At 41.7% G+C, this 541,603-nt stretch overlaps 4 protein-coding genes and 1 long non-coding RNA gene across 23 annotated transcripts; 2 read left to right on the top strand and 3 right to left on the bottom strand.

The window, feature by feature from the left end:
- Positions 1-4,342: 4,342 nt before the first annotated feature.
- WDR89 (WD repeat domain 89) lies at positions 4,343-121,199 on the bottom strand. Of its 15 annotated transcripts, XR_006282222.1 has the most exons (6): positions 65,153-65,295; positions 56,358-56,463; positions 54,801-54,976; positions 32,625-32,692; positions 26,877-26,896; positions 25,839-26,124 (listed from the first exon to the last, which is right to left on the bottom strand). XR_006282222.1 is itself a non-coding variant. In XM_043516976.1 (5 exons), exons 4-5 carry the CDS (start codon positions 32,654-32,656, stop codon positions 20,222-20,224), a joined length of 1,230 nt encoding a protein of 409 aa, XP_043372911.1. In that variant the 5' UTR covers positions 32,657-32,695; positions 54,801-55,003; positions 56,358-56,463; positions 65,153-65,295; the 3' UTR covers positions 18,762-20,221. The 15 variants fall into 15 exon arrangements, 9 of the variants coding, with proteins under 9 accessions (XP_043372911.1, XP_043372910.1, XP_043372912.1 ...); XM_043516976.1 differs by lacking the exons at positions 25,839-26,124; positions 26,877-26,896 and adding an exon at positions 18,762-21,419 and having other exon boundaries at positions 32,625-32,695; positions 54,801-55,003; XM_043516975.1 differs by lacking the exons at positions 25,839-26,124; positions 26,877-26,896 and adding an exon at positions 18,762-21,419.
- Positions 37,874-46,313, top strand: LOC119857214. Its single transcript, XR_005293551.2, has 3 exons — positions 37,874-40,525; positions 44,284-44,415; positions 46,184-46,313. It is a non-coding gene; the product is annotated as an uncharacterized LOC119857214 (long non-coding RNA).
- Positions 74,305-122,109, bottom strand: SGPP1 (sphingosine-1-phosphate phosphatase 1). Its single transcript, XM_038405820.2, has 3 exons — positions 121,090-122,109; positions 82,401-82,490; positions 74,305-80,496 (listed from the first exon to the last, which is right to left on the bottom strand). Exons 1-3 carry the CDS (start codon positions 121,801-121,803, stop codon positions 79,945-79,947), a joined length of 1,356 nt encoding a protein of 451 aa, XP_038261748.1. The 5' UTR covers positions 121,804-122,109; the 3' UTR covers positions 74,305-79,944.
- A 57,872-nt stretch (positions 122,110-179,981) lies between these two features.
- Positions 179,982-447,034, top strand: SYNE2 (spectrin repeat containing nuclear envelope protein 2). The gene is given in 118 exon segments (XM_043517646.1): positions 179,982-180,212; positions 210,480-210,608; positions 220,096-220,157; positions 223,216-223,311; positions 223,728-223,805; positions 223,898-223,990; positions 224,467-224,648; positions 226,419-226,615; positions 227,389-227,489; positions 229,059-229,160; positions 230,496-230,633; positions 233,916-234,080; positions 236,581-236,693; positions 237,852-238,008; positions 240,965-241,061; positions 241,557-241,744; positions 241,905-242,069; positions 242,402-242,557; positions 243,998-244,171; positions 246,429-246,587; positions 246,854-247,027; positions 249,914-250,048; positions 250,207-250,353; positions 250,356-250,373; positions 251,483-251,700; positions 251,982-252,057; positions 253,217-253,335; positions 253,967-254,090; positions 256,348-256,499; positions 257,670-257,817; positions 261,973-262,580; positions 267,679-267,858; positions 268,691-268,841; positions 272,804-272,962; positions 273,660-273,821; positions 277,151-277,252; positions 279,918-280,118; positions 281,140-281,311; positions 282,272-282,384; positions 283,662-283,864; positions 284,297-284,416; positions 284,512-284,800; positions 286,097-286,266; positions 288,871-289,183; positions 290,277-290,441; positions 291,542-291,895; positions 292,425-292,559; positions 298,138-298,293; positions 299,823-300,088; positions 301,430-303,551; positions 304,722-305,044; positions 307,242-307,386; positions 308,533-308,748; positions 309,187-309,452; positions 310,231-310,399; positions 313,543-313,698; positions 315,533-315,673; positions 316,038-316,220; positions 317,057-317,194; positions 318,139-318,324; positions 319,394-319,516; positions 321,187-321,369; positions 325,363-325,488; positions 330,882-331,079; positions 332,396-332,470; positions 335,491-335,610; positions 336,213-336,329; positions 343,882-344,115; positions 347,647-347,829; positions 349,030-349,149; positions 350,786-350,898; positions 353,042-353,177; positions 354,320-354,451; positions 354,977-355,129; positions 355,387-355,596; positions 360,243-360,344; positions 361,455-361,574; positions 361,768-361,968; positions 364,044-364,217; positions 364,774-364,905; positions 366,474-366,670; positions 367,490-367,622; positions 368,335-368,517; positions 369,228-369,377; positions 370,220-370,396; positions 371,731-371,886; positions 374,308-374,460; positions 379,263-379,433; positions 380,736-380,869; positions 381,298-381,502; positions 383,113-383,292; positions 384,839-384,967; positions 388,193-388,347; positions 388,704-388,851; positions 389,382-389,476; positions 391,613-391,847; positions 393,958-394,152; positions 395,392-395,517; positions 398,781-398,936; positions 406,237-406,395; positions 407,656-407,822; positions 423,027-423,189; positions 428,634-428,821; positions 428,995-429,145; positions 430,035-430,217; positions 433,230-433,367; positions 434,581-434,775; positions 435,296-435,578; positions 435,911-435,979; positions 436,810-436,949; positions 437,285-437,417; positions 439,625-439,839; positions 441,242-441,442; positions 442,291-442,419; positions 442,906-443,097; positions 443,686-443,772; positions 443,954-443,997; positions 445,755-447,034. Coding segments are annotated over 117 exon segments (20,970 nt in total). The 5' UTR covers positions 179,982-180,212; positions 210,480-210,529; the 3' UTR covers positions 445,981-447,034.
- A 4,465-nt stretch (positions 447,035-451,499) lies between these two features.
- Positions 451,500-526,674, bottom strand: ESR2 (estrogen receptor 2). 5 transcript variants are annotated; one of them, XM_043517641.1, is made up of 11 exons: positions 526,004-526,109; positions 519,197-519,232; positions 516,762-516,960; positions 509,397-509,887; positions 502,293-502,453; positions 492,622-492,738; positions 481,449-481,751; positions 473,510-473,648; positions 471,875-472,008; positions 467,232-467,412; positions 451,500-454,561 (listed from the first exon to the last, which is right to left on the bottom strand). In XM_043517641.1, exons 4-11 carry the CDS (start codon positions 509,825-509,827, stop codon positions 454,372-454,374), a joined length of 1,656 nt encoding a protein of 551 aa, XP_043373576.1. In that variant the 5' UTR covers positions 509,828-509,887; positions 516,762-516,960; positions 519,197-519,232; positions 526,004-526,109; the 3' UTR covers positions 451,500-454,371. The 5 variants fall into 5 exon arrangements, with proteins under 5 accessions (XP_043373576.1, XP_043373579.1, XP_043373578.1 ...); XM_043517644.1 differs by lacking the exons at positions 519,197-519,232; positions 526,004-526,109 and adding exons at positions 519,310-519,358; positions 520,671-520,786; XM_043517643.1 differs by lacking the exon at positions 526,004-526,109 and adding an exon at positions 520,671-520,760.
- Positions 526,675-541,603: the final 14,929 nt, after the last annotated feature.

Here is a 541,603-nt window from a genome sequence, read left to right as displayed (position 1 = left end):
TATCTACTGCAGAATCTCTCTCCAGACTGCCTTTAATGGGTGTCATAGGCCATCACAGCCTTTCAGGACCAGACCATTTTTTCTAAGAGGAATATTTTTCAAGGGTTGTCAGTGGCTTTAACGCATGAAATAAAACATAGTTAAACTCCTATTGACCCAAACTGACCTGGGGCGGAGGCTTTCCATGGTTTTGTCAAGCTTCAATAAAATGAAACATGAACATGTCTTCTTACCTCTGCTTCTTTGTACATAGCTTACAATAGCAACAAGCACAGTCTTATTTCTTCTGTGTACCTTCATCTGCATTTTCTCACTGACTTACTCCAAGTGTGACTGATATTAACATATTTAGAAATTCAAAAATATTTCATGAATCTATACAGAGAGTTATTAGGTTTGTAGCAGCCAAGCTACAGTGAATGTGTCTGCCGTAAGGGCCAGGAGGAACTTCTTTCCTCTATAATCAAATATGTCAATTTACTGTGGAGACTTTTTTTTACTGAAGAAAATGCTTAACATCACACTAAAGTGATTGGTAGACCACTAAATAAGTACAAGTGCATACACAATGAATTTTCAAAACTTTCTAAAAAAGCCAATCTTCATTTTAATTTCTACACAGAATCATTGAACTGTAGGAGTTGCAAGGGACATTAAGAGGTCATCTAACATACAATCGTGCACCCACTCTGAAGCAGGATTAACTAATTTAGTCTTAGTCTCTCTCACCGAACACTCATTTTACTGCTACTTCCCAATGGGAAGCCTCGTTTGCCGAGATAGGACCTAATCCTGCAAGATGCTGAACACACTAGTAGTTGCAGGTTCAAAAATTAAAGGGGGGGGTATGCTTTTTCCATATTTTCCTTTCCCGAACACGTGGTTCCATGCTCTCCATAGGTAATCTGCCCAAACCTGTTTCCTGTGTTATGCTGATGAGTCTGGACAGGCCAAAAATTTATGTGCCATATTGGATAAACAACTTCAAAAGCTACCTATTGCAGTACTGAAGAGAGATTTGGAAGAGGCGTGTATGTGTGTGTGTGTGTGTGTCCAGAAAGCTGTGAGATGGGAGAATAATCTTCCATAGTATTTTTAGTTTCTGAGCTGTGAACACAGTTGTAAGGATTTGAGCATACTTATGCTTTTCTAGCAACAAGGTTGAAAAGTTTTTACTTCTGTTAACTCTTCATACTTTTAGTCTGTCATAGATTGTGCCTAATGCTAAAATTTATGAGACACATGGATCATCTCAGTAGAATCACAGAAGTAAGTTTTGCACATTCCTCAATCCTAGGAAGTTTATTTTATTTTATTATGATTATGAACCACATGCTGCAAGTATGTGGAACTTTCCTTTACAAAATATTCTGAAGTTTCTGGGTTTTTTTAAACTTTAAAAAATTAAATGTCTATAATTCTGGTCTACAAATTCTGTCTATAAAACTAGTCTATAATTCCCCAGATCCTCTTTGTTCCCCATTTTTTTTCCCTGCTTTTTAGGTCTCTTACTGGGCGTAGCTCATTTTGTGCCTTAGCCTTTCTGAGGGCGGGGGGAAGGATAGCTCAGGGGTTTGAGCATTGGCCTGCTAAACTGAGGGTTGAGAGCTCAATCCTTGAGGGGGCCATTTAGGGATCTGGGGCAAAAATTGGGGATTGGTCCTACTTTGAGCAGGAGGTTGGACTAGATGACCTCCTGTGGTCCCTTCCAACCCCGATATTCTATGATTTTGTAAATACATTGTTGTGCTGTTCTTTTGTACTCTTCCTTAGCAATTTGTCCATGTTTTCACTTTTTGTAGGAGTCCTTTTGATTTTCAGGTCATTAAAGAGCTCCTGATGGAGCCATATTTCTTTAATATTGTCTCCTCGAGAAACCGCCAGCTCTCCTGAACAGAGATTTTCTTCCCCATGGGACCTTACTTACCAGTTCTCCGAGTTGGATAAAGTCTTCTTTTTGGAAGTCCATTGTCCTTATTCTGTTGCTCTCATTTTCCCCTTTCCTTGGTATTATGAAATCTGTCGTCATTTCATGATCACTTTCATCTAAATTGCCTCCCATTTGCTACCAATTGCTCCCTGTTGGTCAGAATCAACTCTAAAATGGCTGTCCCCCTGGTTGCTTCCTCCACTTTCTGGAACAAAAATATGTACTAAGAACTTATTGGAAATGTTGTGGTTTGCTGTGTTACTTTTCCGACAGAAGTCTGGGTGGTTAAAGTCACCCATTACAGCCAGGTCTTGTGTTTTGGATATTTATGTTGTTTGTTCTAGAAATGCCTCATCTACCGCCTCTTCCTGATTTGGTGGTTTATATGGTAGATCCCTATCAGAAAATCACCCCTATTTTTTAGCCCTTTTATCTTTATCCTGAGACTTTGAACTAATCTGCCTCCCACCTCCTGCTGTACCTCGGAACAAGTGCATATATTCTTGATATATAATGCAACAACACCTCCTCGTTTACCCTGCCTGTCTTTCCTGAGCAAGCCCTTTCCCTCTACACCAATATTCCATTTATGAGCCTTATCCCACCAAGTATCTGTGATGCCAGTTAAGTTATAATTTTGTGTATAGACTAATACTTACAGTTCTTACTGTTTATTCCCTATAGTCATTCCATTTATGTACAGACATCTAAGATGCTGAGCAAATTTCGCCACTTATTTCCCTTTTGTTGCTCCTTTGACCCTATTGTAAATGTCTGTGTCTACCCCCACAACATCTAGCCCTCTGTTAAGGTCACCTTCTTTTATGCTCATCTGTGGGCTTTTGTCCCCTGCCCCCTTTGAACCTAGTTTAAAGATCTTCTCATTAGTAGAGTGCGCAAAGGTGCTCTTCCCCTTCTTGGCTGGGTAGACCCCATCTCTTCCCAAAGCTTAGCAAAAACAAGGTTAAGGGGTGACTAGATTACAGTCTGTAAATATCTACATGGGGAATAAATATGTAATAAGGGGCTCTTCAATTTAGCTGAGAAAGGTGTAACAATCCAATGGCTGGAAGTTGAGGCTAGACAAATTCAGACTGGAAATAAGGAGGACATTTTTCACAGTAAGGGTAACTAACCATTAGGACAGTTTACCGAGGGTCATGATGCATTATCCATCACTGACAATTTTGAAATCAAGATTGGACGTTTTTCTAGAAGACCTGCTCAAGGAATTACTTTGGGGAAGTTTTATGGCCTGTGCTATACAGGAGGGCAGACTAGATTATCGCAATTGTCCCTTCTGGCCTTGGAATCTTTGACTCCATGAAGTTGTTGGCAGACAGCTTCAGCAGGCATTTTGCCATCAATCATGTTTGTCATGGGGCAAGTACACCCCATCACCCTGGGGGAGGGGGGCAAGGGCATGTTAGCCCCACGGTTAAAATCAATATGGCTGCCCTCAGCCCCAGGGCTGCGTGGCCCAAGGACCAGCATCAATAGGACTCCCCTTAGCTGCAGGGAAGCGCTGCCCAATGGCCAGATTCAATGAGAGAGGGATTGATGGGCTGCCTCCCAAAGGGAGCAGCGGAGGTAGGGAGCCCATGCCCTCCCTGCTTCACTGGGTCCCAGCCCAGGGCCCTGGTAATGGCAGATGAGTTCGCCACTAAGTCAGCAGGGAATCCACCTGCAGCATGCCGACTGCTGCAGGGACACTGGCTAGTCCTTCCCTGGGCTAGTTCCCACTTCCTGCAGTTGAAGAAGTTGGGGTGTCTTTGGAGTCTCTGGGCTCCTTAGGCAATGACTGCAATCTCCCTGGGGCATCCACAGACACCTGGGTGCCTACCTGGGCCTCAGCATCTCCTGCTTCCATGGTCTGGAATCCCAGCTGCTCCTTGGCTGGAGCTGGCAAGGTGTGTCCTTCCTCCTCAGTGGTCAGCCCAGACTGAGCCAGGCTGCTCCCTTTTATACTGCAGCAGCAATTGGAGCATGCCCAGCAGGGTTGAGGGGGCGTGGCTTCCACTGCTAAGAGTGCAGCCTTAACCCCTTCCGCTCCAGTGCACCCAGTCATATTTAGTAACTACACCCCATCATATTTAGCTGAGAAAGGTGTTAATTAACCCCTCCCCCTCAAGAGGGCACCTGTCTGGTGTCCTTCCTTGTCCTCCTCCCTACCCCGCCTCGAAATCTGCATTGGTGTGTGCCTTACCCTGTCGTTGGAAGACACAGAAATCATACAGCTGTAGGAAGAGGTACCAACCCATGGCCCAGGTTGAGCCAGTGGAGGGGTATGCTATCTGTAATTGGCTGGAAGGGGTTCCCCAGAAAGTAATCAATCAATGTATCTATTTAAACCCTTTAGCAATATTTGTGAAATAACCAGAAAGGACTTTTATGCCATCATTCATGATTTCTCCAGTGTCCTGTTTTATTACAGATACTGGGTACATCCATATAGCACTAGAAAGATACACTGGCTGCATAAAAATATGACACTCAATTTTTACTATTTTAACTTTTAATGGGGTTCACTCACAGCTGAAGCCCCTCCTTGTGGCTGCATCTGGGGAATCAGCCCCTCCTTGTGGCTGCTGGTCTTGTGTCCCCTTCCATTGTTTGTTCGCCCCACAGCCTCTCTCTCTCTGCGACTCGGAGTGCTCGCTCTCTCTTTGCAACTCAGCACTCTGGCTAGGTTACTGTGTAGTTCCCCCCTTTCTGAAGCACCAGAGTCCCTCCAGACCAGCTGTCTTGTTGATGTCTCCCACAATTCTGTGCCACTTCCCAGTGGTTGGTAGGTGATCCAGGGCCCACCTGCTACTCCTGGTTTCAGCCCAGAGACCCTACACTTAGCAGCCAAGGTCTGCACAATCTCTAACCTTGCTGCTCTTTACCTGGGCTGCTTCCCGCTCTGCCTCCCACAGGCCTTTTCCGTTGTTCTGGGTAAACCATTTTCTCAGGGGCAGGATCCCAAGCCTTCTTTCTCTCCTCCTGGGTTGTCAATTCTAAGATTAAAAAATCCATAATGCAAATCAAAGTTAAAAGATTATTGTATGGGCATTGCTTTGTTTAGTTAATTGTAATGAGTCATCCTGATGCATAGGAAGATGACCGAGAGAGAGAAAGAAAGAAATGTTGACTATTTGGAGCAGATGTTGGCAGTGAATTCAAGCAGAAAGTTCATTTGATGAGGGAAAGTTGTCACAATGCCTGGTTTAATGGGGAGTGGAGAATGGTAAAATGTCTCTGCTTCCAAAGTTTTTACTAGTTCAACACAGTGTAGCTTGTGGCTTTGCTATAAAACTGTGAGTGCAATTGAAAAATCATCAATATAAAGACAGGACAACAAAATACAAAGAAAAATAATGTAAATGGCTTTGACCAGCCAAAGAAGAGCAGTCCGAGTATAGAGTATCATCTTCAGGAGCTAATCCAGACCATCTGCCATTGGGGCAGACCTGTATATATTGAGCCCTTAGTTCTCCACCTCATTGGCCTAACTCATACCATGGAAAGAGAGACAGACTTCATTAAAAAGTAAATGAAAGAAAGAAATCCTTCATTTGGAATTCTTTTCTGCCAAAAAACACAGCTCCGGGTGCAGAGAAGCAGCCAGAAGCAAATACACTTAAACCAAAGAAAGTACAAGTAGGAACTGAAGAGAAAGTCAAATGAAAAGAGTCTCGTCCAATTACATCACATGAAGGCAGACTACTAAATACTGACAAATTTTATAAGTGCTTATATACAAATGCTGGATGTCTAAATACTAAGATGAGTCAATTTGTGTGCCTGGTGTTAAGTGAGGATATTGATATAAGAGGCATCACAGAAACTTGGTGGAACAATAATAATCAAAGGGACATGGTAATACTAGGGTACAAAATATTTAGGAATGACAGAGTAGGTCATGCTGGTGAGGGAGTGGCAGTGTATGTGAAAGAAAGGATAGAGTCCAATATAATAAAAATCTTAAATGAATCCAACTGTACCACAGAATCTATATGGATTCCAGGCTTGAATAATAAGAATATAGCAATAGGAATATACTACTGACCACATGACCAGGATGGTGACAGTGCTTGTGAAATTCTTGGGGAAATTAGAGAGGCTACAAAAAACAGAAATAATAATGGTGTATTTCAACTATCCCATTTTGACTGGGTACGTGTCACCTCAGGATACAACACAGAGATAGAATTTCTAGACACCATTAATGACAGCTTTTTGGAGAAGCTAGTCCTGGAACCCGCAAGTGGAGAAGCAATTCTTGATTTCATCCTAAGTGGTACACAGCATCTGGTCCAAGAGGCAAATACAGCTGAATTGCTGAGTAATAGTCACCATAATGTAATTAAAATTTAACATCCTTGTAGGGGGGAAAATGCCAAAGAAACACACCACAGTCACATTTAACTTCAAAAAGCAGAACTTCACAAAAATTAGGAAGCTGATTAAACAGAAATTAAAAGGAACAGTCACAAGATTGAAATGTCTGCAAGCTGCAGAGAAACTATTTAAAAATACCATAATAGAGGCTCAAACTAAATCTATACCCTAAATCAAAACAAACAGTAAGAGGACCAGAAAATTCCTCCATGACTAAACAGAGTAAAAGAGGTGATTAAAAGCTGTGAAGCTAAGCACCTCATATTCACACCCCACACACTACTGTAATAATCTTTGTACAAAATATGCCTTGTGAGGTAGCATTTGAAAACTAATAACTCACTGATCATTAATAGTCTTGAATGATGTATGTACACAATGTATATTAAGGATTATGAATATATACTGGAATTATGATTTAAGTGTGTGTAAACCAGTTATGTTACGCGGAGTTATTAAACAGGGCTGTCTTAGACAAAGGAATGTGTATTTGGTTCTCTGATCAGTTCAATAGGCAGAAAAAGACAGTGAAGGTCGATATTGACATAAAAAGCAGAAACAGGACCATTGAGACACAGCAGGGGGAGGAGATGGCAGGAAACAGAATGATTTGCATTTCAGCAAACACAAGTGGGGGATTAAAGACCGAGGAGCTTCCTTCACCACCAGACTCCATGTTGCCTTCCTCACAGCTTGAATAAACTTTACTTTGAAGGGTAACCCTCAAAAGAATCCATTTCAAAAGTAGGGCATCTAAACCTCAAGTGATAAGCAATTGAATCAACTGATTGTATACAACATTACTGTATCAGAAGAGCGTATCGACTCAGCTCTTTTCTGAAAGCTAATGACAAACTGGTGGTTAATATCATTGTAAAATGTATGTACTAATACTGAGTAAGGAATTATGGATACTCATTGATATTAGGCTGTACAGTTTGCCCAGACTATCTACCTGTCTCCTATGTGACTTAAGCATGGTGGAATCAGAAACCGTGGAAGCTCCATTTACATATAAATCATACAGCGGGATGGGAAGCCCACAAGAATGGAAGAACAGCAAGAAATCACCTGGACTCTTCAGGGAACATGGTTTTGAGGAAATTCAGGACTGGAATTGTGTTGGGGCCATCTGGCTGCTTGTAACCAAAGCCAGAGTGGGGCTGTAGACAGGCTCCTGGGTAGGGTTGCCAACTGTCTAATCACGCAAATCCAAAGACCCTTGCCCCACCTCCCAGCCTGCTCCTTCCCCGAGGCCATGCCCTATCCCACCCCTTCTTCAAGGCACTGTCCCCGCTCACTCTTCCCCTCCCTCCCTCAGTTTCACCAGGCAGGGGCAGGGGGTTGGGGTGCGAGAGGGGGTGTGGGCTCTGGGAGGGAGTTGGGATATGGGCTCTAGGCTGGGGCAGGGGGTTGGAGTGCTGGAGTGGGTGCCAGGTGCAGGCGGGGATATGGAATCAGGCTTGGAGGGAGTTTGGGTGCAGGCTCTGGGCTTGGACAGGGGGTTGGGGTGCAGGAAGGGGTCAGCGCTTACCTTGGGCAGCTCCTAAAAGCGACCAGCACATCCCTGTGGCAGAGGCTCCTAGGTGGTGGGCCAAGGGGTCTCTGCGCACCACTGGCCAGAGGCACTGCCCCCACATCTCCCATTTGGGTGCAGTTCCTGGCCAATGGGAGCTGTGGAGTCAGTGCTCAGGGCAGGGGCAGCACACAGAGACCCCCTGTCCTCCCCCAGGGGCCGCAGGGACGGTGCCGGTCACTTCTGGAAGCCTGCCTTAGCCCTACTGCCGCCCCAGACTGTGAGCACCCAAAATCTCCCGGTTTGTCTGAAGTAGCCTGCGGGAGATAAAGCATGATTCCAGGAGACTCCCAGCGAAACCAGGAGGGTTGGCAACCCTTCTCCTGGGGTCAGAGCTGCTAAACAAGGGCTGTCAAGAATACAGACACTCAGGCTGTGACTTGCATGCTGACTGTGAGCATCCCAGGCTGGGAGCTACAGAAGCAAGGCACCCAGGGTTGTAGGGCAAAGGGTGACAACCCCTCACTGGTCTACCTTGTCCCCTGAACCAGAATAACCACAACAGAGGCAAACTGACATCTTTTAAAAATTGGAAGTCAAATCCTACTGAGGAAAAATAGGAGAATAAACTCTGACAAGTCAAATTTAAAAGTATAATTAGGCAGTCAAAAAAGAATATGAAGAGCAACTAGCAAAAGATACAAAAACAGCAAAAAAAATTTAAAAATACATCAGAAGCAGAAAGGCTGCCAAACCATCAGTGGGGCCACTGGGTGATTGAGTTGCTAAAGGAGCATTCAAGAAAGATGGCCATTGTGGAGAAGCTAAATTAATTCTTTACATCAGTCTTCACACTGAGGACGTGAGGTAGATTCCCACACCTGAGCCATTCTTTTTAGGTGGCAATCTGAGGAACTGTCCCAGATTGAGGTGTCAATAGAGGAGGTCAGTGAAGAAGAGCCATACTATCATCACACAAACCAGAGTGCAAGGTTTTGCATAGCTGATGAATGACCACAGAGTTATGGCTCAGTAACAGCATGCAGGCACTCTGGCTAAATAAATGCTTTAAAAAAAAAATACATGATGGCCTGAGCTTTGAAAAAGATTTTAAGTACAGGAAGACCTCTACCATTCCTTTATTGCCACAATGTTCTTGATACTCCCTTCAGCAATTAGGCTAAATGCATTGTAGAAACATTAACTGTAAGAATTAATTCAAATTATATATAATAGAGTGATCAGTTTAATTCAATATACATGCAGGCAGACTGACAATCTTAAGAGATTCAGTACTCCCTCGTTATTGGTGTATTATCAAAAAGTATTCCCTCATAACAACCATTCTATGCTCATCTAACAAAAGAAAGTTGAATTCAAGCAAATATTTTCCACTGGCATTTCTGATCAATAAACAGTCTGGTAGTTGGTCAATTAGGCCCAAACAGATTTTAGTTACTAAGGGCTTGTCTCCACTTACCGATGGATCGATACTGCAGTGATCAATCCACTGTGGGGGTCTAGTGAAGACCTACCAAATCAACCGCTGATTGCTCTCCCGTCAACTCTGGTATTCCACTGGAATGAGAAGCATAAGGTGGTAAGTTGATGGGAGAGTTTCTCCCATCGGCCCAATGCAGCGTAGACATTGCAATAAGTCAACCTAAGGTACGTCAACGCCAGCTACATTTTTTACGTAGCTGGAGTTGCGTAACTTAGGTCAACTTAACCCCGTAGCATAGACCTGCCCTAAGGCTCATGAGCAATTGAAGAGGTTTATAATGGAAATCTCTTCCCATCTTTAGCTAGAGCATTCAATACTGCAGATATCAAGGGCCTGATTAGCAGCTTTTACATAAGCAATCCTCACGCTCACAGGTAGTCCCAATTAAGTCAATGTACCTTTGACTTCAATAGGACTGTTTTAATGAGAATGTATATTCCCATAAGGTTTGTGAGATCTGGCCTTATAACTGCTAATAGCCTGTTTATATCACTGAATAATCTTATTTTAAAATGACTTTATGGACCTTTCACTGCCATAGGACAGGGGTTTATTGTTCTTTCAGCTAATTAATAAAAGCAGCAATTTAACATGACGTCAGATTTGGCTAGGGCCCTATTTTGAAGTAGAGATCTCTGTTTAACTTGAACAAATCAAATCTCAGACTGTACAGTACTTTTATTTTCAGTGTCCTGTTGGGCAGAGTGTTTCCTAGAGATTCTAAAACATAATTTGTAACAAACACACAGTATGTGACCATAGCAACTGGCCATTTGCAAGCAACTTAGTGACTATCTAAGGTATCATGGTTTCTGATGTGGAAAAATTCCTTGTACCAATAAGGGTTACATAGTCTGATCCCCTCAGGTCACTGCATTCTCAAGAGTACCACGTATCAATCCTCAATTCTCTGGAATTTAGAGCAGGAGAGCACTTCAGTTTGTCAACATCCAAGAATCAAAGAACTCAAGACAAGGCCCTCTCCCCATTCCTACTTTTAAAAACATCCGGTGAGTATTTTAAGCCACTATGATTTTCACAAGAGCCATCCACATGTAACTGCTTCAGACCTCATTTGCTCACATAATTGAGCACATGGTAGTACGATATTTGCAGGTACAACAGATGCGAGTGTGTTTGTATAAGTGTGCCTTGGCTCTGCTTGGCAAAAAAACATCTCCAGAAGTGAAAGTATTGGGGAAAATAATGTACTTTATAGCAAGGGACTATCTCACTCCTCATTCTCTGGAGAATTCATGAGACTGTCATCCCTCAGTCTGACCTTGTTGAGTCCTTCCAGAAGAGTCATCTTCCAATGAATTCTAGAAGCTTTCCTCTCCAGGGCTCATATCCAGCTCCCCTCCATCCCAATTCCAGTCAGGGAACTCTGTTAATGAGGCCCGTCCCCACTCAAGAGGAGTGGGATCCTGAAGGGGAGGACTCAGAAGGAGAAGTTGCTAGAGGGTTCCAAGCTCTGCACAAGGCAAACCACAAAAGACTGTGCTCTGGCCACATCCAGTCAGTAACAACCGCAAAGCATGCCAAAAAGTCAAAAAGCCCCAAAAGAAGAAAAAGTGCAAAACAATCCCGAAGGTACTTGTCCTCTGACTCAGACCCCACCTCCTCTACTGAGAAAGGAGAACTTTCAAGCTCCAAATCTGAGCAGGACTTAGAAAAAATGCAACAATATTTTATTCCCCTGGAGAAGTTTGAGGTCATCTGCAAAAAGATTGTGGTCACCATCCAGATCCAACCTGAGCAGGCTCTTGAGGATAAGCCCCCAAACAAATACCTTTCCTCAAAATCCTCCCCAAAGGCAGCGATTCCTCAGCACTCCTTCTTTGAGGATGTGATCAGGAAGGAACTGGAAAAACCTGATGAGAGGTAAATATATTAACAAGCACAACCATAGATACAAGAAACAAAGAATACTCTTACTGAAGTCCCAAAGGTTGATTCTGCAGTTACCTCCCTGGTTAAGGATATGGTTATTCCTTCAGAAGGGGAATTATTTCCTCTCTGTTAGGTCCTTAGGGAAGTGGAAGCCATCCTCCGAAGGGATTTCAAAGCTTCCTCAGCCACCCTCAGTGTGTCCCTCCCAGCCAACATGCTTTGCAAGAACTATGCTGTACTGGCTGGAGGACTTTAGGGCCCTGAAGGACAGAGACTACCCAGACATCAGCTGCATACTTAAGAAAATTTCCCGGGCAACAGCATTCATGGCTGACACTGTAGTCGATGCAATAAGATTCTCACCTGGGGCTATGGCATCCAGCACAGCAGCCAGGAGGCATATATGATATATGACTCTGCCCCCAGAAGATAGACGCTCATTCCAAGCAAGTCTGTGCTCCTCTAATTCACACGATCTCTCCTCTTTGGATAAAAGCTAGATAAGATAGTGGCAGAAAATGCTGCAAAATTAAAGCAGGCCCTCCTGTCTCCTCAGAGTGGTCCAAGAAGGGAGTATAAGCTCACTTTCTGGCAGACAGTCTCCTTTCACCCATCCTCTTCACAGAAGTACCAGAGAAAAGATACTAGATTCACCAAGGGTAAGTCTTCGAACTGAGGCTTGAGCAGAAAGCCCAGAGGTGGTCCCACAGACCCCAAGAGCCCAGCAAACTATCCCACTGTGTAAGAAAGATGGGAAGTAAGGTAAGAGGCCACTAGCTTAACCAGGAGATCTTCAATGCTCTGAAATGCAAAGAGTCCTACAAAAAGTAGAAACTGTCAAATTACAAATGATGAATATTATCAAACAACACAAGCGTGTAAAGACAAAATTAAACTAACTAGAGATGTTAAGGGTAACAAGAAAATATTATATAAATACATGAAAAGCAAGAGGAAGACCATGGACAGGATAGGGAAGGAAGAAAGACAACAACAGAAATTGTGGAAATAACAGGAAATGGCAGAAATGTTAAAACAACTTTTTTGTTTCAGTTTTCACCAAAAAGTTTACTAGTGATTGGAAGTCTAATATAGTGAATGCCAGTGAAAATGAGGTAGGATCTGAGGCTAAAATTAGGAAAGAACAAGTTACAAATTACTTATACAAGTTAGATGTCTTCAAGTTTTGCCTGATCAAAAACATCCTAGAATACTCAAGGAGCCGACTGAGGAGATATCTGAGCCATTAGCAATTATCTTCAAAACTCATGGAAGAGGGGAAAGATGCCAGAAGACTGCAAAAGGGCAAATATATAGAGCCAATCTATAAAAAGAGAAATAAAGACAACCCAGGGAATTACAGACTAGTCAGCTTAACTTCAGTATGTGGAAAGATAATGAGCAAATAATCAAGCAATCAATTTGCAAACACCTAGAAGATAATAAGGTGATAAGTACAGTTGCGATTTAGTCATGGAGGTCATAGAAGTCACAGAATCCTGATTATCACTACAAAAGTTTTTTTTCCTCCTGCTAATAGCCAACCTTAATTGATTAGTCTTGTTAGAGTTGGTATGGCAACACCCATTTTTTCATGTTATCTGAAATATATAATCTTCCTACTGTATTTTCCACTGCATGCATCTGATGAAGTGGGCTTTAGTCCACAAAAGCTTATGCCCAAATAAATTTGTTAGTCTCTAAGGTGCCACAAGTACTCCTCATTCTTTTTGCTGATACAGACTAACACAGCTACCACTCTGAAACCCGTTCCCAGAGAGTAGTTATCAATGGTTTACAGTTAAACTGGAAGGGCATTTCAAGCAGAGTCCGGCAGGATCTGGTTCTGTTCAGTATTTTCATCAGTGATTTAGATAATGGCATAGAGCAGCAGTTCTCAAATTTTAGCAACCCAAAGACCCCCATTTTGATTTAAATTTTTTCATGGACCCCAAGCCTTCTCCACTCAGCCCCAGATTCCACCCCCACTCCACCTTTCCCCCTAGACCCACCCCTGCCGCTCCTCTTCCTCCCCTCTTTCCATGCTCCCCTCCCCAAGTGTGCCACATCCCTTCTCCTCCTCCTCCTCCATCCCAGTGCCTCCTATACCTCAGGGAACAACTGGAGGTACTAGGAGGGAGTGGGAGGAGTTGATCAGCAGGACCAGCGGCCCTGGACACAATCCCTCCCTTGAGCACGTCCTGTCCCAGCTGCTCCTCCTCCCTCCCAGCACCTCCTGCATGCCTTTGAATAGCTGTTCCCCAGCATGCAGGAGGCACTGGAAGGGAAGGGGAGAAGTTGAGAGAGGGGGAGGAGTTGATCAATGGAGCCCATGGACCCCAGTTTGAGAAACGCTGGCATAGAGAGTAAACTTACGAAGCTTGCAGATGATACCAAGCTGGGAGGGATTGCAAGTGCTTTGGAGGATAGAATTAAAATTCAGAATGATCTGGAGAAATGGTCTGAAGTAAATGGGATGAAATTCATTAAGGACAAATGCAATGTACACCACTTAGGAAGTGAACAATCAACTGCACACATACAAAATTGGGAAATGACTACCTACGAAGGAGTACTGCAGAAGTAGGATCTGGAGGTTATAGTGGATCACAAGCTACATATGAGTCAACAGGGTAACACTGTTGTGCAAAAAAAAAAATCATCATTCTGGTATGCATTAGCAGGAGTGTTGAAAGAAAGACATGAAAAGTATTTCTTCCACTCTATTCCTGATAAGGCCACAAATGCAGTATTGTGTCCAGTTCTGGGTGCCCCATTTCAGGAAAGATGTGGACAACTGGCAAAAGTCCAGAGGACAGCAACAAAAATAATTAAAGGTCTAGAAAACATGACCTATTAGGAAAGATTGAAAAATTTGCGTTTGTTTAGTCTGAAGAAAAGAAGACTGAGGGGGAGGGGGCATCCTAACAGTCTTCAGATACTTAAAAGGTTGTTACAAAAAGGAAAGTGAACAATTGTTCTTGTTAATCTCTAAGGATAAGATAAGACGTAATGGACTGAAATTGCAGCACGGGGGGTTTAGGTTGGACATTAGGAAAAACATCCTAATTGTCATAGTTAAGCACAGGAATAAATTACCTAGGGAGGTTGTGAAATCTCCGTCATTGGGTTTTTAAGAGCAGGTTAGATAAACACCTATCAGGAATGGTCTAGTTGTTACATAGTCTTGCCTTGAGTGCAGGAACTGGAATAGATGACTGCTCAAGATCCCTTCCAGTCCTACACTTCTATGATTCTGTGACAACAAGCAAATATACCTCTGCCCAGACCTGACTGTAGGTGACAAAATTTCCCACTTTTCAGAGGAATGGTCCATGTGGACCACAGACAAGTGGGTAAGTGTTAACTTTAATTTTAGAGGGCTGGCTTATTATAGGCATGCCAATGATCTGACCAGAAGATAATTAGGTTCTTATCCCAAAATTAGGTTACAGAATTACAGAATTTAGAGAGTTCAATACTTCATACGGACCCTCCAGGTGTGCAGCAAGGACATTCGCACTGAGGACAAAGCCAGGCATTTGGGGAACTGTGTTTACCAAAATTCTGGGATACCAATAACCACAAGGTACATAACAAGAACATGGAAGTAACGGTTCAGGCCAAGATAATGGTTTCAAGAATGAGATAATCGGCATTAATATGTTTGGATGTTATTAATATGTAAGAATATGCAAGCCTATAGAATAAGTGTACCCTCAGATTTATGTGGGTGAGGAAATAAGATTTCCCCAAAGTCAAAAAGGGTAACTGGTAGGCCATTTATCTATGACAAAGGTTACATCCACTTATGCTAACTTGTTCTAGCTAATCATACAGGATACAAGCCTATAAGTTCCTTGCATTACAGCCACATATAATGAAGTAACATCTGCTGAAATTACTCAACACAAAAATATAAGCCAAAATAATATAATCGATCAAGCCAACAGAGAAAAACAAATTATATAAAATATATCAGACTAGCCCCGTGGATTACAAGTGAAAGTGTGAATTATGGTAATTCCTGCAAGCCATGGGGCTTCACCCCATCCTTTCTTCATCCAGACTCCTGTATCCAGTGATTCTGCCCAGCACAAACTAATCTGAACTGAGATCTACCAGCTGATGGACAAAGGAGCAATGGAAGGAGTTCCCTTAGAAAAAAGGGTCTCAGGATTCTACTCCACCTATTTGTTGTTCAGAAGTGCACCGGAGAGAGTCAGAGCCATCCTCAACCTGAAAAGACTCAACAAGTGGATGAAGACGACAAAATTCCAGATGGAGATCCTAGCTTTGATGGTATCATCCCTACCCAATGGGGACCTCCTAACTTTAGTGAATCTGGCAGAGGCATATCTTCATATTCACATTTGCCTATACCACTACAAGCTTCGCTTCTGAGGTTTGCTTAACAGCGCAAACCACTACCAGTACAGAACTCTCCCATTTGGTCTCTCGTGAGCCCCCACAGTTTTTACAGAGATGTTAGTGGTAATGATAGCCAGAGTCAGGTTGCAGGGTTACCCTTTCTGGAGGATATCCTGATCAGAGCTCTGACCCAGTCTGCAGTGCACACCACCACAGTTAGGATTCTGGATCTCTTGCAAGTACCCAGCTTTGTAATAAACTTCAAGAAAATTTCCTTGAGTCCCTTGACAAGGATATCTCACATACAAATGGACATAGACACCTCGTTGGCAAAAATCTGTCCATCACTAGAAAGATTCCAGGAGGTGAAGGATCTCACTTTCACACTACGAGAGTGCATGAGGCCAACCATGGCTCAGTGTTTTCACCTTCTGGGCCTCCTAATGTGCACATAAGGATCACTCCATGGGCAATATCACACATCAGATGTCTCCAGGTTTTCCTGCTCCCCTGAGCCCATGAAAGATCAGGTGCTGGTCCCTAATTAGGTGCACGACTACCTAAAATGGTGGAGGATCCCAGGAAACATCCACAACACCCCCCCCCCATATGCCTTCCAGACCTCCAGTTCTCACAAATTGATACCAGGACCCCAAACTGCATAAGAAATTCAGAGTCGCGGGGAGAGGAACCACAGCATCAGTCTCTTAGAGTTGAGAGAGCCCTCTGGAGGTTCCAGAGCCACCTAGAGGAAAATCACATCCTGTTCAGTCAGACAACACAAAATGACGCTCAAATACCATTTGTCCAAAAATCCTTCTTATCTTGAAAATATTAGCAATATTTAATTTAGTTTCACCCAGTGGGAAGTTTTAACTCCAGAAATAGCATATTTTCTCAGTAACTGACAACTGTAAGAAAATCAAAATATTTCAGTAGAATTTTGAAAAAAGAATTATATTTTGAGATTTATATCATACAATAGACAGACTTTCTTTTTTTAAAAGCAGGACTGTAGTGTGTAGTGCAGAGCTAAAGTGAAATATATTCACTTCCACTGCTGCTTTTAATTGCATAATTTTGTCACCACCAGATCTTTCTCAAGTGTTTATGATTACAGTTGAGTAAACCATTGCTTTTACTGTCTTTTTTTGGAACCAGAAAAATAATCAAAATAAGAAGCTAGACTAAAGATAGGGCTTCTGCATAAGCTAAAACAAACAACATCAAGTAATCCAGCCTTAACATTTGACTTGCTTTAAAATAGTTCCAATTCTGATAAGGAACATTTTCTAGATTCTGAAAATATTCTCAAGTTAACTATTGTTCTTAAGCAACGAGGGGTGGGGAAATGACTCTGAACTACTTTACTCTGCTCTTACAGATTGGACTAGCCAATAAACAGAGCACAGATTAGTTGCATTAACATTAACCCCATTCCAAGAACAATTCTGAAAGTATTTGTATCCCTTTTTAAAGTATATTTTGATTTCTTCTGAAATTTGAATTATTGTTATCTTGTAAGAATTACCATTAAAATTCATATTAAGGAATGTAGCAGAAGAAAGATTTAAATGAAGCACAGAATATATTTCTAAAAAACAGTGGATATATTAAGTAAACTGATACTAATCATAATTAGTTTCAAAAAGTGTATGTTAGTAGGGAGCCACTGGAATGGGAAAATGACTGTTGAATGGGAAAACAGATGTTCTGGTCATATTTCTTTAGAAACCTACATTTAGGCACACAGATAGGAAATGATCAGGTAAGAAATTTTCCATTTTAGTAGCAGCAACTATCACAATTCTGTTATGTCTGGACTGCTCCCCTCGATTCTGCTGTGTCCAGAGGCAGTTCAAAGCTGTGACACAGCATGTGCTGGCCGTGCCTCCTCCTCCCACTTGCCACCAGATGAGTCATAGATTCATAGATACTAAGGTCAGAAGGGACCATTCTGATCATCTTGTCCGACCTCCTGCACAGCGCAGGCCACAGAATCTCACCCACTCACTCCTACAAAAAACCTCACCTATGTCTGAGCTATTGAAGTCCTTAAATCATGGTTTAAAGACTTCAAGGAGCAGAGAAGCCTCCCTCAAGTCACCCATGCCCCATGCTACAGAGGAAGGCGAAAAACCTCCAGGGCCTCTCCAATCTGCCCTGGAGGAAAATTCCTTCCCGACCCCAAATATGGCGATCATATTCCAAAGCTGTGTAAAATTCGTAGAAAGATATTAACAACAAATGCCAACTCATGAACTATGTACTGTAAGCAACTGTCTGCATAGTAACCGTCCAAACAAAATGCTGACCTCCTTGGCTAACGAGCCATCCAGGGTGGGTAGAATTGTAGGGGAGACTGCTAGCAGAAAGGAAAGTATTGGGTTAGAAATATTCCATTCTGCAGTCCAGAGTCTCCCATAATTCTATTACATCTGGGAAGTAGCAAGCAATGAAACAGAAGTAGGGAGTGATAAGGAGAAAGTAAAATAGAATGAATTAGAAAAGGAATCTCCTCCCATGAAGGTTGCTTAAAAGGCAATACTATTACTGGGCCACTGCTTGTAGCGCCTTCCTGCTGAAGGTGGTCTCTATGGAAGACAGTGTCTGAAAGAGGTATTAGTTGATGCTCATGTGGCAGTTGGGCTGTAGCCAAAGGCCCGCTCTGAAAGGGAGAGTTGTGTGATTCCACCCCAAGACAGGAGAAAGTGAGAGGCTTGAGAACAGGGTATGTTGAGCCCTGTAACCGTGACACCAACCATTAAAAAAAATGGTTTCCAGTGTACAAAGTAAACAAGATACAGAACAATAATTTTTGATATTAATAGGTGTAACTTGTAATAACAATAGATAAAAACTATTCAGAGAAGCAGGATATTGATGTTGAAAGTGTGCTTTAAAGGAACCTTTAGTGCTAATAAATGCAATGTAATCATACCTTCATCATGACCAAAGGACAAGTATGAAGTGAGCATAAAGCTAAATATCCCCTAGCTATATAAAAATACCAAAACATTGTTTAGTATAAATATCAGAAGGAAACTTGATGCATGTGTATTTGGAGAGGACTCATTTCCAGAGATTTATCCAGGTATGTTTATAACATGTAGTATTAACCATACTTGTGGGATAGCTGAAAATAAATTACCCTTGATGCACAGTGAATTAAACACCATTTTTACTTCAAACTACAGGGTATTTTCAAGTTTAGATGCAGTCTATAAATATCTACAAAGTACTTATGTGTGTATTAAACTTACAATCCTTTTGATTCCATGCTCGGTCTAGTCTGTAAAATACCAATTCTTACATTTGTTTAAGGTTCACTGAAGCATAGTACTTATCTGTTAAATGAAGGGTAATTACCGACTGATACATTTGATATGAATGTTACTACAATCTTAGGGAGGGAAGAATGCGTTAAAGGCAACTTTCAGAGTACTGAGTGAGAGGCACAGAGGTTAAAATGTGCCAGAGGGGCAGAATGAGACAAACAACAACATAGAAGGTACACGGTAATTTTTACACCACCCAACGGCTGTTTGGTGAGATTAGTGAAATCTCATTGCTCTTAGAGAGGTGTCCACAGAGAGTAGTATTTGTGCTGTAAAGAGTCTAGTTACTTACTGTGCATATATTGCAGGGCAGAAGCTAAAGACAGTGAAAAAGAAACTCTCTATAGGCAGGTTATTCCATAACTTCATTCTGAAATTTTTTTGTATCTTCCTATGAGGCATGTGGGATGGCATTCAAAAACAAGTAGTGGACTAGATGGAGCATTGGGGAGATCATATGCATCAATTCCTGTGACCCACTGAGACTGACCTACCTCCTCAATCTTTATAGGTGGTGCTTCCAGGTCAGTATTGAGATACATTGCCAGGATAGTGTGGGGTAGCTTGCAATTTTCATAGACTGGGTGTGTTGATTAGAAAAAATATCTCCAGATACTGTCAATTATAACACTTTTCATAAGCATAAAAAAGGCTACATGTACTTTGGATATAGTAAGTATTACTGTTTTCTAGAACAAACACACTTCTCCATTAAATGTGTTCTGTGAACTACTGTTTATATACTTGTCATTAAATAGTGAGAGAATAGAGCAAAACAATACCCTCTCTCTATTTCATCAATAAGTACTTAGTAAGAAAGTAACACTAAGTCTTTGATTTATTTAGCAATTTCATTCATTAAATTATTGGTAAGGCAAGTAAGAAAAAGATGCCTACAAATCTGAAATCTTTTAAAATATGGCCAAAACATTGAAACATCTGTGAAACACTGTGGGCAGTAATATAAAGTGTACAAGTTGCAGGCGTTTATTCTAATCCAAGATCTCTGTGCCAATATATTTTATTTGATATAATAAATTTGTTATAAAAATATACAATATTTTAAGACATACTTTGTTCAATGAATACAAAGTAAATGTTTACTCTTTTAATAAGTATCAGTTGCTTTTTTTTAAATAGTTATTCACGTGATAAAGTGAGGGTCATTTCTAGGTAAAATTTACATACTAAATTATATTTGCCACATACTGCAAATAAATCACCATCCCAAATACATTGCTCAGAACAGTGAGCTCTGCAAATTTAATAGTCCCATTTTCATAATTTTACTTTTTCTTGCTTTTGAGAGAGGTGCTGTGAACTCTCACTCGCTGCTGAACAGAGGAAGCAATTTTCATAGATGCCTTCTTTACAAGGGACTTTTCCACAGCTCCAGGTTTCCATAACAACAGCTGTGCATCCTCTCCACCAGTCAACAAAGAATCATCTGTCATGTTCCAGTAGAATGAGCGAACTGTAGCAGAGTGCCCTCCATGAAGGGTGCCCACAAGGCTCAGTCCATCAATGCCACAGTTTATTAGGTGAATGTTTCCCATAGCTGTTCCAGCAACAACAAACAATTTGTCTGCCTTTTCATGGTACAAGCCACCTATTAGATAGTTTAAGTTGCTATTTTCAATGAAGACTACTTCTCTGACATCTAGAATCTGCAACAAAGTCATTGGTTCCTCAGTATCTATTTGAGTAAGATCCCACCAACAAAATCCTTCTGTATGCGTCATGCAATATACCTGTTTATAATCTTTCCCAGACCAACCAATAAAACTTACCGATGAATTCGAATTACAAGTTGCAATCAAAGCATCATCTTCATTTTCCTTGTTAATATCAAACACATTAACCAATCCATCAGTTGATCCAGAGACTACCAAATTGGGTTTGATAGGATGGAAACATATTTTAGTGATATCATCATTGTGAGTCTCTGAATAGGTTCCTAAGGGCTCTTTAGCTGTGCATGCATAGTTTGTATTACTTCTTGCATCCCAAAACACCATGAATGTGTCCTCTTCAACTTTTTCTGTCCCAGCACAAACTATAAGATCACTGCAATTAATATCAAAACTGATGAAAACATTTGAAGGATAACCACTGAATAATTGTACAGTTTCCCGAGTAGCTAAGCGAATATCCCAACATTTTATTGTGCCATCACTGCATGCTGAAAACAACATATTCTCACTTGTATGAGCAAATCTGACTCCATTAAGTAACCCAGGATGGCCACTATACTCCCTTAGCAAGTTTAACGTTTCTCTATTATATACTTTAATTGATTTATTGGAACATGAAACAGCAACTATGTGGTTGCTTTCTGCTTGAACAGATTTTGAAACATCTATATCCAGTAAGTAAGTGGGGTCTTCAGTTAGTGCACGTTTTGCTATGCGCAGATTAGCAAACTGTTCTTCAATCTTCTCCATAGTGGTTGTCAGAAAGACTGTACCCAAAGCTGGTAGGAATCTGGAATACATCAAATCCCAAATATATTATTTGAATTAAACAAGTTTCAATTATGAAGAAATTTCAGCTCTTAAAATTCTCTGAAACAGCATCTTTCACAACAGATCTCATGCATAAAAGAAGGTTTAAATTATTTTTACACCACAGTTAGTATCATTTGATATATACAGAAGAGGATAAAGCAGAAGTATGAATACAGCAGCCTGCTCCATCAGGAAACCATTTTGGTAAAATGTGTTTTAAGTAAGTATTTTAACTAAGCCTATAAAATCTTTATTGTTCTCTTTGTGAATCATTTGCAAGTTGTTCTAGCCAAATTTGCTTAATAATACTCATAAGTAGAAAAGCAATGTTCTTGACAAGTGGAAAGACACTCAAGTCAACACCCTAACCTACTGAGCTATATGTAATATTACCTGAAATGCTACTTGGCAGTATGATAGTCAGTTAGGGTCAGATTTGCCTAAGGATGGCAAGATAGGTGCCTTGTGGAGTTAACAGAAAAGCTTAAACATGGTAGATGTTTAACTCCCCAATGGGAGTTAGGCACTTAACCTGCTTGGGTGCTTTTCTAAATCCTATGAGGCACTTATCTGCATTTTTACAGACCTAAATATATTTGTACATCTGGTCGTTAATGCAAAGGGTAGAATAAAAAATTAAATTACACGTACTACAGTACATTTTTGTTTAAGGCAATCCAAGGGAGGATAAATAAGAAGTCATGGGATGAAACTGAGCAACAGAGAACAGCTTTTAGATTGTGGAACTGTCACTGAAGATCAATGGTGAATGTCCTATATCAAATGATTTTTAAAAATAGACTGTATAAAGCACTTAACACACTATAGATAAAAACCTTACATTCAGATGCAATTTCTTCTGTGACATTACTGAACTGTCTTGTAAATGTAAGCTATTTCAGTAAAGTGCACAGGTCCTAAAATGTGCAGATTACTCAAAAAAAAAGTAATTTCCTAACATGAAAAGAATCCTATTGCAAAATATATGAAGTGCCCTACAGGAGATCTCTTTTTACCAAGCATATCCTATATTATAAAGCAGTAAGAAATTGTGAAACTACAATAAAGGGTTGATGCCAATTCTGAATCAGAAAACTTAACACAGCCTTTAAATTGAGATAATTTGCCAGGATGGCCAATTTCTAAGTTTCTGTCCGTTTACAAAAAGAAAAGGAGTACTTGTGGCACCTTAGAGACTAACAAATTTATTAGAGCATAAGCTTTCGTGAGCTACAGCTCACTTCATCGGATGCATTTGGCCACTATGAAGGAACAAAAATTTGATATTTCATTTGGTTATGAAAACTTAACAGAAGTCAGACCACGTGGCTGGCAAAGTTTACAGGATGGACTGAGCTTTTTCTTTTTAAATAGAAATCAGCAACATAATTTCAATAAAAGTTATCTAATTGAAAAACCATATACCAAGTTCTGTGGGCCCAATTCTCCCTCCAGTGCCCTTCATCTTGTATAGATATTCATGCCATTGTAAATTGAGTGTAAAACATAATTAAAATAACTCCCACAGATTTCACTGACAGCTTATGCAGACCCAGAAAACAGCAACTACTTGTGTCAACTGACCATTTTGCATGAGTGGGGGATCTGTGCAGAGGGAATGGACTGTCAGGAGGGAAGTGTGTGGATGGATTACAGAATCATAGAATATCAGGGTTGAAAGGGACCTCAGGAGGTCATCTAGTCCAACCCCCTGCTCAAAGCAGGACCAATCCCCAACTAAATCATCCCAGCCAGGGCTTTGTCAAGCCAGACCTTAAAAACTTCAAAGGAAGGAGATTCCACCACCTCCCTAGGTAACGCATTCCAGTGCTTCACCACCCCCTTAGTGAAAAGTTTTTCCTAATATTCAACCTAAACCTCCCCCACTGCAACTTGAGACCATTACTCGTCATTCTGTCATCTGCTACCACTGAGAACAGTTTAGATCCATCCTCTTTGGAACCCCCTTTCAGGTAGTTGAAAGCAGCTATCAAATCCCCCCTCATTCTTCTCTTCTGCAGACTAAACAAACTAATCCCAATTCCCTCAGCCTCTTCTCATAAATCATGTGTTCCAGTCCCCTAATCATTTTTGTTGCCCTCTGCTGGACATTTTCCAATTTTTTCCACATCTTCCTTGTAGTATGGGGCCCAAAACTGGACACAGTACTCCAGATGAGGCCTCACCAATGTCGAATAGAGGGAAACAATCACATCCCTCGATCTGCTGGCAATGCCCCTACTTATACATCCCAAAATGCCATTGGCCTTCTTGGCCACAAGGGCACACTGTTGACTCATATCTAGCTTTTCGTCCACTGTAACCCCTAGATCCTTTTCTGTAGAACTGCTGCCTAGCCATTCGGTCCCTAGTCTGTAGTGGTGCATGGGATTCTTCCGTCCTAAGTGCAGGACTCTGCACTTGTCCTTTTTGAACCTCATCAGATTTCTTTTGGCCCAATCCTCTTATTTGACTAGGTCCCTCTGTATCCTATTCCCCCTCCAGCGTATCTACCTCTCCTCCCAGTTTAGTGTCTTCTGCAAACTTGCTGAGGGTGCAATCCATGCCATCCTCCAGATCATTAATGAAGATATTGAACAAAACTGGCCCCAGGACCGACCCTTGGGGCACTCCACTTGATACCAGCTGCCAACTAGACATGGAGCCATTGATCACTACCCGTTGAGCCCGACAATCTAGCCAGCCTTCTATCCACCTTATAGTCCATTCATCCAGCCCATACTTCTTTAACTTGCTGGCAAGAATACTGTGGGAGACCGTGTCAAAAGCTTTGCTAAAGTCGAGGAATAACATGTCCACTGCTTTCCCCTCATCCACAGAGCCAGTTATCTCATGATAGAAGGCAATTAGGTTAGTCAGGCATGACTTGCCCTTGGTGAATCCATGCTGACTGTTCCAGATCACTTTCCTCTCGTCTAAGTGCTTCAGAATCGATTCCTTGAGGACCTGCTCCAAGATTTTTCCAGGGACTGAGGTGAGGCTGACTGTACTGTAATTCCCCAGATCCTCCTCCTTCTCTTTTTTAAAGACGGGCACTACATTAGCCTTTTTCCAGTCGTCCGGGACCTCCCCTGATCGCCATGAGTTTTCAAAGATAATGGCCAATGGCTCTGCAATCACATCCGCCAACTTCTTTAGTACTCTCGGGTGCAGCGCATCCGGTCCCATGGACTTGTCCAGCTTTTCTAAATAGTCCCGAACCACTTCTTTCTCCACAGAGGGCTGGTCACCTCCTCCCCATGCTGTGCTGCCCAGTGCAGTAGTCTGGGAGCTGACCTTGTTCGTGAAGACAGAGGCAAAAAAAAGCATTGAGTACATTAGCTTTTTCCACATCCTCTGTCGCTATGCCTCCCTCATTCAGTAAGGGGCCCACACTTTTCTTGACTTTCTTCTTGTTGCTAACATACCTGAAGAAACCCTTCTTGTTACTCTTAATATCTCTTGCTAGCTGCAACTCCAAGTGTGATTTGGCCTTCTTGATTTTACTCCTGCATAGCCGAGCAATATTTTTATACTCTTCCCTGGTCATTTGTCCAATCTTCCACTTCTTGTAAGCTTCTTTTTTGTGTTTAAGATCAGCAAGGATTTCACTGTTAAGCCAAGCTGGTCGCCTGCCATATTTACTATTCTTGCTACACATTGGGATGGTTTGTCCCTGTAACCTCAATAAGGATTCTCTAAAATACAGCCAGCTCTCCTGGACTCCTTTCCCCCGATTGTTATTCTCCCAGGGGATCCTGCGCATCAGTTCCCTGAGGGAGTCAAAGTCTGCTTTTCTGAAGTGCAGGGTCCGTATTCTGCTGCTCTCCTTTATTCCTTGTGTCAGGATACTAAACTCAACCACCTCATGGTCACTGCCTCCCAGGTTCCCATCCACTTTTGCTTCCCCTACTAATTATTCCCAGTTTGTGAGCAGCAGGTCAAGAAGAGCTCTGCCCCTAGTTGGTTCCTCCAGCACTTGCACCAGGAAATTGTCCCCTATGCTTTCCAAAAACTTCTTGGATTGTCTGTGCACCGTTGTATTGCTCTCCCAGCAGATATCAGGGTGATTGAAGTCTCCCATGAGAACCAGGGCCTGCAATCTAGTAACTTCCGTTAGTTGCCGGCAGAAAGCCTCGTCCACTTCATCCCCCTGGTCCGGTAGTCAATAGCAGACTCCCACCACGTCATCACTCTTGTTGTTCAAACTTCTAAACTTAATCCAGAGACTCTCAGGTTTTTCTGCAGTTTCATACCAGAGCTCTGAGCAGTCATACTGCTCTCTTACATACAATGCAACTCTCCCACCTTTTCTGTCCTGCCTGTCCTTCCTGAACAGTTTATATCCATCCATGACCGTACTCCAGTCATGTGAGTTATCCACCAAGTCTCTGTTATTCCAATCACATCATAATTCCTTGACTGTGCCAGGACTTCCAGTTCTCCCTGCTTGTTTTCCAGGATTCTTGTGTTTATGTATAGGCACTTGAGATAGCTCACTGATCCTCCCTCTTTCTCAATATGAGGCAGGAGCCCTCCCCCTCACGCTCTCCTGCTCGTGCTTCTTCCCAGTATCCCACGTCCCTACCTACCTCAGTGCTTTGGTCTCCTTCCCCCGCTGAACCTAGTTTAAAGCCCTCCTCACTAGGTTAGCCAACCTGCTTGCGAAGATGCTCTTCCCTCTACAGGGGACAGTAAGGGAGGGCTATATTACTTGTTTTAGTTAAACCTTTTAAAATTTCCATGAAAAAAATTATCAGCTACCACGGGTTACCATAGAATGTTCTACAATATATCTGAATTTTATATTGTTATAGGTTTGTCTGTAGTGTCTGGACATAGACAGTTGGGGGAGGGGGGCTGTTCATAATGTGTAAAATATTCATCTTATGATGAAACAATCAGGGCAAAATTCACACCAAACATCAGTTTAAGTACACACTTACACTCACAAAAGCTTAATTCCCAAGTCACAAATAATCTCACGAAACTATTTGCTTCAATAATATCCTGTGACAATAAGGTCTCCAGGTTAATATTCCACATCAAAGCAACCCTACAGAATACATCTGTAAGTGCACTTTTTTTTTTTTTTTAAACCACAAAATGCAGACATCCTGTGGAAAGTCTCTTTCGCCCCAGAGAGAACATATAATATTCTGTCTGGCACAAACGTGTGCACAAGCTTAATCATCACAATTACTTCTTCCAAACCTTTCTGGATAGCTCTTCCAGATTAGGCAAGCATTCAGCAATGCAATTACATAAACACCGGCCAGTTCATAAGCACTGTTCAGTAGATTGTAAGCTCTTCAGAGCAGGGATTGAAACTTACTCTGGGTTCATTAAGCTATACCTACCTATATAGTACTTTTTCAAAAATAATTATGTCCTTACTTTTCCTTGATACACTAATGGGGTGAAAAATACTCACCAGATAGTTTTATGACAGTACTTCAAAGATGAGACAATGGATAAAAAAGACAAAAGACACAAACTATAGTTCTGAGAGAAAAAAAGTGGTTTAATTATTTAACAATGCTCAGATAAATCTGTGATCTGCTTTTTTTAAAAAAAATTAAGGGAAAAACATAGATAATTTTATTAGTATCAGAAAATAGAAATGGAACATGGCATATTTAATCAAGATCACTGAAGAATTACAACAGAAACTTATGTTTTAAAAGAGTATTTCCAAATTTGTGCCTGCCTGTGGACGCAGAAGGGAAGTGGTCTGCAGAACTTGGGGTAATCTGAACTGTGATGATTGCACAACATGTATATAGTGGGCCCCAGTCAGATTCGGTTTGTAAGAAAAAGGTAATTTTCCATATTGACTTAAATTTCTACCTCAAAATAATCAAACCTTTTTAGACCAGAAAGGTCAAGTAAACTCAGACAGACATTCTCCTGACAAATGTTAGCCATTTGAAAAGTAACCTGTGATTGTTTAATATTACTGACTTTGATAAAAGATATTATTCTACGTGCAATTTCTGCAACACTCATCTTGTGTGTCAAAAATTTTACTAACGCAGGGAAATGTCAAATTATACCCCACAATGTGTACAGTCTGCAAAGTCCTACTTCAAGTTAACATATTGGGGTTCTCTAGAAAACAGAATGGCTTGGGGCATCTTCTAGTTGTTTACTCCAAATTTTACAGTTTTAGTTGCTCTGAAATACTGGGGGGAAATGTTTTCATGTTTTCCAGAGAGATGTAATTTATATGTACTAGAAGGTGAGGGGGTATTTTTAGTGAAATGGCTGAAAGGGGTTTATGCTGCACTTGACAGCTAGCTTGTCTCACTAAAACCTGTTATACTAATATGCAACAATCTCTGCTCTGGTGAAAAATACTTTAGTCTATTCTGAATTCCTGATTGAAGGTTATATAAACAATTCATGCTGACTTCAGGGTGTAGCTGCCAGCCCTTCCTTTTCAGAAGGGGAAGTCACTGTTGTATTTTGGTGGGAGAGTTTAAATAGGAGGAATAGGATGTGTATTAAATTTACGAGATAAATAGGAAATAATGATCTTCCAAGCACAACAAAAGATAACTAAGTGTTGGAATGCTGCCACTTACAAGAATATATAAGGCAAATGATGCTATGCACTCAAGAATGTAGTCTGTGATGCAGTGTTACCACACCCTCCATCTACCAAGCCTGCAACAACTTTGCTACTGTTTCAAAAGGTCTCCTAATGTTTTGATCTTAGATACAGTAAAGCACCTATGAGATTAGCAACCAGGTGGTATCCTTGGAAAAGAGGGTGTACAGTTTGTAAATTAGGTTTAAAATTAACCTGAAAGGAAATTTCCAGCTGTTGTAATTTGTTTGTTTTTTTTATAAAGTGTTTTTTATTTGAATCATAGAAATGTGGGGCTGGAAGGGACCTCAAGAGGTCATCTAGTCCATCCCCCTGCACTAAGGCAGAACCAAGTAAACCTAGACCATCCCTGACAGGTGTTTGTCCAACCTGTTCTTAAAAACCTCCAATGACAAGGATTCCACAATCTCCCTTGGTAACCTGTTCCAGTGCTTAACTATCCTTATGTTAGAACATTTTTCCTAATATCTAACCTAGTCTCCCTTGCTGCAAACTAAGATGATTAATTCTTGCCACACCTTTAGTGGACTTGGAGAACAAATGATCACAGTCCTCTTTACAACAGGCTTTTACATATTTCAAGGCTATGATGTCCCCCCCTCAACCTTCTCTTCTCTAGACTAAACATGCCCAATTATTTCAATCTTTCCTCACAGGTCATGTTTTCTAAACCTTTTATCATTTTTGTTCTTCTCCTCTGGACTCTCTCCAGTTTGTTCACATCTTTACTGGCACCATTAGAGTTTTCAAAATATGCAGCTGGTTGACCAAACCCAGAAGCGCACACAGCAACGTACTGGGTGGATCAGTCTTATTGTTTAATTTGGTTGCTCACTCCCCAAACCTACAAGGATCCTGAACAGAACTCACAACCATTACAAAGAAATATGGGACAGGTGGTTTCATTTTTATTCCTAATGCTTAAAGCCTCTCCAATTAAGTAAAGGGGAAAGACTAATTTATTAAGTCCTTCATTATCTAGCTCTAGATAGATAGATAGATAGATAGATAGATAGAAAGAAAGAAAGAAGCCTCATCTTGTACTGAGAACACCAAGTAGAAAAAAATATTCCCTATACATTGTCAAGATTTGGACCAAATTTTTCATTTCTGTGAAAACGGGACAGTATCTTGGGGACAACAAATGCTATATCATCACTACTTGAATTTTAACCAGTAGAGCTCTCTGAGGTACTAGCGAAACCTCATGACGCAACCTAAACATCAGATCCATGTCCTTCTTGGCAGGTGTAGATTAGCAGGGAAGCACAGGGCCCAGTACAAACAGTGATTTTAAGTGCTGTTGTAATAACTGGGCCAACAAATTTACCCTAATTGTAAACTCAGTTGTAAAAATTGCTTTCAGTAAAGAACATTATAAACAGGTGCATGAGAACCATACAAAGAGACTAAATTAGTCCAAACGTAATAGGCCACACTGATATAATTCAAGGACTGTGTTGAAATCATGCTTGGTTAAAAAAAAAAAAAAAAGGATGTGGAATCAGAAATTGACCAAAATTGGTGTGTCAGATATTAGGCCTAACTGATGGACAAAATAATAGTGGGGGTGGGCTATTCCTCCCATCACTCCCTTTTTGGATACTTGAAGACTTTGGGATCTTCATGTGACCCCAGATCTTCATTCTAATGTTAAGTGATGTCCTGATCAGACTGGGCTAGAGACAGGTCCCAGATAACATCACCACTTCTACCGGCTCCGCAGAATCCAAACCACCACCTGGGATGAAACAGGATCAGACTTTACCAACAGCAGCAGCAGCTGTTCCAGGCCATCTCCGCTAATTTCTTCTCTTTTCCCCGATAGGACAGTTATTACCATCTTTGACACCATCTACGAGACTGTCAAACAAGGTGGGAGGAGAGGTTCCTTCAAAAAAAACTCTCTCCAGCTAACGGGAACAGGGGATGTTGTTAAAATGAAAGCCTTACTTAATATTTTACATTTCAAATGCTTTAACTGTTTTTACTTCTTTTCTCAAAAAGAAAAGGAGTACTTGTGGCACCTTAGAGACTAACAAATTTATTAGAGCATAAGCTTTCGTGAGCTATAGCTCACTTCATAGCTCACGAAAGCTTATGCTCTAATAAATTTGTTAGTCTCTAAGGTGCCACAAGTACTCCTTTTCTTTTTGCGAATACAGACTAACACGGCTGCTACTCTGAAACCTATACTTCTTTTCTGTGTCTCTTAATACAAGATTAAAGGACTTTAAATGGTGTTTGCCATGGTGCAAAGCAGCCTGAGGTCTCTGTGTACTGAACCATGAACTTTTAATGTTGGACAGTGACTGGGTTATGTTAACATCTCTGGCCCATTTATTCCATCTAAATTAATACAACAGTGCCTCCCATAAAGAGGGCAGCTGCCAGCTTCTCTTTAGAAAACACGAGTATAGGCTTTGTTCAGGAAGCCATGTTTTGACCTTGACAATATGGCTAATCACTGCTCTGTATCTAATCTTCCCTTTGTGGTTACGATTATTGAAAGGTTGCATTATAACAGCCCTCACAGTATGTAGTTGCCTCAGAGTTCCTTGACCTCTGTGAATATGGGTATTCATAACGACTACTTGTGGTGATCAATGAGAAACAAGTGTCCATGCCAGTATTATAAAGTGAACTGTCTTTGACATAGTTGATTACAAAATGCAAACCGTGCAGGGAGCAGACAGGGCTGTGCTTGAACAGCTTTGTTCCTATCTCCAGAGAAATCCTAGAGGTAGTCTTGGGCCATTACCCCTCTTCACCCTGTGTACTCTCATGCAGGTTCTGGATTGAATACAAGGCCATTCGAAGGAGAACAAGGAAGTACTGGTTGTGGTGCCTTCAGGATGAAACCCAGCTTTATGTTTCTCTCTCTTCCAACCCAGGTGGCACAAATGAATGTCTTTTCCAGTGACTGGGTGAGATGGAACACCAACAGTTAGTAAAGACACAGGTGATGTTGGTTAACTGAGGAAAGCAAATGGAAGATCTGACTGAAGGGATCTGGCCACCATTTGTAGCTTTTATTTGCTACCTCGGAATCTGATTGGATTCCCAGTTATTGTTGGATGATTGAGTTTCAGCAGCAGCTGCACAGCTCTCTTTTATTTGTGGCTAACCAAGAAGTTGTGACATTGTATTTTGGATGTGGGCTTGGCCACTTATCTATCGCTTTGTCAACTCCCTCTCAGACTATTACAATGTATTCCCTACTTGAAGTTAACTCTTAAATCCATTCAGAAACTGAAGCGAATATAGAATTCAGTAGCCTACTTTTTAAACAGAGTATCTCACCTAGAGTACATTTCACTAGTGCTTCATTATCTTCACAGGCTGCCTTTGGGTTTCTGGAAGCACTTTAAGGTATTAATTTTGACCTATAAAGCCATGTTAAATGGCCTGGGGTCTGCTTACCTGAGAGACCCACACCCCTATGCCGTACTGCAACAATTGAGATCAGCAGAGGCATTCAAGCTGCAGCTTCCTTGATTGAGAGAGAAGAAGCTTCTTACAGGGCACTTTCTGTGAAAACACCCCAACTTTCTAGCTTTTACACCTACCAATCTGAAACAACCTAAATCTGTGGACCTTCAGGGTATGCTGCAAAGCTCACCTTTTTACTGGCTTTTGGGGGCAGGGGAGAGTAGAGAGAGGATGGAATGGTCCCCTGAAGAATAATACTGGAAGGAGGGGAGAGGGGAGGGTGATATCTTTTTGATGTATAGGATAGCTGTTTATTTCTGATTTATGGTGGAGTTTGCTTCCAGTTTTCCCTTAAGTGTCAAGGGTGCCAAGTGTCTGGGGTAGGTACATTAGAATTCTAAAGAAATAAAATAAATATTTGTCAATTTTGTAGGGCTAATATGTAATGTTATCAGAACATATACTGTAATGTTCTGTGCTTGGCATGATAGTTATAAACAGCATTTCCACGGCTAAAGACAGATCAATGAGTCATTTTAATCCAACAAGGTTTTCAAATAATAACCCAGTGATTCATAAAGTAGATTCCTTCTCTTTTTAGGATGGCTCATGGGAATTGTGAGATTCTGCAGCTCTTCCCTTGTTCCCAAAAAAGGAATGTCAGTACAACAATGTATACAAATTAAATCACATCTCTCTGAAATACACCGTGGAAAATGGGAGAAATGAGCTGTTTATCTTAGAAAGGTTTAATCAGTTATGTAAGAATAACTTATCAATAGGCGAATAGAAACATTTATTAAAAATGAAAACAACCTACAGATTTGGCAGCCTGCTCACTGCAGGTCAAAAAACAAACACAGCAAGCGGTTTGAACAACTATATGTGGAATCATGCTCAATTCTTTCCCACTCTCACCAATGAAAACAAATCCTCACTCTCTCCCTTTCACAATGATTTGAAGTTAAAGAAAAAAAAATGAAAATGAAGACTAAACAAACAATTGCTGGCCAATGTAAAGCGGTCCACACAACTGCAACAAATGTGTAGTTTGCATTTTATAATGAAAACACCAAGCATAGCATTGGTTTAGGAGAACACATTAGCATTTGCACAATATGCTCCACTTTTACTCACAGCATAATGCTTTCTGGAGCCTCCCATATCATCAACAAGGTGGGGGAAACAAGGTGAATCAGCCAAGTCTATTAATCAGTAAAAGGAAGCACAAGTAGACAATTACTCAGTATATTATAATTCCTTGTACAAAAAGGGGTGCTTTACGAACATGCTTTACGAACAACTGGAGAAAGGGTTCCAGCTCCAAACTTACAAATTAAACAGACAACATAACATTTAGGATGGAGGTAAGATGCAAAAAAAAAAAAAAAAAAACAACAACAACAACAAGGAACGTGGGTAAATATATGGGTGTGCTTGAGAGTCTCAGTGATTTTGTGCTATTTGTAAATACTGCAGTTGATTTTGTTAATCTTACTGAAGTGAACTACAGAGATGTAGGCTTACTGGAAATAATATGTTTTAAGGAGAGAGTTGGAGGTGAAGAGGGTAGAGGCATGGGATATCAGGCAGGGAGGGAATTTCAGGCATAAGGGGCTTTGTGGAAAGTACTGAGATGAGACTGAGAGAACATGTAAGAGGCAGTTAATTGTATGGCTTGTGCAACAACAGGGAATCACAATGGTGAATCCAGTACAGACATTTAGATTCATAGATACTAAGGTCAGAAGGGACCATTCTGATCATCTAGTCTGACCTCCTGCACAGCGCAGGCCACAGAATCTCACCCACCCACTCCTATGAAAAACCTCACCCATGTCTGAGCTATTGAAGTCCTAAAATCATGGTTTAAAGACTTCAAGGAGCAGAGAAGCCTCCCTCAAGTCACCCATGCCCCATGCTACAGAGGAAGGCGAAAAACCTCCAGGGCCTCTCCAATCTGCCCTGGAGGAAAATTCCTTCCCGACCCCAAATATGGCAATCAGCTAAACCCTGAGCATATGGGCAAGATTCACCAGCCAGATACTACAGAAAATTCTTTCCTGGGTCACTCAGATCCCATCCATCTAATATCCCATCTCAGGGGATTTGGCCTATTTACCCTGAATATTTAAAGATCAATTACTTACCAAAATCCCATTATCCCATCATACCATCTCCTCCATAAACTTATCAAGTAGAATCTTAAAACCAGATAGATCTTTTGCCCCCACTGCTTCCCTTGGAAGGCTATTCCAAAACTTCACTCCTCTGATGGTTAAAAACCTTCGTCTGATTTCAAGTCTAAACTTCCTGGTGGCCAGTTTATACCCATTTGTTCTTGTGTCCACATTGGTGCTGAGCTGAAATAAATCCTCTCCCTCTCCTGTATTTATCCCTCTGATATATTTATAGAGAGCAATCATATCTCCCCTCAACCTTCTTTTAGTTAGGCTAAACAAGCCAAGCTCCTTAAGTCTCCTTTCATAAGACAAGTTTTCCATTCCTCGGATCATCCTAGTAGCCCTTCTCTGTACCTGCTCCAGCTTGAATTCATCCTTTTTAAACATGGGAGACCAGAACTGCACACAGTATTCTAGGTGAGGTCTCACCAGTGCCTTGAATAACGGTACTAAAACCTCCTTATCCCTACTGGAAATGCCTCTCCTGATGCATCCCAACACCGCATTAGCTTTTTTCACAGCCATATCACATTGGCAGCTCATAGTCATCCTATGATCAACCAATACTCCAAGGTCCTTCTCCTCTTCCGTTACTTCTAATTGATGCATCCCCAATTTATAACTAAAATTCTTGTTATTAATCCCTAAATGCATAACCTTACACTTCTCACTATTAAATTTCATCCTATTACTATTACTCCAGTTTACAAGGTCATCCAGATCCTCCTGTATAATATCCCGATCCTTCTCCGAATTGGCAATACCTCCCAGCTTTGTATCGTCTGCAAACTTTATTAGCACACTCCCACTTTTTGTGCCAAGGTCAGTAATAAAAAGATTAAATAAGATTGGTCCCAAAACCGATCCCTGAGGAACTCCACTGGTAACCTCCCTCCAACCTGACAGTTCGCCTTTCAGTAGGACCCGTTGCAGTCTCCCCTTTAACCAATTCCTTATCCACCTTTTGATGTTCATATTGATTCCCATCTTCTTCAATTTAACTAATAATTCCCCATGTGGCACGGTATCAAATGCCTTACTGAAATCTAGGTAAATTAGATCCACTGCATTTCCTTTATCTAAAAAATCTGTTACCTTTTCAAAAAAGGAGATTAGGTTGGTTTGGCACGATCTACCTTTTGTAAAACCATGTTGTATTTTGTCCCATTTACTATTGACTTCGATGTCCTTAACTAATTTCTCCTTCAAAAATTTTTCCAGGACCTTGCATACTACAGATGTCAAACTAACTGGCCTGTAGTTACCCGGATCACTTTTTTTTCCTTTCTTAAAAATAGGAACTATATTAGCAATTCTCCAATCATTCGGTACTACTCCTGAGTTTACAGATTCATTAAAAATTCTTGCTAATGGGCTTGCAATTTCAGGTGCCAATTCCTTTAATATTCTTGGATGAACATTATCTGGGCCCCCCGATTTAGTCCCATTAAGCTGTTTCAGTTTCGCTTCTACCTCAGATATGGTAATATCTACCTCTATATCCTCATTCCCATTTGTCATGCTATCATTATCCCTAAGATCCTCTTTAGCCTTATTAAAGACTGAGGCAAAGTATTTGTTTAGATATTGGGCCATGCCTAGATTATCTTTAACCTCCACTCCATCCTCAGTGTTAAGCGGCCCCACTTCTTCTTTCTTAGTTTTCTTCTTATTTATATGGCTATAGAACCTTTTACTATTGGTTTTAATTCCCTTTGCAAGGTCCAACTCTACTCGACTTTTAGCCCGTCTCACTTTATCCCTACATGTTCTGACCTCAATTAGGTAGCTTTCCTTGCTGATCCCTCCCATCTTCCACTCCCTTTATGCTTTCTGCTTCTTCTTAATCACCTCTCTAAGATGCTTGCTCATCCAGCTTGGTCTACAACTCCTTCCTATGAATTTTTTTCCCCTTTCTTGGGATACAGGCTTCCGATAGCTTCTGCAGCTTTGATTTAAAGTAATCCCAGGCCTCCTCTACCTTTAGATCCATAAATTCTTCAGTCCAATCCACTTCCCTAACTAATTTCCTTAATTTTTGAAAGTCAGCCCTTTTGAAATCAAAACCCTTAGTTGCAGATTTATTTTTGTTAATCCTTCCATTTAGTTTGAACTGAATTAGCTCATGATCACTTGAGCCAAGGTTGTCCCCTACAACCATTTCTTCTATGAGGTCCTCGCTACTCACCAAAATTAAATCTAAAATGGCATCCCCTCTAGTCGGTTCAGCAACTACTTAATGAAGGAATCCATCAGCTATCGCATCTAGGAAAATCTGAGCCCTATTATTACTAGCACTGGTCCTCCAGTCTATATCTGGGAAGTTAAAGTCTCCCATGATCATGCAGTTTCCATTAGTATTTACTTTATTAAAGACATTAAAAAGGGCTCTATCCATATCCAAATGAGATCACAGAGGTCTATAGCTCACCCCAAGCACTATCGTAGGAGAGGCTTTACTAGTTATCTTCCCCAATGTAATTTTTGCACAGACGGACTCTGTCTTATCCATTGCATCACTTCTTATTTCTTTACATTCTACCTCATCATTGATATACAATGCTACTCCACCCCCTTTACCTTTGTTTCTGTCTTTCCTAAACAGCACATACCCTTCAATACCTGTAGTCCAGTCATGACTACTATTCCACCATGTTTCTGTTATCCCTATAATATCTGGTTTCACTTCCTGCACCAGTAGCTCTAGTTCCTCCATTTTGTTACCTAGGCTCCTCGCATTGGTGTATAAACATCTTAATTTTTGCTGTTTGGCCTCGCTCACATTTTGTACCCTATTAGGCACAGTCATTCTACAGCCAGTATAACCTATTAGACTAGTATCCACACCGCCCTCGCTCCTTATATACATTCTTACTTCATCTTCTTCCCTCTCAATGCTAAAATCTGGCGTGGAGATTTCCTGGAATCTCCCATCCATCTCCCCCTAATTCCTAGTTTAAAGCTCTCTTTATCAGTTGTGCCAGCCTCGATCCTAGAAGTCTATTTCCTTCCCTACTCAGATGAAGTCCATCCCGAGAGAACTGTCCTCTGTCTGTGAATGCTTCCCAGTGGCCATACATCCCAAAGCCCTCCTTATAGCACCACTGCCTAAGCCATCTGTTGACAGTCATAATCTTGTCACACCTTTGTTGCCCTTCTCTAGGAACAGGAAGGATCCCGCTAAAGATCACCTGAGCCTCAATTTCCTTAAGCGTCTTCCCCAGCCTAGCATAGTCTCCCTTAATACTTTCCAGTGAGAATCTAGCCGTATCATTTGTTCCCACATGAAGGATAATTAGGGGATTCTTTCCCGCTCCCTTTAGGATCCTTTTCAACCTCAGGTCTACATCCCGTATCTTAGCACCCGGAAGACAGCACACCCTTCTATTCTCTGGATCAGCTCTAGTTACAGGCCTGTCTATTCTTCCCAATAAAGAGTCCCCGATCACATAGACCTGCCTTTTCCTGGTGACTGTGCTATTCTCCAGTCTCTCCCCTGTTCCCTCTGGCTGCAAGTTCTTTCCATTCCTATTTTCCCTTATAATCTTCTTCAACCCATCCTGTATCCTCCTGGGGCTCATATTTGGTCTAGTCTCCCTTGACTCTTCCGCTTTTCTTATAGGACTAGCCTCTCTTCTCTTCTTCCTTACCCTTCCACCTTCAACAAGTACCTGCTGAGCCCCTTCTTCATTTTCCAACTCTGCAAACCTGTTCTTAAGCTCTATTTCTCCTTCACTAGCCCGTCTTTTCCTCTGCCTGGTTCTTTTAGTCACGTGTTTCCACTGACCACTTTCCTCACCCAGTCTCCCCTCAAAATTCCCCAGCCCTGCTTCCATCCGTGAGTCTGAGCTTTTCCCTTCAGATACCTCATATCTTTGCTCCATCATCTGCTCAAACCCCTTCCTAAACTCAACCAGACTTTCCACCTGCATCTCCAAACCTCGGATCTTTTCCTCCATCAGCTCTATCAGACGACATTTCATGCAGAAAAAACTCTTACCGGTTCCCCCCTCCAGGATCATGTACATACCACAGCTTCCACATCCAGTCATCCTCAATGCATCTTGCACTACAGGAGTCACTCCCACAGCTGCCTCTGTATCTGTCATCCCCTTCCCACCTAAATCCTGTTAATCTGGAAACACAAACCACACCAAAACACCCCCCCCCCCAGCAAAAGCAAACCCCAAACAAGCACCGCAATACAAATTCCCCTTGCAAACTCCCGTTTAGAGCTCTGTTTGCTAGCTCCTGTGCCGCTGCAGCTGTCTGTCCCATTTGTTTTATCCTTCCAAACAAATCAGCTAGGTCTAAGTTCCAAGTGGCATGTCAAAGGCAGTAAAAAGGAATCTAGGGAGATTTTGTACCTGTACAAGAGAGAAAATTATTACTCCTAAGGGGCAGAAGGAAGGGACAGACAAATAATGTGGGAGTAGAGGAAAAAATATAAACCTTTGTCATTCATTAAGTCCAATTCCATCTCTACTTCCTCACAACAACATGTGTCTTTAGGAGTATGATCCGGCCCAAGAAGAGCAGTAAAGGCTAAGGGATAGGAAAAAGGAGCAGGGAAATAGGCTTAGGTACCAGAGGCAGTAAAAGGAAAAATGTAAATCAGACAACCAGAAGCGCATCAAGGAGAAAGTCACAGAGGCTTGGTACAGGCAATGGTTCTCAACTTTTTTGGGTTCAGGACCCATTTGTAAATGTTTATGGCCTGTCAAGACCCAGAAAATAGTCTGGGGGTAGAGGCCTAGGGTGGTTTTAGTTGGATCCCCCTGGGGGTCTTGGGTCCTGCCTGGCACTCACTCCACAGTGGCAGCTCCTGAGCTGAGGGGCTGGCTAAACTTTGCTCTCTGCTCCAGGTATTGCAACCTCTGGAGTTGCAGTGCCCCAGCCCCTTGACTGGACCAAATTTGTTTGAGTGGCATTATGACCTGGCTCGTGGGGTTGCAGTGTCACTCTCTCAAATTTGGTCTACCTGGACTCCTGTCATGATGGCTGGGGAAAACCTGAGTGGCAGCACTGGGACCCCAGAGGTTGTAGTGCCTGCAGCATGAGATAGGAGCCACAGGAGCTGCCACACAACCCTTTGAAACATTCTGGCAACCCAATTTTGGGTCCCAACCCACTGGGTAAAAACCCTGAACTAGAGCCTCAATGAGAACTAGGGGGAAAGAAAACTACCTCTGCAGCAGGGGACACTTGCAGGTTTAAACTATTGTAAATGGTGGAGCCTCTGTTCACTTGAAGTCTTTCAATCATAATTTGAGGACTTCAATAACTCAGCCAGAGGTTATAGCTCTATTACAGCAGTGGGTGGATGAGGTGCAAGAGTTCAGACAAGATGATCATGATGGTCCCTTATGGCCTTAAAGTCCATGAGTCTACTCGTTCCCTTCTTGTGGACAGTTTTGTACCCTAATCTTTTTGCTTAGAAACATTCCCGTCAATACAGAATATGAAGTTTCTTCGTCATCACTATGCAGGGTTCACAGAGATGGACCAAGAAAATGGTGTTTGCATCTGGATTAAGTTTAGATTAAGTTTTGGGTTAGTCAGCACCAACTTGTTCTTGTGCAACTTTGCTCCAAAGAAAGATGGATTTTTAGAAAGTCAGTTTTTCATTTGAATTTTGGCTGCATCCAGACTAGGATACATATCCCCTTCTAGTTTTGGATTAGATGTGAAACAAAAATTGTACAGATAGGCATGGATAAAGAAAATTCAAATATATAGCCTGGCCCAAATTCACCATTCTAATTCTGGCCATCTCTATTTACATTATAACTGAGCAGGAAAATTAGCATAGAAGTACAGGGGAAGGATAAATTGAATAGGAGGTGAAGCACAAGTTGGAGACCTATTGATATAAAAACATGAACTAGAAAAGGACAGTTAATAGTAGCAAATGGGACCACAAAGCAGCACTGGAAAGGACTGCTCTCCGTAATAAGACTACATGAGACACACACATAGAACAAAATTCAGACAATTAGGCCAGATCTACACTGCAAAAAATATTAAGTGATTGCAATAATGCTTAAATAACCAAAGGAAGTTTTAATTCAGAAAATCTTAAATATTTAAGAATGATATTGCCATTAAATAGAGTGCCAGTTGTGCATTTGGCTCCAGAGGGCTATGCAACAGAGAATTCTAATAAAGACAATTACAGAAAATACAACAATGGCCAAAGCGTTAAATGCCTTTTTGCTTTAGTTTTCACCCAAAAAATTAGCAGTGATTGGACACTAAACAGTGAACATCAGCGTAAATGGGATAGGATCTGAGGCTAAAATAGGAAAAGAACAAGTTAAGAATTACTTAGACAAGTTAGAGGTCTTCATATCAGCCGGGCCGGATGAAATAATCCTAGAATACTTAAGGATCCGGCAGAAGAGATCTATGAGCCATTAGCGATTACCTTTGAGAACATGTGGAAAACAGAAGAGATCCAAGAGAACTGGAAAAGGACAACTATAGTACCTATCACAAAAAAGATGAATAAGGACAACCGATGGAATCACAGACAAGTCAGCTTAACTTTGGTACCCGGAAAGATAAAAGGAGCAAATAATCAAACAATCAATCTGTAAGTACCTAGACAAAAATAAGGTAATAAATAACAATTAACAGTCAAGAACTTATGTCAACCCAACCTAATATCCTTTTTTGACAGGGTAACAAGCCTTGTGGATAGAGGGGAAGCAGTAGATGTAATATATCTTGACTTTAGTAAGGCTTTTGACACTATTTCACAAGACCTCTCAAGCAAACTTCAGAAATATCGCTTAGATGAACCTCCTTTAAGGTGGCTGCACAACTAACTGGTTGGAAAAGCGTACTCAAAAAGTAAGTACTCACAATCAAGCTGGAAGGGCATATCAAGTGGGATCCCACAAGGATCTGTCCTGGGTCTGGTTCTTGTCAGTATCTTCATAAACGATTTGGATAATAGCAAAGAGATTACACTTAAAGTTTTCAGAGGATACCAAGCTGGGAGGGGTTACAAGTGCTTTGGAGGATAGGATTAAAATTCAAAATGATCTGGACAAACTGGAGAAGTGGTCTGAATAAAAATAGGATGATATTTAATAAGGACAAATGCAAAAGTACTAGACTTAGGAAGGAACAATCAACTGCACAAACACAAAATGGGAAATGACTGCCTAGGAAGGAGTACTGCAGAAGAAGGACCTGGAGGGTTATAGTGAATCACAATTCAATGAGTCAACACTGTAATACTGTTCACTTGTTTTGCAACATCATTCTGGGATGTATTAGCAGGAGGGTTACAAGCAAAACACGACAAGTAATTCTTCCAGTTTACTCAGCACTGATAAGGCCTCAACTTGAGTACCACACTTTGAGAAAGATGTGGACAAATTGGAAAAAGTCCAGAGGAGAGCAACAAAAATGATTAAAGGTCTAGAAAGTATGACCTATGAGGAAAGATTGTTTCGTCTGGAGACGACAAGACTGAGGTGGAACATAGTCTGCCAGTATGTAAAAGATTGTTCTAAAGAGGAAGATGATAAATTATTCTCCTTATACAGTGAGGCCAGGACAAGAAGTAATGGACTTAAATTTCAGCAAGGGAGATTTAGGTTAGATATTAGGAAAACCTTCTAACTGTAAGGGTAGTTAAACACTGGAATAAATTACCCAGGGAGGTTGTGGAATCTCCATCATTGGAGGTTTTTAAGAACAGGACAGACAAATACCTGTCAGGGATTGTCTAGATCAGGGGTAGGCAACCTATGGCACACATCATAGGTGGCAAACGAGCTGATTTTCAGTGGCACTCACACTGCCCGGGTCCTGGCCACCGGTCCGGGGGGCTGTGCATTTTAATTTAATTTTAAATTAAGCTTCTTAAATATTTTAAAAACCTGATTTACTTTAAATACAACAATAGTTTAGTTATATATTATAGACTTATAGAAAGAGACCATCTAAAACCGTTAAAATATATTACTGGAACACAAAACCTTAAATTAAAGTAAATAAATGAAGACCCGGCACACCACTTCTGAAAGGTTGCCGACCCCTGGTCTAGATAATACTTAGTCCTACCTCAGTGCCAGTAACTGAACTTGATGACCTATAAAGGTCTCTTCCAATCCCACATTTCTATGATTCCAGAAACACTGCCATTTTACAGACTGCAAGACAGAGAGATTAAGTTACTAGTCTGGGTGGCAGTGTGAACTTGCCATGGGCCATGATTTTAAAAAAATCTATTTACTAATCCTGGTTCTCACATGACTTACTGCATAACTTTAGGCAATTACTGTTTTCAAATTGGATTACAATCGTCATTTTTAAAGGAGGATAATTATATTTGCTTACTTCACAGTGTTCCTTATGTAGGAAGTTTTAGTAAGTCCAGTCAGTAACAAAGTTGGGAATAGAGCACTGTTCATTACGCTAGACTATATGGCAAATATAAGTCACCTCCTGTGATGGGACGGAGGAGTCCATACCAACAGAGAAGGGATTAAGGAGAGCCTTTTAGCTCAGCTAGCTCGGCCCAGCTATACCTGTGGCCACTGCCAAGCCTAGAGGGGGAATAAATGGAGAGAGCCTGGATCAATTCAGGGCTTGACTGGCCAGGAAGGAGGACGGAGCTCTGCCTCTCTTTACTTACAGAGTTGTGGAGACAGCCGTTCTAGCTGGATCAGCCACTAGGAGGAACAGTTAGACCCCAAGGAACATTCAATGCTCAAATCATAGGCCTTGTCTATACTACCGCAGTAAGTCACCCTAAGTTACGCTACTTTAGTTATGTGAATAACGTAACTGAAGTTGATGTAGCTTAGGTCAACTTACCGCAGTGTCTACAACACGCTGTGTTGATGGGAGATGCTCTCCTGCCAACTTACCTTACTCTTCTTGGGAAGCTGCAGTACCAGTGTCGACGGGAAAGTGCTCTGCCATCAGCTTAGCAGGTCTCCACCAGACCCAAAAAATCGACACCACTGCATCGATCACAGCAGTGCTGATCTATTGGTAATTGTAGGTATGGCCATAGACTGCTTAGGATCCAAGCCCGAAGGAAAGGACAGGGACATCTCCACCCCCTGGAAGACTCAGGGCAGATGGGCCCACTATTGAGTTACATTTGCTTTCTATTGTAGAACATTTTGGGGCTGAGCCCCTCCAAACCACACCTAGAAAGTGGGTAAAACTTAAAGGACAATTAGCTGGTGAGCTGGAGCCCACCTCAGCGGACACCAAAGATTGAGACTTCTTCCCTGCCAGGGAGACCCGCATCTGGGCACTTGGAAAGTCTACAAGGCGGCACTGCTCTAGCCACACCACTGTCCTCACAGTAACACTAAAATATTGTGGACTCCCTAAAGCATTTGCAAATTTTGGGAAATGTTAAGAGTCTAAGCAAGTTTGGGATTATGCTGAAGTTCTTCAGGAGTGAGATTTTTCAAAGACGCTTTATGTTGAGCAAAAAACCCACTTGCACACGCATGCCCCATTGATCCATGCCATAGATTAAGAAATAAATTTTAAAAAATGTACTGCAGATGCATGAAAAATGTAACACTCACAACTTCAGAGCTATTAAATCAATTTCTTTCAAATTTGACTGTGTCACGGAGTTGTAAACACAACATTTCTGATAAAAAAAATATGGGCTTATTAATAAAAAGCTGTTTCTCAGAAATGTCTGAATATATTTTGCTGAATTTTTCCCAAAACTTTGGCTCTGAGTCAGAGCAAGCATGAGACATTTCACCCTAAAATTCTCAATAACTAGAAAAAAAAGGATATAAAGACATTTAAATGCAGTGGGAATAATAACTCCTGTATAACACATTGTTTCCAAAATATCTATAATGAAGTAAAGTATTTTATTGACCAGTATTTTAAAAAAGTACTTTCACACCAATAATTTGGCATACCTGTGCTTTGCGGTACTAAAGCTCATTCTTTTAAACTCATGATTACAGCATTTTCTGGATGCTTTGCTTTTCATGCAACTATAAGCTTAAAATTTGTTCCTACTGTTCACAGCTTCCATTGAGAAAACTGATGAGAAATTAATCTGAATTCTCCTCCTCCTCCTGTGCAGATGTGACATTACTACTCCCACTTCATATTCTGAAAAATATATTTTTATTCAAGCTACCATTTTTGTAACACTACACCAATCTCAGTGCCTTAGTCACAATATCATTTTTTTAAAGAGTAAACACTTACTGATCCCTATTAATGAGAAAACAAAAATTTCCTCAGTTGTTTCCCCAGGACTCTCATAGGGCACCTCTGATCAACCCACACAGCTGGTCATGCCTTGAACCTGGTTTTTGGATTACATATCGATACAGAGGAGACCACAATGCAGCCACTGCCTTGGATATACTATTACCTAACTAAGGCAATGGTGATAATTCTCTAGTAACCAGACAATTCATGATCCTAGTCTGTCCACAAATTTTCAGGGATCCCATCAAATTCAAAAACATGGTAAAAGTCAGCAACACTCCACCCACAGGTCAAATAATTAAGGCTCTGGTAAGCTATTCTCCTCTACCCATAGCCACTGAGGTTCCGATTCCCAAATGATGGCTTCCTCCTAACTGTCCACACAGATCTCCTTGGTTTTCTGACAGCCTGATCCAGATGACAAGAAGCAAATGGCACAAAACAAGAAGATTAAACATCAGTGGCATCTAGCCCTTCTATGTGAAGTTAAAGTGCTGCAACAGATCTCATCAAATAAGGTACTACATTAAGTATGGTTGAATAGCTATTTGAAGGGTGGGGATTAAGTAGAAGGTATGAGAGCTCAAAAGTCCCCAGAACTACCTAAAACCTGTGGGGTCTTGTGGAAGGATATATTTAAAATTCTCTATAGTGGTAAATGCTCAGTTCACAAAATCATATTACATGACACAGAATCGCATGAAGCCTGAATCTTCAAATCCTTGAGACATTAATTAAGTGGGAGTTCTGCATATGGAGAGCTTGCAAATTTGGGCCTTGTCACCGGTATCCCTCAGTCTCACTGGTGATCTAGAAATGTAGTGGTAATTACTATTCCCGGCTGGGTGTGATGGAGTTTAGTTAGAATGACTGACCCCAGCTGTGGAGAATCAGAGAGAGGATTATTTAAACAGCTGAACTCAGTCAGGGAGAAGACCCAGGAGACAGGAACAAGAGTTCCCTCTTTGAGAAAGGCCTGGGAAAACTAGGCTGGAAAAGAACCAAAGGGAGCAAGACAGGCCTGTAAGGAACAGAGAAATCCCCGAGGTAAACTGCCAAAGTCCCTGGGGGAAAATGTGCTGGGGAAATTCTGCAGGATCTAGAGTACAGACAAAAGCGGAAGATACTTCAGAGAGGTCTGAGAGTGGCATAAGAATTATTAGTTGGAAGACACTGGACTCATAGTTGGACTCTTATTACCCCTGGAAGGGGAGCAAACTTTTATGACACTTGGCTGGAGGGTAGGCCACTGTGGGACCAACGAAGTGGCTACATGGGGCAGAAGGGGGTGGGGCAGAGGTACAAGAGGCAAAATCCCCTGCACTATAGTGCCCTGATGCCAGGGGAGTGCTACAGCAGTAAGAGCTACCTATTACAGCCCTTCATCTACTAAAATAACTGAATTTCAGTTGGCCAATTTAGAATGAATAGATGACATTAAATAGATGAATAGATCCCCATTCCTTTATCTGGAACATGACATATTATATGCAGGGCCAGCTCTAGGATTTTTGCCGCCCCAAGCAAAAAAATTTTGGCCACCCCCGCTTTTTTTTCATGCCCCCCGGCTCCGCCCCAACTCCACCCCTTCGCCAAATCCCCGGCCCCGCCTTTTTCCCCGGGTGTGCCGCATTTCCCCCCCCCACACCATTCCTTCCTGCGGCTCCCCCCAACACCCCGCAACCCCAGCCCTAGCTCACCTTCGCTCTGCCTGCTCTCCTGAACACGCCGCCGCTCCACTTCTCCCCACTCCCTCTCAGGCGAGGGAGAGGCAGCACATTCAGGGGAGCAGACAGAGTGGAGGTGAGCGATGGTGTGGGGGGAGCGCAGGAAGTAATGGAGGAGGATAGAGGAACCTCTCCCTGCCCCAGGTCGCCTCTGCTCCACCACCACCACCGCCTCCCCCAAGCGTGCCGCCACTCAGCTTCTCCTCTCTCCTTCCCTCCCTCCCAGGCTTGCCACGCAAAACAGCTGTTTCATGCACAGCAAGCCTGGGAGGGAAGGCAGAGAAGCAGAGTGGCAGGAGCGCACTCAGGGGAGCAGGCGGAAGCAAGGCGGGGGCACATTTCTAGGGGCGACATGGCCGGCACTGGAATGTCGCCCCTAGAAATGTGCCACCCCAAGCACCTGCTTATTTTGATGGTGCCTAGAGCCAGCCCTGATTATATGCATTATACACACACAAAAAATCTCACTCAGACATGCAACTTCAATTATTTGATATCTGAAAATCCTGCCTTACAGTGAGAGATGTAAGGAGTTTAATCTACTTGGTTTATTCAACAGAAGATTAAGAGATGATGTCATCAAAGTCTGTAAATACCTACGTGGACAAAATTTCTAACAGTAGAAGATTCTTTAATGGACAAAGGCATAACAAAATCTAATCTCTGGAAACTGAAGCTAAACAAATTCAGACTAGAAATAAGGTTCAAATTTTTAACATAAGGATAATTAATCACTGGAACAGCTTTTCTAGGGATGTCATGGATTATCCATCATTTGAAGTCTTTAAATCAAGATTGGATGTCCTTCATAACATATTCTGCAACTCCGCCAGAAGTTATGGGCTTGATCCAGGAATTATTGGTGAAATTCTATGGTCTGTGTTATAAAGGAGGTCAGATTAGAAGATCACAACAGTGCCCTTCTGGCTTTAAAATGTATGAATCATAATTATGACCTCACATTCTTTTTAAGGTCTTAACAACACATTGCACACTTTCAAACTGACAGTATGTCTTTCAATAAAATAATCTCCCCAAGGTCAGAATCTGAGTACATTTTGACCAACTCAATGCAAGTGAATTTGTATTACAAGTGAAAGGAAGTTTGTCACATTGTTGAAGAGTCTGGGTTTATTTTCTGATTGCGTTGATTGGAAATTCATTAGTTATTACTATTTATTATTTGAGTGACTAAGTTATTAAGAGTTGTGTGTTGTGAATTCCCTTTTAGCTTTAAGTAAGTGTGGGGGCGGGGGTAGCAGACAACACAGCATAGGTAGTAATCTTGGGTGGAGACAGAGAAAGTAGAGGTTTGGGAATGGGGAGGGCAGTAGAGAGGTTGTGAGGTGATGTCCCAAGGTAGCAGGGATTGCAAGTTGTAAGTATGTAAGCAGGAGTGGGGTATAAGGTGATATCGGAGTTTGAGGAGCTCAGGTAATGAGGTGAGTGGCGCTTCATACAGGAGGAGAAGCAAAAAGGCAGATAAGGATTAATGCTTTTCCTGCCTTCTCTACCCACAGACTACAATGATTAGCAACACAGAGGCTCTACTCCCTGGCAAGCCGTAACAAGTGCTACACATCTCCATGCTCCCCCACATTCCAACTCTTTCCCCATCCCCTGCAAAAGATGCATCAATTTCCTGCTAGTTCCCAAAACTGCTGAGCTGCACGATATTTGGCAACATGAGTCCCATTGTGATTCATCTCCTGCAGAGGAGTGCAGCAGATTTCTGGCAATGGAAAACACAAAAGGCTTGTCAAATCCAGACTGTGCCCTCTTTTTTTTAAATGAAGGTGCAACCTTGTTTTGTCAGCACAGTTTAGCTGAACCCTCTCCTGTTCACCAGCCCCCTCCCACTACTTCAGTCTCTAATAATGAGAGTGTCCCGGAGAAGAGGTGGTTACAGCAATTTGGGCCAACAAATCTAGCTAACACTCCACAATGAAGGAGGCTGTCAAATTGGGAAACAGCTGACAGATCTGAACAATTCCATTGTCTCTTTTTGACAGAGATCAAATTGTTTATGATGAATGGGGAGAATAACTGACTAAATTATGATTTCAAAAGCAGTATGTGTCTAAGGTAGGGGTGTGTACACACACACACACACACACACACACACCAGTTATTTACCTATAGGAACCCTTGCTTCCAGGGATGCCACTTCAGATCGGGGGGGAGGGGAGGGGAGATTTAATCATGATTTCAGGGGCTACTTAGGCACCCAAAAACTCTAGCATTTTTGCAGATAATTTAGAAATTATCTGACAGGAGCACTGTATCCAATTCCTATATAAAGAAAGAAAGAAAAAATATATACACAAACACCAATTGAAACTATGTTTTAAATTTATATGTCAATCTAGCAAATGTTCCCAATCCCAAACCCTGAGGTAAACAGTTTTGGAGCCTTAACACAAATATCAGAAACACAAGTTTGATACTTTGTATTCTATCTTTAGTAGAGATAAATAAAAATAAATAATATCTGCTTGCCCCTACAACTGTTTTTTTTTAAATGTCTTATGTTCAAATTATGAAGAGGAGAATGAGACAGATAATTTATTCCAGGAATGTTTAGAGGTAAATAAATTATTAAAAACAATCAAAACCACTCCAGATATGAGCAAATACAGTGGATAATGCCATGGTCTCATCTTGGCAAAATTGTTAATGGCCTTGTTGATATCCAGGTGTTTTGAAGTTTCACATTCACAGACTAAAATTACCAAGTCACTTAAGCATTCATCTCCCATTGTGGATCTTAAATAGTCCTTTACTCTTGAGCACAGAGAAGTACCTTTCACATGATGCTGTAGAGACTGGAAGGCTCAGCATAATATCTACATTAGACAGCGAAAACTGGTAACCCCTTGATATGTCATTGAGAACATTCCAGAATTCAGAAATTTAAGTCAATTTTTTTGGTGCAATGTGCTTCTTAGCAACTTCTACTTCTGCATCCAGATCACAAAAATTGGTGTCTGTTGATCCATACTGATCTGCCATTATTTTCAATTTCTCACAATCAAGAAAATTTTCACTTTTCGGGTCACAAACAGTTAGTGCAGAAAGCAAACTGGAGTTGAAAGTGAATCCTCTATCAAGCTTAGCAAGAATTCTGTCCAGAACAGGATTGCAGAAATTAGATTTTGAGTGCTCTTGGAAACATCATGTGTCAATGATTCACTCAGTGTACTAGAAACAACAACGCCAGCTTGTAGGATACTTTGTTAGGTCTTCTTGCCATTTTTTTGTATTTCTGTGTTGATCAAAAGTTCCAATTGCCTGATCCGGACTAACAGTTTCAAGTTCCTTGGCAACGATCTCAGCTTCATCACAGTCTTTAAGATGTTCTTATTTCTTGAAGAAAACAGCAACATTGCTTGCTACTAAATCCATGGCACTTGATAAATTCAGTTTTTTATTCTGCAGTTCTTCTAAAGCACTATTCAAAATTTTGAATATTTTTTCCAAAATCAAGAGCTTCAACAGAAAGGAATAGCTCTTTAGCCTTACCATCAAGTCCTTTGCAGAGCTAACTGATGGTCCATCAGCTCTCTGAACTGGAATGGCTTCCAGTGTTTCCACTACAGTGCCATAACTTGCATGCAGTTTTCAGAAGGGGTCATGCTGGTATGACCAGCGAGTTTCACATACTGTACCTAGCTCGAGTACCTTCTGGCCTAGCTCCCGCTGTGCCTTAAACAGTTCATGGTGCTTGTAACTACTACTCAAAAAGAAAAGGAGTACTTGTGGCACCTTAGAGATTAACAAATTTATTAGAGCATAAGCTTTCGTGAGCTACAGCTCACTTCATCGGATGCATCCGATGAAGTGAGCTGTAGCTCACGAAAGCTTATGCTCTAATAAATTTGTTAGTCTCTAAGGTGCCACAAGTACTCCTTTTCTTTTTGCGAATACAGACTAACACGGCTGCTACTCTGAAACCTGTAACTACTACTAAAGATGTACAGTTCCTTGGCAAATGCAAAGACTTCCTGATACTGGGTGATGCTGGAATATGTATCTGCAATGACAAAATTAAGCCTGCAAGCATGGCAGTGCACATAAATGGCAGGCATAATCCTTTCCTGAATTTGAGCTTGTACTGCCCACCCAGATAGAAGCTCCATCATAGCACTGAGCAACAATGTAATTAATATCAAGCTTCAAATACTGTAGTTCTTCAATAATCATTTTTAAAAAGGATTCAGCATTTAGTTTTTCCATGTGGAAACAGCCCAGAACTCTTACACTTCTGTCGAAAAGGAATCATTCAGGAAAAAGGAGACACAGCTCCTTTTTTTTTTTTGGATGCATCTTTAGTTTCATCAACAAGGACAGAAAAATACTTGACTTGTCCAACCTCTTCAACAATGCTTTCTCTCAGGGCTTCTGCTGCAGAATATATTAAATCATTCTGGTACTGGTGAGAGGTACAGTGTCTGTGATGCTGTATGGAATTTGGGGGTCACTTTAGGATATTATGAACACCAATATTGTAAAATTGCAATGAGTTGTGCAAGATACGTCATGTAACATCTGCAAAAATGTTATAATTTGCCAAGTATAATAATCTTGTTTATATGTTTGTATCATGAGTTATAGATATGCATGTTAAAAGAAAAGGAGTACCTGTGGCACCTTAGAGACTAACAAATTTAATTGAGCGTAAGCTTTCGTGAGCTACAGCTCACTTCATCGGATGCATCCGATGAAGTGAGCTATAGCTCACGAAAGCTTACGCTCAAATAAATTTGTTAGTCTCTAAGGTGCCACAGGTACTCCTTTTCTTTTTGCAAATACAGACTAACATGGCTGCTACTCTGAGATATGTATGTATGTCTGTATTTCAAACTTGTGCTATGCTTCTGGGTGATACCCCCTGACAGTTTGGCATCAGCACTGCTTAGCCTGTTTGACGGCTCATCAAGGAGTATCAACAGTACAATTAACCCATTGAAAGGGTCAAAGGCTACACCTTATGACTCAGCAAGGCATGCAGGGGCATGCATATGGATAGAACTCTAAGGCTTTCAGGCCATGTGCTGGGGAGTGTGCGTTTGGAACAAAGGAATTACAAGCTGCATGGCAAAAGACTATAAAAGGCAGCGACATCTTCTCCATTTTGTCTTCATTCCTGCTTCTTACCTCTGGAGTAATCTTTCTACAAATGAAGCTCTGAACAAAGGACTGAATGACCCATCCAAGCTGTGGATGTGTTCCAGAGGGACTTTCAAGCCAGTAAACTCACCAATACTGCTAGGAGCCGGATATGTGGACTTTGAATCTTTGTATGTATGTGACTGCTTTACCATTTAATATCTCTCTTCTTGTTCTTTCTTCCTTATAATAAATCTTTAGTTTTAGATAGCAACGGATTGGCTGGCAGTGTGGTATTTTGAGTAAGATCCAAACCTATACTGACCTGGTAATGTGGCTGACCCTTTGGGATCAGAAGAACATTTTATATATGCGAGCAGAGTTTAAATAATTTCTCACTGTACTGGACCTATGTGCTGACTGGGAGCCAGAGAACTGGAATGCAATAAAGGGGGCTGTGTGATTTCATTTTTCAGCTTCTCAATAACCAGTGTGGGGGATCAAGAGCTCAATTTGTGACTGGTTGGGGAGTTTAACTTCAGAGTTACCCACCAGTCTTGGAAGTATCTGCTCTCCCTTTTGCAGCCTGCCCTGACCATGGCATTTCCAGTAAGGATTGCCCCAGACACACTGGATCACAGTGTCCATACTTGCTTCTTAGTCTATGCAAAAGGCTGGGCTGAGTTGAAGCAAACAGCTCAAGAATTTCCATGAAATTGTCTTGATTGCTAGAGTTATGTATTTCATCATGCCCTGGAAAAGCAATACTAATGCATCCGATGAAGTGAGCTGTAGCTCACGAAAGCTTATGCTCTAATAAATTTGTTAGTCTCTAAGGTGCCACCGGTACTCCTTTTCTTTATGCAGAGCATGGATATCTTTAAGAGTGTTTCCATATGCTGGCAATTTTCAGCTATGGAAGCCTGCCAACTGGAAACAAGTTGATCTGCAACACTTTTCGAACTGCTGCTCCTAAGTTTCAAGTAGTTTTGCCATGAAATGAAAACTGCTGTATGCCTGGAACTGAATGGATGTTGTTTTAACAAACTATGAAAATCTTCCCATTTCTTAAAGCTATGCTCAATGAATGTTCTGTGGTTGAATTGTTCTCCTGGTCCAATTGTGCTTTGAGTAGCAAAGTGATGCCATGGAAAGCAAAAACAGAATCCTCTACAACCGAGTATTCAATAAAGGGGTACAAAGAAAACCAACTACAATTGAAATGTCAACCTTAGGCTGTATCGGTTGTTCCTCTTTGTGCAGTGAAATAAGCTGTGGAGATGTTGTTTTTCCTGTCATGAACAGGTAAACTCTGTTTAACAAAACCTTCTGCCCACGCTGGTGATGTCCGAGCACACAGGACAGCCTGAGATGTGTAGTTGGTAGCCATTGATATATTGGCACAAGGATCATTATCCTGTTTGTTTTTCTGTGTTGAGTGCAGGACAATGTTACCTGAAAATGATCTGTGCAAATGCTTCCTAAAGGATGGTTCTTCACTGTCACAGTTCTCATACTCAGGGGCCTTTCTTTTAAAAAATGATAAAACATTCCTCTGCTGTGGTGGTAGAGGTGCCATTGTACATGGGAAATTTTTTTTTAAATCAGCTTTTAAACATACAAAAATAGTAATAAAATAAAATCTACACTATTCTTTTATTTTTATTAAATTAAATATTATTTAAAGGCAACACAATAATGCCTTTCAATGAAGCAGTGAATTCTTGTGCAATAAATGAAACAAAGATGTATTAAATACTATGAAGCAAAAATAAAACAGTATTTTTTTTCCTTTTTTCTTTCCCCCCAATTACATGGAAGGCTTGGAAATTATTGCTACTTCCTACTCTGATTTGGTTTATGGTAGCACAAGTGAATCAGATGTTAGTGAGTGTATTAGTGGTGAAGTCAAATCATTCTGCAAAATAAAACTGAAGAAACCAAAGGAAAAAATGGTCAGTCAAATCAAACACTATATAAAGCATGACAGCTGTCTGCTTAGCCCTGTTAGATAACCCTGCCTTAAAAAAAAAAAAAAAAAAAAAAAAGACATCCGCGTATATGCACAGAATTCAACAAGGAACTCTTCATGGAGGTATGCTTCAGGGAACAGGCTATCAGACACTGAAGCAATAACTCTGGCTCTCTTTAACAGACACACACTGTGTTATTGCCATTATCTACTCCAGCGATTCTCAAACTTCATTGCACAGCAACCCCCTTCTGACAACAAAAATTACTATACAACTCCAAGAGGAGGGGCCAAAGCCTGAGCCCACCTGAGCTCCACAACCCCAGATGGGGAGGGGGGGGGCAAAAGTTCGAGCCCCACCATCCTGTGCAGCGGACAAGGGAGAGGGGGCCAAAAGCCCAAGCCCAAGGGCTTCAGCTCCAGGTAGGGGGCCTGTAACCTGAGCCCCGCTGTCCAGGGCTAAAGCTGAAGTCTGAGCCCCACTGCCCCGGGATGAAGCCCCTCAGGCTTTGGTTTCGACCAGAGCAGTAGGGCTCAGGCTTCAGCCCTGGGCCTCTGCAAGTCTAACACCATCCCTGATGACCCTATTAAAATGGGGTTGTGACCCACAGTTTGAGAACCTCTGATCTACTCTATTTTAGTCAATTGTTTTTCACTCCACTAAAAATGTATTTTAACATATGCGATTTAGGTTTTTTTTCTCTTTCATTAAGAACAGGGATTTATTTTTCTAATTATTTTGGCATTTACATTTACCAGTCACAATCATGTACATGACTCACTAACATTTGACTCCATCATTACTATAGGTTTCAGAGTAGCAGCCGTGTTAGTCTGTATTCGCAAAAAGAAAAGCAGTACTTGTGGCACCTTAGAGACTAACAAATGTATTAGAGCATAAGCTTTCGTGAGCTACAGCTCACTTCATCGGATGCATCATTACTATAGTATCAGACTTCGAACCATATTTCTTTCTTTCTTTCATTCAAATTTTAAGTTATTTTACAGATGCTTATTTTCAAATTGCATTTTTAATTGTAACCTTCATCTGCACAGTGTCTAAACTTAGGTATTTCATTAATGTTATGACACTCATCTACATTAGATAGTTGCTTTAGTTTTTTTCTTGAAACTGAGCACTGCTAAGGTGAGCACAAGCTAAGTTTACATTCTAGAAGGTTACTACTATTTGATTAAAAAGAAAAGGAGTACTTGTGGCACCTTAGAGACTATCAAATTTATTAGAGCATAAGCTTTCGTGAGCTACAGCTCACTTCATCGGATGCATTTGGTGGAAATTTTTTTTTTGTTTTGTTTTTGTTTTTTTCCACCAAATGCATCCGATGAAGTGAGCTGTAGCTCACGAAAGCTTATGCTCTAATAAATTTGTTAGTCTCTAAGGTGCCACAAGTCCCCCTGTTCTTTTTGCGAATACAGACTAACACGGCTGCTACTCTGAAACCTACTATTTGATTGTATCACTTTAAATAATGAATGACAAAGCAGAAGATGATAAGTGTAATAATGATAATTACTCCAGCCAGGGCAGGTTAGACATTTTAGAACTTACTACTCAAAGAATTAAATTTAAGAGAAAATTATGAAATACACAGACCTGTAAAAAAACTAAAAGAACAGTAATGTAATCCTTAAACTTTGAAAGAATAAAATTACAGAGAGTATATATGCATTGCACATTTTGACAGGAAGTAGCAAGAAGAGACAACAACAAAACAATCCCCTAAACTAGTCTAAAACTATAATAATCTTTAAAAATCGCTGGCCTATTATTGTGTGTGTATGTTTTCAGGCTGTCAGGGCAACAAGCGTTTACACTATAAGAACATGAGTTAGAAGATAGGCACATTATGCGTTCAGAGAGTTTTCTTATTTTTACTCTTCATGTAATTCAAATAAACAAGGTATTATGTTATAAAATGAAGCAGACTCTGCCTGAAGCTGTCTGTGAACTTCAGTGAATACTGAAGTGATGGGCCAAAGAATCAACTGAATATGATGTGCGCTACTTAAATGAATTATTTTTTTAACCAAAGAGACCAAATAATGACACATATCGTTGAAAAAACATACTTACCAGAAAGGATGGAACACCATGTCTAAAAAGCAGAATTCTTCCAACCTCCACCAATGTGTATGTAGACACAGGACTGTTTCAACACAAGAATTGATGCCCTGCGCTAATACACTTCCCACTGAAGTGAAGAGCACCATGAGGTGGTGGCTGTGGATTATGGGATTTGTAGGAACAGGCTGGGAAAATCAGCGAAAAGAATGTTACTGCACAAACGTCACGTTTTAGATACGTGTATTGTTTGTAAAATTATAATGTGGTATGAAACTTGGGGGAGATGGGGTAGGTGCCCTCCTGTCCTCCCTAAATAGTGACTCTGCCTGCCTCCCCCATCCCCAAAACCCTGCAAGATTGTCAGGGCAAAATTTGAAAAAGAGAGAATTATTAAATGTCTCTTCTGCAAAGAAAATTCTTTCTACATAGAAAATTCAACTGTCCTCTGCCAAATTTTTAAACTATTTTTACTCACTGAAGTGTGAAGCATAAGGATTTTAGTCCTGAACTAAGTATACATCTCAATTCAACCTTAACTGGAGTTCCCACTGATGCCTTCATTACATGTGCAAAGAAGATGTCTCAGCATGTCTCATCAATGGAACATGTTATTCTCTAATAAATCCACTTGGTGTCACTAACTGACCATCAGTCAATGAATATTTGAAACACCATCCTCATGAAACTAGAGAATCAAAGCTTTTAAAGTTTAATACAGTAATTTGATAGAAGTAATGCCGAATTATCTCATCATTACAAGAACATGTGAAGAACTACCTTTGGACAATCATGCAATTCTAATCCCCTCACTATTTTACCAGCACACATTACTGTATTAGGAAAATTATCTTCTGTTTTTGGCATTACAATGAAGACTTAAATGAAGTTTTAAACATTTCTGACAACAACATTGCCAACTCTCACAATTTCATCACGAATCTCACCATATTTATTGTTTTTCTTAGAGGTTCAATTCTTGGAATCAAGGGATTACATAGAATCTCAGTTTTCATTAAAAAAGTAAGTTTCTGGCCCTCATTGTTGTGACACAAAGCTTGAAAACATGACCCCAGTATTCCCTAAAAGTTCAGAAATTTGGAAGGCAAATAAACAGCCCAACATTTTTTTAAAATCTCATGATTTTAAGCTACTCTCATGCTTTTCTGGAGGGCCTGAATCAAGAGTTGTAAACATTTAGGGTTGGCATTATCAAGACAATGATTCCAAATCTGAGGACGGGCATCACTATCTCCAAACACAGAAGTCAAGTCACTTGTCACACAACACACACCTGTGTTTGCTCTTCAAAAATCTAGCAAGTTTTAAAGTCTGCACCACACTCCACAACAGATGTCATGCCGAGACACTACCCCTTCTCAAATTAATATAGCACTAGAATTTTGGGCCCCATCGGAGTTCCCAAAGCATGATGGAATTATGTAACACGCAACCTATCTGTTCAGCTGCTCACCTGACTTTGTCTTAAATCCATTATTCTCCTTCTCGGGTTGGTGCATACAGTATACTAACTGTGGAAACTACATAAACTAAAACAAATCCACTTACCTAATACAAGTTTTGAAGAATTTTTATCAGGTTTGCTAGTAATAGACGTGTGTTTTTTGAACAAGTGGTAGTGCTTTCATAACCCATCTGCTTGTCCTTTCAGATCCTGTAAGAAAATCATAATGCTAATTTCTACTATCTCCATCACTTCCATAACAGACATAACCTCATGCTTATTAGATTAGGCTCCTTGATTATCCAAAATCACTAAACGAAAAGGAGTACTTGTGGCACCTTAGAGACTAACAAATTTATTTGAGCATAAGCTTTCGTGAGCTACAGCTCACTTCATCGGATGCATCCGATGAAGTGAGCTGTAGCTCACGAAAGCTTATGCTCAAATAAATGTGTTAGTCTCTAAGGTGCCACAAGTACTCCTTTTCGTTTAGTGAATACAGACTAACACAGCTGCTACTCTGAAACCTGCCAAAAATCACTAGTAGCTGAACCTGCCTATCTGAGGAACAGCCAACACATCTCCCTGTCTAGAAAACAATTTGCTAATTTTAGTTTATTCAGAGGAGTTATAAATAATGAAGGGGACAAGTGACCGATACAGATTGATCTGGATTGCTTGGTTAACCGGGCACAAGTAAACAATGTGTGTTTTAATAGAGTAAATGTATACATCTAGGAACAAAGAGTGCAGGCCATACTTACAGGCTGGGGGACTCTATTCTGGGAAGCAATGACTCTGAAAAAGATTTGGGGTTGTGATGGATAATCAACTGAACATCAGCTCCAAGTGTGACACTATGGCCAAAAGAGCTGATGCATAAACAGGGGAATTTTGAGGAGTAGAGAGGTTATTTTAACTCCGTAGTTGGCACTGGTGAGACCCTGCTGTAAAACTGTGTCCAGTCTAGGACATACAATTCAAAAAAGGATGTTTATAAATTGGAGAGGATTCAGAAAAGAGCCACAAGAATGATTAACGGATTAGAAAACATACCTTATAGAGATATGCTAAACAGATTGAGCTCCTTGAGTCTAACAAAGAAAAGGTTGAAGGGTGACTTGATTAAAATCTACACATATTTACATGATGAAAAAATATTTAATAATGGGCTCTTCAATCTAGCAGAGAAAGTTATAATACAATCCAATGGCTGGAAATTGAAGGTAGACAAATTCAGATTGGAAATAAAGTGTAAATGTTTAAGGATGAGAGTAATTAACCATCAGAACAGTTTCCAAAGGATTGTGGTGGATTCTCCATCACTGCCAATTTTTAAATCAAGAGTGGATGTTTTTCTAAAAAATATACACTAAGAATTATTCTTGGGAAGCTCTATGGCCTGTATTATATAGAAGGTCAGACTGGATGATCATAATGTTCCTTTCAGGCCTTAGAATCTATGACTTTATGAGGTCACTTTGCCAATTTGTGAATTGCTTACCAGTTATAAGGCACTTATTCATTTGTATTTATTCATTCTTGTTGAAAAGCTGTGCAAGAGATTTTGGCAATAACGGACAGATTTGGAAAAAAGAAGAGTGCGATAGTTCTGGCTGTATGAGGGAAGGAGATGGGTGTTCACAATTACAGACACTACAGAAGAATAAAAGAAAACTTTAAGACTTTACATGTCAAAGGAAAGTGCTGCTAAGGCCAAATAAAAAATAAACCATGAATGGTTTCAGCAAATGATGGAGAAGAGGAGCCTTTATTGAACATTTTGTTACAGTATTTTTCTTTAAATTGACTCCCGATGATATGAATAATTTCTAGTGTTGGGATAGTTGAGATCCTACAGTACTTCACTACAGAACCAAGCGGAAGCAACAGCAGATTACAGTAAAATCTATATTTTCTGTAAAATATAGACCTCCCCCAAACATTTACAAATAAGAGTTTATTCCAAGTAGTAACTGAACCAAACTCTAAACTATGACTACAGTCATTCAAACAATGATGGCATAGTAATAACCAGACATTGCATAGTGCATTTTAGTGTCGTAAAGAGATATTGACAGCATTGGCTAGAACTAAAAGCACATGCAGTTCCTAGACAAAATTTTACATGGGCCGAGATCCTCAAATACCTTTGAGGATCTGGGCCACAATGTTTCGACAGCACCGTAGTGCATCCAAGATATTCCAGTATTCAGTAATTCATGTTTTGAGAAGACTTCAAATTATGTTTAATGATGTGGAAAACTGTCCGTGAAGAACTGGTTTTCCTGGTGATCAAACTAATGTCTAAAAAAATCAAAGGCTAGTGCATTAAAATGCCATGTCACTTAACTAGCTTCCGTGATATTTCTGTTGCAATATAATGTATATATTCCATTTTAGGACCCAGTTCATGAAAGAACTTGTGTTTGAGCTCTACTGAGTTCAAATTAAGCAGGTGCTCAAGTGATTTTGTGGATAGCGATGTTTCTTGAATACGGGCCACAAAAACTGCAAGTGCTATATGTTAAAAGTCATATGACAAAATGAAAATCTAAGATTAAAATTAAATTCTTAAAGATAAATTGCTGACAAGCATTATCTTGTTAATTTATAACCTAACACCCTCTTACTCGGACAATTCATTAGTGTTACTTTCTCTACATCTGACACGTGGAAACAGTAAATGATTAGCTTAATTCAACCTCACCTCGATTTTTGACACTGGGAGCACAGGATATAAAAAAAGATCAATAACCACCAGAGAACACTCTCTTCCTGAACTTTGAACTGAACTCAGAATTCCTGAGAAACATCATTCCTCTTTATGTGTAGCAAATAGCTGTGAAACAGACTAAGAAAGTATGTCTTTCATCAATCTATTCTGGCTAGGTCACAGAGGACAGCAGCCTACTACCACTACAGTTAATTAGCTCATGTGGCAAGAGGTCTGTGCTGGGGGTCTAAAGATTGCAATTCTACTCATGACCCATATAGTGGTCAATATGGTTTCTGTTTTTTTCAGTTTGCTTTCTTTAAAACTTAGGAAATTTGTATTATACATATACACACATATATATACAGATGTATATGTATTAAAAGAATGTTACGATTGCAAAATTGAACACGCAAAAGTGAGGAAATGCCAGAATTAAGGTTGCCTGCACAAAGTTAATTTGGCCCCCTTTTGCTTAGGCATTATGACAGTCTTTAATTACATGATCATACTGTTACAGGGTCCTTTGGAAAGTATATACTGAGTCAGGAGCTGACTCAGCCTGAGACTCAAATCCCCACCAATATAAGTTTATTGAGACCAATTAACTGAGCTATGGCTGAGGGGATCATTTCAGAGGGAAGCAACCCTAGCAGCTGGGAGCATATAAATTAATTGAGAGGCAGAAAGCCCGAGAAAGACAGAGATAGTCAGAACTGGCTGTTGCTAGTCCTGTTCCCATCTCCAGAAGCAAGTGGGGAGATGGCTGGGGGGATGGTAAATATATGTAAATAGTACTACAGGGGGTAGCCTGCTTGACCACCACAACAAAACACAATGCTGGTGAAGGATAACTGAAGTGGTGTGACAGACCCCATTTCATTCAATGCACAAGATGGACAGTATTCAGGGAATGAACCAGGATTGTATAATGAAGGAGACTTATCTGTAGGACCTCTACCTCATCTATTGCAGAAGTAGGAAGTTATGCAGCAATTGAGGCAGGGGATTATGCAGGAAATGAGGCTTCTTTAACCACCACTCTGAAGAACTGGATTCTATCCCTGCCTCTGTCACAGAGTTCCTGTTAGCGGTGAGATTCTGGGCAAGTCGCATAAACCAAAATATTCACAGGTGGCCATTAACTGTGTTCCTCATTTTCTGCGTACCCAATATGAGATACCTGGGGATTCATTTTCAGAAGTGCTTAGCATTCTCAATTGCAACTCAATGGGACCTGTAGTCTGAACATATAAAGGCCTATAAAACTTTTATCACCCTTGACAATTTTGGACTTCACTCCCCATGTGTAAAATGGGGATAATACATACATACCACCTTACTTCCCATGGATATTGTGAAGAAATTAATTCATGTTTGTGAAGCATTATCCGCTACTACAGTGATGGGCACCAGAGAAAAGACCATGAGGAAATTAATACTTCTATATCCAATGCAGAGTTTGAATGTTGCAGTAAATAAGGCATGGGATTATACACTTATTGATTCGGATAAAAAGAAATACTGAATTGCTGCTCTCTTAGGGCATGTCTACACTTACCTCCAGAGCCATCAATCCAGCAGGGGTTGATTTATTGCGTCTAGTGAAGACGCAATATATCGACTGCTAAGCACTCTCCCGTCGACTCCGGTATTCCACCGGAGCGAGAGGTGCAGGTGGAGTCGACGGGGGAGCATCAGCAGTCAACTTACCGCAGTGAAGACACCACAGTAAATAGATCTAAGTATGTCGACTTCAGTTACGTTATTCACATAGCTGAAGTTATGTAACTTATATCAATTCTCTGCCCCTCCCCCCCCACCAGAGTAGGCCAGGCCTCAGTGACTACCATCCTTTCTGTGCATTGAATGAGGCAGGGATTCTATGGAAAATTATTATATACTGGTCAGAGATGAGAGACTGATATGGTTTGTTGTTGTTTTTTTTTTTTAAAAGTCACCTATCCAAGTCTAGTGGTAGAGTTATAGATCACTTGGTTTCATATTTTAGAGAAGTATGTGCTGCAGTATGTAGCATGATATGCTACTGCATGTGATTTTATCTAACAGCCAAACAGTTATAAAGGACAAACAGCATGCACTATGATGTAGGTGTCTTCAGAGACATACCATCTTCTAACATTTCTCCAATAATTGTTGCCCATTTGTAACAGAAAATGGCTCAAGTGTTCTCATCAGATGGTTTGATGCAGAATGAGAGTTCACTTTGATGTAAGTCATAACAACTTATGGGGAATTTTAACTAATCAATACTGTTGAAGGAAGAGCCACTAGCCATTCAACCCTATTCTTTCTAGCAAGGCACTATTGACATGGTTGGAATATTCTACAGCTGGACTGTACAGTCTTTGCCCTCCCCTGCCTCTTAAAATTTCAACCAAGTTATTAAAATGTTTAAAATACAGTGTACAAGATAACAGAGTTGTAGCAGCAAATACCAATAGGACTTCAGGATCTTTACTGGTCTAGATGTAGCCTACTAGGTATTAAGTATAGCATGAACTGATGGAAGGTTGGACTGAGTAGCATGCATCTGAATTCAACTGCAAGTCTCACATCTCAAATATAGCTCTGTAGAACATGTCCTTTTCATGGCGTTCTAGGTTTAATGTTATTTCCATAGTGCCTTAAGCATTTAGTACACTTTCACAAACAAAAAGACAGTTCTTTCTCTGAAGAGCTTACCATCTGGAAAATGATGATGCCCCAGAATCTTTTGGACCATCTCATTTGATGCACTGCTACACTCAGAACAAATGACAGGTTTCAGAGTAGCAGCCGTGTTAGTCTGTATTAGCAAAAAGAAAAGGAGTACTTGTGGCACCTTAGAGACTAACAAATTTATTTGAGCATAAGCTTTCATGAGCTACAGCTCACTTTATCGGATGCATTCAGTGGAAAATACAGTGGGGAGATTTATACACACACACACACACACACACACACAGAGAGAACATGAAACAATGGGTTTTATCATACGTGTGTGTGTGTGTATAGTTTTACTTTGTTTAATAATCCATCCACTCCCAGTCTCTATTCCAGCCTAAATTACTTGTATCCAGTACAGGTGGTTCCGCAGTTTCCTTGAGAGCGTGTGGCACAAGCTGTCAGCATAGTCTGTGTGGTATATAGATTGTAATGGATCCCTGATAATGTCACGGCTAACCTGGTGGCTGAACTTTGTGACTTTGTCCTCACCCATAACTATTTCACATTTGGGGACAATTTATACCTTCAAATCAGCGGCACTGCGATGGGTACCCACATGGCCCCACGATATGCCAACATTTTTATTGCTGACTTAGAACAATGCTTCCTCAGCTCTCGTCCCCTAATGCCCCTACACTACTTGCGCTACATTGATGACATTTCATCATCTGGAACCATGGAAAAGAAGCCCTTGAGGAATTCCACCATGATTTCAACAATTTCCATGCCACCATCAACCTCAGCCTGGACCAGTCCACACAAGAGATCCACTTCCTGGACACTACAGTGCTAAAAAGCGATGGTCACATAAACACCACCCTATACCGGAAACCTACTGACCGCTATTCCTACCTACATGCCTCCAGCTTTCACCCAGATCACACCACACGATCCATTGTCTACAGCCAAGCTCTACGATACAACTGCATTTGCTCCAACCCCTCAGAGACAAACGCCTACAAGAGCTCTATCAAGCATTCTTACAACTACAATACCCACCTGCTGAAGTGAAGAAACGGATTGACAGAGCCAGAAGAGTACCCAGAAGTCACCTACTACAGGACAGGCCCAACAAAGAAAATAACAGAACGCCACTAGCCATCACCTTCAGCCCACAACTAAAACCTCTCCAACGCATCATCAAGGATCTGCAACCTATCCTGAAGGAGACCCATCACTCTCACAGATCTTGGGAGACAGGCCAGTCCTTGCTTACAGACAGCCCCCCAACCTGAAGCAAATACTCACCCGCAACCACACAACAGAACCACTAACCCAGGAACCTATCCTTGCAACAAAGCCCGTTGCCAACTCTGTCCACATATCTATTCATAGGACACCATCATAGGGCCTAATCACATCAGCCACGCTATCAGAGGCTCGTTCACCTGCGCATCTACCAATGTGATATATGCCATCATGTGCCAGCAATGCCCCTCTGCCATGTACATTGGCCAAACTGGACAGTCTCTACATAAAAGATTAAATGGACACAAATCAGATGCCAAGAATTATAACATTCACAAACCAGTTGGAGAACGCTTCAATCTCTCTGGTCACTCGATTACAGACCTGAGAGTGGCTATTCTGCAACAAAAAAACTTCAAAAACAGACTCCAACGAGAGACTGCTGAATTGGAATTAATTTGCAAACTGGATACAAGTAACTTAGGCTGGAATAAAGACTGGGAATGGATGGGTCATTACACAAAGTAAAACTATTTCCCCCTGTTATTCCCCCCAACCCCGCACTGTTCCTCAGACGTTCTTGTCAACTGCTGTTAATGGCCCACCTTGATTATCACCACTGAAGGTTTTCTTCCTCCCTTCTGCGCCCCCCCCCCCGGCTCCTGCTGGTAATAGCTCATCTTAAGTGATCACTCTCCTTACAGTGTGTATGATAAAACCCATTGTTTCATTTCTCTGTGTGTGTATATAAATCTCCCCACTGTATTTTCCAATGAATGCATCCAATGAAGTGAGCTGTAGCTCCCGAAAGCTTATGCTCAAATAAATTTGTTAGTCTCTAAGGTGCCACAAGTACTCCTTTTCTTTTTACTCAGAACAAATGTATCCGAGAAATATTTGTGAAATATTATTTGCATTGCTAAAGAAACTCACTACAGATAACTGTGCAAAAAACAGGGACAGACTCTTAAAGGAAGAAATTACAGAAGTAATGGGCCAAGGAGAATAAAATACACCAAAACCTACGTTCATATATAGAACAGCCTATTTAAGGCCAATTCTGCCTTTGCTTCATATTGACTTTGGTCAGAGCAGTATGATACATATGTATTTACAGCTACAGTGTGTCAAACCATAATCACAATTTAAAAAAATTCTCAAAACCTCATTAACAGCAGTAGGGGCTACGCCTTGTACATTCATTTGGAAACTAAAAGTTCACCAGTGCTCAAGGTATTTCTATTTTGTGCCATTTCTTAAATCTGGAACAGAACACCGTACAAGGAAGTTTTGATACTGATAGTACTGTAGAGTTAAATCATGCTTTTCTCCCACTTCAGTATGTGGGGGATCTTGACGATATGAGAGAATAAAGGGAAGCACATTTTTACTGGTATGTTATCAGCAACATGGATGCTATCACAACCAAAGAAATGAGAACCATTTCAACTTAGTTTGGCAGAAAGATGAGAGGTGAAGATGCTCGTGATCAGGATTGTCTTTCTTTTTCAGGGAGCAGCCTCAGCAAGACAGCTCTGAGATTAAATACATTTCTCAATACTTGCCAGGAATGAAATCTCAAAAAACTGCTATCCTACTCTTGACCAACCAGGATATGGAAGGTACCAAGAGGCTGGCCAGTGTCTATACATATGCGAGAAAATCTTGAGCTCCACTTTGTACATGTTGCAATCAAGATATTTTTCTCATGGGGCAACAACAAAAAGTCTGCTCTACGCAGAGATGTGTAATATCCGTAATTTACATCTGATGAGGGAACGGCAGCACCAAGGACTATTCAACATAAATCAAGATGTCAGCACAAGCTGGGCACCGTCCAGTGTGCACGCACTCAGCACAGTCTGTTACTGCTAGGGTCCTGAAACATACTGAACAACCCCCCCCCACCACCACTTCTCCCCCTTTACACACCCGAAACCCCCCGCCCCACACACACACACAGACCCTGCCCCCACAGCCCCTGTCCCAGAACCCCTCCCCCCCCCCACACACACAGACCCTGCCCCCACAGCCCCTGCCCCAGAACCCCTCCCCCACACACAGCCCCTGCCCCAGAACCCCTCCCCCACACACACACACAGCCCCTGCCCCCACAGACCCTGCCCCAGAACCCCTCCCCCACACACAGCCCCTGCCCCAGACAAACCTTGCCCCAGAACGCAGAGAGCCTCCCCCCGGCCCTGTGCCCTTTGCCTCCCCACCATGGCCCTCTCCCCGAACTAGTCCCCCGCTCCTCTCACACACCAGTTCAACTCCCTGCGGCCGCCTCTTCCTCCTCTCCCCAGCCCAGCCCAGCCCAGCCCGCGCCTTCCGCCTCGCTCGCACCCGCGCGCGCGCGCCGGGCCCGGCCTGGCCGGCCCGAGGGAATGACGTCACCGAGAGCCGCCTGCCTCTCGCCCAGGCCCCGCCTAGACATGCGCACGCTGCACGCCTCACCCCCAACCCCGTCCTCATCCGCCGCTCCCCCCACCCGGCTACTGCCCTCAGCCCCGCCCCGCCTAGCCGTCCATTGGCTGTTTTGGCCCTGAGTTTCGGCTTTCACGATTGGGTATCAGCTCGGGAACGCGGGCAGTGGGATTGGTCCGGAAGGAGGCTGGCGGGGAGGGGGGGGGGGCCGCACTGGGCTGTGGGCGGAGCGGGGCGGCCTGACCCCGCCCCCATGGGCGGGGCGGCCAGGCCCTTGGCGGTCACCCCTCCCCCATAGCGGGGTACCCGGAACGTAGGGGCGACCTCTGTGGGCGCGGGGCTGGGCCCCGATCAACCTGCTCCCGGCTCGGGGCGTGTGCGGGAGCAGCAGCGCTGGGGGCGGTGCTCTGAACGGTCCCAGACCACTGGCCCCCCGTCGTCACGGGACACCCAGACAGGCCCAGGTGGGCATTGCCATGACCAGCAATGGGCCCAAAGCCACTATGTACAGACCGGGGGGCAGCGCGAGGCTGTGACAGCGACAGGCCACCCCGACAACCGAGGGGCGCGTTGAGGGTTGCCAGGCAGCCGGTTGTCGACCAGAACCCCTGGCTGAGAAGGGACCCTGGTAGCTCCGGCCAGCACTGCCAAGCGAGCTGTTAAAAGTCCCATCGGCGGTGTCCAGTTCCTAGGTGGGGGAGACACGGGGCTCCACGCACTGTTCCAGCCCCAAGCACCGGCGCCGCACTCCAATGGGCTGGGAAACGCAGCCCGTGGGAGCTGGAGTAGGGCAATGCCTGCAAACGAGAGAAGTGCAAGGAGCCTCCTGGCGGCCCCTATGCGTAGGAGCCGGATGAGGGATGTCAGCTGCTTCCCAGGGGGCGCCTGGCACGGAGGCTAATAGGAAAGCTGCCAGCCCCGCTGCGTGCCGCTGACTGGAGCCGCCACGATCCCTTTTCAACCCAGGTGTTCCAGTTGCAGGCCAGGTGTACATTGCTTTGGCCAGCGATGGGCTAAATCCATCTCATGCAGCCCTAGGCTGCACTACTATGAACAGAGACTGGCCAACCTGTACAGCCCTGACATCCTGTGCTGAACCACTGACAGGCCCAAGTTCATCATGCACAGCCCAGGCCTGCGGTGTTATGAACACAAACAGGCCACAGATCATTAGGTGCGTACCATGCTATGAGTAGTGGCAAGGCACAGGCCACAAGGGAGAGCCCCGGTGTGCGGTAATATGAACAATGACACATCACCATGTACAGCTGTGGCATGCAGTGGTGCAAAGTACAGTTACCAATTTTGGTTAAACGCATTCCTGGAGGTTTCATCACATGATGTAATCTTTAATTAAACATTAATTTTTAATTTCTGGAGACTCCAGGACAATCCTGGAGAGTTGGCATCCACACTGCAAACAGTTACAGATCATCTTGTACAGCCCAGCTGTGCAACAATCTCTTAACAATGATGGCCCAAGACCATCCCATAGAACCTGTGCATGGGGTGCTCAGAACCATGATGGGTCACCATGAACAGCTCAGGCATGCTATGCTGTGAACAGTGACAGGTCATGCTGTACAGAACAGGCATTCAGTGCTATGAACAGCAACGGGCCACCCTGTACAGGCCCAACATGGGGTGCTATGTGTAGTGACAGACCACCTGGTACCAGCTAGGCAAGTGGTACTATGAACAGTGAAGGGCTATGAACAGTAATAGGCCTGGGCCCTTAACATTCCTTTTCCTCTGTAGCTACCCCCATGCAGGTTGGTCTCCTTGCCAACCCCCTATACACTCTCCACCTTTTTCATTCCCATATATAACTACATCTGCAGCCATGGAGACCTTTATGGCTGTTGCTGTGCTGTACATGACAGGGGTGGGGGGGAAGTGAGGTAATATATTTTACTGGACCAACTTCTCTTGGTAAGAGAGACAAACTTACACTGAGCTCTTCTTCAGGTCCTATACTGGTCCAATAAGATATTACCTCATCCACCTTGTCTCTCTAATATCCTGGGCCCAACACTGCTACAACTACACTGCAGTCCCTCAGTCCCATGCAACTATAGCAGGGACACAAGTCATTCCTGCAGCTCCAAAAGCCCAGGCTCCTGCCACTTGAGCTAAAAGAAGATTCTGCAATATTGCAATGAAAAGCTTAAAAACACAAACTCTCAACACTAATAGCAGAAGACAAATCAAAATAATCCAAAATACATATTTTTAAAAACACATGATTTCTAAGGCAACCCCATTATTTTTGGGAGGGAGGTAGGGAGAGCTGCTGCTTTTTCAGTGTTTGTAGTTGATAATACAGCAACATTTACAGAGTAGGGCACAGAATCTCTATGAATTAAATTAAGAATTTTAAAAACAGTGGTGCATTTGAATTTGCACCGCTTCAATTGTATCTGATCTAGATTTTAAGTGGGGACTAAGTTTTCCTTTATAGATGTATGGGATCGAGGCAACAGCCAGTGTCAACAAAAATCATAATATGCCAGTAGTGAGTATGGAAACTTAAAATCAGTGGGATTATAGACTTCAGGATTCAGAGATGTAGAAGATCTCATGAGATCAGGATCTACAACATGTGTGATACATAGAACAGTGCAGGCTTGAGAAATCACAGGGATATTACTTAGGAAATCCAAGTAGGAAGATAGGAGCAGAAAGAAAAGGAGAGTACGTGGTGGAATGAGAGGAGAGTAAGTCTAAGCTTAAGGATAGCCTGAGACAAATATTAACCAAAAAAAAAAAAAAATCAAAACAGCTGTAGGTCATAAAGTGAGCTGTAGCTCACGAAAGCTTATGCTCTAATAAATTTGTTAGTCTCTAAGGTGCCACAAGTACTCCTTTTCTTTTTGCGAATACAGACTAACATGGCTGCTACTCTGAAAGCTGTAGGTCAGTATTTCCTACAACTTTTTGTTATTACATTTTTGCAAATGGGAAGTGGGGTTAAATTTAAACATTCCAGTAATAAAAAAGTAGAAAAGATAACCCAATTTAAAACTCAGAAAAGCCAGAAGAGCAAAAACAGCCTTACATGTACAAATTATATTAGTATAATTAAGTAATTCTCCTTATTTATTTTACAAATACATAAGCTTATAGAAGTTGAAAGAATTTTTAAAATCAAATTTACCTTTTAGCGTTAAAGTTTTTAATTTACATTTTGTTTTTTCCCCCCAACACAGATTAGTGGAAATGACTAACCTTTGATTTATAACTTATTTCTAGTCAGTTTCATGTTCTTTTGCAAAAACTGAATGGTGTTAAATATGGGTTACAAATATTGCAAGTGAAAATTTATTTTTAAAATAAAAGTGTTTGTAGGAGGATTTTTTAAAACAGTATAGAAACATTTCCATTAGTTTAGTTGCCACTGCCATTTTTTTTAAACACACGCACACACCCAAAACTTTTGAGTCACATTTGAGCTGACTGTGTAAGTTGTAATGTTTTTCTGAAGTAAAACAAGGTCTTTAGCTAAAGCCAATAATGTGGTCAAGTCACATGGGTAATAACTGTAGAACCACACATAGTAAACACATGACTTGTTCTTCAGTGTCATAAGTTTGTTTGTTTGTTTGTTTGTTTAAAACAACCCTGCTCACATAGGGTAAACAGAAGTTGATATCAGAAGGCCAGAGTACTGACATTTCGATTATCTGTCACTGTAAAGCAAAGCTTAATTTTTGATAACCCTGAGAAGCTGGAGGTGGAGATACTTAATGTTAATAAATGTAAACTTTTATTCATGCTGCAGTATGACCATTAATCTACCCATTTCACATTACAGTGCAGTTACTTTGTTGTCTGGTTATTCTGGCAGCATTATAATTTGTTTTTATGACTACAAGAGTGCATTCTTATCTAGGAACATCCTGTAATATTGTGAGAAACAGTCAACTTTCATTGTAATTCACAATGATGTTAATATCTGTGAACCAAGATTTCAACAGAGATAAATTTATTTCTAAATGGTTTCTTATTAGTGTAATGTATTTGGTATAGCTTTCTGCATTCATGAAAAGTTACAGACAAATATCTTACTTGAGTACAGAAGCCTGCTATCCATGCAGACATCATTATTCGTAGTGACACAGAAGACAGAGTAATTTTTTGTTTTTGTATTTTTTGTTCTGTAATAATTGTTTCATGGGTCAGATTTTTTTCTGAGTTGTGCATTTAAAATCTAATTGTATATAATGTATAAACACAGTACGGCCATGATAAAGACCTAAATGACATGCTTAGTTCTGCAGGGGGTTGGACTAGATGACCTCCTGAGGTCCCTTCCAACCCTGATATTCTAAGATTCTATGATATAACAGCCTTTCAAAATTGCTATGAAAATGTACAAGCTCAAACACAAAATGTACTCTGCTGCCTTTGACTATGATTGATCATGAAATGCTAATGATGTTTTACTAATTTCAGGTGAGCGGGCAAGAGGAATTTGTTCCTAATATAAAAATGCTATGGAAACAGACATACGCTGTCAAAGGGCCTGCAAATCAAATCTAGGTGGGTGGACATCTATTAAAGTCAATAGGATGCTGCACAGGTGCAAGAGTGCCCACCTTACTCTGATTGCAGGATCAGGGCCTAAGTAATTAATTATGCAACAACTAGAAGACTGAGTGAAATCCTGGCTGCATTGAAATTAGTGGCAAAACTGGCAAAATACTCTAAGGTGTATTTATAGATTGCTGGATGACATCATTTTGAAGACTTTAAAACATGCTACATATATTTTGTGTAACAGCAATGAATTTGATGCAGTTTCTATTGTTGCACTATAAATTGTCAGTTTTGAACTGAGAAATATGTGTAGATTAACAACCATCAACAAACTCGCTGGGATGTTTAGCAATGCTTTTGGCCATATGCTTAACTAATTCCTCTTCTCATTGAAAAAACTGCTTCAAAATCAATTATATCCTCCTACAGATGCAAAGGTGCTATTTAGTTCTCCAATCTCATTCTGAAAAGTATTGTATTAGAAAATACCATTTTCTGAATGAGACGTCTGCTGCGGAGTCAATTTCATTTTTATTGCTAGTTAGATTTACTTTTTTTAAAATATATTGTTCAAGTTAGGAACATATGAATTGACATACTAAATCAGACCAGATTGACAGAGCCAGAAGAGTACCCAGAAGTCACCTACTACAGGACAGGCCCAACAAAGAAAACAACAGAACGCCACTAGCCATCACCTTCAGCCCCTAACTAAAACCTCTCCAACGCATCATCAAGGATCTACAACCTATCCTGAAGGACGAGCCATCACTCTCTCAGATCTTGGGAGACAGACCAGTCCTTGCTTACAGACAGCCCCCCAATCTGAAGCAAATACCAGCAACCACACACCACACAACAGAACCACTAACCCAGGAACCTATCCTTGCAACAAAGCCCGTTGCCAACTCTGTCCACATATCTATTCAGGGGATACCATCATAGGGCCTAATCACATCAGCCACACTATCAGAGGCTCGTTCACCTGCGCATCTACCAATGTGATATATGCCATCATGTGCCAGCAATGCCCCTCTGCCATGTACATTGGCCAAACTGGACAGTCTCTACGTAAAAGAATGAATGGACACAAATCAAACGTCAAGAATTATAACATTCAAAAACCAGTTGGAGAACACTTCAATCTCTCTGGTCACTCGATCACAGACCTAAGAGTGGCTATACTTCAACAAAAAAGCTTCAAAAACCGACTCCAACGAGAGACTGCTGAATTGGAATTAATTTGCAAACTGGATACAATTAACTTAGGCTTGAATAGAGACTGGGAATGGATGAGTCATTACACAAAGTAAAACTATTTCCCCATGGTATTTCTCCCTCCCACCCCACCCCCCACTGTTCCTCTGATATTCTTGTTAACTGCTGGAATTAGCCTACCTGCTTGTCACCATGAAAGGTTTTCCTCCTTTCTCCCCCCTGCTGTTGGTGATGGCTTATCTTAAGTGATCACTCTCCTTACAGTGTGTATGATAAACCCATTGTTTCATGTTCTGTGTGTGTGTATATATAAATCTCTCCTCTGTTTTTTCCACCAAATGCATCCGATGAAGTGAGCTGTCGCTCACAAAAGCTTATGCTCTAATAAATTTGTTAGTCTCTAAGGTGCCACAAGTCCTTTTCTTAAATCAGACCAGTGGACCATCTGGTCCAGTATCTCATCTGACAGTAGTCCAGTACCAGATGCTTGAGAGAAAGATGCAAAACCAAACCCCATAGCGTACACTTATAGAATAACCTGGCTACAGGGATATTCTTTCTTATCCATCACAGTTGAGTGGTTGGCATGTCCTCTGAAGCAGGAGAAGTTTTCATCCCTATTACCATTTGTCATTGTTATTATTCTATCTAATGTAGCCAGGGATATTCTCACTATTCCTGTATTTATGTAGTCCTTTTGTGGAATCTTCGAGCTGATTGCCTTTTCCAGGTAAACTCTGTGGTCTTAGCAGGGAGAGAAGATAGTCATTCTCTACCATCTCACTTCCCCCAGCATCCCCTCCTTTTTCCCCTGTATGGATCCTGAATGGTAGAGAGGCCACCAAAGTGCCCATGAAGAAGGTGAAGGACAGTACTGTGGAGATATTGAAATCTTCATATGGTGGATGGTGCTTGGGTTGTTGGGCACAGTCTGCCCAATTTTGTTTTATTCAACAGGGTTATTTAATCTTAAATTGGCTTCCTGAGCAGCTCATGAGTAACTATTCAAGTATTCAAGTGAGAACTCCTGTGGAAGCATTTTTATTGCAGGATGGAGAAAGTTAGCACATATTATCTAATACAGGAGGCTGGGAGCTTTGAGTTGACCTACTGAGAAAATTGTTGGTATTTCCATTCTAGCATTTGATGTTGCGATATGTCCTTTTATCATAATTTTTTGTACATAACTAGCAAAAGTACACGATTTACTCAACTCTTGATTGCAGTTTCTCAAGTGCTTTCTGAGCACTTCAAATGAAAATTATTAATAAATAAGTATTTAAATGCCTATATTATGCCGGGGGCTTGATGAACACCATCCACTCCAAATTTGCTTCATTTTATGTTGTCATCTGCCAAGCTCTGCATCATGTGAAAGTGGAAATCCCAAATGACTTACAACAAAAAGTTTTTTTTACCACTACAAACACAGTGAGAATTAGGTACTTAAAAAGAGAAATAAAACCTAACTTTAAATACAGTCCTCCCCATCCCCCAAAACATAACCTATTATTTGAAAAGCAATATGTACCTGCTGCAAGTATCTACTGCTCTGAATTTGTATCACTGATTCCTGAGATGTATCAATAACAATATATACCAGATTCTTTACAAAATTAGCATTAAAAAGAAAAATATACAAGAAGTTCCAGAGATGGCCAGGAAAGCTACCAACCAGCATATTAGAGTGAGGTGGCTCTTTTATCCAAGAAGCATGGTGTCCTTTCAGTACATCAGGCAGCAGACACTGAATAAACATAGAAACTAAAAATAAATCAGTGACACATGAGTTTCTTATGATGGTGCAGAAGACAGCAACATGGTAAATCATTAGGTGAACTGCTTTAGATGCTAAATTTGTATATTGTTCATTGCAGTTTGAACTGGCTGAGAGCATTTATTGACAGAATTATGTATTTCTAAAGTATCCAAGAGTTATCTTTGAGTAAGTATTATAAAATATAAATAGAATACCTGCTGCACAAGGGTTATCTGAGGCTTAGTTAATCAATGTTAAAACACTTGAAATCCTTGAATAGATGGCACTGTAGAAGTGTTAAGTATTATTACCAAACATGAATAGATGTAGTAAAGTCTGGGGAAGAACAAAATCTTCAACATTTGGTAAAGTTCATTCTCCATCTATAGTACTAAACAATCCTTCTCCATTGCAGTCTTTGTCCATGAATGAAGAAGAAAGTGTTAATTGAATTTTATTTGACTTTAAAAATAGTTATAGTACTTAGTTGTGTAAACAGGATTGCTTGCTCTCCTTTGAATTCCTTAAGCAATTTTATCACTTTGATATTTGAATTTCTGATTTCCTAAATATGACTATATGTACCTCAGTACTAGAGACCATGGGCCATACTGAATGGACATTTTGACCATGGACAAAAATCTTGTCAACGTGTTGTTTTCAGAACGATTCAAAAGTTAAATGTGAAAATGCCACACACTAATGTCATCCTAATGACTTTTACTATGAAGAGCTAAATATATGTAGGTTTTCTCAAGCCAACAATTTATCTTAACATTAGGCATCCAACCACATACCCTTCTAACGTGGGAAGCAGAAATGACCAAACATTTGATTCCAACAGTAATTTATTATCCAATCATTGCAGATGGAATTACAAATATTGTTTCCGTTATCAGTTAAAGATTAAATATTAATTCTGACAACTGTGGAGAGAGTGTACAATGAGTGCAAAAGAATTAACCATAATGAAAGAAATACCGAAACAGTTCTTTTTATCTTTAAAAGTCAGGTTGTACACTATCATACAGTAACCATTATGTGATCTTGCAAATAATTCAGGACTTGTGCTAGCAAGTTGGGTTTCTTTGCTTTTTTTAGTTCTCTCCAAGATGTTGAGAGGCTGGCAATAGTTTAAAAATATATTATTGTTTACTGAAAGAGTTTGCTGGCAACCTCACAAAATGAAGAAAGTCTATAAAATATTTTATATTGAATATTTGCTTTCATTAATGACCACCACAACATTAATGGGCAAAAACAACAGATAAATGATTACACTCCTATATGTATCTTATTCTGTGAAATTCCTATTTCAGCTGCAGTATACTACAGATCCCATAAACTCAAATATAGGCCAAATTCTGACATCACATTCATGTACACCAAAATTTGGTCCAAAATATGCCTATGAGTTTTTATTCTTTAGAGGTTTTTTGTTTGGTTGTGTTTTTGTTCATAAGGTGGTGGGGGTTTTTGTTTTGTTTTTGGCTTCTTTGTTTTTCAAAGTTACCTAATTTCAGTTAAGCTGTTTTGGGGCGATTTGAATGAAGTAATGAAACCTGGCATCTATTTCAGTAATACTAACCTTGACATTCATTAGACTTTCAAAACCAAAAGAAAAGTAACTATAAAATTAAACAACAGAAAAATCAAGTACTACTAAAACCCTCTAACTTAATAAAGCCCTTATTTGCAATGAAAAAAAAATAGCTTTAAAGTAAATTTTCCTACTTAAATTTTAAATATGTTCTGTTCTTCATGGACCTTCCAAGAAATAACTATTAATTAGGCTGCCTATATATTGTAAAACACAAATTTGCTATCAATTTGTTTTGGTGAGTTCTCCCACCCACATCTAGTTTATTTCCAGATCAAAACTGAATGTACCAAAGAAAAGTTTTCAAATGCCAATGTGTGTGTTTTAAATTCTTCCGTGTTACTGGTGGCTGACCAGTACGCCTATGAAATTTTACAATGGCTACTGAAAGAGCCAAATTTATATTTTGTAATCACTATTACTGAATGATTGTTTTATAAAACAGTCTTCATTGGTCAGTAGCTGCAAATTTCCAAAATAGTTTCCAATTTGGAATTGGCTCTAGCATGTCATATTTGCAATTTAAAGACAATAATTCACCAGTACTAAGTTCTACTTTGCCTAATCTCAACTTGGAAAATAAAATCAGATGTTTTTCCTCCTTTTGATTCAGAAGGAAGTACTGTATAAAGGTAACCAATGCAAATTATCTGAAATTATATAATGATAAATACATCCAGAGTAAATTCTGAACAAGATCAGCTATTTATGCCAAAAATGCAGTGACCAATTAAGCTTTTGTCAGCTGTTTCTGAATAAAGTAGTGATGCAAATCATTCAAGGAGCCTTCTTGACAGGAATGCAAGGCCGTAAGAAAGACCAATTTTCTTTCAATTGTTTCAAAGTCACTTCTAAAATATTTCAGCGAAGCTCACAAGGCAAAACACTCTGCCATTAAAAGAACTGAATAGAGTGCATATACCTTGACATGTTGAAGTTTCCCAGTATATTAACTCTCCTGCTTTATGCATTACTCTGGGATCTTGTCCCTCATCATCATAATTATAATACAAAGGGGAATGCTTTAATGCACTTTTGCAAATGTAGTACTAATACCAGGTAAAGAAAACAAAATGAAAAAAAAAAAAAAAAAAAAGACAGCTGTGAAATTGGACTGAGTCCTATATTTATTCTATAAAGAGTAATCACCCAGTTCTCAAAAATGAGTATGTTATATATTTGTATCTTATAAGGTTAGCTACTCCACATGCACCGTGATGCACGTCTGCATACTACAGCAGGGTCAAGCGTTTAAAGGTAAATTTTCCGCTCAGGACGCAGGGGCTTGGATTTAAAACTCCCAACAAAGTTAATGGGAGCTGGGCATCTATGTCCTCCCATGTGTTGATTACTAACACTTTAAAATATTTGCATTAAAAATATTGCCTGTCTTTCGTATTTAGAAAGCAAATACTGAGATAAAACCACTTTTAGCACAACTGATGAATTTACTTACAGCATGCATGACTTGTTCTCATGAACTTGAGCCACAGACAGCCCTTAAATATTTACAAGTTCAAAATGACAAAATTTTTACATAGGTAATAGAATGTTTGCATTTGCTTACAAATAGTGTAGGACCCTCTCTGGGACACAAAACCAGGAAATAAGTAACAAAAACACAGAAGCAAATTTAAAATATAAAAGCAAAAAAGAAAAAAAAATGAACTTTTAAAATCTGGACAATTAACACTGTTGTGGTTTTAAAAAAAAAATATATTTAGAGATGTGATTTTTAAAATACATCTTTATAGCTTTCAGAAAAAGCTGTACCTAAAAGGAAAAGTCCAAGTAAACTTAAAACAAAGCAAAAGTTATTTTTGGTTTGCCAATTTACCTTTAAAATACTTCTTTTAAAAAAAATATTAGCAAATTAAGTAATAAGACAAATGTGATCAAACACTTAAGAGCCTTGTACATGACTGCATAAAACAAACCAGCTCAACATCAACGTAAGTTTAGCAAGCAAAAGTGGCAGTTATATTGTAAACATGAAAAAGTAATAGATTGGGTTCCTTTTTTAAAGACAGTGTAATACATATATTAGTCTTATTTAAGTGCCAGGTCAGAAAAAAATTCATCTTGCTTCCATACTTAAGGCAGACATACAAGTCAATATTTTAGAGCCTCTTTGGCCTTGTGCAAAATTCTTTCCTAAATTAGGCCCTATATTAACATTATTTTCAAGTTGTATTTAAATTGCATATAGTAACCAAAAAAAACCCAACTCAAATGTAGTATTCTAATATCTTTTAGTAAAGGATGTAGACCTGCTTCTTTAAAGAAACAGCATATTCCTAAAAGTTGAAATAGTATCTAGAATTGAGAAAGTTCTCTAGCACAGTTATATTTGAATAATTAAATTCTCACACTACCTCATGAAAGTTCTCAAATTCTTTCAAGTGTATTCCCACTCTGAAAAGACTGCTACCCACCATCATTTTAAAGCATATATAATTTTTTAAATTTTGGTACAAGCTGATGTTTCAACTATAAATCTTTGTTTTTCATGCTCAACTCCAATGATAAAGGGATAGAATATCTGTTTAGGCCAATGAAAATGTTCAAGTTATATCAATTGCCAAGTGTTAATTACATATTTGGAAGAATCATTTTAGAAAAATATAACCACATAACAAAATTAGACTTTCAATCAAATGTTCGTATGAACTTTCTTTAAAGTTCAACTCTGTTAAATGTTTGCATTTCTACCTCTTTTCCCTGCCCCATACTGCTTTCTGTATTGCATGGCAGCTTCTGTTACACTACTCACATAATCCAACCCCCTTATAAAACATGAAACAAAGATTTTAATATTCTATTTTCATGTCAACTTGAGGAAGCAGCAATGATCCAAGGACAGGATTGTAAAAGTGCTATATAAATTGACATTTGGATGTACATTTTTCCTGTAGAATGAACTACTCTGTGCATGAGAAATGACATTTTAAAACTAGCAAATGCAATGTACAAAATAACAAAATATATAGAGTAACAGTAGAACAAGCTACAATGCAATTTTTCCTAGTCTTCTGGAAACCATGACTGCATGTGATTTTATATCTACTACACAATGAGCTCTCTCAGCAACAGAGATTTCTTTTGCATTCATGGTGTAACAGTGCAGTACAACTATAAGCTCAGCCTTAAAAACAATCTCATGCTTTCAATTTCAAGTTCCTATAAACCACGAGTGCAATTTTTTACTTGAAACAATTAGTTCTTGTGTAACTGCCCCTTTGTACTACTATTTAAACATTCTTCACTAGAAAAGTAAAGCCAGGCTATTTAAAGAAAAGAACCATTCTACAAATATTATTTCTACTTCTGGCAGGGCCAATTTAATATTACATTAGCTACAAATTATCTGTGAAGGGCTTTAAGGAGAATGCCTTTTTATATATTCTCCCGAGTTACTTGCTCAGAACATCCAAGCATAAATCCAGAACCATACCAGTACAAAATCCCCTCTCTCAACATCTTGGAAATGGGATTTAACTTCTACTGCACATTAACCACAATACTGTAATAAAGGAATAGACAGAAAATCATAAATAGACAAATAAGTACAGGAACAAGCTAACCAAGTTTTTTTGCAAGCTGAAAACCTCAACTGTTAAAAAAAAGTTGGTGCTTTAACACACTGAAATCGGTGGAATACATTCATAACCAACAGTGCATTCTAAATGCACATCTGAAAAGTTCAATTTTCACAACTTCAGTTGTCAGCGTACCATAATTTGATCTACTTGACTGGTCTAATAAGAAAGAGATTGGAAGTCAGTCAGTGCCTTTACTAAGTTTTGTTAACATACATATTATTAATAGAGTGTGGAGTTCATATCTCCAAATCAAAAAGTTCCAATTCCAAGTTTTCTACAAAACTATATGTTAAAGCGAATAGCTAAGCTAGAACAGAAAGCTTTTAATCAATTTAAGTTTCTTCCTGAACACATAATATGGATACACAACACAAGTTGTCTTGTCAGAATACTGCAACATTGCAATAACAACTCCTGACATATCGCTTAGGCAACATGCAAACCTAAACAATCAAATGGACAAAATGAAATTCAAATCACAGGTTCATGTAAAATTAGATATTCCAAGGATTGCATCTTACTTATCAGCAGAAAAGAGGGCGCTATAAAGCTGAAAAGTGCATTACTGTTAAAAGCCATTCAAAACAACCCCGTTATGCACAAATAGTTTATGCATTCACAATGCTGTTGTCTTTGCTTCAAACACTTAGTTTAATTTATTACAGAATGATCACAATGAAATTTGCTTTGACCTTTATATATTTTGTCTAGATATGGGTAAAAATGATAAGACATCTTGAACTACAATATATGAAATTTGTGCATAAAAATTTATATATTTTTTCTAAAGCCAAGATATGAGGATCTTTTAAGTACACCCCTAAAAATAGTGGCCCTTTTAAAATCAGTTTGGAAGAACAAAACAAACGAGGCCATATATATCTAGGGTGTACATTGTTATTGTTTATAATTTATTTCTTACTATTGGACACACTTATCCAGTATATAAACTGTTAAGACCATTTGCAGAAAAATATATCCTCTACCGGTAACTGACAATGCACATAAAAAATACCTACAAAAGGGAATTATTGTCCATTCACAACCTGTTGAGCTTAGCGATTCACTGTTCAGCTCATTCCATCTATATAATTTTAAATATAGGCTAAATTGTGATCAGTATAGTTAAAATTAACCATTCTAATATGTGGACAGCTACATTTAAAAATATCTGCCTAATTATGTATGACTTAAAATAAAATTAGCTGTCATTTTTACATCACAGTATATGGCATTTTTTAATTTAGCAACAGAAAGGCACAATTATTAAGCCATAAAATACAGTACCTGAATCTAACAGTTTTATTTATACCTAAAACCAATGTCAGCCTAGACATTTTATTTTGTGGAAGGGATTGAAGAAAATAATTTCAGTTTTTACGACTGATTTCACTGCAAGTTTGGTCCATTAGAAATGCCATCTATATAAACAACTGAAGTTGGGGAAGAATGGAGGAAAACACGTAAACTATTCCATTATAGCTGTTTGTTGTTCAATAACTCGTAAGTTATTATGAAATGACTTAAACTGAACACAAATGGAAGTTTCTGATCAGTTGTCAGACACCTTTGTCAATATGCCAAAGTATACAGGTACAGTGTGATATATGTTTCACTACACACATGTATACACACTCATATGTACTGAATGTATACACACAGATCTTTACAGCAATAAGAATAGACATGGCATTTATAGAGTATAGCACTTCTCAGGAGAGTAATTCTTGGCTTTTGGCCCGACACTATACCCAAGATGTGCAATTTCCTTTAAATGCAGTGCCTGTCATGTATTGCTGTTAAAGTCCCTGCTAAAGCATAGCTCACAAGTCTGCCAATAGCAAACCAGTGCAACTTTTCTTACATTAGGCAACTACCTCCCTTCTTCCCTTGTCAAGTTAATAAGTCTACCTCAAGAAAGACCAATAAAAAGAAACAGGCAAGGAACCAAAAACATGAGAGAAAACCCAACCATTCCATATGTAATATAGCGATAGGGAAGTTCAACCTCCATGCGCTGCCTTGCTTGTCGTATATCATCACACGGTATAGAGAACATTTTACAGGCCAGTGGGATGGTGATTTTCTTCATCACTATTCTTGTTAACAACAGTAGTACTACTCCAATCAATAACCGCAATATGGCTTTTCCAAATAAAGTAACAGTGATGGAGGGAGGAATTAAAGGTAATGTATCTGGGGAAGGATCTTGCATTAGACCCAACATGTAATTAAAATGAGATCCACAAGCAACTCCAGCACCACAACCCAGAATCTGAGCTGTATCTCCTCGTGAGGTGCTCCAGGTGTCAAGAGTGAAAGAGAAAACCCCCAAGGCTAAATGAAGACTGATGATAATTAGCGGTGCATGCTTGAAAGTTAAATTGAAGTTATCAATCAGGTCCACAGCTGGATGGAAGACAACCAAGATGAGAATAGCATACAGAAATCCAGCAATAACATCCTGTTGAGAGGAGATAAGAGATACAATCATTTAGTATGATAGAAATCCTAGTAAAAATAAAGAATTTCATATCCAACTTTGAAATAACTATTTCAATAATTCATTTCAGATTGTAATTTACATTAGCATGGAGAATAGTTTAGTTGCTTTGTAGGTAGAGATGTTTCCACATGTTTGAAATCTCCTTTTTCTTATATTTAACCTTTCACAATGTATCTAGTTTTGTTCTAGTAGTAGGGGAAGGAATTGTACTTGCTCCTTTTCTAATGCAATGTACAAAGAGTCTAAGATTCAACAGAGACGGTTTCTGGGGCTGGTTTTCAAAGTGGTCCTAAGCCTCATCTGAAGCTGCCAAGTTCTGGTATCTGCACTCCTAAGAATGAGACAAAGGTAAAACCCACTGTGAACGATTGCCAGGTAGGAATGGGATAAACAGCAACAAGGTTTGTTAACTTTAAAAAAAACTAGCAGATAGTGTCACAGTTAGATATTACTAATGGCCACTAGGCCTACAACAGAATTCCTTAGCAAGTACCCTCTGGGATTGCAACAACGAAGTACTGGTATCTCTACTCTTTACAGTATGTAGAGGTACACAGCTGTAATGTATGATAGGAAGAATCCATTCATTTGAATACTAGTTTGTTATTCAAATGATTTTGCAGTGTCCCAAACATATCATTATACTTGTACTGCATATGCTGTATTTTTTTAAACTTCCATAACGTATTTTATAATTTTTTTTTAAAAGGAGACTGCCCTACTTGGGTAATTTTTAATATATCATGACTAAGAAACAAATTGACCTGCCAGATGTGTTTACCACGTTTGTGAATGACCGAAGTTGAGTGTTTGAAAAAGGGTTACTTCATCAATGTGTGTCGTTTTTGGTCCTATAAAGCTATCATCATGCTGCATTACTGTTAACACAAAGGCAGAAGCAGCATAGTATTAGTCTAATCCATACAAAGGCATGTCACAAAAATAGGATTCGGACTTCACTGTAGCAAGAAGAAAAGCAGCAGTGGAGCTGGGAGGGAGAAGCCCTTTGACCATGCAGATATCTTCCAGAATATCAACAAAACTACTGACCAAGTACACTCTCTTCCCAGTGTTGCTGTTGCGTGAAAGTCTTCTTCCCTTAAATAAGATTTAACTTGATGCTTTTGCAAAGTGCCAAGGTGACAAGTGAAAGCTGAATGAGCATGAAAAGGTTTCCTCATGTCCTAACAAAGTACTTCAACCCTTTTCTGGATGAACTATCAGAGAGGAAGAGGGCAATTTTGTCCCTTTGCCTATTAGTCCTTCACTTCTGCACTGAAACTGCAAACAAGAGTGGCAATTAATTTTAATTGTGTAACTAATTTATATAAGTTAATAAGCTTGATACAGAATTTTTAACCATAATATTGGTTCTTCAGACAGTCTTACTATGTGAAAAATGCTTTATACAATGTATTTTGTTTTTAAGTATGTGTGATAAAAATGTTTTTAGTTAAAAACCTAATCAGCAATAAACTATTACCTCTTAATAAGGGCACATATTTTGCTACTTTTAGTTAATTATTTTTAAAAATTATGTCAAAAGCATCTAGGGTTCTAGATAGCTGCCTTTTCTGTACACTTATAAAGTTACTAGGTAAAATTTTTGTAGACCGTATAGTTTTTCTGTTTTCTAATCAATTATATAATGATAAACAATTTATTTAATTTAAATTTAAACAACAGAGTACTGGATCCACATACAGTAACATATGCTGAAAAAAAAGCCCCTCAGATTACCACAATGCACAAGATACCTTACTGTAGTTTAAATATCTGAATATTATAGAGGCATATGAAAGCAGTTATATGATGTCATCTTTATGTAAAGAAACAGATTTCACATGTGGTGTTTCTCTTACCAAAATTGAGTGCATTCCCATGTAAATTCGACTAAAACAAACCAGAGAACACCAACCGATCACAAGAATCAGACCATACATAAGGGGATACTGGGGAAAAAAAAAAAAAGATTGTATTAGAATCATAAGCCATAAGTGTATACTCCATGAAAATGATTTAGCAATGAATAGCTACACCACACTCAGATCTCATATTTCAAATACCATTTAAAACTGTACACAAAACAGTTCTAATAAAGTTAGCTAAAGCCTACAGCCCAGATGGAGGGGAGTGGAACATTGCTCTCTGATTTACAGAAACATTACTTGCTTCCAGGATGTATTAAATCTCCATAAAAAGGAGTTCCAGCATGTTGGTGCTACAAAAATCACTGCATACGATTTTCCCTATCATAAAGAAAGCATAAATTGTTTGTTTCCTTACCAATACAATCTCTCCCTCATTCCCTTTCTCTCCAAGCATCTTGAGTGAGTCTGTTCTTCCTCTCCTTAAACTCAACTCCTGTCAATTGACTTTCACTCCAGTGATAATTCTCCACTTCCCAAATCCCAAGAAACTTGCTTCCACTGAGTTCAACGGGCTTTGAATCAGGTCTCAAATGCCCTCAACTTTTCTTTTAAAGCCAACTTCAAAAACTTTTACTTTCCACTAACAAGTTCAGTCCTGATCCAGCAAAGCACTTAGGCATGTGTGCAACTTTAAAAAAGTCAACAGAACTAAATCACATGCTTAACTTTAAGCACTTTAGTAGTTCTAAAAGTTGCACACACGCTTATGTGCTTTGCTGCATCAGGGCTTCAGATGCTGGTGCTGTTTACTGTTTCTCCTCTTGCCCTAGGCTCAGTTTTTACTTAAGTGTCAGAGCTTACATCACTTCCTTACTATATGGATCCATTTATTTTAACCCCGGTCTCTCTTTTCTACCCTCTTGCTCTGTCTGCTCTTCTGTTCTATTCACAGTAGAGGCCCTGTTGGGCAGAACCATGTCTTTTTAATCAATTAAGCATCATACAAAGTTATAACATTATGAAGATATGTAATAAAATTATAATAATGTAACAGTAAGGAGAAGGCCATCCTTACAGGGGTGTGAGGCCCGGAGTGGAAGTGACCGATTAGTCCGTTCCGGGACCGACCATGCTGGCCAATCGCACTGGCCCACTGGGCCCCCCAAAGTGCCCTGATTCACCCTACCCAAGGGATGGCTCTGAGTAAGGATGTGGGTTCTTGACAGTAGACAGAGTTTAAAACATTTTGGGCACTATTCACATAGTATTACCATCAGACCCAACCAACTTTGTTTTGGAAGTTTGCATCAGATTTTAATATTCAAGTCTAATTACTTTTTGCTTTTGGTCTCTCTCATAATCAAGCTAAGCAGTTGGTTATTTTTTTCTTTTGTCTGTCCACTTAGGCTTTGTCTATACTACGAAGTTTTGCCGGCAAAAGTTATGCCTTTTTAATTAAAACAGCTATTGCATGTCCACACTAGCTGATTGTGTCAGTAAAGTGCATCCACACTAACAGCTCTTGCATCAACACAGACAGCAGTACACTGGAGTAGCTATGCCACTGTGCAACTGGTTGTAGGTTGCTTTGGGAAGGATTTGCAATGCCTCATGGGGTAGATACAGCATCACATGATGCAGGCTTCTCAATGTCATCGTTCCAGGGGCATCCTAGTAGATTGTCAGCCACTTTTCAACTGAAGGGCAAGGGGAAGGAGAAGACAGTGGTGTGTCTGGGGCAGGGGACACAGCAGGCTGACCGACCTATTCTGAGGCCATGTCAGCCCCAGGATCTGCTCGGCACAGCAGTCTCTCCTGAAGCAACCCACTCTGGCTGCCTGCCTGTGGTTCCGTGGTTTCCTCCATGTGCTCCAACAGCCTCCTCAGCTGCCCAGAGCGGTATCCTGAGCAGTTCTGTGAGCTCTCTGTGCTGAGGAATGTCTTCCCTCCCCTGCCAGCAGCAGTCTGCCTGCCACTCTTCCTAATGCAGGGCAGAACAGGAGCACGATTTGGTTAATAAGTTGCTCTTTGTTCCCCAAACTGAGCAGCACGCTCAGCTGTGAGATACTTCTATGAGCTTTGACAGGGGAGGGGTGCATACATGCAGAGCAGCAGAGATCAAAACAGTGAGCAGGGATGTCACCGCAGACATTGAGAGATACTGGTGGAAGCCAGTTATGTCGACAAAACAAACAGCAGTGTCTATACTGACGCTTTGTCGCTTTGACTTTGTCACAAAAAGCTTTATGCCTCTTGTTGAGGTGGTTTTGTCAGCAAAACAGCAGAGTTTTTCCACCAAAAGTAGCTTTGTAGTGTGTACACCTCCCATTTTGTCAGCAAAAGGCAGCTGTTGCCGACAAAACTTTTGTAGTGTAGACAAGGCCTTATTCTCTTATTTGTTAAACTGCAAGCTTTTTGTCATTTTCTGCATGTTCATACTGTGCCTAGCACAATGGGACCCTAACCTGGTTTGCTACCATAATATAAATGTTTAAATTATTACTGTCATTATATCATAACAGGTTTCAGAGTAGCAGCCGTGTTAGTCTGTATTCGCAAAAAGAAAAGGAGTACTTGTGGCACCTTAGAGACTAACAAATTTATTTGAGAATAAGCTTTTGTGAGCTACAGTTCACTTCATAGGATGCATTCAGTGGAAAATACAGTGGGGAGATTTATATACACAGAGAACATGAAACAATGGGTTTATCATACACACTGTAAGGAGAGTGATCACTTAAGATAAGCCATCACCAGCAGCGGGGGGGGGGGAGGGGAGGAGGAAAAAACTTCTTGTATTGATAATCAAGGTGGGCCATTTCCAGAAGTTGACAAGAACTTGACAGAGATCTTGTAGGTGTTTATCTCTGTCTGAGGGGTTGGAGCAAATGCGGTAGTATCGTAGAGCTTGGCTGCAGACAATGGATCGTGTGGTGTGGTCTGGATGAAAGCTGGAGGCATGTAGGTAGGAATAGCAGTCAGTAGGTTTCCAGTATAGGATGCTGTTTATGTGACCATCACTTATTAGCACCGTAGTGTCCAAGAAGTGACATCATAATTAAAAATGCTGACAAAGGAGGTGCTGATGTCATCATGAATAGGTCGGAATATGAACAAGAGGCTGCTAGGCAGCTCTCCAACACCACTTTCTACAAGCCATTACCCTCTGTTCCCACTGGGGGTTACCAAAAGAAACTACACCATTTGCTCAAGAAACTCTCTGAAAAAGCACAAGACCAAATCCAAACTGACACATCCCTGGAGCTCTGACCTGGGGTATTCTATCTGCTACCCAAGATCTATAAACCTGGAAATCCTGGTTTCCGCCCCATCATCTCAGGCATTGGCGCCCTGACAGCAGGCTTGTCTGGCTATGTAGACTCCCTCCTCAGGCCCTATGCTACCAGCACTCCCGGCTATCTTAGACACACCACTGACTTCCTGAGGAAACTACAATCCATCGGTGATCTTCCTAAAAACACCATCCTAGCCACTATGGACGTAGAAGCCCTCTACACCAACATTCCACACAAAGATGGACTACAAGCTGTCAGGAACAGTATCCCCGATAATGTCACGGCTAACCTGGTGGCTGAACTTTGTGACTTTGTCCTCACCCATAACTATTTCACATTTGGGGACAATGTATACCTTCAAATCAGCGGCACTGCTATGGGTACCCGTATGGCCCCACAGTATGCTAACATTTTTATGAATGACTAAGAACAATGCTTCCTCAGCTCTCGGCCCCCAATGCCCCTACTCTATTTGCGCTACATTGATGACATCTTCATCATCTGGACCCATGGAAAAGAAGCCCTTGAGGAATTCCACCATGATTTCAACAATTTCCATCCCACCATCAACCTCAGCCTGGACCAGTCCACACAAGAGATCCACTTCCTGGACACTATGGTGGTCACGATGGTCACATATAAACACCACCCTATACTGGAAACCTACTGACTGCTATTCCTACCTACATAACTCCAGCTTTCACCCAGATCAAACCACATGATCCAATGTCTACAGCCAAGCTCTACAATACAACCGCATTTGCTCCAACCCCTCAGACAGAGACAAACACCTACAAGAGCTCTATCAAGCATTCTTACAACTACAATACCCACTTGCTGAAGTGAAGAAACAGATTGACAGAGCCAGAAGACTACCCAGAAGTCACCTACTACAGGACAGGCCCAACAAAGAAAATAACAGAACGCCACTAGCCATCACTTTCAGCCCCCAACTAAAACCTCTCCAACGCATCATCAAGGATCTACAACCTATCCTGAAGGGATGACCCATCACTCTCACAGATCTTGGGAGACAGGCCAGTCCTTGCCTACAGACAGCCCCCCAGCCTGAAGCAAATACTCACCAGCAACCACACACCACACAAGGAACCCAGGAACCTATTCTTGCAACAAAGCCCGTTGCCAACTGTGTCCACATATCTATTCAGGGGACACCATCATAGGGCCTAATCACATCAGCCACACTATCAGAGGCTCATTCACCTGCGCATCTACCAATGTGATATATGCCATCATGTGCTGGCAATGCCCCTCTGCCATGTACATAGGTCAAACTGGACAGTTTCTATGTAAAAGAATAAATGGACACAAATCAGACATCAAGAATTATAACATTCACAAACCAGTCGGAGAACACTTCAATCTCTCTGGTCACTCGATTACAGACCTAAGAGTGGCAATTCTTCAACAAAAAAAACTTCAAAAACAGACTCCAACTAGAGACTGCTGAATTGGAATTAATTTGCAAACTGGATACAATTAACTTAGGCTTGAATAGAGACTGGGAGTGGATGGGTCATTACACAAAGTAAAACTATTTCCCCATGTTTATTCCCCCCACTGTTCTTCAGACTCTCTTGTCAACTGCTGGAAATGGCCCACCTTGATTATCACTACAAAAAGTTTTTTGCCCCCCTCCCCTCCTCCCCCCCCCCCCGCTCTCCTGCTGGTAATAGCTCATCTTAAGTTATCACTCTCCTTACAGTGTGTACGGTAACACCGATTGTTTCATGTTCTCTGTGTATATAAATCTCCCCACTGTATTTTCCACCGAATGCATCCAATCAAGTGAGCTGTAGCTCACGAAAGCTTATGCTCTAATAAATTTGTCAGTCTCTAAGGTGCCACAAGTACTCCTTTTCTTATTACATCATAACATTACTCTCCAGTAACAGCTACTCTTCTCCTGTAGTAATACAGCCTAGATTTTTACAAGTAATTCTTGCTCGAATCTTTCACCTGATCATACAATACTTTTTGTTTGTGGAAAGTAACAATAGAAAGAAGAAAAGCCTTATTTTCTAAAGAACCATAACATAGCCTATACTGGTCATGCACAGACTTAAAGTTTAGACTGTATTTTTAATTACTGGCTCTCTTCTAGGAGGTACAGAAAAATCACTCATCTTCCAAAATCTATCCGCAAAGTTCTATCAGCTACAGTACCAACACCCGTTGCTTATTTTATTACAACAGACCAACATTTGCACCTGAAACTGAATCTAACTTTTTTTCTCCCCAACAGCAAACAACTATGCAAGGCAGAAGCATAAATAATTGATTATGGATATAGCAGGTTTCTTCTCTGAAAAGTGACTTTAAAAAAAAAGTGTGATTTCATATTTGACAGTTCCAGATCAACTCTGCTCAGTTTACTAGTAAAAACGTGGTTTGTTTTGTTTTTTTAAATTTCCACTTCTCAACTTATCTGGGGAAGTGAAACTCTGGCTCGGTTCTTTCCAAGTTCACACATTAACAATTATAATGTTGCAATCGAAACTAAGTTAGCAATTCTGCTGATGCATGAGCCAGAACAGAATCTCCCCCCAAACTGATCCAAAGCCCATCAAAGTTAGTCCTTTCCATTAACAAAAATGGTGAACACTTATTTTAATCAGAAAAGTCAGCAGATAAGGCTGACCATACAATAGATCCTTGAGTTTAAGACAGTGCTTCATTGGGGGCAGGGTGTGTGTTAAAAATAGAGGTACTTTAGAGAAGGCACCACTGCTTTAAAAAAGCTACAGCAGAACCTCAGTATGAACTGACCAATCAACCACACACCTCATTTGGAACCGGAAGTATGCAATCGGGCAGCAGAAGAGACCAAAAAAGCAAACACAGTATAGTATTGTGTTAAATGAAAACTACTGAAAAATAAAGGGAAAGCAGCATTTTTCAAAAGACACCATTTTAATTAATATGGCTATATGGGTTTCTCATACACACTTTATGGAGTTTGAAGATCCAAAGAGTTGTCATAGATTGAGATCAGAAAGTGTTTTACACAATATTGAGTTTAACTTATTTTTCCCACTTCACAAATGGGTATCTATTCTCCAGGGTCTTACAAAACTTAATATTTGTACAGAACCTTGCAATGTTTTGTTGAAAAGACAGTTTCCTGTCTGAAGGTTTTACAAACTTTGTTAAACAATTAATTGTCTGCATATTATTCAAAAAATGGGTGGTAGTGCAGGAAAATAGAAGTTATATTTATTCAAAGGAGTGCTTAGAATTAGAGTTATCCCAGAACACTTTAAATGTTCTATAACCATCTATTCCATGAGTCAACCATCTACTGCAGCAAAACTACATTAAAGGAAATCTAGAAACACTAATTAAACCTTTGCTAGCATCCCTTTAATGATGCATAAATAACTCAGATACGCTTATGCACATTTTACAAGTTTGATCCTTAAAATATTTTAACAGCCAAATGAGTCTATTGAGGAGACCCACTATTTCAGAAATATTTGCTGAACCAAGTCTTTCAACTCCCACTTGTGGGTGACTAAGCCTCTCCTGCTGAGGTAATCTGCCAAATTGTTTTTTTGAGCACCCAGCAAACGAAGGGGTATCAGGCTGACACAATGAAAAAAAAAATACATCATGCCAACAAAATAACCACTTCCCATCATAGTGGGGCAGATGATTTCTCCTCTCCTTGCTGTTTATATAGTCCATTACAGTTGGATTGTCTGTTAAGACTTGAACAGTGGTGCATGGAAGCAGAGGTAGGAAAGTCTTGCAAACTAGACATACAGTTCTGATTTCTAATTTATTTGTATCACAGACTACGTCCAAAACCCCAGACCTCCTGTATTTGGAGGCTGTCCAACTGTGCACCTCAGTTCTGCTTTGACACATCTGTCACAATGAATTTAAGGGGGCAGGTGGGTGGAATAGAACACCTTGACAGGTCTGAAGGTCTGTCCACCAACATGGAGATGGCAGCACTTTTGGTACGTCTACCAGTAGTCCATACTGCGCCTGATTGGTTGATAAACTAATATTAGCCCTCTGAATAGGATGGAGGTGGAGTCTTGAATATGGAGTCCTAAGGATATGGTGCCATGTGATCTAGTAAGGTCAGACAGATTCTCAAGCATTTTTTTGGCTGACTGTAGAGGTTTGAAATAAAATGTTTTATTGTACAAATTTTTGTTCCTCTCTTGAGGAACTTTAGATAACACTGAGTCCAACCTTGCTTCTCTGAGTAGGGGTGAGAATAAATTTGTTGCAGTTGACTGTGAGACCTATATGGGAAAACAGCTGAAGGACTATGTGAATCTCTCTGTTGGGAAGCGTGCCCACTGAATCAACCAATTATCAAGAAAGGGGAACACTTGAAGGCCGTGTCCCCTCAGATATGCCATCACCTCAGAGAGGCATTTGCTAAACATGCTTGAAGCTGTTGAGAGACCGAAAGGTAGCCTTCTGAATTGGTAACAAAGTCCACTGACCATGAAATAGATACTTCCTATGATCCAAATGAACTGCCACATGGAAATAAGCTTCTGTAAGTCAAGTGTCACAAACCAATTCATGGGCTTATTGGAAAGGATTATTGAAGAAAGGGTACCTATCTGAAATTTGAAGCAACAGATGAGTTTGTTGAGATATCGGATGTCATCCTTCTTTCTTTTTTGGAATGAAGTAGTAGGGGGAAATAGAACCCCTTGAAGCAGAACTCTGAAGGCACCCTACTGAAAGAGAGTTTATCCCCATACACAGCAGGCTGTTGTGATAGGGGGTCCCTGAAAAGGGATGAGGTGGCAGAGACTGAAATTGAATTTAATATCCTTTCCAGATAATATCTAAAACGAGATCTGACAACTCTAAACTTCATAGATCCCAGGCTGCTCTAACCTTCTCTGGGGCAGAGGATCAGAGAACATAACTGATTGTGGGTTCTCAGTTTCTGCTCTCTCCCCGGCACCTTTTTATGATCTGCATGGCTCTCTGGGGAAGGGGAGCCATCCTTCACTAGGTACTCTCCTAGCTTCAGACAGAGCCATTCAAATTCCTGTCCTGTTCTCCCAGGGTGTCCCACAGTATGGCAGGAAATATGTGGGAGAGCAGCTGGAGTTAACGCTCTTCCCTTCCCTGTGACGCAATGTGTGGCCAGTGGGGAAGGGACAGCACCCACTACATAACTGCCAGCTCACACTACAGCTGCCCCTGAGGCTACAGGTGTAGTGGTACAAGGCAGCTAGGAAAGCAGTAACCCTGAACTCTTCCCTTTAGTGGCAAAGCTGATTCAAACTCTTGACTTCTTTTAAACTTAAGAGTATAGCTCATGAAATGCATTAATTCCAATTTTAGCAACTCCTGCAATTGTGTCATGATATAAGCCTCAGCTCCTGGAGTAACTAAATTGCATAAGCAGCTCAGCTTCCAACTGGGGGGTGTGCAGGGGAGGAGGGGAAAATATTTCTAGTTCTCAGGGTTCCAGAAAAAAAGCTTGAAAACACAAACCCTAAAAGATTCAAAGCCTAGAAGACAAAAAAAAAATTAATAATTTTTAAAATCTCATGATTTAAAATAAGCTCATGATTTTGGAGGAACTTATATGATTTTTTCCATCACTTGTGGTTAGCAATACTGAGTTTACAATCAAATACAAATTGTTTAAGATAGCTGCCTGGAAGGAAACTGAATACTACTGATTTACAGAAAGAATTGTGCCGAGTTTCTATTTCTCTCAGTTTGCTTGCTTACTAAAAAGGTATCTGCATTAATCTAGGATCCTTAACGATTCATCTGCTCTTTTTGCTAACCCTTAGGAACACAGAAGATGATATTATGCTTGTAAGAAGGACACGGGATCTTTTTCAGGGAGAAAGGCAATACACCGCATTTATTGAGAACACAGCAGTTAGCATATGCTTTTTAGTTACACACACACACACACACACACACCCCCTGCCAGTTGATGTTTATAGTTACCAGTCCAGAGTCTGGATTAATTTAGTGGCCAGCCAGATTGGTTGCAGAGGGGAGCTGGGGTCTGTTGGTCGTGATCCAATGCTCCTAAAGTTATGGCAAAACAAACTCAAAGTCCCAGGGCCAAGCACGTGGTTCTTATAGTTTTTGCTGGGTTTTTTGGTTAAAGTTTATGGATTTGGCTGTGTTAGTTTGTGACCGGTTACTTTTTAATTGGTGTTATTTTTTAATGTTAACATTCCAAAACACTTCCAAAAGGGTCATTCTGCTTTAGTTTTGATTGAATTAATTGTTTTGTTTTTAGGAGTGCCAGCCTTTACCTCAGGGTTGTTAATTTGCCCTTTGTTAATTATGAATGTGCGTTGATGGTTCTTTAGCATTAATAAGTTTTGTTAAATTTTTTACCCTATTTTTTTTGGACCATTTGGTTTTTACAATGGCCTTTACACCTTTTTTTTTTAAATGCATATATTTTTCATTTACACAAACAGTTTTACAAAGATCTTTAAAAGTATACAAACAGCAATGTTTTATGTTAAGCCAAAAAGGCATTGTAAATTAAACCTTACTAAATTTTGTAATTAAAACAGTTCATACTATGGCCTGAGCCTTCAACATTCCTTTAATTTCATTAACATAGACACAATACAAAATTCTGTCTCTTACTTACTAAACCTTAAAACAAAACAAAAAAAAGTATATTTAACTAAAGGGCCTAATTTATAATACATACTAAAAAAAACATAGTAGACATTATAACTTATTCTAAAACAAAAGGGTGACCATAATCACTCATAAGGACTGTTCTGGTCTGTCCCTGCCTTAACATCGGTACAGACACCAGCAGTCTGTCAAATGCATTTTTACCAATGCCCCAAAGGGTCATTCCTTTCTGCTATTTAAAAAAAAATAGCTAGCAAAATAATCAAATCATACTTTAATACATTTAATACATACTACATTATTATAACCACCCATTATAATCTCTAATACAAATATAAAAATCTACTCCTAGAATGAGACAACACCAAGTCAATACAAAAACATTATCCATTGATCCAAGGAGCACTGGAGACTCCACTCAAAATAAAAATAAATGTGATATGCTGGCATTCATCAAAGTTAGGGTGAAACCTAAAATAGTCTGAATTTATTCTATTTTCCTTGACCTTTACATAAGGAAGCCTGGAAAATTATGATATTGTCTTCTACAAACCACATAAAGACAACTTTAATTCTTTAAGGTTTTTGTTAAAGCATGAATGTCAGTGCTTTTCTTGAACACATGACATGGAAAAAATCTTTCAAGATTCTGTACACTACATTATTGGGAAGGAAGAACATGCTTCATTTTAACTGGTATTTACTGTATCTGAGAGTCCAGAAATAAACAAAATTTTAAACTTTTTTAAAAAGTTTTGAAATCCTTAGATTAGGATGTTATACTGTTTCACAACTCATAAAGGACAAGACATTTTTCTTAAACTACATATTTGCAAAACACTGTATTGTGCAAAATAGGGTGCAGCTTCCTTTTATAGTTTGAGAAGAATCATTAGTTTTACAAAGCCAAAAAAGGGAGGCAATCACAAGACACATGGCATACTTACAAGATTAGTTTCATTTCCTATATAGCAAAAAGAATATCAGTCTGATAAGTTTAGTATAAATTTAAGAACTGTGTCCAATATAGACCACAGTAGCTGTTTGTACAGGAGTATTGCAGGTGCTAGGAGTCGTACAAAATCTAAGACTTGTAAAATGTGTATCAGAGCTCTTATGTAATCCAGTTGTCCTTGGGGAACATGCTTAGGATTTTAGCTAATCAGGAATCCCAGAGACCTCAACTTTCCAATAATGCCACAGATTGATACTTGAATCTTTTCCATAGTACTAGCAATTTCTACTTAAGTAGAAAGAAAAATGCCAAAGTAAAGCCACAAAATTACAGTATTTTCAATATGTGATTCCTTAAGAAAGTAACAGGTTTCAGAGTAGCAGCCGTGTTAGTCTGTATTCGCAAAAAGAAAAGGAGTACTTGTGGCACCTTAGAGACTAACAAATTTATTAGAGCATAAGCTTTCGTGAGCTACAGCTCACTTCATCGGATGCATTTGGTGGAAAAAACAGAGGAGAGATTTATATACACACACACAGAGAACATGAAACAATGGGTTTATCATACACACTGTAAGGAGAGTGATCACTTAAGATAAGCCATCACCAACAGCAGGGGGGGGAAGGAGGAAAACCTTTCATGGTGACAAGCAGGTAGGCTAATTCCAGCAGTTAACAAGAATATCAGAGGAACAGTGGGGGGTGGGGTGGGAGGGAGAAATACCATGGGGAAATAGTTTTACTTTGTGTAATGACTCATCCATTCCCAGTCTCTATTCAAGCCTAAGTTAATTGTATCCAGTTTGCAAATTAATTCCAATTCAGCAGTCTCTCGTTGGAGTCTGTTTTTGAAGCTTTTTTGTTGAAGTATAGCCACTCTTAGGTCTGTGATCGAGTGACCAGAGAGATTGAAGTGTTCTCCAACTGGTTTTTGAATGTTATAATTCTTGACGTCTGATTTGTGTCCATTCATTCTTTTACGTAGAGACTGTCCAGTTTGGCCAATGTACATGGCAGAGGGGCATTGCTGGCACATGATGGCATATATCACATTGGTAGATGCGCAGGTGAACGAGCCTCTGATAGTGTGGCTGATGTGATTAGGCCCTATGATGGTATCCCCTGAATAGATATGTGGACAGAGTTGGCAACGGGCTTTGTTGCAAGGATAGGTTCCTGGGTTAGTGGTTCTGTTGTGTGGTGTGTGGTTGCTGGTGAGTATTTGCTTCAGATTGGGGGGCTGTCTGTAAGCAAGGACTGGTCTGTCTCCCAAGATCTGAGAGAGCGATGGCTCGTCCTTCAGGATAGGTTGTAGATCCTTGATGATGCGTTGGAGGGGTTTTAGTTGGGGGCTGAAGGTGATGGCTAGTGGCGTTCTGTTGTTTTCTTTGTTGGGCCTGTCCTGTAGTAGGTGACTTCTGGGTACTCTTCTGGCTCTGTCAATCTGTTTCTTCACTTCAGCAGGTGGGTACTGTAGTTGTAGGAATGCATGATAGAGATCTTGTAGGTCATCATAATCAAAAAGGCTGACAAAGGAGGTGCTGTCGTCATCATGAATAGGTCAGAGTATGAACAAGAGGCTACTAGGCAGCTCTCCAACACCACTTTCTACAAGCCATTACCCTCTGATCCCACTGAGAGTTACCAAAAGAAACTACAGCATTTGCTCAAGAAACTCCCTGAAAAAGCACAAGAACAAATCCGCACAGACACACCCCTGGAGCCAGGACCTGGGGTATTCTATCTGCTACCCAAGATCCATAAACCTGGAAATCCTGGACGCCCCATCATCTCAGGCATTGGCACCCTGACAGCAGGATTGTCTGGCTATGTAGACTCCCTCCTCAGGCCCTTCGTTACCAGCACTCCCAGCTATCTTCGAGACACCACCGATTTCCTGAGGAAACTACAGTCCATTGGTGATCTTCCTAAAAACACCATCCTAGCCACTATGGATGTAGAAGCCCTCTACACCAACATTCCACACAAAGATGGACTACAAGCCGTCAGGAACAGTATCCCCGATACTGTCACGGCTAACCTGGTGGCAGAACTTTGTGACTTTGTCCTGACCCATAACTATTTCACATTTGGTGACAATGTATACCTTCAAATCAGCGGCACTGCGATGGGTACCCGCATGGCCCCACAGTATGCCAACATTTTTATGGCTGACTTAGAACAACGCTTCCTCAGCTCTCGTTCCCTAATGCCCCTACTCTACTTGCGCTACATTGATGACATCTTCATCATCTGGACCCATGGAAAAGAAGCTCTTGAGGAATTCCACCATGATTTCAACAATTTCCATCCCACCATCAACCTCAGCCTGGACCAGTCCACACAAGAGATCCACTTCCTGGACACTACGGTGCTAATAAGCGATGGTCACATAAACACCACCCTATATCGGAAACCTACTGACCGCTATTCCTACCTACATGCCTCTAGCTTTCATCCAGATCATACCACTCGATCCATTGTCTACAGCCAAGCGCTACGATATAACCGCATTTGCTCCAACCCCTCAGACAGAGACAAACACCTACAAGATCTCTATCATGCATTCCTACAACTACAGTACCCACCTGCTGAAGTGAAGAAACAGATTGACAGAGCCAGAAGAGTACCCAGAAGTCACCTACTACAGGACAGGCCCAACAAAGAAAACAAGAGAACGCCACTAGCCATCACCTTCAGCCCCCAACTAAAACCCCTCCAACGCATCATCAAGGATCTACAACCTATCCTGAAGGACGAGCCATCGCTCTCTCAGATCTTGGGAGACAGACCAGTCCTTGCTTACAGACAGCCCCCCAATCTGAAGCAAATACTCACCAGCAACCACACACCACACAACAGAACCACTAACCCAGGAACCTATCCTTGCAACAAAGCCCGTTGCCAACTCTGTCCACATATCTATTCAGGGGATACCATCATAGGGCCTAATCACATCAGCCACACTATCAGAGGCTCGTTCACCTGCGCATCTACCAATGTGAAAAGAAAAGGAGTACTTGTGGCACCTTAGAGACTAACAAATTTATTAGAGCATAAGCTTTCGTGAGCTACAGCTCACTTCATCCGATGAAGTGAGCTGTAGCTCACGAAAGCTTATGCTCTAATAAATTTGTTAGTCTCTAAGGTGCCACAAGTACTCCTTTTCTTTTTGCGAATACAGACTAACACGGCTGCTACTCTGAAATCTACCAATGTGATATATGCCATCATGTGCCAGCAATGCCCCTCTGCCATGTACATTGGCCAAACTGGACAGTCTCTACGTAAAAGAATGAATGGACACAAATCAGACGTCAAGAATTATAACATTCAAAAACCAGTTGGAGAACACTTCAATCTCTCTGGTCACTCGATCACAGACCTAAGAGTGGCTATACTTCAACAAAAAAGCTTCAAAAACAGACTCCAACGAGAGACTGCTGAATTGGAATTAATTTGCAAACTGGATACAATTAACTTAGGCTTGAATAGAGACTGGGAATGGATGAGTCATTACACAAAGTAAAACTATTTCCCCATGGTATTTCTCCCTCCCACCCCACCCCCCACTGTTCCTCTGATATTCTTGTTAACTGCTGGAATTAGCCTACCTGCTTGTCACCATGAAAGGTTTTCCTCCTTCCCCCCCCTGCTGTTGGTGATGGCTTATCTTAAGTGATCACTCTCCTTACAGTGTGTATGATAAACCCATTGTTTCATGTTCTCTGTGTGTGTGTATATAAATCTCTCCTCTGTTTTTTCCACCAAATGCATCCGATGAAGTGAGCTGTAGCTCACGAAAGCTTATGCTCTAATAAATTTGTTAGTCTCTAAGGTGCCACAAGTACTCCTTTTCTTCTTAAGAAAGTAAGTGCCAGATCAGTATATGAGAAATTCCGCTATGGAAACGTGCACTGTCATCCAGGAGATGAGGAGTTCAAATCTTATTACATCCACATACTAGAGGTGTGCTTCACTGCTCTTCTGATTAAGCAAGACCTCAGGAGGTACACAAGTGTCATTCAAAATATTTTCACAGAGGAAATGTGTGAAGAGCTGAAAGGTTCCCAAGATCACTTCTGGCACAGCTGGCAACCGAAACCAATTTAATCTATTTGGCCATGCTGTCTTGCAGAAAGATTAGACTAAGTCTTCATACTTGGCTATACTTTCTTTAAAATGGGCTACTCCTGCATCTTACCTCTATAAGACACTGCGAGACACACAGTGAATGATAATCTTTAATTACATGATCCTATGCTTTTCCCCTTGCCCCTTTAGAGTGGTGTTGTCAAGACATGGGTCTAGGACAGTGCTTCTCCATAGTGGGCCACATGCAATACTACCTGTATGGCCCTGAGGATGTCATATGGGCTGCAGCTCTGTGCCGATTGGGTCGCAAGCGGCCTGTGGGCAGGAGCTTGAGAACTACTGATCTAGGAGCTTAGAGAACTGTGTTCCATCCCCAGCTCTACCACAGATTTCTTACATGATGCTGAGCAAGTCATTTAAACTAATATTTTCAGAGGTGGCCCCTATATTTATTAAAAACTAATCTTATGCTAAAATTAAAATGTTACCACAAATCTCACCTCAAAACTTTAACTCCAACCACATACTTCTCCATGATAGAACACCACATCATACACTTCAACAATGCACTGATGTTCAATAGACATTTACATGTTGCAGATGTCAGAATTAAGGTTTCACAGTACATGAGATTCTGAGGAACGAGGTATTTGTACTGTTACTGAACATGTTGGAGATGGTATTCAAAGAGAGGAGGAGTCTGTTAGTGAAAGTGGCGAGTGTGATGAATAAGGGTTATGGTAGGCTAAAAACGAATATCATAATTGACATTTCTTTGGTTTTTAGGGTTTGTGAGAGTGGTCATTTCCTTTAATGAACCTTAGCTAACATTTTTTATGTGTAGAAATTATATTAATGAATGACAGATTAGATGACATGCTGTTTAGGAGAAAAAGGTAACAGATAAGAAATTTTCTGCCATGGAAAGGCCACTGGTATAGTAATTCTCCTATTCACTCATCTTTGAATTCCATTTGTTCAAACTCATTGGTAGCTATTTACAGTTTCTAGTGTTATCCATGAAAATAAATCAAAGAAAAAAATCTATTTAAGACCACAGATGGACTAGACTAGTGTTTTACTGTTTTCTTCTTATATCTAGAATCTTTTATTTGGATTTCTGAACCAACTGAATTAAGGTTTCAGAGTAGCAGCTGTATTCATTTGTATCTGCAAAAAGAACAGGAGTACTTGTGGCACCTTAAAGACTAACAAATTTATTAGCGCATAAGCTTTTTATCGGATGCATAGAAATAACTTTTTTTAAAATTAATTAAATAAGTCTTGAAATCTTTCTTAAAGTCTGGATGGTGGTAATGACCAATTTTCTACTAAGCAAGCCACTACTGACAAGAACTCTCCCCAAAAAGCCTCCCCACCTTTCCTTATAAGAATTTTTTCAAAGCTAGCAACTGTTTCACCATGGATATCAGCTCAAGCAAAGGTGAAGTCTGATTTCTGCATACAGGCATTATAGTTCCAGTTAAAAACCTCAGGGTATCCATGAATATATCCAATATAAGAGAGAGGCTGAGGAATTCTTTTATGACAACTTTAAATTTGCTAGGTATGCTGTCTTTTAAGTATAATGAGAATGTCATAACAGAGCTGGCAAAAAAGTTTAAACTAATGTCTGGCCACTGCTGGCAATTTCTCCAGAGACTTATCTATTTGACCTCAGAAACAAATGCTCCAAAGTATTGTCGTTTCCTTAGGTAATGAAGGTATGGCAATATTTACTTTACAGATCTGATTTTTCCTTTTCAAATCCCAAGATGTTCATATATCATATATTAAGCTTCCTGTTTTTATTGGGAAATACCCATTCTGCTTTAATTGCATCCCTTAAAGTAGATTAGCAAGCTTCTGATTGGATTCACACAGAAATATTTCCCTGGAAGTGCCCAACTTGAACTTCTTCCCCTTCTGACTGAATACCAAGGTTTTTAATCACTTAATCATTGTTTGAAAAGATTCATAAGTAGACAATCTGTCTTGGAAGATTATGACCCAGGGTCAGAGTGGAGGGGAGTTCCAAAGAGGACTCTAGACACCCATTTCTTTTAGTTTAGACTCCAGTTTTCTGTATGGGTGAAAAGGAAATTCTGCTTAAAAAAAAAAAGAAAAAAAAAAAAAGATATTTTCCCTTCCTTCTCAGTTAAAAAAAAAGCTAGACCTTTTTCAACCTTCTTTCTAAAGCCAGGGTTCTAGCATGAGAAAAGGGTTCCAAGTGTAGTTTTGTTGTGTGTATACAGTAATTCTATGTTTGAGAACTAAACAAATTTATTTTAATCCATTTAATCACATTAAAATTCACATTGTGCCCCTTTTTTCTATCCCCCAGAAGTAGGCCATAGCATCCAAAGTAGTTGAGGGAAACAGTATTCTGATCTTGCCATTTCTGAGGGAGGAGAAGTTTCTTCTAGCTAAACTAGGACAGCTTTTACAGAGCTTATGATTGCAGAGATCATTAAACTTTCAGACGTGAATGGAAAGTTATTTTCTTAAGTCTAGACAGAAAGCCCCAATGCCTTGGCTGCTGTACTAAGCTTTGCTACCACAGAGTAAAAGTTGACCAGACTCATGTCAGTTTTCACTAATAGGCAACTATAAGAACTAAAAAGAAAAGGAGTACTCGTGGCACCTTAGAGACTAACAAATTTATTTGAGCATAAGCTTTTGTGAGCTACAGCTCACTTCTCGGATGCATTCGGTGGAAAATACAGTGGGGAGATTTATATACACACACAGAGAACATGAAACAATGGGTTTTATCATACGTGTGTGTGTGTGTGTGTGTAAATCTCCCCACTGTGTTTTCCACCAAATCCATCCGATGAAGTGAGCTGTAGCTCACGAAAGCTTATGCTCAAATAAATTTGTTAGTCTCCAAGGTGCCACAAGTACTCCTTTTCTTTTTGCGAATACAGACTAACACAGCTGCTACTCTGAAACCTGTAAGAACTAAGAATCAGGTCATTTATACTTTCCTGCTGCTCACAGAAATTATAAGAAGCAGATAAACTGGAGTATTTATTTGGGAGAAGGACCCAAACAGAAACTAGGGTAAGGGCAGAAAGCTAAGAAAAGAGTAGGGTATGAATGACAGCTCCATAGCAGCAGCCACAAGACTGCAGGCAGAACAGTACCAGAAACCCTATCGCCCCTCCTCCCAACCATTTGATGAGGGGCCTGGAGGAGAGAAAGCAAGCATGCTCCTCTCCCTCCTAGCAGCCAGGGATTGGACTTTGAAATTTCAGACATCTACCACCCTTAGGCTGATGCAGAAGACTCCAGGCAGGCAGGCCCATAATATTTCAGGAGTTATGACTTTGAGAACTGACCTTTATAGGGGTATGTGGCAGAATATAAAATCTACATCATCATGTTAGAAATTAAGTGACTACAATGTAAAATTGGGATGTGTCCTGAAACGAAAGACGTCTTCCTCTATATTTTATCTAACAGACTACCATTATACTGCAAGTTTGTCCCATTTTCTCAACATGTTTTGCTGAAGCAGCTGTTCTGATCTATAAAATGAAACCACCACTAGTACTGTTGTGTAGGAGTGAGGAGTAGAAGTAAGGAGGTGATTTGATCTCTCTATGGGGCATTGGTGATACAGATACTGGAATAATGCATACAGCTCTGGTGACCACACATTAAAAAGGATGTGGAAAAATTAGAGAAGGTGCCAGAAAAAAAAAACAAAAATGATTAGACGAGGTTGAGAAAATATCTTCCAGTGAGAGACTTAAACAGCTCAAAGAAAAGGAGTACTTGTGGCACCTTAGAGACTAACAAATTTATTTGAGCATAAGCTTTCGTGAGCTACAGCTCACTTCATTGGATGCATTCCATGAAGTGAGCTGTAGCTCACGAAAGCTTATGCTCAAATAAATTTGTTAGTCTCTAAGGTGCCACAAGTACTCCTTTTCTTTTTGCGAATACAGACTAACACGGCTGCTACTCTGAAACCTGTCATTAAACAGCTCAATCTGTTTAGTTTAATCAGAATGATTGAGGTACTTGATTACAGTGTCTAAGTACCTTCACAGTGAGAAAATACTAGGTACTAACAGGTTCTTTAATTGAGAGGAGAAAAAACAACAACAACAAGAGCCAATGGCTGGAAGTTAAAGTTAGACAAATTCAAATTAAAAATAAGGCACTTTTTATTTTTTATAGATACAGGAAGAGTTACAAAGGAATGTTGTGGATTCTCCATTACTTAATGTCTTAAAATCAGGCAGATATGTTTTAGACAAACAAGTCATTGGGGTCAATGCAGGGTGTGACAGCGAAATATTATGGCCTGTGTTGTGCACACAAAAGTGTTCTTTTTCTAATGGGATTTAACAAAGTTTCATGAAATATCTATCGTGTGTCCATTCAAAAATCTTATTTACTACTTTCAATAAATAGTTTGTTACTGTTGTAACTTAAAGCTCTTCTGAGGATGTAGCAACACAACAGCATTCAAGACCTACCTTTCACACCCCACTTTCCAAATAAACACCCCTCAATTCAAAGATAGTATGCTATTTGTTCTTTACAAAAGCATGGTTGTTAGGCTGATACTGTAAGAATGGACTCCAACCAGAATCAGTTCACCATCTGCTTTTCAAGAAGAGCATGAATTTTAATTCCCTCTATTTCTATTCTATCAAATATTAATAGACAGATTAAAGTGAGTTTGTTTCAGTGTACCAGGATATATTTATTCTTCGGGAGGACAGAACTGTGTACCAATGGATATTAAGTAGGCAAGCCTTTGGGGTGTATCAAACCAAGTATTTTTCCACCCCATCTGGAAGATTTAGTTCGTGACTGAGTTTTTTTTCCCCCAAGCTCTGAACCAGTTTAAAGATGAAGACAAGGCACAAAAAGGATACATTTCAATTTCAGATCTGTTAGGTATTATAGTCAAGATACAAGAGTATTTTAATAGGACTCAGTGGAAAGCCAACTAAAGAAAAGTTGCCCATAGCAATAATACAATTTAAGTTTTGTACCAAACACCCACCTCCATAGCCTCTGAGGCTCAATTTTTAAAGGTATTTAGGTGTTGTTGCACTCAGTGTTGCAACACCTAACTGATTCAGCAGCCTAAATCTCATTTTTCACAAGGGATTTAAGTACTTAGGAGCCTAAACCCCATTAACTGTCAATGGGATTTTAGTTTCTAGTGCCTAAATACCTTTTGAAAATGAGACTTAGGCTATAAATCAGGTAGGTTTTGCAACACTGAATGCAGCAAGGCCTAAATGCCTTCAAAAATCTGGGCCTGAGTGTCTTTCAGATAAAAAACAACAATAGTCAAGTCCTTAGTGGACTTATGGAGTCTGTGGCACTTCTCCCTCTATGGGGTCAGAACTCAGTTTGTGGTAGGGATATTTTTTGGGTGGGGAGTTGGGAATAAAATAAGTAAGTGTTTGATTTGCAAGTGTCATTTATGACAGAAAAGCTCTCTCAAAGAGAAAAGCTTTGCAACATTTCCTAAAGATGGTCAGACTCACCTGATCTCCTCTGAAGATGGTTCCACAGATGGAACCACTTGACAGAGAATGTGTTTTGTTTTCAGTTCTCACATGCTTGGTCTTGGTCTTAGTGATCTGCATTGTCCTAGAGAAGTTGTGATGGTTCACAGATCAAAATTTGTTTTTTCATGTAGGTGGGGCTTAATCTATTAATTGCTTTGAAATTTAGGACCAAACCCTTAAGATAGCATCGGAAGCTCACTGGGAGCCAGTAAAGAGTCTGAGCACAAACTTGATGGGCTCACAGTTGCCTGAGCCATAGAGATGGTAGGCAGCTCCATTCTGTACCAGCTGGAACCTATGCACCATCATCTTCACATTCAGTTTCAGATACTTCTAAAATGAAGACAAGATTGGTTCTAAGTACCACTATCTTCACAGAAGTTTCAGCATTGAGGTTGCAGGAAAGAAGCTCCCAACTCAAACACCTGGGAACTAACATAACTGCTGTCAAAAAAGACCACTTAGACAAGATTCTATGAAAGAACTCTGTGTACTTGGGAGGAGGTATTTGAGATGCTGCTCTAAAAATACCTGCTAGTCATGTAGGTAAGATGAAATCCACCACTCATCTACTGCATTAATGATAGATGATGCAACAACTTGATCTTTGCGTGTCTGAACTGCCAGGCCTAGCCCAAGTCCATCTTGAAGAAATTAATGAAAAATGCAGATGTAGACCCTTGTCCTGGTACCAACAGGAAAACCTCAACCAGGCCTTTCTAGAAGCTAAAAGTATGGATATTACCTCTTCTGAATAACCTCTTTGGCTTAAGAGGCTCTGTTTAAGAACTTAGCAATTAGGTTCAGACTGCCTGGCTTCTGATGCATAACTGGCCCCTGTAATATCAGATCCTTTCTGGACAGAAAACAGAGGAGCTTTTTGTACCATGTCAAAAAAGGCTTCCTTGGCCACATTGGGGAAGCCAGAATTACCAGTGCTGCTTCTCTGCTGATCCTCTGTAATGTTTTGGCAAGGAGAGAAAAGGGAGGGAAAGACATAAATAAAAGAATCCCTTTGGGCCATCTTTCTGACAAAGCATCTGTTGCCTTGGCTTTGTGATTCCACTAGCCAGAGAAGAACACTGAAAAACTTTGCAATTCAAGTGGGAGGCAAACAAATTATTGCTGGGAGACCAGATTCCTCTCCAAGTAAATGGAGCAGATCTGGCTATAGTTCCCACTCAGGATAAATCTAATTTTGGCCTGCTGAGCCAGCCAGCCATAACATTTATTTTCCCTTGGATGTGAAGAGAGTGAAATGACTGTCCAAGTCATCAGAAGGTGAGCTTCTCTTTGAGGGACTATAGACATTGTTCCCCTTTGCCTGCTGACATATGACATGGCTGAGGTGTTATCATGATCAACATTAGATAGGTCCACATGTGGGAGCAGAAACTAGAGACCATATCAGATTGTCCTGAGCTCTCACCAATTTACGCTGTGCTTGCTCTCGTTTCCATCAGAACCCTTGGAAAGTCCTTGACACCTTGCGAACACCCCATCCCTCTATGCTTGCATCTTGGTGATAAATGTCCCGACTGGTTCGCCTATTAGAATTCCTAACTTAAATCTGCCAAGACACATTCACCATCTGAATGACCTGAGAATCCTGCTGAGGAGAGAGACCTTCGCTGAAGGGCAGATAAGAAGCAGCTCTATAGTGATCTCATGTGAGCATGAGCCACTAAGAATATCCACAATGAAGACCATTGATCCCAGAGGAAACAGAAGCATATGAAGGTCTCCCTTGAGAGACTGACTTCTGTTATGATTTCTCAGCTTCTCTTCGCTTTCCTTCAAAAAGGAAACTTTATAAAGGACCAGGTCTATGTCAACTCCATGATGAGGAATCTGCTGAGTCAACGTTAACTGATTTCACAAAACTGTGGCTCTGCAGCATCCTTATCACATGGTGCCATCTATGACAGGGGCTCTGGATGAGGTCACACAGGAAGGAGTAACTAGTCTCAGACCCTCTCCAGTCCAAGAGCTATTATTAACACTATCAGCACTTTTGTAAATACTTGCCATATTGTTACTAAGCCAAAAGGCAAGGACCTGTATTGATAGTGTTGTGCTCTGAGAGCAAAGCTTAGGAAGCATCAGTTAGACTGTTAGATTGAGATACAGCAATAATTTGTGTATATGCTGTGACCAACTTGGTCCATAGGAGTGTCATTTCATGACATTTCAATGAGTGGGTTTTAATTTGGTAGTGCCCATCTCATCTCTGGGACCCATTTTTTACAGATGGGTAACTGAGGCACAGAGACGCTAAGGGACTAGCCCCAGATCACACAGGAAGTCCATGGCAGAGCAGGGATTGGAAACTAGGTCTGCCATACCCCAGGCGAGTGCCCAAACTGGGTGGCCACCCTTCCTCGTATGGAGATAGGCATCCTTCAAATCCATTGATATCATGCAATTCCTTTTGTTGTTGGCAGCCACAGTGGATTTTAAAGGTCTCTATACTGAATTTTGATTTCTTCATGGAACTGTTGAGATACTTGAGGTCAAGAACTGCTCTTTATGGCCTTCTGATTTGGGGGGGGGGGGAAGGGGGAAAAGAGACTAGGAACAATATGGAGTAAAGGCCTTGTTTCCTCTCTGGAGAGGGGACAGGTTTTATTGCTGCCATTCATAAGAGATCTAGTATGACTATCTGCATGAACTGATTCTTCCTCCTTAGGGAGAAGCCCTTAGACTATACCATTCTCTTTTTAAATAGGTTGAGAGAGACCATACATACAATACTGCTTGTGAAAGCATGAATGGGCAGTTACGGTATCAGATTAACAGATATGACGTATGTTTGTTTACTCTTGGGGCCTGCTGCTCCCAATAGTTTTCATGCCAGAAGGAAGGGGCTAAGAGTACTGTGACAGGGCTGGATAGTGAAGAAGACAGTCTTGCAGGTATTAAAAAAAAAAAAAAAAAAAAAAAAAAAAGGCTCAGTTAGAAAAGATGAGTTCCTGACCACAAAAGAAACAGGCACATTTATTTTTATAAGAGATACCAGGATAATTTTGACTAGTACACACTGAGGAAACTTCTGAGCTTACAGAATGGAAGTCAGGGGCAGGGTAAAAAAAAAAAAAAAAAAAAAAAAAAAAAAAAAATACAGTGGACCAACATGCCCCTTATTGCCTGCTGGTTCTTTCACATCTGAGCTGCTGTCCCCATCATGAATGCACAGCCATCTGCTTGGGTTAGAAGGTAGAGGAATGGCACAGCAACCTGCAACAAAGGCTGATAGCAACACCCAGGATATTAGGGCAACAACTCACAGTGGCAGTCGCGGATGACTGTCGGATACTTTCCTCATCTTTTAGGTGTGGCAGGAAATCCCTATCCCACTATTATACCTTCCCAGGGTGCATAAAGAGGGATATATAGGTATAGCTTGTCTACGGCATCTGCAGACCTTATCGTATTTTAGAATACTCAGTATACTCTTCCCTGAGAGTCTAGCTTGTGGGGGGAGGGGATATTTTATTTAACTTTGATTCTCCAATTCTGATTTGGTGTTGTGGCCTTCCTTCCATAAGTGGGGAGAATTTCCTTTTGTAGGGTTTCAACTATGCACACCAAGAGGAAACAATTCATGGCTATGGCCTGCTGTTTTCTGCATTGATTGTTATGCGGCACTTCAGGAAGGTGAGCACGGGAGGCATCTGCCTTGCTGCATTCCACAGATTTATGTAGCTTGAGGGAAACATTTCACTTTGTACCTCGAGGACTTATCTACATAGGACTTTTCCTATGTGGATGATGCTACAGTGCACTACGCAACTCTTAAATGTGCTGTAGCAGCATCCACAAGGAATGTTAATGCATGGTAAGCTACTGTAGTGTAGAGTCACACACTGGTTTGTCATAAAGCAAAGCCCCTTGTCGACAAGCCCTTAGAGTGCTTCCTAGAGAAATTACCTGAATCAGATTCTTCATAAGACTGAGGGGGATTGGGAGGCCCTTTTTCTTCCCCTAGAGCTTCACAGTGGGATGACTAGAGGGGTCTGAACATCTGAGACCCCTTTTTTTCCTCTAATGTCTCACTTGATGCTCTTCCTCAGACAGCAAGAGAAATTTCAGATTGAGGGTCTCCTGGAAGGCCATGGAACCTTGTGGTTACTCTCTTGTGCAGATTTCTTGCCCTAGAAAGAGGGAGTTCAAACTGAAAGGTTGTGCTGCACCGGGAACAGGTGGCGGCTTTCCAGGATCCCACATCCTGTTTTGGAGAGAGATTCCTAGACACAGTCTGAGTGTAGCGAGGCAGTGTGGTGCTCCACCACCCCGCAGAGGGAAGAACCTCCCCAGACACCAAAGTAGCTGGAACCAGTGAATCCTGCGCCCGCCCCCCAGAGGTCAAGGTGCAGGACAGGAAGTATAAAAGCCCAACCCCAGAGCTCACTTGGGCCACAGCCGCCAGAGAGGCCAGATGCCTGTGGCTTGGCTCCAGTTTGGGAGACCCCAGCAATCCACAGCCGACCCAAGGACTGGCCGGACCAGCCAATGCCTAATACCGACTGGTGCACGGAGGAGCTGCCAAGCCTACCAGTCACCAGCTACCTGGAGGAATCCATGATGCTGGAATCCTCCGAGGACACTACCCTGACTCAGGTACCCTACGAGGGGGAGTATGGAAGTTGCCCGGGGGCAGCCGACCATAGTCTGCTTGCAGCACTGCCAGAGTCAATGTCAGTGTGTTGCAGCCAGGATCCCCACTGACACAGCAGTGGGTCTTCTGCCGCTGCTAGGGCCCTGGAATGGGACGCAATGGCGTGGAAGGGCCTGCATCCCCCCTGCCACCCATCTCACGGGTGGCAGTCTCCCCCTGGTCGCTCAAAGCCAGGAGCCTGGGGTTTGCTGTTGAACTATTTGCTCAGTCCCTGCCTGAGAGCCTGAGCTTCCAACTGTTTGTTTGCTGCCCTGCCCTGACCCAGGGCCCGGACTTACCTAGAACTATTTTGCACAGTCCCTATCTGAAGGTCCCAACCCAGCAGAGAGTGTGTAGTGAGGTGGTGTGGTGCCCCACCCCACAGAGGGTGGAGTCCCCTTACACTGAGTCAACTCCATGGGCAGCAGGTTGCAACCCCAGTGACTCAAACAGAATCCTTAACCAACATACTGCACCTGGTAGATAGAACTGGTATGACACTGCTGGCAGGCAGTAACCCAAAGCCACTGCAGGGCTGGACAGAGGAGTATGCTGCAGAACATTAGGAGCAGATGGGCCAGAGGGTCCCTTATGAGACTCTCCTTTTTCCGTCTGCTCTCTGGATCTCTATCAGTAAATCCCTGCTGTCGCAGCAGCTGTCAGAAAGAGGCTGGGCAGGGCTCTAGGCCAACATTCAGGACTGTAAGCATGGGCTCCAGCAACTAGGTAGAAGGCTCCCCAGGCCTTCTGCTATTGTGTCTCAACTTACACACCCCTCACATGGTAAGGAGCTGCCACTTATGACAGTCCTAGGGCCTCTGTGTGGGTAATTTTACGGTGAGGTGCTGCCAAATGTTTCCTGGAAGCTGTCCTGCTCAGGGAGGAAGGCTGCAGGAAATGCTGTCTCAGCCTGAGCTCTTGAGAAGGGCCTGGGTCACCACAGAAGTCCATGCAGCCACTCAATCAGCAGAGGCATCTGCCAATGTGATATGGCCATGCAAAAAGCTAATGCAGTCTTGGGATGCATCAGGCGAGATATTTCCAGTAGAGATAAGGAGGTATTAGTACCGTTATACAAGGCACTGGTGAGACCTCATCTGGAATACTGTGTGCAGTTCTGGTCTCCCATGTTTAAGAAGGATGGATTCAAACTGGAACAGATACAGAGAAGGGCTACTAGGATGATCAGAGAAATGAAAAACCTGTCTTATGAAAGGAGACTCAAGGAGCTTGGCTTGTTTAGCCTAACCAAAAGAAGGCTGAGGGGAGATTGCTCTCTATAAATATATCAGAGATAAAATACCGGAGAGGAATTATTTAAGCTCAGTTCCATTGTGGACACGAGAACAAATGGATATAAACTGGCCATCAGGAAGTTTAGACTTGAAATTAGACCAAGGTTTCTAACCAACAGAGGAGTGAAGTTCTGGAACAGTCTTCCAAGGAAAGCAGTTGGGGCAAAAGACCTATCTGGCTTCAAGATTAAACTCTAAAGTTTATGGAGGAGATGGTATGATGGGATAACATGATTTTGGCAATTAATTGATCTTTAACTATTCATGGTAAATAGGCCCAATGGCCTGTGATGGGATGTTAGATGGGGTGGGATCTGAGTTACTACAGAGAATTCTTTCCTGGGTATCTGACTGGTGAATCTTGCTCACATGTTCAGGGTTCAGCTCATCGCCATATTTGGGGTCGGGAAGGAATTTTCCTCCAGGGCAGATCTCCAGAGGCCCTGGGGGTTTTTTGCCTTCCTCTGCAGCATGGGGCACGGGTCACTTGCTGGGGGATTCTCTGCACCTTGAAGTCTTTAAAAAATGATTTGAGGACTTCAATAGCTCAGACATAAGTGAGAGGTTTATTGCAGGAGTGGGTGGGTGAGATTCAGTGGACGGCATTGTGCAGGAGATCAGACTAGATGATCATAATTGTCCCTTCTGACCTTAATATCTATGGGAAAAAAAAAGGGAGACAGTGTCCAGCTTTCTCTCGCTTCTTACCCATGATGCATTCCACACGGATGAGCAAGGAAGGGAGGGACAGAAAGGGGGATCGACTCTGCTGATAAAAGCAGAGCCTCAAGAATTTCAGCAGTCTACTCCCGCACCTCCACTTCTTTATATATGTTCTGTAGCAGGTCTGCGTGCCTGCAATTTAAAGAGTATGTCTACACTGTAATTAAAACCCTGGGGCTGGCCCGTGCCAGCTGACTCGGTCTTGGACTAAGGGGCTGTTTAATTGTGGTGCAGATGTTCAGGCTCAGAATCCAAGCTCTGGGACCCTCTGCCCCTTGCAGGGTCTAGAGCCTAGGCTGCAAACCTGAGCCCAAATATCTACACCTCAGTTAAACAGCCCCTTAGTCCAAGCCTTGTAAGCCCAAGTCAGCTGGCACTGGCCAATTACAAGTTTTTAACTGCAGCGTAGACATACCCTAAAGAGGATGACAAAAACTGGTGGTTTCTCTGTGGTGGAGAGACATCTCCCTTACTGCCAGGTTTGTTCCACCTCCAAGGTTGTACATAACTGAGTCATGGATCTGTGAACCACATAACTAATAACTCATTTATAAAAAAAATTACTTCATGCTTTCCAGAGTGAGATATTATCTGATTCAAGGTATTTACAAGATACGGGTACATTTGGGAACTTGCTGGGTGCTAAGTGCCTTTGGACGCTCAGAATCTCTGGGGATCAGTCTCAAGACAAGACTCCAGAAAATAATTCAGGTAAGGAAAGCTTACGAGAAGATTTTTAGTGATGACCGGGAAGGAAGAACTGTTACACTATCTTTACAAGTGTATGAGGTGCAAACCTTATGAAGGTCATCTATAATCATTAATACAAAACATTTTTCAAGACCTTAAAGAAATCATACAGTTTGCAAAATCTCTCAATCAAGTAATATGGCAAAATATTGCACCCTTACTGTCACTAGTTTTTCGTAGACAAGCCCTGAAAATATTAACTACATATTTGTGCCAACCATACAAAGTCATGAGAATATGACAAGATGTGTAGGCAAATTTTTTTTTTTTTTTTTAAACTAAGGACTGGTCAAATGTGATCTGACTGACAATTTGAATTTAAAACAAGGTTTGCTTTGTTATACATAATGGGGCTATGGATAATTTACCAAGTAAAGAAGTTGCAATTGGTGTCAATTTATAGATACAAACTTCTATGATTATTAGTTTTACCAGTTGTTCTACCATTAGAGTCTACTAATACACACATTTGAATATATATTATTGAATGTATTTCATAAAACGTTCAAGAAAAGACTGTAAGGAGCTCATTTGCATATACAGTATATGGTCGATCTTCAATAAGGTTTTTGAGTATTTATCTGTGAATTTATAAATTAAACATGATCCTGAGAACCTGACAACTGCATCAGTTATTTCATCTGACATTACAGGGTAAATAATATGATCCTGCTGGGGAGAAATGTTTCTATTACTGAGAACTCTCTCAAATTGTGTGGCAAAGCACTAATAGCAAAGTGAAGAGTATGTAGTATATAACTTCTAGGTTCTGTAGTGGTGATACGATTTTAGTCAATTAAAATACACAGTTATTCAACTTATTTACCTTTAACTCTTGTTCTCCTGCACTGAAATTTCAAGAGGAACAAATCTAGTGTGCTCTTATGGATTTAGTAAAAGAATAAGCAAACAAATACGAAGTAAATATGTCACTCACTTTATTTGTAGTTCCCTTAAGCTAATCAAACATAACAATACAATGTTCAAAACAAGGTTACTCAATCAACATTTTAAATGGTTCAATTTATCTGGCTCACCAATTACTATGATCGATAATTAAATCATGTATCAAAATTCACAAGAATTACACTTCAATACTTTACAGGAAAGTTAAGGAAGAATGATTAGATTAAAAGGAAGGCAATCAGGCTAGGAGTCTGCTAAAGATAGAAGCCAACTCTTGCATTTGTTTTAAGGCAGTTCAACAGGTAAAATTATTTCCTTGCATCTTCCCACTGAGCTGTTCCACCTTAAATTTCTGAGAACATATAACCCACATTATATTTTATTTAGCTTATTCATCTTCCCACACAAATACATTGTCTGCATCTTCCTGACACTTTTATACAGATGCAGAAATTATTCTTAAAATCAAGCACTTTACAGCTTTGGAATAACACTTTTAACCAATATAATTTCTTACTAATTAGATAACAGATTTGGGGATTTTTAGTGTCTACCTAGGGAAAAGGACAGACAGACACACACACAATAGAATGTCAAGAGAATTCAGATATCTCTGAATTCCATACAAATGCACTCTGTCTTTTTCTTAGAGTCTCGAACATGACCAGTTTTAGGTGAGAACTAGTTCTGATGTTGCAAAAAAATTTGAGCTCCTTTTGCATGCAGGGTGATGGTTGGGCTCTTCTCTGTCTCAGTTGTGATTTCAGGCTTGGCTTAGCTGATGATCAGTCTTTAAATTTCTTCTCTGGATGACCAGTCCAGGAAAGAAAACAGGACACAACTTCAGGTGTCGTTGTTGATCTAAGAGAGAGAGTCCCCCTACTTTCCTTCTGCATGGCTAGTCTTGTAGGATTCCGTGTCCTCTTGCTCTGCCTTGGGGACCACCCTTCTGCAATTACGGTTTCACCATGTTGGCTATAGCTCAATGTGATAATCTGGTATCTCAATCTGAGGTCATAGAAGAAGAGTCCAGTCTGAAGTTGACATTTTCTTCCAACATCCATTGGTGACCACAAGTAGATGTCCTCTTCATAAGTAGAACATATGAGAAGGAGCTGGCAACAGACTAACAGAAAATGGCCCATTCTCACTTTGCTAAATATAATTAACAGTGTTAGTCCATTATCCTTTTACTCATTTCCAGTCATTTCTAGTGACCGTCAGTAAGCATGACGGGGGGGGGGGGGGGGTGGTCAAAAATGGGGCCAAGCACAAGGTGAGTGCATGGCCTATTTCAGTGCCCTTTTACCTATAGCAGGTCTGATTTCAGTATTCCTTATTAATACTAAACTTAATTTTACCAAATAAAATTATCGAAGCCTAAACTCAGACCTGGCCAAAGTTTCCTACAGATATATGGAGAATCAACCATATTTCAAAATGTACTGTAGATGTAGAGGCTGTCACGATTAAAGTTTTAGCTTAGCTCTTCTTCACACACAGATATAGAAAGGATTACTACCTTTAATGTGCCTTGATTCAACTGGGATGAAAATATCCCATAGGTTATTACATGTTATTACCTTTTGCAGAAAAGCAAGGTAATGCTATCTTTGGGAAAAGCAATTAAAATTTGTTTTAAGCTTACCAAAGATTCCCAATTGTCTATTTTATTAATCTGTCTTTTTTAAACACAGGCTGTATAAGAGCAAGAACAAAAAGTTAAGCCAATAACCTTGATGAGTACGATGAGCATAGTTTTGTTTCCTTATTTGCTAATGACCAGAAACGAAATAAGTCAATTCCCAGCAGCCAGTCTGTTATTGTACAATTTAAATTCTCACACTAGCTGCTACACAGTCTATCCAAACAGTGGTTGTACACAAAAACATTTACACAATTTACAAGCAAAGTATTGCAATATTTGCTAACAGCCCTGTTTTGGGCAGGGGGGGTTTGAATCCCAAATGAAAGCACAGGGAGTTACATGCATGAATACCTATATAATCAAGATAACTCTGACAGTACATATGCCATCTTCATTTTTAAGCACCCCCCTATTTCCTCCTTCTCCTCATCTTCATGCAAATTCTATGCAGACTTTTACACCTGGAACTTTCTTCCTGACCTTTTCTGGCTAGTATAAATATTTTTTTTAAAAAAATTAAGCTTTTATTAAATGATCAATACATATGCACTAACCAAGACATCCATATTATCTTATTGTTGTAAATCTTGTTCTCCCCCCTCACATTTCTCACTGGACACCAAACTAAAATGTGACATGATTTGATTCTCATTAAAGTCCATGGAAAGACACTGACTTAATAAAATAAAAACAAACAAAAACAACCACTCAACCACCCTTATTAGCTTACGTTAAAGGTCTTCAGCATAACAAATACAGATGACAATAAATATTTGTTTTCTGGGCAAGGTAACAGGCAACACAGAATTAAACAGATATGAATGTTCAGCCATCACATATTTTAACAATCCAAATCTATTTGCTTCATTCCAAAAATCTCACTGAACAGCCAAAACAAATTGGAACAGATTTAAAAAAATCTCAATGAATAACTTTAGCTCGTGTAGTTTACATTTTTATATTAAACAACTGAAGAGCTTGCTATGTAGCCATATGTATAAAGGAGTCAGGATTATCAATTTATACATACACTAATTCAAACCTGCCTAATTCAAACCTGCCTAATGTTTATAGGTGCTAATGAAAGATGGTATATTATGCAAATAGCCTGAACAAAATTAACTGAGAACTAATCAATTTAATATTCACACAATTATATTTTCTTCATGTTAAGTGAATTGTTCCTCTCAATAATAAGTGTGACTAGATAAGAGTTTTTTTTAAGTGAGTCATTTATAATGACTCAAACCAAAGTGAGTAATAACTAAAGCTCTTCATGGCTAGATCCTGTCAGTACAGTAGAGCAGCTTTGGCCTTACCCAGCCATGGGAAGATTCCCTCTCTATAGGTAGAGTTGTTCTGAGATGGTCTAGAGAAGCTGCAAAATCTCTTTCTAGAGCAGAGGGAATAACCCAGTCTCGCATAGGCACCACTTTCCTGAAACAGCCCTTTAGGTCTATTGGCCACCAACATAAATTAGCAAAATCCACAGGCTGCTCTAGTTTACAGTAAATTGTGCTTCCCCAATCTGACATCAAGGTAGCTAAAAATCACCTTTGCAGCAGCCCTCCACAGCTGTGCAGAGTCTGATAAATCTGAAATGTGACACATGAAAATACCAAGCTTTGAAAGTTTATTTTGTTTTTGTACAGATCAAACTCATTCTAATAGAAAATATTTTCTAAAATCAGGAAAACAAGTACTTGTTTTCAAGCACTCTCTAAAGTTCTTGAAAATTTTATCAGATGTCTGGTAATTGTTTACATCATACAGTGCTTTTATATTACCTCTTACCCCCACGGAACTTTATAATATTTAAAATATTGAAGATTAGAGAGTGCCTATATTTTCTTTACTGTGGTAAAATCATATATTTAGAAAAAGGTGTGTGAACGTGGATCTTGATAGGAACAAGAGAATACATCTTTAAAAAAAATATCATCCATGGCACCCTTATTTCCAGTTAATCAGTTTTCTGTACAATTTTCATCATCTATTGTATTAATATCCACAATAGCGTTTCTAAATTTCCATGGACAGATTGCATCTGCTTTGTGTTTCAAAGGCACCAAGTAAAATTATAAAGTCTGTGGGTTTTTCCACCTTAGTAAACAATTTAATAAAATGAAGGAATTTTGTCAACATAATCCTGTATAGCTGAAATAGAGAGCTCATTAGTCAAGTTTCTATATAGCTTCAAAAGAAGTAACAATTAAAAAGTCATATTACAATGAGGACAGAACAATTAAGTATTATCAAAACAGTTTTTTTTTCTTGCTGCTAAAAGATCAATACTGTTCTTTTGGAAACAAGAATCCTTCAAGGTCTCTGGTTGTGCAAAAGAATTCAAGAAATATGATAAAATGTGGGGTATTTGCAGACCATAGATTAGGGCTCCATATATCACACTCTAGGTAGAGATCTTTGAGTCCTGGCAATAACATACCAAAAGAGAATACTACACTTTTCAGCTATTACACACAAAAGATGGGGACTACTACTACTGCAGTCCCCCGTTGCTCAAAGCTCTCCCAAGCGGTAATTAAATTAAAACTGCCCGATTCCTGTCAATCCACTATTGCCAGAGTAGTAACGGGAACCAGTGTTATGTCCCACCCTTACTTTATGGGTAACTATAGGTATGTCTACACTACAAAATTAGGTCGGTTTTATAGAAGTCAATTTTTAGAATTCGATTGTAGATCGTCAATTGTGTATATCCACTCTAAGCACATTAATTTGGCGGAGTGCGTCCTCACTACCATGGCTAGCATAGACTTTCGGAGCGGTGTACTGTGGGTAGCTATCCCACAGTTCCCACCGCCCATTGGAATTCTAGGTTAAGCTCCCAATGCCTGATGGGGCAAAAACATTTGTTGTGGGTGGTTTGGGGTACAGGTAGTCAGTCGCCCCTCCCTCCATGAAAGCAACGGCAGACAATTGTTTTGCACCTTTTTTCCTGGGTTACCTGTGCAGACGCCATACCATGGCAAGCATGGAGCCTGCTCAGCTCACCATCACTGCTGCTGTTGTGAGCAAGTCTCCTGTAGGGAGCTGCTGTGATCCAAGTAGCCAATGCAATCATTTAGGTTCTGTTATCAAGAGCAGTGACTGAAATGTGTGGGCCTTTTTAGATTTTAGGTGCATCATATTCCTGTCCTTTGTCGCTAGTGAAGAAGTCTTGCAGCTGTACATTCCAGTCCAGTTGGCACTGTAACACCCCAGAGCACTTCTGTGGTTGACACATGAAACAGCTCCAGGGCTCTTGCTCTTTTGTCTTGGCAGAGGAACTTTTCCCTACCAGGACCTCCAAGCATTCGACACAGAAGCACCTGCAGCAGCTGGCATTGCTACACAGCAGCAGCTCCTGGGTGCCTTCGCAGCAGATGGTGCAGTAGGATTGCTAGCCATCCTCGTCCATGGTGTACAGCTTCACCGCTTCTGCTGCAACTCTGTTCTCCTGCCACTCTGCAGCAGACAGTGCAATAGGACTGGTAGCTGTCCTCATCGGACATGTAGCTTGGCCGGGGGTTTGGGGAACGTCTTCCCTGCCCGGTTCCTAGCAACCTTCAGGGCATGGTGTACGGCTCCACCACTTTCGATGCAACTCTGCTCTCCTGAGAGCTGGAGGCTTCTACCTCAGGTTGCTCTCCCAGCCAGCAGAACCGCACAGTCACTCCTACCCCTTGCTCCCATGGCTCGTGAAGCCTGATAATAGTAAGGAACAGTTCAACTATAGGCTGAGCAAGTGCAGAATGGTGGTAAAATGTGTCTTTGGACGTTTAAAAGCTCGCTGGTGCTGTTGGTCAGACTTCAGCACAACCAACATTCCCATTGTTATTGCTGCTTGCTATGTGCTCCATAATATCTGTGAGAGTAAGGGGGAAGACGTTTATAGCAGGGTGGGAGGTTGATGCAAATTGCCTGGTGTCTGATTTTCAGCAGCCAGACACCAGGGCAATTAGAAGAGCACGGTGCGCTGGGCATCAGAGAGGCTTTGAAAACCAGTTTCATGACTGGCCAAGCTTCGGTGTGACAGTTGTGCACGTTTCTCCTTGATGCAAACCCGCCCCCTTTGTTGATTTTAATTCCCTGTAAGCCAACTACCCTCCCCGCTTCGAAATAAAGTAACTATTGTTTTGAAACCATGCATTCTTTCTTTATTAATTAAAAAAAAAAAAAAGAGAACGGACAAGGTGCCCGGGTGGGCTGGGGGAGGAAGGAAGGACAAGGCTACATTGCTTATTGTAGCCACACTAAAAATCATTCTGTTGCTTGGGCCATCCTCTGGAGTGAAGTGGCTGGGTGCCCAGAGCCTCCTCCACCCTGCGTTCTTGGGCCTCTGGATGAGGAGGCTATGGAACATGGGGAAGAGGTTATACAGTGGATGCAGCGGGGGGTCTGTGCTCGTTGGCTTTCCTGCTCCCCCAACAGACGCTTCATCACGTCCTGCCTTCACTCTTCACGCTCACTTAATTCTTTCCTGGACTCTACCACTGAATACCTCCATGCATTAAGCTGTGCCCTATCACTGTGGGAGGTCTGCATGAGCTCAGAAAACATGTTATTGCAAGTGCATTTTTTTTTTTTGCCTTCTAATCTGCAATAACATCAGGGACGGAGATGATAGGAGGAGCGTAGAAACATTCTACACTCTACGATTCTGGGGGGACTGCATGGTCACCTGTGCTGCTGAGTTCACCACGCTGACCAAACAGGAAATGAAATTCAAAAGTTGCCGGGGCTTTTCCTGTGTACCTGGTTAGTGCATCAGAGTTCAAAGTGCTGTCCAAAGCGGTCACAATGGAGCACTCTGGGATAGCTCCCAGAGGCCAATACCGTTGATTTGCGTCCGCACTACCCTAAATTCGACCCAGCAAGGTCCATTTTACCACTACACCCCTCATTGGGGAGGAGTACAGAAGTCAGTTTTAAGAGCCCTTTAGGTTGACGGAACGGAGTTTGTTGTGCGGACACAGTCTTTAAATTGACCCAACGCGACTAAATCCGACCTAACCCCGTAGTGTAGACCAGGGCTATGTGGAACAGCAGAGGTATTAGAGTTGCCTTCCTGAATCCAAGGACAGACAATAGTGTATCAGTTTATATTTGATTCACATTTAGAATGTTTCTTATGGCAACAGGAATTTTCTTTTTAAATTAAATTAAAGCTTCAACTCCGTAGAAGTTAATGCCTTAGGCCATTTTATTCATAAAGGATTTACCAAGCTCTACTTATTTGTTAAAGTAACAAAATTCCATTAAGATCAGCATTCTATGAATGCAAAAGAACTGCACCTGGTGGAAGGTAGCAGCTAGAAGAGTAGTTTTTATGTATTGGCATAAAAAAATACCTATACAAAAAAGTAGTACTTCAAAAATATTTTTAAAACTATTAACTTTCTTATATTGAAGAATAAAAGGCATCTCTGCAGAGTTGTTCGCTACAATATACACTAATTTTGCCCAATCCAGCACAACTGAAGTCAAAAGGAGTTTTGCCATTGCCCTTGATGGAAGCAGGATGTGACCCTTAGTGAGAATATTCTGCAAGGTTTTTTAAAACAAGTAGGGTTTTTCAAAGACAAGATGATTGAGGTAATATCTTTTATTGGACCAATTTATATTACCTCACTCACCATGTGCCTTTGAAGTCCTGGGACCAAGCGGCTACATCATCACTGCAAACAAGATGAGTTTTCAGGAGAGATTTAGTTTAATGGTTTCATGTCACTAATCTAATTTTAAATATTCCTTTGGAAATATTAGCTTGGGAAGTTAGTGCTAAAAATTCATTTTATTTAAAAAGTTTAGTCATAATACATAATGCAACAAAATCCATCAACAGAGCACTTCATTACTATACAAGAGACATGAATTCAAACTTTTAGCAGAGTCTGGAATTATTATGAATGCAGTACATCCAATTGTACAGTAGAGAGAGAACTTCTAAACTGCTTCATAGCAAATCCTTATAGCCAGCACTCATGAGCAGCACAAATAAACTTCAAAAGGAGAAAACATTGCCATCCTCCTTGGTTAGATGTCAAGCTACAATAAAAGGCCTAGTATAAAACAATAAGCACAAAGAGTCAGAGCTGAGGTTCTTAAGATTCTCAATATCTAGGCCCAATCACAGAGATCCACTCCACATAAATCAAACTCCTCTCCCCCAACAAAGAATAAAAATATATTTAAAAGTGTCAATGAAACTACTTAAATGTTACTGCCCAAAGTTTTATGTGAAGTCCAGCACATTTATTCACAGCATCAATTTTCTATAAAGTTTCTGAAGCATCCTCGTCTGACTGGTCATACTTCTTCAGATGACAGATACTATCCTGAACATATTTTAGTTTCAGTGTGCTCTACTATTCAAGCAAATAATTTCACATGAAATTAAGTTTTTCATAGAATTAAGAAATGGCAAAGCAATCCATTTAAAAGATGCTGGTTTATTGAAAAAGGTCAAGCTTGGTTCTACTCTGAATAGTGACAACAAATCAAACCAAAGCATGGGTCCCATGTTTGTCATCACTTGAGCTTTCATAACAAGTGTAGTTAGTTTTACCAGTAAAAATATTATTTCTCTGATTGCCAAGGCTGCAAAGTCACTCTGACAATCAAGCTTGGCTCTGCTTCCCACACATCGCTACCAGCATTGCCTTCATAGGGTTTTCACGGATATAACTGACTTGCATTAGTAACATATACAGTGTAATTGTAGTCTTGTCGGTCCCACCTTGCATTTAGCTGTGATGGTCAGAGTACCTTTCCCAGACCTGAAAAAGAACTCTATGTGGCTCAAAAGCTTGTCTCTCTCACCAACAGAAGTTGGTCCAATAAAATATATTATTTCACCCACATTGTCTCTCTGGCATTAGTAAGTTATTCTGTTAAGAATATATAGAAAGTAATACAACTCAGATTATTCTCAGACTGTCAGCTCTCCAGTGCTAATGGGGTCAAAGGCAATAAAACATTTTTCTGTCACTAAAGTAAGCAACTGTGACTGAATACACGTTGCTGAATAAGGTCCATTTTAAGAGTACCTCTTTATAGTGAAACTATAAACAATCAGTGACTAATAACTAAATATATATGCTATGACAGTAAACAGCCAATGATCATTAACAGCACTGACTGAAAAGATAAGGGTTCTTTAGTCACTAAGCTGAAAGTATCTCATAGCAATTTGCTGAAAAGCAGTACAGACAGCAGTTTGAAAATGCTAAACATGTTGCAAGTAGAAATCAACCCCTTTAACATAAACTGGACATAGGAGATCTGTATCCTCCGAATACATAGCTGTTACTTAATATGCAGTGCATTGAAACTTATGTCTATAACACTTGCTATCAAAGAATGATAAAAAAAAAAAAAAAAAAAAAAACACCAAAAACTCTTGTGCTCACCTGCCCCTGCAAGTGGTGCAAGAGAACTCAAGGAGCATGTATTCATAGAGAATTTTCTAGCAATATGTTCAACAGCAAAAATTTCAGAAATAGGTACTGCAACTGAAAACATGACATGATCTAATTATCCCTAGAGTACAACAATTTATCATTTACATTGACCTTGCTGATTTAAGATGCAACATACCTGAGATTAAGATTTAGGTGAGAGAAGGGCAAACCTGAGTCAGAAGTCAGTTCCTGATAAAAATTAGTACTTCTATAGTTGTGCAGCACTTTCAGGATTATTTACATCTTCAACACACAGATAAGAGATGATTAAACTAAAAGGAGATGCCAAGGACAAGTGATAAATCAAAAGCAAAAGTAAGATTATCACTGAACTCTAAAGTTCCTGTTGCTTGGTCAGTTAATGAAATCAATCAGCCTGCCAAAAGATCAGATTCTAGTACAAAGTTTGCCCAAACCACTTGAGGCTACAAAAGTCTCACAAGAACAGGGGCCAGACAGAGGTTTAGAGCACACAGTGCACATTGTTACTATTCAAATAAAAACTGGAAATACTAGAAGTCTCTCTCCTGATACTTAAACACTTACCTGGATGACCCCCCCTCCCCCCAAAGGTTCAGTTCACATTCATTTTTAAGAACAGATTACTGGGGGGAGGAGGGAACAGGTTTTGTATTTTAGCCAAACAGTTCACCCCTCCCATTAAGGCAGTGGAGTGCATATCTTGCAATGAAAAAGAGGGGCGCGCATTACCTGCCACCTGCCGTAGCTGAGCAGGACGAGCGCCAGAGGGATGGCAGTGCCCGACATGGCGTGGGTGGAGGGCATGCTGTACTCGGAGTTGTAGAAGACCTCCAGCTTCACCACGGGAGGGGAGGCAGGCCGTGGCCAGCGGATCACATCCTTGGTGCACTGGCCCAGGTACATAACCCAGACCCAGACGATGATGAGCCTCCTGCCCACCCAGGCGTCCAGGTTCCAGATGCAGAAGGGGAAGAAGAGGATGTAGAAGAGCTCGTTGCCCAGCTCCGTGCCCAGGTTGAACAGGTAATAGAGGAAGGGGTTGCGGATGGCGATCTCCTGGCAGGCGGCTTCCCCGGTCAGGGAGTTGCGGCGCGGCTGCCTCCTCCCCCAGATCTGCTGGGGCTCCTTCCCTTCCTGCTGCTGCGGGGGTCCCTCCCCGCCGGCTCCCCCGGGGATCGCCCCGTTCCCCAGCCCCTTCGGGTGCCGCTTCTCCCCGCCAGCGGCGGCTCTGAGCCGGGGCCACCCATCGCCTTCTCCGCCGCCGTTCACGGCGGGGCAGCTGCCGTTAGCTAACGGCCCCGGCTCCCCGCTCTCCTCAGCGAGGGGCGGGGAGGCGGCCCAGCCCGGAGGCCCCTCCACCCCGCAGAGCCGCTGGAAGTCGGCCACTTTCTGCGGGTCCTGCAGGTAGGCAGCGAGCCGGGCCAGGCGCTGGAGCAGAGCCATGCTGGGAGCCGGGCGCTGCGGGGAGTCTCTCGCGGGAGAGGTGAGGCGGGGTCTCTCTGAGGAGGGGGGGGGACTACGCCGGCGGGGGCGGCCTGCGTGGGGAGCGGGTTAAGCCTCTACCCGACACTAGGAACCCGCCCGGCCGTTGCTCCTTCCCGCTACGCAGCAGCCGCTCCGGCCCGTCGGCCACGCTCCCCGCGGCCGCCTGTGACCGTCCTGACTCAGCCGAGCCCGGCTGCCACGCGCCCGCGCCCGCGCCCCCGCCGGTCGCGCGCTCCCGCCCACGGGGCCTGCGCAAACCTCGGCTTGACAGGGAAGAGCACCCGCAGCCCGCAAGCCGGCTCTGTCGTCCGCGTGGAAGGCCCTCCTGATTGGCTGTGTCCCGTCCGGCTCCGCCTTCTAGGAGAAAGTGCGACCAATCACAACTTCGTTCCGAGCGTCGGAGCGGCCAATGAACTCTGCCGGCTTCATCCTTGCGCGAGTGTCACGTGGAGATGCCCACAAAAGCTCAAGGGTGGAGGGTGCGTATTGGGCAGAGGAACTTGAGCCTCTCGGTAGGCAGGAGATGGGCCCCCTCTCCCCCCCCCCCCCGATCTCCATCACCTAGCCGGGGTAGGGAGAAAAGCGCTGCCCCGCCACACCGTCTCCATCACCCAGTATGGAGGGATGAAGAAAAGGAGGACTTGTGGCACCTTAGAGACTAACAAATTTATTAGAGCATAAGCTTTCGTGAGCTACAGCTCACTTCATCGGATGCATTCAGTGGGAAATACAGTGGGGAGATTTATATACATAGAGAACATGAAACAATGGGTGTTACCATACACACTGTAACCAGAGTGATCACTTAAGGTGAGCTATTACCAGCAGGAGAGCGGGGTGGGGGGGGAACCTTTTGTAGTGATAATCAAGGTGGGCCATTTCCAGCAGTTGACGTCTGAGGAATAGTGGAAGGGGGGGGATAAACATGGGGAAATAGTTTTATTTTGTGTAGTGACCCATCCACTCCCAGTCTCTATTCAAGCCTAAGTTAATTGTATCCAGTTTGCAAACTAATTCCAATTCAGCAGTCTCTCGTTGGAGTCTGTTTTTGAAGTTTTTTTGTTGAAGAATAGCCACTGTTAGGTCTGTAATCGATGACCAGCGAGATTGAAGTGTTCTCTGACTGGTTTTTGAATGTTATAATTCTTGACGTCTGATTTGTGTCCATTCATTCTTTTACATAGAGACTGTCCAGTTTGGCCAATGTACATGGCAGAGGGGCATTGCTGGCACATGATGGCATATATCACATTGGTAGATGCGCAGGTGAACGAGCCTCTGATAGTGTGGCTGATGTGATTAGGCCCTATGATGGTATCCCCGGAATAGATATGTGGACAGAGTTGGCAACGGGCTTTGTTGCAAGGATAGGTTCCTGGGTTAGTGGTTCTGTTGTGTGGTGTGTGGTTGCTGGTAAGTATTTGCTTCAGGTTGGGGGGCTGTCTGTAAGCAAGGACTGGCCTGTCTCCCAAGATCTGTGAGAATGATGGGTCGTCCTTCAGCATAGATCCTTGATGCTGCATTGGAAAGGTTTTAGTTGGGGGCTGAAGGTGATGGCTAGTGGCGTTCTGTTGTTTTCTTTGTTGGGCCTGTCCTGTAGTAGGTGACTTCTGGGTACTCTTCTGGCTCTGTCAATCTGTTTCTTCACTTCAGCAGGTGGGTATTGTAGTTGTAAGAATGCTTGATAGAGATCTTGTAGGTGTTTGTCTCTGTCTGAGGGGTTGGAGCAAATGCGGTTGTATCGTGGAGCTTGGTTGTAGACAATGGATCATGTGGTGTGGTCTGGATGAAAGCTGGAGGCATGTATGTAGAATAGCGGTCAGTAGGTTTCCGGTATAGGGTGGTGTTTATGTGAGCAATCTGAAGTATTAAAATTAACCATATCTCTCTACAAGAAAGTCATCACTCATGAATTCCAATGATTACTTCTGCAATAGGAACTTACAGAAATTCAGCTGTCTTTAGCAAAATATATAATGAACCAATGTAGCACTTTATTTAGATAAGGTCCAATGATTATCTTACTCTACAGGAAGCAAAGAAAATAGGCAGTTTTGAAAGAATGAGAAGAGAATGCGAATGAGAAAAAAGAATAGACAGTTTTAGAATCATAGAATATCAGGGTTGGAAGGGACCTCAGGAGGTTGTCTAGTCCAACCCCCTGCTCAGAGCAGGACCAATCCCCAACTAAATCATCCCAGCGAGGGCTTTGTCAAGCCTGACCTTAAAAACCTCAAAGGAAGGAGATTCCACCACCTCCCCAGTAAACCATTCCAGTGCTTCACCATTTTGTCCATATGTCTCCTGATCACTATGCTGTGAACTTTACACACTGCAATAAAGAGGGATGATGCTAACTGCTACAATCCCCAGATACTAAATCTGGTCTGAATAATGCAATTATTCTTGAAACAAGTTTCTATGGAAACTTTTTTTGTGAAAAATGCAGATTAATATCTCACTAATTTGTGCTGAACTTGCCAAATTGTTTCAGATGGAAAAAAAGAGCAAAACAAAAAGAAAATTCTGACAAAATAGAAATGATTTGTTTTGACATTTTCAAAATGACTTTTTATTTCAAAATTTCCTTCCATTTTATTTGTAAAAAAATTTAAAATTTAAAGTGAAACAAAATGTTTTATTTTGGGTCAAATGAAACGTTTATTTCAGCCCAAACAAATTTTTCTTTTACTTTTCAGTTCACCAAAAAATTTTCATTTCAGGTCAACCTGAAACAATTTTTTTCAATTTTTCACTGCTGCCAACAAACCAAAAAATCAATTATTTGCACAACTCTATTTACAGTTTCACATTTTTCTTGCGTACATTGTTCGCTTTTATTAAATTTTTCCTAAATGACTGGTGTGCTATAGAATTGTGAAACTTTTCAGTCAGGGCATTACTGTTTGTACACTATTAAAATGCTGTAGTATGATAAGTATGATCAGGAAAGTTCATTGGCTATGTCAAAAATCTGACTTTGCTGGCTAAACCAGATAGGCCAAAAACTGATGTTCCAAATAACATGAATTTGATGAGCTCCAAGAAGCAGCAAAACCAAAAGGTCAAAACTTGTTAAAACAGTGAATACTTTACTTCAGAATCTGAAGATCATTGTCAAGGCCTCTTCTTATTTTTCAGAAGTTTTCACTTGCACCTGGTCTTGGGAATGCAAAGAACTTTAATGACCAGCCAGTTATATACAGATGTGAGGCACAAATTGTTATTTTCAGTATAACAAATACAAAAAGAAAAAAAAAGAAATGAAGACAAATAATGAATGCGCCTATATTGGAGTAGTTCTCTCCGTCAAATCACTACAGTAATCTTGCTTCCTCATCCCCGTCCAGGTGCCTATATTTCCTCCATAAGGCATGCATTAAACGACTTAAATCCTGATGCCAAGGAGCTACTTGACCTCTAGCTCACACCTAACACTTAGTGAGCTTCTCAAACTATATTCCCTGACCTATCTTGTCTGCAGGACCTGATCAGGTAGGTGTGCTCTGAGCATGCCTACTGGATTAGACCCCACAGGTAAGATAGATGGGGTGGGGTTGTCCCCATATATCCTACAGCCCAGTGGTTAGAGCATTCACTCGACCCATTGGATTGGGATAGTGGGGACCAGGAATTAAATCTCTAAACCCTAACTTTACTGTGAATTGCTTAAACTCATGCCTACTACACTGTGGCGCATTGACAGACATTACTATGTCAGGTCTATCATGTCTAGCAAAGCTAGATTTGATGTAAAGCTATCTAATAAAGCTATCTCAGGGAAGTGAGAATAGTAGTCTAGGACAAGTACATAGTTTTTTCCAGTCAGTGCAAACAATCTATGCTTACTTTGCTCCGGGAAGCCAATTTTTTGTGTGCCACCAACATGGGCTCTTTTGCTTGACTTGGCTTGTATTTTTGGCCTATGCAGCAAGCAATGACAGCTTCTTCAATGTGACACTTTTGTCTTCAAATTAACAGTGTCTTGCCCTTCTCTTAGATTTTTCAGTCCCTAAATGACCTTCATGTATCCTTTTAAACATATTTTTCTATTAATAACTTAGGCATCACCATCCAGGTATCTTTAAACAAAACCCTATCTAGGACTGAGAGCTCCCCTCTCAATTTGTATTAGGGTCTGGGAATATGCTGTCCTGGCCTCCCTGTGCTAATAGCCTTAATGACTTACTGCAAGTTCTCATCCTGAGCTGTTGCTCTGACAATCACAGCTTACATTTTGTCTGAGACTGCACAGGGTTTTTTAAATCAAATTGGCTTGTGCAATGTATAGCTCTGGACTTTGCTCCACTTCATATTTGTCAAATGCTCTAGAAAGTGTGTCTGTGTGGATGATGTGAGAAATTTCCTTATTATTTGTATAAAAAATACACATAACTCAGTTTCCCCACTCACTTTGGTATTGTTACCTGCTGGGATTGAAGAGGTTAATTTATTTTCTGAGAGAGAGGACTGGGTAGGAGTCATATATGCAGCAGGCATATCATTTGGCATGAATAGATTATCAAGAACTGTTAACATATGTGTGTAAATACTTGGAGATACAATGGAAGCTAAATGATTGGATATTAAGTTTTAAAGATGTATGCAATGTTGTTATAGTCATGTGGGTCCAAGGATATTAGAGAGACAAAGTGAGTGAGGTAATACCTTGGACCAACTTCTGTTGATGAGAGAGACAAGTTTTCGAGCTTATACTGACCTGTTCTTCAGGTCTGGGAAACTTACTCAGAGTGTTACAGCTAATGGTCCCTTGAAATATATGTTAACTATTATTATATACATATCATTATATAATATATATATAATATGTTAAATATGTGTTAACTATATGTGTTACTTATGCTAGGGGTTCTCACAACAAATTTTTGGGTGGCCTCAGAGTGAGGCCACCAACTCTTGCTGGTGGCCACTCTGACAATTCTCCCTAAAATACTTAATTAACTTTAAGGAAAAAAATATGCACATATACATGTTCAAATCATTGTAATCTATTTATGTAGGTTGCTTTTTTTGCAGACTCAATAATTAAAATTAATGTACAGTTGTCTCTATTCTTTACTGGTCCTGAACAGAATAGAAACACCAATAAGGTGCTTTGCATATTTTGCTTTTTTGATTGCTTAGCTAGTAAATCTGCTACTGTGAAAAGTGACATTTGTATATTTGTTCATATCATTTTTCACAGGAGACTTGCTAGCTAGCTGGGAGGCTGTGAATGATATTAACAATATCACTTTTCACAGCAGACTTACTCAGCCCTGGCAAGTGGATAGGGGGCCCAGGGGAGATGGGAGGCAGCGGGGTCAGAGATGATGAGGGGTTGAGCCCAGGGTGGGAGCCTGGAGTCCTGCTGCATGGCTGGGGACTGGAAGAGGCAGCGGGGGTTAGGGGTGACATGCGGGAGAGGGGGGTCAGCCCAGAGCTGGACCTGAAGCTCTGCAGCTGAGGGATGGGGCTTGCCACCATGTGGCCAGAGCCTGCTGCCCACCACCCCAGAGTTGAAGCCTGAAGCCCCAGCCCCGTCACCCCCAGGAAGATGGGGAACTCATGCTGGCCACCGGCTCCTACAGTGTTTGTGGCTCCTGAAGGGGACATGGCCAACCCCTGCTGGTGGCCCCAGGGGAGGGGCTGCTGCTTTGCCCTGCCCCCGCATCACTGCTCAGGAGGCTGTGGCCACAAGAAAAGCCCCTGGTTGCTGCATTTGAGAAATGCTGTTCCATCTTGCATTTAGCTGTGATACTCTGAGAAAGTTTCCCAGACCTGAAGAAGAGGTCAATGTAAGCTCGAAAGCTTGTCTGACTCATCAACAGAAGTTGGTCCAACAAAAAATATTACCTCACCCGCCTTGTCTCATTAACTTTAAAGACTGCCAGCGAAGGGAGATAAAATATGTGAAAACGGCAACGTGAAACCAAGAGCAGCTGGGGTTCAGTAGGCTGTGGCCCAGTGCAGGGACAGGTGGAATCCTGGACTCTTAGGATGACAGAGACAGATAATGCTGCCAACATGGACATGTATATAAACTTTGCTTTTCCATTCTAACCTAGGGATCCTTATGTACTGTATTCCAGTTGACTAATAAATGCTGGCTTGTTTTGAAAAGGCTGTCCTGGGTCACACAAACATTTGCTGGTCATGTGGCTCCCAAGAAGGTAAGTCTCCAACACAGGTCTGAATTCATTTGGACCACTGGAGGCACCACTGTGAGAACAGAGATGCTGAAGCCAAAGACCCAGTCTCAGAGTTATGAAGCTGTGGGATTCTCCCTGCAAAAAGTAGAGGCATAGGGCTTGTGTTCCCTGTAAGCTGTGTGCTTGGGCGGCTGCCCAGGAGAGATTCAAGTGCCATGCAGTTGATTAGCAGAGCTACACACATCCAGCCAGCAGCATGTGTTCAGGTGCCCCTCCCCATCCCCACTGCTTTGTAGCCACATTGCTTCTGTAGCTGCTCCCAGGACCTTCCTGCTGGCTGTGCAGAGCAGGGGGGTGGGGTAAGCAGGGTTGCTGATGTCAGGGTGTCCCCGTCCCCCATCCCAGCCCCTGTACCCCATCTCTGCAGAGCAGGGTAGAGGGGACAGGGTTCAGGACTTGCAGCAGCGCTGAGGTCTGAACAAGCCTTCAGGTGAGTGGATGCCTTAAAGAGACAGCACATGGCCTCTCAGAGATTTCCCCAGCAGTCAGAACACACAATCTCTGTCTCTGTCTGTCTGTCTGTCTGTCTGTCTCTCTCTCTCTCTCTCTCTCACACACACACACACACACACACACACACACACACACACACTCTGTCTCTCCCCCTCCCCTTTGCCCATGAACCCCATCTCCACAGAGCAGGGGAGGGGGAACATGGTTCCAGGAGAAGGATAGCTTACAGTGAGTGCCTTAAAGAGACAGTAGACGGACGTCTCTCAGAAACTTCCCCAGCGAGCCAGCACACACACAGTCTTTATGTCACACACACACACACACACACACACACAGAGTCTCTGTATGTGACACATACTGTGTCACACACACCATAGTCTCTGTGTCTCACACACACAGAGTGCCTGTGTCACATACCTCCCAACACTGTTGTTGTTGTTGTTGTTACTTCTTGGTGCTTCCTGCAATGCACATATATTCTCTGTAATTTTATTCTTTCAAAGTGTATTATTTTAGTTTTTTGACTGGTCTGTGTATTTCATAATATTTATTTCTCTCTTACACTTGCATTTAATTCTTTGAGTAGTGAGGTCTAAAATGCCTAACCTATCCTGGCTGGAGTCATTATCCCTATTGGTAACTTTTAAAAAATATATATTATATCTAGGGTTTTTGTCTCTACTGGTGGCGCACATCCGCACATACCTTGGTGCACATAACAAAATTTATTTCACACATGGGTGGAAAAAGTTAGCGGGAACATTGCATAGGGCCTGTCTCTAAAGGGGTATGCTCTCAGAGGGACTGCATAATGGTCAGAGGCATAGCACACTCTGTGGATGCCTGACAGTTTGCAACCACCAAATCTCACTCAGGTTGTAATTGATTTGCAAACATATGTTCATTACTAAAAAAATAATCTCTGTAATCTTGAGCAAGGGTTGCCAGCCACTCATAAACCAACAATAGAGAGGCTCCAGCCAATTCCCTCCAGCTCCTGAGGGAATTATACCATCTTGCCCTGGTCAGAAACCTGACCAGTATAAGCCTGACCCAGTCCGTCCCTCCCTCAATGTGGAAAGGACACACACTAGCCTTTGTAACCTGAACTGAGATTTCCCAAGCACTTCAACCAAAACACACTGTTTTAGGTAAAATGTAAAACAGATTTATTAACTACAGAATGATAGATTTTAAGTGATTATAAGTAGTGAGCGTAGAGATCAAAGTTAGTTACCTAAGAAATAAAAGTAAATTTGCAGTCTCAGTTCTATAAACTAAACAGGATTTGAAACAAGCAGTGTCTCACCCAGATAGATGGTACAAACAGCTCACAGATCTTCAGTACACAGGCTGGAACTCTCCTCCAGTCCAGGGCCACCCTCCTCAGTTCAAAGTCTTTGTCCTCTAGATGTGCTTCCAGGTGTTGGGTTGCGGGGTCCAAGTGATGATGTCACTTCCCCTCTTTTATAGTTTCTTCCAGCTTGCTGGAAAGCTCTTTGCTAGTGACATGGGGGTCTACCCCTATTGGTCAAGCAGCCTCCATGTATACATGCTCTCCGTGAGAAGTCTCCACTGGATTCAGTTCCTGGGATAGAGGATTCTCTTTAATGGACCGTCAGCACATCTAGCTCCTCCATTGTTGTACCTGAAAGGCTGGTTGTGGGAGCTCCCAACCTCACAACATATTTCAGTAACACACACATAGCAAAACTTTATAACTTCACATACAATGATAGCACATACAATCCAACAGGATATTAATGTTCAACAGATCAAGACTTTCAAAGTGATACCTCACAAGGCATACTTTGTACAAAACATATCATAATTATATGACAGTGGTGAATATGGGGATTCCAGGGTGCTGCTTTGAGGTACAGAGTGCCACAGGGTCATAGGTGCTGACTTTTATTTTTCCCAGTGGGTGCTCCACTCTCACTCCACCCCCTCCCTTGAGGCCCCACCCTCACGCCGCCTCTTCCTGTCCCTGCTTCGCCCCCCTCCCTCGAGGCCCCGTGCCAGCTACTGAACAGCTGAATGGCGTCCCAGATGAACAGCTGTGGCTTGTCGGTGTTGACTACCACCACTATTTTTTCTATGGGTGTTTGAGCCCTGGAGCACTCACAGAATTGGTGCTTATGCTTGATTCTCTCCTCACTTGTAGCAGTATAAATCAGGAACAACCCCAATGAAATCAGTGGAGTTACACTGGTATAAAATTAATGAATCATGGGTGGTTCACCAGCCTGGGAAGCAGTCTAATGAATGGCTCTGTGGTTCACCAGCAGATATAAACCCAATCTGACAAGCCGAGAAGGCACTTCATACTGGCAGTGCCAGCAGGAATCAGAAGCACACTTCTTGAATTGAAGAGGGTACTAAGAAGGGGTGAGTCTAGCTGGCATAGCTATGCTGGCAAGCATGCTGTAGTGTAAACAAGATCTGCATTAACCATGTTTTGGGGCAGTGAATTTCCCTTGTTTCTTGAGGAAGATGTGTTAGTGAGGGGGCATGACTGGAGGGCACCTGTGGGAAGGAAATGATCTGCCACTTTAGCTACCAGCTCTGCCTTCCACCTGGCCCCACCATGCCTCTGGTAGGGTTGGAAGGGCCGTGGGAAGAAAGCAGAATGGAAACTGATGGGCTGTGAGGAGGACATTGACCAGCTGGAAGCAGCAAGAGGAATAGCACAAAGTCCCAGACTTTGTTTCTACTTCAGGGATACCAGTCTCCTTGACAATCGCATTATGCATGTGGATTTTAGAGTACTTTGAAAATTAAAAGAAGCTCATAATGCAGGGGGAGGACATATATTGGGACATATATCTTGATCAAATGACCTAAATTTGCACCATAAATTCTACCCGTCCCTGAATAGCTTTTTTATTATTGCTTCCTCAAAAGGGAAGTGGGTGGTGGAAATTATCAATGATTGATCCCGAGAGAGTAATATCAGGATCAGAGCCATAGTTTGAGCCCCAAGTATGCATAAAAAAAAAGTTATAAGAAGTGTAAAATTTGGATGTTAAATGATTATTTTAGTGGGACTGTATTTCACTTGAACGACCTCAAAAATCTTGACTTCTAAACCAGCCCTATGGCTGTTTTCAAGACAAAATTTTTTTGATGGCCTCTTTCTTCTATTAGCTTTCTCTTACCCTAACCTATTCTGTTGTGCCTGATGCTGAGCTACCATATCCTGATACTTTTCAAATGTTTGCATCTGGATTAGCATTTACAGCCACTTAACAAGCAATCAGCAAGCAATTACAACAAGAGGACAAATGCTAGTACAGACAAAGCATATGATAACAGGAGAACTAGTGAAATACCATCACAAGAGTTTCAGAGTAGCAGCCGTGTTAGTCTGTATTCGCAAAAAGAAAAGGAGTACTTGTGGCACCTTAGAGACTAACAAATTTATTAGAGCATAAGCTTTCGTGAGCTACAGCTCACTTCATCGGATGCATCAGATGCATCCGATGAAGTGAGCTGTAGCTCACGAAAGCTTATGCTCTAATAAATTTGTTAGTCTCTAAGGTGCCACAAGTACTCCTTTTCTCATCACAAGAGTATTGCTGTGGGGTGCTAAGCACGCACTAATTATTTTCCCTGGGTGCTTTAGCCCTGGAGCAGCCATGGAGTCAGCGCCTATGCACAGGGGTGCATACCTGTGTACCTTCAGGGCTGCAAAGTTCAAACTGCTGACTAGAACGGTCAAGATGGGCACTGTGGGACACATCCTGGACATAACCAAGTGAGTTGTCCACACTGACTCTATGTTGCTCTAACTAATGACAGGTTTCAGAGTAGCAGCCGTGTTAGTCTGTATTCGCAAAAAGAAAAGGAGTACTTGTCCGATGAAGTGAGCTGTAGCTCACGAAAGCTTATGCTCAAATAAATTTGTTAGTCTCTAAGGTGCCACAAGTACTCTTTTTCTTGTTGCTCTAACTGCGTCACTAAAAGCTCTATGGCACCCACTGAGGTGGTTTTATTATGTTGGCATAGCAGGGTAGTTACATCTGCGGGAAGAGCACTGCAGTGTGTACATCTCCACTGTTTTGTCAACTAAAGCTGACTTTTGTTGACAAAACTGTTTAGTGTAAACAAGGCCTTAGTGTAGAAAATTTTTTGGCATCAGCCATATCCCCCCAAATTTCCCCCCTTGTAGGTAGTGGAAAATGTTCCCTTTTGTACATATTTATTTAATTCTTTTGACTCTACACGCAAGTGAAGGGTTCGATTTTTTTTTCTTTCTATATCGACCGAGTGTCCCAACTCTATAGGTTCTTCTGCTCCCCCTATGGTTCACAGAGCAATAAGCCTTCCAGCTCCACTTTTAGTCTCTTCCTTTGGACAAGCAGAACTTTCATAGAGGCATGAATTATGTGATGGTTGGCCTCTTTCATCTCTATTCTTTCAGTGGGATAAGCTCACCACTGGCAGCCCTGGGTTTTACCTGTTTACCATTCACTACCTGGTGACTTTTCTTTTAGTTTCTGACAACACACTGGCTTTTGCACTAGAGTCCAAATTAAAATTAATAAATGTCCCATTTGTTTAAGGGTTGACAGTCCATTCATCTTCTGCTTCTAACAGCGTCCATTGCTCCTATGAAAAATTCATATGAGCTAGTGGTGCTGTCCTGCTTTTTGTCCACACTGTGCATTCTCTGCTGGTGCTTGCAATCTCTTGTAAAGTCAGGTAATCCATTACATTTCTTCCCATAAGCCAGGCACTATCCTGATTTGTGCTGATTGTCACAGCATATGCAGCTCCATGAGCTGTTCTTAATTAAATCTGGTTTTTAGCTCCTTTATTAAATCTGGCTTTCAGCTCCCTGTTCCTTTCTGCTTCAGGTCTTTTTTCTTGTTGTATTTTGGATTCTCTATCATGTTTACAGCACCAGAGCACTGTACACCCTCCATGAGCTTCATTCTGGACTGGATGAGTTCTCTTTTTTTGGCAAATTCTAATTGCTTTGTCAAGGGTTAATTCTGGGTCTTCTGTAGTCTCTGGCTGAGTTTTTTTGTTCTAGGTTCCAGTCACAATCTGATCTTTTATTAGGGGCACAGTTAGTTCTCCCAAAGTGGTAAGATTGGCTCTTCAGTATTAAATCAGTCACAAATTATTTTATTGTTTTATTTTCCTTTTGTACTCCTGTCAGAGACCCTATGAGCACCTCTCCTGGCCTTCCGCTAGAACTGCTGCTAGGGGAATGCAAGCCTCTGTGCTCTGGCTCCCCAGGGTGTTTCAAGCTCCTGGAGCCTGAACAAAGTCCAGCCACTGTCCCAGTCTCAGGGTCCCTAGCATACTTCCAGGGCGCAGACCTATCTGACGTCACCCTGTGAGAGTTGGAACCCGCTGTCCAGCTGCCTAGCACCTCTGGGCACAGCAGGGACCTGTCACGCACCTAAAACACACCCATCCCCCAGAACTCCACTCCAAAGGTGTGAAGTTTCTGGTTTACAGTTTAACTCCTTCAGGGACACACAGTAGTTGTAAAGCAGACAACACACACACACACACACACACACATTCTAATATCTTTATGCTCTTTTATCCTTAATCATTTAAAGCACAAGAGAGTAGCGATCATACAAAACAATTAACATCTGAAACTGCATTATCCCTCACTTTCTGTCTCCCCCTTCCCTTGTGAGTCCTTGGGGAACCATCTGGGTCCAGGAAGGCAGCCAAGCAAGTTGTTCTCTCCTCAAGTAGGCTGTTTCTTGCATGCTAGTTGGGCTCGCTCTGACATGAAGCCTCTTCCCTGTTTCTGTGACCTTGCTTCCTCTTGCCCCATGCTTCTTCTTGCTGACCCCCTGTTCCTGTGTGTTCCTTTATTCTAAACACTTCCTGGTCACCTGGTCTCTTTTGTTCTCCTCCTGGTAACTTTCCATTACTCCCAACTCTCCACTCCCTTCAGACAGGTGTAGGAAGCATCTTCTCTCACCTAGAGCCAACCTGTTGTCCCAAGGTGTTTTACTTTGACTAGATCTTCATTGAGAGCTGATCACTCACCATTGTCTCTGGCCTGGCAGCAACATGAGACAATCCTACTAACTCATGGTGTGATCCACATACATACAGACTCTCCATAAAACAGTAATTTCATGATATAATTTCATTAAATAATCCACAATTCAGAAGTAACAGAGAAAGAACCCCAAATCATCACACCCTAAAGTTAAAAACATCTCTCATATTTTTATGTGCAGTGCAGTACTCCTCAAATTTCTCCAGTACAGTTTCATAGGTAGCCTCCTCTTCCTGAGTTAACTGAAAGCTGTTAAATGCATCAAGTGCATTGGAACCTGCTGTTGTCAAAATTAAGGCTACTTCCTGATTGTCCTTCTTTTCTATGGCATCCAGTGTTTGCAGATAGAAAGTAAAGTGCAGTTTAAATATCTTTCCAGAGAGTTTCAGCTCTGATGGAGCTTTTAACTTCTCCATTCTTCCACTCAGATTATTTTCTTTAATTTTTATTTACCCCCGGTACCATGTAGTGTAGTGATGCAGCACCCCTCCCCCAGACTTTCTGTCTGACAAGCTAAACAACTTAGAGATACACTACCCAACACCACAGGAAATTTAACTGTATGAATATCTGCGATGGGGGAATTTGCCTTGACGTGTATGGATGTAATAGATGACTATTTAATCAGACCTGGAAAAGCATGTTCCTCGGGTGGAAAGAGTCTAATGTCAAACTGCTAAAATGGAGTCTGGCATGCCAAGATTATGACAGGGAGGTGATTCATGTAAAAGGGAGAGTCAGTGTGGTAGCTGGTGTTCTCTCATAGGATGTGAGAACTTCCCTGGGCTGCTTGTTGGCCACCGGCTCAGTTCATCTTCAATGGGTGAGAGATGTGACAGTTTGAGTTTATGTCTGTGTGCAGGTATGAATTCCATTTGGGTTTATGAACACTACTTGTAATTGTAACCATCACTGTGGATTAATTCACCTGTTTTGTAGCAGGAACCTGACATGTAGTGAAGAAGCTGTGTCTGGAAACCTGTGACACAGCCACCAAGGGCTACCTGCACTGAATAGTTTTCCCCTGGTGAAACAATGGGGTTATCACCAGCAGGGCCATTGACTTTGAATGGACTCTGTACTCAGAAACCTGTCTGGGGAGAAGGGAGGTGGCAGGAATTCCCCTCCATCCCCAGGCTAAGCACATGGCTGAGCAAGCTGTAGTTTCTCCCCAGCCCAAAGAGGGACAGAGTCTGTTTTAAAAGGTAGTGCTAGTTCTAGGGCCATGTCTACACTACACAGTTTTATTAATAAAAGGAAGCTTTTGTTGACAAAACAGAAACAGAGGAGGTGTACAACACACTGCAATGTTCCTCCAGCTGATTTAACCCTTCTGCTATGCTGACATAATAAAAACACCTCAACCAGAGGCATAGAGCTTTTGGGGACAAAGTTAGAGCGATACACTGTCAGTGTAGACACAGCATTACTTAAGGTCCACTAAGTGGCCTCCAGGAGGTATCCCACAATACCCATCATAACCACTCTGGTCACCAGTTTGAACTCAGTTGCTCTGCAGCCAAGTACACAGGCATGCATCCCTCCCTCTTTAAAGCCCCAGGAATTTTTGAAATTCCTCTTCCTGTTTGCTCAGCCTGGACAGCTCACATTGTGTCTTCCCAGCTGACCATGCCAGCTTCCTACAGCAAACACACTTCCACCTGGAGTACACCGGGGTCGTTGGATCTGCTGGGTCTGTGGGGAGAGGAGGTTGTGCAGGCACAGCTCTGCTCTAGCCATAGGAACTTTAATAACCAAGGGCAGATTGCTCATGGCATGGAGGAGAAGGGGCACGAAAGGGACATGCAGCAGTGCCGAGCTAAGATCAAGGAGCTGAGGCAGGCACACCAGAAGGCAAGGGAGGCCAACTGTCACTCTGGTGCAGCGCCAAAGATATGCCACTCCTACAAGGAACTGCACGCCATCCTCGGCGGTGACCCCACCTCCACTGCCAAGAGCCCCATGGATACTTCAGCAGAATGAACACTGAGGATAAAGTGGTGGACAAGGAAATGGAGTTGGAGGAGGATGAGGGACAGGTGAGAGGGTCATCCGGTGATGTGACGAGCCAGGACCTCTTTTCAACTCCAGAAGGATTAAACAGTCCAAGCACTCCAGCTCTGGTGCTCCTGATGCAGGAGAGGGGGAGTACTCATTGTGCTTTGATATTGCAGGAGGACACAATACTGCTTTTTCTTTAACAAATAACCACAAAAAACCCAGGGTAGAAGAGGGATCAAAATAACCAACACTAGCACTGTTTGCATCTGCTTCTCATTCCCCTATGCAGCAAGGCAGAGGGGGCCCAGCTTAAAAATTTGTTAATGCACACCGAGAACATAGAATCATAGAATATCAGGGTTGGAAGGGTCCTCAGGATGTCCTGGGAATCCTCCATAGAGATCTCTAGGAATTTTCCTGAAGATATTCTGCAATCCTCTGCCACAGGTTCCTTGAAAGTGCATGCATTGTTTCTTCCCATGGACGGTAGGAAACTTTGCTGTGCCAATCAGCAATTACTTCTGGAAAGCAGTATACGGACCCAGTCTGAAGCCACGTAGAACCATAGGACTGGAAGGGACCTTGAGAGGTCATCTAGTCCAGTCCCCTGCATTCATGGCAGGATAAGTATTATCTAGATCATTCCTGCTAGGTGTTTGTCTTACCTTCTCTTAAAAATCTCCAATGATGGAGATTTCACAATTTCTCTAGGCAATTTATTCCAGTGCTTAACCATCCTGACAATTAGGAAGTTTTTCCTAATGTCCAACCTAAACCTCCTTTTCTGCAATTTAAGCCCGTTGCTTCTTGTCCTATCCTCAGAGGTTAAGAAGAACAATTCTTCTCCCTCCTCCTTGTAACAAACTTTTATGTACTTGAAAACTGTTACCATGTGCCCTCTCCGTCTTCTCTTTTCCAGACTAAACAAACCCAGTTTTTTCAATCTTCCCTTGTAGGTCATGTTTTCTAGTCCTTTAATCATTTTCGTTGCTCTTTTCTGGACTTTTTCCAATTTGTCCACATCCTTCCTGAAATGTGGCACCCAGAACTAGACACAATACTGCAGCTGAGGCCTGATCAGCACAGAGTCCAGCGGAAGAATTACTTCTCGTGTCTTGTTTACAACGCTCCTGCTAATACATACCAGAAGGATGTTCGCTTTTTTTGCAACAGTGTTACACTGTTGACTCATATGTAGCTTGTGATCCACTATGACCCCCAGATCCCTTTCTGCAGTTCTCCTTCCTAGGCAGTCATTTCCCATTTTGTATGTGTGCAACTGATTGTTCCTTCCTAAGCAGAGTACTTTGCATTTGTCCTTGTTGAATTTCATCCTGTATACTTCAGACCATTTCTCCAGTTTGTCCAGATCATTTTGGATTTTAATCCTATCCTCCAAAGCACTTGCAACCCCTCCCAGCTTGGTATCGTCCACAAACTTCATAAGTGTACTCTCTATGCTATTATCTAAATCATTGATGAATATGTTGAACAGAATCGGACCCAGAACTGATCCCTGCGGTACTCCACTCATTGTGCCCTTCCAGCTTGACTGTGAACCACTGATAACTACTGTGTGGGAACGGTTTTCAACCAGTTTTGCACCCACCTAATAGTTGCTCCATTTAGGTTGCATTTCCCTAGTTTGTTTATGAAAAGGTCATGTGAGACAGTATCAAAAGCTTTACTAAAATCATGCATGCAGGAGCTGCACCCTTGCATCCTCACTTACCCTCAGGTGCAAGATATCAGCTTCTATCACCCCTACCTGTGGAAAACAGTCCCAGTATTCAGAATAGTGACCCTAGGCATTTGTAGTGATCCCCCTTGGAAACCACCCCACCGTTGGTTCCATCTTGCCCCTTCCTCCTGGGTGAAACTCCCCATGCTTAGGCCTCTCATCATGCTGTGTGTCTGCAAAGGGAAAATGAGAAAGTGCTGTGCATAACATCTATGAATCAAGTCTGTGAGTTCACTTTCTCTATTGTTTCTTTAGCTTCTGCAGATGTGCCCTTGAGGGTCTCCTCCTGCACACTGGCTCTGTCTGATAAGGAGACAAACCAGGAGGAGTAAGGAAGACATGTTTAGGAAGGTTGTGACATTCCCCTCTGGTGTTGTCTGGACCGGTGATCTGCTAGGTCATTCCAATCCTTGACTCTGGGAGCCAGCCTTACCCTGCTCTGCTGTGAGAACCCCCATTCCTGGGCTGTTCACGCACAGCCTCTGGCATGTAAGCTGCTCCCAGTTACTTGCAATTGAATGACACTAGCCAATATCTCTGGTCCCAGACCCTAGGAACCTCTGTCTTGCAGTGTCCAGTTATGCCCGTTGGATGCTGCAAGCTTATATGAGTTCATCAGTTTAACAAATAAATTGATATGTAGCAGGCTTGTTATTCCAAGGGGGATCTCTGACATGCTTCAAACTGAATGCACTGCTTCAGGTAGGCCCCCCCGTTGAGCCTCTCTAACAGACCTGGTATCTGGCTGCTCAAAAGCAGCCGCCAGTTGATCCACCTCAATGCTCCACCCTTGCAGAAACTTTTCCCCCTTAGCTTCACAAATGTTATGCAGAGCACGGCAGGCTGCTATGGCCATGGGAATATTTTCCTCACTGAGGTCTAACCTGCCAAAAAGGCAGTGCCAGTGACCCTTTAATCTGCCAAAGGCACATTCAGTGGTTGTTCTGCACCTGCTGGGCCTGTTGTTGAAGCACTCCTTGCTGCAGTCAAGGTTTCCAGTGTAAGACTTTGTGAGCCATGGGATCAAGGGGTAGGCTGGGTCTCCCAGAATCACAGCTGGCATTTCCACATACCCGGTTGGAATCTTCTGGTCTGGAAAGAAAGTCCTAGCTTGCAACTTTCTATACAAGCCAGTTTTCCTGCAGATTCATGCACCTTCCCTGACTACCCCACATTAATGTCAGTGAAACGACCCCTGTGATCCACCAGCACTTGCAATACCATAGAGAAGGAGCCCTTTCTGTTGATGTACTCCATCGCAAGATGGTCTGGGGCCAAAACGGGGATATGTGTGCCATCTATTGTTCTGCCACAGTTTTGGAATCTCATTGTCACAAAGCCATCCACCATTTCCCCTTACATTGCCCAGACTCACAGTCCTTCATAGCAGGACACGATTAATGGCCTTGCACATTGTATCATTGCAATCTCCATGGTGGATTTCCCAACTCCAAACAGATTCATGACAGATAAGTAGCAGTCTGGATTTGCCAGCTTCCACACGGTGGTCACCACTCGCTTCGCCACCATGAGGGCAGCTCTCATTTTGGTGTATTTGCACTGCAGGGCAGGGGCCAGCTCTGCAAACAGTTACAGGAACTTGGCTTTGCACAGCCAAAAGTTCTGCAGCCGATGCTCATCATCTCATACTTGCATCACAATGTAATTCCACCACTCAGTGCTTGTTTCCTGAGCCCAGTACCAATGGCCCACTGTGTGCAACTGCTCTGTGAATGCCAACAACAATCCTGAATTGTTTCTTACCATGGCACACAGCAGAGCAGACACTATAGATTCATTTTCAGATTTGTAGCTCATGAAATATTGCAGGATCAGTTGTCTTGTGTTCATAACGGTCATCACAAGACTGGAGAGCACTGCAGGATCCATGCTTTCAGACCAGGATGGCGGGTGCACAGTTTACTGGGGCTGTTGAAAAGCAGCCTGAAACATAGTTGGAAGCCCCTGGAATGATGGGATGGAGAAAACTGCATCATGGGACACTGAGCCCGCCCCCATGAGGCCCTGCAATCCATTCCCAGAACACCCAGTGGCAGATAGTTACGAGTTGCACAGTGGGATAGTTATCCACGGTGCACTGCTCTCTTTGTCTATGCAAGAGCACCAACTGTGGATGCACACTGCCCTCACAAGGAGCATTGTGTGGACATGCAAAAGCAGTTTAATTACAGAGGTGGATGATCGTTGACTTAACTTCGTAGTGTAGACATGGCCTTAGCCATAGACAGAGGTCATTCCATCACCGGCAGAGGACCCAGGAAGCGTAGTGGAGGCAGGAGGGACTTTGCATTATCTAAAGACACAGACCAACCCCAGGGCTCATAAAAGGGAGTGAGATCAGAGTGAGGGGGACGCATTCAGGAATTTGTTGTTTTCCCTAGATCTGTAATTCCCTTGTGCTTTTTAAGAGCAAAGTGTGTGTTTAAGAAATTCCTTTGCTAAGCCTGTGTTTCTTTGCCATATTGCCATGTTATCCCTGAGGGGGTTAACTAAAATCCAGAGCTAACACAGTCAGGTGGAATCTGGGGGCAGGAGGTGGAAACGTGTCTTACCAAATGGGGGCTGTAGGTCTGAGTCACTGGTTTCAAGGTCGAGATGGCTAGACTATGGGTTCCCAGTGCTCAAGAAGGATATGGATGTGAGGCCTGAACCTGGGGGTGTGCTGGGGAGACCCAGACCTAGGAACTGTGATTAGTTACTACCTAGACCCAGGGAGCTTCTTAGCAGCACATGGGATTCAGTGGTCGGATCCCATCACAACAGACTGGAGTCCACTGAGAGAGAGCTGGACTGGCCCAGGTTGTAACACCTTGCACAGCCAGGCAAGGGATTAAGATCCACACCCAGGATCTCTGCTCTAGGTACGTTGTGGAAAAGGGAGCTCCATAAAACTGCTGCTACACACAGCCACGAGTAAGTTGGCAGAGATGGGGTAGAGAGTGGGGAGAGGGGAATGGGGAAAGCCTTCACTCCTACTCTGCAGTGGGTCAGCAAACGGAGCTGAGCCAGTGAAAAGGGAAATAACCTGCACTTGGCAAAGAGCTATAGCAAATTATTCCCATCTGAGAATGGGGGGAGGGACAGGGAAAGAACTGTGTCTGAAGGCCTGCTCCAGCACCCACTGAAGACAAAGGGAGTCCTTCCATTGACTGCAATGTGTGCTGGATCAGCCTCTCTCACAATACCTTCAGGGGCATGTTCATTCATAAGTACTGTTTGCCTAACTGCTACATTGGAACTCCGGTGCTTTTTATCAAAAGGTGTGGACACCATGCCAATCTCAATTAAAACTAGGACATTCTGAGTTAATTATTTTGGGTGCATGCATTCATTTAATATACACTCATGCTAGAGTAGAAAGGTATTACTGACAGGAGTTTAACTGACAAGCAGCAAGTCACAAGTATGTTCTGCAGCTCTGCCCAAGCAGGTACTGTGTGATGGGTTTGCAAAACCCAGACTAACCTGGAAAGGGTTAAGGGAGTGATATGAGCTTATTGGAGTGTGGGTGTTTTTTCCTGTTTCTGATTTATTTCCACAGACCTCTATGTAATTCAAAAGTTTGTACCTACCAACAGCAGTTGATCCAATAATAGATATTACTTCACCTGCCTTGTCTTGCTCTGAGCTTAATCAGTGCCATACCTGTAATGGGTGGTAGGCCAGAAGGGTGGGGCTAAAAAGGGAAGAGGCCACTTAGTTAAGGGACTAGTTAGCTGTGAAGGAGTGCTAGAGCAATAGCCTTCCTGTTGAGAAAGAAGCTGGGTGGTAGTCCAGAGTGGATCGGACAGCTGCCTGATAGACATCTATGTGTACCTGGGACCAGTGATGAGCTGCCAAAATCTTAACAACTGGTTCCCTATAAAAAGTTCTAATTTAAGGAATGTGCCACAGTATGTATTTTTTGTACCTTTCTCCATAAGAAGTGGCAATGCATTGAGTCATTGGGAGTCATAATTAACAATAAATAAACAAACACATTTTTACATGTTTATTACAATAGAAACAAAGTATTGCTTTATTAAACACATATCAATATAACGAACGAGGCAAGTGTGACCCCTGTTAATAAAATAATAAACTAGACCAGGGGTGGGCAGACTTTTTGGTTTGAGGGCCACATTGGGGTTGCAAAATTGTATCGTGGGCCAGGTAGGGAAGGCTGTGCCACCCAAAACAGCCTGTCCCCACCCCCATCTGACCTCCACCCACTTCCTGCCCCCGACTGCCCCCCTCAGAATCTGCAACCTATCAACCTCCCCCAATCCTTGTCCCCTGACTGCCCCTCCCAAGACCCCCACCCTAACTGCCCCCCAGGATCCCACCCCCTACCCAACTTGCCCCACTCCCTGTTCCCTGGCTGCCTCAACTCCATCCACCACCACCCCGACAGATCCCCGGAACTCCCACGCCTACCCAACCCCCCCCTCAGTTCCCCATCCCCTGACCACCACCCCCAGAACCTCCGCCCCCTCCAACCGCTCCCTGCCCCTTATCTACCCCCTCCTCCCAGCCCCGGCCCAGCCCCTTTACCATGCTGCTCAGGGCAGTGTGTATGGATGCTGCACGGCCCACTGGAGCTCACAGCCCCACCCCCTTACCATGCTGCTCAAAGCGGCAGGTGCTGCAGAGCCGCCCAGGAGCGGTCCAGGGTGCTGACACTGGTGGCTCGGCACGCTGAGGCTCTGCGAGAGGGGGAAGGCTGGAAAGGGGCTGGGGGAGCCTCACCGGCCCGGAGCTCCGGGAGCCGTAACAATGTTTAACAACCGGTTCTAAAACTACTTCAAAATTTAACAACCAGTTCACGCGAACCGGCTCCAGCTCACCACTGCCTGGGACCTGCTGATGGGCTTAAACCAAAGCCATAGCAGAAGGTATCCTACTTGAAGAGACAGAAGCACTAAGCACTAAACCCAGAGGGAAGATGGATGAATAGTCCCACAGAGGTTGTGAATTAAGTCTAGATGGGGCAAACACTCCTTTATCTGGTGTTTGTTATAGACTATGACTTTGGTCTCTGTTACCCTGGAAGGGGATTTAACTTGTATAGTGATCTGGCTGGAGGGTTGAGCCATGTAGGCCTCCCTGAAAAGGTTAGAAATATGATTGGGGAAACTGAGGCAGAGTACCTGCAGCTCTGTTTCTCTCCTTGAGGGGGTAGTGACCTGCTCACATGCTGATAAAACTTTGATTGTACCCCACACACATTCTTTTTTCCCCCCTAGTTCTCTAGTGTTTTAGATAGTTGATCATGTGTGGGGGGTTTTTTAATCCCTCCTCCTATAAACCTAAGATATTTTTGTTCAATGGCTCCAAATATACAAGCTTTGGAGAGAGGGGAAAAGAATCAACTAAATTTGGGAAGTTTATAAAAATGTTTTTAAATAGCTGGTGGCCTTCTCCCTTGAGTCTTTTGGAGTTGCCCTGCTCGTCTTTGTTCAGGGTGGTAGTCAGGCTATTGCTGATGGATCTTCAGAGGGGACAGATATCCTTAACTTTGATCCTTCAAATTAAAGGCGTCTCTACATTTGAAACTCTACAGTGCACAGCTGCAGCAGCGTTTCAAGTATAGACACTACCTACACTGATAGGAGGGTTTCTCCCATTGGCGTAGGTAATCCACCTCCTCAAGAGGCGGTAGCTAGGTCAAGGGAAGAAGTCTCCTGTTGACCTAGCGCTGTCTACATTGGGGCTTATGGCAGCTTAACTATGTTGCTCAGGGGATGGATTTTTCACCCTCCTGAGCAATGTATCTGGACTGATTTAACTTTTTAGTGCAGACAAGGCCTAAGGTTATGTCTACTATGATGCCTACACTTGAAGCTAGGGATGTGATTTCCAGCTCCCAGTATAATAAGTACCTTGTGTAAGATTATTTTGCATCCTATTCCTCTGCTGATAGTTTTATTCCATTATTCTATTATTGCAGCACTGCACAAAAGTAGAGTGAGTTTTAATGATTTGTGTACAGTCACAATTGATGTTTCTGTTCAGCATGCTGGATATCTTTGTTTTAGCATATGAGGTACTCACAAAAACAAAAAGCAAGATCTAGAAAAAGAAACAAGAAGGAAGAAAATATATGTACAACTTCTTCAAAATACACATTCTTAATTGAGAATGGGAGACTTATGGGGAGTCTTCAGTTAAAAAGACATTCCATATTGAGGTATGTTTGAGAAACACTTCTCTAAAGCTTGTGTTAACATTTTAAGACTGTGGGCAGAAAATGTGCCAACAAAATGTATGATTTCAGTGTTACAATGATAAAACTTATTGCAAAAGTGTAACCAGAACATGACATTCTCCATTAAAAATGCTACTTTCAATTTGATAAAATTCAAATCTTAATCTCTTTACAAACATGAATTAAGCCTGAAAGCACCACTGTGAGGTAGCTGGTTATTATAAAGAGTTTAGGGATGGGCAAATTGAGGCACACAATGATTAAATAACTTGCCCCAGGGCATGTAGGCCCCAATTCATCCAAGCACTGAAGTAGGTGTTCAAGTATATGAATAGTCCTATTGACTTCAGTCAGACTACTCATGTACTAAAAGTAAGCACCTGCTTAGATTCAGGGGTCACTTTTTGTGTAAGTAGCAGACCCAGGACTATCATTCAGGATTTCTGATTCACAGCTCTCTGCTCTCACTGTTAAACAAATATGCTTAGTTCTTAGATTGTAAGATCTCTGGGGCAGGGAATCTCCCTTATGTTGTGTTCATACAGCACCTAGCACAATGATGCCTCAATCCTGAATGAGGCCACTCGGGGCTAATGAAATACAAATGGTAAATGATTATTAGGATATAGTAGAGGACCTTGTTTAAAAAGTGTCTATTGAAGGAACAGTCATGTTAATTTTTTGGAAGTCTATTAGGTGTATAGCAAGGATTGTCATGTTCTAGAGAAATAACGTCCTGATTGTGCTCCTCAGTACACAAATGCATTACCAAAATCTTGATTGTCTTATTATTCTACATGCTTGCATAAACTAGCACTGGAATTTTCATGTGCGGCCCATTCATATCTTAGGGTAGATTTGAGCCCCAATCTACATAAAAACCTATGGCTATTAAAGAGTTCAACTGGTTAGTACTTGATTTCATTTTAGCAGTTAACTACCACAGTTGAAGGGACTTTTTAAACCAACTAATTCTGACAACAAAAAAAGACAAGACCCATCTTATAGAGGGGTTGGAGCTATGGGAACAAATCCATATTAAGTTACATTTTCCTGGCTACCTTCATTCTTTTCACACTTGTTTCCATGTAGGCTGAAGGAGCTTGTTCTGTTTAATGTAGTTTTGTCTAACTGCTGACCTGTTTCAGAGTAGCAGCTGTGTTAGTCTGTATTCACAAAAAGAAAAGGAGTACTTGTGGCACCTTAGAGACTAACACATTTATTTGAGCATAAGCTTTCAGATGAAGTGAGCTGTAGCTCATGAAAGCTTATGCTCAAATAAATTTGTTAGTCTCTAAGGTGACACAAGTACTCCTTTTCTTTTTGCTGACCTGTTGTAACTCTTTGTAATATATTTCTTCTTTCTATTTATTTTGTTCACTTTGCCTCCTCTCCCCCTGGTCTATGGAAAATGAATCCAAGCACACAGATATGAAGAAACAATCTAATCCTCTTTTAGGCTTTGTAGCTAGCACATTTCTGCTGTCAGGATGGATTGCCTCAAGGGCAGAGCTTCAACAACCTGCCACATGCTCTGCTTATGTGCTACTGCTTAATCCTACCAGCGATGATAGGGTTCTCAAAGGTTGCAGCCATATGGTCATACTAAGGGACATACCATGATATTTCACTGTATTTTTCTCAATATTTAAATACTAGCTTATAAAAAGTTCTAGTGGAACCCTTCTGCCAGATGCCAATGGCAACAACAAGACTCAGTTCAGTCCATCTAGTGGTCCCTGCTCTAACCTAAATAAATTGAGGCTGGAGCCCCCACCCAGAGTGGTACTCCTATTTCTGTCCCTGGGGTATTAAAATATAACTTCACTCATCACTTTTGTAGGTGGTTCTTCCCTGCGTGCCAGCAGTCACCAGTCCTGTGAGAACGTGGATCCACAAGTATCTTTTTACTTGGGAAAAGTTAAAGAAACATGAAAACCAATATATGTAATTGACAAACAAGAAAATGAGTTTCCCCTCACCCCCAATGCCCAATAATAATCTTCTGGTTTGATGAGATCCAGAACTCATAGTCACATTACAACTTCCATCCACTCAAAAACTCTCTTGCAGATCCACTTAGGCCTGGTCCATACTACACAGGTAGGTTGATGTAAACTGCCTTGTGTCAACCCAGCTGTGGAAGTGTCTTCACTTAAATGTGGCTCCTACTGATGAAAGGGCCTCTCTACACCGATTTAGTAGCATCACCTCCCCAAGCGGCATAGAGTCTTGGGTAATATGATTAGGTCGATGCAGCGTCAAAGTAGATACTGCGTTGCTTGCATTGACTGTTACCGGCTTTCAGGAGCTGTTCCACAATGCCCCACATTGACAATACAATTGATACAGGTGCTCCTGGTGAGGACACACACTGCCAACACAAAGAGCCAAATGTGCACCCACACAAGTGATTTAATAACTGTGGTGGCTGTATGCTGACGTAAATTAGGTTGACATAATGTTGTAGTATAGACATTGCCTTAAATTCAGTAGTATTCATGTGGTGTCACTCCTCTGCCAGTCTGCTCTAGTCCAGAGAGAACTGTCCCACCAGGTCCCACTCTGCATGCTGCTACTTGGTCCAGTTTTGCAATATCAGCTCTGCTTCTGGTGGCCAGGGATGCGAAGTCAACTCTGCAATACCCTACCTAGTAGGGCATTCTGAAGTCAATGCAGTGCTGTCACCATCTGTTGGGTTGGTACAGAGTCAACTTTGTGCCACTCTGCCTAGTAACAGTGCTGTAAAGTCAGTTCTGCACTACTGTTGTTCCACTCAGATCCTGGTCCCACAAATTCATTCTGCATGCATAGAATTTCCAGGTGAGAAATCCAAAACACTGCCCTTTATTATACTCCTTGCTCTTTAGAATAGAGCTCCTGATATCTAGACAGTGCTCTTTTTCCCTTTTCTGTACTTAGCTTGGATTTTTTACCAAACCCAAGTCTACTACCCACAAAATCAGGATGACCCAGTTGCTTTAGGGCATGCTCTTCACAATTCTTTTGCCCTTTCATGAGTACAGTAACATATTTTAAATTTGTACAATCAAAATAACTCAACAAATTCCAACTTAAGCCACAAAACTCCATAGATGGAACTATGGGTAAGCAATATTTTAATGTTATGTAAATGAAGATAGCCAGCTCTAGCTTTTCACCTTCTCCCCTAAACGGGGAGTCCTTGGCCAGTAGGCATTATGGTTTGCAATTCCTTCTGATATATCTATATCAAAATAGAATGGCAGAGGGAGCAGGGTAAACATTGTAGCTGTAGCTAACAGTGTTGCTTCAGGGATGGATTTTAATAAGAACACTTGGGAGAAATCCTAACCTCATTGAAGTCAAATGGCAAAAATTTCATTAACTTTAGTGGGGCTAAGATTTGCTGCTCCCTGACATTCAGAGCATTTTAGTCTTCTTTTCTATTCTATGTAGGTTTTTATACCATGCACATCACCATAGTATCTGAGTGCTTTCCAGCAGTATATTAAGCAACTTCACTACACCTCTGTCATGTGTTTGTTCTCTCATCCTGTCCCCAGATGGAGAAGCACATGCAATGAGGTAGGTTGTTTTGTTAGGTGTTTATATTCGAGCAGACAAGGTCAAAGAAATGCAACAGAGAGCGGTGCAGTTTGTAATGGTCTTTAGTTCCTGGAGAAGTTCATCCAGAGTCTCAGACCACCAGTCTGTCTCTCACACAGATGAACTTTACTTTTATTGTTGAGAGTCCCATTGTGCCAAAGGAGCAGAGCTGTCAATCACCGTTTTTTGTCCTGGAGTTTTAGATGATCTTTTAGATATCCTTGGCTCAGGCCATAGAGATATTTGAAGATAAGGATTGAGACCATGAACTTGAAGCCTATGTATGAGATTTTTCATCATTCCAAATTTAGCTACTAAAAAGCACATTCACTAGATTCCTGGCACACAAGCTTAAGTTCTTGCTTCTGGAGTTTGGGTTTTTTATGATAAACAATTAAAACTGATTATGCCAGTTTGAATGGCAGAGTAGTGAAAAATATTTTTGGTGGTTTGTACCTGAACAAAACTAGTTTGATTTCTGAAATGAGTTCTCATTAAATATAACTTCATTCTACTGAAAATCAGAACAATGTTTTCACTGTCTTTCAGAGCAGTGCAAAATGTTTCATTAAACCCCCCCCCCCAAACTTGAAACCAGTTGAGGTTAACAAACATCAAAACCCAAGATCAGGTTCTATGAAAGATTAGTTACATTTAATGAACTAGTCCAGTGAACATGGGCCCAGTTTTGAGCAAAGCAGGCTTCTGTTTTGAGTGAATCTGGTCTTATTTATAAATCTTGGATTAAACCTTGTAAAATGTGAGATTTCACAAAGTTTTGACTTCAAAGCATGTTTAACTTGATGGTTTCAACTGCACATTACAGAGATAAAGATAAATGAACTTTTAATATGCACATATAGGTGTGACCACATTTTAAAACAATCTTTGAAAATTAGGCCCAAAATATGTAACTGATATTTTTGAAAGTACAGGCTATGCTGCCAGTTTATAGATGTTTTCAGTATAAAATAATCCCATGTTTTAAAGCAGCTGCACAGTACCCCCACATTCAGCAAAGCCTATAACATTTAAAGAATTCTCTGTTTGCAATGCCTACCTCAGCATAACACACAGCACTTGGTTTCTAGTAAAATACTAAGGCTCTGATCCTGCAAAGATTTATATGCTCAACTTCATGTATTTTGCATAGTCCATCTGAAGTCAATGGGCCTATGCACAGAGTGTAAAGTTAAGCATGTGCATAAATCTTTTCAGGATTGGGGCATAATATGTTTGTATTGTGTTGTTGGGAGACTAAGGAGAGTCTGGTGGTAGAGTTAAGGCATACCCATTCTTTCTGGGTTTTTAACTTCTCGTAACCTACTGAATAAGATACAAAGACAATATAAAATTATGCTGAGATATAAAAAAATGGGTTGGGCTTGATTTTGAGAGGTGCCTTGATTTTGATAGGTGCCTTGTCATTTTCTAGTACTTCTCTGGAGTTCTTTACCTGTCCCGAGATTTGCAGTAGTTTGTCCCTCCCCACGCACAATGGTTTTAGTTCTTGGGGGAAGCTCAGTAACTCCCCCGTGGAGCTAACATGCAATTTCTAGCTCAGAAAATATATATGACACTTTTAAATACAAAAGCTTATGACTAATCCTCATGCTGTCATCATTTGGTACATTTTAATATAATAGTCTTTTTGAAGTTTCCAGGCTTCCAGGTTTCCACATCTATCACACACCCACAGCTCCAACTGAAGCCAACAGGAGCTGTGATCATTCAGCATTACTGAAATCCATTGTGTTTTAGTACTAGCAGGGGTAAATCCTAATAAACTCCCAATCTGAATAATTATTAGGTTGTAGTTCAAGAATGAAAACCTTTGCTCACTGCAAAAACAATATTACATTTAAATTGCTGAGATGTTGAAACTTACCTGCTGCAGGTCTCTTCATGTCTAATTGTTCAAATTTAGTAACAGCAGCTTTGAATCTCCTCCACTGCCAAAAACTAATAAAGTTTGAAAGAAATGCTTGGTGAACAACACAACTACGGTAACATTTGCTGTCTGTGCTGAGAAATTTTACATCAAACTCACATGCTTGCCTCGTTAGCCATGTTAGTACAGTAAAAATAATGAATACCAGAGTATTTATACATTCTGTTTTTATCGTGTGATTATTTCACAAAGACATAAAAACAAAGCAGAGGATCATTACAGGAGATTCATGTAAGGCTGTGTTTCTACCAAAAAAAAGTGTTAAAACAGAAACACTGTAGGACAGTGGTGCACAAACATTACCAGTCATGCCCCCTCCTCCCGTACCATTAAGGGAATCTGCCTGCGTCTCCCTATATTACTGCACAGCCAAAGCTTCCTCAGTAGTGGGCTGCTTCTACCTGTCAGCCAGGCTGCACTGGTAGGACAGGGCCCATAGCTGCCCCTCTGCCCCTCCTCCGTCAGGATCTCAGGGTGAGGGAAGGCACCAGCAATGGTCTCCGGGGGCAAAGCCAGCGCGGGGTGCAGAGGCTGCCAGGAGCAGAAATTGGCGTGGCACACTGACCTACAGGCAGGCTGAGGTAAGTCAGGGAGTGGGGGTGGCTCTCCCTCCCCACCCTCTAGGAGACTGGCCCGGACCCCGCCATGGGGGACTGGCACAAGCCACTTGGTGTCGCCACTCGCCCCCCTGAACATTCCTCTGAGAGGGTGCACCCCACAGTTTGCGCACCACTGCTGTAGGTTGTAATAAGGAGGGGAGGGAGATGACTATCGTCTCACTGAAGAAAATTACTGTGATGTTAAAATACCTAGCAGAGGGCAGGTCTACACTTAAAATGCTGCAGAGTCAACGTGCAAAGTCAAAAGAAAAGTACAAAGGTTGATTTAAAAAGAAATCAATATGCAAAAGATTTACAGACCCTGAGAGTGGAATGAGAAGGCAGATTAGAAAATGTTTAGCTAAAAGATACCAATGAAATGTCATGAAGCAAGTTTTTAATTACTCTGAAGTAAGGATTATGTAGAGATGAAGGGAAGTGCATGTTTGTGAGGATAGTATAGTTTGAGTGACAGAAGTTGTTCTGGACTGTCCTGATTGTCCATTGCCTTGAACGTTGTGCAGTCACCTACTGAAATGCAAAGTGGGTGTCAAACACCACCAGCATGGAGAGGTAGCATGTTAACACTTGTTTGGCAGATGAAAATAACTATGTCAGGAGCATGATAGCGGAAGTTTAGGCTTAAACTCTTGGAAAATGAATCAAAAATAATAAATAAAATAAAAGTTGATAAACTTCTTGGCTAAAATGATAACAGCAGGAACAGCTTTTCTGGGATGTGTAAACTGAAAGATACTTGTTTAAGTAAAAGAAAGCTGCTCTGGTTTTAAGATGACTTAACCATTACTGGTTTCAGAGTAGCAGCCGTGTTAGTCTGTATTCGCAAAAAGAAAAGGAGTACTTGTGGCACCTTAGAGACTAACAAATTTATTAGAGCATAAGCTTTCGTGAGCTACAGCTCACTTCATCGGATGCATTTGGTGGAAAAAACAGAGAAGAGATTTATATACACACACACAGAGAACATGAAACAATGGGTTTATCATACACACTGTAAGGAGAGTGATCACTTAAGATAAGCCATCACCCACAGCAGGGGGGGGAAAGGAGGAAAACCTTCCATGGTGACAAGCAGGTAGGCTAATTCCAGCAGTTAACAAGAATATCAGAGGAACAGTGGGGGGTGGGGTGGGGGGGAGAAATACCATGGGGAAATAGTTTTACTTTGTGTAATGACTCATCCATTCCCAGTCTCTATTCAAGCCTAAGTTAATTGTATCCAGTTTGCAAATTAATTCCAATTCAGCAGTCTCTCGTTGGAGTCTGTTTTTGAAGCTTTTTTGTTGAAGTATAGCCACTCTTAGGTCTGTGATCGAGTGAACAGAGAGATTGAAGTGTTCTCCAACTGGTTTTTGAATGTTATAATTCTTGACGTCTGATTTGTGTCCATTCATTCTTTTACATAGAGACTGTCCAGTTTGGCCAATGTACATGGCAGAGGGGCATTGCTGGCACATGATGGCATATATCACATTGGTAGATGCGCAGGTGAACGAGCCTCTGATAGTGTGGCTGATGTGATTAGGCCCTATGATGGTATCCCCTGAATAGATATGTGGACAGAGTTGGCAACGGGCTTTGTTGCAAGGATAGGTTCCTGGGTTAGTGGTTCTGTTGTGTGGTGTGTGGTTGCTGGTGAGTATTTGCTTCAGATTGGGGGGCTGTCTGTAAGCAAGGACTGGTCTATCTCCCAAGATCTGAGAGAGTGATGGCTCGTCCTTCAGGATAGGTTGTAGATCCTTGATGATGCGTTGGAGAGGTTTTAGTTGGGGGCTGAAGGTGATGGCTAGTGGCGTTCTGTTGTTTTCTTTGTTGGGCCTGTCCTGTAGTAGGTGACTTCTGGGTACTCTGAGCCAGAAGAGTACCCAGAAGTCACCTACTACAGGACAGGCCCAACAAAGAAAACAACAGAACGCCACTAGCCATCACCTTCAGCCCCCAACTAAAACCTCTCCAACGCATCATCAAGGATCTACAACCTATCCTGAAGGACGAGCCATCACTCTCTCAGATCTTGGGAGATAGACCAGTCCTTGCTTACAGACAGCCCCCCAATCTGAAGCAAATACTCACCAGCAACCACACACCACACAACAGAACCACTAACCCAGGAACCTATCCTTGCAACAAAGCCCGTTGCCAACTCTGTCCACATATCTATTCAGGGGATACCATCATAGGGCCTAATCACATCAGCCACACTATCAGAGGCTCGTTCACCTGCGCATCTACCAATGTGATATATGCCATCATGTGCCAGCAATGCCCCTCTGCCATGTACATTGGCCAAACTGGACAGTCTCTATGTAAAAGAATGAATGGACACAAATCAGACGTCAAGAATTATAACATTCAAAAACCAGTTGGAGAACACTTCAATCTCTCTGTTCACTCGATCACAGACCTAAGAGTGGCTATACTTCAACAAAAAAGCTTCAAAAACAGACTCCAACGAGAGACTGCTGAATTGGAATTAATTTGCAAACTGGATACAATTAACTTAGGCTTGAATAGAGACTGGGAATGGATGAGTCATTACACAAAGTAAAACTATTTCCCCATGGTATTTCTCCCCCCCACCCCCCCCCCCACTGTTCCTCTGATATTCTTGTTAACTGCTGGAATTAGCCTACCTGCTTGTCACCATGGAAGGTTTTCCTCCTTTCCCCCCCCTGCTGTGGGTGATGGCTTATCTTAAGTGATCACTCTCCTTACAGTGTGTATGATAAACCCATTGTTTCATGTTCTCTGTGTGTGTGTATATAAATCTCTTCTCTGTTTTTTCCACCAAATGCATCCGATGAAGTGAGCTGTAGCTCACGAAAGCTTATGCTCTAATAAATTTGTTAGTCTCTAAGGTGCCACAAGTACTCCTTTTCTTTTAACCATTACTGATTGCTTTGCTATATATTGTAATATAGTACAGCACAATTTTAATATACATACACACAAACACTGGATTCATCTGATATCCCAGGAACTCTGGGAGAGTGGCCCATTTAAAACGAGCCAGCGAGAAAAGCTGGTTGACATTCTTAAGGGTAGAGACTCAGGTTCAGGTCTTTAGTTGGTGTAAATCTGCATGGGTCCAATGGAACTATGCTAATTTATACCAGCTGAGGCTCTGGATCTGAGAGAACACTTTTTAAATACGTAGCCATTAAACAGCTGATCAAGACCAGCCAACATTCTTTTCACTATTTGCCAGGGTTGGAATCTTCCAGTCTTCTCACAACTGACTGACTTTCCCTTTCATCTGAAACCTTGCCTAAAGTGCATGAAGTTAGATGCCTGAAAAGTGTTTGCAGAATTGGGGCCTAAATTAAAATCCTTCATATCACTGCATTCTGCTTTGCAGGAGCAAGAATTGAATTTGTAATTTCTCTGCTCCCCTAAATGTGCATGAAAGGAGAGCACTTTATTTGTTCAATCGAGTGAAAAAGTGCTTCCTTTATAACAGAAAACAAAAAAAGGGGTAAAGTGGTTAAAAATTAAATCAAGAAAGTGAGAGATGGAATTCAGAAAATCAGTGGAAATCCCTGATTTTCCCTCTTCACTTTCAAGTCTCTTCTGAAGACTCATCTCTGTTGTGATGCCTATTAGAAACATGGTACCTGACGTGTGCCACGCTTGAAGAGCATCTGGGGTATGCTTCTCTTGTCTATTTACTGGCCCTTTGCAAAGTCATCCACTCATTTGATGTCTGTAGTAAAGTGGTCATGATATGGTTATTCAGAGTATGCTCCACCCCTCTCTTGTTTTCTGTTTTAGTTAAAGGGAGTTTCCACCCTACTCTGTTGTAATGTAGTTAAATAAAGCAGCAACTTCCCAGTCTGTAGTTCTGTAAAGTAGGTGTATTTTTCTTGTACTGAGTGGTCTCTCTACAAAAATGGTATTTCTTTGTCAGTTTGTATATAACATCATAATTTTTGAATGTTGCATTTGGTTAATTCCAAAATTTCAGGGAATGTTCTAGGTAACAGTAGCCAGAATCCTATTGATTGAGGGAAAATTGAAAACCCAAAAGAGGGAAAATGAGGGAGATAGAGCCCCTTGCATCTGTTTAGCACAGTCACAGCTTTTCATGTTCTCTCTGTGTGTATATAAATCTCCCCACTGTATTTTCCTCCAAATGCATCCGATGAAGTGAGCTGTAGCTCATGAAAGCTTATGCTCAAATAAATTTGTTAGTCTCTAAGGTGCCACAAGTACTCCTTTTCTTTTCACAGCTTCACGTATCTCTGCAATTGCCGATAGATCAAATTACTGATTGATGACACTGATTAACATCTTGCAGCATGACAATATACTCTATCAGGAAGATGATCAGGTATAATATTCGCAAAAAGAAAAGGAGTACTTGTGGCACCTTAGAGACTAACAAATTTATTAGTCTCTAAGGTGCCACAAGTACTCCTTTTCTTTTTGCGAATACAGACTAACACTGCTGCTACTCTGAAACAGGTATAATATTGGCACTCTGAATGGCTTATCTCCTAGATAAAATATAGTGGTTGGGGAAGAAGGGGAATGTGGTGGAAAGGAGGAAATAGAGGTGAACATAGCTCCTGGCATGGAGGGGGGAAATGGGATATCCTGGAATGGGGAAAGGGTTTACACAGAGCCCCTAGCATAGGGGTGAGGGAGAAAATGGGGAGAAGAGGGGCAGACAGACACCATGGCATGAAGGGAAGGGGCTGCACACAGAATCCCTGTCTTGGGGAAAAGAATGGCAAGAGGGTAATGGGGGGCATACAAAACCCACAGTGGGTAGGAGATTGGGGGACCCTGGTATGGGTGGGGAGTGGATCAGTTCATTTTCGATGGGGGAGAGATGTGACTGTTTGGGGTTGTATCTGTGTCCAGGTACAAATTCCATTTGGGTTTGTGTACACTATTTTTAATTGTAACCATCACTGTGGATTAATTCATCTGTTTTGTAGCAGGAACCCGACACAGGAAGCTGGGTCTGAGAGCTGTGACACTGAATAGCTTGCGCTTGGTGAAATAATGGGGTTACCACCAGCAGGACCATTGACTTTGAATAGATTCTGTACTCAGAAACCTGTCTGGGGAGAAGGGAGGTGGCTGGAATTCCTCACCTTCCCCAGGCTAAGCACATGTCTGGGCCAGCTGCAGTTTCTCCCCTAGCCAAAGAGGGATAGAGTCTATTTTAAAAGATAGTTTTCAGAGTTGCAGCCGTGTTAGTCTGTATTCGCAAAAAGAAAAGGAGTACTTGTGGCACCTTAGAGACTAACAAATTTATTTGAGCACAAGCTTTCGTGAGCTACAGCTCACTTCATCGGATGCATTCAGTGGAAAAAACTGAAGGGGTTAAATAGAAACCAAAGCTCCCACAGCAGGGTGGTCTTTGGGGAGAATGTGTCTAAGAACCTGGGGGGCTCTGGAAGGTGAAGACACCCAGACTGCGGGGTCCCAGTCCTCAAGAAGGGTGCAGACATGGGAACTGCACCAGAGAAACCCAAAACTAGGTACAACTATCAGTCACTACCCAGACCTAAGAGCTTGGCAGGAAGTTGGATTCAGTGCTTGGATCCAGTCACAACAGATTGGGGTCCATTGTGAGAATGAGACTGGACCAGGATGTGACAATACACGTATACCAAAAGATACCAAAAGGCTTTTAAAATTCTATGTGCTTAAGGTGAGTAATTTTTTTGACTGGGGAGTAAAATATTTGTTTCTGCATCATCATCATCATTTATCACGTTACACAGCTGGTGAGCACACTTTATGCCTGAACTGGTAAATCTTTATGACAATCTTATGAATCTAAGGCAGAACTAAATTGCAACATAAATCAAGTTATTGGAACTGTGGGCCAGATTTCTGCCTTCATTTACACCCATGTAACTACTCCACTATAGAACTTTGCCAGAGAAGGTAAAAGTAAACCTGCCCTATTCAGATCTGAATACAAGATCCACTTCTTTGAGAACTAGTGGCATCACCCCAGGGCCAATACAGAAGTGAGGAGCTTGGGAGGTCAGGGTGAGGGAATAGAAAGCAAGAAGAAAAGAACAAACAGCCAAACAACCTCCCCCCCCCACAACCCCACAAACCCCAAAAAACCACCCTGCACACACACACTGTGACGAAAGAGAAGCTGTGAGACTGTTGCCTTTGGGGCTTATTGCTATCTTTCATTATTATGCAGCACTTAGCTACCATGCTTTACAAACACCTAAGACGACAGATACACAATCACCACCGCCTACTGGGAGAAGCTCAGAATGTGCTGGGAGAAGTCAGGTACAGATATCATAGGGACTTGGGAAGAAGATTCCAGAATTGTGCAGCAATTGAAGGTTGTGCGCAGGATTGTGTGGAGCTCTTTCCCCAGTCTATGTGCTCTGAGGCAAGACATTTCTTTGTTTAGCCATTTTTAGTCTTAATGCAAATGCCTACAGAAAAGGAGTGAAAAAAAGAGGCCATTCTTTTTCATGGAAACAGTGAGTTCCTGAATTTCTTCTATTGTCTATTACAGTGGTTTTCAACCTGTGCTCCACAGACCCCTGAGGGTCTGCAGTCTATGTTTAAGGGGTCTGCTTAGGTGACTATGAAAATAGTTTCAGATCACAGAAAAGGCATTCCATTTCTCTGATCAATAAAAAGTATGTGAATACCCCCACCTAGTGGTCAAAACCTGAAAGTGTTGTCATTACCATAGAAGCCCCCAGTTTAGCACCATTTCTCACAATGCATGAAACGCCATACTGAGCATGTGCAACATTTATCGAGTTCAGTTCAGGCAATTTTCAGTCTAAGACTTCTATGGTAGAGTGTCCACGGACCACAGGCTGAATTTACAAATTTACGCACCTCCATTCGAAATATTTTAGCGGTCTGAAAATGAACATAAGTTGTAAACCACTGGTCTGTTAGTTTGGTTCCTCTGAAGCTAATGTTCCGAACGGTGACTGTGCAGTTTAGAAATCGTAACAGTTCGTCACACCCTGCAGCTTACTCCATCCCTCTGCATAAGTCATGACAGGGATGCACCAAGATATTTACTTGTTTTGTTAGAATGGGCATTTCAGAATTGCAGGTTAGGAGGTTCGTGGAGCGATGGTACAGTGATAGAGTTGTAGCATGTAGGAGTGACAGTTTCAGAAGTGCCTAAGAGACTTAAGAGCCTAAGGGTTTGTTTACATTTAAAATGCTGCAGCAGAGCAGCACATAAAAGGGGTGATGCCTGGGGAGAGAGTAACTGTCATTGGGTGGAGCTGGGGAGGCAGGTCACTGTGGCTCGGTTTCTCTTTTGGGCAGCTAGGAACTGGAGCCTGCTCCATGCTGAGTTGCATCCTGAGTGCTCTGCTTCTCCCAGGTGAGTTTATTGCTCCCCTTCCCAGTGTCCTGGGATCCCGGAGGCATTGGGCAAGCCAGCCGGCTTGGACTGGCACCTCTTTTGCTCTGATCCATAAACAGGGCTGTAAGCACCTTTGTAACTCCAGCAATGCCCACCCCCACCCAATCGCCATGACTCTCCCTTGCCATTACCCCATTTATGTGCTGGCCTCAATGTGTCATAGAGGGGGAACAGGAGACACGCCGCTTTATTTGCATTCTCCTATTGGACACAGACTGAGTGCTATCTTGCGTAGGCACCTGGCAGATAAGAGTGATCTGCCTTTTACCTGCTCTGATGCACCTGAAGGAGAGCTCTGTGAAGCTTGAAAGCATGCATCTTTCACCAACTGAAGTCGGTCCAATAAAAGATTATCTTGGCCACCTAGTCTGTGCTATATCCTGGGACCCACCCAGCTACAACACTGCTTATATCACTTTTAAAAATAGGACTTAGGCTCCTAAGTCAGTTATGTGCTTTTGAACATTTTATCCTGAGCCTTAGGGCTTAATTATGCCTCTTGGGAAGCTGAGGCATGCTAGGGGGAGGAGGAGGTGTACTACATCAGTGGTTCTCAACCAGGGGTCTGGGGCCTCTTGGAGGGCTATGAGCAGGTTTCAGGTGGTCCACTAAGCAGGACCAGTGCACAGGGTTGAAGTCTGGGGCCCTTCATCTGGGGCTGAAGCAGAAGCCTGAACAACTTAGTTTCACGGTGGCCCCTGTGGCCTGGGCAACCAACAATTGCTCTGGTTGCTACCCCTTAACGCTGGCCCTGGCTTTTATATGCAGAAATCCAGTTATTATGGCACAGATGGGCCATGCAGTTTTTATAGCATGTTTGTGGGGCTTCCGAAAGAAAAAGGTTGAGAACCCTTGTACTACATCACTGTAGGTGGTAGGGACCATCATATAACCATATATAAGCATGGCCATGACCCTCTAATGCTGTCAGCAACAGCTTTAGCACTCCTTCTTCCCCTATGGAACCCACTTTGAATGCAGATTATACACCTCTCCCCGCTCTGTGGGTGGGAAGAGGCAAACACAGGCGTGCCCTAGTGCACCCACATGGAGCAGGCATTATTTGGCACTCCATGTTTATCGGAGCTTTTGAGAGGCACATTTGTGGGGGTGTACGTGTAACCCTTCTGCCAGGTGGAGCCAGCAGCAACCAGGGCCGGGTTCAATATCTAGCCCTGTTTACATCTGTCAAAGCTCTTTGCTGTACAGAAGGGATGGATAAAACAGTTTAGAAAATAGTCCCTGACCCTTCAGACATTTCCAGATGTGAATACAAAACCTTTGCAATGCTCAGATGACTTTACACTGCTTTGCATTCCTTCTTTTCCCCTGTGACGGGAAACAGACATGCTGGAAATCTCACAGAAAATGTATTCTTACAAAATGTCCAACCTTGGTCAGCACAAGTCTAAGGAAGCCCTCTATGCCTTTCCCTCTCCCATGGTACACTAAGTATCCTCCTCTTTCAGATCCATCCTTATAACACACTTTCTCCACAAATATTCCCTATAATTCACCCAGCTAAGATTTGCCATACTCCTATTTATTTAAGGCAGAAACCCTACACTACTCTGTTAAATCCATCCTTTGGTCACCCCATGCATTTGGGCTGCTTTTCATTGTTTATACTGGGCAAGATTCTGATATATTTACTCATGCTGAGTAGTACCTTATTCCACAAATACTCATATTGAAGTAATAGATTACTAGATGTTAAGGCCACATGGGATCATTATGGTAGTCTAGGTTCATTTCCTGTGTAGGGTTGCCAAGCCTCTGGGATTGTCCTGGAGTCTCCAGGAATTAAAGATTAATCTTTTTAATTAAAGATTTAATTAAAGATGTGATGAAACCTCCAGGAATATGTCCAACCAAAATTGGCAACTCTGAACACAGGCCATATAATTTCACCCAGTATTTGCTGCATCAGGCCCATAATTTCTGGTTGGGCTACAGTGTATGTTTTTAAGAAGTCAAAAGCAAGTTGTCTAAAATCAATGGGTCTACTTATGGAGTAACATGCTACTCAGCCAACATAAGGGTATTGGAGTCTGACGCATAGTAAATTAGTACAAGCCAGGAGTAAAAGTGACATGCATAATCTGGCCTATATGTTGGAAGCTCCTCCAGGCAAGCACCAGGTCTCCCTCCCAGTTCCGTACAGTGCTGCTCTGTATAGCAGTGAGCACACTACTGGCACTCAAATTAACAGTTTATATTTTGCTGGATATGATATCTAATTCATTGTAATCTGTGCTTGAAAGCCACACTCAGCAGGCATGGATAATATAGTGTTGGTAAGTAACTGTAATATTACCCCAGAATAGAGATTGGGAGATTTTTTTTTAATCTCAGTAATGCATTCTGTTATCTGTGTATGCAGGTCACAGTGTGTGGGAAGCAAGGGTAGTGCCTGAGTTTGTCAATTGAGCCATGACATTAATGGAAAAAGAGAGAGAGACTAGATTAGAGAAAGATGTTTTAACTCAGTATTTCTCTGGGTTATCTGCCTGCGGGCTGCCCTGAGCATGAAGATATGGTCTGCACCCACAAAAATGATATGGCAGCAGCTTACAGCTTCTTGTTCACATAAATAATAGTACAATAGCATTATAAATAGATTTGTTGCTGTGTGTTAACAGTAAGACAAGTCCCAGCATGCCTATTGACACTTATTTGAAAACAGGGAATGAATGGATGAGCAGACATAGTGTGTCTGAAATGTCAAAGATCTTCTAGTGTTCTGTGTCACAGCTGGGATCACCTTCACTGCCTATATCCAGTTGGCAAACTCTTCGGAGTTCCCATTATTCATTTCACTAGCTGATTTGTAATTCAAAGCATCCCCTCCTAAGGGAGGCAGTTCAGTGAATGTCATTTCAGCGAGATACAGCTGTGTTAAAAAGTGGGAATTTTTTGTTTTATGTGAGTCTGACGTGTGCCTCAGTTTCCCCAATGTGCTGCATTGTTAGCAGGATGGCTCCAAGCCCAGAGGTCCACATGGCTTACCCTGGAGGAAGAGCAAGACCCCTTGGGGTCCGGCACACTGTAAGGGTTCCTCCTAAAGACCATTCCAAAGCTGGGGCCATAACACCAATCCCGAGGATCCATGACAATCTGATATGTAGGAGCTAAAGGAGAACATAACAAGGCATGAAAATGCCACCCTGCAGGCACATCCCACCTGAGTGGTATGCATTACTTGCAGCACCATTCAGGTTTGCCCCCTTATTAGCTCTGCCTCTGTACTGCACAACAAGGAAATAGCACTAGTTCCTGAGAGCTGTCTTTCCTTGCCCTTTTCTACCACCTGACCCTTGCTTTTCTGCAGTGTGTTTCAAGTTATTTGTCTAGATATAACTACATCAATCTAAATGGGAAGGTGAAAATAAGGCAAAAATATAAGTAGCAAAATCACTAAATCCACTCCTGTACCCAGTGCAAGAACCTGTGACAGTTGGGGAACTGCTGATGAATATAATCAAATAATTTGCTCCTGAAAGAAGACTTCCTGGTAGAAATCTTTATGAGAACTACCCACTCACTGTTTTGCTTTATGCATTTCTGTGATCCTCTTCACTTCTCCCCTTTCCCTCTATATGTTGATCACATTAATTCCCAGCAATACAGTCATTACTTTTTCAGCTGAGGAGGGTTGGCTAGGAATCTTTTCAGAGTCCATACTTTTGCTTCATCAAAATTATATCTTGCATAGTTGTTAGTCTTGAACAATCATTTGGTATTGAATTAGTATCAGGAATTAGTCAGTAAATCCAAACAGATACATTCGTAAGCTTGGACTTGAAAGTAACAGATTCTGTTCTCCAAAGAATCAATATAATGCAACAATCCCTGTCTTCATCTCTGTAAAAAGAAAAGTGATAAATGGGGGTTGTCATAAATATAAAGGGAAGGGTAAACACCTTTAAAATCCCTCCTGGCCAGAGGAAAAGCCCTTTCACCTGTAAAGGGTTAAGAAGCTAGGTTAACCTCGCTGGCACCTGACCAAAATGACCAATGAGGAGACAAGATATTTTCAAAACTGGAGGTGGGGAGAAACAAAAGGTCTGTCCATCTGTGTGATGCTTTTGCTGGGGACAGAACAGGAATAGAGTCTTAGAACTTAGTAAGTAATCTAGCTAGATATGTGTTAGATTATGATTTCTTTAAATGGCTGAGAAAATAAACTGTGCTGAATAGAATGGATATTCCTGTCTTTGTGTCTTTTTGTAACTTAAGGTTTTGCCTAGAGGGAGTCTCTATGTTTCGGATCTAATTACCCTGTAAGGTATTTACCATTCTGATTTTACAGAGGTGATTCTTTTTACCTTTTCTTCTACTAAAATTTTTCTTGTAAGAAACTGAATGCTTTTTTTCATTGTTCTTAAGATCCAAGAGTTTGGGTCTGTGGTCACCTATGCAAATTGGTGAGGATTTTTATCAAACCTTCCCCAGGAAGGGGGGTGCAAGGTTTTGGTGAAGATTTTGGGGGGAAAGACGTTTCTAAACTATTCTTTCCCAATAATAAACCCGGTTAGACGTTTGGTGGTGGCAGCGAAAGTTCAAGGGCAAAATGTAAAATAGTTTGTACCTTGGGGAAGTTTTAACCTCAGTTGGTAAAAGTAAGCTTAGGAGGTTTTCATGCAGGTCCCCACATCTGTACCCTAGAGTTCAGAGTGGGGAAGGAACCTTGACATAGTGGCAGAGCGGTGGGATTAACTTGAAATCATTTTGAGATCAATTTGAGATTTTTTTTGAACCAGAAACACAGATTTTAAAAGGGAATTTTTTTTTCCTTTGGGCTGCTGGAAAGCAGGTTTCCAATTGGAAGCAGTTGGAGTTTTTTTTTTTTTTCTGCTTTGGGGCCAGAGCAGAGACAAAAGGGAATTGCCTTTTGTGAGCTGGAGTTTTTTCTACTTAAAGGCAAAATAGTTAACCTCCTGCAGGGAAATTCACAAGTCTTCAGACCTGAAGTTTTTTGCCTTTTTTTTTTTTTTTTTTTTTTTTTCTCCTAAGAGCAACTAGAGGGGTTTTCTGTCTATTTGCCTGGAGACAAAGGTGTTAGGTTTTTTTTTTTTTCCTTCTTTTAAGTGATTGTCAACCTACAGAGAAATCCTATCAGAGAATATAGGTATCATATTTCAGCACAGCAAAATTTTACAAGCCAAGTGTTTTGTTTTGTTTTCTTTCTAACTCTCGGGTGTAAAGTTAGTTAAAAACAGAGAGGTTAGGATGACAGACTCCACGATTCAACAAAAGCTGGAATTAGTCAGATTTGAGGCTGAGGAAAAACAAAAGGAATATGAAAGACAGATAGAGCTCATGTGGATGGAGATGAATGCACATGCGGCCAGGGAAAAAGAAATGGAGGCTGCCCACAGGAGGGAAATGGAGGCAAGGGCCAAAGAGCTGGAGGAGAAAGGGGGAAAAAAAAGAGGAAGCATGTGGAGGAGGAGAAGGAAAAAGAGAGGAAGCATGCACTGGAGATGGAGAAGGCAAAGGCTCAACAGAATATACCAACAAACCCTAGCAACCCTTCTCCAGGTACCACTTCCCATCCCAGAAAGTTCCCCACCTACAAGGCAGGTGATGATACGAGGCCTTTTTAGAAAACTTCGAGAGGGCCTGCCTTGGGTATAGCATCTCTACAGACCAATACATGGTAGAGCTGAGGACGCAGCTCAGTGAACCCTTAGCTGAGGTGGCAGTTGAAATGCCTAAGGAACACATGAATCAGTATGAACTGTTTAAAACCAAGGCGAGAGTCAGAATGGGGCTAACCCCCGAGCATTCCCGTCAGTGGTTCAGAGCCCTAAGATGGAAACCAGACGTGTCATTTACCCGACATGCCTACCACATTGTGAAACATTGGGATGCTTGGATATCAGGAGCAAGTGTTAAATCTCCAGCAGATTTGCCCTTCCTAATGCAAATAGAACAGTTCTTAGAGGGTATTCCTGAGGAAATAGAAAGATACATCCTAGATGGGAAACCCAAAACTGTAATTGAGGTGGGGGAGATTGGAGCCAAATGGGTGGAGGTAGCAGAAAAGAAAAAAACTGGTCGCAGTTAGAGCGGATACCAGAAGGGACAAACTCAGACCACCCCCTACTACCGGGGGCCACCCAAGGCCCCAGCTACCACCCAAGGAACCCTCCAGACGCTTTATCGTCCCGCCACACCGTTCTCCAGCAACCCACATTGCCCCATGACCTGTCAGTTGGACGATGTTTTAAATGCAACGAGACGGGGCATGTAAAGGCCAACTGTCCCAAGAAGCCCAACCGATTACAGTTCATTGCACCGGAATCACACCAGAGGTCCTCAGGCCCAGATACCTCCCAGATACCCTTGGAGCTGAGGGAAACTGTGAGTGTGGGCAGGAAGAAGGTCACCGCATGGACGGACACCGGAGCACAAGTGTCAGCTATCCATGCTTCCTTAGTGGACTCCAATTTAATCAACCCAAAGATCCAAGTGACGATTCAACCCTTCAAGTCCAACTCTTTCAATTTGCCTACAGCCAAGTTGCCTGTCCAGTACAAGGGCTAGTCAGGAACGTGTACTTTTGCAGTCTATGATGATTATCCCATCCCCATGCTGCTGGGGGAAGACTTGGCCAATCGTGTGAAGTCAGCCAAGAGGGTGGGAATGGTCACCCGCAGCCAGGCTAAACAAGCAGTCATGCCTAGCTCTGCTCCGGAAACTTCTACCAGGACCTGGTCAGAGGTGCTGGACCTGGATCCCAGGCCAATGTCTGCAACAGCAGTAGTGGATCCAGTCCCAGAGACCCAGACAGAGCCAGTCCCAGAACCGGAACCGACGGAACAACCAGCACCAGACCCATTGCCAGCACTGAATCCAGTACTTGCAACCCCAACACCAAAGGGCCCCACCGAATCTGAACTGGCAGCAGCTGATAACCTACAAAAGAGGCTCGGCCGGAGCCTGAACCCCAACATAGTGCACCAGTGGAGAGCGGTTCACAGTCAACGGAAACAGCCCCATCCCCTACATCGCTTCCAGAGGGACCAAGCATAGGTCCCCAATCCAATGAGGAACTGATGTCTCCAGCATCAAGGGAACAGTTCCAGACCGAACAGGAAGCAGATGAAAGCCTCCAGAGAGCTTGGATGGCGGCATGGAATAACCCACCGCCTCTCAGCTCTTCTAATCGATCCAGGTAAGGAAACTCTTTCTAGTGGACACCAGGAACACTGGCATCCTCAGAGACAGTTGGTAGTTCCAACTAAGTACCAGGTCAAGCTCTTGTGCTTAGCCCACGATCATCCTAGTGGCCATGCTGTGGTGAACAGGACCAAAGACTGGTTGGGGAGGTCATTCCACTGGGAGGGAATGGGCAAGGATGTTTCTACCTATGTACGGTCTTGTGAGATATGCCAAAAAGTGGGAAAACCCCAAGACTAGGTCAGAGCCCCTCTCCAGCCACTCCCCATCATTGAAGTTCCATTTCAGCGAGTAGCTGTGGATATTCTGGGTCCTTTTCCGATAAAGACACCCAGAGGAAAGCAGTACATACTGACTTTCATGGATTTTGCCACCAGATGGCCGGAAGCAGTAGCTCTAAGCAACACCAGGGCTAAAAGTGTGTGTCAGGCACTAGCAGACATTTTTGCCAGGGTAGGTTGGCCCTCCAACATCCTCACAGATGCAGGAACTAATTTCCTGGCAGGAACTATGTAAAGCCTTTGGGAAGCTCATGGGGTAAATCACTTGGTTGCCACTCCTTACCACCATCAAACAAATGGCATGGTGGAGAAGTTTAATGGAACTTTGGGGGCCATGGTATGTAAATTCGTAAATGAGCACTCTAATGATTGGGACCTTGTGTTGCAGCAGTTGCTCTTTGCCTACAGAGCTGTACCACATCCTAGTTTAGGGTTTCACCATTTGAACTTGTATATGGCCGCGAGGTTAAGGGGACGTTACAGTTGGTGAAACAGCAATGGGAGGGATTTACACCTTCTCCAGGAACTAACATTCTGGACTTTGTAACCAACCTACAAAACACCCTCCGAACCTCTCTACCCCTTGCTAAAGAAAACCTACAGGATGCTCAAAAAGAGCAAAAAGCCTGGTATGATAAACATGCCAGAGAGCGTTCCTTAAAAATAGGGAACCAGATCATGGTCTTAAAGGCGCTCCAGACCCATAAAATGGAAGCGTCGTGGGAAGGGCCATTCATGTTCCAGGAGCACCTGGGAGTTGTTAATTATCTCATAGCATTCCCCACCTCCAACTGAAAGCCTAAGGTATACCATATTAATTCTCTAAAGCCCTTTTATTCCAAAGAATTAAGGGTTTGTCAGTTTACAGCCCAGGGAGGAGATGATGCTGAGTGGCCTGAAGGTGTATACTATGAAGGGAAAAGTGCTGGTGGCGTGGAATAGGTGAACCTCTCCGTGACCCTTGGGCGTATGCAGTGACAGCAGATCCAGGACTGACTGAATGGGCATACCACTCCATTGACACAGGTGATGCTCACCCAACTAAAGTCCAACCTTACCAGGTGTCTCCTCAAGCTAAAACTGCTATAGAACGGGAGATCCAGCATATGTTACAAATGGGGCTAATCCGCCCCTCTGGCAGTGCATGGGCATCTCCAGTGGTTCTAGTTCCCAAACCAGATGGAGAGATACATTTTTGCGTAGACTACTGTAAGCTAAATGCTGTAACTCGCCCAGACATCTATCCAATGCCATGCACAGATGAACTATTAGAGAAACTGGGACGGGCCAGTTCATCTCTACCTTGGACTTAACCAAGGGGTACTGGCAGGTACCGTTACATGAATCTGCCAAGGAAAGGTCAGCCTTCACCACACGTCGGGCTGCATGAATTTAATGTACTCCCTTTCGGGTTGCGGAATGCACCCGCCACCTTCCAAAGACTTGTAGATGGTCTCCTAGTGGGATTAGGGGAATATGCAGTTGCCTACTTGACGATGTGCCCATATTTTTGGATTCCTGGGCAGAACACCTGGAACATCTACAAAAAATCTTCGAGCGCATAAGGGAGGCAGGACTAAGTGTTAAGGCTAAGAAGTGTCAAATAGGCCTAAACAGAGTGATTTACCTTGGACACCAGGTGGGTCAAGGAACTATCAACCTCCTACAGACCAAAGTGGATGCTATCCAAACGTGGTCTGTCCCAAGGTCAAAGAAATAGGTTCAATTCTTCTTAGGCTTGGCCGGATATTACAGGCGATTTGTACCGCAATACAGCCAAATCGTCGCCCCATTGACAGACCTAACCAAAAAGAAACAGCCAAATGCTGTTCAGTGGACCAGAGTGTCAGAAGGCCTTTAACAAGCTTAAAGCGACACTCATTTTCTGATCCTGTACTAAGGGCCCCAGATTTTGACAAACCATTCCTAGTAACCACTGATACATCCGAGTGTGGTGTGGGAGCAGTTTTAATGCAGGAAGGACCAGATCAAGAATTCCACCCTGTAGTGTTTCTCAGCAAAAAGCTGTCTGAGAGGGAAAACAACCGGTCAGTCACTGAAAAATGTTACGCCATTGTCTATGCTCTGGAAAAGCTATGGCCATATGTTTGGGGACGGCGTTTCCACCTGCAAACCGACCATGCTGCACTACAGTGGCTTCATACCGCCACAGGAAATAACAAAAAACTTATTTGGTGGAGTTTAGCTCTCCAAGATTTTGATTTCGACATCCAACACATCTCAGGAGCTTCTGACAAAGTGGCTGATGCACTCTCCCGTGAAAGTTTCCCAGAATCAACTGGTTAAAATAGTTAGGTTAGGTTTTGTAAACTCTTTTAAAATATATCAGAGTCAATTCCTTTTAAAAGGAGTCTTGATTAGACAGAATAGAAATTAAGCAAATGAATAGAGACTGGGAAAGGATGAGTCATTACACAAAGTAAAACTATTTCCCCATGGTATTTCTCCCTCCCACCCCACCCCCCACTGTTCCTCTGATATTCTTAGAGACTAACAAATTTATTAGAGCATAAGCTTTCGTGAGCTACAGCTCACTTCATCGGATGCATTTGGTGGAAAAAACAGAGGAGAGATTTATATACACACACACAGAGAACATGAAACAATGGGTTTATCATACACACTGTAAGGAGAGTGATCACTTAAGATAAGCCATCACCAACAGCAGGGGGGGGAAGGAGGAAAACCTTTCATGGTGGTACCTGCTTGTCACCATGAAAGGTTTTCCTCCTTCCCCCCCCTGCTGTTGGTGATGGCTTATCTTAAGTGATCACTCTCCTTACAGTGTGTATGATAAACCCATTGTTTCATGTTCTCTGTGTGTGTGTATATAAATCTCTCCTCTGTTTTTTCCACCAAATGCATCCGATGAAGTGAGCTGTAGCTCACGAAAGCTTATGCTCTAATAAATTTGTTAGTCTCTAAGGTGCCACAAGTACTCCTTTTCTTTTTGCGAATACAGACTAACACGGCTGCTACTCTGAAACATCTGATGCTAGTTACTCCTAAGTAAATGATTGGTAAATGTTTCCATTTGAAACAAATCATTGCAAAACTATTACATTTCAAGACTAAAATATACGCTTTTTCAGATACAATTACTGAGGATGTGTTTCATATAGTATGTCACATTAGGAAATGTGACGTACTATAACATGCAATAAAAGAACCATCATAGTACATAGCTATCAACGCACTGAGTGAAGCCAAATGACAATCTTGTCTTTTGTAGGTTTAGCATTTCAATTTGAATATTACATCTCTGAAGTTGGACTCCTGTGTCTAAAAATACAACCACCACCAATGGAACAATTCCAGTAATCTGACTGGTCAATATACCAGATGTAAATACTTCAGAAGTCCCTGGCTTATTATGAAAAGAAATTCATGCTAATCTGTGTTGCACACAAATTCACAAACAGAAAAAATGTTTTCAGAGTGTTCTTTACTATGTTCCCTTTATAATACCAGTTATAATGTAGTCACATGGCATTTCCTACTAAGCATAACTCCTCCCAGGAGCTCATTAATTGCTAGGAAATGCCCTGAGGTGATGTGGGAAACCTGTAAGTTTTATAAATGCCCTGGAGAGCTTGAATAATACATTTTCCCACTAGATGTCAATATTGCGTACAGCATTTGCAGAGCTAGAGAAAAATGAAGCTACAGTCCAATTATTAGATAGGCCTTGAAGTAATAAGAGTGTGAGAACCTCCTCTCACCAGTACCCTTTGGAAAATACTTTTAACATTTCATTTGTTCCAAATGTTTTCCCACTTACAATCCTCAACTTCACAAGGATCTGTAATGCTTTTGTGCATCTGCCCAGCCCCTAAGATTCCCTATGATATCCAAATACTGCATCATCCTTCAGGGAGCCTAAAAGAACCAAAAAAAGTCTGTCTAAAGCCAAATAAACAGTCTAAGCTAAATAAAAATTCCTTTTCTGTCTGCATAGAGGAAGGAATAAACAAAATACCCATTCTCAGTCGATGGCAAAGTACAGTATGCTTCTGTAGATCTGGGTTCAGTGTTTGCTTAAGTCACAGCTGTAAGTGATCTTAATTCTCATGAAAATGAAGAACTAATAGCACTGATAGGAGCTAGATGTAATATGTATAGGCTTCCCGCAGCTTTCTTACACATCTTAACTCTGACCTTCTACACCATTCTGATTTCATTTCTGGACTGCACTTGAGTAAATATGGAAGCACAGTGCCAAACTATGTGGTGAACTTTATTTGTAGTGAACTAGTATGTGGTAATACTTTGACTTTGATATATTTGCATTTTATTTCAGTCCATGGCCGTAATGAAACTTTCTACGGATAAAGCTCAGCTGTGCAGGACAAAGTTTTCTTGGGGCCCAGTCCCACTGTGGCATGAACTCCCCCGGGAACTAAGGACGATCACAAACTTCACCACCTTCTGTTGCAAGTGCAAGCTGCATTCCTATGACCTTGCCTTCTCTAATATAAACATAGCAATCTGTGTGTGCAGGTATATAATACTAGTTAAAAAAAAATCCAAAACAAAAACACTCCATTGCACTCGCTTCTCCTGCTGAGGAGAGGATCAGAAAACAAACATGTGACACATTAGTCACATTGCTTAATGAACTAGGAGAAGATGCAAATATAATAAGTGCCATATAAGAACCTATATAGAGTAGAATATTCCCTAAGTACAGCACTATAGTCTTAGGGGCCAGATTCTGTTAGCCTCACTCATTTTTAATAGAACTTTACTCTGCAGAAAGTTCCACTGAAATTAACTGAGTCATTCAGAGTGAGATACTGCTCCATGAGGCAGATCCTCAGCAGGTATAAATTACCATATACCATTGAAATTAACACCAGCAGAGAATCTGCCCCAACATGATTATGGGTGGCAGAATTGGGCTCTAAATAGCTGTTAAAATAAGATGCCATGTAATATGATGAGAATTTGAATGAGTAAATATGAGACCATATGATGCAGAACATCAGATGTTTCTTAAAATATCAGAGCTGTTCCTATTCAAAATATAACAGATGACTGTTTTCTAAATATATACATGATGCCAAATACAAACAACAGTCTAAATACCAGAACAAGAGATCCCAGTAGACTGTCTTCTGAGTGCCAATCTTACTTTTCTTGCCTACAAGAAATTTGGAATGTAAAGGCCTGAAGAATGAAGCAAAGTAGAAGAGCATGTTTGAATGTCCACCATAGTCATGCCTTTTCATATTACTGATATTCTATAATTTAATACATCTCAGTTTGACAATAAGATATCATATCATTTTCCCAAACAAATCACATCACATTCCCAACTTCACTTCATTTATGAAAATTACTGTGATTACTGTATAGGAGGACAGACTAATCCTGATATTATTACATTAAAGTCAGTGGCAATTTTGCATAAGTAAGGACTGAATGAAAATTCAGGGAGGGGGACCCCAGTATGATTAATTGGAAAATTAGAATTCTAGAAAATGTTAATTATACCAGACTGCCCAGAAGCACATTTTAAATCTTCTTTTCAAATTTTTATATAAATCCTCATAATCCTACATTTCTATTTGAAACATATGCTTAGTTCGGCTATTTTCCCACTGATTCTTTTCTGAGGCTGTGTTAATAATAAAATTTATTATTATTAATAATTATAATAAAGTAGTAGCAGCAATATTTATTTATATTGTCCTAGCACTTAGGGACTCCAATCATATACCAGGAATCCATTGTGCTAGGAACTCTACAAACACAGAACAAAAAAACAGTCCCTGCCCCAAAAAGATTACAATCCAAGTATAAGAGAAGTGTTGTGTGTGTAATATGGAGCTTTGGGGTGAGTTTTCAAAGAAGTCTAAAGAAGTCAGTTGTCCAAATCCCACTGAAATTTCATAGAACTTGGCTACATAATTTCCTTAGTCAGCTTTGAAAACACCAAACAAACAAAATAAACAGCAGGAAAATAATTACTGTACTGTAAACATTGAATGTTTATTCATGCACATTTTTATTCCTAGTGTGATGGATTCAGTCACAGAGACCCCATGGGACAGTCACCTGATGTGAGATTACCTCGGAGCACATTTGCCCTGCGAGCTTGGGACCCCAGAACCCTGCCTTGTTGAGCCAGACATGCTTGCCTGCTGCAACACAGACCCAGGGTCTGGGCCACGCCCCCAAAGCTGCAGGCTTTAAGTGAATACAACTCTGCAGGTTACCTGACTCCAGCACCCAGACACCCAGTTCCCAATGGGATCCAAACCCCAAATAAATCCTTTTTACTCTGTACAAAGCTTATACAGGGTAAACTCATAAATTGCCCACCCTCTATAACACTGATAGAGAGATATGCACACCTGTTTTCCCCCAGGTATTAATCACTTACTCTGGGTTTATTAATAAACAGAAGTGATTTTATTAAGTATAAAAAGTAGGATTTAAATGGTTTCAAGTTATAACAAACAGAACAAAGTAAGTCACCAAGCAAAATAAAGCAAAAACATGCAAATCTAAGCCTAATACATTAAGAAACTGATTACAGATAATATCTCACCCTCAGAGATGTTCCAATAAGCTTCTTTCACAGACTAGATTCCTCCCTAGTCTGGGCCCAATCCTTTCCCCTGGTACAGTCCTTGTTAGTTCCAGCAGCCATTTCAGGTGGTAACTAGGGGTTTTCTCATGACTAGCCTCTCTTTGTCCTGCTCCACCTCCTTTTATAGCTTTGGCACAAAGTGGAAATCTTTTGTCTTTCTGGGTCCTCACCCTTCCTTCTAAATGGAAAAGTACCAGATTTAAGGTGGATTTCATTATCAGGTGACATCATCAATGTCCAGTGAGACCCCAGCCTCTATTTTTCCTAGGCTGGCCCACAGGTATATGGGAATGTTTGCAAGTAAACAGAGCCATTTACAGTTCATTGATTCTGAAGCACCCTTAATGGCTTCCACTTAATATGTTTACATAAGTAATACAAGTTTATATCTTATTCTAACTCCAGACATATAAATAATACATGGAAACAAATAGGATGAACATACTCAGTAGATTATACATTTTGTAATGATACCTTACAAGAGACCTTTTTCATAAAGCGTGTTCCAGTTACATCATATTTACATTTATAAGCATATTTTCATAAAGCATATGGAGTGCAATATCACACCTAGGTCAGCTTACACCTCAGTTCACTGATGCCAAACTTTTCTTTGTACATAAGGAGCAACTTGCCCAGATTCTGTACTACTATGTGTATCCCTTTGTGGATAAAGTTCCAAAACTGAAGCTATGACAAGTTGCTAGTACTCATCTTACTTTGCAGAAGAAAATGAATATACTTCAACTCACATCTAACAAGGTGTCTCTGAGTCTCTAGATTAAAAAATGAATTGTATATATGCATTGTATGCATATATCTTAGTACTTTCTGGTAAAGTTTCTAGGTTTGTCATTTGTACAGCTTTAAAAAGTTGAGGAAGCAGAGGCAATATCAGCTTGATTTCTTGGTCTCTGCTATTTACCGTTGTATAGAACCAACATTGTGCTAGGCACTTTACAGACAACATAAAGATAAGGGGCCTGATTCTGTTCTCACACCAGATTTACATTTGTGTGACTCCATTAATTTCAATGGAGATGATGTAAATGAGGGTAGAGTCAGGCACAAGAACCCATATTTTTAAAGGTATTTAGGTGTGTTCCACTCAGCATTGCCAGGCCTAAGTGACTCAGGGAAGGTTTACACTTAAAATGCTTCATTGGCACAGCTTCACCAATGCAGCTGTGCCGCTGTAGTGTTTTGATGAAGACGCTCTATGCCACTGGGAGAGAGCTCTCCCCTCAGTGTAGTTAATCCACCTCCAAGAGAGGCTGTAACTAGGTCAGTGGGAGTAGCTTTCCCACCGACATAAGCACTGGTGTAAACAGCGCTAGGTCAGTATAACCGTTGCTCAGAGGTGTGAAAAATCCACACCCCCGAGACACAAAGTTATGCTTAAGTCATTCTGAAATGTAGATGCCCTAAGATGGCTAAGTCCCATTTTCAATGATGACTTAGGTCTGGTCTATGCAAAAGACCTATATTGGTATAATTATGTTGCTCAGATGTGTGGTAAGCCACACTTCTGAACGATGTAGTTATACTGACCTAATTCCCTATGTAGACAGCGTAACATCAGCGGGAAGTTAGGAGCTAAATACCTTTATGGATCTAGGTCTTTTTCCCTAGCCTTGAACTATAATATGTTAGCATTAAGGAGATTAACCACAAATCAAACCCTGTAGAATTCAATTGACTTCAATTTGGCGGGGAGAGGGGGAATTGAAGATAAAAAGAGGGGGAATTAAGATAAAAATAAAAACTTTAGGGAGTTCGGAGCTACTATTTATGAACCCGTTCAATCAGAGCTTTGGAATATCTGTCAGAGATGAAGGCATTGACTTATTTTGCCTCTGGAGCAGTGCAGGAGAATTCTGCAGTTTCACCCTGATACAGCAAAGCACAGCATGTGTGTAAGCATGTGAGTAGTTCCATTGACTTCAGTGGGACTACTCGGGTGCTTAAAGGTACACATGCACTAAATGTTTTGCTGGATCAATTCTGAAGACCCTGTTAAAAATCATACAAAAGCTTTGACTAAATGTGGTGGGACAAAGGATTGTTGATAAAATTATTACCTTTAAGCTCTCTCATATGCATGGTTGAAGAATCTGCAAATTATGTACACACCTATATGGATTAAAATTCTCTTTCCTCTTCATTTGGGCTCCCTAACTTTGGTAAACAATCTGTCCATTATTGCTGCATAAAGGCCTATGGCAAAGCCCACTAAAGTCAGTGGAAAGACTCCCATTGACCTCAGTGAGCATTGGATTGAGACCTAAAAGAGTGTTTCTGGCATAAATCCCCAAACCTGCTGTTTTAGCCTGTAATATTGTGGGCTGGTGTGGCAAGATGTATAGCCAGAAAAATCTTCTGGATAAGGGAGACTGCACTAAATTGGGGACTGGCCTCAGAAATGATGAAAAGGGGAATGGACTTTATTTACATTGATCTAATGTTCTTTTAATAAATGTCTCCCAGCAACAGCAATTTGTTATGTATGACTCGGGAGAGTTAGATGTCAGAACATTTCCATTTTCCTTTAAGGTTATAGCATTCCAGAATTTCAGAACCGTGCTTTCCCCTGCCTCCAGAGCTGAGAACAACAAGAACTGGTACCTCTGGATATATGGAGAACCATTGACACCATTGACTGTTGTAGTGATTAAGGTCCCAATCCTGCAAACTCATCCACATAGACAGACATTTATACTCTCCCTTATACTGAAGTCAGTGGGGAATGGGCATTTGCATTGGCTTTTGATGCAAAGACCTGTTTTACAGGATTCTATTTCACAACTAAATGCAAATAATTTTGAAAGGAGCTGTTATCTGCAGAGGGATTAATAAAAATCCTTTCATCACACATTAATGAATGTTGCAGTTTCCTTTCCAGTTGAGGCTCCCAAAATTTAAGAAGTTACCACATAATCTGCTGTTTTAACACAGCCTTTCTTTGAGAAGAAGGGGGCAGCAGCACTTTCGTACAGTATCTGATCCCTCTTTGTTTGTTTGTTTAAAACCAATGTTCATTGAGTCTAAATGATTGGAGGTGACTTGCTGAGTGGAGAAGAAGATTGTCCAGTGTGTCACAGGAGGTATAGGGGAAGGGTGAACCATAATGCCTCCATTATTCAAGGTTTGGTTAACTCCAGGAGCCAACTACTGTTTAAACACAAGAGGAAGAGAAGAATTCAGGGGGAGAGCTATCTTCTTCACTTCCCAGCACTTCCTGATTTTCTGCCCTCTTGGTTTCTTTCCCAAACAGTTCCCCAAGTTCCCACCCTTACTTACCTCAGTGCCCAGAGCATAGTCTAGACTCAGGGATCTCAGTGTGCATATCTATTTCTGCTTCTCCCTTGCACCTCTTTGGCTCTGTGCTGTGCTGAGTTGGGAGGTAGTGAAAGGGGTGAGGGATGTCATGTGGATCAGTTGCTGCTCATTCTAAAGGCCAGAAGACATCATTTCAGAGGAGGGCATAGCTGGTTGGAAAAGCCCACCCTTTTTATTGTGGAGGGGGGGGGAAGAAAGACATTTTCTTTAAAAATGTAAATGGATTTTAAATTTTTTCCTCAATCATCTCTAATTCTCCTCATTCTCTATGTGCTCCTGCACACTCAGAGAATGGGTAGGGAAGCCCAAAGGTGGATAATTTCTCACCTGTTCCTCCTCTCTCTCACATCCTTCTTCCTGCACAGAGAGCCAAAGGTCCGGGGCCCCCTTGGGGCTGCGAGCAGGTTTCAGGGGGGCTGCCAAGCAGGGCCAGTGTTAGACTCGTTGGGGCCCAAGGCAGAAAGCTGGGGCTGAAGTCTGGGGTCCTGAGCCCCGCCACCTGAGGCTGAAGCTGAACTTAGCTTCACTGGGGCCCCTGTGTCTTGGGGCCCTGGGCAATTGCCCTGCTTGCTACCCCCTAACGCCGGGTCTAGCTTTTATAAGTAGAAAACTGGTTGTTGTGGCACCGGTGAGCCATGGCGTTTTTATAGCATGTTGTGAGGGGGCCTCAGAAAGAAAAAGATTGACAACCCCTACATTAGAGAACAGACCCAACCACTGAGATTAAAGGACAGCATTGCAGTCCTCTACCACTCATAGCAGCTTTACATTGCTGTCAATAGCCTTCAGAGTAGGGACAATTCCATGCTACCCTGGCTCTAATCTCACCATCTCAAATTTCACTGACATGGAAGGGTGTGTGTCTCGTGAAACTCATGCTGTTCTTCTGCGTGGGACCTGTAGGTGGGCCCAGGGCTACAGAAGCAGCTGTAGAATTGCATCCTTGCTAGTTTACAGCTTGAAGTCCATGTGTGACGATTCTTTCCCCATCCCCTGTGAACCCCCCCCCCCCCCCAGCACACTTCTTGGATATGCTTGGGCTGTGTACTGAATAGAATTTGCTACTTACAGCTATAGTTTGCCTTTTGGTAGGCTGCAGGAGATTGCCCTATGAGAACGGCTATTTGGCAGTAGCTATGCAGCTGTCAAAGTGGCACTTCCCATGACTACAGGGATCTTAAATACTCCTAGCTAGTATAGTATAGTACTCATAGCTCAAGGGCTGCATAAGGAAAGAAAGATACCTGCTTATTAAGAGAAGACCCATGACATATTAAATACCTAGAATTCAGCTGGTGGCCACAGCTGTGGATGCAAAGCGGATTATCTATGGTTATCTGTGTCACCATCATGTCTCGTCTTTAATTGTTTGCATTGTGACTGTCTAATAATACTTAGCATTTATAGCACTTTGTATCTTCAAAGTAGAGTACAAACTAATTAGGAGCATTAACTAATTTAGATTGTAAACATCCTGGCCAGAGACCTGTCTTTGTGCTTTATAAAGTGCCGTGTATACTTATGGCACTGTATAATTTATAATAATGAAGGACCTGATCCCCCTCCAATAGAAGTTAATGGGAAAAGTCCCATTGACTTCAGGGTGAGTTGGATCAGACCCAAAGCAAGGAAGAGAGTGCCTGAAATAACCATCAGTGGATTGCTATTTTGGTATCAACAGTGTGATTTCTAGTGTAAACAAGGAACTGGTGGCTCTAAGGGCTGGTCAACAAAGTGGTAGAAATGCTTGAGCTCTGTGTACACTACAGCTCCCACTACTGCTGCCAATGGTGGAGCTACACTGATGAGTTATGGATAGAATATTTACAAGTGTAGACAAGGCCATAAAACATGTTTTGGTACTTCTGGTTTAGAGCAGTCCAAATCATGTTATAGCCAATTTAAGGGAGAAAGATTATGTTCCTTAGCATGGCTATAATGCAGTTTGGTACTCTCCGCCCAAGAAGGATCAAGCTTGGTATAACATGTTTGGGATAGTACTGTGTTTATTGCAAAGACAGTGACCTAAATATTTTAAGAAAAAATTTCTAATCAGCTAAATCATCATAACAAGATTTCACCCAGCTTTTAAACAAAGGATTGGTTTGGGTAAACAGTATATTAATCTTGTTATTCAAAAGATCTGGATGCAGTGAGTGATCACTTTAGACTGAAAGCTCTTTGGGGCAGGGACCTCCACTTCATCCCTGTCTGTAAAATGTCAGGCACAGCAGTGCTGCTATACAAATAATAAAGAAATAATCCATAGATAGAGCTAATGTTACAAGTGAATTATATTAGGTGTTTACCAAGGCAGGGCTGTCAAGTTACAACTGGCCGTACTGACACTCCCACAAGCTATAACATTCTTTAGCTAAAGTGGCACTCAAAAAGGTGTGGAATTCACTTCTGTCTTAAAATACAAGAACAAAAAAATCAAGAAGCCAAATCTAGCAGCACTTATTTGGACAAAAACTATTGAAACCCACGAAGGTTATCCTTAGTAAGAAGTAAAGGCTGCTAGATTTGGCCTTGAGAAATGGCTTCAAATATGGGGCCTTATCCTACTTCCATTTATTTAAATCAATCAGGGATTGGTTTGCTTTACCAGTTACTCTAAAGGAACCAGGATTGGACCTTTGATCCTTAACACCAAATACCAACCTAGCAGAATAAGTTAAGGAAAAACCTACTGTATCAGTATGGATAGGAACTGGCTATATGGATTTAAAAAATTTCTCAAAGCCAAGTGATCACTACCAGTACTGACTGTTAAAACCAAATCCCATTCTGATGATATTCTTTTACTGCACTGCTTTGTAATATGTATATCTAAAACTATTGTTTAGATACATTTGTTGTTCATGCTATGCTCCGCCCAAAAGAAATTAAATTGGATTAAACAACTACTCTTCAGTTTGGTATATGCTGTCTTGAGTAACTTGATGGCCATAATTCCATTGACTGCAACCCAGCTGAATTGGAAGAGTTTTTCGGAGGGCTAGAGTGGGAAATTGGTACATTTTGAACACGTACTGTGATGTTTAAAAATATTTAGCACTTCCATAGTTCCGTTCACCCAAGAATGAGAAGTTTAACTCAGTTTAATTCAGTGTTACAGGACTCTTGTAGAAAGAAAAGGAGGACTTGTGGCACCTTAGAGACTAACAAATTTATTTGAGCATAAGCTTTTCGTGAGCATAAGCTCATTTCATCGGATGCATTCAGTGGAAAATACAGTGGGGAGATTAATATACATAGAGAACATGAAACAATGGGTGTTACCATACACACTGTAACCAGAGTGATCACTTAAGGTGAGCTATTACCAGCAGGAGAGCGGCGGGTGGGGGACCTTTTGTAGTGATAATCAATAATTTCCAGCAGTTGACAAGAATGTCTGAGGAACAGTGGGGGGCGGAGGGGGGGGATAAACATGGGGAAATAGTTTTATTTTGTGTAGTGACCCATCCACTCCCAGTCTCTATTCAAGCCTAAGTTAATTGTACCCAATTTGCAAATTAATTCCAATTCAGCAGTCTCTCCTTGGAGTCTGTTTCTGAAGTTTTTTTGTTGAAGTATTGCCACTTTTAGCTCCGTAATTGAGTGACCAGAGAGATTGAAGTGTTCTCTGACTGGTTTTTGAGTGTTACAATTCTTGACGTCTGATTTCTGTCTATCTATTCTTTTACGTAGAGACTGTCCAGTTTGACCAATGTACATGGCAGAGGGGCATTGCTGGAACATATCACATTGGTAGATGTGCAGGTGAAAGAGCCTCTGATAGTATGGCTGATGTGATTAGGCCCTATGATGGTGTCCCCTGAATAGATATGTGGACAGAGTTGGCAACGGGCTTTGTGGCAAGGACAGGTTCCTGGGTTAGTGGTTCTGTTGCGTGGTGTGTGGTTGCTGGTGAGGATTTGCTTCAGGTTGGGGGGCTGTCTGTAAGCAAGGACTGGCCTGTCTCCCAAGATCTGTGAGAGTGATGGTCCTGTAGGTAGGCATCACCACTCATTTTTAAGGATGGGTAAAATGAATGGCAAAGGTTGTCCCTTCCCCACTGTCACGTAGCCAGGGAATGGCAGCGGAGAGGAGAACTCCTATTTCCTGGCCCCAGCTCCCTGCTCTCACTACTCCATAGGCGCCAGGGCAGTGAAGTGATGTAGCAGCCTGAATGGGTGGTAAGTGAGAACAGGCCTGCTACAGTGAGAGCGATTTGCCCAAGGTCACAGAGCTTGTCAGCAGCAGGGTGCTAATAGGACCCAGGAGTCCGGGCTACCATTGCCTGCTCCAGCTACCCTAGACAGACCCAGGCGTCGCAGGGGCCACGTTTCCCCAGGGCCCCTCTTTTCCCCCTCCCGTGGCTAGGAGCCGCCGGGCCTGGGCCGGCTTGTGGCCGTCAGGCAGGCGCCGGGCGGGGGCAGGCTGGAGCCGGACTCCGGGCGCGGCCCGGCCACGTGTCGTTTGTTTGGAAGGTGGGCGCCAGGCGCGCTGGGCTGGGCTCCGCGCTCGGGGGCGAGCGGGCCCAGGGCGCTCCGCCCTCCTGCACTTGGCGGCGGCGGCGGGAGGGTCCGGGCTTGCACCGGCTCGGGGCGTGGTTTGCAGCCGAGGAGCGGAGCGGAGCGGAGCAAGGGGCCGCGCCCCCCCCGCGCCCGGTTTCCTCCGGAGGCAACGCCAGGGGCCCCCATCCCCCAGCGCAGGCGGCGGGTGCCCCCCGCAGCCCCCGGACAGTGAGTATCGCCCGGCGCCCGCCCCCCGCGGAGCGTCTGCTGGGGGAGCGCGCAGGAAAGTTGGCGGCGCTGCGGGGTCGGCCGGCCGCCGTGTGGCCCCCGCGGGCAGGCGGGGCGAGGGCTGCCGCCCCCCGGGGCCCCCCACCGGCTGGGGGAGGTAGGTTCCGCGCTGGCGTGGAGGTCAGCGAGCCGCACGCCCGGGCGGGAAGGGGGCCGAGCGCTGCCGAGAGAAGCCCTTTGTGTGGGTGACAAGACGCCTGGAAAGTACCCAGCGCCTGCCCCTGCCGACTGCACCGCACCGCACCGACCCCCTGGCCCCGGGGGCCGCCTGCCAGCTCCTGACCCTGCGCCCCTGGGTGGGTGGGTGAGACGGACGCCGGAGAGCAGAACTGTTGGTGCTCAGCCCCCCTCCGCGTTCATTGTCTAGGCTTTGGTTGTCGTACCTGGCCGCCTTTGTTAGCTGAAGCCGCCTTTGTTCCTTAAGTATCAGCTTCACCTTCCTTGGCCTCTCTGACTTGTAACCAGACGCTTTTAAGAAAAAAATCCGGCCCCTTTTTTAATCAAGAAATGCAGTTCCACGCAGGTATTGGTATTTCAGATGGCTTCAGTTTATCCTTTATTTCATTTTCCTGACAGAAAAAAAAACTACCAGGTGTGCACAGGCATAACCATTTACACAGTCTTTGCAATATAAATCAAATAGCGGGAACTGGGAGAAGTAGGAAAAAACTAGTGAGACCTAAGGCACAAACCATCTAATAAGATAGTTGGAGAAGCGTGGACCACTTCTTTTTTTTTTTTTTTTTTTTTTTTTTTTTTTTTTTTTTTTTTTTTTTTTTTTTTTTTTTTGTGAAATTGCCTTCTGTCATTGAGCCAAACTAACACCCTTTTGAAATCCTTGTTTCTTGAGTATTAGCCGGAGTGATATGTTTTTGGAGACACCATGATGCTGGAGGACATGTAAACTTATAGGTAGAAGAGAGAGTCCACAAACTGATGCTTGCGTAACATATGTTATCTTTTAAGATTATTGTTACATAGTTGGTTATGTACTTGGATTCTGAGCCTGAATCCTTATTCAGGCAAAATTCCACTGAAGCACCTGGGAGTCTTGGCTGAGTAAGGACTATAGGAGTTAGTCCTTTTATTACCTTTATTACCAGTGTGTGCTCATACAGTCCTGTTACGATGGACAAAACGCTACATAGCAGAGGGTTGCACGCTCTGTAGCTTCTGTAGGCTGAGCTCATTGCACACATCAGGGACTCCTTGCATCCCTCCATTCCACCTCACAAGCTTCCGGTAGGCCACTCTCCTGTCCCCCTCTATTTCAGGGACTCCCTGTGACTCCCCCAACCCCTACTTGTGCCAAGGGCTCTGTGCCCCCCCCATTCCTCCCACCAGAATACTAGGGTCCTCTGCTCCTCTCCACATGCCAAGGCTTTATGTACCCCACATTCCCCTCTTCCCCCCCATGCCAAGTAATCTGTCCCCCATTCTTCCTCCATTACATGCTAGGGGCTCTGTGTGCCCCTTCAGATACCCTTGCCCCCTATGCCAGGGGCTCTGTGTCTCCTCCTCCCCCCATATCATTTTCCTCCATTCTCCCCACCCTCATGGCAGGGGCTTTGTGTACTCCCCATTTCCCACCACAGCAGGGGTTCTGTGTGCTCCCCCTTCCTCCCTCTGCCCACATGGCAGAGGCTCTGTATGTCCCCCATGTCCTCCCCTATTCCAATGCCCTCATTCTCCTCCCACCTCCATGCCAGGGGTTCTCTGTGCCCCTTCCCTTTCCTCCAACACTAGAGCTCCTTATAAGCCAAACAGAGACTGCCATTGAGTTGAAAGTAAGACCTTGCTTCGCTCACTTAGGTATTATGATTATTGGTTAAACTTGTGAGGCCTTACACTCAACTCAGTGGCATTTCTCTGTCTGTAATGTGAAAACTTTTGAAAGGCCCCAACTGATCAATTGTAAAAATTCAAGGAATGTTCTAGACATCAGTGAGCAAAATCCTACTGATTTTGATTAAAATTAGAAAACCAGGAACAGGAAGTGGGGAATGCACAGAGCTCCTTGCATCTGGTTAGCAAACTCATCAGTTTCAACCACTTCCATAATAGTCTCTAGATAAGACCTTTTTTGGTGTTTATCTGTTGTCTCTAAAAATGTCCAGGTTTCGAAAAAGCCAATATTGGGTTTTACCGATTTTTCACCCAGATTTTGGCTTTTCCTGGACTTCGCTCTCCCTTTGCACAGTTCCTGCCAGAATTCAGCACAGTCCTGCCCACTTGCTCTGCGCAGTGGCAGAGCGAGATAGGCAGGGAACTGAGTCCTGGCAGCCAAGACCACCCAACCACTGCAGCAACAGGCTCTCAGGAAGTAGAAGGTTTCAAAGTAGCAGCCGTGTTAGTCTGTATTCGCAAAAAGAAAAGGAGTACTTGTGGCACCTTAGAGACTAACAAATTTATTTGAGCATAAGCTTTCGTGAGCTACAGCTCACTTCATCGGATGCACCAAATGTATCCATTGAAGTGAGCAGTAGCTCACGAAAGCTTATGCTCTAATAAATTTGTTAGTCTCTAAGGTGCCACAAGTACTCCTTTTCTTTTTTTAGGAAGTAGAAGGGTGAGTACTGGCCCCCTACTGGACAGGGCCAACTCCTGACCTGACCCGACCCAACTCTGCAATACAGCCTCAGGGCAGGGGAAGCAGGTGACAGAGTGATTCAGTCCAGTGGTTAGGACACCTGCCTAGTAGATGGGAGATCCTGGGCCCAGTCCCCCTCCTTCACATAACTCTTTCATTGTTTATTCACAGTGGATTTGCTTCAACAGGAGAGAGAGAGAGGGTTCCTCACATCAGTATAGCCCAGTCTTTAGAGCACTCCTGAAAGGTGAGAAACTGCTGTTCAAATCCTGTCTCCCCCTTGGTAGAGAGGAGGGAATTGAACTTGAGTCTCTCACATCCTAGCTGAGTTCTCTAACCACTGGACTAAAAAGTTTAAGGTGGGCATCACCTCCACCCCTGTTTTGTGTGGAGCAAAGCAGGCACCTAACTCATTCCTTCAACAAGACTTAGGTCCCTACCTCTGTGAGAGAGGCAGAGCTTAGCACACATCCCTGTTGTCAGCATCTCCCATTGGCTAGCTTAGGCCGGGAGCCACTTAGCATGTTGGCTTTTGTGGATTGCAGTCGTTGGTGCCTATCTCTCCTCATCGTAGAGCAGCCCAGGCACCTAACTCAGGCTTTGTGGATTGGTGTGTCATTCCTGTGATTTTCTAGGTGCCCAAAAGTTAGACACTGTGATGCTCAGCATTGTAACACCCAAGTCTCTTTGTGGATCTCACGCTTTGGAGCCTAAGCCCAATGCCTAAATACTTAAAAAAAATGGACTACAGTTGTTTAAAATACAGCACAACTGGCTCTTGTGGGTTTTAAAGTCCTTTTATGAAGTCTTCCCAATTGAAATGTAGTAGTTATTTGAGAGTCCTGGGTTGTTTTTTTGAAACAAATAGATTATAGAATTCTTGAGCCTTTTTAAGGGCATTTTAGAGGTTGAGGTTTTTTGAGCATGTTACATTAAACATCCACCCTATTCTGCTGTAAGCCTACAGAAGCCAAGTTGCCATAAATGATTATACAGCAAGACTAGTGATGATTTAATTTTGTATAGTGTAGTAAAACTAGAGGCAAAGACAGTACAGTTTGTCCATTGTAAGTAAGTTCATCCGTGGAATATAGATATTTAGTTACCTATAAAAGGGAGTGCAAGAGAATAAAAGAATAGAGAAGTCAAAGCTAAGTTTGTTGGAGAAGGGGTCTATGTCTAAGTATAATGGCACATCCTCCCTTCAAGTTGTGCCCCTTTGTATTAAGGTGCAGTGTTGGCAAGGGACCTTATCTCTGGCACTCCCGATGGTCACTTCCTCAGCTCTGCAACAGCTCCCTCCTTCCCCTGGGTCTTCAGCATTATGGCCCTCTGGCCAAGTCACATAGAAGTTCACTCCCCTTCTGGGGTAACAAAGAGTCAAAAACAAATGCCCAAGCTTACTGTTCTTCTGGGGCTCCTCTGAAGACCTCTGCTTCTTGGTCCCTTCTCCTGGCCCCTACAGAGCTTCTCTGGTTTCTCTGACAGGATTCCCCCACTGCCACCTCTCTCTCAGGGGACGCTGGCAGCTCCATTTACGGGTCTCCCTGCTCCAGGTAGGCCCTATGTAAGAGCTCTCCCACAGGAGCATACTGCTCTCTGTGGATCTCTTCTATTCCCTGTTCCCATTCCAGACCACCAGCCCCAGGACTGTCTCCAGCTGGCCCCTTGCTCCAGTGGCTTATCACAAGAGTTAGCTCTACTCTTGTGGCTCAGCTCTTTAGTCACAGCCAGCCCCAGACTGCTAGGCTTCCCCCTACAGGTAAGTCCCACCTGCTCTGCGTCTCTCCCCCTGCTCAGTTTTAGTAGTCCTTTCTGATTCCTTGCAGCTGGGGGTTACTAACCATTAACTGTGAGCTAGCTGGTAGACCTCAGGCAAGGCTGAGCCTGGCTGCCTTAAAGGGCCAGCAGCTAGCCTGTTACATTGAGCAAGGATGGCTCCAGGTTGAGCCCAGTCTTTCCAGACATCTCAACATGCCAACGCCTTACTGTCAGACTGTGACACAGGGTGTGACAAAACTGTGGTCGTGGGCATACAGATGTTGTCTGTGCAGGAACCTTAAAATGCTGTGGAAGTAATTCATTTAGCATAAATTACTTTCTATAAAATTTCAGCTTCATGCATCTTTATTTCTGATGTAAATAATTTTTACAATAAAATTGAGGGGAGACCAAATTTGTGTGGAACGGGAATAACTTTGAGACTAATGTGAGTGACATCCCTTGAAAGGAGGACATGTGAGAGGTCTGGTTTGCACTGACACTTGATATTGGAGGAGATTAGACTTACTGTGGATTTCAGTGCAAAAGGTTCCACATCCCTACTGTCGCTGGTTCTTGCTATATATGTGATATATCGCCAGCACAGCGCATGCTGGAGTAAGGCCTAGTAGTGAACCTTGCTGGAGAACTGGAGCTGGCCTCTGGGGAACAGGTTCATCTGGTTTTGTTATTTGTACATGAGCTCTGTTAACTTTTTAAACTAACATAGGTGGTAAAATTAGATTTTTAAAGCCTAGGAAAAAACAGTGCATTATGTTAAAATAAAATCATTTACCCAAACCCTCTAGGTTGGCTCTACCTGTAGCAGTCTGACAACACCTGATAAATGCATGCTGGAGTTTGTCATATGTAGTGGAAGCTAGTGAGATATGATATCAAGATCTAATTAGCTGTGAAAAAAGATAATTTATGAAGACTCAATCCTGCAAACAGATACTACCCAGCATAGTGCTTACTACTATGAGTAGTCCCATTGAATAGAGCTTTTCATGGTAATAAATACTTTGCTAAATAGTAAGGGCTCAGTCCTTCAAGATGCTGAGCACCTCCTGCTGAGTGACCTCATTTTCCACTGAAATCAACAGGAGTTGAGATTGCATAACACATTGGCAGAGATGCTGATGACCTTGTAAGGTTAGGCCCTAAGACGGTCACTGGGGCTCTGCATGGGTGCAGAGGTTTGCCTTTGTGGAACAATTTGCAGCATCAGTCTCTGCATTAGCAGAGTTGTGGATGACCCTCTTACCATAGTTATTTAGGGAAGTCGTTCTCAATCCAAGGTACTCGTATCGCTGCGGTACGCAGAGGTCTTCCAGGGGATACATCAACTCATCTAGATAGTTGCCTAGTTTTACAACAGGCTACATAAAAAGCACTAGCAAAGTCAGTACAAACTAAAATTTCATACGGACAGTGACTTATTTATACTGCTCTATATACTATACACTGAAATGTAAGTACAGTATTTATATTCTGTTTTATTTTATATTATATGGTAAAAATGAGAAAGTAAGCAATTTTTCAGTAATAGTGTGCTGTGACACTTTTGTATTTTTATGTCTGATTTTGTAAATGAGTAGCTTTTAAGTGAGGTGAAACTTGGGGGTGTGCAAGACAAATCAGACTCCTGAAAGGGGTACAGTAGTCTGGAAAGGTTGAGAGCTACTGATTTAGGGCACTCAGAACATCTTACTTAAATCCTGGAGATATATATAGTGTGTGTGTGTATATATATATAAAGCATTTACAAGTCACCTTTAGGAACAAGTTGTTAAAAGTGCTATGCCCTTCATACCTGGTTAAGAACTGAACATGGAAAAACAAACAAAAGAAGGATTTCCCCCTCTTCCCCCAGGTATGATCCAAAGTCTATTGAAGTTAATAGGAGTCTTTCAGTTGGCTTTGGTGGGAACTAGATCAGGGCCATAGGAAGCTAGATATTTTTTTATTTGTGAAGCAGAGTTTTTAAGCATAGACACAATGAACCAATTCAAGAAGCAGCAAGCATTGCTGGATAATGATCTAATGGGATTAAAATGCTTTCTCTCCCTGACAGTTGGTTTCAGTTTTGTGTTTTAAAGGATAACAACAAAAGAAAAATACTAATATTTTACACGCTACAGTTTTTAACGTTACAGACTTTATATGATTTCTAGGTCAAGTTCTCTCGTGTTGAGAAGCCCTTGTTTCAAAGAAAAATGGGCCCTTGTTTAGTCTTTGCATTGAGTTCACTGCAAGAATGATAAAACATCTTCACTGATAATGAATTCCATAAATAGAGTTTAGCTCAGCAGTTAGCTCATTTTCAAAGTGTATGAAGCTAAACAGGAAGAAGGGACCTTTATTCCAGAAAAAGGGTGTCTACATGTGGACTTTTTCTGGAAAAACTGTTCCTGAATAACTCCATGTGTAGACAAGTTCTAAGTACTGTTTCCAACCTAGCCCCCAATATAAATAAAGAAACAGTCAAGAAACATGGTTTGAAAGATCAGGCATACTGAATAGTCGTAATTTTCTCATGTTTATTCCTAAAGTGGGGCAATATGGCCGTACTCCATGAGTCGTCTTGCATTTGTTTGTGATGGTGGTTTTTTTTAGCAACTGTGGCTCTGTTGTAGATCTGGATTCTCAATAATTGCTTTTGTTTAGAAAGATATAAAGATATAACAGCTCTTCCAACTGCTGAAGATAGTGAGTGTGCCTTGTAAGCAGGCTAAACCAATTTTTTTCTCTATGAAGTACAACTGGTATTGTTTTTAAAAATTATAGATGCAGAAGTGCCTGCTTGGGCATGTGGAATGCCTGTCTGTAAATTGATTACAATAACTGAACACATTCTCAATAATATTGGATAGCGTGTATCAAACTGTAACTGCGTGTGTAAATTTTTTGTTTAAAGAATGTGTGAAAGTTAGTGTTGCCAACATGCTTTCCTTGCTTGCCTTCTTTACAGGCTTTTCTTAAGGATAGGGATGTCATTTCACAAAAATTCTAGGTGGAGCAAAATTGTTTCAGCATATGAACATTATAAGCAATTCTATCCTGCAAAGTCGGGGGGCAGGGCTGGAGAGTGGAAGACGTAATGGAGCATACAGACCTATGAAAAAACCGGGTGGAGGGGATAAACCAAGGTCTGGGGGTGGGAGGTGACTTCCCACCTTGCCCCATAGCAAATGATGCTACCCCTACTTATGGGGCTTTTTGATGTGGGGAGAAAGTGTCATCTTTAACTATGAATTTTAGAAACATTAGAAATTTAGGTGGTAATTATAGGGCCCAGTCCTGCAAACTTGCTTGCTCAGATAATAAGGCCCATTACTCAGTGGGATTACTTATGTGGCTACAGATTGCTACTGTGCCAATACCTGCTAAAGTTATCTGAATGTAAAATGATGTTATGCAAATGAAACTGAAGTTTCGTACATCTCTCATTTAATGTTCCCTTGGCTGTATTTCAGTCTTGATGTATGGGCCTTGGGCAAAGGAACTGTAGACTTGTATATGTTAAGGACCAAACTATGGCAGTTAAATTCCATCCTGCACTGGAGTTACTGTAGAGCCACACTGTTCTACTACGAGCACCAGGAAATTGTTTGTGAGGGAAGCACAATATCTGGCATGCAGGAGAAGCACAGCTGCTGTTACTAAGTTACAGCATGTGCTCCCCTAATGGTGTACCACTTCTGTTGGCCCAGTTGATGGGGTATCCGGCCACAGCTCTGCCTTCTATGATTGATTGTTCTCCTCTCCCCTTTTGTGCCCCAGGGGGTGCTAGCAAGGAGTAGTCCCTCTGCTCAGAAGAACATAAGGACCTCAGTTGTGGCCAGCTGGAGCATAAGGGGGTGGAGGATTCTCATTGTCTTGGGAGTTTTGTCTGAGGATAGTTTGTGGGATTGAGCTTGTAAGGTGAAAAGATGCCTCTGAAGATTGTCCACTGATTCAGAAGCCACTGCTTGTGTCACGTAATCACTAGGGGCCAGTAAGATCCACTTGAACTGGCTTCTGGCCCAAGTTATTGACAAAGTTCTATCTGAGTCACAGTGCAGCTTTCGTGCTCAGTGGAGCAATGTTGACATGATTTTACAGGAAAAATGTCACGAACAGCATCAAACTTTGTACCTCATGTTTCTCGATCTAACTATATAGCTTTTAATATGGTCAACTGCCCTGCCCTCTGGAAATTGCTCACTAAATTGGATATCCAGACAAATTTATTAATATCTTTTAGCTAGTCTGTGGAGACATGGCTGGAAGAGTTAATGTCTTGATGGTGATCTTACAGACCCATTTCCAATCATGGATATGGTGAAGCAAGGATGTGTTCTTACTCCGAGACTTTTCGGTCTGTTCTTTGCTGTGATGGTAGAGGAAGCCCTCCATGGCTCTTCAAATGGCATCTTTATACACTTTTGCACTAGCAAGCTTTTTAATCTCTCTCATCTATGTGTAAATACCAAGGTGATTGAAGTGTTGATCAAGGAACTGCTTTACGCCAATGACTGTGCTTTGGTGGTACACTCCTGAAGCAGTACTATAAGATCTTACAAACCACTTTGCTGTGGCAGTTCGTAACTTGGGCCTTACCATAAGTCAAATGAAAACAGGTTGTATACCAGCCAGCTCCTCAAAAGCTTTACCAAGATTCATCAGTAACCTTGGAAGGTACCACATTCCAAGCAGTCAAATAGATTCTTTATCAAGTAATGAAGTGATTGAGTGAATTAAGAAAGCCAGCACCGCGTATGGTAATTTGTATCACTGAATCTGGAAGCAACGTGGATTGACTCTGTCCGTGGACAAAAATCAAAGTGTACAACACTATTCTCCTCACAACATTGCTCCTCAGACGTCAAACATGGACCTGTTATCAACAGCACATTGAAAACCTTGACAGTTTCTATTTGCAACACCTACAATGACTGCCGGGCGTAAAATGGCAAGACTGGGTGTCCAAAATGAAAGCCTTGGTAAAGGCTGGCTCAGTTGGTATTGAGACTGGTTTGATTTGCACCCAGTGAGATGGATTGGTCATGTAATTCATATGCCTGAGACCTGTCTATCAAAACAAATTTTATGTTCCAAATTGAGCTCTGGTAACCATAAGGGTGGAGGGCAGAGGAAACGTTTCAAAGATACTGTGAAACAACATCTGCACAAGACAAATATCTGTGACTTGATCTTTGACAACTGGCAACTGACCACATTGCGTGGTACCACACCAAAAGCATGGGTGGTCAGGACTCTGAGAAGAATGGAGTTGTGCTGCTGGAAGCACAGTGCCAGGTATGGAAACAATCAACACAATCAGACAAATGGCTCTGTGGTCAGTGTGGTAAATGTGGTTCTTCCTGAATGGGTCTATGGAGCCATGTGAAGCCCCATTAGTACAAACTGTGATTGTTGTTGATGTCCTGGAAATTGGTGTGATTATTACTATGTTATGGGCTAAACTGTGACCCAGAATATGCATCCGTGATGGCGTGTAAGGAGGACAATCTCTAAATCCTCTGTGTGGATCATCTGTATTGTGGATCTCACAGCACACGGGAGAGCAGCCTCTGTGGGTGAAACTTTGTCTTCCCTTCTCCCCCCAGGGTGCAAGCAAACTCAGCTGAGTATGTTTGGAGGGGGAAGTAAGCTGTGATTGGGAAAAAAAGGCATGTATAGATCACCTCTCACCCCTACAGCAAAAGAGAACCAAGGACAGAGTTTAGATTCTCTGTGTCACACTTTGGTCCCTGGTCTGCTCTGGGGCAGCATAATACACACTGCCCCTGACATGGAGGTTGCAATACCTCCGCAGTCTAGCGGTAGTGGTTTGGGTCAATTTCATCTGGTTTGTGGAGTGGGGTAGGGCAAGAGCAAAATCAGTTTTCAGAAGCTCTAAAACCATGCTGCAAAGTCTATTTAAGGAAAGACTATTTAATTGGGGGAGCCTTGCAATTATTGTTATGGAGGTGTGGGAGGGACAGATAAAAGAAGCTTTATGTGAGAAAAGGCTTTTTTCCTAAAGCACAGTGGCTGTCAGAACAGGGACAGGAGGGTGACCAATAACAAAGTGGAAAGACAAAAAAGAGTAATGTACTTTCAGATGTGTCTAATCTTGTTGGTCTGAGTATAACGTTACGGCAGACAGCCCAGCACGGAGCTGACTATGAAGTATGCTTTTTGAGAAAGGACACTGTGCACCTCCCAATTTCATGGCTCACAAGAGCATGATAGAGGTGTGAGAAGAAATTACTTCCACCCACCCAGGGCACAGAGCAGCTAGCGTATATGGTACACCGTCAATGATAAGACTCAGTTTTTGAAGAACTTTATTTATTCTTTGAATTCTGACCTGCCTTTGGAGCTTCCTCGAGGCTAAGTCCAGAAAAAGCGCTAGCTCAGAGCTAGGTATTATTGTCATTATAACTTGCCAACACAGCAGCATGCACTGCTCATGGCCCCTTCAAGGGCCCACTCCAAGTGTCCCCATCCGGTTTATAGAGGGGCAGCTCCCATGTTTCTCATTACATAATTTATATAGTTATTAAAAAAAACCAATACCAACCATTCAAATTCAACAATAAAATATTCAAACATTAGTACTAGGTATAAACAATCTGAACCAATTTCTAAAATGATCTGTTCTGGGGTCCTCACATACTCATTACTGTTTCTGCTATAGGTCAGCAATCCAGCCGGTGTAACACAATCAAGCTATTTATTATATGTTGTATGGTAGTGCCTAAAAGGTGCAAACTGAGAACAGGGCCCCACTGTGCTAGGCACTGTGCAAACACATAGTGCCGGATTCAAATCCCATTGAATTCAATGTTAATCTTTCCACTGACTTTAACAGGCTTTGGATTAGATCCTAATGTGAGACAATCCCTGTCCTGAAGATCTGAGGATTCTAAATGACAGAGGCAAAGGATAGGGAAGGTAAACAAAGGCAAAGTGACTTTTTCAAGGTCACACAGCAGATTAGTGGTAGAGCCAGAAATAGCACTCACGTCTCCCGACTCCCAGGCCAGTGCCTCCATCGCTAGACAACACTGCTATCTACTATTGCCCTCGTAAATCAGACACTGTCTATCAAAATAATGCTTGCTGGAGGACAACCTAATGTCTGTGCTTGTTTCCACTTCAGAAAAACTTCTGTTTTTAAATTATCTACACCAGTGATTCATTGTGTTTTTCCCCCTTCACTCTCCTCTACCACAAAATACATTGCTAATACCTCAGAATGTATTATTGAGATAAGACTGTGCATTAAATAGATCCTGTTCAGTTCTAATTCCAGACAAATACAAGTGCATTCTCCCACCTCATTCTGGGGAAAGAGAGAGAACTTGACAGAAGTTAATAGAAAGTAAAAAGGAAAAGGAAAATACTGTCTGAGTCAAGATTTGATTCTAAATTTTCTTTGTGCCCGAGGGTTCTGTGCTTATTCACCAAGAGGCAAAATGAATGATGAGTTGAAGTCAAGTCTAATGAATGGATTAAATAAAAATGAATGAACTATTAAAGAAAGAACTGGAAGAAAGCCACTCTACAAAGTAAGCACAAGAACTAGAAAGGATCAATCCTAGTTATTTCCAGACATTGTTTTTCACTTTAATCAACCCCTTGAGACAGAACTCACAGTGCCAAAGAACTCAGCAGACTGCTAGGTTTTGGGGTGGCTGTTTTTTATTTTTTTTAAAGAAATGTGTGGTAGGTCACTTGTACCATTTGTTGCATAAATTCAAGTGGGGGTGTGAGTGGTGAAATACACCAGTCACAAGGGAAATTCTGTTTCCTGTAGGAAAGGACAATGAAAACTAATAACCTCTGTGGTCCAGATGTAGTGGCTAACAGTGGGAAAAAGCAGCACAGCTGGCCCGATTTTGAAGTTGTGGGAAATCTGAATTTTCTTCCCAGAATACACACTGAAGAGCCCTTCTGAGTTGGAGAAACCAGACACTTTTGCAGCACAGATGTCTGTGGTAAGTGTTGATCCATGGAGAGTGCTGTTCCTTGAGGAGTGTGACGGGTCCAGCACTGCAGCGCCCCTTTGTGGCAGGGGTGAATGGGGTGTCGGGGCCTCACCACTCTTACTTTTCCACGCCCAACCTGTAAGGGCGTTCCAGTGCGGCCCAGTGGCCAGTTTCCCTGTGCTCGCCCCTTAGTTGGGATAGCGGGACCTAACAGCTTGAGTCCATGTCTCGTCCTGAGTATCGGGTGGTGTGGCCCGACGGCCAGGGACAACATAAATCACTCCCCATATTGGAGCAATGTGGCCTAGCGGCCAGAGTCTATACAATTCCCCTTGCAAGCGGGATGGTGTGGCCTAGTGGCTGGAGTCTTGATAACTCGCCCCACACGTCAGAGCAGTGTGGCTCAATGGCTAGAGTCCGCATAACTCCCTCTCAGGCAGGGAAGTGTATCCCAATGGTGGGGGTGGGTGGGTAGGGGGACCTGGGCCTGGCCTCTCCACCGGGTCCCAACCCAGGGCTGTCCTAGTGGCGGGGTTTCCCCTTGTGCTTAGCTCGGCAGGGATCCACCAACAACACGCTGAGCTTTAATGCTGCCCATCTCTAAAATGCTCCTGGGTCACTTCCTACCCTCAGTGTTGTCTTCTCCACTCCCGGGGGGGGTGGTGTCCTCCGGTCCGTCCCCTCCTGCCGAGACCTCCGTCTGGGAAGTCGGTGTGTCCAGGCTTGGTTGGTCCCTGGATCCAGGAGCTTTGGCTGTCCCTCCTTAGGAGCTGGCAGTGTGCCTCCTTCTCCTCTGGTGGTCAGCCCAGACTAAGCACCTTGCAGGCTTTTGTACCTATTTTCCAGTTGGAGCATGCCCAGCAGGGCTTCCGGGGCGGGGCTTCCTCTGCCAGGAAGGAAGGGTTAACCCCTGTGATACCAGTGCGGGGCCACTCTGCCCTGTCACACATCCACCCCCTTAAAACCGTGGCTGGTTTTAAAATATCCTGGAACTTTTCTTCCCCCACACGGGAAAAGAAATCTTCATTCCCATGAGCCTTCCCCAGCGACACGTGGAAGGGATAGGGTTGGAGATACAGATACCAGTGCATGATCTGCGTATTCGCTTCCTTCATGCTGTTAATCCACCTAAGGGGTGCATGATCTGTCACAAAGGAGAAGGTGTTCCCTAAAAGGTAGTACCTCAGTGCCTCAACTGCTCATTTGACCAAGGGCCTCCTGCTCTATGGTGGAATACCGGGTTTCTCGGGGAAACAGCTTCTGGCTTAGATACAAGATGGGGTGCTCCTCCTCCTGGGACAACACGGCTCCCAGCCCTACCTTGGAGGCGTCGGTCTGAAGAACAAAGGGCTTTGAGAAGTCGGGCTGTCTCAGTATAGGTTCCTGGAGCGGCTGTTCTCATAGGGCATCGAAGGCCTCCTCAGAGGCTTTTGACCGCTGGACCTTCTTCGGCGGGGAGCTTCTCATCAGGTCTGTGAGGGGGGCTGCGAGCGTGGCAAAGTTAGGTACAAACCGTTGGTAGTATCTGGCCAGCCCTAAGAACTGCCAAACTTGTTTTTTTGTCATGGGAGTGGGGTAGCTTTTCAAGGCCTCTACTTTATCTACCAAAGGGAGGAGTTTCCCTCAGCCCACCGTATAGCCTAGATAGGTCACTTCTCGTTGGCCCAACTGGCATTTGCCCGGGTTTGTGGTGAGACCTGACTTGCCCAGGGCGTGCAGCACGTCTGCGAGGTGCTGGAGGTATTCCTCCCAGCTGGAGCTGTAAATGACGATGTCATTGATATATGCTGTGGCGTATGAAGTGTGGGGGCTCAGCACTTGATTCATGAGCCACTGGAAGGTGGCCGTGGCCCCGTGTAACCCAAAAAGCATCTTTTTGAATTGGAAGAGGCCGAATGGTGTGGGAAAAGCTCTTTACTCTGGAGGTGGGTGTCAGCGGATCTGCCAGTATCCCTTGGTCAGGTCTAGGGTGGAGATGAATTCTGCCTTACCCAATCATTCCAACAGCTCGTCCACTTGGGGCATGGGTTAGTCATCAAAACGGGAGATCGCGTTCACTTTGCGAAAGTCGATGCAGAACCTGACTGTCCCATCCGGCTTGGGGACTAGTACTATTGGGCTGCCATATGCTTCTTGACTCTTCGACCATTCCTAGGGCCAACATCATCTCGAGCTCTTTCCACATGGTCTCCCGCATCTTTTTGGGGTGGGGACGATAACTCTCCCTCACTTTGTGGCCGGGAATGGTGGCAATATGGTGGCTATTCAACCTGGTCTTCCCTGGCTGGTTTGACAGGACTGCGGGGAAGGCTGATACCAACTGTCGTACCTGCTCCTGCTGTACCGGGTCGAGTTCTGGGCTTATGGCTGCCGCCCCTGGTTCCACGAGTTCCCCGGCCAATGGCCCCAATTCGGGTTCTGGCGGGTATGGGGCAATCATCAGGCCTTCGCGGTCTCTCCAGGCCTTGAGGAGGGTCACATAGTAGACCTGCGTATTCTTCCTTCATCATGACAGCCGAACTTCATAGTTGATAGGCCTTGCCACTTTGCCAAGAGCTTGGATTCCGAGGAAGGTAGCAACAAGAGGTTGTGGTCCCCCGGCTCAAAACTTCTCATCTTGGCTCCTTTATTATAATGAGCCTCCTGGTTACGTTGGACTTTCACCAGGTTCTTTTGTGCCAAGGCTCCCAACGTGTGTAGCCGTTCCTGTAGTTGGAGGATATATTGAATGGATCCTCTGACCCGGGTCTCCTGCTCTTCCCATGTTTCTTTCAGGAGATCTAGAATTCCCCCGGGTCTCCTCCTGTAGAGAAGTTTGAAAGGGGAGAACCCTGTGGACACCTCTGGTACCTCTCTCACAGCAAAAAGGAGCGCTGGGAGTAGCTTATCCTAGTGCCGGGGATCGTCGTCCACAAACTTTCTCAGCATGGCTTTCAGAGTGCCATTAAATCTCTCTACCAACCCATCCGTCTGAGGGTGGTAGACAAAGATCTTCAGTGCATAGGTATTCAGCAGATGGCATAATTCCACCATCAATCTAGAGGTCACCTTAGTCCCTTGGTCTGTCAGTATCTCCTGCGGCAGGCTGACACGAGCGAAGATCTGAAGGATCTCATTGGCGATGATTGGGGCCATGGTGGACTGTAATGGTACTGCCTCTGGGTACCAGGTTGTATAATCATCCACGACCAGGATGTACTTGTGGCCTGAGCTGCTCTTTTCCAAGGGTCCCACCAAGTCCAGGCCAATCTGCTCAAAAGGTGTTCCCATCACCGGCATGGGCACAAGATGGGCTTTCGGTACCCTCTTCGGGCTGGCCTTCTGGCACTTGGGAAAGAGGCGCAGTACTCCCGTAACTCCTGATGAATGCCTGGCCAGAAGAACTTCTGGGCCACATGTTGTAGTGTCTTCTCCCTCCCCAGATGCACGGCCCAAGGTACGGAGTGAGCCAAGTGGAGCAAGTTCCGCCGGAACTGCCTCGGGACCAACAATTGGCACAGTTCTTCCTCCATCTGGGGTTCCTGGACCACCCGATAGAGTAGATTGTTATGGATCTCAAAGTGGGGGCCTTGCTGCTGGCTTCGGGGCGGGTTGGGTCTTCCTCCCCCGGGGCACTGGTCGCTTGCTCCCAGGCCTGGCTGAAGGTGGTGTTCCCCCTTTGGACTTCTAGGAAATCAGCATTGATATCCAGCCATCCCTGGCTCTCCCTCACCTGGCTCTCAGCCAGGGCCCGGCTTCCTTCGTCTAGCTTGGGATTCTCTGAGGGCCCCTCCAGGGGAGCGTCTGGTGTGGCTTAGCCTAGTAACCCCGGCCTTTTGGCCCACCCCCCCTTTGGCCACACCAGTCGGTTACCTCATTCTTTCAGGAGTTCAGCGAAGTCTGGGCAGTTGCGGCCCAGATTCACAGGGTAAGCTAGCTTTGGAGCCACCCCAACCAGGCACCGCCCTCCCTGTTGCGCTGTCTCGAGCTGCACCAGACGGTGGGGTAGGGCTTCACATCCCCATGGATACACTGCAGGTGTATGGGGGCCCCCGTGGGGCCAGTGGGTTTTACCAGCCCCACTCGGATGACTGACTGGCTACATCCGGAGTCTATCAAGGCCATAGTTGGCGTCCCATCCACTCTCACTGGTACGAGGATCTTACCCAGTTCCCACCTCCAGGCCCGTTGACCGGCGGCCCAAACCTGTCCATAATTACAATCCATGTACGGGAATTCCCTCTGGAAATGCCCCATCTGTCCACACTCATAACACCGCACCCATTTTCCTTCTCTGGGTGGGGTGTCCTGGGGGGTACCTTGTCTTCTTGGTGAGTCGTCTTGGCTCCACCTGGGGTTCGCCCCCAGGAGATCCTTTGCAGCGCGGGTCGGTGGGGTCCCTGTGGGTTGGGCGTATGGATGGGGGCTCCCCCCTCCGCCTTGCGGGCCCCCCTTCCCGGGGCTGGATTCCGTTCGCCTGAGATCTCCCCCCCTTTTGAGCCGGCCTTCTGCTCTCCCTCCATGGCCAGGTAGTCCTCCATTAGTGAGGTTGCTTCTGCGAGGGTCTTCTGGCGGTGCCACTGCACCCACTCCTTCCCCTCGGTAGGAGGGTCTGCAGGAACTGCTCCAGAGCCACCATCTCGGCAACCTGAAGACTTGTCCGGCATTCTGGCTTGAGCCACCTCCAGCAGAGGTTGCGGATCCGTTGGGCCACGACTCGCAGTCTAGCCCCCAGCGCGTATCGTTCTTGGCGGAGTCGCTGGCAGTAGGTCTTGGGGCTGATGCTGGTCTGGTCTAAGATGGCTGCTTGGAATAGTCCAGCGCCTCCTGTGGGTTGAGGTTATGATGAGTGGCCTGCGTGGGGCCCGTCAGGTAGGGGGCTAGTATATTAGCCCAATGTCCGTGGACCACTGGACGGTGGTGGCAACCCTCTCGAATGCCACGAGAAAGGCCTCGGGGTTGTTTCTGGGCCCCATCTTGGTCAAGCGCATCGGTAGCCCTCCGAGGCCCGCCCCGGCCCTGCCCACGGCAGCGCCAGAGGAAGGATGTGGTGCGTGTCCTAGCAGCGTGGTCATCTGTTGGAACAACCGCTCCTGGCTGGCTTCTTGCTGGGCGGTCAGCTCCCTAATCAGCTGCTGCTGTTGCTCCTGCTGCCGCGCTGCTGTTGCTGCTCCTGCTGCTGTTGGGCTGCTAGTTGTTGGAGCAGCTGTGTTTGTTGCTGCTGCTGCTGCTGCGCAGCCTGCTGCTGCTGGTTGTTGAGCAGCAACTTCAGTAGCTTTTCTGGTTCCATCTTGAGTTCCTGCATCCTTAAATCAGGCCTTGATCGCTGCCCGCATTCTCCACCAGTTGTGACGGGTCCGGCACCGCAGGCCCCTTTGTGGCAGGGGTAGACGGGGTGTCGGGGCCTCACCACTCTTACTTTCCCATGCCCGTCCTGTGAGGGCGTTCCAATGTGGCCCAATGGCCGGTTTCCCTGTGCTCGCCCCTTAGTCGGGGTTGCGGGACCTAACGGCTTGAGTCCATGCGTCGCCCTGAGCATTGGGCTGTGTGTCCGACAGCTAGGGACCACATAAATTGCTCCCCGCGCTGCAGCAGTGTGGCTAGCGGCCGGAGACCATACTATCCCCCTCGCAAGCGGAGCGGTGCGGCCTAGCGGCCGGAGACCATACTATCCCCCTCGCAAGCGGGGCGGTGTGGCCTAGCGGCTGGAGTCTAGATAACTCCCTCTCAGGTGGGGAAGTGTATCCCAGGGTGGGGGGGATAGGGGGACCCGGGCCCACCCTCTCCATCAAGTCCCAACCCAGGACTGTCCTAGTGGCGGGGTTTCCCCTTGTGCTTAGCTTGGCGGGGATCCGCCTGCAAGATGCCGAGCGTCAGTGCAGCTGCAATGCTGCCCCTCTCTAAAATGCCCCTAAGTCACTTCCTATCCTCAGTGTCATCTTCTCCACTCCGGGGGGGGGTGTCCTCCGGTCCGTCCCCTCCTGCCGAGACTTCCGTCTGGGAAGTCGGGTGCATCCAGGCTTGGTTGGCCCCTGGATCCGGGAGCTTTGGCTGTCCCTCCTCAGGAGCTGGCGATGTGCCGCCTTCTCTGGTGGTCAGCCCAGACTGAGCACCTTTGCGGGCTTTTATACCTATTCTCCAGTTGGAACATAGAATCATAGAATCATAGAATATCAGGGTTGGAAGGGACCCCAGAAGGTCATCTAGTCCAACCCCCTGCTCAAAGCAGGACCAAGTCCCAGTTAAATCATCCTAGCCAGGGCTTTGTCAAGCCTGACCTTAAAAACCTCTAAGGAAGGAGATTCTACCACCTCCCTAGGTAACGCATTCCAGTGTTTCACCACCCTCTTAGTGAAAAAGTTTTTCCTAATATCCAATCTAAACCTCCTCCATTGCAACTTGAGACCATTACTCCTCGTTCTGTCATCTGCTACCATTGAGAACAGTCTAGAGCCATCCTCTTTGAAACCCCCTTTCAGGTAGTTGAAAGCAGCTATCAAATCCCCCCTCATTCTTCTCTTCTGCAGACTAAACAATCCCAGCTCCCTCAGCCTCTCCTCGTAAGTCATGTGCTCTAGACCCCTAATCATTTTTGTTGCCCTTCGCTGTACTCTTTCCAATTTATCCACATCCTTCTTGTAGTGTGGGGCCCAAAACTGGACACAGTACTCCAGATGAGGCCTCACCAGTGTCGAATAGAGGGGAACGATCACGTCCCTCGATCTGCTCGCTATGCCCCTACTTATACATCCCAAAATGCCATTGGCCTTCTTGGCAACAAGGGCACACTGCTGACTCATATCCAGCTTCTCGTCCACTGTCACCCCTAGGTCCTTTTCCGCAGAACTGCTGCCGAGCCATTCGGTCCCTAGTCTGTAGCGGTGCATTGGATTCTTCCATCCTAAGTGCAGGACCCTGCACTTATCCTTATTGAACCTCATTAGATTTCTTTTGGCCCAATCTTCCAATTTGTCTAGGTCCTTCTGTATCCTATCCCTCCCCTCCAGCGTATCTCCACTCCACATGTCCAGCAGGGTTTCTGGGGCGGGGCTTACTCTGCCAGGAAGGAAGGGTTAACCCCTGTGATACCAGTGTGGGGCCACTCTGCCCCGTCACAAGGAGCAATTACATCTCTTTTCAGTGGTCTGTATTGACTTTGAATGTCTTCACAGAACTCACCTGTGGTCTGATGCTACCATTTCATATAGTTGTCAAAATTCATATTTCAAATGTATGGGATTAGTTGGCTCCCAATTCCCCAACTCTCGTCACTATGTTCCTCCTTTCAAATATTTCTCAGTAAAGCTAGTCCACATGTATATTCAGTGGGAAAGCAATGCATGATTTCAAAGACGTTTGGAGGCATATCCTATTAGTAAGGATTTGTGAGACAGTGTTCACATGCTAGATTATTGCACTGTTATGATAAACTGCTACTAGAGCTTTGTTCTGCCCAGCTTTCCCAAAACGAATGAATTGGAAAACATGCAGAAATGTACATTATAATTTTGAAAATTCCCACACTGGAGTCTGTCTACAGTACCATTGTCAGTCATGGCCTTCTGAGTCTTAGAATCATTCATTCAAACAATATCAGTGAAGAATGGAACAGTAGCTCCGTTTCTACAACACGCTTTTTGTACTGCTTGACTGAGCTTGTTGACAAATAACTTCATGCTTTATAACATTGACACTTGAAAGTCTGCTTTGGTGAGGGAGACGCACAAGATCTGTAGACATTTGTCCTGTTTTGGCAACATCAGAAGAAATCCGACCTGGCTCTAAGAATAAAGCAACTAGCAGAGAGAAAGGATGGTCTTGTGATTAAGGCACTGACCTGAGACTTAGAAGATGTGGATTCAGTTTCAGGCTCAGCTGCAGCCTTCCTGTGTGTGATCTTGAGCAAGTCATTTAATCACTCAATGCTTCAGTGTTCCATCTGCAAAACAGGAACAATAATTGTCTTGTTGATATATATTTTACTCCCTTCAGGATAGGACTGTCCCTAAGACTTTGTATGTATGTTGCTTAGTTCACTGGGGCTCTGATCCCATTGGGGTGTCCAGGCCTTGCTGTAATACTAATTGTAGGTAGGGCTAGTAGCATTACCTGTACTTAAGATTGTCCTGTTTTCAATTGCTTACAACTTTGCCTAATTGAAATTGTTGGGCAGAAATTTTTCATACCAGGTGACTGCCTCAAGTTGATTTTTTTTTTCCTGGAACGTTTCAGCAAGAATGGTTCATGAGACTGGGGGGATCTGCGGGGGGAGAGGGGGAGAGAATATCTTGTTTTGCCCATGTTAAAAAAGTTCTGGTAACTATTTCATTGAGAAGTTCTTGCACCTCTGTGCTTTGGAGAAGGGATTTGAAATTTAGCTGGTGTCAGCCACATGCCTTTTCCATGAAAAGTCCAAATTTGGCCAAGTTATCAGCCTTTGAAAAATCTCCATTCGCATTTGTTCCATAGAGACTTCTGAGAGTTTGACAGCTAAATTTTCCAAGAAATCTGTCGGAACTGGGCATGCTTGAGCCCAAGGCTGCAATGGGCTGAGCAGGATATTTTCCCTGCTATTGCTGCTCCCAGCGGCAGCAGGAACAGGTACAGGAAATGGGAGGAGGGAGTCTCTCTCTCTCTCTCTCCTGTACTCTCAATGCTACCCCTGCTGGTGAATAGTGGGGACAGGAGTTGTACGGGGAGAGCAGAGGAAGAGGGAGTAGATTGGGATAAGGAGCAAGGAGGGAAGACTGGGAGCTGGGGATGGGGGAGACAAGGACTAGATGGGCAAGGAGCCTTAGGGGAGACTGGAGTGTGGAGCCTAGGGGAAGGAGACTGGGACTAAGATGAGTAGCCTGGTACGGGCTGGGAAAAGAGACTGAAAATAGAATGAGGAGCCTCAGGGGGTTGAGGGTGGGACTGCCGAAGCAAAGAGACTGGGATAAGTAAAGACTAGGAACAGGAGCAGACGGGGTCTGTGCCCACGAAAGAACACTCCCCTCCAGAACCTGGAAGTGAATCCAGAATTCCTGAATCTCAGCAGTTCTCTGCTGGTTGCAAATACCTTTGAAACCTACTGTCAATCAGTGTGTCTCATTCCTCTCTAATGGCTGATCTGTATAGAGGATGACAATCTAATACTGCTATCAGTTACTCCATTAGCTCAGGTGATAGAGATCTGTGCTGTGGATCTAAAGGTTCCAAACTTTCTGAAGACCCATGTGATGGTCAGTATGGTTGCATGTGGTAGTATTTTGGGTTTTTTTAGTTTGCTTTTTTAAAAACCTAGGAAATGATGTGCAAAAACATACATTAGAAGAACATTAAGGTTGCAAAGTCAAACACTCAAAAGTTAGGAAATATCTGAGTTAAGGCTTATAGCATGTGGTCATGTAATTAAAGACTGTATCAGAATGCATATGCAGAAGGGGGGAAAAATAAGATTGCAGAGGCAACCTTAAATATGGCATTTCCTATCTTTCAACTGCTTGTCTTTGTAACCTTATTGTTCTTTTAAGGTAGTGTTTTGTGTATAATAATAACTTGTCATAACAGCTCTAGTACAGTATAAAGTTCCTTTTCTGTAGGCAATTGGGCTGACTTGTCACCTCTTAGACGTCTTATTATTGTTACCAAACGTGGCTGGCTTGGCTTTTGTTGTACCAAAAAAGTTATTGTGTTGGCTTGAAACCATTCTGTGAATTAAAGTTTTAAAAAATTAAAAAGCAATAAGTTCCTTGAAAGCAGAGACAGATGCATTGTTTTAGTTTGTCTTAATCAATTATCTAAACAAAAGTACTTTGTTTCACAGTGCTGAAGGACTTGGTGGAGAAAATCTACCTAGATAAGTTGTAGAAACACAGATTTTTCTCTCATCATAAGCACTAAGGTCATCCCTGTAAAACGGACTCTCATTCTGCTTGCAGAAGTTTGGTCATGCAGATTATATGCCTGAAAGTGGTGGTCTGTATGCAAACAGTATGTCCACAGAACAGAAGCCTTTTGAAAATAAGGCCCTAACTGTCATTCTTGATGTAATTCTCACCAGAAAGAATTGCATTCTAGTGTAGACGAAGTGATTTCTTATTCCTATGGGGTAATCCTTCCAGATCAGAGTTCATGTATGTTGGTGGGATGGTGGGTGGAAGTTTACACTGCTGTAGCCTGAACTGGACACGGTCTGTCCATAAGGGATGAATCCAGGGCTGTCAATTCAGCATCTGTTACTACATTTAAAGTTTAATTTTCCTATCAAGTTTCAGGAAGTTTGGTTTGAGTTTTACTTTCTCAATCTCTCTCTCCTGTGATTGATCTCCTGCTCTCTGTCTAATACTGAACAGCAAACATTATCGAAGAGTTTTTTGCTAAGAACCGCTTGCAGTGTGATGCCTCTTTTGTGTTCTAAATAGCAATCTAAACAATCCTTGATCTTTAAAGGAATACTGTCAAGGCAGATAGGCCTAACATGAGACCTTTCTGCTCTGTTTTGGGTTGTGAGTGAGCATGACATTGTGCATCCCTTTCCTTCCTGTCACCTTGATTGCTTTGTCTGCTCTGTTCTTAGGAGACAATAGTGTGTTGCAATTTACGGGAATCTTGCTCTCTACAAGAACAGACCCAGGGTCCCAGGGACAATCCCAGGATTTGGTTTATGAATCCACACCAGTCTCTCCAGCATCACCTCACACGGCTTGTTTCTTTTGATTTTGCTAACAGGTTACTGACATTCAGAACTTTGTTTCCAAAAACAGATCTGTGATCTCTCAGAGAAACCCAGTGCCCTGGTTAGTGTTGGTTCACACCAGCAGAATAATCTGTATTTTAACCATTAGACTGCTTCCTTTATCATTAAAAAAAACAGGAAGGAAAAATCTGTACCGTTTTCAAAGCAACCTTGATTGTGTGCCTGATTCTCATTGATATTTATGCCCTTTTACAGCACTCTGACAATGTACAGTGGAAGTAATTATCATTTTCTTCCACTTTAAATGCCCTTTACACCATCAGTGGTATCAAATGGCCTTGTGTAAATGAGACTCAGGCCCTGGGTCTCTGTTAAGACAATAAACAAGCAATTTGAATGGTAATCCCAAAGGCAGAATAGAAATGTTTCTAAATAAAAGAGCAATTTATTGAAATAAGCTGGATCAAAATAGGCTACATCTTCCGTTTATCTTGGTTTGTCAAGCTGCCAAGTGAGAGTTAATGTCACCATAACAGTCCTAGAATCCTCCTCCCTCTTCCCTTCTGAATGTTGGCAAATTTTGGACACTGGGAGAAGGGTATAAAGAATTGCTCATGTGGTTGTACATCAAGGACACTTCTGTTGTTATGGTAGGAACATGATATAAGTAGTCAGATGAAATCAAATTTCCTGGAGTATCCCACTTTTCTCAGCTGACCAATACTGATTTTATGTCCATCCATGTTTTTTATTTTTTTTAATGATGTAACTATTCCCCTCAGCCCTTTACGAATGTTTTATTTAATGGGATGGCCTGCATTCTGGCTGCATTATGCCATGCAGTGGGAAAGGGTCACAGGCAGAGCAGCTATACAAGGGAGCCTTTGGACTTGCTATGCAGTGGAGAAAGTATCTCCATTCTGGCCTTGAATACGCTGCTCTGGAGGGCAGCAATGAGTCAGGCAATGACATTTTTTACGTATCCAGAGACTTCAGCACAATGTGTAAGTGCAGTGTAGGCCCTGTAGCTGTGAATGGTAGTTTCCAGAGGTGAAATCCCAGCCAAAACTCCAACTGACTTCAGTGGGGCCAGAATTTTGCCCCAGTTCCCTAGACTTCCTGCACTCTACTGCTCCCTCAAGGAGAGGGCCCTTAACCCATTGAGCCACCTCTCGGCATCAGTCTCTTTTTTGAGTTACTGCATAGACTGTTACAGTCACTCTGACCATTATGTGTTCTTTATTAATAAGAAGAGATAACTGAATGCAGATTAATTGAAAATTCAGGTTTATCAGACAACTATATAGGCTCCATTTCTGGATTTCTAGTTATGAGGAAATAAATCTGAGGTAAACTCTAGCTCTAAAAATAGAACACAGCCAAATAGAACACACGTTTCTCTGGGGGCCAAATTCTGGCCTTGGATTCATGCACAGAATTCAGATTGATGTATTTAGAAGCTGTGTCCATGCATTTTTAGGGCAAAATTTGGTCTAGTGTATTGACGTCAAATAATTAAATTTCACAATCTCTCTAAAAAATCATGACTGAAAGTCTCTCAGCAGCTAGTGATAACCTGAACGATTATAGTCATTTAAACAAGAGACACTATGTGCAGTCTTAAAGAAAATGGACATATATTATGTGAAAGTTTAGTGTTTTTAATGAAAACGGTGGCATGCTTTAAAAATGCAACATTAGTGCAATTTAAAGTATGTAATTCTCATGCTGAAATTGGTGGTGATATGTTTAACAAAAAGGACTATCAGGAAAGATACTTTTTTTTTTTATTAAAAAAGTACACATCATTGTCTGATAAATTTAATGAGAAGATCAATTATACTTGTTTAACAGGAAGCACTATTTGTATATAAACCAAAACAAAGAAGTAACATTTGTTGGCCTTAAAAAATGACATAGCCTTTGTATAGCCCTATGTTTCCTGGGAATCTTGCCAGGATTATAAATGGATTGGTGGGAAGCCTCTGGGAAAGAAAAAATGTACTGTCGCTGGTTGTCGTAAATAAAGTAATTATAGAAGGGACAGTCTTATAACTCATACTCCTGTTAGTAATCTTACCCTTGCAGCTAACCTTTAATGGGACTGTTCTCATAAATGGTTACTCGTGTGAGTATAGGGTACAGGATTAGATCTAGAGTTAGAGTCCAACTGATTCTCCACTGTGCCTGAGCAGAACTAATTAGGATGTCTAAACTTTTCCGTGTTGAAAACTTCTCTGAGGGAAGGATGCAAAGTTGTCTCCGATAGTTCAGAGCTTCCCAACTCACACATGGAGCACACTTTAATGGAGAGCTTGATACACTGTCCTCTGCAACAGGGACTTGAGCGGAGTAGGGACACGGTCATGACCGTCCTCACTGCCAATTTCGGGGTGGCTAGAATCCTGTTGGGAAGTAGTTATTTTTCTTGGGAAAACATGGGGACTGTGCTACTCAGAACTAACGTGCTTTTAATGGATTTAAATCTTACTTTTAACTTTCCTGGAACAAGTTAAATTTTTGCTTATTGAATGATGAAAGTATGTGACATGTTTATTTTTCATGGAAAATGAAGCCAGTCAAGGAGATAATGGGTCAAAGCATGAGCTGGGGTAAATCAGCGTAGTTCTGTTGACCTCAGTGGAAATAGCTGATTTGTAACAGCTGAGGAACTGGCTCAATATCATTTGGGGAAAGAGAGTTGAGTATTTACGATGAAGTGTTCCAGCTGGGTGCTGTAGAACTGGAAAGGTTGTCAAGACAATATCTCCCCAGAAGCCCCTGGGTACATTCCAAGCATTTTTCCCTGGAAATGAACTACTTTTACGTTCAGTTTAGAGCAGGAGTCCACCCTGCTGAGGGTGTTTTGTTGCAAGGGTTTCAGAGAAGTGCATGTAAAAATACCTAACCCCCTGATGATTTTTCATGCAAGTAAACCTATTGAAAAATGGTAAATATAATGTTGAGGCAGAAACCTGTAGGTCACATCTCAGCATGCTATAAATTACTTTAAAACAAAAGATGTATCAACCCATCAGAACTTGGATGAAAATGTAAATACCTATAGAACCTTAATTGTTGTGATGTCTGTGGGAATTCTCTCAGTCATGTATGGTGACATGATCTTGAAAATTTCCCATTGAGAAGATTGATAGAATACTGGGAAAATCATCTCAAAACAACTTTACTAGCAACTAGAAAAGCTCAAAACTCATTATAGGTATAGATACTACTGATTCTATTCTAATGTATTCCAAAAACAAAATATAAAAGATCTCTGTTAATTATTAGGCAGCAAATAGAATTGTACAATGAAAGAAAAACTAAAGACAAAAATCAGCTGTTTCTATCCATGACATCTGCTCCAACTGGACTCATGCTTAATAATAATCTGTTGCTAGGATCAGGCTTTAGTTTATATGTAGAGGTCTCTGCAGAGGGAAATACTTTCAGAATTCCTGGGTGGGTCATAAATAATCAGTGGCACTGAAGAGAAGAGAAAAAAAGAACAAGCAATATGAGGATCTACAGTAGGAATGACGAAAAAGAAAAGGAGTAATTGTAATTCCCATTGCAACATCAACATAATGTGTGCAGCCAAACTAGTTTATCAGCCGCCACGTATTAGTTGTATAGCAATGAGCACCCTAGAAATAGTTGCTTATAAATAAACAAGCAGAGAGTAAGAATATTACCCACAACTTTGCAATATAATCTTCTGTGTATGAGTTCTAATCTAATTAGAACTTGTCTAGATGGGGAAATTTACTGGCAATGTAATTATACTGGTATAATTATGCTAGTAAATTTCCCTGTGTACATAAGACCTAAGTTTTTAGGAGCTGGGTCATTTACTTCCATTATCCCAATGATTTTAAATCCACATCAATCCCAGATTTGGAAATCTGCATGTAGCATATGACAAGTGAAACACACTTACTGGGTATAGAAATATCAGGCTCAAAACAATGCATCCAAATTATAACAGCAACAACAAAGTTCTCAGGCTCACTTGAGGCAGGATTGTTTTCCAGTTATTTAATAACCACGGTGCTAATCCTGAGATCACAAACGTGCACATTCAGACCAAACACAGTAGAAACCCTGTGTGCTGGATGGTACCATGGTCACTTCCACATGGGAAGAACTCTGCTGTGGATTTTGGCCCTGCAAGGTGCGGGGAAGGGGGCATGTTGGGGGCATGGATCCACAAAGGAGAGAACCAATACAGCTGTGGCTCAGAGGGCTTTGTCATCCACTCTACACCCATACCCAGCAGGTTGCAGCTTGGCTGCATGGGTTTGTGGCCCTTATTTCACTTTTGGCCATCTCTGAGCTCCACTGTGTGAGCTCAGGATTTTTAGGATTGGGTCCCATAGGAAGACTCAGTCGATGTGCACAATGTTTACACAGGTAACCTGTGTAATTACTGCAAACACACATTATTAAACTGATAAATTAATTTGTAATTATAACGCATAATTACACAGATTTTGCTGAGAATAGCATCATTTCCACTATAAATCATATGGATTCTACATTTGGTAACTTCTTTTTTTTTCATAAAATTAAATATCATGACTGTATCTGGAGTAAATAAAAATATACTCACAAAATGAAGTGATACAAATTGTACACTTAAAGCTCTGTAATCTCCCCTGGTGAAGCCTCTAAATCTATCTCAGAGTCTAGAATGTAGTCATAAAGGCTGTTCAGGAAAGCATCATTATTTGGTCATCTCTCTTGAAGTTAAGCATGTACTTAAGTCTCATTGGGGACATGGGACTTAAAACAGTGTTGCTACCTCTCATGATTTTGAAGATAGTCCCATGATTTTTCTGAGTTTGACTCATGATTTTTTGAGCTCATGGGGTTGGCAATACTTACAAAAGCTTAAATGCTTTCCTGAACTTTCAAGCGAGATGGAAAAGCAAAGGTAATTTCTTCAACTGAGGTATCCATACTGAAATGGCACACTGCCATTCAAAAGCTTTTAATTTTTTTTAAAACATAGTTTTTTCATAATTACCCATTAATACATTCTGTTATAAGGAACTGCTACACATAATTGTGTCAGATAGTTATCCAATAAAAGGATCAGTGTAAATGTAAAATAAAAAAGGAAATATTTAATAGGAACACGAAAGCAATAGCAGTCAATCTTATTAACCTAGTGTGTGCAGTAGATTTATTAAGGCTAGATATAATACAGTTACTCACACTGAATAGTATCTTTCTTTGAGTGAAGTCCCACTGAAGTCAAAGGTACTATTTTTGGAGTCAGATGCTACTCCATGTGAGTAAGAAGGTTGCAGTCTAGCCCTAAATTTATGAGGCGGATATTCACTTGGTTTTCATTTTGGATATATAATAAATCCAAGTACAGTATAGGTTGGTTAAAATTATTATTATTAATTTATGTGTACTATAGTAATACCTAGAGACAACACCTGAGATTAGAGAGCATATAGTAAGAGAGTTTTCTGCCCTTAAGAGTTTACAGTCTAAATAGACAAGACAGATAAAGGATGGGAGAGGAAACTGAGGCACAGAGTGTGACATGATGTCACACAGCAGGTTAGTGGCACAGCTGCGAATAGAACCCAGATCTACTTGCTCCCAGTCTAGGGCACTATCCGCTGTGTTACACTTTTTCTTTAACATTTAAAATGTCTTGATTTTTATTGAGACTTCCATAAACACCTTTTGTCTTTTAAATACATTGGGAAAATAATCACCGTAGAACTTTAGGGCCAAATCCTACCCCGCATGTTCACAAGCACATTGACTTCAATGTCATACGAGTCAGATGAACAAGTTTTGGCTTTTAGTGTAGTGTCACCTCATGAAATAGGCCCATGGAAGACAGGAAACATTGGTATTCAGTATATATGTATCCTCTTATTGTTTGGGGATTTCAAACTGTTTTGTTTTTAGAGGTTTGGCGTTCACTCTTAAAGGAACACTGAAAACTGGGAGCAAGCTTTCTTTTTAATTGAACATTCTTTTAAGATTCTGTAGGCAGGGGTGCTGAAACAATTTGTATAGTGGAGGTGCTGAGAGCCATTGAACCAAACTGTAAACCCTGTATATAATGGAAACCACTTCAAACCAGGAGGTGCTGCAGTACCACCTGCACCCATAGTTCCATCACCTATGTATGTAGGAAAGAAAGGCAGAATGTTTTTTCAGTGTTTCACAGTCTTAAATGTTAGCCTTTTGTTCGAACCAAATAAACACCAGAAAGGAGAGGTTAATTTTCAGCATAGTGATTAGGAGTTTAGATACACAAAACTAAATATTAATAAATAATAAGAATTGGACATGCCACTCGTTATACTTGGTGCTGAAAATGTACTGTTGTTTGTGAACAGAGTTTGTTTAAGATCAGACCTGTTTGACTTTATTTAATTTTTTAACTTTTTGATAAAAATATCACTCTGTATTTGAGAGGCCAGTTTTTCTCCCACTGTCAGGTTAAACAATGTAGTTACTAGAGTCACATACATAACACTATGTTTTTTAAAAAGGATACTGTATATTGTTCTCTAAGATGGCGTTAGAGATGGGGGAGGCATCTATAGAAGGGAAATAACGAGGGCTAGAAAATAAAACTCCTTTGTGAGAAATAGACTTTGTGGGAGAAGAGGGGTAGCTAAGATACAGATAGGAACAACAAGAATGATTGTTCTGTTATGTCAACCATCACCTTTTTTGTTACACTTTAATTGTGTAATCTTTGCAAGCTCAGCTGCTATTGTTTTCAGTCTGCTCTAACAATTACCAAGCAGGAAAAGAAGTCTGTAAAATACAAAGATTTAAAGAAAACCTTTTGGGTTAGTCTGTAACAAATGTACATGAGCCTTTGTCAACCTGATTTCCTACAAAAAGCCTACAGTGTTTTGAATCTTTATAAATGCAGTGCTTTCCTTTTTATGACAAGACACATATGAATCCATGATTTGAATTCTGGAGTTCAGCCAGACGTTAGAAATAACCTGAATAGAGCCAAGGGATAATAACTTTATGATTCAAAAAGTAGGCGTAGTCACTTTGTTCTACATAAGCTAAGGAAACACCATAGCAAGAAAAAGAAAAAAGCATGTGTTCTATCAGACTGTAGCATTTAAGAGCACCAGTTCTTAATGAAAACACAGAGGTGCTGATCTCCTAACTTTTCTTTTTCTTTTTCTTTTTCTTTCTCATTTCAGTTTGTCAGATGAAATAATGTGGGAATGATACAATCTTCAAGGAGTTTAATATGGCATGTAAGAAATCATCTTCATCAGCTGAGGAGCAATCTTCCATGGAAATAGATGATCTTCAGATTTCACTGCAAGGTAAGTTATGCAAGTTTCATGTAACTTTTCATGTCAGTTTTTGACAAATGTCTGTGGCTGTGAGCAAGTTGAGTGAAAATCTGAAATCCAATGAAACATAAAAATGGTATCAGATATAGTTCATTTATTTCTGTACTGTATACAGACTTCTGTAAATATCTCTCCAGAGGCTTTTCAACTGGAAAGTGAAACACAGTACTGAGCTTTTCTTCATGGTATTTACAGAGTCATTGCCTTTTTTGGAACAGATTTGCTCACAGTTTCTTATGTTTTCCGGAGCTGAACACATGTTACTGTAAACAATTGTCAAGGGAAATATTAAAGGGTTACACAATTCCTATAATTTATTATGTATCTCTCTGCAAATTAAAAAAATGCCTTTGCTTGCCTAATTTTTATGTGCTATTAGTGGAAAGCACTAAATAGTCTTTGCTTTAGATAATACTGTAGTCTTGCTGCATTTTCTTCTTATTTCTTGTCTCCGTCCCCTGTGGATATATATTTCAGGGCCTCAATGAGCATAAAATCTCTCTGGCTTCCCCGCAAGCTAATTAAAGACCAGATTCTGCTACCCCCACTCACACTGAGTCACACACTACAAAGCAAGCAGTCCCCTTTATTTCAATGGGACTACTTGAGTAATAAGGTGCTGGTCAATATGAGTAAGGGAGGCAGAATTGAGCTCTAAAAATGATAAAGCTAAAGGTTCCTTAACCGTTTGTTGGAGTATGCAGGACTGAGAAGAATTTCTTTCCCCCTAAACTTGTCTCTTTGGATAAATTTTGGAATGCGTTTTTGAAATAGTAGTACTTGTCTTGCACATTAATAGGGAGTTTTGTTTAAATGTTTACGGTATGCTATGTTTCCTTGCTTGGTTTCTTTGATAGCCAATCCTACAGTCTTTCTGCGTGCAAAAACTGATCTTGATTTCAGGATCAAGTCCATTACAAAGCTGATTTTTCAGTTTTTTGTTTTCTGTAGGGGGAAATGGGCTGTATTACCCCCTATAAAAGGATTTCCCAATGGCTCAGTTAGAGTGAAGTTACTCTTTGATTTATTTGAGGGAAAACATTGAAGACAGATGAACCTGAAACGAATCTGCAAAGTGTCTTCTGTCATCCTGATCTGCGGAAATGTTTCTTGAGCTATGAATTGTGATTAATTACTATTTACAATGATCTAAAGCTAAACTTCTTTCTAACTGATATCTTTGCCTTTTGCACTTGACTTCATTACAGTCAGAATACATCAACAGAATACATTAATGGACTAAGAAGTGAGACCCTGGTAGAACCTTTGGGGCAGAATTACAGAACTGGAAATATATACTTAGAAGCACTAAAGACATACTTCTTAAGATAGTAGACAAAAACCACTAGCCTTCAAATCAGTAGATCCTCAGTAACAGATGGCAAGTGGGAATAACAGGGAAATTCAAGAGCAAACACTAAGGCTAAGAGTTTTTCAGAAATAGAAGCCTAAAGTTAAGCTTCTAGAAGTAAGATTTTCAAAGTGTCTGGAGATTTTGTGTTTGTCAGTTTTTAGGTACTCAGCTTGAGACACCTTAGAGAGGGCTCATTTTCAGAGAGTGAGGAACTGTCAGTACTTTCTGAAAATCAGATCACTTATTTAGGTGTTTAAATATGGACTTAGAAGTCTGTCATTAGGATGTTATTTTTGAAAATCTTAATTCTTAACTGTATGATTTATGTTCACTTTTGTATAATGCACAGGATAAAAGAAACTAGTGTGTATCTTTTAGTTATGGAAAAAGAAAAAAACTGAGCAGGCATGTAGTCTGGGTGACTAGCCTTGATAATACATTCAAAAGTCAGTACATTACTTTACCTGGAAGGCATCCAAGGACATCACAACATTGATCTAATCTGGTTGCTATAGGGGCAAAGTCTAGAATTTTTTCAGTCACTTGGTCACAGCCAAGCAATAGTTTTAATAGTGTCGAAGGAATTTTAACCATTCTACTAATATATGTAAGGGCCAAATTCTGGGTTTAGATTAGATGAGCAATTCATTTTAGATTGTAAACTTAATGAGGCAGCGACCATCTTTTTGTTCTGTGTTTGTAAAGTGCTTCGTGTAATAGGGTTCTGGTCTACGATCTGGACTCCTAGGTATTACCACAATACAAATATATAATAATCAGCTGGTATAAATCAGTGTAGCTCCACTGAGTGATGGTTTTTTGTGTTTTATGAGAACTCTGTGATATACAACAAGCAAAGCTACAAAAAGATTTTGAAATATTAAAATTACAGGTTATCCCACCCCATGGCCATCAAGATTATTATATGAACTTTTGTTTAACATTAATGTTAATGTTAATTTGTTAAATTAATGTCAGCATTCTGCATTCGCTGCATTAGCTACTGAACTTTTAGAAAGGAAAACTGTTCAACGTGTGGCAGCTTCCCGTAAAATTGTCATACTTGACTACAGAAGAAAAGACATGGTAAAAGAAAACTATATGTAAAAGGAAGAAATGTAACTTGGTTCATAGTGAGCTAGTCTTTGTAGTTAGATAGTTTAAGAAGATATAAATTAAGTTTAATAAAGCTTGAAAATGTTGGATCAGATTCTAAGTACAACACAGGAGGTGAGGAGAGTGGGAAGGATGGTGCAAAGTTGACCTTACACCCAGTATTGCCAATCCCAGGAATTCACAAATCCTGCTCCAAAATCATGAGATTTTTTTAAAAATCTCATAAATCATATATTTGCCCTCTGTTTTTTGAGTCTTTAGAGTGTCATATTTTCAAGCTTTACTCCACAACCATGGGAGGGCTAAAAAGTTGTTTTTTGGTTTTTGGTTTTTTTTAAATGAAAGCTGAGATTTGTATGTAATCACGTGACTCCAACAGCTGGGGTTTTAAGACACCAACTCTTGAGAGACTCTTAGTAAAATCACAAGATTTGTCAATGCTGTACACCTCCAATATGCTCTATTGCTGCAGGATCCGATGTGGCATGCAACATAACTTAGAGCAGCCTCCGAGATTGCTCTAATGTGTGGTGGCTCTGCATAGCCACCTAAAGAGGATGCAGCCAAGTCTGGAACTGGACCCATTGTATTGATTGGGTATATGTTTACAATATTTATCATTCATGTAGGAGGTGTTTAATAAAGGAGGGGCTGCTCCTGCCTGGGCAGAGTGTATTGGAGATCATGCCCAATACATGATGCATTAGTTAGAGGGATATTGCCTCTATTGTATTTATACATGGTGCCTAAATCAGACAGTCACAAACTGTGGGGCCTGGCCTCCTGTGCAGTGTTTTGGTGGGACCTAAAACTTTTGCTTCAGTTGTTTGTTTACACTCTTATAACTAAGAGATGGCTACCTGGGATTTTGTGTTAAATTTCTGTGTTTCCTTCTTCCAGCTTCAGCTAAGGGTTCTCCCATGCACTCAGCACAGCTGCAAGGGCTGAGCAGATGTTCCTCTGCAGTGACTGCTCCTGGCTGCCAGGTGCCATTCCACTGACAGCAGGGACTGTCTTTCCTCTGCTCTCCTCGCATCCTCCTTGCAGATGCCCAAACAGTGTGATACCAGTGAGGGAGGAGGCAGCAGCCAGTTGCCCCCGTGCTTTGTTGGCAGGGTGGTGCAAAGGGCAGTCTGCTGCCTAGCCCCCTCCCAATAGTTGTTCTGCTGGAGACCTGGTCCCATGGAGAAACTTACAGGCTGCTCTCCAGTTTGTTTGGGTCACTTTTTTCCTCTCTAGACAAGCTGTCGGCATAGAAACCAGCTCCTCTCTCTCGCTGAGCTGTGCTGTGGCAAGGCCACGTTGCTCAATGTCCTTTAGTACCCAGGTATGCCACAAAAGGCCGGTATATGATTATATGCAAATGTCTCTAATACATGGGGAGGGGCGGCCTGGGCTCATTTCCTTTGATACAAGCAGGGCCCGATGGTAAAAGGTTTGGGAGCTACTGGGCGAAGCAGCTCTCATGTAATCCAGAAGTTACCTTGAAATGAGGAGAGGGTGTGAGGGCAGGGGTGTATGTGTGGTGGAGGTGAGCATTAAGATATGGCAGCTGGGCTAGTATCTGGAGCTGCTTAGAAGCTTTTCTCTATTTGCAGCAGGAGATTTTGTTCATTTCTTTGATGCAGGCTAGGATGGGTTGGTAAGTGTCCCAAAGGACACACCTGGTCCTTTCCCCAGCTCACCTTTTCCAATACTAATTCCTGGCAGGAAAGCCTGGATGCACAGGGGTGGTAGGTGTGAGCTCCCTGCTGCAACAAGCCTAGGCAGGATACAAAATTTACTTGCGTGCTTGCTGAGCCAATTTGAACACCAGCACTGGAGCGTAATTCCCCTTAGCCCAGTTGAGGGCCACTTAACCCTGTGATTATGTGTTGATAATAGAAATAAAGACAGGATATCTCTGAATATGAAATATGCTGTTGAGTTCTCCAATTATACGCTGATCTATCCTTTTCATGGACTATAGAAGAAGATTCAAATGATGGTGTATGGCCAGTGGAGTTAGAAGTTAAATTTTTTTTTTAATTTATAGAGTTGATTGGTGGTGACAAATTTGCATAAATGGGAGTGATGTATTATTTTTAGTAGGTTGCATCATGTTAGCTATCATAGTATCAGTGTGACCCCAAAATTCCACTACACAAATAGTTTAGGGAGGATGAGAGGGTTGAAAAAAAAAAAACAGGTTTTCAGCCTGTTACATTTTGGAGCTAAATACAAATGCAAGGATGTAGCCTTTCAACAGTTCATTAGCAGAGTAGGTGCTGAGTTGTTTTCTTTATTTATTGACATGTATATATTAATATTTGATGGTACCCAAAAGGATGATAACATAAGAGGATGAGAGCAGAAACTATTTTAGGTGTGTTTAATAATTTAACATATTGCAATGATTTGATTTAATTCAAATGTGTTGAATAATCCCTGAATGATTAGGAAGAAAGAATAATAGTGTGTTTTCTGTTTACTTGAAACCTCACAAATAGTGATAAATGGATAATTTTTTCTGCATTTTATATTAGATTACATGCGTCTTTCCAAAATTGCCTTCTACTTATCTGTATCTCCTTTATTTTACCTTCATGAGTATGTGCCTGTCAGGTGGACTTGGTATTCCAGAGATTGCTCAAACTGGGAATTCCTAGATGGTAATCCTCTGTGGTCTAACCTAATCCCTGGTCTATCCAGATTGCTGTTTTATTACAACTAGGGATTCTGGATTTTAACTAGAATAGGAAAGAGTCCATTAAACAACACTGGCTCTGTTTTTCACGAGTCACTTTTAAAAATGGAAAAGTTCCTATCAGGGGATTTATAGTGAAATGTACATCCTGTTTATGGTGTCTGCTGTAAATCCCAGTATCCTGTCTGCAGTTCACTTCTTGATTGCACATAGCAACTGCATGGCATGTGGCCTTTTGGTATGTGGGCTTAGGATGCAAACAGTAAATGAGATGTGCTAAAAAAGTTAGTATGAGTATTTTTCTTTCACTTTTCAAGTAAACCTATAAAAACAATGGTTCTAAGAAGTTACCTGGTACTATAAGAGCCAAAACTCAACACTGAAAATGAGTAAAATAAACTCCCCAACCCCCAGTAAAGAGGAAGGATGGTCCAGTGGTTAGGGTGCTAATCTGGAATGCGGGAGATTTCCTGCTCCAGAAGAGATGTCCTGTGTGGCTGTGGGCAAGTTACTTAGTCTCTCTGTGCCTTAGTTTCAGTGGCGATAATAGCACTGGCCTACCTCATAGGGATGCTGTGAGGATAAATAAAGACAGAGGGGTTCAGATACTGTACCATGATAATGGGGCACATAGAAGTACCTTAGATATCTAGATAGATAGAAACCTAATGATCACAAAGCTCAGTATAATGAGTCTTCTTGAGTTGGTGAAGGTGTCTGTGGGCTAGAGAATTTGCTTTCAATTTCTGGGAATGGGAGGTCATAAGTAGGTGGTTTGGGGTCAGGGGCTCACATTTACCTGCTGCACGGAGGGGTGATGTGGTGATTAATAGATTAATATCTGTGCAACACTTTGAACACATAGGGCCTGATCCAAAGCCCACTGAAGTCAGTGGAAAGACTCTTTTTGACTTCATTTGGCTTTGGACAGGCTCATAAAACTTGATGAAGGTATCTTTATTACTGGCAGAAGCAACTGGCCTGATAGAGGCAAAAGAGAAATGCAAAGGGCTTAATGCTCCTCACTGTCTTTCAGAATCAGGCCCAAAAGCTAGTTCTCTGGCTCAGCAACAGCACAGTGTGTGTGAGCTAGGGGTGGGGCAAGAAGGGAGATGGAACCACTGGCTTCAGTGAAATATTGAGTCCTGCGTATACACTTCTTTTCAAACGGTAGAAATACCAGCTGTGCTTGCCTGCTACACTCAGTAGCCACCACCCACTCAAATTTCAGTTAAATAACTGGAAAGGCTCCATGATATTTTTGCAGCTTGAAATATAGCAAGGGGGTGTGGCTTGCTTATGTGCTAACTTGAATCCGATATCTTGGTGTTGTTTACTTAATTCATTCCTAAGTGATTATGATTTGCCTCTAATGCTGTATTTCTGTGTTTTATGTTTTTAATGTTATCCCTTTTTCAAAACAAAAAATATTTTGATATTTTATTTCTGCATGCACATGGTCTCCTCTCCTTTTTAATTTAGTTTTAATGTTCATTTTTAAAAAAGTGAACAATAATATAATCACGAGAGAAAATAGAGGGCTACATACTTGGCTGTGGTGGAGTCAGGGTGGTACTATTACAAATACTAGATACAAAGCATGATGGGTTATGGAGAACCACAGAAAGATTGTTTAGATGTATCATGCAAAGTATTATTGATGTGCAGAATATGAATATTTAATTCTGGGCAGATTTAGTGTTAAGGCTTTGATAGATGATCTAGAAATGTGACCCAGAATTAGCTATCTACTTCTTTAGGTGTAGATCCTGCACTGAGGTCTGCCCCTTTGTCCGTACAGTGTCTCACTGATGGAACTGTGTATGGGTGCAGAGTTTGATGCTAGTAAAGCCTGATGCAAGATTGGGGCTTTGGAATGGGAATTTGTGTTAGCTGTATTCCATGAGCATAATAAAATACTTGCTGCACTTGTGTGAAATGGGTTTCATTTTCTCAAGCAGAGCAGTTAAGCTTTTTTTGTGGGCATATGTTCTGGGATTTTTTGCAAGGGAATTGCTGGATTTTCATTGTAGAGTAATTCTGCATTTGGCCTACAGTGCCAAGTGAACAAACCTTCTCTCATATTTATCTTTTGGATTATTTGTGCAGTTATATAGCTGGAAGGCTTTGGGGCCCAAGGGCTGTTCAGTTTCACATGATCCCCTCTGCTAACATTTTTGTTTCTACCAGCTGCCTACCAGTTTAGAATCTGGACTCATTGCATGGTTAGAGATAACTCCATCCCCGAGATGGCTGCTAGGCTTTCAGTGCCCACAGAGCCCCTCCTACCAGCAGTCCATTGCTCTCAGATCCAGTCACCTTCTACCTCATAGTGGGAGTTCTTGTTGAAGGCTGTGTAGGGGCAGGCACAAGATTGGAGCCATGTACAGGGCACTGCAGTGACTGCAGAACGGACTTGAACAATTCTGTCAGGCCATTTTTGCTCTACTTTCCCCTCACACATGAGGGAGGGGAGGGCCCTCAAGACACAGCTCTTCCTATCTCTTCCCAGGCAGGTATTGGGCTGGCATCCCTCCCCTCAAAAAGCCTGGCTGTTTGGGGAATGGTGTTGGGAATGGTGAGGTGGGGGACTTTGGAATTCACCAATTCCCAGCCTGAGGGGTAGGTTACAGACAGCCTATGGATGGTATAGCCATTACTCCTCTGCACCCTATATGTAGGAGTTCTGGGCCTCGGGATCTATGTAAGTGCAGATCCCCAAACCCCTCTTCTGCTCACTCCTCAAGCAGACACTCCCTTTCTGGTGCACTGGGGCTGCAGAGGGCCCCATGCATGGTCACTCTGCCAGCACCTTCTCCTCGCGTCCTGCATTGTGTCAATGATGTGGAGGTCGTACTACTGGCCCTCCCGATCTGGATGAAAATCATACTTTGCAGATAGAGTTTGTTCCCTCTGCTGGGCTGGTACAGTGTAATCTCCCCTACCCTTTTCAGTCTGTTTTAACCAATGTTCTAGATACAACATTACACATCTTAGCTAACAAGAGCACTAGTTTCAAAATGCCCCACGAGTGTGCATACAAGTTGGAACCAAGAGAGAGGGATAAGCGCCATACACGTCAGAATTTGTTCTAATTCAGTGGCCAAGTTAATTGGCCTGGTTTAATCATCTTTCTAGTTGGATTACCATAGGTCTGTTACCTTGCACCTCAGATTTCATGGCTTTAATCAGGTAGGATGCAGGTAGTGGGAAAGCTGTCGGGAGACGAAGGTTGGTAGCAACCTAAGTTGAATGAAATATATGCCTAAAGCCTGGGAGGGACACCAGAGAAATCAAAATAGATTATGCCTTTAGATTTGTTCATGCAGCTCCCACTACCTTTAATGTGAGTCATGTGAGAGCATTTGATAATAATTGTAGTCGTATGCCAACTAACATATTATTCCTATTAGCTGTACTGTGTAAAAATGAAGAATTAAATAAAATTAGATCTTTGGGGGGTTCTTAAATAAAAGGGAGGGGAGGGAAAGAAAGAGAGTATTTTGGTTTTCTTGCAGAGTCAATGGGACTTAGACACCTGGGGTATGTATATACGGGGACAGAAGCCTCGTAGCACAGCCTCGACTTGCAGGGCTCAGGCTGTGGGGCTAAAAAATCGCTGTATAGACATTTGGCCTTGGGCTGGAGTCTGAGTTCCCTTCACCCTCAGAGGATCTCAGAGCTGGGACTCAGGCCCGAGCCCAAACGTCTACACAATGATTTTTCAGCCTGGGAGCCTGAGACCTGTGAGCCCAAGTCAGCTGACCAGGACCTGCTGCAGGTTTTTTATCCCTGTGTAGACAAACCCTTAGTGATTTTTGACACTTTTGACAATTTTACCCTAGATCTGAACTTTTAGAATTGCAACAGTGGATTTATGCTGACAAAAGGCCTAAGGCATTTGAGGCACATTTAGAAATAAGTTGAGGCCCAAGTTGTTTTAGACATATTGCTTTGTAGGCTCATTTGTTCATTTTACTATTTGCATTAGTTGAGCTTTAAAAAAAAATCTTAAAGAACATTAAGATTCTCTGTGGGGATGGACCTTTCCCTCAGATAAAGCCCCATCAAGTCCAGTAAGAGTGCGTTTTCTGGTTGTGGAGCTCTTGGAGATGCTTTCATTTCTGAGTGGAGGAAAATACCAGTTAGATTCCAGAAAATAATATTAAAATCTGTATAAAAAACCCACTGAGATAACTGAAGACAGAACTTAGATTTGAGTTGGAGTCCATGTTTCTCTTTAAAAAAGTGAAATAAAAATAGTTAAATTGTTTTATTAAGTGATTTTTCTTTTTTTACAGCGGAGCAGGAATGCATCCAGAAGAAAACCTTCACTGGTTGGATAAATTCACAGTTGGCAAAGGTAAGAAAATGGTCTGTGGAACATAGTTTTATCTTATTGTCTTGCAATAATGAGACCGTAGTTAAGGTTGCATCAGAAATGCTTTTCAGCTTCTGTATCTCAAAACCCTTTTTTTGTAAACATACCATGGGAAATTTGAAGCAAATTTCACTCACTAATTAATATGTGTGAGGAATGATCTCCAATGTGTATTTTATATTGATTTATTGTAGTTTATTTAGGAAATTTGGGAAAACAGGAACAGTGAAAAAGCCTGATTCCCCAGCTTCCCTCCTTCCTCCCTACATTTGATGCCCTCTGCTGTTACGTGAGCTGTAACATTGTGACATTGGAGATAACCACTCATCACTCACCCTCCCCCAGTTCGCTTGCACACTTGGGGAAAATTACTGTTACCCTTGTTAGAGAAACAAGGTGGGTGAGGTAATAGCTTTTATTGGACCAACTTCTGTTGGTGAAAGAGTCTCTCACCGAAGTTGGCCCAATAAAAGCTGTTGCCTCACCCACCTTGTCTCTCTAATATCTTGGGACCAACACGACTACAACAACACTGTATCCTATTGTCATGGCAATGGCTACCTTTGATAACTGATTTACCTCAGACTATGACAGGTCACCGGAGTAATTGAATGGAAGCATACTGTGTTTGGATAAGTTCCTGTTGGGCTGTTTGGGTTTGTACTGTTTCAGTTCAAGGTTAATTGTTTGTTACTTTCCTCAAAAAGGGTTACATGAATACAAAGCTACAAAACGACAGCCCCTTTCCTGTGCTTCTTCTGGCTTTCCAAGTGTTTTATATGACAACAAATTAATTTAATTACTTTGAATATATTTGTCGACATGACAGTGTGGTGAAATGTGGCGCTTCACAAAGATAACAATGGCAATAAAATGTACATTGAAAACAACAAAGGTGGAAGTGCTCTATTACAGTAACTCCTCACTTAACATTGTAGTTATGTTCCTGAAAAATTTCACTTCAAGTGAAATGATGTTAAGCGAATCCAATTTCCCATAAGAATTAATGTGAATGGGGGGGTTAGGTTCCAGGGAAACTTTTTTTTGCCAGACAAAAGGCATTATATACATTTTAAACAATTTTAAATAAGCAATTTAATACAGGTATTAAACAGTCTGGCTGCCCCCCATCAGCTCCCCTACACCCCCCCCCGCTCCCTCCCAGCACCTCCCGCCTGCTGGCAGACTCCACAGATCAACGCCTTCCCCCTGCTTCCCCCGCCTCCTGCCTGGGGCAATCAGGAAATTCAATAACAAAAATGTTTTTGTTTAACGTTCTTGAAGATTTTTTTGTTTAACATTCTTTAAGATTGCCTTCCTCAGTAAACAAACCATAAAAAATAAGAAGTACAAAGTTAAGGATATAAAAGGATTAAAAAATTCCAAAGTCAAGCATTATCAAATTAGGAAATGCCAGAATGAATGTTGCCCAAGGAACCTTAATTCAGTGCCCCTGTGGGTATGATTGTTATATAGTCTTTAATTACATGCAGAAGTGACTTTGTGAACTGTTTGGTGTAATTGACTTGCCAAGCATCACATAGGAACTCTGTTGCAGAGGCAGATAGAATCTAAGCCTTCAGGGTGGCATTGAACTGTCCTGACCACAAGACCATCCTTTGTTTTCCTCCAGCCTCTGGCTCATTCACTACAAACCTACCAACTTCTGCAGCAAATGAGGTAGGGGTCCTACAGACAACAGGCTCCTTCACTACACAATCACATTTCATCCTCAGAGCAGATCCATCCTATGCCCTGAACAAACCAGGGTTCTGTGTAAAATAATAATATAATACTAATATGGGATCATGTAATTAATGACTGTATCATAATGCATATGCACAAGTGGGCTGAATTAAGATTGCATGATCAATGTTCGTTCTGGCATTTCCTAACTCAAGAATGCTTCACTTCACAAACTTTTTATCCTTTACTTTGCATTTCCTAATTTTTTATGATTTGTTTATTGAGGAGAGCAACCTTAACTAATGTTAAACAAAGTTGTTGTTTTTTTAATGTTGCTGTTTGTGGATAAATTTAGAACTGTACTTTGGAGAGCAAAGTGTAAAAGAATGAATAAACCAAACAAATTTAAATATTCATGGTTGAACAGGGAAAATTAGCTTGGAAAGGTATGTTTTAACTGTTGAATAACATGCACATGGCAGAGACAGGTGTGTGTGGTTATATATTTGTGTGGTGTTTTTGTTTGGTTGGTTGGAGGTTTTTTTGGTGGTGTTATAGCGGCATTATCATAGGATGTTTGTTTTATTGTTGTATGTTTGTGCTACACTGGAATGCTTTTAAAACATTGTTTTAATTCAGTGAAAGTCAAGGATTAACAGAAATAGCTGCAGTGGAGGCAGGTACTTGAAAGCTTTCACAAATATGCTCTGTCAATGCATTTTGGTCCTGACCTGCGGCGTATGAACTGTTTCAGTGCTGGTCCCTTCTTGAGAAGAGATGGGGAGCCACAGTTTGGTTTTACGAAGCCTGTAAATAGCAAGCAACATTGAGGTCATTTTCATTTATCTCCAGAGTCAATATTCAAACCTTAGGCTTCATTGGTGAAAAGCAAGAACGTTAATCAACTGCTTTTTCTGACCTTCGTATTTTTCAAAATTAGTTACTGGAAATTTTGCATCAAAACTGAGCTACCCTCCTCTTCTTAGCCTCCTTAAAGGCATAGCTTGAAACATGATAATTTTGGCCCCAGTACAGGAAAGTGCTTTAACGGGTGCTTCATTCCACCCTTATTCGGGAAAGCATTTAAGCATGTGCTTAAAGTTAATTGGCTTTAATTACTTAAGTGCTTTGCTGAACAAGGATGCTTTCTTGAACTGGGTCCCTCAGCTTTAAAAGAAATCTATTTTCTATATCATTCTGTTGAAATAAGCAGAAAAATGGTAGGTGGAACAAAAAAAAGGGCAAAAAAAGAAAACTTTTTTTAAAAAAGAAGCAAAGCAATCAGTGATATTTTGCTCGACGATGATTTCAGAATTCAGTATATAACTTGCATCTAAATGTATTACTTTTGCAGCATACTCCTCCTTCCGTTATCTCAGATCTATATACAGATGTCAAAGAAGGTCGTGTGCTCTTGGACCTGCTGGAAGTACTTTCAGGCCAACAACTGGTAAGATAAAATAAAGGAATGAAATCCTGGCTTTGGCCTAAATCCTGTAAAGATTTATAGATGTGCTTAACTGTAAGCATGTGAGCAATTCCACTGGAGTCCGTGGGTGAGTATCCTGTCACACCTTCCACTGCCAGGAACAACTGTCTCATGGCTTGCATGCTCTCTCATTGAGAATCAGCTGTCCTTGTTGCAAGGGCTCAAGCAGCAAGAACTTGCTGGCACTGTGCTTGAGCTGCCTGCTCACAAGGGTCTTGATGCTGCAACATTTAAGTCAATGGAAGCTTTGCCACTGGTGTCAATGGATGCAAAATCAGACATCAGTCTTTGCAGGATTTGGACCTTTATTGGTGAACAATCTAAAATAAAACAGATTGTCATAGCTGATAGTGCAATATTTTCTTTTTACTTTGTAGCCACGGGAGAAAGGATGTAACACGTTCCAGTGCAGAAGCAATATAGAAAATGCCTTGAAATTTTTAAAGAACAAATCAGTGAGTATTAAAGTTAACTTTAAAATTCACTCTTCACACCAGTTTAGTTTGTTGAATATGTTCCTTCTTTAACAGTGATCCTCTTTTTCCAGATCAAGGTCATAAATATTCATGTTGCTGACATTATTGAAGGAAAACCTTCCATTGTGCTTGGCCTAATTTGGACAATTATATTACATTTTCATGTAAGTATTGCAGTGATGTGAGAAAGTATTTTTAATAGAGAAAAACATAAAAATAATTGTGGAATAAAATGGTCACAAAATGAGATTAATTATGCATAAGCACAATGTATGCCTGAAGTGTTGGCTCAGAGAAGAAACATCTAATATGTTCTAATTCTGCATTGTAGCTGCTTCTCTGAAATGGGTACTAGGGTCCCTGTTAGCTGAGCAGGATATGATTGACAGCAGTGTGATGTGCATGTCAATATTTTTTTATAACTGGTTTAAAATCATGGGCCAGATTGTGCCTGAAGGTATGTGCACAGGAGAGACAGCTATCACAGGAGAGACAGGTTCTTCTCAACCCTGGGCTGGAGCATGCTCCATGCAGACAGAATCTTTCGGGAATTAAACTGGGCCAATCTGACAAGTCTCTTCTGAGCAAGTGTGAACAGTGATTTTTTTACATTGTTAAACTCTCCCCTTGACTCTGGTAGATTGAAGAGCTTGCATGGACCCTTGGTAGTAGTTATAATCAACCATCTCTTGATTGTTCGAGCGTTGTCGACTCATCTTCAGCTGCAAGCCCACAGGCAAGAAAAAGAGGTAAAGTTAAGAAACGGTGGAAGATATCTGCAAAAAAGGCCCTCCTGTTGTGGGTGAAGGAGCAATGTTCAATGTAAGTACCATGAAAGCGTATAAACTGTATCTCATGTTTATTTTTACTGTCACCCTATAAAGGCGCTATATTTTGTCTGTTTAATTTCTTAGTGACTGATTATTAGATATAACAAAGAAGTAGCACATTAGAATCTAGTTGACATTTCACATCAATTCTAACAAAGCTTGGATTTCAAATTTGGGGCCTAAATATGTTGACGTGGGTCCTTTAAATATAAGAAGTTGGAGCTAACTTTACAAAGAAAACACTGATAAATAAATTGACTTGTTGGGCTTTCTTTTTTATCAGCTGTCTCCATTCTCTGTGTAATGCGCCTACTGCAATGCTTGCATGCTTTGCCAGTTTTAATCCTGTTGGATTAGCATTTACTGGTTCTCTTAGTAACAAAGTTACACTAATCGTCCAAGAATTTGTTGAACAAAAAAAATCAGAATGCCTAGAAAAGAATCAACATCCCAGTTCATGCATTTTCCCCCCAGAGCATTGCACAAGCCAAAAGAAAGCGTTTCATGAGCTAAGGACTTTTTATAGAGTTAAGAAGGCTCAGGCTCTGCTCCAACAGAGATTTGTACACCTGCTTCACTTGACATACTGCAGGTCATTCCATTGACTTAAATGAGAGTGCTAATCATGTGCATATGATTTTGCAAGATCAGGGCTTTACATCTGAATTTCCTTGAAAAACCACTGCCTGGCACAAATACATTTTAAAAAATATTACCGAAACCTCGGCCCTTTCTTTCTAGCTCTCCAGGTTACCTTTTCTGGTGTCACCCCACTAATCTTCCATTCATGTTAGTGGGACGTTAGAGTGTTTGTCAGCAAAGCAGGTGTTTTCTGCTGGATGTATATATGGGACTTGTCAGGTGTTGAATCTTACATTTTCTATATTTTTCATTTGTTTTATTAAGGCTATGGGGTTTGCATGTGAATGAAAGCTCTCTCTTTCCTAATCATCTTTCTTTTGCCTGTCTTTATTCAGAAAAGGTATAATCTATTTGATTGTGATTAGAGTGGGTTTAACATATCAGTTGCTGCTATAACATGTATATAAGACCAACTTTGGTTTTTAAATCAATGGCCCCTCACGTTTCAATCATGAAAGATCACTGACACCCTGCGTTAACCCCTGTTCGCATACTATCATATCCACTGTAGACAAACTGTTTTTTGAGGAGTTTGTTTTCTCAGGACTCATTATGACTCATGAATCTTCTGTGTACATCAATGTATCATCTAGACACCAGATGCATTGTAGAAATTGTGGGATCCCTCTCTAAATATGTTTTTCATTTCTCTAGTCCTAATTCAGTTGAACATTTTGGAAAAACAACAACAACTTTCCAAAAGTAATGTAATAAATTTAAGTCTGGGATTTTCAAAAAGGCCTCAGGTAGTAAGATGCCTGACTCCTATTGGCTTGTTGTTTTTTGTGCTGTAAAAGGCATTGATAGATGCCTTAAATGTAATAAATAAAAAAAAGAAAATTTGGTCATCCACGTGCCATTGCAGCACACAGCAAGAAGTAAAAGCAGCATGATACTAAGCAATGAAAACTATTTCAGTTTTTAAGTTTGTTGGACCGATTATATTGACCGTGCATAATGGGGCTGACTCAGCTTCCACAGAATTGGAAAGATTCCCAGTAACTCAAGTGGGATTTGGATTAGGCCCAGTCTGACATGGTTTACATTGTACCGATAACTGAATGTTAAATATTTTAAGAAAACAGAACATGACATTTTATTCTTTATGATTTTGGGGCAGGAATGAATCTATCAAAGTGGCAGATTTCCAATCAAGCTGGAGGAATGGACTGGCTTTTTTAGCTATCATCCATGCTTTAAGACCAGATTTAGTTGACATGGACAGAGCAAAAGGTAGAACTAACAAAGAAAATCTGAAGGAGGCTTTTAAAATTGCAGAACATGAATTAAATATTCCAAGACTTCTTGAACCTGAAGGTAAATGATCTATTTTGCATACACTTGGTATAAGGTCTGATGCTGATACTGTCAAACCAGTGTCAGTTCATAACAAAGGATACATCTACACCGCAAAAAAAAGCTATGGCAGCGAGTTCTAAAGCCTGGGTCAACGGACATAGGCTCAGCGCTCACGCTATGGGCTAAAATTAGCAGTATAGATATTCCCACTCAGGCTAAAGCCCTGTGAAGGGAGTGGGTCTCAGATCCTGGGCTCCAGCCTAACTGGGCTGCTATTTTTAGCCCTGTAGCATGAGCCCAAGTCAGTTGAGCTGGTGTCTGAGACTTGCTGTTGGGGGTTTCGGTTGCAATGTACATGTACCTAAATAGAATTTTTAATGTTTAATTACTGTGATGATTGGGGGGTAAAATGAAATACTGATCTTTATAATAAAAGTAAGAATGTTCTAACCTGAGGTTCTTTGCTGAATAGTTCATAGGGAACCTGAATTAATAGGAGTTTTGACTTGGCAACAATTACAGGAACATCCTTTAGAAGAAAAATATAAAGCTGCATGATGACGATATTAACAATTGCCCACTTCTTTTCTAATTTGCTGTTTTGTATTACAGTATTCCTGAGGGAAAAAAATCCATTTAATACTGTTTTTTATCAGTGAAATTTTAACTGAAATGCTGAAAATAAATTAATTTGTATTTGCTAAATTTTCACGATTGCTCTGTAGAATATAATTGTACAATCAAACTGAGAAATGTGCAGGAATGAGCTAATAGTGTGCTACCTCTCACAGATGTCGATGTTATCAGTCCAGATGAAAAATCTATCATGACTTATGTGGCTCAGTTTCTGCAATATTCCAGAAGTTTACCTGTGGCTGAAGAAGACATGCAGGTATGTCATTTCTTTTATCATTGAACCAAGCCAAATGAGTGTACTTTTTGCTTTTCATAACTCTGAGTGAGAATTTCAACACCTCCTTTGCAAAGCCTGTAGCCTCTCAGGGCCTTGGGTCTGGCCTGTGGGATTGCCCCCCCTGGTGCCACAAGCCCTGCGCCGCTCTCAGAAGTGGCCAGCACCATGTCCCTGGGGCACCTGGGCAGGGGCAGAGGGCTCCATGCGTTGTCCTTGCCTCCAGGCACTGCCCCCCGCAGCTCCCATTGAAACAGGGAACTGCGGCCAATAGGAGCTTCGGGGGAGATACCTGGAGGCGTGGCAAGGACAGCCCGCGGAGCCCTGTGTGTGCCACTCCCGCTCCCAGGGCCGCGCAGGGAGATGGTGCTGGCTGCTTCCCGGAGCGGCGTGGGGCCAGGGGAGGCAGGCAGGGAGCCTGCCCTGGCCCTGGTGCGCGCCGCTGCCACCCTAGAGCCGCTTTAGTTAAGTGGCGCCGGTCCAGAGCCTGAACCCCTCCTGCATCCTTCCCCCCCAGTCCCTGTCCTGAGCCCCCGCTGTACCCTGCACCCCTGTGCACCCCAAGTCCTTGCCCTGAGCCCCGTCGCACCCTGCACCTGCTGCCCTGAGCTCCCTCCCGCAGTCCACACCCCTCCTCTGCCCCAATCCCTTGCCCTGAGCCCGTTCCTGCACACTGCATCCCCTCCCACACCCCGCACTCCCTCCCGCACCCCAACCCCCTGCCCCAGCCATGCATACAATTTCCCCACCCAGATGTGGCCCTCGGCCCAAAAAGTTTGCCCACCCCCTGTAGCATGATTCAGTAACATAGTTATAAAACATGGTGTGATCTTGTCTACAATGACACAACTGAGCTTATTCTAATCTTGTGTGTCCCTATCTTATTGTAACCAAAATCCCCAACATGGTAGATTTTTTTTTAATAGTGTAGACACAAATTTTGTTGCAAAGTTCACTTTTTTGTTAGTTAAGATGTCCATAAATATTCCAGCCAACATTTTCAGACCTGGTTGCCTAAATACAAGCTCCCAAAATTATAGCTAGGTACCTAGATAGAAGTAGACTGATTTTCAAAAGTGCTGAGCAACCCAGATCCTTCTTGTTAGAAGCTGATATAAAGAGCATTCGTAGAAAACCATTTGGAGGGCACAGCAAGAATTCTATTCTATTCTATTCTATTCAAAACCCAGGATGTATGCTGTATATTCTTGAATGCCATCTACTGGCACCTTTATCTATTAACCAAAAATTTACATATGATAGAATGTTCCTGTAACACCCTGAAGTCTGGCTACTTGTTTCAAGCTGCCTTCTGTATTCAGGAAACTAACTTCTGGCACTAGGTTTGAAGATTTTGGCTTTCATCTATTTGTACGGCCTGATCCAAAGCTCATTAAATCAGTGGGAGTCTTTTCATTGATTTCAATGGGCTTTGGAACAGACCTTTAGTGAGTGGGAAGGCTTCACTAGTGTGTTGTTTTTATGGCACAATGCAAACTAAAAATAAGACTTGCAGAATGCAAAAATGGAATTTTCTGCTCCAATTACCAGGGGAAAGTAAAAGAGGCCATGAGCTGGCTGACTGCACAAGAGAAGAAGTTAACAAAGTTGTTGGTTGATACAGAAAATGAAACATACTATAAAAAATTTCAAGTAAGTAGTATTAAATAACATTTTTGAATATGATATTTGCAAAGAAAAATATTAAAATAAGCCCCCCAAAAGTAGCTTTTCAAGCTATTGTCCAATCTGAAGATTTAAATTTAGCACCGCCTCCTCCCTCGCCCCCCCAAAATCTGTCACTGGATTTGGTAAATAAACCAGTCACCAAGAAAGAGTTAAGATAAAATTCCCTCTCCAGGAGGAATGTAGATATATGCTTCCCAGTTACTATGGTGATAATATTGTAGGTCTTGCGGTCAGTTTATCACTGAAGGGGTGCTGGAAATGTTGGCTGCTACTCATGCCTTAGGGGAATGGCTTCCTTCATTTGTTCAGCCCAGATAATCGAGTATGTAGAAGGGAGATTTGTGGGGCCATTAGAGAGGTAATTATCCCCTTCTCCACACAGTGAGTGCTATTGCAGCTTCATGCTGCAGCAACCCCTAATTGTCTCTGTCCTCTTTAGGAGCAGAGGAAGAATGGCCAGTGGATCCACATACCGCACTTTCCCTAGCCTGCCCCCAAACCCATCATCCATCAGGGAGACCCCATGGAGTTGTACTTCTGGAAGAGTATGGGACTTGCAGTCCCTATGCAGTGGTTTCCCTTGCTAGTGGTTTTGCTGAATCCAGGGCCCTCTACACTAATAGTGGGGTGATAGTCACAATTTGCCCCTGAGAGAACATGAATCCATACGCAGTCTGACTGAAAACAAGTGATGGAATATTATAATAGGGAGGGAGAAGTGTTTTCTTCTCTTCCTCTTATTTAAGTTCCATGCAGAGTCAGCCAGGCTAGATTCTCTATGTTCTGCAGCTGGTCTGACTTCCCTCTTGACAGTCTATGCATTGACAGCCAAAATGCAAAAGTAACAGATTTTAAAATGTTTTCGCCCCGGTTGGGCAACATCTGTGTGGCACATTTCGGCTTTGTACCTAACGTGTAATATCCTCCTATCCTTCACAGTTCCCCATGTTGACTATGCCTAGTCTCAGACAAGACATTTTTCTCAGTACAGTTGAATAGTTATAGCACGAGAAAAAGTTAGAGATATTACTGTCCATTTGCTTGGGAATAATGTATTAACATGATATTAAATAAAAATTCAGCTACAGTTTTATATTGTAAGGCCCAGATACTGCCCTTAGATGATCGTGCCTGATTCCCATTGACCTCAGTGGTTTTATCATTCCATCATTTCTTATCTGGATCACCCACTGAAGTAAATGGGAGTCAGAAATTCACCTCCAACAGTAATATCTGGTTCTAGGAATTATTACATGTGGTAGTTTTCCACTATAGATTGCCTTCCCATTTTAACCCTAGGAAATGCTGTCATTTATGGAATTATTTAATGAAGAGAAAAGACCCTTTCTGCCAGTGTTGTCTTCAAAAAGAAGTGTGCTTGAGCTAAATGAAGATCAGAAACGGATGAGAGCAACATGGGATAACCTAACCTCCCAGGTTACAGAAGTATTTCTAGCTGCTGTTTATGTTATTAATGTGAACACATTCTATGAAGACAGGTTTCAGAGTAGCAGCCGTGTTAGTCTGTATTCGCAAAAAGAAAAGGAGTACTTGTGGCACCTTAGACACTAACAAATTTATTTGAGCATAAGCTTTTGTGAGCTACAGCTCATGAAATATATATACCGTAGAGCTTGGCTGTAGACAGTGTATCATGTGGTGTGATCTGGATGAAAGCTAGAGGCATGTAGGTAGGAATAGAAAAGATGGACTACAAGCTGTCAGGAACAGTATCCCCAATGTCACGGCTAACCTGGTGGCTGAACTTTGTGACTTTGTCCTCACCCATAACTATTTCACATTTGGGGACAATGTACCTTCAAATCAGCAGCACTCCAATGGGTACCCGCATGGCCCCACAGTATGCCAACATTTTTGTGGCTGACTTAGAACAACGCTTCCTCAGCTCTCGTCCCCTAATGTCCCTACTCCACTTGCGCTACATTGATGACATCTTCATCATCTGGATCCATGGAAAAGAAGCCCTTGAGGAATTCCACCATGATTTCAACAATTTCCATCCCACCATCAACCTCAGCCTGGACCAGTCCACACAAGAGATCCACTTCCTGGACACTACGGTTCTAATAAGTGATGGTCACATAAACACCACCCTATATCGGAAACCTACTGACCGCTATGCCTACCTACATGCCTCTAGCTTTCATCCAGATCACACCACACGATCCATTGTCTACAGCCAAGCTCTACGATATAACCGCAATTGCTCCAACCCCTCAGACAGAGACAAACACCTACAAGATCTCTATCAAGCATTCTTACAACTACAATACCCACCTGCTGAAGTGAAGAAACAGATTGACAGAGCCAGAAGACTACCCAGAAGTCACCTACTACAGGACAGGCCCAACAAAGAAAATAACAGAACGCCACTAGCCATCACCTTCAGCCCCCAACTAAAACCTCTCCAACACATCATCAAGGATCTACAACCTCTCCTGAAGGACGAACCATCACTCTCACAGATCTTGGGAGACAGACCAGTCCTTGCTTACAGACAGCCCCCCAACCTGAAGCAAATACTCACCAGCAACCACACACCACACAACAGAACCACTAACTCAGGAACCTATCCTTGCAACAAAGCCTGTTGCCAACTCTGTCCATATATCTATTCAGGGGACACCATCATAGGGCCTAATCACATCAGCCACACTATCAGAGGCTTGTTCACCTGCGCATCTACCAATGTGATATATGCCATCATGTGCCAGCAATGCCCCTCTGCCATGTACATAGGTCAAACTGGACAGTCTCTACGTAAAAGAATAAATGGACACAAATCAGACGTCAAGAATTATAACATTCAAAAAACAATTGGAGAACACTTCTGTCTCTCCGGTCGCTCGATTACAGACCTGAGAGTGGCTATCCTTCAACAAAAACACTTCAAAAACAGACTCCAGCGAGAGACTGCTGAATTGGAATTAATTTGCAAACTGGATACAATTAACTGAGGCTTGAATAGAGACTGGGAGTGGATGAGTCATTACACAAAGTAAAAGTATTTCCCCATGTTATTTCTCCCCCCCATCCCACTCCCCACTGTTCCTCAGACGTTCTTGTTAACTGCTGGAAATGGCCCACCTTGATTATCACCATAAAAGGTTTTCCTCCTACCTCCCCCTTCCTGCTGGTAATAGCTCATCTTAAGTGATCAGTCTCCCTACAGTGTGTATGATAAACCCATTGTTTCATGTTCTCTGTGTGTGTATATAAATCTCCCCACTGTATTTTCCACCGAATGCATCCGATGAAGTGAGCTGTAGCTCACGAAAGCTTATGCTCAAATAAATTTGTTAGTCTCTAATGTGCCACAAGTACTCATTTTCTTTTTACATTCTATGAAGACGATAAAGCTCACCCCAGGAATTAATACTGTAGTATAATTATATTTCTCCTTTTTGGGGAGGGGGAGGAATCACTATACTGAGGTATTGGCCATGATCCTGAGGTCCAGTTGAGCTGGCCTGGTGTGCAGGGCTGCAAAGGTGTGGGGGTGGAGTTGGGGTTTGTGGGTAGAGGAGGGTGATGACAAATGTGGCCCTCTTTACGCCTATCTGATCCTAGGGTTGCCAGCGGCATGCAAAGCATGATCTCGATCTGATCATCCTCTGAGCTTAGCAACATTCAGATGCAGAGTTTTGGGCTGATCTCTGCTTAAAATGTTCGGTTTGACATAATTAGGGTTAAAATAATGAAGCAGCAGAGAGAAGAGCGAGCAATAGAGTCTGTAGCTGACGAGATACTTTTTTTCCATGGCATGGGTGGCTTTCCTCCATTATCCAACTCTGCCATAGCAGGACTGTTAATCCCATTGGATAGTACTTGATAATGAGCTTGCTCATGTCGACTGTCCCTGAACTAAGGATTGAATGGCTAGGGAACTGGGATTGTTTAGTCTGCGGAAGAGAAGAATGATGCGGGATTTGATAGCTGCTTTCAACTACCTGAAAGGGGGTTCCAAAGAGGATGCATCTAGACTATTCTCAGTGGTAGCAGATGACAGAACAAGGAGTAATGGTCTCAAGTTGCGGTGGGGGAGGTTTAGATTGGATATTAGAAAAAACTTTTTCACTAGGAGAGTGGTGAAGCACTGGAATGCATTACCTAAGGAGGTGGTGGAATCTCCTTCCTTTGAGGTTTTTAAGGTCGGGCTTGACAAAGCCCTGGCCGGGATGATTTAGTTGGGGATTGATCCTGCTATGAGCAGGGGGTTGGACTAGATGACCTCCTGAGGTCCCTTCCAACCCTGATATTCTATGATTCGATGCCAAGTATCTCCCTGCTTGATCAGTGGCTAATGTGGATCAGATACTTTTGGTCCACAGTGGTGGAAAGACAGTCAGAGCACATTATTCATGATAGAAGTCATTTGTCATGGTGCCACTAACTTTGGGTAAATTTCCCTGTGACAAAACTTTGTTAGTCATTGTATGTCAACAAAAACTGCTCAGTTCCCTGTAGCACCAAGAAGATTGCAAGCGGGGGAGAAAATTCTGATCTTGGATGCACCCAAATGACTCCCATTTGACTGCTGTGGGAACTGCCTGCTTGCTACTGAATGCAAAATTTGTCTGTGAGGTAGTTAGAATGTTAGATTAATAAGTATTATATATAATAATCTTGCTAATCCCCTGAGAATAGGGTAAGAAATAAACAGAGAGATTTTACCATTGACTTGTATTTGCCTTTTAGATTAATGAATGGAAAACAAAGCTGGACTGTGCACTACCCCCACCTCTGGACAGCATCGAGGTCTGGCTCCAAGAGGTAGAACATCTGCTGGCAGAAGGTTTACCTGATTCGCAGGACCACTGTAAAGCAATGCCCCTCTTCAAAGAAAAAATGATATTATTTAAGGTTTGTTAAACACAAAAAGACTTTGTTAAATCTGACCCGCTAAAGCACCTACTATGGAAGTGATGTTAGTTTTTGTGAGGGAATGTGGTTACTGGATTGATTTCTTTTGGAGGATATATGTACTTCTAAAGATGCCTTTGGTAGCAGCTGTTGATTTTGAACAATGGCAGGGTAACCAGATAAATACAGAGTTTTGTAGAAAAATTTTTTGACTTTATGGGGGTGAGATGTAAGAGAGAGCCTTGGTGGAGGGAGTAAATTAATGTATTTTCATCATATTGACACAGGTGTGGGCAAACTACGGCCTGCGGGCCACATCTGTCCCACCAGCCATTTTAATCCAGTGTTCGAGCTCCCACTAGGGAGCGGATCTGGAGCTTGCCCCACTCTGGTGCTCCAGCTGGGGAGCAGGGTCAGGGACCGCTCCATGTGGCTCCCGGCAGCAGTGGCATGGCCCCTCTCTGGCTCCTGTGTGTAGGGGCAGCCAGGGGGCTCCACTCCACATGCTGTCCCCACCCCAAGCACCCCAGCTCTGATCCCCCTCCCACCCTCTGAGCCCCTTGGTCCCAGCCTGGAGCACCCTTCTGCACCCCAAACCTCTCATCCCCAGCCCAACCCTAGAGCTTGCACCCCCAGCTGGAGACCTCACCCCCTGATGCCCCAAACCTCTGCCCCTGCCCTGATCCCCCTCCCACTCTCCAAACCCCTCGATCCCTGCCCAAAGCACCCTACTGCACCCCAAACCCCTCATCCCCAGTCCCACCCCAGAGCATGGTTCCTGCAACTAATTTAGTCCCTGGGTCAGCAAAGCAAATAAGCAATACTAATCTTTACATCTATAATTATGTCCATCCCTGTTCAAAAGAGCACATGGCTAAATTCCACTCATTTGAGTGAAACTTACTGTGCTTTAAGTTAAGCACTTGCTTAAGTATTTGGCAGCTTGGGGCTTTAAAAACAACAGAATATAGTTTGATATTTGGAAGTCACAACATATTACTCCAGTAATGAAATCTTTACACTGACTCCCCAAGTCTGATATTATTTTTAAATTTTTCTTTTGAATTTTAAGCCTCTTAAAAGAATACCTGAATGATCTTTTGTCTTTTATGACCAACCATTTGGGTTATATTCCTAGTTGGCTGATTATTTGATGTACCCTGTAAGCTTGAGAAGGTGGGAGGGTTTATTATAGATTGGGCTAGTAGTGCTGCCTATTAGTAAGGTTATCCAGCACTTCCCAATATAAGACCCTGTTTTCAGTTGCTTAAATAATAGTTTGAGCTGTAATTTTCTATGCTGGATTTCTGCCATATGTGGATTTTTTTTTTTTTTTTGAAAATTTCAGCCAAAATGGTTTGGCTATTTCTGAGAATGGGATAGGGAAAATATGTTGTTTTGCCCATGTTTCAATAATTTCCAGTTGAAAATTTCAACAGAATCAACACATTCCTACAAAATGTTTTGATTTTATCAAATCAGCATTTTCCAGAATGGGAAAACTTTCTGCTGGAAAATTTCAGATCAGCTTTAGTTCCAACACTGCTATGACCTATGTCGGTGTCAATATGATGTGTTAGGTATTTTCAGTTTTTTAAAAAACCTAGGAAATCACACACACACAAAAATATGTTCAAAGAACAGTATTAAAGTTGCAAAGTCAACCACAGACATATTAAGAAGTGTGAGAATTAAGGTTGCCTGTGCAACCTTAATTTATCCCTGTTGTACATATATATTATGATACAGTCTTTAATTACATGATTAATTCTAACATAGTTGTTTTGTGTGTAATTATAACTGTGCCCTTCATCTGTGACATACACTTTTTATCACCTTCAATTCCCAGGTGGCATCAGTATTTAATAGTAGTTTACAGGAATGCTGCATTCCATATTGTGATTAATATTCATATGGGAATGCTGTATAGTACTCTGAGACAATCTTTGTGGGTACTTTGTATGTTAAATTTGTTTCTTTTGGCAACTGGCACCTGTGATATGTTCCCATGAGATTTGCAGCAAAAATTCCAACTTCTGCCATCAAAAGGTTAATATATTGTCAATGGGATAAATGTTTTTTTAAATAGTGATTTTACAGTATCAGACAATTAAAACTAAAGGTATTTATTTACAAGGTCTTGCTGTCAGTCTAACATGTGGCAAAGCAGGAGCTTCATACTTTGAAAAGATGTAATATTGCACTACAATATGTGGAGAGGGTGTCTTTAAAAGTAAACGAACACTGGTAGTATTGACTTAATGCAATATTACCTATATATATATAAAAACATGGTGAGGTTTTTACTATGCTGTGGTAAATACTCACATTTGGGGGTAATGTAGGAAATGCATTTATATTGTACTGAATAAAAACTGAAGTGAGATCCTGTGGTAAATGTGTTTTCTTAATAGCTCCCACTGTAATATGGGAGTGGATTATATATTCCCAAGTACAATACTTAGCAGTGAAATATATTAATTATAATATTCTTTTCCAGGGCTTGATGGATTATTTTGACTGTCACTTGGTCACCCTTCAATCCTTTGAAAATAAAGATGAGAAGGATATGCCTCTGGTTCCAACTGAGAAGCTAGATGAGATGAAAAGAAGGTTGCAATTCTCAGATTTACCCTGTTGGGCACCTGAGTTGACTACATTCATATTAAGTTAAATTATTATTTTTAGCAAGCTTAGCACCATTATGGAAAAACACTCCAATTATTTGTTTTCTGTGTTCAGTCGTTATGCACTTAGATGGCACAAACATAAATGGTCTGTTCCCAACTCTGCAACTGACTTATTGCAGAATCTTGTCATATCGCTTCTCTGTACCTGTTTCCCCTCTGTGAAATAGGGTTAATGATACTTACCCATCTTTTAAAATCATGTGCAGATCTACAGATGAAAGCACTATAAGTACAAAGTATTATTAAATTAAAAACTTGCATCTGACAAAGTCAGCTCTTAGCTCAAAACTGGACTGCATCATTCTGCCATCTCTGATTTTATTATTTATTGAGCACCGTCAGTTTGCTTTGTGTTCTACAAACATATACAAAAACATGTTCCTGCCTCAAGGAGTTTATTACTGTCTAGTACAAACACAGGCAAAGCAGGTCAGCCACATGCTAGTAGTAAGATGGGCATTGTTATGACTTTAAACTGGAGTAAGAATTTTGCAGAGATCAATTTTGAAAACCTTTGTGAAAAAATTGTGTTTTGATATAGGTTTTGGAGGAAGGAAGAGGTGGTTTGGTGTATGAGGATTATGAGACTGTTCCAAGTAAAACAGAAGATGAGTTAGTAGGGGAATATTAGTTTTAATCTTATTAAAAATTAACCGTTATATTGAACTTGTGTAAATTCTGAAACACTTTAAATTTGTTTTGTTCCATCTCAATTATGCTAATCAGGGTATCATCATGTAGTTTAAAGCCTACTTTTTCGAAAGTGACCAGTGATTTTGTGTGCTGAACTAGAGACACCTTTCAAGGGCCTGATTTTCAGACAGTGAATGCTCTGAACTTTCTGAAAATCAGCCCCTTTTAAGGTTTCTTAAATTGGACATCCAAAAATTAAGGTGCCCAAATCATTACTCATTTAAATAATTAACTCTAAATATTTTAGAATTTTTTTTCTTCTTCAACAGTAAGGACTGTGTTTACATATGATATCTGGAATTCAGGTAATTTTTAGGTTAGAGGTCGGTCTCTGTAAATGAATGCCTCATTATGTCCAGTTTAATTCCAAAACTCTACTGTTTTCCAGATTTAGCAATATCCAGTCTACAAACTTCAGCATACTTCTAGAATACCACTACTGCCTGTGCTCCGCTATCTTGGATGAAGTGACATTAAAGTTAAATATCAGGGATATCAAATATGGGACTAAGGAATCTGTGGAGTTATTGCTGAGAGATTGGCATGTAAGTTTAAAAATAGTTAATATTTTTGGCAACTGTTCTCCAATTTAAACCAGTGGTAGTTGCCCTCTGGGATACAGCCTTAGATCTAACTCCATCCAGCATGGACTCTCATAGCTGGAGGCAATTTGAGATTTATGCAAAGGAGGGTGGGTTTCAGGATGAACCTATATCTTTATAAAAGGCCTTGCTATCACCATGTTCATCTTCCCATTTTGCTGTAGATATGTGTATGCCTCATATAGCTAAAATACACTTCAGACTAGAATAAAGGTGAGACAAGGTAGGTGAGGTAATATATTTTATTGTCCCAACCTCTACTGGTGGAAAGGTACAGAGCTCTGTGTAGCTCTAAAGCTTGTATTTTCTTCCACCGATTGAAGTTGGTCTAATAAAAGACATCACTTTGCCTACCTTGTCTATCTCATATCTGAAACCAACATGTTATAACAACACTGCAAACAACTATGGAATGAAAATTTTATTTATGATCATCCAGCAGTTTGTCACTGTGCAGCAAGGAGAAGCATATAGAGTGATGAAGGACTAACCCCCTTTCTGAAGCTAGTTAATTTTTCTCATTAAAATAAATTATCAAAGGCTGTTGTACTCATGCCATGCACACTATGCTAAATGTGACTATGTGATTGTGACCATCATCTTACATTAGAATGGACCCCGCCAGTATGGATAGTGTTTACAATAATACACCTTATGCTGCATTTCTTTCCTCCCTCCATCTCTTTTTCAGTCTCTCATTTCCAGTTACAGTTTCCCAGAGTTTCATAAAACACTCTGGTTTGGTTCTGGCCTCGATTCAGTGATGCTTTTTTTTGTTGGATCCAGTGAGAGTGATTTCACTCTTAAGCTTCAATTTCATTTGAACCCAAGAACTCCAAAGCAAAACTCAATCCAAACCACTGAGTTTCATTTGATTGTGAGTCCAAATCCTATGCAAGTGATGAGTTTTCGCAGGATTTTGAGCAAAAGCCATGAGCCAAGATACCTTCTCCATGACAGGCCCTGAATACTCCCCCTTCTCCCCCATTTATCTCTCTCTTCTGATGATGTGATTATCTGTGACCACCTCTCTTCTGTCATTGTCTTTGGGGGCAGTTGATTAGCCTCCTTTCCTCCTGTAGTATGCAAGGGTCGGCAATATAGGCCCACTCCCTGCCTTAAATTCACAAACATCTCACACAGGACAGCAGGTGGTCTGCTGTGCCTCCTGTCACAATTCTGCAGCAGCAGGACTCTAAATGTAGAAGCCGTCTGCCACCACCTGCTACTCCCAGAGAGTAATACTCAGCAGCCCTTCTTTCTCTTCCTCCCCAATATGCACATATCCTTATGGTCCTCGTTGCAGATGAGTTGACTTGTCTGATTACATTTTGTGCTTACCTCCCATTTTGTGACTGGTTATTAGAGCACGTATGGGGCTCAACATTACAGTCCTTAGACAGGCAATGCTCCAATTACAATCAGGGAGAATTTTGCCTGCATTAGAACTGCAGGATGGGGCAACATGTTGTGTAAAATCACATTATTCTTGAAGACATCAGCAATAATAACCCATAACATGGTGGGTTGAAAATTGAAATGTTGCCTTTCCTCTGAATTTCTTGGATTCTGTCAGTTTCATCTGGTATATTGTTAACACAGATTTATTATTATAATGTATTATTGGGCTTTTGATTTTTGGTTTTAACTGATAAGCAGCAATAAAACAAACCTGATATTAAAAAAAAATCCATGTTTATTCAATAGACACCAGAAAAACATCAAAAATTGTTACTTGTATTTAAGAGATTGTCTATACAGAGCAGTAATGCAGACTGTAGGGGTATGATTTCTAAAGTACACTAAGTGTTGCTCATTAATTGGACCATGTTGATCCTGCTGGTGCACACTAAAGGTTCCCTAGCGTGCATAGATGTAGTGCTGTTTGAAACAGTACTGTGTTAAAGTGCACTAGGGAACATACAGTATATAGTAACAAAGTTGTGAAACCCCTTGATTTTTGGACATCTACATACAATTCAAAAATTGCAAAAAGTAAATCCTAAAAAATGAACCTAATAAATCCCCCAAACCAGAAGTCCTGTGTATTAATTCTGTAGTGCCATAGGTGCTCATGGCACTTTACAGGCTTATCAGAAACAAACTCCTTCCCCAAGGAGTTTATGATCTGAGAACTTAATTCTGAAATGACTAATCCTGACTCAGGCAAGTACTGTGGCCTCTTTGAGTCAATGGCCTGAGGGTTTATCTACATGAACTGTTTGTTCACAGTAAACTTGGGTGTGAACCTCCCCCACACTAGCCTGCTGGGGGCTAACTCTGTGGACTCTGGTGACATGCATTAACTGTTTATTAATGCGCTTTGATCTAATCCTCTTTGAAATGGGACTCGATCGACGCTTATCAGTGAACTATTAGTGTGCTTCAGCATTGTCCACACAGACATGGCAGGTTGGTGTGGGTAGATTCATACCCCAGCTTGCTGCAAACTAAGGGCTGGTCTATGCCTAAAGTAGACAGTTAGGTCAACCTAGCTATATCACTCAAGGTGTGAAAAATTCACACCTTGCGATACTTTTAGTTAAACCGACCTAAGTGCCAGAGTAGACAGTGTTAGGTCAATGTAGTAATTGTCTACACTATAGCAGCGCTTCTAGTGTAGACGTACCCTAAGTGTTTGTGTAGACAAACCCTCAATGCATGAGTTAGGATTACTTACAGAAGTAACCGTTTGCAAGATCAGGCCCTATAGTAGGCATAATTCATACAGAGGGTGGGGGATGGGATGCAGTGAAAGTAATTTGATTTTGCTCTGTTTATGTTTGGCCTGTATCTTATGGGTTCATGTTCTAAAAATTAATTGATCACAAACTGAATTTTCTACATATTTTTATGTCAGTCAGTATTACCCATCTCAATTTCCTTTAACTTTGGGCAGGATTTTATTGAAGAAAGGGGAGTCACAACTCAACTAGAGAGGGCTTTTCAAATATGTGAAGACATGAAAAACAAAAACATAAGCAAGAATGTCTTAGGTAAGTGAATGCAAATAATATAGTACTTTAATAAGAGTTGTGCTTTAAACTGATCATTATTAATGTTTTAAATTCCTGATTGTTTTTTTAGAAAATAAAAGTATGAGGAGTCCAGTGGCACCTTAAAGACTAGCAGATTTATTTAGAATTCTCCATGCATCTGAAGAAGTGGGTTTTTTACCCATGAATGCTTATGCCCAAATAAATCTGTTAGTCTTTAAAGCGCCACTGGACTCCTCATTGTTTTTGTGGGATACAGACTAACATAGCTACCCCTCTTTTATTTTCTGCAGAACGTTGGTTTTGTTTAGTTGGTTTATGTTTTTCCAAACAATTAATAATATTCCCCTTCAGCACCCAAAGGAGGAAGGATTCACTTCTCTATTGTGGCAGTTTCCAAGCAATTGAGAAATATGCTTAATATTATTTTGAAATTATTGATGTGAATTAATGTCTATTTCTAACATTCATTTTATCATGTATTTAATATTCTAGCTGGTGATCCTCCAGACACTAGTAAACTATTTAAGATGGTAGACTCTAAGATTTCTATGTGCAGAGAATATATTTACAATGTAAACACGGTCCTACAAAAAGTTCTATGTTCTTGGGCTACTTATATGGAGAACATTCATTTACTGAAGACATGGGTGGACGAAACACGAAAAGGACATCCTAAAAAGGTATTTGATTGAATGTCTCCTTGTGATTAAGCATAAAGATACTTGTTCACCTTTTTAAAGCACTTTGAAGTCTTATAAGTGCAAATTATTATTATTATTTTGGGAAATATATTAAAGAACTGCATGGTAGGTCTTTAATCCTTTCAATGCATCTCTATAGGTCCCCACTGAGATTCTGGCAGACTGGAACTCTGTGCATGGTACCTTAAATGAAGCTGGAAACTTCTTAATTGAAGTCAGCAATGAGCAAGTGGGATCAGATATTTCTAAAGAACTGAAAAAACTGAACACAAGATGGGCTAAATTTATAAAGAGAACACAGTTTGTAAGTAACCGCAGCTCTGTTTATTTTCATGGGATCATTTTGTTATGTAGATTTCAAAAGCACAGCTGTATTTTTAACAGTATAATTATCGGTTGTTATTTACAGATCAATAATCTTTCATACAATTCAGTGTTATCCATTTTGGAGTGGGTAGAGCAAGCAATACATACAGGTTCCCAGTTGTAAAAGTCCTTTAGAACTCTATTAGCATTGAATGCAATGGTGTATATGGCTGAGAATATACTAGAGCCCCTTGTTTCAGTTTTCTAGATGAGCCCTTAAAAAGTATATTTATTAATGATAGTATCAAATGCTATGCAACCTTTCCACAGGAGATGAGATTACTGAGAATGCAAGAAGAGCAAAAGAAGTCAGTTGTTGACAGTAATGGAAATTCTCAGTCTCCTGCAGAGGCAGTGCCAACTGCATGCAGTGTTACAGCAGATATATCAACGGAGGCTAGTAAGAAACATATTCAGAATGCAGAGGTAAAGAGTTCTCCTATATTCTAATCAGTATATCAGCACTTAAATTTGGGTAGTTTTATCTATTGAATATACAGCCCCACTTTTTTGGGCACTACATCTCCACTTCATTCCCAGCTTCCACCTATGCTTGTCGGGGTGTATGTGATGGTCCCTAGAGGTACCCAGGGCTGTGAGGCACCTCACCACTACCTTCTCTTAGTGTGAAGTAGTCATGTCTCTGCCTGCTGTAGATCAGCTCCCTGAAACCGTATGTGGCAGCACAAGCACGGCCTTCCAGGTGTTCACAGGTCTCGCTCTCTCTGTACAGGTAGCGATCGGCACACAGTAACCCCTGAGTACTCAGAGTTCTCGGCAGTATTCAGCCCCTGTTCCCCAGAATTACAGGCCTGCTATTCCCACAGGGACAGAATTCACCGGCCTGTAAGAGTCAACTCAGGACCAGCACTTTGCTTATCATCATAGCACTTAGATATAATTATAGTGAAAACAAGAATAGTTTATCACAGAATAGAAATTCAAGTAATAGTAAGAATATTGGAAACAAATGGGTACATATTAAACAAAATCGTAACATGCTTTTTAGACCTTATACTTAACTGACAAGTTACTCTCTTGTCTAAAAAAAGAGTATCTGAACCAAAGTTCTCTCTAGAATTCTCAACCAAGGCTGGTTGAGACCCCTCTTTCATGAAGCAAATATGCTGTTCCACACTCAAAATAAGATTCTCTTCTCCTGCTGCCTTTCTTTTCCTGTTAGATTCTTTCTGAAGTTCCTTCTTACAATCCTTCATTTGCATTCAGTTAAGACTGGTGAGGGGATCCACTGTGAACAAGAAAATACTCAAGTTACATGTGAACAGATAGGCTGTTTTTCACCTTTTCTGGTGACTAGTACCTTGATAGAGACATTAAGAATATACAAAAAGAAAAGGAGTACTTGTGGCACCTTAGAGACTAACAAATTTATTTGAGCATAAGCTTCATCCGATGAAGTGAGCTGTAGCTCACGAAAGCTTATGCTCAAATAAATTTGTTAGTCTCTAAGGTGCCACAAGTACTCCTTTTCTTTTTGCTAATACAGACTAACACGGCTGCTACTCTGAAACCTGTCATTAAGAATATATTTTCAGTTTATACACAGCACCTGCACATACATTGCACAATGATGATGATGACGAGAGTGACACAACCTTTCATTTGAGACCTCACATGCCATTCTTTGGTGAACCAGAATGTGCATAACAGAATCAGGAGATTCCTGTAACTTCATTGCGCCCCCTTGTCAGTTGGCATTAAGAAGATCTTGGGTCACAGAGTGAAAGCCAGAAAGTAGCCCATAGGCTGATTAAATGCTTGCAATGTAGGGTGGGGGGAGAAGGAAATTCTGAGCATTTTACAAATACTAACTTTGCTAAGAGTCTAAATATTCCATGTTCTCAGCTTAGAGAAAAGAATGCAGATGTAACTGAACAGGCCACTGAGCTTCTTCCCAGAGTGGAGAAAATTGAAGAACTGCTCAAAGGAGTAGAAAACTGGGCCACGGGAACAGAATGCCTTCTTGAGACAATCAAACGTGAAGGATGCGTGGGAAGCTCAACGGAACCTTCTTTACAGGTAGAAATGCAAATATAAAGTTTAAAATATCTACCCAGTCATCAGATTCTCAGACCTGAGTTATGAATTCAATGGCTTGTGTTAAATGAAGCAGGAATGAGAATGTATTTTGTATTAATAAATGGCTAAGTAAGGGAAGGAGGTGCTGTAATGTTGTTAGGACCAGGTTAGTTGTCTAACGTTATTTTTCAGGATGGCTTCTGTCAGAGTCCTGAGTATCCCATCATGGTAACTGCTTTTCCCCCCAAACATCGTCACTCCCAGATTGCAATCACAATCTAAAGAAGGATCTCAGTCCCATTCTTCAACTGGTTACAGTTGTGTAATAAAGGTGCTTCGGCCCCCTCAGTAATCCAGCACACTCCCTGCTGACTAATACCCTGCAAATGAATGAAGTGAGAGTGTGATGAATGCTGGTGATAATATTTACTGCAGAGGCAATGCATTTATCCCCTGGGGAGGAAGCACTTTATCCCATCAGTCCTGCTTGGCTGGAAAGGGGACCTGTAGAGCTCTGGCAGGGGTGTAAATCAGCTGCCTACTGTGTACTTTAGGCATCTGACCCTATGGGAAATTGATTCAAACATCCACTCTGTAAAGAGGGAAAGAGTCCTCAGTGTAGTTGCAAAGGTCTTTGTTTTTAGTCTCAGGGTTATTTTATTTAGAGATTATGCATTCCTGCTCTGGGTAAAGTCTACAGTATTAGGAGGTATGGGCATGCTAAAAGAGTGTACATGAATTTTCAGAATTGTGTGCATGTATATAAACTAAATCCCATTCTCAGTGTGATATTTGCTTGTTAAAATGTGAGGGTGACAAAAAATGCTCTTAAATTTCTATGAGTTGTGTTTCAATAAGATTGTAACATAATGTCCCCCATGATTATACAAGATCAAGTTTTTTTGTTTCACTTAGAGAAATTTTTAATAAAGCATAGATTATCATCAGAGGAATGGTAATGGATAATTTGAAAATGAAGTGAATATTCATAGATCAGAACAGCTCTCGTAAAGACACACAGTGATAAATATCCAAACCCAGCGGTGTAAGCTGAGCTTTCAAAATATCCAAGCATGTTTTCTGAACAGCTGAGTGCACATTTGGGTCTCTATTCTGTAAGCAAATATACACATGAGTAACTTTGCTTATATGAGACTTCCTGTTTATTTTAATGGGACTACTCACATGATACAGTTACTGCTGTGTGTACACATTTTCATGCTCAGACAATACACGTGCAAATGTATGCTTTGTATGTTCAGTTACTAGGTTGTATGTATACAAGCATATTTTAAAAATACTTTAAAATAGAAGGTTAGGCAAAGAAATGTAACATATAATGTAGCGATAGCAAGTACAATCACAAAAGTCAAATATGCGTATGGATGTCACAGGGTCCACTCACTGCTATGGGCATCTCATTCTGGCCACTTTAGGGATTAGCTCCTTCCAGATGCTGTGCCCTCCTCTGGCATTCTCTCCACTCCGCAGACCCTCTCACTTCAGGAGCTGCAGCTTCCTCTTCGTGACTTGGCCCTCCAGGCAGGTCACTATAGTCCTCGCCTTCCGGGGTATCAAAGTCTTTCAGCATGAACTATCCCAGGCAGTCCGATCTCCACTTCCCCAGTGGCTAGTAGGGGAACCCGGGCCTGCCCTCTACCCCGGGTTCCAGCTCAGGGACCCTCTCTTCAGCAGCCAAAGTCTGCCTTGCTGCTTTTCCCCTGAGCCTTTGCTGTCTTTCTGGCTCGACCCACACTCTGGGGTTGCCAGCTGCACAACTCACTTCTCCCAGGGAATGACTACAGACTACTTCCCTGAGCCTCCAGCTGCTCTCAGCTCCTGGGCTTCATACACTTGCCTCCTGTTCCCATCCAGCTGAGCCTCCTTTAATTAACCCCTGCTCCCTGGCTCTTCCTTCAGGTGCAGCCTGGACAGTTAATTGGCCTACCTAGCCACCTTACTCCCTTCAGGTTGTGTGTGGGTTGGACACCCCATCACAATGGAATTAATTAGATGGCTTGACAGCTTGTTTTCTCTGCTTCTTTTTTTGGTTGGCGCCAGACTCTTCTCTTCCCCCCTTCCCAGACGTTGATACTTTGGACTGAAAGATAATGATCTGTAATTGCAAAGCGTGGTCCATATGTAACCAAATATTGCCTACTTTTCAGTCAATCCTTGCCTTTCAATTCAGTTCCCAAAGTTAAAGGATATACATTAATATTTCATATTGAAGACTTCTGTTGTTTCATCTAAACAGATCCTAATTGCCAGAAGAATATTGTGCCAAGAACAAGTTGCTGCAGCAGAAGAAATCTTGCAAGTTTTGACACGTAATATTTCAAGCCAGGTGTCCCTCCCGTATTTTGAGATAGCTGGGCTACAGACACGAATTAAAGAAGTCAGAGAGAGACTCCAGGTTTCTGTTCCCTATCACTATCATATTCAGTACACAGATATCCTTATTTGTAGTATTTAATGGTTAGAAAAATGTCTTTTAGGGTCCATGTAAAATATAAATATTTTTAAAATATTTGAACGACTCTTCTCTTGTCAGGCACAGAAGGAGAAGAGATTTCAAAATTAATATCCAAAGCTGAGAAACTTGAGTCATGTTATAAAGGAATATTTTAATTGCTTTAACAATACTCATGCACACCCTAAAAATTGTCGCTTTTTTCCTAGGCTACCATGAATAACCTAGACCTTATCTCACCCAAATCTGAAGAGACTCTGTCAAAAAAGGAGGTCATGATCAATTTTGAAAAATCCCAGAAGGAGCTTGAAACATCTATTTTAAAAGCTATGCAACTCATTGGCCGAAAAGAGAGCCCCGATGAGCACATTTCAAAAAATGAGGTGGGTTTAAATATTTACTTCCTACCTGTGTCATATGAAGATTGACTATCAGAGCACATTATTTCATAGTGAGATTTTGTGACTAAAAAAATCTTACACAAGTGGTCCCCACATTTTTAAGGGTCATCCCCACCGTTACCCCTGTTCATCCCCCCCTCCCCCTCCGAGCTGGGGCCGGGAGTGTGGCTGCAGTTCCTGGGATGGGGAAACGCAGACATGGTAAGGGGGCTGAGGCTGGGGCCGCAGCTGGGGGCAGGTCTAGGTCTGGGAACAGAGCTGCAGCCAGGTGTGGCGCCATGGTTCGGGACTGGGGGTTGGGCTGGGCATGAGACCAGGAGCTGGGACTAGGGCTGGAGGTGGGGCCAGATCAGAGCTGGGAGCAGAGTGGGGCTGGGTGGCACTCCCTTCCTGCCCCCATGCGGCCTGGCCTGGGCCCCATCATGCCCCCCCCAAACACTCCTCCATGCCTCCATAGGTGGGCGCACCCCACAGTTTGGAGACTTCTGTTTTACACTGTTGTGGAAAAGAGCACGTGTTTCTTGGCAGTTCTTACAACTGGTTTAAAACTTTTTATTTTATCATTATTAACATACCTAAACTTTCTGTAGAAATATTAGGAATCTTATTCATAACCTGGATTTTTATATTATCGTTATCTGTGTGTATTTTGTTTAAATCCCCAAAATGGTAACCACGCATTATAAAATCTTGATCCTAAAATAAGGCTGTCGTTTTTCTATTGAAAAGATATCCTGAACTTTGTTTCTCCATTTCACTAATGCTAGGAGGTCTCTCCATTTCCAACAATGCCTTATTAAACATCTGGCTATTAGTTTTAAGTGCATTATCAAAACTTTGAAAGCTGACTAAGTGGCCATCAGACACACAAGTAACTTTTTGCACCTATCTTTGACATGATTTGAAGGGAAGTAAAACCTAGTTTAGATTGTTGTTTATAATCGCAAAAAGAAAAGGAGTACTTGTGGCACCTTAGAGACTAACAAATTTATTAGAGCATAAGCTTTCATGAGCTACAGCTCACTTCATCGGATGCATCTGATGAAGTGAGCTGTAGCTCATGAAAGCTTATGCTCTAATAAATTTGTTAGTCTCTAAGGTGCCACAAGTACTCCTTTTCTTTTTGCGATTACAGACTAACACGGCTGCTACTCTGAAACTTGTTTATAATCATGACAGTAGTATGGGGGTGTTATGGAGATTTATATAAAAAGAAACTGAAAGTTCTCAAAGCTACTGTAATTCAACCTCCTTGGTTATATAAGCTATTCTGTTTACTATCTGTCTTCTTATATGGCTCCATCACTCCCATACCCAGGCAACTATAAGGCACTCAAGAATGTACAGCTGTGAACCACAGTCGTGTTTCTTGGCTAGTTAAGTCTTTGGTCTCATCCTGTATCATGTGCCCCAGCTCTGGGACAAACTTCTCGAACGTGGATATAGATGCTGAGTGCCTCAGTTTTTGGGGTGCCTAACTTGAGACTCCTTAAAGACACCTGATTCTCAGAAAGTGCTGAGAAACTACCCTTGGAAAATCCAGACCCCTTTAAAGTGTCTTAAGTTGGGCACCCAAAAGCATTAGTCACTTTTGAAAATCTTGGCCTTGGGCTAAATTGCACCATTTAGGAGGGCCTTGGGCTGGAAAGCAGTGCAGAACCAGCACTGGGAATACTCATAGGGATTCTACCTCAAGGAGATTGTCACGGGGTCACTCATCACAGTAGTGCCTCCTGCTGGGTGTTTTGGGAATTAGTCCCAGTGGGTATACCCTTGGGTGGTGGCTCTCCGTCCTCGCCTCCGCCTGCAGACCCGTTACAGCTCCTTCCTCTCAGTGTCTGCTTTGTGGCACAGCACTCCAGCTGTGTCACCATCCGGTTCCCCCCCTTCAGAGGGACTCCTCCAACAAGAGTCCAGCCACTCCTTGCATTGGCTTGGCAGTCCACAGCCAGGCCGCTCCTTCAGCGGCTAGTGGGAGCACCCAAGCCCACCCACTACTCTGGGCCCCTGCTCAGGGCTCCTGTAAACAGCAGCTTCCTGCAGCCTCTTCTTTCCAGCTCACTGTCTCTATTCCCTGGGCCACTTCCACACAGCCTCAGTTCCTTCTGCTCCTGCCTCTGGCTCCAGCTCCTTTGCCCTCTTCCCAGGGCCTCAAGCCTGCAAGTCCTGGCAGCCCAACAGGAGCTCTCCCAAGCTCCCCCAGTCCCTGCTAGCACCTGCCTTTCCCCAGGTGCTGGTCCCTCTGTAGGCCTCTAGGAAGCCAGTCTTCTCCCTAGGGCTCCCTGCAGCAGAATAACTCCCTCTGTTTTGCAGCTTCCTTTTATATGGGCCAACTGGGCCCCGATTGGTTAGTCCAGCCCCCTCCCTAATTGCCTGCAGTCCTACCCTAATTGACTGTTTACCTTGCAGCCCCTCCCTAGGATGGTTTTAACTCCTTCAGGGCCAGTGGGGGCCAGGTGCCCCCTCACAGAGACACAGTCCCCTTCCATGCTTCCTGTCATATATAGGAGGTGTGCCCCATTGTCTGGGCATAGGGAGGCAGGAGAGCCACTGACCACTTTGTCCGCTCCCCGTTGGTACAAAATGTTCCTGTGATAGGTGTTGTGGGAACTGTACCTGCACTTTCCCAAGCGTAGGGGCTGCAGTTGTCCTTGGCCCTTTTTCAGGCACAGAAAGTGCAGGAGTGCAATTGTGCTCTGGCCTGCCTATGCATTCACCGCAAGGGTCTGGGACAATCTAGCCTTTTGCCATTGCAGCCCAATAATAAGTACCTTGTCATTCATTATTGTATAGTTTTGATATGATAATGACTGTTTTATGATACACATAAGTGAAGATCAATTCTGGTTTTGTTTTGTTTTTTTGCAGGAAGCTCTTAGCATTTTGGACACAGGAATTCTTGAAAAGTTTTTGAAAGCAGCTGAACAATTAAAAAATATTTCACCAGCTCATGAAAAGTTAGCAGTGGAGGAAAGATGCAAAGATGTTCGTGAAAGATGGGAGGTGAGAAAATATAAATAAGAGAATGAGTTGTTTTTTCTCATGAGACCTGGTCTCTTGAAAAACAAATTTTTGTTACAGAATAGACGTTTTTATTTGCTTTGTAGCCCATTGTCACCCCATGACCATCACACTGAGACAGTGCATTCTGTACTTTGCAGGCAGTTCATCGTGAAATCATATCATGTATTCAGTTCATAAAGGAAATTGAAATAGGGAAATTTAATGCAACTTTTTCAAAACTCAGTAAGCAAATAAATAAAGAGAAGAAACTTCTTAGCATCAGTAAAACCAAGTACCTCGTGTTCTTCTTATAAAAGAACATGAGGTACTGTATAAAAATGCTGTCCTCAACTTCTCTGCTTGGTGACTGTATTGTATATCCTTCTGCATTTTATCATTTAATTTTCTTTCTAACTTCAGACTGTTCCACAATTGGAGGAAGCAGGCTTTCAAAGAGTCACCTCCTTGCCAGTAAATAAAATAAATAATATATAATATATTATTTATTATATTATTATTTATATAATAAATAAAATAAACTAAATTTTTTCAGTTTATACCTTACTTTATAATCATCTCTTACAGGTAGTGTCAGGGTTCCTTCCCCAATCTGAACTCTGGGGTACAGATGTGGGGACCCGCATGAAAGACTCTCTAAGCTTATTTCTACCAGTTTAGGTTAAAAACGTCCCCAAGGCACAAATCTTTCCTTGTCCTTGGACGGGTAGTGCTGCCAAGTGAGTTAGACAAAGATTCAGGAAAAGGACCACTTCGAGTTCCTGTTTCCCTAAAATATCCCCCCCACGACTTCTTTCCCCATTGGTCCTTCTGGTCAGGTGCCAACTAGGTTAATTGAACTGATTAACCCCTTACAGGTAGGAGGATTCTGTATCTTTGGCCAAGAGGGATTTTATATTACTGCATACATAAAGCTTGTTACCCTTCCCTTTATATTTATGACAGGTGGTTTTATTTTTAATTCTTAATTACTCAAAATGTAATAATTAAAAAAACCAAACTTGACATGCACTGTAGCTCCCATTCAATGCAGTAGTTGCATGGCTAAGGTCCTATGCATAGAGCTGACACTATCCACGATTGTACGGAAGCCCCAGTTTAACTCCTTGTTTGTGTTGCACACAAACTAGTCTCATGACTTTAAGTGGTGTTTTACTAGTTCATAGGCCTGTGCTGGTCCTCCGCCCAGGGGTAAATTTCACACATTGTGTAAGAAACTTTGGTTTACATTTTACATTTTTACTCATGTCTTTCTCAGTCATCTCTTTTTTTAATTTTCTTTTCACCTTATGTTTTCAAAGTGGTTTGAGAGCCTCAGTTGAAAGTGCATTTACATGACAAAAGAACACTAAATATAACAATGTATGAAAATAACCACATTGTTATAATTTATCATGTGTTTGTTTCTTCATTTAGGCTTTTTTTTCTCCTGAAGGCAGCCTTGGGGAACTAAACAACTGCCTACAAGTTCTTAAAGCAATGCGTGAAAGACTGGCTGCAGAAGAAACTCACCCAGAAACAAAGACACTAATTGCAGAGTGTGAACAAAAGCAAGAAGAACTTCAAAAATGTGCAGCAGATGCTTATGTAACTCTGCTGTCCCACGTTGGAAGTGGTCAGGCATCTAAACAAGGGTGAGTATTTTGTGGCACAATGTATCATAGCTTCATAAAACTAAGACATCTAAATCATCCTCCTGCTGTTGCAGGATTGTAACCAGGAGTATATTTTCTCGTGTAATTGTTCTTTTAAAATATTTTAACAAACTAGTCTATGTCATGTTAGATTAATCTTTGGCAGAGTTGCAGTGCTTGTTTTTTGTCTTGTGATATATACTGCATGATTGCAATGTTTTTTCTTTGTATTCACTAGTTGTTGCTCTTGTTATTAAGCTGAAATTTCTTTTAAATCTTAGGGGCTCTATACTTGCTCCTGAGAATGCAGAAAAGGAAGCATCTTCCCAATCAGTTGATATACTTTCAACTCAGGAGGTATGGAATTCAGATCATAGACTCATCGGGTTAGAAGGGACTGCAAGGGTCATCTTGTCTGCCCCCCTGTCAAGACACAGGATTTGTTGTGTTTAACCCATCCAAGACAGATGGCTAAAGACATACCATTAGCAAACATTGGTTTATCTAGAGTGGATCATGGGCAAATGGAGAGAAATTATGTCTGTCTGTCTATATCACAGTGGGACTCAAGCACTCCAGTCAAAGCTCAGGACCCCATTTTGCTCACAATGTACAAATTCTTATTGAAAAGACAGTCTGTGCCCCAGAGAACTTAGTCTAGTTCCTCTCTCTGAGTGGAAGTCATTCCTGTGCCAAGGCCACTTAAGTCCTCAAAATAGGACTCAAGACCTGGTATTGCCCTTCTTGATAGGGTTGAATTTCAGCCTCTAGCACTGGAGGAAACACGCCTAGAATACTACATTCAGTTTTGGGCCCCTCAGTAGCCAAAAGATGTGAACATGTAGGAGGGGATATAGAGATGAAAAATGCTGGAGGAGTTCACTTCTAAGGAAATATTAAAATAAAAGAATATGTATAGCTTTATTAAACAATTGCTAAGATAGAGGGATACAACTATGTACCGGTAGTGGAATGCCGTAGACGAAGGGCTCTTGTTTAGAGTGTGGTCCAAGAGGATGATGATTCATGTGACCCAAGATGTACATAGGCAGCACAGTATTCATCAGCAAGACATCCAGAAACATGCTGGTGATCTGCACAAAGAGTTCAGCTTGAGTCTCCATTGTGTTAGCACCAATGGCTGAGGATATAGAGGAAGCATCTGTTAAGGTAGCAGAGGTTGCTGTATGCACCACTGTGATGAGGAAGCTCTCTCACGCTGTGCTACAAATACTGTCCATTGTATAGTGATGGAATCTGCTGCTTTGGTGATGGCTTAAGTGTCATGTGTATAGTCCATGGAAAGAGGTATATTTCATAATTTTATAATTTTACTTAATAATCTAGTTTGTGAATCTTATGTTCATAAATTGAGCTTCTTCTCTCAGAAACTAGGTGTGTTTCACATGAAGAAGTCGTTTCTTTTTGCAGTGTATGTATGTCTTCTCATCTTTGTAGAATGTGTAGATTTAAGGTAATGCAGTTATCAACATAATTGATTTTTACATTTGATTAGGCATCAGGACCAGTTTCAGATGTAATTTTGGAATCAGACATGAAACAACAGAATGGTGAAAGTTGTACAAAGAAGTTTGAGAAAGACACTGATTTGCCCTTAGAGACTTTATTAGAGAGGTAATTTTTAAATGGCAAAATATGCACATTTAGAGAGAATACTATACTAAAAAGTAAATTGGAAATTTCATATATCTGGACTATTTTTGCTATTCTGAATTCTGTTCTCTACTTATTCTTCTAAATTTTGTTTTATCTATTTATCTTACTAAACAGTCTCTCACAGTAGTATCTAAACGTAAATTAGATCTCTGTAACAAGGAAACTAGTGGATTTAGTGATTTTTCTGGTTTTCTATCTTCCTTGGTTAGAGGAAACTTTGCTTTTGGGTGTGTGTGTGCCTGAATATGATGATGCCAAACATTCTGGGCCAAATTTCCAGAAATTCATTATTTTTTACACAAAAAACCCCATGTTTGAGCCTGAAATTAGACATTTGCACACAACAAATCAGGTAGCTAAGTGAGCAGTTACTCCATTTTAAACACAAATGCTTATTCATGTAAAATTTGGAATTTAGGTAAAAAAAAACTAATTACATGAGCAAATTGCTGAACTTACTTTAATTGACATTAAAGTAATGGCAATTAAAGTAATTGTTCAGCAAGTCACAACCCCAGTTATTTTTCCTTTCCTGTCTTCTGTTAAAGTAAAGTTGACACTGTCTAAGAACTATTGCATCTTTTCCTAGCTTTGATACTCAGAGGAGTAATCTCGAACTTCATTTACAAAGAATCAGAGATGAAGTAGAATCTCCTTTTACTGATGAAATAAAAGACACCTTATGCCTTCAGAATAAGCTGCTAGATCTACAGGTAAATATCGATCATTTTGAAGAATATGTTGCTTGTCTACAATTTGTATGATATGTTAGGAAGAGGGGGTTAAATTACTCTCTTTTGAGGCCCTCTCTTTCAAGCTACTGAGCATACTGCTGAAGGGTAATGCATGTCCCAACTGCCGTTGGCTTCAGTGAGAGTTGAGGACATTCAGCAGTCATAGGAAGGCTCAGCTCTTTGTGAGATTGAGGCCTTACATGGCAGTGGAGTTGTGCCGGTGTAGCTGAGAGGAGAGTTTGGACCATTGTGTGCAAAATTACTCCAGCACTATTGTAGTTTGAGAGGATCTGAATTGTTTGTAAACAATTATTGTTTTGTTATGCTCTATATTTACCATACACAAAAAACTATGTTAAAAGAACATTGAAGTTCCAAAGTCAACTGCTCCTCCATATTATACTCCTGGGGGAATTCTGCTCCAAAAAATTAAAAATTCTGTGCACAATATTTTAAAATTATGCAAAATTCTGCATATTTTATTTTTCAAAATAACATAATATAATCACACGAGCTTCAGTTATTTTTGGTCATTTATTTCAAAATACCTGTCAGCAAGTATGTCTGTAAAAATACAGACAACAAAAAAGATTCAGGAAATGTTTTTTTGACAAATAGATTCCTTACTAGGCATATTAATACAGAAGTCTGAGTAATAATTTGTTTAAACTACAATACAGAACCGTATTTCCCTGACTTGGGGGAGTTAGGGGTAATGGAGGAGCTGAGGGAGAGGAAAGTAAATTTCTGGGAAGGAGCCTGGGTATGAACTTGGAGGGTTGTTGGATATGGGTGGAAAAAGTATGGAACAGGTTTTTTGGGGGGCAGGGAGGGATTGTTAGGGAGCTTCCCCCATGCAGACCCTGGCTTACCCCTAGCCTCTCCCATACAGTCAGACACATCTGCCCCTGTCCCCATGTGTCCCTGCACCCCCTGTCCACATGTGTCCCTCCACCCCCACTCAGACATCCACTCCCCTCCATCATGTGGCCCTGTACCCCTCCCCCAGTCCCCATGTGTCTCTGTGCCCCCACTCAGCCAGCTCCTGTGCCTATGTGTCCCTGTACCCCCGCAACCTTTCCCCATGTGTATCTGTGCTCTCACTCAGCCACCTCCTGTCCCTATGTAGCTCTGCACTCCCTCTCGCATCACCATGTGGCCCTGCACCTCCCTCCCACCTTTGGCCCTGTGTCTCCACTCACATTCAGCCCCTGCCCCAGTCTGTTCTCACCCACTAGCGCTTATAGGCCCCTGTCTGACCCCCCCCAGCACCCCATGCTGCCTGTCTCCCCATAGCACCTGTCTCCTGACCTGGCCTGACAGGTGCTGCAAAGAAGGCAGGCTCTTTCTTTTCCCTGGCTGGCTGGGAGCTGCTGCTCTATGCTAGCACCACATTGCCCTCTGGTGGGCAAAAGGCAGAACTGCAGCAGCATTTGAATAGAAGCTTTTTTCTGCGCAAAAAATTAAAAGTATGCGTGGCTCATTAATTATGTGCACATGCAGTAGCTCAGAATTCCTCCAGGAGTAGTAATACTCTTCCTCTATGATGCCTGGGCCCTAAAATGGGGCCACTAAGAGCACAGGAGAGTTTCCTTGTTCTCAGTTCCACTTGGCACCACACTTGCCCCTGGCAATCAGGAGAAACAATTGCAGGGAAAATCCTATTCAGCCTCTGCACCCTGGGCTGGAGCATTTTCAGTCACTCTCTGAGCATGGCACATGCACAGTCCAGTCACATGTAGGAGCTGTGAGGGTGTGAAGCTTACTCACTGCGGGCACAATCTTCAGAGAATTTAGGAACTGAACTCCTAACAAGTTTCTACTGAATATGTGCAAACCAAGCTAGTTCAAAGGATTATAAATTGGCCAAATTTGGGTGAATTTTCAAAGGGATGGTAAAAGGCACATCTGACCCGCCTGTAAAATTTCAAATCCTTGCTACAAAGCACGGAGGCACTGGAGCTTCTGAGTGAAATGGGTGTAAGAATTTTTGTAAACATGGGTAAAACTATGTAATTTTTTCCCTAATCTTGTTCTGAAAAATGGCTGAAACTTAAAAAAAACAAAAAACAAACAAACAACAAAAAAGCCTGAGGCACCTGACATGGAAAAATGGATATGTGGTGCTTCCAGCTCAGTCTATAATAATGTTTCTAAAGGTAATTTTCAAAATTGACCAGTTTGTTTCCACAATATGATGCCTTTGAATGAATTAAATGTATGTATCTTCTTTTAGGAGAGTGAAGCTAATTCTTGTTGGACACAGTTTGAAATTATTGCATCTAAGTTAGAAAATCTTATGGATGACACAGGGAAGCCTGTTAGCTCTGAAACACAAAACAGACTTAACAGAGAGTGGAGTGAACTTCAGATTATTCTAAATGCCAGGTATAAAATATCATTATACTTTGTGTTACTTGAGAAATAGTATATCATCATACAATTAAAATATGTATTGTATAGTATACATTTTGCATTGTAAGGCATAGTTAGGATTGTATGTTCTGCTCGAACCCTGGCATTTTCCAATTTAAACATACAAACTTAACATGATCTTAATGTATTTTTATGGAGTATTATATGCTATATATTAGTGGTTCTCAAACTGTTGGTCGAGACCTCAAAGTGGGTCACAACCTCATTTTAATGGGGTCACTAGGGCCAGCATTAGACTTGCTGGAACCCAGGGCTGAAGCTGAAGCCTGAGCTCCACCTCCAACTTGGGCAATGGGGCTCGGACTGCAGCCCCCTCTCCCTCCGCACGGAGCGACAGGGCTTGATCTGCGGCCCCCTTTCCCCTCACCCAGGGCGGGAGGCCTCGGGCTCCGACCTCCCCTCCAAGGGGTCATATAGTAACTTTATTGTCAGAAGCGGGGTCGTGGTACAGTGAAGTTTGAGAACCCCTGCTATATATGCTACATATAATATACCATAGACAATTAGAGATACTTACACTAAGAACCATAATAAACAAATCTCTGTCTTATAAGAACATAAGAACAGACATACTGGGTTAGACCAAAGGTCCATCTAGCCCAGTATCCTCTCTTTCGACAGTGGCCAATGCCAGGTGCCCCAGAGAGAATAAACAGAGCAGGTAATCACCGAGTGATCCATCCCGTCACCCATTCCCAGGTTTTGGCAAACAGAGGCTGTCCATCCTGGCAAATAGCCATTGATGGACATATCTTCCATGAACTTACCTAGTTGTGTTTTGAACCCTGTTATAGATTTGACCTTCACTACATCCTCTGGCAAGGAGTTCCATAGGTTGACTGTGTGTTGTGTGAAAAAATACTTCCACTTTATAAGATCACTTTATAGTATCCCTAAGTTTTATAGTACATTTTTTTTTTCAACCTTTGAATTAAAATCTTTAGAATTGGGGCTGTTCCTATTTAAATCTATGGAAGAACTACTGTTGACATCAGTGAATTGCTCCCAAAGTCTATTAGCTAATTTTTGGTTTACAGTAAAATTGTGCTTTTTGTCCTGAAATATGTACAGGATCTTTTCTTGCCAGCTTCTCCTGTTCATGTTTATTTACCTTTCTTGTAGAATGAAGCCTTTAAAGATTGCTTTGGAAGTTGTTTCGCCAATAGAAAATGAATTCATTCTTCTATGTGACTCAGACAAGCAACGTCACAAAAAGGACATTCAGCAATTTACTCTGACAAATATTGATCTCATATATGGAGAACTGAAGGTAAGGAAAAACACAGAGCCCACATTTCAGTTTTCAAATGTGAGTACAAGGTGAAACTCTGAAAAAAAAAAAAAAATAGGCATTTGTACATGCAAGAGCTGATAACTGCATGGAACTTCTCACTCAGGGATTTGGGAATAGCTTCCAGTAGTCTGAGGGTTTTTTGACCCTTCTGACCTTTAACAGCATGCTGCCCTCTTCTCTCTTAATAACATTGCAATTTACCAGTCGTACCTAAGTGTACACCAATGGTACCCATACAAAATGGAGTCACAAATAGTCCTTGCTCATAACTGTCTTTTTCTCATCCGAAATGGCATTGGTCCCAATCTAGCTGTTTAGTGTCAGGTTTTCTGAGTTGAGGAAGCTCCTGCTGCTGCAAGCATGATCAGTAGTCTTTTCTGTGGGTCTTACCATCCGAAACCAGCTCCCCAAACATTCTTAGAGTCAACCTACTATGTGGTGTAATTCAGATTGCAGAATATTTCAGAAGACTATTATTATAACCCTGAGAACTTCCCTTTGCTGGACACTCACCAGGCTGCAGTATCATGGTTCCCACACGGCCTCTGCTTCCTAAAGCTAAGCAGAGTTTAGATACTGTCTCTCTGGCACTGGACTTCTGGGCACACTCTCTGGGTGCAGACCCTATGTCTGACCCCTTCTTGGCAGTGGAGACCATACAGTCCAATTACCTAGGCTCTGAAACTAACTCCAGTTGTCTCAAGCTCTCGCGGTAGCTGCTGCATGCCCCCCGAGGTCCACCAAAGCTGTGGATCCTCTGTTTTACTGTTTTGTTCTTCAGGGAGTACATGATACTGTAACCAAGTAACAGACTCTGCAGCAGGATTTTTCAGCACACCTGCATTTTACTTTTAGAGAAACTATAAGACTCCCCGTATAGGGTTGCCAACTTCGTAATGTGTAAAAACTTGACGCTCCAGCAGGAGTGCCAGAACCACCCCTGCCCCTCCCCTTTCCTCTGAAGCCCTGCTTCTGCCCCGCCTTGTCTCCCCAGACCCCACCCCTGCCCCGCCTCTTCCCCCGAGGCCTTGCCCCTGCCCCACCCTTTCCTCCTGAGGTCCCACCCCTGTTCATTCCTCTTTCCCCTTCCCCCTGTCGATCGCTGCTCTTTCCCTCTTCCCCCTCTCCCTGTGTGGGTTGGGAAGGACTCACCTGCAGAGCACGCAGTGCAACCAGGAGCCAATCACCATTAAAGCTTGTTTTTGAGCTGATTGGCCTGGGCCGGGGCCGGGCCACACTGTCTGACTGGAAATTAAAAAAAAAAAAAAAAAAAAAAAAGCAGCAGCTCCTCCCGGAGAAGCCCAAAACCAAACAGTAAGCTACTTAAAAGACCCAGAAAAACCCAAAACCAAGCAACAAGTGACCTAAAGAAATCATAAGCCAACTCTGCTTAAAACAAGTGGAAATTGGCTTGTGTTAAGCGGACTGGGTCACAGGGTTTTGATCAGTCCTGTCAGTCCAAGATCCTCCTGTGCTCCTCCTCATGACCAGTTTTGCCTTCTTGTTCTGGTCCTTGAGAGAAAGCTACCAAGAGAAAACTTAGGTCCTGTTATAACTTTCCAGTACCCTCTATCATGTGACCTTGATCACCCTTAAAGCCCCCCTCTAAAGACCCGTATCAGGTGATCAGTTGCTTGATTTATTGCCCACCTGAAGTCCAAACTGGAAAAACTGGTTATGTGCAGCTTGGTCATCCTATTTAACATACCCGTTGCATTGTCAGGGCAAAGTCATTCAGTGTTAATGACTTTTTTGATTGTCCTGTAGCAGCTTCCGGACAGGGTATGTGATACATAACATGGTCTCTGTCAGCAAATGACTGATTAAATACACACTGAGGCATAGTGAGTTTATAAATCAATTAGAAGTCATAGGTTTTACATGGACAGATTTTCCCGAACTGTCACAAATCTACAGTGTTTGTGACACTTCTCAGGAGTACTGGGTTGTGAGGTACCGCACCACCATCCGCTATGAATGTGAGGAACTCTTGTCTATGCCTGCTGTGGATCAGCTCCCTGAAACTACCAGCCTCTGGAACACAAGCACTGCATGCCTGGCATCTGCTGGCCCTACTCTCTCTCTCCAGGTTAGCAATAGGCACACACCATCCACTGAGTCCTCCCAGCGTCCCCATGGAATGCCCAACCCCTCTTCCAAACACAGGGATTCGCTACTCCCAAAGAAACAGTACACACCAGCTTCCACAATTCAACTCAGGATCACCACTCCTCTTAACACACGGCGTGCGCGCGCGCACACACACACACACACACACACACACATATATATATATATATATATATATATATATATATATATATATATATAAAAATAATATGTATTAGGGAGAGAAAAAAACAAGGATAAGTTTATTACCAAAGAACAAAGATTCAAATGATAGAGAATGAGAATATTGGAACTGGATGCATGGGAAACAAAATCATAACACGCTTTCTAGAGCAGTGGTTCTCAAACTTTTTTTTTCACGGACCACTTGAAAATTGCTGAGGGTCTCGGTGGACCACTTAATGATCTTTGCAAATATTGTTTGCACCATTAGCTAACTTTTGTAAAGCGTTTTGTCTAAAAGCACTATATAAAAAAAACCTTAATAATAATAAATTAATAATAATAAATGTCTTTTTGGTCTTGCAAATAAAAGCACACAACTCATATTTTAATATCAGTAGTCTTACCTTTCTAATGCGATGGGTGTGCTCTCTCTCCCCTACCACAGCAGCCCCCAAGCTGGGGCTGGAAAGGAGCGGGTTCTCTCCCCAGCTGGGCAGCCCCCGAGCTGGGGCTGGGAAAGAGGGGGGACTCTCCCTCTGCCCCCACCACGGCAGCCCCCAAGCTGGGGCTGGGAATGAGGGCCGTCTCTCCCTGACAGCCGCAGCCCTGGAGCTGGGGAAAGTTGCCTCTTTCTCTGGCCGCCGCAGCCCTGGACGTCCCCAATTCCCCCCACCCCCTCTTCTCACCCCACTGTCCCCTCCCACCTACCCCTCTATTCCCCCCAAGGCCACTACCTCACCTTACATGTGCGTCTTCTCCAGGGTCCAGGCACCTAATTAGTGGAGCCATGCATGCACGACTCCACTAATTAGGTGGCTGGCCCTTCATTCTCTCGTGTGCCACTGCCCAGGCACGCACCTTAAAGGGAATTATCTGTGGACCACCTGTATGGGGCTCTCGGACCACTGGTGGTCCATGGGCTACAGATGGAGAACCTCTGTTCTAGAGCCTACACTTTACTAACAAGGCATTCCCCAATCTCCTGCAAGATAGCTTACCCCAAGTCCTTTTCCCAGTGTTTTACACTAAGTTGACTGAAATCCCTTCTTGTAAAATCAAGCCCACTGTTGGCTCGTCCTTACAAACTGAAGGTTCCAAGGGGAACCAACTGAGGGAACCAAGGCGGGAGTTCATCTGCACCCCAGATATAGTTTCAAATGTTCATAGTCTTACTCCTAAACAGGATTACCCCTGATGCTTTTGTTTTTTCCTGCAACCTCTGCTGCCTATTGATTAGTATTTTGCTCAGACTGTGAATGAGCATTCATTGGAAACCATACAATACTTAATTTGCACATGACCAGTGAGAGCGAGTTAAGCATCTCTTCCCTCCACCTTCCAGGAGTATGTAGATTACCGGTTGGTGACCTGGCTTAATTCACAGACGTAGAGAACATAATTTTTAGTATATGTGCACAACTACTCACATATTTTCCATACAAACATCTTGGAATGATTATGATGACCAGTGTGATACAGGCTTTCATTAGACACCTTACATGACATTCTATGGTGGACAAGTATGTAGATATCAGACCCAGGGGATTCCTGTACCCCTATGCATCTGCCAGTTGGCATCAAGAGATCCTTGGATCACAGTGTTATTTCTGAAGAAGCGAGAGGTCTGATGTATATGTTTGTTCCCTGTTAAGATTTAGGGTATATTTAATGAAAAGACCAAACAGCAAAACCCTAAAGACTTTCTTCTTCATGCTGTTAATGTTGTCAGATTTATTTTGGGTCAGTCTCATTTTTTTCCAGCCATGTTTTGCTTAGAATATGAGATACAATTTCTCTTTCACTTTGCTAACCCTGCTGTGGTTCTCTCAATTTCAGAAGGTCCAGAGCTGTATAGTAAATCAGATTGAATTATGCAAACAACTGGAAAACCTAGACAGCTCAACAGGAGATGAATTTAATCTAACAGATTTGCAAGCAGCATGCGAGATTATGCTTAAATATAAAAGGCAGTTTGAAGAACTGAATCATAAAATGCAGGTCAGTGAAACGGTCCTCAAGGAACTGGAAGCTTTTTTGGCCTCATTGAGAAGAGTTAAACTTTCTATTGAGCATGCAACAGACTCTTCAATTTCTGACAAACCTGCAGTTCAAGGAAACACATCAAAAGAAGCTGTGCAGCAAGAAGTTTCTCTCATGAAAGAAAAGGCTAAATGTTTGGATGAGCGCTTGAAGATGGTTGATATCTACTTGGAAGATGCTGAATGTGGGGGAAAGACTTGCTGTGAAAAACTAATTGCAGCTTTATCTGAAAAGGCAAACAAGGCTTTTGTTCATCTAAGTAAGCAGGAGCTCATCCAAGAAAATGAGTTACAGCATATTTTTTCCACAAGAAATATTGAACTCTTAAAAAGTATTCAAGATCTACATGATAAGATGAATAAAATAGGCTTGAAGGACCCAACAATTCCTGCTGTTCAACAAAGGTGAGTGTGTTTATTGTAGCTTTTTTAGATCCTCACTTAATCATTTCAATAAGTTCTGTTGATCTCATCTCTATGTCTCCAATCCAGCAAAGCACATAAACGTGTGTAACTTTAAGCATCAGCATAGTCCCATTGAAGTCAACTGATTGTCATGTTGGATCAGAGACTGCATTGTTTAAAAAGCCTTCTCCGTGATATTGTTTCTTTAACCCCATGCTACTACCCTTTGTTTGCTGAGGGAGTTGGGAGGGTTGAGTCATTAGTTATAGTGACCACCTGTGGTAGCAATGAGGTTGTCATTTACAAATGCTGCCAAGTAGCGTTATACAATATATTGCTAAATGGTGATACATACATTGTAGAAACTTTGTGTGTCAAAAGTCAGTGCATATCACACATGGCAAACTGAGAATTTTTTCTAAAATGATCTTCATATCCTCCTGTTAATTTACGGCGTTTATATATTTGAGGTGGGTCTCTGCTCCCCTTCAGGAAAATTCATTTACCATGTATCACACAGGGATTTGATACATTTTGATCAATACTAATTTATATCCATTGCTTTATTCATGAAATCCATACATTGTCACACTTTTCATTGAATAGGGCACATGGACTGAGATTTTAAATTGGCCAGAGTGACACTTAGTAGTTGAAGGCACTGTAATTAGCTACATTAATATAGAACCATTTGGCCTGTGAAATTTTGGATTAGATCCTCAGATGGTGTAAATTGTTACAACTCCACTGAAGAACTGTGCCGGATTACAGCAGCTGAGGATCTTGCCCTTCTACAATTAAAGTTAAGACCAGCTTTCTTTTTAAAGCTTGATTTTTTTAAGTCTTTTGAAATCTACAGGGTTACTTGGATTGCCTTGAAATTTGGAGTGCCTCAGGGGTCACTGGCGCTACGTATAAGCGGACTGGGTCTATGTCTACACTACAGCCTATGTTGGGAAAACTTAAGTCTTTCAGGGGTGTGAATATTCCACCGCACTGAGTGACATATGTTACACCGACATAAGTTATGCCACTTCCAGAGGTGGGTTTTTTGTGCCGTTGGGAGGGCTCTCTTCCATCGGCATAGAGTGTCTTCACCAGATGTGCTGCAGTGGCGCAGTTGTATCAGTACAACTGTGCCACTGCAGCTCTGAACATGTAGACCTAAGCAATTGCTTAGGACCCCGAATGGGTCAAAGGGCCCCCCTATTAATTATTAGTATGTGTTGGGGGGAGGGCAAAATATTCCTGCTTAGCGTCTCCAATGGATTAGCACCAGTACTTCACGGGGTTCTGCTAGTGACACAAATTTGGGGCCATTTCACCAAGGGGGTCCTGAGATACAGCTCCCAGAAAAAACCTCTTTTTTTAAAGTTGAGAGGTTCTTGCAAAGCTATTTTGGGTCACAGATAGAGATCAAACAAGGGCTCTGATCATCGCACAAGGGTGTCCAGTGCTCAAGGGTCACCCCAACAGAGGGCATGCCACCCACCCGCCCTTTGGGGGAAATCAAATTAAAAGGTTATTTCAAAAAAGATTTTGCTTCTCCAGTTTGGCTTGTCACAAGCATCCTGCATCAATTTTCATGTCAAATTGATGATATTGAGCATGCAGGGACAGAGGAATTACCAAGATTGTTAGCTTGCAAAGTTTCACACTAGCTGCAGACCTCAAGGGCATGAGCAGTAGTACTGATTCACCTAGCTAGCATCAGTTGGAGTCCCACCTTGGTTGGGAGGCTATTGCTGAAATCTGTCACTGCTGGAGGGTGGGGGAATGTAATCAAAGTAACTTTTAAAAAAAAAAAAATTAGATATGCAAATGATTGCAGGTGAAGGGAAGGGGAGCAATACTGGGAAGAGGACATGGGTTGAGTGGCAGAGGACCTGGGGGACAATAGTGGCAGGTGTGCTGGTCAGCCCGAGATTCTCCCTGCTGTGTGTGTACATCAGAATCTGTGTGTGTGTGGAGTCTGAGCCCCTCTCCTTACTCCCCCATGTGAGCTGGAATCTGGGGGTCCCTGTCTGAGCCCCACTCTCTGCCCCCCCGTGAGTGGGCCAGTATCTGAGACCCCTGCCTATCTGTGATGCTCTGGCCACCATCCCTGCTTTCCTCATATGAGCCAGGTTCTGGAGGGGTTTGCTTTCCAGGGGTGTCTGAGCTCCTCTCCTGCCCCACCTGTGGGAGCTGGGATTTCCTGCCCTCCAGGGATGTCTGAACCCTCTCCCCCTATGTGTGTGCCAGGATCTGGGGGCCTAGTGGCCCTCTGGGGGATCTGATCCCCTCTCCCTGCCCCCCCACATGTAAGCTGGGTCTGGGATTCTCTGCCCTCCAGTGATGTCTGAGCCCCACTCTCTTCCCCCATCTGTGTGCCAGAATCTGAGGCCCCCTGCCCTCAGACCTATGGAGGTCTGACCCTCACCCCCTCATTCCACCCATGTGATCCAGGTGCTGGGATGGGGGTTTGCTTTTTTGTGGGGTCTGAGCCCCTCTCCCTACCCATCCTATGTGATCTGTGAGTCTCGGCCCCCACTGGTGGTGTCTGAACCCCACTCCATGCCCCCCATGTGTGTGCCAGGATCTGGGGAATCCTGTCCATTTATTGGAGTCTGACGTCCCCTTCTTTGCCTCCCCTCATGTGAGCCAGGTTCTGGAAGGGTCTTGTCTTTCTGGGGTAGGGGTGAGCCACTCCCTAACCCCTTCATGTATTCTGGGGGTGTGGAGAAGGAGAGAGACACACCAGTCTTCTCTCACATGCTTAAAGTTACTGTAACAACCATGTAATAAAACTGTTCAAGTTTTGGGACATAGCCCATGGGTAAGATTTCTCTCACCAGCCCTGTTAGTAACTACATATGGCTAACATCTCAAAGCATTATTCCCATTCCACTATAACAAAATGTACAGGAGTGGGAGGAGCACTGAAGAATCACATAGCAATTGTGTGACCTCATGGAGAGACAGGACTATTCCTAGTTTTGCCACTGGCCCATTGAGTGACTTGGGTAAGTCACTTCACTCTCTGTCTTGGTTTCCTGTCTGTAAAATGAGGGCAATGATGAAAAGTTTGTTGAGATCTACTGAGGGAAAGCACTATATAAAAGCTAGATCTTTTGGTTATTTCCTACCTACAGTAGCAAACATCAGCTGCACACGTAGGTGAGACCTACAACTATCTAAACGATCACTAGCTCCTACCAACAAACATTTATCTTTCTCTTTAAAAAAGTAGGAAATTAAATGGCAAAAAACTGTTTTAATGCAGAGTTAATGTTGCCTAGTGATAGCTCATGCCCTTCAGAATGTGGAGTTCAGCATAACTCAAACGTCTGAAAACCAGAAACTGCAGAGTTAAGGTAAACAACCACACAACCTTAACTCTACCCTCTCTGAGCCATGCCCCACCACACACACCAGACTCACACTCTGCCTTTTCACTGTAATGGACAGAGAGTACTTGTACTTGCCCTAGGTTCAAACACTGAGCCTACACTCACCCTCAACAGACTTACAAACTTTAACAATCACTTCATACCCTTTTGCAAACCCTCCACACTTGCACGCAGAATATACCTAAACCTATGCTTTTCCTTACGCATGGTTAAATCCACAGACTGCTTTGATATTCCACCTTGCTACTGACATTACCCACAACAAGTTTCAGAGTAGCAGCCGTGTTAGTCTGTATTCGCAAAAAGAAAAGCAGTACTTGTGGCACCTTAGAGACTAACAAATTTATTAGAGCATAAGCTTTCGTGAGCTACAGCTCACTTCATCGGATGCATTTGGTGGAAAAAACAGAGGAGAGATTTATATACACACACACAGAGAACATGAAACAATGGGTTTATCACACACACTCTATCTACTATCAGAAGCTCGTTCATCTGCGCATCTACCAATGTGATATATGCCATCATGTGCCAGCAATGCCCCTCTGCCATGTACATTGGCCAAACTGGACAGTCTCTACGTAAAAGAATGAATGGACACAAATGAGACGTCAAGAATTATAACATTCAAAAACCAGTTGGAGAACACTTCAATCTCTCTGGTCACTCGATTACAGACCTAAGAGTGGCTATCCTTCAACAAAAAAGCTTCAAAAACAGACTCCAAGGAGAGACTGCTGAATTGGAATTAATTTGCAAACTGGATACAATTAACTTAGGCTTGAATAGAGACTGGGAATGGATGAGTCATTACACAAAGTAAAACTATTTCCCCATGTTATTTCTCCCCTCCACCCCACCCCCCACCGTTCCTCTGATATTCTTGTTAACTGCTGGAATTAGCCTACCTTGCTTGTCACCATGAAAGGTTTTCCTCCTTTCCCTCCCCGCTGCTGCTGGTGATGGCTTATCTTAAGTGATCACTCTCCTTACAGTGTGTGTGATAAACCCATTGTTTCATGTTCTCTATGTGTGTATATAAATCTCTCCTCTGTTTTTTCCACCAAATGCATCCGATGAAGTGAGCTGTAGCTCACGAAAGCTTATGCTCTAATAAATTTGTTAGTCTCTAAGGTGCCACAAGTACTGCTTTTCTTTTTACCCACAACAAGAAGCCCCAGTGCCTTGCTACTGAGACCACCTACATGATTCTATACTGAAATGACGTAGACTGGCACATCAAGGTACACATGCACCTTTTTTCTTTGATAACAAATATGGGGGGACTCAGACTCAGTTCCCATATCAAATCAAAGCTTCTCCAACATACTTCAACGTATTCTTCCACCTTCCAATACAGCTACACCTAACATAGGGAATGCAGCTGAAGTGCATGCAGATAATTCCCAGTGGCTGTTGCCAGCTCCAGTGGGGCAGAGTTAAGGTTGCATAGGCATTTATCTTAACTCTGTATTTCCTCCTTTTCAGAAGTTTGAGTTAATGCAGAACTTGACATTCTGTAAGGGCAGAATATCACCGGGCAACCTTAACTCTGCATTAATAAGTTTCTTTCCCATTTAATATTAGGTTAGTCAATGTATGCTGTTCATAATAAACTTTCAAAGAAACCTCAGACTTATATTTGGAAAAATCATCTATGATCTGTTTTAATATAGGGCTATATTTTTATTCCTTTTCTAATAAAGGATAAAATCATTAACTGAATTGGAACAGGAATTGGGTTGCTATGCTATTGAAATGAAATCCATACGAGAAATTGCTAACAAGTTTCTACCGACTGAAGAGACAAAAAGAGAAGAAGCAGATGAACAGTGCACAGTTACAGAAAGGTTGTTGGAGGATACAAAACTGTCACTTGCTGAATGGTAAGGGGAAAGAATAAAAATTTTAAGCAGGTCATATGAGTAATAACATCTCTCATAAAATCAAATGGAAAAAGAGCCTTAAACAGAGATACTTGAAAGTAAATAATATACTTAGGGAAAAAAAGAAAACATTGCTGTCATAGGACTAGAACTAGGCAAAAATTCACATTTAAAAAACATATGATATTATTATTGCAATCCTGTAACCCTATCATATATCAAGCTAAGTGTGGAACATGGTGAGTACTTGGATGAGAGAACTCTTAAGAAACACCTAGCTCCTGATGGAAGTGATGGTGAGTCAAGAAATGACACTTCCCTCTACGTCTATACTGAACTAGTGCTCCAGTATGAGGAAAGGGGCACTGTGCCACAGAAGGTCTGAACATTTAGATGAGACACCAGACTGAGATCCTAAACAGTAAGGATGGTATTTGCAAAGCTGCCTACAGGATTTAGATGCCACATCCAAATCACATAGGCAGCTTTGAAAATACCACCCTAAAGGTCCCGTGGCCATTACCGTAAATTAATCCCAATGACCTGCTCAAATTTCAGTTTGCGTAAATACATTTTGTGTACCGAGTTCCTCCTGCAATTTCAGTTGGAGGTGACATTTTTAATTTCTTGCCCTAAAATATGGTGAAATTTTACTGTATACGGTTGAATAGTTGTTGGGTTTCATCGCACTGGTGGGTGAAATGATCTTCAGAGTGAAAGGTGCAATATAAATGTAAGTTGTTAATATTATGTCACTTTTACCTGTGGAAGAGAGGAGGGGTTGAAGCTGTTCCTTTATACATGTATAGTAAATAATTCTGCTTTTTAATAGCCAGGAGCAGTGTGTGAGGGTGTTGGAGCTCCTGAAGCAGTATCAAAGCTGCAAAAATAGTCTGACAAGCATGATCCAGAAACAAGAGTGTGTCCTCTCACAGCAGACTTCTTACATGGGGAAAGACAATCTGCAGAGGATGATAGCAAAGGTGAGTTCTGTAGAGGTAAAGACCATAGCTGGAAAGTTAAATCCATACCCGATCCTCCCAGAATTTGAGGGGGTTCAGATCTGGGCTGTTGTTCATCCCATTATAGATGTAGGCTCGAGCTGCAAAAGTAGAGACTTGTTCTCTGGTTTCGGCTCCAAGCTATTTCAGAGTATATGGGTGTTCAGAACCAGGTTTTTGCGTTAGGCCCATTTCTAATGTTATACAGTAAACTAAACTCACTTTAAAAGTGGGAGGCTTTTTTAAAAATAAAAATGTAATAAAGAGAGAGGGTGAAATACTGACCATATTGAAGATAATAACAAAACTCCCTGTGACATCAACAGTATTTCAGCCATGGTGTTTTAAAATATCCTCCCAACTTTCCACCATTTTTATATATTAAAGCCTTTTATTGCACATTTTCTAAATACACAAGCAAAGCAAGTTTAATTATTTACTAAGAGGACATTTTAAATAGCTGAGATATGTAAAGACAAACCCTTTTTAGCACAGTAGACAACCCTCAATGAACATAATATTAAATGTGATAATTTTGGGCTTCTTGCTTCAGAGAAGCTTGTGGTGTGACTCTGTACTCTAACAAAAGATCAGAATTATAGTCTTTCCATATCACTCAGCTAATCACTTTCCTTCCTTGCTCAGAGGAATACCTGGAATACATTGGTTGAGATTTTGGGCTGTACCTCTAAAGCAGTGGTTCCCAAACTTGGGATGCTGCTTGTCCAGGGAAAGCCCTTGGCGGGCCAGGCCGGTTTGTTTACCTGCCACATCTGCAGGTTTGGCCGATCGCAGCTTCCACTGGCCGCGGTTCGCCGCTGCAGGCCAATGGAGGCTGCGGGAAGTGGAGTGGGCCGAGGGACGTACCGACCTCCGCTTCCCGCAGCCTCCATTGTTCTGGAGCAGCGAACCGCGGACAGTGGGAGCTGCGATCGGCCGAACCTGCGGACGCGGCAGGTAAACAAACTGGCCTGGCCCGCCAGGGGCTTTCCCTGCACAAGCAGCATCTTAAGTTTGGGAAACACTGCTCTAAGGGTATGTCTACACTACCTGCCGGATTGGCGGGCAGCGTTCGATCCAGTGGGGGTTGATTTATTGCGTCTAGTCTAGACACGATAAATCAACTCCCGAACGCTCTCCTGTCGACTTCTGTACTCCACCTCGGCGAGAGGCGCAGGCGGAGTCAACGGGGGGGGGTCAGTAGTCGACTCACTGTAGTGAAGACACTGCGTTGAGTAGATCTAAGTACGTGGACTTCAGCTACGTTATTCACGTAGATCGATTCCCCCCCTCCAAGTATAGACCTGGCCTTAGGGTGTGTCTACACAGCTTGCGGGAGCAAGCCTCCCAGCTTGGGTTAGTGCTCTAAAATAGCTGTGTGGACAGCACTTTGAAGATGCTGCTCAGGCAGGAGCTGAGGAAGATGTCCTTGCAGCCATCTCCAGATTTGATTGTGGGGGCGAGGAGGGCATTTTCACCACAGAACCCACGATTTCATATTTCTCCTCTTTCTTCTCCTGGCTCATACACAGTATAGAGGATAAACCTCATCTATGAGAACTTCAGTCTCAGGAGCCACCATCTATTAGATATGGAATCTGCCAGTTGTTAAGTGTTCACAGTAATGTATGCATCAGCTGATACCATTGCAAAGGTTATGACTGATTTAGAAGGAGTAAGTGGTCACTCCCAAGTGGTCCTTGTGGTGTTCAATAGACTTTAAAAATATCTATTTTCAGTGCAAGTGCATGTCTTTCAGCACCATTAATGTTAACTGCATGCATAGAGCAATAATAATGCCTAACTCTTATACAGCACTTTTCATCAGTAGATCTCCAAGCGCTTTGCAAAGGAGGTCAGTATCATTATCCCCATTTTACAGATGTGGAAACTGAGGCACAGAGTGGTGAAGTGACTTGCTCAAAGTCACCCAGCAGGCCAGTGGCAGAGCTGGGAATAGAATCCAGGTGTCCTGAGTCCCTGCCTAGTGTTTGGTCTATAGGACCACACTTCTTGCGTACGGGGACTTCATAGGTGTAACTAGATAAAGGATTAAGGGGACATCGAACCTCAGAATCTCTCAAATAATTCACATTTTCACCATGCTATTGTTTCTGTACTAGAATTATCTTTCTCCACTGGGTCACATGTCCAGTGCTTTAGTTTCCCCTGTTAGGCAAACAAACCTATGTAGTTCAGGTAACATCCCCTCTCTTGGGGGTCTGATGTATTACACTCAGGCGGTAAGTACAAGCCATTCCTCCCCATGGGCAGCAGGGAGTTCAGGCACTCTATCCTCTATACCCCTTCGGGATTAGTCCTTTCTCTCCTCTTGGAGCAAGTTTTTACAGCCCTCTCTGGGGTCTGTAATCTTTCAGCCCTCTGGCTTGCTACTGCATAGCAGCCCCACACTGGGATTTACCTGTTGCCCAGTCTCTACCAGACCATCCACCAGACCTAGGTGGCAAGCCTTCTGTCTAGTTTTTTGTAGGTCACATGCTTGTTCATAATCGTGTGCCTTGTGACTACAACTTCCAGCTTTAAAGGGCAGGAGCCTGTAACAGGTACACCAAGACATGGGTATGCACTCAAGTCCAGTGCACTGGTACAGTTACTTTCCCATCAAAGAATAGGACAGAAGGTCTGTTCTCATTCTGGACTGCAAGACCTTCCACCCCAACCTCTTTCTCAGTGGCTGGCTGCATCTATAATATGTCTACACTGCAATGTAAACCCAGGATTAGTAGAACTCGAGTTATTGGACCTTGAGTTTGTTAACCTAGGGCTTGAGTGTCTATGCCCATTGTAACTTCAGGTTAGGAATTGTTGAACCTGAGGCTCTCATTTGTACACAGCTTTATGTGGGCTCGAGTCCAACCACCCATATTGCAGACTTCCTAGCACCTGCCCAAATTTGGCCACTCTAGCTCTTTGTTTGTGGTGCAGTATGGGAAAACTGGAATGTACCCCAAATTAGACTGTCCAGAGGACAAAGAAAATTGGCCTATGGGATTCTTTTGGCAGACTCCCGAAGCACGAGTCCAGTGGGGCTGCACCTACACAGCAGAGCAATAGGGCTTGAACGCTGGGACCTAGCTTAACTCAGGCTTGGAACCTCCATCCCGTGGGGTCCTGAGTCCAAGCCTTGGTTTAGTGCAATTTGTATGTAAATGGAAGGGGGGTTAGGTTTGAGCCTGAGTTCAAACCATGGGCTTACATTGCAGTGTAGACATACCCCAAGAGAAGATTGTCTGGAGAAAAGATAGATCCATTAATGTCAAATTGCCAAACGCTAGAGGTCAGTATTTCATTTCCTTCATTTTTAAATATTGTTAATAAATATGCATTGATATTATATTCGTACACTAAGAAACTGTTTTAGGATTAAATAAAAAGTTAAATGAATGGCAGTATGCTGTTTAAACCAATGTGAATTTATTTTGGCAATTTCTATTTTTAGGAACAAGCAGTGATAAAACTAAGCATCAGGATCACAAATTATCTCTCTCAGAGCTTGGTGTGAATCAGATTATTGTTACACAGATATTGTTTCATTCTGTATCTGAAACAGTATATGGATTTAATTCAGTTTTGATGTCTGTGGATATTAATTTGTTTGGGTCTCATAAGCCAGAAACTTATTTGTAAACCAATATTTATATTCCTCATTTAGCAATGTACAGTCTGTATAATGATGTAGTTAGAGTGACAGATGGAATGTTCAGATCAGTAGTACAGATACTGGGATATAATGACAGAGGATGGATTCTTATTCTCACTGTATTATGTAAAATGGATTATTTTGGGTCATGCTGCTGTGTTTCTAAATTGAAAAGAACAGCATGATATTTAAGAACAAAAAAAAAATGATTTGATGGCGAAACAAGAGCATTGACCAAATGCAGGACTTGTGCTTTCAAATATACATTCTTTCTTTTTCACAGATTGAAGCGGTTAAAGAAGAATTTAACGATCGCTCTGAAGATGTAGACAAAATAAATCAGATTTGCAAAAACCTCCACTTCCAGCTCAATAAAATGAGAAGCTTCGAGGAGCCCCCCTTTCAGAATGAGGCTGACGTTATTGTGGATAGATGGCTGGATGTATGTAAAAAGTAAATTATCAGGGAGGTCTTATTTGATATGCATTATATTAATTGATTCTGACTTCTGCGTAATATATAGAATAAATTAAATGTAGAATGTCAAAGAATCTTAAGAGATAAAGTCAAGTGTTTATCAAAGCAAAGCTTAGACTATGTCTTCAACCTCAGTGTTTGTGATATGTAAGGCTATATATGTCATGGGCACACTCCTACAATGGACAATTCTGGGGCATACAAAAAGGCAATATTTGCTTTCACTGGTTGGATTTTTAAACTTTTATGGCAACTTATGTTGGTTTACACTTTGGAAGCAATATGGAAAATTACAATGCCTGTGCAATTGGTAAGAAATTGAAATGTTCAAAAGTGTCAGTCTAAGTAGTGCATTGATGCTGAGATAAAATGGTATTTATTGAGAGTAGATAAAATTTGATTAGCAAGTCATGCTGCCTAACCTGTTTTTAAACTGGAGACAAGCCATTGTGTTTGATATGGTATTGCTGAAAGCCATATTTAGTAAGAGATTGAAATATCTTCTCTGTGACCAGTGCACAATGAAGACACATGAGATTTTTTTTTTCACCTACTGCCCTTGTTTGTGTGGTTCCATCTCATCTAGTCTTTATCATATTGCCTTTCTGCTAAGAATGTTACTTTGTTTTCTAAAATTTTTTTTATTATAAATCTTGTGGTAGATGAATGAAAAAACTGAAAACTATTGTGATAATTTGGGAAGAGCTCTGGCTTTGTGGGACAAACTTCTTAATTTATTCAGCAAGACTGACACATGGGCAAATACACAACTTAGGAGCATAGAAGAACATCAGCTGACTGAAGAGGAGATGACACAATTGAAGGTAAACTGACTGAGATAATGTTAGTCAATTAAATACAACAAACTCATTCCAACATGTTAAGGATTTGTAGGATATAAAGGTATATATTGGTTATAAATATCAGTGATACACAGAGAAAGTCTTGAAATTTGTAATTTTGTCTGCAATTTTGAAGCAATTTCACTGAATTAATTGTGTACCTCACTAAGATGCAGATCCTGGAAACTGAATGGTTCGTTAATGTACTTCGATTTAGTCCTCTTTGAAATGGGACTAGATCAAATAATGAAAGTCAGCTGGGTTCACGGGGACAGTTAGTTTGCAGCAGGTTAGCGCAGGGTAGATAGACACCCCAGCTTGCCAAGAACTAAAAGTTTGTGTAGACAAGCCCTGAGAGCATGAGTATGTATAGTGTAATAGCACCCACGATATGCTCCAAACATAGAACCTGTCAGAGAAACAGGGATAAGGGTGTGAGTGTGTGTGTACATATATATGTGTATATCTGTATATGGTCGTGTTTAAATCTATGTGTGACGGGGTTGGACCCCTTGAGATGCAACCTGATGTGCTGAGATACCACTGAGCCTGCCTGTTATGCCAGTTTGGGCACCCTTTTTTACCTGTCTTGCTGAGTCAGGCTATCAAGCTGCTCCAACACACACACAGGCTGCGCTACCCCCAACTGTAGAATGAAACAGACACTGAGATCAGTTCTGAGAAGGCTCAGCTTAAAGGACTTGCTCTAGCACTCAGGTGTCCACCTCCGTTGGAGTGCAGACCCAAAGATATATTATGAAATCTGCCTCCTCCCTCAACGTGGAGGAAGGTATGCACAACTTCCCTCCCACCCCCAGTTAGAAATTACAGAAACTGGGTTTAATAATAAACAAAACAGATTTTATTAATTATAAAAGGTAGATTTTAAGTGGTAAAAGGGGTAACAAATGGAACAAAGCAGATTATTGACCAAATGAAATCAAACACACAAACTAAGCTAGTTTCACTAAAGAAATTAGTTACAAATAGTATTTCTCACCCTAGATATTGTTGCAGGCAGGTTGCAAAGTTTCTGTGGTTCAGAGTTCCAGTTATATTCCTTTTTAGACTGGACCTCTGTTTCAGTCTGGACTCCCCACTTGCCTTCCCTTCCCTTTTGCAATCTTTCTTCTTGGGCAGACAGCCATGGAGAGGAGGAGTTCCATTTGCCTTCCTCCCCACTATTAAATAGGATTTACATAAGGCAGGAATCCTTTGTTTCCCAGACTTGATCCCCCCACCTTCCCTTCCAGTGGAAAGTTACAAGAAGTCCCAGGTAAGGTTTAGTATCAGGTGACAAGACCACCTAACTCTGTAGTATCACACTGTCCATGAGTCAATATGGAGTGTCCACAGGGAGGCCAAGCTTTTCACAGTCCATTGTCCTCGCTGATGGGCCATGAGCCATGTCTGGCTTTTCCATTGTTGTACCTGAAGTGTTAGCAGTGGGCGTCCCCCAAAGTAGCATAGTTGAAATTCAGATACATAGTCAATATTCCTAACTTCAGACACAGAAAAGATACAGGCATACAGATTGGGTAATCACATTCAGTAAATCATAACCTCTTCAATAATACCTTACAAGACCCATCTTGCATAAAGTATCAGGGGATAGCTGTGTTAGTCTGTATCCACAAAAACAACAAGGAATACGGTGCTCCTTAAAGACCAACAGATTTATTTGGGCATAAGCTTTTGTGAGTAAAAAACCCACTTTTTCAGATGCATGTGGGTTTTTTACTCACAAAAGCTTATGCCCAAATCTGTTTGTCTTCAAGGTGCCACCGCATTCCTTGTTGATCTTACATAAAGTATATCTCCGTTATATTAATATCATAAGCATATTTTCATAAAGACTATGTAGTGAAACGTCACACTATGTACTGCTATTTTCATATTTTTATTATTTATCTTGGAATAGTTTGGAATACCTCAGAGCTGCTCTAAAGTACACCAGCTGGTATCTGTCCCCTAAGAGCCATTTTGTCACCTAGAAATTGTTGAAGCACAGTCATGCTATGGCCATACCCCTGGCATGCCTCCTTTACTAGGGTTGGGGGTGGTTGGTGTAGGAACTATGTGGCGTTTATACCAGCTGTGGATTCCCTTATGTGAGGAAAAACCTTTAGCGGGGGAGATAAAATCAGATTCCATCACCCATGCATCGCTTCAGCAGTGCAAGAGATCAGGCAAGGAAGGAAAACTGATCCAGCATAGTTACATTAAGTGTAAGACTTCTGTAAGTTCCCAGGGAATCTCGGCCATTTATACATTTTTTCCTTTACCCGTGAAATATCTCCATGTGTATGTTTGTGCAATAAAATTGTTGCCACATATTTAGTATGTAATATTAATCATCATCCTTAATCGCAGCTCTATTATAGCAATGCAGTTAAGTAAGCTCATTTTAAGTGTATATGTTTCCAAAAAGTTTAGCATGACAGGAGCTAGATTGTTAAATATTTTACAGCCCATGCAAAAGATAGTTTCCATATAAATTATGTGAAAGAAGTTGCACAACTTTCTTTATGTTGTTGGCATGAAACTGGAAACTCCTCTGTGTGAACTGAAATGAGTGCATGGACGGAAATGAGTCACTTGCTAAGTAGGTAGAGAAGGAGAATAGAAAGAAATATTTTGCCCTGAGTGAATGAGGCACATGGGTTCATGAATGTGACATGTAGAATGTTTCTAATCGCGCCTATTTCAGAAGTTTAAGCTCGCCCAGGGTATTTTAACTTGGACGATCACATTTTGATAGACTGATCCAATGACCAAGACTTCAGTAGGTGTTGGATTGGGCTATTATATACCTGGAAATCCACATAGATGCAGATAGCATTATGAAATATCAAATCAACCTAAAGTGTTATCCTTAAAATATAATCAGGATTGTAATAATTCTTGATTTAGTCTGTGTCTTCAGAGAGTATTTTAGAGTATGTTTTGACTTGACAATCAAGAATTAAGTACAAAATTAAGACTATTTTTCTACAATAGTAACTATGCTATGGAAAAAATAAAATAATAATTTAGGTTTTTCATTTGCACTAGATTGTTATTTTTAACTCCTAGGCTAGATTTTCTTACTGCTGGTACAAAAAATTCTAAGTTGCTACATTGTATTTCTCATAACTAGGACTGGTCCTGAAATCATTTCACACACAACTCCCATGGAAATCTGAAAGGGAATTGAGCACACAGGCTCAATAAATTAGTAACATCGTCATTGTACTCTAATAGGAAAATGGAAATTAAATTTGACAGAAAATTATATAGTTACAGATACATTGGTGTGTTCCCCCCTTTAGACTTCTTTACAGGTTCAAGAGCAAAACTTAGAGGAATTTGACCGAAAAGTGGCTGAGATAGAGCATCTTCTTCGTAACAGTGAGCCTCCATTGGAATTCCAGGTAAGGGGTGACTTGTATGGTTAACGTGATAGCATTGATAATTGTAATCTAGCCACTAGTGCCCTGTTCACCACAATCATTACTTTTGGTTTACCTTGACCACGGGGCAAGGGAGATGTATATCTGTTGCATATTAGGATCAACATTTAATTTGCCCCTTTTTTCAAATAAATTGTCTGAACCAAACCAGTATTTTTAAATACTAACGGCTCAGTCTGTCCTCTGCTGTTTTGGGATCAGACTGTGGCATTTAGGGCAGGGGAGGCAAACTACGGCTTGTGGGCCAGATCCGGGCCATCAGGGCTTTCAATCCAGCCCGCGGGATTGCCAGCCCAATGGCGCAGTGGAGCTAAGGCAGGCTCCCTGCCTGTCCTGGCCCCACGCCACTCCCGGAAGCACTAGCATCATGTCCCTGCAGCCCTGAGGGAGGGAGAGTGGGGACAGAGGGCTCTGTGCACTGCCCTTGCCTGCAGGCACCGCCTCTGCAGCTACCATTGGCAGGGAACAGGGAACTGTGGCCAGTGGGAGCTTTGGGGGTGTTACCCACAGGCAAGGGCAGTGCGCAGCCAACCACTCCACCCCCATGATCCACTGCCGGACATGCTGGCCACTTCCGGGAGTGGCGCGGGGCCAGGGCAGGTAGGGAGCCTGCCTTAGCACCACTGCGTGCCACTGCTACCCTGGAGCCGCTCGAGGTAAGCGGCGCCGGGCCGGAGCCCGCACCCTGAACCCCTCCTGCACCCTGCACTCCAACCCCTTTCCCTGGGCTCCCTGATCCCCTGCCTTCAGCCCCCTGCTGCACCCCAACTCCCTGCCCTGAGCTGCCTCCCAAACTCCGCACCCCTTCCTGCACCCCAACCTCCTGCCCTGAGACCCCTCCTGCACCCTAACCCCCTGCCTGAGCCCCCTGCCACACCCCTTCTGCACCCCAACCCCCTGCCCCAGCCCTACATTCATGGCCCTGCATACAATTTCCCCACCCAGATGTGGCTCTTGGGCCAAAAAGTTTTCCTACCTCTCATTTAGGGCCTGATCCAACTTCCTTTATAGCTAATGGATGGATGCCCATTGATTTCCAGGGGGGTAGGACCTAGGCCCTCAGTCACTGCTCCAAGTAGAGGGCATTGCAGCACCACTTTGCACCAAGGGGAACTCCAGACAGGCAACAAGATACTTTACAATGTACTTTTAACATGTCTATGGTATTTACTGTTTTCTTTTTCTTGTAGGTTCTGTAGTAAGTGAATATAAATGTTTTTGCATTGGTGCATTAATTCCCTAGGTTAAGAACAAAGCCTTCTCCCCTGTATGGGCACATATTTCCAAAAAAAAGAGCAGAATCAGTGTGGCGAGTTTATGTAGGGGGTTTACCACCCCTGTGCAATTCAGACTGAGCTTCCTGTGTGCCCCAGCACTCAAGGATGGTGTTTTGGGGTGAGGACATGACCATTGTAAGCAACTCTGTGGGGCTGTTTCTGTGGGCCGAGAGCAGCTATGAAGGCCATAGAGTGATCCTGTTGCCTTGTGAGCTGATGGGGACTTGTTCTGCTCCCTTCTGTCTCCATCCCCTCCTTGCTGTGTCTCTGGAAGCCTGGAGTGGAGCCATGTGGTGCTCTGGTGGCGATGCTTCTATCCGGCCCACGGGACCCTCCTGTCCGGCTCCTGGCCCCCGGCCCCCCCCGCGCTATTCCCTCTCCCCCCACAGCCTCAGCTTGCCATGCTGCCGGTGTAGTGTATTAAACTGCTCTGCGTAGGAATGTGCTACTAGTAGCAGTTGCGGAGAGCAATTTACTACACTACACCGGCGCAACGCTCTGGGTAGTGCGGCTGTAGTGCCGCCAGCCACCAGTGCTCTGTGCTAGATGGAAGGGGGTGGGGGGGGTTGGATAGAGGGCAGGGGAGTTTGGGGTGGTGGTCAGGAGGCAGGGGTGTGGATGGGGTCGGGGCGGTCAGAGGGCGGGGAACAGGGAGGGTTTGAATGGGGGCAGGGGTCCTGTGGGGGCAGTTAGGAAGGGGGGGGTTGGATGGGGCAGTGGGGGTAGTCAGGGGCAGGGATTCTGGGGGCAGTCAGGGGACAGGGAGCAGGGGGTGGGGGTGGATGGCGCAGGGGTCCTGGGGGGGCCATCAGGGAACAGGTGGGGTTGGATGGGGCAGGAGTCCGGGGGGGGCATCAGGGGGTTAGAAGCAGGGGGATGTAGATAGGGGGCAAGGGCACAGCCTGGCACAGCCTCCCCTAATCAGCCCTCCATACAATTTCCGAAACCTGATGTGGCCCTCAGGCCAAAAAGTTTGCCTACCCCTGTTCTACAGGATGTCTGGGACAGGGCAGAATGTCGGTGAATGGATCAGAGAGGTCTGGCTCCTTATTGTTCCCAGAAGTGGAGAGGAGACTGGTGCCCATGTTCAGCTGAGAGTATTAATGTAGTCAGAAGAATAAACTTTACTCATTTAAAGCAGCAGCAACACTTTCAGTTTAGGATTAGATTTTTTTTTTTTTTTAAATATCAGAGATTAAAAAAAGGAAAATACAGTAGTTTAGAATGGAGGAAAATGCAATTAATGTAGAAAGGTTAGGTATAAAAAGGAATAAACTCTCTTGAGCCTCATTTTATAGGATACTAGTCCAGTAAAACTTTTATGCTGCTTGTGCATTTCCAATTTTAAGGTCATCAAGTCATCTGTTGAGAACAAAATGGAGCTAATACGAAAGCACTTACCGAATAAGATGAGACCCAGTGAATTCAATGGCAATTCAGCAGAGCTAAAAGGGGACCTTGACCTAGCCAAGACACAGATTGGCATGACAGAATCACTTTTAAAAGCTTTATTTCCCTCTGACACTTTAGAGATCTTTACGAAATTAGAGGTACTGTATATCAAATTATGCATCTCCTGTAATTTTGATAACCTTTTCTTTCACTCTTCATATGTGTTTCTGCCATGTATTTTAAAAGGGTTGAAGCTGGTAGAACAATGAAGTAAAGATTTTAGCTTGACTCCCAATGTTTCCCAAAGTTACCCACAAACAATACTTTCTCTGAGCATTACTATAGCTAGCTAATCAGTCCTTTTAGCTACCTGAAATAGTAGTTTGTGTTGGGCTTGGTAACCACGCACCACCCCAAAAGGTATTAAATTCCCAGTGCATATATTGGGCTGGGTCACATCAGGATGTTGACCTATATTGTAGAACTATATCATTTGCCAGGAGCTGGTGATACACAGCCAACTATGCTGACTTCATGCCACCGGGGCATTCCTCTATGCATGAGAATCCCCACTTGGCTATTTAAGCCAACTGTCTACCCCGTTTGCACCACTAGAAGGGACAGAGCAGGGCTAAGAATCTGGCCTCCTGCATCTAGCCTTGCAGGTTGTAGAGATACCAAATTCCATGTTTTGGAGAGAAGTAAAAATTTATTTGTCAGAAGAACATTTATTTAAAAAACCAACAATCCTGTGACTGCTTAGAGGTTTCAAATGTTAGATTAAGTCCCTGTGAGATGGATTAGTGTGCATAATGCAAGTGATACAAAGGTGCATGATAAATTTATTTATGGCCCTGCAGTTTGTTACATTGCTTTAACTTCCACCTATCTGTTGTGTGTGATGCAGAAGTGAGTGTGTGTGTGTGTGTGTTTGTGTGTGTGTGTGTGTGTGTGTGTTTAATAACACCTACTCACCGCTTAATATTTATCCCTGTTCACTTGTTGCATAAATAATGTTAATATATTTTGACATATTTTGAAATGACCCCTTTTTAAAACAATTTAATTTGTCGCAAAACAGCTTTGTACAGTGTGTGCTGAAACCTTCTCCTTAACCTTATATGCCTTTTAATATATCAATAAGTCTTTCTTTTTAATTTGTTTGTTTTTTTAATTTAGGAGCTAAATCAGAAAATTCTCCAACAAAAACACCATGTGAAATTACTCCAAAAGAAGACTGGTTGTCTGACTCCAGAAGTGGCTGAATTAAAGAAGCAGCTTCAGTGTATCAGTGATCTATTTAATACAAAGAAACACATTTTCCAGGATCATTTTATCAGTCTATTGAACTGTAAGCAAAAATGGGTTTCACTTTTAAAGACAGACATACATATCTGTGTTGAGCAAGTGCTTGAATGTTGTAACTTGCAAGTAAAAACTGCGGGCTAGATCCTCAACTGGCATAAGATGGAATAGTTCCATTTGTTGCAATGTAACCATGTCTCCTTACACCAGCTCAGGATCTGACCCTCAGTCTCCATATTGTTTCTGAGCTGTGGGTCCTGTCCCACAGTCTTTGCTTGCACAAAATTCCTAATGGATTAAATGGAAGTTCTGTTAGAATAAAGGCTGTAGATTGGGCCCTGTGTAGTGAATCATGGCAGATCTTTGTGTTCCATGTGTCTGAGGAACTCCTTCAAGATTCTATCCTTTCAGATCAGCATTTGAGATCTGGCAATAGGAAAGGTTAGCAGAACTTTGCTGCTGTAATGCATGTGTGAACAGTGCTTAGCTTCTTGATGTGGCCTATTCATAAATGTGTATTTTCAGTTCTAGGTGACATATTCTAGTTTCCAAACACAGGGCGATGGGTATCTTTTATCTACTGGTGTAATCCCATTGGAGTTATGCCCACAGAGAATTTCACCCAAAGAGAATATCAGCTTGCAGTCACTGGGAATAGTAATTGCTGAGTAGTATTTATTTGTGATAGAGGCCAGTATGGCAACAGTAAGTCAGAATGTTTGTTGATAGATTATCCTGACAACGTTTTCGGAAAATGCCACAAACAGGCCTCTGACCTGGGCCCTCCTGCATGTCATGTTCACTGTCAATACAAGGTTGGGTTCCAAAAGAAAGAAGTAAGGACTGCAGCATTTTCTGTCATGTTGCATGTAGTGAGAGGCAGCATGCAGAGACAGCACTGATAAATATAATTATTAATTAGGAGATTAACTGAAATCTTCATGTTGAGTAGAGATTTTCTGTTACTGGATAAGAAAAAAAGAAGTCAGACTCTATCTTTCCACAGATCAGTGTAAGGATTTTAATGATTGGTTCGGCAGCGCTCAGCTATCTTTAAAGGATTGTTTTGACCCATCAGAAACAAAACAGACATTGGAAGAAAAATTGCAGAAGCTAATGGTAAGATATTAGAATATTTTAAAATGTAAGGCTTTGGAAGGAGGGTGCACCCTCCCAAGTTAGCAAGGGACTCTGTCCTTTGAAGTAGATTCACCTACTGTAGTTTGTAAATTCAGGCTTTCTTGAGTGTGAAGAATGTTTGTTTTAAAAAACACAAAACAGTGTGGCAGTTAGTGGAAGAGGTAATAAAATTGTGTTAAGAAGTGTACATTTGAGATAAAGTTCTAACCTATAGTTAGGAAAGTTCAGATGCTAAAAGGTACTAACCTGAAGTAATTGGGACTTAAGGAAGTGCTTAAGCGTTATGCTGAATCAGGGCCTTAAAGGATAAGGTGATCCTGACCCTATTGAAGCCAATGGCAAAATCCCCATGGACAGCCAGTATGTCACCCTTATTATTAGTATTATTATTAATTTGTATATTTCTATTGCCACCTAGGAGCCCTAGGCATACGCATTCCCATCAGCCTTTCCTCTCTGATTTACTCCTGGCTCCCTTTCTTCCTCGCCTCAGAATCTCCCACACTCATCTTCGATGATGTCATCTTCCACACCGGGTGACCCATCTGACTCCTTAGCCACATGTTTCCTTACCTTCATGTCTTCCTTCAACCTGCAGCCTTGGTTCAACTCTCCCTCCCACCAAAAGGGCCGTTCACTTGACTTAATCTTCACACACACTGGTCTCTCTCTGATCTCTCTGTTGCTGCGTTCCCCCTCTCTGACCATCACCTGGTCTCCTTCAGCATTGCCCATCACGCACCCATTCTTTGTTACTTAGCCTCTCCATAATTTCCAGTCCATCAGTGTTTGATATTCTTGTTTACCCTCAACCTTTTCCTTCCTGCCATCTCTTCCCTTTCTTCTGTCAGACTGATACAATGCAAATTGCAGGCTGGAGCAGACAGTCATAGTTTATCAACAGTTGAAGGCTTGATAGAAGAAGTGAGTCTTAATGAGAGATTTGAATATGAAGGTTGTGAATGCTTGGTTCATGCTTCTGCTTTGTGTACTTCACCCCAGAAGAAAATCTTTGTCTTCTCTTCTTCTTCACTTTCCCCTTATATTTCAAAGGAGTTTTTCCTTTTGACTTAGGAGAGGTGGGTTTTAAATGAATAGCACACTGTAAATATACCTTGCAAAAGACACTAACGATTTTTTAAAAAAGCCTGTAGTGATAACACAAACAAGAAGTTTATATAGAATATAAATATCTTTATATAGCAGCAGACTTGCTAAATGCATCTCTAATTTGTCATGTTTGTGCTTTTATTAAGAGTTTCCTAACTTTTGAAGGCAAAGAGAGTGACATCCAAGAGGTAAAATCTCTCTTGGGTAAGGTGAAGAGTTATTTGCCTGAAGCAAGTGTTAACCAGCTTAGTAGCTGGGTGAGAGATCAAGAAGCAGAATTACAAAGCATAACCTCCAAATGTCAAAAACAAGAAAAGAAACTTCGTGCTTCTCTGCAGCAACTCATTAGGTAGGGAGCTAAAATTAATTCCCAGCTGCTTACTTAGAGATGATATAAAGTGATATCATTCTTAAATAACCATAATGAAGAATAAATAACTCCGATTTTCATTATCAATTGTGTGTTACTGAGGAATCTGCTGATGTTTTCTTCTGTTTTGTTTCACTTCTCCTTCAGTTTTATTAACAATAAAGAGATCATGAGGACCCCGATTCAGCAACGTATTTGAGCATGCGCTTAAAACTTGTCAGTGGTTCAGCTGAAATCAGTGGCACTGCTCACATGCTTAGTTACGTGTGTGCTTAAATACCTTGCTGAATCATGGCCAAGATAATTTCATATCTGTTACAGTGAAACGTTGTTGTCAATATTTTTTAGTAATTACCAATATAATACTTCTTACTTACCAAGGTATACATTTTTGTCTATGTTTTTCTTTAGACTTCAAGGAGACAGCAGTGGCTTGAAGGAATGGCTCACCATTCAGGAAGAAAAATTGCCAGAGACCAAAAAGGAGAAGATAAAATTAAAAAACTTTTACCAAATGCTAATAAAGCAAAGGTAGCCTTGTCTTGGGGAGGGGGGATAGTTTGTATCTTTCTTGACTCCTCTTTGTTGTAGCAGATACACTGTGATTCATTTGTTGTATTTTTTAGAGAATCATTTGAGTCCCTGTCTCAGCTGGCAAATTCTTTGAGGGAGTCTGGGTTTACAAGAGATGAAACAGTGTCTGAATTCAGTCATCTCGTTAGTCGGTATCAGGAACTACAGACACATGTAGGTGAAGCGCTAGGAATTACTCAGACACGGTCTATGGAAGGGCAGAATTTTGAAGCGCTTGTACAGAACATGTCTTCTTGGATAAAAAGACTTAAAGAATCAGTTATTGGCTTGAGTTCACAGGAAGGCAAGTTGCCACTGGAAAAAAGGATACATCAAATAAAGGTACTGCAGCACATTTACTACTCTGATTTTGCCAGCTGAGGGTAATATACGGGAAATGTACAGTGTGTAATAATCTCATTAGACCCACCATACGTCATTGATGATTACAGTGTACAACTAAGCATGTGGTTGTGTGGTTAATTAAATGCAGTTGGTCAGCACAGAACTCTCAGCCTAGGGGGAAGGGAGGGATACAGTGGCTTTGTTCTCTCCCAATCCTGACTGTTCCAGAAGCTGGAAAGATCCCCAGCATAAATTAGACAGCCCAGAGGGCCTATGTAAGTTATAGCCTTCCCACGGTCGCTTTGTAGGCTGCAGTGCTGTCTGGAATACTGGCAGTGCTGTGTTCTGTTGGCAAACCTCTGACACACCCCACCTATCCAACCCCCACCCCCCATGCTGAGGTTTGTGAGAGGGTCCTCACAAGGTAAGCCTTACTGTTGTCTTCTGCAGTGCCCAGGGTGGCATACTCCTCCCCTAGCTAGAAATGGGTCTTTATGGTGCTTTGGCCGTTATACACAGTTTAAAGGGGCTGCAATGGGGGTTAGGCTCTGACTCATTGTATTTGAAGCAAATTTTTGCTTTATTTTATCAGAATGATATTGGTGTTTTTTTCTCCTATAGCAGTGATTCTCAACCTTTCCATACTACTGTACCCCTTTCAGGAGTGTGATTTGTCCTGTGAACCCCCAAGATACACCTCACTTAAAAACTACTTGCTTACAAAATCAGACATAAAAATACAAAAGGGTCACGGCTATTACTGAAGAATTGCTTACATTCTCATTTTTACCATACAATTAAAAAATACATCAATTGGAATGTAAATATCAAATATCATACTTACATTTCAGTGTATAGTAAATAGAACAACATCAAGAAGTCATTGACTGACTGTATGAAATTTTAATTTGTACTGACGTCACTTAGGCTTTTTATGTAGCCTGTTGAAAAACTACACAAATATCCAGCTGAGTTGACGTACCCCCTGGATGACTTCTGTGTACCCCAAGAGATATGCATACCCCTGGTTAAAAACCACTGGTCTATAGAAGTATTAGGGAATGTGTGTGTTAAAAAATCTTAGGTACATTTTGGAATGCTAACATTTAAACTGGATTATCTATCCAATTATTAATATCAATTATGAAGGACATAGAAGTGATAATTGTTTTTGTTCAACAGCAGTGGACAAAGAATAAAACATTTTGTAGGTGATACCCTTTGTTAGAATAATTACAAGTAAATGAATAAAGTATGTTACATGTTCTGCTTCTGCTCTTTTGTTTAATGCAGGAAATAGTTTTTCTCAAAGATAAGGGAGATGCTAAAATGCAAAACATCATAGCTCTGGGCGAAATCTTAACAAGTACAGAAGGAGTGAAGGATCCTGCCATTCAGCAGACCATTTCTGATCTCCAGAATCAATGGGAGTGCACTATTAATTTAGTCACTGAATATCTAAGGTACTATGGAGCTTACAAAGAGACCCGCATTGTAGCTTTATGTACTATGGCTATCAATTCCTCTTCCTGCTTTGTATATAGTATAGTATATAGCTTCTATGCTCTTTGTTTTGGCAGGACAAGAAAATGACAAGTAGAAAAATATTTGAATTTCTGCAGTATTCATGATAGGACATATAGTGGCTTTAAGCTACTAGTTATGAATATGGGCTATGAGGAGGAACAGCAGAAATCCTTAGTAGAAAGGTTTTGGCCAGCTCAACCAGAATTCCTCTGGGAGCCCAGGATGGAGTTGGCAACGCAGAGAAGAGTTGTTCATCCAAGCCCAGCTTTGGAATAGCTATTGGCAGCACTAGCCTAGTGCCTTCTTTGCTCCCATTGAGATGGTAGCTGGTCCATGTCCCCTTTGCAACCCATCCAGGGCCAGCCATGATCTGGCCTTATGCACATTTACACTGTGTCAGAATCAATCTTAAGATTTAAAGAAACGTGTATGTCACTAACAGCACAGAGTTTTTAAAGACCATGTAGCGATGTGACTGCTTACTGAGGGCCTCTTCATGGCAGGGAGTGCCTCTGCAGTGCATGGCTAATAACTTCTCCCTCAAATAGTTCCTTAGACAGACTCCACACATTTTTCTGAGGTCAGAAATATCTCAGCTTAGAGACTGGGTTTATTCACAGAAAATAACTCAATTAGTTATAATTAATATCCCCCAACCAAATATTCCTCTTCCTACTCCCAGGCTTCCTTGCCTGGAGAGCTTTTGCACTCTTTCCTTGCTTGCCCAGGGTCTCCTGCCTTAGCAGGATACTCGCAGCCCTTTCTGCCTGACAACTTTGGCCTGGTCTACACGGTGGGTGGGGGGATCTATCTAAGTTACGCAACTTTAGCTACGTGAATAACGTAGCTGAAGTCGACGTACTTACACCTACTCACCATGATGTCCTTCACTTTGGTGAGTCAACTGGTGCTGCTTCTCTGTCAACTCTGCCTGCACCTCTTGCGGTGATGGAGTACAGGAGTCGACGGGAGAACGCTTGGGGGTTGATTTATCGCGTCCAGATGATAAATCGACCCCCGCTGGATTGATCGCTGCCTGCCGATCCAGCGGATAGTATAGACATATCCTTAGTCTCAAATCCCAGGCCTTGCTCAAGCCAGCGAACCCCTAGCAGCCGCTGTACTCTCTGAGCAGCTCCCCTTCACTACAGCTGCCTGCTGCCCTTTATAGGGAATTACCTGATTCCACTCAGGTGGGGCTCATCCTGTAATGAGGATTGGTTAGCCCCAGGCTCTGTGGCCCATGGGGCAAGTCACCCTGTTAGAAACCAATTTGTTGTAACTTTGCGAGAGATTCTTCTCGTTCATATTAAATGAGTTGAAACGTGCAGTATTTGTCCATGCTGGAAGACAAAGGCCATGGATGTGGTTTAATTAGGCTGCATCTTTATTCACTTATTATATCTGGAGTACCAGGCAACAAGTTGTAGAGTGCAGGGAGGAAGGGGTCATATCCCTGCTGATTCAGATGTAGGAGCCCCAACCCTCCCACCCAGCTCCCTTAAAGGAGGTCAGGAAAAGGAAGGGGTGTCACCTCCCCCCGATGAGATGGAGGAGCCCCCAACCCCTCCTTACTCAGCTCGTATAAGGGACACTTCCAGCCCAATCCTGGTAAAGAGGGCATCTCCGTGGCTCTATGGGGTGTAAATAGCCCTTCCACCCTTCCAGTGAGCAGGAAGGGCAATGCAATGGCCTTGACCTCACCCCAACTGCGTTGTGCCCTTCCCTGTAAGCTTTCCTCTTTCTCTCCCCCCTGTTGCAAAGAGTCCTTAAAGGGGCAGTGCCCTTCTTCTTCCACTTAGCCGGACACAGACCACTCACTTAAAGGTTGCAGTGGGCACATTTCAAGAACGATTCTTTTCTGGGTTCTAGCCACTGTTTTACATTAAATTAATAATGTTACTCTGGATTTAACTACATCTGTTTATTTTGATCTGTTCATAATAGGTCATATTTTCAATTATTGGCACATAAGTTCCTTCTGCAAAATGTATTTACTTACCCACTGACTGTATGAATGTATGGGAAAATTTGAGTGTGCTGCTGGTCTTTTGTATGAGTAATTACAGTTGCCTGTTTTTCACAGTACTGTATTTAAATCCTTTTCATGATCATGAAAAGGAAATGTGTGTGTTTTCTACAGAATATTACATTTTTCAAGAACCCTCCAACAAAAGGTTCATAAAGACAATAGGTTTAACTTAGTTAAAAATAACACTTGTATTGGAATGAGAAGCAAAGAATATACAGCGTGAGCTGCAGGTCTCAGATTCTAACAACTATGTTTTCATAGGCTGAGATTTAAAAGGAGCCTAAGGGATTTAGGCGCTCAACCACCATTGAAATGCAATGAAATTTGGATGCTATACTCCCTTCTGCCCCTTTGAAAATTCCTGCCTTACTACTTATGGACAATTTACAACTCAGAATAAACCCATAATTATAATTGGATTTAGTGATTTAATGACTGCAGTTTAATATTTCTAAATAAATAATACAAAATTCTTGAATTCTATTAATATATTTTTCCCCTCTTCAAGCCACCAAGAAAAGATTCAGCTTCAAAGCAAACAATACATGCAAAGCAAAGAAGATTTGAGATTAGTGCTAACTGAACTGAAGAAGCAGCAGCAGGAATTACATTTTGATGTTCAGGCTGGTTTGCAGGAGAAACAAACTCAGTTAAAAAATTATATAAAACTCCTGCAGAAAGCAGAAGGTTTAATGTTCCTATTAAATGAATTAAAAAGCCAAGGAGATTACCTACGGGATTGCATTGAGGATTCCTGCTTCATGGAAGAATCACGGATAGAACTAAAATATCTGCATGAAAGTCTGCTCAGCCAGTTGCAGGTTGGAATCATGCCATATTTCCTTATCATATTATTAGTTTTAGTATACCTAATTATTTATAGTTCTCATTATTTGCTTGTTATCTCATTAAGCTCCCAGATCAGGATGTTGTGGTAAAAGGTGAGGACACACTGAAGTGAATGTCTTTACTAGTTTCTGGTAGTTAAATAATTAAAGCCAAATCTTCTCCACTGGGAAAAACTGAAATAGTTGTTAGTGGTGAGTTCCTCTGCAAATTGGTAGGTACAGAATCCTTCCCCAGGCCACAGAGTGGAAGTGGGAGTCACTTAAGGTTTTGATCCTCTACTGCCCTGTGCTTTGCCCAGGAGTAAACGATTATACAAAGTGGGGGCAAGGTGAGTGTGAAATACTGACAAACAACAAATCAGAACATATGGTTACAAAGTGCAAAGAAGAGGAGAAAGAGGCTTTTTACTAATCTGTTCCGACAGAGCTACCGTAGCCTTCAACACTGTTGTGTCCTTCTCCCTCATGCAGGAGGATGAGGGTTAACTGTTGGTTCCATGTAGGTGTTGACCTGCTGGCTTTGCCCCTGCACCTACCCTGATGTTCTCCCTCCCAACATCCTTCATGTTTCGACAGAAGATGGATCCTCTGAGGAGCACAGCTGTGCAATTTGGTCTCCCTGGGCATGTTGCCGACATCCTGTTTATTGTTTGTTTATGCTGGAGCACACAATGGGCTAGATACTTCCCAGACATTCAAGAAGGAACAACCCCTGACTAGAGGAGCTTACATTTGTAAGAGGAGCTTACAAAGATAGACAAGTGATTATGGGAAGGAGAATAACAAATAGGGATTTTCGTACAACTACATTTAAGACTGTATTTTTTTACAGCGGAGTGATGGGAGGGATACAACTGTCCAAGAGATGGATCTGCCTGTTTGTTTGATCATGGTGAAGTACAGTTGCCTTTAGTTTTAGATGCAAATAACTGGCAACCTTTTTAATTTCTAAACACTTTAATTCCCTAGCAGAGCTATTTAAACCCTTCTGTAAGCATCCATCCATATGTGCTGTGTTTTGTATGTGGTAACACTTTACTAAAAGTAGAAACTGATTGGCTTCTAGAACTATGCGCAGGCACTGGAAGGTCATGGTCAAGAACACCAAGTGTTCCAGTGTACATTGGCAGCCTTGAGTAGCACGCTGAAGAGACTATCTGCAAAGCTTTGTCATTGTACTGATACCTCAGTGGAAAAGCCAGCAGCTGAGAAACACCAGTTGAAATTGCAGGTATGATGCAGTTTTTAGATACTATTGTTAATGGATCCCTGCCACAGGATCATAGAGCTTCAAGACAGTACTGCGTTTATAAAGGAGGAGAGTTAATTATATTAATCCAGTTGACTAAACCATGCCGCCCCCTCCAAAATGTAAAGTGTGGGTGATGTACCTTTTCTGAAGTAACTGCATTCCTGACCCTGCTCCCAATGGAGTCAAGGAACTTTTGCTGTTGGCTTCACTGGAAGCAGACTCGGGCCTTAGATCATTTAAACTCAACTTCTGGTCAGTGGGGCACAAGGAAGAGAGTGATTCTCAAGCATATGGCTGTTGTGTCTAAATTAGCCAGTGTTCTGAATACAGACTGTCTGGATAGAATAATTTGTTAGTCTCTAAGGTGCCACAAGTACTCCTTTTCTTTTTGCGAATTTCTTTTGGCTGCTACTCTGAAACCTGTCTGGATAGAGTAGCACGGGTTGAGACAGACCAGACAATTGCATGAGCCAATTTGAGTATTAAGTCTTTATTAAAAACCTGGTATTTTTGATTCTGTGAAAATATGCTTCAAAGGAATATCAGTGTTGTCACTGAGTGTAGAGGATATTGAAGGATGACATACCAGCTCAGACCATTGGTTTGTCAAGTCAGGCACCCTGACTCCAAAACTGGGGAATTCCTGTTGCTTCAGAAGAAAGTTAACTCCCTCATTGTCCCTCCAACAGGTTTTGAAATGCAGTACATAATAGAGGTGTGGGGAGGAATGAGGCTTCCTTCTTAAACCTTGCCAAGTTCAGCATATGCCCTGAGGCATAAAATGTGATTGTTCCATTAATTTATATAGTTGTAGGTGTTGTTCCTGATCACAAAAGCATCCAGCTGTCTTTAAAAATACAGTTGCAGTATTTGACATTCTGCAGCCATCAAATAGGCAGGCTTACGTGAATATTTCATGAATCTTGCCACATAAGTTGGCCTTCATAACAAAAGTTAATGTTATTAGTAATTCACTGTATATAGCTGCTATTATTATTTTATTACAGATGTCATCTTAACATTGTGTAAATTGAATCAAGACACTTTTCAATAAAAAACTGTTTTCCTCTCATTTACAGGAACAAGCACCTCTTAGTCAATGTGAAGACACATTAAAGAAGATTTTGGCTTTAGCAGAACCTGTTGAACAAAACACTTCTTCACCGGGACAGAAGGTTACTAAAGATGAAATGGAAACACTTCAGTGTAAACATAGGAATTTGAAGGACAAACTTAAAAATGTCAAGCAAGAGGGTGAGAATATTCTCAGTGACACCCTTGAGTCAAAACATGCATTTGCTGAGGAAATAAAGACTCAGGATAAGGCAGATACAATGATAAAGAGAGAGAAGCAGGTCTTTTCTGATATTCCCACTGCTGTTGAAGAGAACAGCAGAACAGAAGAGCTGGAAGAATGCTGGAAACTAAATAACGTAAGTATATGTGTTTATGACAACCAGAATGAGAAACTTTGGGCGAAAAGGCATCAGTCTCTCAAAAGCATGTAATTAATTGCACCTATTCAGTTTTCTAATAAAACTTTCCATAAATTGCACAATTATAAACTAAAGAATGTAAAAGAATTCTCCAAACCTGTTCAGCACATTACAATAGCGTGATACTCACTCTGTTTAAAAAATCAATCGTCAATTCGTGCTTCAGTTTCTTTTATATAATCAGATTGAATATTTTGGGTCAGGAGTTTCAAGGAGAGGGAGAAGAGGAGGTCGTAAAAGAGAAAACATGCTGTGACCATTCTCTGACAGTAAATCCTAAACAGCTTCTTTTATAAGTAGTTTTATAACAAAATAAGAGATGGCTTTTAAAGCCAACAGGTTTCTACTGCCTTTTTGCCAACCTCACAGTACAAGGATTTTTTTTACCTCTTTCTGTAGATTATAATTATGTTTCACAGGTTAATATTTTTCATTTTAAATTTTGTTTTTTTATTGGTTCTCTTAGGGTCAAGGGTTAAATGGAAATGTAGCAGAGAAAGAGCAACAAAGTAATCTGTATTCTGAAGAAAGCAGATTATTGGCAGATAGTCCTCTAAAAGATTCACATCAGAGCAAGAACACACAAGAGCAAACAGCTCAGGTAACAGAGAAATAAGTTCTAATTAAAGGTAACGTGTGTGTGTGTGTGTGTATAGCTTTACATGTCATGATGTCAAGAATAAAGAAAGGAACGGTAATGTGTGTGGATCACAGTGGGACATGCACTATTGTTTGGGTAAATAAAGGTTGCCTGTCTGTACCCAGAGTTCTTTGATGTGACTTCTGCTTGTTCACCCTCATGCAGTGTGCCAGTGGTGCACTTGACACCACAGGTGGAATGTGAAGAGACCCCATTCAAAGAACCACTGTTAAATCTGTCTCCCAGCCCATGGGTAAAACTGAGGCAGAAAAAAGACCACCAAAATGTTATGGAAACCAGAAATACAGATGCCTCTAGGAGAAGGAAGAAGGGACATGACTAGGGCTTTAGGATTGTCAGGTACCTTTAAGGAGAAGTTATGGTACATATACTAGAAGTTGGTGGAATAGTGGCATCAACTTTTCTGTTAGAAATTAAGGTCCTGATCCGACAAGCAGATCTGCACAGGTGGACTCTCATGCCTGTGTTGAGCTTCTATGGGATCTGCTTGCAGAATCAAGGTCTGAGTTACTTTTCTAGAACCAGGCTTCTAGATTGTTTAAAATGCTTTCAGGGCACAACTTGATGTACTGAATAGGTAGCTAGTGCCTCTTTCATTATTACATTGTCCTACATATACATTTAGGCCTTTTTAATTGATTTTCCACTAACGCTGGCTGTCAGTCCCAGTGGTCAGAGCAGGAGTTAGGCTCGGGAGCCAGGGCCCAAGGTCAGAACTCTAGTCAGAGTCTGAATACCAAAGCCAAGGGTCGGGACAGACTCAGAGCCAGGAATCAGAGCTGAAGGCCAGAACCGGATTAACTGGAGTCAAGGAAGGCAGGAGCAGGGCTGGGAGAGGACTGGAGCAAGGCTGGGTTCAGGACAGGGTCTAGGCTACAGCAAGGCAGGAGCAGGGCTTGCAGTGAGGCAAGTACACAGAGGTAGAAAATCCAGAGGCATGTACACTGAACTGCTGCTGATCCTCTGCAGCTGCTGGGTTTAAGAGCATGCCACCCGACTGCATTAGCCAATCCGGTGTCTTTGCCATGGTCCAGGTGTGCTTATTTGCTGCCTGGCAACTGGCAGGTGCTGCTGCAGACCCTCATTCCTGACACTGACTTCACATCGTCTGGGTGTCCTGCTAGCTCCCTTTCCCTTTGGGCGGCTCTCCTGCATGTCTTCGTAGGCTAAAGCTCAGTTTAATAAATATCATACATCTTGACTCTAAATAATCATTTAAGAGCAGATTTTGATGCTTTGGCTGTGGGTTAAGAGCGAGGACCTTCCTCTACGAGCAGTTCCACTGACTTTAGTGGGACCACAGTGAAGTAGGACACTACTCTGTGTGAGTATTGGTGTCAGCATGTAGCTCTTTACTAATAGTAAACTTAAAAAAAAAACAAAAAAAAAAAAAAAAACAGGAGAAGCACAATATAGGGATGCAGGTGGTGACTGAACAGGGTAGCATGCAGGGAAGCGGAACATAGCTGAAAATGTTTCCGACTACTCTGTAAGATGATGATAACAAAATGACAAAGGCAATTAATCAAAAAGAGGAGGTAATTGTACTCAAGGTGGTAAGGGTCAGCTGAATCATAAAAAATACATGTTTAAAGTTTAATTACAGAGGGATAGCAATAAACTTCCCATTCAGTTATACTGATGTATTCTTGCCTCAGAGTGTGGGGATTTATGTCTCTAACTCCATGATAATGAAAATGAGAATTTATCCGATACACTTGAAATACGTGTGAATTGATTTATTTCATCCATGTGCGTGGCCTTGAAGTGATTTGCTGACAACGCTGTGTTGCGAGCCACTTGACACTGGAAATAAAATCTACACCTGTGATGTTCTTTTAGCATTTTACCCTGTTTATATGTATATCTGTGTTTCAGTTTATAAAAACGTGCTCTCTGTGTAGTGTCTGGCCAGATGTAATTAGTATCTACTACTGTACCTGTACAATAACCAGAGATTGGTTACAAAAACTTGTAATGACCAAGGGCCAGATTGTGGCTTGTGCTTTGTGTTGGAGCAAAGGAATAAGGGTGTGTAAGTCTCCCTGAACTCCTTTGTGCTGTCTATCTGTACCCTGGGTAGCAGCATGGGAGTGGAAGCGGAGCCTAGGTATTCTCCCTCCATACAGGATTGTGTGGAATCTTGGTTCTGTCCCCACTGCCCTTGAGACAATGTATTTGCTGCAACAGATGTGTTGGCAGATGTATAGACCAGTGGAGTTTTGTTCCTTCCTTGGAGCAACTGGGGAACTGGGAGGGAGATTGTGACTTTCCCTCTTGGGCTGCTCCTGGGACAGTGCAAAAATGCTCTGCCCCTTACTACGGGTCATAATCTCGCTATCTAGCCCAAATTTCATTCAAACATAAATAAAACTGAGCAGAACTCCCTGTTGAATCCACTTCCCGAAAATGCCTCACTATATAGAGGCTGGTTGGACCAAAACAAGGCAAATTCCAGGGCTGGGGACCATTCTCTGAGAATATCTTGTAACAATGTTTGCCTGAAACATCCTACCCTGTATGATCTTGTTAGGAAAGGGGTAAATGAGTTCTGCTATTTGACTGAGAGAGGTGGACATGGCTGTGTAGGGAGAGAAGATCTGTGGGCTGAGCAGACCTGAGTTAGGAACCCAAAGAATAGCCACACCTGAAGAGAGTCTTGAGCCAAACTTTCCAGGTCTCCCTGGTTCTATAATTCCAGGGTCTGCTCTCTATTTACTTCTCTTTCAGTAGCAGTCACTTAATGCAGATTTTGGCAAGTTCCCTATCAGCATTTCATACATCAGTCCTGTTCCCAGTAAGATTTTAAAGTCACACCGCCTCCTCTTCTTGAAATTGCAGGGTACACAGATGTCAGAAGGGAACATCTCTTGCCCAGTACACGTGGCATATACTTTCTCCTTCTTATACTATACCCTTCTGTGTTTCTTTATGCATAAGGGTACAGTATGGCCCAAAATAAGTGTATACAACCTTTTTCAAAGAATTTAGTATCATGAATGAGTTAATTTTTTTAAAATGCCATCTAAGTTTTTGCTTCTTTTTGGCTTTATATCTGTACTATAGAAAGTCCTTTCTGCAAAGCAATTGACATTTTTGGGACTTCTGTCACTAGAAGGTTATCATTAATTCCCTTTTTCATTTGTTAGTTACTAAAAGGTAGCTTGAACAAAGGCCACAGTTTCTTGTGCTCAATAAGCCAAGATAGAGAATTGGTGCTGAAATCAGGATAATTGCTGACTGAGGATAATTTCTGGAGAAGCTTCAGCAGCGATGGGTTTGCTATCAAACAAAGTTGGAAAAACCAAGTGGGAAGTTGGAAACGCCCCAAACCACTTTGCTTTTAATGAATGAAAAATTAATGGGGTTATAGCCAGTACTTATTACAAGACGCAGATACTATATCATGTAGCTACTTTTTAATAATATTTTAATGAATATTTTGTTACATGGTACCGTAATTACCACGTATAATATTGCATTGTAGGATACATTGTAATTCTGTTTCTACTGTTGGCCAGTCCTGTATTCATTCCATGTGTGGAACTGAAGAAAATGTAATATTTTAAGGTACATCAGTTTGCAGAACTAGGTCATTAATAAGTCTGACTGCATGATAATCCCCCAGAACCTATGCATTGTATTTACCAGTTAAGCCATCCTAGGTACCAGGTAGTTTTTCTTAAATAGTTACATTATACTGATGCCCTGTAAATAAAATCATGACTTGGACATGATCTTCCTTGCTCCTGCAGAGAAGTAACTTATCATACAGGAAAAAGCACTATATGATAAGTGCAGGATACTTCCACCCTTATGCTGGCTTGGCTCTGCTGGCTGGCATGTTTGGCAGTGGAGCCAAGACTGCCTGCGACCCACTCTCCTCTGCCTCTTCCCTGCAACTTCTTGGGGGTGAAGGTGCATTTGCAGCTCCAGCCCCCGCTGTGCTCAAGCTGCAATGTTGGGAGCACTAACTCTGCTGTGCAGGGGAGATTTGGGGAAGAGGAATTACTCCCTTGTCTGGCTGTGTTAGGCTGGGCCTCAGCGTGGGTAGCTGAAACCCCACATACATATGAAGGGAAATGTACACCATATAACACCATCCTGCATTTTCCCTACTTTCATTTCACTTGTTTCTTCATGTTTGTGACTTATGTTCCATCTGATGATGCTGTCTTCCCATTGACTCTCTGACAACTAGCTGACTTTTTTCATTTCCTTCAATTTCATGGCCCTTCAGGGCCTCTTAAGATGAAACTTGGTGTTTCTGTCTCAGTAGATACAATTGCTGTAGCTGTGTAGTTAGGGTAAATGGAAAAGTTCCCTAATTATTTGATTTTTCCTGACTGGATATATTTGGTTCACAGTGAAAAGGTAACAAGAAGAGTGTTAATTATTATAAATTATCTTATTTATTTCCGATAGCAACTTATGTGCAAGGCACTTTCCAGATTAAACAGATGGCATGGTCCCTGCCCTGAGGAGCTCACAGTATAAACAGAGACAGACAGAGGGTTGTGGGAGGTAGTACAACAGATAAACCAGGTGGCCGAGGTGATACTTGGACACCTCTTAGTAATACAGTGTTGTGCTGACACAAGATATTTGTATTATTATTTATATTATGGTGCCACCTGGAACCTCCCACTGATACCAGGGCCTCATTGTGCTAGGTTCTGTACATACTCATAGTCAGAGGTAGTCCCTGCTCTGAAGAGCTTACAATCTAAATAAAGAGTTGGGGAAGGGAAGTAGTATTATCTCCATTTTACAGATGGGGAATTGAGGCACCGAGAGATTTAGGTGATTTGCCCAAGGTCATATAAGGAGTTGGTGGCAGTACCATGAATTGAACCCCTTTCCCTGTCCAGTGCCTTAATCACAAGGCCATCCTCCCTATCAACCTCAATATATAGACTATTCGCAAATACTCTTCAAACTTGCCATTATCTTTCAGCTCATGGAGAGGATAGTGTCCATGCAAATGGTCAAGAAAGGGCATTCCATGTATGGGGAGCATGGAAATGGTTATGACAAAGGAAACCAATGATGTGCTGAGGCTGGCATCACTGTTAAACAAAGGGGGTTTGGGAGCAAAGTGAAACAAGAGAAGATGAGTAGGGTGGGAGAGAGTTAAGCAGGACTTTGAAGACAGTGATAAATAGCCTGAAGAAGATGCAGTGGAGGAAGGTAAGCTGGGGAGGAATTCAAACTGGTGATGACTTGATCAGAATAATGGACAACATCTTAGCACTTGTATGAACTGTATTTAGTGAATGACCTGGGAGACCATAGAAGAGTAGGCTGAGCTAATCCAGGCAGGAGAGGACAAGGGTCTGTATGAGAATTTTAGCTGGAGGAACAGAAATAAAGGAATGAGTTATAGAGATGCTGTGGAGGAAAGAGTGGCAGGATTTGGGCATAGCCGGAACACATGCGTCTAAGTAGAAAAAATAAAAGTAGAGATGCTACATTGTTATGTATATTGCAGAATGAAAAATCCTGTTTTACATTCCAGGGTTCAAATGTGGAAATGGTTTTCCAGAAACAGCTTCTTCCTGAAGCCCAAGCAAATGCTGAATATATTGAGGAGGAACAAAAGGTCTCTGAGCTGAAAAATCAAACTGCAGAATTGGATGTTGCGTTAGTAAATGAGCAACTAAAAGAGATAGAGGTATGAAGCCAGCAAACTCATTCCCTCACTAATTACATAGCTGAGTTTATTCAATGTGGTATGATATAGGTAATCACAAAACTATTAAACTGTTGCATATAGTCTCATTCTACATTGGACTGATGACACATTTCCACATGACATCCTTATAAGCAAACTAGGCAAATGTGATCTAGATGAAATTACTATGAAGTGGGTGCACAACTGGATGAAAGACTATACTCAAAGAGTAGTTATCGATGGTTTGCTGTTAAACTGGGCACGTGTATCTATTGGGGTTTCGCAGGGGTCAGTCAAGGGTCCAGAACTATTCAATATTTTCATTAATAACTTGGATAACTGAGTGGAGAGTATACTTATAAAATTTGCAGGTGACACCAAGCTGAGAGGTGTTGCTAGCGTTTTGGAGGACAGGATTAGAATTCAAAACAACCTGGACAAATTCGAGAATTGGTCTGAAATCAGCAAGATGAAATTCAGTAAAGGCAAGTTCAAAGTACTTCATTTAGGAAGGAAAAATCAAATGCACAACTACAAAATGAGGAATAACTTGCTAGGCAGTAATACCACTGAAAAGGACCTGCAGTTTATAGTGGATCACAAATTGAATATAAGCCAATAACCTGATGGAGTTGTGAAAAAAGCTAACATAATTCTGGGGTGTATTAATAAGAGTGTCTTATGTAAGACACGGGAAATAATTGTCCGGCTCTACTCGGCACTTGGCTGCAGTGCTGTGTCCAATTGTGGGTGCCACAATTTAGAAAGGATGTGGACAAATTGGAGAGAGTCCAGTGGAGAGCAAGAAAAATGATGAAAGGTTTAGAAAACCTGCTCTCAGAGGAAAGGTTGAAAAAAACTGGGCACATTTAGTCTTGAGAAAAGACCTGATAATAATCTTCAAATATATTAAGAGCTGTTTTATAGAGTATAGTGATTAATTGTTCTCCATACCCACAAAAACAATGGGCTTAATGTGCAGCAAGGGCAATTTAAACTAGATATTAGTAAAAATTTTCTAACTATAATTAAGTTCTGGAATAGGCTTTCAATGGAAGTTGTGGAATCCTCATTGGAGGTTTTTAATAAACCATTGGACAAATATTTGTCAGGGATGGTTTAGGATTACTTGGTCCTGCCTCAGTGCAATGGGCTGGATTTGATGACCTCTCAAGGTCCCTTTTAAGCCCTACATTTCTATGATTCTATGATCAACCGTGTGAAAATATAGTTTGTGTAAATCCATCTGCATAAACTACATGTCTGTAAAAGTTTCTTTGCATGCAAATATACCGACTTTATACTTGTCTGCTGATGTGCAATTGTACATATGTGTGATTATATGTGTATGTACATGCATGTGCCTATGTGTATCTGTGTGTATGCTCACATGTAACTGAGCATGCATGTGTTCATGTGTACACATCTGAAAATTTTAACCATATTTTGTAAAAACAGTAGGAAGTAAAAATGGTGAAAATTCTCTTTACTTATCTTTCTTTTTTCACTGTTTGTGGATGTTATTGTAGAATTTATACACTGAACTGGAAAAACAGAGAGCCACAGCTTTGTCTCTGAGGCAAGAAGTGTCCCCCAACACAACAGAAATAAGCACATCAAACCTGCAAACCACAGAATATATGGTTTCTTGCTGGGATAGATTGCTTCAAGAATTGGAAGCCATTAAGAAGGTTAAGCAACACCATTATCATCTAGTTAATGATTATCAGGAAAATCTGTCTGCTGTTCAATCTTCAATGAAGAGTTTATCAACAGAAAAAGAAAACATAAAAACGTAAGTACAAGGAACTTTTTCAGTTTACTCAATGGGGGCCAGACTCGAATCTCTGTTACATCAGTGTAACTGATGTAAATCAACCTAAGTGAAGTTACTATAGTTGTGCACTGGTATAACTGAAATCCGAATATGGCACTGTATCGATTTAACTGAAGTTATATAAGGAACAAAAATTGGTTTAGTTCAAACCAGTACATTAGTATATTGGTAATAACATTACATTGCATCTCAGGCAATGGCTATGAAAACTATTATTATTATTATTTACTTTTTGCTATGCTAGCATCTAGAGATCCCAGCCTCATTGAGTTACATGCTTTACAGACACATAACAAACAGATGGTCCCTACCCTGCAAAACTTAGTCTAAGTGCTGTATTATTAAAATATTTTTTCCAAAGGCATGGCAGATACAAAATAGATTGCCATCTTTCTTTGTTAACAAATGACAGAAATAGGAGGCAAAAGGTATTATTTTAAAAAATCTGACGCATTAAGAGATAAGGTACCTATTTGCTGTTTACTGAAATATTTTCATATTCTGCAAATGAACTTTAACTGATAGGGAAAGTGTTATTTTCTAGAGTCAGAATGAAATCAGCCAAAGATAACCAGTACACTTTAATATTTAGTATGTTTTTCAAGTTAGCTTTCAAGGTATGGAACTAACCTATAAATCATAGTAATGAGCCGGTTTATTTGAAAACACTTTAAAAATTACTTATGGAATTATTTTTTATGTTTAAGTGGTTGCACAGAATTGAATTAAAATGGAAGCTATTAAATGGATTTAAGGTGGGATTTTCAAAAGCAGTCTTAGGAGCAAAAGTCTTATTGACTGAATCAAATTGATTGATTCAACCTCAATAAATGGGAATCTTATAATTGATTCCAAACTTTTGCATTAATTTTTACATTGGAGGTTACTCTACAACAGTGTTAATTTACCCACAACTGATTTAACATTGATATTGAAGTTTACTTTTTGTTTAGCTTTAAAAGTGGGCTACAAGATAATTCTTCTAAAGAACTGCACACATTATGTTAGTGAATATTATTCCTATGCAGTTCATACACTGGAAGTTATTGTTGTTGCTGTAATTTGAAAGGATAGTCAGCTGTTCCTGGGATTATGTAGTAAATAACTGTATACTGTAAAAAATATAAAATGACCAGGGTAAGAACATTTTAAATAATGAAAACGTATATTGATTACTTTTGTGAGTGAATAATTTTCTGGTTGGTGGGTATACAACAAAATTATCATTTAAAAACGTGTCTAATTCTTCTAATTCTAATTCTGGAAGATTGTTTTAAATCTTGATAATTTTATTGACAGGGGCCCTATGAGCAACACTGTTCTGGAGAAAATAAAAAAATGTATGGATTCAGTACTGAAGGAGAGAAACATTTTAAACAAGCTGAAAACTGAACAAGATAATTTATCTAGGTATCTGACATGCATAGATAAGGAATTAACAGAAAGTCAAGTGAAACAACTTGAGCGATGGTGGGAACACATAGAGCAATCAGTGCAAAAGAAACATTGTCAAGTTGTCTCAGAAACTGACGAATTTAACCTTCTCATGAACAAAGCACAGGACATTCAAAAGTTGATAGAGCACCAGCAGCATTTACAAGCTGGGTTGAGTTTCCCAGATGGACAAAAAAACAAATGTCTAGTACTTTGGACCTCAGAGCTACAAGCCATTAAACACAGTGTTTCTTTGTTAAAAAGAAGCACTGAGCAGCAGATGAAAAGGATTTGGAGTGAGGAAGAAAAGAAAACTTTGGAAAATTCAATAAATGATTTGCAGAATCAGCTGGAAGTATTGGAGCACCAAACTCCTCAGCAGGATGTTCAGATCCTTAGCTCTGATCCCAAGAAATATGAAATCATGAGAAAGATGAAAGAGAATATATCATGGGTCAAAGATTCATTGTTTTCTCTTGATCAGAAGGCAGCACTTTCCCCAGATGATATTAAAATACAGATCAGAAATTGCAAAGCTGTGAACAGTGCAGCTGTAGACAAAGAGTCTACTATTATGTCACTGGCTGATGAGACCCAGTGTATCATTTTTGATTTGAATCCAGAGGAAGTTACTGATCTGAGCGCCCTTTTACAAGAATTACAGAATTCATACCAGGCGCTTGTTTTAAAATCAGCTCAAAGATTACAACAGCTAGAAATCCAACTGGAAAAAAGGCAGAGGCTTATTGCAGACATAGAAAGAGTTCACAGCCAGCTTCACAGTGCTGAGACACTGACCATTCCCGACGTAAATCAAACAATCATGTGCTCTGAGCTAGGCAATCTACATATCGTTTTAAAGGAGCTTTCAAAGGAAATACAGGAGATGGAAGGTCTCATCTCATCACATCTCCAAGAGAGTCAGCACTCACATGGGGAACTAAACATATTTGAACAATTATTTCTAACTGACCAATTAAGATGCCTTAAGAATAAAGCTAGGAAGATACAGAGGTTAATCCAGAATAAATGCCATGCAGTGGAAAAAAAGATAGCTATCTACACAGATCTCTCTGAAAGAATAATTTTATTGCATCAGGAGCTTAATGATCTATGGTGTGATGTATTGAAACTGGAGAGAGAGGAAATATTAAGTGTAAAAGAGGAAGTTAAGGATAAACTCAATGTGCTTAAAGAGAGAACCTTAGCTGTTCAATCTAGTTTGTTACAAATAGTGAAGTACAAGGAAATATTTGATTGTATAAAGCTAAATTGGGACACTTCACACCATGATGAATTGCAAACTCAATTTCTTAAAATTAAAAATAAACTTGAAGAGAAGATTAAATGCTTTGACAACTTTGTTATAGAATATGACAGGCATCAAGCATTGCTAAATGAAATCCAGGCCATGACATCCAGTATAAAGAATGAAGCTGAAATACTAACAAATAGCCCTGGCTCTTCCACAGAAACCAGTTTTATATCAGCACAGATTTTATGCCAGAGAGTTCAACAAATCAGGTACTTAATCCAGGAGGCAGTAAATCAATTAAATATAAATGATGTCTTTGATGTATCACTCAAAGAGGCTAAGATGCAGCAAATAAAGAGCCTGGAGGAAGATATTGATGGGTTGCATCAATTTTTCCAAAACATGATAGTGGACCTTCAGGCAGAGTATATAAATAAACAAGATTTCCAGAGCAAATTGGAACACACATTACATACCATAAAGCAGATTAAATCTGAATTTCAGCAGCCACTTCTGGTAGACTTGGAAATGAAAAAAATTCAGTATGAAAAGATGCATTGTGAAGCAATGCGAGACAGGGTGCAAGCAGAATTTTGTGCCCTGAAAGATCTAATGGGTAAAGAGAGAGAAAAGCAAGAAGAAAAATCTTATTTTATTGCTGGTGTAGAAGCAAAATTAGATCAACTGGAGGATCTTGAAATACAGCTGAAGACAGATATTGCTTCCCGTATAGTAAGTATCTTTAGAAAGAATAAATAAGATTGTACATCCTTTTATAAGTCTTGATTAGCTGTCCAGGAGTATTCTCCTTACTACAGTGTTAATATTTTCATGACTTGTAGATACTTTATTAAGTCAAGTAACTGAATTAGATTGAAGCCTTCATAGCCGTCTCAGGAGTGGTTGGATTATTGGTTACTTTTCAGATCATTTTGCCAATGAACGAAGAAATTATTTGTGTTAAACTTATTATAATCAAACAGTGCCAGATTCTCTGGCCTGCTGCACTTCTTTTGCGCCATTCCAGAGGCACGCAGGGAGCAGAAAGCTGCCATATCCACCCTGCTTGTCATTTCCCTGGCTTGGGGGAATCTCCAGCCACATATATTTGAGTGTGTGGAGGGGATTGGGAGAGGTCACAGAAAAGTACAGTCTGGCAATGGATTATGGCCCCTTTGGGTAGATGAGAGCAGCCCCGAGTAAACACATGTGGGCTTTCCTTTGCTTTATCGACATTACTAAGGGCATATGCACAGGTATTGTCACCTTCCCAAGTCTGTATGAGGGTTCTAGGGCTTTCGTCCACTTCTTAGTCAGGAATGCAGTTTCCATTAACAGAGCTCCCTACTGCCCCCACCCCGCAGTACTTTGGCAACAGCTGAAATGTCACCCTGCAACTGTGAGTGTGATCAGTCATTCTAAGATTGCAACACTCTGCTATGACTTGCTGGCGTGAAAGTGTAGTGTACTTACCAGGCTTCCTGACTCTGTCCAATGGTACGTCTACACTGTGATAAAAGCCCTGTGGCATACCCACGGCTGGCCTGGGTCAGCTGACTCAGGCTCGCGGGGCTAAAAATTGCTGTGTAGATGTTCGGGCTCAGGCTAGAGCATGAGCTCGAGGGCCCTCCATCCTCACAGAGTCCCAGAGCTTGGGCTCCATCCCCAGCCTGAATGTCTACACAGCAATTTTTCAGCCCTGGCGCCTGAGCCCTGTGAGTCCAAGTCAGCTGACCCAGGCCAGCTGTGAGTTTTTTATCCCTGCGTAGACATCCCCCGGTGGGCTCTGAGAGCCTCACCTGCCAGGCTGACTCATGTCATTTCTCTGAAATGGCCGTTTTACAATCCATTGTGTCCTGCAGTTTTTCTTGATTGATTTTTTTGTCTCTTAAATGCTTTCAGAATATCATAGATAAAGCTCATGAGAATGTTAAGCTTTATACCAAAGCTGTCCAAAGGGCTGTGGATCTCCTCACTGAATATGAAGCCAGAATTCTCTCAGCAAAAGTTGACCTTGGTAGTCTAGAAGAGTCCTGCCAAATTCTACATTGGAAACCAGAAGAATTTGAGTCTGCAAAGGCAGACATAGAGGATCTGACCTCCAAACTGGAAAAAATAATTAAACCAAGAGCCAAACCACAACTGAAAAATACTTTAATTGAACTAGTCACTAAGAATTCAGTACTAAGGGAGAAGGCACAAAGGAAGAGAACTGATATGCAGAGGTAGGTTTAAGTGATCTATGTAGGCAATGATACAAGGAAGATGATTGATTCCGTGGCCGGCGTTGTGCAGGAGGTCAGACTAGATGATCATAATGGTCCCTTCTGACCTTAATATCTATGAATCTATGTCAGTAAATGTGGAATCTTGTTTCTACTGTGATGGATGCTAATAAAGTTTGCAGATGATACAAAGCTGGGAGGTATTGCCACTTCAGAGAAGGATCAGGATATTATACAGGAGGATCTGGATGACCTTGTAAACTGGAGTAATAGTAATAGGATGAAATTTAATAGTGAGAAGTGTAAGGGTTATGCATTTAGGGATTAATAACAAGAATTTTAGTTATAAGTTGGGGATGCATCAATTAGAAGTAACGGAAGAGGAGAAGAAGGACCTTGGAGTATTGGTTGATCATAGGATGACTATAAGCTGCCAATGTGATATGGCTGTGAAAAAAGCTAATGCGGTTTTGGGATGCATCAGGAGAGGCATTTCCAGTAGGGATAAGGAGGTTTTAGTACTATTATACAAGGCACTGGTGAGACCTCACCTAGAATACTGTGTGCAGTTCTGGTCTCCCATGTTTAAAAAGGATGAATTCAAACTGGAGCAGGTACAGAGAAGGGCTACTAGGATGATCCGAGGAATGGAAAACTTGTCTTATGAAAGGAGACTTAAAGAGCTTGGCTTGTTTAGCCTAACTAAAAGAAGGTTGAGGGGAGATACGATTGCTCTCTATAAATATATCAGAGGGATAAATACCAGAGAGGGAGAGGAATTATTTCAGCTCAGCACCAATGTGGACACAAGAACAAATGGGTATAAACTGGCCACCAGGAAGTTTAGACTTGAAATCAGACGAAGGTTTCTAACCATCAGAGGAGTGAAGTTTTGGAATAGCCTTCCAAGGGAAGCAGTGGGGGCAAAAGATCTCTCTGGTTTTAAGATTCTACTCGATAAGTTTATGGCGGAGATGGTATGATGGGATAATGGGATTTTGGTAAGTAATTGATCTTTAAATATTCAGGGTAAATAGGCCAAATCCCCTGAGATGGGATATTAGATGGATGGGATCTGAGTTACCCAGGAAAGAATTTTCTATAGTATCTGGCTGGTGAATCTTGCCCATATGCTCAGGGTTTAGCTGATTGCCATATTTGGGGTTGGGAAGGAATTTTTCTCCAGGGTAGATTGGAGAGGCCGTGGAGGTTTTTCGCCTTTCTCTGTAGCTTGGGGCATGGTTGACTTGAGGGAGGCTTCTCTGCTCCTTGAAGTCTTTAAACCATGATTTAAGGACTTGAATAGCTCAGACATAGGTGAGCTTTTTTGTAGGAGTGGATGGGTGAGATTCTGTGGCCTGCGCTGTGCAGGAGGTTGGACTAGATGATCAGAATGGTCCCTTCTGACCTTAGTATCTATGAATCTATGGATCCTTAATAAAAAGGGCTCTATGCAAATACATGCTGTTCCCAGATGCTATTCTAATGTGTGAAAATTACTCTACTTGGCATATTTAAATTAATGTATAAAGCATTCGTTTTGAATGTATTCAAATAAGTGTATCATCCAGCACTGAGTCTGGTGCAGGGATCAAACAGAGAGACAGAGCACCTCCATTGTCCCAGGCTTTGCCGCTGGTACAGCTGTTAGCCTAACATGCCCCTTTCACAGGCCATTTTAGTAACTGGAGATAGTCCAGGCAAAATCAACACCCAGACCACAGTGTCTTCTGCTCCCGGCCCTCAGAGGCATGTTCCGAAAGCTCATTTTATCTTTTTGCTTTTTTTGTTTGTTTAATTCTTTGCGTGTGATCTAATGTCTTTGATTATGTCAATAATAATGTGAAAAGCTACTCTGGAAACAGGACTTGTTCTTCTGGGCTGCTTCCTGGCTGAGCGACAGGAGAACATGAAAGTCTTCAGGTCCTACATACACAATTGGTGTGTGTGTATGTTCATATAAATTATTTCTTTGCAACAGAGTAGTGGGTAAAAGAAAAAAAACAGTTGGTATCTGGAGGCCATTGTACACCTCAAAAATTGAGGTATTTCTGATATCAAACCTAAAATATTTAGCAAGTAGTGCTTTAAAAGATATATTTGTTTGTTTGTTACATTTATGATTACACCGTGCATTAAAACTGAGGCCAGGAGGAGCTATGGAAAGTTTGAGTAGTTTGCTAATTGTGTTTCATAGGTGCTTTGAAAAATACAGAAGCTACACAAAAATCAAAGAGAAGGTATATGCTAATATTAATGAACTGGAAAAGATGCTTGGACAATCTTTGTCCCAAATTCCAACGTCTTATAAGGAAGCTCTGGAGTACTTGGAACAAAGCAAGGTAAGCATGACTCTGAAGTAGCTACAAAACCCTGTACAAAACAATGATCCAAACAGACTCATTAGGTCTTGAAACACAAAGAGTAGAAGTGGAGTTGGTAGGCCTATGTTTTCCTGTGGTTAGGTTTAAACAGGCCATATATGATGTATATATCATAGTGTTTATCAAATAAACTTTATATGTGTTTCAGATACTTTTGTATCCATGCAAATGTATTATTTTTAGCACAAGTTCCTCCATGCTTCTTGGTTGGGGCCTAGACCCAGAAGATTCTTGACCTTGTTTTCTCCTTGGAATTGGAGGAGAGGGAGAGGAATCACTGTTTCTTCCCTCGTACCTACCTAAGGCCCTTCTCCTGCCTCCTGTCCACATTCCTGTGTTAAAGAACCCCTAATTTAATCCTTTTCCGGCTACTGTTGTATTATATACCCTTTTTATATTTTAAATCTGTAATTCCCCAATAATTACTCCTCCTTGCCAGAAAGCCCCCAGAAAACAAAAACAACCCCCCACCCTTCATCCCTGGTAAAAGGCATTTCTCTGCATGACCAACAAAACAAAGATCCAAAAAAAGAGAATGTTCAAAAAGTCAAATATAAGAAAATGTCTTAAATGCTGGGGGTGAAATCCTAGCCCCATGAAGATCAGTGAAAGTTTTGCCATTGTCTTAGATGGAGCCAAGATTTCACCCAGTAATGTTAACATTCTCTTTTTGAGCTTTTCTAAAACTTCCAGAAAAACTTTACTCAAAATGAGATGTGGCAATGAAGTCTTAGGTGGATTGATTTCTTTTTGGGGAAGTTAGGTTGAAAATCTGGTTTATAAAGGTCAACCTTAGCTAGCTGGCTATCACCATGCCATTATGAGGATAAAGTAAAAGGTGATTAGACTGGTGCTCTATTGTAGATATTGTATAAGCAAATACTATTTCCATTGGTATATATTCCAAACTCTTGGCAAGATTCTCTCTGTCTGGTTTACCCCGGTCTGTCTTATGTTATCTAATATAAAATTGGCTCATTATATAGTATCTAGGCATCAGACAACAAAATATCTGTTATTTAACCCAAAAGACTAATCATGTAAGGAATTGTTTTGTTAGATATCCTGATATGCAATATTGTTCTTCTTATTATTTGTATCAAGGTTTTGGTCTCTAACCTTCTTTTGGCTGAAGAGGATCTAATGACGTTGAGACGGGACTCAAGAGACCTGAGCATGATGTGCAAAGGAAGTGATTGCATGCTTGTCAGGATTGTGTCAGCACTGTGGGGAAAGTGGCTTGGTTTGCTCGAGGCTGCAAAAGAATGGGAGATTAACTGTGAGGAGCTAAAACAGGAATGGAAATTTGTCAATGAAGAAGTGAGTGGCTTAACAGGTTGTAGAATATTTTGGGAACAAACAAAACAGGATGCTTAAAGAAGATTACTGGGTCAAATCTTTGGCTGGTGAAAATCAGTATAGCTCCCCTGAAGTCAGTGGAGATATGTCAGTTTACACCAGCTGACTGTCCCATTATCTATCACCTTTCCTTAATGTAAACACGGGAGATATTTATAGACTGAACTGCTGAATTAAGTCAGGCTACTCGCTGGGTTTGAACTATGCATGTGCTTATGTGCTTTGTTGGATCAGAACTAAAGTGCTCAGTACCCTGCAGGATCAAGCCCTGAGCTCTCAGTCCGCACACTGAGCTCCCATTGCTTGTTAGTGCGAGTTTGATATGCATGACAAGGACATAGTGTAATGTGAAATGCTGAAGAAAGTGCACTTTATCTCATACTTGTATTATTTATTTAGGTGGAACGGGAAGCAATAATTCTAGATAATCTTCAGGAACAGCTACCGGAAAGTCCTAAAGAGAAAGAGAAGGCCTCCACAGATGCACTTTTAGAATTGCTAGAATATGTGGACTATTACGAGGAAAACATGGACAGAGAGCAACTGTTGTTGCTTTTACTACTTCATCGTATAAGAAGCATCCTGAATGTGCCTGAAAGCACTGAGAGACAAGCAGCCGTTCCCATTCGATACGAGATACATGCAATGCAAGGTCGATGTAAAAAGTACGTGCAAGACACTACACTGCAAAAACATCTTACACAGAACTACGTAATAGCAGAATGTTTTACTTGTCTCACTTGCATTTTCTTCGTACGAAGAGAATGTTTCAAAAAGTTTAATGGACTTCAAATATGGGCTAAAATTATGTGAAGGATCTAAAATCTTGAATTTTAGAGATATTGAGGACCTGCAGCTCCCATGGACTGGAAGGGATGTTGCAGGTGTTCGGCATCTGTGAAAATCAGTCTCCATCTATATATTTGTGTACACATTTTTATCTTTTATCATCATTACTGCCTCATGTACCAGATTTTCAAAGGGGTCTCAACCCAGTTACCAAATTTGTGAGCAAAATAGTACACTTTTGTGTTTCTTCATGCTTGCTCTCTGATGTCTAAATCTTTGTGCACCTACTTTTCAAGGTCTATGTCTCTACACCTCAACTGTAAGTGTGAAAGGTCTATGTCAAGCCTAAATTGGACAATTAGTTGGCTGACTTCAATTTGCTTGGCTAAACATACTATATTTATTTTTATCTGAAGATTCATGTGTAAAGAAACTTAGAGCGTGAAGTCAAAAGTGACTTAAGTACCAAAAAGTAAGCATGCCAAGATATTGACGTGCATTTTAAGGCACAGATTTGGTTCTAAATGTATATTTTTAAATATCAGCATTTAGTTTTGCAGAATACTCTTTGGAATATTTCATTTTCTAATTAATATTGAGACAAATAATTTTTTCCCAATGCAAATCTTTTTCTTTCTTTTTTTTTTTTTAAAGGCTATCTCAAAAGGCTCAAAAACACAAAAAATCCGTGCAGTCTGAGATTCAGGAGAGAGACAAGATTAATGAAGAAATAAATGCTGTGAGGAGTTCATTACAAAAGGTCTCATTTTTATTGTGTGTTGAAGAGTCACAAGAGTCTACTGAAAAGGCAACACGGTTGGAGGTGTGTAGAAGACTGTCACATTGTATGGGTCTCGGCTTCTAGATGCTAAATTTGACACGGGGGCTTGAGCCTGCTCCCATTCAAATCAGTGTAAAAAAATATATAAGCACAGTGGGATGCGGACCAAATTCTTGGTTCTATAATATATGTGGCTTGGAGCCAGCTAGCGCTACGCGACCTGATCATGCGCCACAGCTACAGAGGCCTGTTCTGATCTTAAGGAGGGACTCAGCCAATCCTGTCTCACTTAGAAATGGCTGCTCAGCTTATATGCATCTTCTCATTCCTACCATCCTGCCCCAGGATATCTTCGAAGGGGCTGATTCTGATCTCTTGCAGTGTATATTGGCAGTAGCTCCACTGAAGTCAATGGATTACACTGGTGTAATATGTTTGTAAATTAGATCATTATCAGGACTACAACCTCCATCAGTTTTAGGGCATGTCTATACAGAGAGAGATCATGCATGGCAAGCTGGGGTGCAAATCTACAGTGCTGTAGCGTGCCACACATTAACTGGGCATATGGACCTTGCTATTGTGCACTAAAAGTTCTGCAGTGCACTTTGACCAACTGTTGTTTCAAACGTAATCCACTTCAAACAGCAGTAGATCAAAATGCATGGCAAAGCTTTTAGTGCACAGCAGCAGGGTCCACTTGGCGACTGTGGGTGCGGCAAGCTATTGAGCTGTAGATTTACACCCCAGCTTGTCTATACAGCGTTAATGCATGACAAGCCCTTAGATTTACACCTGGGTTTTAACACATTTTCTGAAAATCTTCATATCATTTCAATGTATTTGTTGTTAACCTTGCGTTAGTGGCTTATTTAAACTTAAGCATCTTTAATTAATCCACATAAAGGAATTGGTTATTGTTATTGATGATTAATATTATAATATACATTTATTTACAGTAGCCCCTGAAGGACCCAGTGAAGACTGGGGCTCAGTTGTGCTGAGTGCTATACAAACAGAGAGTGACAATCCCTGCCCCATAGAATTTACAGTCTGGAAGAGACAAGATGACAAAGGGTTGAGGACAGGGAATAATATACGAACATATGAGAATGGTGATAATGTGCTTGGGGATTTCTTTGGGAGTTAACACAATGTGGAATATGCAAATACATATCTAGGGAGTTCATGAGCTAGCATTACTGTGATGAAACCTTTCCAACTTGTCTGTAAGAATTGTTTTTCACTCTATAAGTACTTGCAGGTCAATGTTGTTATGTCAGTGAGGTTTTTATAGTATCCAAGAGCAAAAGGCTACCATTTCAGCCTCTAAATTCCTACTGTACTCCTTACATTGTGCTTTCTGTAGCTGAATGAGAGGTGGAAAACTGACTGGGAGGGGTGCCCCTGGCAAAATGAAGCAGTGTAGACAGTGCTCCCAATACCACTGCCAGGAATTGGAGCGCACAAGAATCAGCAATAGCCCTTTAAAAAAAAAAAAAAGTCAGTTTCCGTAGATGACTAAATAACATAACCTCAGTATTTGCAGTGTTCCTTCTACTGAGAGTTCTGAAAAATCTTCCAATTTACTTAAATATATATAAGAATAATATGTGCAATATTCTCTTTCCTATATTTAATAGGAGAAACACTTTGGCTGCTGCAATTAGGTTTCTTAATCCTGCTTCAATGTGGGGGGGAGGGACTTCAAGACCTACATTTCTATGATTCTGTTCTATGAAATACTGACAAAAATGAACTGCAGTGCTTATTTAACTATCTAAGGCAGTTGGCAAGTTTTAAAGTAGCACCCATGTAGGATAAAGCTGCAGATAGTGAGGTAATGTTATGTTGCCCCTTGGGCTAGGGACCATCTTTTTGTTCTGTTTGTACAGCACCTAACACTATGGAGCCCTGGTCCATGACTAGTGCTCTTAGGTGCTAGAGTAATACAAACAATAATAATCATCATGTTTTTATCTAGTTCTTTCGGACAAAATTGGGAAGCTTTCAAATAACAGTTTTACAGCTAAAAAGTATTAACTGCATGTTTGTATTTATATATTGATATGGAAGTCCATTTTACAAAGTGATATTTTCTGCTTACTGAAGGTCAGAGAGTTGTTTTCTTTCAAATACAGGTCATTTGGGAGCCCATAACTACTGGCACAGCCTTAATTGTGGCACTGTTACAGTAAGCTTCTTTGTGATGTATTAGGTGTACAGATGTTTTATGTTCTTTAAAGTTGGACCCAGTTGTCACAGCAAAATGGGAAAGAAAACTTTTTCATCCATCGATACAGTCTTTCTCTGCACTGTACTTAGGTGTGAGACAGGATTCCCAAATGGAGGTTAGGATTTAAAGGGGAATGGTTAAACTTTATAAAAATCATCACCCCATAGTCTAACAGTAAAATAAAAAGTTCTCACTGCATAATAGGAATTTATCACTTTGCTCAATAACTTATTTAACATTTGACACCACACAAAAATGGCGGAGAGTAGGGGAAAGTAACTGTAAAAACAAGAAATTTTGCAACTTGAAATTTTAGAAAGCCTAACAAACAAGTTTCTTTTTCATTCTTTCTGTGAGAGGACTTAGTTCAGGTTTTGTTTCTAGGCCACAGGCTGTAGATAGTTGTTCAGGTTTCTTTTGTCTCACAAAACCTACATTCCTTACACAGAACTGGAACCTACTGTTTTGAAAGGAGCTGTGCTCTGCAGTTCTACATAATTACATGAAAGCAGACACTTCAGCTTCGAGGCTGTTGCTTTTAGCGGTCTTTGTGTTGTTATAATAATGTAGCTGTTAAAATAATGTAAAACTTCTTTGAAAGTAAAAATCTAGTATTTATAATAGGAATGTCACAAAGCTGAACATTAAATCACAGAAGCACTTTAACATTTTAACCATAAATTATTTCTGTCAATAAGTATTACTGGAGCAATAGTTTGATGTTGGGTGGTATCAAGTTTAATTAATTCTTACAGATTGAAAAGCATCATTTGTCTAAGGCATTGAATATATCTCAGGTTTAATCTGCTTGCATAGGTTGTCAAGTGAGGTTTTGTAATGTGAAAACAACTTATTTAAATCATCATCATGGTAGAAGACTCACTTAGTTCCTACTTGCGTTTAAGTTTTTAGTGTTTTATAAGTGCTGAAACCTCTGAAATGTTTTTAGGAGATTCAGAGTATAATTAACAGAGAGAATCAAACAATTAAGGATATTATGGAGAAAGTACGAATCAAGTATTCAGAAATGTATACAATAGTTCCTGCAGATATTGAAACACAGTTGGAAGACTGCAAGAAAACATTACAAGACCTAGAAGAGAAGGTAATAATTTGTGAAATTCACATATTTATTTATTTGGAATGTTTTTACACTATGTTATTGCTATAACTACAAGTGTCAGTTGAAAATGTTAGTTGGTATAAATGCTAATTTTACTTGCGTTCCACACTTAGTAAAAATCTATAAACTACAGATATATTGCATGTGTTAGCTCTATATTCTTTTAAAATATTATAGCAATCAACAAATTAGGGTATAAAATTTATTTGAATTAAGCTACAAGAAGAAATAGCAGATTCAGTAAGGCTAAGAGGTATATACATTCTTTTATATCTTTCAGAACACCACTGTTCTCTTTCCCTTCAATCTTATTCTTAAACTTGACCAACAGTGTTTTTTATCCTGTTTCCCAATAAGTGTGAAACCTCATCATGGTATCATACACAGCTGGATGAGATATGTTCAAAATGTATTTCTCTGTTTTGTGGGCATTTCAAAGCCATCAAGAAGTTCAACAAATACTTTTATAAACAGAGCTGCGTACATGGCAGGCTATTATTATTGACATAATTCTTTATAGCAAACCCTGGTGCACAGTGGCGCCCTAAAAAACTTGCCAGTTAATTTAGATAACTAACATTGTCTAATTTAGGTAACTAACACTGTCTCAGTATTTTCAGTATTCCCTAAGTATAATACATACAGAATAAATGAAATATCTATTTATCTAGAGCAAAGCTGTCAAAGTTTTAAGAGGGACTGTAGGGTATGAAACAAGAAGAAAAAGAGAATCAGACTGGTCCATTAAGTTTGAGATAAAATTCTAACCTGGAAGCATAGAATTATTGTTGTTTATTCATTTTTACTGATTCTAATAAAAGGGGTGAAAAAGAATAAAATGTATCCTCTCTGGTGCACACTGCTTTCATGCTCCCCCAGTGATTAAGGCATCTCAGTCCCTTTTTCAGAAGTGACTAAGGCATTTGGAAGCCCAAGGTCTGATATGTATCAGTATAGGTATTTTGGAATAGGAGCATAATTTTTTTATTTCAATAGCTATACCAATACATTCCCCTAGTGAGGGTGCTGTTATACGGGTATAAATTATACTCCTGTAGGTTGTGCTGGTTAGTATAAGCATCTTTATACCAGTATAACTGCATCCACACTAAGGGTGGTGTACTGCTTTAACTATAGCAGTATAATTAATGTAGTACAATTTTTGTGTGCAGACTAGTCCTAAATGCCGAAGTCCCTTTAAAAAATTGGGCTTAGGTTCCTAAATCAGTTTGGCAATTTTGAAAATATTACCACAGCTTACACCAAAATCATGGTACTCACTATCCCTATTTCTTGTTCCTGTGGAGTTCTGCTGAGAGAAATTCTGCACTTGATTGTTTTTGGGCTTTAAAGTTATTTATTTTTATAGTCAGTCTGAACATTAATATAGTGGAAACGTAAAACCTTGATTTTTATTTCTCAGGCAAAACAGTGCTATCAGCTAGCAGATTATAGTTCAGTTTTCATTTTTCAGAGTGAGGAGCTGGAGTGTGTCTTTTCCCTAGTACAGGTTGTATCTCTTACATACTGGCCAGAACAGAAACCAGGAGAAGTGACCCAATATTGTAGTATATTATATTGATTTGTATTTAATGCAGTGTTCCACCTGTCATTTTAGTGGGATGAAACTATTGAATGACCCATGAACTCAACACTATATTACTGTTGCTTCTCACAGTAAATCTAATTCTTCCCTTACATTCTTATGTGACTTGTCAAGGAAGTAATACAAAGAATTCTGAAACTTTTTGTGAGACATTACGAATAAAGAAACAGATCTTGGTTACCTGCATAACTTTTCCCTTTACCATGATAGGTTAGCACCAAAATCTTGCAGAGCTCTCCTCATTATGTGATGAATAAAAAAGTAGAGAATATTAACAATGGCCTGCAAGCTGTTGAAAAGATGTTACAACACAAGAGCGAAAACATTGCAAAAGCCAAAGAAATTCAAAAGGTAATGTCTCAAAATTCCATTTTCTGAGTCTGAAGACCGTGAGTCCAGTTACTGAATCTGATTTAGGAGACTGTCAAGGGATCTTCCGTTGTGCTTGCCTGCATACGCAGAAGCATCTATTTGATTAATACTTTCAAAACCTTTCAGCTCACAGCAAAAGATTTTTTTTCTCATTTGCCTTGGGCATGAGTGATCCAGGGTAGATAAAGAAAATTCTATACTAGTCATATCGGTTCATGAACCTTAGCAAATTCAAAACTCACATGCCCCATACAGGAAACATAAATTAGATATGTATCCTGTCAGAATTAGGTTTCACTGAAATGTTTTGTTTTGTTTTTTTTTACCATATTCCCACATGTAGAAAATCTGGGATGTACTAGACCTTTGGCATTACAAACTGAATGAACTGGACTCAGAAGTGCAGGATATAGCAGAACAGGATCCATGTCACGCACAGGAATGGATGGACACTTTAATGATTCCTTTGCAGCAGTACCAGCAGGTCGCACAGCACGCTGAGCGCAGAACCACACTCTTAAACAAGGTAAAAGCAAAGCTACAAGTGTCTTGGCTTAGTAAAGGATCAGACATTAAAAAAGAGACTATGGTTAAAATGTCAATAGTGTCTACGTGGCATAAGAGACTAAGTGTCATTGAGGTCTCAGTGGGATTTCGGCTTCCTAAGCCCAGATCCTCAAAAGTATTTAAGTGCCTAACTCCCACTGCTGTCAGTGTGAATTAAATGCCTAAATACGTTTGAAGATCTTGGCCTAAGTGCCTAAAACACTTATGAAAATGGGAATTAAGCTCCTAAATCATTCAAGTGTGTTTGATCATTTTATCCTGCTTCTTTATATCATAGCAAGGTTAATTTCACCAAACTCCCCAAAAATATATTGAGTGTTCTTTAATTTTCCCCCTTAACTGTTTCTGTTCAGAATATAGCTAAAAAGTCATTCAGCTAATCAGGCCAAACTCTGTTGATGTAAGTCCTTATGAGTTCAGTGGATGCCAGCGGAGAATTAAGCCTTCCATCTCTCACAGTTAGGGATTTCTCTCTATCTAAGTACCAATATGATCCTCACAGTCCTAAATGGATTTATTCTCATGACACCCTTAAGAAGTGGGAGAGTACTAGTCTCATTTTAAAGATAGACCTTGGGTAAATTAAGTGACTTGCCCAAGGTCACACACAAAGTGTGGCGGAGCTGGGGATTGAATTCAGATTTTCTGTTTCTCAGTCAAATGTGTTAACCCTGAATTGAGCAGAATAATACTTAATAATTCAGAACTTACTAATAAATACAGCTAGTCTTTCATTTATAAGGGATGTTAACTGTAGGTGTTACAGAACATATATTTATGAGTATTTTTTTATAGGCCACTAATAAGATGGAGGAATATGAGGAACTCTTGAAGTGCATGCAATTATGGATAGAAACCACCAATCGTTTGTTAACCGTGGAGGCTGAAAATGACTCTGCAAAAGCCCTGAGTAAACATGCCAGTGCTCTTCAAGTAAGTGTATATACAAAATTTCTGTACGGGAAGCAAATTACAAATTACAAAAACTGTGTAGCCTATTCTAAGTACCTCCTGCTCATGTAGGTATGGATTTTGCACAAACAAATTTTTTAGGCACAAATAAGGAAGTCTTGAACTTCAGTGAAAAATGACCATAGTGATAAAAAATGTCAGCAGCCATATAACAATATGACAGGTACGTTTTAATAGGGGATAGATCTTTCTCAGAAAATGGTAAACTTTGTGTCCTGGCCTTTGTCTACTTGTTGCACTGCTTTACAGTTGAACAGATTTTACAGGTCATGCTGTTGTTTTTAGTAAACGGTGTATTGATGTAGAATTAGTAGATCAGTTTTTTTGATTCTTGTGCATTTGTTAAACCATTTTGAGGTGAATTGTAATTCATAAATCCGTTTCCTTATGCACGTTAAAGTGGATTGTGGTAAATTATTTCAAGTGTCAGGTTTTTGTAACATTATCAGAGGGAATTTGACGCCATGAAAGAATGGTGCAAAGACTAGTTTCTGTATGTGAAATCTGAGTTTTGGCAAGAGAAGTCATGAATTTAGCCCAGAAGAATTTTTTGCGCTCAGGAAATGACTTTTTTATATAAAAAGTCATCAGAATGTCATTGCTATGTCTGGGATTTTACTAGTGGTATTGTAGTATTTCATGGTAGGTTGTTATATATTATAATCTGCCATAGGGGGAATATGAATGCAAAATTGTGTGAAAGTTTCACTGACTCCTGTTAATCCAAGGATTAAATTATTGTATTTAAACAAAGTCTTTGCAGTTTGGAACATTCGTATGTTTTGGGCTGGAAGGCCGAAGTATTTGAGAATGCAACAGAAGTTTGTATCTGAGCCGAGGTGCATCAATGAATCAGGCAATCTAAGTGCCTCCAACATGCTGATGTGGTGTTTTTTTTTTTCCAGATGGCATTGGAAGATTCAGAACAAAAGCAAAATCTTCTACATAACATCTATTCACAACTGGATGAGTTATCAGTAATCTTTGAAACAGAAAATATAGTGCAACAGATAAACGAAGTAAATGGTCAAGTAACATCTTTACAGCAAAAGATAGTGGAAATTCTTCCACAGATCCAGCACATGGCTGATGTAAGTCTGGGTAGCCTGAAAAAATAGCTTTTTATTGGTGTTTCATTAGGTCGTGTACATTATTTGCCAATAGAATGCAAGCATTCTTGTTTTAATAATAGGAATAACATATAGGTAAATGCATCATTTAAAAAAAATCCCAATGTGATAATTAAGCTGTAAAAGTCAAGAGAAATGGCAAAATAATTTGGGGGTGTGCCTTCTGTCTTTGAGGAGGAGAAATACAATGCTTATTACTATCTTATTCAAAGGGCTTGTCTCCACAGAGAAATTTGACAGCAGAACTATACAGATATATATAATTACGTGGGGAGTTATACCAATATGAGAGTGCCTTTTTCTGGTTTAGCTCATAAAGTTTTAAAGCAACATAAGCTAATTTTGGAAAAAAGTCAATCTTATACTAGAATATCAGTGTCCATACTGTACTGGTATAATTATATCAGAATAGTTCAGCCAGTAAACTTCCCCATGTATACAAGCCCAAGAGTAGTTCATGTGTGACTTCAACGTTATTTTGATTCCCTACTCAGGGATTAAAGCTATATCCTTTCCAGCTGACCATTAATAGCTAATTCCCTATGTGAGTTATGACAAGGAGCCTGTGAAAGACAGTGTGATTGATAGCAACTAGCTTCTGGATCAGCAATACCAGTTGAATGTATTGTAAATGCAGCAGCATTCAATCTCTGATATTGTACGTTATTATTACCTTTTTTAGTAAGGTTCAGTTTAATACCTCTTTCTGATATGTTTCTGGTCAAAACATATTGTATAATACAAATTGTTTTATTTATTTATGTTTGAAGGGCAGCTTGAAAATATTTATTATTAATATGAAACATTTAAATGAAAGCCATACATTTTGTAGTTCTAATTTGTGTTAGAAAAAAATGTACTTCCTATTAAATTATTGGAGTACAATGTATTTAGAATTTAGATAACATTTAGACCTAATTCATTAATTTATTTGGTATTAAGATAACAATAATAGGCACAATAACAATTCATGTGGCTGTAAAATGAAATTTCATAGCCCCAAATATTTTGGATATTTCAAAACATCTAGGAGGTGGATGCCATTGAATCTGAAGTGAAAGTGATAGGGAAGGATGTTGCCAAAATTAAGACGATCTTGTCAACAGAAGATATATTAGATTTTTCTCCTAAGGAGCATCTTAGACATGGACAGGTGTGTATCTTATTAAACCATTTTTTCTTACATTGAATAAATAAATCAACATTTCACAGATATGAAGATGGTTTATTAAATGCAAATAAATTATTATGATGCATGATTTGCTTTTGAGAGCAATAACTGTAAAATATTGTCCAGGAGTAGGTATATTATGGAAATTGTGGCTGTAATTCTCGTAACCCTAAGGCTGAAGGAACTTTTTCACAATTGTATTAAGTGGCCTTGTGGTTAGTATGTGAGACTGCGAGTTGGAACATCTGTGTTCTGTTTCTCTCTGCAGCAGATTTCCTATGTGACCTTGTGCAAGTTGTTTATGCTTAAATTTTCAGAAGTGCACATTAATTTTTGGTGTCTCCATTTCTGGAAATTTTATGACCAGATTTTCAGAGGTCATGACTACCCAAACTCTAGATAATATCAACATAAACTGCAGGCAACTGGCACTTCGAAAAATCAGGCCCTAGGTTTCAGGTTGGACACTCAAAGTTGAGGCAAAAGTTGATATTAATTTCTCTGTACCTTATTGTCCTCATTTTGTGAAATGAAGGTGATTATATTACCTCAAAAGGGCAAATTCATTTGTTTTTTTACAAAACACTTGAAGATAGTTGGATGAAAACGTATATATGTGCAAAGTCTTATTATCCAAGTCCCTTCCAGTCTTACATTTCTATAATTTCATGATTATTTATCAATTCAAGACTTCATTGTAGGGATATTTTGGCCAGGATGTTCTGCCTTCCATCCCTGGGTACAGTAAATCAAAGTATTAAAGATATTTTCTATTTATTTTTTCCCTGTGTCTACAAGCCACATATTCAGTTCACCTACATGCAAAATTTGTGGATTCAGTTTAAGAGGAAAGCTGAAAGTTTGGTCATGTTTGCTGTTCTGTTACCCAAAGGGCACTTGTTATAGCTGTTACAGTATATGGAGAAGTGAGTAATATTGTGAAGAAATATTTCACCTTGAAAACAGTATTCTTCCTTCCCGAATTATAGCCTTTGTCCACATTAGAGAAATATACAAAAAATTCCCACTGATCTGTGAACCATAATGTAGATAGGGTTCTGCCAGTTAGACCCATTTTCACCACCATTTTAATGAAACCTGCTGAAAGCAAGTCTAGTGGCTGGGTAATTTTAATGTTTCAGTAAGCTCCATCAATTTCTGATGAAATTGGTGTGACACTGAGATAAGGTAACAAACAGGTCCAGCAACCTTTACACAGAGTCATGCAGATTTCATCAGAAATTGATGGAGCTTATTGAAACATTAAAATTACCCAACCACTCAGTAAAACTATAGTACATTAGACATGACTTTGTCTGCATTTATTTATCAGGTAGAATGTTTTGTGCTAATTGCATATGTGTTTTCAGTAATGTGCAGTATTTCCACCATATGCCTCAGATCCACAAGATGGACAGAAATAGTCCCAATGGCCCCTGTCCTGCAAGTGTCATGACACACTCCTCTTGTTTGTACAGTCTCATCATATATTTTTTGAAAACATTCTGAGGTAAAAGTTCCGGAAGGTAAACTGAGACAGAAGGTCTAAAATCAGTCCTGCAGAATTTACATAAGAGAACTTTTTAACGGCGTGACAAAATTGATCATTGTTTCTTCTTCATAGCATATTCTGGTTATATTTACATTTTTAGGTTATACTTGGCCACATCAGTCCCTTGCAGAAGATGCTTGCTGAGATACAGGGCTATAAAGAAGGTCTTAGGTTACCAGGAATGAGAATGCAACCTCTCTCAGTCTTTAGAAGAACAGCTCAACTTACAAAAGAACTGAAAATGTTAGAAAAAATTACCAAGGAACAAAATGAGCTTCTGGAGGTAAAGTATTTGCATTTACATCAGATTCATTTGTTCTGAAATTTCATACAAAACTTCTTAAATTGGTGGTAATGTTTTTGGTGATGAGACATGATTGTTAAGGCAGGACCATAATATACCTGGGTTTTTGTTGGGTAATTTAATACAAGGACAAAGCATGCTACAACTGTTTCGATGTTTATTTTAACTTTGGAATTCAGCTAAAAGAGATGCCAGTTTCTTTTCCCAGATAGCTAATGCCTTATGGCACTTTGTGGTATTTTTGGGTATTACACAATAGCAGTGACTTAATTGTCATATTACTTAAAAACCTATGCTCCCACAACTCAAGTCAATGCAAGCTGTAGTGCTCAGCACTGCTGAAATTCAGATCCTACATATTTATACAGAACATAGAAATATTTTTTGTTATATATACCTACCATTTAATAGTAATTTAATTACATTATCATTAATTATTACAATGTAAATAGTGCAAAGTCTGTTGCTGAAGGAGTTATTTCTAAAGGATGTAATCTCTTCTAATCAGTAAACCACAATGGGCCAATTTCTTCCATTGTAACTTGTACTGCTTATCATTTTGAAGCTGAACATCTCCTGATCTGACTTCAGATTAGGTACTGCAACTGGACTTCTAATATAGGTTCACTATCCTGGGAAGCAGTGACTCTAAAAAAAGATTTGGGGATACTGGTGGATAATCAATTGAATGTGAGCTCCCAATGCGATCAATGCTGTGGCCAAAAGGGCTAATGCAGTCCTTGGATGCATAAATGGGAATCTTGAGTAGGAGTAGAGAGGTTATTTTACCTCTGTATTTGGCACTGGTGTGATCACTGCTGGAATAGTCGGTCTAGTTTGGGGGCCCACAATTTAAGAAGGATGTTAAAAAATTGGAGGGAGTTCAGAGAAGAGCCATTAGAATGATTAAAGGAGTAGACAATATGTCAAGGAGCTCAATCTATTTAGTTTAACAAAGAGAAGGTTACCAGGTACTTCATTACAGTCTTTAAGCACCTACTGGGGGAACAAATATTTTATAATGGGCTCTTCAGTCTAGCAGACAAAAATATAATATGATCTAATGGCTGGAAGTTGAAGTTAGAAAAATTCAGACTGGAAATAAGGTGTACATTTTTAACAGAGAAATTAACCATTGGAAAAATTTACCAAGAATTGTGGGTAGATTATCCATCACTGACCATTTTTAAATCAAAATTGGATGTTTTTCTAAATGATGTGCTCTAGGAATTATTTTTGGGGAAGTTCTATGACTTGTATTATAGGATGTCAGACGAGATCAGTAGCTCTCAACCTTTCCTGACTACTGTACACTTTTCCAGAGTCTGATTTCTCTTGCATACCCCAAGTTACACCTGAGATAAAAACTACTTGCTTACAAAATCAGACATAAAAATAGAAAAGTGTCACAGCACACTATTACTGAAAAATTGCTCACTTTCTCATTTTTACTATACAATTATAAAATAAATAATTGTAATATAAATATTGTACTTACATTTCAGTGTATAGGATATAGAGCAGTATAAACAAGTTATTGTCCATATGACATTTTAGTTTCTCTTGACTTTGCTAGTGCTTTTTATGTAGCCCATTTTAAAACTAGGCAAATATCTAGATAAGTTTATGTACCCCCTGGAAGATCTCTGCGTTCCTCCACGGATACGCATATCCCAGCTTGAGAACCACTGGACTAGATGATCACAATGGTCTTGGAATCTATGAATATTTCTGGGTGAGTAGGAGAGTGGAGGCTCAGGACTAAACAGTCTAAGATGGGTCTCTGCATTTCTCAGCATGATGTCATCAAACAAAAGTTTTTTTTCTTCTTAAACACACCTTTTAACTGTTCTCTAGTAAAGAGAGTGTTTTAGCACTTCAAGGGCTGTTGTTCCACTGCTCGGCCATTTGGTGTTCATATGAAGGTAGCCATCATTGATCCTAGATGTTGCTTATTTGCCCAAGCTTTAGAGGAGCTGGTATGGAATATGCCAAAAGGTATGCACATTCTTCTAGTTTGAGGAAGGCCGGGGCTCCAATGGCTGTAGCAATGTACTTCAGTGTTCAATGCTGAAGCAGCATCTTGTGGTGAAGACTTACCTCGGTGTCATGAATTTGGGGTTCTGTTCATTTTTTACCCCAGATTTCCTGTGCGAGTCTCTGATGTCCTACATTTCTAAAATGGAGGTGATAACGTGCCTGTGAAGTAGATGTATATTATGAAGCTAAGTTTGCAAAGCACATTGAGATCCTCAGATACAAGATTCTATACAAGTGTAAAGTATTATTATTACACGGTTCCCATTGGTTCAGATGGGCCCTTGGGTATAAGTTTTCCTGCTTTGAAATATATTGTACTTGTTGGAAGCCATACAATGTTTATGCTCGACATTTTCATAGAATCATAGAAGATTAGAATTAGAAGAGACCTCAGAAGGTCATCTAGTCCAACCCCCTGCTCAAAGCAGGACCAATCCCAACTAAATTATCCCAGCCAGTGCTTTGTCAAGCCAGGACTTAAAAACCTCTAAGGATGGAGATTCCACCACCTCCCTAGGTAACCCATTCCACTGCTTCACCACCCTTCTAGTGAAATAGTTTTTCCTAATATCCAACGTAGACCTCCCCCACTGCAACTTGAGACCATTGCTCTGTGTTCTGTCATCTGCCACCACTGAGAACAGCCTAGCATCATCCTCTTTGGAACCCCGCTTCAGGTAGTTGAAGGCTGCTATCAAATCCCCCCTCACTCTTCTCTTCTGAAGACTCTAGCTTCTTAACCCTTTGCAGATGAACAAATGAATGAACGAAGAGAAAACACAAAAAATGAATTAAAACAAATTCATATATATAAATAATTGTATATTGCAGAATGTATACTCTGTTCTGACAGTTGTGGTCTGTATACTAGCAAATATTGTTTGTGATTTCTACACTAGCAAAATAGTATATTAGTAAGAGTAATGTTCTGTTAGTAGTACTGTATGAGAAATGACTACAGCTCTTTGTTGTCAAATTTTTGCTAAGTACTGGGGTGAGATTGCCACTTTGTGTGTAAATAATGAACTGTGTAGGTTAATGAGATTCTGCTGTCATTATCAACCAGAAAAAATGGTGCATTTTGCTGCGTATTTCTGCTATACTCCAGGTTTTCCTACAAGTCCATGCAAGCTCCTTCTCCCAAAATGACTCATAATATTGCTGATTACATCAGTAATATTCAAACTGGCAAATATTGCAGATAGTGGTGGTGGTGGTGTTGTTGTAGCTAAGTTGATCCCAAGATATTAGAGGGACAGGTGGGTGAGTTAATCTCTTTTATTGGAACAACTTTTGTTGGTGAGACAGATAAGCTTTCAAGCTTATATAGAGCTCACCCACCTTGGCTCTCACATATTGTATATAGAATTTACCCTTTGACCTTCACCTCTGACCTTTGCTGCACAGCATGATTTATTTTTGCTAATTGCAGGCCTACCCTGCAACAATGAACTAAACTATGCCAATAAAAAGTAGGAAGGTTTTCTCATAAGGTATCATGAAACCAACAAAAAAGCAAAATCATCCAGTTTCTCTTAAAATTCTTCTTTTTACACAACTATACTGGTGAATATGATTAAATATGTCTGACTTCACGTTTTACAGCCAAAGGGAGCTAAATGCGTAGATTTATTTTGTAATAAATAGTTATAGCCAAAGCTACTTACTCTGCTCCCAGTCAGAGCTATGTTGCAGTATTTTTAGTTTAGTTTATTTTTGTGTATGAGCAAATTAATAAAGAACTTGAAGACAACAGAATTCGGGAACACTGAATAAAATCAGCTCACAAATTCTTAACTTAAACCTAGGTACAGATATAGGAACAAGGTTGTTTGACTTTCCAGTCGTTTGAATTCATTGCAGTACTGACTAGTTTGTTTCTGTATTCTGCTAATCAATTGAAAATGGCTAATGAAAATTATCCTTTTACAGTTAATCGTAAAAGAGACAGATGAATGTGAACAAGAAATTGAAAAGTTGAAGCAGTTCTTAAAGAACCAGCTGGGTGAACTGTCATATGAAAAACCTTCGTTTCCTCAGACTGCTTCCTGTCCAGAGGTGAGTTTCATTGTTTTCATTTTTTCTCTGATCTGTAGTGTATACCTGTGTGACCTGGACTCACTTCTGGTTCTACTACTGTATGCTAATGTGGGGGTAAACAGCAACACTTATTTTCCTCCCAATCATTTCCCGATGGCTAAAATAAGTAGGCAGATAGATTTCAACGCAGTATACATGACTATTCATGCATAAGATGACATGTACCAACTAGTGGTAAACTGTTGTACCTTTAGTTTGTCAGTTAGGTATGTATTTTAAGATATATTTATCAGATCTCATGAGCTAGGCATTATCAAACACAGTCAGTATGTGGATGTCAGACCTCCAAAGGACATGCTGAGAGCTGGAGGAAGTGGCATTGGTGAGTCAGTAGGCAGCACTTGTCTTGAGTCCATGGTGCTCCAATACCCCACCATGGTATTAGGAAGCAGTGTGTGCTGCTGTAGGCAGTTTTGCAGATGAGACATATAAGCAAAGTCCAGATCGCTTGTGCGTATTGATGATGCAGTGGCACTTTCTGCAAGAATTGGGGTATTAGCCCCAGTGTCATGATATCACAGGAGTGGTCTCCCACAGTGCCCCTTTGGGATATGACTGGGCCCTGAACTCACCCAACCTGTGGTCCAGCGTCAGCACGGCACCAGCTGTGGGAGACTCAGCCCTCTATCTCAGTCCTGCGGGAGTCCACTTCTTCCTGGGCTGTCAAAGGTCCAAAGGGAAAAGAAGCAAAAAGTAACTAACACAAACCCTGAACTGGCCTCCTTTCCTTCTGGAATCCTCTGGGAGGCTGTAGTCCTGTTCAGCACTGACAGGCAAGTCACTGGTAATAGTCCCAAAGTAACTGTTCTGCGTCAGGCCCACCTTCCCCTCAGGAGGTTCCAATAGGTAGCAGTGATTCAAGCAGTACCTGCTCTCAGCAGAGCTTTCTTCAGGAGCTGAGGACCGAAAATCTGTTCCTTCCAGGTCTTCCACCTGCTGAGCAGGGCTTCTTTCTCTCCTTCAAGCCTGAATCTCCTTGCAATTGTGGCAGGACAGGCCGGATTGGGTGCAAAGCAGTTCAGTAACCATTACCTGGCCTGCATGGGGTTTGTACACCCCATCACACATGGCTATATGCCATCTCGTTTAATAATATTTTACTTAAGTAAATTCTCCCTGCTCATGCAGTTAGTCTCTAGTTTCCCCTTCCTATCCTAAACTGTTGTTCTGTGGCTTCATTAGTTGTTAAACACCCCAGAGGTGGTGGCTTTTTGTAATGGAACCAGTGATTATATAGTGGGCAAACATTTTTTTTTAAAAAAGGCATAAAGGCAACATTAAGGTGTCAAATACAAACCTGCAAAAGTCAGGAAATGACTGAGTCATACAAGTATAATAATTATTTATAAAGTGTCTCTGAAGTGCTTGGCCTGCTGCATGTAGTCATGATAACATTAAGACGCCTTCATTGTACATGTATAGGGCCCTACCAAATTCACGGTCCATTTTGGTCAATTTCACTGTCATAGGATTTTAAAAATCATAAATTTCATGATTTCAGCTATTTAAATCTGAAATTTCACAGTGTTGTAATTGTAGGGATCCTGACCCAAAAAGGAGTTGAGGGGGGGTTGCAAGTTATTGTAGGGGCTTGTGGTACTGCTACCCTTACTTCTGTGCTGCTGCTCGTGGCAGTACTGCCTTCAGAGCTGAGCAGCTGGAGAGCGGTGGCTGCTGGCCGGAAGCCCAGCTCTGAAGGGAGCAACACAAAAGTCAGGGTGGCAATACCATACCTTGCCATACTTACTTCTGCGCTGCTGCTGGCAGGGTGCTGCCTTCAGAGCTGGGCACCCAACCAACAGCCACTACTCTCCGGCTGCCCAGCTCTGAAGTCATCACAGAAGTGAGGGTGGCAATTCCATGATCCCCCTAAAATAACCTTGTGACCCCCCTGTAACTCCCTTTTGGGTCAGGCCCTCCAATTTGAGAAATGCTGGTCTCCCCCATGAAATCTGGTCTTTTGTGTGCTTTTACTCTATACTATACAGATTTCACGGTGGGAGACCAGATTTCATGGCCGTGAATTTGGTAGGGCCCTATACATGTATAATACATATGATTGCTAGTTAAACTTTTAAATGTATAGCTAGAGATATGTTCAATAGATTAATTCACCATACGTTCAAAGTTAATCCTGATTGTGAATCATTTCCGGACTCTTGTGTGGGTTAAATTAAGAACCTAAATGTTGCCTCTTAATATAGATATTTAATTTTCTTGTCCTTTTTTAAAAGAAAAAGATCACCTGCTTAGTGATGTTAGTATTTCATTGACTGATGTAGCCTTTGACTTTCACACCTCACTGAAGGCTTTGGTGTGGGGAAATGGTGAGTTTACATCTCACTAGAGTGACTGGAGTAGAGGAGGAGTGAGCACACCACTTTGATGTTACTCTTGCTTGTCTCAAGACAGTTTCCCAGCTATATATATTAGCAAAGCAGTTGCATGCGGGCTTATGCTGCAAAGTCCACTTTTGCAAAAAAAAAAAAAAAAAAAAAAAAAAAAAAGAGAGAGAGAGAGATAGCAATGTCATTCTTTTTAACTACAACGTAGTGCAGCACATTGCCAAATACAGGCAGTATTTCATGCTGATGACTTTCTCCTGTCCTTGATAGGGAGGCAATTACTGGTGGGGTTTGCTGCATGTGTTTCAATGGTCAGGAAAGGTGTATTTATCTCAGCAGCACTCTATCCCTCTCCGACAGAGCCAAAGAAAATTCTTCCTGCCCCTCAGTAATGTCCCCTACGTGAAGGTGGGCTGAAATCATATCAGATGCCTACTGAGGCCTTCTATGCAAAGGCCTTGCCTATGCTCAGAAAATCTATAAATGTCGTTCAGCATCAATGCAGTTCCACGTGTGCTTTGAACAGCAGAAGCTGTAGTGGAGACAGGGCCCATGTAGTTTTACATGTGTCATCTAACCTGGGTTAGTTATTTGCTTTGCTTAATTGATGCTCTGGGTGAGCAGCCTCTGGAAACGAGGCTGATGCTGTTATTTCAGGCCATCACATCAAGGCCAGCTGTTATGTTTGCACTGCTAACTACAGGCATTGAACTGGGTGTGCAGCCGCTTTTCCCCTGCTGAGCTCTGCGAACACGAGCACCTTGTAGCGTGCAGTGCTGCCGCATACATTGTCAACAGTGAAGAGGAGAGAGCACCAAGGACGTCCCTGCTCCTGTCTCTTGCCATTCTTTGGCTGACCTTTAGAGACCTGAGGGATAGGGATGGGGCAGCAGATAGAGAGAGTATTGAGTGGAACCTGGAGAATTATGGGAATGTCCAGTGTGAAGCAAGAGTCAGTGGGACAGTAAGTCCAACTGTTAACACCATGTGGGAGTCATAGGGCAGCTCTACTAAACAGACAGTTGATGACATGGAAGATAAAAATCCCTTCCTAGGTGTCACGCTGTCTGTAGTGACTCATCACCAAGAGCGCCAACCTCAACTCAGGCTATCAAAAGCAGGATGGACATCCCAAACTGGTTGTACATTTTACAGTTAGATTTCACCAACCCAGTAACAAATGTGAACTCCTAGAGCACTGTAGTCGTCTGACCACGGAGTCACAGACAGTCCTCCTGGGCTCTTCAGTCTATCTTGCCACCCAGGCAAGCTGGACTTAGTGATAATTGGTCACCTATACCAAAGATGATAAAATATTCAGGTTACTTCTAGTCCCAAGGGACCAGTCAAGTACCTCAGCTCAGTTTGTACTCAGATTGCATACCAAATACAATGCTTGTAGTCAGTCCTGTAATTAACTAAAGGTTTATTAACTAGGAAAAACAAACGAGAGAATTATTTACAGGTTAAAGCAAACAAACATACACACACAAATGAGTTACCATCTGAGGTTCCTAAATATGACAGAGATGTAATAATCTGTCATTTCAAAGGTTTCAGAGTAGCAGCCGTGTTAGTCTGTATTCGCAAAAAGAAAAGGAGTACTTGTGGCACCTTAGAGACTAACAAATTTATTAGAGCATAAGCTTTCGTGAGCTACAGCTCACTTCATCGGATGCATTTGGTGGAAAATGCATCCGATGAAGTGAGCTGTAGCTCACGAAAGCTTATGCTCTAATAAATTTGTTAGTCTCTAAGGTGCCACAAGTACTCCTTTTCTTTTTGTGTCATTTCAAAATGTCTTTCAGGGTGGATCCAGGGTTAACCCCTGGGGATCTCTGCCTTAGTTTAGTATGCCTGGCCCTGTGAGAGTTCAGACAACAAAGAGATGAACAATTTTCTCATGAATTTGTTTTATCTTTTACATTTAGCCTTCCAGTCTGTGAGACAAGCTCCCTCACAGGTAGCATTTCTAAGGTCTGATAGGGCCATTCACTAATCCTTTGTATTGTGATGCTCCTTAATGGCTCGTTGAATCTTGATAGGCCTCCTGAATGGGCACAGGGGACAATTCCCATGTGTGAATTCACAAGTACAGAGAAAACATTTTCAAAGTTATAAAGCAAAACATACATATTTCCTTATAACGCGGACTACAGACATTACAAGTCAGATTAATGAATGCAGCAATTTACAAGCAGTTCATAGAGTCTAAACATTAATACATTCTTATAAGACTAATACCTATTTTGAACAAAACTAACATACAGGTGAGCTGGTTTGGTTTCCAGCTGGGAGTTTGTTGGTGCTCAGCTGATGCCTACAGATGTGGCGAGAGCTGGCACCTAGTCTGCTAGCGTCACACTAGGGTCTGTTTTTCCTTGTTCTTCGGTGTCTTTAATAAAGATGACGCAGCCCTGAGCTACCCATCAGTTGATTTCTCCCTCATAAATTCTTCTGTCTCCCTTTCCTCTCATTTCTGATAGAAAAGCCTCTTTTATAAAAATAAAAGGAGTACTTGTGGCACCTTAGAGATTAACAAATTTATTTGAGCATAAGCTTTCGTGAGCTACAGCTCACTTCATCGGATGCATCTGATGAAGTGAGCTGTAGCTCACGAAAGCTTATGCTCAAATAAATTTGTTAGTCTCTAAGGTGCCACAAGTACTCCTTTTCTTTTTGCGAATACAGACTAACACGGCTGCTACTCTGAAACCTCTTTTATTGTTACTTTGCAGAGAAGTTTGTGCGAAGCACCATCAACTGACCTGACTAGTTGAGTAATGCAACCCAGTTGCATTCCCTCTGTCCTGGGGAGGAGTATCTCCAGGACTTCCACTCCCATGGCCCCACTAGTGAGAATCCAGATCAGTGTTAATTACCAAGCCTTCACATTCAATGTAAGGCCACAGCTGGCTCTGTATACAGCTGTTAGGCTATGTGTTTTGTTCTGAGACTGCTGCCTCTGAGTTAGTGCATACCTAAACATCTCCTGTTGCTCCTCAGGGGGAAATGGAAGGCATAAAAGAACAGATCATAAAACTGTGCCAGAAAAAAGAAGACATCCTTAGGGGTATGAAGAGTTCAATGCTGGAACTTCACCAGCACTTGCAGCAAGAACAATCTGAATCAGAGGATGAACTTTCTGTGCCTCTGTCACCTGAGGAAACTGGGTTGGTTGGGAAAGATGCCTCTGAATGGCAGGTAGGTAGAACACCATGCTATCCCTTTAAATGGCCCTAACAAGAAATGGTTAGGTGCACAATATGGGGGCCCTTTTGGGTTATTTTTCAACATGTGGAAAACCAGTGTGAGATGGCTTGAAATTAAAAAATGTAAAATCATAGAATCATAGAATATCAGGGTTGGAAGGGACCTCAGGAGGTCATCTAGTCCAAACCCCTGCTCAAAGCCTGACCTTAAAAACCTCAAAGGAAGGAGATTCCACCACCTCTCTAGGTAACGCATTCCAGTGCTTCACCACCCTCCTAGTGAAAAAGTTTTTCCTAATATCCAACCTAAACCTCCCCCACTTCAACTTGAGACCATTACTCCTAGTTCTGTCATCTGCTACCACTGAGAACTGTCTAGATTCATCCTCATTGGAACCCTCTTTCAGGTAGTTGAAAGCAGCTATCAAATCCCCCCTCATTCTTCTCTTCTGTAGACTAAAGAATCCCAATTCCCTCAGCCTCTCCTCATAAGTCTTGTGTTCCAGTCCCCTAATCATTTTTGTTGCCCTCTGCTGGACGCTTTCCAATTTTTCCACATCCTTCTTGAAGTGTGAAGCCCAAAACTGGACACAATACTCCAGATGAGGCCTCACCAATGTCGAATAGAGGGAAACGATCTCGTCCCTCGATCTGCTGACAATGCCCCTACTTATACATCCCAAAATGCCATTGGCCTTCTTGGCAACAAGGGCACACTGTTGACTCATATCCAGCTTCTCGTCCACTGTAACCCCTAGGTCCTTTTCTGCAGAACTGCTGCCTAGCCATTCGGTTCCTAGTCTGTAGCGGTGCATGGGATTCTTCCGTCCTAAGTGCAGGACTCTGCACTTGTCCTTGTTGAACCTCTTCAGATTTCTTTTGGCCCAATCCTCTAATTTGTCTAGGTCTCTCTGTATGCTATCCCTACCCTCCAGTATATCTACCTCTCCTCTCAGTTTAGTGTCATCTGCAGACTTGCTGAGGGTGCAATGCACGCCAATGCTGGATCTGTAATTTACACTGTAAGGAATTGTTCAAAGATTTTCAGTAAATTGTTTGTATGGAACAGAATGATAGTTATCTTAATTTTAGACATGCCTTTAAAAGCTGAAAAATAAGTTAAAGGATTTGATTTTTGAGGTTGCTTAGAACCTGCAGCTTTTAATTACTTTAAATGGAGTTGCAGGTGCTCAGCATTTCTCAAAATTAGGTGCAAAATTATAACTATGTTTAACAAAAGGGCAGAAGAAAAGAGGCAATTTGTGGAGCTAAGAGTAACTGGACTCTATCTCTGTATATACATTGTAGCTGAAAAAGAAAGGATCAATGTCTCTCCTACCATCTTTATTTGAAGAAACAGAAGACAGTTCGTTCCACAGTGAAGTAAGTATAATGGAGACTTTTGTGGAAATAAGATTTATTATGGAATAAATCATGAAAAATGTATGTGTAAATGTAAACATTTGTAGACTAAATTGCAGCATCCCTAGTAGGGGATATTTTAAAATTAATATAAAATCTGAGACACAGAAATAAAATATCAGTACATACATTAGAGTCAGATCCTATCATCCTTGCTTTGTGTGGTACTTCATTCTGTAAATATGACATTGATTGGACCGCTTACAGAATAAGACTACTCAGTAGGAGTGTGGATGGTCCTAATGTAGCAGCATCAGTGCCTGTGGCCTTTTACAAAACTCAGCATAGGGCATCCCCTTCCCTAAGGAGCTTAGAATCCTAAGAGAAATAAAATAAAAATAGAGAAGATACAAGGCATGAGATTAAATAAAGAAGGGTGTGGCAAGGTTATTGGTGGTGAAAATAAAGTGGAAAGGCTTCCTGGGAGAAATGAGAGTGAGGGGGGATTTTTAGGAGAGAGAGGGCACTTAATGGGCATGAACTGGGAAATTCTCTTTCAAACATAGAGGGCAACACAAAAGTAGGTGTGGAGGAGAAGGCAGTAAAGAGAGGTTTAAAGCTGTGTATGGAATGAGAGGGTGAGTAGGAGGAAATGAGAGCAGAGTTGCAGATAGGGATTGGGTTAGATAGGGTAATGATACTCATACCTCAGTGGTTTAGGAGCCAAATTAGCAATTAACATTACCCAAAAGAGCCATGGTAGTATGTGAATTCATTGTTTCATTTACTATAGTGCTATGGACTCAGTCAAACAGTATGGCAGGAAATATTTATAAAAATATTAAATATAATTCTCACAGAAAAATGACTGACCAAGTATTATTGTTTTATCAACTACAATTGGTTAATAAATTAGTAAAAGCATTCTGATTGGTCAATGACTTAGATTGGTTAATAATTAAATCAGACCGTGTTTTAATATCATGGGCTGCAAAAAGCTGCAGGAGATGCATCAAAGATCCATTCGCAAGTCTCAGTCTGAGTATCACTAATGTCGGGCCTTGAAAGTGGGGACAAAGAGCCCCCCTAAGTTTGATGTTGTAATGTATAGGATACCAGTGAAGTGATTCAAGCAGTGGTATACATGGGACAGAAATAATTGGTGTGGATCTGAGAGAAAGATGATGACTTCAGCAATCACATGTGGATAGACTAGTTACTCTAAGTGTCCTTGCTCAAAGGCCATCATAAGTAGTCAAGCAATAAACCCTGTTTAAATGTATGAACAGCACTATCGGTTACCTTTTGACAATCATAGGGTACAATGGGCCCTTTCCTAGAGACACTATGATGCCCCTACACTTCCCTTGGATAGAATGCTCTGGGAAGAGGCAACAAAGAGTTCATTGCCATATTATTATTATGCGTTCAATGCAAGAAAATAAACTCGGGGGATTTGCAATAAGCTAAATACAGCCTCTTACTCTGTCATCATTTTATTTTTTTATTGGCATCATAGTCATATGTGACACGTCAGACAAACAAGGAAACATAGCCCCTGTTGGAAGATCTTATAGCGTAAGGTCTCACTCCTGCAAACACTTATGCACACGCTCAACTTTGAGCACATGAATATTCCCATTGACTCTAACCATGTGGGTAGTCTCTATGAAGTCAATGGGACTATTCATTAGAGCTGGCCGGAGATTGGAATTCCTGTTCCGTGGGAAATACCATAACTTTTAAAAAAAAATTAATTCTGAAATGGAACAAAAACAATCAAAATCTACCAGAGAATGGCAATTCCAAAATTGCCCTCTGAAAGACTCTTCCAGATGCCCGGGAGCTTGGGAGCCAAGCAGCTGGGAGAGCTTGGGAGCTAACTTTCCAAGGATTTCTGGGCTGCCAACAAGTTGGGAGCTCCAGCTCCAGGCCAGTTTCTTTGCTGGGCTGCTGAGGAGCAGGGGAGCCACGGAGCTGGGAAAAAATTTCCATGTAAAATTGAAATTTTCCCACGGAAAACTTGGATTTTGTGGAAAGTAAATTTTCCATCAGAAAATAATTTCAGTGGAAGATTCCCAACCAACTCTGCTATTTATATATAGGTAAAACACATGCAGAAGTGCTTGTGGGATTAGTGCCTAAATACCCTCTAGGACAACAGTTCATATCCTGCCCAGCTCTTAGCAGTGTCGAGGGTTATTACCATCTGATGGTCTTCAGTAGCTAATGGTAAATGAACTGCGATCTCAGTCATTTTTTAGGTGTATCAGCATCTCAAAAATCATACCAGTTTGTACAAAGAGGCATCTTTGTTGGCAGTCACAGCAGAAAGATCAAGAATTGGAAGGACATAAAAATAAACTCCAGTAGCCTTTCACATCTAGAGTTGTTCCTTTCAGGTCAACACTAAGGCACGTTGGCATAGCAGAGTGGTGGAAATGTGAACTGCTACTGCCTACGCTGTGCACGTTGGTGTGGGCAGAGAATTTCAATTTCCAGGACTGCCGATCGAGCGCCTTTGCTGATGATCAATTTCATTCGTATCAAAGTAAAAAAGACAAAGAAATATTACTTCATTGAGATAGAAAAAGTATTTAAACAACACAAGCAATTTAGAATGTTTGAGATCGGTAGAAAGGGCTGTTGGCATCTATCACTGGGAGACGGGACTGAAAGTGGTATAGAAGGGCAGCTGTTGAGTTAGGATTACTGAGTAAAGAAAGGTTTCAGAGTAGCAGCCGTGTTAGTCTGTACTCGCAAAAAGAAAAGGAGTACTTGTGGCACCTTAGAGACTAACAAATTTATTAGAGCATAAGCTTTCGTGAAGTGAGCTGTAGCTCATGAAAGCTTATGCTCTAGTAAATTTGTTAGTCTCTAAGGTGCCACAAGTTCTCCTTTTCTTTTTGAGTAAAGAAAGAGAACTTGCATGGCAGAAATGTACCATAGAGTGGCTAATGGTTTTAGTGATTAACATTTTCTGAAGAAGCCTTTGAACTGCATGTCCTCTAGCTAATGCTGAGCTGTTGCTGTTTTCAAAGGAAAATGCAATAGCACCAACTGCTGAAAGTTTTTCACCTCCAGGGAAGGGAGATGAGAGAGACAAAGAAGACAGCAGAGCTTCCTGGTCCTCAGGCACCCTATCAGATGGCATTGCCCTGGTAACATTCTTCATGTTTATCTCTGCATGGGGGAATTCTTCCCTGTGTAGAGAGCCTGTACAAGGCCCATGCATTGCTTTAGTCCTCAAATCAGTACTTGAGTGGGATTTAAGGGTGCGTAGGTCTTGCATGGCTCCTCCCACAGGGCTGAATTTCATCCTCTGTGAGCATCCTTTAACAGTTGCCTGCTCAGCAGGAAAACAGTTTTTGTAGATGATGCTGTCTGCCGAAAACACAAGAATGTAAATGCAAACTCAGGTTAACAGAGAGTTCACGCCTCTCCCCCCACTCCCTTGATAGGAGATAAAATGAGACATAATGGCTGTTTCCTTTACCCTCTGTGTGGAGTAACTTGTGAAAGATGTGCAGTTTCTGATGCAAAAATGGGCAGCACCTAAGCAATCTGATCAACTAGCATCCGTTGTGAGAGCTGTAGCTATCTGTCTTTCTGTATCTTTATGTCAGATGTGAGGGAATTTTCCTGCATTATTTATTGGCCCAGAATGATGTATGGGTTGAGTGACTGCTGCCTTTTGAGGCTTCTAAAGGACAACAAGGCAATGACAATAGAAATATTTCCACAGCTGCCTTTCTTTTTACAGGATGCTGATGTGTTAATAGAATCATGTGATAAACATGGCAAGGAAACATCTTTTCAAGTTCCACAGAAAGCTGGAAGTGATGAAGACTCTGCTACAGGCCTTAGTAATTGGGCAGTGGTAAGTATGTTGGTCTGAATTTGGTGACCTTCTGGGCATGCTGCAAAAGACATCTGTTTGATGGGGTTTTGGAGCAGGCTGAGGGTGTTCTTCCCACAACCATGAAACGATAAAAAGGAGCTCTTTGGGGGGTGGTTGGTTTGCTGAGTTCCTGTTTTAATGATTATTTTAATTCTATTGGTGTTTTTTTGTAGCACTAGTTCTGTGTGAGGGCATCTAGATCCTTGCATAGGCATCTTTCATATTATCATTAAGGATTGTTATTACTTATTATTTAAATCAGAGCAAATACATATATTTACTCCTAGAAAACACAATTTACCAGGAAGCCAAAGTGCATAGTTTCAGGAAGCCAATGTACTGTCAGATATGTATGTTTCTCCTAGGGGAATTTTACATCAAAAATTAAAAATCTGCAACAATGTTTTAAAATTCTGCAAAATTGTGCATATTTTATTTGTTAACTAACACAATATAATCATGCCAGTTTCAATTATTTTGGTAATTTATTTCAAAATGCCAGGCAGCAAGTATGTCTGTAATAATATAGACAACAAAAAAGATTCAGGAAATGTTTTTTGACAAATAGATTCCTTTCTAAGTATATTAATAGAGAACTTTAATTCATTTAAACTACAATACACTAATGTATTTCCCGCACCCCTCAGAAGCAGTGCAAAGGATTGGGGGAATCAGGGTAATGGAGGAACTGAGGGAGAGGGAAGTAACTGCTGAGCAGGAGCCTGGGCGTGAACCTGGAAGATTGTTGGGTGTGGGAAATATGAAACAGGGATTTTTGCGGGGGGGGGGGGGGGTTGGGAGAGGGGAGAGATTGTTAGAGTTGGGGAGCCTCCCCCATGCAGACACTGGCTCTCCCATTCAGTCAGGCACATTTACCGCTCTCCCATGTGTACCTGCAGCCCCATTCAGCCACTCCCCCATTCCCATGTGTCCGTGAACCGTCAATCGCCCCCACTCTCCATCCCCATGTGAACCCTCAGTCACCCCCACTCTCCATGCCCTTGCACCCACACTCCCATTCAACCCCCACTCCAGTCTGTCCACTTACTGGCCCTTCTGAATCCCGTCTGTGACCCCCCCAGCAACCCTGTGTGCCCCACGCTGTTTGTCTCCCCCGCACCCCCTTCCTGTGCCTCCTTTCCTGGCCCCAGGGGCAGGACACTGTCAGGAATGCAGCCTCTCCCCATCCCTCTCCGGGCTGGCTGAGTTGGCTGCCCTCTGTTCTGGCACCACAGCAGCCCCTGGTGAGTGAAGGTGTAATTGCAGCGCCTCTCCGGCAGAATGTATTTTCTGTGGAGGGAAAAAAAAAAAAAATTTTTGCAGGAGACGTGAATTCTGTATGTGTGCAGTATTCTCCCAGAAGTAGTAGGTCTGGAGAAAAGATTAGTAATCCAAGAGCCTGAGTATCTGTAGGTTGAAGGGGAGATTGATTAGACTGAGTTTTTTGCATGTCACCACTTGCTCTGTACTGGCTAGAAAGCATCAGCTAATGAACATTTACAATATTAAAAATGAAAAACCAATTGCACAATACTTTTCATGACTGTTTTTTATTGATACTATGGGAAATGGGATTCAATGTTGATATATTTATGACCATTCCATGTGACACGACCTAGATGTCCATTTTCTCTGTTTTCTTATTATCTGGAAAAATTTTCTATTTCTTATGCACCATAAATACTTTGCACATAAAGAGAGTTCTTTTTGTATGGGAAACCCCCAGGTATTGTAGGAAGATGCTGGAGCTGCAGCTAGCTGCAGCTAGCAAGAGATGTCAAGAGTAACAAGAAGGGTTTCTTCAGGTATGTTGGCAACAAGAAGAAAGCCAAGGAAAGTGTGGGCCCCTTACTGAATGAGGGAGGCAAGCTAGTGACAGAGGATGTGGAAAAAGCTAATGTACTCAATGCTTTTTTTGCCTCTGTTTTCACTAACAAGGTCAGCTCCCAGACTGCTGTGCTGGGCATCACAAAATGGGGAAGAGATGGCCAGCCCTCTGTAGGGATAGAGGTGGTTAGGGACTATTTAGAAAAGCTGGACGTGCACAAGTCCATGGGGCCGGACGAATTGCATCCGAGAGTGCTGAGGGAATTGGCGGCTGTGATTGCAGAGCCCTTGGCCATTATCTTTGAAAACTCGTGGCGAACGGGGGAAGTCCCGGATGACTGGAAAAAGGCTAATGTAGTGCCCATCTTTAAAAAAGGGAAGAAGGAGGATCCTGGGAACTACAGGCCGGTCAGCCTCACCTCAGTCCCTGGAAAAATCATGGAGCAGGTCCTCAAAGAATCAATCCTGAAGCACTTAGAGGAGAGGAAAGTGATCAGGAACAGTCAGCATGGATTCACCAAGGGAAGGTCATGCCTGACTAATCTAATCGCCTTTTATGATGAGATTACTGGTTCTGTGGATGAAGGGAAAGCAGTGGATGTATTGTTTCTTGACTTTAGCAAAGCTTTTGACACGGTCTCCCACAGCATTCTTGTCAGCAAGTTAAGGAAGTATGGGCTGGATGAATGCACTATAAGGTGGGTAGAAAGCTGGCTAGATTGTCGGGCTCAACGGGTAGTGATCAATGGCTCCATGTCTAGTTGGCAGCCGGTGTCAAGTGGAGTGCCCCAGGGGTCGGTCCTGGGGCCCGTTTTGTTCAATATCTTCATAAATGATCTGGAGGATGGTGTGGATTGCACTCTCAGCAAATTTGCGGATGATACTAAACTGGGAGGAGTGGTAGATACGCTGGAGGGGAGGGATAGGATACAGAAGGACCTAGACAAATTGGAAGATTGGGCCAAAGAAATCTAATGAGGTTCAATAAGGATAAGTGCAGGGTCCTGCACTTAGGATGGAAGAATCCAATGCACCGCTACAGACTAGGGACCGAATGGCTCGGCAGCAGTTCTGCGGAAAAGGACCTAGGGGTGACAGTGGACGAGAAGCTGGATATGAGTCAGCAGTGTGCCCTTGTTGCCAAGAAGGCCAATGGCATTTTGGGATGTATAAGTAGGGGCATAGCGAGCAGATCGAGGGACGTGATCGTTCCCCTCTATTCGACACTGGTGAGGCCTCATCTGGAGTACTGTGTCCAGTTTTGGGCCCCACACTACAAGAAGGATGTGGATAAATTGGAAAGAGTACAGCGAAGGGCAACAAAAATGATTAGGGGTCTAGAGCACATGACTTACGAGGAGAGGCTGAGGGAGCTGGGATTGTTTAGTCTGCAGAAGAGAAGAATGAGGGGGGATTTGATAGCTGCTTTCAACTACCTGAAAGGGGGTTTCAAAGAGGATGGCTCTAGACTGTTCTCAATGGTAGCAGATGACAGAACGAGGAGTAATGGTCTCAAGTTGCAATGGGGGAGGTTTAGATTGGATATTAGGAAAAACTTTTTCACTAAGAGGGTGGTGAAACACTGGAATGCGTTACCTAGGGAGGTGGTAGAATCTCCTTCCTTAGAGGTTTTTAAGGTCAGGCTTGACAAAGCCCTGGCTAGGATGATTTAACTGGGACTTGGTCCTGCTTTGAGCAGGGGGTTGGACTAGATGACCTTCTGGGGTCCCTTCCAACCCTGATATTCTATGATTCTATGATTCTAAGAGAGGTGCAATCTCAGACTTAGTGTAAGATCAGTCCTAGAAAGGAAACCATACATAATATTTCCAGGATGATTATTGAGATATTATGTGCCCATATGTTGTACTGGCATCTCTATGAGCTTTCACCATTTTCCCCTGCCCCTTTCTTCCCCATATCAAAGCCAGTGGAACAAAAACTCAGAAGAACCTTTGCCTGTGACAGCCAGGCAGTTGCTTCCCCACTAGCTACCAGTAGAGGAAGCACTATGGGATCTAGAGCCACCACTGCTGCCAAAGTCCCTTACTGCTCCTGTAACAAATTTTCCATTGGAGAGGTCTTCCTTCCTTGAATTGTCCTGAATGGTTATTTTGCCAGCATTGTGATTCCATCCCAGTTTCCCCCTCATATTATGTCATACATAGTGTTTTAAACTAATTTCTTTCTAAGATCATACATTTACTGGATGGAGACAGAAGGAAATGTATTTCTGTAAACACTAAATCAGTTTGCTTTCTCTTGAGAAATACTTTGTCAGATGGACCAGGATTTTGATGATTGAAATAATGTATGTGTTCTGACAGGTGGCTAATCGAGTTCAGTATGCAGTTGACCAATGTGCATTTATTTTGGTGCTGCGACAAGTCCACAAGGGAAGACATTTGGAGCTACTGTAAAAAAAAATATTAAATACCTTTGAATTCAATCTAAGTTAAAGGAAGTGAAACTGTTCTAATGCATGCTGCTGGCTGGGTCTCTCGGTAACATACAAATACACTACTGCTAACCCATCTCGAACAATATATTTGTATTAAGGAAGACCAGTACAGCGTAATTATTGACGGCAGAGCTTAACATGTATATAGAGATTTAGGAAGTGGGTTTATTTGTGTTCTGTACTTAGGGATTGTCTATACACAACAATTAAGCCACTTTAGCTATACTGGTATAATTCAAGTGTTATATCACCACCACCACTCCACCTTTTAGCTGGAAAGTTTCAGCTAAATTGAAAGGTTTGTGGGAATATGTTGATTTCAACACCATTTTTGATAGGAGAAAATCAATGCAACTAATTTTGACATTCTCATTTTGTTTAGAATTTATTATTTCAATTTTGTTTTGACTTTTATATTTAATTTTACTATTATATTTATATATTATTTTATATATTTAATATGATTGTTTTGACACTATCAGAATGAAACATTTCACTGTCTGAATTGAAATGTTTTTGGAATTTCTATTCCATGGTAAATTTTTAAATTTTGTTCTGATTCAGAGTGTAAACAAATTTGAAAATGTCAATGTTTCCCACTGGATAGAAATCCCATTTTCCAACAAGTACAGTTTTAAGATCTGTATTAAAAGATACATTTTTAAAAAAAATCCTAGTCTAAAAACCAAAAAGAAATTAATCTGCTTTCACCCCTCCATGTGTATTTGAGTGAGTGAACTCATAACAACAAATATATCTAGACTGAAAGCTGAAAATCCCAGCTGACACTTCCTAATACCATTCCGATACGTGTGTAGGCACGCACACACACACAAGCACACTTGCACACATATATATTTAATCAGTTCCTGGATGTGTAGTGTTAAATTAAGATTTCTTTGCTTTTATGTATTAAATTCATAATGGCCATGTTCCAGACCCCTTAAGAGACAAGCAACAAAAGTGATGTTTACTTATTTAATAAAGTAACACAGTGTAATATTTAAAACAATGTACTTTTCCTGTCTTGTCATCCACCAACTTGCATCTTAAAAGCCAGTGAATACCATACTATTGCTGTTGGTGTGTCTGCCCAAAGAGTTATCGTTCCACTACCACAGGGGTCGGCAGTCTTTCAGAAGTGGTGTGCTGAGTCTTCATTTATTCACTTTAATTTAAGGTTTTGTATGCCAGTAATACATTTTAACGTTTTTTAGAAGGTCTCTCTCTATAAGTCTGTATGTTATATAACTAAACTATTGTCGTATGCAAAGTAAACAAGGTTTTCAAAATGTGTAAGAAGCTTCATTTAAAATTAATTAAAATGCTGATCTTATGCCGTCGGCCCGCTCAGCCCACTGCCAGCCTGGGGTTCCATTCACCTAGGCCAGCAGCAGGCTGAGAGGGGCCTGCGGCCGGGACCCCGGCTGGCAAGGGGCCTGCAGCCAGAACCCCAGACCGGCAGTGGGCTGACTGGGGCCGGTGGCTGGGACCCCAGACTGGCAGTGGACTGAGCGGCTCAGCCCGCTGCCACTCAGCCCACTGCTGGTCTGGGGTTCCATCCGCCGGCTCCTGCCAGCCAGGGTCCTGGCTGCCGGCCCCACTCAGACCGCTGCCGGTCTGGGATCCCGACCCTGCCCACACAAAGTGAGTACCTACCTTCTCCCTGGTTCTAGCCCATTCTATTCCTCTTTCTCTGCACTGAGCCAAGGGTAGGGGTGCACTGAGCACAGGTCTGGGGGTGAAGGAGCAGGCTGGGGGTTGGGGTGCAGGGTCTGGCCAGGAGCTAGAATGAGGGAGGGGGCTCAGGGTTGGGGCAGGAGGTTTGGGTGTGGAGTGCTTACATGGGCAGCTCCCATTTGGTGCGAGGGGTGCAGGAGCTCCCGTTTGGTGCTCAGGGTAGGGGTGAGAATGTGGGGGGTGCAAGAGTCAGGGAATAGGTTGTGGGAGGACTGGGTATGTGGGGGGGTGCAGGAGTCAGGGCAGAGGGCTGGGAGTGTGTGGGGGGTGCAGGGGTCAGGGCAGGGGGCTGGGGTGTGGGCTAGGGTCATGGGGGTGCTCCCAGCCCCCTGCCTAGAGCGGCTCACGGCAGGGGGCTGGAGGAGATGAGTCCTGATTCCAACTCCCTTCCCCAAGGCCCTGTCCCCACCTCATCTCCGCCTCCTCCCCGAGCACAGAGCGAGCGTGCTGCGGCTCCGCTTCTCCCCCTCCCTGGCAAGGACCATCAGCTGATCGGTGGCAGGGAGGGAGAGGAGGATGGGCAGGAACCCAGCATGCTGGGGGGAAGAGGCGGAGGAAGGGGAACTTGCCTGCCCTGCAGCAGCAGCCGGCAGGATCAAGCTTCTTCACCCTGCCCCCGCAGGGGGGTGGAGAAGAGCGGGCCGGGGTGGGCAGGATTTTTAATGGCACGCTGCTGCATGCTGGGGTCCCAGTCCAGCTCAGCCCGCTGCTGGGTTCAGCAGCGGGCTTAGCGGGGCCGGCGGCTGGTACCTGGCAGGCAGCAACATGCCGTTAAAAATCATCTCGCGTGCCATAGGTTGCCGACCCCTACATTACCACATTAGGGCCCTAATTGTCAGACATATGTATGTATTTTTGCAGACACTTGCTTTACGCTCTCAATTCGCATATGAAAATTAGAGATTTGCACATGCATGTCTGTGCCTGCGTGTGCACAACCCCGACCTGCGTATGCATTTTTGAAAATTTGCCTGCTTGTCCAAAACTTAAGAAAATTGTGTTTATCACAGAATGTTAAAGGCTGCTCCTAGGGTGAAGATAAATAAAAGAGAAATGTTATTCAAGGGTGGGTTTGAGTTAAGACTCTACAATATTTTCTGTAAAGCCTACATGCAAAATAAAGAATGCTTTTAAAGTTTATTTGGAACTGAACTCCTAAAAGTAGCGCATAAGTATTTCCCAGCTGCATGCTCTGTGTGTCTTAGAATACAAAACTTTGCATTGGACTCACAGAAAAATACCTATCCTCTGGGATAGCTAGTTAATGAACCATGAGTCATTGTTCTTCCTGTGTGCTCAGATATACCTGTGTAAATGCAAATTGGCTGCTTGGAAACCTTTTGCACCAGATCATATGATCATTCAGCGTAGTTGTTGGGGTTTTTCTTTCTGTTTTAACCTGGGAATAAGGTGACAGCCAGTGCAGGTTCATAGCTCTTGGTATCCCAAAGTTAAACATTTTCTGCTGATAGATTTTCTGTGTTTGAATGTCCTTTGCTTCAGGGTGACACGCCTTCTCCTGACACAAACACTGGCCAGTGCTTTCAGAACAAACCAGGAGATTCAAAGGAAACAGTGGATAGCAATAGGCCCGAGCCTGAAAAGATCCTCCATGTCTGCCAGATACAGGTTGCTGAGCTGGAGCTGTGGCTAGACAAAGCTAAAGTGTCCCTGGAATCAGAAACCCAGACCCCTGAAATGCAACAGATGGTGGAACAGCAGCTTGCTGATTGCCAGGTAAGATTAAGTGGTCAAAGTTCACTGCTGCCAGCTAAACCAATCACCCTTCCCCCAATAGGTGTGTTTGCATAAAAGCTACAATTACTGCTTCAGCTCTTGTTCCTGCATACTCTGCCGTACACTGTAATGAAGAGGAACCACTTGGTTTTGATTTTAACTGCTTTTTTCCAATTATCTTTTTTTAAACCATATTGTACACATTGTTTCCTTGTTTGTATATTTTAGTGTCTGAGATCTTAGGTAGGATTTACAGCATAACAAATTTGTGTTTTGTAAAGAAAGATTTACTGTAATTTACACAGATCATTTTGGTCTGCATAGTTTTATTAATTTATATGGAGATATACCTATCTCGTAGAGCTGGAAGGGACCTTGAAAGGTCATTGAGTCCAGTCCCCTGCCTTCACAGCAGGACCAAGTACCGTCCCTTATTTTTGCCCCAGATCCCTAAATGGTCCCCTCAAGGATTGAGCTCACAACCCTGGGTTTAGGAGGCCAATGCTCAAATCACTGAGCTATCTCTCCACCCCAATGTGTATAATGTGTATAAAAAGTTCACCGGTTTAAATTCACTAATAAAAGGCAGGTTGGTTTTTTTTAATGAGACAGTGACCTCAGTCATGATAAAAGCTTGTTTACTGAATAGGGAATTTGCTAACCATTTGACATTTCCATTTTATTTTAGTGTAGGCTTTTCAGATAAAAGTGCTTTAAAATTTCTTCCTAAAATGTAAATTTTTGTTTTGCATCCTGGGGCCCAGTCCTGCAGACTTAAGTATGAGCTTCTTGCAGTAAGAATAGTCCAATTGAAGTCAATGTGAAGACAATGTACATAAAATTATTCCCTTGCATAAGTCTTTGCAGGATTAGATGGAGCTAGAGTGACCAGATGTCCCAATTTATAAGGTCAGTCCCGGTATTTGGGGCTTTGTGTTATATAGGTGCTATTACCCGCTGCCTCCTGTCCCTATTTTTCACGATTGCTATCTGGTCTTCCTAAATGGAACCTAGGTGTTCAACACTGCAACTGGACAGGTTTATATTTGTGCATGCTACCGTAGCTACAGCTCATTCCTTTTCACTGAGATAGTGTGGATCTTTTCACTCTGTCACTATCTGCAGCAATGACAAGCTTTGGGGAACACAATGGCCTAATACAAAGATGCCCATTTTAATCGATGAGAATGTTCTCAGCTAGTTTATGTACTAGGCCTGATTCCACTACTACAAATGACTACAGGCCTATTCACTCAGGGTTCATACCAGGGCGTTATATAAACTAGGAAAACTAGTTTAACTCCACTATAAACCCTATTTAATACCAATATAGTCAGAGTTTAATATTTAGCTCAGTTTTGACAGGTGGAACTCAAAAAGCAACATTTTTACTGGTCTCAACAAGGCCTCATAGCACAAGGGAGAGTAGCACAAAGCAGCTGCAAGCACAGATATGCAGTCAAAGCAAATCAATCTTGATGACTGTGTCATTGTAATTGTGCTCTTATTATCACTGTTGGAATGGAGAGCCTGCACCAATAGGTCAAAGGGGAAGAGAATTTGTGGACCATGATCTCCACAAGTATGGTTCCTTACCTAGCTGTGACATTTTGGACTTCTTCCGTATAAACCCTGAAGTCAAAATTTGGCCCTAACGATATCCTATTCTGCTTCTGTAGATGGTTTAAAAACTACATTTTGAAATGGCTTCCTTTTTAAAACATACCTCTTTATCTATTAGTTAATACACAGATTTTGTATTTTTCTAAGTATTAGTCTCATAACATGAATAGAACTCCTAGAATATTTCTGACTTTGCAAATGGATATAATTAAAATAATTATATATATATAATTAAAAGGGGTGACAGTGGACGAGAAGCTGGATATGAGTCAGCAGTGTGCCCTTGTTGCCAAGAAGGCCAATGGCATTTTGGGTTGTATAAGTAGGGGCATAGCGAGCAGATCGAGGGACGTGATCGTTCCCCTCTATTCGACACTGGTGAGGCCTCATCTGGAGTACTGTGTCCAGTTTTGGGCCCCACACTACAGGAAGGATGTGGATAAATTGGAAAGAGTACAACGAAGGGCAACGAAAATGATTAGGGGTCTAGAGCACATGACTTATGAGGAGAGGCTGAGGGAGCTGGGATTGTTTAGTCTGCAGAAGAGAAGAATGAGGGGGGATTTGATAGCTGCTTTCAACTACCTGAAAGGGGGTTTCAAAGAGGATGGCTCTAGACTGTTCTCAATGGTAGCAGATGACAGAACGAGGAGTAATGGTCTCAAGTTGCAATGGGGGAGGTTTAGATTGGATATTAGGAAAAACTTTTTCACTAAGAGGGTGGTGAAACACTGGAATGCGTTACCTAGGGAGGTGGTAGAATCTCCTTCCTTAGAGGTTTTTAAGGTCAGGCTTGACAAAGCCCTAGCTGGGATGATTTAACTGGGACTTGGTCCTGCTTTGAGCAGGGGGTTGGACTAGATGACCTTCTGGGGTCCCTTCCAACCCTGATATTCTATGATTCTATGATTCTATGATTCTATGAAAAGCTTAAAAAAGAAAGAAAAAAATGCTGTACTGTATTAATATAGCCAGAGCATTTTCCTTTCCTCACTCACTGACTGCCAAGTCACTTACAAGCCTTATGGATCATGGTGGATAATCAGCAGAACACGAACTTCTACTGAGATGCTGTGGCCAGAAAGGCTAGTGGCAGTCCTTGGATGCATAAACGGGAATCTTGCATAGGAATAGGGAGGTTATATTATCTCTATTTTTACACTGGTATGGCTGCTACTGGAATAATGTGTCCAGCTCTGATGTCTACAATTAAAAAAGAGGATGGAAAAATTAGAGAAGGTTCAGGGAAGAGCCACAAAATGATTAAAGAATTAAAAAACATGCCTGATAGAGAGAGACTCAAGGAGCTCAGGTTTCAGAGTAGCAGCCGTGTTAGTCTGTATTCTCAAAAAGAAAAGGAGTACTTGTGGCACCTTAGAGACTAACAAATTTATTAGAGCATAAGCTTTCATGAGCTAAATCCGATGATATGAGCTGTAGCTCACGAAAGCTTATGCTCTAATAAATTTGTTAGTCTCTAAGGTGCCACAAGTACTCCTTTTCTTCAAGGAGCTCAATCTATTTAGTTTGCCAAAGAGACAGTTAAGGAGTGACCTGATTACAGTCTGTCAGTACCTTTGTGGCGAACAAATATTTGATGATACGGTGGGAGGGGATAAGGGCTTGGGTAGGGGGTTGGGTTGTGGGGGAAGGGGGAGGTCTCTGGCTGGGAATGCAGGCTTTGGTGTGGGGCTGGGGATGAGGGGTTTGGAGTGCAGGAGGGTGCTTTGGACTAGGACCGAGGGGTTCAGAGAGCTGGAGCAGGGGGTTTTGGGCATGGGAGGGGGTCAGGGGTGCAGCATTTACCTTAAGCAGCCCCCGGAAGCAAACAGCTGAAGTGTGAACAGTGACTAGAGTATTAGGCAGTTGTGCTGGTAAAGATGAATAATTAACTGCTCTATTTCCTAGGTTATGTTATCAGAGATTGAACAAAAGGTTGCTTCTTTATTGGAAGATTGCAGAGATAGGCAGCAAGGAGATAGTACAGGCCCTCAGAAAGAAGCAGAGGCCCTTTCCTTGAAGCTCAAGGATGTGAAGTGCAATTTGGAAAAAGTCCAGGTGATGCTTCAGGACAAATACAGTGAAGAACAGGTAAAAAGCCTGAATACTATGCGAAGTCCTGTGAGTGAGACGTGCTGTAATAGGTGAGAGCTTCAGAGAACTAGTTATAAGAGACGATGTGAAATTAAGGGATGGATGCAAATGAATGTGCGTGTCTGTCACTGTCGTTGTAGTTCACAGTGCTATATAATTATGCACAGCTTGCTGTTTGTAATGGTTTTAGTGGTTCTCTGAACGATTTCGTTTTGCTTAAAGAGCACAGTGATTTGAGGTCAAAGTTTTATGAGCCACAAATGAGAGAGAATGACAAAAATATTTTAAGATTTTTTAAAAAATGTTATGTATAATAAAGATCCTGGTGGTGAAAGGCTCCAAGTGGACAATTCCAAAGACTGTAGCCCTCTCTTCAGAGAACAGGAATAGCAAGGGCAGTGACAATGCAAGCTTTCCCACACTGCCCCACCTGAGTCTTCCACTGGAGGATCTCCAACATCGATGAAAGAATAGGTTGTTCTCTATGCCTATTCAGTACTCATTTGAATATCTCTCTGAATATCTCTGCTTAGATTGACTCATTTATTGGCAGTCAGTTACAGCTGTGGGGCTAGTTCCCCACCCCCTCTTTTTATGATGGCTTCAGGAAAGTCTGCTAGGGGTGGGTGCATTGGCAAAGACAGCTGCAGGCTCACCTACCCTGTAACAGCTCTGTCTGAAAGATGAGTAGTGGTAGCCAGGGAAGGGACTGGTGGTGCTAAACTCTCCTGTTGTATACCAGCATTCCTCTACAAGTATCACCAGGCAGAAAATCTACACAGCTTCCAAACCATGTGAACCATTTGGAAGTTGGAAGCTAGTTTTACATGCATAAATTGCACCTCGCCATAGCTCATTCAGGCAAAAGTGTTAAGAGTTGGTGACAATGAAACTTCCAAAACCACACTTCCCTATAATTCTGCTACCAACAGTGTGGGGAGGTGAACTAATGGAATAAAGGACTTTACTGGAAGATGAGAATAAATTCAAGCTCTCCCCTGGTGAAACAGCACAAATATCTTTGCAGCAAGGCTAAACTAGTAGCCTTGTCCCATCCTTCTGAGAGGTCATCCCTGGTTCATCCCCAGTTATTTTTCAGAACCTGTCATGATAGCATCTCTTCCCTAAACTACACACACATATTTTGCCACCTTTTGACTTCTGAGAGCTTTCACAAAACACTGTCTCGCTTTATAGCTCAACAACAGTGAAAAGATCCCTTCAGAACTTCTTCAGCGTGGCAGCTCCAAAGTATCCAACCTCGTTACCACTGATGTGCCACCGTTCAGCAGCCGTAATGGTTTGCAGCAGCATCAGGTAATCCTACCGCTCATCCCATAAATACAAAGATCAGTTGTTTATTATCTGCTTTGTTCAGATATGCTTGACTCTGAGGGCTAGACCGTGACTTGGATTATACACTTTCTCAGGGAGGGAGAGCTTTCCCTGTATTTCTGTGAGGGTTACGCTGCCTAGGGTCTGGGCACATGGGAGTAAGCAGGCACTGCCAGGAGTAGGGGAGTGGGGGCAGGGAATGGGCAGAGCCTTGGCTCCACCCCCAACACCCTGACCAGTGCAGCTGAGCTTGTGAGAGGGAGGTGTTGTAGTTTGCTCCTGGTAAATGCTAGCAGCAAACTACTACTCCCTGGAGCTGGGGGGCGGGAACAGTGAGTGTTACTTAACAGGCCTAAACTGATGTAAAAGAGTCATCACGCAAAGCAACACTGATTTAACTAAACCAGTGCAGCTTTTGTGTGTGGACAAAGCCTTGAGGGGTGTGTCTGAGGTGCGTACCTTCCAAGGGCACTCCTGGAGCGGGGCAGCTTACACTGCACACCTTGATCATGGCTGTGCCTAGAGGCATGGGAAAAAATTGTCAAAAGTGTCTTGGGCACTTAGGAGCCTAATTCTAATTGAAAGTGAGTGGGACTTCGGTTCCTAAGGGCCGTATTTTCAAAATTATTTAGGTGTCTAAAGATGCATATAGGCATATAGTGGGATTTTCTAAAGCACCTAAACACGTGACGAACCTGTTCAGGAACTTCTGAAAATACCACTAGGCACCTTTCTGCACCTTAAACACTTTAAATATCTTTGAAAATCTGGCGCTAAATACCTAAGTCACTTTTGAAAATGGGACTTGAGGCTCCAGTATAATTTGAGGTTTTTAAAAATTTTACCCACAATCTAGCCCATAGTGGCTTTTAAGGTTACGGTTAGCAGATTAAAAATATGAGCTCATGTTCTCGGTTCTGTAAGTAACACTGTAGATTCTGCTGTTTGAAAATCAGCTTTTCCCTTTTTGTGCCTTCTCTCTTTGAAGATTACTCAAGTAAACAATCCAGACTGAATCACTGGAGACTGGAGTTGCTGAATTTTTAATTCAACTCCCTCTTCTAATTAAAAGACACACGGTTAAACCTAGTGGTTCATACTCAAGCAAAAGTCTCATTGGATTCAATGGGAGTTTTGCCAGAATAAGAATGGAAAGATTGGTCCCTTATTTCACAGTATGCTCTGTTCTCCTGCCCTGATGTGATAGCCATCAATGAAGGCAACTAGAGAGGTTGTGGAATCCCATTATTGAAGGTTTTTAAGAACAGGGTTTGACAAACACCTGTGAGGGATGGCCTACATATACTTAATCCCACTTTAGCATGGGGGGGCTGAACTAGAAGACCTTTTGAAATGTCTTCCAGCCCTACATTTCTATGGTTTTATTATTAGCTTTTAGATCTCAACATAAAACAATTCCATAATGTTCTATCATCTAAGAAAAGTTATGTATTTGGTAAAGTTATGTGTAGTTCACATGTATATAATCAGTTGCTTTTTGTTTTGGTAGCTGTAATTTTTTTTATTTATTTTTGTTAAAGAGCAACCAAGACCATCCTTTGAGAAGAACATGGTTTACACGCTTTACTTTATCATTCATGTTGTTCCTTATTTCCAGAAACTGTCGTTAAAACGGACTGAGCAAAATAATCTTGTCGACTTCATCAAATTTTATGTAGAGAAAATGCAGCCACACTTTGATGACAGCACTACTCAGAAGTTAGATTCAAGGTACAAAATAGAAAAATTAGTCACTGAGCATATTATGTGGCTTCCAAACACCATATGGTCTGCAGGATTGCTGTAGCACAGGAGGTTCTCACACAGGGGTGTGTTGCCAAAAAAAAAAAAAAAAATTACAGAAGGAAAAAATCTGCCAAAAGCGGTACAGTTTAGTGGAGATCCAATTCACACTGTAGTATCCCCTGAAATTGCTACATAACTCAAGTGTGTTTGTACAGTGCCTACCACGATAGGATCCGGATCCATGACTAGGCCTCCTATATGTTATGGTAATATAAATAATAATAATTATTGTGTGTCATAAGCTATGGTAGGCATGACCACAAAAACTTATATACAGAGGTAGATCAGGCACCTCTATTCTCCTTATTTCACAAAAACAAGGGGACATTCAGTGATAGTAAAAAGCAGCAAATTTAAAACTAGTAGAAGGTAAGAAGTTTTCACACACAGTGTACAATTAGCCTGTGGTTATCACTGAGGCCAAGAGCTCAGAAGTATTCAAAAAAGGACTAGACATTTATATGGATAATGAGAACATCCTGAGTTAGAATAGTAAGGATTTTTAAAAAGGGAGTTTGGGAAGTGATATAATCCCTCATACGACAGGGCATAAGTGAACTTCTAACTTAGTTGAGTTGGAAGAAACTTGCCCTACAGGTATGTTATTGGTGCTTTATAATTAATTAATTCCAGATATGTGCCAAAGTTTTATAATGTATGCAGTTATCACCTATAGTTATGTATCCTGTTGCCTTAAGATACATCTACATTTAGGCAGTGTGTAGAGTACAGACACTGCACACCCAGCTAGCATGGGTATAAATAGAAGCACAGAGAGTGAGGCATGGCTTGAGTGAGTAGAAGAGAGTGCCCTACATGCCTGACCCCCTGGGTATCTACTCCACAGCTCTCTACCCATCCAAACAGTGCCTTCCATGTCTACCCTTGCATAATGACAGGTTTCAGAGTAGCAGCCGTGTTAGTCTGTATTCGCAAAAAGAAAAGGAGTACTTGTGGCATCTTAGAGACTAACAAATTTATTTGAGCATAAGCTTTTGTGAGCTACAGCTCACTTCATCGGATGCAATGATGAAGTGAGCTGTAGCTCACAAAAGCTTATGCTCAAATAAATTTGTTAGTCTCTAAGGGCCACAAGTACTCCTTTTCTTCATGTCTACCCTGTAATTTTTAGCAAGGTAGCGTCCTGCTGCCTCCCCTGCCAGGGCCTTTCCCGGCTGCAGTGAAAATCTCTGGCAGCAGGCAAAAGCCTCAGGCAGAGGGGAAAGGCTCCTGTCAGAGCCCTCCCCACTGCTGGAGCCTTTCACTGCAGCATGTAGCTACACATATAGTGCCTGTCCTGTACCTGCCACTGTAAGTGTAGACACAGCTTCAGCCTTCTGCTGTGCTGCATTTCATTCTGCCCCAACACTGTATGCTACATCATTCCCATGCTTTTAAATGTCTGTGGTGCTGCTTAGAATATTATGCTGATGGTTATTAAAAACAATACATCACCTGACAGCCATGGAGTATAAATATGCACTGAAGGCTTTTCTCTATCATAATAGTATTGTTTAAAAAATCCACTATCTTTTATTTCACCTCTTTAACACAATATTTGGTGATAAGCTACTACTGAATGAAAGGGAAAGCTTGAAGGAAGATTATTCTTGTTAGTTATTATTTCTGTTGTGCCAACTGTATGCTAAGTACTGTACATGCAAGTGGAGGTACGGACCCTACCCCCAATGAGCTGACAGTTTAAGGCCCCTGTCCTGCAAGGATACGAGTAGAAGCTTAAATTTACATGCTGGAGTCATCTCACTGAATTCAAGAAGTCATTGAAGGCAATGGGAGTGTTCACAATTTATAAAGCTAAGCATGTATGTAAATCTTCACAGGATTGTAGCCTAAGTGGATAACAAGCAAAACAAAAGTGGGAGGAAAGGGAGTGGCAAAAAAAATGTGATTAAGGATGAGGCTAAATTCACACATTCTGTTGATTTTACTGTGGGTATATGTGGGGAAGGAGCGTAGGTTAAGGGAGATAATTCTGTACACACAGTTGTAACAATCTACTGATATGCTAATCTTTCCTTGTTCTTATGATCATGTTCCCCGAACACAGCAGTAATGTACCTATCCCAAGGAGTGGGTTTGCTGGTCCATTTTTAAAGGACCAGACTGGTGATAAGTGGCAATATTTACAACAAGAGCTGTTTTCTATGATGAAGTCTCCTATGTGTCAGCTTGCTGACCCTCAGGTTCGTTTATGTTCCTTCCAATACAAAATAATTATTACCTCTAATATGTGCTCCTTATTCAGATACGGCAAAGGCATAAATGAATACATTTTGCTTTCTGTATCATCATATTGTCTCTCTTAACATCATTAAATAATTGAAAACTGTGTCATAGCTGTCCAATTGAAATCGTGATTTATACTAGTCAGTGGTATTGTTACTGGCATTTTTAGTATTACTGGTTCTCTCGCTCATCCTTGAAAGCCATTATGAGTAGTCATTGGTGCTTTTCTTTAAGTTTCTGTTAGATGGTGTCACTGCAGTGGTGAGTGTAATAAGTAGCATAGAGGCCATCTAGATGAATTCTTGTATTAAATGGTTAGGCCTGATGCTGCCTTTTTTTATTTCATCTGGGATTTTCAAAGAAGCCTAAGGGAGTTAGGTGCGCAATTCCTAGCCTTAATTAAATGATTAGATAGAGATTAAAGCCCAGTTCTTGCAGATGCAAACATTGATCGCAGGGACAAATTCTGTCCTTACATTCACCATTGCGGGACTCCATTGTCCTCTATGAGGATGTACATGGTGTATGTAAAAGACAAAGTTTGGGCTGTAGGGATTGAAGATTATTAGTATGAATTTGCAGGTTTTTACTGTGTGAGAACATGAATAACTTGTACTGTTGTCAGTTTTGTTTGTTGGTATTAAAAAAAATTAGTAACTACAAACAAGCTGATATTTTGTGTTCTCAGAAATGATTCCATTGCATGGGACAATATCAGTTACTCAAGGAGGGTCATGAGTGGTGAAGGACTGGAACATGCAGTCGTCACTCAATGAGAACTCAAACAGAAGTAAACAGGGGGGTTGCCTTACTGAGAACTGCAGCCTGTAGTTTTGAAAGACTGAAACTCATAGTGCTACGTTTTCAGCCAGAGGCCGAAGTGGCACCTTTGTGTGCACATAAATAGGTTTTTGTGGATGCAATAGGTATGAAAACCTTTTTGCAGATGAACTTCCTTCCTGTTAGTGAAAATGTGACCCGTAGGATCCAGATGGTGTTGTTTTAATTTTTTGTTTTAAAAAGAATATTATGTAGCAGTATGGTTCCATTTTTAATCTGAATCATTAATCTAACTGTAATTTGCTTTTCCAAACATTAGATTACAACAAAACTGAATATTCTGCCGAGAGGTGCTGTATGTAGCATTAGAACCCCAAGTGTTGAGGAACTGAAAACCTACACCATGCAGCTTGGAGATCTAAGCCAAGAAGCAAATGTTGTGCAGACACAGGTACAAATCACGTGCTCTATTATTCTAAAAATGACAAGGACTTCTAGAAAGGTAGACATAGCTTTAGCACTATGAAGCACAGCTAGTCAGTAACCATGTTCCCCAAAACTGAGTGTATTATAGAGGCAGGCTTTGGTCAGGTTCGTAGTGCACTGTGGAATGAGGTCTGGATTTTGAGAAGCAGCTTCTCATTTTTCAACCCCAACATTAGCTATTGCCCTGATGCAAACATTTGCTGGCACAAGTGATGTCATTTGCACATCAAAATTGCAACATTAGATAATGGGTCATGTTACTGACTTCAGTTGAGTCTGCAGTATTGCATGGGTACAAAATAGAAGGTTGGGGTGAGGACTGTTTCCAAATCAGCCATTCAGTATTTTACTATCTCTGTTTATTACTAATAGCCTGAGTTGGATAATATTTCACTGTTTTACACACATTTCTTTAGTCAATGTTCTTGCTCAGTATCATCTCTGACTTGGTTGGAAGCTTTGAAAAATGCTATAACTTGTCTTCATCCAGGAAAATGGGGCCGGGGAAGCTTCCTTAAATTTGGACAGAAAGCTCTTTGAGCTGCTTTTGGCGATCAGTCAGTGTTTGAACAACATGGAAGAGATGTTAAACACCTGCGTGCTCTCCAGTGAAGAGGCTGCTGTGCAGCAGGGACTGTGTGAGGTAAGCGCACCAAAACACAGATGTATGGGCATCAATGGGTTCCTGTTACAACTAAATAGATAGGTCTCCTCTCTCACTTACACTGGTGTAAATCAGGAGTAACTCCACGAAGTCAGTGGATTTACACGGAGAAGGCGGATCAGGCCCATTATATTTGAGTAAAAGTAGCAACCTGAGTCCTGCTGGTGTTTTTAAAAGTTGAATCTTCTCTAACAAGGACCATTTTCACTAGCCTTCTCTTCTTTTCAATCCTTTAGACTCTGTCTCTAGAGCTGCAAAAACTTCACACAGATATCAGAGATAAAAAGGATGATCTTTTAAAGTCTATTACCTGTGCTGATGGGAGCACTGATGTATTCTTCGAGTGCTTTAACAACTTGCAAGCCCGGCTGGAACTAACTCAAACTGCTGCTGCTTCTAGAAGCAAATCAATGAAAGCTGGGCTGGATCACAATAGTAATTATCAGGTACTGTACTGCTGAATGCATGTCTTGTTTCACAGCATCTATTAGATGTGTCAGTGTTAATGCATTTTGGATTATAAATGAGCAGTATACAATGGACGTTAAAAAAAAAAAACCTAGAAAAAGCTTTTTCTAGCTTATTGCTGATTTCAGATACATCTAGGAGTAAATCCTGTCATAACTCCCCTACTCCTCACAGTGATAGTTGCATTGGGCTCTGATCACAGTAGACGTGTGTGCAGAACGAGGAGGGAAGCAACCTGGGACCCCATGCAGGGGGTTGTCACTCCTCTGCAGAGACACTTGTTGCACACTAACATGCAGTAGGCTGTGCATATAGGAGGGGGCTGGAGGCTTGCTTCTGCCAGATGAGGGTGCAGGAGCAGTGGGAGTTATTGCAGTTCTGAAGGCAGCAGTAGCCACTGCAGATTTGCTTATGGGGAGGATTCTTTCTCCCCTGTCTCTCCACAGATCAGTCTACACTGGCACCAGGGCACTATGGGCTATGCGCTGGGGACAGATTTAGCTCGTAATGCTCACTGTATTTTGTTGGGGTTTTTTTGGTTATACTTGGCATATGCAACAATACTGGGTGTCATAATATTAGTCTTTATTCTTCTGTGAAAGAGGGGAAAGAGTGATGTGAAATGTTCTGAAAGTACCCAAGACAAGTAGACAAAAGCAATTATTCTAGATAATATCCAAGATCCTATAGAATGTTAACCCCAAAAGGCTGTGTTTCCTTAGGAAAAGTATTTTGATTTTTGTTACGAAATATATGGGCCACATCTGTCCTTACTCAGGCAGACTCCTACTGAAGTGAGCAAAAGCAAAGGAAGGGCCTCGGGATTTAGAATCATAGAATCATAGAATATCAGGGTTGGAAGGGACCCCAGAAGGTCATCTAGTCCAACCCCCTGCTCAAAGCAGGACCAAGTCCCAGTTAAATCATCCCAGCCAGGGCTTTGTCAAGCCTGACCTTAAAAACCTCTAAGGAAGGAGATTCTACCACCTCCCTAGGTAACGCATTCCAGTGTTTCACCACCCTCTTAGTGAAAAAGTTTTTCCTAATATCCAATCTAAACCTCCCCCATTGCAACTTGAGACCATTACTCCTCGTTCTGTCATCTGCTACCATTGAGAACATTTGGCTTACTATGTTCAAACAAAGCCCCTGGGCCGCCACTGTTTGAATATAAATGTAGATACTTCAGTGCTAAATTTCCCTTGCTATGGGGAATATTTGATCTTGTATCAAAATATAAGGGGAACCAATCCTGAAGTCCAGGCTCAGGCAAGCTTATCATTGATCTCAACAGGGCTGCTGTACGGGGCTCATTTTCTTCAGAGCAGGTGATTTTGCACCTCCTTATGTATTTCATAGATTTTAAGACCAAGAGGAACCATTAGGATCCTCTGATCTGGCCTCCTGCATAAGAAGAACAGTAAGAGGCCAATATGGCTTCATCAGGAGCTCTTTAATGACCTGTAAATCAAAAAGGAATCCTACAACAAGTGGAAACATGGACAAATTGCTAAAGAGGAGTAGAAAAGAAGAGTGCAAGCATGTGGGAATGCAATGAGAGAGACTGCGGCACAAAATGAGTTACACATACCAAGGGACATAAAAAGCAATAAGAAGAGGTTCTATAAGTACATTAGGAGCAAGAGAAAGATAAAGGAAAGTATAGTTGTTCTACTTAGTGGGGAAGGAGAGCTTATAATGGGGATAACACCAACAAAGATGTGGTGTTTAATGTCTATTTTGCTTCAGTCTTCATTAAAAAGATTAATTGTGAACAGGTGCTTAACACAGTTAATATTAACAACAAAGGGGGAAGAACACAATCTGGATAGGGAAAGAACAGGTTAAAGAATATTTAGATTAGTTAGATGTATTCAAGTTGGCAGGACCTGACAAAATTCACCCAGGAGTACTTAAGAAACTAGCTGAAGCAATCTCGGAACTGTTAGCTATTATCTTCAAGAACTCAATATGACACTCTCCTTAGGGCAGCTCAGAATCGAAAGCCACTGTGTTACCCCTCTACCTAAGCAAGAGTGAGCTTTGCTGGAGATTAGACTGTGTGTCAGCTCCCTACCACACTAGTTTGTCCAATTCACCAGCAATCTCCTCAAGACTCTGCCAGTCTTAATCTTGCCTTGCAGGTAATGATCAGTGAACCCCAGTTCCCAAGTAGTTCTCTGTAGTGTCCAGTCCCTCTCACTGAACACTCACAGAAATTAAGTTCTCTGCCTGCAAAGAGACAGTGTAAGCACCAGCCAGTTAGGTTATCTGAGGACTTACTCTATACTTCAATATAACGACACTGAGATGGTTTATAGTAAAACTAAAAAGAAGTTTATTAGTAAAGAACAAAAAAGATAAAAACAGACAGATATGGTTACAAACAAAGCAAAACATGCTTTCTAGTGACTGAAACTTAATTTTAGGAAGTTGCAGTCTTTGCCTAGTCAGTTTTCTCACTTACATGAGGTTACCAGCATTTCCAGCACTCCAGGCCAGAGGATCCAACCTCCACAGTCAGAGGGTGCTGTTCCCTTTGTTCTCCTCTTCTTATAGTCCAGTAAACCGCTGAAATGTATTTTTGCAAAGTAAACCCAGCCTCTGCTAGGGTGTAGATGCTATACTGTCTTCCTCATCCTCTGGTCAATTTGCTTTTTTAATTGGCTTAATCACTTTGTTTACCTTAGATGTAAATGTACTTCCATTGTATCTGGCCTCACTTTACTAAATTTTGCTCAATTTAGCTCAATTTACATTGGAGATACAGGCAAACAAGTGAAAAAACATTCCTTTGTCTATGACAAGCTTGTTTATCCTCTCTACTCAAATTGTGTGGTCTGAACATAGTTTAGTAACATATTTCCAGCACACATACATAATTCTTTACACACTAAGTGGACATAAATCATGCAATAGTATTAATGACCAGCAAGTCACCTGTTTTTATATGATATCTTACAGGACACTGCTTGGCTATATATTCTGACAACAGTTTATTGGGTGTGCCCTTTGCCAGTTGGCATACAGAGGGTTTTAAGGGCATACTCATGGAGGATGGGTGAGGTCCCAGAGGACTGGAGAAGGGCAAACACTACCTATCTTTAAAAAAGGGGAACTAAGAAGACTTGGGGAATTAAAGACCAAACAGCCTAACTTTGATACCTGGAAAGATAGTGGCACAAATTATTAAACAATCAATTTGTAAGGATCTAGATGATAATAGGGTCATAAGTGATACCCACCATGGATTTGTGAAGAACAAATCATGCCAAACCTGATTCCCTCCTCTGACAGGGCTGTGGATTGGGGGAAGTAGACATGATGTATCTTGATTTTAGTAAGGCTTCTGACACAGTCCCAAAGGACATTCTCATAAGCAAACTAGGGAATTGTGGTCTAGATGAAATTACTATAAGGTGGGAGCAAAACTGGTTGCAAGACTGTACTCAGAGTAGTTATCAATTATTCTCTGTCTTACTGGCAGGCTATATCTAGTGGGGTCCCATGAAGGTCTGCCTTGGGTCTGGTACGATTAAATATTTTCATTAATGTCTTGGATAATGGAGTGGAGTGCATGTTTATATAATGTACAGATGACATCAAGCTGGGAAGGGTTGCAAGCACTTTGGAAGACAGGGTTAGAATTCAAAAGGACCTTGTGAAATTGGAGAATTTAGTCTGAAATCAACAAGATAAATTGAATAAAGACAAGTGCAAAGTACTTCACTGAGAGAGGAAAAATCTAAAACTTTAATACAAAATGGGAAATAGCTGGTCAAGCAGTAATACTGCAGAAAAGGCTCTGGGGGTTATAGTGGATCACAAATTGAATATGCATCAACAAAGTGGTGCAGTTGTAAAAAAAGGCAAAAATCATTCTGGGGCGTATTAACAGGAGTGTCGTATGTAAGATGTGGGAGGTAATTGTCTTGTTTTACTTGGCATTGGTGAGGCCTTAGCTGGAGTACTGTGTCCAGTTCTGGGTACCACATTTCAAGAAAGATGTGAACAACCTGGAGAGAGTCCAGAGCAACACAAATGATAAAATGTTTAGAAAATCTGGCCTATGAGGAAAGCTTAAAAATAACTGAGCATGTTTAGTCTTCAGAAAAGAAGACAGGAGGGACCTGATAAGTGTTCAGATATGTTAACGGCTGTTATAAAGAGGATAGTGAACAATTGTTCTCCATGTCCACTAAAGGTAGGACAAGAAGTAACAGGGTTAATCTGCAACAAGGGAGATTTAGGTTTAGATATTAGGGGAAAAAATGTAGCTATAAGGATAGATAAGTACTGGAATACTTTGGAGGTTTTTAAGAACAGGTTAGACAAACACCTGTCAGGGATGGTCTAGGTTTACTTGATCCTGTCTCAGCACAAGGGGCTGGACTAGATGACTTCTCAATGTCCTTTCCAGCCCTACGTTTCTATGATTTAATACAGACTGTTGAATTTCACCCAGTGATTCCTGCATCGAGCCTAGAGCATGTAAAAAAAAGAGTGATCAAAGTGCCGTGATGAATCACCATTCAAGTGTCTTTTCACTGTATGAGATTTATCACTGTCATTTGTTATTGAGCACACTTCTGAGTTAGCTCCTGCTATTATTATCTTTTCACAGAATGAAGTCAGGCTGTTGTATGATCAGTTAATTGAGAAAAAATCTATTCTGCAACAAACCTTGAATGCAATACGTGGGCATAATGTAGCTGAACAGCTTCAGGTAATTTACTTAAAATACTAAGTTAAGGCAAAATTATCTAGCAGTGGACAATATTGCCTGGTTTGTGTCTGTGGTTTTGTTTTTAAAATGTGAGAAATAATTTCATATTTTCTAAGGCCTGGCTAATGCTGTCAGGTCTGCAAATTTGGGGGAGAAGGCCGAATGAACCACTCCCCATATGCACACATACACTGTGTCCCCATGCGACAGCAGGGCTTGATTGCAGGGATTGAAACACAGGGCTCACTCGCTGTTTGACTCCCTTGGGGCACAAGTCACCCCAACCAGGCAAGTTAGGGCAGAGAGGAATCAAGACAAGATACACAAAATACACACAAGCACAAAATACAGCCCTTTATATGTAACGGCCTTAATTAGAAAGTCCCTTGAGCTTCTCCTTATGGGAGAGGGGACACTAGTATTTATTTCAAATCTCCCCAGCAGTATAAGTATTCACATAAGGAATACCTAATAAACAGTTGTTAACAAATGCAACAATTGCCATAGCATTCATAGTATGGTACATGAATCGATTAACCTACCTTCTCCTAGGGCTTAAAAGACCCTAAGGAAGGACAGACAAGATAGTTAAACTGAGGGCAGATTGCATGCCCTTTCCAGAACATACAGCAGTCACCTACCCCTCAGATTTGTCCTGACACCTATCCTGCTAAATCTGAAAATCATACGAATCTAAAACTTCTCTTATTTCAGAGAACTCCCTACACCAGGTCTCTTGTGTTCACTGGAAAACAAAATTCTGCACCCTCAGAGGGTGATGATGTGTTTTTATTTTGACTACTACTGATTTAATAAAAATACAGTGGCCCAGTACATAGGACACTGAACTGGGAGATCTGGATTATTTTCCTGGCTCTGCTACTGGCTGACTATATGACCTGGGGCAAGTCACTTACCTTCTGTTTCCCCTGTCAGTCTTGTCTATTTAGATTGTAAGCTTTTGGGGTAGGGACTCTTTCACTGTGTGTTTGTACAGTGCCTAGCACAATTAAGTCCCAATCTTTAACTGCTATCATAATACTGATAATAATAGTGTAAAACCTAAAGGAGCAAAACTACACTTAATTCCTTATTATATCTTCTATTCAGAAAACTGATTCATATGCGTTGGAGCTACACAACTTTGAGACCCAAATAGCTAAACTGAGAGATCATGGGGAGAGATTTCAGTTACCTGTTGCTTTGATCCATGAAGTTTATAAATTAGAGGTAAGAATACAGAGCAATCAACATTCTATCCTGCAAGATTTGACTCTTCAAAACAAGACACTTCAGCAGTAAAAGGTTTAGAGCCATCTGGCATCCTGGCACGATATGATACTTTAGAAATGGTGCATGCAGGTCTCTATGTTGGTTTATACCTTGCAAGAAATAAGCTCATTGAATTTTGTTTAATTCCTAGGATGTTCTGAATGACACTTGGGGGGTTCTGAGAGCCAAGTATATGGAACTAAACTCTCCTTTCATCAGCGAGAGCCAATACGAAGGCTTGATTCGTGGGTTGGCAGAATTGGTAGACATTGGACGAGAGAAGCTTGCTCAGGACTCAAAGCAGCTAGCCAAAAGTAGAACTACTTTACAGTCTCACCTGGAAAATCACAAGGTACAGCACATGCAATACAGCATGGCTCAAATCATTGCAGAGTATGACTTTCTGTGACTGACTTTTCTCAAATATCATTGCTGAGTAGTTATTGCTACTTCTCCTAGTATAAGAGAGTGTCTTAGGTACTTGAAGTCAATGCAGTAAATATTCTGAGATAGATGGGATGGTTTCAAAAACAATAAATAAAGAGGCCATTTTCATGCTGCTGGGCTTTTTCTTTTTTTCTACTCTGCTGATTGGTTTGTTGTTGTTGTTGTTCGGTCACCTCAGGGGAATGGGACATGAGTGGAGAGGGGACGGCACTGAAAACATTTTCTGCCCCAGCTGGCAAAACAAGTAGGGTTGCTCCTGGATGGAATCGCACAATTTTGGGGATCTCTTTGGATCAGGGGTCTGGGTTTGCTGATCCATTTATCCCTGGTTCGAACTACCTCAGAATGTATCAAAATGTCAGGAAGATGTTTTATTTTATATCCAGTATTTTTTAAATCTGTGGTAAAGTTAATTAAGGAACAGTGTGCAGCCTAGTGGAGTGAGCAGGGATATGGGCATAGGGGCTCCTGTGTTCTACTACTAGTTATCAACTTTCTGTGTAACTTTGGGCAAATCTCTCTGGGCTAGACCATAGCTTTTAGCCACTGGGATGAGCAGGTGATGGTATGGAGCTTTCCCTGTGAGCAGCCCAGTGTGTCAATGTGACCAGCCCGCTCTGGATCTGCTTTGTCCCCTTCCTCTATGCGCCTCCCTGCCCAATTTGGGTGCTGAGCTCCTGGGATCATGGAGAAGGAGCATTTGCTGTTTCATTGGGTGCAGGGACTGCACTTGTGACAAACTAATTGAGTTCCCCAGCTCTGTAATCCCATAAAAGGTCCTGCCCCAATCCATCCCTTAACCACTCCTTACTTCAGTTAACATCACTATAGAATAATGAATATTATTTACCTGGTTCACAGAAGTGTTTGAAGTCCTTGGATGAAACAGTATATAATGAATGCAAAGCGTCACTATTATTTATGATTAAAATCACAACAGATGTCCTAACGTAATGTTATACCAATAAAATAAAAACCAGTAGGATCTTATTAAAGGGGAAAAGGCAAAATGCCACATTTATTGTGAATACAGAAAGAATCATAGTAAGCAGTTAGTTATAGCTATAACTTTCCATTCAATTTCATATTTATTCACACACACACACACACACACACACAGAGATAGGTTCTGCAAGGTTGTTATCATAGTTACCAGCCTTAGAGTTGCTCATGCCAAGCCACTGGCCAGGTGGCCTGGACATGAGGAGGTAGCAGGGCCTTCTCAGATGCTCATCTGATGCTCCTAGAAGACCCCAAAGTTCTCATTTTCTAGAGTCCATTTTTATAGGAATTTCTTCCTATGCCAGTCTATGGGAATTGCTTCATCATGCTGTTGCTGAATCAATCAGCAGATGGCACATTCCTGACTGCTCCGTGCTGCCAGATGTTATCTTGTTCTTTGGTTCTCCCATTCTTGAGGCTGTTGGGTGGATTCCAGTCTGCCCTCCGGGGGTCCTCTGGTTATTTCCACTTGACGCCTTCTTCAGCCGATGGACCCTGGATTCTTAGGCTGGCACCTCCCTGATCATTCAGTTATTATCCACACCAAGCATCCATCCACATACATCCTTTATCTCTATTTTAATCACAATTGTTAACAAAGCAAGATGAATACAACAAAAGGGCGGGGAATCTCTGGGTGCTGTTTCTGTTGTTACAGAATATTGCTTTGAGTCTCTCTCTGTGTTAGTAGTTGTTGTTACAAAGAATTGCTTTGAGAACAGACTCTGTCTTAGAATGTACTAACACAATTATCAGCTTGCAAGTTTCACACATAGAGGGAGAGAAACAGTACCAAAAACCAAGAGACCTCTTAATTAGTAATACCCTGGAATTTAAACTATGGGGAATCAAACTCATTTGTGATTTTAATATAGAACTTCTTTAATATGATCCAACAGTAATACAAAGAATCTGATGGAGAACTTGCTATAAAACAGAAAAATAGGCTTGAAACATGTAACAGTGTTGGTTTTTCAGGGCTTTTTTCACAAGCTCATCGCTCATATGCTTGTTGTGCAATCGTGTTCCAAGAAGGTGGCCCCTGCTACATTACAAAAAAAAGAGAAATTCTGGACTGAGCTGGTGGAAGATGTCAGATCACTGGAACAAAAGGCTTCCCAATATGGCATATGCTTGGAGAGTTTATTAAAGGTAATGGATTAGAATAAACCTGGTATGGAAAATGGAACCCTTTCTATGCTAGAGATACTCTGCCCAGCAGCTGTCTACTACCCTTGTCTGTTTGAGGGCAGTGACTGACTGTTCACGCTCAGTTTTAGCAATTCATCTCTTTCCCCTCAAATCTGGAATTTACACACCGTCCCTCCCTCCAGCATGAATGGGAATTCCTGTAACATGCCTTTGGTACTTTCTGAACACCCAGACTGAGAATAAAAACCCGTGTGGCACAGAAACACCAATAGTACATTAAAGTGAAAAAAAGTTTTAAAAACCTAAGTTTCTTTTTAAAAAAATCATAAACAATTTTTGAGTGAGAAATCACCTGTGTGTTAACTGAAATTCTCAGTTTTCAGATCACATAGAAGCTATTATTTAATATATGTTCTCTCTATACTCTTGTTCTGACGTTCTGTTTTGTTGGTTGAACTAAGAATAATATGTAAGTGTTAAAGCATCAGTATTTTCAATGTTTAGTACAAGCGTAGAACAAGAGGTACGCTACATTAACATATGCCTTGTGTTTTAGGAATGGTCAGAATTTGATGAGGATTATGTACCTTTCAACAAAGAATTAGAGGCACTTGCTTCTGCAGTGCCTTCTGTGAATTTGGTAGACGAGACAGAAGAAAGATTAATGGAGAGGATTACACTTCTCCAGGTATTTATTTATTTCTATTTAATCACTTTTTTTTGGTAGGATCAAGGTACACTATATATGGCAAAAATACTGTTTTAAAAGTATCTGCTTAGCACATGCTTAATGTCCTCCAAACAGGGTCCTTCTCATCTCCCTTTTAGCCACGGTAGCAATTGTAGTCTGTGCCCAAACTTAAATTTCCATATGAAAATAAAACTTTTTATACCTTTTAAAAGTACCGGGGAGAGGGGTAATTTGTTGCCACCAGTTTCAATAAGTTCATTTACGAAGAGAGTCCCTACAGCTGCTCTAAAAGCTGGCATTCAAACACATACTCCAGTGATACACAATGATTATGAGCCTGATTCAACTCTCACCCAGGTGAGGTGAGAATCAGGCCAGTGTTTCCAAATATTTGAGCTGCTCTTTGTAGTGAAAAGTCTATCAATTCTATCAACCTCTTCCAAAATTCTGGGAAGTACAGTTAAATCACCTTGAATTCTCTTCTTTCCCAAGGAAAATAAAGTTAGTTTTCTGGAGAAAGGCAGATAGACATTTAATAATTTGTTCCAAATATCAGAGAAGTGCTGTGTATCTGAAGGCAGAACTACACCCTATCTTAGAACAATACAGTTCTTCAGTTAATATAAATGAGTTTAAAACACATGATGTATCCTGTTAATATGTTTGTCTGCTGGTGCTCCTTAGACTGAGTGATGTATGCTTAGGGCTGATCTCCATTCCCGGGGAGTCTTTCCGTTGTCTTCTGAGGGCTGAGGCTGAAAATGTGGAAGACTAACCTATCTTTATTGAAGAGGCATGTTTGTTTCTTGGACTCATTTCTGTTAGGAGAAGGAACGATTTTAGGTTGAACACAGCATGTACCAAAAACAGAATAGTTACAGATTTGCATATTATACCACTTAAAACTGTGGAGGAAGTTAATTGTTTTTTGTGCCAGCACTTGGCTTTTGCACTCTTCGGGGAGCATGTGGTATTAGTATTCGATCTCCCATACCCTTGTGTCCATAGTGAGTCAAGTTTATAAACTTCAATCCTGTTTGCCTGCATTCTGTTTTTGTTTTTTTTTTTTCACTATTGCTTGATTCTGTGCATGGCTATTTAATTGAAAATAAATCCTTTTACCAACCCAAAAGTATTTTGTGTATAAAAAAGAGTGTTTTCGGACTGCATATTGGTGTAGTGCCTTTATAGAAGTCCATAATGCAAAGTAAACAAATGGATATGAGATTATTCGGCACTGAGAAGGAATGACTTTATCAAAATCATTAACTAACTATGATGAACAAAGGTGGCATAGGTTATCATTTGAATTTGTATTATGAGATGCCTCAAATGGGCCACAATAATTATGTTTCATGCGGTCGAGCCATGTCATGCTATTTCATGACATGTCAAGATACATCACAAGGTAATATGAAAAATAACTTGTGTCTCCATTATGCTTATCGCTGTTCATAACAGAAAATAAAATAAATGTCGATTGTGAGTATAAAATGCATGTTTTAATAGCCATATTTCTCTTTTAAAATATGTTGTTGTTGTGCAAAATACTTATACTTTGCTAGCAAACCAAAAGAAACATTGATGAAAAACATGCCAGACTTTACCAGATGGTGAAGGAAGGGAAGAAATTGATGACTGTTGTGAGCTGTCCTGAATTAGTAAACCAAATTGGGAAACTAGAAGAACTGTGGTTGTCCTTAACCAAAAAAGTTGGCCATGAGCTGCACAGACTTCAAACATTACTTAAACTCTTGGTCAGGTAAGTTTTTAGTCAAGGGGGAATTAGGGTTAGCCACTGCTATTTGGGGTTTGTCACATATTCTTCAATACCCGTATTTCCTGAATCATGAGATCAATGTAATTAAAGTACAGAGTTTGTGCATCTGTTTGTGGAAAACAAAAGTCCGATTATGGTCAAAAAAGTGATTATTTAAAAGAATGTCATCTTACTGACTAGATCTGTTCCCTGTGTGTAGTCAGTCATATCTACTTACTTTATGACAAAAACGCCTTTACTCCTGTTGGCACTGCAAGGCCGACATCTCTAGAGGAGAGTGAGTTGGATTCTATTCTGACTTGCACATCAAAATTGTTAATTAAAGTGCAGATTGCGCTCCCCGATCTGCACATGGAGGGTACCCACTGGAGCTGTGCTGTCAAAGACCAGGGGCTGGTGTTTAGGCCAGTGTGAAGACATTGCCTCTTCACAGATGATCCCGGCCTCCATATGAGATCCATATGCAATTGTGTGGTCAATACAGGAAGAGAGTCTTTCGAGACTCAGAAGCTCTGAGGCTGTTTCACAGGCCATAAATATGTTGTTTATTTCTCCAATCAACAGGTGTATGCTTTCAGCAGAACAGAGTTGTCATATATCAGTTCTGTGCTACTGCAGTGATTCTGTCTGAGGTGGAGGGCGGGAATCCTGGCCTGTATAAACCTGTATAAAGTGCTAGCAGCATACATCTTTAGGTGGACGGAAGGGCAATTCTGAGAGGAGAAAAGAAATGTGTTATAGACTCTACTACGGGATTGAGTCATTTCTAGTCTGCTAACCTGCTTTGTTTTGTTTCTATAGCTATAATAGAGACTCAGACACTTTAATCAAATGGTTGGAGTCTGCTCAGCAGAGAATGAATTTTTGGAAGGAGCAGTCTCTCAATGTGTCACAAGACCTACATACTGTCAGAAACAATATAGACAGCTTGTTTGTAAGTCAAAAAATTCTGCAGTGTTTAGATGCTAGATAATAATCCCCCCCCCCCCCCATGACATTGCAATGTGGCCAGAATCTGCCAGCAGGGCATAGCCCTGAGTATGAAGTGGGATAGCACTGCACTGCCTCCAGGGCTCCTCTGGGAGGCAGCATGTCACAGTCCTGCTGCTGCTGTTAAATGGGGGTGAGAGAGACTGGGAGGCTTTAACTCTGCTGAAGATATTTCTGTGGATGGGTGGATATGAACCAACCAGCACCTCAAAGACAGGGGACAAAGAGATCTGGCCACCCTGAAGATCCTGATAGGTGAGAGGGGACCAGCAGATTATTCCCCCCCAACCCCCCCAAAAATGGTCAGGAAAGGAAGGAGAGGGTCTTTCAAGACACTGGAGATCCAACTTGAGAATAAAGCATCAAATATAGGGGTCCTGTTCGGTGAAAGGGGTTATAAGTGGCAGCATACTGGGGTTAAAGGGTCCTGCAGAAAGATAGAGAAGAAAGGTCTTGGCTGACACCTGTGTGGCTCAACGTTCCTCTGGGGTTTACTGAGCCCCAGCAGGTTTCAAGTTTCCATCAAATGAGATGAGTTTTACCAGGTTTCAGTTCAACCAGAATTGCAACCCGTCCAGTCAGTCCCTCCTGTGATTGAGACCCTGTCTGTGTGTTTAAAAAATATATCTATATTTTTAAATCTCTGTATATTTCAGGCATTTTCTAAGGAAGTAGATGAAAAATCATCCTTGAAGTCATCTGTCATAAGCACTGGCAACCAGCTTCTTCATGTGAAACAAATGGATGCTGCAGTGCTTAGATCATCCTTGGCACAGTTTGAGCAAAAATGGGCAGAACTGATCACTCAGTTCCCAACCATCCAAGAAAAACTTCACCAGGTAAGGAGGGAATCTCATGTCATTTCTTTGTTTGAGCCAAGCTACGTGCAGAATTATTTTAAAATGTTACTGATGGAATTCAGTCAAGCACTACATTATGCAGGGGAAGCACTTTTTTCTTTAGGGCTCAATTACCCATCTGACTCACTTTTGGAACAGGTTTCAGAGTAGCAGCCGTGTTAGTCTGTATTCGCAAAAAGAAAAGGAGTACTTGTGGCACCTTAGAGACTAACAAATTTATTAGAGCATAAGCTTTCGTGAGCTACAGCTCACTTCATCGGATGCATGCATCCGATGAAGTGAGCTGTAGCTCACGAAAGCTTATGCTCTAATAAATTTGTTAGTCTCTAAGGTGCCACAAGTACTCCTTTTCTTTTACTTTTGGAACAGCCTCAGTATTGTATTGAGGTTTAATTATTACTGTATTTCTACCTAACTCTGCCTGTGCCCATCAATGTTATATTTTATATAAAGGTTAGTTTCAACAGGCAATAATAATCTTATCCCAGACTTCTGAGATGTCCAAATTTCTTATTTTAAGTTTGAATCATATCCTAAATTTGAGTATCAGGGTTTACTTTCAAGTTCATATTTAGATAATTACATTATGTGAGGCCTTTTGGGGATAAAGATGTCTTCCTCCTTGATGGTCTGATTTAATATTGCTAGCCAGTTAAGTACAGAAGAATCATTATATACTTGATTTCCAGCTTCAGATGGAAAAGCTTTCATCTCATGAGGCCATCGCAGAAATAATGACATGGCTGACCCATGTGGAACAACAAAGAGAAGATGATGAGGCTACTGTAAATTTGCAAAGTAACACGTCCCAAGTCAAAAACCTTCTTCAGAAATATAAGGTAAATATGCAAGCAGAAGAACGAGTCATTTACAGGTGCTCAGCTATTACAGTAATGGATGCAGTACAAGAGCCAGAATAGAATTGAATAGAATATCCATTTATTTCTAGGTTCCTTAGGGCAGCTAAGTACTTGGTAGCTCAGCTCGGAACATTAGTGTACTCTTGAAGATTAATCCTGTGCTTCTTAGCCCTTTGAATTTTTGTGGTCAGCTTCTTGGTTCTGGTTAACAGTTAAAAGTATGTTTCTAGCATTCATATCCTAGGACCCCGGTATGACAGAATTGACCACTGACTTGTCTTGTAGATAGCTCTTCAGAATTTTCCAACCGGATAAACTTAAGGATATTCCTAGCTTCCTTCCTGAGGGAGACATGCATCTCATAGGCTCCAAAATATTGGTATCTGTATTACCATATCATCCAGTGGCCTCAGTCAGGATGGTACTGTTTGGTGAAAGGACTGCGTCTTCATTATAAACAACTGCAATTTAAGAGAGAGAGAATCTGCTTTCTTTTGCCCAAATCTTCCTCCTTTCAAAGAAAATAAATGGCATTTCCTAGCTGTAGTTAGTATTTACTATTGGGCAGAATCGTCTTCTCTGAAAAGACACATCTGTGTGAGTAAAGACAAAGCGGGGACCTATCTTAGCCTATGTCGTGTGTCTGTTAGCAGTGGACTAAGGCCACCTTTGATTTAGACAATGGAGGATGGATCTCTCAGGAAATGCACTGTACTATGGATCAGAATAATAAGTTTTCTCTGAATGCCACAGAATTACACTATAAATCAGCAGTTAATGGAGTTTATGAAATTAATATTGCCATCGTAACTGTTTTTCAGGAATACATGATGGAGATGAACTTTAAACAGTGGAAGGTTGATTTTGTTAACCAGTCGCTGTTGCAGATCAGCACTTGCGATGTAGAAAGCAAGCGCTATGAAAGGACAGAATTTGCAGAGCATCTTGGTGAGATGAATCTGCAGTGGCACAGGCTGCAAGGGTCCCTGAACAGAAAGGTTTGCTCTTATTTCATGGTTTTATATCTTTTTTTTTTTTTCCTTTCAGTGTTGATTACATGTATTATAATCCTTTGTGCTTCTATGCTACCTTTCCCCCAAGGATCTCAAAATACTTTCACAGGTGCTAAGTTACGTACCACTCCTGGAAGGTACAGTAGGTGGGTCTTATCATACCTCTGTAAGAAGAGGTATAATTAGTAAATTCAGAAAGGAAGAATTTAGATGAATATTGGGGCGGGGGAATCATAATGGTGATCTGTTGAGCTGAAGGAAAGCCATATGGACCCCATGGTTTGAGACATTTAAATTGAAAATAGTAGGCAGTATATGGTAAGAAACAGTCCTGCGCTGGCAGGTAGATGGCCAAGACCTGCTCAGAAGTCACAGGGACAATGATACTGTTTAAAAAGAAGCCATGTTATTGTTCCTTCTCCTCATTATGGAACATGGTTGAAAACAGGGAGGATGCTAAAATATCCTCCCCCTGCCCTACCTATTTCCATTTAACATAATGATGTTGGGACTGCTAAAATGGCTGATTGACATATCACCAGCCACACTCATTTCTTATGAAGAACTGTGGTCTAGTGAATGAGGCCCAGACCTGGGAACCAGGAGCCCTGGGTTCTGTTCCCAGCTGTGTGATCGGGAGCAGGTCACTTAACTTCTCTGCCCCCTCTGGAAAATGAGTGTGATGGAATATGCTCTCCTTATAGAAGCACTTTAAGATCAATGGATGAAAACCACTCTCAAGGTGCATATCACTATTATTTATTTTATTATATATTTACTATACATTATAGAAAATACATATAAATAAACGCGTCAGAGTTATTTCACCCTGGTGAAACTAGAAATAATATGTGGAACAGGCGCACAGTTGCGAGGCAGTGTGGCCTAGCAAATAGAACACTGGACCTGGGTTGTGTTCCCAGCTTTACCACCAGACCTGCTGGGTGACCTGGGGCACATCACTTCCCCTCTCTGTGACTCAGTTTCCCCCTCAGTAAAATGGGGATAATGATACTGACCTCCTTTGTACAGCGCTTTTAGATCTACTGATGAAAAACTCTACAGAAGAGCTAGATGATACTGTTCGGTTAGACTGTTAGAGAATATGTCGGCATACCCAAGTATGGAGAAATTATGATGCGAGATACAGAACCAAATGGGGAAAGAGTTATTTACTGTGACTAGGCAGTTGGACACATTCCTGTCCTGCTTGAGTCCTACAAAGGACTCCAACCAAAACAGAGAGTTTAAATTGGCGAAACATTTTCAATCTGACATAATTTAATTAAAATGAAATATTTTAATCCTGTAATTTTCAGATACAAGAATTGGAACATATTTTGGAAATCGTCACTGAAAATGAAAACAAAGCACAAACTCTGAGCAGCTGGCTGGAAGCACAAGGCAAGAGGCTGAAATATTTGGAAAAGCCAGCGAGTCTAATCTCAGTACAGAACACATTGGAAGACTGTAAGGTAAAAAGTGTTCTTTATGTTGCAAGCTCTTAAGACTTTGCTGGGTCTTTGCTACAAAAGTCACATCATTTTTATTTTAAATTGGAGGAACCTACCATATTCCTAAAAGCATAGCACAGAGTATCACTTTAATGAAAATATGAAATGCAAAGTTTAAGAAAGAGATCAGAGGCCAGATCCTCAGCTGTTGTAAATTAACATGCACCGAATTACAGTGCCTGAAGATCTGGCACAACACAGATGTGAAATTCCACAGTTGTTTTTTGAGCTCTTTTATCCTTGGAATTTCCTGCAACATTACAACAATTCTTAGTGTTTTCACTACCTTATTTTGGATTTCTTCTAATGGAAAATATTTAATTTTCGTTCAGTTCAGTGCATTGAGTCATCTATTTGATAAGTGTGAGATGTTCTTTGGAGATACTTTGGTTAGGAAGAATAGTAACACTGTGGTAACTTGGTATAATTCTGCATTAGCATAATATTTCTATTTCTCAAATGGTTCATTTTATCTTTCCCACTTAGTCCTGTTTGCTATCTTTGACCTGTTGATACGTGAAGACGTCATTCTATTATTGATGCTGTGAGACTAGCCTCACTACATCATGACCTGGAAGTCATGATGCTCCAGCCCTAAGGATATTTTAGGGATTTTGCAGTGGGATAGCTCCATCAAAATCAGGACAGGTAGCAGTCATCTTCCAGCTGGTCCCCAATTACTCTTGAAATATTCAGTATCCATTCAGTTCAATATTACCCCTCTGTTTCCTCCCATTAAATGTTCGTTATTTTATTACCATGGTTACTTGTATCTCTCTCGTATTATGCTGCTATTATTCCCTGAAGTGCTGTATTAATGCAGAGTTACTCATCTATCTGCATTTTCTCTGAAGTGTATTGGGGTGAGAATCTGCCAGCTAGTTAATAAGATACTTTTGGTATCTCTAATTGACCAATCTGATCATAGCAAGATAAGATTCTACGCTTCGGGTGGGTAAAACACTTAATTAAAAGTCATTTGCTTCATTAAAAATTAAATGAATTTTAAATAAATTCAAAGAGCTATTGGACAGTGAATCATTAACAGAAAACACGTGCTGACTTAAAGGGCAACATTTTAGTTAAAGGAATTGGCCCATTTGGATGTGTGAAACATTCACGTGTACTGCTGTGGGGTAGTGATCCCCTTAATCGCGTTGGGGAGCAGTTATTCTCTCAAGTAGTCCCACTGACTTCAATGGGACTGCTTCCAAACTCCAGGCCAGATTCATAGATACTAAGGTCAGAAGGTTTCAAGGGACCATTATGATCATCTAGTCCGACCTCCTGCACAACGCAGGCCACAGAATCTCAACCACCCACTCCTGCGAAAAACCTCTCACCTATGTCTGAGCTACTGAAGTCCTCAAATTGTGATTTAAAGACTTCAAGGAGCAGAGAATCCTCCAGCAAGTGACCCATGCCCCATGCTACAGAGGAAGGCGAAAAACCTCCAGGGCCTCTTCCAATCTGCCCTGGAGGAAAATTCCTTCCCGACCCCAAATATGGCGATCAGCTAAACCCTGAGCATATGGGCAAGATTCACCAGCCAGAGACCCAGGAAAGAATTTTCTGTAGTAACTCAGATCCCACCCCATCTAACATCCCATCACAGGCCATTGGGCCTATTTACCATGAATATTTAAAGTTCAATTAATTACCAAAATCATGTTATCCTATCATACCATCTCCTCCATAAACTTACCAAATTTAATCTTAAAGCCAGATAGGTCTTTTGCCCCCACTGCTTCCCTTGGAAAGTTATTCCAAACTTCACTCCTCTATGCTGGAGGCAAGATCTGAAAGGTGAATGGAAAGGTGGCTTAAAGCTACCTATGCATTCCCCAATGCTAGGGTCAGCCAGGGCTCATGTCAGGCTCGGTGTAAGTTAAAGCAGCCTCAGGACTGCTCTAACCCGTGTCAGCTGAAAATGACTTCCTAGTTACTGTTAGGAAGCCAGAGATCCCCATTGTGCAAGATGCTCCTACCTCGCATGTGTATGCTGGAGTGGGTAGGAGGGCTGGAATCTGACACAGAGAATCTTCTGCTGCCCTGCTTGAAAAGCTTTCTAGCCCTTTTTGCCTGGAGTGGTACAAGGGAGCCCAAGTGCTGGCAGAGGATCCAGCTCTCTGTTCCAAATCAGCATGTGCATTCCATGTCAAGGCGAAATGCAGTTTCTTGTGTTCTGCATGTAAGAGACTGCTAATTCACAGTTTACAATTGTTCCAGTTTCCTGAGGCAAACTCATTTCTGCCAGAACTCAATTGCTGTAAGTTTCCCATGGTTAGAAAAATGACCTGGGATTGATTTTAAAGAAGAATCATTTGTCTTTACTTTTGTATTGTCACACGGATAAAGATTTTTATCTTTCTTCCCCTTTAGGAGCTAGAAAATCATCTTGCAATTAAATCCAAAGCTCTGGATCAGCTAAAGCAGAATTATATGGCTTTGGAAGATGGTGCAAAACAAACCTCAGAAGATATGGCTGTCAGCATGGATAAGCTACATGAAATGAGGAACAGTGTCGTCAGTCAGGTAGAGAACTTTGCATTTACACTTCTCCCCAGGATTTAACCTTAGCAACTGTTCCAAACCCTCTTTGGGAATTTCCAGTATTATTGAGCTGTTCAATGACCAATCCATAGTTAAGGCTGCAATAGATGTCCCATTCTTCTTAGAGTGCTTGCTCATGTCAATTCCATTCTAGGTGTGCACAGTCGTCGGAGATTTTTGCCTTAGTGGTATCCGTAGGGTCGGCTGTGGCACTCCCTTGAGTGCCGCGCCCATCCTCTGGTATATAGGCGCTGCTGACCTTATGCCCTCTCAGTTCCTTCTTTCCACTTGTGACGGTTGGTCAGAGCACCTTGTCTTGCAATCGCAAGATCATTAGCGGTTCTTCAACAGTCCATTGTCTGTCTTCTTTGTATATAGTTTAGGTATTTAGTTAGCCTTTAAATTAAGTGTTGGGTTAGTTGGTAGTTAGAGTCCCGGCTGGGACTTCGCCCAGGAGCATGGCATACCCCACTATCCTGGCTTCAAACCATGCTCATCATGCAACGGGCCGATACTTATTAGTGACCCCCACGACAGTTGTCTGAAGTGCATGGGGGAGTCCCATAGAAAGGATGAGTCCAGAATCTGTAAGAACTTTCGCCCTAGAACCCAGAAGGAGCAAGATATCTGCTTGAGGACTCTCCTCCTGGAGGCTGCATTTCGTCCTGCGTCAGAGCCCTCCCACTAGGATCCCATTCCGAGCACCTCGACACCGGTGTGAAGCGCACTGCTGGCACCAGGTGCCACCTGCACTGCTCCCCCTCAACAGTGCCGACGAAGCAACAAAAGAATAAGAGCTCCCTGGCACCGGAATGGAAAGGGGTCACAGGCAAAGGAACAGTGTCAGGCCACGTGCCTGCCCCGGGGCTTCACGGGGGTACCACTGAGGTCAGACCCCTCAGCCCAGCCAGGGATACATCTCCAACTCCCAGGAGCAGCAGGGGACCCTAGCTTCTAGGGCCCTCATTGCCCGAAGCAGCCCAGGCGGCTAAAGAACAAGCAGGCCAACCGGCACCACAGACACTGCACCAGGCACCGGCCTTGGCTAAGGCCCCAACGCCTAAAGGCAGGCCGGACATGGGACTGCCCCATAGGGCAGTGGAGCACCCTCGGTTCCTGGACTGCAGGCGTAGATCCCCATCTCCACAGCCCCTGGCACCACATTCCCAGTCTACTGTCAGAAGGCCCAGGTTCCTGATGCCGCGCTCTCCCCCTACAAGACATGGGACACCAGAGTCAAGACACCTGTCCCCGTACCAACAGTACTGGCAAGTTTCCTGTCAAAGATTGCCATGGCACAAGTCACAGTTGCCAAGACGGTCTCCCAGACATCAGTCCCCACCAGGGCGGGATTGATCCCGGTCGCGGCACCGGTCTCCATCCCCCCAGTTCCGCTCGTCAAGCAGGCACTGCTCCTTGCCCTCATCTCACCAGTCGCTGACTAGGGTCAGTCGGCAGACTGAGGCCACGATGGCTCTGTCCTGGTTGCTGGAAGAACAGTGATCAGATTCGGACTGGGAGTTTAGCCCCTTGCCAAGGAGGGGTGATTCGCCGCTGACCCGCGAAGGTGGCACGGCGCCTGCAGCGATGGCATAGCAGCAGGGACAGTGGCCTGTTCAATGGCTGTACTGGAACCCGTGGGGCATGCCCATAATGACGGGCCTGTATTCCCACCAGTCCTCCCAGGCTGCCTCGGACAAACCGCCCCCGGCACCGCCAGCACTGGAGTCTGAAACCAGTACCGAATCTGATGTGGGGGCAGCGCATCTTACTCCAGCACCTAAGGAGCCATCCCTGGAGAAGGCAGGGGAACCTGGCCCTCCCCTGGCGGTGCACTCGTCGTTATCTCCGGATGAAGCAGTGGCGGGTCCCTCCCAAATGAGCAGCCTACAGGTACCGCTAAGGCAAAAATCTCAGATGACTGTGCATGTGGCCACACGCACACCTAGAATGGAATAGACATGAGCAACACATCTCGAAGAACAACAGTTACAAAGGTAGGTAACTGTTTTTTCTACTTCTTTTTGTTCCATATAACTTTGGCAAGAACTCTCCTTTTGGCCAAAAAACTATCATGCTTACTCTCATGCCAAAGGAGAACCTGTATGCCAAGTTTGGAAAAAAGAAAAAAAGATCAACCTGCTTTGGAGTCAAATAAGAAAAAATTTACCCCCTTTTGCCAATTTTTTAAAAAAGTATCTACATTTTTCTGTAAGCTTAAAGGATTTGGTTGAAAACCTCAAACTTCCTACCTGGATCCACTTGGTCCCTTACTATTCCTATTTGTTCCTGCTCTCTGCTCGAGTCTTGATGGAGACACTCTGTTCCCAGCAAATCCTTTCCCATCTTCACAGCACTGGGTTCTCCCTCCTCCACTCCCACTGCTTTTTTTTAATTCTAAGCAGATCCCTTATAGTTCCCAGTTGCTCCACTCACGCTCCTGTGGATTCCCTTTCCCTCCTCAATGGCTCTCCATAACTTATTCTTAGGCCAGTTAACCCCAGCAATGTCATATGTGTATGATAAATACAGCTTTATGTTTACAATCCATCATTAATATATAATACTATAAGTAATGCAGATAAAGTTAAGATTGCTTAATGCTTTCCAGTAGGTAACTGCCAAATTTTAACCATTTTGACTGAAATCTTCCACATCAGGTGTCTGCTTCAGGTTGATTTTCTAAAATATTTTTTAAGCTTCAGCAGAAATGGTTCAGCTGTTTCTCAGAATGAGATTAGAGAAAATACATTGTTTTGTTCATGTTAAAGATATTCTTCCAACTGTTTTGTTGAGACTCTCTGGTACACCAATGTTTTGGAACAGCGGTTTGAAATTCAGCAATGGGAGGTCTCCCTGGTGCCAGAGAAGGGCCTTTTTTTTTTTTCTTTCTTTGCTGGATCAATGAAAGCTCTAATTTGACCCAGTTGTAAGAATTTGAAAAATCTCCATTCAAATGTGCTCAGTAGAGACTTATTAGAGTTTAGCAGTGAAATTCTCTGACACTTCCATCTGTACTGAACATGCTCCTGTCAAGAGCTACAGGGGCTGAGCAGGACTTTCTATGCAATTGCTACTCCCAGCTGCCATGAACAACCTTAATTTTGACATTTCCTAAAGTTTAATTGCTTAACTTTGCAACCCTAATGTTCTTTAAATGTCGGGTTTTTGTATGTAACATACAGTAGAACCTCAGAGTTGTGAACACTTCGGAAATGGAGGTTGTTCATAACTCTGACATGTTCATAACTGAACCAAATGTTATTGTGGTTCTTTCAAAAGTTTACAACTGAACATAGACTTAATCCAGCTTTGAAACCTTGCTATGCAGAAGAAAAATGCTGCTTTTCCTTTATTTTTTTTAGTAGTTTACATCATTTAACACAGTACTTGACAGTATTTGCTTTTTTTATTGGGTTTTTTTTGGTCTCTGCTGCTGCTTGATTGCATACTTCCAGTACCCAATGAGGAGTGTGATTGACTGGTCAGTTTGTAGCTCTGGTGTTCGTAACCCTGAGGTTCTATTTATGTACTGCTTTTTTCCTTCTAGCAGGCTGGCCTAATTAGGGGCTAGATTGTGACTTCACGATCCTCAGCAAGGGGTGGTGCACTAATTGCATCACTGCTGGGACAGTCTCAGGTAGGACTGTGACTCCAGCCCTGCTCGGAGGCACAATTCCTCCCTGTGTCCCCTTTGCTCCCTGGTGCCAATAATTTGCTGCTGACTGGTACCAACAGTAAATTATTCCTACCTCTGCACACTGGCTCAGATACACTAGCCAACGAGTAATGGGATTGAGCCAAAAGTCCACCTATTCCCAACCTGGACCTATCCTGCCTACTTGGTCCAGATAAGGAACAAGTGGCTGTGCTTACTCCTGCACACCTGGACCTAAGATACAGATAGCCGATATAGTGGGGAGTTCTGTCTCCTCCATCCTTTCTTGTATAGGTGTGTAGTCAGAGTCAGAATCTAGCCCTACCTTTTGCAAGGTGAGAACCTGCCCATGAGGGGGTGGGTGCTATAGAAAAATAAGAACAACCTGTAACAACTGGAATAGGTCTATGATTTCATTCTTGTGACAACGTCACAAAGACTGTGACAAAGGAAAACCTTTTAAGTCCTACTATGATAAAAGTAATTGTAATAATGAAAAGGGGTAAGGAAAAAGAGGAAAGTTTGCCACCTCAGTCATTGCATGGCTCTTGTATCTAGTGAGTCCTGAAGTTCCTCCAGCAGTTGTTGAATGTGAATACAAGGCTGTGGTTCTGTTTCATCTGCACTGTATAGCACAATGGCATACAAGAGAATGTCGCTCTCTAGAACACTATGGTATTTTATTAGAAGCTTGAACTACCGCAAACAATTTCTGTTCCATTTTGACTAAACTGGAACTAAATTTCCATCTCAAATTGTCTATTTCCTAAGGAGATTAAGGCCTTCAGAAGCCATAGTACTTTATCTGTTAGGGGGCATCCTGATGTTGGCAGCAAAGAATAACAGCCATGCGTTGTTTCTGCACATTTTCACCTAGCCTGGGGTTCTGGAGTGGTGGCTGCCAAACCAGCATTGCCTTGGTATCCAGTTGAATTTGTATTTCAAATTTATCCCAATACTTCATTTGTGAAATTTTTGTGGATTGTCATCCAGCATGCGTTGAGCTGAAGTACTGAAGTCCATTTTTATTTCAAAATTACCCGAGAAATAGTTTCATTAATAAATTTTGTAAGTAAATGTTAAGCAGGAGCAATCCTTTTTCTCAGCAGTGATTGTTTGTTTACAGGTAGCACAGTTAAAAACCTCAATGCAGTCAATATTACAGCAATGGATAATTTATGACGAAGCCTATGAAGAAGTTAACCTGATGATAATAAGCTCTTTGTACTGCCTAGAACAATGCAAACCTTCTGTAATATCGCTGGAAGCTTTGAAAGGCCAGGTGAAGACTCTGCAGGTAAATCTACCAAAGACAAAGTAGATGTATTAGTGCAGATGTGGGCAAAGATTAATTAAAAAAACAGGAGTACTTGTGGCACCTTAGAGACTAACAAATTTATTAGAGCATAAGCTCACTAAGCTTATGCTCTAATAAATTTGTTAGTCTCTAAGGTGCCACAAGTACTCCTTTTCTTTTTGCGAATACAGACTAACACGGCTGCTACTCTGAAACCTATTAAAAAAACAGTAAGTTTCCCCTCAGGAAACTGCTTCTTTAGAGCTTCACGATGGACCTAACCCAAAGCCCATGGGAGTCAATGGCATTCTTTCTGCCTGCAGAGACAATGGGCCCAGGGGCTGTTCTAGTAGCAGAGTTGCACCAGTTTAACTAAAGGCCTGAATGTAAACCAGTTTAGTTAAACCCGTGCCAAAAGCTGTGTAGATGCTCTTATTTCAGTTTAAATCAGGCTTATTTGGATTTATCTTAAGTTAGGAACTGGTGTAAACTAAACTGAAATAAACCACTTTCAGGTATCTACCAGATTAATTAAACACATGCAAGATCGTGTGCAGACAAGGCCTAATTCTTCATTGCCCTATACCTCATGTAGTCGTTCACACTAGTGCAGACCAGGTGCAAAGTATGAACAATCCAGAATGGTAGTGTTTTGTGCTTGCTCTGTGCTCTCTTTACAATGAATAAACAAGGTGCAGGGCAACAGGGAATCAAGCCTTATGTATTCAGAGGACTCTAGTTATTGATATTTAACCTTTCTTTATTATTTCCGATCTAAAATAAGAATTTCAAAGTACGTCTGCTCTTTGGTTGGACTAGGAACAAGTAACACCAAAGGAAAAATGAATTCCAATTTAGAATGAATAGTTTGAACTAAATAAGTGAAACTTCTTTAAAAAGTCAATTGATATTTTTCTATTGATATTTAATACAGAATTTCAAACCAGTTATTTTTCCATATGTGCCAGTCAAAGGCCTAATTCTTCAACACTTTCTTGCTTTGAGTAGTACTTATTCACAAGAGGAGTCCCGCTGGACCAATACCTGTCTGAAGAGATGCTTCTGAAATTATGTATTACTGGACTGGGCCACAATTTATTCTTCATTTCTTTAATTTGTAGCAGCAAGTATATTATTGTTACATTATTATTTCTTTCTTTCACAAAAACTTGTCTTTGCCATAAATCTTGTTACAGTATCACTGCTATACATCTGCTAGTCTCTAAAGAAAACTACATTTTAGGTCAATGAACTGTGGCTCATTCATCTCCACGCTTAATTGTTGTGACTCATTTTTCACAGTCTCTTCAAGACAAAGCAGAGAAGAGTGAAGAAAGCTGGGCCAAGCTCCAGGCTTCTGCGGCTAACCTCAAGAAATACTGTTGTTCCTCAGTAGCAGAGATTATTGAACGTAAATGCAAGGAGGCACATACAAGGTACGCCTAAGAAAAGCCACGAAATAGAATGTTGGTAGTAAAGCCCCCTGCTTCTGCAAGGTCCCGAGCATGTGTGTAACTTTAGGCATGTGAATGTTTCAGTTGGTTTCATTGTGAATACTCACATGCTTAAAGTTAGGTGTGTGCTTAAATATCTTGCTGAACTAGGGCCAGTCGACTTTAATGTATTGTTTTATTGTGGGTCTGGGTGATAGACCGAAAAACAAACAAACAGAAAAAGCAGCAACACAGGCGAGACAGTATGGACATGGCTGATGGCAAGACTCTGATCTCAGATGCCCTGGTGTAAATCCAGAGAAATTCCACTGAGAATCTTCAGAAGAGATCAGAGTCTGGTCTGTGCACGTCCTCAAGTGCAAGGGCAGAACCTAAATCAATAACCTGTGTTATGTTCTTGTATATTGCAGATGGGCTTTGGCAAATGAAGAAGTCACTGATGAGCTACAGACAGCACAAGCTTTGTTATTGCTTTGGGAGTCTTATGATGGGTTATACACTGAGGCAGCATTGAAGTTAGAACAACATGAAGAGCAGTGTCATCAGTTCTTGGGAGCTCACTTACCTGAAGACAACATGGTAGAAGTCCTGAAGCAGAAGATACAGGATGTGAAGGTACATAAAAGTGCTCTCGCTGCCTTATATAAGGCTGGACTTGTTTAAAAATCCTGACAATGGGAACCAGGACCTAACTTCTCTTTGGTAATCCATCCTTTTTTATTTTCTTTAATTACATTGGGCCAGGTTCTCAGGTCAGGCCAAGCACAGGATGCAAAGAAGGGAAGGGGATGGTGACCCGACTTCGTCTCTTGCACTCTCCAGTTCTGTGGGCAGCCGGTGACCAGTTTAGTTAGAGCAGCAGCAAGGCTTCTCTAAACTATATTGTCTGCAGTGGTCCCCTAGGGAGCACCACCAGGGTGCAGTTTGCTCTGGACATGTCTCCTATGCCAGAGGTGGGGTGCCAGGAGCAACTGGCATAGAACCAGCTACTTTTGCTTAATCCCCTCCAGTCATTCCCAAATGTAAGAGAAATCTCTGACTGGCAGTTTTTGCCAGATTTCCATCCCCTTGCAGTGGCAATACTCTATGAAGGTAACATAGGGAACCTGAGCATCTGGCTATTTTGTAGCAATCACTGAACTGAAAATGACTGACCTTTATTATATATTTTGACCTTTACAAATAACTGAAGTGTTTACAGTCTGATCCATGCCAAAGATAGGGTCAATAAGCCAGAAGCACATTGGACCTTTCAGGGAAGTCTGTCCTTACTTTTATAGTTAATCAGAAGAAACATTTCTTTACTCATTGCCCACTGAAATGTAGCTTTCAGTGGAAAAAAAAACTCAGGGATTTTCATGTTTAGTATTAAGTGAACGTGGCAGAGAATTACACATTCCAGGATGATATTCTGTAAATCCCTCTCCAGATAAAAGGAACTACAAGCAGTAGGTTGTAGAAGTGCCAGCTACTCCCATAGTTGTTCATAACATGTAGAACTGAAATGTATAGTATTGTTGCTGGAGGGGGAAAAAAAGCTCTCAATCAATCAAAATAGTTCCAAAGTGCTGGCAAAGGTGTTCAGCATAGTGGTTAGCAGGATATTCATCACTGTATAAAGATATTCTTGAGAGGATGGATATTCTTTCCAATTTCTCTCGCTAATCTCCCTCATAACATTAGTAACTGAGTGCCTGAAATCTTTTCAGGTACTGTGTGTGTGTATATATACCTGCTACTGTATTTTCCACTCCATTCATCTGATGAAGTGGGTTCTAGCCCACGAAAGCTTATGCCCAAATAAATTTGTTAGTCTCTAAGGCACCACAAGGACTCCTCGTTGTTTTTACGGGGCAATGTTATCCCACTGAACTTTGAATCCAGATACTAAGGCTGGGAATTTTTAAAGGAGCTAAAGAGCTCTTTGGGAGTTGGATGCCTAACTCTCTTCAGCACCTTTAAAAAATCAGCCTAAATCTCTGGGTAACTGGAAGGCCGACCTTCAGTAACATCTATGGTTTCGTCCCACCCAACATTGTTAATAGACTTATCAGATTCAGCCCTGGAGTAAGTGCTTGCCACTCCCATTAAAGTCAATGAAAGCCACTATTAGTCTATGGTTGAATTTGGTTTCCAATGCAGATCAACCGAAGGAGCTTTAGTTATAGCAATAAAAGAGACACAGGAGCACAGATCTGATTTATTTTTTTGATCTTTCATTTTAGATACTGCAACAAGGCCTTCAAACTGTAAAGGGAAGCTTTCTCCAGGTTTCAGAATTGACAGACCAGCTAGCCCAACGGATTAATGCAGCCACACATGCAGGTCTCTCAGAGAAGGTGCATCCTCTCCAAAGGATAGCTTATTTGGAAAAGATGTTGCAGATGAAATCAGATGAATTTGAGGTACTTCTTTATGTAGTAAATTTGCTCTCAATAGTTTCATTCTTCAACAAAATTATGTAGTTGCTGGACTGAAGATCAGTTTGAATTAGAACTCAGTGACATGATAGCATCCGCTGAGATACGAAAGAGAAATAAAGTCTTGGGGAAATAGGTGGGTTCATCGTGTGCCTGTTACGCTGCGTTTACTCAGTTTCAATTGTTTTCCCCTTCCACGCACACCCTGCTCTGTCACACACTTGTAAGCAGGCCTGTTAATTTGTAATATGGATGGATCTTAATGTCTCCATCCATCATCCCAGTCCAATGCTTGGAAACTCAGGTTGTTTCCTGGGGATGATGTTTCTGATTCTTGATATCATGTGTAAGCTTTACCTATAGTGCAATATAGTTTTATATCACTTCTGGTTGTGTAGTCGTTTTCTCTTGTGTAATTTTGTGGTCTTACCACAAGTGATTTCCTTTGTCGTTCTTGTCATTCATTCTTTACACATCTGTAATTTGAGAGCTCTCAGGCAGAGGGTGACACCAGACCCCTTCCTGGCACAGCTCCCTCAACCCTGGAAATGGGGAGGGAAGTGAAGAGTCACCCTAACCTCCTCCCTCAAAAAAACTGTGGGATCCTAGACCCAGTCCTGTATTTCTTCCCCTCAGATGGAGCCAGTTGGGAGCTACTAGAGCCCAAGTAACGCTCACAGCCTTATCTATAGGAGCAAATGGGACCAAACTCTCCATGTGGCTGATAAGGGAGCAGAACCATTTTCATAAACTTCCTGCCGTCTGAGTAGCTGTGTTGTGGCTCCATAATTTCACCCTAAATCATGAAGTCCCTGGTAGCAGGTCTCTGCACAGCATTGCTGCCCTGTTTCTCCTTGATCCATGTGGATCTCCCACAATTCACAGGATTTGGAAGCTCAGCTCCTTGCCACATATATATATGTTGGGTTAAATCCTACTTCTCCTCAGTGGAAAAATTGGGAAGAAACTCTGTAAGTCAAAACTTGCAGAGTTTACCACCTTCTATAAGTCTTAAGCAGAGCTGATAAGCCCAGGGTTCCCAAGTTCCACTACAGTGCTTTAACCATAAGACCATCTCTCCTCCCCAATGAGTTAGTTCTCACCCTGACAGGGGACAGTGGTGCCCTTATATGTAATGAAGTGTTTTCTTCATTTCCATTTCACTTTCCTTGTTTTTTTCAGAATGAACGAAACTTACTGCGCTGTGGGAAAACAGCCATTAATTTCTAGAACTATGAAGCCAATAACAAGAAATCAAGGCTAAATATTTACTCTAAAAATGCAAGGACATATTCCAAAGATAAAATCTAGAAAAAGAATAGAAATAAGCATGGTTTAAATATAGACATAAATATTGACTACAAATTACTACACCATTTACTCTAATCTAGTAGCTGTTTGTTTTCATAAGGATGCTGTTTATTACTCTTTTGTTCATATTGATGGCACAGAAGAGACGGGCTCTCTGCCATCACTTATATTGAATATATGTATTAAAGCTGATTATAACAAAAATAATCTCTCATCCTAGTTCAACCTTTTACAACTGGAGGATTTCAATAATTGTCTGGGCACAGTGGAAGCTCGAATTAAGACACACATAGAAGTTTTGGATAAGCTGTATCTCCCGGGAAAAGAAGAAGACTCAGAATTGCTCATGGTACATCCAGCTTTTATGACTATAAGGATATAAATTATGCATATATAAGAGAGTCTGTAGGATACTTATTCATGTAGCACTATAGGTACTTCCTGTAGCTTTATTATCATAAATGTTACATGCACAAAAAATGTGTTAAGAGAACATTAATAATGTGGCAAAGTCAAGCACTCAGAAGTTAGGAAATTCCAGAATCGAGGTTCCTTGTGCAACTTTAATTTGGCCCCTACATGCATATCCATTATGATACAGTCTTGGATCTCCTGCTCACATACTATTTTTTCTCCACAAGGCCCCTGACTCATTTAGTGCAGAACTCTGTGGCAGAAGCAGGTATGAAATCCAGTTGTCCATTCAACTGCCTTAACAATGAGACCCTCTTTTGTCTTCCTGCAGTCCCCTGCCTCATTCACTACACACCTCCAACTTCTGCAACAAAAAAGCAGGGGTCCTACAGACAACAATTTCCTTTACTAAATTAGCCTGATGGATACCCAGAGCAGGTCCATCCTGTGCAGGGAATGAGGTAGGGGTCATCTTGAAAAAAAAATAGTAATTTAAGACTGTATCACAGTGCATATGCACAAGGGGGCCAAATTAAGGTTGCACAGGCAACCTCAATTCTGTGATTTCCTAACTTTTGAGTGCTTGACTTTGCCACTTTGATAATGTTATTAATAATGTTAACATAGCATTTTGGTGTGTAATTACCTAGGTTTTTTAAAAAGCAAACTGAAAAACCAGAAATTCCATCATAGTGACACCAACATGAGATCATCAGTAGGACTGCAACCTTTAGATCCACTGCAGAAACCTCTGCCACTTGAGCTGAGTAATTGATAGCTGCACTAAGTTTTCATCCTCCATGTGGGCCAGCGCTAGGGAGGGATAGGACACTTGACTAGGGGGGTTCACTGACAGCAGAGAAATGGTGGCATTCAGGAATCCTGGGTTTCATTCCAGGCTTTGGAGGGAAGTGTATTCTACTGGGCACAGAATTTTCTTCTCCTTCCTTCCGAGTCTGACTTCTTCTTCCCCACCCTCTCCAACCCAGCCATATTCTGTCTCTTCCCCACCTCTGGCCCCTTTGTCCCAGTCCCATTCTCCTGGCCTACCCAGTTCTAGTCTCTCTGTCTGGGCTTACTGTCCAAGTCCCAATCTCTCCCACTCCTCAAATCCTCCAAGTCGTCCTGTTCAGCCAGTCCCAGTTCCCTTCTCCTGCTCCTCATCTGATTTGTTTCTTTTCTTCTCCAGCCCCCTTCCAACTTCCAGTACCAGTCTTCCCTCTGGCTCCCTGTCCTAACTTTGCATCCCACTCCCTCCAGTCCCACTCTCATCAGACACTTTCCCAGTCTACTTCCTTCCTTTCCCCCGGTCCAAGTTTTGTCACCTCTGCATCTGAATCGGATGGCTTCCAGGGGAGGGTGGGGGGGATGTCACTGAGAGCACAGAAGAGACGGGCTCTCTGCCATCACTTCTGGTGCCTGGCCTCAACCCGTCCCAGAGCAGCTAAAAGCAGGCATTACAGGAAAAGTCTGGCTTTGTCGCTGGAGCATGTTCAGTTGTTCTGTAGGGATGGCACATGCTCAGTCTGGTCACATGCAGGAGCTCTGAGGGGAGGGAGTGTGCTCTGTTGCCCTGTGGGGATGGTATGAGCACTAGGAGCTGTGAGAGGCTTGAGCATGCTCACTGAAGACAGGTTTCAGAGTAGCAACCGTGTTAGTCTGTATTCGCAAAAAGAAAAGGAGTACTTGTGGCACCTTAGAGACTAACAAATTTATTAGAGCATAAGCTTTCGTGAGCTACAGCTCACTTCATCAGACTCTTCAGAGATTTTAACTGCTAACCTTGAAGAAGTCTATGAGCACATGCACTGATTTTGCAATAGCATATTATTTGGCCAGATTTTCATGGGGATGACAAAAGGCACATCCCTGCCACAGAGGCCATCTCCTTGCAAAATTTCTAATCCTTTCTCCAAGGCATAGGGTTACTAGAACTGTTCGAAGAAAAGGTCACCAAATTCTTAACATGGACAAAACATACATTTCTCTATCCTCGTTCTCGGAAATGGCTGGACTGTTTTGGCTGAAAGTTTCTCAGAAAAAAATTCAGCGTCAGCCAGACAACCTGTATGGAGAATTCCAGCCAAAAGGTTTAAAGTCTGGGAAAGTTGTAAGCAACTGAATACAGGGTCTTATGGTGGAAAGCATCTGGTAATTTTAGTAATATGCAGTACTACTATCCCTGCCTATAATGAGGCCAAGTTCTTGACTCTTCCATGAAGTCTGACTAAATGGACAATCAGTAGGCTTTGGATTGGGCCCTTAGCGAACTGAACTGGCCATTAAACTAATTTAATATGTACTGAGAAGCCAGGTATTTAAATTTTAGTGACTTCATTGTGATGATTATGCCACTATTGACAATGAATACGTAATTTCAAAAAAAAATCTTGACAAATATACATAAAACTATTCCAAATAAATTATTTATAAACCTGAAGTTCTATATTACGTAAAATGTTTTAAACTTCATCATAGTAAATGATGTATGTCCAATGTCATGATGGAAAAGGCCAGCTTTCTTTCTTCACAAGCATAGCAGCTTTGGTCGTTTTAATTGATAGCAGAAGATGGTTCTTCGTCGTTACAAAATTTCTAAGGAAATCAGAAATGCAATGGAATATTTTACCTGAAGAGCCTTGCATCAAAATAACTGAATCGCCAAAGCAACATAAAACATAACGAGTTACTTTTAAAAAGGAATCAGAACATGGATTTCAGGCAGAATTGTAAAAAAGAAGAGGGAAACCTGCTGGATCTGGGGTTGGCATAATTCCTTCTCCTCAAACTTCTCTATGAAGTTTAAGCCCTGCTATTTATAGATACTACAAAATATGCTGTGCATAACCCTTTACTACTTCCATGAATGAGGATTCAGAGGGTGTGTCTGACTTTTTCCCCAAGAATTGTACAAAGGAAACTGAAAGTGAAAACTCTTCTTTTCAGTCCTCTCTAGTGGAATAGTACATGGAGGGATGATATAGCCCAATATTAACTAACTATGCTTCTTGAAATTAATCTTTTTCATCCATGACCCTTTTAACCTGAACAAAAGGCATTGTTTACATTGTGTTGTCAAACATCACAAAAAAGACTTATATTTTCTAGATATGGAAAAAAGGTGATGTTTCTTTCAGTTATTTTGTTCCATTATTTGCAGAGCCACATGTTGGAGCTCCCTGCAGTTTCCCCTGACATTGAGAATCTGAATGAAGTGAGCTTTAGGCTACCACTCAGTGATTTCACTGTGAAGAAACTACAGAGCCTGAATCAACTGTGGGCTCAGAAGACAGCAACAGCCCTGGAGCATTACAGGTCAAAAAAACACAATAATTCCCCCAACTGTTTCAGTGTGCATGAGGAAAATTAAAAGCAGATTAAAATATTTTCCACAAGCTGGTCCCCAGATTTCCAAGAGGCTTGTCAAAAATAATTCCTCCATTTTAAACTAACTTAAAAATATTCCATCAGGTTGTTGATTTTTTAAATATTTTAAGTTGTTTGGAGCACAAAGGCACATGTGTTAGCATGTGTTTTAGCAAGCAGAGACTAGCACGATGGGACCTTACGTTGATTAGGGCCCGTGGTGCTACCAGTCTGGTAGAGCATAAACAATCATAACTGGAAAATGTACAATAATAGACTAGTTCCTGTATTATTTCTTTAAACAGTGAATTTGAGGGAATTCCATCGGATGAAAAGAAGTTTCTTCAGAAATGTGAAAACTGGGTACTATTTCTAGAAAAGATGAAAGAAGCTTTAAAAGTGAATATTGCTGGCAGATTTGAAAAGCTTCAGGATCAAAAGAGAATATATGAGGTAATAATGCTGAAGATTTAAACTAGGTTTTAAAAAAAATCTTGTAAACCATATCTTTGCAAAGAGATACTGTGGGTGGTATTACAGAACAACAGCATTCTGTGCAATCTATAAATGGAATCGACTCAAAGTGTCAATAATACATTACACTTTGGGAACATTAAATTGGGGCAAGGCTGAGTGGATGCTTCTTGTCCCAGCTGAAATAAATCACAAAAACTGTGTCTGCAAATACTAAATAACATGCATTGCAAGTTAGAGACACAGAGACGGATGTCACCCAGAGTTTTTTATAATTAGTAGTTTGCATCTAATTCCACAAACATTATACTAAACATTTACTACTTTATGTAAAACTTGTACTCCTTAGGGCACATGGGCCAGATTCTGCTCCTTATTCACTAAATATGGAGCTGTTCAAGAATAGCTATACCAGCATAATTCTGTGTGTAGTCAAGCCCATTGTAAAGTTTGTTTTTAAATGGCCGTCAGTTATTGAACTAATATTCTTATTTTTGCAATGTTTGCAGATGCTGCAAGCGGAGATTTCTGTAAATCAGCAGATTTTTAATTCTATCATATCAAAAGCATTACTTTTGCTGGAAACAGGAGAAGCAGAAAAAAGGTAAAAAAAAAAAAAAATAGATTTCCCTCCTTAGTTCTTACCAGGGACATGCACAAAGGGGGCACAAGCAGGGGCACCCCCGGCCCCCCAATGGTTGGCTGGGGCACAGAATTCCTCCAGCCCCGGGGCTGAAGGAGCTCTGTGACCCCGCCGCAGCCAAGTACTTGTGGATACATTTATTCAGATGGCTCCCCAGGACATAGATTTTCATTGAAATGATGAGTGTTTATTTCTATGCCTATGATTAAGGCTGTGTGTCTGTCATGGATTCCGTGAGGTCCATGACTTCTGCAGTGTCCGGTGCTGGCTCAGGGGCTGGCCAAGCCGGGCAGCCCCTGGGCCAACAACAGCAATTTGGTTGTGTGTGGGACAGGACTCAGGGCTAGAGGCAGGGGGTTGGGGTGCGGGGAGGTGCTTAGCTCAGGGTCGGGGGCTCCCCAGGTCCCACTGGTCCCAGCTTCTAGGCAGAGGGGCCAGGGGGCTCTGCCTGCACCCGCAGGTGCTGCCCCCACAGCTCCCATTGGCTGCAATTTCTGGCCAATGAGAGCTGTGGAGCCGGCGCTTGTGGCAGGAGCAGCGTGCATAGCCCCCCTGGCCACCCTTACCCCTAGGAGCTGCAGGGACACATGGAGCCGGGTAGGGAGCCTGCCAGCCCCGCCAACCCTTCCCTCAGTACCAGTGGGAGTCCTGGGCTACGCGCTGCTGCCTGGCCTCCCCTCCCAGCACCAGTGGGGGTCCAAGGACACGTGCCGCCACCTGGCCTCCCCCTCCCAGCACCAGCAGGGGTCACCACTGCCCCTGGACTGCCCCCCCAGAGCACCCACGGCCTTCCACCCAGGTTTTAGTTAGGGGTATATAAGTAAAAGTCATGGACAGTTCACAGGCCATGAATTTTTGATTACTGCCCGTGACCTGTCCATGACTTATACTAAAAATACCTGAAACTAAAACGTAGCCTTACCTAAGATGTATGTGCGTGTGTCGATATGGTTTAATGTGTTACATGCTTCCCTAGGAGTCAGTACTGAATCACCCTTAACTGTCCCTTAAAAGAGACTTTTTAAACCCAAGTCAAAACTATGTGTGTTCATTAGAGCCTGTGGTACATCTTGCAAAAGTAGGGGTGTGACCACCGGTGTCCTGGCCAAGTTCCCCTTTGGGTAATAACTATATTCTGCCTACCTAAAAACCAAAAATCCCCTTGTAGTTTCTCCGGGGATAAGATATCCTTCACTTCCTGCCCTAACTGTTATGCACTGTAAAAGAGTTGCTGTGTTTACAGCTGAGGTGGCTATACTATGGTGGTAGGTAAAATGGTTGACATATGTAAAGGACTCGATCCTCTTTTCCTCCTTGAGTACTCATGCCGCAAGTCAGAGAGCACTTAAGAAAATCACCTAGCAGCGGAGCCTGGTGATTCTTCATGTTCATAAAAAGGACATGGTCTTCTGGCTAATTTTTGTAAACCCAACTTGATCCTAATTTGGGTAATGGAGAGATGAGTTGTTTATTGGCCAGAGTACGAACTCATGGAACATCTCTAAGAATCACTCATACATACTGTTGTTTTATGTGAATCCCAAGTGATTTACCTTTTCCCTTCCCCTTTTTTCTCTAAGGCATCATCTGAACTATTCAAAAAGTATGTTAGCTGAACCCATTTTTACTAGCATGGGCTGAAAACACTTCAACTTGTTAATGTGGAGCAGGCAAAAGTGTATTATATCTCATGGTAGAAACCAAAAACTGGTTTGAAGGGGTTCAGCACTACACAGTTTTTTTGTGTTGCAGATGGGCTCTAAGGCTCCACCTGCACTAGAGCACAATGGTGACAGGAGCTGGCTGTTCTAGCATTGCTCAAGTACGGCTCTATTTTGCAGTGCAGTTGCTGCCAGTATTGACTTCCATCCACTTCAAGAATGCATTTGGAACAACTTGCTTCTGGGTCTAGCTGTACCATATGCTGCTGTGCCACAGCAGGAGAAACTTTTGTGTTTCTTCTTGTATCATTTTATAGTTTTCTGTCACACAGAAGTTTTGATACATAGTGAAGGCTGGTGCTTATGGTACTCCATTTTGTGCTTTCAAGGTGAAGATGACATTCTGTATTAACATTCCAATCTCTGTCCTCTTCAGAACTGAGTTTATTTCCAAACTCACATTGCTGAAGGAGCAGTGGCAGAGTGTTGTTCGGATGGTTCAGCAGAGGAGGAAAGATATTGATGGACTTGTGAAGCAGTGGCAGCACTTCAGGGTTTCTCAACAGAATCTCACAAATTTTCTTACTTGTACAAATAACTTCATAGCTGCTGTGAAGAGCCAGGACAGCTACAGCCTTTACCATCTTAGGAATCTAATTCACGATTTCAAGGTCATATTTTTATTTCTTATAAACAAATAGATGATCAGTGATTTTTCAGGTTGAAATGACATGTATCCAGAAAAATGAAAGGACTTTAAAAGCATTCACTTTTTGCACAAAACAAATTGCTGATTTCTTTTTTTAAAGGGACAGTTTCATTAAAATTTGTCTTGATTTATGCATTGTGGAAACCCACAATAAACTCCTAAATAAATTATGATATGGGAGCCAGATGCAGTTTTTAGTAAATCTGTCCTGATGAAAAGATTCAAAGAACCTCAACAAGTTCTTGCTAAAGCACACAGACTATGCCTGCCTATAATATTGCAGAAAGTCAGCCCTGTTTCCTTTTGCTTGTCTTCATTTGAGTGACCTCTGTGAGTAAATTTTCAAAATTCCCAATAGTTTGTATTTAGTGTAATTGGGAGATTTTATGTTAATGGGAATGTTGAACTGAACATTAACGACTTAAGTTACCAGAGCTGTTTGTTTTTTAATTTAAATGTGACTCTATTCAGGCAAAAAGTAACTTTAGGTTTAATTATGAACCAAAATCAGAATCTCTTGCTTGGTTAATAGTGCAACACTGTCCCGGATTTCTGGATAGAGAAGCTCTTAAAGTTAATAGTTTAAATTATAATAGGAACCTGAGTTTAAAGTTGAATACTGTCTGATTAGAAGCCAGCTTTATAGTTGGTAGAGTACTGAATAATTTTTTGCTTTGGAGAGAAATATTCCATGACGGAGAATATTTTAAACAATGATATGTCTTATTAGATTAGCTGAACTATTTTGAATTCATTAGAACCTGATTCTGCCAACCTTCCTCATGTCCAGTACAGTAGTACCTTACTATGGGAAAAGACCCCATAATAGTAAGGGCGCCTGCTAGTGTAGACCTGGCATTGTTCACTTTAGTGCAAAGAATTGTGGTTTACACTTATCCTTTTTAAAAATAAGAGGTAAGAAAACTTCAGTATAGACAAGGCCACAATAGTTAGTGATGGAATAGCCACCAGATAGGGGAAGTTTCTTCCTAACTTTTGTCATTTAGTGTCCGGTTTATGACTTGAAGTATGAAAGCTTATATTCCTTACTAAAAATATATTTAATGTAGTATAACTGTAGATCTTATTATTATCAATATAAATGTCTAAAGATTTCCTGAGTGGCACTAAACTTTTGGCTTCAGTGATGCTTTGAGTCAATGAGTTCCACAGATTGATTATGTAATGTGTAAAAAATAATTTCCTTTTATTAGTTTTAAATGTGTTGCCTTTCAGTTGAACTAAATATTCCATTGTATTATAAGAAGGTGAACAGAAGCACCTAACTGGCCTATGTATAAGGCAATCAGAAAATTTGGTTTTGATTCATTATTAGACTACTCTTTCTGCACAGAAACAATCCATTAACATTAGGACCTAGGACTACTATAAATGTTAAGACTTTCCGTGCCCCATTCCTTTGTTGCTAGCCTCATTTGTTTCATGTTTATTTTCTCCTGTTGTTAAAGGTGACCTTCAGGGGACTTCAAAAATTATACTAGTGCCTGGTTTTGCTTCTTTATGATGTATAATTAAGGCCAGAAAGTCTGGCTTTTATGGATGCTTTTCTGCTTGGATATAACAGGAATGTAAACTTTCATCTTCCCTATTTTTGGTGAAGATCTTGTTAGGGTTCACAGCAGAGGGATGTTTTTAGCTTACTTTGCTGAAATGAGGTGTTCCGTCTTTAACAAAGACATTCTTTCTCCAATATGTTGCTTAGTCATTGAAGTTAAAGAGTTGTTAACAAACACACGTTTTATTAAACACTTGACTTTTTAACTGTATGACTAAAAATCTCCTCTCAATTGCTCCACTTTCACTCTCTTGGTGTAATCATTTAACTCATTATAAAGTAAGCATAGCATCTTACACTCAAAACAAGCAGAAAAAATGCGGGGTTGAGGGGTTTGTTTTTTTTAACACATTACAAAAAGTTAAATAAAAACAAAGAACAAGCCCATTTCTTTTTCCCTTTGTAGGTCATCTTTTAAAAAGTGAAATTCCAAGCAGGTTTGTAAAGCTCTCTAATCGCAGGGCTGAGATTTAGAATGTTGTGGTTGGTTTTTTAGAACAAGGAAATACTTCTTCAGAGATGGCAAACTACATACTCCATCGCCGTTGATATTGGGGAGAAGTTATGTAAAGACTCAGACCCGGAGACCAATGCTGTAATACAAGGGGAACTCAGCCAGTTACAGGAGAATTGGAATGATGCCCAGCTTCAAGTGGAGAAGATCATGAAACAGCTCCTCAGCACTGTGCAGGTACTCGACAGGAAGATGAGATGCCTGCACATTCCTGTTCCGACATGGGGGAGTTTCATGGCAGCTTGACCAGTACTAGCAGGCTGGTGGGGAGGAGAGGCTCTCTGCAGCAAGTGCCCAAGGAGCCCCAGAAAGAGTAGCAGCTTCCCAGCTCTTTGTTTGCCCTTCAGTGGATCCTAATCTATCTTTGTCCTGTATGCAGGCCCTGCAAAGAGTACTACACGACTGGGCTGCAGTAACACCCACAGATAAGCTTCCAGGTTGGGGAGACAGTGGCATTCAAGGACAGAGCCCCTGAAACCAGTGCTTTTGATTGGGGGCATGGGGTATCATGGTGGCTCTGTTGTCCCCCACTTGCCCTTACAGGGGTGTGTCTCAGTCAGGGGCCTCTAATCTCAGGTAACAGCTCCATTTTGAAGTTGTCAAAAGGCTCCCATGCCCCTTGCCTCCACAACAGCGTTCCTTGCTAGTAAAGTATCAAGTGTGAGTTCCCCTACTCTAGACTCTTAGGAGGCCTTGTGACTCCCTTTGAGATCACTCCCCACCAGCTCCATCGCTCTATATCTGGGGGCTGTGGGAAGGCCAAAGTCGTGGACTATACATCTGTGGAGAGGAGCTGGGTAGCTGGGTGGATACTGCTATAATGGGCTTCCCCTCTTTGGACTACAGTCATAGTCTATGGGCATGGAGCCCGGCTGGGCTGCGGAGCTCTGCCCACACTTTTCAGCCATGAAGCACCTGGGTGAGAACTTGGGCCACTTCTTTACTCTCTTTTAGAGCCATTATAGGTGCAGACTATGCCAGAGGCCATATGCACCTTGCCATATATACCCCCTCTGAATTTAAGAGAGAGATCCATGAACATTTCCTCTCTGTAGTAAATTTGTGTTTCAAAGCATAAAAACCTCATATTTAATTATATCACTTTAATTGATCCCCAGCATAATTTAAAACTATGCTCCAATGCTTTTAGTTTGTATAAATGGAGATGTGAACAACTTGAGCTAAAATGCACTTCAAGGCAAACGTTAAATACGAGAGGGCTCAATTCTCCCATTAATCCATGAATGAAATTCTTATTACGGACAGTGTGCACGCACTGGGAGAAGATCCTGATGATCAGCCCTTTAAAACAAATTAATTTGGAAGTTGCTGTTCTTTCTTTCATTGATACAGTACAATACGTTCATATTGTGAGGTATTTACCGTTCATAACTTCCTTGTTTCTGTAAAAAACAGAAGTGGGACAGCTGCAAAAAGCTAATCAAAGAAATGGAAAGCAGGCTGCGAGAGCTTAAGGAAAAAGTAAAAGATCCACTTCCAGAGGAGCATGAAGAGCTCTACCAAACCAAGGAACATGTTAAGGTATTGAAAGCACATTTTGTAAAAAAAAAATATTCCTTATACACTACCTAAGCCTCTAGGAGACTGGATTTCTATCTTGCCTGCTCCTCTGTGAAACTGAGTTCTTCTGTGCTACTGGTAAATTGCCTCTTCCCCTTCCCCCATGTCTGAGGTAACATCCTAATCTCTGCAAGTGCTGGAATTTTTGAAATTTGGCAGGATATTTACTGTTATGCCCTCAATGGGACACAGAGGTTTATCACTTCCCCTGCCTCGCCAAATAAATAAATAAATGAAACCCATTAAAATAAGAAGCTAAAATTCCCTTGTCCCCATCTGTCACTCCAACCTCTACGTGGTTGGATGTCTTTATTTATTGTTTTATCAGTCTATGATAGACTGTAAAATTCTCCAGGCAGGGACCTTATTATCTTATATATCTACAAAGCACCTTGCTCACCTGTGGCATGTTAAAAATAATAAAGAAAAGGAAAGGAGAGCCAGAGTGGGGCAGCAGCAGTTTAGCTGTCAGCAATGAAAGCCTTTGCTGCCAACGTCCTGCCATGAAAGTTAAATGTCATGGAAAGTATTTCCAGTGCATGACTCATTTTGGCAATTTTGCATTTGGCTTCATGGCATTGTGCTTTATCACCATGTTTATGAACTGAATAGCTTGGCCTTTGTGGAAACAAGTAAGTTTATAGATGTCAGACATCTTTGGATCGCTATCAGCTCCCTGAGATCTTCTTTGTGATAGCTGGCTTCCTTTCATATGCAGGAACAGTCTGCTTTCGAACACTTGTGTTGACATAGTGTTCATTAAAAATGCCTGCGCCCTGACTGTGTACAGTTATCACCATTGATAATACCAACAGTGGAACTTTGGCAATGGAGAAGAAGTGTCAAATTGTGTCAGTATAGAAGCAGCCCTTAGGTAGAAGGACCAAATAAGAACCTTTTCATGCATAGAGCACTGGACTGGGACTCACACAGGAGACCTGGGTTCTGTTCCTGGTCTGCCACTGGCTTGCTGGGTGACCTTGGGCAAATCACTTCCTTCCCTATGCCTCAGTTTCCCCACCTGTAAAAAAAAAATGGGGATAATGACCTCCTTAGTAAAGCACTTTGAGATCTAAAGATGAAAAGTGCTATATAAGAGCTAGAAGGTGGTATTCTGTGGAACAGTGCTCTTCCCATGCCTGGAGCCTGATCTAAAGCCCAATAAAATCCATTGGAATTCTCCCTTTGACTTCATTGGGCTTTGACTCAGATCCCTTGTTAATGTATATTGAGCTGTATAAATGCACACCCTTATATTTTCAAGGGAGAATTTATTGTGAACTGGGAGAATTATTTTCAGTTCAACTATCAACCCTTTTTATTTTAATAGAATTTTTTTCAGTGTTTCCTTTGCAAACTGAATGGTGAGTCAGTCTCCTTTCAAAATCTGAATGTGCATATATACAGATGGATCAGAAGAACATAGGCAGCCACTGAACTGGCACTGGGGGAGGCTAGCCCTCCCCTTCTGCCTGAGGCCCACCCCTCCTCTTCTGCTGCCCCTCCCCCGCAGGAGCCCAGAGCAACCCCCCACCACCCTGTGGACTCCCAGCCCTGGGCCACCCAAGCACCCCCTAAGCCTTGGAGCTCCGGGCAAGCTCCCAACCCCAGCTCCGGGCAGCCCAGCTGCAGCGCCCCCAGCTATGGAGCCCCAGGCTGCCCAGCCACAGAGCACCAGAGCATTAACCCCAGCACTGGGCAGAGCGGTCCCAGCACCCCGAGTCATTGCGGCACCTACCTGCCACAGCCCTAGCTAGCCTGGGCTACGGAAGAGAGGGACCTGGGAAGGAACTGCAGGAAGGGGTTTAGAGGTGGAGCGTGGGCAGGGCCACGCCAGACTGTTTGGGGAGAGACAGCCTCCCCCAGCCCATGCAGAGGAACTATGAGGGTAGGAGAAGCTGTCTGCTCCCCTTGTGCATTTTTTTTTGGTCCAGTTTACGTCTCCTCGAGACAGAGCATTTTTCTTTGTTAGCAGAACCAGGAAGATTTTTTGACAAATTTTCTTTATTGTAAAATGTGACTTTCCTTCATGTGTAGAACACAGATATTTCCCTACTGCAGTTTGTTGTGCAATTACTCCTCTCCTTCAGTGACAATGTTAACACAAAACACTTTTTTAAAGCCATCAGGAAAGACTCTCCTTGTAACTAAAGAAATGGATCTGGGGGTGGTTGTTGGTTTGTTTGTTTTTTTTTATTTTAATATTTTTTTAAAAGTCTGGTCGGCAGCGCAGTGAAGCTAAGGCAGGCTCCCTGTCTGCTCTGGCTCTGCGTGGCTCCCAGAATCGGTCAGCATGTCCAGCTCCTAGGCACAGGGGCAGCTGGCCAGGGAGGCTCAGTGCACTGGCCTTGCCCTGGGCGCCGGCTCCACAGCTCCCATTGGCAGGGAACTGCCAGTGGGAGCTATGGAGGCGGTGCCTGTGGGCAGCACATAGAACCCCCTGCACCTATGATCCAGACATGCCGCCACTTCTGGGATCCACGCAGAGCCAGGGCAGGCAGAGACCCTGCCTTAGCCCCACTGTGTCACTGACCAGGGGCCGCCTGAGGTCAGCGCCACCCAGCCAGAGCCCACACCCAAAACCCCCTCCCGCACCCCTGATCCCCCTCTTGCATCCCAAATCCCTCATCGCCGGCCCCACCCCCGAGCCCACACCCCCAGCCAGACCCCACATCTCCTTCCGCACCCAACCCCAGAGCCAGAACCCTCACCTGCTTTTGCACCGAAGCCCCTGCCTCAGCCCAGTGAAAGTGAGTGAGTTGGCAACTCTACCAAACACTGCAGCAGTGTATCAGAAGATGTTGGGTGTTGGATATCTATTAGAGAATATTTTAGTATTTTATAGAGTAACCAGGAGGCTTATTTCTGCAACAAGAGCTATGCCATTGACTTTAATGGGCTCTGGATCAGGCTCAGAATAACGAACACTGGAGGGAACCCTCTAATAAAGCTAAAGAGAGATTAATCTTTTCAACTAACTATTTCTCTTCCCACCCTCCCCCAAACAGGATGCAGAGATAGTAGGAAAAGGAAAGAGAGGCTGACCTAAAACCATGCTAGCAAAGGCTTCACAGTGTTATCCTTTTGGCTGCCTGTGTGTAAATTTCCCCTCCTCTTTTTCTGTTTTCCCCTCCCCCACAAGCCAATCAGAGGATTAACCAACAGATTTTGAAAAAACACAGGAGCTTAGTCTAAAGGATTGTTTTCCTTGTGTTTAAATGCAGGAACTGGAGAAGTCACTTGCAGACTGGAATCAAAACGTGAAAGAACTTGATAATATGAAGGCAGACTTGGCTCATTATATCCTTGCAGAAGATGTGATGCTGCTGAAGGAGCAAGTAGAGCATTTGCACAGACAATGGGAAGAACTCTGCTTACGAGTAAGTCACTTAGCTGTTGAAAGAAAAAGAATACTTGTGGCACCTTAGAGACTAACAAATTTATTTGAGCATAAGCTTTCGTGAGCTACAGCTCACTTCATTGGTTGAATATACTGTTCAAGTCCTTGTTCTTCGTTGATGCGTTTAGGGTGAAATGTCTTGCAGGGCATAAACAGTAGAAAGAAACATGCTTTCGTTAACATGCAGGGTAACTTTAGTTGTAGAGTCTCTTTTGGGGCATTCTTTGTAGATGCCGTTCCTTTTTAGCATGGCTGAACAATAATGGAATAAAGTTAGTCTGGGCTCTGCTCTCTTTGTTTTGATAACACACACTGCTCCAGTTTTGCAAACTCTTAGCAATTGAGTGTATGAAAGAAATGCAACTGTTGGGTGAAATGGATGGCTTTGTTCTAACTCACAAACTAAGAGTAGTAAGGCTAAACAGAGGAATTGCCTGAGGTGAAGGAGGGAAAAAGTGGGGGGAATTGTTTTGCTGTTCCTGCTACCTACTTTGTCTTTTGAATTCACAAGTGATGGCATGTTGCATAGGCTGATGTAAAATACATCTCCAAAAAAGCTAATAAATGAAATTGAGAAGTAAATTAGCTTTTAGGTATGTTTATTAAAAATGGACTTGCCATTTCTTTAATATAATATATTTCCAAAACTTTGAACAGTTTACTGTTCAACATTTACTATCTTTTGTGGCTTACTGTTGTATTGCATTAAGTTAGCACTGCATTTAAAATGTACTGGACCAAATTCATTCACAGAAGTCAGTGGAGTTACACCAGGGATGAATTTGGCTCACTGAATTTATAGATTGGTATATATCGCTAGGTATTTTATGTATATATTTTACACATGTGTATTAATAGAGAAAGGTAATGGATAAAGAAACAAAGTGCTAGATTTTAAGATTCTTGATTTAAGAAGATAGCTTAGCAGATAGTTCTAAGCTAGCAACAAATGGAACCCTTTATAGTCATAAAATTACATGGCTATTTTTTTGTAGATTACAAAAAAAACTGTAGAAACAAAGTTCTCTTAGTATTTAGGGCCCAAACCTTACCCAGGCAAAGGGAGTTTGAGTGCAATGGGAGTTTGGGTGGAATAAGGATTGCACAATCAGGCCCTTCATAATAACTTTGATGTGGGGATCAGAGTAGCAGTTGTGTTAGTCTGTATCCGCAAAAAGAAAAGGAGTACTTGTGGCACCTTAGAGACTTTTGTTAGTCTCTAAGGTGCCACAAGTATTCCTTTTCTTTTTGATGTGGGGAAATATTTTGCCTGAAACTGAAGCCAGGTCTACGCTATAGAGTTAGGTCGACATCATACATAGAATACTCCATTTTATGTGTGTTTTGAGACATTGTCAACCTAATTCTGTAAGTGTCTACACTACAGCGTTGTTCCTGTCAATGTAAGTCCTCCAGTATACCGAGCTTAATAACTCCACCTCCACAAGAGGTGTAGTGTTTAGGTTGATGTAGTTAGGGTGCCACAGTGTCTGTGTAGACACTGCTTTACTTACATCCCCTGTCAGCTCTGCATGGAGCTCACAGCTGTGAGGCGCTACGCAGAGCCAACAGCCCAGGCAATCAGTGCCTGACACTGCCTCACTTAAGGGCTTGGCTACACTTGCGAGTTACAACACAATAAAGGAGCCCCGGGTGCACTAGCTCACTATCTGTCCAAACTGGCAAGGCACGTAGAGCACTCTGACTCCGCGGCTACAGTGCTGCTGGTACTCCACCTCGGTGAGTGGAATAATGTTTGCTGCACCCCCGCTGGAGTGCCGCAGCATCAGTGTAAACGAGGTGTTGCATTACTGCGCTCTGATTGACCTCCAGCAACGTCCTATAATCCCCTTAAGTCAAGTGGCCACTCTTTTCATTGTTTTGAACTCGGATATGCCCTTTCAAAGCTCCGTTTCTGACAGCTGGCTGCTTATCTGCTCTGGGACAAAGGAACCCTTACTGAGGAAAGCTTGCTTGCTTTGAGCGAGTGAGAGAGAGGCGGAGGGAGGTCTGCTGCTGTCTGAACTTAAAGACAGCATGCTGACATGTTATTTCCAGCAGTTAACAAGAATATCTGAGGAACAGTGGGGGGGGTGGGGTGGGGGGGAGAAATAACATGGGGAAATAGTTTTACTTTGTGTAATGACTCATCCATTCCCAGTCTCTATTCAAGCCTAAGTTAATTGTATCCAGTTTGCAAATTAATTCCAATTCAGCAGTCTCTCGTTGGAGTCGGTTTTTGAAGCTTTTTTGTTGAAGGATAGCCACTCTTAGGTCTGTAATCGAGTGACCAGAGAGATTGAAGTGTTCTCCAACTGGTTTTTGAATGTTATAATTCTTGACGTCTGATTTGTGTCCATTCATTCTTTTATGTAGAGACTGTCCAGTTTGACCAATGTACATGGCAGAGAGGCATTGCTGGCACATGATGGCATATATCACATTGGTAGATGCGCAGGTGAACGAGCCTCTGATAGTGTGGGTGATGTGATTAGGCCCTATGATGGTGTCCCCTGAATAGAAATGTGGACAGAGTTGGCAACGGGCTTTGTTGCAAGGATAGGTTCCTGGGTTAGTGGTTCTGTTGTGTGGTGTGTGTGGTTGCTGGTGAGTATTTGCTTCAGATTGGGGGGCTGTCTGTAGGCAAGTACTGGCCTGTCTCCCAAGATCTGTGAGAGTGATGGGTTGTCCTTCAGGATAGGTTGTAGATCCTTGATGATGCGTTGGAGAGGTTTTAGTTGGGGGCTGAAGGTGATGGCTAGTGGCGTTCTGTTATTTTCTTTGTTGGGCCTGTCCTGTAGTAGGTGACTTCTGGGTAGTCTTCTGGCTCTGTCAATCTGTTTCTTCACTTCAGCAGGTGGGTATTGTAGTTGTAGGAATGCATGATAGAGATCTTGTAGGTGTTTGTCTCTGTCTGAGGGGTTGGAGCAAATGCGGTTATATCGTAGAGCTTAGCTGTAGACAATGGATTGTGTGGTGTGATCTGGATGAAAGCTAGAGGCATGTAGGTAGGAATAGCGATCAGTAGATTTCCGATATAGGGTGGTGTTTATGTGACCATCGCGTATTAGCAAACATACTAATAGAATACTCCATTTTGTATGTGTTTTGAGGAATGAGTCGAAGCAGAAGAGTGAAAGATATGTATTGTTTGAAAATAATTGACATTTAAATGGAGAGGTCTGAAAGATTTTAAAAATCAAACCCTGCAGCTGTCATGAACATTGCAGAGTGAGGCAGACTGATGCTCATGCTGGAAAGGGTAGGGAAGTAAATAAACAAACAGTTAATGAGCAGATGCATTCAAGGGGATTAGTGTTTGCATCGCTGCCATTGCAAGGTATATGTAGGTCAAGGATTTAACAATTCATTCAGTAAGGATCTTGGTCTATTACAAAACACACATATGATATCTAGATCTATAGTGCATGTTCCACCTCAGAGCAAAGATGGGGGTAAAACCACAGAAAGGGGAAAAGAGTGGAAGCACAGAAGGGAAAGGCGGCTAGTTCATAATGGTCCCCCTTCACTGCAAACTCCCCAGGAGTGATTATGCCTGAAGTTCTAGTGGGAAGAGCTCTGTGAGTGATGGGGGGCTAGAACAGGGAACTGCCATTCTATGCAAAATGTGCCCCCTTTAAACAAACAGAATTAAAATCAGAAACGCTTACAGGAGTTAATGCGGCTTGAGTCAGCATTGCTGTCCCCTCCTTGCCCCCATGGATTGAGTTAACTTACCTCATCAGAGGGGAGACAGTGCAGGTGGCTGAGATAGCAGGTGCAATCATATGATCTCCATTCTGCTGGTGGTGTTGATGAAGTGTGAGCAGGCATATCATGGATGCAGAAGAGCTCTCAGATTGTGGCAGAAATCCTAAGGGTCTCTGGATTCTTTGGTAGATTTCTTCTTAATGTGAAAAGAACAGGAGCACTTGTGGCACCTTAGAGACTAACAAATTTATTTGAGCATAAGCTTTCATGGGCTAAAACCCACTTCATCGGATGCATGCAGTGGAAAGTACAATAGGAAAATATATATACACACAGAGAACATGAAAAAATGGGTGTTGCCATACACCCTATAATGAGAGTGATCAATTAAGGTAAGCTATTATCAGCAGGAGAAAAAAATCTTTTGTAGTGATAATCAGGATGGCTCATTTCCAACAGTTGACCAGAAGGTGAGAGTAACAGTGGGAGGGAGGGGGAATAAGCATGGGGAAATAGTTTTACTTCGTGTAGTGACCCATCCACTCCCAGTCTTTATTCAAGCCTAATTTAATGGTGTCCAGTTTGCAAATTAATTCCAATTCAGCAGTCTCTCGTTGGAGTCTGTTTTTGAAGTTTTTTTTGTTGTAATATTGCAACTTTTAGGTCTGTAATTGAGTGACCAGGGAGATTGAAGTGTTCTCCAACTGGTATTTGAATGTTATAATTCTTGACGTCTGATTTGTGTCCATTTATTCTTTTACGTAGAGACTGTCCGGTTTGGCCAGTGTACATGGCAGGGGGACATTGCTGGCACATGATGGCATATATCACATTGGTAGATGTGCAGGTGAATGAGCCTCTGATAGTGTGGCTGCTGTGATTAGGTCCTGTGAGGTATCCCCTGAATAGATATGTGGATAGAATTGGCAATGGGCTTTTTTGCAAGGATAGGTTCCTGGATTAGTGTTTTTGTTGTGTGGCGTGTGGTTGCTGGTGAGTATGTGCTTCAGGTTAGGGGGCTGTCTGTAAGCAAGGACTGATCTGTCTCCCAAGATCTGTGAGAGTGATGGGTCATCCTTCAGGATAGGTTGTAGATCCTTGATGATGCACTGGAGAGGTTTTAGTTGGGGGCTGAAGGTGATGGCTAGTGGCGTTCTGTTATTTTCTTTGTTGGGCCTGTCCTGTAGTAGGTGACTTCTGGGTAGTCTTCTGGCTCTGTCAATCTGTTTCTTCACTTCAGCAGGTGGGTATTGTAGTTGTAAGAATGCATGATAGAGATCTTGTAGGTGTTTGTCTCTGTCTGAGGCGTTGGAGCAAATGCGGTTATATCGTAGAGCTTGGCTGTAGACAATGGATTGTGTGGTGTGATCTGGATGAAAGCTAGAGGCATGTAGGTAGGCATAGCGGTCAGTAGATTTCCGATATAGGGTGGTGTTTATGTGACCATCGCTTATTAGCACCGTAGTGTCCAGGAAGTGGATCTCTTGTGTAGACTGGTCCAGGCTGAGGTTGATGGTGGGATGGAAATTGTTGAAATCATGGTGGAATTCTTCAAGGGCAGCTTTTCCATGGGTCCAGATGATGAAGATGTCATCAGTGTAGCCCAAGTAGAGTAGGGACATTAGGGGAAGAGAGCTGAGGAAGCATTGTTCCAAGTCAGCCATAAAAATGTTGGCATACTGTTAATGTGAGTCTAAATTAGCTGTTACCACTCAAGAAAGAGATCTTGGAGTCATTGTGGATAGTTCTTTGTAAACATACACTCAATGTGCAGTGGCAGTCAAAAAAGCGAACAGAATGCTGGGAATATTAAGAAAGGGATAGGTAATATTACAGAAAATATCATATTGCCTCTATATAAATCCATGGTATGCCCACATCTTGAATACTGTGTGCAGATGTGGCCCTCCCATCTCAAAAAAGATATATTGGAATTGGAAAAGGTTCAGAAAAGGGCAACAAAAATTATTAGGGGTATAGAATGGCTTCCCTATGAGGAGAAATTAATAAGACTGGGACTTTTTAGCTTGGAAAAGAGACAGCTAATGGGAGATATGATTGAGGTCTATAAAATCATGACTGGTATAGAGAAAGTAGACAAGGAAGTGTTGTTTACTACTTCTCATAACACAAGAACAAGGGGTCACCAAATGAAATTAATAGGCAGCAGGTTTAAAACGAATACAAGGAAGTATTTCTTCACAAAACGCATAGTCAACCTGTGGAACTCCTTGCCAGAGGATGTTGTGAAGGCCAAGACCATAATGGGTTCAAAAAAGATACATTCATGGAGGATAGGTCCATCAGTGGCTATTAGGCAGGATAGGCAGGAATGGTGTCCCTAGCCTCTATTTGCCTGAAGCTGGGAATGAGCGACAGGGGAGGGATCACTTGATGATTTCCTGTTCTGTTCATTCCCTCTGGGGCACCTGACATTGGCCACTATCGTAAGACAGGACACTGGGCTAGATGGACCTTTGGTCTGACCCAGTAGGGCCATTCTTATGTTCTTATGCGTTTTGGAGGCCATTCCCCTATGCCCCTTCCATAACACTTCTAGCCCCCCCCTTTATGTGTAGTCCAAGTAATGTGAATGAAGAGGCAGTGCAGATTTAGGAATACATTTCCCTGCCCTGTAATTTGTTGTGCATGAGGAACATATGGAATCAAAGTTCTCAGAACTGAAAGGGCAAAAGCAGAATAGTGTGAGATTATCTAATGCATCACATGTGATGTGAACGATCTTTTTATGTTTCTTTTCCCTCATTGCTACTCTGAAATTTCAACCAGTGTATAAAATTATATCGGGCGTAGAATCCAGGCACTAGTAATAGGAGAGGTAAATGGGAAGAATGTAGGTTGACCAGATGTCCCAATTTTATAGGGACAGTCCCGATATTTGGGGCTTTTTTTTATATGGACTCCTATTATCCCCCACCCCCTGTCCCTATTTTTCACACTTGCTATCTGGTCACCCTAGAAAAATGCCACTGAGATGATCAAAGGTGGACAATAAATGGAATATGTATTTGCATAATTTATTGTAATTGCGGAAATATGGGAACTTATTACAGAGATGTATCGCAACACGTGTTGTGTATATGTACATGTGGGTCTGTGAGATATAGCTATTTTATATATGTTTGTATGTAGAAATGAATATTTTGTTTTCCTTGTTTGTTTGGCATTGCCAGATTTCCACTGTATGGCTTATGAATTGTTACAAATGTCATCATTTATAAAGCCGTCATCTAGTTTAGTAGCTTTTCTAATGGAGAGAATCTGGTGTTTGCTAGACAATGATTACTCCTGGTGTTCCAACTTCATGTTATAACATTCTGGTTACCATCTTTAAAAGAAAAACTGGAGAACTCTAATAAATGCTCCTGTAAATTGGAGCAGCTAATTAATTTAGAATTTTGCATTTATAATGAAGTCTTCTGCAATAATCTATTGTTAAAAAGAAACATGAATATATATCTTAGTCATGCATGCTTTCGATTATATTTGTAATTGTTGGCTTCCTGCTGAGAGAGATGTTGACATCTGTCATGTATTCTTATCCATAGGTGTCTCTGCGTAAGCAGGAGATAGAGGACAGACTCAATGCGTGGATTGTGTTTGATGAAAAAAATAAGGAGCTATGTACATGGCTGGTAGAGATGGAAAGCAAAGTGTTACAGACTGCAGATGTTAGCATTGAAGATGTGATAGACAAATTACAAAAGGTAAACAGGAAAGCAGCTTTTCATGCATCCTAAGAATTTGTTGTAGACAAAATAGGAATGTTGAACAGCATTTACAGGCTAAAGCCAAGAAGTTTAAACATTTAGGCCGCAATTGACAAAGGTATTTAGTGCCTAACTTCCATTGATACCAAGTCCTTTGTCTTTATCCCTACTGCTGATCAATCTCCAAGTCAAAACCAAAACAGAACACCTCCCTGATTGTGCCGCAGCAGCATACTGCATTTGCACTTGGAACTCCTGCTTTTTACACTGCGGGAGGATGCAACATACCGGTCCTGTGCTTGATTTTTTAGGGTGTGAAGCTAGAGACTCCTCCTCTTAGAGTATCCTTTGTAGGTGATCTATGGAGCCCTGGTAGTGCTTCATTGCTTCCCCACTTTTCACCAGTGCCAGCTGTTGTGAAAGGGACAGTTGGAAGGTAAATGAGGGATGATCCCAGAATACGGAGGTGTGCAGTAGTTTTGGTACTAAGTACATAGGAGTTCACCACAACCAAAAAATACCTCAAAACCCACAGATCAAGTTGGGAAACACATCTGATTTCCTTCCGTGGTACTGGACTTGATTAAGTAATAATATATAAAAAGCTCTATCTTATAGACACAGGACAGTAGTCCGCTGCCAGTATCCTTTCCTAATGGCTTAAGGGGCTCAGTATCTAATCCCAGATCTCCCAAGTATAAGAATACCAGCAAAGAAAGAGCCCTTGAACTTGAATTCAGGATCTTTCAAGGTAACTTGTTGAAAATTTAAGTTAAAAGAAAAAAAAACAAGAAAATATTAGAAATTTAAATTGCTATTCTTAGGGTTATGTACCTGAAAGCTTTCAGGTCTTTAAGACACTTATTTTTTATAGTGTCTTAATTATGGGTACTTTATTCCATTAAGAATAAGTTTTCAAGGTAGTACTTTAATGTATTGAAACACCAGATCTAATGTAGTGCTTTGTGGTTTGTTTTCCCTACCCTTCTCTATTTCATTTATTTTCTGGTTGTATGATAAAAAGATAATAGGTTGGATCCTCGGCTAGTGTAAACTGATGTAGTTCCATTTTCCCCAGTGGAGCTCTGCCAGTTTACACAAGCTGAGGATCTACTCCCTTATGTTTCTATAGCACTCTTGGTCATCCCACTTCAAGCCCATTCCCACCCACACAATAAAGAAACCCAGAAACATTATTTCAACAAGAAATTGATTTTCATTATTTGTTGTGAGTAATTTTTGGATGTGTTTTTTCAGCACTGTATGGAAGAAATAAACCTGTTTGGTGAAAATAAACTTCATTTGAAGCAAATGGGTGACCAGCTGATCAAGATTAGCAACAAGAGCAGAGTTGCAGAAATAGACGACAAACTCAATAAAATTAACAATCGGTGGCAGCATCTCTCTGATGTCTTTGGAGGACGGTAAGAACTTAAATTTCAATACTTGCATTTAATGGAAAGTGATTGAAACTAGGAAGTGGCCTTGAACTTTGAAATAAAATGCTTATTTTGACAATTTCTAAATTCCCAACTAAACTCAGAAACATACTGACCTGATTTTAGAGTATATTAATTGGGATTTCAAAATTGGCTTAAAAATAAGATTAAATCTATATTTTCTTATTCAGTTTGATTGTTAGGGTTTTCTGGTCTATTTTGAAACCACACTGCTCCAGTACACAGCACTGGGGGGGGGGGGAGGTGGGGTTTCTTTCTAAATCTGAGAGTTTAAAGTAGAATCAAAGTGATTTTACTTTGCTTTTATACTGAACTTCATTTTAAAAATATCATATTGGCTGTGCAGCTGTGTGGTAGATTCTCCATCACTTGGGAATCTTTAAATTAAGACTGGATGCCTTTCTAAAAAATAGGTCTAATCCATGTACAAGTTATTGGAATATGTGGGCATCACTGGGTCAAATCCTATGGCTTATGTTATGCAGGTGGTCAGACTAGATGGTCAAAATGGTCCAGTCTGCTCTTAAATGTTTTGGAATGCCTAACAAATAGGAATTTAATCCCAATATTGTAGGCTGCTCTTACATGACTACATCTGTAAAACCTGCATATTATTTTTAAAATGTAGCATACACCACAGACTGATAAATTCAGAAAAGCTTTGCCATGGCAAAATAACAAAATCTGGATAGCTCCATCTATGATCGCTTCTGATTGGATTAAATGTTTTATTTTACTGAAAGAACTAAGAAAACTGTGACCCTGCCCTCTGATTGAGATAATCCAATTTCATTATAATCTGTGAACAGATTGAGTCTTTATCCCAACCCCAGCACAGTACACCGACCCCAAGGTGATGTCCAGACTCACCCCCTTTCTGGGATTTGGGTTTATTGGTAACTCAGAAACAATAAAATGAATATAACATTGGCATCTACCCAAGATTTCTGCCCGAGGTAAACTCTTTGTAGAGTTTCTCCCTGTCTTTGTTTTCTGTGGGCCTTAAAGAAGACTCCTACCCCCTTAATGTTCTGGTTGGAGCTAAGTGGGCCCAACTATCACCATGACTCAGCCGTAATTACCCTGAATCGTAATGAAGGATTTTAGCGTGACTTTAAGGTGACTCAACAGAATAGCCCTTCTTTAGAGTCTGCCACTCAGTTCTGCTCTTAATGGATAGGGCACTGGATTGGGACTCGTAGACATGGGTTCTATTCCTGGCTCCGCCACTGGCCTTCAGGGTGATCTTGGGCAAGTCTGTGTCGCAGTTTCCCCATCTGTCAAATGGGGATAGATACTGATCTCCTTTGTAAAGCACTTTGAGATCTGCCTATGAAAAGTGCTATATAAGAGGAAGGCATTCCAGTTCTTCATGCAAGAGGTTTTGTACTTGCAATTCACTTCTGTTGATGGATCTTCATTGTATTTATGGTACTGAAGTATTATAACTTCACTTTTTCTCTGCCTGTTATAGGTTTGTCGTAAGGTGCTGGATTTTTAACTTCTGATACCACTCAGTGTTGTTGTTTGCTGCACACTTGCTCTCAGTTTTGAATGTTAACTGTTGTGAAATAATGTTTTAAAATGCAAGCTACCATATTTTTAAAAAAATTTCTGATCTTTGCAAGCAGCTTGGTGCCACTTCATAAATTTTTTTTAGTTTAAAAACTGAATTACACATGGTGTGTTTTACTGATAATATTTGAGAAAGTACTATAAATTAAAAGCAAAGGAAAGGTTATTTTCTTCACAACAACTGTACCCCACAAAGAACTCAAGTAATCTTTGCCATAAACCAACCTCTGCCTGGCTGCGGCTAGGAATAACTTCCCCTTTGAACATATTATTGCATAACTGATCATTGTGGCAGGGTTTTTTGCACTACCTCTGAAGCATTAGGACAATGGTCACTGTGTTGGGGAATGGATGTTGAACCAGATAGACCACTGGTTTGATCCTGTGTTCCCATCATAAGTGTGCTCTGGAGGATCTTGTTAGTATTCTCAGTTCTGTGTTCCTCGATCCTTACATTGAGTGCAGGAACAGGACAGAGAGGTCAGCAAAAATGGCTTGAGCTCCCTGTATCCTGGGGTTGCTTGAGAGCCTGTCTGAGCTGTGATGTAAGATGGAGCAGCCTACAAACTATGCAGTCCTGTGGGACTTTATGCTAGTGCAAGATTGGCACAGAGCTCTGCATGCCCCCTCCCTTACCTAACACACCCTGTACCTGGGGATGAGAGGAATGGCTGATGCAGGGGCCAGCTTTATGCCCCTGGAGAGTTATCCTATGCCAGGGGAATTCTCTGCTGGCCACTTATAGCTAGAATCCAGTGGCAAATAGAGGCTGAAGTAGAAACAAGATATAGGAGTAGGGGATTAGTGTATACTTTTTCTGAAATTTAGCACTTCTTTTGTGAAATTATAACCCATATTCACGCTGTGTTTTTCAGTTTTAATTAGAGAATGCAAAGCTTTTACGTTTATTCCCAAACATGCTTTGACACTGCAGTACAAATTTTTCCTCCCAGCTATAATTTTCAATTGAGGGAGATTGGATATCTTTCTGAAAGATCTGTTCTAGCTTGACCATTGAGTGAAATTCTGTGGGCTGTATTTTGCAGGAAGTCAGACTATATAATCATAATGGATCTTTCTAGCCTTAAAATCTATGAATTAACATAGGAAAAATTATACACTGTCAAACTATGGTAAGCAACTGCTGCCACCCAGGTGAATTAACCTCTCAGAGACAAATTCAGGGGCAGAATCCAACAAAAGAGAGGAAAAACAAAAGTTTAAATTGAGTGATTACTTAAAAAAACCCATGAGAAATGTCTTAAGGGGAAATATGTGTAAGTTTTACAAGTTAAAAATGAAAATTATAAACCACATATGTATCTTATAACAATCATACATAGCAGCTGTATGGAGCTAGGTCTTTTGCTGGTGTGAATTGGCATAGGTCCCTTAAATTCAGTGGAACCAACAGATTTTCACCTGCAGAAGTTCTGGATTATGTAATATCTGTATATGTCTGTATGGAAATATATGTGTGTGTTTGCATGTGTTTATCATAGGTGGGGCTTAGTAGCACCGCATATAATTATGGTTGCCTGACATTTCCCATTATAAAACCTTATAGTTGCTTATAACTGCAAAACTTTAAACATTTGGACTGAAATTTTCCCGATTAGATGTCTGCCTCAGGTTGATTTAAAAAAAAAAAATCAGCCAAAACAGGTCATCTGTTTCCAAGACCAAAGCTAGGTAAAAATAATTTTTTACTCATGTTAAAAATGTCTAGCAACAAGACTGTATCATGAACTACATGCACAAAGAGGTTACATTAAGATTGCACAGGGAACCTTATTTCTGTCATTTCCTAACATTGAGTGCTTGATTTGGCAACCTTAATGTTTTTAACATAGTTGTTTTTCACATAATATAATATATATATATGCACGTAATATATGTCTATACAATATTGAAATGACAGCAAAACTCAGTCAAAAGCCAATCTAATCAATACAGAACAATTCCAATAACTTAGTTCACCTTAAACCAATAAAAAACCTGAGACAGATGGGCAAATTAGGTGATTTCTCAGTTTAGAATTTGGAGTGATTCTCTGAGATCATGGTGACAAGTTCAGATTTGCCATATGGCAGCAGCTACACAAAATGGATTTAGCACTTTTATTGTATGCATCTGCTTGGCTTGTGCAGTTCACAAAGGCATTGTCATGTGTGTCACGCTGAAGCATGGTTTGATGTAAACTAGGAAGCATCTGAAAACATAATTCCCATGGAAAAAATAACATTCAGACATCTGTTCTTTTTTTTTTAAGTTATGCAAATGAATTTCTGTACAGCTTTGGAGAGACTGTTAGCTAGCCAGTCTCTTCTGTGCTTTCCTTTGTTGGCTGGCAGGAAAGGAAAAAAGCAGGGTACTAGACAAACAAAAGTTTAAAGTCTAATTTGAGATTTTGACCACTTTCTGAGTGTTCTGCAATTCCATTAATTGTGGAAACATGCATCTTAGATTCCAGAACATCATCCGCAATCTTTTCTTATCTCCACTTATCAGTTAGCAGCTGTATCCTTAAAATGAAATGCTACACATATGTACACACACACAAGTGTGCAAGGCCCAAAATGTAGAGGAAATGGCATGTGTAGGCTGCGGGGGAGCAGGTTGCCAAGAACACATACATTAAGAATTCACACCCTGTATGCAGTGGAGCAATACTCCTTGGACAGTCTAGGTGAAATTCTTAAACAGCAATCTAAAACTACAAGGGTCGTAGTAAAACAGGATTTCATAAGAATATTCAGGACATCAGATTAAAGCAAAATAAATCATCTGCATAACACAGGTAGCCTTGCAGCCTGCAACAGGTAGTCTACATCCAGTAGGTCAATCTATGTCATTACAGGGAATGCTCCGGGCTTGTCTACATGGCAAGTTAGTGCACAGAAAGCCAGTGTGGGAATCTACAGTGAGGAAAAAGTTCCATTATGTGTGGTAGCAGTATCCACATGGCAAGCTACCTTGCGGAAAGCTTGTATGCTGTAGATTCCACACTATGGCTTATGCCACACTAACTAGCCATACAAACAAGCCTTTAGGCTCTGGCCGTATCTACACTACAAACTTTGGTCAACACAAGTTACAAGTTAGCCCATGAAAGCTAATGCCCTAATAAATTAAATAAAATAAATAGTCTCTAAGGTGTCACAAGGACTCCTCATTTTTTTTGCTGATACAGACTAACATGGCTACCACTCTGAAACAAGTTACATCATCCTTCAGCCGCCGCACTTAGTATATCGCATGTGTGTGTACATACTTGTCTCCTTCTGTCAGCACCGCATGTGCTCACCAAGAGTGTTTGCAGTGCACCATGGGTAGATATGCCAGTGTGCAACCCGCCACCCATCCAACACACCATCTTTTGGGAAGTTTTGGCAGTGCATGGTGGGGCCAAAACGAGTTGGGCAGAGGTGGGAGCAAAGGGTCAACTTCCCAACATGCAACTGTCTCCATCCCATAATGTCATCTCTATCCCATAATTTTTGCACCTTTTTTCAAAATCTCATGAACCCGCGCAGCACTCCTGGCTGTCCACCATCTCTGACTGAAACAAGGAGCCTGCACAACTCTGCACTTCGGTCATAAGTGTGGCAAGCACAGAATTCACAATCCTCCCAAAATTTGCAGCTGCAAGAGTAATTGAATCAGCTGATGATTCTTTTGGAGGACAGATTGCTGTGGGACATAGTGAGAACCAATTCAAGGTTGCAGTTGGCATTCACAGAGCAGCTGCAGATGGTGGAGCACGACTTCTGGGACCAAGAAACGAGTACTGACTGGTGGGATTGCACTGTAATGCAGGCTTGGGATGACAAGCAGTGGCTGCAGAGCTTTTCGATGTGTGAGGCTGCATTTCTGGGTCCGTGTGCCGAGCTTGCCCCAGTCCTCCAGGGACACCAAAATTGAGAGCTGCTGGTCAGTGGAAAATCAGTTAGCAGTTGCAAAATTCACTGCAGGGGCCATTTATTGCCTCCCGCTACACAGCGCTGTGAGGTAGTGGGTGGATTTGCAGCACTGCGGTTCCCGAACTGAGATGCAGCAATAGATGGAACACCTATCCCTATTTTGGACCAGACCACTTTGCCACAGAGTACATCAACAGAAAGGACTATTTTTCTCTGGTTATGAAAGCATTGGTGGCTCACACAGACACTTCACCAACGCCAGTGTGAGCTGGTCAGGGAAGATGCATGATGCTCGCATCTTTAACAACACAGGATTTTTCAGAAAGCTACAAACAAGGACTTTTTCCCCTGGACTGGCGGATTACCATCGGCAATAGTATTCCTGGGGGACACGGCCTACCCTTTGCTTCCCTGGCTCATGAAGCCACACACCAGCCACCTCGACAGCGGCAAGGAAAGATTCAGCTGCCTCCTCAGCAGGTGCAGAATGACGGTTTGTTTACTCACAAGAGTGGATCTCAGTGAGAAAAATATCCCAATGGCTCTATCTGCCTGCTGTGTGATAGTAGGGGCGGGGGGGGGGGGGGTGCAATTTAAAAGTTCGGTCACCCCCTGAACAGCTCGAGTCACAGCACCTCCCCCAGGCAAGCCTCCCCTTCCCTTCCCTTACCCTCCGTCTCCCCACCCGGAAAGCAGCAAGCCCTCTCTGCAGCACCTAGCTGTTGCTCCTGCCTCTCCCTTCAGGGTGCAGCTCACAGCTCAGCCGGCCTTTGAGGTTACTTGACTGGCTCGCCTCCGCCAGTTGCTGCACAGCGATGGGGCCTGGCAGCACCATGTGACTAAGTGGGGCCAGCTCTGAGTCAACAGGAAAGCCCACACATGGGGGTGGGGCGGCCTCTCCCGGAGCCCAAAGGCTGGATGGTTTCCAGCTGTGGCTTTCAAGGCCTCCCAGCTAGGGGCACCTGCGTATTAGCCACCCCATGGCCCTGGTTAAATCCCCCCAGGTCTCTGTGTGAGACCCAAACTAATGTTGGGACAGGTGCAGAATTTGCCTCCTGTAGGTGGCCCATTGGCCTGGTTCGAGGGTCATCGTGGGTCAGCACCAGCGTGAGCCAGGCCTGCAAAGGGGGGCAGCTCGCTATTGCTGTTGTCTCTGTTTTGAATAATCTACTGTGCACTCATGTATTTTGAACTCACTCTCTGCACACAAAAAAAGAAATAAAAATATAAACCCTGGCAGAAATCTGGTGGGCTCAGATTTCCCATAATGCCAGAGAAAATGGTCAAATGCATTAGACTTCCAAATAATTTCTTGGATTTTTGGTGTGATTTTTCAAAGTTTAGTGCCATGTTGCTGATTTTCAGATACATCTGTCTTTAAACCAAGTTTCTTTCTCTCTCTCCCAGCCCTTCTCACCCTTCTCTGGCAGTGATGTCAGAACACGTAATTTTTTATGATTGATTTTTTGACAAATGAATGATGTCATAAGTAAAGATTAGGGGGCAGTTTGATTGCCAGTGTAACTCCTTGCACTTCATTGGTCCTACTCCTTCACTGGAGACCTGAACACAGGACAAGGTAGATTGAATAGGAGTGAGCTTTAATTTGTACACAAAAAGCTGTGAGCATAATCCAAAAAAGCATTGTGTGTGTGTGCGTGCGTACATTTGTGGGTGTTTTAATTTTGGGAATTGCTTCAATAGGAAAATCTCTCTTTAAATCATCAGAGTCTGAGGCTGAAGGTATCTGACTGTACTCAGCAGACTTTACCTTTTGGTTTTGAAGCCTCTGGAGCATCACCTTTTCATTACCACCCCCAACCAATCACTCAAGGTATTTTTCTTCATGAGCTGACTCTGTTATGTCAAAATAAAGCAACTTTGTGTTTGTGGTTGGGTTCTCAGCAATTTGCCAGGTAAAAATGCAGGTTAACAGAAGGAAACCAGTGTTGTTCAGTGTGTGTGTGTGTGTGTGTGTGTGTGTGTGTGTGTGTACACGCATGTGCGCATGCATGCTGTGACTCCCCAGCTAGGGGCTTTGCAGAGGAGGAGGAGGAGGATGGAAAAAGGCTCCCCCCCCCCCCCGGGGAGATGCTAAAGCAATGAATAAATAGAGCATCCATAGAGGAGGGGTTTCCTCTTCCATGAGTGCTGTGGTTAAACAGACAGAATCCTTGCAGCTTGGAATTTACAAGCTAAGGAATGATTTTCCCCTATAAACGGTAAGTGCTGTTTCAATAATCAGCTCTGCATTTGGTTATAGTGCATGTAAGAATAGAAATCACTAATTCAGTAGTATCTGTCTGGGTGGTTCAGCAGACTTGGGGGATGGGCACTGCTATGTCAGCGTGTGTGTGTGTGTGTGTGTGTGTGTCCGATTTTCCTGTGACAAGTGGATGAGAAAATGGATTATGCTGTGTGGGAGTTCATTAGACTGGATAAATAGCATTGAGGGGCCTTCTAAGTTAAAATGTGTACTGGTCTCTTTGGTATCTCATTGTACCAATGTCAGTGGAGATTTGGGACTACAATATTATGGATAAATGGAAGGTTTAATATATGAAATGAAGCTTGCCCCTTCTTGTTCAGTGATAATGTGATATTAATTCTATTAATTGAAATAATAGAATCAACCAATGCAAAGGTTTCTGTGTTATTTTTCAAGAGCCAGAAGCTGCACAGAGAAATGAACGTGCACACGTTTAAAGGTTGGGCCCAAATGAAGTCATCATTTCTTAAGCTTGTGTGCTTTATATATGTCTGTTTGCACTAAAATCTACCGAACAAAGATTTCCTGTTATCAGGCAGTAATGTCAATTGACAGTGCAATTTAATTTCACCATATTTTTTTAATAAATATGAATAGTATCTCTGCTTCCCGACCAGAATGATATTTACACTGATGAACAAGATTTAAAAATATACATCTGAATCTCTTCATCCCATTAAACAAAGAAATGAGTTTTATTTATAGTTTGTTCTTTCTGCTACATTTTCTGACAGCACTGGTTATAAACCAGCATATTGCAGGCAGGCACTATGCAATTCTTTATCACATCATGTTCCTGCCAACAGACTTTAGTCCTGGCCTGCAACAAAAGAACCTTTCTATCCCTGGACCTCTCCTGAGCAAGGACTGCCAAACATGCTGTTCTTTCATGTGGGCTTATGACACTAACATCTAGAAGGGATTTGTTTTAGGCCGTCTGAGGTATTTCAATTCAGGCTCCAGTGGTGGAATGTTAGGACCTGATCCAAAGCCGATTCAGATCAATGGGAGTCTTTAAATTCACTTCAGTGTCTCAGGATCGGGTCCTTAGTTATACCCACTAGCACTACACAGTCCCTTGCCGCTACTTGAATTTAGGCTTTAAGATGAAAACATTTAGTAATTGTCTTCCAAGCATGTGCTTAAGCATGCATTGAATGAATAAGGGCCATATTTAAGTCATGTTCATTGCAAAGTACAGGAGACTTTTCAGCCTTTTCCTTTTCATAGCCCCAGAGAAGCAAGCTGCAGCTGGGGAATGTTATGACCCAGTGCTGCTGGGAACCAATAGTCTCTTGAGTGGATCTGAGCAAATTGGTTGCAGCTGAGTCCGTTATCTAATAAATTTAGTGAGCTATCCACACACTTCTATCGTTACAAATGTGTTCATTATTCAAAATTATTTGACCAGTGGTTTATGTGACCCTATTTTGGCCTATGGATGATCATGAATTGTTCACCACATGTATTACTTTGATCATTTGCTTGTCTTAACTCACTATTCATGCTGTGTGATTGCTCGCTCACATGCTACAGCTTCTGCTCCCTGATTAAATGACTCTCATACCCATAAAGAGCTTTCAGAAAGTAATACGATACGAACACTCGCAGCACAAATACTCCTATGGTTCAGATTTGAGAAGCATTCATGACATTTTCTGCAAACAAAAGTTAATTCACACAAATACTTGCAGAAAGAAAATACAAGGTGTGACAAAGCTCTGTCCTTGCCTCCGTGGGTCACGCATTTCCTGGCGGATTTCACTAGCCTCAGAGGCTCGCTGTGACCCTCCACATAACCCTTCTCTCTCTAGAGACAAGGGTCACAGTCTACTGAGCTATTTTCATCATAAGCCAGTGAGGGAGGTGAGGAGAAGTTATCCTTCCTTGCACAGTCTCTGTTGTCTCCCAGTCTCAGTGACTAAACAGGGGGCAAAGGTATGGGGGGAAGCCCGGGCCTACCCTCTACTCCGGGCTCCAGCCCAGGGACCCTAATAATATCAGCTATGGTAGCTGACCTTTTAGAAACATATGTACAATTCCCTGGGCTACTTCCCCCACAGCAGCCCTCACTTCCTCAAGCTCCATTTCACCCTTACCTCAGGGCCTCCTTCCTTGTGCCTGATATGGTGTGTACTACTCAGCCTCTCCAACCGCGCAACTTCTTACCACAGCTCCTGACATGCACACCCACCTGACTAACTGGGAGGCTTTCAACTAGTTTCAGCCAGCTCCTGATTGGCTTCACGTGTCCCAATCAACATAGCCTTCTCCCTGCCTTCTGGAAAGTTCTTAAGTGGCCCCAGGTGTCTTAATTGACCTGGAGCAGCTGCCATTTCACTTATCCTGGTACCAGGGATTTGTTTAGCCTGGAGCTAATATATCTATCTCCCACTACTTTTCTATAGCCATCTGGCCTTGCCCCGTCACAAAGGCTACGGTAGCAGTGACACAAATATGTGTTTTTTATTCAGTAAAAGGGTCTTGGATTCTTTGTTCCAATATTCCCCCGGGTCGATTCCTGAGGGAATGCTTCCAGTTCTCTTTGACATTAGTGGGAGTTGAGGGCACCCAGCATTTCTCAGGAGGCTTTCAGCACCTTTCAGGATTTTTTTATGGCTACCTGGCAACTTCGTTCCTCTGTCACAATGCAACTCTCTACAACCAGGTTAAAGCTTGTCTGTGCGGGAGACAGAACTTTATCAGGGGCTGGTTCTGAGGTTGTGGAATGAACTCCCCCAGGAACTAAGGACCATCACAAACCTCACCACCATCTCCTCCAAGTGCAAAGCGTGTTTCTTTGACCTGCCTGCTCTAACAAATACATAGCAACATTTATATTAACTCCCCTCCTCCATCCCTCCCAAAAAAATCCCTCCCTTCCAAAACAAAACTCTCCACTGTGCACGCTTCTTCCTCTAGGGAGACGATGAGAGAACAAACAACACGTGACAGATGTTAGTCACCTAATGCGCTACTGGAAGGCACTCACATACTGCAGTGTCGCGCACGGAATACAAACCTATATTGAACAGAATTAGAATATACTAACCTTGAGCCACGTGCCCAGTGTTGGTTGACTTCATTAAGAATTTACCTGTCTATGTGTTTATTCAAGACAGTAGTTTGTTCCCATATTGTGATATTGTACCAGCACTGATTTCTGAAGGGCGTTTATTATTATCACCTGTCCGTTTATCTTAGGTTTTAGTTCTCAAGATCGAGATTAATGACCCAGAGCATTAAGGCTGGGATGAAAGACATATTCTAGCTGGCATATGTAACAGATTAGTTAATTAGATTGGCATGTCTCTTGTGATAATTGTGTTACAAAGTAAACACATGCTAATAGTGCCACAATGGTTCTTTCTATTGTGCTATAGTTGCTGGCAATCCTAACGAACATTTTCTATTACAACAAACATATTGAGAACAATATTTATATCCTGAATTAGGGAGGTTTCTAAGACAAACAGCTGTATTTGCTTTCCTCATTGTAAAATGTTTTCCTTTTAAAAATCACTTCATTGTAAAATTTCTTCCTTCCTGTTTTTCCTGATCTTTGTTTATTTGTCAAAGGTGCAGCCATGCAAACACTTACTTATTACCACGGCCAAGTTTTAGTCAGGGGTACTTTTAGTAAAAGTCAAGGACAGGTCACGGGCAATAAACAAAAATTCATAGCCCATGACCTGTCCATGTCTTTTACTATAAATACCCCTGACTAAAACTTAGCAGCTCCTAAGACCCTAGGGTGCTCTGGGTGGGTCTGAGACACCGCTACTCTGGGATGCCCCGGTACTGACAGCTAGCCCCTGCACTGGTAATGGGGGCTGACTGCCCCCGGCTGCTCTGAGGCCCTGGGGACCGCTGCTCTGCCGGCCTCCAGGGCGGCCCCTGGGACCGCTGCTGCTCCAGCGACCCTGGGGCCAGCTGTCAGGGCTGCTCCTGCAGTGGCCAATGCGGCTGGCCCTGGGACCACCCCAGCAGCTGCCCGAGTGGCTAGTCCCAGGGTCCGTCCCAGCAACTGCCCAAGCATCTGGCCTCAGGGGCAGCCCCGCTGCTTACCCCAGGCCAGCTGCTCGGGCGGCCCTGGGGTCAGTCGCACCAGCAGCTGCGGAAGTCATGGAGGTCCCAGAAAATCACAGAAACTGTGACCTCCATGACACACTTGCAGCCTTCATTATTACTTACTGTCACATTGTTTCCTTGTGCTCCCTCATCTGTGTCTCTGTATTCCCCTGTTGTCTCTGATGTTATACTTGGATTGTGAGCTCTTCGGGGCAGGGACTGAATATTTTTTTCTGTTTACACAGCATCTAGCACCATGGGGTTGAGGTCCATGATGGGAGCCCCTTGATGCTAAAGGAATACAAATAGTAATAATAATACTAGGTGTACTACTGATATTGACATCCATCGAAGTCATGGTAGCAAGCGCTAACCCAGATAGTGTTTGCAGGATTGCACCTTTAGCATGTATGTGGTGTGAATGAACGGTGCCAGTCTGAGGCCTGGATCCCATCACACGTGTTATCCGAATGCAAAGATCTGAATACTTTATGGTATTCTGTTGTACAGTACACAGAGATTTTGTAGATACGCAAGGTGATTTGAGAAGCGAAGAGTGGAAAATTGTGGTGTCCCCCAGGGGTCTGTACTGGGACACGTGCTGTTCAACATATTCACACATGAGCTGGAAAAAGGGGTAAACTTTGAGGTGGCAAAATTTGCAGATGATACAAAATTACTCAAGATAGTTAAGTCCAAAGCAGACTGCAAAGAATTACAAAAGGATTTCCCAAAACTGGGTGACTAGGCAACAAAATGGCAGATGAAACTCAGTGGTGATAAATGCAAAGTAATGCACATTGGAAAACATAATCCCAACTATACATATAAAACGATGGGATCTATATTATCTGTTACCACTTAAGAAAGAGATCTTGGGGTCTTTCTGGGTAGTTGCCTGAAAACATAGCCGACAGGTACTGGATGACGGGATGGATCACTTATATCCCACTCAATATGCAGCGGCAATCAAAGAAGCTTACAGAATGTTAGGAACGATTAGGAAAGGGATTGATAATGAGACAGAAAATATCATATTGCCTCTGTATAAATCCATGGTACCCCCACACCTTGAATACTGAGTGCAGCTCTGGTCACCCCATCTCAAAAAAGATATATTGGGATTGGAAAAGGTTCAGAAAGGGCAACAAAAATGATGGGGGGTATGGAACAGCTTCCGTATGAGGAGAGATTAAAAAGACTGGGACTTTTCAGTTTAGGAAAGAGAGGATAAAGGTCTATAAAATCGTGACTGGTGTGGAGAAAGTGAATAAGGAAATATTATTCACTCTTTCACCTAACACAAGAACTATGGGTCACCCAATGAAAGTAGTAGGCAGCAGGTTTAAAACAAACAAAAGGAAGCACATCTTCACACAACACACAGTCAACCTGTGGAATTCTTTGCCAGAGGATGTTGTGAAGGCCAAAACTATTACAGGGTTCAAAAAAGAACTAGATCAGTTCCTGGAGGACAGGTCCATCAATGGCTATTAGCCAGCAGGAGCAGGGATGCAACATCATGTTCTCAGTGTCCCTAGCCTCTGTTTGCCAGAAGCTGGGAGTGGTTGATGGGATGGATCACTTGATGATTGCCTGTTCTGTTCTATTCCCTCTGAAGCACCTGGCATTGGCCACTGTCAGAAGACAGGATACTGGGCTAGATGACTCAGTATGGCCATTCTTATATCTAGTTGGACTAGAGCCATTTGCTGCACTGTAATATCAAGCTCCCTTGTTGTATCTGAAAAAGCATTTCCAAACCATTGTGGAAGCAGGGCAATAGCTGCCACTGCAGAGTAGCAATCCTGCCTTTCCCATGGAAATCATCAATCAGGAATTGTAAATTTACCCGTACAAAACAGGTACACAGGAGTCACCATCCTGAAACAGACAAATGGATATACGACCTGTGACTTTGGCCTATTTTAGATGCTAAAGTGGGAGTGGGAAGAAATAAAGGTAACCCATCTGGGCAAGAGAGAGCCAGAGCCAGATTCCTTCCTGATGTAACTTCATTGACTACAGAGAGAGTATACCAGGGATGGATCTGGCCCACAGTCTCTGCTGTCCTTGCAAATCAGAGCTGGACCTTTTCCTCAAACTCGTCTCTTTTGTGATCAGTCTCTCTCTCTCTCTTCATAGTGGCTTATTTAAGTTTCTCAATTTAGATTTATTATGCTAGCTTCACCTCTCTGTTTCATGTATGTTAGAGGATTCTGTTGCACCCTTCTGCATAAACCAGCATAGTCCATGTGACCAAAATATCCCATTGCTGTGCGGACAAAAATATAGATGGCCTGTTTAAGGAAGCCATAGAGATGTGTGCCCTGCTGAAAATAGAAGAGGCAGAGGAATAGTTCACACACAGCGCAATGTCCTGGGGTTTGGCTTTATTAACACAGAAATTAACACTAAAACAGCACATATATTCAGTTCAAACCTTTTCCCTAGGCATGGCTGTTCTGAGATTCCTCTCTTCAAACTGCTCAACCCATGAGCTACATCTTCCATCTCTCTCTAGAGAATAACTCCCACCCCCCCAGGTATAGAGCTGGTGTAGCAAACCATTTCCCTCCGTGGGGCAGCATAACCCACTTAATATATTCCTAGCAGCATCAAAATCTGCTGGCAGGGTGCCTGTCCTCCAAGGTTGAACTGTAATTCACATGTGAGAGTAGCTTGAAAGAGCCCAACCTAGAAAACTAGGGAAAATAATTATTTTTCCACTGCCTGGCCTCATGTATACTTGTACCAAGTAGTTGTAAAATACTACCAGTGTAAATGAGAGGAGAGATCCGAATTGACCCAGTAGTGTTTAGACCCATTTTGCATGGGTGTAAATGGCTTCACTTATGCAAGCAGTGAAGCATGCAGCTCAAAGACTAAGGAGCAGTTCCTACCTGGTATGCACTGCCCTGCATTTTGGGGCAACGTGGAGTCACACTGCACCCCGGGAAGATGGGGATGACTAGATTGTCTCAAATAGACAAAACGTACACTGGGACAAGTTTTCGGTATACAAATCCTTACGGAAATGACTAAGGAACCCACTAGCACTAGCACAGAAAGAGGCTAGGAAGGCTACTCCCTGTTCACAGCGTCTCCTTAAATGACTCACTTAGGAACTTCTTCAGCTGTGGAGGCATCTGCTATGCCAATTTGGGTAGGTTATAATTAAAATGTGTCTCTAATTTGCAGAAGGCAGGTCAGTTTGGAGATAAGAATACTGTATAAATCATACTTTCTTCATTTCCAGAGCCTCTGCTAATACTACTTCCATTGTTAAATAATCTTTATAACAACCTGTTTTCTTTCCAATATCCCTAGGCTGAAGAAACTGGAAGGGACCTTTGCTGTCATACAGACATTAGACAAAAATATGAGTACCCTTCGCACCTGGTTGGCTCGCATTGAGGCCGAGCTTTCCAAGCCTGTTGTGTATGACATCTGTGATGATCAAGAGATCCAGAAAAGACTTGCTGAGCAGCAGGTGGGAAAATCATAGCATCTGAAATAAATGGGCTTAAAGTGATGCTGATTATGATCAGTCCTGTGTTTAAAATCACTCATTTCCTTTCCTTGACTGACTTTTCTGTTGTTCACATTTTGAGCCATTGTGTTTCCTGCCAAAGTGAGACAAGGTAGTGAGGTAATATCTTTTATTAGACCATCTTCTATTGGTGAGAGAGAGAAAAGCTTTCAAGCCACAAAGCTCTTCTTCAGGTCTGGGAATGGTATTCCCAGTGTTACAGCAAAATGCAAGGTGGAACAGATTGTTTAGCATGAATAGCACATGTTGTAAGGGACCACTCAAGATATTTCTTGTCTGAACAGTGTCCATTCAGTCCATGATTTTTAGTGTCTAGCAAAGTAATGAATTTAAGCTCCCAGGCTCATCTTTTGAAATGGTTGTGCGGATGAGTTTTTTTCTGTCTTTTATCATTTTTCTGGGTGAAAAAACATCAAAAACACACTATCACCTGTGGGTGAACACTTTTCACAAAATGATCACTCTATATCTGAACTACCAGTCCTCATCCTCAAAGGAAACCTGCACTTCAAAAGATGAGCCTGGGAGCTTAAATTCATTGACACTAAAAATCATGGATTGAACAAAGACACTGGATGTATGGCTTATTACAACAAGCTGTAACCCACTAACACCCTCTTTTTGTCCCGTGACTGGAGTGGTATTACTGGGTCACTCTACCTTGACTGGTCTCTTAGGTATGTGCTATTTATGCTAAACTATCTGTTCCACTTTGCATTTTGCTGTGACACTGCGAGTACCTTTCTCAGACCTAAAGAAGAGCCCTTTGTGCCTGGAAAGCTTGTCTCTCTCATCAGCAGACATTGGTCCGGTAAAGATACTACCTTTCCCACATTGTCTCTCTAATATCCTGAGACCGACCTGGCTACAATACACTGCCCTTAACAAAGTGTTCGTGAGACGCTTTATAGGGATTTAACACTTAGAGAATGTTTTTGAAATGTAAACATTGTAGAAACAAACAAAAACATTCATAAAATCCTTTCCTGCCTTCCAGTAGTGCATTAAGTAATGTGACTACACCTCTGTCGTGTTGTTTGTTCTCTTATCCTCTTCCCCTTTGGATAAGGCTTTGCTCGGTTCAAGACAGCAGAAGCTTCAGGGCTAGACAATGATGTAGAGCTTGTCTACATTGGCAGTGTACAGCACTGCAACTTTCTCGCTCAGGCATGTAAAAAAAACACTCCCCTGAGTGCAGCAAGTATTGGCGCTGTAAAGCACCAGTGTAGACAGTGCCCCACGCTGGGAGCTACGCCCCTGGTGGAGGTGGGGCTTTTTAGAGCACTGGGAGAGTTCTCTCCCACCGCTCTGCCGTGACCACACAAGCCACGATAAAGCACTACTGCGGCAGCGCTTTACCATAGCCAGTGTAGACTAGCCTCAGACTGTGCCCATGCACAGGAGCGAGGGATAGAGTGAACCTCTCTGCACTGAGTACCTTGACCCATGCCTGCTCGCTTCTCCCAGGGCAGATAGGCAGGAATTCCTCCCAGGAATGGGCAGGGCCTTAACAAAGCAGCTAGTACAGCTGAGCTGATTTTGGGAGGCAGGGCAGGGGTGGCATTATTGCACTGACCCACGGGTGCGTGGGAGAAGCAGGGAGGGGACTGTGGCTCAGAGGAGTGTCTCTGAGTCACAACACCGCCTGTGGCTACTGCTGGAGCAGTGCAATTTATGCATCATCACCCCTTGCTTGGGGCTGTGCCTAAAGGCACAATCTAGGCTGAAGTGTCTGCACAAACAGATTAAAAATGCCTGCCGCTGTGGGACAACAGGACCTATGACTTAACTCTGACCATCGCCATAAGAGGGGCATTTATAGTTTACCCTAAACTTTTAGGGCTAAACTTTCCAAAAGTGGAGGCTTACAGGTCTGCCTGCAAACAACATGCATGGCTGCTTAAGCGCTTCCTCCCCACCCCACTGTCTGTCCCTTTGTCTAAAATAAACTACCTTGACTAATCCAGATATAAGAGCTCTGTTCCCTGTGGAATTATTTGAGCTTCCTTTCCACAGAGCTCAACACAGCATTTCAGGAGAAGTTACAGTCAGGGTCAGACTCACCCTTCGCAGAGGTAGTGGGCATGGCTCCCATTGACTTCAGTAGGAGGAGTTGCGCATGCAGACAGGAGCAAGGGTGGCCTTTGGCTCCCAGTGTTTAATAGTTTAATCTGCAATGGCAACTGTTCTGTAAATAACAAGTAATTATTTTCCCCTCATTAAAACCTTTTAGCTTCCATAGGCTGTGATAAATTATGCCCGGCTGACACCCTAGATAACTCCTCCTGGGAGCAGAAAACAGAGACTTCGGACACACAAGAATTGTGTCCAAACTAATTTATTTTTACTATGGCCATTCAGACTTCAGCTGCAAAGATACATTATTTACTCCTCAAAGTCCTATAGAATAAGCTACTGTTTGGTTGCTTGGATTTCATTATAAACAAAGAAATCTGGGACACCCCTAGCCTCCTTCTGCTGTAACCGTTAAACACATTGGATATGGTAAGGTAGTGCTCACTCTAAAGACTTCAAAGCAGAAAGCCTTTCACTAAGCTTTAATTGTTGCATTCATATAGGAGTTTGAAAAGATCTTCCTTGGTTTTATTTCAAAAAATATTTTGATGGATACAGCCTAATGGTGAGGAATATGTCTTAATAGATTGTTTTATGTTTGATATCCATGATCACAAAGGTGTTATGTATGCTGTCTTGAATAACTGTTGATTCTAAAACTCTGTGTAATTGTTGGCAAGTGGAGATGCTTTTATAACGTTTCATTCATCTACAGGTTGAAGATTGCAACATAAGGCATTCTGTTTAAGATTTAAAATACAAATTAAAGATGTCTCAGTATTGCAGGAGGAGTCCAGCATTGTAGGGCCAGTTAAATAATTAAGTCTAATAAACTTTGATCAATGAAGTGAGGAGTTTTTGTTCTGTATGCATGTTTTCTGCCTCACTTAGTGTATTTTAGTTTGTTTGTCTTGCCACTCTAATGAAAGTTAACATCATTTTAATTAAGCAGTTGTGATAGCAACAAGGATTCTGACTGAAGTTATTATATGAACCCAAACATAACGGATAATAACAATACTTTGGTAGTATCAGCAAGCCACTTTTGTATTAATAGAATAGTTTTTGTACTCTGTGGGTAAGATTCTGATCATGGTTACACCAATGTAAGTAAGTCCAGAGTAACATCACTGAAGTCAGTTGCAGATTTACAGCAGCGTAACAGAAAGTGGAATCTATTCCTATGTACAGGCCACAAATTCAAAAGACAAGGCCTCTTCTTGCGTAGAGAACAGCCTAGAATCCATAGTAACCTATTTAAATCCTGTGCTGGATCTGCTTTTAGCATCTGTATAAGGATTACTGCTCTTACTTTCCAGAAGCACCAGGCAAAAGTAACAGAGAACAGAGAACAGCTGAGCTATCCGCAAACAGGAAGACTGTAACAATACACATTGCAGTCAGTCAGAAAAACATGGGTTAGATTTTAAGAACGAGGAGTACTTGTGATACTGAGCAGTCTGTTACTCTGGACTATGTAGTGATTCACACTGCATACCCACACAGAGGGGTAAGACCCCACCACCACTCCTTACACCTCTACCTTGCTCTTGGTCCAGGTGGATAGGAGTAAGTAAGGCTAATTGTCTGCTTACTCCCTCTATGGAGTGGCAGATTAGGGACAGGACAGAGCCTTGCCTCCACTTCCCCACCCTCCATCACAGAAGCTGAGCCACTGGAGGAGTGAGAGGAGAGTAATAAACCACTGGTATAGGCCAACCACAGATTACTACACCCGCAGTGGCAAGGAGGAATCCGGGTAGAATTGTTACTCAAAGTGGTGACTCAGCACAATGTTACTACTGGGATAGCCAGTATCACCGCCCTTGCCTAAAGTCACAGTCTAGCCCTCTGTGAATAGTCCCATTGAAATCAGTGGTTCTTCTCAAGGAGTAACTCACGGGCAGTGTGAATAAGGGCACCAGAATCTGGCCCAAGAGGTTCAAGTCACATATGACATTCTTCTCTATGTGGTTACATAACAAACTAGACAGATTTGAATTTTAGCAAGATACATACAAAACTCTGGCATGAGTTGGTGTTCTAACAGCCTCAGAAAGAAACCTCTGTGAGTGGTACGGATGATGTCATAAATCATTATCAATAGCAGCAGCTTTTCATTAATTCCAAGGATATTTCTTTTTATGTAAAATACTGTATATACTTTAATTTTGGTCATTTGTGGCTCAGTTCTGCTTTCAGGTACGCATGCTGCTCTCACTTAGATCAGCCAGTGAGGTTTTGCTCCTTCTGTGCTAACATTCTGAAGTTTTACTGTTAGTCTTTTATTAATTCCTGAGAGCATCTTCCTTTAAGTCCTTGTGTTCTTCTCTATTCCTGTGAGTTCTCCCTGGGCGGTAAAATCAAGAAGAAAACCAGCAGTGGATTTCTTGTTCAGGAATGCTGGTGGAATTTGCATTACCGTTTAATGGGATTTCCCACTGACAGTGTTTGCTTGTGTTGCAATAAAGTTCCTGCAGAGTCATTGCATCCTCAGTAGTGAAGCCAGGAACAGGTCATAAAAATGTAAATGTGGTTAATATTAAATGGTATTTCCCAAGTCCCTAGGGTTGCATGGGGTGGCTTTATAATAGCATTTCTGATTGTTTACTTCTCTGACCCTGCACTTTGGATCTCTATTGCATATTCTGCATTTATTGCACTGGTCTCAATAGGAGTTGATAAGTGCCACATATACAATGGAAGTACAGACTCTGGAGAGGAAATACACAGTGCAGATTGGACAAGAGAACTTTGCTTTGCATTTTTAAATGATACCATGGAGCAGATGATCCCAGAGGGAGGAACTGAAAAATTGCAGATGTGACTCTTTGGTGTGTGCCACTCTTCTGCAGTTTGTGATATTACCAGAGTGACGTGAATTATGCTCTTGCATTCACTGAGGTGATGAATTATCCTGTGTATTCACCGCTAGACTTTATAGTGGAATAAACCAAGAAGAAGATGCTGTCTGATATTGTAAAAACAAATACATTTGTCTTTACATTTTTACAATGTAGAATGTGTGGTTTGGATTTTGAATGTGTATTATACTTGTCAAATTATTAATGAAGATATTGGAATTTCACTGAGAAATTAAATGGGGAAGAGTGCACTTTCTCATGACAGCTCTCTGATCTCTTCTTTGTTTGTCATTTGTTCAACACGTTCTTTAAGTCCTTTCATTAAAACTAAAATTGCATTTACTGAGCTGGTGATCACTCTTCTCTGTCCATTACAGCCTATTACAAGGGAATGTATATGTTTAATTGCTTGTTAATTAAACTCTTTTTATTTCCTAATCACAGGATCTGCAACGAGACATTGAGCAGCACAGTGAAGGGGTAGAATCTGTGTTTAATATCTGTGACAAGTTGCTGAGCGATTCAGATGCATGTGCTAATGAGACAGAATGTGACTCCATCCAGCAGACTACCAGGAGTCTGGACAGACGGTGGAGAAACATTTGTTCCATGTCTATGGAGAGGCGAATGAAGTGAGTCCTTTTCTGACACTTCTAGGACGTGTGTATAACTGTGCGATATTTCAGGGAATTTTGTTACATTCTACATGAACCAAATTTTGAAGAGAAAAGCAAAAATTGTAGAGACATGATTGGCAAGCTTGTGATAAAGCAGAGCCTGTCTTCCCTCTCACCCCCCACCTCAGAATTGAGGAAACCTGGCGCCTGTGGCAGAAGTTTTTAGATGACTATTCTCGCTTTGAAGACTGGTTGAAATCGGCCGAAAGGACAGCAGCTTATCCCAACTCTTCCGAAGTTTTATACACAAATGCCAAAGAGGAGCTGAAGAAGTTTGAGGTGAACACTTTTTATTTCAGCTTTTGATGTTTCACAGACATCGTGTATGCTTATCGAGAATACTAATTCTTGCACATATAAAGAACCTTTCATCTGAGCCTCTCAAAGCTCTTTGCAGACTTCACAGCTCCTCTCCGAGATACGGGAATACAATTATACCCATCTTTCAGATAGGCAAATGGAGGGACAGAGAGGTTAAATAACTTCCCCAGCATTAGGCAGCAAGTCAGTGACAGAACTAGGAACAGAACCCAACATTCCTGATACTTATTTGCTCTAACCAGAGGTGATACTCGCCCACTGGGGGGGCCTAAGCAGGAATATTTTGGGGGCCCCCAACACATGCTAATAATTAATTGAGCAGCTTGGGGCTCTAAGCAATTGCTTAGTCTGCTTATGCCTAGCACCGGCTCTGGCTCTAACAAATAGACTGTACCCTGGTATTAGTTCCTGGGGCCAGTGGTTGAACTGCTTTTAAACACATTTTCTCCAAGAAGTTGATAATCCTTGAAACAGACCTTAATAGTAGATTATTAAAAGCTACATTTTATTTGCTCATGTAACTCAGCTGTTTGTTTTGCTTATAAAAGTCTAAGAGATTGCAAGCTATTATATACTACATGTATGTTGGATGTGATCATTTATTTCCAATTGGACAAGAAACTGTAATAGACTAAATTCTGTAAAGTAGGACAAATTGCATATGTGCTCTTACGCTCTGTGACTTCAGTGGGAGCTGTGAACACACATCTGAGGGCAGGTTGTGGTGATAAAACATAATCAGGGTTTTGATTGATTTTGAGGATCTGATTTTTCTGTACCATGATTGCAGTATTTTATCGATCCTTTCTAAGTGCAAAGGAATAAGATTACTAAATTTGCATTACAGGCATTTCAAAGACAAATTCATGAGCGACTCACTCAGCTGGAGCTAATCAATAAACAATATAGGCGGCTTGCCCGCGAGAATCGTACAGATTCAGCCAGCAAGCTGAAACAGATGGTACATGAAGGCAACCAGCGCTGGGACAATCTCCAGAAACGGGTTGCTGCCATTCTAAGAAGACTGAAGGTAATTGCAGGGTGTCGTGAGGGTTAGTGTAAAGCCCTGTGAAGCCCATGTAGAAATAACACTATCTAAGTGCAAAGTTGTTACGAGAATGCTCATCATCTACACCGTTAGATTTTTCATTTATAAATGCAAACCCCAAAGTTTACATAAGGGACAATAAGGCTGGAACACAAACCAGCAAAATCAAAGACAGCTCAAGGTAAGGTTAAACATTTGCCCCAGGTTCTTTCCTGCGCCAGGTTTCCACTTAGTGCAACAGAAGACAAGGGATGCCATCAGGCAGCCTGTTATAGCTCCCTGATTTTCAGGATGGATGTGTTCTTGCTCCAGCACAGGGTTAGGGTAGCCTGGGGGCTGTTCTAATCTACCCACGGTGGCAGTGGTTCCCTAGGAACAGCAGTGCTCATGGCACCACCTACCCCACCTCTGACACTCCGGCAACCAGGGCTGGGAGGAGAGGGCTTGGTACAGGAGTCAGGTACCAGAAACTGGCCTTTGTTCTTACCTGGAATGTTCTTACCACGTCTTACCTAGACGTGGATAAAGTTATCCCAACAAAATCTGTCAGTCTATACTGGGATGCTGCAATTATAAGAACAGAACATAAGAACAGCCAGACTGGGTCAGACCAAAGGTCCATCTAGTCCAGTGTCCTGTCTGCTGACAGTGGCCAATGCCAGGTGCCCCAGAGGGAATGAACAGAACAGGTCATCATCCAGTGATCCATCCCCTGTCGTCCATTCCCAGCTTCTGGCAAACAGAGGCTAGGGCACCATCCCTGCCCATCTTGGCTAATAGCCATAGATGGACCTATCCCCCATGAATTTAGCTAGTTCTTTTTTAACTCTACTCTTGGCCTTCACAACATCCTCTGTCAAAGAGTGCCACAGGTTGACTGTGCATTGTGTGAAGAAATACTTGATTTTGTATAAAGAAAAGGAGTACTTGTGGCACCTTAGAGACAAACAAATTTATTAGAGCATAAGCTTTCGTGAGCTACAGCTCACTTCATCGGATGCATTTCCACCAAATGCATCCGATGAAGTGAGCTGTAGCTCACGAAAGCTTATGCTCAAATAAATTTGTTTGTCTCTAAGGTGCCACAAGTACTCCTTTTCTTTTTGCGAATACAGACTAACACGGCTGCTACTCTGAAACCTTGCTTTTGTATGTTTCAGTAAAGTGTAACCAGAGGTTAATGCAGCAAGGTGTGTAAGTTACCAATCACTGCGTGAGGGCACCTCATAGGGAGGCCATTTGGTGGCATTTGTACTTAACAAATAGATTGGCATTAACCAGCGCTGCTGGAAGGTGAAGAGTAGGTGAATAATAGGCAATGTTTTGCAGAGCATGTCTTTCACCCCTCCCCCAGGTAGTACTGTTCCTGTTCTACCTCTCCTCTGACCCAGCACCCTTCTGTGGCTGTGTTCATGGTACATGATGCACTCTGCTTAATGTCTGCCAGAATTTGAGACACTTTACTTTGACTTCTTCATTTGCCTTCTGAATCAGTCCTGAGGTGACCTATGGTGCGTGGCAATCCTGATACTAAACAAGGCTCCAGGGGCTGCTGCACAAAATATAGGCTTCCTGGGGGCCTGCTGCATCATAAATAGGGCTTTTTATGGGCTAAAGCATAAGCCCATTTTACACAGAATACACCTCTCTATCTTAACCACATCCCTTTTTGCTTTGAACTCTGTCACACCTACTATTGGGGTAATTTCAGCACTGGAGTAAGTAGATGCATCTCTACTGACCTAATTGGAATTGCACCTGTCTGTTCCAATACAGAATAAAACTCTTTGTGCCTTTCTGAATTTAGAGGGCAAGGTCCTGAGGTCAGCTGAATTGCACAGAGAGCACCATGGTGCTGGGGTGCAAAGAAGCTTAAAGTTCTCTCCCTACATCCTGTTGTAGTGTTGTACAAGGCCGCTGTAATTTATGCTGGTTTGTGACAGGCCCAAAGGGTTGAAAATGTGCAAGGTATGGTGAAGGGGCATACTGGCCACATCACTTTCTTCAGCCAGAGCTCCTTTTCCTGCAACGTGAGCCACAGTGGAGGGGAGTGGCAAAGGAGTATTGGGACACAAAGAGGCTCGTTCTAATATTTAAGTGATCCTCTCTGAGCTGGTTAAACTGACTTCAGGGCTCAAATACCTGTACTATGGCCTGGAAAAGCTAGTCACAGCCCAATGTATGATATAGCAAGTTCCCAGCAAGTGGCAGGAAGAATAATGAATTCCCCAAAATCAGCAGATCTGACTGTAACCACGCAAAGGGAGCAAACCTGCAGTTAGAAGGTGTCATTTGCACTCTTTTACCTAATCTCTTTTCAGTATATTATATTCAGGAACTGTTTAGCAGGCTGTGATGGAGAAAGCTCCTCTTCTGATATCCACCTGGGTGGGGGACAGCAGGAAGTAGAACAAATTTATACAAGTGGCTTTAACACCAAATGGCATAATTATTACACCTGAGTGAATTTCCACATTCCAGCTAATCAATCATTTTGCTAATTTTGATGATCTAATTTTAATTAGAGATGGGACTTTTTTCCTTTATCTAAACTTAGCTGCTAAAGTTAGAGCAGCAAAAACAGCTAAGGCCTGGTCTAAATACGGTTTTTGTACTGGTAGAATTATGTGGATTAGGGGTGTGGATTTTTTTTTTTTTTTTACAAGTATAGTTATACCACGACATCCCCTCCTCCCCCATAGTGTGGGTGTAGTTATACTGGTATAAAGGTGCTTTATACTCATATACTTCATTCTCCTTCCTGTGTGGCATAAACATCTTTATATCAGTATAACAGTGTCCATGCTAGCGGCGGGTTGTATTGCTTTAAGTATACCCAATTTAGAATAATTCTGGTGTGTAGACAAGGCCTTACACACGTCTATTTAAAATGAACAGCAATTCTGAAAGAAAATGCCAGTTTTAAAATGTTCCTATGACAATCTTTATTCAGTAATTAAACTAATAATGTACAGCTGCCCTTGTCTTATTCAGTACTTCACCAACCAGAGAGATGAGTTTGAGGGAACAAGGGAAAGCATTCTTGTGTGGCTCACAGAAATGGACCTTCAGCTGACAAATGTGGAACACTTCTCAGAGAGTAACTTTGATGACAAAATGCGGCAATTAAACGTATGTATCATTCAAAATAGCTATTTTACAGAACAAAGATGATGTCAGTCTGTAGTCTCTTGACAATGCCTGCCAGTTATCTATGGGCTCGTTTCATGACAGCATACATTATGTTCATCAGATCATATTTGTTATAGGATCAGTAAACTTTAAAAAATAATAGTACAATTCAACATAAAAAATACTTTCTATAAAATGTAAGTTCAGTATTCAGAGTCTTCAATTCTATTTTTCCATTCCCCCTTACAACTTAGTGTCAATGACAGTTATATTAAACTTGAAGGATAGCTTAAATCTGGGTAAATGTAAACAGCAATCACTAAACAGCTATATACCTAAAATCAAAGTTTAGAATCTGTTAGCCAATTTGAAGATAGGTCCAGTTCTGTAATATTATTATTATCTCCAATTAGGATTTTTAATATAATGTAGCATATTTGGGAGGTGTATTCTTTGAAAATTTCAATCACGCACATGTGTACTAGCTTTTGTGACATTCCTTCAGGAAGGTATTAATTCTTTGCTACATGAATAATTAAGTTGATATTCCTTTCAGCAGTACTCTTATCCTTTCCCCCATAACACATTCTTCTTGTTCCACAGCATGTATTCGGTTTTATTCTGTGCAAAGTTCAAAAGGTGATTTAGTGGCAAGGGGGACTTGATGGTTCAAGTTACCGATAGGTCACTTGTTCAAGCTAATTGTGACCAGAAGTTTTTGCCATCTATTTCAATAGCAAAGATAGAATGCATTCAGGTTTTAGTGGCTAGATCCCTACATCACAAATACCATCATTGGTACTGGGGTGCTTACTGGAAGACTTTGCATAAGCATGAAGAATAGCGTACTCTTTCACACGCTTGAGGTGGTCCATCCAGATCAGGATTGTGGTACATCAACTGGATAGTGTGGGCAAGTTTGCATCACTATTGCCTGTGCTGTTCCTGTTGCATGGATGGAGCACTTCACTTTGTACTAATTTCAGTCAGCACCTAAATTCACACATTAAATTCACCCACACAACTTTTACTGGCAAAACAAAAAGCAAACCTTTTCAGATGGTGGATAGGAAGCTATCTGCCAAAAGAAGATAGATGACTGTGCCAATGTTCAGATTCCTTTCACTTTACAATGCTAGAGCAGAACAGCCTCAAGTACAGGCAAGAAAGAAACACTGCTTAAGTAACCATTTCTTATGTATGCTCAATATAGGGTTTCCAACAGGAAATAACCCTAAACACCAATAAGATTGATCAGCTAATAGTTTTTGGAGAGCAGCTGATTCAGAAGAGTGAGCCTTTGGATGCTATCCTGATTGAAGATGAGTTGGAGGAACTGCATAGATACTGTCAGGAAGTGTTTGGACGAGTCTCTCGGTTCCACCAAAGATTGACTTCCAGGCATCCTGTAAGGGATAAGTATGGTCTTGGTGCTTTGGCAGGGTGTTGGTATGAAAACGAAATATTCATTGCATAGCAGTAGCTCAGTAGCAGCATGGTTTTAACGCAGGGGTGGGCAAACTATGGTTCGGGAGCCGCATCTGGCCCTCCAGATGTTTTAATCTGGCCCTTGAGCTCCCGCTGGGGAGCGGGTTCCAAGGCTTGACCCGCTCCAGCCAGGGACCAGGGTTGGGGGCTTGCCTCGATCCGCGTGGCTCCCAGAAGCATAGCATGTCCCCCTTCCCACATAGGGGCAGCCAGGGGGTTCCGCATGCTGCCCCCGCCCCAAGTGCTGCCCCCGCAGCTCCCATTTGCCAGGGCCAATGGGAGCTGCAGGGGTGGTCCCTGCGGATGGGGCAGTGTGCAGAACCACCTGGCTGTGCCTCCGTGTAGGAGTTGGAGGGGGGACATGCCGCTGCTTCTGGGATTACTTGTTAAGTGACCTAGATCTATGTTCGTTCATCACAATATAAAATAATTATTTTTAGGGGACAGAAGATGATAAAGATACATCTGAAAATGAGACAGATGCAGAAGACTCAAGAGAAATGCAAAATGATCCCTGGCATAAGAAGGCAACAAATGAGGTGCCTTCTTCCCAGCAGACCCTTTGCCATCTTGTGTCCCCTGCACCGACTCATGAAAGGTCAGGCTGTGAGACCCCTGTCAGTGTTGACTCCATCCCACTTGAATGGGATCACACAGGTGATGTAGGGGGCTCTTCCTCTCATGAGGATGAAGAAGAAGGAACATATTACAGTGCTCTCTCAGGTAAGAGCCAATAATCCCAAACATTTTTTTTCAGTATAGCCACCTCCAGGATTCCTGAAGCAGCGTTTGTTTGGGGGGAGTTAATTTGTAATGGTAGAAAAAAGTGAGTGGTGTTTAACTCTTCATGATATTGTCTGGACAAAAAGGATAGTTTTGTATAAAGCAAACTTAAAGTTTTGAATGACTTCCCCAAATTCCTTGTTTTCTAAAAATGTCTGATGAAAATAGTAATGAAGTTTTTCCTTTCAGTCAATATTTCAGATGTTTCTGTTTAATATTCAGTAAATATTGAATATTTGTCCGGTGAGGAAAATGACGTTATTCTCTTTCAGATGTAGAAATCACTGAAAATCCTGAGGCATATCTTAAAATGACCACAAAAACTTTGAAAGCATCTTCTGGTAGGCACCTGCTAATGCATGTGTCTGAACATGGCAATCTCCCTGTGGTGCACGCTATACTCCTAAACCTGTTTCATATGTAACGTCTGATTCCTGCCTTGTGTGGACACCATGTGCCATTGTGTCATGGTGTTTTTACGCTGCAGTAGAAACACATGTACATAACAAAGCAGTCAAGGACATGCCATTTAGAATTTTCCTGTCAAATGCAGAGATGGTTAATGTGCATTTCATTATATTGATCCAAAATCTTTCAGCTCTTTCGGTGGTTTGGTCCGGGTATTATTTTTTTCCTTGTTGATTGTAATCACCTATTTACTGAGACAGTAGTTTAGTTTTGCAAGTAAAAGCAGCACTTAAACTATCGCTTATAATTTTACATTGTGTGTGACAGAGCCTTGGGCATGCCATCAGTTAAATCCCAAATGAGCATTCACTATTCTCTTCCAGTCAGGACAGGTCTATTCTTGACTCACATGTCATGCATTGCAGCAAAATGATCATATCATGGGAATAGGAACTTCCCAAAACTATGGTGCAAACTTTTCTTTTCTTGTTTTAAATCATACTGCAGCCAGACATTTTCAGAAGAAAATAAAATGTCCCATAACTGCATGGCTGTGATTTCATTACCTCCTGGATTACTGCTGACATTTTGCAAATGTGCATGCTTTGCAAGGAAAGCTGCAGAACTGTCATTTTGATGCCATCACTTGGTGCCATATTCTTCAGAACACTTCTTAATTTATTTAAAAAGTAAATGCTTCACTACAGAGTTGCGGGGCTCAGATTCAGGGTTTTTTAATTTAATTTATTTTTTTATGTGGCAGGAAAATCCATTTCAGAAGCTCTTACATGGCATTCCCCGGATAGCCCAACCTGCAGAAAACATCAGTACCACCAGGCAGAGATGGTGAGAAATGTGCAATCTGGCATTCCAGAGACAAGTACCCCATATAAGCCAGGCTATGTGAGTTCCAGATCTGTGGACATTAATTCTAAGCAATTAAATATAGGCTCCTAAACTTCCATTGAATCATGGAAGTTAAGAGTCTGAACACCTTTTGAAAAGTTAAACCTCTCACCAGATTCTGTCATTACTGTATTTCTACCAGTAACTGTTGCATATTTACCTGGTATACATAAAATGTTGTTGCATAGAGATGGTGTTGGCCTGCTGCACCTTTATTAAGTGTAACTCTCAAAACCTACACTCTGCTACCTTTTATACTAATGTGCATGCAACTTAAAGGTTCATGGGCATTTACAGCATGTGAGTTTAATAAACCTATGAAATAATTCTAGGTTGAACAGCTAGTGTCTGCAAGCAGTGAGAGCACAGACTGTGTGAAAGAAGTATCTGCTATACTGAATGATGAAGAGCCCCAAAATGAACAGGGGCTTGTGAGCATTGTAGCTGCAGAGAAGCAATCAGGTAAAGATAAACAATGTAAAAACATGAATAATGGCTATTATGAAATGGTTTATTATGTGACTCACGAGTAAACAAAGCAAAGACAACATGACAGTACACTTACATTGAGAAAAGGTGTTCTACTGTTCTCCAAAAGAATAGATTTTGCTAAGCCTTCTTCTCACTTGACATTGTCTGACCTATGTTTATTGCTGAATTCTCAGCCCTTATATTTTATCTGCTAGACTCAAGAGTTTCAGACTCATCATATACTTGACTTTTGTCTCCTTACTGATTAAAGTGAAATTGTTCCCATTCGTTTCAGTGTGGTTCTAGCCACTTCAATGGATTTTTAATCAGAATGTGAAAATTCTTTACTGAAACCAAGAAGTATGTTACTTTGACTAAAAGAAGATTGGTATAACTTGTTTTCTCAGTAACTTATACTCCAATCATAAGGAAAAAATGGTATATTACAGCTCCCATTTACATAAGCTCTTGATTAACCAAGGCTTGGTAATCTTTGCTACATTTTTCAATGTAGAGCAGATTCATACTAAGAACAGAGACAGCTGAGCAGGCTCCATTAAGCTTACAATACCCTGGTCTCAGATTTTCCGAGATCTTCATAAGATCAGGTGTGTACCATAATTATAAACCTCCAGTAGTGACAGTGATAAATTGAAGCTATACCAACCATTTTATGCTGTGACTGCATCAGCATACTTTGACCAGCATCAAGCCAGGTCACTGTGGGGATGGAAGATCTCCAAGGCAGGCCTATGTGCTATGAGAAGTGATGTTGGTGACTGAGTGGTTGGCACTCTTTCTTTTCAGTCAGCACAGAAGCAATACCCCAACATGGTTTTATGTAGCACTATGCTGCTGGAAATACCTCTTTCAGATGATACCTAAAACTTGGTCACTTGTATTTACTTTCATCCTATGGTTGTTAATCCTGTTGTTTTTGCCAAATTCAGTCTGGATCATTACATTCTACCTCTCTATATTTCTTCTGTATTTCTGTCTTGATAAAAAGAAAAGGAGTACTTGTGGCACCTTAGAGACTAACAAATTTATTAGAGCATAAGCTTTCGAGAGCTACAGCTCACTTCATCGGATGCATTCATCGAAATGCATCTGATGCTCTAATAAATTTGTTAGTCTCTAAGGTGCCACAAGTACTCCTTTTCTTTTTGCGAATACAGACTAACATGGCTACTACTCTGAAACCTGTCTTGATAAAGTATTCCTCAGTTACGGTAGAAAAAATTCCTGTGTAGTGTCAGGTACCCTGTATAGGTTGTACATCTGGTTGTAAAGCTGACCTTTCAGGATACTAGTAGTACGTTATAATAATTTTATTATTATAGTATTTTTATACAAGGTGTCACAGGGCAGATATACCTGTCAGCCCCTTGGGGCAGTATGGCCCCTCAGCCTGAGTCACTAAGGCAGGCCTGGGGTTCAGGACAGTAAGGCCTAGTAGCTGAAGTCTAAGTAGCCACCTTCCTTCCCAGGGCAGTATGGCCCAATGGCCTAAGTCAGTAAAGCTGTCATGGGGTTCAGGACATAGGGCCTAGTTGCCAAAGTCTAGGCAGCCACCTTTCTTCCCAAGGCTGTATGGCCCAGTTCACCTCCCTGCATGTCGGTGGTGTCCACAGTAGGTCAGATGGGGTAGGGGGCCCGAGCCTACCCTTCTCCGCCAAGTCCCGATCCAGGACCTGAGGGAACTGATACTTCACTTCTCATTCACCCATCATTCCCATTCCTTCACTGGGTTGTTTCCTACCCCTTCTTCCAATGCAGGGGATCCCTCGGCAATCACTGCCTTGGCAGTCAGCTGGGCTTTGGTAGAGGCACCAACCTGGCTGGCGTTGGCATCTGGTGACTCCAGCACTCTCCCAGCAGGAGCCTGCAGTACAATTAACGATGGTCAGTCTAGACTGAGCTGAGCTGCTTCCTCTTATACTGTGGTTCGAATTGGAGCATGCCCAGCATGGGTGAGGGGGCATGGCTTCCTCAGACCATAGCATGGGATTAACCTCCTCTGGCCCAGTGCAGGACTGATATACCCCATCACACAAGGAAAGAGACTCTCTGGTCAGAACCTGATTGCAGAATGGGTTCTTCAGAAACACTAAACTTGATAGTTTGTAAATAATATTCTGTTCTGTTTTAAATAATATTCACATTATCGATGTGTTAAAGCATTTCTTGGTATATCACTGTAGCTGTTATTGAGAGATGGGAGCTCATTCAAGCTCAGGATCTAAGAAATAAACTTAGAATGAAACAGAATTTGCAGCAGTGGCAACAACTGAACTCTGATCTCAGTGATATTACTGCTTGGCTGGATAAAACTGAAGAAGAGCTGGAAGAATTACAGAAAGCAAAGCCTGCAACCAATATGCATACAATGGAACAAAGAGTAAAGAAACTGAAAGTAAGTTGTTGCATACTGAGAAGTGAGGCTTTAAGAATGTCATTACTATTTAAAAGACTTGTTTCTCTGATCAAATAGTCTTTTTTTCCTATAATTTGTGAATACTATATTAACAATAAAGATTTTTAGGCTGTTATCATCCAACTGTATGTGAGATTTCTATCCTAATGTGTGCAGATTTGTATGCACAATGCCTGATAATTGCACAGGTTATTATGCATCTCCCAGCAAACTGAGGAGAGCAACTAGACCCAGAAACTAGACACTTCGTGTAGCTCTTCTAATGGATTATTTCAAAAGGTGGAATCACATCTCAGTTATCAGATACTGACTTCTGTTGAAGTGAACATCAAGATTTATTAATCAAATATGCAGAATAAATTCATTATCTCAGTTAATATTAGGTTAGGAAAGAGAACAATATTTGAGACACAATAAAAATTGGCATTCACCAGAACATGAAGTGCAGGTTGCTACACTATTTGTGATGATACTCTTAAAAGTTAAGCTGGGCTGAGCCGGGTCTGTACTTGGATGGGTGATGTGCAAGAAATTGCTAGATTCTTCCAATTTCTAGCTGCCACTCCTCCCTGTAAGGCAGTGCTGGATCTTTGACTTCAACCCGGTGTTACGGGGTACTATGTTGCTGGAGGTGGTTTTTATTTTTTATTTATTTATTTATTTTTGGATGAGAGATAATTTCGACCAGGGGGTAGGCAACCTATCGCATGTGTGCCAAAGGTGGCATGCAAGCTGATTTTCAGTGGCACTCTCACTGCCCGGGTCCTGGCTACCGGTCTGGGGGGCTCTGCATTTTAATTTAATTTTAAATGAAGCTTCTTAAACATTTTAAAAACCTTATTTACTTTACATACAACAATAGTTTAGTTATATATTACAGACTTATAGAAAGAGACCTTATAGAAATGTTAAAATGTATTACTGGCATTCAAAACCTTAAATTAGAGTGAATAAATGAAGACTCGTCCCACCACTTCTGAAAGGTTGCCGACCCCGATTTAGATTATAAGCTTCTTGGGACAGGAGCCATTGCCATTACCTTTGTTCTATCCAGGCAGTGCACAGAGTCATTTAATAACTGTAAAATCAAGGTCCTGAAAACTTGTAAATAGAGCTTCTAATAGAATGTAGAATTTTTAACATCCAGGGCCTTGCAAAATTCTATCTTATGCAATTACATTATTGCTCCTGCAATTGCCAGTGGGTATTCAACTTCAAGAAACTGAGAAATTCTGCCTTAAAGTCTTCCCTAGAAATATCTGGAAAATGCTTTTTCAGATCTAGTGACTCCCTGAAATATTTGTGATTTCTTAGTTTGTGGAGGATTGTTATAAAAGTTATTGATAATTCACCGAGGGTTCTAATCTGCTTCTTTCTTCAGGACATGCTTAAAGCCTTTGATAACTACAAGGCTTTAGTGTTTTCCGTTAATCAAAGCAGCAAAGACTTCCAGCAAACAGATAGCACTGAATCAAAAGAGCTTCAAAACAGGCTTCGACAAGTGAATTTGCGCTGGGAGAAAGTATGTCATTCAATGGACAACTGGAGAAGGGGTTTACAACAAACCCTAATGCAGTGCCAGGTAAATAGAGCAAACATTTGTCTTGTCACACTTTGAATGAGAGTTTATTTGTAATGAGCTGATTAAGTAGATTAGAGGACACAGTATAGCAGTTGCAGGAATATCAGCAGTTCCTTGGAATTTTTACTCAGATTATAGCTTTCTTTGAATGTATGCGTTTTTTATGCACAGGATAGCCACACCAGTGGTGAATAGCACTTACACTATTTTTCATAGAATTTTAGAAATGTAGGGCTGGAAGGGACTTGAGAGGTCATCTAATCTCCCCCCAGCACGGTGAGGCAGAACCAAGTAAACCTAGAGTCTTAGTCAATGAGAGGGATTCCACAACCTCCTTTGGAAGCTTATCCCTAAACTGAACTGTTCTTATAGTTAGACAGTTTTTTTTCTAATGTTTAACCTAATTCTCCCTTGCAGCAGATTAATCAGGTTACTTGTCCTACCTTCAGTGGAGAACAATTGATCACCACCCTTCCTATAACAGCCCTTAACATATTTGAAGGCTTATGTTTAAAGCAATTTGCAAGCAATCCACACAACATGCCTGAGAAGTAGCTCTACCTTATTTCCCGTGTTTTATAGATGACATGGCGCAATTGAAGAAGAGATGTTAAATCACTTGCTTAAAGCCACAGAAGGAGCTGATAGAGTTGGGACCACTAGTCTGAGCTGTTACGTGTAGTTTTAGCCCAGGATGACCAGTCATCTTTTTGAGTAACCCTCAACAAACCTAAGTAAAAATACTTGATCAACTGTTTCATTGCATAACAACAAAGCAAGAGTGTTTGGCTGATTTTATTACAATACTCCAGGCATACGTTCTTGTAAACCTTTACTTGTTTCTTCAGGATTTCCATGAACTGAGTCAAAAACTACTCTTGGGACTAGCAAGCGCTGAAAGTCTAAGACATAATGCACAATTCACTGATGCAAATGCTGACCCCGATACAATACTGGAGTGCCAAAAAGAATTAATGGTATGTTATGGGTTGGTTATTGAATCAAGGTACGAGACTAACATGCAAGTTATTTCCACAAAAATAAAATAACATAGTTTTTTCTAAAAAATGGTTGTTTGAAAGGAAACAAGTACAGTTTGGGGATACTTCATTTATACATGAATAGATTTTGTGGCTTTAGGAATTGGTTGACTAATAAATCTATCTGAATCTAAATATGATAGAGGTACTGTTTGTGAACAGATTAAGTACTCACGAAGGTCCAGTTTGTGTTGAAGTATGACCAGGTTATGAATAATCTTTCCCACAAAACCCTGCAATTACACCTAAATCCTAGTCTGCAACACCCTCTGTGAATTGTTCCTTTTGGATCATCAATCATGCTGCATTATTCACTGGAACTGTTGTAGAAATAAAATAATTTCATAACAAGATGAACTAATAATCCTCCCACATGTTTAGAGTTATACTGATTGTTATATTTCAAACCATTTCCTTTTTAAGCAACTGGAGAAAGAGCTGTTGGAACAACAGCTTCAAGTAAATGCTCTACAGGAAATCTCCACCTACCTTCTAGTTAAATCAGATGGAGAAGATTATATTGAAGCTGATGAGAAAATACATGTAATTGGAAAGAAACTGAAAAGGCTTCTTGAACAGGTTTCACATGACTTAAAAACTTCACAAGGAAACGTGGTGAGTCAGGGTTATGATTTTTAAACTTGATTATTAACAAGTGCTATGATAATAAAGGATACAAGAACCAGTGCTGCAAAACCAGCCCAAAATTAAAAAATCAAGAGTAGAAACTCTAAAAGAAAATCAGGCTGGTTTAAAACTTGTATGTATTTAGAGCTCCTTATTGCCTTATCAAATATGAGCACTTATTAGGACAAGAAATATGACGTGTGTGTGTGTGTACATAATCCCTACATGTTGTATGTCCATCAATCAATATTAGATATACCCTGCCTTATGTCTCAGTGGGAGCTTGAATTAGACCAGTATGGCTTACTGACATGTTTTCAAGCTAATATATCAGCACATATCTGCCTCTCATGCTTTCTGTTCCTTCCAAAGCTGTTTCTCAAAACTGCACAGGATAAAACAAGTATCCTAGTTCATGGGTGCTTAGCAGTGGAACTGTTCGTTGTTCACAAGCTGGCTGCCATCCATATATACACATGGATAATTTTTTAAAGATAGCCATATACAACATTTTACAGTTTTTATGTTGATGCTTTACGTATACACATTTTAGGGGTACGTGGTTTGTTTTTTTAGGACATCAGTGCATTTCTGCCAGCAGCAGATGACTTGGATTCTGGAAGTTATCATCCACTAGTAGCGAAATCCAGCCCACATGAAACGGCAAGAACTTTTTAAATTAAATGCCTATTTTTCTAAGATTGTTGTTGTCTTTTCATCCCACCTTCCCTTGAATTGAATCTGTACTTTAGCCTCAAACCTTTTGAAACTTGCTCATTTTAGTTACAAGAGTTTACATTTTAATGTCCTAGAGCTGGGTAATAATAAATGTTTATCTTAACAGGTTGGTGTAAGGAGAACTTCGGAAGGCAAGAGCAACAGTGTCAGGTAGCACGTGATTTCTGGTAGAAATGTAGAGTACGTTTTAAAATAAAGAGAGTAGGCAAGCCTGATGGCTTCGTGCCAGTATGTTGTACTGCCAAATGGCAAACAAATGTGGGGAGACCCTGCTCCTAATGGGTCTGTACACATTATGGAGGCAATGTAGCTGGATTCATGGCTGACCTCACTGTTTCCCCCAGATACCAACATGAGGATACAGTGGTGGTACATAGAAGTAGCACCTTCCTTTGTGTCTGCTTAGCCCAGTGGCTCTCAAATTTTTTTTTTTTTTTTACTGGTGACCCCTTTCACATAGGAAGTCTCTGAGTGCGACCCTCCTTATAAATTAAAAACAGTTTTTTATATATTTAACGCTATTATAAATGCTGGAGGCAAAGCAGGGCTTGGGGTGGATGTTGACAGCTCGCGACCCCCCCCATGTAATAACCTTGTGACCCCCTGAGGAGTCCTGACCCCCAGTTTGAGAACCCCCTGCTTAGCCCCTACAAACCCTGTGTCTTACTGTAGTGTTGCACTTTTATGGGAACTTTTCTCTAGTGTGCCCTTTTGGAGGTTGGTCCCTTTACAATTGGCAGAGGCAAGGAGCTGCGGCGTTAATTTTTCTTCTCTTATTCCTGAAGCGATGGCATATTCTCACACCCCATGCATCTGCAGGGAGTACAGCTTTTGCAGGGCTGGACACATAAGCCACCACTGCAGCCAAGTGTGGGTGACAGGATAAGGGTAAATGGGTTAAAGATGCATCCTGTGGAATAGGGTGAGGAAATTTCACAATGTGAGGCCTAGCCTTCTATCAGGGAGAGAGTCCATGCAGATACATTAGTCTCTTGAAAATTAAGATACTGTTTAAAAACTGACTCCAATAACCCTATGCAAAATGCAGCCTGTTACCCTAACCTATTAACACACAGTGCTTATTCCTAAAACAGGGGTGGGCAAACTTTTTGGCCTGAGGGCCACATCTGGATATAGAAATTGTATGGCGAGCCATGAATGCTCATGAAATTAGGGTTGGGGTGCAGGCTCTGGGCTGGGACCAAAACTGAGGAGTTCAGGGTTCAGGAGGGGGCTCTGGGCTCCAGCTGGGGATGAGGGTTTGAGGTACAGGAGAGAGCTCTGGATTGGGCTCAAGGGGTTTGGAGGGCGGGAGGGGGGTGCAGGCTCCAGGCAGCGCTTACCTCACACAGCACCAGCAGCAGCATGTCCCCTTCCAGGCCCCCGCAACTCCAATAGGCCACAGTAACCCACCAACGGGAGCTGTGCTTGGAGCCCCTGGCTGACTCTAAATGTAGAAGCTGGAGGGGGGACATATTGCTGCTTCCGGGAGTTGTGACACGCGTGCATAGAGCAGCCCCCAACCCTGCTCCCATGCAGGAGCTTGAGGGCCGGATTAAATCGGTTGATGGGCCAGATGTGGTCCGCGGGCCGTAGTTTGCCCGCCCCTCTCCTAAAGGCTAAATAAATTACATTAAAATCTTTTGGGGGATTTTTCCTTATGTATTAGACTCTGTTATTAGTGGTAATACGTAGTAGACATTATCTCCACTTTTTTTTTAAACTAGATTTAAGTGTGTTTCATATCTTAAGCAGTCTGTGTTCCAGTAAGTGAACGCTGCCTTCCTTAAACTGGGGGAGGAGAGGGTTAATGTAGAGGGCATGCGTGACAGTGTGCGCGCAACATGCTAATTACCTCCTTTTTAACATTTCCCCCTATCAAAATATCCGATATGCTTTCTTTACAGAATGGGAAACCAGCCTGAAACCACTCAAGCAACTTCCAGCCCCCAATCCTTCTTTTATCGTGTATTAAGAGCTGCTTTACCTCTGCAGTTCCTCTTCCTCTTCCTTTTGCTTCTGGTCTGCATGATCCCATCCTCAGAGGAAGACTACAGCTGCACACAAGTGAACAACTTTGCCCGCTCTTTCTATCCCATGTTGAGATATACCAACGGACCTCCACCAACCTAGAAAGTGTCCCATCACTCTACAATATACCAAAACACGTTTTCTCATGGATGCTTATTTTCATGCTGCTTCTATCAAACAGTGCATTCATGTACTTAAATATAGAAAGTTCCATAATGTTTCACATTTTGACCCTCTCTGCTATGCTTTCCTGACACTAGCCACTAATGCACCTGTTTCCTGGGTCCCACAGCAAGAAATGCACGCAGTACTACCACTGAAATATAAGTGAGGCATTATTTAAATAGCCTCCTTCCAATGCATAGCAGGGAAGGCAACATATTAAACCTCACAAGATCTTTTCAGAATTTCAGTGAGTAATACATCGTTAATTGTTTGTACAGAAAATGAATTTTTCTATAAATTTTTTAAACTCTAAGCAACATACTTTGATGCACTAGATACAAGCATTTTATAAATACAGTCCTCACAACTTGGAAGGTCCACAGAACACAGTTTGACAGACTAATAATGGGACAGACACTATGGTAATGTAATATTAAACACTAATGGTCTCTGTTATAGTTTAATATGACAATAGCAATCTTAAGTGCATGCACATATCGTTGGCAACAGTTTGCATCTTTGGGTACTATAGTAAACAGATAAACAGATTTAAATCTAATATTTTTGTTATACTGTACTTTTCATACAACACTTTCAGTGAAAAATTATACATATTTTATGTGCAAAGTGTTCAGTGCTTAGGACTGCTGTGTTGTAGTTGGATGTGTCGTTTTTTTATACTATGTTTTAAATAAGAATTGATTATATTGCATGGAAGTGGTTTATATTGTGCATATTTTCTAAATGAAAATAATTATGATGTAGATTATACACTACATGTATACATATGTAAGCTGACTTTTTAATCAAAGATTTTTGGTTTAATAATCTTGTACAGTATGCCAAAAGAGATTTTTATAAGTTAACTTTAAGACTCTTCACATTTAAAGTGAAGCTAAAACTTCAGGTGATATGAGAGTTTTATTAGAATAACTATGTTTGGTGGAGGTACAGTTCAAACATTTTTCTCATTAAAATTCTGCTGATGGTTGCAATGACTGAATCGTTTACCTATAGACTTTATGCTTATAAATGAACCTGTAAAGCAAAATGCTTCATGTATTGAATACAGCTGAGTCAATCCAAAATGCTTTAGAAACTAAATGTGGTGCAGCAATTTGCAAAGAAGGACACTCCATAACTGGTCCACTTGTTTCCTTGCAAGAAAAATCAGATATAGGTTATTTTCCATAGCTCATTTTCTTTTCCCAACCATCTTCCCTCACTCACCCCTACAAGAAGAGTAAATTCAACAATTTAGTGCCTTCCCCCCCTTGAGACCATTGTCTTGAAATGCTTTGAGGTTGTGAAGGTAATTTCTATGACCTTCCCCATTATAGCTCACTCTTAAGGAAGGGAAGTGTATAGCAAGGGAACTCCATGCGGATGGCAAAAAGTCCTTGCTGCAGTGCTAATAATCTGCATTCCTGGCTGCGCTATAGGACACATGAACAAACAACCTGGGGGGCTAACACCATGTACCTTTTTGAGGTGGGGGAGGGAAAGATTTTAAAACCAGTTTTACAAAAATTCACAAAATACCAAACTTTGTATCTTTCCTATCCGCACCTGCATTTGTCTGCTTTGGCATACTTGTAACTCTCCTGCTACTCATGATATCCACAGCTACACTCCCCATCCCCCTTCACACAGGTTTGTGAAAACAACTTGTTTTATGTTTGAACATTTGGAAAGAGAGAATCCTTTAAAGTCTCCCTGCAGTGAATGTAAATAGATTATGGCCCAGGCCTGTACACCAAAATGTGCACTAGAGCCCCCACTCTACCTTGTTCCCAGGAACTGCTAGCAGGGAGTGGCACCGGCATAGTGAAAGCAGAGAATGAGGAGGAGAGATTCCAAGTATAAAGAAGCAGAGTCCTAACTGCCCTGCTTCTCGCCAACCAGAAGTCCTCCCTTCCTTGGCACAGAGGTCTCCTAGTACCCATGCCAAATTCTTAGGCCTGGTCTACACTACGAGTTTAGGTCGAAATTAGCAGCATTATCTTGATTCCACACGATGAAGCCCTTTTTTTCCAACTTAAAGGGCTCTTTAAATTGATTTCTTTACTCCACCCCCGACGAGGGGATTAGCGCTGAAATTGTCCTTGCTGGGTAGAATTTGGGGTATTGTGGACGCAATTCAACGGTATTGGCCTCCAGGAGCTATCCCAGAGTGCTCAGTTGTGACTGCTCTTGACAGCGCTCTCAACTCAGATGCACAGGCCAGGTAGACAGGAAAAGGCCTGCGAACTTTTGAATCTCATTTCCTGTTTGGCCAGCATGGCAAGCTCACCTGCACAGGTCACCATGCAGAGCCCATCAGCCCAGGAGACCATGCAGTTCCAGAATCGCTGAAGAACTCCAGCATGGACCGAACGGGAGGTACGGGATCTGCTTGCTGTATGGGGAGACGAATCCGTGGTGGCAGAACTCCGTTCGAAAAGACGAAATGCCAAAATATTTGGAAAAAATCTCCAATGGCATGAAGGACAGAGGTTACAACAGGGACCCACAGCAGTGCCAGGTGAAAATTAAGGAGCTCAGGCTAGCCTACCAAAATTACAGAGAGGCAAATGGCCACTCCGGTTCAGAGCCCCAGCCATGCCGCTTCTATGATGAGCTACATGCCATTCTAGGGGGTGCAGCCACCACTACCCCCAACACTGTGCTTTGACTCCATCCAAGGGGTGCGAAGCAACACAGAAGCAGGTTTTGGGGATGAGGAGGTTGTAGACAGCTCACAGCAAGGAAGCGGAGAAACCAGTTTTCCCAACAGCCAGGATCTGTTTATCACCATGGACGTAGACCCAGTACCCTCTGAACCCACCCAAGGCGCTTGAAGGCGGAGAAGGGACCTCTGGTGAGTGCACCTTTGTAAATATTATACATGGTTTAAAAGCAAGCGTATTTAATGATTAATTTGCCCTGGCATTCGTGGCCAGTACAGCTACTGGAAAAGTCTGTCTGGGGATGGAGCGGGGATGGAGCGGAAATGACCTGGCTGACCTGGCAATTCACTCCCATGTCTGCCCAGGCGCTCCTGACCGACCTCACCGAGGTTGGGTAAAAGAGCACCCTGGAGTACGGTGACGATGGCTACCAGTCATACTGCACTGTCTGCTGCCAAAAGGCAATGAGCTGCTGCTGTGTAGCAATGCAGTACCACATCTGCCAGCACCCAGGAGACACAGGATGACGGTGAACTGAGCAGGCTCCATGCTTGCCGTGGCATGGCGTCTGCACAGGTAACCTTGAAAGAAGGCACAAAACCATTGTCTGCCGTTGCTTTCACGGAGGGAGGGAAGGGGGGGGCCTGACAATATGTACCCAGAACCACCCGCGGCAATGGTTTTGCCCCATCAGGCATTGGGATTTCTACCCAGAATTCAAATGGGCAGCGGAAACTGCAGGAACTGTGGGATAGTTACCACAGTGCAATGCTCCGGTAGTCGACGGTTGCCTCAGTACCATGGACGCACTCCGCCAACTAAGTGCACTTAGAGCATTTGTGTGGGGGGACACAATTGTCTGTATAAAAACGCTTTCTACAAAACCAACTTCTATATATTCGACCTAATTTCGTAGTGTGACATACCCTTAGTCCCCAAGATGAGGCATATTAGTGCAGTAAGCAGTGCCCTAAGCATTAGTGTCTTTCTGAGAATAATCAATTGGCTTTTCTGACTTTTGCATATATGTTGCATTTTTGTATTTCTTTACATTTAATGTTTTTGCTGATCCAGGCTTGAGGATAGTCTACATGATTCAAACCAATTTTTCAGCAATACTGTATCAGTGGGTAAGAAAGAAGAGTGATTTTATCACCTCTTTCCCCATCCCTCTCTTCTCCACATTATACTATACTTATTTGATTTTGAAACAGATTACTTTTATCTTGTCTAGAGTGTCCGTATTTTTAGTTCTTTACATCTTTGTCAAATCCAGCCATTCTTTCCCAGTTTGTCATAAATGCCCATCTAAAGCTTTCTGCTAATTACTGATTTTAAATTGCTGACAGATAATATTCACTACAGATGCTATTAAGCAACTTTTGTAAGAGAAAATTTGAAGAAAATGAAAGATCTAAGGAAAATGTCATAGCCTACAATTTACCTTCATTACGTACAGTTCTATCACATTGCCAAGGTGATGTGATATAGAATATACAAGGAGCTTTTATCATATCTCAGAATGTCCCAAAAAAGTAAGTTGGAAAAGAACCTTACCAAGCTATCTTTCAGACTTTTGCAAAATAATTTTTACTCACAGTTGATTACAAAAACCCTTTCATAGCTTGACAGTGAAGTCTGGCTTCTGCTTTTTCACTGCAGGGTTACTTCCTAGGGCTGGGCTGGGCTGTTGAAAGAATTTTTTAAGATAAAGAATTATAAGTTTTGCAAATAGATGTGGTACATGAGGAAAAGCAAAGCAAATGAAAGTCTAACAACTTCAGGAATAACTATTTTACTCCTTAGGAAATTAGCTATTTCTCATGTGGATCATACGTTACCAATGGTTTATTTCTAATAAATTTCTATAATTTACTGGGTCTACTTTTAATAGTGATAGGAGAGAGTTTTTAGCTGCTGGGAGGTAGGCTGCATCAGGATCAGTTTAACCCACGAGTCACCCTTCATCCTTGCTGCCAAAAACAATATTTAAAGAGAATTTGATCCATGACATGGCATGTCAAGACAAACAATAAGAGAAAAATCAAGTTTGTGATTTAAAATGATAGTCACCTCCAGCTACACAGCTACTACTAGCAAAAAAAAAAAAAAAAATACATTACACATTGTATGATACTTGTTTATTTCACCACAAAAACCTACAATCCGAAGGAATACACATTACTGGAAAAATACCATAAGTCTATAGAAGTAAAAAGCAGCTGAGATAAGGTAATTTTTTCCACTTGATTTGGCATTCACAAAATATTTGAAAAGGCACCAAATTCTAAAAACATTTCAGTTTTAAACTTTCAGTGAAGGTACACATGTGAAACAGAATTTAGAATACAAAACTAAGGGAACAGTACAAATTCACAATAACTGTAGAGTATTAACAATTAATGGAGAACTGCTTTTCATGAAAGCAAACCACAAAAAAAAATATGAAAATCAATCCATTATTTAGCCAGTACCACAAAAAATGAGCATCTTGCTAATGTGTCAGTTTCTAAAAGCCTTGAGAAAACAAGAACTGATGGTGACCACAGCATACTAGGAATTTAGGTAATTCTTGGTAACAAAGATTGCAAAAAAATTTTTAAAGTGCGTAGATAGAAGTAAAGGCATAGAGATGAACTACAGCATCCTTTTTGAATCATTACAATTTATTATTAGCAAAACTTGATAAAAAGGAATGCGTTTTTTACATTGCCCACAAATTCACCTTTATTTACATGGCTAAAAATGTTAAATGAGTAAAAATATTTTGTCATTTCATTTTTTTTAAGATTTGTCAGTATATCTAACAGCTATTTTGTATTACTCAAATATACATACATTAAAATTATCTAAAACATAATGGTAATTCATCTTTAATATACAACAACGCTATCATTTATTATCAGTTATCTCAGATGAATTGTGGTCTTATATAGACAGTATATGAGGAGGTTACCCACCTGTGCAGTAACTGACATTCTTCGAGATGAGTGTCCCTGGGGGTGCCCCACTGTAGGTGTCGGTGCGCCCCTCTGCCATTGTTCGGAGATTTTTACAGCAGTACCCATATCAGCCGCGCATGCGCGGAGCCTGCCTCACATACCAGTCTTGTCTTAATAGTCCGCATGTGTGGCCAAACTCCTCCTCTACAACGGAGGCCGCCCCAGCTCCAAAGTAGAGGGGAGGAGGGTGGGATTTGGAGCACCCACAGAGACACTCATCTCGAAGAACGTCAGTTACTGCACAGGTGAGTAACCACCTCTTCTTCTTCTTCGAGAGGTGTCCCTGTGGGTGCTCCACTGTAGGTGACTGAAAAGCAGCATCTCTCAAGGAGGTAGGGAATTCGGATCTGAAAAGAATGCAGTTGATAGAACAGCTTTGCCCACATGCGTATCAGTGATGGGTCCCTGTGTAAGAGCATAATGTTTTGCAAACATATTTTCAGAAGCCCAAATGGCAGCACTGGAAATGTCCTTAAGGGGGACATTACGTAGAAAGGCCACTGAGGCTGCCATGGATCTGGTGGAGTGAGTCCTGATAAAAGTAGGGGGAGTCGCATTCTGTAGCCGATAACGGAGACAAATGCAACTCAAGATCCAGTTGGAAAGTCTGTGGTTAAAGACAGATGAGCCTTTAGAGCATTCTGCAATGGGGACGAATAGCTTGTCGGAACGCCTAAAAGTTTTAGTCCTATCCAAGTAGAAGGACAAAGCTCTGCACACATCTAAAGTGTGCATTGTAGATTCAAAGGAATTTGCATGTGGTTATGGAAAAAGGTAGGGAGATGGATAGGCTCATTGAAGTGGAAAGATGAGTGCACCTTCAGTAGAATTCTGGGGAGTATGCACAGAGGGTGACTTTGTGCTTAAAAAATATGGTGTATGGTGGATCCGCCATAAGGGCCTGATCCAAATCCCATAGAAATCACAGGAAAAGCTCCCCACTGACTTAGATGGGCATCAAATTAATCTCTAATTTAGTTTTATCACATACCTAAAATGACAATAATATACAACTGAACACTCTGGTATCTAGTCAAGTCCTTAATTTCCAGTGTTATCATCAAAGGCTAATGAATTTAATTCCAGCATGAAACAGAATTTACATAATCAAATGACAGAAAAAATATTTTCTTATTTTCCAAATGAGGCTGGGGGCCATATTATATGTCCTTTCAGACTCAATGCACCTTAGACAGCTGCAGAAATCAACAAGACAGACATTTTATGTGACTATATATTTAGTGACATGCCAATAACGAATTGCCACACATGAAGCAGTGCACTTCATAAGTGATCCGTCCGGTCACCCATTCCCAGCTTCTGGCAAACAGAGGCTAGGGACACCGTCCCTGCTCATCCTGGCTAATAGCCACTGATGGACCTATCCTCCATGAATTTATCCCAGAGGCATGTTTCCCCTCTCTCATTTAGGGTTCTTTTAGGAGGGTTGAAAAAGCATAACTTAGGGTAGAGCTTCCCTAGCAAAGCAAGTTGCATGTAACTTCCTCTTGAAAAGAAGAGAGCAAAACTGAGTCATGTAAGTAAAAGCAGATCCCAGCTGAGCCTCATCTCTATTTATGCTACCACTCTCTACAGTTATGTACACTGCATTTCCAGAACCCCTTGAACCTGACAATACAGCTGGACACTTCTGTACTCAAGATGGAAGTGACGGAAAGATTATGAAATTGCCTAGGAAACCATTTAAAAAAATAGTTCAGTGGACTGTTTCACATTATTTTTACTAATGCACATAATAAACATTAATTTCTTGATCCTTCATACCTACACATTAAGTCATTATAAATATACAAAACAACAGCACATTAATTTCAGTGACGACAATAAATTTTTAAAAATTTGAGAAAATGACTAAGCAGTCAAGTCAACCTTTAAGCAGATGAGTACCTTATACAAAGAAACAGTTCAAATACTAAAGAGTAGGCTCACAAAATAAAGAAACCTGTTTTTATGTTTATGGAGCTGGTCTTTAAAGTGGTCCCAGAACCAATTCTGAGTGGCTCAAATGAAGCCCGAGGAAGTATTTCTGTGTTCCATCTGCATCCATTGCATAATCATACAAGGAATAAACATTTAAATTTTACATGCGTCTTGGCACTTTAACCACGTTAACTGAAATGTAGGCATTTCCCCAGTGATCATCATCCTATACACATAAAAAAAATCCCTCCCATGTGATGTAACAGCTGTACATTTCATATGTTGATATATTGAAAGAAAACATAGTCCAGTGGTTAAAGCAAGAACTGGGAGTCAGGATACTATTCCCAGCTCTCCACTGACTTACTGTGGGTTCTTAAGCTAGTCACCTAGCTTCTCTCTACCTCAGTTTACCCTTTTTTTAAAAAGGGGTAATAATAATTTCCAATCTCACAGGGTATTGTGTTCATAAGTCTCAGAAAGCATTAGTGTAAGTGCAAAGTATGTCAGAAACATGGACAAGATGTGCTTCACACAATACAGGAGGTGATATACATACAGCCTTATCCAAGATAAACATGCAAATCAGAAAGATTAGAATAGGGCCACAAAAAGGTTGTCTAAGATTCATGAGACATATCAAGTTTTCGACAGCTCTAAATAATGTTGTTTTGCTTCAGTTTCCTACAAACCTGATCTTCCAGGTAATTATAAAGTTACTGTGCTGACATATTCCACGCATCATCTCTAGTATCAGTTTGTTCTGATGGGCCAAATTCAGAATCTGTGACTGCAGACTTTCTTTGGCCTCGAAGTGTGTGTGCATTCAACATTTCCAGCAACAAGTCATAGACTGGGACCACATTTTTACACTTCATGCTCAGAAGGTGCTCCATACCTTTGTTACTGTGAATAAAAACAATAATAAGTCAACACACTGAAGTGGTTTAAATACATTTAATCAGAGTGGGGTTTTAGGGCTGGGACGTAATGACAAGTTCAGAAGTCAACACCACCCCTCTTTTTTATTGATAGTTTCAAAATTGCTAAGGGCTTAACCATCTTCATGCTCAAAATCTCTTAACATAACAGCAAGATTATATCATTTTAACCCCAGTTAACAGGCTGCTGTGTACTGTCTCTTTAAATGAGCACCCAACTTAAGGTTTTGTGAGGGTTACAGTGAGAGTGGCTGAGCCCGGCAGAGAAATGCTTTTGTGGAGAACTCTGAGCTGGAAGGGTTGTTGAGGTCCCCCTGCAAAGAGTAACTTGGTGGTGGAAGCCAAGATGAGATCCTCGTGCTTGTCTGCTGGCTGTTAGTGCCAGGGCTGTGAGCCACAGCAGCATAGCATTTGAGATACCCATAATTGCAAGGCAAGTGTTGACTGAACCCCTTCCTGGCCTGGGTGAACCCCAAGGTGTCACACCATGGCAGATGAAAAGCTGAAAACGTTACTCAATTGCTTATGCACCAGGTCCACAGGATGGTATCTTCCTGGCACAGAGGAGTAGATCTGGCTCCTGCCTGTTTATAACATAACTGTGGAATTGTTAGTCATTAATCATATGCTCTTTGCTTGGATGTAAGGAACAAATGTAGCACGTGCTATTTGGATCACTGAGCTCCAATATGTTGATGTGTAAGTGAGACTCTTCTTGCGACTACATGCCCTGAGCTCCACCTGTGTCCAGATAATTCTTTCCATCCCAAAGTGGAAGCATCCATCACTAGAACCTTAGTATGGAGCAGTGAAGAAAAAGGAACATTTTTGCAGACTTGATATGGGTGGTTCTACCATTTAAGGAAAACAGGCTGTTTGGGGAAATCTGAACCACCATGTCTAGGTGATGTTTATTGGGTGGTAAGAACCATCCTAATAAACAACAAAAGCAAATTCCAGCAAATTGAGTCACAAATGTGTACAAAGCCATATAACCTAGCAATTTTACACGTTTTTACTGGTGTCCGAGGGCTTGTCTGTAGTTGATTTATGAGGAGAAATATATTGTCAAATCTGCTTCATAGCAGATATGCCCTCATTGTGGTGGAGTCTATAACTGACTCAAAAAAATGGAATTTAAAGAGGATTTGTCTTTGTTGGCATTGAGCCCCAAAATAGAGAACTGCTGTAGAATGTGATGTATGCTGTTTGTGATTTGCTGAGGAAAACTTCCCTGAATCAGCCAGTTGTCCAGGTATAGGTATTCTAAAATCCCCTGCCTTCTTAGAAAGAAAAGGAGTACTTGTGGCACCTTAGAGACTAACAAATTTATTAGAGCATAAGCTTTCGTGAAAGCTTATGCTCTAATAAATTTGTTAGTCTCTAAGGTGCCACAAGTACTCCTTTTCTTTTTGCGAATACAGACTAACACGGCTGCTACTCTGAAACCTGCCTTCTTAGGTGTGCTGCTACTGCAGCCAGACATTTTATAAATATTCTTGGGGCTGTTGACAAGCTGAACGGCAACCATATGTACTGGCTGTATGTCTGTCTTCCCACCTATGAACCTGTGTGCTGGATGGATGGAAATATGCATCTTCCAGATACAGAATGGCAAACCAGCCTAGAGGATCCAATTTAGGGATTATTGAAGCCAGGGTCACCATTCTCAGTGTGACCTGAGAAACAAAGGTGTTCAGATCTCTCAAATCCAGAATGAGATGTCAATCTTGAGAATTAGACAGCAACAGGAACAAAAACTTCTCCCATGAATTGAAGAGGAACGTTTCAGAGAAATAGAGGAGATAAAAGGAATTGCACCTCTTCATGTAATAGTCTCTCTTGGGAGGAGTCTCTGAAAAGGAACAGGGAAGGTGATCGTGGGATAGAAAGATCCTGGAACTGCATGAAGTAACCTTTTTATATCATCTATGGGATCCATTGGTTTGTGGTAATTTTGTCTTATTTTCAATGTTCCCAATGGGGTAGGGAACAGGTATAGCTACTCTGAGTGGTTTCTGACAGCTCTCAAAGTGACAAACTGTTTGGAAGACAGAAACAGCCTTATAGTGCTTGCATAGTGGAAGAAGGTTTCTGACTACCTCTTTCTGGATGGTTCAGCTGGTCTTTGATAAGGCTGGTGGTACGAAAACACAGAAGGTTATCTGGAATACATTTGATGTCTACAGGTTGTTTTCTTCTAAGCTAAGGAGCGTTCAATTCCCAAATACTGCAATGTAACTCGAGAATCTTTTAAAGAATGTAGTGTATAATCAGTTTAGCACTACAAAGTTCATTCCCTTCGAAGGGGAGTTCCTAGACTATATTCTGGACTTCTCTGAGAATTCCAGATGATTGTAGCTAGGATACATGGTAACTGCTGTTGCCATCAATCTAGTCTACATTATCTGATAAGCCTCTGTTCTTTCTTGAGCTGCTGTGACTGGGAGAACCTGGTGAAGGATCTGAATAGCTGCATCAATAGTAGTATGCAGAGAGGTCTATGTTGCAAGCTGACCTGTGATCAAAGATCTCACTGCCTCTTTTGATTCTACTGGAACTATCCAGTAAGTGACACCATTTGCCAGTTAAGATAATCATATTCTGAAAGGAGAACTTGATAAAAACGGCTACTTACCTTTCGTAATTGTAGTTCGAGATGTGTTGCTCATGTCCATTCCATTCTAGGTGTGCGTGTGCCCACGTGCGCAATCGTCAGAGATTTTTGCCTTAGCAGTAGCCGTAGGGTTGGCTGTGGTGCATGCTGGAGTGCCACGCTCATGCCACAGTATATCAGGCGCCACCAGCTCTGTGTCCTCTCAGTTGCATCTTGCCAACAACTCTGACAGAGGGGCAGGAGGACAGGTAGGTAACCATTTCTTATTGAGTGCTTGCTCATGTCGATTCCATTCTAGGCAACTCACAAGCAGCATCCACGGAGGTGGGCTCAGCGTTCACAGTCCTGCAGCTTGCAGCACTGCTCTGCCAAAGCCAGCGTCATCTCAAGCTTGCTGGGTCAGCGTGTAGTGCAACGCGAACATGTGGGTGGATGACCAGCTGGCAGCCCAACAGATTTCTTGGATCAGCACCTGCGCCAGGAAGGCTGCCAAAGATGCCAGTGCCCTAACTCAATGAGCTGTCATGATCGCCGGCAGAGGCATCTTTGCCAGCTCATAACAGTAGCAGATGCAGGCCGTGATCCAAGATGAGATTCTCTGGGCAAATACTGGGCAACCCTTCATCTTGTCTGCAACTGCAACGAACTGCGTTGACTTACGGAATGGCTTTGTTCTACCTATGTAGAAGGCCAGCACACATCTGACATCCAGGGTATGCATCCTGCATTCCTCATTCGTTGCATGAGGCTTTGGACAAAGGACTGGTAAGTATATATCTTGACCAATATGAAACTGGGAGACTACCTTGGGCGGATGCAGCTGGACGTTGTCCTTATAGAAGACCGTATAAGGCAGCTCCAACGTGAGTGCCCTGATCTCGCACACCCTATGGGTTGGGGTTATAGTGACCAGGAAGGAGCAGGAAGCCACGGGTTCGAAGGGGGGAACATGAGCCTTGTTGAACATGAGCACAAAATTCAGGTCCCAAAGGGGGGGGACTGGGTCCTGGACATGCGGGTAAAGGCACTCCAGACCTTTCAGGAACCATGCCATCATGGGATAGGCAAAGACCAACCTGCCTTGAAATAAGGGTGGAACGCCAAAATGGCCACCAGGTGTACCTTGACCAAAAGGTAGCGACAGGCCCTGGAGTTTAAGGTGCAGCAAAATAGTCCAGGATGTCCTGCAGCAGTGCCTCTTCCGCACGAATGTGTTGGGCTTGGATCGCCACATGACACTCTTCCACTTCACCACATAAGTAGCCCTGGTGGAGGGTTTCCTGCTGCCCAGCAGGACCTGTTGGACACCAGTGGAGCACACCCATTCGTCCACACTTAGCCATGCAGCAGCCAAACTGTCAAGTGCAGCATCACCAGATTCGGATGCAGCACATTGGCCGGATCTCCTGTCCCAGAACCAGGGCAAAGAGGTAGCTGCAGAGGGGTGGCTGTCGAAAAACTCAGCAGCATGCCGAACTGGTGTTGACGAGGCCACTTTGGGGCTATGAGGATAATGGAAGCTTTGTCCTGCTTTAGCAGGACCCTGTGGACCAATGGCACTGGCGGGAAGGCCACGGAAGCAGGAAAAGCATCAGACATGGAGCCCCTGTCACTGCCCTGAAGAGAACAGAACATGTGGCACTTTCTGTTCTGTCTGGATGCAAACAGGTCCACCTGAGAAGTCCCCCCGCATAGAAGATTAGGCTGAGCACCTCCAGATGAAGTGACCATTTGTGGCAAGATGAGAAGGTTGTGCTGAGGCAATCTGCCAGGATGTTCTTGGTGCCAGGTAGATGGGCAGCTACCAGATGAATGGTATGCCGCATACAAAAGTCCCAGAGGCTGAGCACCTCCTGACAAAGGGTCGAAGACCTGGTGCTGCTCTGCCTATTGATGTAATACATCGCAGCTGTATTATCGATCAGGACGTGCATAACCTTGCCTTTCAGTGGGGCAAGAACACCTGGCAGGCCAGGGGAACCACTCTGAGCTCCCTGAAATTGATATGTAGGGCTAGATCATTTTGTAGCCAGCGGCCCTGGGTATTGAGCCTGCCCAGGTGGGCTCCCCAGCCCAAATCTGACGCGTCTGAGACAGGATCGCAAAGGAAATTCCTTGCGGCATTGACCAGCCACCAGTCCAGGGACGGGAGGATGTGGCTAGGCACCATGACCGTTCAGTCCAGGTCATGTCTGCTGGGGACATAGACTGAGGCCAGCCACACCGGCAGAGACTGCACATAAAGTCGGGCATGGCTGACGACGTACGTGCACGTGGCCATATAGCCCCATCAGTCGCAAGCATAGTCTTGAATGGCTCTTTATGTGGGAGATCAGGTCCAACATGGCCTGGAAATGCACTTCCAGAAGGAAGGTCTTGGCCTGCGTGGAGTCAAGAACCACTCCAATAAATTCTATACATTGGACTGGTGTTAACGTGGACTTTTCTGTGTTTATTAACAGGCCCAGGTCACTGTAGGTGGACCGCACCAGATTGAGTCTTCTCTACACCTGCTCCAGAGACCTGCCCTTGATGAGCCAGTCATCAAGATAGGGGATGATCTGGACCCCTCAATGTCTCAGGTAAGCCACTACCAGTGCCATGCATTTTGTGAACACCCTGGGGACTGAAGACAGGCCAAAGGGTAGCTCTGGGAATGGCACCCAGACACTATGAAACGCAGGAATTGCATGTGTCCTGGGAATATGGAGACATGAAAGTAAGTGTCCTTTAAGTCGAAAGTGGCGTACCAGTTCCCTGGATCCAGGGAAGGGATAATGGAGGCCAGGGAGACCATGTGGAACTTCAACTTCTTGAGAGACTTGTTAAGGCCACACAGGTCCAGGATGGGCCTAAGGCCCCCTTTGGCCTTCGGGTTTAGGTAGGATTCAGGAATAGAATTCTCTTCCTGCCATGTCCCAAGGAACCTCCTCCACAGCCCCCAAGCCCAGGAGCTTCTCCTGAAGAGGGATGAGAAAGTGGGGGGTTGGGGGGGAAAGAGGGACAGACGAGAATTGCAGAGTATAGCCCCAAGCTACTACTTCCAGAACCCTGAGGTAACCTGCAATCAGGCCAAGCAGTAGGGAGAGAGGCAGTTGAGGAAAATGCGGGTAGGATCCGGCTGGCGGACTGGGGCACCACTCTCGGGCACACCCACAAAATGATCGGCCCCCTAGGGTGTTTGGCAGGCCCAGGCTGCACGGGTGAGTGGGATGAAGAAGGGCATCGGCAGCTAAAGCTAGCATGCCGTCTCCTAGTAGAGCCCTGACAGGATTGCCAGCGTCTTGGCGGTGGTGGCAGTTAGAAAGGCTTTCTGGCTGATTGTGGTGTGTGCATGCCCAACAAGTGAAGGGTAATTCTAGTGTCCTTCAACCCATGCAGCCTGGCGTCCGTTTGCTTGGAGAAGAGACCAACTCCCTCAAAGGGGAGGTCCTGAATTGTGGTCTGCATCTCCTAGAAGAGGCCCGCTGTTTGGAGCCAGGAGCTGCATGACCACCGCCAATGTGACCACCCTGCCACTGAGTCCACCACATCCCATGCCATCTATAGGGAGCATCTGGCCGCCACAGTACCCTCCTCTACCAGGCCACCAAACATTTGTGCCAGACCCTCAGAAAGGGATTCCTGGGACTTTCCAAGACTGTCCCAGAGATTGAAATTGTACTGTCCAACAGGGCCTGATGATTTGCCCCACGGAATTGCAGGCTGGCAGTTGAATAAATTTTCCTCCCAAATAAAGTTTCTTGGCCTCTTTGTTTTTGGGAGTTGAGGAGTGAACCTGCTTGTCCTTCTTGGCCTCAGACACAACCAGCAAGCCTGGGGTTGGGTGGGCATAAAGGTATTCAAAACCTTTGGCCAGAATGAAATACTTTTTCTTGGCCCGTTTTGAAGTGGGAGGGATGGAGGAAGGGGTCTGCCACAGGGCCTTGGCTATCTTGAGAATCCCATCATGCACAGGCAGGGCAACCCAGGTGGGTGTAAAGGCCGAGAGGACACTGAAGAGGGTGTCTGCCTGCTCTGCCATCTCCTGCACCTCGAGCTCTTGGCTACGTGCCAGAGAAGGGTTTGAGGCTTTCTGAAGTCATCCAGCAGGCAAGCTCTCAAAGGTCCCGCAACTGCCTCATCCGGGGAAGAGGAAGAAGACTGGACTGCTGGGGGAAGTGCCACGGTCTCGACCACCATCAGAGAAGGAGGTGGGCACAGGTTCCTCCACCCCAACCTCAGAACTGGCATCCAGTACTGGGTCCAGTGCCGGCGGTGCCACTGACCAATGCTGTGACAGTCACCAAGGAGTGCTGCGAAGGGGGCATAATCATGACCGGTACGCCCCACATGCTCCAATAAGGCCACTGCATTGGCCACTAGCCATGCTGCCACTGTGGTGCCACAGACTGGGTGTGATCCAGTGCCCAATCTTGCCGATGGGACGTGGGCGATAGGTTGAACTGGCCCTCCATATCTGAGGAACTACCTTCCGGCAACCAGGGAGGAGCCGCTGACGCCTGCGTTTGCTTACTGGTCATGGCTACTGGCGTCCATTTGACCAGGTGTAACAGACTGGTGACGGTACTGGGGAGAGTGGTACTGGTGCTGGGGAGACTGGTACGGAGACAGGGAACATTCCCACTGTGCTGGCACTCAGGACCGACACCTGGAAGATGACCAGCAAGAGGATGAGTGGCGCCGGGAATAGTAGGGGAGACTGTCGACCCCATGGCAGTGAGTAGCGCCAAGGGGATCTGGGCAACAGCCTGGATGACAGACTATGCATCTCGGACCTGCACGGGGATCCTCGACACCGTGGAGAAGATAGTTATCTTCTGTCTGGCAACCAGCTGTGTCCCCCTGTCCCCTGAGGGGTCTTGACAGGCTTGCCCTCTTGGGGAACCTTAGTCAGGTCCTGCGACACTGTAGTTGTCATTGGAGCAGGTGGAGACCTGTGCGCTCTCTGCACTTGGGGAGCCTGGGATGACAATGGTGCAGGCAGGGGTGTCAGTTCCATACCGCTCCTGGGAGTCGGTGGTGGACCTTTAAGGGGGCTGAGAGCCCCAACCAGGGAGACACGATCACATGGCGCCATAATAGCCTGACAGCCAGGCCCAGGTTCCTTGATAGATCATAGAATCATAGAATATCAGGGTCGGAAGGGACCTCAGGAGGTCATCTAGTCCAACCCCCTGCTCAAAGCAGGACCAATCCCCATTTTTTGCCCCAGATCCCTAAATGGCCCCCTCAAGGATTGAACTCACAACCCTGGGTTTAACAGGCCAATGCTCAAACCACTGAGCTATCCCTCCCCCCCACTGAGCTATCCCTCCCCCAAGATGACCCTTGGGCCTTTTGCTTGGTGCTGAGGAGCGCTTCTTGGCCTTTTTCTTTGGTACCAGCAATGGCGAATGGTGCCAGGAGGAGCCAGGTGCCAGCCATGCCATCCTGTTTCTTTTGGGTGCCGGGCCAAAAGTTTACAGATCTGGCACAGATCCTTAATGTGTGACTCCGCCAAGCACTTAAGGCAGCTGCTATGTGGTCACTTACATTCATAGGCCTGTTGCAGTCTGAGCAGGGCTTAAACCTGGGAGACTGGGGCATGTCCCACCTGGGTCAAAGTCCCCACTGGGACCCTAAATAACAATAAAAACTATTTAACACTACTCTATGCAAACTATGTACAAAGACCCTAAAGCGCGAAGTTCAAGGAGGAGAAACTGCTAGCTCTTGCTAAGCGAGAAAGGCACTCCGACTGACCACCACAGGTGGTAAAAAGGAACTGACAGGATGTAGGGCCGGCGGTGCCTGCTATACCGCGGCATAAGCACCTGCACTCCAGAGGGCGCCTCAGCCAACCCTACAGATACCACTAAAGCAAAAGTCTCCAATGGCCATGCACATGGGTGCGCACATACCTAGAATGGAATCGACATGAGCAAGGACTCAAAGAAGAATTAGTTATTTTGAGTTGCAGACTAGCTCTTCCTTCCAAAAAGGTCTAGCCATTTTGGCTTCTTTTCTTTGGGGATGCATTTGGAAGCCTCTTGTTCTCTCCAGAGCTGCTGACACTCTGGGAGAACCTGGTGAAGGATGTGAATAGATGCACTCAAATCCCACAGAGGGGTCTTGGTATCTTCTGTCTTCCTTTTTTGAAGTCATGGGTATGGATGCTAGCTTTTGGCAGAGTAGCTGGGGAGGTTCTAAAAGGCCTTCACTAATAGGCATTGAGTCTTTCATGCAAAGACAAAATAACCAATAATTCATGAGCCTTTTCCTAGACCGTCTACAGGAATCTCCAGCACTTTTGTCATCCTGCAAAGAAGGCCTTGAAATACCCTACAGTCATTAGGTGGAGAGGAAATAGATGGCATGACAGCTTCTTCTGGGAATGAAGATGATATACTAGTTGGAACTGCATCAGAGGACTTCTGCTAAGATTGCTGCTCTTCTGGAAGTTGAGCTGAGAAGGCTGTTTTGGTTGTGCCCTTACCAACTTCTGTGACAAGGGAGACCTGGTTCTTTATGTGAAAAGCAGCTAGGTCTCCTTGCTTAACGAAGACCAGTAAGACCAAAGAGCAAGACCATATGAGTAATATGCAAATGGACAAGGGATGCATACCAGGTATTCCCTAGAGGGTCCCCTATATTCCCTATGCCTGCTCTGACTCCCAGCCCTGAAATCTCTATCACAGTATCAGAACAGTAAAGATCATAGAGTCGCACTCTAGGAAAATAGGAAGGTGAGCTACACCCATGAATATCAGAGGCAGAAGAAGAGTAGGAATACTCTTCTTACAGGAGGAGAAGCAGACCTTGCAGAACCTGAGGGCTGGAGTAGGAGGATATTCCTAACCAGTGCACAGAATAGTCCTTCTTCCGAAGCTGTAGTGCCAGCTCAATGGTCTTCACTGAGGAAGAAAGCAAAAAGGGATGATGCAAGCAGGGCTGAAAAATTGCCTGGGATCATAAATCTCAATGCCAATCGCATTTGTACCAAGAGAAAACTAAATACAATTGTCACTGGGGTGGCAATACCAACGTATTGGTACCAGAAGCATCAGTTTTAGGGCTGATAGCCCCCTTAATAGTACAGCAAGACTTTTGGTGGTATCGTAGAGTCTAATGTCAGAGAGAGAATTGTTTTCAGCTGGTAACAAAGATCTAGCTTCAGGGTCTTACAGGTGCCAAAGGGACCTTCGTCAGACCGCAACCTGCCTTTTTTTAAAGCAGAAAGAGGAAACTTGTCTTTCTTCTGGTTCTCAAGCAATTTAGGCTACGTCTACACTATGAGCTCGGGTGAATTCCCCTGCTCGTGTACACATACTCATGCAAGCTCAATAGCCAACTAGTCTCACTTGCATGGGTAGTGGCAGTGAAGGCACAGCTGAGCCATGCAGAGTACAAATCCACCTGAAACCAGTGGGTATGTACTCAGCACAGCTCAGCCATGTCGCCACAGCTGCTAGCTGTGCGACCGTGGCTATACTATTTATGCCCATGCTAGCTCGATGAGAACTAGCGTGAATACGTGTACATAAGCAAGGGAATCATATGCCTAGCTCATAGTGTAGACATAGCCTCAGATGGAAACCTGCTTCTATGCTTTTTGGAGAAAGAGTGCTGAGACCTCTTTCTTTCATGGTGGGAGGAGGGAATTATACCAGCATCAGCAGAAGAATGCTTTGATGAAGAAGCAGGAGCTCTAGAAGTTAAGACAGAGAAAATAGCTGACAGGGCACTTTTTAAGGAGGACTGCTCAGAGCCCAAAGTATCCTGCCTTCCTGGTCTAAGACAGCCCTCACAGAAGACAGAGGTAGTACCTTACATAGGAGGAAGAGCTTTTACTTGAGCATCTCTCACTTTCATTGTTCATTTAAAAAAACTAAAGAGAAAGCACATTTCTCAGTGATATGTCCCCGACCCTCACTGAAAGAATAAACATTCTGAGCACCAGTTATTAACGGGAACAGCTGCCTCACATGATGAACAATACTTAAAACCAGGATATTATTGATCAACCATGAAGCTGAAGAAAAACATAAAAGAATTCACCTAACTTACACTACCTAGCTAACCCTAAACTATGGTAAGAGAACTACATACAAATACTAGTGGAGAAGTGCAAGAGCCAGGGACACTTCTTTCAGTCCCATCTTGCAGCCACAGACACTAAAAAGAACGGACAGTCAGCTGGTTTCTCTTTATGCCCTTGGGCATGTGATGTGTAGGCGTGACCCAATGGATGCTGCTGGTCAAAAGATTCTGTTCTTTTGATTCAGAGGGCACACATGTATCAGAAATGGCATACATATAGGAAAGCACTCAAAAAAGAATTTTGTATTCCACACAAAGTCATGACTGAAGGCTGAGCGGTTCAGGGAGATATAGTAGCGTCCCATGGGATGGGCATCTGTTGTCTTACAGGAAGCACATACACATGCCCACACTTTCTAAACCATTCAGCAAAATAATATTTGATTTTGAAAAAAGAACTAAAAGAAGAAATCAGACTTTAGGCCAGGGACTGACATGAATGCCAAAGCACACTTGACCTGGTGATTCATCAAACAGCATTGGAAATTTCAGAATGATTTTGAAGGAGACACATTACTGTTCTTTTAGACAGAAGGGAAAAAAAGTGAAAGAAGTGAAGTGCTAAAAAAATATTAAAAGGATGTACTATTTGGAGGATATATAGAGAGGATTTATTTAAAATAATGAATTATAGATATAAGCAGGGTCTGAATAAATGTTTCCCCGACAGCTAACTGGGAGGGGTAGAGACTTTGGGTGTGTTTATGTAAATCCAGTTTGCTCTGCTTACCTATTCAACAGATACAGTGATGACAAAGTGATCAACTTTGGCTGGTGTTGGGTACAAATCACCTTAGTACTAAATGCAGGGGTAGTGAAATATGGTTACCAATGTTGTAATTATTGTAGGAATACAGAAAAGCAGGACTGTGCTTAGCCTGTCTCAAATGAGGAGGCCACCCTCATTTGAAAGAGCCTCAGTAAGCCAGGGGCACAAATGTCAGAGTCCTAGGAAAGTAAGAGAGGTAGGGACAGGTATCCCACCAAGGAGGCTGCACACCCTCATCAAGGGTCTTCCCTAGATTGGTTTAACCTTTTCCTTCCCACTGTTCAAAAAATAGTGCTTAAATAATAGGCTTCGTAGGAGCTTGTTTGTTATGTTAAATGCCCAATCAAAGCTGAAATCAATTGTGGTAGGACTGTGTTTCTGCCCTGCCTGCTAAGAAATCACAAAGATGAAATCACTGAGCTGGGCAGTATTTCTGCCCAGCCTGCAAAGAGCTGAAAATTACTAAGAAACTGATGTGCAGAGGTCACACCAGAGAGGCAGGTGGCAGCAGACAGCGACTGACATCTGGTGAACAAGTAGCTGGTGTGGCGGAGAGGCGCAGCAAGAGCAGTGAGCAGGCAGCCAGCAGGGCAGTGGTGGAGAGGCACAGCACGAGCAGCCAGCAGGGTGGCTGTTGGCGAGGCGCAGCAAGAGTGGTGAGCAGGTGGCCAGCAGGGCAGCTGCAGAGAGGCGTGACAAGCAGCCAGCAGGTGGAGAGGCGTAGCGAGAGCGGTGAGCAGGCGGCCAGCAGGCGCGGTTGGTGAGCAGCCAGGAAGGTGGCTCGCAGAGAGGGGTGGCAAGCGAGTGCCCAAGCAGTGGAGCAAGTAAGGTACTTCTTTACCCCACCCGGGGATGGAGGTGAACTCTGCAGATGCACCTCTGACCTCTGGGTCTGCACTGACCAAGGACAGCAACTGTGAGGGGGATACAGAGAAAGGTTGGGCACAGGAAAGGGATTTTTGGGTTGATGGACTTAAGAACCTGAGGGGAAAAGGACATTACCCCGCCTACTTGGGGGATGGGTCTTTTACTCATGGTTTATGTTTATGAACCGTGTTTGTGGTGTTTTCCTAAATTAATGCTGAGTTACTTGCCTCCTTTTATTAAAAGTTTCTTTAACAACAAATATTAAAACTTGAAAGAGTTGCATAATTCTGTTAAATATACCTTGCATGCCTGACATGAGAAAGTAACATCAACAAGTTAGCCAAACGAGTTGTCTGTTGCTGAGATGGGATTCCACTCTTTGCAATAACCCACACCAAAGCATCAGTTACTGCATTAAGCAAGTGATGTAGCTTCCTGTTGCTTTCAGGTTCTTCCGCAGCAGCTGATAATGGAAACATACCTAAACAAAGAGAAGACAGAAAAGCATTACAACTCACCAGAAAAAACATGAGCATGGATTGCCTTTGGATGCTAGTTTTCAATAGAATTAAATAAAATAAATTCCAAGTCCTATTAAAATTGTATGCTATGATGCTTCACGTTAGATCTCTATCTCTGATAGAAACTTTTTTACTCATCAATTCTGTCATGTCATTTGCATAATTAAGTATGCAATCTTACAACTACAACAACAACAATTGGCTTCTAATATCTTCTAAAGATAGAGGGCCAGATTCTACCAACTGTATGCAGAGACATTAAAAAACTGCATTTACTGATAGGTTTCAGAGTAGCAGCCGTGTTAGTCTGTATTCGCAAAAAGAAAAGGAGTACTTGTGGCACCTTAGAGACTAACAAATTTATTAGAGCATAAGCTTTCGTGAGCTACAGCTCACTTCATCGGCTGCATTTGGTGGAAAAAACAGAGGGGAGATTGATATACACGCACAGAGAACATGAAACAATGGGTTTATCATACACACTGTAAGGAGAGTGATCACTTAACATAAGCCATCACCAGCAGCAGGGGGGGGGAAAGGAGGAAAACCTTTCATGGTGACAAGGAAGATAGGCTATTTCCAGCAGTTAACAAGAATATCTGAGGAACGGTGGGGGGGTGGGGGGGAGAAATAACATGGGGAAATAGTTTTACTTTGTGTAATGACTCATCCATTCCCAGTCTCTATTCAAGCCTAAGTTAATTGTATCCAGTTTGCAAATTAATTCCAATTCAGCAGTCTCTCATTGGAGTCTGTTTTTGAAGCTTTTTTGTTGAAGGATAGCCACTCTTAGGTCTGTAATTGAGTGACCAGAGTGACTGGTTTTCAAAAACCAGTTGGAGAACACTTCAATCTCTCTGGTCACTCGATTACAGACCTAAGAGTGGCTATCCTTCAACAAAAAAGCTTCAAAAACAGACTCCATCGAGAGACTGCTGAAGTAGCCTAAGTGAAACTCAGATGCTTTCAACTGGATAAATAAAAATCAGAAAACAATGGCCAATCATTTTTAAATAAAAAAGCTTTCAGAGCATGCAAAATAAAATGTAAACTTAAAATCTGTCATTTCCACACATAGTATCCATATGCCTGTCTGCAATTTGTCATGCATTGACATGACATATTTTAATGCCAAGAGCTATATAAGTACACCATTTCATCCAAGAAGTTATATGGAAGCACATAGTATCAGACTATGGGCTAAATCCTGCAGTCCTCACTACTGTAATTTAAATGGGAGCATCCCCTAAGTAAGGACTGCAGGATTTTGGTTTGGGGGTTTTTTAACTATGATTTTCTTAATCCACTGAAACTATTTAAAAATACCAATTTCTAAATGGGCATTTCATCATTACGATAGCTATCGCTTTCAGGCCAGTTATGCAGCCTATATGCTGGAAAATCTTCCACAGACTTGATTGGGAGATTTGTCTGAGAGACTGCCATAGAGCTGGGGCCTTCAAGGATTAACAGAGTACCCACAGCATAGTTAGCACATATTCAACATTTGTAAAATTAAACATACATCTAATTTCAAGGTTTACTTAGCTTGTCCTTTCCCAAAATTCCCAGTACCGTATATGTCTTTCTTCTTGTCCTTGTCTAGCCTGGCCTTGTAAAAATAATCATACAGGCATGGGATATGATTACTGAGTTTAAACTGAGGAGCTTCCGCAAGATACCTAAAACACCCTGACCATATAAGGGCCCTGTAAGAAAACAAATTATTTAAGGCAGTGAGTCCCAAAGGAAAGGAAAAGAAAAAGAAAAATAATAGCCCCACAGCTCTGCCTCCCAAAAGAGTACTCTGACTGGTTTGAGATCACAGCTTCCAGGGAGAAATGCTCTCTCTCTCTCTCTCTCTCAGGGTGGGATTTTCAAAAGCACAAAAGTGATTTAGGAGTCTAAGTACCATAGACTTGTGCTTCTAAATCAAGTAGATGCTTTTAAAAATTCTACCTTAAATGCTTCCATGTTTAAAAAAAGATCATGCCAGCCCATCATCCTATACATGTTGACAGGATATTATGTTCCTCTTCTGTTTTGCCCTCAGATTAAATGGAAGGAGCCTTATACAAATAATACAAACACTTGTGAATACCTATGGTTTTTAGGCCCACACAGAGATTTAGGAGACAGTACTGAGTTCTCTTCAATTGTATCTCATTTAATTTTACCATTTTAATGGCTAGCTTTTTTTCCTAACATGGCTGTTTTACAACCATCAGATTTTTGTGCATCTGAACAATTCTTTAACAAGCTTGACTTTTTTGTACTCGTGAAATGGATTTGATCATATATTTAGATTATTAGATGAGCAAGACTCTTAAAACAATGTGTTGACAAACTTTCTAAATAAAAGGATAAAATTCTGTTTTCTGTTAAAATACTGGTATTTTACTTATTTATGGATAGACAACAGCTGGACAAAAGGATCTCTGATTCCCCTTCAGAATTATGCTGAAGCTGCATACTGAAAATAGTAGATGTAAACAATATCATTTTATTTATACAGATGTTGTTTTGGGTCACATCACTACACGATGGACTCTGGGATGAAATGATTACAGCAAAGTCTGCCAAGAACAAGGCCAATATACCGGTGGTTCATATAGACATAGAATATCAGGGTTGGAAGGGACCTCAGGAGGTCATCTAGTCCAACCCCCTGCTCAAAGCAGAACCAATCCCCAACTAAATCATCCCAGCCAGGGCTTTGTCAAGCCTGACCTTAAAAACCTCTAAGGAAGGAGATTCCACCACCTCCCTAGGTAACCCATTCCGGCGCTTTACCACTCTCCTAGGGAAAAGTTTTTCCTAATATCCAACCTAAACCTCCCCCACTGCAACTTGAGACCATTACTCCTTGTTCTGTCATCTGCTACCACTGAGAACAGTCTAGATCAATCCTCTTCGGAACCCCCTTTCAGGTAGTTGAAAACAGCTATCAAAACCCCCCTCATTCTTCTCTTCTGCAGACTAAATAATCCCAGTTCCCTCAGCCTCTCCTCATAAGTCATGTGCTCCAGCCCCCTAATCATTTTTGTTGCCCTCCGCTGGACTCTTTCCAATTTTTCCACATTCTTCTTCTAGTGTGGGGCCTAAAACTGGGCAAAGTACTCCAGATGAGGTGTCACCAATGCTGAATAGAGGGGAATGATCACGTCCCTTGATCTGCTAGCAATGCTCCTACTTATACAGCCCAAAATGCCACTAGCCTTCTTGGCAAGAACAGCACACTGTTGACTCATATCCAGCTTCTCGTCCACTGTAACCCCTAGGTCCTTTTTTGCAGAACTGCTGCCTAGCCATTCGGTCTCTAGTCTGTAGCGGTGCATGGGATTCTTCCATCCTAAGTGCAGGACTCTGCACTTGTCCTTGTTGAACCTCATCAGATTTCTTTTGGCCCAATTCTCTAATTTGTCTAGGTCCCTCTGTATCCTATCCCTTCCCTCCAGTGTATCTACCTCTCCTCCCAGTTTAGTGTCATCTGCAAACTTGCTGAGGGTGCAATCCACACTGTCCTCCAGATCATTTATGAAGATATTGAACAAAACCGAGGACCGACCCTTGGGGCGCTCCACTTGATACCAGCTACCAACTAGACATGGAGCCATTAATCACTATCCGTTAAGCCCGACAATCTAGCCAACTTTCTATCTACCTTTTAGTCCATTCATCCAGCCCATACTTCTTTAACTTGCTGGCAAGAATACTGTGGGAGACCGTGTCAAAAGCTGCTAAAGTCAAGGAACAACACGTCCACTGCTTTCCCCTCATCCACAGAGCCAGTTATCTTTTCATAACTTCATGTTATGTAAGAGAATGTAAACCAGGGGTGTAGTTCTCAAAAATATTTTGCGGATCATCTGAAATCTTTAAATTATTTCTGCTGATGAATTATAATGAAAAGAAAATCAAACACCACACAGCTTATTTCATTTAAGTTGCTTTGGCCGTATCTGAGGTAACTGTGGTATCAAGGGAGTGAAGGGGACACAGATGGCAGTCCAGAGGGGCTTACCCACATCACAAATGACCTGATTCAGAAGGATAGGAGCAGAATTTCCCACTGATCAGGAAGCTCCAGCAATTTTAAAAAGACAAGCCTCTGACCTTTCTGTGGGCCATAAACTCCACTCCCTGATGAGAGCTTACAGACTTTTGAGTCCCTTTACCAGGTTTTACCCTGGAATGCCACCCAAAAATAGCTGTCTAATAATAATAAAACTTAGGACTTGACTGAATATACCAAACAAAAAGCCATTAAAATTTTAGCAACAAAAAGCACTTTCTATTTTTTTTTTCTTTCTTTTTCAATGGTTCACATGTCCTTGGATATTTTTGCCAATTTTAGACACAGATTTTTCCCCTAAATAGTCAGCACAACTTGACATACCTCAAGGGCAAATATGTACTCACTGGAATTGAGAAGAATCATAGCCTTGACACACAGATACTCCTTGTGCTGTAATTTCAGCTCTCGAAATCTTGATGTTGTGGCCAGGAGCATGTCAAAGATTTCCAGAATTCCTTCTACACATTTCCCCTCATCCCTATATCAACATAGAACAAAGAGATGATCCCCCTGTCCAAAAGAGCTTACAATTTAAATACAAGAAAAGAGACAACAGATAGAGACAGGGGAGTACAAGGAAACAATTAGACAATATTGGTCAGCATGATCGACAGCGATCTCAGCTCACTAGCTGCCTGTGGTCAAGTTTTTTTGTAGGCATCACGGCAAAGGAAAATTTTAAGGAGAGATTTGAAGGACAAGCTATCATTGATTTAAAAGAGAAAAGTGAACTTTACAAAATAACTTTGAGAAGGTACAATCCCTACAGTAGCTGAAGATCTCCATAAAAATCAGATCACAGACCACATATAACTTCTGGAAAACTTTTTTTTAATTTACAGAATACCCTTAATGTCTGCTGAGCCAGGCTCTGCCCTACCTTGCAGAGAGGAGGGAATGTATACAACAGGCAATCCATATTCAGAACATACCTGCTTCTATAAAAATCCAGTGCATAAACACATTTTTCTTAGTAATTTCTTTAGCATTGTCTTGAACAAAGCATATCCTTGAAATGATTTTTATGTAAGTAAATAAACATTTATGCCATATCATTTGGTAACAGAATTTGTTTCCTTTGCTACAGAATCAGTACTGCCTTTTAACTATCTGCAGCCTATAAGATGATGCCTTGTATCTCACTCAGGCACATTACAGTTACAGATCTGAATTTTTGCTTTTTTCCCCCAGAGGTGCAAAGTGCTTAAGACACAATATTTTAGGGCCAGGTAGGTGAGTAGATTACTTCATTGACTCTTCACCTTTGGGAACCTAGCGCCCAATTTCTGATTAGGTCTTGCAGAGAATTGTTCATATTACATCACATCCAACTGGCACACACTGCTATGCAGATGCCTGAAAATGTCAATATGGTCACTTGTAACATATCGAATTAACTCAACTGAAGAAAAGTTTTCAGTTTCTTTTATTTAAATAACACAGAGACATACAGCTATTCCTTACTTCACTAACATTGCAACGCCTGATATTTTTTCCATATTTAGAAAAATTAGTGTACTATAATGATACTGCAAATGGAAAATATGCTATAGAAGTATATTTAGGTGGGGATCAGATGATATGTTTTGGTAAAATGTCTAGTCTTTCTTGGGGAAATCTAGTAGCTATAAAAATTAATTTTAAATTTTAAATTGTGTTTTTTAAAAATTTGGTAAGTGTCTAGAGCTCTGGACAGACACTACAGAAATCAGCAAATACTGGTATGTTGAACATAATCATTTATGACGGGAATTATTAAGGAACTCACAAGTTTGATCCACCTGACAATATTATTTTTGTCTAGAGTTCCTGATCTACTGGAGAGATTAGGAACCTCATGACATTATTTTTTACAGTATCATTTACTTGCACTTTCATATGTGAAATGTTAATAATATCCCTAATGGCTATATGCTCCCTTCTACCATATGCTGAAATTAAACATACATCAAAAGAGACTAATTTATATTTTTCCTCACCTCTCTAATACAAGATCTGGTGCAAAACTTAGTTTGCCAGGATAATCAATCGACCTCCACATCAGACCCACCATTAAAACTTCCATCCAACAACTCTCCAAGAGCCTTACTTGGTCATACAGACTGAGCTCTATGAAGCCTAAAACAATGAAATAGCAACATCAGACATGTCCCCCTATTTGTTTCATTAATTTGGAAAAAAGAAAAGGTTAAAAAGAGAGCACAGAAAATCTCAAACACTAGAAGAAAATAGTCACAAGTTATATGTTGTGGAGAAAACTTACCACAAAACAGTTTTAAAATCATGAAGAATCATACCTGTGCTACTGCTTTTGCATATAGGATGAAATTCCTCTGTATGCACAGAGCCATCTCTAGGTCTACACACCTGTCTGTGCAAGGTAAATTCCTATTAGCAGCAACAAAGGAACAGAAGAAGCAGAAGCAGAGTGTAACTCGTTAAATTCCATTCTACTGCTCCTACTGGGGAGCTGATCCTCCACTACTGCTCCTAGTAGGACGCTGCTGGATACAGAGGATGATTAAGAGAAACAACAACAGAGATAAACAGGGGTGAGAGAATACACAAAGAGAATTAAAAATGGAAGAAAAAAAAAAAGGATGGTAAAATGTAACGAGGCTCAAAAATCAAGGAGGTACAAACAGAACAAGCGACCAGACCAGTGGTCCAATCTCAGTGCCCCCGTGTTCACAACCAAGCTTAAGTCTTGTCAAACCTGGATATCTACAGTTAGGCAACTAAACAAGGTGCCTGACTTCCAAACACCCATAATTCCTCTAAAACCCCATAGTGGAAAATCATGAAGTAACCTGACCATAGATGCAGTTTGTTCCTAACCCATTTCAATCAGATTAGATTTTTATATCATGAGATTTTATAGCCACTCAGGTTCTTGTTATCCTGCCTAATATATCTGTGGATGTTCCCATTATTCATAAAAATGTCCAATTCCTTTTTTAATCTACTCAACTATTGGACCTGATGTATAGTGGTAATGAGTTCCACATGTTCCTATACATTTTGTAAAAAGTATTCCTTTTGTGTACGTTTTAAATGTATTGCCATTCAATTTCATTCAATAGCACCTTCTTATAGAAAGGGAAAGGGAAAATAGGAGTTTCCAATTTACCTTCTCTAGATCCAGGGTCCCATGTTCTCTATGATTCTTCTGCCATGGAATTTGCTGTGAAATTCACTGCTTGCTGCAGGTTGTGCTCTAGAACATTTGTTTTCAATAAGTGAGATATTTTTGAATTGAAAATGCCTGCTTTGTAGAAGTTGTCAGGGTGAAGCTGGAGGTTTTGGTTGGTATGGAATGGGCAGTTGGGGCTTTTGGAATCTGTTCTGGCATGGGATTGCACATAAAGCACAGTAGCTGTCTGTTCTTGTCAAAGTTATCTGCAGTGAAATAGTTAACAATGCTAATATTTACATTGTTGTCTGTAGACTTCAGTGTTAACATTCCATTGTGATAAATGGGGCAGCTCATGCTTTTCAGAGCTATTGTTTTAGGCAGTCTGTAGACACAGGAAGACACAATTATGTCATGAGGTCTAGTAATATACATTTTAAATAATGAAAACTTGTGTTGTGGCAACAACAAATCAAACAATATCAAAATAAACAACACTGGCTACTGTATGGATTATATTATTTTTCATATTTAATTTAATAAAAAAATCAATTTTTAATTTGCACCTGGTATAGCATTATTGCCAGTGTCACAGAATCCAGATCCAATTGTCGCACAGAGTCTTATCTATATTGTATACTTCTATTATGTGCCCCTTTGTAGGTGTCTTCTCTAAATGAAGATTTAGGTCAGTCGAAGCCAGAGAAGACTAAGAAAAATCATTGGGACCCATATCAAAGTTAAGCAAATGTGCATCACTTTGCTGAGATATAAATTAACTGTAACCATGCAGGAATAGGACCTGTCACTTTAGACAGTGCAAGGAAAACTTTTGATCAACGTACAGTGGCAGCCAAAAAAGCATACCAAAACCCCCCCATCAATACACAAAAACAAAATTGGCAGTATAATAAATGAGATTTTAAATATTCAATTTCATTCCTAAAATAAAAATGTTCTAATGCCACTATATAAATCAAATAGTACACTCTCACCTGGAATATTGTGTTTCGTTCTGGTCACTCTATTTCAAGAATCCTACTAAGCTATGGAATTCAATGGTATATAGTGAGAACGAGTTCTAGTCACCGTATTTCTATGGTCGGTGTAATACAGGAGGTCAGATTAGATGATCACAATAAGAATGGCCATACTGGGTCAGACCAAAGGTCCATCTAGCCCAATATCCTGTCATCCGACAGTGGCCAATGCCAGGTACCCCAGAGGGAATGAACAGAACAGATAATCATCAAGTGATCCATCCCCTGTCGCCCATTCCCAGCTTCTGGCAAACAGAGGCTAGGGCACCATCCCTGTCCATCCTGGCTAAGAGCCATTAATGGACCTATCCTCCATGAATTTATCTAGTTCTCTTTTAAAAACTGTTGTAGTCTTGGCCTTCACAACATCCTCTGGCAAGGAGTTACACAGCTTGACTGTGCGTTGTGTGAAAAAATATTTCCTTTTGTTTTAAACCTGCTGCCTATTACTTTCATTTGGTGGCCCCTAGTTCTTGTGTTCTAAGAAGGAGTAAATAACCCTTCTTTCTCCACACCAGTCATGATTTTATAGACCTCTATCAAATCCCCTCTTAGTTGTCTCTTTTCCAAGCTGAAAAGTCCCAGTCTTATTAATCTCTCCTCATACGGCAGCCATTCCATTTTTGTTGCCCTTTTCTGAACCTTTTCCAAGTCCAATATATCTTTTTTGAGATGGGGCAACCACATCTGCATGCAGTATTCAAGATGTGAGTGTACCAATGGTCCCTTCTGGCCTTTGAATCTATATGAAAAAGAATATAGCAGAAGTAGACAGTGCAGTTCCTGATCTCTAATACATTAAACTAGCTAACCTAAAAAGAATTTAAACTTTAAAAGCAAGAGTCATTATGAAGATTTCTATGCCTCTAAACAAATATTTCAGCCTTATCACACCCACTAACACCAAAAATATATTCAGAAATAGAGAAAAACCAATGTGGCAAATTGCAGTCACAGAAGAACAATACGACCAAAAAAAAAAAAAAAACCCAAAACCCTGAAATATGACCAAAAAAAAAAATCCTGAAAAACACATTCCAATTAAAGAAAAAAATACTTATGAAAAGCAACTATTGCTTGCCATCTAGGAAAGTAACAAATATAATGCACTTACCAATTACTTTCACTTCTGCTTTGAGCGATAAAATAAGATAACTTGAAACTGAAAATGGGTTCCTTATCCAACTGCATGGAAGCAAGGATCTACCATTTTCAAAAGGTCACTGAAAGTACAATTACTGCTCATTGGGCCACAGTTCAAGATCTCTGTAATTTAAATATAATTTAAGACTTTTCTTACAGAAAGTAAATATATTTACTTTCTGTAAGAAATATACCAGTATATTATAACAAAGAAAAAAATATTCTTCTAGTTTCTCATCTTTCCCATTATGCATCATTTTTGTGGTTAGCATAAAAAACATTCAAATATTTGGATAAGCCAGAGTGGTTGACTAAGATGACGACTAGGGTCCTGGACCTGCAACCCGGGAACTGTTGGGTGCTCAGAGCTTTGAAAGTCAGACTGCTTCTTTAAAGCCTAAATATGGATTTAGGCACCTAACTTTAGGCACCCAATTTTGAAAAGTTGGCCTACTCCTACATTCTGAAGCTTAGCTATAATAATTATTTTTAAATCAGTATTACAGTAAACAAGTAAAAGTTGTGTTAACTATCACAAGAGGTAGTGTTGGGCACTCAGAATTGGGAATGCATTCAATTTGTCACTTCTATTTTCTACGTTGTTCTAAAACTAAATAGTCTATTTTTATTCTATGAAATACAAGCTAAGTAGTAAAAACAATATACACGATACTCTAATAATGCTTCTAGGATCTGTATGATGATTTCTACTTGCCTTAACTGTTTTTTCATGTAGTTGGAATATTACCAAGAAAGGGATTTGATTTGCAATGCTCTGAAAATAAAGACACTACAAGCATTCAAAAACGAAACCAAACAAAAACTCAGCAACAAAATATAGTAATCAGAGTTGCAATGAAAGTTCTGTTTCATGATGGACTTGAAATTTCAAAATTTGGCTCTGTTCAAACTGGATTGAAAAACTGAAAATTTTATAATCCTCTGTGAAAAAATTGATTTTTTGTTTCAGATTATTTTAAATGCTTTAAATACAAAAGTTACAAAGAAAATGCACTAAAAAAACCCCAAAACATAAAATTTATTTCTGAACATACTGGAACTTGTCCTCAAAACAAAATTAACCTAATTTTGCAAAATGTTTTAATTTCAACAGAACCACATATTCCAATGGAGTATAGTTCTGCTGAATTAACCCAACCAGTAACAAAACATACTGATGCAGAATGAAAAGGAGTACTTGTGGCACCTTAGAGACTAACAAATTTATTAGAGCATAAGCTTTTGTGAGCTACAGCTCACTTCATCGGATGCAGAATAGGAATCACTGTTTAGCATTCTCTTCCTTGAATTTACACGTATTTTATACCACTAGGAATAAGGGTGAATGATTTGGACATTCAGCTTCAGAACATACAAGCCTCAGTTCTCAGTCTAATCTTTTCTTCAACTTGCCATGAGTTCTCTCCACCTAGTTCATCTCTCAATCATGAACCCAATCCTGCAAACACAGACCACCATCTGTAATATTTGCTACCATTAGTAGTACTACGGTAGTCTTACTGGGCTACTCTTAGTGGTAAGCACTATGATTGAAGATAAGTGTTTGCCTGGTTGAGCCCTATAATGCTGTATCTTGGGTTTCCTTTATTGTTTAAATGTTTTTTTTATTTAGCTACTATTCTGTTGGTGAATTTAGTTCTCAGGAAAATGAGGGATTACAGTCATTGGCTTAGTATATGCTAAACAGTGTGGCCAAAGAGAAAGCAAGCATCTTCATACAACTTTGTCAATGATCTGCCACTTAAATTGATGAGTCGATCTGGGTGAAATTTTTCAGCCAAAATTATTTTTCAACCAAAATTGTATATTTTTTTTTAACACTGAAATGTTTCATAAATTTGTGTCAGTTCTACTTAACTGTTTTGGTTAAAACAAACCCTAAAATATATTCCAAAAAAATTGAAAAATTCTGTTTCAACATTTTCTAACAAAAGATTTCACATTTTTTAGTTCAAAATGAATGTAATTTTTTTTTTAATTCAAAAACATTTGTAAATAGTAAAACCAAAACAGGATGTTTTGATTGTGTCAAAAAAAAGGCATTTAATTCAACCTAAAATTAATTTATGACTTTTCAATTTGCTAGAAGCTCTGAAATATTTTGTTTTCAGTTCAACTTGAAAACAAATTTTTTCTTCAATTTTTCAGAAATACCAGTGAACTGAAAAATCCGTTGTTTCACACCTTTCGTAGAATATCAAGGTTGGAAGGGACCTCAGGAGGTCATCTAGTCCAACCCTCTGCTCAAAGCAGGACCAATCCCCAACTAAATCATCCCAGCCAGGGCTTTGTCAAGCCTGACCTTAAAAACCTCAAAGGAAGGAGGTTCCACCACCTCCCTAGGTAACGCATTCCAGTGCTTCACCACCCAAGTAGTGAAAAAGTTTTTCCTAATATCCAACCTAAACCTCCCCCACTGCAACTTGAGACCATTACTCCTCCTTCTGTCATCTGGTACCACTGAGAACAGTCTAGATCCATCCCCTTTGGAACCCCCTTTCAGATAGTTGAAAGCAGCTATCAAATCCCCCCTCATTCTTCTCTTCTGCAGACTAAACAATTCTAATTTCCAACTTACTGGAAAACTGTTCCTATTTTTCTCCTGGGCCATTCTTGAACAGAGATTTGTGATCAGTTATATTCTGATTTTGTAAGAAGGAAAAAAAAAAAAAAAGAGAAAAACGGTAGGTCATAATGACAGGGTTGGCATAAAACTGTAGATTTTCTAGGCCAGAACAAATAAGGTTATGCTTTAATACTTGTTCTTTGCATTACCAATAACTTAAAAATAAAAGGTTTCAGAGTAGCAGCCGTGTTCGTCTGTATTCGCAAAAAGAAAAGGAGTATTTATGGCACCTTAGAGGCTAACAAATTTATAAAACTTATACTCAAATAAATTTGTTAGTTTCTAAGGTGCCACAAGTACTCCTTTTTTAAAAAAAAAAATTCCCTTAATATCCCTAACTATTTTTGCCTCTAAAGAGAATGTGTGATAAATCTGAGCACAGTATTATATACCACTTAGCAAGCTGATGCTCTTGTATAGCAACAACAAAGTAAACTGTTAAACCATGGGACAAACTCTGTGCCTGGATACATGCACGTTGTTTTCAATTACTGTAATGGGAGCCATTCTTCAGAATTCCAGGGATGAATTTGGCCTTAACAGTTTTAAAATTATGTAGACATTTTAAATTAAATGTAATACTTACGTGGAGATAGATAGTCAGTCTATTCATCACTGTTGACGTATTAAAATGCTAATTTATGGTTCCTAACAAAACTGCTCTTTAGTCCACTTGCTAAAAAGGACTTAGTTAACATTACATGTGATTGCTGATCTTGTCTAAAAAACAAGTGTTCACTAATTTTAAAATGACATATACATCATATATAATATGGTTGTTCTCTAAATCAAAACATTTTTTGATGAATTATGGAGCTGAAAGAGTTTTTACCTCCTGAGGAAAAGCTGTGCCACTGCGCACATGCATAATTAATGAGAAGCACATATTTTAATTTTTTGCACAGAAAAAGCTTCTGCTGGAAAGTTGCTGCAGTTCCACCTTTGCCCACCGGAGGGCACTATGGTGATAGAACAGAGCAGCAGCTCCCAGCCAGCTAGGGAAGAGAAAGAGCCTACCTTCTTCACAGTACCCGTTTGCCCAGGTCAGGAGACAGGTGCTATGGGGAGACAGACATCATGGGGCTGCTAGGGAGTCAAGATGGGGTCATAAGAGCTAGTCGGCTAGGACAGGCTGGGGCAGGCGCTGAATTGGAATGGAGGTGCAGGGCCACAAGGGGATGGGAGATGCAGGGCCACATGGGGACAGGAGAGGGTGTGTGGGGCAATATAGGGATGGGGGATGGCTGAGTGGGGGTGGAGGGACATGTGGACAGGGGGTGCAAAGACACATGGGGACGGGGACAGGGACAGATGTGCCTGACTGAATGGGAGAGGCTCGGGGTCAGATAGGGTCTGCATGGGGGAAGCTCCCTAACAATCCCTCCCCGCCCACAAAAAACCTGTTCCATACTTTTCACACCCAGGCACCTTCCCAGCAATTACTTCCCTCTCCCTCAGTTCCTCCATTAACCCTGACTCCCCCAAGCCTTTGCATTGCTTCTGAAGAGTGTGGGAACTACAGTTCTGTACTGTAGTTTAAATGAATTTTTCCTCAGAGTTCTATATTAATATGCCTAGTATGGAATCTATTTGTCAAAAAACATTTCCTGAATCTTTTTTTGTTGTCTGTATTGTTACAGAAATACTTGTTGATAGGTACTTTGAAATAAATGACCAAAAATAATTGAAACTGATGTGATTATATTGTCAAATAAAATATGCAGAATTGTGCAGTATTTTAAAATATTGTGCATAGAATTTTAAATTTTTGTGTTGCAGAATTTGTAAGTTTTCCACTGCCATTTTAAAAGTAAAATCTTAAGGCCTTGAACCTACACATTTATTGCCACACTACTTCTACTTCAGAATCTAAACAATGGATTAATATTTATAGTAGAGGTATTTGCACCTAGTACAAAATTTCTATGGAAAAAAAAAGGTTTTGAAATTCTTACCAGGAATTTTCTTGGCCCAACCAATCATGTGAACCAATTCTTTGTCTGCAAGCTTTGTCAATGACATCATCATGGAGACTTCTGTAAATGGCTTGTTGGGGCGACTCACCAGCAACACATTAGGAGGTTCGGCTTCAAGTAATGTTAAAATGAACTGCTCAGGACTGAGTGCATTAAGGAGGATTTCTTTCACTCGGGTTGTATTTTCACTATTCATTTTAGCTTTGCCAGTGCAATGCACTTGATCTTCTGAATTACGATGACGGCGTATGATACGATACCCACAACGTTCTCTTCTTGAACCTGAGACAAAGAAAGTTACATAATTACAATTTTTTTCTACCACAGTTTTACATGAATCCAAAGATGGAGAAAGACAACAAAAAGTACATTCCACACTGAAGTTAGGATTTTCAAGGCACTCAGCATTGGTTTAACTCTGCTTCCATTGACCTTAATGGAGGCTGTCTTTTAATCCAAAAGAATATAACTTAAAGTGAGCTGAATCAGGTCTAAAATCTGTTTTAAAATCAAAAACTCAGTGGAATAGCTCCCTCTGACTTTAGTAACAAACAGATCAGGTCTTTGTTTGCAAACAAAGCAGATATATACATATACAACAGAAATAAAAAGAAAATTAGTTCTGAAAGCATGTCAATTGATCCAAAATAAACACCTCACATGGAAATACAAGCTGGGCCTTATTAAAGGCCAGAAGTTGTTTGTTTATTGTTCACTATGTCACAGAGCAAGCTGATTTGCTCTGGCTGTGAATACTACTATACTTGAGAACATCATTAATTGTACTTTGAAAAAATGTGAAGAAAAAGTCTTGTTTAAAACAGGATACTTTCACTTCTCCCAAAATTTAGCTATGGGATTTTTGAAAGCATTCAGCCTTGGCCTAACGTTCATCCCACTTTGTTGCTGAATACATTATATAACAAAAAGCTTTTGTTATTGTTGTCACTCTAGTTACTGTTAAATGGTTATTTGTAAAATCTAGGATTTTGCTATTTAAAAATAAGAGGCATATTTAAATAGTTTATAAGAAGATGTTCTTAAACTGAAATTCTCTGGTACCATAACACTTATTTTCCTAAAATAAGTATATCTCAAGTAAAAATAAAAAGATTAAATTGTTTAGAAGTCAAATTTTTGTTTTAGAGACACCAAAATGTTTTCTTAGTCTGAAGATTTGTCAAACTACAAATAAGCCAGTGCTAGTATCAGATGTATTTTGGGCCATTAATGGTCAATTAACTCTGCAATACACTTTACCAAGATCACAACACATGCCAGCAGTCATTAGCTTTGTTTTTTCTAGCAGAATTTTCTTCAAATACCCTCTATCAAAATCTGCAGGACCCTCTTTAATCACTACAAGTTAAATTTTATACTAACGTGTTCCACTCTTTTCTCCTTGTCAGGGAGCAATACTATTCCTTTAAATTATGAGTTGGAACAGAAAGCACTTGCACCACTTCACTCTCTCCACCAATAGCTATTAGTGATCCCTCTTTCAACAGGACATTTAAAACGCAAACTAACTTTATCAATAGGTCATTGTTTAATTTAGAGAAATCCAGGGAACTTGACTTGACCTTCACTTCAAATATATATAACATTAAGCATTAAAGGGTCAAATAAATAAATCCCCCAAAGTACCGGAAACATAATCCCAGTACAAATATTGCTTCACCGTAGAATCAGTACAAATATAGTTGAGCTGTCACTGGACAAATACGAATAAATACAATAGATCTACTATATACATTCATCTAAAACTGCAGACAATATTATAGCTGTTTCTGTGACATTTTTCTCAGTTGCTTTTATATTCTAAGAGGTTTTGCAGAACCCAGTGCAAATTTCCATTCTTCATGCAACCTTGGGCTTATAAAGATAATTTTTAGCATTGTGCCTTAAAGGGGGAAGGGTGCAGTTGTGGGTTGTTGGTTTCTGTAATAGTTAACCTTTAGCACTATCAAAAGAGTTGGCAACCAGCTTTAAAAACTATATAATCCTGAGTTCTAGGTCACCATTTAAGTATAAATGCAAAAGGAAAAGATTAACTACTCTGGTGTGACCTGCAAGTCTTGGAAAGCCTATAGTGTATTTATTGAAGAGTTAGAACAGTGAGAAACAACTAAATATAGAGCTCTGTATTACCATGAGTTAAGATCTGATCAAGTTAAACACTTAACCATGTGCAGAAGGATTACTCACACACTTAAAGTTACACACCTTGCATATGCTGGGGCTTCTGTTGGCCAATCAGGTCCCCAACACAAATTAGAGCAGACTGAGGGATTGCCCTAATTTGTTCCCCAGTTGCAATAATTCCTATGGGCATTTACACCAGCCAGGAATAGCTGTATGTAACACCACCCCAAGTATATCTCCTGTGCCAAAGTTCCTGTGGAGTGTCGTAGGGTCAGTTATGCACCCAATGGCATCTCCCCATTTGTCAGGATATTATAGTGATTTTGTAGACCCTTTATTTCCAGGGCACAATACACTGATGAATCTAATCTCCTAAAGCCTCCTACTCTCTATATAATTGTATAACCTATATTAAAACATGTTCATGCTGTTTTAAAAAAATTAGGTCAACTTTGACCCAATGTAGTCACACTGGGAGAGAACAGAATTTGGCCTCCTGAATTTAGAGTTGAGATAGGCTTCCAAATTGCCTTTTTATTAAGTAGTATTTGAGGGTTTCTGCTATGTCTGTTCTACAGTTAATCAGCACAGAGAATCCACCACTAAACTTTCATCCAGGTACACTACTAAATTCTTTATTCCATGTATAGTATGTGACAATGTAGTTTTTGGTTAAGCCGAATATTCCTTTTCATTTAGTTGCTATTTGGTACGTTTTCATCATAGTATATATATTCTATACCTTACCCCTTTACTATCGCACCAATATTGATATTCACAGACTGTATTAAGAGTATACAATTGTTAGTTTTTCCTATAAAGCGACAAGATCTTTTAAATTACTTTAGAATGAAATATTCAACTAATAAAATTTCATCTCATTTGTGCTCTATTTCAAACGTAACAGCAAAACTTGGTCCATCAATGGCTATTAGCCAGGATGGGCAGGAATGGTGTCCCTAGCTTCTGTTTGCCAGAAGCTGGGAATGAGTGACAAGGGATGGATCACTTGAAGATTACTTGTTCTGGGATTACTCTGGGACACCTAGCACCGGCCACTATCGAAAGACAGGTACTGGGCTAGCTGGACCTTTAATCTGACCCAGTAAGGCCGTTCTTATGTAAAACTTGTATTTAAATTTCAATGAAAACTAATCTATGGCCAGTGCACAATATCAAAATACAAGAGAAAAGTTATGACAGCGTTGTTCCTTAAAAGACCTCTTTTGCTCCACAAATATACTTTGTAATAACAAAACAAAAATAAAAAACAGGATACTGAATTATAATTTGTATTTGGTTTAATTATCGGAAATTGTCATGTGAATCATCCTTTGTCTAGTATATCAGCACATCTGGAATGCAATTCTTCAGTAATTAACAGGATGCAGTTTAATTCAGTATTAAAAATGTATTTTCTTTGGATTAGAAAAAAATATTAGTCATATTTTGCTATAATTCAACATTTAGATCTGCTAACTTAATTAACAAATCATGATGCAGCACCTTTTAAGTTGATCAAATGCTGTTTTAAATTAATAAAGCTTCCATGTTTTCTTTTGAAACGTAGTGCCCTCTTAATATTTTATCCTATCTTTTCATCTAGAGCTCTACTTGACAAAAAATGTGCAAACTTATTAGCCCAACATTACATTTGGCTTAAGTACAGCAATTTGAAGCAATCTGTATGAAAAACTTGCAGTCTAGCAAACACATTGACATACAGAGATCAGGGTTTGTTCCTCTCCCTGCCACAAATTTCCTATGTAACCTTTGTCAAGTCACTTAAATGCCATTCCTCATTTATATAATCTAGAAAATGCACGTAATACCAGAGAAGGTGTTTTGGTAAAGAATGCAGAAGTCAGTCATTTTACCAGATACTTTCATTTTGCAGAATAAAGCTGTAATTAACAACGGTACCCTGTATTTTATATGGGACTCCACAATAAGAGCACTATTTTCACACATTGGCTGGGATGGCATAAAAACTAGTCACCAGAGCAGAACAGATGCACCATATTAAATAAGGTATTCAAATGATTCTTTTTTTTGCTCACTAATTGACTATGAACAAATTACAAAATTTTCTAATATTTCATTATTTAATATGAAAAATTCCTTCAATAAATGATTTTTGCTTTGTTTGTTTGCTTTTTATTTGTATGTTGCAAATATTGCCAATTTCTGCTGTGTTGAATAGTTACACAAGTCAGAAGCATTGCTTTTGCTCCCTAAACAATTGCTTATGTAACTAACAAAATCAGCATGAACTGTGCGTTTTACAAATGAATATACAATTCAAAATTCTTTTGTTTGATATTTGAGCTTAATTTTATATGTATTTTTGGAGTACCCACAGATTCATTTAGCTATACTGATCACAAAGAAGTTGCTGTCTGCCAGACACTGCAGAACAATGGATTAAATTACTATAAATTTCTACAATATCTACAACAAAAGCCAGTGCAGTTACTGAATTTGAAATCCACACAGTGCTGTGAAAGTCATTTTCTTTCATTTCTAACAACGTAAGTAAATTTGGAATATTTGAAAATTCCACCTAAAAAAGTGAGTTCAGTTTTCTAACATGGGGAAACGGACATCTAAATCCTGCACTTGGCAACTCAAACTGGCACGTGAACTTGTAAAAAAGCCTAACAAGCCTATTGACTGATGAAAGTATTGAAAGATAAGATTTGGACATTCCATTAATGACCCACACATTTGAAAAATCAGGCTCTGTATTTTCTGAACTCCTTTAATATATTGGCAGCAAATGGAGAAACACAACATTCATGCAAAAAAAGAAACAGTGAAAGAAAAAATAAACCCAGTCAATAGGAAACCTAAATAGTCATTAAGGAAGAGGTCTACTCCAGTCCCAGCAAGCAAACAAAAAAAAAAATACCAACCTACCCACTCCAAGAGTGGATAGGATAGCAAAAAGATGAGTACCTCCCCTCTTCTCGATTGCCCTGGATAAATGGCTCAATCCATGTCAGGCTCACCAAGGCCAATGACAGAAAGCTCCAAAAGATATTCAGCTGACGCAGTGGAACTCCAAATCGTCTCAGCTCCTCCAACGCTGCAAAAGGAGCTCCCAATCCACACTAAAAAAGTAAGACAAGTTGAGGGCAAAGACACCCGTACTTGAAGAACAGGTTCAGGTAGAAAGGGTAATCAGCATGGTGATGCACACACATCACCCACAAATTATCCAACTTTTCTGATCTACTTTGCCTGAGCCTGCTGGACTGGGTTTGTTTTTTTTTTTTTTTTTTTTGCATGAATTCTGTTTTCCCCTTGTGCCTGATGAGGTGTTAAACAGTTACTTTTCCACAGCTGGTCATTTTGGCATTTTTTCTGATGCTGTTGATGTGGCAAATGTGTTTTCTCTGATGTGAAATTTAACAGTATACTAGCCTTCTTTAGCCACAAAGATTTCTAAGGGAAACTTGCAGATGCAGTATTCGAGGTTCTCATTTTTCTATTGGCAGTGGTGGTATTTCCCACATTAAATCTCCAGTATCACCTTGATACAAGTTCTAAAAAATAACCTTCACCACCTGTGATCTGCTGCTTGGACTTCTTGGACATCACTGCCTTCTTAAATGATGAGAAGAAAAATCAGAGCAAGAGACTGCACAGCAATGTTTTCCTAATGTCTTCCACTGTTTCAAAGGGTTTATATACAAACCAATCATTTTTAAATTATTGAAAATTTCTGTCTATGAAATCCCCAATGAGGATTTGTTGGCTTTAAAAATCTGAAATTATATTCATGCCAGATTTTGCAAACTCAGTGTGGGTTTTACTTTATGGAAGCTTTCCATGCTGTGGTGGCTGGTTCTTAATGGACTATGTTGTCCCTCTGCTGGGAAGCAGAGTTCCATACCAGCCCCGGCCTGCCAAAAGTCCACTTTCCCAAGTATCCCATCCCATCCTGTGTTTCAGCACCAAAAGTGGACCAAACCAAACCATTCAGAAGAGGGGGAAGAAACCTCAATTTAGGAAAAAGTGGAATGCACCTTCCTAGTCCCTAGAGTAAACAGTCCTATTAAAGTAAATCTCTAATGAGAAAAAAAAAATAGTGGAAAATTTATCATTTTGCTCCATGGAAAATGGCATTTTATTTTCTATGAAAAAATAGGTCTTTAATTATGGCAGTTTGTTTTAAATGCATGGGCATATGGAAGTCAATGAGATCTTTACCTAATGAACTGTGGGATTGAGCCTATAATCCATATTACTAAAGTAGGCTTCTGTTGCTCACGTCAACTCAAAATCTAAATTTGATAGACATCACCTTTTCTCACAGATGTCTTGTAAGTGACCTGATGAGATGCTTTGAGACAATTCAGTTTTGATTGCAAGATATGTAATTTCTGTTTTCATCTTCCAAAAAACTGAAATAGAGTTCTCATGAATTTTATTTGAGGAAATTTATCCGATTTCAATGCAACTATTTTAAAAAACACTGATGTTATTTATTTTGTCTTGAAAATTCTCACATTTAAGCATTTTTAGTCTACATTGAATGTTGTTAGAATATGAGTATATTTGGGAGAAAATAGTAAAAATTCCAGTTCTATAAATTTAGGAAGATAAATGGACAGTGTCAATCCAAGATTTAGATCAGTAGTAGTAGTAGTAGTATTACTATCATGCCCAGGAGCCTTAGTCATGTACCTGCACCCCATTGTGATAGGCACTGTACAAACACACAGCAAAATAGACAGTCTCTGTCCCAGAGAACTTAAAGAAGTGTTTTAGAGATTTCTTTTTTCAGCACCATTAGAACAATTTTTGGTCACTTTTAAAAACCATTCTCCTGCAATTTTTGAAATTCAGATACTGCTGCTCATTTAGGTCCCATTCCTACAAAGATTTATGCTTGCTTAACTTGATGGATTGTGAATAGTCCCATCAAAGTCACTGACTATGCAATGAGTAAAATCTGCAGAAATGGCTAAGTGACTTAGGACCTGAAATTGCATTTTCAAAATGAAATTAGGCATTTAGGTACCTAAAGCTCAGTGAAAGTCAATGGGAGTTAGGCTCCTAAAGACCAGAATTTTTAAGTTATTTAAGTCACCTAATGATCTGGACCTAAGGATGAGATTCATGAGAGAGCTTGTGGCACCTTAGAGACTAACAAATTTATTTGGGCATAAGCTTTCGTGGGCTAAAACCCACTTCATCAGATGCATGGAGTGAAAGATACAGTAGTCAGTTTATATATTACAGCACACAAAAAGATCGGAGTTGCATTACCAGGTGGGGGGGGGTCAGTGCTAGCAAGGCCAATTCAATCAAGGTGGATGCCGCCCATTCCCAACAGTTGACAAAAGGTGGGAGTATCAACAGAAGGAAAATTACTTTTAAGTCGATCATTCTTCAACAAAAAAAACTTCAAAACCAAACTTCAACGAGAAACTGCAGAACTTGAATTAATTTGCAAACTTGACACCATCAAATTAGGCCTGAATAAAGACTGGGAATGGCTGGGTCACTACAGAAAGTAATTTTCCCTCTGTTGATATCCACCCCTTCTTGTCAACTCTTGGGAATAGGACACTTCCCCCTTGATTGAATTGAACATGGCTAACCCTCTGAAACATCAGACACCTTGCAAACCTTTAGCCTAGTGGTTAAAGTATTTAGCCAGGATGTGGGAGGCAAGGGTTCAATTCCCCCCTCTACCAGATGTGGGGCAAGGATTTGAACTCCCACCTCCCAAGAGTGTGTCCTGTCTACAGGGTATTGTGGGTCAGGTCTCTCTCCATCTCTACTGTTGGAGTTCTTCTACTGTATAAATAATTAAATATTCACTGGTTCCACAAGTGAGTGACTATATCCAATGGGATGTGCAAGGTGCTAGTCCCTCATCAAGGTGGGAACTGAATCCAAGTCTCCCATATCCTGAGTGAGTGATCTATCCATTGGGCAAAAGTTCATAAAAAGGAACACCACACATCCTCCTCCCGCAAGGGCAAGATAAGCGGGGGAAGGCCTAGTTTATGAATCCCAGTGGGGCTTAGGTTTAAATTAGGGTATGTCTACACTTCAAGCTGGGAGGCTGATTGCCAGCTCGAGGAGCCACACTAATGCTAGCGGTCATCGAGCTAGCACTCTCAAAGGAGATTGCAGCCCAGCAGTGTGAGCAGCAGGAGGGCCTAGCTGCCCCAAGTATGTACTTAGCATCTTTGATGGGCTTACACTTGAGCAGAGCAAGTGGCGGGAGGGGCTAACTGCCTCATGTGCCTCCTCGAGTTGGGAATCACACTCTTAGTTCAAAGTGCAGACATACCCATAGGTGCCAAGCACTGGGCAGTGACAGGACTTTGGGGCTATGCACATGCCTAGCTGATGAAATTTAGGTGTCTGGGGACTTTAATGGTGGAAACTTAGGTGCCTAGGGATTTTACGTGCCTACAGAGTTAGGCCGCAACTGAGTAGGGGTTTGTGAATGTCAGTGGCACCTAAATATTGACTTTTGATGCCTAAAGTGGCAACTGGACTCCAATTTGTTAGTCTCTAAGGGTGCCACAAGTACTCCTTTTCTTTTTGCGAATACAGACACGGCTGCTACTCTGAAAATAAATCCCCTTTGTGACCCCACCCTAAGCATCTAAATCAATTCTGAAAATGGGACAGATGCTTCTGAAAATGTTACCCAGTACATAAAGTTAAGATGCACTCTCATTTGCAGGATTGGGGGCTTACTTCAGGAGAACCAGATTAAAGCAACTACCCTGTTATTATTTACTTTTTACATTTCCCTCAGCTTAGACAATCAGCATTAACTATGAAAAAAATAATAAATCGTAATAAAATATACCTAGCTCTTATATAGCACTTATCAGTAGAGCACAATGCACTTTACAGTATCAGTCTCATTATCCCAATTCAACAGAAAAGTAAATTAGACATTTACAGTTCTCTCAGTTTGATTTTTAACCTAACAGTGACCCTTTAAATACTATCTTTTTGACAACAAACACATATAAGAACATAAGAGCAGCTATACGTGGCCAGACCAATAGATGATCTAGGCCAGTGGTTCCCAAAACTTTAACAACCTGTGAATCCCTTTCACTAAACTGTCAAGGCTTGCGAATCCCCTCCTAAAAATGAATATTTCCAGGGATTTTCTCCTTTACCTGAGTATAAATTATAAAAAGCAGTGATCTTGGAAATATAAAATATGTTTTATGACATGCTTATTACACACTATTTATTATTAATTCTTTATCGTTACAGTATTTTTATTACATTACAAAAACGGCAACACTCTTCCAAGATCTCTCTTTCATAGCTTGTATCACTTTGAATAAGCCTGTTAAAAGACAAGGCTCCTATGTTTCATCAAGGAGTATCAGATGTGAAACAGCATGAAGGTATTTAAGAAGCCAATTCAAAGAGTTCCTCCTACACAATAATTCAGGTCTTGAGCAGTCCAGGCAAACAATACACATTACAACAACACTTAAACTTGTTCTTCGTAATAATTTTAAAAACAATACTAGCTGCCTATTTAATTTTAAAAACAGCAAAAAATATCTACCTCCATTTCCATTTCTTATAAGGAGTCTTGAAGTTTAAATCTCCTCAGTGTGATAGATATGCTTGCTTTGATCTGCTTACCTCTTAGAAGTCCAGGGGCTCCGGGCTGCTCGCCCCATGCTACCTAGGGTCCCTAGGGACAGCTCTGTCTACCATTAGGGAATTTCCCCCCTCCCCCCGAGAACCCCCTGTAACATTTTGTGAACCCCAGTTTGCGAACCACTGATCTAGGCCAGTATCCTGTCTGACAGTGGCCATTGCCAGATGCTTAAGAGGGAATTTGGAGGAAATGAACAGAACAGGGTAATTTTGAGTGATCCATCTCCTGTCATCCATCCCTGCTTCTGGCAGTTGGAGGGTTAGGGACATCTGGAGCATGGGGCATCATCTTGGCTAACAGCCACTGATGAACATATCCTACATGAACTTACTTAAATTCTTTTTTGAGACCATTATACTTTTGGACTTTGCAACATCCCCTGGGCAATGAGTTCCACAGGTTGATTGTGTGCTGTGCAAAGAAGTACTTCCTTATGTTTGTTTTAAACTTATTTACCCTTTCACATAGGCAGCAACACTTCACTATTCACTTTCTCCACACCATTCATGATTTTATTGATCTATCATACCCCCCTCAGTCATCTCTTTTCTAAGATGAACAGTGTGTCTTTTAATCTCTCCTAGTGTGGTTCCATACACCCTACTCATTTTCGTTGCCCTTCTCTGAACCTGTTTTATTACCTCTCCCTTCCTAATGGTTCCTAATATTGTTAGGTTTTTTTGACTGCCACTGCACACTGAGCAGATGTTTTCAGAGAACTATCCACAATGAATCCAATATCTTTCTTAACTAGTAACAACTAATTTAGATCCCATTATTTTGTATGTAGAGTTCAGATTATTTTTTCCAATTTTGCTGACATAACTGCTTGTGTACATAGCGCTATGTCAGACGGAGACGCTCTCCTGCCAACATAGATACTATCGCTCATTGAGCTGGTTTTATTATGTCGATGAGAGAGCTCTCTTCCTTCAGCAAAACACAGCTACATGAGCACTCTTACAGAGGCACAGTTCCATCACCACAGCTGTGCCTCTGTAAGCTTTTAAGTGTAGACATTGCCTTAGGACCTCATCCTGCAAGGTGTAACATCCAGGTGAACTGCCTTCAGGTTGCATCTGCAAAAGTAAAGCAGTCTTCCTGCATGCTACATGTTGCAGGACTGGAGTCTTAATGCTTCCTACTATTTTTCTTCCCAAAATGAATACTAACTGGAGTGACTCTTTCTCCTGAAAATCAGTGATTTCCTTCCTACATGTAAATGTAAGTCTTACTTTAGTTACCTGCCATGCCTTTTTTTAGACTTAAGCATAACTTAGAAGTTGTATAGAAATGACAAGGTGATTAAAAAAAAAATGAAAACAAAAAACAACTCACCACATTTCATCATTCCTACTTCACAGCATTTCCGTAGTCTACATGCCTGACAGCTTTTACGCCTATTTTTATCTATTGTGCATTGATTGGTAGCTGGACATATGTAATCATTGTGTCCTGCAACAGGATATAAAGAAAAAATATTTTAAATCTCAAGCAATATGTTAAATTTCTTCTGTTAGGTAACTTGAAAAACATTTTGTAGCTGATAGAATGCTGAATACTATTGTTAGAGCAAAAGCAAAAAAAAGTTACAAAGCCAAAAGGTATTCAACACAGTTACAGAATGCAATAAATATGGCCACTGATTGTGGAAAGCACTTAAGCTTTTACATCAATGAAAATTAAGCATGTGTTTCTACTTAACATATTAAGTATTTACCTGAATCAGGACCAAAGAGTAATTTTTTCAAAAGTGCCTAAATCACTTCAGCTCTTAAGTTTTAGCAAAATCAATGGGACATAGGCTCCTAAGTGTCTAAGTCACTTTTGAAAATTGGACGCAAGTGCTTTTGGAAATTTTACCCAAAGTGCCTGATTTCCATGCTGTATGAAACCTCAAACATTTTGATTCTAGGTATTCTATAAAGCAGATTTTCATTGTCAGTGCATGTTTTGCTGGCACAATGCCACTTGTTTCACTGGAGTTTCAGCAGCAGATAATTTTGCCAAAGGGGTTTCACTAGTGTACCGGAGTAGACTATTATTTTATTAATTAAATACAATAAAGTCACTTCCTGTAAAATACTGTACATTTCCCTTACAGAAATTAGCCATAGATGCAAAATATTCTCCATCAGTTACAGTTTTTTATTAGTCTTCCCTCATATTTTGTGTGTATGGGGGTGGGGGAGATTATATTTTTAATTGCTGTAAAACTAATAGATAAAAAAAAAACAGAAGGTTTTATGTTCTTGGTTCATGAACAAGCAGCTCAGGAGTTCTTTTCCCAAGGGTAACTATTTTTAACTGAGCTACTGTAAACATTTCCTTGTAAAATTAAAATATTTTCCAACCTTGAATTTTTCAACTACAGTGCTTAAAAAACACATCAGATTACAGTTGTCTAATGTCTTACCGGCAACTGCGACTGACAAAAAAGCAGTTCAACCTGGGCAAAAAGGGTGTAAGGGTGGCTTTAAGCCACCTTTGTTGCCTCCTGATTTTAGGTTGCACTAGGGTCCAGAGCAATGTTCCCTCTAATTTTTTCCATTAAGGTAGGCAGAATAAATTTGGTTTTGTGCACCACCAGTAGAAACAAAAAAACCTAGATATAATATATATTTTTTAAAAAGTTACCATAGGGATAATTACTCCACCCAGGACAGGTTAGGCATTTTAGAACTCACTACTCAAAGAATTAAATTTAAGTGTATGAGAGAAATAAAAATTATGAAATGCATAGACCAGTCAAAAAAACTAAAATAACAGCACTTTGAAAGAATAAAATTAGAGAGAATATGTGCACATTGCAGTAGGAAATACCAAGAAGTAACGAAAATACTTGTATGTGTTGAGAGATGAGCGTGAAAGTGAGTGAGCGAGAGAGCATGTATGTGTGAGACACAGAAATAGTATGTGTGCTGACTGCTGGGAAAGTTTCTGAGAGACGTCATGCACTGTTTATTTAAGGAACTCACTGAAAGCTCTCCTGCTGTCCTGAGCCCCGTCTCCCTGCCCCCACTGCAGAGATGGGGTGCAGGGAGAGGGGGAGGGGAGGGAAGAGGAGAGAGAGCTGGCTGCTGGGGAAGTCTCAGAGACTGTGCACTGTCTCTTTAAGGCACTCACTCATTCACCTGGAAGGCAGCTCTCTCCTGCTCAGAGTCCTGTGCCAGGCTTTCCCCTCTCCCCTGCTCTGTGGGTATGGGGCAGGGGAAGAGGGACACCCTGACATCAGCATCTCCCTTCTTCCACCCCCCCATCCCCACTCTGCACAGCCAGCAGGAGTATCCCAGGAGAAATGTCGGTGCAAAGTGGGGGGGAGGGGAAAGGAAGCACCTGAACACACACACTGCCAGATGTAAACAGCTCTGCTAATCAAGCATGCAGCACTTGAATCACTCTTTGGTGGCCACCCAACCATGCAGCTTAGAGGGAACACGGGGCCAGAGCAACTCCTGGAATTTAGACAATCCTGAGAGACAGTCTAAGTTACAACAGTCTGTCCCTGCCTACATATGCGAAATTGTGCTGCCCATAGTCTCCTCTGCACTACATGCTGCAATTTCAGCTCCTAACTTTTCTCTTCCACCCTAGCTCTACCTCAACATGCTATTCATACCTGCTTTGCTAAATGTCTTGAAAAAGGGGTATGTGGACAGCATACAGCAATCTTCTGCAGTGCCCACACTAGAACAATTCTCTCTTGGTCGGAATCACAGCTTTTAGAACCACTTTACCTGGCACAAAGGGCTTGAAGAAGAGGCAAAAACCTCACCAATAGCATTTAAAGAGATTAAGTCAACCTGAAATATTGTCCATTAAAAAATATTTTAAATTATTTTAAAGTAGTTTCAATACTGTTTAATTTTTGTGGTTTTACAAATCATGTTTTCTGTTTTAAATTCTTTTCTCTTTCCTGTTAAGGTATGACAGACAGCTTCCCCTGTCATTTATATGAATCTGACTACACAGAAGAAACAGTGAAATTGATTGCATACCAAGTCCTTTCAAATGCAAAATAAACAATCTGAAATTAGAGAGGGAAAAAAACCTCCCCCCGCTTCAGGAGTCATGCTGTCATTGGAGGCTCACACAGCAGGTGTGTGTAGGGAGTCACAGAGGACTCAGAGGGGGTTATGGCTTCTTTTAGTAACATTAGAAATTTGCATTCGGAAGGACAAAGCATGCCACAAAGCGTGACTAGTTCATAGTTTTAACCATTCATCTATCACTGCTCCATTGAAAAATAATATTTAAGGAATCATTCAGACACTGAATAGGTAGGGAGGACTATCTGCAGGCTTGGGAGTTGGGGGGTGGGGTGGGGTGCAAGTCTACTGACACTGATAAATTCACTCCATCCATTCTGCAGATTTAGGGCATTTTTTTGTCTTAATTCCTACTGCTTTTCTCCCCGTTGTACTGTGTAAGGAAGGAGAAAATAGGCCCCATATCTTTAATGAAAGAACTTCTACCCTCAGTTGAATGCATACATAACTGCCATTGACTCCTATGCAGACAGAATTTAGCCCCAAAACTGGTCAGCTAAAGAGATATTTAGCTGAACTATAGATATTCCTGAACACCAATTTTCTAATTAAGGGTCATAGTGCCAAATAATGTTTAAATTTACCTTTAAAAAACTTCCTCCACATTTTTTGTGCAAGCTAAAACCTTAAAATGATTTGCCTTTTCTTGGATCCACCCCATATCTATTACAACTGTAAACTCCATATAGACAGAGTTCAACAGGGAAGTACCATGTGTTTTGTTTTTGGTTACTTGCCCATAAAGAACATAAAACTCTCCTATCTGGTATGCTGTTGTGTCAACAAACATTACAAAACTGTACAATTGTAAGGGTCTGTAAATACCAGAACAGAAGGTACGTTATAAAGAAAAGTGAAAGGCCTCAAGCCAAAGCCACAATACGAAAATATGCTCCCAAAGAAAAACAAAATTGGGTGGCAAAACTCCCACTGACTTCAGTGGAATCAGAACTTGACCATAAGTTACTACAAATATCTGATAGCAAGCAAATTAACGTTGCTCAAAGCAAAAGATACTAATTTCCCTCTGTGCAACATGATAACAAAAGAGATGAGATTTCTCAAATTGCTTAGGGCCAAATTGGCCTCCACTGATCCAAGGGAAGGAAAACTCAGGCTTGGTCTACATTGAACAGTTATATCAGCATATATGCATTAATTGGGGTATTAAGAAACCACATCCCTGACTGTCATAGTTATGCCTACAACAACCCCCAGTGTAGATGCAGTTATGTTGATGGAAGAGTACTTCTGTTGGCAAAGGCCTGGTCTACACTATGAGTTTAGGTCAAATTTAGCAGTGTTACCTCAATTTAACCCTGCACCCGTCCACACAGCAAAGCCCCTTTCTTCAACTTTATCGCTCTGCGTTACCCTCAGGAGAGTGATATCATTCATGGTCACCTGGTTGAAATAGGGTGGTTTTAGTAAGCGGACATTCTGAGGTGCCCGTTCCTGCTGGGCTGTTTGCCTGTGGCTGAACAGATATCTTCCCCGCTGTTAGTCACGCGGTGGGTGGAGGGGTGAAGCCATTGTCCCAGAGAATTGGGTGTGTGTGTGTGTGGGGGAGGGTGTTAGTTGGGTTTCTGCTGCACGTGAACCCGGAAACCACAGCCCCTCCTTTTAAATTGCCAACCCATTTTAAATGGCCAACCCAACAGGATGTATGGGAAATGAGGGCACAGCTGTTTGAAACCATTCCCACATGTTATGAAGGTTAAAGAAGCCAAAAGACTGTGGCTTACCATGGCTGTCTGCAAGCCGAATTCTGCTGCCCGGCCCTGCGTGAGTGATCTCTCACACCAAACTGGCATACCCTCAATAAGAGGCAAAATGCGACCTCATAATGAAAGCACATGTGCTATGTAATATTAACAGCAAGGTTTACTGTGAAAGAGTGTACCCATTGTTCTATAAAATGTGTGTTTTTAACTATCACGCTCTCTTTTTTTTCCCCTCCACCAACTGTATGTTTCTCCTTCCCAGAGGCTAGCAAAGATTAGAAGGCGAAAAAAATGCATTTGCATTAAATGTTCTCTGATCTCATGCTGTGCTCCCACAGTGACAGAGCACAGCAAAATATGTGGAGGCAGACAATCTCAGAGTGCAGGAAAACACAATATGACCGCGAGGAGAGGTAGCGGGCTGAAGATGGTAGGTGGCGTCAGCTTGCTGAAAGAAGGTAGGAGTCAATGCTCAGGCTGCTGGAGGATCAAACTCATATGTTCTAACATATGGTTGAGCCGCAGGAAAGGCAGCAGGACCACAGATGGCCACTACAGCCCCTGTGTAACCAACTGCCCTCCTCCCCAAGTTCCATAGCTTCTTCACCCAGATGCCCAAGAATGCGGTTGGGGGGGGGCCCTCCAGCCACCCAGCCACTCTGCACCAGAGCAACAAAAGGCTGGCATTCAATAAGTTTTAAAGTGTTGTGTGGCCTTGTCCTTCCCTCCTCCACCACCCCCTACCCCGTGCTTCCCTCCTCCTCCACCACCACCTCTCCCGGGCAACCTTGGCAGTTATCCCCCTATTTGTGTGATGAATAAATAAAGAATGCATGAATGTGAAGCAACCATGACTTTATTGCCTCTACAAGTGGTGATCAAAGGAGGAAGGGGAGGGTGCTTAGCTTACAGGAAAGTAGAGTGAACCCCGGGGCGGGTTTCCATCAAGGAGAAACAAACAGAATTTTCACACCCCATAGCCTGGCCAGTCCTGAAACTGGTTTTCAAGTCTTCTCTGATGCGCATTGCGCCCTCCTGTACTCTTCTAACTGCCCTGGTGTCTGACTGCACGTAATCAGTGGCCAGGCGATTTGCCTCAACCTCCCACCCCGCTATAAACATCTCCCCGTTACTCTCACACACGCTGCCTGTGTATGGTTTCATGAGTCTTGGCAGTAAGGGGTAGGCTGGGTCCCCAAGGATTTCAACATCCCCAACGGTTATTTTCTGGTCTGGAAAGTAAGTCCCTTGCTGCAGCTGTTGAAACAGAGCAGAGTTCCTGAAGATGCGAGCGTCATGTACCTTTCCCAACCATCCCACGTTGATGTTGGTGAAACATCCCTTGTGATCCACCAGTGCTTGCAGCACCATTGAAAAGTACCCCTTGCGGTTTATGTACTCGCTGCCTTGGTGCCCTGGTGCCAACATAGGGATATCCCACCACAGTTAGGGAATCCCATTGCAGCAAAACCATCCACTACGACCTGCACATTTCCCAGAGTCACTACCCTTGATATCAACAGCTCAGTGATTGCGTTGGCTACTTGCATCACAGCAATCCCCACCATAGATTTGCCCTCTCCAAAATTGATTCCCAACTGACCGGTAGCTGTCTGGCATTGCAAGCTTCCAGAGGATTATCGCCACTCACTTCTCAACTGTGAGGACTGGTCTCACCTTGATATTCTTGCGCTTCAGGGCAGGGGAAAGCAAGTCTCAAAGTTCCATGAAAGAGCCCTGACACATGCAAAAGTTTTGCAGCCACTGGGCTTCGTCCCAGACCTGCAACGCTATGCGGTCCCACCAGTCTGTGCTTGTTTCCCAGGCCCAGAATCAGCCCTGCATACCATGAACCTGCTCAATTGACACCATGATGTGCACATTGCAGGGGCCCATACGTTGTGAGAAGGCTATGTCCATGTCCTCATCACTCTCGTCACCGCGGTGCAGTCACCTCCTCCTCACCTGGTTTTGCTTTTCTTGCAGGTTATGGTTCTGCATATCCTGCTGGATAATGCACACAGTGTTTATAGTGCTCATAATTGTCACGGTGATCTGAGCGGGCTCCATGTTCCCAGTGGTATGGCGTCTGCACTGAGAAAAGGCGCGAAACGATTGTCTGCCGTTGCTCTGACAGAGGGAGGGGTGACTGACAACATGGCTTACAGGGAATTAAAAATCTACAAATTGGCTTTGCATCAAGGAGAAACAGAATGGCCCCCTCAAGGATAGAGCTCCAAAACCTGCGTTTAGCAGGCCATTGATTTCACGGAGGGAGAGAGGGGGAGAAAATGAATACAAAACAAATGTGGTCTATTTCTTGGTTTGATCCACTTCATCTATCTTTACACATCTTAGGCTGGCAGCAGACAGTGCAGTACAACTGCTAGCCATCGTCATCTCCTGGGTGCTCGGCAGAAGATGGTGCAGTACAGCTGCAGGCAGGACTGAATCACCATGAGACGAAACTTAAAAGAGAAATGACCTGGTTGACCTGGCAATTCACTCCCATGTCTGCCCAGGCGCTCCTGACCAACCTCACCGCGGTTGGCTAAGAGAGAACCCTGGAGTACGGTGACGATGGCTACCAATCATACTGCACTGTCTGCTGCCAAAAGGCAATGCGCTGCTGCTGTGTAGCAATGCAGTACCACATCTGCAAGCACCCAGGAGACATGGGGTGACTGTGAACTGAGCAGGCTCCAGGCTTGCTGTGATATGGCGTCTGCACGGGTAACCAGGAAAGAAGGCGTGAAACCATTGTCTGCTGTTGCTTTCACGGAGGGAGGGAGGGAGGGGGGAGGGGGGAAGGCCTGACGATACGTACTCAGAACCACCCGTGACAATGGTTTTGCCGCATTGGGATTTCTACCCAGAATTCAAATGGGCGGCGGAGCCTGCGGGAACTGTGGGATAGCTACCCCCAGTGCAACGCTCCGGAAGTCGACTGTTGCCTCGGTACTGTGGACACACTCCGCCAACTAAATGCACTTAGAGCATTTGTGTGGGGACATACACAATTGTCTGTATAAAAACGCTTTCTACAAAACTGACTTCTGTAAATTTGACCTAATTTCATAGTGTAGACATACCCAAAGCTAATGTTGTTTGAGGAGATGGTGTTCCTACACCAACAGGGTAGGAACTCCTGTTGGTGTTGGCTGCGTCTACAATAGGGGGCGATGCCAGCATAGCTATGTACATATAGTCTCCAAAGTTTAGACATACCCTTAGTGTGATGATCAGGGTTTTCCCCATGATTCTTCTCTCGTGTAAGAGCGGTTCATACTTTGTACCAGCTGCCATGGTAACAAGTTAAAATTTTGCCCCCAAAGCCTTTAAATATGGGGGGGATCCATCCTGCTCAGGCATCTTCTGCCTGCCATCTCTGGCTTACTGGCAGCAGCGTTCAAATCAATCCATGTTGCCTGGGACTACCTAACTGCTGATGTCCCTAGAATTCCCTAAAGGGGAAGTTCTACAGTGCACGAAGGTTGAATGAACTATAAGAAACCTATTGAGGTCAATGGAATCTGAACACAGCAATAATTTTTCTTCATGTAAGCATTGGAATCCGGGTAAGTAACAAAACCTTCTTCTTTCTCTGTGTCTAGTAAAATTATGTTTTCGCTATTTGCTTTGTAAAAACTTGACAATTACTCAAATCATAACTCTCATGAAGAAATCAGTTTTAATTTCTGAATACAGTGCTTTTACTTCAAGTTTGATGTAGTTACAATAAATCAGTGTGTAACTGTACTTCAGAAAATAACTAATCCCACCAGTATTTTATGAAGTAGGTACAGGCATTTAAATACTTGGAAAAAAAACCACACACACAACAACAACAACAGATAATTTAATTCACATTGGCTATTGCAAAGTATTATAGTGATTGTCAAAGGGATAACTTTATTTAATATGGCTCCCACAAAGTCAGCTCAGTAGTCTAAAGGAAACTTTACTATTTTGGGGTGAGGGAGTTAAGCAATAACCTGAACTACCTTGGATGCAAAGTGTAAAATAAGTTGTGTGTAGTGAAGGCCATTTCTTGTATTTATAGAACCTCTGGATTAAGACCAAATGTTATCTGCCTAGGTGAATTAAAATGTTCAATAAACTAAAACAGGCATCCTGTTCAATGCTAAAGCATAGGTGAGCAAAGCATATCAGGTTAACATTTTTCCTGCACATAGTACTACAAGACCAATTTACTGAATATGTATACAAAAGTCTTATTTATTATTTTAGGTTTGATTTTACTGATTTCACACTGCATGCAGATTTGACAGTCACTGTTACACTGCATGCACAGTACATATGCTATCTCGAAAAGGCAAACCACTTTTGTACAAATTGCTACTCAGTAGGTAAAATTTACCCTGTTACATAGGGCTCATGCAAGTACTTCCACACCACTAAATACCATTGCAAAAGGGGAAGAGAAGTATGAGCAGAGAAACTGTTGAGGCTTGCCTTTTCATACCTCAGATATTATAGAGTGAGGGTCTGGCCTAGATCTAATTAAGAGAGCACAGAGAAGAATGGAAGCAGGCCATGGGAGAGGTTATTGAAGATGAGCTTACTGGTATCCAGTGGACCAAAGCTCCAACCAAAGGATGCAGAAGCCACTATTTCACCCCACAGATTGTAATAGTAGGCAAGGAGAGACTACATATGTACCTACAGCCATCAGTGGGTTTGCACTGAGTTCCAGCATTTGAGAACTAAAACTTTGTTTTGTAGTAAGGCTTTTAAAGATTAGAAGGTAAGATTTATCTTGATCCTAGTTAAGAAGAGCTGCAATGTGACTCCATTAAAATAACTTTTGGATTTTACCTAGTATGAGTGAGGTTCTTCAGAATTAAATTTATTTATATCAGTGAAACTTTTAGTTATTTTTTATCCTCCTGCTCTATCCCCACTATCTCTACCTTTTATCAGCCACAATTATTACACCAACTTTGCATTTCTGAAGGCAAAGTAATCTGTAAGAGTCTGCAGTGCCATTTCTCCGATATGTCTGCTCCAGCGTTTTAAATGGCAACATATTTTGTATCCTTCCCTAAAGGGATCAAATGTCCATTCCCTTCCCAACTCCGACAAACAAAAGACCGCAAGATAGAGTAGAGTATTCAAATCATGTTATCCTACTGTACACTAATTGCAATTTATGTATATGATCATATAAGACACCATTTTTTTAAGCAAAGGCTTCCAAAACTATTTTTCCTACCTTGGATACTTCTTTTAAAGAACGCTTTACATCCTTCACAAGACCAAACGCCATAGTGATATCCTGAAGCATAATCACTGCAGACTGCACAGAAGCGTGCATCTCTTTTTGAACCAGGACTTGTACAATCACTGCCATTAGATTTTCTTTTTAATGTCTCTCTGAAGGAAAAGTAAAGTAAACAGTTATAAAAGAGTAAAAAATTAGGATAAAATTTCAAATTCTCATTTTTCATTATATTCACTTTAGCCTTTTTAAAGGCTCATTATTACCGAGCATGTTGCAATCTGAAACACTCTGTGTTAAGTGTTTGTCTCACAACGTAATTAAAACAAATACAAAAGGAGTACTTGTGGTACCTTAGAGACTAACAAATTTATTTGAGCATAAGCTTTCATGAGCTAGAGCTCACAAATACTGTAACTCTAATGTTGTTGATACAGATTATCTGGAAAGATTTGGAGCACCCGGGCAAATAGATTGTACTGCTGAGGTGATAATTATATAAACTCACAGAAATTAGTGAATGGTAAGTGAGCAGCAAATAACTGGATGTTGTATTTAGGAAACTTGCCATGGGAAATGGAGCTCTCAGATACCACTATGACTGATGCAGTATAAAAACTAAATAGAAGAGCAAATAGACGTTAGTCTGCTACATACTGATAGTCACTGGCAATGGACAATTCTAACGAGAGCAATTTCCTGGTAAATTTCTATTTTGAGTCCATCTTAAGTTCGGGAAACTTCCCCTCCTTCATTTTTCCAAAAATGTGTCTCATAAGCACCATAAAAAAGTGTCCTGAGGTTCAATGAAAGAATCCTTTTCTGGATTGTCCGTGAGTACGAATATCAAGAGACAAGGTTTTAATCACAGTTATTTGACGGGGGGGAGAAAGTGGTCTTGGTTTCAGTCAAGCAGATAAATCATTTTAGTGACAACAAAATGCAGGCTCTGCTACACACCTTGCCTCAGATGTATTCATTCCCTAATGAGGAGCTCAATTCATTCATTCCAGCTGGCTGAATCTCAAATAACTGATAGAACTGAATTTGAAATCTCAAGGGTCAGTTCAGTAGATTGGGGAAAGTGAGACTTATCAATAAGTCCTTTACTGAGGTTACCATGTTGAAATGTCCTAATGGCAAGACTCTTGGACCAAAGGATGCCTGGATACAAGTAGGAAGGGGAAAGATAGAGGGGCAAGGTCACTAAGAGCAAAAGCTTTCTTGTTTCTGAGGTATAATAACCAGTTTCAAACACAATACTTACTGATCTGATGAAAGATGGAGCAAGGTAAATGGGAATTGGGATAAGAATAGGGAATCAGCTGATTCGTGTCAATAGATGCTATAAGGAAACAATAAGAAATTAGAGGGATTTAGAAAGAGGTAGTGGTGCTAGGGAATTATTTCATAATGTACACCCAGAGAACAAGGTTTGTTGTAAGCAAACTGAGAAAAAACACAGCATCTTGCCTTTTGGATGACTGTAGCAGATCTTAAGTCCTTGGCAAATAGAATTTGTAGCTAGAACTGGAGAGAACAGTCTTCTGTGTGCATGAAGGCAACAACAGTATGCAAAAAAAACCCAGAAGCTACATAATCATTTATGTTCCTAGATATAAGCAAAGTAGCAGGGCCTTCGGAGTTACTCTCTGATTCTACTCTTGCTACATAGACAGAAGGAGATCAGGTATATCAATCAGTGTAGTCAGTAGGGTTTTAAGTTCTTAGGGAGCTAGCTTATATTTCTGGGGCAGGAAAAACCTATTCACCAAAGACTCTACATGGAACTTTAGAAAAGCACTTAAAAATATACTCCAGGCATTCTGAAAGGATGAATAAGAACATTGAAAAGGTAGAACCATGCTTGAACATAGTTAAAACTACATTGACTATCACTAAAGCAGATTTATCCCAGTTTTAAAGAAAGGAAAGGGCAAAAATAGTTAGCCTATTTTATTAGGGATTGTAAGTATTACAGCAGAAAAGGCTTTTACAAAAACTGGAAAAGCTGGAGAGAGGAAGAAGAGGTTATCTAGCACATGTAAGAGATTATTCTGAATAGATTTTGACACAAAAATATGAAAAGGGATTGTAGCAGCTGAAAATGTTTACTGGCTAAATTCAGTTTACTAGGATTTAAGAAAAATGAATAATTATTGGATACAAATAGACTGCAGAGTATAAATAAGATTAGATGATTAATTAGTATGATTCTGGCTCACACATGGTTTAACTGATTGCCAAATTCTGAGTCAGGAATTTATACTCTCTCAAGGCACATTGGCAAGGACCAATGGGGGGGGGTGTGGCAGGGTGGCACTGGGTGGAGATAATTAGAATCAAGTTGGTGTATCCCACATGATCAGTTTCCTGCTATTTCAGGGAGTGAAAACTGGTGGACATATTCCTTCCTGTCATCCATTTAACTGTTTCTGTAAGAAAGCAAATCATTTGGGGTATAGTGTTAGTAGCATAGCTGTATTTTTATGTTGTAAATGAAAACAAACGTTCATTAGCCTAATTTTAGATTTACAATGAGGATTAAGATCAATTAAGAATACCTTAATTCTACTCATTGATATACTGTAAAAGGTTGTTTCAGAATATTGAATCTATTATTAAACTTCAGAAATGTTAAAACTGGAAGTAAAAGAAAATTACACACTATAATGCATAACCAACAAAGGTTACAAGGCAGAAAGCAATCACGATATATTGTTAAAATCTATTGGAGGCGGAGAGGCTAGAACTGGTTGTGAAAGGAGACTCCTGTGCCTCTCAAACTGCATCATAAAAATGCCCATGAGAATTTATAATTCTGTCTTTGTAATAGGGTATAAATATTGTGCAGTAAGGCAGGCCTGATGCCACATATTGAACAATGAGGCGAAAAACAGTATATCGAATAGCTGCTTATTAAATGAGTATCCTCCATACTGTGCAATGAATGAAGCAGGGGCCTTGTGAAAAAAGTAGTATGTGATCATGTATTTAAGAACTATCATCATAACACGCAAAAGGGGGCCAATTTAAGGTTACACAGTCAACCTTAATTTTGGCATTGTCTAATTTTTCACTTTCCAACCTTAATAATGTTCTTTTAACATAGTTTTTGTGTGTGTACGCGTGTGTGTACGCGTGTGTGTGTGTGTGTGTGTGTGTGTGTGTAATATAGCCTCACTTTATGCCATAATTCCTCTGTTCACAGTTCATTCTGAGATGCATTAACAGGAGTGTCGTACATAAAACATGGGAGGTAATTGTCCCACTCTACTTGGCACTGGTGCAACCTCAAGCTGGAATACTACATCCAATTCTAGTGCCACACTTTAGGAAAGATGTGGGCAAATTGGAGAGAGAATCCAGAGAAGAGCAACAAAAATGATAAAAGGTATAGAAAACCTGTCTTATGAGGAAAGGTTAAAAAAGTAAGCATGTTTAGTCTTGGGAAAAAGAAGACTGGGGACGGAGAGGAGAAAACCTGATAATCTTCAAATATGTTAAGGGCCATTATAAAGAAGGTGGTCATCAATTGTTCATGTCCAGTGAAGTTAGGACAAGTAGTAATGGGCTTAATTTGCAGCAAGAGAGATTTAGGTCAGATATTAGAAAAAACTTTCTAACTATGAGGGTAGTTCAGCTATGGAATAGGCTTCCAAAGGAGGTTGTGGAATCCCAATCATGTGAGGTTTTTAAAAACAGGTTGGACAAACACCTGTCAGGGGTGATCTAGGTTTACTTAGTCGTGCCATAACACAGAGGGCTGGATTTGATGACTTCTCAAGGTCCCTTTCAACCCTACATTTCTATGATTTTATGCACTTTCAACTCAAGGAAAGTCTTGCCTCTCATATTTAAACAAACACCTTACTTCATTATGGGTTTTAAAAATTATTTGGAACTTCTGCCTATGATCAATGGAACAGGGGACTGGTTCCTCAGAGTTCATACTCTCCACTATTTGATATTTCATTTCAGTTATTATTCATAAGTTTTCAGCATCATAATCAATAAATGGCAATAAATTAATACCATGAACATTGTATTAAGACTTCACCACAGGATGAAGCAAAAAGGAGAAGCAGGACTTTGTACGAAAATGTTCTTATTCAATTCTAGATATCTACAATATGGAAAATTGCTTCTGTTTTATCTTTATGGTCTAAAGTTATAATGAATCCCCATTCTTAGAACTGTGCTCCCCCTGTAAATGGGATCAAAATATGCTATAGCATAACAAAAAAAAAAAATCAACTGTCTCACTAAAAGGCAGTATGACAGCTATCTACTGATGAAAAACAATGGTTACCCACTTCTTCAAATTTCAGCTACTTATGATACATTAGTATGAAAAAATAATCAGCCAACTACTAGAAAAGAAATATTGGGTATGTGTGGACTCTATTATAACTGCTATGTTTAGCAAACAAAGTATAAGATACCACCATTCATACAAAAAGGAACTAAAATACAGGCTGAGATACTATGCTGTGCCTCCCAGAGGCACAGTGCAGAAGGCACTGCCCAGAGGAGGCAGGGCTTTCCCAGAGAACATGCCCATGTCCTGTGTAACTTAATACCCGAAGTTACAACAGCCTCCACACGGCTGCCTCTGGCTTGCAGCATAAGCCAGCATGGCCATAGTGGGTGGTATTCACTGCAGTCCTATTCTTGGCATGCCATGCTACGACTTCCCAATGCAGGGCTGCGCTAGAAGAATTCTCTCTTGGCCCTCTGCAGGCTCTGTGTGGCACTTACACAAATACAAGGCCTGAGATGGGGGCCAGGGGAATAATGTAGGTCGGGGTCAGTAACCTTTTAGAAGTGGTATGCTAAGTCTTCATTTATTCGCTTTAAGATTTTGCGTGCCAATAATACATTTTAACATTTTTTGAAGGTCTCTCTCTATGTCTATATATTATATAAACTATTGTCGTATGTAAACAAGGTTTGCAAAATGTTTAAGAAGCTTCATTTAAAATTAAACTAAAATGCTGATCTTACGCCGCCAGCCTAGGGTTCCGTTCACCTAGGCCGGCAGTGGGCTGAGCGGGGCCTGCGGTCGGGACCCCAGCTGCCAAGGGGCCTGCAGCCAGAACCCCAGACCGGCAGTGGGCTGAGCGGGGCTGGTAGCCAGGATCCCAAACTGGCAACGGGCTGAGTGGCTCAGCCCGCTGACACTCAGCCCAATGCCAGTCTGGGTTTCTGTCCGCTGGCTTCTGCCAGCCAGGGTCCTGGCTGCTGGCCCCACTCAACCCGCTGCTGGTCTGGAGTCCCTTTCCACATAGAGTGGGTACCTACCTTCTCCCTGGTTCTAGCCATTCTCTTCCTCTCTCTGCACTGAGATGAGGGTGGGAGTGTGCTGAGAACAGGGCTGGGGGTTGAAGGAGCAGGCTGTGGGTTGGGGTGCAGGGTCTGGCCAGAAGCTAGAATGAGGGAGGGGGCTCAGGGTTGGGGTAGGAGGTTTGGATGTGGAGTACTTACCTGGGCAGCTCCCATTTAGTGCGAGGGGTGCAGGTGGGAATATGGGAGGCAGGAGCTCCCGTTTGGTGCTCAGGGTGAGAGTGGGGATGTGGGGGGTGGGCTAGGGTCGTGGGGGTGCTCCCAGCCCCCTGCCCTGAAGCGGCTCACAGCAGGGGGCTGGAGGGGATATGCCCTGATTCCACCCCCTTCCCCAAGGTCCCCGGAGCAGCGAGCGTGCTGCGGCTCCGCTTTTCCCTCTCCCCCTCCATAGCAAGGGCCATCAGCTGATCGGCCGCAGGGAGGGAGAGAAGGAGGGGCAGGAACCCAGCACACTGGGGGAAGAGGCAGGGGAGGGGGAAGCTTGCCTGCCCTGCAAGGAGAGAGCGGGGGGCGGAAAAGAGCGGACCAGGCCGGGCAGGATTTTTAGAGGCACACTGCCGTCTGCCCGAGTCCGGCAGACAGCAGCCTGCCTTTAAAAATTGGCTCGGCACGCGTGCCATAGGTTGCCCACCCCTGATGTAGGTCAAGGGTTCTCAAACTTCATTGCACTGTGACCCCCTTCCGACAACAAAAATTACTACATGACCCCGGGGGGGGGTGGCAAAGCCTGAGCGTGCCTGAGTCACGCTGCCCCAGGTGTGGGGGGGGGCAAAGCCAAAGCTCGATCCCCACCAAAGCCCCAGGGCTTCAGCCCCAGGCAGGGGGCTTGTAACCTGAACCACACTGCTGCACACTGAAGCCAGCCCTCTCGACCTCATTAAAACAGGGTCAGGACCCCAAAGTGGGTCCCGACCCAGTTTGAGAACCACTGATGTAGGTAATAGAAGAAATAGGCTAACTTTTCTGATATTTAACATTAATAGATCAAATCTGGATTCTTTACATGATACTGAATACAAGTAGTAATGCCTGTAATAAGTAAGTAAAGAACCTGGTGAATCAATATTTAGTTGCTGAAGGAACAACTGTGTTTGCAATACCCACATTTGTAAACAGATTTTGTGCACAAATTGAGTAATTGCATCCTCTGATTGATGCTTATGTTGACTCCCACCTATGTACTCAAGCGGAGTATGAGTAGAAAAAGCGTGGCTGTATTTTTAAAGACGCATCCAATTTCTCATGGCTGAAAATTTTGACCAAAGACTCTGCTGTGCAAATCTCAACTATCTGTATTGATCTTTTACTGGCTATAGCCTCCAAAGAAGCTTTTTAACATGATCTTGTAGAGTGAGACAGTCCTGTTAATGAATAGCAACCGCTAAATGCGGTTAGCGAGCTATACAATAATATGGTTCTCTTGGACACAGTTTGACCTATTGCATCAATGTTAAACCCAAAGAGAAGTTTTAAAGTATGCCACAGCATTGAAGTCCTTTGAGATACAAAAAGTTTTTACACAGTGCTGGCTTTGTGAAATGTATAGTAATGAGTAACCCACCCCAGCAGCTTTAGATATTTCCAAAAAGAGACATCTTAAAAAGTAATAAAAACTTCTGAAATTTATGTGTAAAGCACAATATCGCTTATGGAGTTCATTTCCTCGTGGACCAGTGTGCAAAAGTCATAGGTAAAAAAAATACCAACTTGCAAAAAAAAAAAAAAAAAATGCTGAAAGAATAAAATATTTACCTGTTCATAGGCAGTGCATCATCCACTGGTCTTGCATCACACCACGGGCTCTTTGATTGCTCTGCATATAAAAGTGATGACTGGCAATGTAATGTCAAAGGTGAAATATGGCCAGGAGCAGACCATAAAACATTTGGGCTTGATGTCTGCCTTACAGATGCACTTTCTGAATCACTGAAATTGCTAGGAATGTTGTAATTCATCATGGCAGGACTATAGAATGCCATTGCAGAATATTCATGACTGTTTTCCACATAAGATGAAGGAATATAAACTGGGCTCTGTTCCATTGTCAGAGCAGACTGACTGCAGCTATAAACAGGAGAGCTGATGCCAGGAGGTGAGCTTTTAATTTCTGTTTTACTACGTCCAATATCCTGAATTGGCAGTAACTGAGAAAACTCCTTATGAGAAGAAGCACAGACGGACATTCTGAAGCAAGACTGAAGCAGAGTAAGTGTTGTTCAAATATTCATCCGAAGATATTTAAGCTAGAAAAATTAAAATATTAAAAGTTGCTTAATTTTCTAAACTAAAGAGAATACAGGTAATAAAACTGCACATCTTGAAGCTTTTTATACAGTGGTAAAGATGCAGTCAAAATTAAAAATAAAAATGACAGTGAAAAATAACTCACACGTATTTAAACTTCAAATTTGCTTTTTAAAATATGTCTAAATTGTGTGTAAATCTTAACACAAGTTTTTGAAGCGTGCTACTCAGAACTTTGATCTCAGAAATCTGCTTGAGCATTTAAATGCTTCAAATTAAAAAAAAATCCCATAAGTCTGCAAGCTTTTATAGTTATGTGAATTTTCTCCCCTCCATTTGCCCAATACACTTTTTTCTGTGACCTAGATTGGCAACAGAAATGGAAACTGAAACCCTCTATTTACCCACAGTAGACACATTTTACAAAATTCAGCCCTAGTTCAATTTAGTCCAGTAAAAACAACTAAACTGCCCTCCTAAAGATGTTTCCCTGACCTGGAGGAATTACCTTGTATTGGCACGCAAAATATGACCTCAAGACCTGAACTTCATCCCAATTTTTACATACAAGTAAGGTGTTAAATATCTAACAAAATCTTATATCTAGCTATCCAAGATATTAAAATGTTATGTGACAGATATTGCAACTGGATGCAGTATCTTTGGGGACCATATTTTTTAAGTTTATTAATAGTTTATAGTTATTGTAAGCCAGGGATTGTATGCAATTCTGGGGATGGGAGAAGGGTTACCACAGATCCTCCAGGTATTAAAGACAGTATGGAGTAATTAAGGCAAATCACACAGGCTATAAATACCTCTAGAGAGATACCACCTTCTGGAGAGGCTTGCATATACTGCTTCAAACTGGGTTTTCAGAACCCAACAAAGAAAACTCCTGGGGGAATTCTATGTGACTGAACATGCGCAGAATTCATGGCCCTCACAGATTTCTTTGCTTACCCACAGAAAAATGACTTCTGACAGGGAAGTAGCAAGAGAGGTCATGTGCTCACTCCCTGGCAGTTCAGACTGGTCAGTTTGAGCACCCAGAACAGCCAGTAGAGACGTAAATCACCACCTGAGGGGGGTGAGCTTGGTGGGGTGGCAGGGTGTGTGTGTGTGTGTGTGTGTGTGTGAGTGAGAGACACTGTCCCTCTCACTCCCTATTGCAGCATGCTCGGCCTGGAGGTGCAGGGCTTTGGGGTATTTCTGAAGAGGTAGGCGTAGGGCAGACTCTGTTCCCTCAGGCAGAGAAGAATGTAGCAGCCTGCATGCTTAGTGTATTATTCCCATTGTTCTTAGTGAATTCCCCCAGGAGTATAAAACAGGTGTAAAAATGTTAAGGCTCCTTTACATTGCCAGAGTGGGTTAAAGGAGCCTTATTGTAAAGGACAACATGGCCTTATAAAGGCTTATGGTGCTTTAGTGATTAGAACTGGTCTAAATTTTTGGACTGAAAAAAATTTCCTATCAAAATTTGCTCCATGATCTGTTTGCGACTGACCTTTTTAAAGACAGTCAATAGCCAGTATAAATTGTGAGTTTGAGGCCCCAGCCCTCACTTGTTCTTCAGTTGCTTATGATGCAACACTTAGCATTTGGCTGCATATATTTGTTGACTAATAATTAGAAGTAAAGGGTAAATATTAGCTACATTACTATTAGACAGACAGGGTGTGGCAATTTCCAATACTCCCATTCTCCATCCATTGTATTGTAGTTTAAATAAATTACCAAAATAATTGAAATTAGCTAGATTATATTGCATTTTGACACAAAATATGCAGAATTTTAAAATATTGTGTGCAGAATTTTATTTTTTTGGGGTGGGGGGAGGGCGGCACTCCCTGCAGAATTCCCCCAGGAGTAAAAGAAAGCTGTTTAAGACAAAAAGCCCTGAGTTCAAAGAGGGGCATGGAGAAGGCAAGCCTTGTAGAAGAGTTGGAAACAATTTGGCTTACTAGGGGACCATAAGAATGATGGAACTCCAGTAAAATTTTAGTATGCACATAAGAATTTCTTTAAAAAAAAAAAAAAAAAAAAGTTTTATCTGTAATGCATAAATGTACTTTGCTTTGTGAAGGTTGGATGGTAACTGGTCTACACTGTTGTAGCCCCTGGGGAGAAAGATTAACCATAGGTGCTGGATCTTAAATCAGACCTGTTGGGGAAATCACAGTGAGGTGAAAAGCGACCGCAAGCCTAAATTCCTGGTCTGGAGTGGGAGAGACAACTCTCCACCAAAGAGAGGTGACAGCGAAGAAGCCTGAAACCTTTAAGTGGGTGCCCTTGAGGAAGGCCAGGTCGGGGGGAGGGGTGGTCAAAGGTGCAGTTAACCCTGAAACTGTGACCCACTAGATCAGGGTTTCCAAAAATTGTGAGTTGCAACCCCAGTAGGAACATTGTATTGAAATCTGCATGGATGCTACCAAGGCCAGACAGGTAAGAACTGCTGCCTTGTCACACGGCCCCTAGAGACCTATGATTTCACTATTTAATGCACTGTCAAGCTCTTAATGCTAAGAAAATCTCTGAAAAATCTATACCACATATATCACAAAGCTGTTAATGAGCTTCCTTAAAGGTTGTTCTGTATGTACTCATTTTTTTGCACTGCTCTATTATGACATGGATACGTCAATGAGTTACTATGGTAACTTCACCAACAACTTGTTTTACATTGAAGTGAGGTGATTCAAGTGTTAAATTGACTCTGAATTTAGAGCAGAAGTGCACATTTCTAGAAGGATTAGCAATATTTCTTTGCCAAATCCTTCAACAGTTCATACTGGGTGTCATGCACAATCTACCTTGCTACTGCCTCTAAGCAATTATCCCAATGAACTTATGTCTATACTTCAATAAAACACCCACAGCTCGCCCATGTCAGCTGATTTGGGCTCGTGAGCTCAAGCTGCAGGGTTCTAAAACTGCAATGCAGACATACAGGCTCAGGCTGGAGCCCCGGATCTAGGACCCTGCGAGAGGGCAGTTGTTTCAGATTCCATTAAAGAAACTGGAAAGACAAGCTGAAGCCATCAAAGACTCATAATTTATCATTTCAGGGAACTTCAGACTCAGCTGTGGGATTATTTATTTTGGATGACCCACAAAGGGGAAGAGATGGATCACCACCAACATCACCCAGGGTCCCTTGATTTGGGCCACTGCAAGAGAAACAGGCATATCCTATTACAAGAGCCTGCACTTGACTTTCCCTGTCCACAAATTTAGCACATTTTAGCTGTCTTTGAAAGAGGAAAGTACCCAGCTTTAGTTGCTGAAGCAATGAAACTTCCAAACACATTTTCACCCTCTCTCTACAAGGCATATTTCTCATCTATGGGTGAGATACTTCATTTTTCTTTCCATCACCTGTCACTCAAAAATGACTTAAGAATGCGTTTTCACCAATTTCTTCTTTGTCTTTTATCAACAAGATGGATGAGTATCACATTGAATGGGAAATGGATTTTAAAAGTTGTACCTTTTTTTAGAATTAAATTTCATTTATTTGAAACTTCATAATTAGTTATTTCTGATAAGGTTACAGAATTTTGTCTGCTCATAGCCAGGATTAGAGGTTTTAAGGGATGGGGCTGCAAATCACCTTAGTCTGGAAACGGCTCACCAACTCAAATAATTTGAGATGCCATAAACTAAAATACTACTGATTTTCAGACTGTCAGAGAGTGGGGATAGGTCTATATCAAATTACGACCTCTACGTTCTGCTGTATGTGGGAAAATTAGCTCTGTGACTGCACAAGCCTAGATATGCCCAATGGCCAGCATGTGTACTATAGACCTACCCAGGAAAAACATATGAAACCTCATTGAAGGACTATGCTGCACTGCAGTGTGGAATAGGAGGGTGAACTGCAGAGTGCATCAACATGTTGCGCTCTACAGCCCAAGTAGATGCAGCTGTTCCTAGTTTGTCCTACGTATTTCACATTAATGTAGTTCTGCTTCAGACGGGACTACGTTCACATGAGCTAGGTACCTTTTGGTTCATTCCAGCAGCATCCACACTGGGCAGTTACAGCATAACACTTGATGTGCTCTGCCATCAACTTTGAGTGCCTCCCAACTACTACCCTATCCCCCTGGCATAAAGGGTTTTCTACACAGACAACCACTGGTGGAAGGCACAAGCATGACTAGGGTAGTGCTGGAGCAATCCAGTGGAGTACATGGCAAGGAGACACAGACTCTACTTAAGAATGGAACGCTGCTCTGTGCAGGGCAGGTAACCATCACCATATGTAAGAAGGACTTGCAGGAGGGAGACTCTGCCCAGCCTGGAACACGAACAGACATTGGTCCCACCCCTTCAAAACAGGTGTGGTTGCATCTCTGGACTTTTGTTATTTCCAAGAACTATAACCTTTGTTGTTGTTTTTTTAAAAAGAATAATGTTATTGTGGTTGATAAATTCAATTGCTGAACCTGTGTTCCTTGTTTTCCCCAAAGGGGTTAAACTAGAAGTCAGAGTGCCCACAGCCTTGGTATAATTCTGTGGGTGTGTGTAAGGAGCTGGGGGAAAAAAGGGGCTTCGGAAGTCAGAAGAATGGATTTTGGGAAGCTGGATTGCCAAGCCCCACATCCCACAGAAGAGAGTCAGGCCAGAGATCTGAGTGTACCATATGGCTCCAAAACTAATGACTAGAGATACTCTATCCAAACTCAGTTGGACTTGGAAGCTCATGGGACCCAGTGGCTAGGTCCACTCACAGGTTGTAATGAAAACAGCTACAAACTGATCCTGTCTTGGTATAGTTTCCTCAGAGACTATAGCTTTCGCACTTTATTTTTTATATATTAGTACTAATCACATTTAAGATGCATGATAAGACACATTCCTTAACTTCTGACCAAACTTTTTTCCTCCCCAGAGAAACGGGTTGTAAAAAAAATAAATAAAATAAAGAAACAAAAAACAAAACAAAACAAAACAGTAACAAAAAAAAATATCTACAGAGATTCAACTTGCATGTTGATAGTTTAAATCAAATTTAAATTCAGAGTAGGGCTGTTGATTAGTCGCAGTTAACTCACATGATTAACTCAAAAAAATTAATAGTGATCTTAAAAATTGTGATTAATCACAGTTTTAATCATACTCTTAAACAGAACAACAACTGGAATTTATTAAATATTTTTGGATGTTTTTCTGTATTTTCAAATATATTGATTTATATTACAAAGTGTACACTGCTCATTATTTCATTATTACTGCTTATTTTTTATTACAAATATTTGCACTGTAAAAATTATAAACAAAAGAAACAGTATTTTTCAAATTCACCACATACAAGTACTGTAGTGCAATCTCTTTATCGTGAACATGCAACTTAAAAAAATGTAGATTTTTTTTGTTAGATAACTGCACTCAAAAACCGAACAATGCAAAACTTTAGAGCCTACAAGTCAACTCAGTCTTGCTTCTTGTTCAGCCAATTGCTAAGACAAACAAGTTTGTTTACATTTACGGGAGATACTGCTGCCTGTTTCTTATTTACAATGTCAACAGAAAGTGAGAACAGGCATTCACATGGGACTTTGGTAACTGGCATTGCAAGGTATCTACATGCCAGATATGCTAAACATTTGTATGCCCCTTCATGCTTCAGCCACCATTCCAGAGGACATGGTTCCATGCTGATGACGCTTGTTAAAAACGAAAACAAAAAAAATTGTGACTGATCTCCTTGAAGGAGAATTGTATGTCTCTGGCTCTATTTTATCCGCATTCTGCCATATATTTCATGTTATAATAGTTTTGGATGATAACTCATCTCATGTTGTTCATTTTAAGAACACTTTCAACACAGATTTGACAAAACACAAAGAAGGTACCAATGTGTGATTTCTAAAGATAGCTACAGCACTCGACCCAAGGTTTAAAACTCTGAAGTAGCTTCCAAAATCTGAGAGGGAAGAGGCATGGAGCATACTTTCAGAAGTCTTAAAAGAGCAACACTCCGATGCGCAAACTACAGAACCCAAACCACCAAAAAGAAAATCAACCTTCTGCTGGTGGCATTTGACTCAGATGATGAAAATGAACATGCATTGGTCCGCACTGCTTTGGATTGTTATCAAGCAGAACGTGTCATCAGCATGGACACGTCCTCTGGAATGGTGTTTGAAGCATCAAGGGACATATGAATCTTTAGCGCATCTGGCATGTAAATATCTTGCAACACCGGCTACAACAGTGCCATGCAAATACCTGTTCTCACTTTCACATGACACTGTGAACAAGGAGCAGGCAGCATTATCTCCTGCAAATGTAAACAAACTTGTTTGTCTTAGCAATTGGCTGAACAAGAAGTAGGACTTGTAGGCTCTAAAAGTGTTACATTGCATTTAAAAAATAAAACAGTTATTTTTGTACCTAATTCTACATTTGTAAGTTCAACTTTCATGATAGAGATTGCACTAGAGTATTTATATAAGGCAAATTGAAAAATACTATATTGTTTTTTACAGTGCAAATATTTGTAATAAAAAAAAAATATAAAGTGAGCACTGTACATTTGGTACTCTGTGTTATAATTGAAATCAATATATTTGAAAATGTGGAAAATATCCAAAAATATTTAAATAAATGGTATTCTATTATCGATTAACAATGTGATTAATCATGCAATTAATTGTTTTAATCACTTGACAACCCTAATTCAGAGTACTGGACTGTACCAGACACACAGAAATTGGGGTTTGGGATATGTTCCTTGGGGGACCGCTAAGGAATGCTTCTATCCACTGAGGCCAATTTGATTTAGCTAAATATCACACAACTGAAGAAACATTTTTTAAGAAAAGTAAACAAAAAAAATCCAATTCCTTGAGTATTACTTACCATTCATTAATTTAAGACACTGAGTGCAGAATTCACAATTCCATTGACTTCCAAACCAAAGGATGGCACTGGTATCTGAGACTATGCAGAAACATTGTCCAAGTTTTTAATGTTGTCCTCACAACAAAATAGGTTTCTGGTCTTTAAATAGCTCTATATTTTCAACTGTCTGTATCTTGGATATTCACTGTCCAATATACTGCAGAGCAAGCAGAGAATAGATTCAAATGTCATGGTCAAATACGTACACAAGTAAATAATTAAACTATCTAAACAAACTAAAATATATGCACCTACATGCAACTGAAAATTGCTGCTTATTGTAAATTACCTGTCAAGAGTTTTTAAAAAAAATGTTTTATACTAGGCAGCTAATTTAAACAGTGAATTTTTGCAATTCTGGAATTATCAGAGTGAAAATACATGTTTTCTTTACTACCTGGAGCCTGAAACAGAAACAATAACTATACAACCTTTCCTAGAATATGCAACAACTTTGTAACCAAACAGTGGAGTGACAAATATCCTGATATGTCAGCCATTAAGGTTAAGTCACAAGATGCTCATTATTTTCTTGACAAGTCAGACACTTTGAATGAAGAATGTGTCAGCCACATAGGACTAAGATGACCTTTCCCCCCCACCTCAAATTTAACTCCCTTCCACCTATAGTAAAAGAGTTACTTTTTTCCCTTGCTGATCCAGTAAATGTACATTCCACTATCACACAGCTTAAGACATTTAAAAAATTATATTGCAATAAATCCTAGATGTATTAATTTTGCTGAATTAAAATGTGATTATCACTGCATGATACACAAGCTAAACAATCCTCCAAAAAGATGATCATCAGACCTATCCTTTTTGGGTAACAAATCTAAAAGTATTCTCCCACATTGACATGTCAACAGAAGAGGTTTTAGAACAAATTGATAATTATACAGTAGTATGTCACCAGAACCAGATAGTAATTCACCCAAGAGTTCTGAAGGAACTCAAATATGAAATTGCAGAACTACTAACTGTGGTAAAGTAACCCATTGCTGAAACAAGCCTCTGTACCAAATGACTAGAAAGTAGTAATGTAATGCCAATGTATAAAAAGGACTCCAGAGGCAATCCTGGCAATTGCAGGCCGGTGAGCTTAACCCAGTAATGGGCAAACTGGTAGAAACCAGAGTCAAGAATGGAAAAGGGTTGGAATAAATGTTCAGTTTCCACAATGGAGATGGGTACTCCCAAGGATCAGCACTTGGACTTGTATTGTTCAACATATTCATTAATGTTCTGGAAAAGGGAGTGAACAGTGAAGTGGCAAAAGTTTGCAGATTATACAAAATTGCTCAAGATGGTTACGTTCAAAGCTGACTGAGAAGAGTTACAAAGGTATATCACAAAACTGGGCGACTGGGCAACAAAATGGTAGATGAAATTCAATCCTGATAAATGCAAAGTAATGCATGTTGGAAGAAATAATCCCAGCTACGCATATAAAATGACTGGTTCTAATTTAGCTATTGCCACTCCAGAGAGAGATCTTGGCGTCACTGATCTGAAGTTTTCAGAGAACTAGCCACAATGTGCAGCAGTGGTCACAAAGGTTAACAAAACAGGAAAGGGTTAGAAAATAAAACAGCAAATATCATAATGCCCCTATATAAACCCATGGTGCGGCCACACCTTGAATACTGTGTCCAGTTCTGATCTCTCCATCTCAAAAAGTATACAGTGGAACTGGAAAAGGTTCAGAGAAGGGCAACAAAGATGATCAAGGGTATGGAACGGCTTCCATACCAGGAGACTACAAAAATTAGGACTGTACATCTTAGAAAAGAGAAGATTAATGGGGGATATGATAGAGGTCTATAAAATCATGACTCGTGGGGAGTGTTAATTATCCTTTCCCACGATACAAAAACCCTGGGTCACCTGATGAAATTAATAGGCAACAGGTTTAATACAAACAAGACAAAGTACTTTTTCACACAATGCACAATTAACTTGTGGAATTCGTTGGCATGGGATATTGTGAAGGCCAGGAGTATACCTGGGCTCAAAAAAGAACTAGATAAGTTCATGGAAGATAGGTCCATCAATGGGTACTAGCCAAGATAGTCAGGGATGCAACCCCATGGCCAGGGCAACCCTAAATCTTTGACTACCAGAAGCCAGGATGGGAAGACAGGGTGGATGCCTTGTTGTGTACACTCCCCATCACTCCATTGATCTGACACAGTACGGCAGTTCTCATGTTCTTATGAGAGTCACTCTTTATGCATAGTATGGGACCTCTACTTACTGGTTGTTTTATAACACACATCACTCATTAAGAAAGCAACATTACATGCCTCATTCTCCTGGCACTCCCTAAATGACTTCTTTGCTACATTTATATTTCCTTGTTTCAGGATGGGGAATTAAGAACAGCACTGTACCTCTTTCGCTCTCCATATCAAGGAAATGCCTTCCTCCTTAAAACAAAAACAAAAAAACATCACTACCAATCTTTCTATAATATTGCTGCATCTTTTTGAAGCTGTGCACCAACCTCAAGCCTTTTCATGTGACTGCCAAGCTTCTGAAGCTGCACTGTCTTTCTAGAAGGAAACCTACCCAGTGTGTATAAATTACATACTAGAAGTATACAACTCACTTTAGGTTTTATGTAATATGTCTGCAAAATGGGGCTTTTAAATACAAAGGGTTGCCTTAGCCCTAACTGCAAAAAGCAAACAATATCTAAGCGTTGCAATAAAAATATAAAACATTTACATTTCATGTCAATTGGAAAAGTGTGTAGTTTTATTTCATATTTCAAGTGTAATGCAATTTATTTCAATGTACTAGTCTACTACAAATACTGTAACACTTTCATAGCAAAATATATACAACTCAAGACTAAAAATTTCAAGACTTAATAAACTTTGCCAAAATTTTCTTTCAATTTCACCCAAATTACTTTTAAAAAAAAGACTTTTTGTAAATATCTTGATTTATATCACTGTTTTCAGCAAGACAAAAAAAATATCATTTTAATACATTTTTGAAACCTTGTTTCATCTTTTTCCAAACCATTTAGTCACATGAAAATCCAAGTATTGCTTCCGCTTGACTATACAAATAAGAAATTACTAAGCAACTATGTTTTATATGTATGTAACACATAGTACCATATACAATTTTAAAATTAAATATAGTGTCTAATATTGCCCATATTTAACAGATAGAATAAAAACTTGGCAGACTTTCAAAGTTATTGGACAGCCATGTGCTGTACCAAATCTACAGCACTAACAAACCCTACCAGGAAAAAAATCTAACAAAATAATGGGTAAAATCCCAACCAGATTGAAGTCAGTGGGAATTGAGTCATTGATTCAGTGGGATTTAACCCCATAGATTAGCCCAGTTTTCTAAGAAGTTAAACTACAGACTAGAACAACAGTTCAGTCTTAACACAACATGATCTAAAGAGTTACTTTGGGATTTCTGTTTTTTGGGCCTGATGATTGCTCTCTCTGGAGGAACGGATCAGCAGATTTTTCTCTGTGGACATTTCTTGCCGATAACAGAAGCATGCTGCAGACACAGATGTGTAATGTGGAAGACGAACATGGGGAAACTGAGGTAATGTAAAAAAACTTTGCATGCTCGGGGATCATCATCCCTCTCTATGGTAAGCCCCTCTTACTTGTACATACTTAGTAAGGGAGAATAAGGGTATTCCAAAGCCAGAATTAAAAACAAAACAGAGCTGAAATTTAAATGTACATGGTGTAAAGGTGATCATTATTTCTTTTAAACCACCCACAGTAAAATTGCTTTTCAATAGTTTAAATGTATATTTTCCACACACCATTAACATATTATAAGAATATTATACTTTAAAAAATGCATACAGAAGCTCACATTAGTAGATGGGAATAATGCCACCCAGACAAGTGAAATTTTTTAGGGTTGTTCTGCTGAAGACTTCAGTTATTTCCCCTCTGCAAGACTGAAAATCAATTTTATCTTCAAAATTATGAAATTACTGGTGAACAAATTAATTAAAACACTCATGACAATTTTAAGGTTTCAGAGTAGCAGCCGTGTTAGTCTGTATTCGCAAAAAGAAAAGGAGTACTTGTGGCACCTTAGAGACTAACAAATTTATTTGAGCATAAGCTTTCGTGAGCTACAGCTCACTTCATCGGATGCATTCGGTGGAAAATACAGTGGTGGAAATTCAGTGGAAATCTCCCCACTGTATTTTCCACCGAATGCATCCGATGAAGTAAGCTGTAGCTCACGAAAGCTTATGCTCAAATAAATTTCTTAGTCTCTAAGGTGCCACAAGTACTCCTTTTCTTTTTTATGACAATTTTAAATCCATCTTCTCCATAACTGCTTGGAATTTCAAGCATTAACATTGATCTTGAAATTAAAAGTGGTTAAGAGAGATTGCTTGTTAGCAGTAGCTGCCACCTGAATGCCTCCTCATGGCCGTGGTGGTTTCGCAGTGCCCTGCCTCTAGCCTCCTCCCTCTTATGGGCCCCTTAAGCACTGCAGAGTCTTTGTTGTGGCTTACAGCACCCTTTCTAGGGATGGTTTAATACTAAATATAGTCAGAGTCCTTAATCACAAAATAATGAAACAAAGTCCACAATAATAAACTCTACCTAAAGCTACCAGCCCTTTCATCCTACTTCCTTACTCAAACACACCCCTGCAGCTTCCTGCTGCCTTTTATATTAAATCACCTGATTCCCATCAGGTGAGGCTCCTCTTGTAATCAGGTCTGGCTTAGCCCCAAGGCTCTCCAGCCCAGGGCAAGCCACCCTGTTTCTACAACAAATTGTAAACAAGAGTCAGGGATTTTTAAATCCCATACTGATTACCAATTTTTTATTTTTCCTTTGAAGATCTCTAAGGAAGTTTTTAAGTGTCCAAGTACATGTAATGTTACTAGAGGTTTAATGATGCTGACAATACAGTCATCAAGAACTGATTCATGCCATATTCTAAAAATTAAAGGAAAAAGTCATCTTGCATAGACAGAGTAACTATAAATTAATTTTTTTCTTCAAATTGGGAAGGGGATAGAAAAGATGGAGATTACATGCCAAGGTAATATATATAAATAATATAGATGAAATGCAGTTGAGAGGAACTTTTGTGAAAACCCCTAAAGCAGTACTAAATATTGTGGGTTTTAAATCTGTGTATTGGACATTCAGAAATGTATTTGTTGGTCCAATAAAAAATACCACACTTCTACATTATCCATTTTTTCCTGAGGAACTATATGGTTACAATCTCAGTGATCTGGAGAGGGAGAAGAACGATAAGTATACTCAACAATTCCGAATCTGATTCCGTATAATTTCATATTCAAATACAACTTACTTCTAAGTGTATTCACAACCATGCTTAACGTTTTCCTTAATAATATGAACAACTATTTGCTCTTTAGGCTATTATCTAGTATTTATGCAACTTTTTTCCCAAGCCCCAATACTGTCTCTTACAAGACTTTTGAAAGTCCAAAGTTATATTATTGTAAAGTTGCTTTATCCCCCTCCCACAAACTTGGGATTTTATTAAATGTGTCTAGGAATGAGAGACCAGCTGATTCCATTGCCTTTTTTTTTTTTTTTTATTAAAGGCAGAACCATTATTTGATTTGAATGAGACCTTATTTAAGAATGATGGCTTGATATAGCCCTATGATAATATACTCTCCTAGCTTTAGTATATTTCCTATTACAATACCAACACTTTATATTTTCAAAAGCATCCTTAATAAATAAAATTTCCCTCTTATCTAATCAGGAAATATTTTCAAACTACAAAATTCTCTCTTTATATTACAAAAATATATTAGATATCTGATGGTAAAATCTTAATCATATTAAAGTATGAGGTAATCAGGTATATAAACACAGCTTTGTAGGAACAAAGCTTGAAAATAAGATTCAATACATCTTCTGGAATTTGAATTCCACACAATTCAGTAAGGGCCTGATCCAAAGCCAATTGAAATTTGTTTCTCAAATCAGAAATGTCTGTTTTCCCATAATTTGTGTGAAAACATTCACCTTAGTTTCACTGCAGTAGTGCCACTGTAAAAAACTTTTGTTTAAAAAAAAAAATCTTAAGTACTCTGTATAGCAAACTATTGCAAATGTTCCGTGAAATCCTCAAAGAATTTCTGAAGAGTAATGCATTAAAGGATCATTTATCTGCTGCACAAACTGATCATATTTTTAAGAGCATAATCTTGTAATGGAATTAAACCTGTTAAAACAAACTGAAAAGAAAATATCACAGAATAAAAATTTCAAGATATTTTACTGTTCACAGATCTAGTGGTTATCACAGAGCTTTTACAACATTTAAAAAAAAAATAAATTTGAGCTAGTTCAGCACATACCTGATATACACTTTTAAGGAGTAGGAAACATGTTGTGCATCAGACAGCATTAAATGTAACTAGGGTTTTCATACAGCTTTTCTGGATTTGTTTTCCTTCCTCATTTCAGAGAATCTTTAGCAGCAATGCCCACCACCACTTGTCTTAGACCACAGAGCAGAGGACTCAAATACCAATCCTCACAAAGCAATATGATGCCAGCTCATCAGTACAAGATTACACAGATACCCTCAATGTTTCCTTTCCCAGTGAAGGCAAGACTTCATAATAAGTTCCTCCTCCTCCCTTCTGACATGACAAATTCAAAGGCTTGCTGTTCATTGCAATTAGAGCTCCCAGATTGCAAAAACCAAATATTCTCTTATATTCCAATGGAATTTGAATTATCAATATATCCAGCAACATAAATCTCAACTGATGTACAAATTAAACTTTAAAAGCTAATATTAGCTTTAAAAAATAAGAAGAATGGAAACAAGCCCGACATAACTAATCTTTAGTTTGAACTTGCTCTTTTAGTCACCTCACACCTTTCTGGTAATCCATATACAGTACTTGAAAAAACTCATTAGACAATATTGCAGTACGTGCTTTTAATCTTTAAAGGAAAATAAAGAACCTGGACTTATTTTAGCAAAGTCCAGTTACAGGTCTTTTCAAATAGCAAACTTTGCTGATGGAAATTAAGCTAGAAGCCCCATAGCCGATGAGTTCTTAATATTATGAAACTATTTAGCACTTTTCATTTTTAGAGCACTTTATGAACATTAAAACAAGGGTCAGATTCTTATGCATACAATATTTATACTGTTCTGGCAGCATGAAGGAGCCTGTAAGTAAAGTGATGTAAAGCAGCCTTTGGGCCAGATTTTCAGAGGTATTCAGGCACCTAAAGATGCAGATTGACAATCCCAGTAGGTGCCTAACACACCTCTACAGGTTAGGTGCCTGCCACCTAGCCTGATTAGGTGCCTATCTGCATCTTTATGTGTACCTACCTTTGAAAATATGGTCCTTACTGTAAATGAGAATCAGGCCCTCACTCTTTACAGTGTATCTTTGGTTTTCAAAGGACATCAATAATAATACTGTTAGCATTAAGACAAATGGAAAGTATTCCAGATAGGAAATCTTTCCTGGCTCACATATTCTTTGAATAAGAGTGAAAGGCTACATTCACCCAAAATGACACAGGGAACAGCAGCATTTCCGTTCGTGTTTCTGTTTGTAATAGAGCCTCAGAGACCAGGACCCCATTTTGTTAGGCACTGTACAAACACAGAACAAAAAGATAATTCCTGCTTCAGAACTTACAATCTAAATGTAAAACAAGATCAAACAGATTAAGACAAACACAAAGGGAAGTACAAAGGAACGATACAAAATAGTGAGGAGGTCTTTAGGGGCCTCATAGGAACCCTGCCAGCAGATGCTACTTAGTTGATGTGCTGAATCCCCTATCTTTCCTGGTCAGTTTTTTAGTCATGCTAACCACTGAGAGATCCTTCAAATTATTTTTAGCTGAAATTCAGGTGAAAGTAGGTGAATCTGGAATAGTGGTACAATAATGAACTAAAACATTTCTAAACTTAATGTCCATTTTTCCCATCTGCTATAAATTACAAAGATACTTCTGGGAAGGCTAAGGAGGACTATAAATCCTTCTGCCAACTATGGCACAGAAAACTGTTGTTACTGTAAGTCCTATTTTACAACTGTTCTGTTGCACATCTTTATATGCAACTCTTGGCAGCTCAGCATTAAGACCATTCTTGCTGGGGAGACTGACATATTGACTCATACTTGGGTTCTCGCAAACCCTGTTACTTTACAGTCCCATTTCATGGATCCAGCTTTACCCTCATTCCACGCAATCCTGCTGTAGCCTCTGGGCCAAACTAGGGAAGTTCCCCCATTGCGGACAGCAGGTGTTGACATATGCAGCTGAAATGGTGCTGAAAACGGTTTGACTACAAGTGCAGACAAGGACCAAACCAATGCAAACAATTACCCCTGCTCTGAGCAGTTTTTTGTGCTACTGAGATTTCTCTAAAAGAAAAGGAGTACTTGTGGCACCTTAGAGACTAACAAATTTATTAGAGCGTAAGCTTTCGTGAGCTACAGCTCACTTCATCGGATAGCTTATGCTCTAATAAATGTGTTAGTCTCTAAGGTGCCACAAGTCCTCCTTTTCTTTTGGCGAATACAGACTAACACGGCTGCTCCTCTGAAACCTGAGATTTCTCTCGCAGCACTGTGGTGGCCTGCTTGCTTATATACTCTTCCTCCGGGGTCACCGCACCACCCTCGGCGGATGTGCAGCTCCAAACACAGCCCCCACAAAAGGTCAGTATAAGGTCTAAGCCCTGGATCCCTCCCTGCTTTCTGAAGAGGGCACATAACCCCCACCCCGTTTTCCAAAGGGCTGAGGGGGCCCCTCACCGGCTCCCCCCCCCCCGCGGCTCTCCGAGGAGCTATGGCGGGGGCGCTCAGCGGCTTCCCCCCACTAGGCTCTCCAAGGGGCTAAGGGAGCTCCGGGCTTTCCGGGGGGGGGGCTCACCGGCTTCCCCCTGGCTTTCTGAAAGGGGTCCTTCCTGAGAGGCTGAGGGAGGGGGCCCTCACTGGCTTCCCTCCCCAGGGCGGGCGCAGAGTCTGCAGGTGCTGAGGAGCGTCTATTGCTCCCCAGCGGTGTCTGAGGAGCGGGTCAGGGTCGGGCTCGGGCCACCCAATCTCCCGCCCCGGAGCGGAGGCTCGACTCAGCGCCACCCTCCCTTTCTCCTGGCCGGCTCCCCGGAGAAAGAGAGAGGATGAGAGCAACCATCATCACCTCCCTCCTCCGCGGCGCGCGCCTCATTTGCTCCTGGCAGGCCCCTCGGTCGCTTGCCCCCTAATCAGTAGCCGAGACGATTCAAATCCCAACCCCAGGTGTTGGAAGCAGTGCTCTAAGCTGATTGGCCGCAGGGAGAAAGTGGATTGTCCAATGAGAGACAGAGTCACATTTAGGGGCGGGGCTATGGGTACCCCAGGGCTACGCTGTAGGAAGGTGTCGGTTGGCTCGGGCGCCAGGCGCCATTAGGAAGCGGCCGTGGCGCGCTGTTTTCCCCTCAGGGCCGGTTTCGCCGCGCTTCTCCTGCCCCTAGCAGCCGTCGCGCCACTGGGGGACCCTGTCCGGAGGCTCCAGCGGGGACCCTGCCAGCCGCACAGACCCTCGTTGCCAGAGCCCCCCGGCGGTACAGCAGCGCTCCCCCTGCACAGCAGCCAGCCTCGGAAGCAGGGCTGAGGCATAATTGTCTTTCCGCCCACTGCTAGGCTCGGACACAGCCCCCCACGGACTAAGACCAGGTCTGGTGGGGTGATGAGCCTCCTCCAGCTCTCCCTGAAGCTGCCTACCTCTCTCTGTGGCAGCCTGGGGGTAGCCACGGGCGTGAGTCTGGCCCCTGAGGGGCGGCTAGTAGTCAGATTGCTGCTGTAATGAAACCACGTCTCCATATTTCACAATGAGCACCTGGCAGGAAATGGTGTAATATGTGTGCATTTCTGTAGGAGCCTTTTACAAAAATGTAAATCTAAGGGGGCGCCATAAATCCTAAACAACTATTAAGAGCTGCATTAAAATGCAGCTCTGTAAACTGCATTTTAAAAGATCAGCATTTGTGATCTCAGCTGGGAGCCAAACCTATAATTCTGGGGATAATAACTAAAACCTTGAATCCAGATGACTTCAGTTTGCATTAAGGACTTAGTGTACCAGATAACTGGCTGGAATAAAGGCACACCAGGTAAGCAACCAGAAATGTAACATTACATGAGATCAGAGGTCAGGCCTCTACTATAAAGATTTTTTAAAATATAAATTAGAAGACTGTCTTGAAGTGAATATATTTTACTTGTAGTTATTAAGAAGATTTAAAATAGAAGTTATATATGTATGGAAAGGCATAATTCGAATCTGAGCTACAGCATTTACAGCTCCTGTACTCAAGGTCTCCAGGAACATTAAGAAAATGAGATGAAAATAAATTGAGATGAGATGTAACACAGAAGTCTATGTTCCCCTTGTGCACAAAGTACATGAAGGGGAATATATTATAAATTAATGTCAATCAAGCCACAAAGCAAGCAAGTCCCACAACCATTCACAACAGTGTAACTGCTTGGGGTACAGAGGCACTGACCTGACATGTCCTCAGTTTAAAAAAGGGACCCCATCTAATGCTTCTCAGTTCCTCACCAACTCTTCTAAACAATTACAGTAAAAGAAACTCAAAAGAAGGGAGGAAGAAGGGGTCAGTATGGATCCGCAGAAGCAATATATTTTGTACTCTTCCTTTCTCCATTATGAAATTGCCTCTGCAGTTCTCCACTTAAGACCATCACCTATCAATAAACAACTGCAGGGAGTAGTCTCACTTAAACATATTGAGTCCTTGCTCTCCCAAAATAGATATCAAGACAAAGTCTAGGAGATGACAATAATGCATCACAAATTAATTAATTGAATTCCAGTGTAGTTTTATAAATATAGGAAACTGATATATTAGGAAGGGTACACAGAGATTCTGTCCCTCACTATAGGTGAATGGATGTAACTGAGGGCTTATACTGAAGACAAAGGGTGACATGCATGAGATGGAAAGAATGTGAGACCCAAAGGTGAGGTGCAGGGTTGGCAGATAAAAGATTTTCTTTAAACTGGGTATGTTTAACCTGGAAATTGTCAGCTAATAAACAGGCAACCCCACAGTGCCATTTTTACAAAGTCACTTTTCAGTTGAGAGCCACATTAAGAAAAACCACTTGCTGAATGTATGTTTGTTTTTCCTGCTAAGTTTTTCCACCGTCTTACACTGGCTGTTACCTGCATGAATTTCTCTCTCACTTGCACACTCTAGGACATCCCACTTCTACCTAGTTACTAGGTCTCAGGGCTTCCACCTCTACATAGTGCCTAGGGCTCAATGTGTAACCCAGTTAATTTGGGCACCCCCCACCCTTTCCCAGTTCCTAAGGCTCCAGGTAAAAGGCACCTAACTTTATCTATCTGTGGGCGCCGGGCTATGTTCCTCCAGGCTCTGGGCTCTTCTCCGTGCAAATGCCTATTCCCTGTGGACTCAGGGCTTAATGTTTTGGGGGTTTACGGGGTCTTTTACCAGTCAAAGAGCCTTACTCAATAATATCCTACTTAATTTCCATTTATTAACAATCACCAAAACAGAATGCACACGATAAACATAGAATGCTCACCATTCCCAATAAGACAGATGAACTTTTCTTGTTGGCCAGTCAGGATCAGGTCACCTGGAGGACTTTAGCTTCTGCACAGTGTCTGTGGCAGGTTGTTGAGGTCTGGCAGCTCTAATCTTGGAGCTGTGTCCTGGAGTTGGTTCCCAAATAATTTCCTTTTGGACCCCATTTTATATAGTGAAACTTGAGTTGCTTAGCTATACCTTAACCCAGGGGACGGCAACCTTTGGCCTGCGGCCCGCCAGGGGACTTACCCTGGCAGGCCGGGCCAGTTTCTTTACCTGCTGCGTCCATAGGTTCAGCCAATTGCCGCTCCCACTGGCCACGGTTCGCCGTTCCAGGCCAATGGGGGCTGCAGGAAGTGGTGGCCAGCACATCCCTCAGCCCGTGCCGAAAATCCCTTGAAAATATTCTGGAGCTGGAACCGCCAATTCAGTATTTTACTGAGTCTGGATTATACAGTGTCACACTGAGGCTGTGAAGTCCAAGGTGGGACTGAGAATTTAGATAAATTGAAGAGACCTCATACCTAAGTTGCAAAAACATTATGACAGTATACTTGAGCCAGAGCTGACAGCCGATTCCTTACTTCATGGACCATTTTCTACAACTCCAAAATATGGTGCTGAAGTCGAAAGGTAAGTCCCATCTAGGAAAGTCCCAATAAAAGTTAAATCCTGACTAGGTGGGAAAACAAATATAATTTCATTTATGCTTGTTGTTAGATGTTTGGCTGCATGCTGTCCCAGCTCTATGCAGATAGTTGGCACAGCAGACCTTGATCGAACTACCCAATAACCAAAGACTTGGTTCGTTGGGAAGGCACTTGATCAGGTTTATCGTCAATGAAGCACAGTCCTAATGTCCTGGCTCAATGGTTATAGGTACATTAACACATGTATGCCCATTGCAATGGACTAGCTCAGTTAATGGCGGGACTTTCCATTATCCCCTAGGCCAACCAAAGACACTCCCTATGAGATAATTCTTTATACACCGATACAAACAAGTCGTGTTGCCCCATCTGACATGTCTAGGTACCATCCTCTGACGTATCTAGGTGCCACCCATTACCTTGTACATGTTGGTCTGATCAAAACATTTCTATCCATCACACTGTCATCCTGACCTTATCTTTAAGATTGGTCATTGTCTTCCTGTTGTCTTTGGAAAATGTGTTGGTATTGAGGTGTTCAGGTACCATCCTTGTGAAATGTGTTTGCCTGTATGTTCTTGTGCCTAACACTATTTAGGAATGTGTGTTTTTGCAATATCAGCCCTGTTCTTGCCAGTTCTGTGGGCAGGGCCTGCCTCTAGTTCACAGCCTGACTTTGCTTTATATTAGCAAAGTTTTGACCGCTACTTAGCCCAGGCCTCAGGCCTCATACCAGACCTCTGATACAAGAGCTTATGTTTCAGGCCCTCTTCCCACAACAATCCAGAACCCCAATGAGATAACAAGTGCCCTAGAGCATTGGTTTTCAAACTTTTTTCCTGGTGACACAGTTGAAGAAAATTGTTGATGCCCATGACCCAACAGAGCTGGGGATGAGGGGCTTGGGGTATGGGAGGGGCTCAGGGCTGAGGTAGAGGATTGGGGTGAGGACTGTGGAGTGGGGCCGGGAATTAGGGGTTCAGGGTGTGGGAGGGGGTGCTGGGCTGGGGCAGAGGGTTGGGGTGTGGGAGGGGATCAAGGCTCTGGGCTGGGGGTGCAGGCTCTGGGGTGGGGCCAGGGATGAAGGGTTTGGGGTGCAGGAGTGGGCTCTGGGTTTGAGGTGGGGAGCTCAGCACTGGGGCAGGGAATTGGGGTGTGGGGTTGGGGAATGGGCTTACCTCTGGTGGTTCCTAGTCAGCGGTGCAGCTGGGGTGCAAAGGCAGGCTTCTTGCCTGTCCTGGCACCAGACTGCGCTGCACCCAAGAAGCAGCCAGCAGCAAATCCGGTTCCTAGGCAAAGGTGCACAAGTGGCTCTGCGTGGCTCTCACCCACAGGCACTACCCCCCAGCTTCCATTGGCTAGGAACTGGCCAATGGGTGTGCGGAGCCAGTGCTCGGGGTGAGGGCAGCGCACAGAGCCCCCTGGCCCCCATGCCTAGAAGCCGGACCTGCTGCTAGCTGCTTCCAGGGAACAGCACGGTGAGGGAACAGGTAGGAACTATCCTGCCTTAACCGGGCAGCACCGCCGATAGGACTTTTAATGGGCCGGTCAGCTGTGCTGACTGGAGCTGCCGCAACCTAGTGCCTTCCATTCCGTGACCCCGTATTGGGTCGCGATCCACAGTTTGAAAACCTTCCTTAGAGGGCCTGAGTAACTGCTTGGTAAAAATTTCCCTCCAAGAGCCAATCATCTAGGAAATAGAAAACCTGAAACTCCTGATGTCAAAGATGGGCTTGATGCAACCACTGCTAAACATTTAGTAAAAATTGTGGCACCAAAGCACAGGACCTTCTATTGAAAATACTTGGCAATGATCAGTACTGTTTTAAATGTAGGGCCCTCAAGTCTTAACACGTGACTCATTGAGTAGGGCTATATAGAGATGATTTTATGGTTGTTGCAAAACATGTCCTTCCATGCTCACTGCTCAGATAGACCTTGAATATTTTTGTGACGGTGCAGCCCATAAGGCTTTATGGAAATATGCTTATGAATGTATATATGACATAACTGGAATATGTTTTATGCCATGTAACATATCTCTGTAAAGGTTATGATCTACTGAATCTATTCATCCTATTTGTATGCATGTACCATTTTTGTATTCGAAGCTATGAATATTGGCTATGTGCTTGCTTGATTTTTAAGTAGCCTTAGTAAAGCATTTGGTCAGCTTCTAGAAAAAGGAATGTGCAAATTAAGTGCCCAATCAAGAAACGCTTAACGAACAGTGGATCTTAGAAGGCTCCAATCCACATAAGAAGTCTTCCTGGAAACATTCAAGATAGCATGTGGGCAATGGCTGCTGCCTGTAAACATTGAGTCATGCATGGACATGTGACTTGCCCACGTGACTCCAAAACTCCATCTTGGAGCTGGACTTTGCAGAGGAGAGAGAGGGGGTCTCCACCCACAAGAGAAAGTCTATTTAAGCCCGTGGGAGACCCCTCCATTTGGTCTTCAGCTGGCTCAAGAGATAGCTTCTCCACACCCAAGGATACCTGAGAGAAACTGGAACAAAGGACAGTAACTACAAGGGGTGTGAGTGATTGCTGGACCCAGACTAGAAGGAGACTAGTCTGTAAAAGGAAGCTTACTGGAACACTTCTGACGGTGAGGTTTTATCTGTATTCAGTTTTCTTGCTGTATTAGGCATAGACTTGTGTGTTTTATTTTATTTTGCTTGGTAATTCACTTTGTTCTGTCTCTTACTACTTGGAACAATTTAAATCCTACTTTCTATATTTAATAAAATCACTTTTTACTTATTGATAAACCCAAAGTATGTATTAATTCCTGGGGGTGGGCAAACAGCTGTGCATATCTCTCAGTGTTATAGAGGGCGAACAATTCATTAGTTTACCCTGTTTAAGCTTTATAGGGGGTCAAAAGGATTTCTTTGGGGTTTGGACCCCATTGGGAGTTGGGCATCTGAGTGTTAAAGACAGGAACACTTCTTAAGTTTGCAGCAGGCTAGTGGGTCTGGCTCAAACCAGGCAGGGCCCTGAATTCCCAAGCGGCCAGGGCAGGAAAGCAGGGGCAGAAGTAGTCTTGGCACATCAGTTGGCACCCCCCCAAGGGGTTTCTGTGATCCAACCCATCACAATTTTCTTTTGTAGGAGCCATGGAAGACACGTTTTATTAATTTATATTATTAAGTATTCTTTACAGAGCAACAAAAATGTTCTAACTTTTTCATTATGTTTTTCATAAGTATCTGGACAAGGGAGTTTGCGGGGAAGGGAACAGAGAGTGTAGGTGTGAAGTCACTGCCTACTTGCACTAATAATGGATAAAGTAATTTGGTGTGACCAATTAAATTTTTGTCTTCATCAATAGCATTTCTATAAATGTCAATGATTGTATTCAATTCAAGGTTGACAAATAGGTCTATTTTTTACTGTACAACTAATGTACTTAAGTAAAACTGCCCCACTGAGCAAGAAGGTATATTTCAATCATATTCAGACTAGAGATGGAAAGGTCAAGATGCAGATAACACTGCTATTGTGAGATCAAGAGGAAAGAGAAGTGAGTTACAAAGCTCCCTAAAGTGGCTGAATGATTTCCCAAGTATCTATAACAATTGAAGTGGTTGGGTTTTGTTCTTTGATCAATACAAACATTTAGAACTACTTGGCCTTTAAGTGGTCTGTTTTTAAAAATGTTGGACTAAAAAGAGAAACAACTGCTTTCACTACTGTAATTGGTAAGAAGTTGAGTTACAAGAGAGAACTCTTGCACTTTTATTAATTTACTGTCTTCACTGTCCACATGAAATTGCATTTTCCTGCAAGTTTGTCCAGAACACCTATCTTAAACATGATCACAAATCAGAGCCAAGCCAGTAGGACCATCTGCAGAAGGATCTTAAACAAGACTGCTGCATTAAGGATGGAGGCGGGGCACCACTTGGGGGAGGCAATTGCCCCTCCCTTGCTTCATACTACCTGTTAATTTTAGTTGCTAACAATGGCAGCACTCAATATTTTGTCAGGTGTTTCACTGAAGGAACCAAGCACCACCACAGACACCAACTCTTTGCCAGATACTGCTTCCCGCCTCCTTTTTTCTTCTTCTCTCCCGCCTTCTCCTTTCCATCTCTGCTGCTTTGTGTTTCCCTGCCCCTCTGCTTTGCATCATGTGAGTAATGGAGTAATACAAACTGACATCTTGAGCTTGGTGGCTCTTGTCTGTGTGGCAGGTGCTTACTTCACGGGTCCCAATTCTAATCACTTTGCTGCTGCTAGGGAAACATTACCCAGAGGGTGAGAGACATAAGATGGAGAGGGGAAAGTTTATAGAGATATAGAGAGAGTGGGAAAGAACATGGAGGGTGAGGGAATTGAAGGAGGAGAGTTGAGAGCAGCATGAATACCAAGGAGAACTCCAGGTTCAGCAAAGTTTAAGAAATTGATATGTGTCTCCTCGTCTTGTGAGGATGGCTGGTTGCAGATTTCAAATGGTAGTGGCTGCAGATTTAAAATGCCCCGGGGGCCTCAGCCAGACCCACAGCACAATGTTGTCAGAAGGGAGTATGGATAGGGTTACCATATGTCCAGGCTTTGCTGGACATGATTTCTTTTTTGGTCTGCCAATATCCGTCCGGATGGATTTTTGAAATATCAGCAAATGTGCAGGATTTCTCTTTCCCCATGCAGCTGGAGCTGCAGCTAGGCCACCCTGGGAGCTTACAGCTGGAGTTGCAGCCAGGCCACCTGGGGGGCTTACAGCTGGAGCCACAGCTGCCTTGCTGGGGGCGGGAGATGAGGGGGGGAAGGATGACAGCTGGAGACACTCTGGCAGCCAGATCTGAAAGCAGCACCTGCCAGCAGCAGCATAGAAGTAAGGGTGGCATGGTAAGGTATTGCCACCCCTACTTCTCCGCTGCCTTCAGAGCTGGGCAGCTGGAGAGTCTGCTCTCCCTGTGCCATGGGAGAAAGGATGCCACTGCGTTTTGGGTTCACTTTCTGCCCACATCCTTCAAACCAACAGGGGGTTTGCTGGGGACTTGGCAGCAGTGGGTGGTAACGTGCCTCAGAGTGAGCAGCTGTTTGGGGCAGGACCAGCAAATGTTTGCCATTCACTGAACTGGCTAGCCACTGGGAGACATTTCCAAAGCACATGTGGCAATTTATGCTGCTCTGATTGGTGTCAGCTAGCCAGGAAACGCGGAGTGGAGCAAGTACCCAGTGTGCAGCCCAGCTGCAGCATGGGGTCCTTGTAATGGGTTCTCAGAATGCACTGTTCATCCTACCCCTCTGCCATCCACATTGGAGGAGAGAACTCACGTCCTCCCCCTAAGCATGCATCATAGATGCAAGAGCACATGGGGGTGAGGCCTCACAGGATCTGCTGCACAGCCCATGTGGTCAGCCAAGCCTGTGGGGTGGGAACTCATTGCCTGGCTGTTTGGTTTGGAGGGAGCTGCTGGTTTTATATCGTATTTTAATGATGCTTAAAGCCCTGGAATGGGGAATTTCTTGGGGTGCTACACATCTAATTCCTCTCGAGTTTGATTAATTTTGTTAAATTTAATTTGTTGTAAACACCTTTGAGTTGGAAGTGAAGTGACCTACCACTGAACACAATGCCAAAAAGGAAATGTAAATTTACTGAAGAACTAAAGACAAAATTTCCATATTTTCATAGTAGTCAAGTAGCATGGGAAGCAGAGAGCTTGATTTGCAGAGCTGGTATGTATATCTCTGTTGCAAATAAAGATGCTCTTGATTAACAAGGTCATGTAGATTCTTAGAAACACAAGAAGTTTATTCGAGAAAAGAGCTCATCAGCAAAGTTAACCGATTATTTTGTTAAACTAGGCAGCAAATCAGAGGATGCTATTAGTGCAGCAGAAGGCATTCTAGTGTTTCGTGCTGTCATGCATCATAATAGTTTCAATGGATTGCACATCTGTCTTACTGAAAAAGACCTTTCCTGATTTTGAGATAGTCCAAAAATTTTCAACTGCTCGCACCAAAACAGAAGAGATTATTAATTCTGTGCTTGCACGGCATTCTATTGACACTGCTCGGAAAGCACTTGAGAACAATGATATTACTCACTGTGGTTTTGCTGCAGATGAAAGCAATCATGGTGCTATGAAAATATTTCCAATAATAATTCAGTATTTTTACTGGAAAAACGGTGGGTCCCAATTAATTGAGGTTCGGAACACACCTAATGAGACTACATTGCACAATACATCAAGGAAACTCTGGGAAAGAAAGGTTTGTTTGAGAAATGCATTGCATTTGCAGGTAACAAGTGCAATACAATGTTTGGAATATTGTGGTTTGATGAAGAAGGTAAGAACGTGTCTACAAATTTAAAGAAGCTGTTGCAGAAGGGGACTTTAATCGATGTGGGTTGCCCAGCACACATTTTGAACAATTGTGTCCATCATGGGGCAGACACATTTGATGCTGATATTGAAAACATTATTTTAAAACTTTACCATTATTTTCATGTCTACACTGTCCAAGCTGAGCTTCTGAAGGAATACTCTGAGTTTGTTAAAAGATATGCATCCGCGTAATGCATCCGATGAAGTGAGCTGTAGCTCACAAAAGCTTATGCTCTAATAAATTTGTTAGTCTCTAAGGTGCCACAAGTACTCCTTTTCTTTTTGCGAATACAGACTAACACGGCTGCTACTCTGAAATCTGAGTTTGTTGACACTGAACACAGAAAGCTGCTTTATCACAAGAAGACACAATGGCTGTCCTTATTTCTAGGTATTACAAGGGTGCAAGGTACTTCCAGCCTTGAAGTCATTCTTCCTGTCACAGGACAGACCACCCACTCTGATTAAGAAATTTTTCAAAGATGAGTTCAGTGAGATTTACCTCTGGCACATGCACTCACCCATGAGTGCATTCCAGTCACACATTCAAGAAACAGAAACGGAAAACAACACTGTCGTAGAAGTGGTGAAAAGCTTGAATCAGTGCACGCTGTCCTTCTTGAATGCAAAATCCAGAACTTTGTGTCACTGAAAGTTAAGGGACTACTGGCACAAAAGCGCAAGGAGGAACTTGATAAAGAGTATAACATATTCTGTGATAAAATAGAATGACTGTACTGCACATGCTTAGAATATTTGGAGATGTTGAAGGCACCCCTGGAAGACTTCTCTTGTTCCATGTGGATTGCCCTGAGTGAGACACCAAATTGGAATGATATGGAATTTTGTGTGAAATACCTGACAGAGAACAGGGTGAAAATTGATGACATTAAGTGCTTTGATCACTTCAGCAATCTCAAGAAATTTATGGAAGGTTGCAATAGGGATGAAGAGTTCAGTAATTTGGTAGCACACCGAAGATGGACCAAATGTTTTGAGAAGTCCAAAAACGTTGAATGTCACTCAGAACTGTTAAAGACAGTTCTTTGCTGTTCCCTTTCACAATGCAAATGAAGAGTGAGTTTTTTTCACTAAGGTAAAGCCAGTGGACAAAGGAAAGGAACAACTTGACTGTTGAGTTGCTGAAAGGGATCCTGCTTGTGCAGTACAACTTCAGATACACATATTGCAAAAAGAAAAGGACTACTTGTGGCACCTTAGAGACTAACAAATTTATTAGAGCATAAGCTTTCGTGAGCTACAGCTCACTTCATCGGATGCATTTGGTGGAAAAAACAGAGGAGAGATTTATATACACACACACAGAGAACATGAAACAATGGGTTTATCATACACACTGTAAGTAGAGTGATCACTTAAGATAAGCCATCACCAACAGCAGGGGGGGGAAGGAGGAAAACCTTTCATGGTGACAAGCAGGTAGGCTAATTCCAGCAGTTAACAAGAATATCAGAGGAACAGTGGGGGGTGGGGTGGGAGGGAGAAATACCATGGGGAAATAGTTTTACTTTGTGTAATGACTCATCCATTCCCAGTCTCTATTCAAGCCTAAGTTAATTGTATCCAGTTTGCAAATTAATTCCAATTCAGCAGTCTCTCGTTGGAGTCTGTTTTTGAAGCTTTTTTGTTGAAGTATAGCCACTCTTAGGTCTGTGATCGAGTGACCAGAGAGATTGAAGTGTTCTCCAACTGGTTTTTGAATGTTATAATTCTTGACGTCTGATTTGTGTCCATTCATTCTTTTACGTAGAGACTGTCCAGTTTGGCCAATGTACATGGCAGAGGGGCATTGCTGGCACATGATGGCATATATCGCATTGGTAGATGCACAGGTGAACGAACTATAGGGGCCACAACAATGGTTCCCGTAACCCACCCAGCAATATTGTTAATCTATCCAACTATACTCTTAGCCCAGCGGAAGAATCTGTCCTATCTCGGGGCCTCTCCTTTTGCCCCTCCACCCCCACGAACATGATACAGTTCTGTGGTGACCTAGAATCCTATTTTCGACGTCTCAGACTCAAGGAATATTTCCAACACACCTCTGACCAACATATTAACCCACAGAGACCTTCCTGCCAACACTACAAAAAGAAGGATTCTAGGTGGACTCCTCGTGAAGGTCGAAACAGCAGCCTGGATTTCTACATAGACTGCTTCCGCCGACGTGCACGAGCTGAAATTGTGGAAAAGCAGCATCGCTTACCCCATAACCTCAGCCATGCAGAACACAGTGCCATCCACAGCCTCAGAAACAACTCTGACATCATAATCAAAAAGGCTGACAAAGGAGGTGCTGTCGTCATCATGAATAGGTCAGAGTATGAACAAGAGGCTACTAGGCAGCTCTCCAACACCACTTTCTACAAGCCATTACCCTCTGATCCCACTGAGAGTTACCAAAAGAAACTACAGCATTTGCTCAAGAAACTCCCTGAAAAAGCACAAGAACAAATCCGCACAGACACACCCCTGGAGCCAGGACCTGGGGTATTCTATCTGCTACCCAAGATCCATAAACCTGGAAATCCTGGACGCCCCATCATCTCAGGCATTGGCACCCTGACAGCAGGATTGTCTGGCTATGTAGACTCCCTCCTCAGGCCCTTCGTTACCAGCACTCCCAGCTATCTTCGAGACACCACCGATTTCCTGAGGAAACTACAGTCCATTGGTGATCTTCCTAAAAACACCATCCTAGCCACTATGGATGTAGAAGCCCTCTACACCAACATTCCACACAAAGATGGACTACAAGCCGTCAGGAACAGTATCCCCGATACTGTCACGGCTAACCTGGTGGCAGAACTTTGTGACTTTGTCCTGACCCATAACTATTTCACATTTGGTGATAATGTATACCTTCAAATCAGCGGCACTGCGATGGGTACCCGCATGGCCCCACAGTATGCCAACATTTTTATGGCTGACTTAGAACAACGCTTCCTCAGCTCTCGTCCCCTAATGCCCCTACTCTACTTGCACTACATTGATGACATCTTCATCATCTGGACCCATGGAAAAGAAGCTCTTGAGGAATTCCACCATGATTTCAACAATTTCCATCCCACCATCAACCTCAGCCTGGACCAGTCCACACAAGAGATCCACTTCCTGGACACTACGGTGCTAATAAGCGATGGTCACATAAACACCACCCTATATCGGAAACCTACTGACCGCTATTCCTACCTACATGCCTCTAGCTTTCATCCAGATCATACCACTCGATCCATTGTCTACAGCCAAGCGCTACGATATAACCGCATTTGCTCCAACCCCTCAGACAGAGACAAACACCTACAAGATCTCTATCATGCATTCCTACAACTACAGTACCCACCTGCTGAAGTGAAGAAACAGATTGACAGAGCCAGAAGAGTACCCAGAAGTCACCTACTACAGGACAGGCCCAACAAAGAAAACAACAGAACGCCACTAGCCATCACCTTCAGCCCCCAACTAAAACCCCTCCAACGCATCATCAAGGATCTACAACCTATCCTGAAGGACGAGCCATCGCTCTCTCAGATCTTGGGAGACAGACCAGTCCTTGCTTACAGACAGCCCCCCAATCTGAAGCAAATACTCACCAGCAACCACACACCACACAACAGAACCACTAACCCAGGAACCTATCCTTGCAACAAAGCCCGTTGCCAACTCTGTCCACATATCTATTCAGGGGATACCATCATAGGGCCTAATCACATCAGCCACACCATCAGAGGCTCGTTCACCTGTGCATCTACCAATGTGATATATGCCATCATGTGCCAGCAATGCCCCTCTGCCATGTACATTGGCCAAACTGGACAGTCTCTACGTAAAAGAATGAATGGACACAAATCAGATGTCAAGAATTATAACATTCAAAAACCAGTTGGAGAACACTTCAATCTCTCTGGTCACTCGATCACAGACCTAAGAGTGGCTATACTTCAACAAAAAAGCTTCAAAAACAGACTCCAACGAGAGACTGCTGAATTGGAATTAATTTGCAAACTGGATACAATTAACTTAGGCTTGAATAGAGACTGGGAATGGATGAGTCATTACACAAAGTAAAACTATTTCCCCATGGTATTTCTCCCTCCCACCCCACCCCCCACTGTTCCTCTGATATTCTTGTTAACTGCTGGAATTAGCCTACCTTGCTTGTCACCATGAAAGGTTTTCCTCCTTCCCCCCCCTGCTGTTGGTGATGGCTTATCTTAAGTGATCACTCTCCTTACAGTGTGTATGATAAACCCATTGTTTCATGTTCTCTGTGTGTGTGTATATAAATCTCTCCTCTGTTTTTTCCACCAAATGCATCCGATGAAGTGAGCTGTAGCTCACGAAACCTTATGCTCTAATAAATTTGTTAGTCTCTAAGGTGCCACAAGTACTCCTTTTCTTTTTGCGAATACAGACTAACACGGCTGCTACTCTGAAACATATTGCAAACACTTTCATGGCTATTTGATGAGCAATCACCCACTCTTGAAAAACATGTGCCCATGCATATTTCTCTGTAGAGCAAAACAGGAAGAAGCACAGTAGGAAAGGACTGACTGCATGCCAAAAGTTACATTTAAATTTGATTTACATTTATTTTGAGGCCATTCTGCTAAATGTCAGATATTCAAAGTAGAAAGAAACCATACAGTAGAAACTGCAGCCCTCTCCCCTTCACCCTCCCCATCCCCAGCGGTGTCCTCTTTTTGGGAACCTGAAATATCGTAACCCTAAGTGTGAGTGGATGGGTGTTTTTTCTCCCTGGTTGTAAAATCATAGAATATCAGGGTTGGAAGGGACCTCAGGAGGTCATCTAGTCCAACCCCCTGCTCAAAGCAGGACCAATCCCCAACTAAATCATCCCAGCCAGGGCTTTGTCAAGCCAGACCTTAAAAACTTCCAAGAAAGGAGATTCCACCACCTCCCTAGGTAACGCATTCCAGTGTTTCACCATCCTCCTAGTGAAAATTTTTTTCCTAATATCCAACCTAAACCTCCCCCACTGCAACTTGAGACCATTACTCCTCGTTCTGTCATCTGCCACCACTGAAAACAGTCTAGATCCATCCTCTTTGGAACCCCTTTTCAGGTAGTTGAAAACAGCTATCAAATCCCCCCTCATTCTTCTCCTCCGCAGACTAAACAATCCGAGTTCCCTCAGCCTCTCCTCATAAGTCAAGTGTTCCAGTCCCCTAATCATTTTTGTTGCCCTCCGCTGGACATTTTCCATTTTTTCTACATCCTTCTTGTAGTGTGAGGCCCAAAACTGGATACAGTACTCCAGATGAGGCCTCACCAATGTCGAATAGAGGGGAATGATCACGTCCCTCAATCTGCTGGCAATGCCCCTACTTATACAGCCCAAAATGCCATTGGCCTTCTTGGCAACAACGGCACACTCTTGACTCATATCCAGCTTCTCGTCCGCTGTAACCCCTAGGTCCTTTTCTGCAGAACTGCTGCCTAGCCTTTCGGTCCCTAGTCTGTAGCGGGATTCTATGGGATTCTTCCGTCCTAAGTGCAGGACTCTGCACTTGTCCTTGTTGAACCTCATCAGATTTCTTTTGGCCCAATCCTCTAATTTTTTGCCCTAATCCTCGGTCCCTCTGTATCCTATTCCTACTCTCCAGCATATCTACCTCTCCTCCCAGTTTAGTGTCATCTGCAAACTTGCTGAGGGTGCAATCCATACCATCCTCCAGATCATTAATGAAGATGTTGAACAAAACCGCCCGAGGACCGACCCTTGGGGCACTCCACTTGATAACGGCTGCCAACTAGACATGGAGCCATAGATTACTACTCACTGAGCCCGACAATCTAGCTAGCTTTCTATCCACCATATAGTCCATTCATCCAGCCCATATTTCTTTAACTTGCTGGCAAGAATACTGTGGGAGACCGTGTCTTTGCTAAAGTCAAGGAACAACACGTCCACTGCTTTCCCCTCATCCACAGAGCCAGTTATCTCGTCATAGAAGGCAATTAGATTAGTCAGGCATGACTTACCCTTGGTGAATCCATGCTGACTGTTCCTGATCACTTTCCTCTCCTCTAAGTAATTCAGAATTGATTCCTTGAGGACTGCTCCATGAATTTTCCAGGGACTGATGTGAGGCTGACAGGCCTGTAGTTCCCAGGATCCTCCTTCTTCC

This window comes from Dermochelys coriacea, chromosome 6 (assembly GCF_009764565.3).
Source record: "Dermochelys coriacea isolate rDerCor1 chromosome 6, rDerCor1.pri.v4, whole genome shotgun sequence".
NCBI classification, from domain to species: Eukaryota; Metazoa; Chordata; order Testudines; family Dermochelyidae; genus Dermochelys; species Dermochelys coriacea.
The sequence above is the reverse complement of the archived record's forward strand: the minus strand, read 5'-3'. Positions and strand labels throughout refer to the sequence as shown.

What these genes read in the sequence shown, in the direction of transcription:
- WDR89 (XM_043516976.1), bottom strand. Translation starts at nt 32,656, where the DNA reads ATGATATGGGAGGCTCCAGAAAGCATTATGCT. An exon ending in GCTCCAGAAAGCATTATGCT is followed by an intron (nt 21,420 to 32,624) that starts GTGAGTAAAAGT and finishes GATGTATTCCAG; the next exon opens with ATTCCTACCAGCTTTGGGTA.
- ESR2 (XM_043517645.1), bottom strand. Translation starts at nt 509,827, where the DNA reads ATGTCCGTCTGTGCTTCTTCTCATAAGGAGTTTTCTCAGTTACTGCCA. An exon ending in AGTAGGAATGATGAAATGTG is followed by an intron (nt 481,752 to 492,621) that starts GTGAGTTGTTTT and finishes TCTTTGTCTCAG; the next exon opens with GTTCAAGAAGAGAACGTTGT. An exon ending in TCTCATGTCAGGCATGCAAG is followed by an intron (nt 454,562 to 467,231) that starts GTATATTTAACA and finishes TTTTATTCACAG; the next exon opens with TAACAAAGGTATGGAGCACC.
- SGPP1 (XM_038405820.2), bottom strand. Translation starts at nt 121,803, where the DNA reads ATGGCTCTGCTCCAGCGCCTGGCCCGGCTCGCTGCCTACCTGCAGGAC. An exon ending in TCAGCTACGGCAGGTGGCAG is followed by an intron (nt 82,491 to 121,089) that starts GTAATGCGCGCC and finishes TTTTTTCCCCAG; the next exon opens with TATCCCCTTATGTATGGTCT. An exon ending in TGGGAATGCACTCAATTTTG is followed by an intron (nt 80,497 to 82,400) that starts GTAAGAGAAACA and finishes TCCTCTCAACAG; the next exon opens with GATGTTATTGCTGGATTTCT.